We start from the raw sequence: 427161 nt of genomic DNA on the forward strand, positions 1-427161 counted from the left end.
CACTGTTATTATTTTTGTTGTTCTGTGACAGAAAGGACAGATTCTTGTGGAGCCTTAGTTAAGACTTGTAGGCTGGATGTGGTGATGTATACCTGCAGGCCCAACTACTTGGGAGGCTGAGGCAGAAGGATTGCTTGAGGCCAGGAGTTCGAGGCTGCAGTGAACTATGGTTGTGCCACTACTCCAGGCAGGGTGACAGAGTAGGACCCTGTCTCTAAAAAATAAAAATAAGAAAATTTCTGTAGATAACAGCCCCAGATTTCTTATTCCAAATTGGATGCTGGATCCTACCAAAGAGATTGAGCAATGTAGGGATTCCAAGCACTGAAGAAAGGCCAATAGGAGAGCCATTTTGGTAGAAGAGCTCCTCAGCGACCCTTGAGTCATGCCACTTTGGCAGTTACTTGCTCTACCTCCTCATACTCCACTGTGATCTCAGGTACTAATACACAGCTTGTGGCTGTGCCTATATGCAGAAAACAAATGGAACTGGAAACCCCAGTTTCACCCAGATAGCTTGCTTGTCCTGGGTTTATGCAACTCAGCTAGAACTTGCAGCAAACCAGTGATTCCAATTTAAATTGAAAGAGTGAATTTCCAACTCCCAATTGCAAAAATATAGAACCAGTCCAAGAATGCCCATGAATCAATGAGTGGATAAAGAAAATGTGGTATATGTATATACCATGGAATACTACTCAGCCATAAAAAGGAGCAAAATCATGCCTTTTGCAGCAACCTGGATAGCACTGGAGACCATGATTCTAAGTGAAGTAACTCAGGAATGGAAAACCAAACATCATATGTTCTCATTCATAAGTGAGAGCTAAGCTATGAGGACGCAAAGGCATAAGAATGATACAATAAACTTTGGGGATTCAGTGGAAATGGTGGGAGGCAGGTGAGGGATAAAAGACTACACATTGGGTACAGTGTACATTGCTCAGGTGATAGGTGGGCCAAAATCTCAGAAATTAAAAAGAATTTTTTTTTTTTTTTTTTTTGAGACAGAGTTTCGCTCTTTTTGCCCAGGCTGGAGTGCAATGGCGCGATCTCGGCTCACCGCAACCTCCGCCTCCCAGGTTCAAGCGATTCTCCTGCCTTAGCCTCCCGAGTAGCTGGGATTACAGGCATGTGCCACCACCCCGGCTAATTTTGTATTTTTAGTAGAGACAGGGTTTCTCCATGTTGGTCAGGCTGGTCTTGAACTCCCGACCCTCAGGTGATCCATCTGCCTCGGCCTCCCAAAGTGCTGGGATTACAAGGGTGAGCCACCGCGCCCGGCATTAGAAAGAACTTATCCCATGTAACCAAACATCAGTTTTCCCAAAAAACCTATTGAAATTTTAAAAAAGAAAAAAAAAAAAGTAAGAGTGCATTCCCAGCAAGTGAACTACTGAAGGGCTTGATGTCTCCCCAGGCACCTTCACAGAAAATGCTTCCACTGCCTGGAAAGACGGGTACTTCTGTGTCTGGCTAAATCAAGTTCTCCTGTGCTGCTTTCACAAATCACTTCACACTCTGTACAGTGCTCTGAAGTTTACAGTGCCATTTCAAATACATTTTCTCTGTCTACAGCTCTTAAATTACATATTCTTTCCCCATTCCATAGGTGAGAATACAAAGGGTCAAAGAGTAAAACGACAGAGCTGGAAGCGAAGCTCAGATCTTCTGCTTCCCAATGAGGGCTCTTTCCCCTACACCACAGTTGCCTAGCACATCACAGATCTCACTCTCAGAGACTTCAGCTAATGGCATTTCAGTAGATGCAATCCATCTTACCTTCATCCTGCATGTCATAGCTCTTTGTCTTTTACTTTCGTTCATCATTCTTCATTTTGCTATATTAACCTCATCAAAATTAGTTAAGGGAAGGACTCTGAGAAGATGGCAGAGCAGGAAGCACCAATAATCTGTCTTTTTTCCTACACAACAATGGCACTGGCAGAATCTGTCTACCTCATCTTACATCACTCACAAAAACCTAACTCAAAATGGATTAAAGACTTAAGTGTAAGATCTAAAACATAAAACTCCTAGAAGAAAACATGGAGGAAATGTTTCTTGACACTGGTCTTGGCAATGATAAATTGACAATGGTAAATTTTATGCTATATGTATTTACAATTCCACAATTCTCAAAAATTAGAAAAACCTGATCAAGTCAGGTTTTTAAATACAAGGAATGTCCTCTGAAAAGAATTCAGTATTCAAATCATGCAGTTTGCCAAAATGATATTATCATTTGTATTAGGCTATTCGTGCAGTGCTATAAAGAAATACCTGAGATGGGGTGATTTATAGAGAAGACGTTTAATCGGCTCACAGTTCTGCAGGCTTTACATGGAGCATGGTGCTGGCATCCTTTCAGCTTCTAGGGAAGCCTCAGGAAGCTTACAATCATGTTGGAAGGCGAAAGGGGACTAGGCATATCACATGGGGAAAGTAGAAGTGAGAAAAAGAGAGTGAGACGAGGGGAGGTGCCACATACTTTTAAATGACCAGTTCTTGTAAGAACTCACTATCACAAACAGCACCAAACCATGAGGGATCTGTCCCATGACGCAAACACCTCCTCCCAGACCCCACCTCCAGCATTAGGGATTACAATTCAGTATGAGATTTGGGCGGAACAAATATTCAAACCATATAACCATTCATACAACTTTCTCGCTCTCTCTCTCCTTTTCTTTCTTCGACAGAATCTCACTCTGCTGCCCAGGCAGGAGTGCAGTGGTGCCATCTCAGCTCACTGCAGCCTCCACCTCCCAGGTTCAAGCGATTTTCATGCCTCAGCCTTCTGAGTAGCTGGGATTACAGGTGTGTGCTATCACGACTCGCTAACTTTTTGTATATTTTAGTAGAGATGGAGTTTCACCATGTTGGCCAGGCTGGTCTCGAACTCCTGACCTCAGGCGATCCACTCGCCTTGGCCTGCCAAAGTGCTGGGATTACTGGTGTGAGCCACCGCACCTGGTCCATTCATGTTTTTGATAGACATTTATTGAGCATCCACCATATGCCAGGAAGAGTACTCAAGCGTGCTTCATCAGTTTATAGGTCAGAAGCTGGATCAGACAAATAGATAACAAGAACATAGTGCAGTGAGTGCTCTGACCAAATGATACCTGAGGTACTGGGGAGCCACTGGAAGGGGACTTAATGTGGCCTGGAGAAGGGTGTTAAGGGAAACTTTTCCCAGGATGATGCTATAGCAGAGTTTTAAAGTTCGAAAACGCAGGGCACAGTGGCTCACGCCTGTAATCCCAGCACTTCGGGAGGCCGAGGCAGGTGGATGGCTTGGAGCCTAGGAGAAAATCTTTAAAAATTAGCCAGGCATGGTGGTATGTGCCTATGGGTCCAGCTACCCAGGAGGTTGAGGTGAGAGAATTGCTTGAGGCCAGGAGGTCGAGGCTGCAGTGAGCCTTGTTGGTACCACTACACTTCAGCCGGGTGACAGAACGAGACCTTGTCTCAAAAATAAATAAATAAGCAAATAAATAAATAAATAAATAAAAGACATGAGCCAGGCAAAACAATGTCGGTAGGGTGGGTATAGTGTATGTATGCAAGTATGCATGTGTTGTGCGTGTGTATGTGTGTGTGTGTGTTCTGTGGGGACCAACTTGGAACTCCAGAGTCGGTATGAAGATTACTTTATGCTGAAGACTTTTGAGACTCAAGAAAGAAGAAGCCTCTCAGAACTTTTCTTATCTGAATCAAAGCAGCAATTTCTGGGAAAAGGGGGCTACTACAAATCTCTTCTCCAGAGGATCCTCATGGCTATGAGGAAGATGGAAAGACCACGTGCACCTGCAGAAACAAACACATCACAACTTTCTTATTCCCCATTTGCTCACCTGAAATCTCATTTGTCTTTCCTAAAGAAACTTACTGGTTCTTCCCAGAGAAGCCTCTTCTCCCCATTCCCTTTTTCCTACCAAATTAGGCATATAAGCCTCTAACTTTAACCATGAGGGAGCTAACTACTTCTGTTAGCTATTATGTGCATACGAATAAATTTTTCTCCTCCAGCGAACCTGTATTTTATCAGTTTAACTCGCGCACCTCTAGAGAATGAATCTAAGAGCATAGGGGAAAATTTCCACCCCCTCCCCCTGAACAGTTTGGAGCAGAGGCACAGTCCCTGCAGAAATGTGAAGGTGGTTGTGGGGTATAAGACACAGGAGCAGTAAGAGTTGAGTATGGCGGGAGCCGATGCAGGCAGGAGTGGTGGGTGGATTGTTACAGAGATCAGTCATGAAGGGCCCTCATGTCTATCACAAATGTACCTCACCCAAAATAACAAGAATCACTGCTGGAGGCCAGGTGCGGTGGCTCACGCCTGTAATCCCAAAACTTTGGGAGGCCGAGGCGGGTGGATCACCTGAGGCCAGCAGTTTGAGACCAGCGTGGCCAAAATGGCGAAACTCCGTCTCTACTAAAAACACAAAAAATTGACTGGGTATGGTGGCGGGTGCCCGTAATCCCAGCTACTCGGGAGGCTGAGGCAAGAAAATGGCTTGAACCTGGGAGGCTGAGGTTGCAGTGAGCTGAGACAGTGCCATTGCACTCCAGCCTGGGCGACAGAGCAAGACTCCATCTCAACAACAAAACAAAACAAAACAAAACAAGAATCACTGCTGGTACCTCCGGAATCTGAAAGGATATAAGATGTGGCCGAAGTCAAAGACAAGTTGTGTCTGCTACTCTGTATCTGAGCGTACTTGTAGAAAGGGTTTTGCAAACTATTTTTTATCATAACTCCATCAGTAAAAAATTTTGAACATGCAATCTCAATATCTGCATACTTATTTTTATAAACTAAATGCAGATAATACTGTGGTAATGCTTTATTTACAAAATAGAATGTACTCAAAAATAGAAACTAAATAAAGAACATAAATATTGCAATATTATCTTTCCAAACTCCAATAGATCATCTTGTATCCCATGGAATGAAGATTCCTCACTACGGAACATGCTGGCCCACAGCATATGAAAGAAGACATACATCGAATTGTGAGATCTTTTAAGAAAAATTCAGGCTGTGTGCTGTGGCTCATGCCTGTAATCCCAGCACTTTGGGAGGCCAAGGAGGGCAGATCACCTGAGGTCAGAAGTTTGAGACCAGCTCACAACATGGTGAAACCCTGTCTCTACCAAAAACACAAAAATTAGCCAGGCATGGTGGTGCCTGGCTGAGGCATGAGAATTGCTTGAACCCGGGAGGCAGAGGTTGCAGTGAGCTGAGATTGTACCACCGCACCCCAGCCTGGACAGCGAAGTGAGACTGTCTCAAGAAAAAAAAAAAAAATTCAGATGATGGGCCAGGAAAAATTGCTCAGAAAAAAAGCCCCAAGGAAACAAGGGTGATGCTAGTCTCTATAGTTGCACAGACTTTTAATAGTGTGGTTTTCAGTAGAAGTAGAATTGCTTTTTAGGGGCCAAAGGAAGGTGAATTGCTTCTTTTTTGGACACATAAGGGGGTATTCTGGCTTCTCACAATATTTTAGGAAGAAAGGATATTAGCATTTTAGTGGATGGGCCCAATGTTAGATTATCCCACCAGGTATTCGTGTGTGTGAAATATTGATTTAAATCATCTAAGCATTCACACATACCTCTGTATTTTATTGCCTTATACATTTGTTTGTTTGTTTGTTCGTTCATTTGAGACAGGATCTCACTCTGTTGTCCAGGCTGGAGTGCAGCAGTGCAATCTCAGCTCACTTCAATCTCTGCTTCCCGGGCTCAAGTGATCCTCCCACCTCAGCCTCCCGAGGAGCTGGGACAACAGGCACCCACCACCACACCCAACTAATTTTTGTATTTTTTGTAGAGACAGGGCTTCACCATGTTGCCCAGACTGGTCTCGAACACCTAAGCTTAAGGGATCCACCCACCTCAGCCTCCCTTGTAAATCTTGTATAGACTATATTCTGGTCTTATTACTTCTTTCTCTCTCTCTTTTTTAGGGTATATTCTGGTCTGATTCTCTCTCTCTCTCTCTCTCTCTCTCTCTCTCTCTCTCTCTCTCTCTGAGACAGGGTGTTGCTGTATTGCTCCTGGGCTCAGGCAATCCTTCAGCCTCAGCCTCCAGTGTCTGATGTATCTAGGACCACAGGCAAATGCCACCACACCGGCTAATTTTTTGATTTTTTGTAGAGATGGGGTTTCACTGTGTTGCCCAGCCTGGTTTCAAACTCCTGGGCTCAAGTGATCTGCCCACCTGGGCCTCCCAAAATGCTAGAATTACAGATGTCAGCCACCATGCCTGTCCTGCTTCTCTTATATCTAAATTTATTAGTTATAAGTAGGTACAAGCCTCTGACTGCTTCATTAAGTTTTCTATTGTAGCGGTTCTGAGTATTTGCATATTTAAACATATATCATTTAATCATGATTTACTTTCTTTTAATGTGTCCATGTTACAGTTAAATATTGACTTTATGAAGAAAAATACAAGGTAGATACACATACACTTTTTTTTCTTGCTTTTTTTTTTCTAAGAGACAGGGTCACACTCTGTCACCCAGGCTGGAGTGCAATGGCACATTAGCTCACTGCAGCTTTGAACTCCTGAGCTCAAACAATCCTCCTGCCTCAGCCTCCCAAGTAGCTGAGACTACTGGTACGTGCAACCATGCCCAACTAGTTTTTTTGTTTTGTTTTGTTTTGTTTTTGTTTGTTTAATTTTTTTTTTCCTACGGGACAGGGGTCTCTCTAAGTTGCCCAGGCTGCTCTTGAACTCCTGGCCTCAAGTGATCCTCTTGCCTTGGCCTCCCAAAGTGCTAGGATTACAGGTGTGAGCCACCACATACGTCTCATTTTATTTTCTATAAGTTCTCTTTTAGAATAGTAAATGAGATGTTACAAAATTTTTATTATAAAAAGGGATTTCAGGCTGGGCGTGGTGGCTCACGCCTGTAATCTCAGCACTTTGGGAGGCCCAGGTGGGCGGGTCACCTGAGGTCAGGAGTTCAAGATCAGCCTGACCAATATGGTAAAGCCCCATCTCTACTAAAAATACAAAAAAAAAAAAAAGAAAAAAAAAAATTAGCCAGGCATGGTGGTGGTTGCCTGTAGTCCCAGCTACTCAGGAAGCTGAGGCAGGAGAATTCCAGCCTGGGCAACAAGAACGAAACTCCATCTCAAAAAAAAAAAAAAAAAAAAAAAAAAAAAAAAAAAAAAAGGTGGGGGGAGGGTTCAAATTCTGTAAAAGTAGGGCCTTGAAACTCTTCTGTATGATACTGTTTTAGTGGATACATGTCATTATACATTTATCAAAACCCCTGGAATGCACAGCACAAAGAGTGAACCCTAATGTAAACTATGGGCTTCAATTAATAGTCATATATCAATATTGACTCTCAATTGTAACAAATGTATCACACAACCACAAGATGTTTAGAATAGGGGAAATGGCAGGGTAAGGAAGTTTATGGGAACTCTCTTGTACTTTCTGCCCAATTTTTCTGTAAACTTGAAACTGCTTTTAAAATGCAATAATTTATGGCTTTTATTTCTTTAAGAAAGCATTGGTTCTGACTGGTTTGAGAACAGCTAATTTAAAGAAAGACCTACTTCATAAGAATTCAAATTTATACCAAAAATCTAGGACAGGTGATAATTGTTTTCCAAAAATGTTCTTTCCTTTATGAAAAGGCGATAGATACCACGAGATTCTTTCAAATAACAAATGTCTCTGTTACATTTAAATAGGACTCTACCAACACTAGATTTCCCTTGCACACTCACTAACAGTAGATCTGTGTGTAAAATGAGGACTAACGCCACAGACTGTTTCTTTGTAGAAGAGGTGACAGAATTAGGCAGCCTCAAAATGTCTGCTGCCAAAGTATAATGGCAAGAAAAGAAGGAGTCTGTCATTTATCTCCTAAAATATAAGCATTAGAGAGATACATGTATTTCTTGGTATAATAAATCTTTTGTTACAGCTTGCTTTATATACCAATTTATCTCTAACTCTGACGACTGAATTACAACTGCCATTTCTTGTCTAACTTTGGCTGTTTTCCTCTGAGTAATAATACAATCTTTTTTGTGTGTGTGTAAGTGATGGGATTTAATACTTTCATCAGGATGGGTTCATTGAATATTCATATTCTGCTTATATTGTGCAGAGCCACATGGGAAGCTGTAGTAGAATTTCAAAAGCAGAAAATAGTAGCTCTGATGAGAAGGCTGTTATGTGTGGGTGTTTAGAAGTTATTAATACGACATTAAGCAAAGCAAATTCTGTTTTAAAAATGATTTGTGCAAAGTGGAAACAGGTGATTTTTGAGCAGATGGCTAAAAATATTATAGAGCAGCTTCACTGAAACAAAACAAAAGAGTTTAAAGCCCTGATTTATTTTAGCTTTAAATAGTTTTCTTGAAAATCAGAGACAAGTTTTTTTTGGGGGGGAGGGGAGCTAAATTATACAATTGAACATTTTGAATAATCATTCATTTCATTGCTCTCTTTTGCCTTTTCTCTCTGTGACATTCCATTTCTTTACCTCTTTCTTTTTTGTGCTTTCTCTCTCCGCCTGTCTTTCATCAGCCTCTCCTGTACCAATCCTTTCAGGGCCTCATCGAAACTCACCTTTATTGTTTCATTCCATCCTCTTTTCTGCCAGGGAAAGTGCATCAGAATGGAATTGGCAAGATCATTTGACAGCTTGTCTTTACTATTTTGCTGCCAAAAGAGGGAAAATGGAAATTTATATGGTCCATTTAGACAAGCTGCTGTTAAATTATGGGCCAAGTTTCTTTTAAAACAATAATTAATATTTCTTGATTGACTATCTGGCAAACTGCACTGGACTACTCCAACCTATGAATGAGTGGGATTTCCTTAGATTTGTGCAGTTGAACCCTGCACAAATCTATCCAGAAGTGGGTTTTTATTGTTGGATTTTGTTCACACCAGTCACAAAGTGCGGGGCTCACAGTGTTGGGTTGAATAATACAATATCGCCATTTTTATGTCAAAAATGATCAAATATCAGCAATGTTGTGTGGTTCAACTTAATAGATAATAAATATCTGTTGATTAGAATTGAATAGACTATACAAATCATTCTATAAAATATTTGAGGTAGTGTATAATAAAGTGTGGACATACAGTAAGCTAATAATAGGCTACAAAGCAAGCCCATTAATATCCAAGAAATCCTCAACTAACATAGAAAGTTCCAACAAGAAGGTAAATAGGACAGATAAATAAGCTACAAGGTCCTCAACAACTGCAATGATTTTACTATAAATTTAGACCTTCTTATTCTACATTGAAGTAATACCAATGACAATGATAACCAATATTTATTTGTGCCAGACTTGGTGCTGAGTGCTTTATATTATATATACTTTGCACTCAGTGCCTAACACAACCTGTTAGGGTAATTATCTCTATCTTACAGATAAAATAGTAATAATAATCTTTGAGAAAATCGTCCAGGTTCTTAGGGACACATTAAATTGAAACAAAAGTATTGATAATGTCATCAGTGTTACTTGAGTACATGCAGTAAATCTTTTATAAGTATATTATTTTAATATCCCTTAGCCTTGAGCAAAGATTCTCATGCATAAGAATCACATGAGAACTTCCCAGGCACCCCAAATTCAGACCCTAATGTTTCCTTGCTCTTCCACATGTGGTCTTTATGACAGCATTATTGACACGGCCTAGGAGGTTATGAAAAAAGCAGGATCTGGCCGGGCGCGGTGGCTCAAGCCTGTAATCCCAGCACTTTGGGAGGCCGAGACGGGCGGATCACGAGGTCAGGAGATCGAGACCATCCTGGCTAACACAGTGAAACCCCGTCTCTACTAAAAACACAAAAAACTAGCCGGGCGAGGTGGCGGGCGCCTGTAGTCCCCGCTACTCGGGAGGCTGAGGCAGGAGAATGGCGTAAACCCGGGAGGCGGAGCTTGCAGTGAGCTGAGATCCGGCCACTGCACTCCAGCCCGGGTGACAGAGCAAGACTCCGTCTCAAAAAAAAAAAAAAAAAAAAAGCAGGATCTTAGGCCTCATTCCAGAAGAAATCGGAACCGCATTTTATCAAGATTCCCAGGTGACTTGTATGCACATCAAAGTTGAGAAGTGTCACTTTAAAAAGGGTAACGTAGATCCCATGTGTCCAAATTTGAAACACATTCCCAAAGTGATTCTGACGTATGTGATCAATGTTAAGGTCATATTCGATAACACATTGTCCCAAGACATGATACCAAAATGCAATCCACTGAAACCAATACTGCAAGTAATTTGAGAAGCCAAAGGGTTACAGAATCATGACAATATAAAATAGGTGTGCAGAGCAATCTGTATTCTGAAGCTCTGGCTGGACCCAGAAATAAAACCTAGAATATTGGCAGGGAGAGTGTATCCTTTATGTTAAGAGGAGTAGCAGAACGGCCCATTTCAGACATGAAATTCCTTTTTTTTTTTTTTTTTTTTTTTTTTTTGAGACAAGAGCTTTGTTTTTGTTGCCCAGGCTGGAGTGCAATGACGCGATCTTGGCTTAGCACAACCTCTGCCTCCTGGGTTCAAGCGATTCTCCTGCCTCAACCTCCGGAGTAGCTGGGATTACAGGCATGCGCCACCATGCCCGGCTACCTTTGTATTTTTAGTACAGATGGGGTTTCTCCATGTTGGTCAGGCTGGTCTCTAACTCCCGATGACAGGTGATCTGACCGCCTGGGCCTCCCAAAGTGCTGGGATTACAGGCGTGAGCCACCGCGCCCGGCCCCAGACATGAAATTCCTAAAGGCTAGTACCACAGCTAGTCAGGCCTGGTGGCTCAAGCCTGTAATCCTGCACTTTGGGAGGCTCAGGCAGGCGGATTGCTTGAATTCAGGAGTTCAAGACCAGCCTGGGCAATGTGGTGAAATCTGGTCTTTACCAAAACAACACAAAAATTAGCCAGGTGTGGTGGTGCACATTTGTAGTCCCAGCTCCTCAGGAGGCTGAGGTGGGAAGATTGCCTGAACCTGGTAGGTGATTGTGCCACTGTACTCCAGCTTGGGTGACAGAGTGAGAATCTGTCTCAAAAAAAAAAAAAAAAAAAAAAAAAAAAAAATCAACAAAAAACTACAGCTAAAACGAACAAACAAAAACAGCTGTGTGAATTTGGCATTGACTCTTTAAAATATTTGTGTTAATTTTTAGAAAATAATTTTATTTACCACTGAGCCAAAGTGATGCTGCAGTAGGGTGCATGATTTATTTTGTGGCTATAGGGACCCCCGTGCATACTCTTACTTATCCCAGGGCATATGGTCAAGTGGTAAATTAACTTCTACATATGGAACTTTGGGGGCAGTCTAAAAAGGACCATGCTAGATAACAGAGTGGATTAGTATGTAGCAGTGGTCCCAACCATCAGGCACTCCAGATTTCTCACATGTCCCTAAAGAATGGGAGTGTGGCAGGGGAGAGGCAGGTTTTCTGGGGCCAAGTGCAGTCTTTCTTGTTCTGTAGCTAGAAAAGAGCTACCACAAGGTGGAGCAAAGTCACAGAGAACTGGCGGGAGAGCCAGAACCAGGGTTGCCTGTCTCCCAAACGGGTCACCCTGGCTTTCTGGATTTTAAATCACAGGCATTTTCCATACCCAACTTTGTAAACTGAAATGGGTTCCTAACTATGGGAAAGATAAAGAAAATCCGAAAAATGAAAATTACAGAAATACTGGCTGGGTGCGGTGGCTCATGCCTGTAATCCCAGCACTTTGGGAGGGCTAGACGGGCGGATCACCAGAGGCCAGGAGTTCGAGTCTAGCCTGGCCAACATGGTGAAATGCCATCTCTACTAAAAATACAAAAATTAGCCAGGTGTGGTGGTGCATGCCTGTAGTCCCAGCTACTCGGGAGGCTGAGGCAGGAGAATCACTTGAACCCAGGAGGTGGAGGCTACAGTGAGCTGAGATCATGTCACTGCACTCCAACCTGGGCAAGCGAGACTCTGTGTCCAAAAAAAAAAAAAGTTAAAAGAAAATAATGGAAAGACTAATTGACTTGTTCATTACACTAAACAGCTGGATCAGAAAAGAGATCCACCAATAGAAACCCATGACTCAGTCACACACTTTTTATTTACTTGAACTCACTTCACAAGTTTAAAGGAATCGTAAGTTCATAGGAAGCAGAATGGAAAATTGGAAAGAGTACCCACTTTGGAGACAGGCAGATGTGAACTGGAATTCTGACCCTGCCAGGCCAGACATTTACTGAACTTTCTGAGCCTCCAGATTCTCATCTGTAAAATGAGGACAATGGTGTCCACCATGTAGGGTTCTTCTGAGAATGTGTGCAAAATTCTTACCTTAGTGGGTATATCCCATCTTTAACAACAGTAAAATGGTGGCCTACTAATGGTGGCATTAATATTCAATACATTTTATTGACTGTGTATTGGATACCATAATAAAATTAAAGATGAAATATTATCTCTGATCTTTATTTATTCTTTGTAGAAATGAGGCTGGTCTTGTACCCCTGGGCTCAAGCAATCCTTCCACCTCAGCCTCCTGAAGTGTTTAGATTACAGGCATGAGCCTCCATGCCCAGCCTATCTCTGATTTTTAGATAGCTTTCTATTAGGAAGAGTAAAACTGAGATAATAATAGTAAAGATAACTAATACTCACTGGGTGTATACCATGGCCTACAAGTACTTTAAAGGGTTCATCTCAGTAAGTGCTTATAACATCCCCAGGACTTAGGCATTAACCAATTTTACAGATGAGGATAGTCTGTAACCCATTTTACAAACTAAGGCCTAGAGAGAAATAGTAATTTTTACCAGATCCCTTAGGAAAGAGCAGATTTAGGATTCACCTCTGGGCACCCTGTCTCGGGGCTTGTTTGCAACACACTGGTTTAGGTCTAGACTCAGGCAACAATTCATTTCTAGGTGCTGCAATCTCTGCTGTCAACTTGTCCTTCCCAGGTGCAAATATGAAACAAATCCCAACAGCACCATGGATATGAATTCCATTTAGATGTGACTATGATTATCACCTAAGTGGGCTGCCTGCCTGGCCTCTCTTTCTCTATGGCTAACCCATCCTTCTACACTGCCAAAAGTTATCTTTATAAAACACAAATCTGATCGTGATGCTTCTCTACGTAAAAGGCTCCCTGCTGTCTGCAGAACTGTGTCCAAGATCTTAGCATGGCACAGGAGGACTCTCCCAGCTGGCCCTGACCTTCCTTTCCAGCCTCTGCTCTCTCTTCACTGTACACTCTTACATAAGACAGCTCCACGTGAAATGAGGGCAGCCAGGGGTGCCATAGTATAACCGCCTGTATGGTAAAATGAAAAAAAACTTAAAAAAAAAAATTGGCATATTTTCTTTACATATATTCTGTTGTTACAAAGTAAAAAACACTTGCTAAAAATTAAATTTTAAAAAAGCAGTGCAATTAACAATGTCCACATACTATCAGCTGACACATGCATATATATATATATATATTAAAAATTTTACATTATTTTTCACCATCTATCAGAGATCTGGTATCTTAGTGGAAGATATCTTGTCACTCTATTTGCAATTCCTCTAGAGTATAACACTCTTCCTTTCCCCTGGAATGCATCCCTTTTCCTCCCTAAAGTTGCCAGCTACTTACTATTCATCCTTTAAATCCAGCTCAAATACCACTCCTCTGCGAACTCTTACACCCAATCCTCTTTTGCAGTCTGTTTTTCCATCCCCAGTGCTCCCAAGACTGGGAGTATTTCTCTCTCTTACAGCATTATTGTATCACTTGTAATTATTTATTTATACAATAATAGACTGTATGATCCTTTCCGGCAGTGTTAATCTCTGAATCCCCTAGTTCCTAGGTTGGTGTTTGGCACACAGTTAAGAACTGGAGAGCCGACCACTGGATACATGAAAGAATGATCAAAGTCTAAAAGTCCCTACTTTCTTTAGATCTTGCAGGGAAAACACTTGATAGGGGACATGCCTTTGGACACATCATTTTGAGAAATCAGGTCCATAATATTTGAGAATTGATTTGAAAGGAGTCAGTAAATATCTCAAGTGGTAACTGTGAGACAAAAAGGCTAACAAAACCAGGTGTGGTGGCTGATGGCTGTAATCCCAGTGCTTTGGGAGGCTGAGGTTGGAGAATTTTTGTTGTTGTTGTTTTGTTTGTTTGTTTTTGTTTTTTTGAGAAGGAGTCTTGCTCTGTCGCCCAGGCTGGAGTGCAGTGGTGCAATCTCGGCTCACTGCAACCTCCACCCTCTGGGTTCAAGCGATTCTCCTGCTTCAGCCTCCTGAGTAGCTGGGATTACAGGCACATGCCACCATGCCCGGCTAATTTTTGTATTTTTAGTAGAGATGGGTTTTCACCATGTTGGCCACGCTGGTCTCGAACTCTTGACCTCGTGATATGTCCACCTCGGTCTCCCAAAGTGCTGGGATTACAGGCTTTAGCCACCATGCCCAGCCAGAATCTTTTGAGGCCAGGAGTTTGAGACCAGCCTGGGCAATAGAGCAAGGCCTCATCTCTACAAAAAAAAAAAAAAAAAAAGAATAAAAAAATTTAAAAGGCTGGCAAGGATGAATTTAAAGTGTTTAACACAAATGACACCTGAACCATGCGAGGATGGCAAGGTAAATTCTTCGTTATATTGTTCAAAAAGAGACTAGAGTTTGCGACCAGCCTGGACAACGTAGGGAGACCCCCGTCTGTACTAAAATGAAAACAAACAAACAAATAAAAAGAGACTAGACACGATAGATCTTGTAAAAGGTATCTATTAAAAATGAGGCTGGGCGCCATGGCTCACACCTGTAATCCCACCCTTTGGGAGGCCGTGGTGAGCGGATCACTTGAGGTCAGGAGTTCAAATCCAGCCTGGCCAACATGGCAAAACCCTTTCTCTACTAAAAATACAAAAATTACCCAGGCACAGTGGCGGGCGCCTGTAGTCACAATCACTCTGGAGGCTGAACCAGGAGAATCACTCCAACCCGGGAGGCGGAGGTTGCAGTAAGCAGAGATCGTGCCCCTGCACTCCAGCCTGAGCGAGAGTGAGACTCTGTCTCCAAAAAACAAAACAAAACAAAACAAAACAAAAACCAAAAAAACCCAAAACAAACAAACAAAATCGTACTAAGTGAAATGTGGCGTCCTGTGTTGGATCTTGGAACAGAAATGACTCTAGCAGAAAACATTGGTAAAATCGGAATAAAATCTGGACTTTGGTAAATAAATAAGCGAACAACACCGTGTGACCTGTTCCCATACCGTCGCTTTCCCACCATCCTAGCTTCCCTAGTTACTTGTAGGAATAGAGGATATGGGGTTCAAGGTGGGTGTTTTTCTCCGCCTCGATTGAAGAGCTTTGCGCTTTTTGGATTAACAGCCAGGTCATTCACAATTCAGTGTTCAGTTTTTCTACTGGGGTCCAGCGTCTCGGAGTAACGTCCCTTTGTGTCATGGAGACATCCAACTCTGGACTTCCCCATTAGATTCTGGCAAAAGCCCCACCAGAGCCCCCGCCAGAGCCCGAAGGCGGTCCCACGGGTCGGGAAGGGGTTTTCCTGCAGCCGGAGCCACGACCTCGGCCAGCGGTGAAGCGGCGCCTCGGCGGAGAGGTGCGGGGGGCGCCGCCCACGGCCTCCTGGGCTCGGCGCTCGGGGCCGGGCTGCGGTTGGCCACAACAGGCATCCATCTTCCCGGACCAGCCAGGCGTTTCCTCGCGGAGCAGAGGCGGGGGCTTGGACGGAGAAGGGCACAGATCGGAGCGCCGTCCGCTCCCGCGAGCCTAGCCCCGCCTGGCGAAGCCCGGAGCAGCCGCCGCCCGCAGATCGCTCGCCGGGCGCCCGCGAGGCGCGAGCCGTGTGTGCATCCTCAACTTTGCGGCCGCCGGGGGCGCGGCTCCCGCGTGCGTGTGCGAGTGTGCCTGTCACCAGCGGCCTCCTGGGGGCAGCAGTGGAAAGGGGGACGCAGAGAAAGGCAGCCTCGGCGCACCGCGACCAGGGAGGCAGAGGCCTCTCGCGGCGCCGGCTCTGGAGACCTAAACTCCGCCGGGGCTGTGCCCAGGGCGCGTCTGAGCGTCGCCGCCTTCACCCTCCCAGCAGCAGCGGGGACTCGCGTTAGGATTGCGATTCCTTTCGCCTGCCGAGCGGTAGCGGCGGTGTCTGCGGACAGAGGAGCGGCGGCCGTGGCAGCAGCATCCCCAGCCCGGGCGGGACCATTGAGCGCCGGAGCCGGCGGCTGGAGGCAGAAAGGGAGGGTTGTGGCGCTCGACCTGGGCGCGTTCCCGGCGCCTGCCCTCCGCCGCTGGCCCTGTCCCGGGCGCCCGGTGCGTGTCTCGAACAATGGTGCGGAGCGCCGGCGCGAGCCCCGCGCCCGCCCAGCGGCGGTAGAGGAAGTGGCCGGGCTCCCGGCGAGGTGGGCAGGGAGACGTCCCCCGCCACTCGCTCGCTGGAGTTTGCCTGCGTGTCCGGCCTCTCCAGCCCCGACCCCGGGGATTCCCTGGGATCACCGCCGGAGCTCAATTCCGAGAGTATGGTGCCAGCGCCCGGGCTAATCTAGTCCTCTCTACTCGCTCCTTTTTCCCTCCTCCTCCTCCCTCTCCTCTCCCTCCTCCCTTCCCCTCGGGTCGGCGCTGCCTCTGGATTCCCGGCGTGTGAGAGTACAACTCTGCCTCTCCAAGGAGAACTGGTTGTGACCACTGAAGAGAACTTGCCCATTGAAAGCAAACCCAGAACAGCTGGATAATGTCCACCCCGAGCCGATTCAAGAAGGACAAAGAGATCATAGCCGAGTATGAAAGTCAAGTCAAAGGTAAGGATGGGAGCGGCTGCCTTGCTCCTTTTGTGTGCCTTCTTGTCATTGTGCTCGTGGAGTTGCGTTTCTAACTTGGTGTCTGCGTGGGAGGAAGGTGGTGAGGGGACAGTTCGAGCCCTGGCTGAGCCACCCGGGCTTCCTACAAGTCACTTAGTTCCCAGTTGCAATCCCAGTCCCGTCAAACCCACGGGAAGCTGGAAACCGGGTGACCTCCCCCCCGCCAGCTGCCAGCCCGCATCTCCAATGGGGAGAGAACTGGCTTTAACTTAACCACCTTCAGCTGGGCAAGTTCTATGGGAAGCAGGCAGCAGAGATGCATCCTGTCCAGCTATTATTATCACCGTCATTATTCTTTTTAAATAGTATGATGGTCACTACGTAATTTTTTTACGGAATCATATTTGTAAAGTCTGTGAACCCCACGCGGTCTCCAGCCTCATTGAGTGCAGGCTATTTCAGATATTTACACCGCTCCCCTATTTACACCGCTCACAATTTATTAGGGCGAGTCCCCCTTTTATTAAATAGCTCCCTGAAAGCCTGGCAGTTAAACGAAGCAGTGACTAGTGGAATCTGACTCCTCCTTTATAATGGGCCAGAATTCATTGCCATCTTTCACATTCACATGGGAATATTGCTTTATCATATTCATGCAAGTGCTGGAAGCCACTTGCATGTAAAATGAAGGTTTGAATATTTGAGTAGTAGTTTCAATCGATTTACATTGTCAACTAATGAAGAAAACCTAATTAAGACTGATTAATTGTTTTTACTTTCTATGCCTTGTGATTTAAAAAAAATATTTTCTCTCCAATACAAGTATTTTTTGCTGCTGAAGTGTTTCGTAAACATATGTTAGTTGAATTTTTTCCTCCTCTTTCCTGATGTCTCAGGAGTAGCTTTCCTGATTGAGACAATGGATGGAATGTTGGGATCGCCCTGCTGTTCTTTAACACATTCAATGCAAAGTTCATAAAGATTGTTATGTACACACCTGTGTTTGTCTATGCACAGTCTTATGAAAGGGTTAGGGAGAAAGGCATTACTGTACTTCCCTTGAGCAAGGGAGGAGCAGCCTGAGTGTTCTTTTGTGTGGTCAAGTTGTAAAAATGCCTGGTGTCCTGTGAGAGGACCTGGTGGAGAAATCCTGTATCATCCAGTGTGAATCGAGACCAACTCATTGTGGCCACAGCAGACACAATATGCGAGATAACTTAGGTTATCTTTAGGCTGACCCCTATAACGGAGTTAAGCTAAACATTGTTCAGGAGACACAGATTTTTGTCTGCTTGGAATTATGATAATTTATACTTACAGGAACTTGTTTCATTGCTATGGAAGTTGTGTTGGCAGTTATTTTCTTAGAGCCAGGTAAACTTTCTAATGAGACTAACCTTTCTTTTTTCAGTGAGTCCAACATAGCTTAAAACCTTTCATTCCAAGGCAGTACTCTTGTTCACAACCACCATTTCTCTGTGCAGTTTTTCCACATGGCTCTTTGTGGCAGGTCTTCAAGGGGTGGCGGTCTGGTTTTTCTGCCGCCCGGAGCTCTAATTGGCAAATGCACTTCCAAATGTTGATTTCTTTATCTTTGCTGTAAAGTCTCTTGCCAGTGATCAAATCCTTATTGGAAAATCAGCGAAATGGGATGTGTTGCAATGTGTCTATCAAATTCAAACGGAAGAAAAATCATGAACATGGTGAAAATCACATTTGGAACTAAGTCTCTTCCACAGCCAGTGACCTTCTCCCTATTTCCTTCAACACTTCTCCCTTCCACACACCCACAAGTACCTAAGCTGCTTTAGGACTCTTCACTGTACCTGCCTACCCTGTGTCCAGGCTTTACCTCCTTCTGCAATAACCTACACATCCAGTATCTAACCTAGATCACTATATCCATACACAAAAGTGGGACTAAGGGAATATCACGGAGTCAGATCATATAAGCATTAAATGGCACAAATTCACCTGGTACTTCTAGGCAAATCAAGAAGAGAGTGGGAGAAAAATAACAGGCAAATAGTGCATGAGGCTAGCTGTCCAATGCAGGGAGAGTAGGCCCCTTAGTAAGGACAGCATGGGAGACAAGACTCTGGTTTTTCTCTACCCTCGCAGAGTGCTGTCTGTTATTTAAAGGTATGTGTTTTCTGGCCAGATGCAGTGGTGCATGCCAGTAATCTCAGCATTTTGGGAGGCCGAGGCAGGCAGATCACTTGGGGTCAGGAGTTCGAGACCAGCCTGGCCAACATTTTGGTAGATAAACCACATCTCTACCAAAAAATACAAAAATTAGCTAGGTGTGGTGGCACACACCTGTGGTCCCGCTTGAACCCAGGAGGCAGAGGTTACAGTGAGCCGAGATCACATCACTGCACTCCAGCCTGGGTGACAGAGTGAGACTCTGTCTAATAAATAAATAAACAAACAAACAAAGGTATATGTATTTGGAACAACCTGCTTTTTAAATTACAGTCAGCAACTTTATCTGATGATAAAAAAAATTCTGTTCTCTTGCTGAAGAAAAACCTAGCTCTGTGGAACTCATTAAGACATAAGCCTAGGCCAGGCACGGTGGCTCAAGCCTGTAATCCCAGCACTTTGGGAGGCCAAGGTGGACGGATCACTTGAGGTTGAGACCAGCCTGGCCAACATGGTGAAACCCTGTCTCTACTAAAAATACAAAAATTAGCTGGATGTGGTGGTGCATGCCTGTAATCTCAGCTACTCTGGAGACTGAGTCAGGAGAATTGCTTGAACCCAGGAGGCAGAAGTTGCAGTGAGCTGAAATTGCACCACTGCACTCCAGACTGGCTGACAGAGCGAGACTCCGTCTCAAGAAAAACACAATGAATAAACATACATATTGGACTCTCTAGGTGACTTAGGTGTGTGGGTGATTTCAAGAGTCATTCTGATTATATGTATGTTTTTTGACGTTCTAACTTAGAACCTAACACTCTAGAATATTTTCTTCTCTTACTCTCTCCCATTTTCCCTAATAACAACTCTATTTATCTCGGAATTTTTGAGATAATGTTTTGACCTAAAGGAATGACTTCAGATATGGAATTTTTAAAAATTTATATATATATATATATATATATATATATATGCATGTGTATGTGTGTATGTGTATATATATATCTAATATATATATAGATATCTAAATAGGAGATATATATATACACATACACACATAAAATGGAGAATCACTCTGCCGCCCAAGCCAGAGTGCAGTGGCGTGATCTCGGCTCACTGCAACCTCTGCCTCCTGGGTTCAAGTGATTCTCCTGCCTTAGCCTGTGGAGTAGTTGGAATTACATGCACGTACCACCATGCCCAGCAAATTTTTGTATTTTTAGTAGAGATGGGATTTCGACACGTTGGCCAGGCTGGTCTTGAACTCCTGACCTCAGGTAATCTACCCGCCTCAGCATCCCAAAATGCTGAGATTACAGGCATGAGCCACTGCATCTGGCACAGATATGGAATTTTGCCACTGTGGCTGCCTGCACAGGTTTTGGGAACAGACTTCAAGGGGCTATTCTTAACTGTGAAAAGAACTATTCCTGGTGATCATTTGTAATTTTGTGTATAAGATCATAGATGTATCTAGTTGTATGTATAATTTTGGGCAAGTCACTTAGCCTCTCTCTGGGTTTTGGTTTTCTTATCTATAAGATAAGGAGTTGGAATTCTCTTCATCCTAAATGTCTTTGTTTTTTGTTTTTTGTTTTTCTTTTTGAGACACAGTCTCACTCTGTCACCCAAGCTGGAGTGCAGTGGCATGATCGTGGCTCACTGCAACCTCCGCCTTCTGGGTTCAAGTCCAAGTTCAAGTGATTCTCATGCCTCAGCCTCCCAAGTAGCTGGGACTACAGGCGCGCACCACCATGCCTGACTAATTTTTGTAATCCTAAGTGTCTTTGACTCTAATTGAAGATGTCATATCAGTTCATATTAATTGCTTCATAAAATTTTCAAGCTTTTTAAGTTTTCTCTTGGCTGCTCTGTTTTGGGGGAGAATCATTTTTGCTTTCACTTTTATTTCATAAGTTCATGGACACTGTATAAATTGAGTTCTTGGAGAATTAGAATGTAATACAATAAAGAATACAGAAAAAACAGTAATCAAAACCACATGCAGAGAAGTGTAGCACAGAATCGTAAGACAGAGAAGAATCAGGAATGATACAAGTGGTTAAACAATGGATAGGTTTGAATCGGGGACAAAAGGGGACCCCAAGCAACAGTTTTAAAGAATGAATTGAGCATTTCATGCCTCTTGGTCAAATTCTCAAAGACTTAGAATTAAGAGAAATAAATCTCTTGTTCGAGTAGGCCATTAAAAAGCAAGCATGTCTGGAAAAGTGTATGAAACCCAAACCAGTTGACTATGCTGTTTGTTAGCATCTCTGGCAAATAGTATAGCAGTGGAAGGGATTAAATAATTGGCTAACAGAAGGTTTTGAGATTATCTGTGGACTTTAGTGATCTATGTAATTCTTGTATTCCGCAGCAAAACTATTGTGGAGCTACACATATGGGAACGAAAAAGACTCAAAAAGACATGTTTTGTGAAGTGGAACTTATAGATGAAAGACTGTGTTTGTTTTTAATAATGTGTGTTGCTAGTTGCTAAGAATTGACAGTTATTATTTGTAGTATTTTCCTAGAGATAGCACCATATTTATCTATATGCAATATGTATAGGGAGTGCCAAGAAAATCTGTTGTTCTTTGACTGCTCTGCAGCCTGACATACAAATAATACATTTTAGTAGCAGATGGAACCTGAGGAAATGCAAATTTGATTTGGTATGGCCCTGCCTCATGCCATGGTGCAACTGTGTCTGCATCTTATGTTCTTTCTTCTAACATAGAATTGGAAGTGACAGCAATTTAAGTTATGAATTAAAACTTTATAGCTGGGAGGGACCTGTAACATGTTTTTCTCCAACCCAGTCGTTACATAATGCAGGGAGGTTTAACGATAGAGTTACACAATTCACGGTGACATACCTGGGACCAGAACCCAGGTTATCTTCTTTTCAGTAGCGAGAATTCACTTTTAGATTCCTCACAAAGTAGATATCTAAACAGGAGATAGAACAGTTACCTATTTAGACTTGGCATTCATCGAAGGAGTCATTGTTGGACCTAAGAGAGCGTAGAAACCGTCGTCTGTGAACAGGAGTTAATTACATTGATTAACTCTAACCAAGTTGTTTTTTTCACCAGGACCATTTCAAGAGACCACAATACCCAGGCAGCAGCTTCACATGGTGGCTTTTAAGGTCTAGAAAAACAACATGGTTAATATGTACAAATGTGATTTGCTTGATGTTTTGCTGAAGCTAATTGCAGCTACTGCAACAAGGCCTTTACAGTGCCCTGAAAACCCGATTAGTTTCATGAACTTCAGAATATATTAAGGGATAGTTTTAGAGAAAATTTTGAGCAAAGCATGACCTTCTGAAACACATGAGGGCTGGATTATAATATAGGATAGTAAATCTCAGCTCTGACAATCTAGATTCGTTTGTTTACTCCTGTGGTACGTTGACCAGTTTAGGAGTCAGACAACTTCAAGTCTGTTCTAGGTTTTAGAGTCTTTGTAAATTGGCCAGACAATTTCTTTTTTTTTTTTTTTTTTCTTCAAGACAGGGTCTCACTTTATCACCCAGGCTAGAGTGCAGTGGGTGAACAAGGCTCACTGCAGCCTTGACCTCCTGGGGTCAAGCGATTCTTCTGCCTCAGCACTCCAAGTAGATGGGACTGTAGGTACACACCACTATACCTGGCTATTTTTTTTTTTTTTTTGTAAAGATAGGGTTTTGCCATGTTGCCCAGACTGGTCTCAAACTCCTGAACTCCTGCGTCAGCATCCCAAAGTGCTGGGATTATGGGCATGAGCCACCGTGCCCGGCCAAGGAGAGACAGTTTAAAAATTTTTATTCATGCTACCTATTTTTACTTCAATTCAAACAACTAACAAGGTAAAGAAAAGGGAATAAATTGTTTGTCTAATTAGTCAGTTTATGCTTTAGCAGTTTGGAGGCAGAAATTCAGATTAGAGTCTGGGCATGGTAGCTCATGCCTGTAATCAATCCTAGTACTTTGGGAGGCCGAGGTGGGTGGATTGCTTGAGCCCAGGAGTTTGAGACCAGCCTGGGCAACATGGTGAAGCCTCGTCTCTACTAAAAACACAAAAATTAGCCGGGTGTGGTGGCATGCATCTATAATCCCAGCTACTCTGGAGGCTGAGGCACAAGAATCGCTTGAACCTAGGAGGCGGAGGTTGCAGTGAGCTGAGATTGTGCCACTGCACTCCAGCCTGGGCGACAGAGCGAGACTCCATCTCGAAAAAAAAGAAGTTTGGATTAGAGACAGTTATGTACAGGTATTTTTGTCAGCTCAGAACTACTTTCTAATTTATTGACAGCATTATTTACTCTCCCCTGTTGATGTGTTAGACTGGGAAGAAACAGAACGTGGTGTTTAAACCAGGAATTCTGGGCCAAGCACGGTGGCTCACACCTGTAATCTCAGCACTTTGGGAGGCAGAGATGGAAGGATCACTTGAGACCAGGAGTTTGAGACCAGCCTGGTCAACATGGCGAGACACCATCTCTAATTTTTTAAAAATAAATAAATAATTTTTTAAAAAAGCAGGAACTTTGGTGTTAGCAGTCTAGCCTTGTCACTGATTAGTTGTGTGACCTCTAAGAGTGAATTTCTTCATCTGTAAAATAGGGAAAATCGTAGTATTTACCTTGTTGTCTTTTTAAAATTTCTTTCTTTTTCTTTTTTTTGAGACTGAGTCTTGCTCTGTCACCCAGGCCGGAGTGCAGTCGTGTGACTCTCAGGTTCAAGTGATCCTCCTACCTCAGCCTCCCAAGCAGCTAGGATTACAGGCATGCTCCACCATGCCCAGCTAATGTTTTTGTATTTTTAGGAGAGACAGAGTTTTACTGTGTTGGCCAGGCTGGTCTCGAACTCCTGACCTCAAGCGATCCACCCACCTCAGCTTCCCCAAGTGCTGGGATTACAGGCGTGAGCCACTGCACCTGGCCTCCTTGTTGTCTTTGTGAGATTGCAGTGAGGAAAACATTTATCACAGGCTTGGCACATAATAGTCAATAAATGTTAGTAATTGTTATCTGTTTAATGCTGGTTTTCTTTCCATCTACTGTTTTTTTTTTTTTTTTTGAGGCAGGGTCTCACTCCGTTGCTCAGGCTGGAGCACAGTGACCCAATCTCGGCTCAGCTCACTGCAGCCTCGCCCTCCCCAGGCTCAGGTGATCCTGCCACCTCAGCCTCCGGTGTAGCTGGGACTATAGGCACCTGCCATCATGCCTGGATGATTTTTGTATTTTTTGTAGAGACGGGTTTTGGCCATGTTCCTGGTTTCAAACTCCTAAGCTCAAGTGATCTGCCTGCTTGAACCTTGGGCCTTGCAAAGTGCTGAGATTACAGGCATGAGCCACCTTGCCCAGCCTGTTGTTCTATCTGCTGTATCTTGTTGCATTCTGATTTAGATAAGTTTTTTGAAATTCAAATATGTAATCGCTAGTCTTTTTACCAGAATGAATTCCAAAGTGGACTCATCTTGAATTATCCTAAGAGAGTGCCATGTGCTTTTAGAATGGAGTGAGTTTCATGGTGGAATTTAAAAGGGAAATAGAATAGACAAAGCATACAGATTCCCAGCTCGTTATAAGGTGGATTTTATATTTTGTCATTATTTTTCATTCGAGTGCAAGTAACAAAGGCTAACAGCACATTTCCTGGCTCTGGGCTGCCATGTATTTAAGAATAACTTTTGTTTTAAATTGTCTCTACCTCTGTTCAGTGATGCTGTATGGAAAATGAGAACTATAGTTCAGTCAGTGGATTTTACTCACCTGGGGGTGAAAAAGATTCTTATGACATCAGATAAAGTCACTGACTTAATCTCATAGTCTTGAGAAAAGTATTTTCTTTTAAAATCAATGTAGGAATGAAAATTTCACTTATGACTGCTAATTTGCTTCTGTTTCACTAGAAAGCACTTTGATATTAGAAATCATTGTCTATCTCCCACACCCTTTAATGTACAGGGCTCATTAAACATTTATTACATGAGAAGAGGAATAATTTGGTATCATAATTCCTTTATACTGCAAATAAACATGGTGATCATTCAGAATTGTCTAGGATGTCCAAACAAGTATTACTACACATTTTTTTTCTTTTTTTTTTGAGATGGAGTTTCACTCTTGTTGCCCAGGCTGGAGTGCAATGGCACGATCTCAGTTCACTGCAACCTCTACTTCCTGGGTTCGAGCAATTCTCCTGCCTTAGACTCATGAGTAGCTGGGAATACGGGTGCCCGCCACCACACCTGGCTAATTTTTTGTATTTTTAGGAGAGATGGGGTTTCACCATGTTGGCCAGGCCGGTCTCGAACTCCTGATGTCAGGTGATCCACCCACCTCAGCCTCCCAAAGTACTGGGATTACAGGTGTGAGCCTCTGTGCCCGGCCTATTACCACAAAATTTTAAGTTGAATTCAAATGGTTTATAATTTCTTTAGAAAGTCATACAGCTGGAAACATTCTAAATGTCCAACAGTGGGGAATGGTTAATTAAATTCTATTGGTAAATTGTTAACTAACTTTATACATGCAATGTTATGCAGTCTTTACCACTGGTTTTTGAAGAACATTTTATGATATGGTTAATTGTTTTATAATAATTGAAGAAAGACTGTAAAATGGAAGGTGAAATAATAATTAAAGATAGTCATCACCAGAGCTAACAGTTTTGAGCACCCACGGTGAGCCAGTCACCATTGCTTTGCGTGGGCACCCTGAGGGATACGCTGAATTGTGTATGTGCAAAACAAGCTATAATGCACAGGAGGAGGAATTTCTGCTTAACTTTCCTGTTTAGTATAGTTAGTACTTTCTGTGTCTTTGAGCCACTGTATACTTGGCCTTTGGTAAATTTTCAGGCCAAATGTAGGAATCTGACTTTCAACTCCAGCCTCCTTGAGTAGAGGAGTGGGTAAGGTAAATCCAAGCAAAACTTAGCCTCTAGATCGAACCTCTGGTAATCAGATTTATCCATAGGACAACCAGATTTCTCATTTGTTTACAACTCATTGATATACTTTGGTTTTTCCTTGCTTTGAGCTTAGTTAGCTTGTGTGTTTGGGAGAGCAAACTTGCTTTATTTGCTGGCTTGCTTTGTGAAATATACATACAAACAGGTACAGAAAATGATTATTTACAGTTTAAAGAATAATAGCTTTGAACACCTCGGTACTAGCCACCCAGGTTAAGAAATAGAACATTACCAGTGCCTTAGAAACCCCCATGGATTGTCCCTTTCCTAGCAAATCTCCCTTCATTCCCACTGCCACTCAACAATTCTGGATATAGTATTAATCATTCCCTTGTTTTCTGTAAAGCTTTACTATCATTTTGTAGCTTTCTCTATAGTTTTGATTAGGATGCATTCATATATCAAGAATATAGGGCCACTCGAACACTTTCTGAATTTTTAACAGGATGAATTGGTATACATTTTTAAAATTGGAGTAGTAGTGTTTTGGCATGTATAACAAATCTTTATCTTTTAAAGATACATGCTGAGTAATAATGGATGAAATTAGGACTTCCGGGATTTTCTCGAAAATAATCTTGGGGAGGGAAGAAATAGGTAGGGATACAGATAAAATGCTGTGAATTGATAATCAGTGGGTGCATGAGGTTAATTATATTATTCTCTTTATTTTTGCATATGCTTGAAATTTTCCCTAATAAAAAATTAATAATATGTATTCTTATGACTTCAATTTTATACTCAATATTATTATGTTAAGATTAATCTACATTAATGTATGTGACTATAATTTCACTGCCACACTGTGTGCTTTCTCTGGTGCATAATATTCCAGTGCATAAAAAAACACTACAAGCTATTGATTCATTCTATATGACATTTGAGTTATAGGTTTTTTTGCTCTCATGAATAATAATAGTGTATAAAATGCTGTAGGTGTCTCATGGTGTACAAGAAGAGTTTCTCTAGGTGTACTTGCTGGGTCATGGGGAATGTGCATGTTCAACTTTACCAGGTAATGTCAAGCCTTTCTCTTATTAGCAGGGGAGGAGAGTTCACAGCCTGAAAAACACATAGCATTGAGCAATGTATTAGTTAAGGTAGAGGCTAAGATATTATAATAAAAAGAACTCCCCTAAACAGTAACTTTAAAACAGAGAGATTTTTTTCTTTCTCGGGTAACAGTCTGGATATGTCCAATCCAGGCCACCAGGATATCTTTGCCCCATTATTAAAGTTTCTTCCATCTTGTGGTTCTGCCATCACCTAGATAAATGAACTTGCCTACTCTTCGAAACCAGGTTTTAAGTATTTCAGTGTTTTCGCTTACAGGAAGGAAAATCAGCCTTAAGGAGCACATGTCCAAGGTTTTCAAACCCAGCCCTTAGTAGTACATATACTTTCCACTTATTTAACCAGCATGGCCACATCTTGCTGCAAGGGAAGCTGGGAAATGTAGTCTTTCTGGATGGCCGTGTTTCTAATTATAACTTGATGGTCGCAGCATGAAAGAACAGATTTTGGTAGACAAGCAGCAGTCACCATGAAGTTCTTTTTTTTTTTTTTTTTTTGGAGGGGAGAGTCTCACTCTATCAGCTAGGCTACGGTGCAGTGGCGCCATCTTTGCGGCTCACTGCTGCAACCTCCACCTCCCAGGTTCAGGTGATTCTCGTGCCTCAGCTTCCCAAGTAGCTGGGACTACAGGCATGCACCACCACCCCGGGCTAATTTTTGTATGTTTTAGTAGAGATGGGGTTTCACTATGTTGCCCAGGCTGGTCTTGAACTCCTGGGCTCTCAAGTGATCGCCTGCCTCGGCCTTCCAAAGTGCTAGGATTACAGGCGTGAGCCACTGTGCCTGGCCAGAATGATTTTCTCTTTTTATTTTTAATTTTTGTAGGTACGTAATAGGTCTGTATATCTTACTGATTTTTGAGTTTTGTTTTGTTTTAGTATGTTCGTGATGTTAATCTCCTGCCAGTTGTATCTGTTGCAAGTACCTGCTCCCAGTCTGTAGCTTGTGTTTTCACTTTTAAAAAGATCCTCTAGTCTGGGCGTGGTGGCTCATGCCTGTAATCCCAGCATATTGGGAGGCCAAGGCAGGCGGATCACCTGAGGTCAGGAGTTTGAGATCAGCCTGGCCAGCCTGGTGACACACCATCTCTACTAAAAATACAAAAATTAGCTGGGCATGGTGGCGGGTGCTGGTATTCCCAGCTACTTGGGAGGCTGAGGCAGGAGAATCATTTGAACCCAGGAGGCAGAGGTGAGCCAAAATCGCACCATTGCCCTCCAGCCTGGGTAACAAGAGTGAAACTCCATCTCTAAATAATAAATAAAATAAATAAATAAATAAAAAGATCCTCTTAATAAATAGAAGTTGTTCATTTTTAATTTGTTCACATGTATCAATTATTTATATTTGGTGTTTAAATAATCCTTCCCCACTCTAAAGTCAGGAAGGTATCTGTCTGTGTCATCTTCTAAATGCTTTAAAATTTTGCTTTCAGCATATATTTTTAATTCATCTGAAGTTTATTTTTTATATTTTGTGAGCTAGGGATTTTTTTAAAGTTCTTTTCGTATAAGTGACCTTTTTTGGGGTTCCATTTACTAATAGTCTTTTTAAAGAAATGATATGCTAGCTGCTTCTGTTTTGATGAAAGTTTCACATATACAGAACTGTATTTTTGGACACTGTGTCATGTTCCGTTGATTAATTTATTCTTGCACCAATAGCATAGTCACACTATCTTAACTACTATAGCTTTGTAATAAGTCTTTATGTCTGGTAAGCTAAATCTCCCCTCTTTCTTCTTTTTTCAGAAGTATCTTCTGATCATGCTCCTTTCTCTTCCAAATAAATTTTAGAATTAGTTTGCCTTCCATTGAAAACACATTGCCATTTTCATTGAAATTGCATGAAATTATAAATCAATTAGGGAAGAATTGGCATCTATATATTAGTTCTTCCTAGCTGTGAATATGAGTATTCCTTCACTTATTTAGTTGTTTTAAAATATCTTTGTGTAAAGTTTTATATTTTTGATGTTTTTGGTTAGATTTATATCAGGATGCTATTTTTATGACTAATATTCATGAGATCTCTTTCAAGATTGTTTTCTAGTTTCTGTTATGCAGAAATGCAATTTACCTTTTTTTTTTTTTTTTTTTTTGAGACGAAGTTTCACTTGCCCAGGCTGGAGTGCACTGGTGCGATCTCGGCTCACTGCAACCTCCGCCTCCCAGGTTCAAGCGATTTTCTTGCCTCAGCCTCCCAAGTAGCTGGGATTACAGGAATGCTCCACCATGCCTGGCTAATTTTGTATTTTTAGTAGAGACAGGATTTCTCCATGTTGGCGAGGCTGGTCTCAAACTCTCATCCTCAGATGATCTGCCTGCCTTGGCCTCCCAAAGTGCTGGGATTACAGGTGTGAGCCACCGTGCCTGGTCTGCAATTTACTCTTTTTTTTTTTTTTGAGATGAAGTCTTGCTCTGTCACCCAGGCTGGAGTGCAGTGGCATGATCTCAGCTCACTGCAACCTCTGCCTCCCACGTTTAAGCAATTTTCCTGCCTCAGCCTCCAAAGTAGCTGGTATTACAGGAGTGCACCACCATACCTGGCAATTTTTTTTCTATTTTTAGTAAAGACAGGGTTTCACCATGTTGGCCAGGCTGATCTCAAACTCCTGATATCAAGTGATCCTCCCGCCTTGGCCTCCCAAAGTACTGGGATTATAGGCATGAGCCACTGTGCCTGGCCGCAATTTACTTTTACATAGCCACTTTGCTAGCCTGTTATTTCAAAGAATTTGTTCCCTTTTTTGGTAAAAAAACACTCATTATTTATAAATAAAGATGATGTTATTTTCTCATTTATAAGCTCTATGGATTTATTTTTCTTGCATTTTTGTCTTAGGCAGAATTTCCAGTACAGAATTAGTGAAAGTGCCAACCTTGGCATTCTTGTTTTCCATTGAGAAAGGAATGCTTTCAAGCCTCTCCTCACTTGAAGAATGATGGTTGTTTTCAGTTTATTGTAGATACTCTTTAATAGGTAAAGTGCAAATCTTTTGTATTCTTTGTTTACTTGAGTTTTAATCATTAATAGGTGGTTGCATATTATCTTCTTTTTTTTTTGAATCTGTTGATACTATGCTTTTTCTTCTTTACTCTGTTAATGTGATGAGTAATATTTATAGATTTCCTAGTATTTAACTTTCTTTGCTTTAAGGCTATCTTCGTTGTATTTTGTGTGTGGTGTGTATGTATGTACGTATGTGTGTGTGTGTCTGTCTGTCTGTGTACACCATTGGATTCCGTTTGCTAATATCTAGTATTTTTGTCTTTAAATTCTTGGGGGAAAAACAGACCTATGGTTTTCCTTTTTAATAATGTCCTTGTCTCGTTTCCTATCTGTGTTTTTTTTGGAGGGGGGGTTGGGGAGATGGGGCTTTACTTTGTTGCCCAGGCTGGTCTTGAACTCCTGGACTCAGAGAATTCCTGGGCTCAAACAGTCCTCTTGCCTCGGCCTTTCAAAGTGCTGGGATTACAGGCATAGAGCCACCATGCCTGGCCACGAATCTAAGTTACACTAGCCTCACAGAGTGAGTGGGAGAGTATTGCTTCTCTATTTTGTGGAAGAGTTTGAAACTTTGAAATATTTCTTTCATAAAAAGTTGAGTAGAACTGTTTATCTGGGTCTAATTAGTTTCCTTGTGTGAAGAACTTTTTAATTGCTAATCAGTAGTTAATCATTTTCTTTATTAGTTATAGGATTATTTATGCTGTGTATTTCTTCTCATGTCAGTTTTTTGAGATGGAGTTTCACTCTTGTTGCCCAGGCTGGAGTGCAATGGCGCAATCTGCTCACTGCAACCTCCGCCTCCTGGATGCAAGCGATTCTCCTGCCTCAGCCTCCCAAGTAGCTGGGATTACAGGTGCCCGATACCATGCCCAGCTAATTTTTGTATTTTTAGTAGAGACGGGGTTTTGCCATGTGCTGGGCTGGTCTGGAACTCCCGACCTCAGGTGATCTGCCCGCCTTGGCCTCCTAAAGTGCTGGGATTACAGGCGTGAGCCACTGTGCCCGGCCAATAAATGATATTTTTCTAGAAATGTATTCATTCTGTATAAGATATAAAATGTATTAAAATAGTATTGATGATAGTATTCTCTTATTTTAAAAACATAGGCTGATCTGTATTGAATTTAAAATATATTATTTTAAAACACTTATTTTGGCTTTTCTTGCTAAATCTTAAAGTAGTTTGTCTTTTTTTTTTTTGGTGAGATGAAGTCTTACCCTGTCATCCAGGCTAAAGTTCAATGGCTCATTGCAACCGCCACCTCCCAGTTCAAGTGATTCTGGTGCCTCAGCTTCCCAAGTAGCTGGGATTACAGGTACGCACCACCACGCCTGCCTCTTGGCTAATTTTTGTATAATTAGTAGAGATGGGATTTCGCCATGTTGACCAGACTGGTCTTGAACTTGTGGCCTCAAATGATCCACTCACCTCAGCCTCCGAAAGTGCTGGGATTACAGGTGTGAACCTCTGCACCTGGCTAGTTTATCTGTTTCTGTTAGTTTTTCTTCTCTGTTTTGTGAATTTCTGCTCTTATCTTTACTATCATCATTTTTATTTTCATTTAATTTATTGTCCTTTACCTATTTTCTTAAGTTGAACACATAGCTCATTCTTTTTTTTTTATCCTTATTTTATAATATAAGCATTTAAGGTAATACAGTTATTTTCTATAATATAAATGCTATTACTAATATAAGTATTTAGAATGTAAGCCTCTTTTAAAATGTAACATTTCTAACATAAACACCTTTTCCTCTTTTTAACATCAGCATTAAATGGAATACAATTCCTTTTCTAATATAATCATTCTTTCTAATATCACTATTTCTTCTAATGTAAGCATTATCCTGAAGAAAGGCATCTTTTCTTCCCTAAGTAATATTCATAATAATTCTCCTTAAAGTACCACCTTTGCTGCATCTCACTAGTTTTGATATGTAAAGAATTATGTTCTAAAAATGTTTTCTTCTTCATAATAATTTCTTCTTTGACTCATGAAATACGTGTGTGTATATATATGGTATTTCCTTTTATTTTTCTAAGACGGGGTCTAACTGTGTTGCCCAGGCTAGTGTGCAATGGCATGATCTTGGTTCCCTGCAACTTCCACCTCCTGCGCTCAAGCAATCCTCCCACCTCAGCCTTCTGAGTAGGTTGCTGGGACCACAAGCATGCACCACCACACCTGGCTAATTTTTTGTATTTTTGGTAGAGACGGGGTTTCACCATGTTGCTCAGGCTTGTCTTGAACTCCTGAGCTCAAGCAATTTGCCTGCCTTGGACTCCCAAAGTGCTGGGGTTATAGGTGTGAGCCTCCGTGCCCAGCCTGTTATTTACATTTTTTAAGCAGATACTTAAGACTATTTTATTTTTTCCTCTTAATAGAATTACATTATGAAGTGAGAGTAATAGTGTTTGAAATTAGTTGGAGGTTGTTTCCTCTTTTTCTGTTTTTGCAGGAGTTCATGTTAGATTGGAATTATCTGACTCTTAAATGTTTAGTAGAACTCATCTGCCAAGTAATCTGGGTCTCACATTTTCATCAAGGAGAAGAAAATCTCATTGTGTTCAAATTTTCTGATTAACTAACATAAAATTGCTTACAGCATCCTTTTATCGTCTTAATCTCTGCATTATTTTCAGTTAGACCTCTTTTCTATTAATAACAAATGTCTGTGTATATCTTCTCTCTTTTTTCATTGATTGAGAAGTATAAGATAAACATAAGAAGTGTGTTTATTAGTCTTTTCAAATAACTAGGTTTTTGCTTTATTGATTTACTGTATTGTATTTTCTGTTTCATTGGTTTATCCTCTCTGTTATACTCTTTCTTTATTTCTCTCTCTCTCTCTTTTTTTTTTTTTTTAAAGAGAAAGGGTCTTGCTTTGTTGCCCAGGCTGGAGTGCAATGCTTTTCACAGGTTGTGATCATTGTACACTATAGCCTGGAACTCCTGGGCTCAAGTAATACTCTCACTTCAGCCTCCTGAGTAACTGGGAGTGCAGGCACAGACCGCCAAGCCTGGCCCTTTTACTTTTTTCCTGGGTCTTTATTTGCTGAACCTTTTTAAAGTTTGTATCTATTTTCTCAGTTATTATTTTTAAAGTTTTTTATTTATTTTCTCAGTTATTATTTTTCTTTTCCAATATAAAAATAAGAGGTTATAAAATTTCCTCTAAGTACTGCTTTACCTGCATTCTATAATTTTTCTTTTTTTAAAATAGAGACAGGGTTTCACTATGTTACCCAGGCTGGCCTTGAACTCCTGAGCTCAAGCAATCTGCCCAGCTCAGCCTCACAAAGGGCTGGGATTGTAGGCATATATATATATATATGTATTTTTTTTTTTTTTGGAGACAAAGTCTTGCTTTGTTGCCCAGGCTGGAGTGCAGTGATGCATTCTCAGCTCATTGCAACCTCTGCCTCCCAGGTTCAAGCGATTCTCATACCTCAGCCTCTGGAGTAGCTAGGATTGTAGGCACCCACCACCATACCCACCAATTTTAGTATTTTCGGTAGAGACAAAGTTGCACCATGTTAGCCAGGCTGGTGTTGAACTCCTGACGTCAAGTGATCCACCTGCCTCTGCCTCCCAAAGTGCTAGGATTACAGGCATGAACCACTGCACCCAGTCAGGCATAAATTTTTATATGTAGTGTTTTTATCTTTCAGCTCTGTGTATTTTCTAATTTCCATGATTAATGATCTGTTTAAAAATATGTTTTAGGCCAGGAGTGGTGGCTTATTCCTGTAATCCCAGCACTTTGGGAGACTGAGAGGGGTGAATTGCTTGAGTCCAGGAATTTGAAACCAGTCTGGGCAACATAGTGAGACACTGTCTCTATAAAAAATTAAAAAATTGGCCGGGCGCAGTGGCTCACGTCTGTAATCTCAGCACTTTGGGAAGATGAGGTGGCTGGATCACCTGGGGTCAGGAGTTCGAGACTGGCCGACATGGTAAACCCCGTCTCTACTAATAATACAAAAATTAGCCAGGTGTGGTGTCGCATGCCTGTAATCCCAGTTACTCAGGAGGCTGAGGCAGGAGAACTGCTTGAACCCAGGAGGAGGAAGTTGCAGTGAACCGAGATCGTGCCACTGCACTCCAGCCTGGGTGACGAGTGAAACTCCGTCTCAAAAAAAAAATTTTAAAATTAGATGGCCATGATGGTAGGTGCCTGTAGTCCCAGCTACTCAGGAGGGTGGTAAGGTGGGAGGATTGCTTGAGCCCAGGCAGTTGAAGCTGCAGTGAGCCGTGATTGTGCCAGCGTACTCCAGCCTGGGAGGCAGAGTGAGACCTTTTTTCCACACACACAGAAAAAGTTTTAAAATTTCCAAATATATACAGTAATTTAAATTACCTTTTTGTTTCTCATTTCTAAATTAATTGCACTATCATCATAGAACATGGTCAAATTTTTTTAAAAATTTTATTCCAGGTTTGATGTTAACACAGTTATGGTCTAATTTTACAGATATTTTGAAGTCTGATTTTTCTTGACCATGCTGTTTTAGATTATAAACCTCCATCTCCCTGGCCCATCCTATCTACCTTCCTGCGTTATGTCTCTCCAGAGCACTTACTGTCATTGGATCCATTTTATACTGATTTTATCTTGCTATGGGACCCTTAAAGTTCTTTACTTATGTGAAAGCTCAGTGATGTGGTTAAAAGTACATTTTAAAAATCCAGCATTATTTTATTTTTATTTTTATTTTTGAGACGGAATCATCCAGGCTTGAGTGCAGTGGCACGATCTTGGCTCACTGTAACCTCTGCAACTTCCGCCTCCCAGGTTTTAGCGATTCTCCTGCTTCAGCCTCAGAGTAGCTGGGATTACAGGTGAGCACCACCATGCCCGACTAATTTTTGTATTTTTGGTAGAGATGGGGTTTCACCATATTGGCCAGGCTGGTCTCGAACTCCTGACGTCAGGTGATCCACCCGCCTCAGCCTCCCAAAGTGCTCAGATTACAGGCATGAGCCACCATGCTGGGCCAAAATCCAGCATTTTAATTTCAACCAGAAGGATCATATGGGGTGTATCTATATTTACTATACTACAGGAAGTCAAAATCTAATATCCAGTTGTATTTTTTTTAGCTCATGAATAATTAGAACTATTTAAATTTATCCAGTATTTATTTTAGTATAGTTCAAGTTACTGTGAGAAGAGTAAGTCTTTGTTTTTTTTCCATAAAGAGAATTCCATGGCTCAGGTCCTTGCTATCTCGAATGACGTTTATAGTCCAAGAGCTGCACACTGAGGAGGATACACGTACAGGAGAGCAGAAAAATGTTGCACGAACGCTTTAGAGTTCTTCATATATAGGTTTGTGTCTGCATATGGAAGAATCCAGGATATATGGAAATGTGGGGGAAAATGTGTGGTGAGGATCAGTGAAAGGCTCTGATATGGGCAGAACAGAACACATAAGAATTTTTCTGAACAATCTGAGATGGTGTTGGGAAATCTCTGGGGTCTTGGTATTGCCGTTAGACAGTGTGGTCTTTCATTGCAGTGTGCAGATGGCAACATTCCTTGTAGAGCTGCTTCTACCAGTTTATCCCTTGTGATTCTTTCCTACTCCAAGGCTGGCTGTAGAGACCTATGACACTAGGCTCTGTGGGGGAGGTGCTACCCTGCAGGCTTTTTGGTGTCACAGCCAACTTGGCACAAGAAGAGCATTTACAAAGGTTCCAGCAGTTCTTAAAGCATTTGATGTCACAGTTCCTGGACTGTCATTTCTGACTCCCTTCTCAGTTGGTCTGTGGAAGACATATGGACTTTTGCCCTTCACTTGTATTATTCTGAAGGTGCGGCTTATGCAAACAGCTCCCTCTCACAGACCTCTAGCAATTAAGATAGAACAATGGTGTCTGCTTATCTTAAGTCAGACCTTTTTCACTTCTGAAGATATCCACATTTTAGTTTGGCCGTGAAATTAGCATGATTTCACCAGTGGAATTCAGCTTTGGAACAGTATTTACCAAGGAGAAGGAGTAGGAAGACATTCGTTCGCTCATCTTGTTTTACATGTGTAATGGCACTGTGTGTTGTCTTTTGGTGTCTTCTCAATGCCATTCACAAAGTTTTCTTTGAAAGTGATGGCTTTATCCTTCTGCTCATATTGATTACCACAGTTCGAGTACCATTCAGTCAAATTATAATCCTCAAGCACCAGGGGAAATTCCAGAACTCAGTGAACGAGAGGTTGGATCATTGTTGCAGGACTGCGTTCTGCCCATTCCCCGTTGGTAGAGGAGAAGTAGGGAAAAACAGCACCTTTTTAGAAACTTGCACTAGAAAAGGCAAGAACTGTTTTCTTTGGCTGACCCTAGGGCTTGATTAATTTGCTCACCATTTCTTTGGCTGTGAAAAGTTTTCCTTTTATTTACATCATGACAGACAGTGGAAACATTGCTTGATAATGTTTCGGCACAGAAAGCTGGTAGGTTTTGAGAATTTAGAAGAGAATTTAGAAGAGAAAATTTTGTGTTCCTTAGAAAAGAGTTTTCTGAGTACAGTATTACAAAAAAGAAATGAATGCCTTTTCAAATGGTTGCTCTTTTTTTTTTTTTTTTTTTTGAGACAGTGTCTTACCTTATTGCCCAGGCTGGAGTGCGGTGGCATGATCTAGGTTCACTGCAACCTCCGCTTCCTGGGTTCAAGGAATTCTCATGCCTCAGCCTCCCGAGTAGCTGCGATGACAGGCATGTGCTGCCATACCTGCCAAATTTTGTGTCTTTAGTAGAGATGGGGTTTCACCGTGTTGGCCAAGCTGGTCTCGAACTCCTAGCCTTAAGGCCTTGGCCTCCCAAAGTGCTGGGATTATAGGCGTGAGCCACCGCACCCGACCACAGTTGCTCCATTTTTTACTGAACTTCTGTTGCACTTGTATTGACAGTGTTTATGGGAACTCTCAAATGTGTCACCAAAAATCTATATTTGAAAGATTTCCAGACTGTATTATTCTAGAGCTAAGAGTTTTAATTATACACATCTATCTGTATTGTTAAAAGAAAAAGTTTAAACAAATTAAATTTAACAGTGTTTAATTGAGCAAAGAACAATTTGTGATTTGGGTTGCCTCCCAAGCCAGAGTAATAAGCTCAGAGAGACTCCAGTGCAGCCACATGGTGGAAGATTTATGGACAGAAAAGGGAAAGTGATGTATAGAAAACGGAAGTGAGGTACAGAAACAGGTGGATTGGTTATAGCTTGGCATTTGCCTTATTTGAATATAGTTTGAACCCCTGGCCACCTTTAATTGGCCAAAATTTGGTGATTGGCACAAGAGTAGGTTATAGTCTGTTTATATTTCCAGTAAAGTTTCAGTTTTCTATGTCCAGAGAAACCTTTATGCTAAACTTAAAATATATGAGAAGGCAGCTTTAGGTTAAACTTAATGTAACAATATTCTCCAAATACCTAATCTATGAATAAGTATCTTCTTTGAAGACGGGAACTGTACTTCAGGTTCTTTTCTGTTTAGCATCTAATTCCAAGATTTCTTCCAGCAATCTTGGAATTACGTTGTAAAATAATGTACAGAAAGCCTTGTGCATTGTGAAACAAAAATTTTATTATAATTGTGGTTATTCATCTTTTGGATATTTCACAGTCTCATAATACCACGCCCCATTTTCAGATACCATACGATGCTCTGAAATAAGCACACTCATGTAGATTTGTATACGTCTCACGTAACCTAGTAGTTTGTAGCATGGCCTCAGGAGTCAAACTGCTAGGCTCTACATCACCCAGCTCAGCTACTTGCTGGCAGTTTAACTATGGGCAAATTAGTTAATCTCACTCTGCCTTACTTTCCTTGCCATTAAAATAGTGATAATGACAGTACCCATTTCAGAGCATTGCTGAGACAAGTAAAGTGTTGAACTGTCTGTCACGTGGAATGCTCAAAATATGTGAATGTATTACCACTTTTATAAACTCTGGCCTTGAAAGCAATAATAATAAATGTTAGGTTGCAAAAGACTTAGTAGCCAAGGGGAGCCTAAGGAGTAAATGGGGACTAAACATAACATGGTGTCTAGATAGGATCCTGCAACAGGAAAAGAACATTAGGTAAAAACAAAGGAAATCCAAATAAACAATCAACTTTAGTGAATTCGAAAAAATTGTTAGCCTGGGAAAATAAAACGTTTTCTGTTTAAAAAAAAATTCCACTCATATAACTTTATATAAAAAAATCAACTTGTTGGCTAAAATAGAGATTGATAAGGCAGAAAATGAAAGTTCTCATTTTTCCAAAGATAACTACTCTTAATGGTTCAGAGTATTACATACAGAGTATTACATGCAAAAGTAATTGCACTTTTGCACCATGAATTTTAAATCATTTTTATTAGGCTCAAACACATTTTTATTAATCAAAATAGGAACCATTATAATCAACACATTTTTGCCAATGAGAAATAAGTTTGTTTATTCCTATAGAGTAAAAATCTATGGGCCGGGCATGGTGACTCACTCCTGTAATCCCAGCACTTTGGGAGGCTGAGGCGGGCGGATCACAGGGAGGATCACATGAGGTCAGGAGTTCAAGACCAGCCTGGCCAACATGACGAAACCCCGTCTCTACTAAAAATACAAAAATTAGCTGGGCATGGTGGTGGGTGCCTGTAATCATAGCTACTTGGGAGGCTAAGGCAGGAGAATCGCTTGAACCCAGGAGGCGGAGGTTGCAGTGAGCCGAGATCCTGCCACTGTACTCCAGCCTGGGCAATAGAACGAGATTCAGTCCCCCCACCCCCACCAAAAATAATCTGTGCTTCATGATTCAACAAATTCTTGAAAAGCATTTGCTGCATTCTGCTGGTTGTGGAAGTGTTTTCCCTGCAAAAAATCATTGAGATGCTTGAAGAAGTGGCAGGCAATTGGCGAGAGGTCAGGTGAATATGGTGGATAAGGCAAAACTTTGTAACCCAATCCCTTCAACTGTTGAAGCGTTGGTCGTGCGAAGTTCCTTTGGCCATTGTCATGGAGAAGAATTGGGCCTTTCCTATTGACCAATGCTGGCTGCAGGTGTTGCAGTTTTCGGTGCATCTCATCCATTTGCTGAGCATACTTCTCAGATGTAATGGTGTTCCTGGGATTCGGAAAGCTATAGTGGATCAAACCGGCAGCAGACCACCAAAGGATAACCATGACCAGTGCTGGTCAGCAACGTGTTTGTTACCAGTCTATGAGGAGATAAGGTAAATCATGACATTTCTTTCTTTCTTTCTTTCTTTTTTTTTTTTTTTTTTTGAGACAGGCTCTCACTCTGTCACCCAGGCTAGAGTACAGTGGCACACTCATGGCTCACTGCAGCCTCAATCTCCTGGACTCAACTGATCCTCCCACCTCGGCCTCCTGAGTAGCTGGTACTACAGATGTTCATCACTATGCCCAGCTCATTTTTGTATTTTGCCATGTTGCCCAGGGTGGTCTCGAACTCCTGGACTTAAGCAATGCTCTTAACCTTGGCCTTACAAAGTTCCGGGATTACAAGCGGGAGCCACCAAGCCTGGCCTCCACACTGCTTTCTTTATTCAGAAAATCTTCCTACTAAACTAAACAGTGGTTAGTGATGTAATGCTTTAGAGTCTAGCCTAAGCTCCCTATCTCATTGTGGATCTGAAATGCACAGTTTGCTGACCTTCATCTGAGTAGTGCTAATCTGCACCATGCCATATAAACATATAAAGAGTTGCCTTATCCCTTTAAGAGTTATTGATATTGGGCTGGGCGCGGTGGCTCACGCCTGTAATCCCAGCACTTTGGGAGGCCGAGACGGGCGGATCACGAGATCAGGAGATCGAGACCATCCTGGCTAACACGGTGAAACCGTCTCTACTAAAAATACAAAAATTAGCTGGTCGTGGTGGCGGATGCCTGTGGTCCCAGCTACACGGGAGGCTGAGGCAGGATAATGGCGTGAACCCGGGAGGCGGAGCTTGCAGTGAGTGGAGATGCGACAGAGCGAGACTCCGTCTCAAAAAAAAAAAAAAAAAAAAATGAGTTATTGATATTACTTGTTTTTCTTTTTTGATCTAGAAACAAGATTGTCTTTCAAATGGAATAGTGGTGGCCTTTACCAATAGCCACCTCTGTTCTTTTATCTGTGTCAGTTTCAGTGATTGAACTTCATTTAAAGAGTCAACACAGTGTAGAGGTTGAGACCTTGGATAAAGCCAATTCAAATTATGGCTACTCTGGAACCTCAACTTTTTAATCTGAAAAATGGATGTGATGAATCAGTCTTATAAGATGAATCTATCTTATAAGATTATTGTGAGGCTTAATGATTAAATGAGATAATACCTTCAAAGAGCTTAACACTTTTTTTTGGCATGTAGTGAGGGCTCAATAACAATGAGTTCCCATAATAATATTATTTACTACTACCAGCTATGGTCTTAATTAGTGACATTTAAAAAAAAATAATTTAAAACTCACTCATCTCCAAAGAAGTTGAAATTACGTAACAGATTAAAACATTGCAAAGCAAACACTAAAAAAATGCGGATGTTAATGGTGCTTTAGAAAAGCAGGGAGCTATTTATCACCAGAAGCTATTCTTTACCCAATGTTAAAAAGTGTTGTGTTGTTAGGCTTCCTATAACATTTGGCTACAAAGAGACATTTTATTACAATTTCTTACATCATCATTAAGAGAATCTAAAGGGCTAATAAATTCTATTTTCATATATATATATTTTACTTTTTGAGATAGAGTTTCACTCTGTGGCTCAGGCTGAAGTGCACTGGCACAATCTCGGCTCACTGCCACCTCTGCCTCCCGGTTTCAAGCGATTCTCCTGCCTCAGCCTCCCAGGTAGATGGGATTACAGGCATTCACCACCACACCCAGCTAATTTTTTGTATTTTTAGTAGAGACGGGGTCTCACCAGGTTGGCTAGCCTGATGTCAAACTCCTGACTTCAGGTGATCTGCCTGCCTCAGCCTCCCAAAGTGTTGGGCTTACAGACGTGAACCACCGTGCGCGGCTGTCTATCTATTTTTACAGGCTTTTGCTCTGTTGCCCAGGCTAGAGTTCAGTGGCATAATCTCAGCTCACTGCAGCCTTGACTTCTTGGGCTCAGGTGAGCCTCCCACCTCAGCCTCCCAAGTAGCTGAGCACACCAGCAAACCTGGCTAATTTTTTTGTAGAGATGGATGGGGTTTTGCTATGTTTCCCAGGCTGGCCTTGAACTCCTTGTTTCAAGCGATATGCCAGCCTTGGCCTCCAAAAGTGCTAGGAGTACAGCCACGAGCCACTGCGCCTGGCCTGAATTCTATTTTCTATGTGCAGTGGGGAAGTACTATTTTAATAGGGGGAGAGGTAATATTTTTATAAGGAGACCACTCTCATCATAAGATCTGCAAGTGTCTCCTTAACTTTTATATGGTATCAGTAGTTCTAAAAGGTCAGACCACTTTCTGACCTTATTCACTATGCCATTAAAGTCGTTATAATTTGATTGTCTCCTTAATGGTGACTCAGAAGAAAGCTTGGGTTTATACTGATACTTGTAATCGAATCCAAAATGCCTGAAATCCTGTATGAAAGTTTACTATTAGGTTGGTGCAAAAGTAATGGCAAAAACTGAGATTACTTTTGGATCAACCTAGTCGATACAATATGACTGTTGCCTGGGGTTATGGTTAATGTCTTAGTAACAGCGGCTTGCATTCACAGTGTGTTCTTTTTTAAGGGAGGTCATATTGGTGTCACACTACAGATAGGGAAAAAGAAACTCAAAACTTAGAAACTTGAGATCTTTTTCCCAAGATCACATAGCTGGTAAGTGGTGGCGCCACCAGGGTCCAAACCGGTGCTGCAACCATCCTGCAGCGCTCCATCAGGATGCCACCTTAAAAAAGGTTAAATGCTTACATGGCATGCCATTCATTCCATTTAAACTTCCAAAAAACTAGGAAGAATGATTGCCATCTTTGACCTAGTAGGGTTTATAAGTTCAGATAAAAGTCTGTATCTTTTTGTTATTGTTGTTCAACAATTATGTGCTAACAGAAGATTGTTGTTTTATTATTACCTCAATGGATTATTTGATGAGGAAACTCGTGATGGAGCTGCCTCTTTATAGGCATTAGAAAAAGTGGTTTGAGTAGAACTTGCCTGTAGAGAAGAAATACATCTAAAAAGAAAAAAAAGTAAAAGAAAAAAAAGAAAAGGCAGTTTGGGGAGAAATATTTTTTAAAATCCTAAATTGGAATGAATACTCTTGCTAAAATCCTGTGCCCTGTTCCTAGGGATTATAAGAATCACTGCCTCAGCTCCTTGTTACTTCCATCACATGGATAATAAGAGTCACTGCCTCGGCTCCTTGTTACTTCCAATACAAGGCTTTGCTAGTTTCCACATGAAGAGGTTTCTCCCTATCTTTTTTTTTTTTTTTTTTTTTTTTTTTTTTTTTTTGAGAAAGAGTCTTACTCTGTCGCCCAGGCTGGAGTGCGATGGTGCGATCTCTTCTCTCACTGCAACCTCCGCTTCTGGGGTTCAAATGATTCTCCTGCCTCAACCTCCTGAGTAGCTGGGACTACAGGCGTGCGTCACCATGCCCAACTAATTTTTGTATTTTTAGTAGAGATGGAGGTTTTCCATGTTGGTCAGGCTTGTCTTGAACTCCTGAGCTCAAGCAATCCACCTGCCTCAGCCTCCCAAAGTGCTGGGATTAGGGATTATAGGAGTGAGCCACCTCTCCCTGCCTTCCAGCTTGATTTTCTTGGGAAAGAAGTTGTATCTCTTGAGCTTCTATCTCTTCTCTTGATTTTATTTAAGTGTTCACCCTTTGTTGTTGGTCCTCTCTGAGTGGTGCTAGGAATTCTGGTAGAACCACTTGACACAGGCCCCACCTCAAGCCCCCAAATTTGCATTTGTAACAAGTTACTAGGTGAGACTGATGCTGTAGGTCAACAACCACACTTGACCACACTTCGGGAACTACTGCTGTAAAAAGCAAGCGATTTTGTAACTTTCTTAAGTTAGCCAATTTAAATGCTAATCTTCCTCCCGATTTCCCAAAGATCTTTTACCTTTCTTACAATTGCTCTCAATGGACATCAGATCATGGCTATTTAAACTAAGATTCTAGAAAATGTGTGTAGCTCCTTGCTTTTTGCTTCGCCATTTTTCCTTCATTTTCATATTTTGTTCCCTTCCCAAATTGTAAAGCGCCTTTTCATGCCACACCTGGGTAAATTGAAATCTAAAGTGGGAGCCTGATGAGCCCTTAAGGATTAATGGTTCAAGTTCCCTGCAAATCTGCATGTGCTTTTGAACAAAGGAAAAAGAACACAGGGCAATGTCACCCTTCTTAGGGCTTCGCTAGTGCATTTCAGTTTTCTGCAATTACCACCAGCTCTTAGGACAGTCATCACATTTGACACCTGACTCTAGAACAACTGAAGTACAGGTTTTTTGTAGGTTATGGCTCATGCAAGTTAGCGTGAGGTTGGGAGTTTTTCTTTTCTTTCTTTCTTTCTTTCTTTTTTTTTTTTTTTGGTGTAAGAATATCACTGTATTTATTTTCCTACAGGTAATTTTTCTATGGCTTCAACATTTTGTCTTCAAAATTAAAAGAAAAATATTCCAAAGTTTAGAACTGGATCACTTGGTCCTTTCTCATCTTATCTTCTCCTAATTCAAAATGCTTGCATCTCTTAATGGCCAGTATCCTCTTGGATCTGCAGTTAGGCTCAACACAGTCCAGCCTAATTGGCACAATCTTCTTTGTGGTCTTAGCCTTCCAGAAAATTGGCTTTGTCTGCCCACCATAGCCACTCTGATTCTGATCATAGCGCCTCTTTCCCTGGGCATACAAGGAATCCTTGCCCTTCTTATAGTGTGTCACTTTGTGAGGCTGATGCTTGCCACACTTCTTACGGAAGGTTCTTCGGGGTTAGGTACATTGACCATCTTTGCAGCAGGGCTGTTCTGTCTATATGATGAAAACAAGAAATAGCAACCGAGACCCTCGCCTTGTACAGCTCTCGTCTAACCGGGAGTTTTTCTTTAAATAGAACATTTCGTTATGTTTCATGAGAGCACCTGTTTGATTGTTTTCGTACCCTAGTCTACTGGCAATTTATGAAATTGCTTTAACATTAGTTATATGGCAACTACAACTTACGTGAGAGGTAGGATCTCAAGTCAGACAATAAGGAGAAAACATTTTGTAAAATTACCCTTGAAAATCCCCAAGTCACTAAGAAGTGCATCCATGAAAGCTCTGAAGCCAGAAATTGATTTAAATTTCTCTTTGCTTATGGGCTACGACCCCACACTTGCCTGTGGCCACAGTCTAGTTGAAAGAGGGAAAAGATGTTAGGGAAAATAGGATTTTGTCCTTTCTCCTTTCTTCCCTTCCAAGTAAACATAGACACGTGGTTCAACTCCAATAGATTTAATGTACTGTGACTCCATTATATTGTTAAGATAATTGAAGTATTTGATTCTGGGTCACTGGTTTACATTCATTTACTGTCATGCTGGAATTAAGTATCGTAAGTTCACTCATTCAACAAACAGCTATTGAATATCTTTATAGATTTATCAAGGACAGGAATTTGTTTTTTTATTGGGACCCTTTTTTGTCTTATAGTAGTCAGTCAGGCAGTGTTTGTTGAATGAAAAGTGAAACACAGTCCGTGTCTTTTTGTGGTTTGTATTCTGGTTTTAAGGTGGAAAAGTAAACAAAGATTTGCCATAGAGTCTATTAGAGATATCTTAATTTATGGGAATATTGTGGAGGAAGAAGTTCATTCTGCCTGGGAGAGTACAATACAAACTCATGAGGGAGACATCTGGGCTAGACCTTGATGGATGAGGAGTTCTCTAGGAAAGGAGGGGCATTCCAGGTAGAGGAAAGTCTCCTCAAATGATTCTAACATATTTCCTTCTTAACAATCATGAGCTTAGTGTTTTAAGTGCCTTGAGCAGAGTAGTAAGAGATGAGAATAACAGGTAACGCTAATAATAGCTAATAGCTATTGGGCATACAGTTTATGCCAGGCAGTGTAAGTGAATTTTACATTTTGCTTAAATCTCACAAGAAATATGTGAGGTACACACTGCTAACCCCATTATCCCATTTGCTAGATTAGAAAACTGGGGAAAGTTGGCCGGGTGCGGTGGCTCACACCTGTAATCCCAGCACTTTGGGAGGCCAAGGCGGGTGGATCACCTGCGGTCAGGAGCTCAAGACCAGTCTGACTGACGTGGTGAAACCTCATCTCTATTAAAAATACAAAAAAATTAGCTGGGTGTGGTGGTGCATGCCTGTAATCCCAGCTAGTTAGGAGGCTGAGGCAGGAGAATTGCTTGAACTCAGGAGGCAGAAGTTGCAGTGAGCTGAGATTGAGCCATTGCACTCTAGCCTGGGTATCAAGAGCGAAAATCCATCGCAAAAAAACAAGAAAATGGAAACAGTTGAATTTACCAGAGATGACATAGCCAGTAAAATGACATCTATTATGTTATATAAGCCTTGGCTGAATGCCATATAAACAGTTAGATTTTGTTGTATTTTTTTAAATTTTTTGAGATGGAGTCTCACCTGTTGCCCAGGCTGGAGTACAGTGGTGCAATCTCAGCTCACTACAGCCTCAGCTTGCAGGGTTCAAGTGATTCTCCTGCCTTAGCCTCCCGAGTAGCTGGGACTACAGGTGCCTGCCACCACGCCCAGCTAATTTTTTGTATTTTTAGTAGAGATGGGGTTTCACTGTGTTAGCCAGGGTGGTCTCGATCTCCTGACCTCGTGATCCACCCGCCTCGGCCTCCCAAAGTGCTGGGATTACAGGTGTGAGCCATGTGCCCGGCCAAACAGTTAGATTTTGTGTACGGTAGGGAGCTATTGAAAGTGATAAGGTCAAACGTGAGCATGAAAGATAGACTGGAAAACACTGAGTGGAGGGAGGCCAGTTTAAAGGTCTCCTTGTACTCTTTAGTAGCATGCTGAAGGCCTCAGTTTCATCTTAACCTTGAGAGATATGAAGGAGATATGAAAGGTGGAATCAGGAGGACTTCACCGCTCATGGGAGGAAGAAGTGACTGATCTATCAGGTTTACAAAGTAGAGATTAAGACACACAGTGCTGTACTGGAAGAAAATGTCATCTTCTTTATTGTCTCCTTTTATGTTTTATTGTATATGTAATACCTAAATATATTCACAGAATAGCACACATGCATAATCTATAAATGTGGAAATAGACACACATTGAGATAATGCTCTTTTTTTATGGGGTCTATCACAAAAATGTTTGGGGTTGCTGGGCACGGTTACTCGCATTTGTAATCTCAGCTACTCAGAAGGCTAAGGTGAGAGGACCACTTGAGCCTAGGAGATCTAGGCTATAATGAATTATGATTGAACCACTGCACTTCAGCCTGGGTGACAGAGTGAGACCCTGTCTCTTAAAAAAAAAAAAAAAAAAAGGCTTGAAGACTACTGATTCAAGCATATTTAAGAGATGAACCACCGCTCAGAGGTAAGTAAACCACTGGGGCAAGAAAGACTGAAGAGGTGAAGTGAGAAGATGATTACCTGAACTTTTACATCTCCAGGTGATCAAAGTTCTTTCTCTTTTGAACCATAGGTTTTTTGCATTTCTGAATAATCCAAAACATTTTTATTTATTATTGTTTATTTGTTGATTTATTTTTGCGATGGAGCCTTGCTCTGTCACCCAGTCTGGAGTGCAGTGGTGTGATCTCGGCTCACTACAACCTCCACCTTCCCGGTTCAAGCAATTCTCCTGCCTCAGCCTCCCGAGTCGCTGGGACCACAGACGTGCGGCACTACACCTGGCTAACTTCTTGTATTTTTGGTAGAGACAGCATTTCACCATGTTGGCCAGGCTGGTCTTGAACTTCTGACCTCAAGCAATTCGCCCACCTCGGCTTCCCAAAATGCTGGGATTACAGGTGTGAGCCACCGTGCCCGGCCCCAAAACATTTTTAAAGTCAGGATAAAGGTACTAAAGGGAAAAAGGTATTCCTTCCCTGTGGGAAAGATTCTGTTCAATCTGTTTTTGGCCTTGGAAAAATGTTAGAAGTAGAATGGACATTAATATCATCTAATCCAACTTCTCTCTACCCATCCGGAATCTCAGACAAGTAGTAATAGGGCTTTTGCTTGAATTCTTTAAAGGGTAGGCAGCCCAGCCCTTCACAAGGAAGTTTGAACAGGTGAATTGGTAGAGTTCTTCCTTTTACAAGGCATAATTTGCTTCCTCATTTGCAACTTTTATATATTTCTTCCCCTTTAAAAAGTTACAGAACCAGTAACACTATACATGGTGCTGTACAGTTGTCCAAAGCACACTTGTACATGCACAGACAACACTTGATTCTCCCAACTCTTTTATGGAGTGGGCGGGCATGTTTGTTCTGATTAAATAAATGAGGCAGGCCAGGCGTGGTGGCTCATGCCTGAAATCCCAGCACTCTGGGAGGCTGAGGTGGGTGGATCATTTGAGGTCAGGAGTTCAAGACCAGCTTGGCCAACATGGCGAAAACCCATCTCCTAAAAATACAAAATTAGCCAGGCGTGGTGGCGTATGCCCATAATCCCAGCTACTTGGGAGGCTGAGGCAGGAGAATTGCTTGAACCCGGGAAGTGGAGGCTGCAGTGAGCCAAGATCGTGCCCTTGTACTCTGGCCTGGGCAACAGGCTCCTCTATAACTCAGGAATCAGAGCACTGTTTGTGGGATTAAATTAGGTAACTCTTGGAAAGTTGTAAAAGCGTGGCTTAGATTTAGATGTGCAACAAATGTAATTTTCTTACTTTTCCTATCCTGGCTAATAAATTTAAAAGATTTTCAATGGCATGTTTAACTTTGTTAAATTTTCAGTTGGGGGTTCAGTTCCATCATATCAGCCACTGCAGTTTACTTTAGAACTTACTTCTGTCATTTGTCTTTTTTTTGAGACAAAATCTCACTCTGTTGGCCAGGCTAGAGTGCAGTGGCACAATCACGGCTCACTGCAGCCTTGAGCTCCCAGGCTCAAGAGATACTCCCACTTCGCCTTCCTGAGTAGCTGGGACTACAGGCATGAACCACCAGGCCTGGCTAATTTTATTATTTTTATTTTTTTCTAAAGATAGGATCTTGCTTTGTTCCCTGGCCTTCATTTGTCATTTTAGTTATAATAATCATTAATGCTATCTTGATTTTCAGAAGGTGAGAAATTTGATTATTTAAAAAGTTATGAAAAGATGCCTTATCAGAAAGGGATTTAAGTGATTTCTAGTTTGAGAAAATTGACTCTTTTTAAAACATTTTATTTTATATGACGTGAAATGGGTTACCTGACTGCATTGCAGGCACATTGTTACTAAGTGGGAAGGAATGGGGCTAGGTGTTTCTTTTCATTTGGAATGTTCCCTTCATGGGAACATTGACTTCATGGAGTCAGTTGTGTGATAAATACTTATATATTTCTTTGGAATTAAGTGTTTGAAGAAGAAGGATCAGTTCCATTGGAATCTCTTTTATCTTTTTGCTCTTCTCATACTGTCTGTAGAGAAGTAGTATTTTATTTTTACTGAGAAATCTGCCACTTTCAGGGGTTTTACATCTTGATAGACATGAATGCCCTTTAACCCTTGCTAGCTAATGCAAGTGTATGTTTAGCCTGCCAAACCGTGAGCATTCTGAGGACTGGGATCCAGTCTGAATTCTCCCTGTATTACTGGCACATGACACAGTTCCTGGCACTTAGAATGAAATGCTAACTCTGTTGACTGAAGGAAATGTTAGTTATCACTGTATCCATTGATATGTAGTGAATGCAGACTAATTAATAAATGTTGGGAGTTCACTGCTGTATCTTCTAGGTAGAAAAATACATTTCAGATAAAACATATACATTCAGGAAAAAGAATTTTCTTCACAAATATACAGAATTCTGTTGAGTGCCTTTCTCTATATAGGAACAGTGAAAATGTAGGAAATGCTTTATCATCTGTAATTGTTCTTTGGACTAACCTAGAATTTTTCCCCTGAAGAATGCATATATTCACTTGTCCCCTAACTCTTTGGTAATGGGCATGATGCCAGGGTCCCTGACTGAACTCACTGAGTCCAGGGTACATGTGAGATGTCAGTGTCCAGAATACCAGTCCTAGAGGTTTTAACTTTTAGCTAACAGTGGATAGCCATATGTGCACGTGTGTGTGTGTGTGTGTGTGTGTATGGAGGCATGTGTTTGTGTGTTTTAAGCTCTTTGAATTCTTCGAGTTTAATCCAGTATCATATTTCTCCAAAGATGAAATATTTTCCCATTTCTTGTTTATAATTTTTTTTCCCAGTAAGTTCAGCTGTGCAAGGAGTCCATTATCTGTTGTATCAATTTTCTAGAAATTTCTTGGGCTCTTGAGGGACAAGCTGGGAAGAATTCAAGGCCAGACACGGTGTGGTGAAAGTATCCCCGGTTATGACTCTAGAGATTTTTTGGAAAGTAGTAGTAAATCATTTAATCATTTGGGAATGATGGATCGTGCATTCTGTGTGTTCCCTCTCTCCATGGTGAAGTTGTTTGTATACATAGCTTTTGCCATGGTCAGCTCCTCTCTGATAAAATGCTCCTCTTCATTTTATTTCATTTGAGTCACTTTCTCAGTCAGTATGTTTTGTATGCCAAATTACAGATCTTTCCATTTTCTTCTACCATTTTGGCATTTAGATGCCTCGACACAAATTTAATCTGAGAAAAAACATCCTAATGTCCTGACTTCTTGTGGGAAGTATTTGCATTAAGGAACTTCAGTTTTACTCCCTTTTTCTTAAATTCTAGAGTCTGATGTTTGCCACTTAAAGTTTTCTAAATCTAATTCCTGTTTGATGTAAACTGTCATCTCCTTCTCCTCCTTCTCCTCCTGCTCCTCCTCCTCCTCCTCTTCCTCCTCCTCCTCCTCTTCCTCCACCTCCTTCTCTTCCTCCTCCTCCCTCTGTAACCCTGGCTGGAGTGCAGTGCCTCAATCTTGGCTCACTGCAACCTCCCCCTTCCGGGCTCAGGCAGTTCTGTTGCCTCAGCCTCCCGAGTAGCTGGGATTAGAGGCATGCGCCACCATGCCTGGCTAATTATGTATTTTTAGTAGAGACAGAGTTTTGCCATGTTGGCCAGGCTGGTGTCGAACTCCTGATCTCAGGTGATCCGCCCTCGATCGCCTCGGCCTCCCAAAGTGCTGGGATTACAGGTATGAGCCACCACACCCAGCCAAACTGTCTTCTTTAAAAAAATATGTCCCTGTCATATTGTCAATATGTTCCTCATAGCTAAGGAATCTTTGCTGCATAAGTTGATCACACACAATGAGATACAATTTTACTTTTCAGTTGGAATTTTTAGGATAATACTTTATGAAGTTGAGGGTATGGTATGATAAACATAATTTCTCACTAGGAGTGGGAGTGAAAATTGATACAGTCTTTCTGCAGTGCAATTTGGCTCTGTAATCTTACTTTTTTTTTGAGACGGAGTTTCACTTTTGTTGCCCAGGCTGGAGTGCAATGGTGCAATCTCAACTCACTGCAACCTCCGCCTCCTGGGTTCAAGCGATTCTCCTGCCTCAGCCTCCCGAGTAGCTGGGATTGCAGGCATGTGCCACCAAGCCCGGCTATTTGTGTGTTTTTAGTAGAGATGGGGTTTCTCCATGTTGATCAGGCTGGTCTCAAACTCCCGACCTCAGGTGATCTGCCTACCTGGCCTCCCAAAGGGCTGGGGTTACAGGCGTAAGCCACTGTGCCTGGCCTGTAATCTTGCTTTTACAAATCTCTCCAGAGAAAATAATCAGAGATGAGGACGAATATTATGTGTAAGAATGGTTGGCCTGGCGTGGTGGCTCACGCCTATAATCCCAGCACTTTGGGAGGCCAAGGTGGTGGATCACCTGAGGTCGGGAGTTTGAGACCAGCCTGACCAACATGGAGAAACCCCGTCTCTACTAAAAAGACAAAATTAGCCGGGTGTGGTGGCGCATGCCTGTAATCCCAGCTACTCAGGAGGCTGAGGCAAGAGAATCGCTTGAACCTGGGAGGTGGTGGTTGTGGTGAGCCGTGATCGCGCCATTGCACTCCAGCTTGGGCAGCAAGAACGAAACTCTGTCTCAAAACAAAAACAAAAACAAAAACAAAAACAAAAACAAAAACAAAAACAAAACAAAACAAAGAGTGCTCGTCATAGTTTTCTTTAAAACATGAAAATTACGGCGGGAGCAGTGGCTCATACCTGTAATTCCAGCACTTTGGGAGCCTGAGTTGGGAGGATCACTTGAGCCCAGGAGTTCAAGACCAGCCTGGTAACATGACGAAATTCTGTCTCTACAAAAACGACAAAAATTAGCCAGGCATGGTAGTGTGTGCCTATGGTCGCATGCAGCTACTCTGGAGGTTGAGATGGGAGGACACTTGAGTCTGGGAAGTGGAGGTTGCAGTGAACTGAGATCTGCACCACTGCACTCCAGCCTAGGTGACTGAGCGAGACTCTGTCTGCAAGAGAGAATAAGAGAGAGGAAAGAAAGAAAAGAAAGAAGGAAGGAAGAGACAGAGAAAGAAAAAGAAAGACAATTATAAGCCATGTAAATATTCAAGAGCCAGTAAATAATCAAATCAATTATGATATGTAAAAGTGTTAGACTAATATGGAACCATTAGAAAGTATGACTTTTGAAGAGTATTAAAGGACAGAGAAACTAAGAAATCTCATAAGGAGAGAAAAATATGATTAATAAAATACAGTATATACCAGAATATATTACAATTATTATTTCTGAGAAAAAGGGATGGATAGTTATCTAAAAGCTTCTTCTTTGTGTGTTTATTTTCCAAATTTTCTGTAACAAATGTGTAGTACATTGATAATTAAATGAATGAGTATATAAAGTGCTAGAAGAATACCTGGCCTTATAGCGAACTCTCAAATATGAGCTTTTACTGTTGCTATGATATAATTACTTTTATTATATATAAAATATTTTTTTAAACTCACTCTAATTATAATTAAGTATTTAATTAATTATAATTAATTGTAATTAATTAATTGTAACTACTTGTTTAATGTTTGTCCTCTATTCTCCATCGTCTTTGGTCCTTCCTAATTTTTTTTGAGATAGGATCTTGCTCTGCTGCTCAGGCTAGAGTGCAGTTGCGTGATCATAGTTCACGGCAGCCTCAACCTCCTGGGCTCAAAGGGCCCTCCCATCTCAGCCTCCTAACTATCTAGGACTACAGGCATCTGCCACCACACCTAGCTAATTTTTTAGTTTTGTCGAGATGGGGTCTCACTGCATTGCCCAGGCTGATCTTGAACTCCTGAGCTCGAGTGATCCTCTTCCTCCACCTCCCAAAGTGTTGGGGATTATAGTCATGAGCTGTCCTTAAAGACCATATCCGTCAAATACAAGCTGGCTCTAATACCTGGTACATAGTAAGTGCTCAGTTAATATTTGGGGGGTGTGTGTATTTGTTTGTACCCTCAAAGATCAGGTTTCTAAATATTTTCTCCTATTTTATTTCAGTTTTTTAGCAGGAAGGTCGCTAATAAGCTGTAAAAATATTAGTTGCTCCCAATTTAGAATTTTTATGTTCTTATGAATGCTGAAATGTATGTGAATGAAACTGCACAGTGTTAAATGGTATGTTGTTGAAACAGAAATATGTTTATTGTCTTATTTTATAAACAAAATGGCCCTGAGATTTCTTTAAAATTTTTTAAAAGTTATAGATTTTGAAATTTGCAACACAACTCAATAAATAAGATTATGACAAAGCTATCTTAGATACACTTTTTGATTGGCCCTAAGATTATAACTTTAATCAAGAATAGGGACACTTTTAACAGCTTGGAAGGTATTTTGGTGGGACAATAGGAGTGTATTTGTTTATATGAAAATCCGTAATTCTATAAAAGAACGTAATTCGAATCTGTAGTTGATTGTAAGTTTAGAGGTCTCTGCAATATACAAAGTTTCTTAGTTGCAGTCACTTCCCAAGACATGCTGATCACTAAGAAACAAGGAAACTCAGCTAGAATTACCAGCTGCTGTTTATAAAGCCAAATGATAAAATTTACTTAATGAAAGTAATGTGCTGACAGCAGTGTTTATTGCTTAAAACATAACAATCATGTTTATTGTATCTCTCTGAGACAGCTTTGCTGAATATAACTTAAATGTAGCAGAGGAAATCCAGAGTAATGCGCTGTTTTAAAAAAGTGTGTTTATTTACATGAAACCAACATAAAAAGTTTGATGAATTTTTTGTCAGAGGTTTTAGTTTTCTAGAGTTAAACTGAAAAGACTGAAGAAATGGTAAGTAGCTACCATTTTTGGAAACAAGAAATTAAGAAGCACAAACTCAGAAAACGCTTGGAGAAAATTTTAATATCATGAAACCTAGAACTCTTGAACTTCAAAAGACCTTACAATCCACTTGATGGTGATATTTGGAATCTCAGATATAGTATTGAAATATCATAGGATAGAAAAGAATAATCAGGGAGCTTAATGCAATCAGAACCTTGTAGCCTGTTATGGGAAGTATCATTTGGTTAAGCCTGCTAAGCTACTGTAAATGAATGTTAATCGCATTTTATCAGCTGCTTATACTATCTTTATTGTATAATTTGAATATTTATGACCATGGAAATATGTTTAACTGTGAAATTACAGTGTTTATGGAACTCAAATTCCAAAAAGCATACAACCCTGTGATGGAGAAGAATTATATTTAAATACTACAAAATTCAAGATGTTTCTACCATTTAACATTAGTCTATATCTTGCGGGAGAAGCAGTTTGTGGCTAAAATACTGTGACAAACAGAATGATGTATGCTAATGTTGACTTCTAAGATAAACATGTGATTTATTGTTTGCACAAAAGTCAATCACCAACTAGAGTATTTTAACTTTTTAGGATCAGGTAGTATTTAACTATTTTCTCAGTATAGGTTATATCATTTTGGTTGACTGCATCCTTATCTTCTTGGAAATTATTAATGAACCTTTTAAAAAATATGAACCAGGCTTTCTACTTGAACTTCTTCTCCTCTTAAACCTGCAATAATATTGAAATTGAAAATGATGGGGCAGGCGCTGTGGCTCATGCCTGTAATCCCAGCACTTTTGGAGGCCGGGGCAGGTAGATCATCTGAAGTCAGGAGTTTAAGACTAGCCTGGCTAACATGGTGAAACGAAGTTTCTACCAAAAATACAAAAAATTAGCTGAGCATGGTGGCACGTGCCTGTAATCCCAGCTACTTGGAAGGCTGAAGCAGGAGAATGGCTTGAACCCGGGAGGCGAGGTTGCAGTGAGCTGAGATTGCACCATTACACTCCAGCTTGGGCAGCAAGAGTGAAACTCCGTCTCAAAAAAAGTAAAATAATAATGGATGAGAATGCTTCTTTGATTGTGCAATCTGTATTTATTTTGTGTGTGTATATGTATTTTGGGGAAAATTGATTCTCTGCCAGTGCCTTCTTACTTCTTTGCAAACATAAACCCATGAAAAGGTATTTTTCCCTTTGGGAAAATTTAAATGCACATTGTTCTTCTGGAAAATATAATCTAATAGGAAAATACAATTCACATTAGAACCAAAAAAAGCCTGTAATTAAGATGTGTCTTAGTCACATTTTCTTTTTGTCTTTTGTTAAAACCACAACATGGACTCATTCAAATAAATAAAGTTGTTGAGTAGGTGGAACATTGTTTTCCAATGTTATAGTAATGTTATAGTGTTACAACTATCTGGTTACTTCATCTTGATTGACAAAAATATTAAATCATCATTTTATAAAATTTGGGTATAAAACTTTATGTCTTGAGGCTAATTTAGATGTGTGGTGGTGTCTACTGGCAACACTAGAGAGGTTTCAGAGTCAGAGAGTGTTGAGACCAAATTCTACACCCAGCAGTCAGCTTAGATACCATCTTTCTAGTCAGGTTACTTAATCTTGCCAGGCCTCAGTGGCCCCCCCTTCATGAAGTTGTTGGACAGATTACTGAAATCCTCACAAATATGTGGAAAGTGCCTGGAATGTTTACCTGGAGCCAATGATGATTGCACACACTGCTGTTACATAGTTGATGATGGAGCCTCTATGTTGTGGATTACTTAAAACACTTCTGCCTTTCTGCCATCTACATTTGGGAAAATTAGTTAGACAGCAAACCCTCCTTTAAAAAGTTGACAAAGGAAAAATATCAAGAATGCAAGTCAGGCTCTCTTTATCTGCGAACAACATTAGAGAAGTGTTGCTATATCAGATTCTTGATCCTAATGCCTGAAATGTGATTGGGCATTTGTTTATGGAAATCATTATCTGTACTGCTGCCTGCTTTATTAGTATAAAGCAAGAGTCAGCAAACTGTTTCTGTGAAGAGCCAGGGAGCAAATATTTGAGGCTTTGTGGGCTCTTCAATTTCTGTCACGAGTTCTCTATTGTACCATTGTAGCCAAGACTAGTCATAGACAATATGGAAATGAATGGCATGGCTGTATTCTAGTAAAGTTCTCTTTGTAAAAATGGATCATAGTTTTCTAATCCCTGTGGAAAGATAATTGAGAGTATGTTCGCATCTTCTTTTTAAAATCAGAGATAAATTCTTGCCCCTAAAGTTGTAATTGTTCATTACTTCGTTCCTCTATTTGTGTGTGTGTGTGTGTGTGTGTGTGTGAGTGTGTATATCTGATAAACTGTCAGCTTTTGATTTCTGAAGCTGTGTGGGAATTGATTTTTCTAGTCAGTTTGACCACATCTCTAGAACACAGTGGGGATGATGGGGAATGCCTTGTTTGTCTGTGAGATTAAACCTGTATACCTTTTTATTCATAATTGAGTAGATTCTGAGTTACATTGGACAGAGACCTGGCTTTACAGTCGGATAGTCTGTTTCACAGTCCACCTCCTAGCTGCAAAGTCCTTGGCTGGTGATGCAGCTTTTGTAGGGATCAGTCTTCTCATCTGTAACACAGTGCTAATTCTCACCTTGTTGGGTTGCTGAGAATTGAGAGAGACCATGCATTTGAAGGCCAACCTCAGTGTCTGAAACAGATAAACCCAATAAACAGTAGTTCTTTCCAACTTGAATGAGAATCATATTCTGAAGGCTAAATGATTTTTGAAAAACTTTACTGTTAATTTACTGTTTTTTTCTTTTTTTTGAGACAGGGTCTTGCTGTGACACCCAGGCTGAAGTTATTGGTGATTCTGCCTCACTGCAGCCTGAATCTTTCAGGCTCAGGTGATCTTCCCACCTCAGCCTCCTGAACAGCTGGGATTATTGGTGAGCACCACCATGCCTGGCTTTTTTTTTTTTTTTTTAATAGTGATGAAGTCATGCTATGTTGCCCAGGCTGATCTCGAACCCTTGGGCTCAAGTGATCCTCCAGCCTTGGCCTTCCAAAGTGCTAGGATCACAAGTGTGAACTTCCTCACCCTGCCCTGTGTTCTTTTTAAGGGGGAAAAATGCACCTCTGCATGCTTACGTACTCTGAATTATTTGCAGCTGTGCCTCTCAGACTGTCTGTGGTAAAGACCTAGTTTTGTTCCTAATTTGTCATGAACTGATGCTTTTATAAAATATAATACAATGAATTATTATTAAAAAAAGAAACAAAAACATACAAAACACATATAAAGCCCCCATTTTAATAATGAGATCCAATAAACACATACATTTTCTAAATGCTTACTGTCAATTTCTTTGTATTTCTTTGGGCGCTGGTAATAAACAATTGGCAAACCAGTACTGATCCATGAGCCACACTTTTAGGAGCACTAAGTTAGGGGGAAGCAAGTTCATGGCCATTTATTTAAAACATTCATATTAAGTACTCTTGGATAGAATTAGTTACTAAATAGACAATGAATTTATCCCTTCTTCTTTAAAAGTAGTTACCAACTGTAAGTAAAAATTATTTACTTACCCAAATCCATGTTCAACAGCCTCCCTCCCCATAAGGTAAGATTGTTTGATTTGAGGTAACTGGAGATCTCATAGGGGGATAAAACTCAGTGGTTGTCTCCAGACCAAGATGGCCCTTGATTAGAGTGTCCCCATCCATAACCGGTTGATATGGGTTAGCTGTGTGCACACCCAAATCTCATCTTGAATTGTAGCTCCCATAATCTCTATGTGTCATGGGAGGGACCTGGGGAAGGTAATTGAATCACGGGGGCAGGTTTTTCCATGCTGTTGTTGTGATAGTGGAAAAGTCTCACGAGATCTGATGGTTTAATAAAGGGCAGTTCCCCCGCACACGCTCTCTAACCTGCTACCATGTAAAATGTTCCTTTTCTCCTCCTTCGCCTTCCGCCATGATTGTGAAGCCTCCCCAGCCATGTAGGACTGTGAGTCCATTAAATCTTTTTCTTTTTTTGAGACAGAGTCTTACTCTGTCACCCAGGCTGGAGTGCAGTGGCACAATCTCAGCTCACTGCAACCTCCACCTCCTGGGTTCAAGTGATTCTCCTGCCTCAGCCTCCCTAGCAGCTGGGATTACAGATGCATGCCACCCCACCTGACTAATTTTTGTATTTTTAGTAAAGACAGGGTTTCACTATTTGGCCAGGCTGGTCTCAAACTCCTGACCTCAAGTGATCCGCCCTCCGTCGGCCTCCCAAAGTGCTGGGATTACAGGCATTAGCCACCATACCCAGCCAAACCTCTTTTTCTTTATAAATTACCCAGTCTCAAGTATTTCTTCATAGCAGTATGAAAAGTGACTAATACCAGGTTCTCAGTGACTCCCTCACTAACCCTGAGAGCCCAGATCTCATAGGGTGTAGGTATGAGAATCTCAGGTCCTCAGTTTCTCCTTTATCCCCTGTGTTCTGGCAGCACCTCCCATTACCTTTATGAATCCACGTATTTTATTATACTGCTGTTATTTTCTCTGACTCCTCCACAGAACTGTAGACTTTGCAGTAGGAACTATTTTATTCTCTTTTTGCCTACCTGGCTCCTGGCAGACCCTAGATGTACCTCGAAAATGTACTGATGTGTGAATGAATGAGCGGATGATGTGTTCCAGGCCTCTCACCAGCCTGCCTTTCTTTATCTGCACACTCTTCACTTTTGCTAGGGTCCCTCTCAAAAACACAACTGGATCAGGAGTAGTGGGGAGGGAGGAGAGGGAGCTGCTGCAAAGCAACACACTGCTGTCAACATTTTTCAATGCGCATAACCCAATAGAACATACACAGTATATTTTGGGAAGTCAACTGTTTTTCTCATCCCTCATTTTTTGTTGCTGATTGTATTATAATATTGTAGGAAAGCAGCCAACAACAGTGCTACCACCTTCAATGCTGTCACATCGACTTTCTGGAAACTGTCAGGGCCACACCTTACTGTAGTTGAAATTCAATGGCACTGAGCTCTTGAGATTATAGATAGTAATTTTCTGGAGTACATACAATGGTGTGTGAACATATGACTGGGCTGGAATCTATCAAAGTGCTTGCATGGGATATAAAGATCATTGATGCATTACAGTAAGCCATTTATGGATATTTTATGGTATGTACATAGACTGACATCACTGGGCAAAGGCGATCAGAATTTCACCTGCATAATAACAATCATTTGCAAGGAAAAAGATCTTATCAAAAATAAATTGATAATGTGTAGTAATGGACTGGGTTTTTGGTGGTTACTCATTATTTGGGGAACCAGTAGAGTTAATAGCATACTGACTGAACAGTGACTTTAGATCAGGATGTCTGGATTCCCATCCCAGCTCTATGACTTCATTCAAGTTACTTACCCTCTTTGATGCATTACAGATTTTTCTTATCTGTAAAATGGAAGTAATAATAGTACTGAGGCCTAAGATATTGTGCAGCTTAAATATGATAACTCAGGTAAAGCACCGAGTGGTGCCAATATTCCTTTACCACTCTTTATCATCACTTGATGTATGTAGATTGTCAGTCTAGTAACACTTTTGGAAAGAAATGACACCCTTTAGAGTACCAATAGCAGTTGTATTTGTAAACCTCTTCTATGGGTAGAGTTCTAATTTAAGATATTTTTGCCCTTCTTAACTATTTTATATACATTAATTTATTCCTCTGGAGAATCTTTGAAATAAAAGTTAGCTTTAACTTTTAAACACTTAAAATTGAGAGTTGATATACAGCTCGCTAAAAATAAATTACTAAAACTCTAGAAAAATAATAAACTATGAAGTTTTACTAATTCAAGGACTGCAGTATTGGGAAATATTGTGAAAACTAGTTATATAGAGAATAAATAAAAATTAGAATATAGAGTTTGTATATATGGCATGAATATAATTAAGCAAATATTAGGTTGGTGCAAAAGTTATTGCAGTTTTGACATTATAGAAAAAACCACAATTACTTTTGCACCAACCTAAATATACATATTTTAAGATGTATAGATTAAGTACTACAGCTTGGAATAAGATGTTTAGATAAGTAAGTGTTGTGATGAAGAATCGCTCTTTTTCCCTTTACTATCCAGTGTTCATAATGCTTCTGTAATGTTTTTTGTTTTTTTGTTTTGGAGTTTTGCTCTTGTTGCCTAGGCTGCAGTGCAGTGGCGCAGTCTCGGCTCACTGCAACCTCCACCTCCTGGGTTCAAGAAATTCTCCTGCCTCAGCCTCCCAAGTAGCTGGGATTACAGGTGTCTGCAACCACGCCTGGCCCATTTTTTGTATTTTTTTTTTGAGATGGAGTCTCTGCAGCCCAGGCTGGAGTGCAGTGGCCGGATCTCAGCTCACTGCAAGCTCTGCCTCCCGGGTTTACTCCATTCTCCTGCCTCAGCCTCCCAAGTAGCTGGGACTACAGGCGCCCGCCTTGTCGCCCGGCTAGTTTTTTGTATTTTTAGTAGAGACGGGGTTTCACCATGTTGGCCAGGCTGGTCTCGACCTCCTGACCTCAGATTATCCACCTGCCTCGGCCTCCCAAAGTGCTGGGATTACAGGTGTGAGCTACCTGCCTGGCCCTATAATGATTTTATAATTAAAAATTTTCAAAGACCAAACATAAGTTACTCGTTCTAATCACTCAAAATGATAGACATTAAAAAATCATATTGAATCTGAGTATGTCTTTTATTATAGCTAGGATATTTATTGAATTTATTTACAGACTGTTGGTTAAAATCAAGTAACTGCTTTGTAAATTAACTAACTTCCTAGATGGCTAAGAGCAAACAGAGTCTCTTCGTTTTATGTTTAGGTACCCAACCAAGAACAATTCTCTTGAAACTCAGTCTGTGACATTTTGTAGACATTTCATAAAGGAGCTTTTCAAGGCCAGTGAGAAGTCAGCAACACAAACCTCTTTTGTGATCAGTTCAGGGGATCCCCGGAGATCAGCCTGGTCTCTGGAGTGTACGAGGAGATATCCAGTTACAGCTCAGGGCAGGGGCAGATCTGGTTCATCATGTGATTGCGGTGACAGCCTGCCAAGCTCACAGCTGCCTTGTAGGGGATGCGGGCCCACCTGCCAGCTCCATTATTCCCATTTAGGGTCAGGCCCACAGGGACTTTTCCCATTAAACCCTGAATGTCTTCATTTTCAAGAAGTTTTCAAAGCATCATGAAAGACTAAGCAGGGCAAATGATGGTGTGATTGAACCCACCTCAGTTTATTCAACAGCAGGACTGTTTATATGTTTCAGTTGGTCCTGCCCTTTGTCCGTCCTAGGCTGTCCCCAAAGTGTCTCTTGAAACTGGACACAGTTTTACAATAAGCAAAGGTGATTTACCTAGGTAAATCTTTGCCCCAGAGAGTGACAAGAAGAAAACCTGCTTTTTGTACGTTTGAAGAATCCCATATGGTAGATTCTGACACATCTCATAGTGAATGTTCTTGTTCTTATGACCAAATGTCTTCCTAAATTAAAAAAAAAATTAAATATTGACCAAAATAGATGACATTTTGCCTATACAAAATTGTTGAACATGTAAAAATGCCTCTGGTACCGGAAGATGTCTTCACACTGACAGCCCTACTGAAGACTTGCTCATCATTCCAGGAGGTATACCTCCATTTTGACATTTCCTTTAAAGGGAAATCCTTTTGAATGCATGCAGTAAGGTGTAGGAGAGCAGGCCAGGTGTGGTGGCTCATGCCTGTAATCCCAGCACTTCAGGAGGCTGAGGCGGGCAGATTACTTGAGGTCAGGAGTTCGAGACCAGCCAGGCCAACATGGTGAAACCCCGTCTCTACTAAAAATACAAAAATTAACTGGGTGTGGTGGTGCATGCCTGTAATCCCAGCTACTCGGGAGGCTGAGGCAGGAGAATTGCTTGATCCCAGGAGGCGGAGGCTGTAGTGAGCCTAGATCTTGCCACTTCACACTCCAGCCTGGGTCATGGAGCGAGACTCTAACTCAAAAAAAAGAAGTATGGAGAACATTAGTCACTGATATTTCTACATGTCCTAGTGGAATATAAATCAGTTTGAATTCCTACATTGTTTGAGAAGATTTTTAAAATTTTTTATATTTTTAAATTGATGCATTATAGTTATACATATTTATTGGGTACAATTTGATGTTTCAGTACGTATCTGTGTTGCATAATGATCTAGCCAGGGTAGTTAGTGCACCCAGCACCTTATGTGTTTATTGTTTCTTTGTGATGAGAACATTCAAAAGCCTCTCTTCTAGCTATATGGTAATATGTAGTATTTTACTGTTAACTGTAATCACTCTACTGTACAGTAGAACACCAGAATTTATTCCCCCTACCTAACTGTAACTTTGTACCCATTGACCAACCTCTCCCCTCTACCCCCTTCCCAGTCTCTGGCCACCACCAGTCTTATTTGAGTAGATTTTTAAAATCCACCAAAGTTTATGGAGACTGTTTAGGAAAAACTCTCAAACTGTTTTTCCTCTCCTCTCACACTACAACAATCAACACGGAAGACTTCTGTGACCAAATGTGTGAGAGTTTTTCGCCACCAACAAGCAGCAGACACCAGCAAGTCCAGGCCTCCAGAACCTCTGACCAACCAGCTTCAACTTGGGGTTCCTACGACTCTCCTTTTCTGGTTCAATTAATCTGCTGGCGTGGCTCATAGAACTCAGGGAAACACTTATGCTTACTGGTTTATTATAAAGGATATTACAAAGGATACAGATGAAAAGATGCTGAGGGTGAGGTATGGAGTAAGGCACGCAGAGCTTTCATGCCTTCCCTGGGCGCCACCCTCCAGGAACCTCTACATGTTCAGCTGTCCAGAAGCTCCCTGAACCCTCTTGGGTTTCTGTGGAGGCTTCATTAGATAGGCATGATTGACAACCATGTAGAAATGTGATTGAACAAAAAGGGTATGATCTCAGACTAACAGACTGAGTGGAGGAATCCAGCAAGGCTTGTCTGTTTAAATTCTTCTTGGCCTCTCTGTACAGCATTCTTTCCTCGAAGGTATGGGGCACAGCCCTTTCAGGAATGAGGGTCTTTTGACCCACAATCAGATTAGAGTCCTGCCTGGGCAAGTAGAAGAAAAACAGGAGAAGTTCAGAGAGAGAGAGATTCTGTTTTCTGAGGTCTGCTCCTGAGACCTGAAGTGCCCCAAGGCTATAACAAATGACTGCACCAAGGGCTATTGGAAGTTAGGAACCAGGAACCATGGATGAATGCCTACACACACAGACACACACACAAAATCATAATATCACAGAGACCAGCTTTCACTTTTCTCCTGCTATTGTGCTATGTAGAATCATCGGTGGGAAGAAAAGCATTTTGTATTTCAAATGTCCTCATATCCGAACTGATCTTGGATAATCTGTTGTTTAGGAAATCTGTCTGGCTCATTGGATTAAAGTTTGGATTGTACGTTTTCTATAAAATATAGTATAATGAAAAAATATGTTTATTTTTTCCTTTGGAGACAGAGTCTCACTCTGCTGCCCAGGCTGGAGTGCAGTGGCACAATCTCAGCTCACTGCAACCTTCGCCTCCCAGGTTCAAGCAATTCTCCTGCCTCAGCCTCTTGAGTAGCTGGGACTACAGGCATGCACCACCACGCCTGGCTAATTTTTTGTATTTTTAGTAGAGACAGGGTTTCACCATGTTGGCCAGACTGGTCTCAATTTCTGGAGCTCAAGTGATCCACCCCCTTCGGCCTCCCAAGGTGCTGGGATTACAGGCATGAGCCATAGTGCCCGGCCAATGAAAATAATTTAAATGTTCTCTTTATTGAAAACAGTCTAAAATTTATATGAAGTTGTAATTTGAGCCAAAGTAAAAACCCTTTTTTTACTTTTTTGTTTTAAAAATGAACCATTTTATGTACTTATTTATTTTTATTTTTTTCAAGACTCTCCACCCAGGCTGGAGTGCAGTGGCACAATCTTGGCTCACTCAGCCTTGACCTTCCTGGGCTCAGGCGATCCTCCCACTTCAGCCTCCTAAGCAGCTGGGACTACAGGCGTGCACCCAGCTAATTTTTGTATTTTGGGTAGATAGGGGATTTTGCCATGTTTCCCCAGCTGGTCTTAAACTCCTGAGCTCAAGCCATCCTCCACCTTGGCCTCCCAAAATGCTGGGATTACAGGCGTGAGCCACCACGTCTGGCCAAAACACATTTAAATGGGATTTTTTTTGTTGTTACTGAATTTAAATAATTCAGAAACAACTTCAGAAGAAAGAATAAGAAGCAAAACTTCCCTCCGAAGGATTTAAGGATTTTTTGTTTTTGTTTTTGTTTTTTTTGAGACTGAGTCTCGCTCTGTCGCCCAGGCTGGAGTGCAATGGCGCGATCTCGGCTCACTGCAACCTCCTCCTCCTGGGTTCAAGCAATTCTTCTGCTTCAGTCTACCAAGTAGCAGGGACTACAGGCGTCCGCCACCACGCCCGGCTTATTATTTTTGTATTTTTAGTAGAGACAGGGTTTCACCATGTTGGCGAGGCTGATCTTGAACTCCTGACCTCAGGTGATCCACCTGCTTCAGCCTCCCAAAGTGCTGGGATTACAGGCGTGAGCCACCGTGCCTAGCCAGATTTAAGGATTTTGACTAGTGGGGTCATGTGGAAGCTCAGTGATGCCAGAAGGCAGCTCACTTCTGTTTTCTTCATGGGGGTGTCCAGGGAAAATCTAGCTCATAGGGAAGGATAAGCACAGGAGCCCCTTGATGGGAAGCCAGCTCATGGCAAGGGAGTGGGGGATTGGTAGTAGGGGACAGCGGTTATTCACACTTTCTGAAGGAGAGGGTTTCCCATGCTATCTGAGTCCTCTGGCCATAAATTCCCCATTTGGATCCACTGGAAACACTGGGTTTGGCAATGGAGGAAGAAGGAAAAAGCTTGGCAGCCAAGAAGCAAGTCTGAGGGGAAAGATGTGAACCATTTCCCAGGGACCATTTGCTCCCTGACACCTGTGCCACTTGGAACATCAGGTGGATCATCACTTCTAGAAACTCGAGTTGAACATCTGTTTGAATGGTCTTAGGTCTGCAGCCTCCAGCCTTGAGATGAAAAGGTTTTGTCTAGCTTCCCACACTCTCCCCCGGGAATCATGTGCTGTTAGTTCAAGGAACAGAATCTAAGATGATAAGAAGAAATCGTTCCTTCCAGCCTTTCTTCAAGGTTATTGAATTACCTTTGAAGGTCTCCAGCTCCTCATCCTCACGGCTCATCTTGTCTTTTGCTTCAGAACTTTCCTCTTCTTGTTCCAAGTCATGATCTGCCTTGACAGGTAATATCCTGAGAAGCTCCATTTCTTTCTGACAACGTTCGTTCATTTCCTTTCCTCTGTCCTGAAGATTTTGAACTGCACTTTCAGTTGAGGTTCCCTCAGTCTAAAGCTTGTTAAGATGATCTGTCAGGTCAGTTTTTGTGTCCTCTTTTTTAGAAATGTTGGCATAGAGTTTATTTTTCTCTCTCCTCTGGGTTTTGAGATGCACACAACCTGGCAGCATCAGTCGGTTTCCTCCCGGCTTCTCTTGCTGTTCATCCACATGGTCTCTGTCTCCTGTGTCCCAATTACCACCTGCGCTCTCTTCTCCAAGGGGAGCTGCCAGGTCTTTAACCTTTCACACAGCTTCCTCCAGTCTTCATATGATCTTCTGTTGAGACTCTAGAGCTCTGTATGAAAACCCTGAGTTTTTTTTTTTTTTTTTCCTTTTGCCCTTAATAGTATTAAGCTTATTGTATTTTTTCCATAAAGACTTGTGTCTTTATGGATTTAGTTTCTGCTTATAGAGATTAGCTCTCTCCTGCAGTATCAGACATCAGCTCATCTTAATCTGTACATGGCGATTTCTCTTTCCCAAATTGGTTTGTTATAAATCTGAGATGCACCAGATTACACGGTTGGACATGTTCAAGGATCTGGCATTCTGGGCTTGTATCTTCTTCCGACATGGGATAAAACCTGACGAGAGCTTTGCTTTTACTAGAATTAGTGCTGAGCTCTAATGGCATGTTCTCTTTTCTCTGTGTAGAAAGGTTCTATTTTTTGTTGGTTTGTTTCTACCTACTGAGAAATGCTGCCTAAGCTAAGGGAATTGTTAACACCAGCTATCCCAGCACGTAGTACCTCCTTCTGTTAATAATCAAGGAGGACAAGACTTGGGCCCATATAATTAGATAATTCTGCACAAAACAATGCATTGTATCACAGGTTGGCCAAATGTACAGCTCATGGCGGGACAGTTTCTCTGTAACACCCCAAGCTGCCACAGCTGGGCCACAACACAACATAGCGAATATTGGGCGGGGATCTGCCCCAAACCAAGGTTCCACCCGGCAGCTAGAATGGACCATGAGTGGAGAGGATCAACTGGGGTGCAGGCCTGGTCCAAGAGAAACTCACACCCTTAACCCTACCCATAGCTGCTGCTTTCCACTTCTTGAACTTTGTTTTCTGTAGCCTTTGAGGCCACACCTCATCATCTGCACAAGCTGTTCCCTCTGCCTGGAAAGCCCATCCCCTGAAAGTACACGTGGGGACAGTATCCATCTGCAGGAACCTCACCCCTGTGACAGTAGCGCAGGGCAGTGCCAAGCACAGAGTGGGGGCTCAGTGCTTCATGCATTTTTATGGAAGGACAAGTGAGTGATTGGGTGATAGGGGCAAAACCACATTTGCCATCCCTGAAGGTTCACATATAATGCCCTGCTGACTCAGCATACCAAGCCTACCAGAGTTTTCAACTCCTTTCAGAACTCTGTGCTGGGAGGTGGAGAGAAGAGGCGGCAACAGCTTCTGGCCTGGGTGATCCCCGTTCCCATTCCTTTACTCAAGTAGATTTGAAAACAGCATATCTTTGAATACCCAGTCTAAGCAGTGAGTCATAGGAGCAGCTGCTGCTGCTGTTAGAAAATGTGAGGCCATAGACTTTTCTATAATGCCGTGTAGAAACAATGGAATCCAATGCAATAGAGTTGATGCTACAGAGAGAATATCAATGGTCTTAGGGGGCTTAAAAAAAAAATCGGGCCAGGTGCGGTGACTCACGCCTTTAATCCCAGCACTTTGGGAGGCCAAGGCAGGCAGATCACGAGGTCAGGAGTTCAAGACCAGCCTGACCAATATGGTGAAACCCCATCTCTACTAAAAATACAAAAATTAGCCAGGTGTGGTGGTGTTCGCCTGCAGTCCCTACTACTCGGGAGGCAGAGGCAGGAGAATTGCTTGAACCCAGGAGGCACAGATTACAGTGAGCCAAGATCACACCACTGCACTCCAGCCTCAGTGATACCATCTCAAAAAAAAAAAAAAAAAAAATCTGTGTCAACTGGAACTGAATCAAAAGGGTGGGGAAGAGCAGAGCTAACAATCAGCCTGACTTTTTAAACCTATAAAGAACCTCAAAACATAGTACGTGTCATGCCTGTATCACACCACACAGTTGCTTCTCAGGCAAGTATATAACCTGTGCCTGGCACCTAGTAGGCACATAATACATATTTGTTGAGTGAACAAATATGGTAAGTACTACAGTTCTGAGTTACAGGTAACTGAAATAAAATGTGTAAGAATGTCTGATGGGGGTACGGGTGCGATGGCTCACTCGTGTAATCTCAGCATTTTGGGAGGCCGAGGTGGGTGGATCACGAGGTCAGGAGTTCAAGACTAGCCTGATCTACGTGGTGATACCCCGTCTCTACTAAAAATACAAAAATTAGCCAGGTGTGGTGTCGAGCGCCTGTAATCCCAGCTACTCAGGAGGCTGAGGCAGGAGAATCACTTGACCCCGGGAGGCGGAGGTTGCAGTGAGCCGAGATTGCACCACTACACTCCGGCCTGGGTAACACAGCGAGACTCTGTCTCAAAAAAAAAAAAAAAAAAAAAAAAAAAAGAATTTCTGATGATTATTTAGTATTTATTTACCATGGATTAATTATTCATTTGCTTTATCTGTTTGTTCTATGACATGTTGTTTCTTCCTAACTGGTCTGTAGTTTCGTTCCGTTCTCTCTCTTAGATTGCTGCAGATTCATGTTTATAATGTTTCTTGACTTTGCAAGTACTTCTGGTGTGATCCAGGCCCTGATACCTGGCCCAGAGGAGGGGAAAAATAACTCACCATTATTTTTAGCTCACACCTCTCCCACTCAACCCCAAAAAGTCAGTGCTGTTTTTACCAGAAAAGCATGAAACTGTTCATTTGTGAAGAGCCACGCTTATACTTTAGACACAAATGTTGCTGGAGAGAGGCCAAAGGCAGGAGAGAGTAAGCAGGTAGTGAGGGTGTAGGTGAGTGGAGCATGTGAATGGATTTTTCTCCCTGAAGTGTCTACTTGTCCCTCCTCCATGCCATTCGCTGCAGTGGGCACTAGCAAAAGTTTGAGTTTTGCTTCCACAGTGGAGGAAAAAAACCACAACATGTTCATTAAGAAGATTGTGGGTTTTTGTTGTGGGAAGCTAGAAAAGCGGCTGACCACTGAAATTGAAGCTATTTACGGGAATATGTATAGTGTGAACCATGTAAGGTGAGATGTGGGGTGTGGGCCCTGCGCCCAGCCCTCAGTCACTCCTCTCCTCCGCAGTGGCCAGCTGCGTCTAGGGTGAGGAGGGAAAGCAGACCATGTCTAAATGACACCTGCTGAGCTCCCCCAGGACAAGCCTGCCTGAGCCCCCTTCCTTGCACAACCAAAGCTCTTCACCTGGGTTTCTACAGGCTCCAGGAGACGGGCAGTGATAGGCTGTCTGCCTGGTCCCTTTCCTGTCCTCTTGCACTGGGCCCTGTGGAGAACTGGTTCTGTTGTAAGTTAAATGCCCCCACCTCTTGACCCTCTTCACAGACTGTTCCTTCAAAACTTTATGTTTCCACCATCTTGTTCCCCCTGCCCAAAGGGGAACACATCTCTGGTAGCCTTTTCTAAAGGAAGCTCTGTGCTTTCCCAGGCTGGGAGGAGGTAACGGCCTTGCCTAGTTCCATGTTGCTGATTCTAGACACCTTCTTTTTATTCCTTGTACAGAAGCCCTTCCTCTTCAGGGGTCTGGCCACCTGGCTGGACCTTGCCCTCTCTTGTTCCTTGCAACTCCCATGCGTAGCTCTGGCTCATTCCTCCACACTCATGGAGACCTTGAATGCCTTTGTTAGATGCTCCTCACTACCAAGGCCAGTGGCCTTCACCACCACACCTGAGTTCTTGTTATCTGAGAAAACTCCTCCCTTGCTGACATGGAGCAGTGCTCTGTTACTGTCACTGCCTGTCCTTCGGGTGTGCCCAGTGTACTTATTCTGCAAGAGAGAGACCTACCCAGTCTCCTGCCTTCATACCATTCTTTCCTACTATCTCCACACCATGCAGTCATTAGTTCAGTCATTTCTCTTGAAGTTATTTTGACTTCCATCCAAGCTGATTACTCCCTCCTCTGAACCACTTCTGTGTCTGGCCCATATTTCTCTTAGTACCTATTGGTTTATAGCTGGGAGGGGATTACTTAGGATTTGGCTGGGTCCCTAGCACCTAGTAAATCTCTTCACATATTGCTGGCATGGAGGGCATGCTTTGTTGAGCTGATGGAAACTATTGATGGGTTAACATTTGAAAAATATTAGTATATTCAGTAAAAATACTGACAAAGGAGGCAAATCTATGTCCCCCTTGAAAAAAATTATGCGGACAGACATGGTGGCTCACACCTGTAATCCCAGCACTTTGGGAGACAGAGGTGGGAGGATCACTTGAGGCCAGGAGTTTGAGACCAGCCTGGCCAACATGGTAAAACCCCATCTCTACTAAAAATACAGAAATTAGCTGGGTGTGGTAGCAGACGCCTATAGTTCCAGCTACTGTGGGGCTGAGGCACGACATGCGCTTGAACCCAGAAGGGTTCAAGAGGCTGCAGTGAGCCGAGATTGTGCCACTCTACTCCATCCTGGGCCACAGAGCAAGAGTTTGTCAAAAAAAAAAAAAAAAAAAAAAAAGAAAAAGGTGAAGGTTGTAGAAAAAATATTCATTCCAGAAATTCGACTGTACAACTCTTTTTCCAGATTCAATTATGTAACTTAAACAAAAAGCTATGATCAAAGTAATATATACACATAATTTAAAAACAAAATAGATAAATAAGTTTTTAATGAAAAGCAACCATTCCCTCCTTCCCTACCTCTAGTCTTGAATTACAGGCTCAACCATTTTTAAATGTTCTGTTTTCAGTTCTTCTGGTGCTTACTGCCATATCTGTAAGTTTAATCTCAAATAGGACTAATGAAAAACAGCTCTGAAAAATAATGAAGAGTCATAAAATATGTAATGATCATTGTTCACATGGAATCATTCTTACTAGTTTCATTATGAAAATCATTAAAAATATTCTAGACAAATGCCTTCTATGTAATGATATCATTGAATTGAACATATTCATCTCTCACTTTTGTCTTTGTCTTTTAGAATTAGAAAGAAAATGTTTTTGAGATGCTTGTGTATTTTAACAGTTAGAATAAAAGTGGTCTTTTTTCCTCCCCTCCCTTTCCTTTTCCATGTTCTTTGCCTCTTGTAGGTTACAGTATGGGAAGTTATAGTACCTGATTTACAAAACCATGATAAGCACCGTATGTAGCTCTTTAAAGCTATAGCTTACTCTGTTTTTGAATCCTGTCTCCAAAGCTGGACTTAGAAAGCGGCTGTGTCTCCACTCTAAGCCAACATTATGAGAAACGTTATTGAGGAGATGCATGCTTTTTGCAAAAGGGCACAATCTAGATGCCTCAATTCGGAGTGCAAAGTGGCTGCCTATGGTTGAAAATAAGTAGGTAGGTAGAGACTGTAGTGTATTTAATTAAAAGTACTGTGCTAAAAAAAAAATTGTAGCAATTATATATTATTAACCTAAGTGGTGCCAAGGCTTTGAAGTTGTTTGCTATGCCCTTGATTGCATACCCTCTGAGCTCGGCTGTTCAGTTATGTAGGTATTTAGAAGAAGAGCAACACAGTAAATGCAAGTACCAAATAAGGATCTTTGGAATTCTGTGCAACATATCTAAGCTATTGCTACATGAATCCAATCTTTTGCTGCTATAGTTAGACGGCAGTTATGCTGTTTTTCCCAGCCCACTCCCCAATTAGACATTGTTTAGTTGATTGGAAAATGCGTGTTGTATATGTCAACTAAAATCAGGTTGTCGTTTTTGGGCTTAAATGGAGGAGTCTTTTCTTTTCAGCTATAGTAAATGAATAAAGAAAGTGAAGATCTGAGAAGAACTGTGCTGAGTCCATTATCATAAGAAAGCCAGGCTTTGCAAATGTAGGGCTTAGTAGTCATTATATGTGTGTCAGGCAGCTGGGGCCATCCCTGGCTAAGAAGAGACTGGAATGTACTGTTCTTTATTAATAACTCTGCAAGGTGGCAAGGGTTTCAGGGAAAAGAATAAAGTAAGTTTTGGGATCTGATTTTTATAGTTTTAAGCTGTTCTCAGCTACAGTTACCAAATAGCAAAGACTTATTGAGTGCCTCAGACATGCCTGACAGCTAGAATTTGACAGCTGAAAATGCCTAGGAACGAATGGTCCTATCCTCTCATTTTACAGAAAAGTGAACTGCAACTAGAGAGGCCAAGTGACTTGCTCAGAGTCCCTCTCTAACTGATTTGGACAAATCCTTGCATCACTAAGTCTGCTACACTTTTACTAGGTATGAACATTTTAATGCATTTTAATATCCACTATTTGTCAGAGCTTTGTTACTCTAAATTACTATGGAGTTCTTTTGCATGTTACGAAACAAAAGTCTTCATTTTTGTTTGTTTGTTTTTGAGAGAGAGTCTTGCTCTGTTGCCCAGGCTGCAGTGCAGTAGCACAATCTTGGCTCACTGTAACCTCCGCCTCCTGGGTTCAAGTGATTCTCCTGCCTCAGCCTCCCAAGTAGTTGGGACTACAGGCGTCTGCCACTACACCTGGCTAAGTTTTGTATTTTTTTAGTAGAGACAGGGTTTCGCCATGTTGGCCAGGCTGGTCTCAAACACCTGATCTCAGGTAATCTGCCTGCCTCAGCCTCCCAAAGTGCTGGGATTACAGGCGTGAGCCACCATGCCTGGCGCCTTCATTTGTTTACTGATGTAAACATTTGTTGAGCATGTGCTGTGTTCAAGGCACTCTGCTATTTTTCAAGATATGACTTGGTAGCTTAATATAAACTTTAGTGTTCAACTCAAGACTAGAGCCTTCTTTGGCTCCTTCTGATCAATAGCTTATCCCATATGGGAGTTATCAAGCATTCATACAAAGTATATTTCTTGGTACACATGCAGGAAGTGTGGTTGAAAAGGTTTATGGAATGTTTAGCCCTCTGCCTTCCAATACCGTAGTAACTAGCCACATTTGACCACTTAAATTAGAATTAACTTATTTAAAAATAATTAAAAATTTAGTTCCCTGGCCACACAACTAAATTTGGAAATGTGCTGGACAGAGCAGATATACAACATTGCCATCATCATAGAAATGTATATGAGACAACACAGTTCTATCCCTATTTACTCCAGAGTCACTTATAATGAGTCTAGATCTGGAAGTGAAAGATCTGAATTTGGACCCCACATTCACGACTCTCCTTGTTCTATAAGCTGTAAGGTCTCAGGCAGAGCCTTTAACCTAGAAACCTTCCATTTCTTTTGGGTAAAATGAGGTTACATCTCCTACATCTGTGAAATGCTTTCAGTTATATCTAAAGTGATGACATAGACAAAGATAGAAGTTGGGGTTGTTAACTTGGTTGGCAACTAAAAAATATAATACTTGATAATCTTTGCCTCTTTGCTTCATGGGGAATTCAAGGCATAGTGTCTCAAATTCATTTGCTCCGTGGGAGCATTCTGCACCCTGCAATCAGCTGTGCCTTTATTCTTTAGTGTATTGTACAATGAAACATTACCTTCTACCAAACTTCCTGCTCAGGTTTGCTCTTCACTCAGTCAGATTTTCTTGTAAGACTCAGTGTAGTGTTATGGTTATGACTGTGGGCTCTGGAGACAATCACCTTGCTCTGCCAGCTCTGCCACTTACTCACAGTGTGACTTTGGCAAGTCTAACCTTATTTTATAATCTATAAATGGGAGGGAGGGGGATTTAAATAAAAGGACATATGCCATAGAGTTTTGTGAGGGTTAAATGATCTATTATCCACGTACTTGGCCTAGTGACTAGAACTTAGTAAGTTCCCTATAAATTGTTCTTGTTAATAATAATACGATGGTGATGTATTCATAATTTGGTAGGAGTATAAAGTCCAGACACAAATGTTGAGCACCAAAAGATAGAATGTGTGACAGCCAAAGTTTTGAGGTTTACTAGAGAGACACTTTCTTACCCATAGTTGAACAACTCAGGGAAACTGCTATGTGGTTCTTTCTCCATGTTCCCCTATCCTCTGCACAGGGTCTCAAAGGCAAATAAATGCCTAGGAGAGGCAGGCGGGTAATACACAGGCATAAAGCAGATTGTGGGTGAGAGATTGTAGAGAATAGAAAGGATTTCATTAGCATGGAGAATGTGTACTCTAAGTGGTCTAAATCCATTGCCAAGCTTCATTTAGCCAGTTACAATCATGTAGGAATGGAGTATTAGTAAATGATGTTTATATGAAATCTCCAAATGTCAATATTGGCTTAATTTTTATTTAAAACTCTATGTATACCAGACAGAATATGTATGTGGGCAGACACTGGCCCATGGGCCATGACTTTACCATCTTTTCTTTAAGGCAACATTTCCCAGTGCCTTCCCAAGAATGCTAATGCTGTTAATTTGGAATTACTTGGAAAGAAGGTCCTATAGCCAAATAAATTTGGGAAACCTTAGTTCTGTGACCAAATTACATTTAGAAAATACTTCACCCTGCATTTCATTCCCCAAATTTATTTGATCAGAGAACCTTGCTCCCGAAGAAGACTTGTGAACCTCTCCATGGGGCTACACGAGGGAGATGAGTGTCAGTATTTTGGAGAATGACAACAACAGGGACAGATCTCAAGGACTTCTTTTTATTTAATAGACATAAATTGAATCTTAGTTGACATTTAGGAAGAAATCATTATCTTACGTTACTAACCTTTTGTGATGCAAATGGAACCACTGAATATCCATTTTGTTAGATTTTCTGTTTTTAAATAAAAGATCTTATCATCTGACACCTAATGCCAGAATATATGTGCTATTTAATATGGTTTATATAGGAATAGATATTGAAATAATTGCTTTTGTTTGGAAATTAGCTTAATATTTTAGCATAAGAATATGTGCAGTCAAATTTAGGATTGGTAATGTTATGAGAACTAGAGCAATGCTTATGAAAATAATGTTTGGGGCCGGGCACGGTGGCTCAAGCCTGTAATCCCAGCACTTTGGGAGGCTGAGACGGGCGGATCACGAGGTCAGGAGATCGAGACCATCCTGGCTAACATGGTGAAACCCCGTCTCTACTAAAAATACAAAAAACTAGCCGGGCGAGGTGGCAGGCGCCTGTGGTCCCAGCTACTCGGGAGGCTGAGGCAGGAGAATGGCGTGAACCTGGGAGGCGGAGCTTGCAGTGAGCTGAGATCCGGCCACTGCACTCCAGCCTGGGCGACAGAGCGAGACTCCGTCTCAAAAAAAAAAAAAAAAAAGAAAAAGAAAATAATGTTTGGACATGTCAGCTATACTTTCAACTTTCCTACTCTTTCATTATTGCAATGACTTCTATTTGGCACAAAGGGATATTTGCAGGTTCATCAATGAAATTTGTGTATAGTCAGTGGCAAGAGGTGAAAAAAATTCCTCTAAAAGGAATTCAGTTAGCCTTCTATTTAGGCTGTAACTCTGACATGCTCTCAAGAATTCCTTTGGTAACGACCTCAATTTACCTTGTCTGCTATTTCAGATGTGTCTTAAAATAGCATAATTTCCCACAGTTTTATTAAAATTGTGGTGCCTCTCAACTTAGTAAAATGTTTCTGCATTAGATTTAATTTAATTGCATTTTCGTGTGTCTTTATTCAGAAGCTCAAATTCAGTTTGAGAACACAGTTAACTAATCTAGTCTTTCTGGGGATTTTATTTTGTTTAGCCTTTGGATTTGGGGGAGGGATATAGATTTTTTTCCTTGATGTTTTTCAAAGGTATTTCTGGATATGAATATAGGAATCAGAGAACAAGAAGGCACAAAAGACTTACTCACCTGAAGCTGAATCTATTTCAAATACTGAGAATTAGAAAGCTTTGGGTACATGGAGTGGAGGTGTCTCACACCTTTAGCACAGCTGCTTCACTGTGATAACAAAGCAGAGCTCGATTTATGCTGACTTTGTATCTAACCAGTTTATCCTGCAAACTGTTGGGGGAGAAAAGGAAGAAATTCCTGTGAAATACAGCTAATGTTGGTCTTTCAAAGCACACAAAATGAAAAACTGTGAGCATGACGCAAACTTGCAGGGGGGACTCCCAACAGGATTTCCTGTGGTGGAAAGGAAGCTTGTTGGAAGGCTTTTAATTCATTCAGAAATGTGGAGACCAATATGACTGAGAGCTGGGTTTCACAGTTACAGAATCTAATATAATACAGTCAGCTCAGGACATCCCATTTCTAAGTTAGAAGAGAATTATGCATTCTGTGTTCATTTTGAACAGCCATATTGTTATCTTGAATGAGAATATTTTCCTTGGACATTTAATGTATTCCCTTCTGATAATTTTAAAAGGTAATTTTGTCAGATAAAATGAACACTTCATTGGGCACTTCTGTCTCTGTTCCAGTATGGGAAATTTCCTTAAATCATTCCAGGTTTTAAACTGAATGTGTTGCTGAGACTTTTAAGAGATTTATATTATATAAATATTACAAAACTAAAGGAAACTCCACAAACAATCCAGAATTATTCAATCTGGAATCATTTGAAATGATAGTAGACTCAAAGCATTGGTTATGAGCTATTAAATGTATGTTAATGTTATTTTAGTTAATCTCTAGGGTATCTTCACATTGGCCACTGTTAGATATTGTTTTAAATTTTTAAAAAGACAGAAAATGTTTAAGTAAGTTTGAATGCATAGATACCTTTTGGTAAAAGGAATGCTAGGGAAACCTCACGTGTTTGACTTTTTTTGTTGTTTTAAATTGGACCAGTTTAGTCTATTAGTCTATTGGAAAAGGTATGACATATATTTCATTTCTTACCTCATTGACCACATGTCATTGGTTAAGTTTCACTATTGTTTTTGCCAACTTACTTAGAACCAGCTGAGTTACCATGATTACATTAAAAAGTACTAAAGTATGATATGCCATACCTTAAAACTTCGTCAAGAATGAAGTTTACCTTCTCAAAAATAGAACCAGGCTTGGCATGATGGCTCACACCAGTAATCCCAGCATTCCTAGCACTTTGGGAGGCGGAGGTGGGCGGATCACTGTAGCTCAGAAATTTGAAACCAGCCGGGGCAACACAGTGAAACCTTGTCTCTACAAAAAATACAAAAATTAGCTGGGTGTGGTGGCATACACCTGTGGTCCCAGCTTCTCCAAAGGCTGAGGTAGGAGAATCACCTGCAGTGAGCCGTGGAGTGCCATTGTACTCCAGCCTGGGCGACAGAGTGAGAGCCTGTCCGCCTACTCCCCCCTCCCCCCCCCAAAAAAAAGAACCAAGTTTGCTACATAATAGGAATATTACACATTGTACTTTTGTTGTTAAAAGAAAAACCTTAGACCAATTAAATTTAACAGAGTTTAATTGAGCAGAGAACAATTCACCTGTCATACAGCTACCGAATCAGAATAGGTTCAGAGAGACTCCAGCACAGCCACTTGGTGGAGGTTATGAACAGAAAAAGGAAAGTGGCTACAGAAATTGGAAGTGAGATACAGAACCACCCAGATTGGTTACACCTCTGCGTTTGCCTTATTTGAACAGGGTTTGAACAGCTGGCCACCTTTGATTGGCCAAAACTTGGTGATTGGCACAAGACTAGTTTACAGACTGTTTACACATCCAGTTAGGTTACAGTTCATTATGTACAGGGAAACCTTGGACTCAACTTAAAATATGTAAGGAGGCAGCCTTAGGCTAAACTTCATTTAACAGTGTGTGCATGTGATTTTTAAAATCTCTGTATTATGTATGTTTGTAAGAGTTTAAATAGAAGCTATGAAGTGACTCCTTATATCATAAATGTAAGGAATCTTTGCTCCAGTGAATCTGCGTTTAGAAATAACTCACTAATAAATATGAGGCACTGAACTCAATGCAGAGGTCATGTTAGTGTCAAAAAACTTTCTAGAAGCTTGATAGAGCTCTTAACAGGGTTTATTTTATTTTGGGGGGCAGCATGTAATAAATTGTAGTCTTAAACTGATACAGATTTCATGATACCTCCAATGGACTATTCTACGTTTAATTTGGTAAATAAGTGATGTTGATGACAACAGCTTTGCAGTTATGAACTAAGCAATGCCTTGTATCTCTGCTTGCCCTTGCGGTTTTTTTTTTTTTTTTTTTTTTTTGAGATGGAGCCTCGCTCTGTCACCCAGGCTGGAGTGCAGTGGCACGATCTTGGCTCACTGCAGCCTCTGCCTCCCGGGTTCAAGCAATTCTCCTGCCTCAGCCTCCCGAGTAGCTGGGACTACAGGTGCGTGCCACCATGCCCAGCTAATTTTTTGTATTTTTGGTAGAGATAGTTTCACTGTGTTAGCCAGGATGGTCTCAATCTCTTGACCTTGTGATCCACCTGCCTCGGCCTACCAAAGTGCTGGAATTACAGGCGTGAGTCACCTGTGCCCGGCCATGCTTTTTTTTTAAATTAAAAATAGGGCTGGGTGTGGTGGCTCACGCCTGTAATCTCAGCACTTTGGGAGGATGAGGCGGGAGGATCAGATGAGGCCAGGAGTTCAAAACCAGCCCGGACAACATGGGAAAATGCTGTCTCTACTAAAAACACAAAAAATTAGTATGCACCTGTAGTCCCAGCTACTTGGGAGTCTGAGGCATAGAATCACTTGAACCTGGAGGCAGAGGCTTGCAGTGAGCTGAAATCACACCTCTGCATTCCAGCCTGGGTGACAGAGCGAGACTCTATCTCCAAAAATAAACAAATAACAAAGAAATTATTGTTTAGGATTTTGTACTATCAAACCTAAGTAAAAAAACAATGTAAACGAAAGAAAAGGTTTATGTATAACAGGAGCGAGCAGTAGAGGTGATAAAACACATCTATTTGAGGATGTTTATAGATTATGACCTCTCAACCACACTGCACCTATTTTTTTTTTTTTTTTTTAATTAGAGACAGTTCTGACCTGCTGGTTTGGGTTGCTGCTATGTGGCTGTTCAGTCATTTATTTGCCAGGCATTTTGGAAACAGTTATTTACTATGTGCCAGTTACTGTCCTAGGTGCTAAGAATTCAAAGGTTAATAGAATTAAGGTCCTTGCCCTGGAGAAACCTCATAGTTGCTCTTCAAAAGCACTATTCCTAATATGGTTTGTTCTTGCTTCTCCATACTAAGAGGTGAGGAACCCCAGGGCAAATAATTTCAACACTGGATAAATCTGTAAAGGAAAAATGAGCCATTCCCAGTCCTGCCCCGTGTTTATGCAAGTTTATTTTCCCCACTTCTCCAAAATGTAAACTCTCCCTGTTGAGTTGTATTGTCTGGTCTCATTTTGGTACATGCTGAGCTCACCCCTGTCTTTCTGCCTTTACTGTAGCTTGTTCCTCCTTCCCCTGTAATCTGAATTCTACTTGTGCTTTAAAGCTGAGCAAAATGTTAACTTTGTCCACACACAATGCCATTTCTTTCTGGTTGTTCCTGCTCAGCCTGAGCGCTCCATAATCTTGGCCTATCCATCATTGACATCACAACAGTTTAGCCCTTAATCACATATTGTTTTGCACATATTGTTTGTTTTTAGTCATACCTCCCCAGCTGGATTGTCTGAGCTTTAATGGGAGCTGCTGCTAACCACAGTTTGGCTTCCCAACTTTTTGAGGAAGAAAGCTAGACTCTAGCATTTGATGGGTGGCATTTAAAAATTAATGAGATTTTAAAATTAACTGGATTCTCATCAAGTTTCTCCCCATATGAGTAATAATCAAGCTTGAACTCTAAATTAGAATCGTTTAAGCCGTGTAAGTTGCCAAGTTTAGTTTAACATCATCTTTATGCAATAAGTCACCTGACATTGTTCTTCATGAAAATTTAAACCAGGGATTGGCAGTTCACTGGACGTGGCTTGCAAGCTTGCCTTGTTTGGCCTTTATAATACTTGCAAAATCAAGACATGTTTTAAGGAAATTTGGCCGGGGAGTCTGGTGGCTCATGCTGGTAATCCCAGTGCTTTGGGAGGCTGAGGTGGGCGGATTGCTTGAGGTCAGGAGTTCGAGACCAGCCTGGGCAACATGGTAAAACCCCATCTCTATTAAAAAATTTATGTAAAAACATTTTGCCAAAGTTCAGATCTCTAGTTTGTCTGAAATAACCTTCCCCACTCCAATGAACTGTAGGAAAAACTGAGCTAATTTTCAAAGAGTCATGGAAAAGGCAAATAACAAAAAGATTTATTGAATGTTTACTATGTTCTAGACACTATTCCAAGAACAGTATTAACCCTCAAGTATTTCTATAGGTACATACTATTATTAACCTTATTTTATAGATGAGGAAGCTGAAGGCCAAGATAGATTAAGCAACTTAATCTCCAAGGTGTTTCAGGGTCACAATTTATAAATTGTGGAGTGGAGATCCAACCTAAGCAGAAGGCAGACTAACCGCAGTTGCCCGTAATCATGCTTTCCTGACTCTTCAGAGAGACTGGAGGCATCTGTTCAAAAGTCTTCTCTAAAATGATGGACTAGATTTTGTTATAAAGTAACTTAAGTCCATTTTAATATGTGCAAGTGGAACAGTTGCTTGTTTTTCTATTTCCTCAGTTTGCAGTTAACTTAATTCTAAACTTTGAAACAAAATGACAGCTGCATGAAGAGGCCTGCACAATCCAATTGCTTAAAATTAGTTTGCTTGCTTATTATTATTTTGATTAAAGGCTTACTATTTTTGTCACATTTGCTCATTTCCTAGAGTTATAGCAACCTCAGTCTTCCTAAACTGAACTGATCTTTGTTTTCTCTGGATTCTGTCTGTACTTTTCCTTTGGTCGTTCCATCATATCTATTATTTTAGTTTTGACCTCTCAATTAGATTGTAAACAGCTTAAGAATAGCACAATTCTTTATTTCTCATCTATGTATAATGCAACACAACATTTAGAACAATTTTTACAAAGTTGGTTTTTTATAGGTACTGTGTGTCTGAAATGATATTAGGATTAAACTGTTATATATGTATATGAAGTGTGTGTATGTGTGTGAACTATTTTATTTGGGAAAATTTTAAGCATGCTTTCAAGTAGAGAGACTAGTACAATGAATCCACATGCACTCATACTCAGCTTCAATTACTCTAATGTGTTTTTTGTTGTTGTGTTTTGTTTAGTTGTGTTTTGTTTGTTGAAATGGAGTCTCACTCTGTCACCCAGGTTGGCGTGCAGTGGCTTGATCTCTGCTCACTGCAACCTCCACCTCCTGGGTTCAGGTGATCCTCCTGCCTCAGCCTCCTGAATAGCTGGGATTGGCATCCACTAATTTATAATTTACAAATTGTAAATTTGTGTTGTGTTACAAATACATTTTTTTTTTTTTTTTTGTATTTTTAGTAGAGATAGGGTTTCATCATATTGGCCAGGCTGGTCTCGAACTCCTGACTTCAAGTGATTTTCCTGCCTCAGCCTCCCAAAGTGCTGGGATAACAGGTGTGAGCCACTGCACCCAGCCTGGTTTTTTTTGTTTTTGTTTTGTTTTGTTTTGTTTTGAGACAGAGTCTCACTCTGTTGCCCAGGCTGGAGTGCAATGGTGCAGTCTTGGTTCAGCACAACCTCTGCCTTGAGAAAGAGTCTTACTCTGTTGCCCAGGCTGGAGTACAGTGGTACAGTTTTGGCTTACTGCAACCTCCGCCTCCCAGGTTCAAGCAATTCTCCTGCCTCAGCCTCCCGAGTAGCTGGGACTACAGGCGTGTGCCTCCACGCCTGGCTAATTTTTGTATTTTTAGTAGAGACGGGGTTTCACCATGTTGGCCAGGCCGGTCTTGAACTCTTGACCTTGTGATCCGCCCACCTTGGCCTCCCAAAGTGCTGGGATTACAGGCATGAGCCACCATAGTCGGCCCCAGCCTGTTTTTTTTTAAATTGTGAAATACACATAATGAATATTTTATATACTATATATACGTAGGAATAATAGTGAAAAAATAAACTCCATGTTGTGATCACTTGACTTAAGAAATGAAATGTTATCAGTACTCGTAAATCCCCTGAAATGCATTCCCTTCCCTCCCACCAGAGATAACTGCCTGAATTTTGCACTAATTATTTGTGACTGAGACTGCTGCATTTGTTTGTACACCAACAATTATGCTCCTTTGTCCTGTAGTAATACAACTCTCCAAGTTTTAACTGGATGCCCACCTTCTAAAGACTATATTTCCCATGTTCCCTTGCAGTTATATATGAACATGTCAGCAGGTTCTGATCACAGTGATGTGAACAGAAACATGTACAACTCCTGTGTCATGTCCTTAGAAGGATTGTGCTCTATTCTGTCTTTCTGTTCTGTTGATTGGAATGTGAACACAATGGGAGGAACTGAAGCAGTGTCTTAGAGACTATGAGATGGAAGTCAGGTGTTGAGGATGGAAAGCAAAAGGATTAAAGAACTAGATTTTGTTCTCTCCAGCTGTATGTGGCACTTTCCTTGTCATTTCTCTTCTAATATGTCCTGGTAAGCTTTACTTACACAGTTTTAAAGATTTATTTTTTAACAAAGTAACTGGTCACATGTTCAAAATCCAAAAGGTATTAACACACAGAGTAGGGCTGGATGCAGTGGCTCACACCTATAATCCCAGCCCTTTGGGAGGCCAAGTTGGGAGGATTGCTTGAGTCCAAGAGTTGAAGACCAACCGGGGCAACTTTGGGAGACCCCTGTCTCTACAAATATTTTTGTAAAAATTAGGCATAATGATACATGCATCTGGTCCTAGCTGTTTGGGAGGCTGAGGTGGGAGGATCACTTTAACCAGGAGTTTGAGGTTGCACTGAGTCACAGTTATATCACTGCACTCCAGCCTGAGTGACAGAGCAGGACCCTGTCTAAAAAAAAAAAAGAAAAGATACAGAGATACAGAGTGAAAACTTTCCATTTTACCCCTGCGCCTGCTACCCTCCCCCAAAGGCAAATAGTACAACCAGTTTCTTTTATATCTTTCCAGGAAAATTTATGTAGCATTATGTATTTTAAATATAATCAGATTATAAAATTTAGGAAATAGTTATAGTTCCTAATCAGAAATGTCTGAGGGCCCCTGCTTTGGGCCATGTTTCTGGGTTTTATCTTAAGTGACAATTTCAGTATCATTAGTGTCTTCCTAAAGGGCTGCCGGAAAGAATTCCGAAGCATGTTGTGTTCAGTTAAAAAAACAAAATGTTATGATCATTTATCAAAGTCTGCTTTGGGCACAGGAGCAGGTAGTGGCCGCATGTGTCCGGGTTACCTGATGACTAAGCTGTCATTCTCTTGAGTTCTTTGAGTTTAGTTGATGAGAGATGAGCAAAGAGGAGTCCCAGCACAGTAATATCAGGTGGTCCAACTATCTGAACCGCAGTAAAGGACCAGAGTATTTTGAAAAGGCAAGTGCATGTGCCAAAGCTTATGCATTTTACATACTGGGGAATCTAAAAGCTCCTGCCTAAAACTTCTTTGGTTTTGATTTATACAGAGCTGTAAACTGGCAAGTTTAATAAGTCAGCTTCCTAATTCAAAGAACAATAGAGTCAGTATGTGGGAAAGGAGAAAAAGGGTACTTGCTATATGTAAGCCATGAACAGAAGTAAGAAATAGCAGATAGGATGACAACACAGGAAGAACTTAAGCCACAGTAGCCTGGGGCCATTTAATGGAGGAACAGACACTCTCACATACCTCAGTAAACCCTTTTACTATATTGGAGCTATAGCACAGCAAAATGCAATAATTAGTGTTTATGGAGATGCGCCTGAGTCATCAGGATGGTGTGCTCAGTACACTATATTTAAAAGGTTAGACTCAATCAGACCCATGGAGGAATGGTAGCTTGCAGCCTTGGAAAAACAGAATAAGCAACTGAGAAGACTAAATTTATACAGTTGTGCAACCATCACTGCAATGCAGATTTAAAGCATTTTCATTACCCCTAAAAGTTGCCCCCTCATCTTTGTATGCAGTAAATCCCCAATCCCACCCCAGCCCTAGGCAACCAGTGGTCTACTGTCTGTCTCTATAAATTTGCCTTTTCTAGACATTCGTATAAATGGAATCAAATAACGTGTAGTATTTTATCCCTGGCTTCCTTCACTTAGCATGTTTTGAGGCTCATCACATGTAGTATGAGTCAATAGTTCATTTCTTTTAATTGCTGATTAGTATCTCATTGTATGGATTTTACGTTTTACTTATCCATTTACGTGTTGATGGATGTTAGATTATTTTCAGTCACATTTGCTTTTGGGTTAACAATTAAATTGTTACCAAGTAACAATCGTGAAGCTAAAATGATGATACAGAATTTCACAATTTGTTTTTCTCAGGGCTCTTTAACATAAAAGACTCCATTCAGTATTCAAATTTGAGAAACACTGTTTAGGCATGTAAAATTTATCGGCAGTGTCCTAGTGACTGTACTCTCCCACTTTTAATGTTTATTATTTGTATTTGTTGATTTTGAGGCTGAGTCTCACTCTGATACCCAGGCTGGAGTGCAGTGGTGTGACCACAGCTCTGTTTAGCATTTTGAGGAACTGCCAGACTATTTTCCAAAATGGAAACACAAATGGTGCCTCATTTTGTGTTCCCACCAGCAGTATATGAGGCTGCTAATTTCTCCACATCCTCACCAATACTTACTATCTGACTTTTTAATTTTATCTATCCTAGTGAGTGTGATATGGTATCTGTGGTTTTGATTGGCACTTCCCTGATGGTTAAGGATGTTTAGCATTTTTTCAAGTACTTATGGCCATTTGTGTATCTACCCTGAAGAAACATATATTCAAATTATTTGCTCATTTTAAAATTGAGTTACCTGGGTGTTGTGGCTCATGCCTGTAATCCCAGCACTTTGGGACGCTGAGGTGGATGGATCGCCTGAGGTCAGGAGTTTGAGACCAGCTTGGCCAACATAGTGAAACCCTGTCTCTACTAAAAATATAAAAAATTAGCTAGGTGTGGTGGCAGGCACCTGTAATCCCAGCTACCAGGGAGGCTGAGGCAAGAGAATCGCTTGAACCCAGGAGGTGGAGGTTGCAGTGAGCCGAGATCGCACCATTGCACACCAGCCTGGGCAACAAGAGGGAAACTCCATCTCAAAAATAAAATGAAATTAAATTAAAAATTTAGTTATTTGTCTTTGTTGTTGAGTTGTAAGAGTTCTTTATATTTTCTAGCTGTAAACCCCTTATCAGATATATGCTTTGCAAATATTTTCTGTCATCCCATGTGTTGTCTTTTTGCTCTCTTGATGGTGTCCTATGAGGCATAAAACTTTTAAACTTTCACGAAGTTCAACTTAACTATTTTTTATTTTGTCATTGTGGTTTTGGTGTTATTTCTAAGTAACTATTGCCTAACCCAGGGTCATTGATATTTACTTGGAATTTTATGGTCTTAGCCCTTACATTTAGGCCTCTGATTTTGTGTTGATTTTTGTGTAAAGTATAAACTAGAGGTCCATATTCACTTTTTTTTTGCATGGGGATATCCTGTTGTGCAGCAGCATTTGTTGAAAAGACTTTTGTTTCTTCATTGAATTATCTTGCTATCCCTGTTGAAAATCAGTTAACCATAAGTGTGAGAGTTTATTTCTGGACTTTTAATTCTATTCCATTGATGTATATTGATACATATGTATGTCCTTATGCCAGTACCACACTATCTTAATTGTAGCTTCGTAGTAAGCTTTGAAATGTGAGTCCTCTAACTTTGTTATTTTCAAGATTTTTTTTTTTTTTTTTTTTTTTTTTGCTATCCTGGATTGATTATATTTCCATATGAATTTTGGAATTAAACTGTCAGTATTTGCAAAAAATCAGACTAGCTGAGATTTTGATAGGGATTGCATTGAATCTATACGTCAATTTGGAGACCATTGCCTTCTTAAAAATGTTGTCTAATCTATGACCATGAGATGTCTTTCCATTTATTTAAACCTTCTTTAATATTTTTCAACAATGTTTTGTAGTTGTTAGTGTGTAAGTGTAAAGCTTTTTTTTTTTTTGAGATGGAGTCTCGCTCTGAGATCTTGGCTCACCGCAACCTCTGCCTCCCAGATTCAAGTGATTCTCCTGCCTCAACCTCCTGAGCAGCTGGGATTTTAGGCACCCACCGTCACAACTGGCTAACTTTTGTATTTTTAGTAGAGACAGGGTTTCACCATGTTGGCCAGTCTGGTCTTGAACTCCTGACCTCAAGTGATCCACCTGCCTTGGCCTCCCAAAGTTCTGGGATTACAGGCGTGAGCCACTGTACCCAGCTGTTAAACTTCTTTTGTTAAAGTTTTTTCTAGTTACTGTGTTCTTTTTGCTGCATAATACTGTAAGTGGGATTGCTGCCTTAATTTTTTTTCTAAAATGTTCATTGTTAGCATATAGAAATAGAGTCTTGTATGTTAATCTTGTATCCTTCCACATTGCTGAACTTGTTCTACTTCCCTTTTTGACTGCATATATTTACAATAATAATCTTTTGTTTTTGTTTTTGTTTTTTTTTTAAGACAAAGTCTCACTCTATCAGCAGGTTGGAGTATAGTAGCACCATCTCGGCTCACTCCAACCTCCGCCTCCTGGATTCAAGTGATTCTCGTGCCTCAGCCTCCCAAGTAGTTGGGAGTATAGGTGCATGCCATCACGCCCAGCTGATTTTTATATTTTTAGTAGAGACAGGGTTTCACCATGTTGGCCAGGATGGTCTTGATCTCTTGACCTCGTGATCCACCCGCCTCAGCCTCCCATAGTGCTGGGATTACAGGCATGACCCACCACGCCAGGCCTACATAAAAATCTTCATGTAATTCAGTGATATTTACTTATGTGTTTGTGAAATCAAGAAAAATTATTTGAACAGCTATGGAATTTAAGGGCATAAAACAATTTGGACCCCCTGCTCCGGGATTTTGTGATCTTTCTCACATGCAGGTATGACTGTTTCCACCTATGCATCCTACTTGACCTCTTACCACATCCCTTGACCTCCATCTCATCCTTTCACTTTGTGCTTCAACAGATGTACTTTGCATTCTGGCATTTCTGTTCAATTGTATGTGCTTTTTCCTTTCCCTGTGACAGATTCCCAGTGTATCCTTTCAAACCTCAGATATTCCTGACAGTGATTACCCCAGGCAAATATAGGCACACTGTCTGTGTTCCTGTTGTCTTTTTTGTACACGGCTCTGCTATTGTATTTATATTATATACCAGAATTGTCTCAGTGTCTGTGCATTCTTGGGCATGACTTTGTAAAGCATCTTGTAACCAATTTATTCTTGTCATTTACTATTTGCTCGTAATTGCTTATAACAGTGTGTGTTAATCAGGGTTCTCTAGAGAAACAGAGCAAACAGGATATATTTCAGCAAGTCCAAAATCTGTAGGCCATGCTGGCAGGCCAGAAACTCAGGCAGGCATTGATGCTGCAGTCTTGAGACAGAATTTTTTCTCTTTAGGAAACTGAGTTTTTATATTAAGGCCTTTCAGCTGATTGAATGAGGCCCACCCACATTATGGAAGGTAATCTGCTTTACTTAAAGTCAACCGATTATAGATGTTAACCACATGTACACAGTATCTTCATACCAACATCTAAATTAGTGTTTGATTAAATTACTGGATACTGTAGACTAGCTGAATTGACACATAAAACTAATGATCAGAGTGTAAATTTCCGTAGGAAAGCGTCTGTGTCTTTTGTTTCTCTTTACTCCAGGGGATCAAATGCAATGCTACATAATCAATTGATGTTTTACAAATGCTTATTTGAATGATTGAATGACTTCAACAAGGTTAAGTCCAAAATCCAACTTGACAACTTGAGAGTTATAATTTTGGCAAGATTATTTCTGCTTAGCAGATGTTCTTTATTGTTAGATTTTATTAGCAGGAAATTGTTTCCCCCAATCTCTCTGGCAGCCCAATTATTTTCACTAAATATGCCTCTACCTTCTGTTCTGGGTTTATTTCCACGTCAAGGTCACTGATCTATAATCTGCTGTTTTCTTTAACTATCCTTCTTTTTATTATTATTATTATTATTATTATACTTTAAGTTCTAGGGTACATGTGCATAACATGCAGGTTTGTTACATATGTATACTTGTGCCATGTTGGTGTGCTGCACCCATCAACTCGTCATTTACATCACGTATAACTCCCAATGCAATCCCTCCCCCCTCCCCCCTTCCCCCTCCCCATGATAGGCCCCGGTGTGTGATGTTCCCCTTCCCGAGTCCAAGTGATCTCATTGTTCAGTTCCCACCTATGAGTGAGAACATGTGGTGTTTGGTTTTCTGTTCTTGTGATAGTTTGTTAAGAATGATGGTTTCCAGCTGCATCCATGTCCCTAAAAAGGACACAAACTCATCCTTTTTTATGGCTGCATAGTATTCCATGGTGTATATGTGCCACATTTTCTTAATCCAGTGTGTCACTGATGGACATTTGGGTTGATTCCAAGTCTTTGCTATTGTGAATAGTGCCGCAATAAACATTAACTGACTATCCTTCTAACTGTACTTAACTATTAAATAAATGTAGCCTTCAAGAGTAACACAATGTAGTTACATTTCCTTCCCACCCTCTTCTGACCCATTTTGATCTTGCAAGCATTGGGATCCCTCTGCCTACATGGGGTCTTTCTACAGCAACAGTAATACTATGTGTTTTGAAACACATGAAAGTCATGGTGCTTTAGAGGGGAAAATACATGGAACCTTACAGTAATGATTTAGTAATATCTATAAGACATGGTAGGGAAGCATAAAGAAGGAAATAATGGAGTGGAGAGGTTTGTTGCTCATGGTTATAGGTACACCATAATATTTTCTCCTGTACTTTTATATTCACTACTGGTGATGGTAAAACCAATATAATATGTTGCCTTCGAGGGACAGTGCCTTTTGGGAGATGGGAACAGTGGAGAGGTCATCCCAGTCTGATCTTAAAAGAGCCTCCCCCAGGGTGGAAGAGATCCTCCATTTGTCCTGACAACTCTAGGGTAGAGATATGGACATGTTTTGAGAATAGAGGTGAAAGGAATAGTCTCAGAAACAATATACTTGACAACAAATCCAAAGTATATATATAAAAAGAAAACACTTCGGCCGGGCGCGGTGGCTCACGCCTGTAATCCCAGCACTTTGGGAGGCCGAGGCGGGCGGATCACAAGGTCAGGAAATCGAGACCATCCTGGCTAACACAGTGAAACCCCATCTCTACTAAAAGCACAAAAAAATTAGCGGGGCGTGGTGGTGGGCGCCTGTAGTCCCAGCTACTCGGGAGGCTGAGGCAGGAGAATGGCAGGAACCCGGGAGGCAGAGCTTGCAGTGAGCCGAGATCACGCCACTGTACTCCAGCCTGGGGCACAGAGTGAGACTCTGTCTCAAAAAAAAAAAAAAGAGAAAAAAGAAAACACCTCAATAACTTCTTTAAGGTGTCGCCCAGCACAGTGTTTTTAAACTCTGGTCTCTGGATTGCTTCCAAGTTTCTGCTGATGTGCTGGCAACATCTTAGTCAACCTTGCATCTATCTCTGCACCCATCCATGTAGTTGTGGTGGTGTTTTGTCTAGACGGCTGTGCCCTTAGCTGATCTCCCTGAAAGGACTTCGCTAGATTTGGCTACTGCAGCACTACAGCTGCTAAATTAAGATAAACTCTTAACATTCCTGACCCAGAATTACTGTATACCCTTGCTAAGTCTTCTGTGTGAAGTGGCACCATATTGCTAATTCTGTAGTTCCCAGTTGTTGTCAAACTCTCAGTGAACTCTTGACAACCATCTCAGACTTTAAAATATTTAAGCATCACCCCAATTACATTGCTAAGAGGTGCTGAATGTTTTAAATAAAGCTTGCCTAAACAGTCTTGTCTCATTCCGGTTTCCCCTCACAGAGGAAGTGTCTTTCAATAACCCAAAACTACTGGCTTCTAATTTTAGGGATAACTAAGGTAGGACTAGGACAGAAAATAAGCTCTTCGCCATTGATTTTCCTTAGTCATTTTACTCCAGAGGCCTATAATTAGCTCTATTTTCTCCATCTGTGGTACATCTTTAGGTTTAAAATTATGTTGGAGAAATAGTGGAGGATGCACAGTGTTAGAAATTAGGGAGTCTACTTGGTCCCACTTTTGCATACTTAGATGAATGGCACTGGGGAAGGAGAGGGGGGCGTTATATACCAATCCATGCCCATTTCCTTTTATTTTTAATGATACTAATAACTCAGGGACACTTATTGATCATCTACTATTTGCCAGGCACTGTTCTGAGTGTTTTACTTGTATTAACTTATTTAATCCTCACAGTACAAGAGTCCTGTGAGGTAGATACTGACACTATCCTTATTTCAGAATTGAGGAAACTGAGAGGGTAATTCATTCAATGTCACGGAGCATATAAAAGTCAGCACTAGGCTGGGCACTGTGGCTCACACCTGTAATCCCAGCACTTTGAGAAGCCAAGGCGAGAGAATCACTTGAAGCTAGGTGTTCGAGATCAGCCTGGGGAGCGAAGTGAGACCCCCATCTCTAAAAATATTAAAAATAAAAAATTACCCAGGTGTGGTGGCATGAGTCTGTAACCCCAGCTACTTGGGAGGCTGAGGTGAGAGGATGGCTTGAGCCTGGGAGTTTGAGGCTGCAGTGAGCTATGATTAAGCCACTGCAGCCTGGGTGATGGAACAAGACTCCATCTTAAAAGAAAAAAAAAGTCAGCACTAGATAGAGTACACACTTTGTTGCTCTGCCATTCTGCAGGGACAGATAGCAAGATGAAAACAAAAATTTTTTTAAAAAGGTAGAGAAGTATAAACACTATTGTTCCCGTCTGAAAATTCTCTAATTTTTCATGATAGGGATTTTTGACCAACATTTTAGAGGTAGTTCAGCCCTGCAACACTAGGATGAGGGTTCATGGCCTGCCACGCTAGCTGGAAAGAAAGAGGAAGTTTAGGTGATATTCAATGAGCTCCACCTAGAAGGATTAAATTCACTTGTGAATATCACTGGAGTTGTTTGTAACAACGTTTTAAATACCCAGTAGAGGAATCCAGTGCTTTCCTTAGTCCTCGTTTTGGAATTTCACTAAATAGGGTGCTATTCCACACATAAGGCTTGCCTTTAGCTTATAAGGCCCTCCTCTCTCTGCCTCTTTTTCTCCCTCATTATGCAATGATATAGAAATTCTTGCTTTTCCTACCTCCCATGTTTTATTCCTCCTACCTGGAATGCTTTTCTTCATGCCTGTCACTGCAATCAATTTTCTGGTAAATCCTTCTCCTTTTTTTTTTTTTTTTTTTTTTGAGACAGGGTCTCACTCTGTTGCCCACATTGGCCCAGGTGATCCTCCCACCTCAGCCTCCTGGGTAGCTGGGACTATAGATGCTCACAACCATACCAGCTAATTTTTGTATTTTTTGTAGAGGCAGGGTTTCACATATTGCCCGGGCTAGTCTTGAACTCTTGGCTCAAGCGATCCTCCCACCTTGGCCTCCCAAGGTGCTGGGATTACAGGCATGTATCACTGTGTTCATATATATATGTATATAGGCATATGTCTTCATATATGTCTTTATATATATATAGACACAATTCAAGGGTCTTTTATAAAGCTTTTTCTTAGAAGAAAAAGGCTCACTTCCTCCTATGTGACAACAGCGTATATACTTTTATCTTAGCATCTCTAATATTTTATTGCAGTACTTGTCCATGGACGGCAATGTATGTTACCCGTCTTCCATAAAATAGGCACAAAAATTGAAGGTAAGCATTGAGACCTTGGATAGCAATTTAACAAAGTAATTTTATGACTCTGGAATCTAATAATAAAAATTGGAGATTGCATTTTTATATCTTAATTTTTATATTTTTTCTAGTCTTAAATTTTTACGAAAGTATCACTCGTGAAGGATTTACATTGGAAAACACTGGTCCTTTATTACAGATAGTTTGGGAAGCACTATTTATTATTTTTTCTTATCTGTCCTCTGTGCTAGGCTATAACTACCTAAGGGCAAAGTCCCTCTTGTATGAACAGTATTTTTGTATCAACAGTAATGAATCTGTTGTTCAGAACAATGGCACTGTGACTCTCATAAAACCATTTTCATACCTATCACTTGTCCCTTTTTAAAGACTGAATTCTACTGTGTTTTATCCCTCAGTCATTGTCCTTATCATATCATACTGTAATTAACTGTTTATGGTTTTGTTTTTCCCATAAAACCTTGAGGATAGTTGAACCCAGCTCTTAATCACTTTCTCTTCCAAATTCCAACCACAGTGCTTGGTGCAAAATCAATGCTTAGTAAGTGTTGTTGATTGAATGAACAAATGAATGGATTCTAGCTGCTTATCTGTTCCTTTTTGTTTTTAGTGACCTAATTTTGACTTGATTCATAAATTCACGGCTTATGGAAATGTGTAAAATGGATCTAGAAGAATTAATTTCTGATGTTTACCTGTATCTACTACTACAATTTAGTATTTCAAGAATTATATTTTTATGAAGATAATAAAATAATGTTTTTCCATGTGAACAAACTGGGATTTGCATTTTTATATGAATTACTTGTACCAATAAAAAGTCCTTGTATCATGTTGCCACGGATTTACATTACTGTAATTCTGCTGCACAGGTATGCCTTTCTTTGCTGGTTTGAATTTTGGTGTTTGTTCCTGAGCTGGTCCTCTTTTCCAAAAATAAGGTAGCTAACGGAAAACCCTACAAGTTTCTGTCTAAAAACCATTCCCTATGATTCATTTACTATATTTTTTTCCAAATATGTTCTCTATTCAGCTGACCTGCGTAATTAGGACTTTGAAAACTCCCAGAAGAGCTCTATTTTGTAATTTACATTTGAATTATATATTTCAACAAAGCATCTAACCTTGCTGTGGAAGGATGTTAAGATTGTTTTTGGATATTGCATTTTAGGTTTCTCTGCTTATTGGACAATTGCTACTTAAATTTTGTTTTAATCTACTCAGCATTTCAAGTTCTTTTTCCTCTTATATATTTGTAAGAAACCTCCATCATGAAATAATTTAGATATTTGAAATGTGAATAATGAATGTAGAGTCAAATAAAAGTATATTTGCTTTAACTTTAGTAAAGAGGGGAAATATAAGAGTTGCATAAATTTAAATATTAATCTGGAGATAATCCATGCTAAGGGCTTGTTAAATAAGCAACATGCAAAGCATCAATCAGGTTGGATATTTTTATTGTCAATGTTTAGTTACTTCCAGTGTAGATTAGTGTTTTTTGAGACAGAAGCAGGCAGGGCTAGCTGCCATATGAATCATTTACTTTCAGGGAACCAGGAAACATAAAAGTATAAATAGTATTTCTAATGCATTGCCAAATGTTATATTCCAAATAAAAGCATTTCCAGAGGAACCAAAAGAATGGGGGGCATTCTATTTGTATGGAATATAATTTGATAAAAAATTATGAGCAGATTGCATGCATAGAGAAATAAACTATATGTGAGGGGAAAACCGCTAATAAAGAGGACAAAAGAGAATAAAAGCAGTGATCCACATTTTGAAGATTTTTAGCCGGGGAACTGAGTGATCATAGCAACCATCTCCAAGGAGACCTGTGGAAATGTGAAAAACGCTGAGGTCACGCAGGCGTCCAGAGAAATTCCTTATTGATTAACAACTTCTAGATATATCTTTCTCTCTTCACCTTCAATGCCTCCAACCTTTTAAACAGCATTTATTAGAAAGATAAAGGAAAACCAAATGTGATTTGCCCTAAAGAGAAAAAGTAACTCTCAGAACGGAAACTCAGCTCAAAACGTTTGAGCAGCCTTTCACTAACCTTCAAAAGCTATTCAGAAACTTGGATATTAATGAAGTGAGAAGTCTCAAGGATGAAATAGAAGCCTTGGTCATAGGTGGTAGTACTGGTCATTGTTTTATTGAAAAAGAGGCAAGTTTAAATTCTAGGGCTTGGAAGCAAAGTGCTCAGAAATGGTTTTCTTTTCTTTTTTTTTTTTTTCTTTTGAGACAGGGTCTCACTCTGTCACTCAGGCTGGAGTGCAGTGGTGTGATCATGGCTCATTGCAACCTCTGCCTCCCAGGCTAGAGCGATCCTCCCACCTCACCCTCCCGAGTAGCTGGGACCACAAGGCATGTGCCACCATGCCTGGCTAATTTTTCTAGAGATGAGGTTTCACCATGTTGCCCAGGCTGCTCTTAAGCTCCTGAGCTTTAGGGATCCTCCCACCTTGACCTCCCAAAGTGCTGGGATTCCAGGCATGAGCCACCGTGCCTAGCCTGAAAGGGTTGTTTTAGAATTCCTGCATTACAAATCAAGCAGATCCCCACCAGTTTGAGACACCTTCCTTTTCTAATTTTCCCAACCTGATCATTCTGCAAGGGCATTGTTTAGGTGGGTGGTGAGAAACCGTGTGCCGTCTATGAGGAGCATGGTTTCCTTAGTTCATTCAGTTAGTAAACATTTGTTACTTGTCTGCAGCAGCTCAGCCAACTCTATACCAGATGCTGGCAAAACAAATGTCATCCGTGGTCTTGAGATGCTGAAAGTTCAAAGGGGAGATGGACAGAATAACTAAAAATGAAAGCAGTAATTGCATACTATAGTAAATGTGTGCAGAGTGTTCTAAGCATGGAGGGGCTGGAGGGAAATGACAGGGAACATTTGAATCAGGAAGAAATTCCAGAGGAAGTTGTGACTATGCTGAAAGCTGAGAAGGGGCATAAGGTGCCCGGGATGATGTAAAAGTCATGAGATTTAACAAAGGTCTGGGAATCGCATGCAGGCCAGTAGACTTAATGAGAAGTAGTTAGGGTGTGAAATGTGACAAAAATTAACTACTCTTTCTTCTGCTCCACTCACCATCCGTTTATTTCTCCTTGACTAATTTTGGGGAAGTTGTGGTTTGGATCTGAGAGGAGAGTGTGCCATTTGATCAAAACCACAAGGCCAGACCATTTCCCAGTACCACTAAGGATCGTTTGGCATGGGCTGCTGATTTCTGCTGCGGTCCTACCTTGCTCAGCAAGGTCAGATTGCATATAGATTTCATGTGTTCACTTTCAGGAATCTCACTGTGAGATTTAGTCATATTGCAAGCTTTATATCTACCCCATGGGGTAGTTATGCAGATTAAATGAGCAAATATATGTGCAACACTAAGAATAAATACTGCCTGATACATAGTCAGCACTGTATAAAGCGTTATTATTGTTATGATGAGTAATTATTGTTAGTCTGGGATTCTCCTGAGTCATTGGAACCCCTGGACTGTCCTCTGGACCTGGAGCCTGAGCAGAACTGGAAAAGACTCCCAGAAAGACCTAGGACTGTCTGAGGGTATGATCCATCGAGAGGGAGGGATGTCTAGGTCTTGGCTAGAGTCCAGGGTGGAAAACGTAGGTCAGTTCACCCAAAAGTTCGTTTTAATTGTGAGTGTGTTGGGAGCGATGTGAGTCAACAGCACTGCACAGTTGGTCCTTCTGAAGTATAGATGTTGCTACCATAATTTTTGGAAGGGACTACATGGGCTTCACAGCAGCGAAGGCCCTGGGTTTTACTACTGTGAAATAAGTCATCATTTAGGATGTGAAAGAACTTGCTTTTTGTTTTGTTTTAAAAGGATGTATTACAGCTGATAGTGCAGATCTAATCTCAATAATTGCTAATTACTATTTGAATATGGTCTCTATTTCAGAACCTGCTTAGGCCCAAATTTGAAAACAGTTTATAATGAACATGCTTTCGGAAATTCTTGTACACATCAATTTCCCAAGCTAGCTGTGAGGAGTTCATGGGATGATATGTCTGTGTTGTTTATCATACAGAAGACCGTGAATAAATGGATGATGTTATTTTTGCTATTCTTATCTTACTGATTTCCTATTCTAGTGGCTAGCACTGATGCAAGATTATATTGTGCCATACTCACTGGAGGTTTGGTGGCTACAAGATTTCCCTAGCACATGTCTTTAGTCTGAGCAAACTGTAGCAACAACTATAGGATGCCCAATTGGTTCACATTTTAAAATTGGGTGTGGACAAAATAAGTCAGTAAAACTGCCCAAAGAATGCAAATTGCTCAAAGCTATGTCCTTGAGCAATAAAAGGCCACTTTTTATGAGGAAATTACGTTGTCATTGTACAAGAATAATATTGTGCTGGACAAAGTGCTAAATTCTTTTTTTAATCATCACAACCCCTCCTCCCCGCATTACCCTGATTTAGAGATGAGAAAACGGAAACCCAATGAAGTTAAGCAACTCATTCAAGGTCACCCACCTAAGAAGACTGATGAGAGCCTCTATTTGAACCTGGAAGTGTCTGCCTTCAGGGTTCATGAACTAAGCCTTTTATGCTCTATTGCTTTCTCTCTTTTTTTGAGACAAGCCTTACTCTGTCACCCAGGTTGGAGTACAGTGGTGCAATCATGGTTCACTGCAACCTCCGCCTCCCAGGCTCAAGTGACCCGCCCTCATCAGTCTCCTGAGTAGCTGGAACTACAGTCATGTGCCACCACGCCCAGCTAATTTTTCTATTTTTTGTGGAGATGAGGTTTCACCGTGTTGCCCCGGCTGGTCTCGAACCCCTGGGCTCAAGCAATCTGCCTGTCTTGGTCTCCTAAAGTGCTGGGATTACAGGCATGAGCCATTGCACCAGCCAGTCCTCTATTGCTTTGCTTGTGCTATCTAGGCCATTTGTTTATCCATTTATTCATTTATTCCATAAATATTTATTGTATATGCCGGGTACTCTTCTAGGCCTGGAAATACTGTGGTGGACAAGAATGTCACAGACTCTACAGTTAAGGAGTTTGCATTCTAATGGGAGAGACTTAAAATAAACAAGGAAATGAGTGTGTTAGTGTGAGTCAGTTTGTCTGTATATATTCTTTGGGGAGTGACGTGTGCTATAAAGACAAATGAAGTTCAGAGAAGAGGTATGTTATTTTGTATTTTGGATTTTTTGGGGAGGGGTGTTTTTTGTGTTTTTGTTTGGTTGGTTTTTAGAGACAGGATCTCGCTCTGTTGTGCAGGCTGGAGTGCAGTGGTGTAATCTTGGCTCACTGCAACCTCTGCCTCACGGGTTGGAGTGATCCTCCCACCTCAGCCTCCTGGGACTGGAAGCTGGGACTACAGGAACACACCACCACGCCTGGCTACTTTCTGTGTTTTGTAGAGACAGGGTTAAGCCATGTTGCTCAGGCTGATCTGGAACTCCTGGGCTCAAGTGATCCACCTGCCTTGGCCTCCCAAAGTGCTGTGATTACAGGTGTGAGCCACCGTGCCTGGCCAATATTTTAATTGTTTTAACTTAACATTTAATATATGTTTGTATATTAATGATCCACCCGCCTTGGCCTACCAAAGTGCTGGGATTACAGGTGTAAGCCACCATGCCTGGCCAATGTTTTAGTTGTTTTAACTTAACATTACACACGTATGTACACACACACACACAACTGTGTTTGAAAATTTTAAAGTGTAACAATGTCATACGTATGACTTACCACCTAATCTACATACAAAAGCATTACCAATTCTGTCGCACTTGCCTGTGCTCTGCCCCATCCCATCTACCTGCCTATCTTTTGAAGCAACTAGTTCCTAATTTTTTTCCTTCTCTTGCCTTTTAAAAAAAAAAATGTTTATCCCTTATAAATATGCTGATAAGTACTATACAGCTAATTTTGCTTTTGTTTTGATTTGTAAAAATAGTATAACTGCTTGACATTGTTGCATGTAGCTGTAGTTCATTCATTTTAAAAGCTGAATTATATGTTGTTTGGTGAATATGCAGAATCAATTGATTCATTGCCCTGTTGGTGGATATTTGGATTGTTTCCAACTTTCTGCTATTTGAACAATGCTGCTAAACATTTTCATGTGTTCCTATTAACACACATATACAGGAGTTTCTCCATGGCCTGTTGCTGGGAATGGAATTGCTAGGTTATGGGGTATGTCAGTGTTCAAGTTCACGTGTTACTACCAAATTGTTTTCCGAAGGGGCATCAGCAGTTTACATTCCCAGTCATAAGTGATTAAGAGCTCCAGCAGACCCACTTTTTATCAGCACGTGGTATCATAAAACATCTTAATTTTTGCCAGTCTAGTAGGTATAAGATAACATTGCATTGTGGTCTTCATTGACATTTTCCTGATAACTATTGACATATAGCCTCTGAAGAGGCGACTTGAGCCGAAACCTGAATGAAGTGAAAGATCAAACCATGAATGACTGTGATGGGTAGAATGTTCCAAGACAACGTACCACAGGCTGAAATTATCCTAAGATGTCCACGGAACAGCAAGAGAGCCCTTGCGAATAAAGGGAAGTGAGCTGGAGATATGAGGTTGGGAAGGAGTAGAGAGGCTAGTTCTCCTAGAACCTGGGGGTCCATGATAAATACTGTACTTTAGACTTGATTATGAGAGTAGGAGAAGACATGACAAGGCGATTAGAAGGGAGGAACATGATTTGATTAATGTTTTATAAATATCATGTTGGCTTCTGTGTGATTAGATTATAGGGGATAATGAGAGTGAGACCCTAGAGATGAGTTGGATATGCAGAAGTTAAGGCAAGAGATGGTTCTGGCAACACTGACAGAAGGTGGTGAAAAGCTAGATTCAGGACATATTTTGAAGGTAAGGCTGGTGAGTGAGACCTGTAAATGGTTTGGATGGAGGTGTGAAAAAGAGGAACTAAGGATAATATCCTGGTTTGGGAGTGAGTAACAGAGAATGTAGGTCCATTGACGAAATGGGAAAGACCTTGAAAAGAAGAGTAGCACTGGGGAGAAAATAAAAAGGTTTTTTAATATGGAGAATATATATTCATTATATATATAGCTACCTACTTGACATGTCATCTGTTGATGTCTCAAAAGTTCCTTCAATTAAACACGCACAAAACTGAACAGATGCTTTTTTGTCCCACCCTTGAACTTCTTCCTTATCTCAGTGAGTGGTGGCCCATCCATCTGGTTCGACAAGCCAGAAATCTGGTAGTCATCTTTAATATCTCCCCCTAGCTTGTCACCAGTACCACTCCATTACCATCACCTGACAGTTTACTTCTAAAATATCTCTAGAATCTGTTCACTTCTTTCCAGCTCCATCATGATCACTCTAATGCCAGCTACGCTACCACTTTGAGTGTTTTCACCTTGAGTGCTGTCGTAATCTCCTAACTGCATTTGTTCTAATTCTTCAATGCATTGTCCACTCTGCAGCTGGCTCCCTTTGAACCTCCAAGTTCAAAACCCTTCAAAGGCTTCTTTATTGCCTTTATGATTAATCCACAATATGACCAAAGACCATGGATGACCAGGTTTCCTGCCCATATCTCTGACGCCATCTCTAGCTATTTTCTTCTCTCTGGGCATCTCTTTGTTTCTTGAAGACACAAATTCATTTCCCTTCCTGGGCCTTTGCACAGGCTGAACCTGGAATACATCTCTAAGTAATATCATCCTTTAGATTTTAGCTCAAATGATGCTTCCTTGGAAAAGCCACTCACAACCCCTGCTCCCCTAACATATACACGTACATATGCTCCCACACCTGCCACAACTAAGTTAGGTTTCTCTGTTATATGTTCTTAAAGAATATAATTTCAAGGATTGCTTAAGCCCAGGAGTCTGAGGCTGCAGTGATCTGTGATCATGCCTGGTACATAGAGTATGTTTAATGAAGATATGTTGAATAAATCAGTTGGGGAACAGAGGATTGCTCAAATATCTGAATTGATTTTATAGGCCTTTCTAAGAGAAGTACTTTTTGTTATGATAGATAAACTCTTCAAAAAAACTTGCTGGAAAATGTCTTAGTTCCATTTTATACATTTTATATTTCCTTAGCCATCACAACTCTGCACCCACTATTTATTGTGAAGGAAATCAAGATAGATGATTTCTTTTTTTTTTTTTTGAGACGGAGTCTTACTCTGTCGCCCAGGCTGAAGTGGAGTGGTGTGATCTTGGCTCACTACAACTTCTGCCTCCCAGCTTCCAGTGATTCTCTTGCCTCAGCCTCCCGAGTAGCTGAGATTACAGGCGCCCACCACCACACCAGGCTTTTTTTTGTATTTTTATTAGAGATGGGGTTTTGCCATGTTGGCCAGGCTGGTCTTGTAATCCTCACCTCAAGTGATCCACCCACATCAGCTTCCCAAAGTGCTAGGATTACAGGCATGAGCTACTGCGCCTGACCAAAGATAGATGATTTCTAATCTATGGAATTTGATTTCTAATGTAGCTTAAGGAATTTTTAGACAGCAACTCTAACTCAACTGATATCCATATGTGAAACAGGATTATTGTAAACAGTAAGTATTTCAGTAGCATTTACAGATTTGCAGACTGTTTTTGCATTAGGGATGCCCTGGAGTCAATGACGTTTCTCTTTACTTAGCACGTTACCTCACAAGTAAAGCTTTTCAAGTATTCAATCAAAGTCTTAGTTCTTTACCATGGTAGACTAGGCCTCCATGATCCTACTCCATCCTACTTTTCCAGCATCAGTGCTTGCCACTTCTTGCACCATCCTTCACATTCCAGCCATACCAAATTGCTTGTAGTTGCCCACGTTAGAGCAAGTGCACCTTGTCTGTGTTCCTGCAATACCCTGCAATATCTTGGGCATTGTTGCATGGGAGGCATCTGTTTGTCTCTCCCAATGAACTGTAAGCTCTTTGAGGGAAGAAACATTGCCATTTCTTTTTTGTATATTCATTTGTACAGAATCTGGTGCAGAAGGACTCAGTCAATGCTTAATGAATGAAAGATCCAACTTGTGGTCAACCACAAGAGTAGATCTGTTTAATTACTAGAAGGAGAAATCCACCCCAAGACTTGCTACTTGCTCCATAACCCACAGGCTAACCAGATAATATGAAAACGTTTGGTAGCATCTTCTCTAGGACATCTGCATTGCGTTTGCAGCTATCCTTCCTGGGAACTCACTGTTGGTACAAAGGAAAAGAATTTTGTCACCTTTTCTACTCACCTACTTAAGTCAGAAATCATATGGTGACCAATCCATAAACTAAAATGCTAATCTTATCAGTCAGAAGCAAATGCCACTAGTATTTTGTAATACCCTACCAGACTTTTTAAAATGTACTTATATGTATTATTGCCCTAAAGTTGGATCAAACTCTGTCACTTTTTTTGTGACATAGTTTCTCTTCCTCTTGCTCCCAGACTTACAGATAGATAGATAGATAGATAGATAGATAGATAGATAGATAGATAGATTTTATTCATGCTACTATATATTATACTTAAAACAATATCATTTTATAAAGGCCATACAACATCATTTTATAAAGGCTTATAAATATATTTTTTATACATTAATATGTTACTTTGGCACTTTTTAATTTAAGGGGTGATTAGGATAAGGAAATCATTCTGTTATAATTTTTTTAACCAGTCATATCAAATAATTTCACATGAGTTTATGTGAAAAGTTTGAGATTATAGCTACCTCAGTACATAATTAAGATGGTATTTAATAGATTGCTTATTCTTATTCTGTCTCTCTAATCAAAATTATCTGCTTCCAAATGCCCATTTTAAGATTCCTTGTTTGCATAATATAATCAAGATAATTTTCTCTCATGTTAGACTAAGCAAGACACTTTGATAACAATCTCCTTTAAGTTTCTTCATTTTATACAAGTAGTATACATGATGGTTATCAAAAAATTGTTAATTTCAGGAGGAAGTCACTTGAGTAAAGGCTACAGATTATACCATTGGTTCTTAAGGAACTACATTAATTAATTGGTAACTTGAAGATTGACCACATAAGACATTTATGTAACTTGATATGTGAACAAAAAAGTATGAACTCGGTTGGGCATGGTGGCTCACGCCTGTAATCCCAGCACTTTGGGAGGCCGAGGCAGACAGATCACCTGAGATCAGGAGTTCGAGACCAGCCTGGCCAACATGGCAAAACCCTGTCTCTACTAAAAATACAAAAATTAGCCACGCGTGGTGGCAGGTACCTGTAATCCCAGCTACTCGGGAGGCTGAGGCAGGAGAATGGCTTGAAACTGGGAGGTGGAGGTTGCAGGGAAGTGGAGGTCATAGTGAGCCGAGATTGCACCACTGCATCCCAGCCTGGGTGACAGAGAAAGAAGACTCCATCTAAAAAAAAAAAGAAAAGAAAAACAAAAGAGTATGAACGCTATAAAATCTTTGTCTTCAAATTTTTGTAGCCACATTAATTTTACTTCAGAGGTTCTTCAAGTTATTAGACCCTTTGATTAAGCCTCAGAGAAAGTGGGTGCCATCCTTCTTTGGGTCTGAGTTGTAGATGAGTTGGATTTCTGTAAAGTACCTCTTGTCCCAACCTAATAGTGCTCCATTGATCAAGAATAAAGTAAATTAGAAACAGATTCTTCATTAACTTTTTGTGATTATTCAGCCTTTGTTGAATCCATATTTTAGAGATCATCTAGTTTAGGCATTACATGAACAGTTTTTTGGAGGAGCGTAAGGATTTTTAAAAACACCAATAGCTAGTTTACTACATGATTTTCAAAAAGAATATTTGTAATCGTTCCAACAATAAAAGGAATATAGGAATGAGCAAATTTATACCCTAGTGAACTTTATCACTTACATGATGAGGGGTTTCCTTGACTTTTTGCTTTTGGCGATGCCACCTTTTTTTATTGAGGATTAAAGGAGGCAGCAGTTTGGGGAACTCCCAGAGGGATCATTCTCTCAGGGGTTACTTGGTTCCTTTGTGGCTTGCTCCTTGAGAACCAGCCTGTGTGAGGATGTGAAACATCAAATGTGTGAATGGCTCCAAGAGAGTTCTCACCTTTAGGTACTGTCTCAGCAGTGCCTGGCAAGTAGTACTGGGGCAATGTGAATTTGCCAAATGAATGATTGAATTAAGAAATGAGTTAATTTAAAATTTTTGTCTTAAAAAAATGAGATCACAACTTGAGCCAAGCCATGCCATCTGGTTGGAGGCTATTTATGGCTCTCAAGTGGTATCATTTCGGCATGGTACAGGAGGGGTGACTGTCACTGCATTTGATGTTATCCAATGTGTCCATAATGCTTTAAAGAACAGATGATTTAAAGTGAGTATGATTTGTTCCTGGATCCTGATTTAGTAGCAGAGTCTCCTTATGAAGAAGTGGCCTGCCTTCTCTTGCCTGAATTTAAAGTAGTACTGCTTTAGGTGCAAATCATACCAGCATTCGTATTCAAGGTGAATCTATTGCTGACGTTATTATGAACTGTTTACTTTCAGTATCAATGACTTAGTCCCTCATCAGGCAAATGCTAAGCTTTTATACTTTCTGTTCATTGGGAAAAATAAATAAGATGTATAGTGTCTTAATTTTGATGAGGGGTTTAAGTTAAATTAGAGGAAAATTGTTAATATTTGTGTATATTAAAAAGCTTCATTATTAAAATTATGCCAATTAAGAGGATGTATCTGTAGTGCAGAAGTTAAAATTATCATGCACCTTCAGTGTTTTAGAATTCAAACTTTGGGGGAAAGCATTACAGCAAAGAAAAATTGAGGGAAGTGTTAACATTTATTGAGAATTTACATATGTTAATTTTCTCAGTCACAGATACCGCATGTTAATATCTAAAGTAGAAAAAGGAATAAAGTAAAGGAGGACAAAAAGAAAAAGCGTAAGAATAATTTTTTGTATGAAATTATTGATTCCTGCCCTTATACTGTTGCCCTTATACTATGGCCTGCCCTTATGCTGATCAAACCAGCCCGTCAACAGCTAGAGATGGCATCCTCATGTTTATACTGGGGAGCTGTAGGTTTCCTATGTCTGACCCCACTTTCCCCTAACCCAGCTACAGTGGCCCAGTCTGTTGGGGCAGAATTTTTATTATGCGTTTCACACTTTTCACATTTGTTCTTTAATTCACACTGTAACCTAAGCCTAGAATGAAAACCTTCATGCATAAATAAGATGGTCCCTTATTGCAAGTGAAAAATCACTTTGGACTGAAGAGGACCACAACTTGGCCAGTTTCAAGAGAATTTCCTTTTATCCTTCTCTCTAAAATCTGCAATTTAATTTCATGTTCTAAAAATGATTGGATAGTATATATTTATAGTACTTTGATATTATACCACTGGTTTAAGCACTTTGATTCTTTCTTCCTCACACCATCAATTACATAGACTTTTCGGATGTTGCAAAATTACCCTTCTAATTTAATATCTTAACAGCAAGCAAATGTGGATTTTTTGTTATAAATAATAGTTAAGAGTTGCTGAGCCTATGCTGTGTGTTGGGTGCTGTGCTATTCTATTCAGACAATCTTTATAATACTCCCGTGGGGGATATAAATATAGTTATCATCCCAGTTTCATAGGAGAGGAAGGATCATAGAGGTGAAGTTCTTTGGCCATGGTCACCCAAGTTGCAGGTGGTCCAGCTGAATTTAGACCAACTTGTTCACCTCCTAAGTCTGTGCTCTGCCTGCCTTCTGGGTAGGGCTCATGTCTTCTTTTTGTTTGTTGTTTTTTTGGTTTTTTACTATTAATATTATTTTTGATTGGCAAATCATAATTGTATACATTCATGGGGTACAATGTGATGTTTTGATATCTGTATACAATGTGGAATGATTAAAGTTAATTAACATATTGCCTCGATTACCTATCGTTTTTTATGGTGAGACATTGGAAATTCATTCTTAGTTATTTTGAAATATACTATACATTATTATTGACTGTAGCCACTCGGATGTGCAGTAGGTCTCAAAACCTATTCCTTTTCCCAATATGAAACTTCGTACTCTTTGATCAACACTTCTCATTCCCTACCTTTGTATTATGTCTTTTTTTGTTTGTTTACAGAGTCTAATATTATTATGGTTTTCTTATGATTTAAATATGAGTTGTCAATAATATTGAAATTATTCCATTTGTCATATTATGTGTCAATAAACCCAAACCTCTGATTTAGAACTTCATTCTATTTCTGAGCATCTCTACCTGGATATTTTTCCAATATCTCAAATTCTTCTCTCAACATACCTAATCCCCCCCATCCCCCACCAATATATTTTATGGTAATAGAGGGAGTCAGCTACTATATACATACGTATTTCATCTTGACATCTCTTATTATTTTCTTCTGAAATTCTTGAATTGAATAGATTCTACTTCCATGGCTTGGAAGACTTCAGTTGGTCATCTATTCCTATTCTAGAGTTCTAGAACTTGCCCTTTGTAAGCACCTGCCTACCCCTGCTACACTGCAGACTTTCTAAGTGCAGACTGTCACTGTACCCCTGGTGCCTGCTGCAGTCCCTGGCTGACCCAGTCCCTAGCTGGCCCAGATTATGTACTGGGTAGGTATCTGTTGACTGATTGGTGCCCTTACACTGTTGCCAACCATCAGGACAGCCAGTCAGCAGATGGAGGTGGCGTCCTCATGTTTACACGGAAGCTGCAGGTTCCCTGTGTCTGACACCACTTTCTCTTAACCCAGTCACAGTGGCCCGGTCCATTAGGTCAACATTTTCATTATGCCTTTCACACTTCCCATTTTGTTCTTTAGTTCATACTGTAACCTAAGCCTAGAATGAAACCTTTCTATAGCTTTCTCCATCCATTTCTGCAGCTTAAAACCTTACTGTCTGGCAAGACTCATATAAAATACTATTTCCTTTATGGGCTTATGTCCAGTCTCTTCAGACAGAGGCAGTTGCTCTCACCTGTGTCCCCCGGAGCTATAAATGCTTTATGGTTGGTAATATACCATAATTTTCCTCAAATAATTTCTTATTTGAGGGAACTGAGAACCCTTGAGAACAGCTAGGTTAAATGTGATTTGTCAGTTTACTAATTCCCTTACTGATTCTTACAATAGGACTTCTCAGAGCCAACGTGCACTCAGTATGCTAGAATGCATTGTGACTCTTCAAGTGAGGGGTGTACTGTATATATAGTGGTTTTTGCCCCTTTGTTTTGCCTGCCTTGATATGTAACAGAACCAGTGTTTTCAGGAACCCACTCAGGATATGCTGCTATAGGAAAAATAGCTGTTTTGTTAGTGTTGATGGTGGTGTTGAGATTGTCTTTTCCTTTTTCAGCCAAATAGTTATTGTCAAATTCAATACTTCACCTCCTTCTAGATGAATGTACTTGAAAATTGCAGCATGCTGCTCCTAAAAGTCACTCTGGGTATGCTTTGCTGATGGGAGTATAAAATGGTACAACTATTCTGGAAAATTGTTTGGCATTTTCTTATAAAGTTAAATATATACCTACCCTATGATCCAGAAATTCCACTCCTATGCATTTAACCAAGAGAAATGAAAACATACATCCTCGAAAAGTCTTGGAGAAAAATGTTCATAGCAGCCTTATTCACAGTAGCCCAAACTGGAAGCAACTCAAACCTTCTTCAACAGGTGACTGGATACGCAAATTCTGGTATATCTATACCACCATGGCCTGTTTCTCAGTTGAGACAGAGAGAAAACACTACTCATACAAGCCCTAACATAGATGAGCTCAAAACCATGAGTGTTTTCAGTCTTGTTTTGGGTGGTGGTTACATGCAGTGGTCCCCAACCTTTTTGGCACCAGAGACTGGTTTCATTGAAGATAATTTTTCCATGGACTGGGAGTGGGGGCGGTGATGGGGATGGTTTCAGGATGATTCAAGTGTGTTATAATCAAATAATTATACAACTCACCATAATGTGGAATCAGTGGGAGCCCTAAGCTTGTTTTCCTGGAACTGGACAGTTCTATCTGGGGGTGACAGGAGATGAGGACAGATCGTCAGGCATTAGATTCTCATAAGAAGCCCATGACTTAGATCTCTTGCATGTGCAGTTCACAATAGGGTCTATGCTCCTATGAGAATCTAATGGTGCCATTGATATGACAGGAGGCAGAGCTCAGGCAGTAACATAAGCAATGGGAAATGGGTGTAAATACAGATGAAGCTTCCCTGGCTCATCTGCTGCTCACCTTCTGCTCTGCAGCCTGGTTCCTAACAGGCCACGGACCAATACCCATCCATGGCCTGGGGGTTAGGGACCCCTGGTTACATGTGTGTACACAATTGTCCAATCTCACTGAACCAGACACTTAAGGTCTGTGTACTTTACTGTAAGTAAATTACCTCTGGGAGAATGAGGCTGGCGAGGTAGTCAGGAGACTGGAATTTGGAGGCAAATGCAAATCCTGGTTCTACCATTCATTGTCACCAGGACTTTTGGCAAATTGCCTAAGTATTTGTTTCAGTTTTCTTATCTGTCAAATATAAATGAAGTTAGTATCTACCTTATAAGGTTGTTACGAGAATTAAATGAGTTAGATTATTAGTGCTCTTTAAGTTCTTGTTAAATAAAATGTAAAAGTAAAAACTCTGATCTTCATGACAGCACCTCAGTGCTCCTCTTCCTAGCTGCTTCTGAGAATCACCTGGAGAGATTTTATAAAACAATGATACCCGGGTTCCGTTCCTGGGGTTTCTGATATAGTTGGCTTTGGGTGGTTTCTGGGGATTGTGGTGTTTTTAAAGCCCCTACATGAGTTGTTTTTTTTTTTTTTTTTAAACTATGTTTTCATGAGTAATGCTGTATGGTATGTATCATAATTATATAGTCAGTTTCCAATAATTCTGACACTGTGTTATAGGCAAACTGTATTTGCTGCATTTCTAGTAGTATTAAAAACCTTTCCAGAGAAAACTAATAAGATCCATTTTCTTTTTGTTTTAGAGTAAACTATTCTTTTCAGAATTGTATAGTTAACTATAATTCAAAACAAAGTTCAAAACATTTTTTTTCTTCTTTTTCTTTTTCTAAAAAATGGGATATATGTGCGGAATGTGCAGGTTTGTGAGCAAAGGATATGAACAGATGCTTCTCAAAAGAAGACATTTATGCAGGCAACAAACATGAAAAAAAGCTCAACATCACTGATCATCAGAGAAATGCAAATCAAAACCACTATGAGATACCATCTCACGCCAGTCAGAATGGCAATTATTAAAAAGTCAGGAAACAATAGATGCTGGTGAGGCTGTGGAGAAATAGGAACACTTTTTACACTGTTGGTGGGTGTGTAAATTAGTTCAAAAGATCCATTTTCCTAAGAATTATTGATGTTTGCTTCATTTTGTTTTCACAGAGAAATAACAGAAAATCCTAACACTCAAAAGGGAGCTCTCATGGCTGGGCGTGGTGGCTCATGCCTGTAATCCCAGCACTTTGGGAGGCTGTGGTGGGCAGATCACTTGAGGTCGGGAGTTTGAGACCAGCCTGGCCAACATGGTGAAACATCATCTCTACTTAAAAAAAAAACAACAGAAAAACCAAAAAAGGAGCCCTCTTTGTATTCAAATCATTTTTTTCTTTTATCAGAGAGCAATATTAAGCATTTGAAGTGCTTGAGGGGGAAAGCAAGCATTACTCAAATTGAGGTAATAAAACATAGAAACTTTTAAAAGATGGCAATACTACACCAAAATGCAAATTATGAGACTCTTGGCCTTTCTCTTCAAAGCTCTATAAATGTTAGGTGTCACTTTTCTCTCTTTTTAATTATGAATGCAGGCAGTCCTGGAAGAATAAGTATCTTTGATGATTATATAGAAATAGATTACATCAATTTCTTTTCTCTGAAGAAAGAAACCAAATGTACCTCACTTTTTGGGGAGTGAGTGAGTGAATTGTTTGGGCTTGCATTAATGGAAAAGATGATCTTACTCATTGGGATTAGAAAAAAAAATTCAAAAAGCATCAAGAATGAAAAAGCCACATATGGCAATAGACTAATAGACACTTTCGGTTATTATTGCAAAGCTATTTTTACATTAAAAGATGAATATGGCCAGATGAGTTTCCCATAAATGTCCAATTTGCTTCTTTTTATGTAACTAATTTTGTTTATCCTTGCATGCATCTTACTGATAATGAGTTGCTAATAGACTGGTTTATGATTCTAACAGCTTAATCTCCGTGCATTTGTGTAGCCAGTGTTTGTCCACCCTCCCCCTCCTTTTGTTTTTAAGTGAGAAAAAATCCAGTCATGTAAAGGGAATCTTTTATAATTGTTAAAATGTGTTTTTTCATCAATAATGAAGTAATGTTGGTAGTGTTATTGTAGTTTTGGGCAGATGATTCACATTCGTACTGTGTCTGGATTGACTCAAAAATTCATCATTAATGAGCAAGAAGCGATACAGTACAGTGGAGTAATACACTTGAAATGAGACCAGTCATCTTTCCCTGCTTTTCTTCTTTTCTCTGGGCCTAAGTTTCTGTATCTCTAAATGGATTAAAATTGCCTTTATTTTCAGCAAAAGAAGGTAATAGCCAAAGTACCGTTAATCACTTGAAATAATTTCCCTGGAAAAAATTTTATCTTGTAATTAACTGATGACACTTCTGTTTGAATACATTGCCATTCTGCAGTAAGTTGAATTTTTTTCTCTTTTCTTTGCTTTTTCTAACAAATATTTATTGAATAGACACTACTACATATGGATGAAGCACTGTGTTAATGCAATGAACAAGACATGTCATTTGAGAGATTTTCTGCTTGAATCACCAGAATTATTTTTATTCATTCAGCAGATATCATTATGCCTACCTTAGACAAGACATGATGCTAGGTGCTATGGGTCTTGTCAAGATGAATAAGGCCAAAATGCTGTGTGTTCAGAAAAATAGAGATCATACTTGATTGGGGAAGTCTCAAAGTCAAGGAACATTTTTCACAGTAGAAGAAATTTGAGTTGTGCCTTAGAACAAGGTGGATAAGACTTTTAACATGCACATGGGGATTATTTTCTAGAATGGAGGAAGAGAATAGACAAAGGAATGAGGGCTGGAAACTAGCCTGCTGATCAGGTCTAGTTTGACTGGAATTTTGAGTGCACATAGAATGATGTAGGGTTAGGCCTAAAAATAGGTGAAGGACAGATTATTGAATGCCTTGCATGTTGTCAGTCCAAAGAGTTTGGATAGATTATCTACCTGTCCATGTGATTTAACTGAAAGCACTGAGACAGGGACTAGCAGATGTTAAGAAAATTTCTCCAGTCTGGCCAACACAGTGAAACCCCGTCTCTACTAAAAATACAAAAAAATGTAGCTGAGCATGGTGGCACATGCCTGTAATCCCAGCTACTCGGGAGGATGAGACAGGAGAATGGTGTGAACCCAGGAGGCAGAGATTTCAGTGAGCGGAGATTACGCCACTGCGCTCTAGCCTGGACGACAGAGCTAGACTCTGTCTCAAAAAAAAGAAAAAAGAAAAAGGTTCTGAGTTTGAAAACAATAGAATGTGTCAAGTCAAACACATGAACTAATCTAACCATACAGTATTTTGAGATTTGTCTTTAGATCGTCTAAACTTACCCTAATTTGCAAAAAAAAAGCCATACAAAGAAGTACAATATGCAGATATGAGTATTTCCCAACAGACCTTATACAGATTTGAAATTAAGTTCCCATCTGTTGCTGGTATGCATGACCTTCATGTAGAGAAATCTTTATTACTAGTTCTTTTCATGAATGAATGAATTCTTTTAATAAATAATAACAAGTAAATAAAGTTTTAACATTAGTTATCTTAAAGAATCTTTGGGATTGTGTTTCGAAGTCCTTGAAATATAGGGACCTAACACACTGATAAATTTTAAGAGTTTACTAGTCTGCAGAAGACCCAAGGAAATTGATTTTACCATTGGCATTTAAGATTGCGCTTGCACTGTGCTCTGTTGAGTATACAAGAGAAAGGAGACTGCGTTCTTTGCCCCTGCTCACTTCCTTTTGCATTTTTTCCTCCATTCCGATATGAGACTGGTTGAAGTGGAAAATCACTTAACAACCAAATATATGCCTGTGTTGTTGCCAGAAAGAACCATACATAGGCCAGGTGCAGTGGCTCACGCCTATAATCCCAGCACTTTGGGAGGCCAAGATGGGCAGATCACGAGGTCAAGAGATTGAGACCATCCTGGCCAACATGGTGAAACCCCATCTCTACTAAAAATACAAAAATTAGCTGGGCTTGGTGGTGTATACCTATAGTCCCAGCTACTCGGGAGGCTGAAGCAGGAGAATCACTTGAACCCAGGAGGCGGAGGTTGCAGTGAGCTGAGATCATGCCACTGCAATCCAGCCTGGCGACGGAGTGAGACTCTGTCTTGGGAAAAATAAAAATAAAAATAAAAAAGAACTATATCTACTTGCAGGCAGAATGGTAGTTTTGCCATTCTTGGGAGAGCATATTTTGAGAGAGGGGTTCATTCTTTGGCACCCAAAGAATGCATGAGTAGGGGGATAATACACAGATGCATACCTAGGTTATATGTGGTGGGGAAGTTTAAGGATGGAGAAAAGGAAACCACTTTTCATTCAGTAAACTGGGGGCATGGGGACTATTAATGTCTATGAACCCATATCCCTAGCTGAGATTAGAAGCATACCAAAAACAAACAAACAAAAAACCCACACACAAACACAAAAAGCAGGTTAACTAGCATTGAATATTGAAAACATTCTATCTAATAAATGCTATTTAGAAAATAGAGAAAAGACAGTAAGTATCTTGCTACATTCTGGGACTATATTAAAGGGCAGTGTTAAAAGAACTATCTTTCTTTTCCATTTCTTTTTTAAAGGGATGCACAAGTACACTAAAAGTGAACCATTTAGAACAAAAAGCTTGAACAGTCAGAGCTTGAATCTAATGTGAGGAAACCCATGGAGCTCATAAAACTTTAATAACTAGTCCCAGGTTTAATGAAGCAATCTTGCAAATTTTAAGTGAACCAATGGTAATTCATGGAAGTTTTTAGTGTTGCATAAGGTAAAATTGAAATCAGCGATGTCACAGCAATGTTAATAAAAAGGACAAGCCACTTACTATAAATATAAGTAATTCTGGCACATGTGGGAAGGCATCCAAGGAAAAAAGCCATCCTTGTCACTTTAAAATAACCTCTATGCCAAAGTAAAGCTTCAAGTAGAGAAGTTGTGTCCAAAGCCCTTAGGAATATTGTCCTTTGGCCCTGAGATATAACATTCATAAGAGTGAAAACCTTAACCTGAAAAAACAAGGAGGAGACTCTTCCTACTTATGTCAGTTAATTCTTGCCCACGTGGAATCTCTGCACTTGACAAGGCATGTGAACTCTCAGAGAGCCCATCCATCGTGTTGCTTCAGCTGTCTATCTTTCCGCCCTTACCTCTCAAGTCAGTAAACCTGGATCTCACCTCCTGAGTGAGCTCTATTCCCGTACTGCCAGCTGCTTTTGAGTCAGTCCCATTGGGTTGGCCTCCCAAGGGAGGTGGCTTCCCCCATCTCTCTTTCTGCCTCCATTCCACCTATCCTAAGAAACCCTGCAGCTATCCCACCACTTCCACTAAGTCCTTGGAATATCCTGGCACATCAGAATCCTTCTTTCCTCTGAACTCGTAGAACTCTTTACAGCTCCATTGTTTGCTGTATGCACAACCCACTTGGCAACAACTCTTATATTTTTGTCTATTTTCATACATTATTATTTCAAGCTTATGTTGGGCCTTCATTGGTCCATAATCTCTGATTTTTCCAGGATCTGAGCACAACCCCCCACCCCTCGCCCCAATCTGCTCCATAAATATCTATAGACTGACCGATTCCCTGGATACCTCAAAGACTAACTGCAATAAGTTAACAAGAGTGGAAGGAAATTTGAGGAAGCATCTCAGCCCCTGCCTGGCTCTTTCCTCTGGACTTTCAGGTTATTCTACATATTTTCATTCATTTCCTGAAGAGGTTCTATAATATCCCTACCTCACCTCATTTTTTTCCCAGTAACTATTTTAATCTAAACTCCTGTGTTTCATTGTAGACATGTTTGTTCTTGTTTAATTAGTGGAGATGGAGAATAGAAAGGCAAAAAGATGGTGGTGAGAATCAGACGCTTTGTCATTGGGGGTTGTCATTAGGACAAAAAGCCTTAATTTCCCCTAGTGCCCTTGGCTCTCCACCAGCCTGCAAACATCGGGAGAGCAGGGTATGTCTTTGTTTTTCCACACGACTCAATTCCCAGTGGCTGGTACAGAGCCTGGCACACAGTAGATGTTCAAAAAGTAAATGTTTTTTTAAATAAAAATGAGCCCATGAAGTCATATGGAGAGTCTGAGCAATGGAATATTTATCATGGGCTTTATGCCACATGGAATTGTGCCTTAATTTAAGAAAACTCTGTTGGCAAAACCTGAGACCAAAAGGCAGATAAATTAGTCGAAGTCCATTTATTTTATTATAATATTTATGCTCTATTTTTTTCAAATAACCACTTAATCCAACACTTTGAAAATGTTACTTAGTTGTATAGAAACACTGATTTACACAAAAGTTTTGGTGAATTTATCTTTTATGAAGGGAATTTTCTGAGAATCATACGTTCTAAAATTATATTTAATCTACATAGTTTGGTATCATATCTTTAAGCAGTAGAATGGCTTCAATTATAATTATAAATGAAATTGCTAAATATCAAGGAAATGACACAATACTTTCTGGTCTAAAAATAACACTCACAGAAAACAGTATATCACTAGGTATTTTATTGCCAGAAAGTTTAATAAGTTTTCTTATAAGTATTGGTAAAAAGGAATATCTGAAAAATTATTGGGTATGTTTTGTGATGTTGCTGTATTTAATCTTCTTCCTAATCCCCCAAAGAAATAGAGCAGATTAAAGTTTCTTTGTGTGATCTACAGAAATATGAAGCAGCAAGTGTCTTGACATCCTGTAACTGTTATGAAAGATTGGAAAGAAGCACGGAGAATTCCAGCTCTTAGTGAGTTTAAATTTTAGCTGGGAAATCCAGGAACATTTATACCCAAAAAAGAGACTCTTCTTTCATACATCAACCAACGCAAACAGAAAAAAGGGAAAAAGGTGGAAGATAATATTCCAAAAATTTAATAGTGGTTATCTCCTCTGATGAGAGTAGGAGTGACTTTTATTTTTTTTATATATTTCTGAATTTTCTTAAGTGAATATTTGTTACTACTGTTATAATAACAGCTATTTTTTAAAAAGAAACTGCCCAACAGTGTGCAGAGAGTACCAAATGAGAAGTACAGTAAGAGATACGGGAATCCAGAGGATTGGGCTTGGGTAGTGAGGATATGTAGAGGAACTGGGGCAGCTGGAGCTTGAAGAGTAGATAATACCATAATGATGATGAAATTTCAAATTTATGGGTTATTATTGCATCAGAGACAAGTTGCCTCCCCCATAAGCATAGTCCCTTTCTGTATTGGAAGAGCCCCAATTTTCTTCAGTTATGTTAGTTCCTTTCCAGTGATCAGAAATTGGTTTACAGTTGGATATGTAGTCCGGTTTTGGCCTATGGGACAGCAAGGGGACATGTGCTCAGATGCTTCTGAGAACTTTTGTAGACACTAAAAGAGATGACCCTTCATTGTCTATGGACTTTATCCGGTCTCATATGACACCCAGAGCTGCTGCACAAGAGGAACCAGTAGACAAGTGTAGACAGTACAGTGAAAACATAGAAGGCACCAGAGTCATCAATACCATTGTTCAGCCAGCGTGTCGTAGGTGAACTAGTTTCTTTTGTTCTACTTATAGGTTTGTAAGATAACTAATTACCTTATTGTGTAAAGCCAGGTTGAATTAGGCCAAAAGTTCTCTCACTGATACATCAGTTCTACAATTTGCTAACTTGTTCATATCCAAGATTGACTTTGATCTGAACAACAATTCTGCAAAGTGGATAATATATAAATAATTATTCCCTATACTGATGATGAAACTAAAGTTAAAAGGATACCACTTGCCTAAGGACCCAAATCCAAATTTACCAATTCCAATTCTTTCTGTTTTCCCTCTGCTTTTTCAAATGAGAGAGTACCATATCAGTGGAGAGATGTGGTACTTAATTCATAGTTTGGAGTGAATGCCTGTTCTATGCCCAGTTAACATTCTAGGAGCTAGGGATACAAAGCAGAGGAGAGGGAAGAAAAGAAAAACAGCAAAGAGTGAAAATGTGCTCAGTATTTGACACGTGAATCTCATGTTGGGATTAGTGGATGTTGCACATTGGTTGGTCATGATAACTGAGTCAAAAAATTAAGTTGGAATTAGATTGTAGAAACCTAAGAATTCCAGGCTAGAGTTATTTCCTGTAGTAGGAAAAACTGGGATGTTGCTGACAATGGCCCATAATTGTACAGCATAAGAAGAGAGGCGAGTCTTTAAAAGTCCTTTCGTCTTGGTGACAAGTTGTATATCTACATGTGTACCATTTTACATATAATCCATAGAACTTGAGATAAAGGAAATCCAGAAACCCCAAGAACATTTCTCTTTAGATGTGGATAATTTAGCATTATCCATACCGCAAATGAAATGTAGTATTATTTTATGAATTACTTAGTTCAAATACAACTTGTCTATGACATCTGGGCCCCATATGGTAGATTAATTAAAGCAGGGATGCTGAATTTGGATAGCTTGATATCCTCTTCAAAGACTGATCTCCCTTAGGACTAAGACAGGAAAATCCTGACATTTTGATTTCTCTGTGTACAGGGACCTTTAGCATGAGAACAATAAACGGCCTTTTGTAGCTTCTTAATGAGACGTGTAGCATGTTATATTAACACATAGGAGCTCGCCTTAAACTGCTCTCCCTCACTAATAACTAATAAAATGGGTACACTCTAAATGCAAAGCCACAGCTCTTTCTTATTCTTTATTCTTTTTACCCACATCAGGAGTCTTTGTTTTTTCCTGGTATTGCGTGCCCCTTCACAGCGTGTGGAAACAGCACACTGTGTCCAGAAGCGCCCCGTGGCACAGCTGGCCTGGAATCTCCAACATCTCCCCACACAGCAGCAGGCAGCCCTGGATGACCAGGTCAGCCAAAAAGTAAGTTGAGTGTTTTACACATTGGCACACTGTCTGTGTGGACTAAGCCATGTGTAACAGTCTCCAGAGAGGAATCCTCAGCAGTTTCTACTGAGATGAGGACCCAAAGCTGTCCATGTGGCCAGAGAAGACCACCTTCTTAGAGGGCCCAGGGCAAGGAGATGCACAGGAGAGTGGAGGTGGGAGCTGCAGAGCCACACCAAAGGCCTGTTTTTGTATTTCGGAGCCTGGTTTGGTGCCTCCTCTGCTTCTAAATGTAAATGCTTACATTTTAGCCAGTTCACATTTCACCTCTCCTTGAGTCCCATGAATTATGTAGGGATTTTTAGGAGCCCTTGTCGAGGTGCAAGAGCAGATGTCGCCCTGGTTCGGGGTGGAGTCTTCCAGGCTTGCCAGGGTGTCTGGTTGTGCTTGCCTGTCACCTGTTACTGTGGAGCCATGGTGGGTTTTTACTGGCAGGTTGCTTGTGTCCTGAAGTTTGAGAAAGACCCCTTACCTTAGCCCAAGGTGGTCCCATCCTTACAGGAAAGTGAGCGGAAAAGAATACTTGATTGCCTTCCCAGTTCCTCTTTTCTTCCTTTCTAGGCAATTTTGTCCAAATAACAATGCTGCCCTGTGTGGTATAGATAAACAGCTGGAAGGCGGTGTAGATTATCATGCTGTTTGCACACATATGGAAATAGAGTGAAGCAATGACTTTTATCATGTTAGCACCTTCTACTACTGTTTGTGAAATTTCTTGAGAAATGTTTTTAGGGTTTTTTTTTTTTTTTCAACCTGAAATTCCTTTAAGTTGAATGAAAGTTGACCTTAAAGGCATAAGGTTTCCTAATATACTTTTCAATTTAATCTGAGCAAACCATGATATACTTTTTTGATATAAAAATCTGAGCTGGGTGCAGTGACTCACACCTGTAATCACAGCATTTCAAGAGGCTGAGGTGGGAAAATGGCTTGAGCCCAGGAGTTCAAGACCAACCTGGACAACATGGTAAGATCCCATCTGTACAAAAAGTACAAAAATTAGCCAGGTGTGATGGCTTGTGCCTGTAGTCCCAGCTACTTGGCAGGCTGAGGCAGGAAGATCACTTGAGTCCAGGAGATCAAAGCTGCAGTGAGCTGTGATCACACCACTGCACACTAGATCCACCATGGGCTACAGAGTAAGACCTTGTCTAGAAAACAAAAAATTCCGCACTGAGTGGTCAATTAGTAGACCAATTCTTACTTAAGAGGAAGTATATTCTGAGAAGATAAGTATAAGAGTACCAATCCCAAGACAGATCTCAGACTCTTAATGGGAGGATGTAAAGTAGAGGAGTCTTTACATTACTCAGCCTCCCTCCTCAGCAAGTTCCAGTGAGACTATATGAACAAAGAAAATATTTCATGTTCCTTGGAATGGCAAGTGTTATATAAGGTATTTGTAATATACTGTTTTTGCTTCAGAAAAGGCTTAAGGGAGCTTGCAAGGATTCATAAAATACAAAAGAACAAAAATGTTAAATGGAAGACCCGAAAGAAAGGAGGAGAAAAAAAGGCATCCAGGGAAGCTAGAAAGAAGACCGAGATAAATGCACCCCATAGTGCCTGAAGTGCAGGTTAATGAGTGGGCCCCTGGCTGCCTGTGAAGGTTTCCTTCGAGTGAAAAGGGAAACCTGGTCTGTTAAACACCAGCTTGTGAACAGCAACCAAGAAGGAAAAAACAAGTTGTTTCTCAGGAGAATAATAATTATTCCTAGTGTTAAGCTAGCGTTTTCTCCCAAGAGTGCTCCTACTTAGAGAAGCTCTAATTAGGGTAAACACCTGACATGACCCTGGAAGGTGGCTCCACGGCTCCAAACTTTTATTCCCTTCTGTGAAATGAAGAGATTGAACCTAAAGATCTGTAAAGTCTCTGCAACTCTCAAGTCCAGTTGAGTGTGCTGTCTTCACTCTTAACCGTTTTCTCTTGTAGAAATGAAGCATTGTTTCTCTCCCTTTTCTTTTCTTTTTTTGAGACAGAGTTTCTCTCTGTTGCCCGGGCTGGAGTGCAGTGGCGCAATCTCGACTCACTGCAACCTCTACCTCTTGGATTCAAGCGATTCTCCTGCCTCAGCCTCCCAAGTAGCTGGGATTACAGGTGCCTACCACCATGCCTGGCTAAGTTTTGTATTTTTAGTAGAGACGGGGTTTCACCATGTTGGCCAGGCTGGTCTCGAACTCCTGGGCTCAAGTGATCCACCCACCTCAGCCTCCCAAAGTGCTGGGATTACAGGCATGACCCACCGTGCCTGGCCTGTCTCCCATTTCTTACTACTGAACTTCTCTCCTTCCATCCCCCACTCCATCCTGCCTTCTTCTGTGGCCCAACCTGATACTATGTCAAATGCGTCTTTCTCATACAACTGCTTATCTTTTCCCCTACTTAAAAAAAAATGCTGAGCAGAAGAGCTATGATCAAGGAGTGTTTGTGTCAGGGGAGGAAGGGGATGGGCCATGTGTTAAGGGGGTGGGGGTTTGCTGCCTGGAATTGAGGTCAGCCAGGAAATAGGAAGCAGTTTTTATACTTCCTTCGTTTGCAGGATAGTTGAGGATTCTGCCTGGAAGCTGGGCTCTTTGTTTAAAATATAGGCCACAAGGAGAACTGTCTGTGGTTGTGCCACTGAATGGCTAATTGTTCTTAATTGTATTCTGTGTTCAGCAGACCGCTAACTATCAGCTTAAAAACAGTATTTAGGGAAATTGTTTGTGCCTCCGTTTGTTTCTTACATTCCAGGGTTATCATCATTGGAGGCAACATGCCTCAGAGTGTGACCAGAAGGCTCCCAAGGGCACCTGCCTCAGGCGGCATGTGGCATCTCCTATGAATTATGCATCATCGGCATATGGACAGTGGAGGCCGCCTAAAAACAAGTAGCTGCTTATCATTGCCACAGTTGTACATTACCTTCCCGCAGCCTGATAAAGGCAGTTGTACTCTAGATGAGAGCTGGGATTGTTTCTTCTGGGTGTTCTCTAGAGACTGAGTGTCAGAAACTTAATGGCTTCTGAATGGAAGTGATGTTTGGCATCGTTTAGTGTTGCTTGTCTATGAAAAATACATTCATTGTGGTAAATAAGATATTTGAGGTAACATTAATGCCTGATAAATATATATTAAATTAGTCAGCTTTCTTTCCCCCCAAAACCTTTTCTCTCCTACTGTTGCGCTTTTGCAGTTTGGTACAACTGCCAAGATTAACTGTAATCCCTTGTCCTTCTGTTTGAATTAAAAAAAGGAGTGGCTGTTAGGTCTTGTCATCATGCCAAAAAATGAACTAATTATCTTCTTCTAAGTGGAGACCTGGATGATAGGATGGGTTTTTTTTTTTTTTGTGGTTAAAAAATACCAGTCAGGTCCATTGAATTTGACGTCAGCTCAACTAGTGATGTATCTTGAGAATGTCTGTGATCCATTTGATCTGCAGTTAATACAATAGGCTGCATACGTAAGAGGTGAAGCTGGTGGTTTTTTCTAAAATTGTAATTGGGATTTTATTTTAGAAGTTCACTTGGGTTTCACCAAAGCTGTCTCTTAACAGTAAAATGTGTGAACATTTTTTGAAAAATCTCAATGTAGCCAAGTGTTTTGAAAAAGGACTTACAGCTCCTCCTCCTAACGTGCCAGTTAGGAAAAAAAAAAAAAAAAAAAAAAAAAAAGGACTTGATCCTTTGAGTGGAAAGCCTTTTTCTAACATATTTCTAGCATTTCCTTGACTGATATCTTAAACTTTGCTGAAAATAATTTAACCCTGTTCTCTGATATAATGATGTCAATGAGCCTAGATTCTGTTGAGTAGAATGACCCCACCTGGCTGTGATATTTTTAGTTCTTCTGTCTGCTTTTCTTAGGATATGTATTATCACATTATCCTTCCTTGTTGGCACTTCTTGACTCTTTCTACATTTAACTTATTTCCACTACAGGTTTGGAAATCAGATCCTGAGTGTGTTAGAATTCTGTTTAAAATAAGAGGAAGTGTGTGCTTCCTTCTGAGAGGAACTCCTTTGAAGGAAGCACCTAACATTCTGTGCTTTTATGATCACTCTATCAATTCTGTAAAACTCTCTCCCTCTCAGCTCCCTCTATGTGTACTAAAGGATGAGGATATAAAGGTAGTCTTGTTGAAAAATTTCTCTACGGGCATCATTGTAATCCTAGCAGTCCTCAACATGGTCATTTGTGCTCTAAGAAAAATACCTTATTGTAGTTCTTTAATTAAACAGAAAGTACCCACTTGAGAATAACTATACACAGTAAGACTTATAGGTAGACTTTCTATGTAATTAAATTAGCCATATGCATATAATGACATATACAGTATGTCTAAATGAATGATGTAATTGTGAATTAAAATATGTTTATTACCCTTTATTGTAACCCATCCTAAATTATTTGGAAGATTTGGTACACTTTGTTAGGTAAGAAGATGTTCTTTTTTCTTGTTCATTGCTTCAGATTTCTGCTGATAGGCTGTTGTTCTCTTTCAGTCCCAGTTGGGCCCAGGGATTCTGCAGGGTGCCTCCACTGGGCTAGATCTTCAGAAGAGTTTTTTCCACTTTATGATCAGTGTTGTAGTTGTTCAGCAAGCATAATGAGCCATTATTAACCATCACAGACACTAGCCACTTAGCGAGTCCACTTTGCTTCTGCTGCTTTTTTCTTTCTTTTCTGAGCCTGGCCTCTTTCCTGTCCTCTATCCTACTCCTGCCTTCCATCCATTTCTTCTCCCAGCGCCATCTCCTAGCACAGACGCTTTCTTTTGTTTAGCAATAACAATAACAATTCGTTATTGTTCTTAGCACAATGCTTAACATTAAAAAGTGCTCACTAAATATATAGATAGGTTTTTTAAAGATAAATGAATACATCTAAAAATTACTTTAGCCAATTCTCATTAAAATAAGAAAAGGGACTCTTCAAAGTAATAGGTGCCAGGAAATCTAGGCTAAGTCTGGCTACTACAAATTAATCCCAAGTTTGTATGTTACTCAAAAGTTTCAGAAAGGGAAATGCAATGAGTTGTACATCACCTATTATCTGGTAGAGGAAAGTATGCCAGTGTACCAGGAGAAACAGTATTTTTTTTCCTTAGTACATATTTCTGTATTAATGGTCATTCAAGGAACAAAATATTGACAGTCTCTTCATAGTAATTTTATAATAAGCTGCAGAAATTTTCTCTCAGTTAAAAAATATAATGAGCATCTAATATGTGCAAGGCACTGTGCCAGGAACTGATCATACAACGGAGAATAGGAAATATATGGTTTCTACCATCAAAGAGAAATCTTTTTATATCCCACGGAGTGAGTTAATAGTAACAATAACATTCATTGAGCTCTTAGCTCTGCCAGTTCCCCATCCAAGTGTATACAGGCATTAGCATGTTAATTCCTATACATCTTATTGGTACTGTTAATTATTCTGCTTTTTACACTTAAATTGAGGCGAGGGGAAGTTAAATAATTTTTCCAAGGTTACATGGCTTGTAAGTGGTAAGAGATTTGAACCCAAGTAAGGCTGACTGGCTCTTGGGTACAGGCTTTTAACAACTATTCTATGTTTCTTTTCTATGGGTATAAGAAAATGAAGAGGAGTAAGTTTATGGGGGTTGGAGGTGGGCAAAGGTCATTGGTTTGCAATATGTTAAATTTGAGTTGCCTAAAGACATCAAGAATGGAGGTATGCAGTGGGCCATGGGGCATACAGATCTGCAGTTGGGCAGAGAGATCTGGGCCAATCAACATTTAGGTGATTTTTTTAGGGGTCAACAGTACATGGCTGGAATATGAAACCATAGGGAGAAAACCTATGAAAGGTATGAGATGAATACGTTTTTAAAATCTACCTTCAGAAAATCCAAGAATATATATTAAATTATAATTCAGTAAAAATACCAGTACAGAGAGTTCACATAATGTAAATAAAGATATGTAGCCCTTTGGCAATTGAATGTATATGCACATGTTAGGTCCTGGGGTTGAGCTCAGCTAGTAAGGGGGAATGGGTAGCAAGCATTTGTCTCATTTGGTAATGGCCAACCATGTGTTGGGGGCACATTGCCTCAGATTCTCATAACTCTTTCAGGAAGGTGCTGTCATCCTCATTTTATAGTTGAGGAAACTGAAGCCCAGAAGATTAAGTAATTTGTCAGGTGTCAAGGTTGTACAATAGTAAGTTGCAAAGCTTGGGTTTTATCTTAGTCAGTTTGGGCTGCTATGACAAACTACCATAGATTGAGGGGCTTATAAACAACACAAGTTTATATCTCACAGTTCTGGAGGCTGGGAAGTCCAAGATCAAGGCAGATTCAATGCCTACTAAGGGCCCACCTTCTGGTCATCTTCTCAACCTTGCATGACAGAAGGGGTGAGGGCGCTCCCTGGGGCACTAATGCCTCATGACCCAATCACCTACCAAAGGCCTCACCTCCAAATATTATCACATTGGGCATTAAGATTTAACCTATAGATTTGGAGGGGGACACACATTCAGTCACTATCAGCTTTAGATCCAGGGCTTTTGACTGCCCTTTGCTTCTACCCCTCCTGCACAGTTGGGCCACCAGAACAGTAGTAGATGTGAAAGCTTTTGCTATATAAACAGGTTTGCTCCACTCACAAACATGCCACTGGACATACAGCTGAGGCCCAAGGTTGCCTTTGATACTGCAGAGAAGAAATAACCCAGTGGGAAAAGCATTCCATCACTCCCATAAAAGCTCCCAGAACAGCTTTGGGAAGGGAAGGTTCACTTTGTAACCAGACAGGAACCCAGATGCATGCTGCACAGTGAGACACAAAGTGCCCTGCTAGCTCCTTCACCCTTGGACTGCTGTCACCCCACCCGAGCAGCAAGCGCCGCTCCTAGGTAGGCTGCTCTGCCTCCCACCCTCTCTGACTGTGCAGTGACATGGATGGGAGCCACTGATCTGCTTCTCATGAAATCCAATTATTCAGGCAGAAAAGATGACTTCCTGGCAGAGCCCACAGGAAGCATCCCCCAAGCCCCAGGAAACAAAACAAATACAGCTCTTCCTATCATTTTGACATCCTCTTTCTGCCCACCCCTCCCCAACAAGACAGACAGCAGAAATGTGGACTCAGCACTTTTACTTTTAACTCTTTCTTGCCATTAATGTTCATGAATGATTCTTCTTAGGGCCAAAGGCTTCTGTCTTTCTCCCTTCCTCTGTTGTCTTTCTATGTTTTTTTTTTTTGTTTTTGTTTTTTTTAAATTAAGTTTTGGGATACATGTGCAGAACGTGCAGGTTTGTTACATAGGTATACACATGGCATAATGGTTTGCTGCACCCATCAACCCATCTTCTACATTAGGTATTTCTCCTAATGCTATCCCTCCCCTAGCCCCCTACCCCTCAATAGGCCCCAGTATGTGATGCTCCCCTTCCTGTGTCCATGTGTTCTCATTGTTCAACTCCCACTTTAGGTACATTCCTAACAGCCATCTTCTCCCCAGTACTCTTACTGCTCCACATTTTGGAGAACTTATCTTATGGATTCCACAACTTCGAGGTGTTTATAACTGCATTGTTACTTTAGGGATGTCTAAATGTTGTAGGATACTGTCACTGTCGTACACACACACTTATTTTGATGGGTTTGGTTGTTATTATCCAAGGCTTGAGTTAATGCCACAGAGGAGCTCTGGAACTGAGATGGCCCCAGCAAGGGAGCAGAATCTTGGGTGAAGTGGCTCTTTTTAGCCAAGGACCATTACTGGGGAGGGACTCAGCTATGAGCCATTCACAGCCAACACTCTTGGCATCTAAAAGACTGATTACTTCAGTCCCGGAGCAATGCTCTGGGCAGGACTGCAGCATCCTCTCCAACATCTTTCTACCTGATTCGCCCACACTTACCTTCCTACCTGGTTCACCCACACATACCTTCCTGTCTGGTTCACCCACACATACCTTCCTATCTGGTTCACCCACACATACCTTCCTACCTGGTTCACCCACACATACCCTGATCTTTTCAGGATCTTCAGCTGTTTCTTGCAGAAATCACCTTGACAATATTCAGCTTATTCAACTGAAAATATCTCCTCAGTGTTATTTTTCTCTACACTGCATTATGAAATGGAGTTCTTTCTAATGAACAAGAAACAAGCCAACAAAATAATGGGGAAGATCTGGTTTTTGTTTTCTCCTTTATGTTACCATTGTCACCATCCTAATTTTGGCCTTAATTATATCTATTTGGATTTATGAACGGCTTCTTTTTTTTTTCTTTTTACAGTTTTATGGAGGTATAATTGACCTTAAACTTTACATATTTAAAATGTACAACTTGATGAGTTTGGACATATGTATACACCTATGAAACCACTAAGGTAGTGAACATTTCTATTACCACCACTCCTAAATTTTATCATGCCCCTTTGTAGCCTTTGTAATCCTTCCTTCTGTCCCTCCCAGCTCCATTCTCCCCAGGCAACTACTGACCTGCTTTCTCTTGCTGGTTAGTTTGTATTTTCTTTTCTTTTTTTCTTTTTCTTTCTTTCTTTTTTTTTTGACAGAGTGAGACTCTGTCACCCAGGATGGAGTGCAGTGGTGCGATCTTGGCTCACTGCATCCTCTGCCTGCTGGGTTCAAGCAATTCTCCTGCCTCAGCCTCCCAGGTAGCTGGGACCACAGACGTGCACCACCATGCCCGGCTAATTTTTTGTATTTTTAGTAGAGACGGGGTTTCACCATGCTGGCCAGGCTGGTCTCAAACTCCTGACCTCGGGATCCACCTGCCTCGGCTTCCCAAAGTTCTGGGATTACAGACGTGAGCTATTATGCCCGGCTTAGTTTGTATTTTCTAGAATTTTATATAAATGGAATCATACAGTAAGTACTCTTTTTTCGGGGGGACAGTCTGGCTTCTTTTACTTACCAAAGATTTTTTTTTGACTCATGTTGCTGTATATATAGTTTCTTTTTATTGTTAAGTCATTTTCCATTGTGATTGATATATCACAGATTGCTTTTCCATTGACCTAGTTGGTGGACATTTCAATTGTTTTCATTTTTAACCACTCCAAATAAAAGTGCTATGCACGTTTGAGTACAAGTCATTATGTGGACATCCTCTTTAATTTCTCTTAGGTACTTAGGAGTAGAACGGCCAGATCACATGGTAGGTCTATATTTAAATTTATAAGAAACTGCAAAACTGTTTTCCAAAGTGATAGTACCATTTTACAGTTTCACCAGATGTTGATGAGAGTTACATTTGCTCTACTTCTTCACCAACATTTGGTATTGTGGGTCTTTAATTTTAGGCAATCTAGTGACTGTGTATTGGTATCTTATTGTGGCTTAATTTGCATTTTCCTAGCTCAAGTTTACTAAAATTTTTCTCCTATGTTTTCTCCTAAAAGTTTTATGTTTTAGCTTGTACATTTATGTCTGTGCCCCATTTTGAGTTAATTTTGGTTTATGGTGTTAGGAAAGGGTTTAATTTTTTAAATGTATGGATACCTGCTGCTCTAGAACTATTCATTGAAAAGCCTTCCCTTTACCTGTTAAACCTTTTTCAAAAGTCAATTGACTATATATGTGTGAATCTCTTTCTAGATTCTATTCTGCTGCATTGATCTGTATGCTTCTCTTTATGCTGAGACCACACTTTATTGATTCTGTAGCTTCAAAATAAGTCTTGAAATCAGGTAGTATATAAATCCTTCAACTTTTTAATCTTTCTCAAAAGTGTTGGCTGTTCAAGGTCTTTAATATGTTCCCATTAGTTTTAGAATTAGCTCATTGCACTGACCACAACCTCTAGTTCAATGCTGAATAAAAAGCAGTGTGAATGAGAAGAGATCCTAATCTCAGGGAATAAATTTATTGTCTTTTGCCATTAAGAATAGTATTAGCTATAGGTTTTTCATACATCCCAATCATCACCATGAGGAAGTTTCCTTCTATTCTTGCTTTGCCAACAGTTTTTTATTTTTTCATGCATGGATTTGAATTTTGTCAAATGACTTTTTTTTCATCTACTGGTATAATCTAACAGTTTTTCTACTTTATTCTGTAGATATCACCTTAGCAATATAAGGAATTATGTCAACCGGAAATATCACCAGCTTTCTTTTGCCCAAAAATGCATAATAAAATGGAGGTCTTTATAATGTTAAAGCAACAGTGGAGAAGACCTGGGTTCCATTTTCTCCTTTAGTTACCATTGTCACCATCCTACTTTTGGCCTTAATTACTTCTAATTTTGATGAGTTGACTGGCTTCTTAACTGTTCTTCCCATCCAGTCTCTCTTCCTTCCTGTCATGATTTGAGAAAAACCTCCCTGAAGAACACTCCTGGCCATATTGTTTTTTTCCTCTTAACAAAAATAATCCCTGGCTTCTCATTACCCACAGAATAATCTGCTCAGCAGGGATGCCAGTGTCTCCCACAGTGCAGTGTCAGGGACACAGTCATCTTTGTCTAGGGATATCCCATTCCTACCTTCCTTCTTGATACAGTGGAAATATGGTCACTTCTCCTATGTTTTTATAACTTAGGACACTTTATATTTCATATTTCCCACAAGATTGGAAGTACCCAAGGATACTAGCCATGTTGTACCTATTTTCGTATATTCATAGTTCCTTCCTGGTATAGTGCCTTATATGTGGCAGGCATTTTACTTGTGTTTGCAGAAGGAATAGATACACATAGCCTATATAATTTCCATATATATATATAAACCAAAGAAGAGAATATGTCTCTGGTGCAAATGAAGAATATTTTCCTCACCTCCTCTTTTATAAGTACCCTTTAATTATATGATAGCTGCTGAGTCACAACTTTTTTTTTTTTGGTCATTGGTCTTTGAAAAACTTAGTGTCTTGGATCAGACATATTTATTTTTTATTTATTATTATTTTTTTTTTTGAGACGGAGTCTCACTCTGTCTCCCAGGCTGGAGTGCAGTGGCGCAATCTCAGCTCACTGCAAACTCTACCTCCTGGGTTCATGCTGTTCTCCTGCCTCAGCCTCCCGAGTAGCTGGGACTACAGGCGCCCACCACCAGGCCCAGCAAATTTTTTTTTGTATTTTTGGTAGAGACGGGGTTTCACTGTGTTAGCCAGGATGATCTCCTGACCTCGTGATCCACCTGCCTCGGCCTCCCAAAGAGACATTTTTATTTTTAAGGATACAACGTATTGTAGAAATGCGATAGAACGCATATGTGGAATTTTATCACTTTGAAGCAGCTTTTCAGTTTGTGAGTGCTCATCATTACTGACAACTTACTTTTCTGACCATTACCAGAGGAATCCAATTAATGATTCTTTGGAGAAAAAAATAAGAAAGGAATCCAAACTAATACACACAAAAATTCCCTTCTTTGATACTGATTGAACCTAATAGCTCTTGTTTTGAATTTCATAATTCTAGAAGAGTTAAACATGAAAATGTATCTCTAAACAATGCAGCCTCTGTTTTCCACCAAAAGGCAGTGATTGTGTTGAGCATTTTAACTGGTTATCAGACCTCAGGCTGCCGGTTTGAAGAGTGAACTTTGGCAATAGGAACTTGGCTCTCAATCCTGTTTTGCAACTGGCTAGAATGTGAATAAACTTCTTATTGAAAGACATATCTTCTCAAAGAAGGAGAGGAATAAAGCCCTCAACCTAATAACCTTCCTCCTTTCTGACAGCCCCCAGCCTCCACATACCTTTTTAGAAAGCATCTTCAGAGAGAGAGGGTTTTAGATATCCAAAACCTCAGAGAACTAGACAGTTCTTGCTCACTAGTAATCCTCATCTTGGGAGATTTATTCTTTGCTAAGTCCCTGCACCAGGAGTGTGGTTTTCTTTCTGACTTCTCCCTCCATAAGGAATTGCGCAAATACCACAAACCTTTTGTGCTTTTTGTTACTCAACTCTTTCTTTTTTGCTTTTATTAGAGTCCATCTCTGTTTCTGGCAGGATGATGGCTTTAACATGCCACACATGGTGTCCAGGTGGGCCCTTCTCTCCAGCTCGTGACATGCTTGTGGCTTTCTTTCAGAGTGGCACTGTGGGGCAGCATCCTGTTAATCCGAGACAGGTTTACCTCTTTCTGTGTCCCTCTGTGCCCTTCTTTCATCCCAGAGCCCGCCATCTTAACCAAAGTCTTTGAGTTTTCAAGAAGGTGATAAAAATCTGTATAAACCTTTGCATTCCATAGAATTGTTGACATTCTCTAAATGGAGCAGAAACATTTGAGACGTGTTGGAAGCCTTGCCTGGCATTGATCATTTCAAACAGTGACCTTTTCTCCTTACACAGTGTCTTCTCTTCTGGAAAAGCCTACCTGTATTTCCCATCCTGAGTCCCCCACTCCACTCCACCCCCATTATTCATTAGCTGCCCCACATTAGTGTTTTCTTAACAATTTTCTACTTGTTGCCATGTCAGCACCTATGTATTGTATGACGATTTTCTGATTGATTTTTTTTTTTTTTTTTTTTTTTGGTAATTAGGTGGGGTCCTAAAGAACAGGAAGGGATTCATTCATATCCTTACTTTATCTCAGGTGTCTTATTTGAGTAACTGCTTAATTCATGTTTGTGAATGGGCTGGTCCATGCTATTTAGAACTTTTATTTTTTGTTTTTTTTTTTTGATACAGAGTCTCTCTCTGTCACTCAGGCTGGAGTCCAGTGGCGTGATCTCAGCTCACTGCAACCTCCGCTTCCCGGGTTCAAGCAATTTTCCTGCCTCAGCCTCCCGAGTAGCTGGGATTATAGGCGCCCGCCACCATGCCCGGCTAATTTTTGTATTTTTGGTAGAGATGAGGTTTCACCATGTTGGCCAGGCTGGTCTCAAACTCCTGACCTCAAGTGATCTGCCTGCCTTGGCTTCCCAAAGTGCTGGGATTGTAGGCATAAGCCACTGCCCTGCCCTTCATTTAGAACTATTTTAACCATTGTCCTCACCTTGCGTGCTAGATGAAGAATGCGTTCCAGCAGCCACAGCAGCAAAACTGATCTGAAAAACAATTCTATCAAAATTTGTACAGTGTTCTCATCCCAATTCTGGCAGATATTAAGTGTTGTAGAGCTTGCTTACAAGAAACAGATTAAACTTAAAGAGAAAGCTGCTTCCACCCTGGCTCTTTAGTTTATTTGAATTTTTATTTGTTTTTTTAGACTGGCTTGTGGAATGTTTATGTTGATGGAATGAAGACGAACTTTCTTAATATTCCTCAGCATGCTCCTGGTTTTCGGATTTAAAAGCTCTTGCTATTAGGGGAAGATCTGCTTTTCAGACTTAGTAACTGATAAGCTTACATAACTATATACATTATGAAAACATTTTATCTCTTAGAAGGAATATACTTTTATTCAGGGGATCCAGTTTTGGGTTTGTGTGTGTTTGTGGAGCTGGGGGTAGGTTAAGTGTGATTTAGCCAATTTTTAAAATATGTAATAGAGAGTAGGAAGGGGTCAGCTTCTCACCTATGACTCATGTAGAAAATGACCTTGTTGGCCTCAGTTAGTTAACATTTTTATCATCTAGTACACAGGACAGTTTTAGAGTCTGTGTCCCCCTTACTTTAAATGCACACTCACCCCTCTTCCCACTCTGCACCTCACTATTGTGCTTTCTATAGCCCTAGTGAACCAAAAATCATGAAATAGAATGGATGAATAAGACCCCTACCAGGACTCTAGCTCATGCCTGTAATCCCAGCATATGGGGAGGCCAAGACAGGTGGATTGCTTGAAGCCAGGAGCTTTTGAGATTAGCCTGGGCAACAAAGTGAGACCCCATTTCTAAAAAAAAAAAAAAAAAAAAATTTTTTTTAATTAGCTAGATATGGTGGTGTGCACCTACAGTCTTAGCTACTGGGGAGGCTGAGGTGGGAGGCTCGCTTGTGCCCAGGAGTTTGAGGCTGCAGCAAGCTATGATCGTGCACTGCACTACAGCTGAGGCAATAGAGTGAGACCTGTCTCTTAAAAAGAAAGAAGGAAGAGAAGAAAGAAAAATCCACACCAATGAGCCTTCCTTCTGATTTCTGGATGAGAATCAGATGCATCCTGCCTTTGAGACACCAAATAGAAGTTAGTCCCAGAATGATCAGCTTAGTGGGCCTCAGACATAGTTTGTGTTTCATGGTACTGGGGATAAAAAATATCTTGATTAAGCCCTTACAAAGAGACCTGAATGGAGGTATTGAGTATACCTAAATTAATAGGGAAGAAGGGAAAAGGAAGTACAGGTGCTAACACTTTTTATTTTTTTACTTTTTATTGATAAATAGAGACAGGGTCTTGCTATGTTGCCCAGGCTTGTTTCGAACTCCTGGCCCCAAGCAATCCTCCTGCGTCAGCCCTGCAAAGTGCTGGGATTATAGGCGTGAGTCACCACACCAGGCCAGGTGCTAATACTTTTAAAAACACTTTGCACGTATCATTTCATTTAATCTTTAAAACAACTTTGAAAGCAGGTATTGTTCCCATTTTACTGCAGAAAATCTTAGACATCAAGAGAATAAGTAATTTGCCTGAAGTCACACAAATAGTAAGTGGCAGAGGATGGCTTCCAGCTTAGATCTCTGACCCTAGAGCTTGTACTATTTTCATTATACCAGATTGTCCACTGGCTTATTGTTAAGTGGCTGCTGATAGTGTGATAAGACCATACTGGAAAGTGGGGAGAAAAGACAGGGGTTGGGAGACAGAAGGTGAACCATATGTAGAGAATCTGACATGGTACATCATCTCTTTAAGTTTCTATTTTATTTTTTTCATCTTCTCAGAAGGAAAAGCTTTTCACTTTTTAAAGTCTCTGCCTTATTCTCTTTTGCACAGGTCTTCATTTAAGTTTCTTGATTGAATTTTTTTTTCTTTTTTTTTTTTTGGTGACAGGATCTCACTCTGTCACCCAGGCTGGAGTGTAGTAGTGTAAACTTGGCTTACTGCAACCTCCGCCTCCCAGGCTCAAGCGATCCTCCCACCTTAGCTTCCCAAGTAGCTGGGACTACAGGCATGCACCACCACACTTGGCTAATTTTTAAAGTTTTTTCTGTACAGACAAGGTTTCACTTTATTGCCCTGTCTGGTCCCAAACTCCTAGTCTCAAATGATCCTCCTGCCTCAGCCTCCCAAAGCGCTGGGATTACAAACATGAGCCACCTCACCCACTGCCCATGGTTCCATCATCTAGAAGGGTATAAAGTATAAGGTTAAAGGAAACCATTCCTTCTAGACTTTCATCCTTGCTGCCATCTCAGTATTTTAAAATATAACATGGAACTGGTTCTTATCAGCACTTCTAGCAATGATGCTGTTGTTAACAGTGGAAATGCATTTGGAGACCTTATCATTGGCTTATTTCTGAGCTCTAAACTTTCACTGACAGTCTTCCCAATATATGAGAATAAATTATATATTTTTCACCGTCAATCATTTTTTGTTGTTATTTAAGACATTTCACTAAAATATATGAGGATAAATTATATATTTTTCACCGTCAATCTTTCTTTGTTCTTGTTATTTAAGACATTTCATTAATTCTCTTTGCTATACTACAGACATCGTCTTGGTAGCAGAGGCACTCACATACATCCATACGTCAGTCTCAATGTTTCTTCTATAAAGCTTTGCAGAGATACTTTTTTCTGTTTTGTTTTGCTCAACAAACTGTGATTTGAAAGTAGCTCCATAGGAAACTTTTTTTCTTCTGCCTAGGAGAAAAAGGTGGTAGTTTTATGTAACTCTATTAGGAAGATGTCTTAAGGGGTCAAAACATTAAGATCACAGAAAAGTTAACATTTTAGCATTTTGTTTATATGCTTCCTTTTCATGAAAAACTTTTCTTGCCCTGGCAGTTTCTAATTTTCTTTTATTCTTTGCCATGGAATTTTCCCCCATCTTTCTCATTAAAAAGAAAAAAAGCAGCGTGCGAGTAGAGGCAATTTGAAGCAATGGAAAGATAGTTGAGCTACAGAAGTTTGGTTTGAATTACAGCTTTGCTGCTTCCTAGTTTGTGGGACCATTAACAAGTTACTTATCCTTTTGGAACCTTGGTTTTTTAAATCTGTAAAATTAGTATAGAACTGCCTTCCAGGTTGTTTTAAATAATAAGTGAGGAGATGTATGCAAAGTGTCCACAATTGTCAGTACACTTCCTCCTTCTCCTTCCCTTTTTTTAATTAAGCTTTTTAAAAAATTGTTTGCTTTGGAAGGCTTTGAATTTATTTTTAATTTTTAAAATTAACAAATAAAAAGCCGGGTGCGGTGGCTCGTGCCTGTAATCCCGCACTTTGGGAGGCCGAGGTGGGCGGATCACTTGAGTTCAGGAGTTTGAGACCAACCTGGCCAACATGGCAAAACCCCGTCTCTACTAAAAATACAAAAATTAGCCAGGTGTGGTGGTGCACCCCTGTAGTCCCAGCTACTCGGGAGGCTGAGGCAGGAGAATCACTTGAACCTTGGAGGCCAAGGTTACCATGAGCCAGGATCATGTCACTGTACTTCAGCCTGGGTGACAGAGTGAGACTCTGTCTCAAGAAAAATAAAAATAAAAATTGCGTGTATTTCTGGTGTACAACATGACATTTTGATATAGTTATGCATTGTGGAATGGCTAAATCAAGCTAATTAACACTTGCATTATCTCACACACTTATCATTTTTTTGTGGTCCTTCTTAAATACTTAATTTAGTTAGACTTACCTCCTAATGCCAGTTCTTTGTAATGGGCAGTATAAATACCTACTTGACTGAGTAAGTGAAAATGTAACTTTAAGAGAAACTCTACTGTGACATTTGATAAGGCCAACTGATAGAATGGGAGATAATTCACAGTGTTGGTTTTCTTCATAAGCAATCTGTTCTTCAGGTACTGTATTGACTAATACGATGTTCTTCTCTGTTTGTCTGTTATTGGTGTATAGGAATGCTTGTGATTTTTGCACATTGATTTTGTATCCTGAGACTTTGCTGAAGTTGCTTATCAGCTTAAGGAGATTTTGGGCTGAGACGATTGGGTTTTCTAAATATACAATCTTAAGTTTCTCTTTATTGTTTTTGCAAAAAAACACAAAGCTTTTGAAGAAGGGCCTTAAACTGAGTTGTATTTGATTTGAAATAATGAGCTGCTTATGGACATTTGAGTTTGGGATAGGAAAAAAGCTTTTAAAATAGAATATGAGCAAATTCTTTTCTCTTAATGACTATTATTTTGCCTGGACCCATTTACTGAAAATTATTTGAGGATGTACAGTTCTGATTATAAATCACTGCCCTAAAAGTACTCTGTGTTCTCAAAAGGCCCCATCCAAAAGTGAACACGTGCTTCAGTTTGTTATGACTGAGCCACCGATTGTGCAACACACTTTTGATAAGTCACTGATGTCTGTTAGCCCTGTTTGCGTGACATAAGAGTGATTAATACTCTTAGGCAACCTAGGTTTGTGAGAAATGGGAACCACTGAAAATGCCATAATATTTTGCAAACATGTAATATGCTTTATACATTTTGATAATAATGTTTATTATAGACTAGGAGATTAACCAGAAATCTCTTGAATACCAGGAATCATCAATGGTGAAATTCTTTATAAAATGTGTTATTCAATCATTTTAGCGAATATTTATTGAGTGCCTACTCTGTGGTAGGCAGTGTTCTAAGCTTTGGGGAAAGAGCAGTGAACAAAAGCGTCAAATACCTCTGCCCTCATAAGGTTATATTCCAGAAGGGGGAAGATAGACAATGAATGGATGAATAAGTAAGATATATAGTGTGCCAGATGGTGATAAATGCTATGGAGAAAAATGAAACACAGAGAAGGGATAGAGGGTTCCTGTGGGCCCGAGTGTTGGTGTATTTTTAGGTATATGATGAGTAAAGGCCTCACTGAGAAGGTGAGTCTGAGCTGAGGTGTTAAGGAGATACGGAGGCAAGCCTTTGGGATGTCATGGGGAGAGGCATTCCAGGCCAGGAGAACAGCAGGTGCAGAGGCTCTGAGGTTAGAGCATGCCTGACATGTTGGTGAGTAGGGAATGAGAGTGGAGAGGATGAGGCCAGGGTAAATGGTGTGTTGGGACAGCTTAGGAGACCAATCTTGGCTTTTACTCTGGATGGTAGGAGTCTTGAGTAGAGGAGTGACATGATATTTTGATGTTTTGTTTGGAAAGGTCACTGACTTTTAGGTCTAAAATGGACTGCAGGGAGCAAGGACTGAAGAAGGAATGCTTTCCTGCTTTGCTAAATACAATGATAGTACAAACAGTCAACTGTACCTTTGTAGAATAGATTAGCAAATTTAAAAAGTTGGAGCACCTTGTGATGATCAGTCTGAAACTCGGTTTTCAGTATGCATGGGTTTATTCAGCAAGTTTTTATTGATCATATACTATTTATTAGGCATTGTGTTAGCCTCTGGAGATGCTCGCAGGTATGGGATATAGAGAAGATGTGAGGGTTGAAATGAGTTGAAATGACTGACTGCTGGTCTTCTCTGGAAGGTGTTTGATTTTTTTTCCTCGCTAAATTTTACCAGTTTTTAGCCAGGTGTCATAGCTTATGCCTGTAATCCCAGCAGTTCGGGAGGCTGAGGGAGGATCACTCGAGCCCAGGAGTTTGACCAGCCTGGGCAACATAGGGAGACCCCATCTCCACAAAAATAAATAAATAAATAAATTAGCCAGGTATGGTGATGTGCACCTGTGGTCCCAGCTACTCCAGAGGCCGAGGCAGGAGGATCACTTGAGCCTGTGAGATTGAAGCTGCAGTGAGCCATGATCATGCCACTGCACTCCAGCATGGGTGACAGTAAGACCCTGTCTCAAAACAAAATTTTTTTACTGGTTTTTGAAATTCAGATTTTCAGGTTTACCATTTCTGAAAGTGAAGTACAGAAAAAATAAAATAAAATTGAAGGTCTGTGTTTGTTAGGTTTGGTCCATCAAGATTCCACAATATATTTGTGGATTAAAAGAGCTTATATTTTTAGGTTGCAGGTTGTACATCATTCATGAACAGCAGTGGCACAGCTATATCAATTTAACAAACATTTGCAGAATTATTGTTATGTGTCAACCGCTGTGTCTGATATGGAAGATACACAGACGATTAAGATGTGTTTTCTGTCTTTGTGGAGCTCAGAGTTTAGGAGAGGAGACACATGCACATTAATTTCAACCCACAGTGACTTCAGTACGTGTCCTTGTAGAGATCCAAATGAAGGTTAATGGGAGAGTCAGAGACAGACCTTACTCAAATTGGGAAGATTTTAGATGACCAGGATATCTATTCCAGTGTAACATTTGTAGATCTTCATGGACTAAAACATTAGGTCATTTTTCACAGTATAAAAGTGTCATATATACATATATATATATATATACACACACACATATATATATATATATGTTTTTGGTTTTTTTTTTTTTTTGAGACAGGGTGTAGGTCTGTCACCCAGGCTGGAGTGCATTGGCCCAATCCCGAGTAGTCGGGACTACAGACATGCACCACCATGCCTGACTGGCTGGTCTTTAACTTCTGGGATCAGGCTGGTCTGAAACTTCTGGGCTCAAGCGATCTTAAACTTCCCAGGCTGGTCTAAAACTTCTGGGCTCAAGCACTCCGCCTGCCTCAGCCTTCCAAAGTGCTGGGAATACAGGCATGAACCCCTGCACCCAGCCTAAGTGTCATTGAAAATTTGATCTGTTATATAGGCACTAGGTAGAATGTCTGTCAGATGCATATTTTCAAAGCTGCAGATGCATAAATTGTGCAATGAGGCACCAAGGCTATAAAAAACCAACTTGTGTAAATGCTTTTAAAAGGAAAACAAAAAAATAGTTCAAGATGATTGAGTGCTGGATAGCCGAGAAGCCATTGCAATAGACATACTGAAAGAGTAACAAGAAAAAGTTTTAAATATTATCTCCTAATACAACAAAAATGCAAGGAACTCCTATCATCTGGCGTCAGGTTTTGAGTATATCAATAACTCAACCTCCTGTTATTGATAGGATATATTTGTTTGTTGATGATCAGTAAACAAGGCATTTTTTTTTGCAGCAGCAGCAGCAGCTTTATTGAGATATAATCTATGAGGCATACACTTCACTATTTCCAGTGTACAATTCCATGGTTTTTAGTATAGTCAGAGCTGTGCAACGATCATCACAATCAATTTTAGAACATTTTCATCATCCCCAAAAGAAACAACACATCCATTAAACATCACTGTCCATTCTGCCCTTAGCAAATACTAATCTACTTTTTGTCTTTATAGATTTGCCTGTTCTGAACCCTTCATATCAATGGAATCATATATTTGTCCTTTTATGTCTGCCCTCATTGATTTAGCATAATGTTTTGAAGGTTCATCCATGTTGTAGCATGCACCAGTACTTCATTCCTTTTGATTTCCAAATAATATTCTGTGGTGTGGATACACAAATTTCATTTATCCATGCATCGGTTGATGAGCATTTGAGTCATTTTTACTTTTTGGTTATATGAATAACGCTGCTGTGAACATTTGAAGGCACAGTACTTTTCCGGGTCACATTATCATGGAGGATAGTGAATCACAGGCCAGGGTCCTCACCATCGCCCTAACTGGTCCAGGTGAAGAGCTGGACATCAGCAGGTCAGCGCCAGTGAGCTTCCTGGGCTTCTGCCTCCTTGGCACACTTACATTTATAGTCACCTGCTCAGGTTTAGGCTTCTGGTAGGAGACCACCACAAACAGGAACAAATGCCTGTGGCTGGACCAGCGAGCCCATAACTATGATGGGACATCCACAAGTATCTGGCCCTGGAGAGAAGATGGAAAGAAGGAGCCAGAGTCAGGCATAGCGCAGCCTGGCCAGACCTCTGTTGACCTCAGCTTTCCTGTCTAAGATACTCTAGGATACTCTGTGTCTGTGGCAACTTCTAGAGAAACAGAGTTTCTATAAAACACTGCTCATCCCTGCCCTTACCCCACTCCGAATTTCATATTGAAAAAGAAAAACCATATGGGAACTGAGAGAGAGCATATGGGTGTGAGGTGAAACATACGGGCCGATAGAGGCAGGGCTATGGTACACGTCTGCTTGTCTTGGTTACTTGTCTGTTGCTTTTTAATGTGTTCCTTTTTTCTCTCAGCAATTTTGTTCTTGGAAGATTTGCTTTTCCCTTCCCTTGTGCATGATTTAATCTTGAATGAGACGAGTGATATAAAAAAATCTCCAGAAATGGTTTCTTGCTCAGACCTGCATCTCCATTCTGCATGTCTCCGTGGGGTGCTGAGTCTGGGACCACGAGGACAAAGTGCATAGTGCACTGCATGGTGCCACCTGAGGCATGGCAGCCCCAGGGAAGGATGCAGAGTGGTCCTGAGTACCTATTTGAAGTCTCTGAAACTAGCTACTTTTCTGGCGCCAAAGATATACCGGGATGGGTATATCCCCTTAGGATGAGGGGACTGAGTTTTTCCAAAATTGTTACTGACATGGCTGAGAACATGCTTGGTAGGGAGTAAGGTGAGTGACAGCTTGAAGAAAACACCCTGGCACCCAGTAGTATTCTTATGGCCCTTGCATTCCTTCTCAGAAACCTTGCAGAGCCCCCAGAAAGTTCTCCTGGCCCCATCCTCAGAGTGCCACCCTCCGTGCAGTGTGCTCAGCTGTCTTGCAGGGTTGCTTCGGTTTGCTACCCGTCCCTCCCTTCTCACTCCCCAGAAGATGGAGGAATTAGGGCCCTCCTTACCAAAAGGCCGCGTCCCACACTTGCTACTAATTACAAAATTGTCTACTAGGTGTTGCAGGCTGGTTTTCATAGTGGCCATTAACTATGATTGATTGTCCTTGTTCAACGACGGCTTTATGAGCAACTTCACTGAATGTTTAATAAGGTGAAGTAGAGCACAGAGGATATCATTTTTAAAATACTGTGTGTGGACTTTGAAGATTAGCATTTAATTTGGTACTTAGGTAATTAGGTTTGCAAATAGGAGGTCGGTTGACCAAATTGTGTTACTTCAGGCAAACTGTATCTTAAGTTGTTTACCTGCTTTCTGCAAGTGTTACTTTTAAAAAACAAAATCCCAACAATGAATTGAAATTGAATCCTAAAAATCATACACCACATCTTACTATAAGCCTTATCAACCGAAGGCTGATTTTTAGTAATTTCTTATATTTAAACTCTAATTTTCCCTCAGTGTTCTTCTTCTGTCTTTGTCTGATTAATGGTGTATCTATTCATAAAGTCCCATTTATGTAAAGCATTTATTGAAGCTGGGTAATTGCTGTCTTTTATGTAAGTAGAATGTCTCGCCCCGGGAAGGTAATCAAATAAATGCATTGTACTTTAGATTGAACATCTTTCAGTTCACCAATTACAGGATGGGGTGTTTTTTCATTACCAGAAGATGAGGATTACTTTGTCACCTTAGTCAAAACGTGACCCTAGCAAGACCCAAAATTTAATGTGGGGCAATCTGTTTAACTTCCTCTGTGCCAGAAAACCAGACACCATCTACCCTAATCGTCTGACTGATTTAAAATTTTTTTAAAAGTTACTGAATTTTTCCAGAGAAACACATTTCTGAAATTATTCTGAGAAAATAAGTTCTGATTTGCAAAATCTAGTTTGCAACATCTATTCTTTCAGTAACATAACTAGCTCATAAACTGAGGGCACCTGTTCACTTAATTTTTTTTCCTCATTCGGTATTGATGCCAGGACAGCTGATTACACTTGGAATAAGTTTTACTATATTCCTTAAAATAGTTGTGAAGTCCAGTGCAATGGTTAAAGCTAGAATAGAAACTCAAGAAATCCAATTCAGCTGGCACTAATCATGAATATTTAAACCCATGTCATTAGATTATCCATAGTTATTTTATGAGGATTTGCTGATACGTTGCTTTCCAACTTTGAAATCCCTACTTGTGCGAGGTGTTTTTTTTTGTTTTTTTAAACTGTTAATGGGAGCCTTAGTAAATTTATTAGTAATAAACAGTGTTTTTCTGATAATGATTCTTTTAAATAAGGCTTCCAGTTAATAATAATTACCTTTATTGAAGATCTACACTGTATTGGGATGAAACAGGATATTTCTTAACCCTTACAGCCACCATATAATATGCGTCCTTATCTCTCCTTTAAAGATGAAGAAACTAGTGTTCTTCACTAGCCTCCCTCAAGGATCACAAAGCTGGTAAAGTGGCAAAGGCATGTTGGAACCCAGGTGTGTGAGATGTCAAAGCTCACAGGCTTAATCACTAGACTTTACTCAGATGAATTCATCAGATTTATCTTCTGGCTTTGAGACTTTCAAGTCCTTTGCATTATCCCCTTTTAACTCAGCATTGAGGTGAAGTGAAGGACGGACTTGACCCTGTGGCCTCCTTGTACTATGTGTACATCCGTATCCTTAAACTCCTGATGAAATTCCTAATTAGTGCCTAGACGATGGATCAACTTTTTAGAACACCCATATTGTGGAAAATGCCTTCGTGTTTGGTCCAGTAGTGGAATCCATTTAAGGTGACATCAATAGGAAAATGACACAGATATTCTAAATCACCAACTGGAATTCTGAGAGATGAATGCTGAAATTCTTACCCTCCTTGTCCTTTCCACCAGCATCCTCTCAGACTGAGGGTTCCCCTCCGGAGGTTCTATGGGTTCCAGCTCCATAGTGCTTCCCATGTTTGTCCGTCCTTCTCCTTGCCCTCTGTCGCCAGCTGGTTTTAGGCTTCTCTTTCCTCGTCTACTCTTTCCTTTCTCATGGGTTCCCTTACCCCCAATCTGACCTTGCTGCAGTCATTCTGCTACCAGAGTGGTCTTTTTTATGCCAGTTTCTTGAAAATCCTTCTCTGGCTCTCTCTTGCACGCTCAGTCTTTTTAGCTCCTATAGCACTCAATAACCTGTGGTAGGCTGAATAATGGCTCCCCCAAAGATGTTCACATCCCAGTCCCCAGAATCTGTGAACATCACCTTATATGGCAAAAGGGACTTTGCAGATGTTATGAGGTGAAGAATCTTGAGATGAGGAGATTCTCCCAGGTGATCCCAGTGGGCCCAGTGTAATCACAAGGGTGCTTATAGCAGGGATGCAAGAGAGTCAGAGGGAGAGAAGATGGCGATCAGACATTGGAGCAGAGATTGGGGTGTGCTTTCAGTCCAGGGCCAAGGAATGTCAGCAGGCTCTAGAAGCTGGAAGAGGCAAGGAATGGATTCTCCCCAACAGTCTCAAGAAGGCACTAGCCTTCCTGATGCTTCAGTATTTGCGTCTGAAAACTCATCTGGACTTCTACACTCTGGAACTATAACAGAATAAATCTGTGTTGTTTCAAGCCACTATGTTTGTGGTCATTTGTAAGAGCAGCAATAGGAAACATTACAAACCTGTAATCATTTATTTTTTTTCCCCACTAGATTTGTGCTGTCAGATGTCATGTACATAAGCCACATGTGCCTAGATAAATATAACTTTAAAATTAGAGACAAAAATTTTAAAGTTCCATTTTGTAGCCATACCACATTTCAAGTGCTCAATAGCCAAATGCAGCCAGAGCCTACTGTACCGTGTAATGTCGGCATAGAACGTTTCCGTAGTGTCGGCATAGAACGTTTCCGTAGTGTCGGCATAGAACATTTCCGTAGTGTCGGCATAGAACATTTCTGTAGTTTCAGCATGCTCCGTTGGACGGCATGCTTAGGAGAGGAGTTGTGCCTTGTCTACCTGGACCTTCCCCTAATATTGGCTAGCATCTCCTCCCATGGAATACTGGAAGCCTCTCCCCCTTCTTTCCTCACCCCCAGCTCTGCCCCTCACTGTGCAGGGCCTTGGATGTGCCTGGAGCAGAGGCCGGGCAGGCCGTGGAAGCAGACTTGGCCTGTATGGATGGGAAATTCCAGATCGTATATGTAGAGCATACTCTAAATGTGGGGCAGGATGTGGCCTCCATTCCCTTGGCCCTCGGGACTCCTGACCAGGACACAGCCCCCATTTGCCCAAGTCTGAGGGTGTCCTCTCTATACCTATCACAGTGCCTGATAGTGGGTGGTAGGTGCATAGCATTGTTGAATAAACAAATTTACTGAAAACCTGCTCATGCCCTGATTTATATGAGTACTGGAATTACACAGAGAATAAAACAATTTCCCTGATTCATGGAGCTTACATTCCAGAGGGAGAAAGAACTGATTAGTCAATAAATAGATGTGTATTATAATGTCAGGGAGTGATAAGTTCTATGAAGAAAAATATCCATAGTAATGGGATGGATTGACGAAAGTCGGGGGCTGGTAGATATATTTTAGATAAGTGGTTGCAGAAAACCTTTCAGGGGAGGAGACATCTGAGGATAGACCTCAATCAAGTGAGACAGGGAAGGTGGAAAGGAGGAAATTAAATGATCTGGGCTCCTGTTTTATCACTGATCTTCAGACCTTCTAGTTACCTAATAGTGGTCTTCCCACATTTTCTCCCACTGCTTCCCTCTGTTGTTATACTGGGTGCCCATACTGGCTGAGATTTTGCTGATGGTTATTATTTAGATATTGACAATTGTGTGTATATGTATCTATATGGTCTTTTTTTCCAAATACAAAATTTCATTGTAATATTAAATATTCCTTTTTCAAACTACATACTTTGAGATGCTGATATATGTCCTCTACTTCCCAATAAGAGTATCCACTTTTTACAATTAGGCTGCTATTTAAATTCTAGTTTGAGGAGACTTTTATGCTAAAGCAATACTTAAACAGTGCAGAATTACCACTTGTTCTAACTTTTCTCCTTGACCAGTGCTTTGGTGATCAGGGGTGAGAAACGTTCTTTTTTGCTCTGCCACCCAGGCTGGAGTATAGTGGTGCAGTCTTGGCTCACTGCAACCTCCGCCTCCCGGGTTCAACTGATTCTCCTGCCTCAGCCTCCCGAGTACCTGGGATTACAGGTGCCTGCCACCATGCCAGGCTAATTATTGTATTTTTAATAGAGACGAGGTTTTTCCACATTGGCCAGGCTGGTCTCAAACTCCTGACCTCAGGTGATCTGTCCGCCTTGACTTCCCAAAGTTTTGGGATTACAGGTGTGAGCCACCACACCCAGCCAAAACATCCTGATTTTCTAATTCTCATGATACCCTTAAAACTAGTCTATACAACTGCATTGTCCAATATGGCAGCTATTGGTCCTTTGTGGCTATTCAGGGTTTGAAAGATGGCTAATCCAAGTTGAATGTGCTGTCGGGGTAAAATTGCAGATTTTGAAGACTTAGTATAAGAAATCATAAAATTATAAAATTATTAATATTTTGTATTGAGTACATGTTGAAATTATAGTATTTTTGTATGTTGAGTTAAAATATATTATTAAAATTAATGTTACCTATTTCTTTTACTTGCTTTAATGTAGCTTCTAGAAAATTTAAAATTACATATGTAGCCTACATTTTTAGCTTATATGCTGTTTTTGTCTGCTTACTTTCTAAGGGTATATGTCTACAGTTTGGGCATATCATTGGGGTATGATACCATGGGGAGAAAATAAAAATGTATGGGACGAATATGTTCACCAACAGCCACAGAGCATAACTCCGCAGGAACCACCAGTTAAGAGAGAAGAATCAATAGACAGTGCATTGTTTAGTAGATTAATGAGCTTCTTTTAAATATGAGTGTTATCTACTTTAAAATTTTATCTCCATGGCATATTTTTCTTCTTTTTAAGTTTTTCTCAGAACTGAAATTTTAAGATAGTGTCATCTTTTAAGAGCAAGGTATAGTTTTTCAGGACCACTGGGGAAAAGTTTTAATGAGAACCTTTGTTAAAATAGTAGTATTCATTTTTTAATGTTTTTAATTGACACATAATTGTACATGAGATATTTTGATATGTGTGTACAATATAGACTGATAAAATCAGAGTAATGGACATATCTGTCACCTCAAACATTTATCATTTCTCCGTGGTGGGAACATTTGGAATTCTGTCTTCTAGCTATTTTAAAATATACAGTAACGTATTGTTAAGTATAGTCACCTGCTGTGCTATAGAACACTAGAACTTATTCCTCCAATCTAATTGTAATTTTTTACCCATTAACCAACCTCTCTGTATCAGCCATCCTCCCTACCCTTCCCAGTCTCTGATGACCACTATTCTCTTTACTTCCAGGAGAGCAACTTTTTTAGCCTCCACATGAGTAAAATTTTAGAAATAAAAAAAATTTAAATACAAGAAAATAGTAGTATTCAGTATTTCAGAGATTCGTGAACTCTGAAATTTTTCATAATTAAATCAGCCAGTATGCCTAAATAGAACATTGCTGAAATACACAAAATCGTTTTTTTAAATCAACAGGTTGTCAGAGTAAGGTTGTTTTATTTGTTTTATAAAGAAAATTATATAATTGGAAACAGCAGAAGTTGCTGAGAGAACAGAATATATTTCGGTCTGGTTTTTTTTCCCCTGGGGAAGTGAGAAAAGAGGAAGTAAAGGATTCTGGGAACCTGACTTCAGCACCCAGCTTCAGCTACCAGCCAGGCGGCTGTGGGCAAATTCTTAGTCTCTTTTTGCCTCAGTCCTCATCTGTAAAACTGAGATGATAATAATAATACTTATCTAATAGGATTGGTATAGAATTTAAATGAGTTAATTCTTACAAAATAAAATTGTGCCTGACATAATATCCACTCGCTCACATTTAGCTATAGCAATATATGATTATAATTGTTATTACTATTATTAGATATATTTGAATGAGAAATTTAAGTTTTCCAAGCCTTTTGTCATCATACTTTCATTCTTCAAGCAACAGTGTCGAGTCCACAAGGGTGTGTATTTATTATACCTGTTTTAAGGATGAAGTCACTTGAGCCCTAGAGAGGATTAGTAACTTGCCCAAGGTCACTTAAGTAGTGGCAGAGCTGGGAATCTCATCTAGTATTCTCAATTGACCCTTTCCAGTAGCCTGAGAAGTAGGCATAAACCACGGAGAAAGCATTACGCTTGAGGCCTGTATAACTCCCTAGTTACACTGTGGGTTTTCTTCTTTGAATTATATCCCAAGAACAGCTCACCAGTGGTTACTTGTGGATGGCTTGAGAGTGTGTTCATTTTACCTAAAACCCCAGCGAAGTCTAAATTTTAACATTTCATAGCAGAGGGCTAACTGTATTAAAATGATGGTGTCTTCATCCAACTTAACTGTATTTAAGGCCCAATTCCCTGTTCCCTATGTAATATTGAGTCACTTTAGTCCTTTTGTAAAATGAAAATCGCACTAATTTGCTCCCAAATTAAGGATCTGGATCTGTTGATCTTGCCTAATTGTTTTCAGATACAGAATCTGTAATCTTGCTTAACTTTAGGCTTATACGGGGAAAAAATACGAGCTTTAGAGTCAGACAAAGATGCATTGAAACCTGACTCTGTCACTTAACATTTTTTAGCCTTGGACTAATCAGGGGACCTTTTTGAATCTTAGTTTTCATATCTGCAAAATAGGAATGTTCGAATGTATGCTTTGGCACTGTTATAAGGATTCAAGGTAAGCTAACGAAGAGCCTGGCTTTTGGGAGGAGCCCAGAGACAGTGGGTACTGATGCTCTGGAAATTCTACCTATATAGACCAGTGGAGTTGTACCTTCTGCACCAAAGACAGTGTATGAATACATCATTGGGTTTTGGAAAATCAAAATGAATGTAACCTAGAGCTTTACATATTAGAAAAATATTTGAAAAGATATACAGTAGGCAAATTTATTTAAAAAAGATATACAACAAAATGGTAACTGTATTAATAGCTTGGTAATAGAAAATCAAGTGTATTTTGGTTACATTTTCTAACTTTTTATGATGTATATGTCTACTTTTGTAGTAATAAAAGGTTTTTTTTAATTTAAAACATTATTTACATTAAAAAAAAAAAAAAAAAAAACAAAGAAACACAGTGGGCTGGGTGCAGTAGCTCACACCTATAATCCCAGCACTTTGTTAGGCTGAGGCAGGAGGGTCACTTAAAGCCAGGAGTTCAAGACCTGGCTGGGCAACATAGTGAGACCCCCATCTCTATAAAAAATAAATAAATTTTAAAAAAACAGAAAGCAATTGTACCATGTTAACATATGTGTTCTCTTAATGGGTAATTTCCCTCCTCCTTTCTACTTTTCCAATTTTCTACAGTAAGCATGTTTGTATGAATAATGGAGAAGATAAAAGTGCATTTTTCTTTTTTTGAGATGGAGTTTCACTCTTGTAGCCCAGGCTGAAATGCAGTGGCACAATCTCAGCTCACTGCAACCTCTGCCTCCTAGGTTCAAGTGATTCTCCTGCCTCAGCCTCCCAAGTAGCAGGGATTTGCAGGCACCCATTATCATGCCCAGCCAATTTTTGTACTTTTAGTAGAGACGGGGTTTCATCATGTTGGCCAGGCTGGTCTTGAACTCCTGACCTCAAGTGATCTGCCCGTTTTGGCCTTCCAAAGTGCTGGGATTACAGGCGTGAGATACCATGCCCAGTCAAAAGTGCATTTTTCATAGGCATAAACACTACCCCAAAATGGAATTTACAGTACATTAGAACTCACAAAAATACAAATTCTTGGGAATGTGGGAAGATGTTTTAGGACTAATAGATATAATAATAATACTACTAATAATAGGTACTCTTTATTGAGCATTTTCTATATGAGGCTCTATATTTGAACTTTTTCCATTCATTTTCTAACTTAATCCTTATAACAGGTTAATGAGATTGATTTCTGTTGAGGCTTGCGATGATGTAAATTACCCAAGGCACGATTCAGAATTTAAACTTGTGCTTTCAAAGGAAAAACAAAATCCTCATGTTAACAAAATAAATCTTCACTTATGCTAAACTGGGGAAATAAAACTTTCCATAGAATTTATGACCAAATTCACATTGGATCAAGTTTTCTCAGCTGTTAGCTATAATATAAACTTAAACTACCACTCCATATTCTATTTTTTTTTTCTAGAATTTCTTTTAATTGGGTAACTTGGGGGGTGAGGGAAGGAATGGGGGTGGTTTTAATAGAATATCTTTTTCTTAATTTAGGCTTAAAAGTCAGCATAGGAAAAGAAGGGGTACAGGTAACATGAAGGGAGAGGTTTGTTGAGTGGAAATGAGTGGTGATACTGGAAGCTAGTTTTGTGCACTCCAAGTGTGGAGGAAATGGGTAAGTAAATCTGCTCCTCTTCTATAATGGGTAATGAACTTTATGACAGTCTTCCTTTTAGCCTTTGGTTCCCAGATTAGGAAAAGATGTTAGATTAGAGTTGAAGGAAATTTCATATTTGAGTATTCATAATGATTAACCCTTTTTTTCCTAAGAATTTCCATATTCACATCTCATAAGTTGCCTTATGTCCTGGGCTTTTTGATAGGTTGGCTTTATCCTGTCTCTTAAGTGCACTTACTCAACAGTACCCTTCTGGAAGTTTGATATTTATTTTAAAAATTATTTCTGTAAGCCCTTTGGGAGGAGGGCAGGCAGTAGCCTGGCTTATTCATCTTTATATAAAAGCAACTAACAGGCTGGGTGTGGTGGCTCACTCCTGTAATTCCCACACCTTGCGGGGCCAGGGTGGGAGGATCGCTTCTCCCCAGGAGTTCAAGACCCACCTTGGCAACATAGTGAGGCCTCATTTCCACTAAAAATAAAAAAAACTTAGCCACATGTGATGGCACCTATAGTCCCAGTTACTCAGGAGGCTGAAGACGGAGGATGACTTCAGCCCAGGAAGCCGAAACTAAAGTGAGCTGTGATTGCACCTCTGCACTTTAGCCTGGGTGACAGAGCGAGACCCTGTCTCAAAAAGCAACTAACAACAACAACAAAAAAGGCAACTAGCAGGAGTCATATTGTTGGCATTTGATACATTTTTGTTGAACCAGTGGATGAGTTCTTATTGGCAGGCAAGGAAACTTTTCTAGGGTTGGAGTTGCCTGATAAAAGCTCAGGTTGCGACGGGCGGATCACGAGGTCAGGAGATCGAGACCATCCTGGCTAACTAACACGGTGAAACCCCGTCTCTACTAAAAAATACAAAAAACTAGCCGGGCGAGGTGGCGGCGCCTGTAGTCCCAGCTACTCGGGAGGCTGAGGCAGGAGAATGGCGTGAACCCGGGGGGCGGAGCTTGCAGTGAGCCGAGATCGCGCCACTGCACTCCAAGCCTGGGCGACAGAGCGAGACTCCGTCTCCAAAAAAAAAAAAAAAAAAAAAAAAAAAAAAGCTCAGGTTGCTCTGGGAGATGGGACATTCTGGGCAGGTATGGGCTTGGGGGGATTTGACTCCTGGATTCTACATAGGACTAAGTGATGTTTAAGTCTTGTTGTAAATGTAAGATTCTGTAATTCTATTTCTCTAGCATGTGCCCTAAGGGAAGAGAGATGGAAAGCTAATTGGAATTGCAGATTATCCTTGAAAGCCTTTGTTAGCAAAAGTGATGAACAGGTTTTGTATCAGCATTGAGAGCAGAAGGGCTTTCCCCCGGTTTCTGGAGTCAGCATCAACAGTGCTCATCCTGAGAAACAGTTCCAGTAAGCCTGGACTTCAGATTATCTTCCAGATTTAGGCTGAGCCCCAGGAAGGGAATGGTGAAGAGGAGAAACTGCTCTAGTATTTTCAATGCTAGGAAACTAGTGTAAGAAGTTTTAGAATAAGTCAATTCATTGGCATCCAAGTTACAAATACATTTACTTAAGAGCCAGGAAATAATGTGACTCACTAAATATGTTACCTTAAATGATTTTAATTGGTCTCCACACACTATTCACATTGCTGCCTCATTCATGAGGTCTTATACACTATTATCAATATGAATTTTGTTCCTCATATTTATGACAATTAAAGAAGGTATTAATTTTGTCCAATAAGCTTAGAATTTCTGTACATCAGAAGTTACAAAATGGTAGGCCATAGGTAAAATCTGGCCCCAGAACATGCTTTGTTTGGCTGTACAGTATTTTGTTTTAATTTAATTAGTTACTGATATTTAACATTTTGGAGATTTTACCCAGAAATCCAGATTTCTGCCTTCTCTCTCAGAAAACAAAAATACCAGATTTGGCATAACTGCGTCATACCTCCTACCCAGCGCCCATTATCTGGAGCTTGGTGGCTACATGAAGCCTGTGCCCCTTATGTTACCGTGGTCATGACCATCTCTTGTTACTTTACACCCTGCCTGCATCTCTCATTTGGGGGACCTGTGCGGCCTGTGAGGGTATTGGAGTTTGTGACCCCTGCTCTATGTGTAAGGCTCACAGGCAGGTCTTACGTCTCTAAGTGGCTGTCGTTTCAACCCTGTGAGGACTGAACAATGTGAAGTGTTTCATTGGATTTGGGCAGAGTGTTGTGCCTTCGGGATAATCCTGGCCAGTCAACTCTGTAACCAGAGGGAAGAAGAAAAAAGGTATTCATCCTGTGCTGCGCTGTTGGCATTTAGGAGAGCCCTAGTCTAGGAGACCGGGCCTCAAGTGCCCTGCAGACTGCTCACTTGCCTCCGCTCATGGTTACTTGGCACCTGTGCTTGGGGAAGCATCCAATGGAGTGGCAGAGGCTCAATGCCATCCATTCAGACAGCTTTCTGAATGCCGGCAGCCAAGAGAACATCAGCTGTGCCTGTGAGTAGTGTGGGTCCCCGCCAGAAACATCTAAACTTCAAAGGGAAAAAAATTGTACTGTGGGTCGATGTGGAAAGCTTTTGGTCTTTTTGAATTTTGCTCACTTTTACAGAGAAGGAAGACGGTGTGAAGCATTCTGACGGACTCTACCTGTTTTCAGGTGCCAAGATAATTAAGCTAGAGTAGTTGCATTTAAAACCTAACCATGAAAATAAAATGAATACAAAGAATTTCTGTTTGTTGTCAGAGCTACCCTAGAATTAGGGAAAGAAGATCATGGATGAATCTGATTGCACATTTCATTAAAATTGAAGTTACATATTCACGACTGATTTTGATTGCACCATTTCTAAGGTCTTAAAGTGGTGGGGGTGGGATGGGTGACTTATAACCGAATAACCTACTCTTTCGTTCTAAAAGAAAAAGAAATCGTGCTTTCGTTTGGACTTGAAATTTTATTCTCATGCTGGCCCAAGACTGATGTCTGATACCTGGAATTTATTAGCAGCAAAATGTACTGTTTAAAAATCTAAAAAATCGGCCGGGCACCGTGGCTCACGCCTGTAATCCCAGCACTTTGGGAGACCAGGGCGGGCGGATCACAAGGTCAGGAGATCGAGACCATCCTGGCTAACACGGTGAAATCCCTTCTCTACTAAAAATACAAAAAACTAGCCGGGCGCAGTGGCGGGCGCCTGTAGGCCCAGCTACTCGGGAGACTGAGGCAGGAGAATGGCGTGAACTCGGGAGGCGGAGGCTGCAGTGAGCCGAGATCACGTTACTGCACTCCAGCCTGGGCCACAGAGCAAGACTCTGTCTCAAAAAAAAAAAAAAAAAAAAAGCTGAAAAATCTACGATCCTGAAGACAAGCATGTGCAGACCAAAGCTCTCTTGAAATCCCTCTGGAGCCCATGTGTGATTTGGTGACTTCCTCAAGACCTTCATCATTTACTTTACATTTAATTCATTTTCTACCATGCTGCCTTTCCTCACATGTCACTCCTGAGTTTCTCCTCTTTTAAATTTCTCTAACTCTCCTTGAGCTATGCTTCCCTTTATCCTTTTCCTGCTCCCACCTTCCCTCTTTCCCCAGACCATACCAGTCCGGTGTCTTCTGTTTTCCTCTCTTTACTACTTCCGCTTCTTTCCCAAGACACAGGGAAATTTAACAGAGGGGAGTGTACTGTGTGGGCAGAACGCTGGGGAGGAGAGTTTAAATTAAAAGGCAACATTTACATTGTAGATGCGTAATTAGGGGGAGAGGTGGTGAGAGCTGTCTGGTGCTGGGGATTCGGATGGAGGAGGACAGTATTTCTCCAGCAGTGCACTGTAAGAGCTATTTATGCATCTGATCATGTTTAAAAATGAAACTCTTCCAGATAAGAACAGATGTAAAGGGGTGGGCGTGGCAGAGGCAACACTGCTAATCATATTTGAGGCCTTACAAAGAGCTTGTAGAGAAGTAGAGGTATGAGATTAGAAAATGTTAACATTTTCGTCATAGTATTTCTGCAATGCTGCTTTGTTGTAATTTTTAATGATATATTTTTAAAGAAGTGTAACTTTTCAAAGTAGTTTGCAAGTTGAATAGACCATAAAACAAATAAGAAAAGCAGAAGATCGGTGTTTAAAATAATTTGTAATTTTAAGCCACTTTCATTCAAAATTTAAATCTAATTATATTGAAAGGCAACTCGGATTGCATTATGGTACTCACAGATCCTTCCATTCCATATCCTTGAACACAGCTGGAACTGCCCCCTCCCTTATCAAAATTAACACAAAACATTGTTAAAAATCTGTTGTTCCCTGTTTGGCAGGAAATGTCATTTTCCTGATAATTTCATTAGTTAGAACATAAATCTACAGCTATCTTTTCTAAATGTGCATAATCTGCATTTGTTTTTAACTTGTTAAATAAGTTGAAGCATTTCCTGTAATAAGTGAACAAAGAGCTGAATCAAGATAGCATCCCATATCATTTTAGAATATTTACTTTAAAATCCCCTAATAATTAGCCCAGCCTCTGCCTACCTAACCATCCTGCAATACAAAGCAAACTGCCATCCTTGTAACACCCTGAGCTCTCTAGACACTCTCAGCCACTCCTTTTGTCCATAGTACCCTTTCGGAGCCCATCCACAACTTGCCAAAGTTCTGCTTTGCTGCTAGCTCCAGGTCACTCCAGAGCCTTCCGTGATTTACCTGGGCAGAATTTGTTGTTCCTGCCTATGTGTTCTCATAGTACTTTCTTCATGCTTCCATGATAGGGCTTATTACCTTGCATTATAAATAATGAGAATTATAAAACTAATAGTTACATGTTTTCCTGTCTGTAGACCAGGAGGTAACCTGGGAGGCCCCAAGGTCAAGAAATAATGGATTTTTTGTTTGTCCAGAGTCCACTACCTGGAAGATGCTCAGTAATGTTTGTCAGATGAGTAACATAAGCATTTTTATATTTACTTGTTCCTCGTTGACTAGGCATTGTTTAATGAACATTGTTGAATTCAGTTTTTTCCAGATTATGCAGGTAAAAGCTGGATGTTTGTGCAGGACTAGAAGTATACTTTTATTATAGAGTTTGACTCATATCTGAGGATGAAATAGAAGACTTACTTTTAACACAGGTTGTCTGTCACATTGGACATCTTCTTTGGTGCTTGAAGAGATAAAATAATGGAGAAGAGAATTAACGTATCTGACATTTTAAATCTAGTTAATGGTCAGTACTTGCTAAGTCCTGAAAAATCTTAAAAGGTGTGTGTGTGTATAGGGGTGTGTGTGTGTGTGTGTATGTATAATTTTTTTTAGGTGAAAAAATAATTGCCATCTCTTTAAGGATTTTGTAGCCTACAACTTGAAAGGCTTTTATTTTATGATTTAGAATTGCGGCTTTCAGTTGTAAAATGGATGTTCAGGAAGCATGGGTAGTGAGGCTATTCTCTGGCTTCCTTTTTTCAGCTCCTGATCCAGAGTCCAGGTAGTCCATGTGGACCAGAGGTGATTGGAGCTCTCATTTATTGAAATGTAGTTAAAACAAAATAAGAAAGTTGCCAATAGAAATCCAATCAAAGTCTCAAACAGAAAGCTGGGCATCGTCGTGGTTCGTGCCTATAATCCCAGCACTTTGGGAGGCCGAGGTGGGAGGATTGCTTGAGCCCAGGAGTTAGAGACAAGCCTGGGCAACATAGCAAGACCCTGTCTCGATTTTTCTTAAAAATCTCTAATAGAGGTATAAAGAAAATTAAGTGAAATGATTAGTGTTTCCTTTGTCAGTGTTTTAGATTAAGGTATTCTCTTGTGGTAGAAGTAGATATATAAAATATACTTTTATTTCAGAGATGTTTAGAACTTTATGATATTCAATGGATATAACTGGAATTCTTTTCCACTGCTGACCAAATAAGATACTGTTTATAGGAGAAACCTTATAGGATTGGAGGCCATAAGGAGCAAAGAATAAAGAAGAGGTCGTAATGCAGTGGCAAATTGCAGGGAGTGGAGAAGGAAAACCATTTTTTTGAATTAGCAAAATTTGGTGCCTAAGTCGATAGGTGCCTAACTAAGCATTTTGGTAACTTAGTATACTTATTGAAACAGATGTACACCAGAAATAGTTGTTGAGTACCTACTATGTGCTCTGTGGAAATTTAGAAACATGTTATTTGTATTCAAGGATCTTGTAATACATTATAGTTCAAAACTTTATGTTAATTAGAACATAATAGCAATAGTACAGTAATGATCTCAAACAAAAGCAGTTGACCTAAATACATAGTTTCCTAGAAAGCCATGACATTCAGGAAATATTAGGAAATTTGTTTTAGGCGTTTGGCTAGTTTTTTTAAAAAAACTTGAATTTTGGGGAGTTCTTGTGGCTTTAAGTAAATAATAGAAGGCCAGGCGTGGTGGCTCATGCCTGTAATCGGAGCACTTGGGAGGCCGAGGTGGGCGGATCACCTGAGGTCAGGAGCTCAAGACCAGCCTGGCCAACATGACAAACCCCGTCTCTACTAAAAATATAAAAATTAGCTGGGCATGGTGACAGGCACATGTAATCCCAGCTACTCAGGAGGCTGAGGCAGGGAGAATTGCCTGAACCCAGGAGGCGGAGGTTACAGTGAGCCAAGATCACGGTACTACATTCCAGCCTGGGTGACAGAGCAAGACTCCGTCTCAAAAGAGAAAAAAAGTAGATGATAGAAATGGCACTAGATACTTGGCACCTAAACTGTTATTTGCTGCATCAACTCTCATTGGATTAATAGTTGTACATTCTAATATATTCTAAACATTCTAATAAAGCATCTAGAAGCACAGGCCTGGGTCACTTTAGCTTGCTTTGCGTAATTACACACTATGTATAATTGCCGAACATTGAAAGTTTGCATCATAGTCTCTGGAGTCAGACAAACCTGAATGGGAATCCAAATTCTGGTATTTATTAATTATCATACTTTGAACAAAATACTTACACTCTCTCTGCTTCAATTTTATCATCTTTGTAATGTAGGCACCACATAATAGGATTGCTATAAGAATTAAATGAGATAAACTGTATCAAGTACTTACCACAGAACCTGAAAACATCATAGGAAATCAATAAATATTCTCTTATTAGATATAAATGTTAAATTGCTTAAGAGTCTAAACTAATTTGTAGTAGACACTTTAAAACTGGAATTATTGCAATAAGAGAAATAGCTTTAATTTGAAAAAGGCTCAATTTGCAATTAACTCAGTACTCAGTACAAAAGGTTTAAACTAGTTTAAAAGCTTTTCGTTTTTTTTCTTTTTTTCTTTCCAATATTTTCCCAAAAAAGTTTTCCATTTTTAAAACTTATTCAGAGAAAAACATGTGTAAGCTTTGGTGTTTATTCCATGAAACTTCATGTTGAATTGTATCAGGAAAGAATGTCAGTGTTTGGCAAATGCCTTGAACCTTTGTCAGTAACACAGTCATTCCAAAATGCAAATCTTTGTACTCTCTGTAAATCAATAATTCCCACACACTGTCTTTCTCTAGTAGTAAAAATCAATCTACTAATAAGACCTGAAATGTCCTTGCTTAATTATGGGGAAGTTAATGAAACCCTGCCTCTTGTGCATTTTAAATAAAAGTACAATAGTGGATCATTCAGATTTTACACTTCCTTAAACTGCCCTTTCCTACAGTGTTGTTAAACTTCAATCATTGAACACTCTAATTTATTGCCTTTTATCCTGGCTAACTTTCGTATGAAAAAAAAGTGCAAGTTTGTTTTCCATACTTTAACTAAAAATGTTATATAGGCCAAAATATAATATTTGGCTTTCAAAAGTTATGAAAAACTGAGAGTTTTTTAGTAAGCTTTTATTCTAAAATACTATTGAGGTTAACGTCATTTCAGATGAAGGTGTTATAATGAAGACTTAGAACAATGAATACAGCCTCTGTGTGTCAGAAATTTTTTGAAATTTGCTTTACTTTCACATCTGAAATAATGAGGATTAACTGCACCTGTACTGAGAAGACAGTTTCTTATTTTCTTTTAATTTTTATTTATTTTTTTCTTCCAGTCTTACTTTAATACAAAAGAGGATTTTATTATAATTCTGTTACCCCCTAGATATGCTAGTCACCTCTAGAGTTCTGAGATGAGCCTATAATTTTGAGCTTGGAATGAAAGCAACTTGATTTTATATTATGTTCGTTGCACTATTTTGTTTGCTTAAATTGCTGGTGCTATCATAAATTCTAAAGTCGAAAAAGACCTTAGGGAGTCATATTTTCCTTAAGACAGTGACCTGGAAAGTTACATTTGGTTCAGCCACCCTAAACTTCCTAGAAAATAACTCTTCTGGACTAGGGTATCAAGAATATAATTTTGAGTTTATTTGAGGCATGACATTTCCATTCCCCACATTTGTGCAGCCTCCCAAATTCTACATGTCCAGAGCCAACCCCTCTGAAGCCATCTGTGATGATGACCCCCAAGTGGCCAGTGATCTTTCCTTCCTGAATGTCCCTTAGACTAAGTAGTCTGCACCATCATATCTAGAACTTGTATTTTTCTTTTTTCATTACACATTTAATAATTGGCCAAAACAGCACTTTACATAATGAGAAAGTATTTTCTTATTTCATCTGACTGAAACCTTCCATCACCTTTGGAAGGGAAATATGGCAGTTATTAATGACCACTTCACAGTTAAGGAAACATTAGCTCCAAAGAAATAGTCCCTTCTCCAATATCACACCTCCTCTGACTAGAAGCAGTATTTGGACACTCTGTATTCTGTACTATGTTTGCCTTAGGCGTAGGTTTTGCTTTCTGATTAAGCCTGTCAAGTCCTCAAGGACCCATTCCAATGGGAACTCCACATTGCAGACTCCACTTACGACAAATTCAATTGCTAATTCCCTCATATCCTAGAGGAGAGCTGTCCAAAAGCCATAGTGGTCATTTTAGATTTTTTAGGAGTTATGTTTTAAAAAGTAAAAAGAAACCGTTGAATAGGTTAAATTAATTTGAAAATATTTTAATGTAATACAATATATCCAAAATGTTATGATTGCAACATGAATTAATATACAGATGATTGAGACATTTTACATTCTTTTTTTTTCTCATAATAACATTTCAGAATTTCATGTGTGTTTTACACTCACAGCACACTTCTCTTCAGCCTAGCTGTGTTGCAAGTTCACAGTGACACTTGCGGCTACATACTGGGCAGCACAGTGCTTAAGATTTCTCCACATTGTAGCTGGAAATCGTGTTCTACTCCCTAATAACAGATTAAATGGAAATAATCATTAGTTCCACACCAGAAGACAGAAATGAGTGATTCATAAATAATTAAAATAATAAGAGGCTTAGGGGAAAATATGGATACCATTCATTCTTGTGAGGGTTTTTGTTGTTATTAATTTGTTTTGCCCTATGATTCCTCATTCAAATGGGGGAACCATACAACTTACAAAGAAAACTCTTATTTCATAAGGTGTAGGATGCTAAGCATTGCATTTATTATTCATTTGTATTCTCTTCTGAAATGTAAGTCTGATTATAAATCTTCCTTGTTTAAAATTGTTCAATTTCTGCCCACTGATGCTTCTAAGTATCCTCCATTGAGGTCCTGCTAGCCAACAAGATCCAAATATCCAGCCTGAACACAGGTATTTTTAGTAAGGACGCCAGGTGGTTTTTATCACCAAGCCAATTTGCAAAGCTGACCTATGAAATAAAATCTGACTCCTTAGCATGCCACATGGGGTCCTTTCCAACCTAGTCTGTGACTTGACCTCCTACCCATCCAGAATTCAATTTCAGCAACAGAGAAGCACTTGTTATAACTCTCCTTCTCTCCCACTTCCTTCAGCCAAACTCCGGATAAGTCAGTCTCAGGGTCACCTCTTTGTGTCCTTGCCTTTCTGCCCAGCCATGGATATGTCCGCCCCAGAGTCTCACTGCATCTTGACAGTCTTACCTTGAGGCTGTGAAAGTCACTCGCTCTCATTATCTGTCTGTGTTGCCTCTGCCTCCTCGCTGAGAATGGGACTCATGACTTTCAGTCTGTTATTTATGGCCACGAATAAGGAGTCTGGCACAAGGAAATATTCCATAAATATTTTTTAATGAAAGCTTGCTGGTGCTAGTAATAATAACATGTCCGTCTGTTTCATAGTGGTTTACAGATTGCAGCACGCTTTTCACTTATATCATCTCATTTAATTCTCAGCACAGCCTTGTGAGGTGGGAAGTAGTATTTTATAAAATGAAACTCTGAGAGGTTGAGCGACTTGCCCCATGTCACATGACTTGTATTAGGTGACACTGTAACTCCAATCTGGGTCCATCCTAACCTAGTCTGGGTCCTTTCTGACCTAATCTGTGACCAGATCTCCTACCCATCCAGAATTCAATTTGGTAAATTGAATTAAGTAGTATACATCCTGACGCTTGCTAATTTATGTGCAGAGTATAAGAGAAGCATAAATCTTGGGTTCAGATTTCTAGTGAAGTGGAGAAATGGCCTTTATTTATTCAGTTCATTCACTTTAAAAAAAAAAAAAAAACTCAGTTTTATGGAATTTTTGCCTGCTCCAAATTTTTAGCCTAAAAAAGCTTATTAAGCAAAATTTGCACCTGGTGTTTAGTTAATCAACAGTCACCAGGTTGTATAAATATTCACATGAGCAATGAGCATGGAAATAATCAATAGAGCCAGTTAGCATCTCACTGGGTTGCTCTTAAAGACATTTCAATGCCTCTCCCCTGTCATTTAGGAAAATCCCTTCTGTCCTTTGGATAGAGGTAATAATACATCTTAAGAGAATGTAGACCATTTTGGTATCATAAGAAAATTCTGACCAAATAAGAATGTGAAATAACAGATGATTTGTGATACTTTAGAAATGTTATTATATTATTTGCTAGATGATCATGAGTATAACACCAGTGTATCAATTTTATGTCCTAGTCGTAGTCATTTAGTAATGTATTAGAGAAACAGCCCAGTGTGGATCCATCTTTCCGTGAAATATGTATCAGTCTGTGGCTTCACACAAATTTATTTTAAGAGTTAGGGCTTCCCTTTATGAGAGCAATAACAAGACATTCCTTCATTTCCTCTGTTTCTAGGCAATTCCATTTTATTTGGCAAGTATTAGTCAGCAGATTTTTATAGCTTAGAGGAACCATTTTTTCTTTTTTTTTTTTTTTAACAAATTAATTGCAGCAGTTTGAAAAGCACACTCATTTTGTGCATTGTTCTTGTTAGATTATTGGTATTGATTCATTCCATAGTGATGCTCTGGTAGAACAGAAATGAAATAATAGTCATTTTTAAAAAAACAGTAAATTTTAGCCTCCATTAAAACAGCCATTATGGTTATTTAGTAGCTCCTGACCTAGATTTAAGTAATGACTGCTTACAGCCTCCTCAGAGATCACGTTTTCTGCCTAAAAGAGGTTGTGCTATTTTATGCAGTTATGGGGGATTCATGGTGAAAAGCCTTTCCTAATATTCTATTAGGTAAATCTTTTCCATGCCATTAAGTGCCTTTGGGCTCATGAAATCTTTTTAAAGTGCTTGTCCCCATGTTGGACATTTGACAAAAAGTACCAAAAAGTACTGGGTGTGGAAATAGGAGTTTGTTGTTATTACTATTATCATCATTATCAGAAATGTATCAACAACCGAAATTTCATGAAATTGTGATATAGCTATCTTTTTATGTATATAACAGCTGTTTTGAGATATATTTCACCTATCACACAATTTATCATTTCGAGATTACAAATCAGTGGCTTTTGGCATATTCACAGGTTTTGCGACCAGAGCCACAATCAATTTTAGATCATTTTTATTACCCTATAAAGAAACTTTGCACCCCTTAGCAGCCATTTTTCCCCAACCCTCCCAACTCTAGGCAACCCCTAATCTACTTTCTGTCTCTATATATTATTCTGGACCTTTTGTAGGAATGAATTTATAGACTGTGTTTTTTTGTGTGTGAGTGGTTTCACTCACTAAAGTTATGTTTTCAAGGTTCATCCATGTTGTAAATAAGTACTTCATTCCTTTTTATGGCTAAACAGTATTCTGTTGTGTGGCTATATCACATTTTGTTTATCTCTTTATTAGTTGATACACATTTGAGCTGTTTTCACCTTTCAGCTGTTATGAGCAATGCTACTATTGCACACATTCACATGCAAGTTTTTGTGTGGAAATAGATTTTCATTTCTCTGGAATGTATACCTAGGAGTAGAATGGCTGAGTCATATGGTAACTCTAAGTGTAATATTTTGAAGAACTTCCTGACTGTTTTCCAAAGGGACTACATCATTCTACATTTCCACCAGCAATGTGTGAGTTCCAGTTTCTCCACATTGTCTTCCAACACTTTTTTTTAATCTTTTTTATTATAGCCATCCTAGTGAGTGTGAAGTGGCACCCCATTGTGCTTTTGATTTGCGCCTCCCTGAAAGCTAATGGTATTGAGCAACTTTTCATATGCTACTGGCCATTTGTATATCATCTTGGGAGAAATGTCTATTGAGACCCTTTGACCATTTTTAAATTTTTATTATTATTCTTATTTTTGAGATGGAATCTCTCTCTGTCACCAGACTGGAGTGCAGTGGCACGATCTTGGCTCACTGCAACCTCTGCCTGCCAGGTTCAAGCAATTCTCCTGCCTCAGCCTCCTGAGTAGTTGGGACTACAGGTGAACACCACCGCACCCAGCTAATTTTTGTATTTTTAGTAGAAATGGGGTTTCACCATATTGGCCAGGATGGTCTCAATCTCTTGACCTCATAATCCACCCACCTTGACCTCCCGAAGTGCTGGTATTACAGGCATGAGCCACCGCGTCCAGTCTGTCCATTTTTAAAATTGAGATTTTGTTTTTAATTGTTGAGTTGTAAGAGTTCTTTGTATATTCTTTATTCAAGTTCCTTATCAGATATATGATTTGTGAATATTTTCTCCCATCCTGTGGGTTATCTTTTCACTTTCTTGGTGGTTACTGCCGTGTATCTTGTAACCTACTTATCCTTCAAGGCATTATGTGTTCCACACTATTCCAGTCTGAGTCAGTTTCTGCTCCTCTTTCCATAGCTTCCTGTTGCGCTTCTTTGTTATGGCAGTGAGCAGAGTGTAAATGATGGGTTTGGGATTTGTCTTCCTAACCAGAAGGACCTGTGTCTTACAAACCTTTGTATCTCCAGTGCCTAGGACGCTGCGTAACACAAAATGGAAACTCAATAATTGCTTGTTCACCTAAACTAAAATGAACTTTGAGTCTAAAAAAAATGTTTCAGGTCAATACTAACCCCAAAAAAGCCTCTAAAAAGGGGTGGGAGCCTTAATAGACTGTCAAAGAACCTGGGGGTAGGAAGGAAGCTGCAATGTCTTATGCAGAAATAAGGCTCACAGTTTTTCTCAGAATTACCCCTTGCACTTACGCTTTCACCAGTTCCAGCTTTAGTTCTGTAGTTCCCATGACGACAGTGGTGCCTCTAGCTGCAGCCGCCTGTGGCCCCATGGCAGGATTCATGCAGTGTGGGGCCCAGTGCACCATGGGCTTCCTTGATTCGTTCTTTTTTGTTTGAGACAGGGTGTCACTCTGTTGTCCGGCTGGAGTGCCAGTGGTGTGATCACAGCTCCACTGCAGCCTCAAGCTCTAGGGCTCAAGGGATCCTTGCACCTCAGCCTCCTAGGTAGCTGCGATTGCAGGCGTGCACCACCACAACCAGCTAATTTCTAATTTTTTGTGTGGAGATGGGGTCTCCCTATCTTGCCCAGGCTGATTTCAAATGTTTGGGCTCAAGCGATCCACCTGCCTTGGCCTCCCAAAGTGTTGGGGCTACAGCCATGAGCCAGTGTGCATGGCCCTTTGATCTGTTCTGAGCAGCAGACACGAATTTATGTGACCAATCATTTATTTTACTCATTTATTCATTTTGAAATATTTCTTTAAATTCTTTGGTGCTGTTTAAGGTGAGCACAAATCTAGTAAGTCATATTAGGATAGCCATGCCATTTGTTCATGGAGGTGACCTCTGTACACTGCAGCCCTATGACGCTGGTGCGGTATAAGGAACCCAAAGATTTTCTCTTCCTAACAAGATGTGTTTGTTTGTTGTTGTTTTTTGTTTGTTTGTTTGTTTGTTTTGAGATAGAGTCTCACTCTTTTCCCAGTCTAGAGTGCAGTGGTGCAATCTCTGCTCACTGCAACCTGCATCTCCTGGGTTCAAGCAAGTCTCGTGACTCAGCCTCCCAGGTAGCTGAGATTACAGGTGCATGCCACCATGCCTGGCTAATTTTTATATTTTTAGTAGAGACAGGGTTTCACCATGTCGGCCTGGCTGGTCTCGAACTCCTGATCTCAAGAGATCCACTCACCTGAGCCTTCCAAAATGCTGGGATTACAGGCGTGAGCCACTGCACCTGGCCCCTAATGAGATGTTTCTTATGGTAGTAGTTTTCTGTTGAGTTTTTAAAAATGATTTTTCTTATGATCCTTTCCTTATTTGTCCTAAACTTCTCTAAATTGAAGAGGTAGTTGAATGGATTATCCTCCATTTTTTGGAGTTGGTTTTCTCACAGTGATGCTCTAGATTCTGTCTCTTACATGTTTCCTGTTGTGGAGAATGCTGAGTGTCTTGTTTTGATTGGAAAATTACAGATGACACAAAGTAACAGTTAATTTTTGTAAAACGAGGATGAGGATTTAATTGTTAAATCCGTCATTCTCATGATTCCCTAGTTCTTGATCTTAAATCCTGATGGAAGTAAGCAAGAGAATATTTAAAAATGAGACCCAAGAAAAAAGCCTGTATAATTTTTGTGTGTTTCTGATGAGATTTGCGATTTGTACTTTTATTTCTTACTTGGCACTAAGGCAGCTAAAAAACAAAACAAAACAAAAAAACAAAAAACTAGTTGACAGCCTAAGATGTTTGATTTACTTTCTCTTAGTGCAGCAAGGTATGCTAAAATTACTTCATCTTAAAAGACTTACTGGGATCCCTGAATGGTGGGAAACACCCCTACCCTTGAAATATTCTTTTTCTTCATGAAACAAAAAGAACTCTGTAGTTTTGAAAGACAAAGTTTGGCAAACATGCTGATTATAATACTGTATTGGAAAACACTTACTTTGATTGACTAAAAACCAGATGCTGTTCATAGTAGTTAAAAGCCTGTAATAATGTGTTCAACTCTGGTGTTCAGCACATGTCTGTGAAGTTATAATAAAATCCTGCAATCTAGAGGTGGAGAGACCACGCAAGGACACTTGAGAAATTCTTCCCTGTCTTCCCCCAGGACTCCTCAGAGACAGCACTGCCTGGAGCCTGACCTTATTGAGGGCAGAGATCTTGTTTCATTAGTTATTGTTTCTTCTTTGCCAGGATACAAGCCTGGCACAGTATAGGTGCCCAAAAAAAGGTTTGATGGATAGAAGGATGGGGGAAGTGTTTGATTAGTCAGACTGACAGGTTAGGGTCAAAAGTCTCCAGGGGTACCAGTTACTGGCTGAAATGCTTAAAGTATTTATACTCCTTAAACTTCAATTATTCTTTGTAAAATGGAAAATACTACTAAAACCTACTTCATTAGGGCATAGAATAGTAAACATTGAGTTATTACTAGTTATTTTTAAATTAAGCACATTTCCTGACTCCCCATTCAGAACTTGACCACCTTATTCATGAACTTGCTATTAACTTGCTGTTAATGAACTCGATTAAACATGGTCAAGTTTATGTGTATATATATTATACACACACACATATATACACATATATATATTTATAATCAGTACTGGCCTTCTGTATCTAAGAGGAATAGCAAGAAATTTAAAGATACATTATTTGGACATTGATTTCTACTAACTCCACTGAATTAGATTCAGCCTTCACTTTTCGGGAAATGCACTGACACTGGGAAAGATGAAATGAAGAAGTTTTCCAGCGTGATGTTCTTGTCTTTGGAGCTTAGCCTTAGGTCTTAGAACAAAAACAAGTCTGTAGTTATTAGTTACTGTATCTCATTTTCCAAAACACACATGTTTCTTTGTTACAGTCGTTTACAGATATTTTTGCATGCCACATTTTTGCTTTTGAGATTTCCCTGAATCACTAAAGACCACCGTTCATGTTCCTAATGTATTAAAATTATCAGAAGATTCTTTGAGGACTAAATATGTCGATAAGGGTATTTTTTGAACAACGTGTAAAAGGTGAAGGCCACTGAAGAGGCCTTTTTGGTGTGAACAGAATAATAAACTGGAATCTGAGGACTGCATTGTCATGAATGGATTATTTGGCTACGGAAAGAAGTTATTTTTAGGCACAGCATCCCTATAAGCCCTGAAGCTATGTGTTTTACAAACTAGAAATTATGCACTAAATAAAAATTACCAGATGTCAGTCTCTGTATGTGCCAAATGGCAAACGTGTAGTGGTTCAGAGCCTGGAAGGAATGATGCTTATTTCTTTGCCATTCAGACTCAAAAGGGATAGCTGAGATAGAGTGCTGTTGAAAAAATTACAGTGTTTTCAGCTACCCAAAGATGTTATGAATTGTTATCTGAAAGGCTTTCATTCTTTCCCCTCATGGCTCTTTGTGTGTTTGTGGCATTACAAATGTAACCCATATATTTATTCTAATTTATTACGTTCTTTCCCGAGGCTCCTCTTGTTCTTTTAAAGGGTCAGCAGATAACTTATTTAAAGAATCACCTTGGACACAGTATTCTAACAAAAGTCCAATACAGAGCTAAATAAATAATTAGGAGTCATGGTCAGACACAGTGACTCATGCCTGTAATCCTAGCACTTTGGGAGGCCAGGGCGGGTGGATTACCTGGTGACGTATGCCTATAGTCTCAGCTACTCGGGAGGCTGAGGCAGGAGAATTGCTTGAACCCGGGACGCAGAGGTTACAGTGAACTGAGATTGCGCCACTGCATTCCAGCCTGGGCGACAGAGTGAGACCCCTATCTCAAAAATAAATAAATACATTTAAAATATATATATTATATATATATTTAGTGACTTATATCTTGCACATACCAGCACACCTCATTAATTTTCATGTAACCATCCAGTGGCTTCTCTTCTCTCCTTAGAAATTCGAGCTCAACTGGTAGAACAACAAAAATGCCTGGAGCAGCAAACGGAGATGCGAGTTCAGCTTCTCCAGGACCTGCAAGATTTCTTCCGAAAAAAAGCTGAAATTGAGACGGAATATTCCCGGAATCTAGAGAAATTAGCAGAAAGGTTCATGGCAAAAACGAGAAGCACTAAGGATCATCAACAATACAAGTAAGAGACTTGAATCTAATTCACCTTTCCAAGGGTGATATCCATCCTGCCTTTGCCACCTTTGTGGATTTTTGATTTTTCTATTTTTGTCTGAGTTGTGGTTGTAGAGCATATTCTCATAAATCAAAGCAGCCCTCTACATTTGTAATTTATGGGCATCAGTTTATCATTTCAAACTAGTGTAATCTGTTGACAGTTTTGTCTTTCCAATACATATATATTTATGGATAACTTTATATGCCAGAAGAGAAGGTATCTGTTTGTAAAATTCTTGATTATAGAAACCTGGGAGTTGATATCTGCTATAGGTAGGATAGATTTAAAGTAGCTTTTTGTTCAAGCCAAGACCTCAGATTTTCTATTGTGAATTTATATGAAAATAAGCAGTAAGAATTGCTTGAGTTGAATGACCCCCTTCCTGCCCATCATGTTTATGGTCATTGTAATTGACACTGATTTAAAACAAAAGTTTTAAGGAAAATGCTATGAATGAGCATCAAGTAAGTTTAATTATAACTTATTTGCTTTAAAAATTACACATAAGATGTTCTGCTAATGAAATTTAGCGTATGATTTAAATCCTGGGGACAGGGCTGGGCAGGGTGGCTCATACCTGTAATCCCAGCACTTTGGGAGGCCAAGGCAGGTCAATCACCTGAGGTCAGGAGTTCAAGACCAGCCTGACCAATATGGTGAAACCCCATCTGTACTAAAAATACAAAAATTAGCCGGGCATGGTGGCATGCATCTGTAATGCCAGCCACTCGGGAGGCTGAGGCAGGAGAATATCTTGAACCCGGGCAGCAGAGGTTGCAGTGAGCTGAGATTGCAACACTGCACTCTAGGCGGGGCAACAGAGTGAGACTCCATGTCAAAGAAAAAAAAAAATCCCAGAACAAAGACAGACAAGTAAGCAGACAACTCCAGTGAAATATTCAACTGTTCCAACAGGGGAAGGCCGGGGAGACCCTGGACAGACCCAGTTGATATCTGTTCTGCATTGGAGGTGGGAAAGGGAAGGTCCTGAAAGAAGTGGCATCTAAGCAAAGACCTGAAGGACTAGTTGATCAATAAAGGAGAGAAGAGCATATTCCAGGCAAGGGAACCATCATGGGCAAGGGGCCGGCAGGGAATGTACCACGCCCAGCTAAGGGATGTACAGCAGGTTTGCAGAATAGAAGTAGTCCAGTGGGAGTGAGTAGGGAGGCGGTGAGCTACATGGCTGCAGGTGTGAATCAGAGCAGGTCCTGGGGGCCTGGGGATCTTCCTGGCCAGGCCTTCCTTCCAGACCTTTTCCTGAGGGCACGAGAAGGAACACTGCAGGTAGAGAGAGGTTGACCTGTTTAGGAGATAGTAAAAAGACAGTGCAGGCTTTTATTTCTGTAAATACAGCAGGCCAGATAATCTGAAAAACATGTAAATCTGAAAACTCTCAGAAATGTTGGTTAACATATAATGGACATCCTTTTAAATATAAATTTCTAGGGGCCAAAAAAAGAGGGAACTGAAAACCTAAGTGGCAGTTGTATCTACCCTTTAATTTCACAGGGGGAGAGAGGAGGAGGTCTGTGCCAAGTAAAGACTTGGAACTAAGAGCTTCCTCCCCACCAACCCCATTGCATTGCATCTCAGAACCAGAAGAGCTGCTATCTCAGTGAAATGGTTAAACAGAAAACCCTCTACCCACCTTCACGGGGCACAACAAGGAGACCTGGCTGCTCAGCCTGGCCTCCCGTTTGGAAGGGGCTGCGGAGAAGCATGCCTTTCTTTCACCATTGGCTTTGCAGTTCCATTCATTTTACACCTCTCCATGACCTTGGAGCCTGCATAAAAAAATGGGATGGGAACTATCCCTGGGATACTTGGTGCAGAAGCAGACACAAAACTATTCTGGATAAGAAATACCTCTCTCTTTCTCTCTCTCTCTCTTTCTTTCTCTCTCTCCTCTCTTTTCTCTCTTCTCCTTTTTCTTTCTCTCCCTTTCTCTCTCCTCTCTCTCTCTCTCTCCCCACGCACACGTCTTTCGACCGTAACCTTTACTGTTGGTCCAGCATAAAAATAAATCTTAATGATGATCCCCAGGGTGAACAAATGTTATATGTACTTAACAGAGAGTGGGGCTGGGAAGCAGAGGCTGGAGCCAGTACTGTATTCACATTTATAGTAACTTAACTGTTTCTTTTTAAAAGCAGTTGTAATTAAGAAGACAGCCCATTCATCTATTCAGTAATTTTTTTTTTTTTTTTTTTTTTTTTTTTTTTTGAGATGGAGTCTTGCTCCGTCACCCATGCTGGAGTATAGTGGTGCAATCTCGGCTCACTGCAACCTCCTCCTCCCAGGTTCAAGCAATTCTTCTGCCTCATCCTCCCGAGTAGTGGGATTACAATAGGTGCCCACGACCATGCCTGGCTAATTTTTGTATTTTCACTAGAGACAGGGTTTTGCCATGTTGGCTAGGCTGATCTTGAACTCCTGACCTCAAGAAATCTGCCTGCCTCAGCCTCCCAAAGTCCCGGGATGACAGGTGTGAGCCACCGTGCACAGCCCATTCAGTAAATATTTTTGAGTATCTTCTGTGTTTTGCATTTAGTAATCGGTGGCTGTGAAGGGAAAATATGGATGGGTCCATGTATCTTATCTGGCCCCATGGCAGATGGACGCATTTTTGTTTCTCCTGTTTTATTTGGTAGTTTTCTTTAAAAGGTAAGCAGTTTGAAATTTTCTTTAACTTGAGTAAGTTTATTATTGAATATGAGACTGAAGATAAGATGAATATGTCTGTGAAAAGGATAAAACAGGATTGGGAAAAAAAGTCAGCCAGGTTTGGGTTTGAATATTGGCTCCACTTTGTGACTCTGGTTAAGTTACTTAACCTCTCTAAGCCTTGGTGTCCTAACTTGTAAAATGAGGTTTTATGACCCTTAAGTGAGAAACATGATAAAGTCTTTGATATGACTGATAACCAACCCAGGATATACACTTGATATTCCTTCTCCTTTTCACCAAACAAATGTTACATCTTTAGCATGATATCATTACCAATCATTTAAGCTATATTCTGGAGTCTGGTTCTTACTCAGTTTTGGGACACTTATTGTGTAGAACAATCTTTGGCCTAAAGATGCCACTGCATAGTGGAAAGACCAGGGCTTGGTTCAGCTTCCCTGGACTCAAAAAAGACTCTCTCAGACACTAGCTTTGGTCTTTATCAAATCAGTATGCCTTGCTAAGCTTCCATTCTTTCACTGATAGAAAAGATACAAAGGACCAGGTGTGGTGGCTCACATTTGTAATCCCAGCACTTTGGGAGGCTGAGGTAGGTGGATAACCTGAGGTCAGGAGTTCAAGACCAGCCTGACCAACATGGTGAAACCCTGTCTCTACTAAAAATACAAAAATTAGCCAGCCGTGGTGGCAGGCACCTGTAATCCCAGCGACTTGGGAGGCTGAGCCAAGAGAATCGCTTGAACCCAGGAGGAAGAGGCTGCAGTGCGTTGAGATCACGCCATTGCAGTCCAGCCTAGGCAACAAGAGTGAAACTCCATCTAAAAAAATAAAAATAAAAATAAATAAAAAGAAGATACAAAGAATCTCTGCCTCAAGTGGTAGTAATAAGGATTAAGTAGAGTTGATATCTGTAAAATCTTTATACCAGCCTCTGGATAAAATAGCTGACTTTATATAGCACTTACTATATATACACGGCATTATTATAAGCATTTTAAAATAATATTGACTCCAGTGATTCTCATGAACAATCTTATAAGCACTGTTATTTTACCCATTCTACAAAGTGACTGAGGCACAGAGCAGTTAAGATCATTTGCCCAAGATCTCATAGCTAGTAAGGGGTAGTGCTGCAGGTGAACCTAGACAGTGCAGCTCAAGAGGCCGTGATCTTGACATGGGTATTACTTTTCAGAGCAAGTGCTCAGTAAATGATAGCTGTTATTGTTTTCAATATTACTACTACTGCTGTTATTACTAAGGCAATAATAATTGTTTATGCAATGAGTGAAATAACACTTATTTAATGCTTACTATGGGGCAAGGCCCTGAGGATACGTTGAAGCATGAAATGTTCTGAAAGAATGTGTGGGTTACTTCAGCAAAGAAGATCTACATGAAGGTTAATAGAAATAAGGTACCATTTACCTTATTATATGGGGCTGGGTAGATAGAAACTCTCAATAGAAAAGTTCCAATTACCTGCTATAGAACCACTGCTCTTTGCCTGATGGTGTTAAGAAAAAAGGGAGATGGCAGGGTAGAGGGTATAATTCTTCAGTGTGCCAGTGGGGAGAATGGGAGGCTGCCCTCACAGGTGCCAAGTGCTAGGATCCTAAATCAGGCCTTCCCCTGCGTGCATTCCTGCTTCCATCGTCTGCTTTCATTTTCTTCTGGAGAGGGCATTGACTTAATGCAGTATTAAATCCTGAATCTGGCCGGGCGCGGTGGCTCAAGCCTGTAATCCCAGCACTTTGGGAGGCTGAGACGGGCGGATCACGAGGTCAGGAGATCGAGACCATCCTGGCTAACCCGGTGAAACCCCGTCTCTACTAAAAAATACAAAAAACTAGCTGGGCGAGGTGGCAGACACCTGTAGTCCCAGCTATTTGGGAGGCTGAGGCAGGAAAATGGCGTCAACCCAGGAGGCGGAGCTTGCAGTGAGCTGAGATCCGGCCACTGCACTCCAGCCTGGGCCACAGAGCGAGACTCTGTCTCAAAATAAATAAATAAATAAATAAATCCTGAATCTGAGAGATGCAATGGCAGAAAGACCCAACTTCATCATTTCTTTCCTAACTTAATTAACATTCAGAGTCATAAATGATCATAAATAATAGGAGAATAACATGTCTGATTAAAGGGCACTTTTGTTCCTGTGTTAGCATAAAGATTCTCTGCCATTTTGCCATTTTACAGTTACTTTTTAAAGAAAAAATAAACAAAAAATTTCTTTTTTTTTTGAGACAGACTTTTGCCCTGTCTCCCAGGCTGAAGTGCAGTGGCACAATCTTGGCTCACTGCAACCTCCACCTCCTAGGTTCAAGCAATTCTTGTGCCTCAGCCTCCCAAGTAGCTGGGATTACATGTGCCCACTACCACACCCGGCTAATTTTTGTATTTTTAGTAGAGACAGGGTTTCGCCATGTTGCCCAGGCTGGTCTTGATCTCCCAATCTTAGGCAGTCCGCCCACCTCGGCCTCCCAAAGTGTTAGGATTACAGGTGTGAGCCACCACGCCCGGCCGCAAACATTTTTTAAAAAGTACTTTTTCTTAAGCTGCATCATCGCAGTCGCTCACTGTTTTTGTTGAGTTACTCTTTAAGATTTTTAAACAGTTTTCTTTTGCTGTTTATATTACCTTTTAGCTTTGTTTTATAGAATAAAACAAGGAGCGGTTATGAATCTGAAACAGTTTGATGGGTTTCAACAGGACATGTGACAAGTCATAAGCCAGCAAACTTCATGGTTCTCTTCATGAGCCTTGAGACAATGCAATAAAGTTCTGATTCCCAGGAATAGTTTTTGGGAGACTGGAGGTTATGTATCAGGGGATTAATAAATAACCCTCGAATTTATGTTCCATGCAACACATAACTAGCCAAATTTCTTTTCCAGCAACAGACTGAACATTCAAAGCAGACTTTGTATGCCGTGGCAAAACCACAGTCTGTCTGAGACAGTAGTCAATAGATTTTCATGTAAACGTAAATCACTTTATTCAATGGAGTGTGTAAAGCTGAGGGCCTGCCTAAGCACTGTGTATGTTAGGGTCCCGTGGTCCTTGTCAGGAATATAGGTTTTCACCAGTGTTCTTGGTCCAGGTTTTTCCTTCGAAACCTGGACAATTGCTGGCTCTGTGCCGTCCACGGGCTGGAAGGCTGTTCTGCTGGCTGATAAGTATCCCGGTCTGAGAAATGCTCAGAGCAGGAAGCACAGCGACAGTATCCATCTGTTGTGGCTCCTTAGTTTGCCTTGGTGACTTCAGTCATCTGATTGGGACAGCTTTGAAATGGATGGTAATTCTGTGTTTCTTCACTTCTTAGGAAAGACCAGAACCTGTTGTCTCCAGTGAACTGCTGGTATTTGCTCCTGAACCAAGTAAGGAGAGAAAGCAAAGACCATGCAACCTTGAGTGACATCTATCTCAACAATGTGATTATGCGGTTCATGCAGATAAGTGAGGATTCTACCAGGATGTTTAAAAAGGTACACTCCATAAATCCTGCCATAATGTGCTTTCCGGTAACTGCCTTGCCTATAACCAGGACTGAGAACGGTGTCTGAAAAATTAGGTAAATGAATCCTTTAGAGACACAGAATAAACGGTTAAAAATTAGATGAATGGATGTTTTAAAGACATGGAATAAAGAATTAAAAATCAGGCTGGGTGTGGTGGCTCATGCCTGTAGTCACAGCATTTTGGGAGGCCGAGGTGGGTGGATCACGAGGTCAAGAGATTGAGACCATCCTGGCCAACATAATGAAACCCCGTCTCTACTAAAAACACAAAAATTAGCTGGGCGTGGTAGCGCATGCCTGTAGTCCCAGCTACTCGGGAGGCTGAGGCAGGAGAATCGCTTGAACCCGGGAGGCGGAGGTTGCAGTGAACTGAGATCGCACCACTGCACTCCAACCTGGGTGGCAGAGTGAGACTCCAACTCAAAAAAAAAAAAAAAAAAAAAAAGTTAAATTGGATGAATGAATCTTTTAAAAATACAGAATAAAAAGTTAGGTATAGGGCATACGTATAGAGTTGTAAGTCGGTGAATCTACGAGCTAAACAATGTGAGCAAAAATTTTGAAATAAGATGTTCCTGCAAATTGCACCTCTGCCCAGGAACGGACTACCTGTACTCATGAAAAATCAGGCCAGAGGGTAAATGCCTTGAATTCTTTGTTTGGGGCTCACACATGGTGAGAAACTTGTAAAGAACAAGATTATTACATGTGCTACTCTTTTGAGAAGATGCTAGCACAGTCTTTCTTAGTCTCACCAGACCAGCAGCAGAGGCTGTGAGAAAGCGACATGAAGAAAATTTCACAGGGCACAGAAAACTCCATCCCTTACACACCAGCGAGCTTCCTCCTTCCCAAGTCCATTAAAAAACAAGAACTGGACTTTGAAGTTTTCTTATCATTGTTACTAATCTCAGCCGACTCTCAGCAGTTTTTTTGTTGTGTAGACATTTTTGCTGAGCACAAATAATAAAATGGGACCGTTTCCTGTGTAGAGAGTGCAGCTACTTGCCCAGTACAACTAGCGTTCATTTTTTATGCTTGTAAGATGAGAGTTTTCCCCACCCCCTCAGCTTTGTATTAGGAATGTGGATGCCTATACCTATACCTGTACCTCTATTCAGTAAGTAATTATTAGTTTCAGAAAGTAGCGGGGAGAAAAACCACCCTGTAGATTAATATTTATGTTTCAAAGAGTCTCCTTAAAACAAAGACATAGTGTTAAGCAGGCCAGCTGGAAAATTTCTTAGTCATGTTTGATGTATCCACATTAGATTTGATTTCTGACCTAGAAAGGGAATTTAGCAAGCTCTAAGTCACCTTATGCTCCATTAAATAGAAAAAAAAAATTTTCAAACGAAGGAGAAACTTTGAAAATTGAAACTAAGGAGCATATAATTTAAGAACAGATAGAGAAATATCCTATGCGTCTTAAATAGTAGAGTTTTAAAAAAAGTAATTTAGACAGAGCCGTGAACGTGAAATAATTTTCTTGTACATGAGCTCTTTATGCAGAGACCTCATTTGGTTCAGCAGGTTTTTCTGAGCATCTCTTATGGGCAGGAGACTGTGATGACAGGTGTTGAAAAGGCTGCAAAGATGAAGAAAAACTAGTCCTGGTGCTCAAGAAGGTCACAATTTATCCAAATTTGTATGGCACTATATAATGCTTCTTGTTGAGACAGGGCCTCTAGGACCAGTACCTCTACTGAGTTCATTTATTTATCCATTCAACAAAGCATCTTTAAAATGCCTGGCTAGGGGAGCAGAGCTAAAAGACATGTCCCTGCCTGCAAGGAGCTCATTACAGTAATTAGCAGTTACCATGCTAAACGAAACTGGAAGGCTGGAGATCTTAACTCTACCTAGGGGATGAGGAAATTCTTCACAGCTAGGGGAACACTTGAAGTGAGACTTGTAGGAGAAGGAGGCATTCATCAAACGGAAAGACAATGAGCTATTCCAGGAAAGGAGAACATGAGCATGTTCTGGGAAAGGAGAGAGTTTGATATGATTGGACCAGGGATCGTATGGGAGTGGGTGATGGGATGTGAAATTAGAAAGGATGGTCATATAAGAAGGGACTTTGTATGTCTTGCTAAAATGTGAGGATGTGTATTTTATAAGTCAAAGTCAAGGGCTTGATAAAGTGGACAGAAACCTAGGGCTAAGAGTCAAACAGATTTGGATTTGAATTCCAGCCCTTCTGCGTACTTGCTTTGTGATCTTGGGAGATCATTCCAGAGATTCAAGAGCAGGCTGTCCATTCTTGAGGGAGCAAGAAAGGCAAAACTGGGCAGAGGGAGAGGCTGCACCTGTGAGTGCTCTGGGGCTGGCATGGCCTTTGGAGTGATCTCATATCCAGGCAAGGAGACCTGGCCTTTGTTTTGGGGAGGGATTAAGTAATCTTGGAGTGAGGCAGCTCCCATTGGTGGAGGGTAATTCCCAGAGAGGGATCAGCTGTGAGTTTCAGCAGCTAGCAGCCAGTATTCCCAGTAGTAGGAGGAATGAGTTGCTGGCTCTTGAGGAATGGCCTGGAGAATGCACAGTAGACACACACACACACACACACACACACACACACACACACACACACGTGCAGAGAGAGAGACAGAGACAAAAACAGATATGCCTGCTTGCTTGCTACCAGAAGTTCTCTTCTTATCCAGATTTTCTGGTTCTCAAAGAATTTCATCCTTGGAAACTACCTATTTACAGTGGATTCCTGGTTACTTTGGCTTTTAGTAGGGGGAATGCTCCATGCTTCCTGAACAGCTTTTTCATTCCTAACCATTGCTGACCACATGGAAGGGTAACAAGTCATTACAATTGCAGGTGGGAAGTTCTGCCTTCCTCGAGCGAACATAGCAGACTACGCACCTCACCTTCCCATCAGTGTTATTGCCAGAAGAGGAAAGAAAAAGAGAGGCAAAGGGCACAAGGGAGAGATCAGAGTTTATAGAGGAGTAAGATCAACCCCTAGGACACATTTGTCATCTGAAAGAATAGAAAGCCAGAATCTGTATCTACCAAGTCCAAAGAATTCCAGGTCCCTTTAGATTAGAAAGCAAGACTAGTTTTTTCTGCCTTTTTTTTTTTTTGTACCCATTTATGCCTGAGGTTGCAATTTTTTAAATTTTTACAGTTAGAACTTGGCGATGACCTTGACCAGTAAGATACAAATTACTCCCACATGCTTAGTGTTCCAATAGTGGAACACTAGGCATAAATGGGTTTTAATCACCAATCTTCCTCTTTTTTAGCTCTTCTTCCATTGTTATGGTTCTAGGTCAGAAGCCTATTTTCTATCAAAATGGAAAGAAATAATTAGCGTGAATCTGAAGCAGCCTTTAGAACTGCTGTGGAGTCATTAGTGAGCATAATGCTTGTTTTCCTTGGGAGAAGATTTTGAGACTTCCTCATGTTTCAATAATATCCCCATGTCTATATGGAGATCCAAATCAATACTGTGTATCTGATAGTTTTGGCCTCTTAAACAGCCATATCTTACACAGTTTCCTCAATGACAAAAAATCCTGTTACCCAAATTATTCTCTCTGATAAGGAGTGTGGAGCAGGTAATTTCAGGAATTTTTTTGTGTGTAAATGGATATAATAATCAAGAAGACACTTGTAGAAATACTCAATTCCATGCAGAGTTATAGGGAACAACCTCAAGACTTAAATCTTAATTACATCAAAACCAGTTATAGACATAGTTGCCTAAACTTGAAAGTTTTCAACAGGTTAAAAAAAAAAGTGAAGCATTTTAAAAACAACAATATTCAACTATTCAAATACTGATTATTTTAGATTTATGCCTTTAAAATTCTAAATGAAGCCTATTGGTCAAAATAGGCTTTTAGGTTCTGAAATCACATATTCTGGGTATGAATCTTGGCTTTGCCACTGTTGGGAGCTGTGTGGACTTGGGAATATTTGTAAATAAGCCTCAGTTTCTGCAGCTATAAAGTGGATATAGTAACCTACTCCAGATAGTCGTTTAGAGGATTCATGAGTTATATATGGAAAGCCACTTAGCCTAGTGTCTGGACTTAATAAGTCCTGGTAACTTTCATCTAATATCTTTATTATTATCTATATTATAAGCACTTATTCTATATACCAGAATAATTATGTAATGTGAGATTATACCAGATATTATACCAAATGTATCCTCATTCCAAGGAGAGTATAGTTTTCACAATAATGTGAAAAACACTTCCAGAGAATAAATTTTATTTACTACTTATTATGAAGTTCCAAACAATATTGGTAAGCAAACAGTGATAAGTGCCCTCACAACAGCATTGCTTGTGGCTAAATTAAAATTTTTGTCCCCACCTTTGAACATTTAGTGGGAAATCAGGGAGTATCCAGGTGAATGCCCAAGCTGACCAAGACTCCGTGCCTCTCAAATCCCCCACAGCCATTTCACATGGAGAGCCTTACCTTTGAGGCTTAATTGATTTCTTCATTCATTCAACAAAAGAGTTATTTAATTCCAGACCTTCTACTAGATAGAGACAATGTAAACACGGACAGGAGAGTACTCTGCTTTTACCCTCTTAAGTTCTGCTTAGCTATTTTAAGAGAAGGTCAGAATTTGGAGGCTCCTGCTACACAAGGGCTTGTTTCATTCTCAACCCTCACTTGTTTCCCAAAGAACCAGGGCTGATGTGCTGCTTGCCCTGTTCTCCAGCCCTGCCTTCTGCAGTCATGAGCTCTTGCTTCCTTCTTTCCATTACTCAAGCTGAAACAGAGTGCTCTGCATCTGGTTTGGTTCTGCAGCCAGAAAATGTGCAGTTCCTATGCTACACATAAAAATGTAATTAATGTCATCTGTCACAGTTGCAGGACAGGCTATACAGCCAGCTTGCAATAATCACTTTATTTAAGCACCTAATCACAAGGTGTTATTTACCAATTTTAAGAAAGTTAATAGAAGTATGTAGTTTGGAGGTATACCATCAAATGGTGGCATTTGAATATGTTAGTTTATCTCTATGGGTTTTAAATTATCTGGAAGTCTATCGTTTCCCCAAAGATGGTTTTAAAATCATTAATATGTTTTTATCCTTCCTTGGTTTGCATAATTACATGTACAATATAATTCATTTTGTTTCTTCACCAATAATGATGATATTTGTAAGCTGCCACTTACTGAGTTTTAGCTGTGTGCCAAGCACTGTACTCTACATTTTCATAAATTAACTCACATATCCTCACAGCTGCCCGGTGAACAGGTATTATATCCACACTTCAGGGATAAGGAAACAAAATGCTCAGGAGTATAAATTGCAGCGTCAGGCTGACTAGCATGTATTCTTGTCTTTGCCCGTATGTCTTAGATAGTTCATAGCTGCTGTGTACTCTGTTGGTATTTCTTGGTGGTAATTAGAGATGTCACCCAATGCATAGGGTCAGAAACTTCTGAGAAATAGGACACTATGGTTCTTGTCCTAGTCATTTCTTATGAAAAGACTGAAGAATGATATTCTGGGAAGAGGCACAAAATCTGTCAGTCATCCAAGTTATAGGGAGGGACTCAAAGCAGCAGAAACTGGCCCAAAATCACTGAGAATAACCCCTCTTTCTCATAAGTGCCATAGGTTGTCAGAGTCAGACTCACAGAAATTCAGTTAGCTCACTTTAGGTATTGCTGATTGTGTGGCTTAATCTGAAAGAAAGGAGAGGTTACTGGTAAGATTCATACTTATTTTTTATTTTGATCAAAGACAGCTCTATTCTATTTAAGTACCCCAACGTGAAAAACAAAGATATTTTATGAAGGAGAAATGCTGTAGTTTCAAATACACCATTTAAAATAAGTTAATATTCAAACATGTTTTAGTAGAAGTTAATAAAAGATACCACTTGACTACGAATCTCTAAGGCTCTGACTTTGTTTTTTTTAAAAAAAGGCCTGTAAGTTAAAAGCATCTGAAAGCTATCAATCTATATATGTGAAAAAAGAACCTATTTCTCTTTGAATATAAAAATATATATGGATTGTAGACATTTAGAAAACACTAAAAATATAAAAAGAAATAATAGTTACCCATATTAACACTACCTACTTTTAAATTTTAGGCTCTATCTTTTCAATATTTATATGTGTATAATATATTTAAATATGTACATATATATTTTACAGAATTGAGATTTCATTCTATATGGCTTAGAAAGGTGCCATTTTCATATAGAATTATTAGTATTTCTCACATCTGGAAATAGACTACCTCACAACTACATAGTACTTTACTTTGTGCATGGCCATGTTAGTTTTCTGTTGTTGGACATTTAAATCTATGATTTTTTTTTTCTTATGCTACATTCTTTGAAGTAGAATTATCAAGTTGGAGGGTGACCTTTGAATTTTGTTAGAATTTCATGCCTTGAATTAAATTCTTACCATTTGCTTTTCTGGAATAATGATGGTCATGGTTGTCATTTACAAACAAGTCATATATTCGCTGAAAAATTAATTGACTATTTTATTAGCAGTAAGCTACCACATATAATTTAGTGTACTTATATAACGGTAGTAAATAATACAACAAGAACTTTTTCAAAGCATTTTAGTGCAGTGTTGCAGAAGAATTAAATGGTATTCCAGTGGCCTCAAGGGGCAGCTTAATTATTGATAGGGCCTGGATAAATAAGAATAGTTCAAGCTAACACTGCTAGCTGGTTCTCTTGGGTTTTATCAACCCTATGACTAGCTTTCTTTTTTTTTTTTTTTAAGAAATAAGCCAAAACTAAACTATCATTTTTTGCAATGATGTAATTTTCTGAAATATTTTAGAAAATATTTTAATTTATATTTATGAATTGCTTATCAGGATGGCAAGCACATAATAAGTGCTCTCTGAATGGCAATTATTGGTGCTGCTGTTCTTGGAGTTACATTGTTGCCTTTATTATTTAGTAACAACAGGATATGTGTGATTGGCCTGGCTTTAACTTTAATATAACAAGAGGAAGTACTGAATACTGAAGGCAACTGTAACACAATGGTAAGTATTTGAGTATCTAAACACAGAAATGGTACAATACAATTACAGTGTGCAAGATAAAAAATGATATACCTGTGTAGGGCAGCTCCATTCTAATCTTATGGGACCACTGTCATTGAGGACAATAACAGCTATACAGGTTTGTAGCCTTGGAGCAGTGGATTATACCATATAGACCGGGTGTATAGTAGACTATACCATCTGGGTTTGTGTGGGTTTGTGTAAGTACACTCTATGATGTTCACACAACAATGAAATCGCCTAATGATGCATTCCTTAGAACATGTCTCTATTGTTAAGTAATGCCTGCCTGTACTTGAACTCATAATTACATTGAGACAAGTAGTCAAGGAACACTTGAAAACTTATTTTTTAGCTAAAATTAAAATCTAGAAGGGTAAATTGTTTTAAATGGATATTTCTAAGTTACTTTTGTTTTCTTCTGTTTGCTAATCTGTAGTTTCTGATTTTACACAATGAACATGTTGTATAATAAAACACACAATAAAACAGTTATTTTTTGTAAACTGAGATCTGAAGGAAAAGGTTTGGTCCAGGTATACCAGTGTTTGTTTGCTGTAAAGGAGTGGGAAAACTCTATCCAGTAAATAATTCATCCCCAAATGCTGTTTATTATTGGAGAATCTGCCTATTCTATGGGTCCAATTGAAAATTACACTTGGATTATGCACTCTTAAGATGGTTAAAATAGGAAGACATGAAATCAGAGGACTTCTGACTAAGACAGCAGATTCTACATGGGCTCCAATCACCTTACTTCCCAAATTATCTGTTAAATGACCCATCGAATACATAAATAGGAAAAACTAGAATAATTATTTCAACTTCAAGCAGAGCCCATCATTCCTTTGCACAAATCTTCTAATGACTTTCACCACACTCAGAGCAAAAGTCTACATCCCTACCTCACTTCCCCAGCTTTATTCTTCTTTATAGCACTTATCCCTTTGTGACATACTATATATTTACTGAATTATTTGTTGACTTTCTGTCTCCCCTCAATTCCAGTGAAAGTTCTTAAGGGAAGAGACCTTCATGTTGTTCACTGAAACAATGACTGGCACAGAGTAGGTGCTCAGTAAATATTTATTGAATGAATAAGTAATGAATAAAGATTTACTTCTGCATTAGAAACCAAAGATAGTGGCATTTACATAACACAAGTTTCAAGGCATTTCAGCAAGACCCAGCATTAGCAAGGCTAGGTTTAAGCAACACTATAATGTACAACCTACTTCCCGAGAGAAAGAAACCAGAGTGGGTCCTAGTAGCAACCCACCTTCACAGGTCATCTAGGAGACTGATGACTCTCATCACTGGAGCATCCTCACTGTTCTGTCACAGATTGGTAGCCCTGGGACCATGGTGTTAAAAAGCACCACACTTTGCTCTAATCAGCCATAGGCACCATGAAATTCACCAGAAGGTTCCCATGGCACAGTTTCCCACATAACTGCCCCAACTGAAAATTGCTCTTAGGATTATCTTCTTTTTCATCGTTCCTTGAGATATTTGGAAATCCAGTCTATGTAAAAATTACTCAAGAACTGTCACTCAAAATCAAGCTCAGCCTCCCATTTACTCTTAAGACAATACCAGGCAAGCATGGACTTCCTTAGAGAGATAATTATGCACATACTTACAGGGATAAGTATGAATAAACAGAGAAGAATACATAGTTCCTCTAAATATATGCTATAGTTTATTCATTCATTCTTCAGTTAAGTACTTATTTGAGGCTTTCTTTGTCTCAGGCATTTGTCAAGATGTTGGGGATACAGCAGTAACCAACACAGGCATTCTTCCTACCCCTTGGATCTTACAGTGGGAGAGTACAGGCAATTACAATCTTAATTACAGAACAGCATGTTAATTGTACAGTAAGGAGAGAAGGCCCTTACTTCTTATGACTTGGAGATCAGGAAAGCTGCAATTTGAATCAGTTATTAAGAGTTAGCTGGAGAAATGATGGGAAAGGAGCAGAAAACTCTTCCAGGAAGAAACAGCATGTGTGAAGAATCACATGCCATGAGAGATTTCATGGAGGAAAAGGGTGTTCTTTGTAGGTGAATCAAAGAATGGGAGAGGGCAGATGGCAAGAGAGATGATTGGAGAAATAAGAAGGAGTTGAAATTAAAGGCCATGTTGAGGAGTTCGAATTTATTCTAAGAACAGTGGAAAGCCATTCACAGGTTTAAACACGATAGTGACGTGATCCACTCTCAGTGTGCCTGGAGTGTGGAGAGTGGATTGAAAGGTAATAAGACAGAAAGACTCAGTTTGCAGCTCTTAGAACTAATCCAGATGAGAGATGACGATGCTTTTCCTTGGTTGTGGCAGTAGAAGCAGAGGAGCAGGTGGATTCGAGTGGTGTGTTGGAGATAGAATATGTAATATATGTTTGGGTGAAGGAGAAGGGACAAAATGGAGGAAGGTGAACAAGATGGCACAGTCCCGATTGCTTCCGGGTTCTTCATCACCAACTTTCCCGCACCCGGGAAAGTGCAGGACAACCGAGCATGCACCAGGTGATGTCAATCCGAAGAGATCGAAACTTACCCGGCCATGCCTACAGAGACGCCCCTATCACGCCCTTATCCTGCCCACTGCCCTCCCCCTTCCAGCACCAATGCATAAAAGTCTGCCGCCGGCAGGAGCCGGCGTGTCTTCTTCGGCCCCTCCTACTTGTGGACCAGAGAACCTCACCCGAGAGCACTGGGGCGACTTCCCTGGCCCCATACCTGAGGACCGGAGAACCTCGCCCGAGAGTGTGTACATATTTACAATAAAAGGCTGCCGCTTTCTTATGTACTTTGGCCTCATGTTTAACTATTTAGCTCTCCCAAATTAAATTAAATTAAACAAGACAATGTAGGCCTGGGTAATTGATTGGCTGGGTGGGAGAGGAGAGAGATGTAGAGGGAGCAGTCAGAGGTGACACCCAGGCTTAAGCAGTTGTCAGGATGATAGGCGTCATATGAGAGGAGAAGGCTCGGGGCACAGAGGCTGTGATGGGAAAGGGATTGTGGAAAACATGGTGTTTACTTTTGGGTGTACTTGTGGATAACTGGGTAGAGAAGCCCCATAAGCAGACCAAGAACTTCAGGAGAGAGATCAAGACTAGAGAGTTGGGAATCTTCCACCTTTGGCAGGTCATTAAAACCTTGGGAGTAGTTGAGATAAACCAGGGAGAACATATAGGGTGAGGAGGGAAGAGTAAGAAAAACTCACAGAAAAACTAGGAATTAAAGAATGAGAAGAAGAAACATATCCTATAAAATGACTGAGAAGGATCAGCCAGAGAGGTGAGAAGAAACGCAGGTGAGTGAGGTGTCCAGAAAGCTAAGTGAAGAAAATGCCAGGAGGGAGTGGTCAGTATGCAAAGGCCATGACGTCCACTGATCTGAGCAGCAAAGGGTCATTGGTTATCTCTGTAAGAGCAGTCTGGGCAGAATGGTAGATGTTGAGCGAGCAAATTGGGACAGCAAATGTGGACAGTATTGTCTAGAAATTTGCCTGTAAAGAGGAGGAAAGATAGGGGAGGTATTTGAAGAAGAACATTGGTCAAGAAAGGTGTTTTTTTGGTGGTGTTGTTGTTTGTGTTTGTTTGTTGTGTGTGTGTGTTTGTGTGTGTGTGTGTGAAAAAAACAGGATGTTAGGACAAACTAGTTTAAAATGTTGAGGGTGGGCCAGGCCTGGTGGCTCATGCCTGTAATCCCAGTGCTTTGGAAGGCCAAGGCGGGAGGATCACTTGAAACCAGGAGTTCAAGACTGGCATGGGCAACATAGCAAGACATGATTTCTGTAGAAAAAATATTTAAAAGTTAGCCGGGCATGATGATGTACACCTGTACTCCCAACTACTTAGGAGCCTGAGGAGGGAGGATTGCTTGAGCCCAGGAGTTCAAGGCTACAGTAAGCAATGAATACACCACCGCACTCCGGCCTGGGTGACAGAGTGACACTCTGTCTCTAAAAAAATCCAAAAATAATATGTTGAGGAAAAAGAGCCAAAAAAAGGGAAGCTTGACATTTTGGGAGAGAATAGGTGTAATTGATTGATCCAAGACTCTGCCAAGGGGGCAGGTAATGGGACCCAAAGGACAGGCAGAAGGATTAGCCTCTGGCAAAAGACTGTATTTGGAGATGAGAGAAGAGCTGCTATGGATGCGGGATTCTCTATTCCTGTTTCTTTGTGAAGTTAGAAGTGATAACATCTCATAAGCAAGAGGAGAAAGAATGGTCTTTTGGGAAAATAAGGTTTGAGAAAAGTAGAAAAGATTCCAACCAACCCCTGGAGGGACTGAGAATTAAAAATAAAAGAAATATGATGTGAAAAAGAATCCCCACTTGAGAAAATATCACAATATGAAAATAGAATATGAGTTTTCAAACAAACTTGCTGAAAAGACACACACACGTAGTAGTTTCAAGCCTCAAGCTTGCATGGCTTCTACAAGCATTCCATAAAAGCATCCTCTTTTCAAAAAGAACACAGATTAGGTCTTATATATAATATTAAATGTCAGAAAACAATGGAGCAAAACCAAGGACAATTAAAGGAAAGTTACAACTCCAAAATTCTAGATACAACCAAGTCGTTACTCATTTTAAAGAGCAACTGAAGAGCAATCTTAAATATTTAGTGTACTTTCCTGAATACACACTTAGTTTGGGTAGCTTGTGTGCAAAGTTAGCATTTTCCTTTTATCAACTCCCTGAAGTATTTCTTGCCCACAGTGGCTTTGGGCTTGGCCATATGACTTGCTTTGGTCAATGGGACAATGGTAAATGTGAAGCAGGCAGATACTTGAAAAGTGCTTGCACATTGTGGCCTGCCCTCTTTTGATGCTTTTAGACATGTAACGTGTTATCAAGTCCTAGCTAGCTTGCTGGATGAGGCACAAGACTACATGGAAGGCAACTGAAACCTCCTGAGTGACAGCCAGCCAAATATTACACATATAATGAGGACATCTTAGATCATCCAATTGCCAGCTGACCCCAGCTGATTGCAAATGCAAGAAAGAACACAGCCAAGCCAGCTCAGAACAGAAGAATCTCCCAGCTGGCCCACAGAATCCTGAGCTAAGTAAAGTGTTGCTTAAAGCCACTAAATTTGGATGTTTTGTTCCACAGCAAAAGTTAAATGATACCCTAGGTAAAGACCTGTGCCCTCCCCAAAAGGTAGATGAAATCAAAAGATATACATAGGTTTTGGGTAAATAGACTAAGTATACTCCACCATGCCTTTCCCACTGAAGGCATGTTTAAAAACTGAATACCTGCAGCAGTTTAAAAACTGAAAATTAAATAGTAGCAGGTAGTTTGGGGAAGAGGACCAGATTTTTTAAGTTCCATCAAATTGGCATGTTTTCCACTTCTTTTCCTTCAGTATCCTCCAGCCTAAATACAAGGCAGCTAGAAACCTGGAAGTAGACATTGGACTTACTTAAACATAGAGGGCTGTAAGAGAAGCTGTTAGCTGTGACACAAAAAGCAGAAAAGGGAAAATAAAGATGATCCAAATTTTTCATTTTTCTCACTACTTCCTCATGCCCCAGTCACTAGACAATCCCAAAATGGCAACAGCAGTAGTGACACCAACAGAGGCCTACAGTTACCTACAACTCTGAAATAGAGAAACTTTCCTCCCTGATCAGAGGAGCTATGATCCAAGAGGGTGGGGCAACCACCTGTTGTTTTATTTTCTGTCTGTCCTGCTGCCACATGGCCTCAGATGTGGACACAGTCATAACGAGTGTTTAGTAGATTAGAAAAACTGAAGCCCCAACTTTCCAGTTAGAGCAATGAAAAGGGGAGCCCTAGGAACCAAAAAGTACTGGGGAGATTTCAGAAGGGGTAAAGATTGAGAAATCAACACCATAAAGTTCTTTATGAACTGCTGAATCCCTAAGCTACACATGAATGGGACTTATCCTAGACAGAAACTTACCAAAGACTTCAAGAATTGAACTATAGAATAGGAGCATTGTGTGAGTTCCAGAGAAGCCACTTTGTGGTGCATCTGCAGGACAGGTATGAATAGCACTGCAAAGGTGTTGGAAACAATTAACAACAGGATACTGGTCAGAATTTGTATTCTGAATCCAACTAGACTGATTTCCTGATGGAATAAAATTATCAGAATTCTGTATATGGTTTAAACAAGACTTGGAGTTTCATAATATAATATGCAGAATATCTAGAATACAATCCAAAATTACTCAGCATACAAAGAACCAGGAAAACTTCAACTTCCATGAGTAAAAACGTTGATAAACATCAAATTCTGAGATGACACAGGTGTTTGAATTATCTAACAAAGATCTGTGTGTGTGTGTGTGTGTGTGTGTGTGTGTGTGTGTGTGTGAGAGAGAGAGAGAGAGAAAGAGAGAGAGAGAGAGAGAGAGAGAAAGAAAGGAAAGAAGGAAGGGAGGGAGTGAGGGAGGAAGAGAGGAAGTGTCTCACTCTGTCGCCCAGGCTGGAGTACAGTGGCTCAATCATGGCTCACTGTAGCCTTGACCTCTCCAGGCTCAGGTGATCCTCCCACCTCAGCCTCCCAAGTAGCTGGGACTACAGGTGTGCACCACCATGCCCAGCTAATTTTTGTTATTTTTTTGGAAGTGGGGTTTTACCACGTTGCCCAGGCTGGTTTTGAATTCCTAGGCTCAAGTGATCTGCCTGCCTTGGCCTCCTAAAGTGCTGGGATTAGTCATGAGCCATTGTGCCTGGCTACAAAGACTTTTAAAGCAACCATGATAAAAAATGTTCCAAGAAGTAAGGGCAGATACTCTTGAAATGAATGGAAAGCCAGGAAGTTTCAGCAAAAAAATAAAAGGTATAAATGGAAATTTGAGAACTGAAAAATGCTGTAACTAAAACAACAACAACAAAAATTCACTAGATAGACTCAGTGTTAGAACGGAGATAACAGGGGGAAGAATCCGTGTATATGAAGGTAAATTAACAGATACAACCTGGTCTGAACAACAGAGAGAAAAAATATTTTTAAAAAAATGAACAGAGCCTCGGGGACTTTGGGAATGATACCCAAATGTCTAACACTTGTGTCATCAGAGGTCCTGAAGGAGAGGAGAAAGAGTGTGGGGCATAAAAATAAAACTAATTGAAAAATAATTGCAAGAAAATTTCCCAAATTTGGCAAATGACGTAAACCTACACATTCAAGAAGCTCAGCAAAACCAAACTAAATTAACCTGAAGGAGTCCATAGCTACACACATCATAATAAAACTGAAAACTAAAGACAAAGAAAAATATATTGAAAGCAGCCAGTGAAAAATGATATATTATTTTTGGGGGAACATTAATTCAAATGGCTGTGGGACTCTCAACACACTCAATGCTAGCAGCACCTCGCAGGTTCTGACAACCAAAAATGGATTCAGACAAGCCAGGTGTCCTCTGGGGGCAAAGTTGTCCCCAGCTGAGAAACATTAACATAAATTGATTGAGTCTTCCATCCTAGTTTTTTTTTTAAAGAAAGATTCCAGTTTGGTTTGTTTTCCCATTTTAGGGTTTACGAGTCCAAATTCAATGAACAAACATAGGGTCGGTCAGAAGGCACCCAGTCCCTCGTGTCCCATGAAAAAGGAATTAAAAAATATTGTTCAGTACCAGGTTTATTCAATTTCAGTTATTTATAAAGGATGAGCACTTAATAAAATTCATATATTTTTTTTTTTTCCGTTTCAGACAGAGTCTCGCTCTGTCGCCAGGCTGGAGTGCGGTGGCGTGGTCTTGGCTCACTGCAACTTCCACCTTCTGGGTTCGAGCAATTCTCCTGCCTCAGCCTCCCGAGTGGCTGGGACTACAGGCGTGTGCCACTACGCCCAGCTAATTTTTGTATTTTTAGTAGAGATGGGATTCCACCATGTTGGCCAAGATGGTCTTGATCTCTTGACCTCGTGATCTGCCCACCTCAGCCTCCCAAAGTGCTGGGAATACAGGCGTATTCGTTTTCAAAGAAGTTCATTTTCAAAGAGGCATAGACACACTGAATCCTTACCCATTCTTCTCATCTGAGAAAGAAGATGCTGCTTTAAGAAAGACACTGATGAGGAGAGAACATTCCTACCATATGTTGAGGTGTCTGCAATTGAGATCAACAAATTCTAAAGCCACCTAAGAACAGTATTCTGGTTGCTAGCCAACTTTCTTACCAGTTGAAGACTATGTTTAATACCACATGGTAGGGATTCTAAAAGATTTTCAGCAGCTGTAAGAAATGCCATATTGGGGGAGATTGCACATATAGCAAATATTTGAATTAAGAAACACTTGTGATACCTTGGAATATATCAACCTAAAAATATGCATTTGCAGAAGAGATACCAAATATGGCTGTCAGATTTATTTCAGTACCTTTTAAATCTCAGCAGAAAAAAAATTATTGTGAATGAAGCAGTTAAACAGGAACAAGAAAATTTGCCAACTAAATACTTTGTATAATTGACCTTGAAGCCTATAAAAAAGGAAAGATCTTGACACTGGATATATGAACTATTTAGATTGAGAAAAAATAATGTTCAATAATTAGTAGTAAATAAACACATGCACTACTTTTACTTTTTAAACGTTAACAGTTTCAAATGAACACATAGAACCATAATTTGCTAATGTGCTGGCTTGAACAAACGTGTCCATAAAAGTTTTATCTTAGCTGGGCACATTGGTTCACACCTGTAATCCCTGCACTTTGAGAAGCCAAGGTGGGAGGATTACTTGAGTCCGGGAGTTCACACCAGCCTGGGCAACATAGCAACACCCCCATTTTACAAAAATAAAAATTAAAAAATAGCTAGGCATGGTGGTGTACATCTGTAGTCCCATCTACTTGGGAGGTAGAGGCAGGAGGCTCATTTGAGCCCAAGAGTTCAAGGCTGCAGTGAGCTATGATTACACCACTGCACTGCAGCCTAGGAGACAGAGCAAGACCCCGTCTCTTAAAAAAGTTTTAACTCTTTAGCTCTAAAGATGGAGATTGCACAGGTCTACTATTATAATCAACTTTTATTATTTAACAAGATCTAATCACTCTACCGAAGAAGTCATGACAAATCCGTAGTAACTTATACTTTTCTTCCCTTTTTACTTTTTCTGAAACCTAACTTTACCGAAATCAGCTGTTCCCAAAACAGAATAGGCATTATATTTCTTTATTTATTCAACAAACCTCCATTGATAACCTTTATGTGATAGGCACAGTGGTGGCTACTAAGGTCACAAAAGTGAGTAAGACACAAATCTTCAACTGGTACCCCCATAGGATCTTAGACTCTTATAGACATAAAAATTACATTACAGATTGGTAACTGCTCTTAGATAGATAGGACCTAAGACCATGAGAGCACAAAGGATTGAGTAAAGCGTTCTGGCTGGAAGAAAGGTCTCTCAGAGAGAGCGACATTTAATCAAGCTCTTAAACTTGGTAGGGCTTTACAGAGAAACTAGGGAAAGTACATTCTTCTATACTGACAGACCAGCAAGGACAAGTCTCTGAATTTCTGATCCAGCCTAGCACATATCTAGGAAATGAAGCTAGGGAAAGATAAGGGTAGATAAGACTCCTGGTGGCCCCTTAACAGCAATGAGTTTTAAAGATGAATCAGGCCACTTACGTGCCTAGAGCAAATGCTCACATCTCTTACCCAACTGGCTGGTGTTAAGAGTGTAGCCTGTGGTGTAATGAAGGATAAACAGTTCTGAGATCTAGAGAGGCAGGTTGTGGTAGGCACAAGAATTTGAATCTCAGTTTGAGGAATTGGTATGTTGTTATTTAGGCAATTAAGGATGCTAAGAGAGTTTGAAAGCAAATATATGACTTAATCAGCTTTGTTTTTTGAAAGCATTGTGAAGCATTTGAAAGCATTGGAATGGGAGGAAACTTGTCTTGGGGAACCTGGTGAGGAAGCTGTTGCATTAGTAATCTGGGTGATAATTTTTATCCTATCATGTGAATTGTGGCCAGAGCATAACTCTATACTTATAATGACATTGCCTTTAAAAAGTTCTTATTGTTGTCAGCCACTAGTATGTCCTGGGGGGAAAAAAATAATTCTCATTGGTGCAAATTAATAATGAGTGGAATGGATTTTTGCTGTTGATTTATAAAAGCCCTGTTAGTAATTTAAATCCAGAATATTTTTATTCAGTCCATCCTATTCAGATTTTCTTAAGGCTTCTACTTCTTTAGCTGATGGATCTTTAGCTTACTGGGAAAAGAAAAAGAATCTAATCCTGATTCCTAGATTATTGGACTTACAGTAACTATGCAGACATGGATTTGGACTGACTCCACCAAACAGGGCAATCACAAGTGATTACAAGTTACTGAGTGGCCTGTGTTGCTTCCTAATCCTCCCAAGATCTTAGCCTCCGTTCCTTGAAATATAAAAACATGTACTTAATATCACTAGCTGGAAAATAACAAACCGTTATCTGTAAGGCAAGGAGAATTTGCTCTGATTTCTTTAAACTGTGTCATACAAGGCAGTGGTCCCCAACCTTTTTGGCACCAAGGACTGGTTTCATGGAAGGCAGTTTTTCCAAGGGCAAGGGGATAGTTTCGGGATGAAACTGTTCCACCTCAGATAATCAGACATTAGATTCTCATAAGGAGCATGCAACCTAGATCCCTTGCATGCACAGTTCACAGTAGGGTTTGTGCTCCTGTGAGAATCTAGTGCTGTGGCTGATTTGACAGGGGGCGGAGCTCAGGCATTATAATGGTGGCTCACCCACCACTCAGCCACCACTCACCTCCTGCTGTGTGGCCCATTTCCTAACAGGCCACAGACTGATACCAGTCCACGGCCCAGGGGTTGGGGACCCCTGATATAAGGAGCAGTTAAAGACACTGGGAATATTTAGTACAGAGAAAATAAGTCTCAGCTAGCACTCAATATTTGAAGACCTGTCATACAGACGATGGTGTCAGCATACCTACTCTGTAAGGCTACAGAAGTTAAGACCAACTGGAGGAAGTTAAGTAGAGACAGCTTTACTTTACCCTAAGAAAGACCTTCTAACGGTCTGAAGTCAGCAAGGCCGTCTCAGATCTAGAGTTCTGCTTTGTTGCAGTTTTGCAGTATTCTCTGGAATGGACTTTATCTTCCTTAATATAGTACCACAAACACAGTTGAGTATTCTAAAAAGTAAATCTTGAATTATGTTGAGTTGACTAAGACATTCTAATTTGAAAATTTATATGAATAGACTGTTGCATTCGAATTTAGAAAAACCGAAAATGTCTTCACAAGATAAGACAAAGATATGATGCTGAGCTAATAATAGCATCATAATGACGGTAAGAGATAATACTTATGGAATGCTTAGTATGTGCCAGACACCCTGTTAAGCACATAAGCATGGGCATCTCATTTAATCCTTTTACCAACCTGTGGAGTATATACTGTGATCTTTCCCTGTTTTACAGTGGAAACAGCTCAGAGAAGTTAACTATATTTAAACAGATATTTAAATAGCTTGGCCCTTTTTGAAGGTTTTGGGGGTTTTCCCCTTAAAGTGCCTGTCATCCCATGTGCAATTGCCCATTAGCCACAAGCATTTTTAAAATTTCTCTGATTGTATTCAGCAACCCAAGTTCTTTGTCAAAAAGATACTTACTCCTAAGAATGTTTTTCTTTTTCTATTCGTTATGGCACCTGTACTTACACCCATTGTCAGATTGATGACCAGTTAACTGACTGTAGTTCTGAGTTGGTGCTATTCGGCCAAATGTCAATCTTTAAAGGAAGTTTCTGATTTTGTTTACATTTTGAAAGATCAGTTAGTTTATTAAAAAAATTATGGGTATAGTTCCAGAGTGATATAAATATGGAGATTTTGCTTGGCTTAAAGTGTTTGAAGATGCATAAATCAGACTGGATTGAAATTGTTGTGATTACCTCTCTGTTTCTCTCCTAGACTGTAAGGTCACTTTTCTTTCCTAAACACATAGGAGACACTCAGTAAAAACTAGTAGAGTGAACGGGTGAATGCATGACTGAGTATGTGAATGAAGGAACTTACTTCAATATCTCAAAGAATCTCTGCCTTTTGCTTGCTAATCCAGTAGATGACTTACATTATAAATGAGCAAACTTCCTGCTTGTTGATTTGCTTAGTTCCTCGATTTTTCTTACCACAGTGCTATTAAGACTAAGGTTATGGGTTTCCTACACAGTGTGGTCTAGTTTGCTTCATTGCATGATATACTTATAATCCCAGCCACCTGAGTTGTAGATGTGAGCTTTTGGTCACACCAGGGAGCGGTATAGCTTTGGATCTCTCATAATTATGGCTGTCACAGAGGAGAAGGCCAGTTGGCTTTACTAATAAATTAGTAGTCTCAATTTCGTGCACTAAAGAAGACATATTAATATAGTAATAGTGAGAACTTGTTCCTAAAGCTGAGTTAATTGCATTTTTGTAAAGTTCAGCATATTGAAAATGGTTTGGAACTACTTTTTGATATTTTTAGTTAATTATATTATAGTCTGAAACAGTTTTATAACTCATTCTGATTTTAATTAAGTAGGTTTATTTACATCAGTCACTGAGAATTTATATGTAACTCATTATTCATTTAGTGACACTGAAAAGGTATTTCCAGTTTATCAGCATTTTGAGTAGAGAAACAACTCTTCATGTGTGTTTTGAAGAGCTAGGGAAATGAATATGAAGACACTTGTTTCATCTACTTTATTTCCTGTAGGATTTAAATCTCAGTCTTGAGTTACTTAATCAGCCCGTTCAAGTACTGTTTATATGTGGTAGGTTGTGAGTGACTTTGCTGTTGGTGACTATGCACCTTTCAAATTGTCTTCTCAAAGGCTGAACACAGCAACAGCCAACCTTTTTCACCTGGATGTAGAATACCACTTTTGTCCAGCAATTACATTAGTAATTGTAATAGATACCCCAGATAGTTCCCTTTATGGTTAAGTTTTGTTTTAATTTGAAATGAAGCTCTGGTTTCTCTGTGTTTACGATTCCTTCTAATTTCTCCTTTTCTAGTGGCAAGGAGTTTTGTCTTTAAAAATTCTGATTTTTACCCCTTTAGGGTAAAGTAGATCATCAAACTAATTCCATGATAGCTTCAATACTTAGTTGTGATTTTAATAAGTACAAAACCATGTCTCTTGTCAGTTAGAAGGAAAATGTGCAGAAACACTGTAAACATTACCTAGAAATTTGGTTCAGGCCATCAAGCACAACCCAACTTTCTCCTTTAGGCATTTTAGAAGACGCTGTTGCCTGTGTCTTCAGTGTTTACCTGAATTAAGGGAATGTATTATTATAGAGACACATGAACATGAGCTTTGGAAACTTAAAAGCGCACATACTATGGAAGTATGGCCTGATCCCTTTAACCAGAATTTACATCCCAAACTGACTGAGCCTGAGACACTATCATCATCTGAAACCCTCTCATGAAATACTTAATCTGGTTTTTCTCTTTCTCTTCTACTCCCACGGTGACTCAGCTTACAGTCAGGATTTCTTGACTGGTCATCACAATAGATTTACTTTAAAAATACCTCTGAAAAAGGCCACAGGCCTTCTGAATGGGTCATTGAATCCAACCACATAGATCACTTGATAGATTGCTCAGTGTACTCATATGTGGTTGTATTAACTATCCTCTTTGTCCTTCCTCTCCCTCCTTTCTGGGAGGTTCTGGGGATAAGACTGCAGCCTTCCAGGAATAGGGACCCTGGCCAGGGCCCACCCAGTGTAGCACTTACCATAGCACTCCATGTAGAAAGCTGTTTTGGTATGTCTGGCGCCTTCGTGAGATTGCAAACTGGAGTGCAGAAACCAGTCCTTATTCAGTGCTTTTCATTCAGCAGATGTAGATCCTGTACCTCCAGGTACCAAGCACCAAAGTAGGCACTTGTTAGGATGTGGCCCCTGCTCTCAAAGAAACTGTGTTTATGAAGAAAGAAACAAATGTGACAAGCCTACTAGTAACATTTCAGATGTTTAATAAGGACCATTTCAGTAAAACCCTGTAACAGAGACTGTTAGCATTTCCTTTTTGTCAGTGGAAAAGCTGAACCTTCACAAAATTACTTAACTTGTACATGGACTGTAACAAGGTAGTTTGAACACAGGCACTTCAACTTTAGCGTTTGAACTCTTAGCCAGTGTACTAGATAGCCTAGAGGTGATAATAAATTAATGTATTATAAAATCACAAGGAAGGAAGACCTAATCTTTTCCTTGGGGGACAAGGTGAAGTTACCAGAAAGTTTTTACAGAGTTACATGTAGGATTGTACCAGGCAAAGAGAAGGAGGGAGAGTCTAGGAAAGAGGAAATGACATGGGGAAAGCGCAGAGATGGGAAAGCAGGGCCTGAGACTTAGCAGTTTAGGACCAGGCTGAAGGATCAGGTGTGAAATTTGTGGAAAGTGAAGTAGACTAGTTAGGCAGAAGTTTTGGATGACTTAAAAAAAATATTGAAGTCTATCCTAAAATAATATAGCAAGTCTTTCAACAATTTTAATCAGAGGAAGCTTAATTAGATTTTTTTTTTTAATTCTGATGACCTATAGAAAAAAATTGACCAGCCAAAATTGGTAAGATTGATAACTTCTTCAAGGAAAAGCAGTCAGTCTTAGAGAAACCCTAGATTTCTGACTTGAGTGACATTGTTGTCCTAGAAGCATTATAATTTCATTATAACCCTTTTAAAAAATAAACTTCCAGCATGTATCAAGAGTCTTAAAAATGTTTATACTTGTATGCTAGTAATTTCATGTCTTGGAATTGGCTTAAGCAAATAATACAAATGCAAGATATATGCCTTTTGATCAGCATTTATGATATTAGTTCAGAGTGCTTAAAACATATCGGTGAAATTGAGTAAAGAAATAAATGACTGGTTGGTAGAAAATAGCGGAAACATTGGAAACAGTACATTTACATTTAATGTTCATGTACGTTTACTACGTAGTTATGAATCCAGTTGTGGTTCTGAAAATTATATAATTACATGTAAAAATGTATTATAACTTAAAAAAAGCAAAATAGGAAAATATACTTAGACCTATGTTTACATAAACTTGAAAGAAATACATCAAATCATAATGGTGGGCCAAGTGCAGTGGCTCACACCTGTAATCCCAGCACTTTGGGAGGCCAAGGCAGGCAGATCACTTGAGCACAGCCTGGACAACATGGCAAAATCCTCTCTACATAAAATACAAAAATTAGCTGGGCATGGTGGCACGTGCCTGTAGTCCCAGCTACTCAGGAGGCTGAGGTGGGAGAATCTCCGGCCACTGCACTCCAGCCTAGGTGACAGAGGGAGACCTGTGTCAAATAAACAAAAAAAATTATAATGGGGGGATTGTCCTTCTGTTCTCTATTTCTTCAATATTCAATATACTTAGTTCATTTTCATGGTGGAAAAAGGTTAAAAACTTTGAGACTGTTCATTTTGGACTAATGTTAGAAATATCTGAAACATCAAAATGACAATAAACAGTGAACAATTGGAAATAGGCTTGGAATTAAACTCTGGGTGTATACACTGGAGACATTCAGTAAATGTTAACTGAATTGAAGTTCTATCCATTTTCCTTCCCTTGGGTCAGGATCCCAGAATCCTAATGAAATGTATTAGAATATTAGAAGTTTTACCATTATTTGAATATATTAATGAGGAACAAAAACTTCTTCCCTAACACAGAAGAAACATTGATTGCTCTCCTTAATACTTATATTATTTTTCTTACGTGACAATTGTTGTTCAAGGGCCAAGGGTCTGCTCTCACTGCTTTCAAATATTTTAAGTTATTATTATTATTATTATTATTATTATTATTATTATTTTTTGATAGTGGGTCTCACTCTGCCACCCGGGCTGGAGTGTATGCTCACAGCTCACTGCAGCCTCGAACTCTTAGGTTCAAGAGATCCTCCCACCTCAGCCTCCCTCGTAGCTGGGACCACAGGTGTGCACCACCATGCCCAGCTAATTTTTATACTTTTTCTAGAGGTGGAGTTTCCCCATATTCTCTAGGTTGGTCTCCAACTCCTAGGCACAGACAGTCTGCCCACCTCAGTCTCCCAAAGTGCTGAGATTACAGGCATGAGCCACTACGCCCAGCCTACTTTCTAATTTTTAATGAAATAGAATCCATAGGCGTATTTAACCTATTAATTTTTTTTTTTCTAATAGAGACGTGGTTTCACTGTGTTGCCCAGGCTGGTGTTAAACTCCTGAGCTCAAGTAATCCTCCTGCCTCAGCCTCCCTAAGTGTTAGGATTATATGTGTGAGCCACCACACCTGGCCTCACTTATTGAATTTTGATGGACTTTTGACAATCCAGATATTTTCTAATTAAAGGATTTCAGTTCATTAGCCTAGTAATGCCGTATGCTAACTGGACCACACCAGGTACATTTTGGTTTAAAGATTGCTTCTTTGGGAGTCCAGAGTAGCATTTTGAAGAAACAATTGTTTCTCGTTGTTACTGTAATAAACTGGAAACATATTTAAAGTGGGGGTAACATGAGGTGCTTCCTCCACTGTTGCCATACCGTGAGAACAGGAACCATGTCCCCAGGATATAGATTAGGACTTGATGTTTTGTCCAGCCCAAGTATCTGTGAATACAAGGATGTGTGAATTCATATTTCACAAATTAGTCATATAAACTAGTGCTTCTCAGAGCATAGTTCAGTTCCTTAGCAATTTTTGCAGACTAGTGTTGGGAAGAAAATCTTTAATTTCTGTGTTATTTCCTAGACAATAGAGGGTTTGGACTGTCATTCAAAGTGAACAAACAGGCAGAAACTTTGGTGCTGTGTCATGAGGATAGCCAGGGGTCTACCTACTGAAAGGAACTCCACACCAACTTTTCACAAAATCTAAAATTCCTACTGGAGCCTGCTCCTCAAGGGCCTCTTTCATGAGTTACATATACCTTATCATGTGGACTTGAGGAATTATCCATTTCCTAAGGGATGTTTCATTAATTCATTCAATAGCAATGGTAGTAGGACCCCCTGAGAAAATGGAACATAGGAAGATAGATTTAATATACACATATGGCAAGGGAATATGGATATAAGAAAAGCTGGAGCATAATCCTTATGGGCCCTTTGGAATCCAGGGTCACCTGAAGGAATCTAAAGGCCAGGGCAGTAGGGAGGGACATCAAAGTCAACTCAAGCCCCTCCTTCAGGGAAGCCAAAAGAATCAATGTCAAAAGAGACCACGAGAAAGGACAATGTGATGTGGCCTTTTCACTCAAGAGAGTTGCCATGACAAACAGTATCTGGAAAAAGAAATAATGATAATTATGGTGCATTCACTGTGTGTTAGGAACCATTCTTAATACTACGCATGAATCATCTTTTTAACACTTACAAGAACCTTATGAGATAAGTACAATGCCTATATTCATTTTACAGGTCAGGAAACTGAGGCATAGGCAGATCCAAAGTCCTTGAACCTTCATCACATTATGCATTCTGACTCTGTAGTCCTTAGACCTTGCTTTTAAGCATTATATTATACTGCCTGCAGACAAACTTTATCTATTTCAGGGCCTCTGGGGAACGACAAAAGAAAAATGTAAGTGTATGCCTGGCAGAGCACAGTCTGTCTGTGATGCCAGATGTCTTCTACCTCATTATCTGAAGTCTTAGAAAATATCAACATACTATGACTCGTCAGCACATGGACACATAGAGGGGAATAACACACACTGGGGCCTGTTGGAGGATGGAGGCTGGGAGGAGGGAGAAGATCAGGAAAAATAACTAACGTGTATTAGGCTTAATACATGGGTGGCAAAATAATTTGTATAACAAACCCCCATGATACAAGTTTACCTATACTACAAATCTGTGCATGTACCCCTGAACTTAAAATAAAAGTTAAATAAAAGAAAAAATCATCTTGTCCTAAGATATTTGGCCTAAGATAGCTTTGAGGACCCTTATAACCCCAAACCTAAATCTTTTATCTGACCCAGAATATTTTCTTGGGTTAAGGTTTCTTGAACATAAGGGATTTTTTTGTTGCTGTTATTGTTCTGAAGTCTTAGCCAAGAAATATTTTCTTCTTTTCTTTTTCTTTTTTGAGACAGAGTCTCACTATATCACCCAGGCTGGAGTGCAGTGGTGTGATCTCAGCTCACTGCAACCTCTGCCTCCTGGGTTCACGCAGCTGTCATGCTTCAGCTTCCTGAGTAGCTGGAATTACAGATGTGTGCCACCACACCTGGCTAATTTTTGTATGTTCAAGAGAGATGGGGTTTCACCATGTTGTCCAAGCTGCTCTTGAACTGTTGGCCTCAAGTGATCTGCCTGTCTTGGCCTCCCAAAGTCCTGGGATTACAGGCGTGAGCCAATGCGACCAGCCATCTTTTCTTTTTAGACTTGCTACCTGAAACGTGGGTAGCTGAGCAGAGTTACTTGGTGGCCTTTGATCCCATTAGAGAGTTCTAAATTGTTGGCCTAGATCCTTGAATGAAATCTGATATTAAAATAACACCAAACTGAAGTCATAGGAGATTTGTAGTGTAATATATACCCTCTCGATAATCAAGACAGAGGAAAAATAAAATGAGTTTCAGTTGACTTCATTTTTTTACTTGAAACTTTCCTTTCACTCTCGGTGATTTGTAACCCACATCTTCACATATCAGGGACACAGCAAGACATAAAATCCGTAATTTCAATTTGGGATTTTAGAAGCTGTCAGAGCTTAGTAAATAGCAGCACTCTCTTAGATACTCCAAGGAAATTCAGTGAAAAATACTGCTAATGAATTTAAATTTCTCCAAATTCAGGTACTGCTCTGACGCCATCTTCCCACACTATTTTATCTTCCACGAGTCTTCAGTCCATCATACTTGTTTGGCTTTTGTTGAGGCCTGACCCAATGACCTCATGTTTACAAGATGGACTTGGGCCAGGACTAGGACCCTCTTTAAATTCTGCATTCTTGGTGCCCACTTGCCCAAGCACCACACAGGACACCACGGGGTTGCAGAACTGATTAAGATACGGCCCTTATCCCTAATACTGTTAGCCCAGTGAGAGGTACCTACATGAACCAGTGGATGTTGTTGTTGTTGTTGCAAACTGTAGATTAAGCTGTGCTACACATCTTTTTTCCATTTTCTGTAGCTGACTACATAATGAACTCAAATTGGGGGGGGAAAGGTCATTTGGATGTAAGATTTCTTTAAAATAACTTACAGCTTTTGCTGAAAGTAATATTCAAATACTTCTCTATCAAACTCTCAGAATTAGCCTAGGGAAGGGTATTTTAAATGCTGTTTTTTACCAACTGGGTAGAAGAATGATACTCTCCACTTTTTTGTCTTCATTGAAAATAATAATAAGTGCAGAGGTAAAAGTTCACAGACCTTGAGTGGACTTACCATTTTACTGCTTTGAAAGTGCTTTCTTGCCAGGCTCAGTGGCTTACATCTATAATCCCAGCACTTTGGGAGACTGAGGCAGGCAGATCACTGAGTTTGAGACCAGTCTGGGCAATATGGTGAAACCCTGTCTCTACAAAAAATGTAAAAACTAGTTGGGCTTGGTTGCACGCCCCTGTAGTCTCAGCTACTTGGGAGGCTAAGGTGGGAGGATTGCTTGAACCCAGGGGTTCAAGGCTGCAGTGAGCTGTGAGCATGTCACTGCACTGCAGCCTGGGTGACAGAGTGAGACCCTGTCTCCAAAAAGAAAAAAGCGCTTTCTTAAAAATTAAACTTGTAGTCAGTCACATTGTAACTTTGGACAGAGGAAGTTAATTTCCCCTTTGGTTTCTAAGTTAGCTTTTTGGGAATCACACTGTAAAATTTCATGATCTAGTTCATTTTTAATGGTCCTTAGTTCTGCAACTCAACTTTTAAGCAAGCATGCCGCTTCAACCTGCTTACTTTGTCTCTGTTTGGTAAAGTCTGTTTGAATAGTGGGGCAGCCATTCACCCAAGGTTGTCACTTGTTTGTTTATCCTAGGGGTCCATCTGTATACAATGTCTAGAGTTTACAAAGGGCCATTCCGTTGAAGATGTTTATTACAGAGCCTTGCTGTCTTTCTGTAGTGTTAGCTACATTCCCCTATTTTCAGTCAGTGGACTTTTTAAGAGTAAATAATTTTAAAATATTCTTTTTTATTTTCTTTTTAATTACAGAGCAAAGAGATTGCATTCCAACTTCATGAGGATTTAATGAAGGTTCTTAATGAGCTTTATACGGTAAGCACATAATCTTTCTTCTTTTCTAGAATTCTTGGGTTCGAATTCTGGTTTGTAAAAACACTGCTTATTGTAGTATTCATTCCAAGCCAGAGTGACAGTGGATCCTCATCTGCTTGAAATATAGGAGCAAGTGGACAGGTGTACACAGCTACATTCCTTTGCCACTCCATCCCGATTTGGAGAAATTGTACTCAAATAAATTATCTATCTATCTATCTGTCTGCATACACACATATATACACAATTAGCACACTTTAAGAAACTAAAGTATAGATGTCTCCGTAAGATATGTTTTTAACTGGATTTTATGTGATCTCTACATATATTGAATTCGACAATATTTCGTTTAAAATTGATGCCCTTGTGGCCAGGCGTGGTGTAATTGCAGCACTTTGGAAGGCCGAGGCTGGTGGATCACTTGAAGTCAGGAGTTTGAGACCAGCCTGGCCAGTGTGGTGAAACCCTGTCTCTATTAAAAATGTAAAAGTTAGCTGGGCATGGTGGGATGTGCCTGTAATCCCAGCTATTTGGGAGGCTGAGGTGGGAGGATCACTTGAACCCAGGAGGCAGAGGTTGCAGAGCCAAGATCGCACCACTGCACTCTAGCCTAGGCAACAGAGTGAGACTCTATCTCAAAAAAAAAAAACACAATGTTGCCGTTAGAGAACTTGAGCAATTTAGGTTGTGTTATTCTGGTGCTTTCTTTTTTTTCCACATTTTAGTTCAATTAATTGTTTTGTTAATGACATATTAAAATTACTTTTGAAGGATATCTATTTTTTTTGCAATAATTTGCTTTTTTGACTTACATTTTATTTAGGGTACTTCATGTAATCATTAAAAAATAAATAATTTAAAATTGCTTTATTAAAAATAACTAAAACTAATGATGTTACAAGTTGGAGTTAGTAATATATTCATGTAAATATTTTTCCACACTTAATGATCGTGTTATGAAATACTTCTTTTGGGGGATATTTTATTTTAAGAGAATAAAATAACAATAAATGAGTAATATTAATTTATATTAATGAAAGATATTTGGATTTTTATTGCACAAGATTATTTTGTTTTTTTGTTTGTTTTTGAGAAGGAGTCTCATTCTGTCACTCAGGCTGGAGTGCAATGGCACAATCTCAGTCACTGCAACCTCTGCCTGCCAGGTTCAAGCAATTCTCCTGCCTCAGCCTCCAGAGTAGCCGGGATCACAGGCATGTGCCAGCATGCCCGCAAATTTTTTTGTATTTTTAGTAGAGACAGGGTTTTGCCGTGTTGGCCAGGCTGGTCTCAAGCTCCCAGCCTCATGTGATCCACCCACCTCAGTCTCCCCAAGTGTTGGGATTACAGGCATGAGCTACCAAGCCCTGCCTGAATTGGTTTTTTTATAGGCAAACTAAACCTGAAACTTGAAAGCACGTTTCTTGATTTACCAATTCCATTTCTTCCTAAAAAGGCACATGTGTAACATACAGTTTTGTAAATTAAATTTTTAATGCTCCTTTGATACTTACTAATTAAAGAAACTTGTAAGTTAAACTTTTGTAAAATTATTCTTTATAAAATGAACTTTCTAGTTTTTTTCTATGTGTGTGATAAATCTGTTTTTATAAAGCACATTTACTACATCTGTGCATATAAATTGAATTGACAGTTTCTGTGTGTTAGTTCCTCCTTCAGAAACTTTCAACTCTGCATGCAACCTACAAAAGCCTCAGGTTAAGAGATTATATCTATATACCAAATGCCTAATGAAACTGATTTTTATGTGATAAAGGCCAATTTCTAGCTCCTGCCTTACGTGATTTGTTAGTTTCTGATACCCTAAGGTATCAACCATTTCTAGAAGCCCAGTAATTTAAAAGTTAAATGACCTTTGTATACCTGAGACTTCCAAAAAGGAACAAGCAGAAATTCTGTGTTGTCTTCCATTGAACTCTTTTAAGATGAGGACGTTGTGGCACTTTCCTCGTGGTTCCTTTTGCTTAGACATTGTTTTACCTAGAAATAGAAATCAGTCCTTAATACGTTACAAAAATAAGTCTGCTGGTTGCCATGCCATCATGGGTTAGAGCCTGTTGATTATGGTCTGAAAATAGTAGTGTAGTAAAGACAACAGTGACAAAGATGAACTTCACCACTGAATACAAGAAAAGTCAAAAGAGTGTCCTGAAAATTTTATCTCAATGAGGGATATGTATAATGAAATTTCTCCTAGATCCAGCCCATTCATTGCACCTAGACATTTTGCAGACTCTGTAGCGTTCAAGTAAGTAAGCTGACACCTCAGAACTCTTATCAAATATCAGCCCAAAAGCCTGAAAGAGCCAGGTTCTACCAAAGGCCACCAGGGTTGGAGTGACCCTGTCAGAGTCATTTAAGCTCTTAGAATTGGTTGAGGGATTAAGGGATAGGGCAGACAAGCAATGAGGTTTTAATTATGTCATCTGTAGATCACTTTGAGCTCCTGGGAAAAAATTTTACTTTAATCAGAGAGCATGCTCAGCAAGGCCAGAGGTCATGTTCTGTGGGGAGGGAACTTCATATCACTCATGCACATACACACACCCTCTCCCTTTTTATTCTAAAAGGAGATGCTGTTTGGTCCCTCTTGCACATTATCTTCAGATACACAAACTTTATCTTGTTCAAATAAAACCTATCCATTCTATTAATACTTCAGTTTACATTAGGAAAAAGGCGAGATGAGGCATATTTGAACAGTGGAACAATATTTGGAGGAATGTAGTTTAGATTCCCCATTCAACTACTCCCTGGTATTTTTGTCATGAACAAATAACCTAGTTGCATCATGCATAGAATTTTGTAGCACTGATGATGTAATAGTGATTGTTGAAGTAACAGGTATAAAATACGTAGCCTCGGGGAATTGAGGATGCTTTTTAATTGTCTTATAAATTACAGTCAACCTTAGTGGTGGGTGACAGCCTTATGTTTGGACTTTCTTACCCCAGAATATTGTTCCCACAGCAATTGTTGATTATTTCAAACATTTTATCAGAAGGCTTTGTCTCAGATAAAATATATATGCTCAGGAAGGAGAACAGAGAGAGATGCCCTGTGGTATTTATACATTAGAATGAACCGAGTTTTACCAGCCCAGATTGTACGGATGATGGGATAGATATGATATCATATGATGATATGATAGATATATAGTACAATAGAGCACAGTTTGTGTGGACATGGCATGAAGTCCTGGGCTTACAAGCGGAAGATAGGATGGTGACATTAGGGTGGCTACTGAAAGAAGAGGAAAGGCTTTGAAGACTTGCAGCTCCTTTACTATATTTTTGCCCAATCTTGCCTTTAATTGCCGATAAAAATAAGGCCTCAAATGGTTTTAAGCCTCTATTTGAATTCTTAGGCGACTACAAAGGACAGCCAGAGCAGTTAAGATTAGTTCAGTCTTCACCAGCTATAGTGGCTCATGCCTGTAATCCCAGAGCTTTGGGAGGCCGAGGTGGGCAGATCACCTGAGGTCAGGAGTTCGAGACCAGCCTGGATAACATGGTGAAACCCTGTCTCTACTAAAAATACAAAAATTAGCCGGGCGTGGTGGTGGATACCTGTAATCCCAGCTACTCAGGAGGCTGAGGCAGGAGAATCACTTGAACCCAGGAGGTGGAGGTTGCAGTGAGCCGAGATTGTGCCACCACACTCCAGCTTGGGTGACAAGAGTCAGACTCCATCTCAAAAAAACAAAAAAGGAAAGAAAAGAAAGATGATTAGTTCAGCCTTGAAGAGCAAAGGTTCTCAAAATAATGACATAAACCAAATAGATGTTTATATTCTCTCTCACAAAAAAAAGACCAAAGATTGACAGTGCAGGCCTGGTATGGAGGTTACATAAAGCCTTGCAAGACTCAAGCTCCTCCTACTGCTTGTTCAGGTAAACCCCATTGTAACATTTGTCCTTAGAATTCAAGATGGTTGCTAGAACTCCAGCCATTACATCTGCATTCATGGCAACAGAATGGAAAAAGGGAGCCTTGCCTTTTAAGGAGACTCCATAAAAGTCTCACACAAGACTTTCATATACATCTCACTGGCCAGAACTTAGAACATGGTCCCTCCAGGCTGCAAGTTAGGTCTGGGAATTACAGTCTTTTAGCTAGCCGGGTCATTGCTAGCCAGTTTTTTAAAAATGGGATTATATTCATTTGAAAGAAAAGGGGAGTTATTTGTAGCTAACTAGCCATGCCTGCCAGAGTAGCTAACATTTACCGCATGCTGATTATGCTTGTGCTAGTTATTGTGCTAAGCATATTATTTGCATTATCTCATGTAATCCTCACAGCACCTCTATGAGGTAGTTATTCTCATCCTCATTTGATAGACGAGGAAACTAAGGCTCAGAGGGACTTGCCCCAGGGTGCACAGTAAGTGGTAGGGTGGGATCTCAAGTCCAGGACTGGCTGCAGAGCCTCTACCCTTTACTGTCTTTTTATCTCTATTGCCATAGTTGTGGGGAACCATTTTCTAAATAAGATCTCTAAATGTTAATGCCTCCCCCACAATACACAGAACATAAGCAGTTTATCTCCAGCTCATTTATAGTTTTTATAATCAATGGCATTAATGTTGCTTTAACAAAATGTAGGTGACAAATTGAACATGTGGCTCTATGGCAATCAGTACTTCTTAGACATGTGTGTTTAAATGATTTAACAGGTGGAATTCATTGGCTAAAAGCGAAAGGGTGAACCAGGATCCCCAGATTCCCTTTCTTAGCCTAATTTGCTAATTCTTTTTGAGTTAAACATTTGAAAGCAAGCTAAAGGATAGAATTAGCAAGTTTGGGAGTAGGGTTAAGAAACCAGGGACACTGTCATGCTATCATGAAACAAAAGTAACTGGACTGGCAGTCAGCAAGCTTATATTTGAATCCCAGCTTCATTAATTGTTAGTTGTGTGGCACTGGGAAATCATTTAGCTTCTCTGAGCACTTGTTTTAGTCTGAGTTCTCTATAGATGCAGAACCAACAGAATGGGTGTCTGTGTGTGTGTGTGTGTGTGTGTGTGCACGCGCGCGCGCATGTGCAAAGTGATTTACTCTAAGGAGTTGGCTCCCACAGTTATGGAAGATGAGAAGTCCCAAGATCTGCAGTGAGCAAGCTGGAGATCCAGCCAGGAGGGTTAATGGGATAGTTCTAGTCTGAGTTCAGGCCTGAAAACCAGGAAAGCCAATGGTGTAAGTTCCAGTTCAACTCCAGAAAAAGACCAATGTTCCAGCTCAAAGACCATCACATAGGGAGAGTGAATTCTCTCTTATTCAGCCTTTTTGTTCAAAGCAAGTCATCAGTGGGTTGGATAAGACCCACCTATATTGGAGAGGGCAATCTGCTTTACCCAGCCTACTGATTCATATGTTAATCTCATCCAGAAACACTCTCACACACAGCCAGAATCATGTTTGACCAAATATCTGGGCACCCCACAGCCTAGTCAAGTTGACACATAAAATTAATTATTATGGAATCTGACAAGGCACAAGAGTATAATGGGGAAGGGTCAACGCTTAAATCACAGTTCTGCCCCTTTCTGGTGCATGTGACTCTGTGCCTCAGTTTTCTCATCTGTAAAATGGAGATGAAAAAATACCTCTTAGAGTTGTTAAAAAGAATGAATGTTTAAAGACAAATGGAAACATTTTGCATGCTTGCTATGCTAGGCACTGTGAGATGTACTGGGGATATAGCTGTGAATGAAAACAGACCAAATCCTTCCTCTCAAGGCATTTACATTCTAGTGAAGAGAGAGAGAGAGAGGCCTTAAATAAATAATATGGCAGGAGTAAGAGCTAAGGGGAAAAGTACAGCTGAGTTGATACAGGTAGAGCATTCAGAACAGTGCCTGTCACATGGTAAATGTTTAAAAAACATTAGTAGTTAGTGTTAGCCTCCTCATCATCATCACCCTCTTTATCAATGGACTGGGGATGGCCCCAGCTTCATGTCAGCCTCACAAAGTAAATGCAGATATCAGGAATGATTTTAACAGTAATTACAGATGGTTTTTTTACATATATATGAATTTTTCTTATGATGAATACATGATACTTTTGTACCAAAAAAAAAAAAGGAAGGTAACTTCCCTAAGAAACTACATTGATAGTAAATGTTCACAGGGCTGTGATCGGAGAAGTGGAAAAGTAAAAGGCAAAAGCAGAGAAAAGTGGTAACACAAAGGTTAGAGGGAACATTCAAAACAAAATGTGCCTTCATCGGCCCAGTAAAGAGGTCATATGAAATGGGTTTAAAGTGTTAAGCCTGTCCCACCACCAAAATCTCAAAAGGTTATGCAGTATTTTAATAGAAGAACCATGATTTGCCCTTTATTACTATTTCTTTACTTTTTCTAGGCATTACAGCATTACACTCAGCATTTTACAAAACAAGGAGTTGACCACTCTCAGTCAGCTATTTCTAATCAAGATTAACACAGATGTCATGATAAATCCATGTGAAATTGATTGTTAATTGTATGTAATTGATTATCACACTCTCTGTGCATCAGTAGCACACACAGCTAGCCAGAGTCAAGAGGTAATCTATCCTCAAGTTCCATTAGATCAAGAGGAAGAGAACTGAGGAAATGAAGATTTATCCAACCCTTTACCATGAGGGCAAGCACATTATCCCATTTATTTCTCACAGCAGCACTATGAGGCAGGTATGCCTAATCTCAGGCTTACATGTGGGAATTGGGGCTTGGAATAATAAGCTCAGGGTCACACAGACAGTAAATGACTGATCCAAAATCTAAACCCACTTCTGTTCCCAAGGCCCATCAGTTCCTCACTGGGCAGCTGCCTTAGAGAAGAACGTGCAGAGGAGGTGGCAGGAGGAGGGGTAAACCTGAGTTAAAGGATCAGTAAAACTCTCTGTGACAGACACTTGTGAAAACATGAGCTTTCTAGACTGTTATATGGGTTACAGAATGGGCAAACCCAAATGACTTTGTGTAATCGGCTTTCATATTAGGATATGAAGCCAGGTGTGGTGATTCACATCTGTAATCCCAACACTTTAAGAGGCTGAGCTGGATGGATCAATTGAGCCCAGTTTGAGACCAGCCTGGGCAACATGGCAAAACCCTGTCTCTACCAAAAAACAAATAAATTTAGCCAGGTGTGGTGGTGTGTGCCTGTAGTCCTAGCTGCACAGGAGGCTGAGGTGGGCAGATCACCTGAGCCCAGGAAGTCAAGACTGCAATGAGCTGTGATTGTGCTACTGCACTCCAGCCTGGACTCCAGCCTGAGTGACAAAGTAAGATCCAGTCTCAAAAAAAAGAAAAAGAAAAAAAAATTAGGATATGTTCATTTTGGGTGCAGCCTTTCATTTAGCTTTAGTGTTATAATGTAAAATTTCCTGTTCGGTGTGCGTTCATACACAGTGGTTACTTCTGAGGATCCATGTCTTGCTCCATTCGGCTTCGTTTTCTTCCTAATGAGCGCTAAATCCAATATGCCTGTATTAGTCAGTTTTCACACTGCAATGAGGAAATACCCGAGACTGGGTAATTATAAAGAAAAGAGGTTTAATTGACTCAGTTCCCCATGGTTGGGAGGTCTCAGGGAACTTACAGTCATAGCAGAAGGCACCTCTTCATAGGGCAGCAGGAGAATGAGTGCCAAGTGAAGGGGCAGCCCCTTATAAAACCATCAGATCTCCTGAGAACGAACTCACTACCACGAGAACAGCATGGGGGAAACCACCCCTGTGATTCAGTTATCTCCACCTGGTCCTGCTCTTGACACGTGGGGATTATTACAATTCAAGGTGAGATTTGGGTGGGGACACAGCCAAACCATATCAATGCCTAACAAATGTAAATGGAGTATGGAAGCTGTCCTGGTGCGAACCCAGAGGTGGGCTGAGTAACTTTCACAGGAGCGGTTTCAAAAACAGTTGATGTGAGCACAGAATCCAGTCTGGCCTTTATGTATCTTTGAAGCCCTTGTCTCTTTAAAACGTTTAAATTTAAAAAAAAAAAAAAAAAAAAAAAAAAAAGCTAATTATTTTTTAGAGGGAAAGAAAAGATGCTGTTTATTATTTCAAGCCCTTCCTTGAAAACAGCCTCTGAGGACTGCGGAGGGAAACTTTGTTGGCTGGTTTTGTGAGCCTCCCACAGACTAGGAGCTAATGTATCCTTCTATAAAGAAGAAACATGCCCAAGGCAAGGTTGAAAAGTCATTCCGAGAGCCCAAGATACTTGCCACCTCATATCGGAAGATTTTTCTCTGAGCCTCAAAGAGGTTTTTGACCTTGAGAGGGGAGGAGTGGGGGTTACGTACTTATTTTAGCTCAAGGGCATTTTAAGAATTTGAAATATATGTATTTCAGTAGTGAAAATGAAAATTCATTCCTTTGAGACAGACTACAGAGGCCTGGGTCTCAAAACAAAACACTGAACAAAGGGAAATAAGGAGTAGGAATATGTAAAAAGCTCCCAAACTGAAAATCTCTTTGGAGTACCACATTCTCCACGATGCCTCCTGGAAAACTTTTTTTAAAACACTCTATTTAGGGACCTTGGGCTGACAAAGAATTTCCGTACCTCCTTCCCCTGGCTTTGATTGCTAGACACTTCAATGGAAAGAAAGAGGGATTGGGATCGTGTGACTCTCTGCGAGGAACTTCTGAATTCTGATCTTGGCCTTGACACACACCAACTTTGGAGACCAGATTAGCTAATTTAACCTGGCTTTGTTTTCCTGCCAGAATGATCGGGATTAATAAAATGACCAATTCAAAGATCTCTGAGAAGAACTGTTTGATAAGAACTTATATGTGGACATCTTTGAGGGCGTTCTGATCAATGATGCCAACTGCTTCCTACCTCCTGCTTATAGTTTCATTTTCTTTCTGATATTTAAGAATTAGTTATGATTAATGTTTATATACCACAAGTAAGGCTGTCTTTTATTAAAAGAAGTGAGCCATATGAACCCCAATGTAATTATTTAGCTTAGAAATGAGAATGTGTTAGAAAGTATACTTTAGTGAAAAAAAAAATTCTAAAGAATGTTTTACATCCAGAATCCTTCTCAACGAAGTATTTTGTCCAAACTATTACATTCTGAAATACAGTATTATAATCTTTAAGTGATTAGAATGCTTTAATGACAGACGTCTTAAGCAGTTTCTAGTACTAAATATATATGATACTTGCCAAAATAAATTAGAGGCATTTTTCTTGGATTTTACTGTTCGAAATTGGACCAGAAATGTTGACCAGTAGAAATGTAAAAGATCACGTGAAGGAAATCAAGCTCTAAATCAGTTGTTATCAGATGATCCAATTCAACATATTTTAACTCACTGGCATGGTTTTCTAACTCACATGATTATGTGAATTTGATCCTACCATAGTTTGATAGCATTTGGGGACTGAAATGGACCTTGAGGAATGTTCAAATTAAGAGCCAGGCACAGTGGCTCATGCCTGTAGTCCCAGCATTTTGGGAGGCCAAGGCAGGCAGATCACCTAATGTCAGGAGTTCGAGACCAGCCTGGCCAACATGGTGAAACCCCATCTCTACAAAAATACAAAAATTAGCCAGGCGTGGTGATGCGCGCCAGTCATCCCAGCGTCTTGGAAGGCCGAGTCAAGAGAATCACTTGAACCCAGGAGGTGGAGGTTGTGGTGAGCAAAGATCATACTACCACACTCCAGCCTGGGAGTCAAAACAAGACTCCATCTCAAAAAAAAAACAAAAGAAATGTTCAAATTAACCTCCTCATTTTGGAAGAATATCCGGAAGGCTCAGAGAGATGAAGTGATTCACTTATGTCCCAGAGCTAACTCATGGCCAGGTTGGAACTGAAACCCAGGTTTTATTTTAATTCAGATTAGCAAGAAGGTTCTTGTGAGGTGTGTGCTGCTATGCTAGGAGCTTCAGTTGAGACAGTACTAGTTCAGGAGGCTTTCAGTCTAGCAGAGGTGCTAAAGTTAAGAGATAATAACAGCTAACCTTTGTGCCAGGTACTGTTCCAAGCACTTTACATAATTCTTTATATTTTCCCAACAACCCTGGGAGGTAGTTGAGGCACAGAGATGTTAAGTACCTTGCCCAAGGTCACACAGCTAGCAAGTCTCAGACGAGGCGGTCTATGTTCTTAGCCCACGTGCTGTACTCCCTTTTTACCGGTGAATATAGTGTGGGTACATAACACAGACTGTTATGTACCCACAGATAGGTTCAGGCAGAGGACTTTGGAGATCCAAAGAGAGGGGTCCATGTTGAAGACTGAGAAAATTGCAGAGAGGAAAAGGTCTACAAATGGACTTGAGAGGATAGCCAGGATTTCAGTAAGAGGAGAGATGAAACAGGGGAAAGGCATCTGAGGAAAAGGAACAGTGAGAGCCAAGGCACAGAGTTGGGAAAAAGCACAAAGTGCATTCATAGAATCTCTCTCTCTGGAGCCCTATCTAGGGAAAGAGGGAAAATCAGAAGTTGAATGATTTTGGAACAGCTACTAAAACGAGATTGCAAAGAACATAGGCAGCAAAAAAATGGTTAGACATCTAGTCAAAAGCAGTGTCCAAACTCAAAAAGCTCTCTTGCACAGATTAACAAAGGCCTCTTATTTCTCTTTTTTTTCCTATTGTTCCAATAAAAGGAGTGAGATGTATTGGATTTGAGGCATAGAATATATGTGTCAATTTCTGAACCACTTTTCATTAAAAGAAAAGGATTCCACAGCAGCCTTTCCCTTTTGGTTGATGCGGCAATTCTGAAGGTGTGGGGCTTTTATGATTTCAAGATTCTGAAGTATCTTGGGTCCTCAGTGTAAATATTTCATATACTAAACCTTGCCATATAAAGGTCTAATACACACATGTAATGTTGAAGCCATGTGAAACATTTCCCTGAGAAGAACTAAATATTTAAAGTTGCAGGTGACTTGGAAATTCTAGTAAATTTGGTGGCCTTTCATTATACATGTGTTTTCCCCTTCAACACTGCCAACTACTTGAAACTTTTCCTTTGCCACCAAAGGCTATTGCTTAGCTCCTGCTGCCACTGTGGCCCTGGTTAATATCTATTCCATGTGCAAACTCTTGGATATTTCTTTCGGTAGTTTTAACTTGTATTTCAGTGCCTTAAGACATCGTATGAAAACTGCTTTTGAAATAAGAACTTTCTGAATGACCTTCTCTATCACCGACTTTCCCTGTTGACTTGTTGGGCATGATTAAGTCTCTTTGCAGCTCAGTTGCTTTGACCCATAAAACAAAGACCATCCCTCAGTTCCCTGGCCTCTCAAGTGTGTGAGAATAAACAAGTGAGCACTGGATGGGCTAGAGCTATTGTGGGCTGAAAAGATTTTCCTAGTTTGTTCCGGCTGCTGTAACAAAATACCACAAACTGGGTGGCTTACAAACAACAGAAATTTATTTTCCAGTTCTGGAGCTGGGACATCCAAGATCAAGGCAGCAGCAGATTCAGTATCTGGTGAAACCCCTTTGTGGCTCATAGACAGTACATTCTTGCTGTGCCCTCACATGGTTGAAGAAACAAGAGGTCTCTCTCACGCCTCTATTGTAAGTGTACTAGTTGCATTCATGAGTGCTCTGCTCCCATGACCAATCACCCTGGTTATGTCCCCCTAATCCCGTCATCACCTTGGGGAGTTAGGATTTCAACATATGAAGTTGTGGTGGACACAAATGTTCAGAACATAGCAGATATGATAGAAGAGTGGGGTACTTTATTAATTGTGTTGCATTCATGAAGCACTCACTGTGTGCCAGTGATCACTGCAAGGGCTTGACATGTATTCATTTATTCATTTTTTTGTATTCATTTTTCTAACCTTACAGGTAATATTCTTATTCCCAATTTAGAGGTGAGTAAAGCAAGGAACATGGTGTGAGACAAAACTAGTATTTAAACTCAAGCATTCTGATTCCTGGGATGAACCATTATAGCTGTTCAGAAATGGAATGGGCTCTCTTTTAGGACAGTGCTCCTGTCTTCTTTCCGGGTGGCCGCCAGCAAGTATGGAGAGAGGGGCTATAACTTCAAGGTCTTAGAATTCGCGGAATGCAGTTACTCCACATTTGTCCCAAATCTCAGAATTTGTGTCGTGTCTCCAAACCAGATAAACGGAAAGTACTAAAAGCATTGTTGCTTCTGCTCTGAAATTGTTATAGGATTATTTCTATTGCATCCAAGTCTTAAACACCGAATGGCTGGGGGTGGGGTCTTTCAACAAATAATGTAAGTCCTGAGCGTGGCTGAGTAACACACAGCCCTGTCATCAGGGAGCTAGACTAGTGAGATATGTCCATGTACAGTGTTGGGCCCCAGACTAGATAGAGATCTCTATGGCTCTGGGCAAGCATGGAGCCACTCAGGAGACTTCCTGAAGAAGCTGACACCTGAATTTAGTGCTAAAGGATGGATGGGAAAAGCGTTCCAAAAAGAGGAGAGTGTGTGAGGGAAAGCACAGATGTGTGAAACATTGCTTCTGCAGGGAACTCCATACACTCTGATATTGCCAGAGTGTTAGCAAATCACTAATACAAAAATAAATGAAGCAGGCCAGGGGCAGTGACTCATGCTTGTAATCCCAGCACTTTGGAAGACCAAGGCAGGCGGATCACTTGAGGTCGGGAGTTCGAGACCAGCCTGGCCAACATGGTGAAACACCGTCTCCACTAAAAATACAAAAATTAGCTGGGCATGGTGGCTCATGCTTGTAATCCCAGCTACTAGGGAGGCTGAGGCAGGAGAATCACCTGAACCCAGGAGGTGGAGGTTGCAGTGAACCAAGATCTTGCCACTGCACTCTGTCCTGGGCAATAGAGCAAGACTCCGTCTCAATAAATAAATAAATAAATAAATAAAGCATTAAACTGAGATATCTTAAAATCCCATTTCCTAACCATTCTCTCACTACAGTGAGTACTCAAGAGAAAAGAAAGGAAAAGAATCTTTTGCTAAATTAGAATTTATTGGATAAAATACCCTTTATTTCATGTCGAAATCTCTGATAATTGTGAAGTGGGCAGATACTGTAGTGTAACACCAAATTGATAATTATGTTTATAAAAAATTATGAACTAATGAACTAGCATAAATCAATAAAGAAGAAAACATAATTGGATTTCTAGTAATAGAACATTAATTAAGTCAAGACAAGGCCTATCTGTTGCACATAGTAGAGGGCTTGAGGAACTTTTGCTGAATATGAATGTTGATTAAGAGTTCCTTAGAGATAAACAAAACCAATAACCCCATCTATGACTCAAAGACTTAAATTAGAACCTGCCTCCAATAACTGCTGGAAAGAGCAAGGGCAGATTAAGATTTATAAGTACACTTCACTTTCATTACAAATAGAAACATTTTCTTTTTAATAAGGCATAAAACAGTTTATCTTCTTCAGGGTAAGTTGATCCTTTTTCATTAGTTTTATTAAAGTACCAAAATCTCATGAAACTAATTGTAATTTATGTTAACATTTAAAAATCATGGTTAAATTTAGCATTTTGAAAAAGATGACTAATGCCCTGATTTAACTTAAATGTAACCATCAAAAATAGAAGCATGTAGCATATCTGTTAAGTATGTCAGCCCACGCCTACCAAATAGCTCTTGGGTTTTCCTCCTTAATAAGCACTTGATGATTGATCAATAATCAGTTTGGGAGCTAATTAAAGTCACTAGAGTAATAGATATCCCCGTGTAAGGTTCATCAATTTAACAGTGTGCTAGACAGACTGTAGGGGCATTGTTCATTTCTAGATAATTTCTGTACAGCAAAGCAGATGAGTTATGGCCTCAGAGCCCATGGAGAATTCCAGGAGGAATCTTATATCCCTGGCATAGCACAGTGGACTCCTTGCTGTCTCAAGTCAACAGAACCAGAAGGAGATAATTAATATAATTTGTTGTTACACTGGCTTTTTCTTTTGGTTAAAATTTATCTGCCAGTTGGGCACAGTGGCTCACTGTGATCCCAGCACTTGGGGAGGCCAAGGTGGGTGGATCACTTGAGGTCAGGAGTCCAAGACCAGCCTGGTCAACATGGTGAAATCCTGTCTCTACTAAAAATACAAAAATTAGCCAGGTGTGGTGGCAACGCCTGTAATCCCAACTACTTGGGAGGTTGAGTCAGGAGAATCACTTGAGCCTGGGAGGAGGAGGTTGCAGTGAGCCGAGATCACACCACTGCACTCCAGCCTGAGCAACAGAGCAAGACTCTGTCTCAAAAAAAAAAAAAAAATTTATCTGCTATCTACCCTGACACTGAGAAGTATGTTATATATGTTTCCCCAAATAATAAATTATTTTAATTATTGTGAGATTAATATTTGAAATCATGAATTCAATATCAATAGAATTTTAGAGTTAGAAAAGGCCTGAGAGGGCACATAAACCAACCACCTCCTTTGTAGGAGTTAGATAAATCTTGCCCTAGAGTCACACAGTCTCTGCATGGCAGACTGAGGGCTCCAACAGAAAATAAAAACTGGAATAACAGTATGGACACTGTTTTCATATACTACTCCTAAATGTCATCCTACACTATTTCCTCTGAGCTTCATCAGATATTCTCCTTTTAAAGGATATATTAAAATTCTCTTGAAAGGAAGCCTTCTGCACCCAGAAGTTATGCGATCAATTTTTCCTTCTATGATCACGCCTCTACTTTGTACTTTGTCTTTCATCCCACGCTTTTCAAAGTACCTGAGGTATAAAGTTAGATTTGATTGTCTCCCTAATTTTGATCCTGTAGAGAGACCTCATGTTGTCATGTTGTTATCTCTAATAGATGAGGCTTATGCTGAGGATCAGAAAGGCTGAGGTTACAGAGTTATTTTGCAGCAAAGCCAGAACCAAAATCCAGGTTTGTTGTTCATAGACCTCTCCATTAAAAATGCTACTCTGTAAATTTACTAGGGGCAAAATCTCAATATGCTATGGTGTTGCAGGACTTTTCCTTAGTTCAGCTAAAGACATGGTTCTTTGTCCCATGGCCATGAAAATTTAGACTCACAGACAATTTGAATGGTAAGACAGGGTGTTATTTGGTGAAAAGGAAGAAAGGGGGAAAACAGGAACTCTGCATAAGCCAGTGTCCCATGCTCCAGTGCTTTCCCCACTGGAATATTGAATCGCAGGTTCTATACAGGAAGAGGAGGGACCAAATCCTTCCCACTGCAAAGGGCCTAAACTTCCCGAGGCTCCACCCCGTGAGCAGGCCGGTTGGCGTTTCTCCAGTGACCCCCTCCCATCTGGCTGTGTCAATGGCAGTATGAGATACTTCCATTTTTTTACAAATAGTTAAAAATTCTGCTTCATCAGTCAGATCTCCAGACTAAGAGAGATCCTGAGTTTGCCCCACCATCGGATTGCTTTGTGGGTCAGAAGAGAACTGGTTTATCCAGCAGCCAGGCATGGAGCAGGCCTGGGCCAGCACAGAGTGACCCAGGGCAGTGCCCTGACCAGAGCCACGGACCTAGCTCTACACATTCGTCACCCACTCCTGCCCCCGACAACCCACCACAAGCCCTCACAGTCACTTTTGAAATTCTGGATGATGTGATTTCCTATTACAAACAAGTGACATGAACTTTCAAAGCAAAAAAAAAAAAAAAATTCTGCCTCATGTTTCTTCACTTATTATTGATCTTGAGCACATTTCACACATTTCTTTAGCCTGTGAATTTTCTGCTGCATTAATTGACCCATCTGAATGTATGAGTATTAGTGCTTTTACTTTTTAGCAATGTACATATTTTCATATAATAAATATTCATGTAATTTTGGCGTCAGACATTTTATCTACATTACTTTTTTAGTCATTTTTTATCATTATACAAAGTATGCATAGAGGGAAACATCACATTGTACTCCATAAATATGTACAATTTTTATGTGTCAATTACAAATAAAAATATTTTTAAGTCCCCAAAAAAGAAAAAAAATGTTGCTCTGTATGATTACTCCAGAAACAAAAGTGTTAACACTACACTGAACAGAAGCTGATTATTTCTGTGATTTTTCTTAGCCTTATTTCCTCCCTTTGCATATGTGGTCTCTATTTTTCCCTTTGTTTTGCTTAGTCTCTGTATCTCGTTTGCCCTGTCGCTTGGTTACTTGGCAGTCCCTAGCCAGCAGGGTGCAGAGTCGCAGACAGTGCCTTTTGTTCAAAGCATTTGTTTGGATTATAAATATAATTTGATGATAAATTCAGTCTGTTATGCTGATTTCATTTCAATGGAGTCACAATGTATCTCAAGTTTCCTTTGATAAACTTGCAATAAAGACCATATCTCATGCTATTTAATTGTTCACCTTGGTCTATTTGCTCATTCTAAAGAGTTTTGTGGCCAAGTGCAGTGGCTCACGCCTGTAATCCCAGCACTTTGACAGGCTGTCGGGGGGTGGATCACCTGACGTCAGGAGTTCAAGACCAGGCTGGTCAATATGGTGAAACCCCATCTCTAATTAGCCCAGCGTAGTGGAGAGTGCCTGTTATCCCAGCTACTCTGGAGGCTGAGGCAGGGGAATCGCTTGAACCCAAAAGGCAGAGGTTGCAGTAGACTGAGCTGGTGCCTTTACACTCCAGCCTGGGTTACAGAGCAAGACTGCATCTCAAAATAAATAAATAAATAAATAAATAAATAAATAAATAAATAAGACTAGGTGCGATGGCTCATACCTGTAATCCTAGCACTTTGGGAGGCCAAGGCAGGTGGATCACGAGGTCAGGAGTTCGACAACAGCCTGACCAAGATGGTAAAACCCCATCTCTACTAAAAATACAAGAATTAGCCAGTCACAGTGGCAGGCGCCAGTAATCCCAGCTACTTGGGAGGCTGAGGCAGGAGAATTACTTGAACCTGGTGTGGGGAGGTGGCGGAAGTTGCAATGAGTCAAGATCACGCTACTGCATTCCAGCCTGGTGACAGAGTGAGACTCTGTCTCAATCAATCAATCAATAGAGCTTTGCTAAAATTTTTAACATATGTACTGATATGGTTTGGCTCTGTGTCCCCACCCAAATCTCATGTTGAATTGTAATACTCAGTGTTGGAGGTGGGACCTGGTGGGAGGTGATTGGATCATGGGGGTGGTGCTGTCTCATGATAGAGTTCTCACAAGATCTGGTTGTTTAAAAGTGTATAGCACCTCCCACGTTGCCCTATTCCTCCTTCTCTGGACACATAAGACATGCCGGCTTCCCCTTCACCTTCCACCATGATTGTAGGTTTCCTGAGGCCTCCCCAGCCATGCTTCCTATGCAGCCTGTAGAACTATGAGTCAATTAATCCCTTTTTCTTTATAAATTACCCAGTCTCAGGTGGTTCTCTATAGCAATGCAAGAGCAGAGTAATATATAAATGGAAATATTGCTGATTTTCTTCCTTTTACCTCTATTAGAAACAACAATCCTTCCAATCATGGGAAAATTATTACCTGTTATTAAAATGAATTATTTAATGGCATTCTTTTCAAATATCAATAGCTGACATTTACTGTGCACTTATATGTCAGCCTCTTTCTTCTGTGCTCTTCGTATGTGTTAACACATTTTATCCTCCCCACCACCTTCGGCAGTGAGTAATATTGTAATTCTGATTTTATAGTAAGGAAATTGAAGCACAGAAAGGTTAGGTTATTTGCCAAAGACCTCACAGCAAGTAAGGGCAGAGGCAGGATTTGAACCCAGGCAGTCTGTCTCATGAGTCTGAGCTCTTAACCATGAGTATGCTACTTCTCAAAGTGAATTGTCCTGTAAATGCTACTTTGCAAGTATAATTGAAGTTTTGTAAACTTTGCTTTCACTGATTTATGAAGAGCCATATTAACCCAGGGAGAGAAGGTGGGTTTGTGAAAGTTTATCATTGTAACAGTCCTGGTGACCACTTGTGACCTCAGTGAGCAGCAACTCTTTCAGCCCTGATGCTGGGAACAAGAAAAAAATAAAAACTTTCTAGTGTCACTTGCAGGCCTTAAGTGGGAGGTGGGGATGGGATGGGAACTGACAAACAGAGACATCCATTGTAGGTATATGTTAAGGGATGGCTTCTCATGCCTTTACATCCTTTATGTAAATGAAATATATTATCCATTTTTTCTCTCCCTAATGGGCTTCTGGACTTAAATATAAGCTGATTACAAAGAAGCCTGGGAACTTTTCTCTACCTAATTCCCACTCAGCTTTCCCTGAAGTCCAGCAACTGCCCGTATCCCATCTCTGCATATATCCACTTCCTGTTTGTAGTGCAGTAAGAGTAGGCTGGAGTTTGTGTCATCCCTACTGGGGAGAGATTATGTCTTTCATCTCTAGTCTGAAGGCCTAGCACAATGCCTGGTATTCAGATACTCAGTAGCTGTTTAGTGGATGAATAAATAAAATCAGTATACATTGCACCCTGAAACCTGGACTAATGTCTGCCTGATTTTAGAGTAACTGTCACCATACATTGAAAAAGGCGCTAATTATAAGAGGTGTGTGTAGATAGGCCAAAAGCATTTCCAAAGTGTGAATTCAGGAGTGTTTTATAAACATGTAAGTGTCTTTGCAGTCGCCTCCAAGACCATCCTCACTGATAACATTATTTTAGTTTTTATGAGGTTTGGGCTAGCCCAGTTCTCAACATGAAATAGCAAAAAGGCATCTGCTGGTCTGCTTTTATTGTACCTCAGTTCTCTGCTGCTTTGGGAGACAGTGGCCTACACCTCTCTGCTTAGAGCCTGCCTATGAAGCTTGCACTGTTACTTCTACATCATACCTTAGACACTGTCAGGAATCATAACTACCCACCGTACTGTGTGCTTACATTCTGTCATTTCATCCCCATTTTACCTTGGAGGAACTGGAGCTCAGGGACATTAGGAAACTTGCCCACTTAAGAAATGGTGACACTGGAACTCAAATCCAGGTCTTCCTGGTTCCAGAGTCTGTGTTCATCAGCAGGTTTGGCCAGGTATACTAAAGAGCAAGAAGACTGGAGATTGCAGATGTAAAGATCATGGCACACAGTGTCCTGAGTGCTCTTTTTGAGGGAATTCCTGCCCCACCACCACTGTCTCCAGCCACCAGAGAGACAGCTTGCCCAAGGAGAGGCTATAATCTGGAGGGAGGTACTGTGGCTGTGTTAGGTTCCTGAGGTTCAGCTGAAGGTGGCTCTGGTGGCCCTGCTTTCCCGACGCACCTGAGAGTTTCCTGGGGAACAATGGGCTTGGGCTTCCAAGGCTGTGGTACTACCCCAGTGGTTTGGTTAGTCTGGCACTTGCAGAAATTCAGCTACAGTTAGAGTCCTCTTATGTATTGATTGTAGAAAATAGATCTTTATCTTAGGTAGTTGATAAGAAACCCAAAGAATATAGTTTCTCAGAAGAGCTTTTAGTGATTAATGGATTTAGTGAAGCAGCAGGCTATATAGAGTTAGGAAATATTGTCCCTAACATACTGTTTTTCATCTCCCTTCCCTGCTAAACCACCACATCATTTCTTTTCTGAGAGGCCATAAATTCCAACACTAACCATATTTCACAAATGACTTAGAACTATTTGTCATTCCATTAGTCCAATCCCAGGTATTTATTGCTAGTGCTATTTTGGAAGCCTGGAATAGAAAAGAACAATGCCAGGCACATTGTAGATGTTTAATAAATATTTGTTAAGTGAATAAATGGATGGGCAAGCTTACTATAAAATTGGTTCTTATCCTTCATTTGATTGTCACCTATTTTACTCATATTGTATATGAGACAGTTTTAAGAATCTGAAGGTACATAAACATGACTGGTACCCTTGCCATTGTTACAGGACAGTCCACAATCTGGGTGGTACACAGAGATCTGTGACATATAACTAAAGTGCTGTGTGCTGAAGAGTCTGAATGAAGAGCTGTCTTGAAAGACAATACTTGTCTTGGCAGTCCAAAGAATAAGATCCCTCTGGCTGAGAAGCCAGGGAATACTTAGCCATAGGTGAGATTTAAGCTTGCCATGGAGAATGGGTCAAATGTCAAAAGGAGGAGGCGCTGGGGGACGGCAGCTCAGGGACTTGCTTGGGAGAAGCTGCAGAGGTAAGAACGTATAAATTCTGGGGAGGGAGCCGTAAGTGACTGATTCAGAGTGGTACACAGATTGCTGCTTGGATGGGTGTTGGGACCAATCTGAGAGCACTGAACTCCATGGTAGAGGGAATCAAGTCAAGTTTAAGAAAAGGTCGAAGAGCATGGTAACAGGGAAAAGGCCCTGTAACTGTCATCATGGATTCTTTTTCTTATTGTCCATTCTCTCTTCCTCCATACTAAATGAAGTCACCCCAAGCCATCCCACATATCTCTACCACATTATTACTAAGACACTGCTTTGACCACACTGTCTGCAACACTGTGGATTCACCAACACCTATAGAATACATTATGCCCTTCTTAGTGGGGGGTTTCAAGACTCTCTGGCCCATGCCAACTTATCTAATCTTATCCTTCAGCTTGTTACCCAGCCATCTACTTTCCAAGTTCTTCTCTGGACCCCTTCTCTGCCATCTTGGTCTGGTCATGCCCACCTCACCTGTGCACTTTCCCGCATCCCCGCCTTATTAGAACTTCGCTTGTACCATCTTTCCAGCCTGGATGCCCTCTCTTCATCTGTGCCCATCAGAACATCAAAAGCCCATTTTTTAGTCTCCAAAATTTTAAACTTTTAGAAGATAGAAACCAAATATTTGTTTTTACACCCATCAGTGGGTTATGAGTGGTAAGCACCAAGTGCATGTTGAATACATAAATATCTTCATCCCTTCTTTTCCTCCATTCCTACATAGAACTAACAGTGACTGTATCCCTTAGATAAAGAGGCCTTTCAGTTGTACGACACTTTAGACTTTTCAAAGGTTATGGCATAGCAGTCCAAAACACCTCATCTGAAGCCAGGCTGTCTGGGTTCCCACCATTGCTCTACCAGCTGTGTGACCTGGGACAAGTTACGTAACCTCTCTATGCCTCAGTTTTGTCATCAGCATAAAGGGAAGAATAAAGGTACCTACCTCATAAGAGTTCCTAGAAGGATTAAATATGTTATTTGTAAAATGTTGAAAATACTATGTCTAGCACATAGTAAGCATTATATAATGCTTGCTAAAGTAAATTATACATATATATGTACATATCTATATGAGTGGTACTGTATGTATTGTGTACATAGATATTTATAGTAAATACTCAATAAAATTTAAATTTAAAAACACACACACATAGGGACACACAATTTGGCATCCATGATGACCTTGTAAAGTAATCAGAGGCATTAAATAATTTCCGCACACATAGTAATTATAGATCCATTCCTGGGATCCATGTCTTCTAACTTTTGAACCAGTAGTCAAAAAATAGAAACTATAGCATTAATCTATTGATCTTCTCCAACACATATAGTTTTCAGATATATAATGATTTCTTAACACAAAGTATTAAATTTGCTACAGGTATTTTTATTATTTTGACTTAAACTATATGAGTAGTGTCAGATACATAATATGGGTGTGTCAATAAGAAAAAAAAATTAACTTCTGTGCAAGTTATCATATAGGATATCCCAATCTCCTAAGGAAATTCATGATGTGGGTCATTTTCTACTTGACTGTTTTTTCAGCCATTGAGGAAAAATGGAGCAAGAAAGATAAATTAGGTGTATTGAACGGAGAATTATGCATGAAGTTTTAGTAGAGAAGAATTCAAACAGGAAAATATGCTGTGGGAGTACATTTACATGGCTATATGCCTGTCAGGTCATTTGGTATGCAAAGGCTTGTGTTTGCATTAAGCTGTTGGAAAAGCTGTTATTTTCTTTGCAGTATGTATTCAAAATGCACCTGTAAAAAATAAAAGCTTTCCTTTACTTCTCTGAAAAAGAAAGAGAACTGTCTGTTATTTTAAATACAAAATACATTTGACTTCTGTCAACAGCTTACATTTTAAATAATGCAGTTTGTACTCGCATTCATTATCTGCAATTAGAGTTCTCGAAAAGCTTTTAGCATTTATCTCCCCAACTTTTAAAATTCATTCATTGTTAACATTTTAGTGAATAGTGGAAACCCTAAATCAAATTGGAAAACTCAAAAAGGAAATTTGCTTTCCGGAAATTACCACTGAACTAGGTAGAGAATCCTCAGCTATTGTGCTGAACCACATTATGATGAGATACACTCTATTCTTTTCAGAGTTAGGTCAGACTCAAATGTTTTCCTTTTAACCCATGCTAGTCAATAAGGAACACCCTGCTGGCAGTCAGCGCAGTATCTTTTCTCTTATACTAAGGCTTAGTTTGTGCAAACTACCTGTTGATACTAGTCCTCAGTGTCCAAGTCAAGCAAGAGTCAGAAGTTCAGGTTTTTTCTTTGCGATAATATATTTAAAAGAAATATTTCTCAGATTCTCGGGGTGGCCAAGTGTGATGAGAGTCACATGTTCTCATTTCCTCCTTCCTATTAGCAAGAATACAGACAGCTGAGCAACTCGTGTGTGTGTGTGTGTGTGTGTGTGTGTGCGCGCGCGTGTGTGTGTGTGTACACCCTGTCATTTTAAGATGTAACTGGAACCAAGACCCAAATATAATAGTGTGTGGGTTTGCTTCGGGCAGGGAATAACAGAGCCAAGCCTAGAAAGAAATGCAAGGTGTGTGTAGATTCGTTGACCTTTTGCTGTTTGCCCAGCTGCGGGGTGACTCCCTTTTCATTTCCCAGCTGCTCAGCTGCTTCCTACTGCTATTTTATTTTTCTTTTAAACTGGAGTAGCCAACCAAGCTTCTCCCAGACAGGTTCAATAATTATTAAAAACAGACAACTTTCCAATTACACATGGCTCAGAAAAAGCTGCCAGTGCTTTATAGTTTAGCCCTAACTTTGTTTTGGCTCTGTAATGCCTTTGACCTGATTTACTAGCTTACATTTTTAAGGAAAGCCATCATCAGATTTTATGAAAATAAGTAAAGGTTCTTTGTTAACCCCGCGTTTTACTCTTCAAAATAGTCATCTAGAGAACATAAGTTGAACCATAAGAAAGTACTGATTTTCCACCTTTTTAATAACTTACAGAAGCAGCAATTTCAAATGGATCAACCTAAATAAATATATTTATTCCAGTGATGCTTCCGGTCTCAAACCATTTGAAAACTCATCTCTTGAAATGAGAAAAATCAAATTCATTACTTGAAAACATTGCATTATTCTCAGCTTCTTAAACCTTAGTTATAAAATTGGCTCTGAGTAAGTGTGGTTATTTGCATATGAAATGAAGTCTGTCTTCTGGGGATGAGAATTTGACATCATTTATAAGAAAGTACTGCCACAAATGCTTAGCACTGGGTGCCGAGTTCAGGTGTGCTCCTCGACACATCCTTTGCATTGGAGTCATCACACCTTACATGTGTTGTTTCTTTTAAGGAGTATAATTGTGCTCAAAATACACAGGTTTTCAAATTCACCCAAATGTCTGACATCCGAAAGCATATTGAAATTATATTGGAAAAATTATGATTTTCAGGTAAAATCTGTGATACTGAAATCTGTGACTGTTATTCTCCTGTACCTAAGAATACAGAGATTACATACAGATTTATAGATACTATTAGAAAAATAATGAATAGCTTGTTTGTTATTTGAGAAAATATTTATTAAGCACCTATATTGTCTGAAATACTTTCAGAAATACCACTATAGACCAGTTTGTTTTCATTAGCCGAGTTTAAAATTGGCAATATATTACTAAGTCTCAAAACTGTGCATATTCTCTAACCCTGCAATTCTATTTCTAAAAATTTGTCCTAAGAAATATGACACAATTTTGTACACAGACTTTTTTGTAACAATAATATAGCCAAAATGTGTAATAATTGAGGATTCATTCTGTAAGTTTTAACACATTATGAAATTTTTATATTCTATGTATTCCTAAATGTATTAAATTTCAATTACATATATCATTTCTAAGAGAAGAAGTTAGATACACATCAAAGGTTTTTAACACAACTTTGTAAAGCAAATAGTTGAAATATCCTCAAATTTTTAACAATGGGGAATTAAATTCTGGCACAGTCATATAGCACTGAAATTTATGTTTAGAAGAATATTTAATGATATAGGAAAATGTGCTGATATATAAGTGACAAAAGACATTGTAATCTAAAAATTATAAATATAGGATGGTCTCAGTTTTTTAAAGAGAGAAATCATATATGGCATTTTATTTAATTTATTTATTTATTTATTTTGTTTGTTTGAGGCAAGGTCTCCTGCTGTCACCCAGGCTGGAGTGCAGTGGCACAATCTCAGCTCACTGCCACCTCCATCTCCCGGACTCAAGCAATCCCCTCACCCCAGCGTCCCAAGTAGCTGGCTCTACAGGTGCACGCCACCAGGCCCAGCTAATTTTTTTATTTTTGTAGAGACAGGGTCCCGCTGTGTTGCTCGGGTGGGTCTCAAACTCTTAGTTAGGCTCAAGCAGTCCTCCCACCTTGGCCTCGCAAAATGTGCTGGGAGTACAAGTGTGAAGCCACCGTGCCCTGCCCTTAATTTTAACTGACATCCCCTCACTACAGTAGCCAGCCATATATGGCATTTTTAAAGGAAGAAATGTGTGTGTGTCTGTGTGTGTGTGTGTGTGTGTGTGTGTGTGTGTTTTCATAGAGAAAAGGCTGGAAGGCTTTATACTAAAATCTTGTCAGTGATTATCTTTGATTGCTTTTTATTTTCATTATTATTATTATTATTATTATTATTATTATTATTTGAGATGGAGTCTCACTTTGTCAACCAGGCTGGAGTATAGTGACACAATCTCAGCTCACTCCAACCTCCTCCTCCCAGGTTCAAGCGATTCTCCTGCCTCAGCCTCTCAAGTAGCTGGATTACAGGTGTGCCACCACAGTTGGCTAATGTTTTGTATTTTTAGTAGATACAGGATTTCACCATGTTGGCCAGGCTAGTCTCAAACTCTTGACCTCAAGTGATCTATCTGCCTCGGCCTCCCAAAGTGCCAGGATTACAGACATAAGCTAGTACGCCCGGCCTATTTTTTTGTTTGTTTGTTTTGTTTTTGTTTGTTTGTTTGTTTAAGAAAATAAATGTCTCCTACATTGAACAGAAAGTATTACTTTGTGGTCAGAAAAACAATGTTTTTTCAACTAAAACTATGTATGAACCTTAGTATTTCCATTTTTTACTTTGACAAATAGATTTTATGCAAGAAAATTCCTTTAATAAAGACTGTACGAATTTGGGTTTGGGTTGGGCTAAAATTGATCCATGAATAAATGGTTTATTCTGCAAATTAATAATGTAGAGGAGATTTTACAGAAATACTTTTAAGCTAAAGAGAACTTTTCAAGTACATTGAAAAGTATGCATAAGACTTCGTAAATCATTTTTTCATCAAATCCTGCCCCCTAAGTGCCTCTTCCTGGCAGATGAATTTGCATATTTCTGTGTGCTTTATGTAGAAGCAGTAGTCCATAATTCACTTATTTTACTGACAATTTGACTTTCCCCTCTGCCATTTGGAAGGTGGCATGTATATCGTATATGTCCTATAAATGGTTCCCATTCACTCTCTCAATTACAGACAGACATCTTGTAACGATTTGGGTCACTTTTCCACAGGTGATGAAAACATACCATATGTATCATGCAGAGAGCATCAGTGCAGAGAGCAAGCTGAAAGAGGCTGAAAAACAAGAGGAAAAGCAAATTGGAAGATCTGGTGATCCAGTCTTCCATATTCGACTAGAGGAGAGACATCAACGGCGAAGCTCTGTAAAGAAAATTGAAAAAATGAAAGAAAAGGTAAGTGAAAAGAGATAGCAGAACTCCTCTGCCTTCATTTGAGGAGACAATACTAAGAACACTGATGCAATAGCTGATATCCACACATTGTAAATTATTGTGAAATGACATGCATTTCCTCCCATGGGAATGAGAAATGTTTAAGAAATGTAAAAATCATGTAATAACAGCTGGACATCATTTAGTGGTGAATGCCAAGTATTCAATACACAGTGTGGAGAACTTGAATATTAACAAGGAGATTTCATTGCAAATGGGCCTGAAGCCCAAATACATTGTTATTATTCCCCATAGCTGGGTGATTTTAGTTTGCTATTTAAATCAGATTCAAAATGTACTTTTGGCAAAGGACTTTGAGGGTCATTTGTATATGTGGAATAAATTGTTAAGGTTAATAAAAATTCATGTATGTTTCTCTGTCTTGATTAAAAATGACTTTGCGTTCTTTCCCACTGCCTGGATCTTCTTCATTCCAGAGACAAGCAAAATATTCGGAAAATAAGCTAAAATCAATTAAGGCCCGGAACGAATATCTCCTAACACTTGAAGCCACCAATGCCTCAGTTTTCAAGTATTATATTCATGATCTTTCTGATTTAATTGATGTGAGTACTTGAAGTTTTTGTCTTTCCATATTAAAATGAAATTAACAATAACCATATTTCATTGATTGGAAAATACTATCATTTCTTAAGACTGTTATTTTACGTAATACTCAGAAAGAAAAAAAAATACTTTTATTTAAATTATCCATGATACGAAGACACTATCATCTGTAAGATGCATGTGAAAAAGTGTGCATCCTAAAACCAATGAAAAATAAATGGTTAGATTCTGTGAAGCTGTGAGAAGCCTGGTAAACTCAGCTAAAACAGGGCCCAGTCATTTGCAAGTTATGTAGTGGCGCAGCCCTAACTGCATTCATTATTTCAAAATGTATTTATTGGGCCCCCACTATTGTGAGACGCTGAAGCTCTCAGAAGCCATACGCAGCCCTTACCCTCTAGGATTTAAAGTGAAGAAGACAGACTTAAGAAATGACTACATGGATGATTACTTTATTACAGTTGTGATTATTACTGGGATGCAAAATAGAGTGCACATAAATGACATTTAAAGATGTATCTAAGTCTCTGTACATTCTCTCGTAGGATATGATATAAAAAAGCAGTAATTAGGTTTATTTAGAGCTCTCCAAATACATATTCATTGTACGTATGCAGTGTTTACTGCCGTTATTCCCCAACTTTAACCCTCCACATTATTCATTCATCCTTTCATTCAGAAAACATGTACTGAGTAGTCCAGTCATTGTGCTAACACTATAGGAGGCTGCAAAGATGAAACACAAAAATCCCATGTCTAAAAATGCCACTACCTGCAAATAAAAGATAACAAGTGATTAAGTGCCATAAAAATGGCACAGATAAAGTCATAGAGGTTCAGAGGGTTACCTGTTGGAATTTTATTCATATACTGCTTTGTATTAATTGGATTCAACAGTTTTATTGTAAAATATTTTATTTTACAATAAAATAATTAGCCATCATAATTTAAACATACAGTAGGTTAAAACAGCTTCATTTTTCTGGTGAATTTAAGTTCCATGTATTTAGCTGTGCCAAACCATTTAGCCACAGTTTGGGATTTCTATAAAAGAATTGTTGAGGGAAGGAATTATTTTTTTAGCTTATTAACACTCTGATGTGCCTCTTTTTTTTTTTTTTGAGACAGAGTCTCACTCTGTCACCTGGGCTTTAGTGCAGTGGCACTATCTCAGCTTGCTTCAACCTCTGCCTCCTGGGTTCAAGCGATTCTTTTGCCTCAACTTCCTGAGTAGCTGGGACTACAGGTGTGTGCTACCACACTGGCTAATTTTTGTATTTTTAGTAGAGATGGGCCTTTGCCGTGTTGTCCAGGCCATTGTTGAACTCCTAAACTCAAGTGATCCACCTGCCTCAGCCTCCATTAGAGCTGGGATTACAGGCCTGAGCCACTGTGCCTGGCCAGCCACCTCACCCAGCCTCTGATGTGAATGTTTTTCTTTTTGTCTCAAAACAATGTTATCCTATAATATCATAATTTGTTTATATAGAACCATGTAGTAATAAATAAAACCAGGGAAAATTTTCTCTTTTCACTTATTACAAAATATTTCATTCAAGTAATCACTTGATTATTTTAAATGCAGAAACTTTTTGTGTTGCTTTAAATACTTACATCTTCCAGCACCCTGATGAAACAAAAGGAGCTTTTTCTGTTACACTCCTCCTAGATTTCCTAAATAAAAGATTTTACTTCGTTTCCTGAGTAAAAATAAAGAATTTTATGACCCCAGTTTTCAAACTTAAATCTGTCAGGTTTCTCCAAGGTATAGGGAATATAAAAGAACTAATCCTATGTTACTTCTTTCTTGCTTTTTTGTTTAGGGTTCATTTTGGTAGTGATTGGAGTACTTAGCCAAATCCAAACCAATTTTTTTTTTTTTTTTTTTTTTTTTGAGACAGAGTCTTGCTCTGTCACCTACGCTGGAGTACAGTGGCACGATCTCGGCTCACTGCCACCTCCACCTCCCAGGTTCAAGCAATTCTCCTGCCTCAGCCCCTTGAGTAGCTGGAATTACAGGTGCTCACCACCACACCCGGCTAATTTTTGTATTTTTAGTAGAGATGGGGATTCACCATGTTGGTCAGACTGGTCTCGAACTCCTGACCTCGTGATCCACCTGCCTTGGCCTCCCAAAGTGCTGGGATTACAGTCGTGAGCCACCGGGCCCAGCCAATCCAAACCAATTTTAATGCCAGAAAAACTCCCCATGTATCGAAAAGTGTTTCTTTAATACCTACAAGGTACTAAGCACCATTCCTGACAATGGGAATCCAGCAGTGAATAAAACCGAAGGCTTCACCTTTATTGACTTTATGTATGAATTGGGAGACAAACTATAAATGAATTTATATACATAAAAGTACATGTATGTACACATACATATAAAATAAGTTATGACAGTGCCATACAGAAAAATGAAACAGAGCTATGGAGGTGCTTTTGATGGAGTGTCCAGGAAAAGCCTGATACTTGAGCAGAGGAGTGAGGTGCAATACCTTGCAGCTATCTGGGGAAGGAATGCCTCACACAAAAGGACTGGCATATCTAAGGGTACAGAAGCAGAGGTGTGTCTTCCCATCTGAAGATGCTCATGGAATAGCAAAGGAGGCCAGAATGGCTGCAGCTGAGCGAGTGAGGAGGAAGGTGCTAGGAGATGAGATTGGCAGAAGTCCTATCACTTAGCATCTTTTGGGTAGGGAAGGGGTTTGAATTTTGTTCTATATGTGATGGGGAGCCATTGAAGGGTTTTTTGAGCAGGGAAGTGACATCACCTGGGTTACATTTTAAAGATTCACTCTGGCAGCAGAGTGAGAAATAGACTAAAGGAGTCAGGAGGACACCAGTGAAAACAGGGAGCTATAGCAAGAGTCTTTGCAGTTGCCCAGGCTAAAGATGATGCTGGCTTGGACTGGTGTGCTGGTGATAGACCTATGCAAGTGGTTGGATCAAAATAGATTGAAGACAGAGCTCTAGGAATTTGCTGCCATGTGTGAAAAAGGATAGAAATGACTGCTAGGTTGAGGGCCTGAAAAATGACTCCTAGGTTACTGATAATGCCATCTACTGAGATGGGGGCCCCAGGGGAGAAGCAGGCTGAAGTGGGAGCAGTAGTCCTGCTATGTCTGTGAAAACTGAGGTACCTATCAGACATCTGTGTGGAGATGTAAAGGAGCATCCTCAATATTTTTGGGATACATCAGACTGGAATCACATGTCAGGATTATGAGAGTCATCACCATCATTGTCATAGATGTTTATTGAATGCCTGCTATGTAACAGGCAGCATAATATCTAATCATCACAACACTCTGAGGTAAACAGTGTTTTCTCCATTTTATAGATTGAAAAAACAAAACAAAACTGAGATTTAGCTAGGCTAGATAACTTGCCTAAGGTTATGCAGCCAATCAGAGGTAGGCTTCAAACTCATACATTTTTAACCTCCAGATCTAATTGACTCTGACCTAAATAAGTAACTGTTAAATATCCCAAGTGATATTCCATTTTTTAAAAAGCTGGACTTTTGAAAGATCAGTCTTAAATTTAAAACGTGAACAGTTCTCAAATAATATAATGTAAGAAATTGGAAATAAATGATATGAACTTGGTTTGTTGTATATTCAACTGAAATTGAGTACTCTGTTAGTGAAAGTAATTTTTATGTTCCTCGACTCACTTTTAAGGCAATTAGAGTGTGAATATGTATATTCTAAAATGGTTGCTTATTTTGTAGGAATCCAATTTGCATATATAGTGGTGATCCTAACAACCATTAAGCTTGACCCTTCCTGGTGAAAAAGAAACAGATTGATTATTATGCAGAGGTATCTAGAATTCTTCATGCGTTGTGAGTTTATTTAGCAAAATACATCTTATACTGAGCTATCTAATAATAATGAGAACAGCTGTAATGCCTCTGGTGAGAAAAAGTCAAGACAACATTTTTAATGCACAGCATTTTGTCTGTGAAATGACATGAAAGGCAGTAAATGTATCTTGATAAATTCAAAGCATTATAAAGAGTCAAAGAATTGAAGTTGAGATCTTTTTATGTAAACCCCCAGTTTCCCTTTAGCTTCCACTCATGCCAGTATCTGTCTTTTTTTAACAAATTTTCTGTGATGAACCATTATGAATGGATCTATTGATACCACAGAAAAGTCACACATTTTCCCTAGAAACTATTATTACAGAAGCAGTACATGTGTATTGTAAAAAAACAGAAAATACTACAAGCAAATATAAAATGATCACTTCTTAATTTTAATTTTTAATTTTTATGGTAATAATCACATCAGGGTTAATGGGGTATTCATCACCTCAAGTATTTATCATTTCTTTTTGTTACAAACATTCCAATTATATTCTTTTAGTTATTTTTAATTGTACAACAAATTACTGTGTAGTAATTACTGTGTAGTAATTTATTGTACACTTAAATGTAGTCACACTATTGTGCTGAAAAATACTAGCTGTTATGCTCTTATTCATTCTAACTATATTTTTGTACTTATTAACTATCCCCACTTCCCAATCACCTCTACCATCATCTCTCTATCTCCGTAAGTTTAATTGTTTTAATTTTTAGCTCTCACAAATGGGTGAGAACATGTGAAGTTTGTCTTTCTGTGCCTGGCTTATTTTAATTAATACTTAATGTATTGTCCTCCAGTTCTGTGCATGTTGTTGCAAATGACAGAATCTCGTTCTTTTTCATGGCTGAATAGAACTCCGCTGTGTATATGTACCACATTTTCATTATCCATTCGTCTATTGATGGGCTCTTCAGTTGCTTCCAAATCTTGAGTATTGTGAATAGTGCTGCAGTAAACATGGGAATGCAGATATCTCTTTGATGTAATGATTTTCTTTATTTTGGGTGTATACCTAGCAGTAGGATTGCTAGATCATATGATAACTCTATTTTTAGTTTTTTGAGGTATTCCCATACTGTTCTCCACAGTGGCTGTACTAATTTACATTCCCACCAACAGTGTACACGAGTTCCCTTTTCTCCACATCCTTACCAGCATTAGTTCTTTCCTGCCTTTTGGATAAAAACCATTTTAACTGGGGTGAGATGATCTCTCATTGTAGTTTCGATTTGCATCTCTCTGATGATCAGTGATGTTGAGTACCTTTTCATATACCTGTTTGCCATTTGTATGTCATCTTTCGAGATATCTCTATTTAGATCTTTTGCCTATTCTAAATTCAAATTTTATATTTTTTCCTGTTGAGTTGCTTGAGCTCCTTATATGCTCTGGTTATTTATCTCTTGTCAGATTGATAGCTTGCAAATATTTTCTCCCATTCTGTGGATTCTCTCTTCGTTTTGTTGATTGTTTCTTTTGCTGCACAGAAGCTTTTTAACTTGATATGATTCCATTTGTTCATTTTTGCATTGTTTGCTTCTGCCTCTAGGGTGTTACTCAAGAAGTCTTTGCCCAGACCAATTTCCTGGAGAGTTTCTACAACGTTTTCTTGTAGTAGTTTCGTAGTTTGAAGTCTTAGTTTTAAGTCTTTAATCCATTTTGATTTGATTTCTGTGTATGGTGAGAGATAGAGGTCTAGTTTCATTCTTCTGCATATGGGTACCCAACTTTCCCAGAACATTTATTGAAGAAGTGTAAGTTTGTGTTAGCCCATTATCACACTGCTATAAAGAACTGCCCAAGACTGGGAAATTTATGAAGGAAAGGGGTTTAATTGACTCACAGTTCCACATGGCTGGGGAAGCCTCATGAAACTTACAAACATGGTGGAAGGGGAGGCAAACACGTCTTTCTTCACATGGCAGCATGAAAGAGATGTGCCACGCAAGGAAAAGCCCCTTATAAAACCATCAGATCTTGTGAGAACTCATTCAGTATCACAAGAATAGTATGAGAGTAATTGTCCCCATAATTCAATTACCTCCCACCGGGTCCTTCACATGACATGTGGGGATTATGGGAACTACAGTTCAAGATGAGATTTGGGTGGGGACACAGCCAAACCATATCAATGATCCTGGCACTTTTGTTGAAAATGAGTTCGCTGTAGATGTATGAATTTATTTCTGAGTTCTCTCTTCTGTTCCACTGGTCTGTGTTTATGCCAGTACAGTTTTGGTTACTATAGCTTTTGTTACTATAGCTGTTTTGGTTACTATAGCTTTGTAATATAATTGAAATTAGGTAGTGTGATTCCTCAAGTGTTTTTCTTTTTGCTCAGGATGGCTTTGGCTACTGTAGGTTTTTTGTGGTTCAATATAAACTTCAGGATTATTTATTCTGTTTCTGTGAAGAGTATTACTGGTATTTTCATGGAGATTGCATTGAATCTATAGACCACTTTGGGGAGTCTGGACATTTTAACAGTACTGATTCTCCCAATCCATGAACATGGAGTATCTTTCCATTTTTTTGTATTTTCAATTTCTTGCATCAGTGTTTTATAGTTTTTATTATAGAGATCTTTCACTTCTTTGGTTAAGTTTATTCCTAGGTATCTTCTTATATTTGTAGCTCTTATAAATGGGATTACTTTCTTGATTTCTTTTTCAGATTGTGTGCTGTTGGCATATAGAAATGTTGATTTTGTATCCTGTAACTTTACTGAATTTGTTTATCAGTTCTAATAGTTTTTTTAGTGGCATCTTTAGCTTTTTCCAAATATTTAGATCATATCACCTATAAACAAGGATAATTTGACTTTTTCTTTCCCAATTTGTATGTTATTTCTTTCTCATCTCTGATTCCACTATCTAGGACTTCCAGTGATCACATTCTTACCACCTAAGGTCATCATTGTTAAAGCTAGACTTTCTCTATGTCTATATACACACATTTTTAAACCAGAAGGACAGTATGAAATAATATTTTACATAGAGCATTCTAACCTACTTTTTAAAATCATTAATCTTTATCCTTCCATCTCAGTAGATTTTTGTCTCATCTAATACATACCACATTTCCATTTGTGACCCCAAGGAATGTTTCACAGCTGATGTGTCTAGGCAAGACCTGATTTAGGATTACAAACTATGTCTGGATGATATGTCCCTTAAGTTTTTTTTAATCCAGCAAAGTTCTTTTATTTAGTCATTCATTCATTTATTTATTTATTTATTTAGAGATGGAGTCTTGCTCTGTTGCCCAGGCTGGAGTGCAGTGGTGCAATCTCGGCTCACTGCAACCTCCACCTCCCAGGTTGAAGCAGTTCTTCTGCCTCATCCTCCCAAGTAGCTGGGATTACAGGTGCGGACCACCACGCCTGGCTAATTGTTTTGTATTTTTAGTAGAGACGGGGTTTCACCATGTTGGCCAGGCTGGTTTCAAACTCCTGACCTCAAGTGATCTGCCTGCCTCGGCCTCCCAAAATGCTGGGATTGCAGACGTGAGCCACCATGCCCAGCCTAATCCAACAAAATTCTTTGTTGAAGAGACACGGACAGGTGTTCCTCAGAATGCCCTAGCTTCTGGATTTGTATATTACCTCCTTATGTCATTTATCCTGTTTCTTTATCCTCTATATTCTTGCAAGTTGAACTTTAGATAAAGGCCTGATGAGTTCAAGTTAAGCACTTTGCAATAGAATACATCATTAAGTGTGTTGCCACATCTTATTTAGGCATACCACAACATCTATTTAACCCATCAACAGTGATGCTAAAATTGCTGTCTTTGGGCGATGTGACTTCGATTTCCTACATTTTATAGTTAAGTCTTCCCTCCTTACAACAGACTATGGATATTTTAAAACCTCTCAAATTTGGATTTTATTACATTGGAAATCTACTAATTTGGAACTCAGCAACATCTGAGCTATAATTTACTTTGTTCAGCAAAACTCTTTCTTGTAGTAAAAATTAATGATGTAAATTAAAGGGGAATAACAATTTTTAAAATGTTTTTAAGCACTTCAGACTAATCAGTTTACATATATATCATTGACACTGTATTTAATGGAATCTTCTTTTGTTAACTACTACAGCTAAAACTTTTAATAATTCAACACTTTAATAGACAAGTTTGTCTTTTCTGTATATTTAGAGGTGATCTGATGGTTTTAAAAATATTTAATAATTTCCAATTTTTATCTATTTGAGAAACCTTTACCTATCAATATTAGTTTGAATTACTAAAGTGCATTCTCTGTTTCTCTGTCTGTCTCTCTCTCTTTTTCTCTGTATCTCTCTGAGAAATTGCTGCCAATGTAGAGAATCTCTAATGATTTATAAATAATGGCTTTTGGAGGTCTACTGAAATTTATTTTTAGTAAATCTTACATACTTAATTGTGCCTTGTTAGGATCAATGAATGAACATTATGATGAGTTCCATCACTGAACATGACTCCTTCATAAACTTAGTAGGTAAAAATTAATTTCTTGATCAAGTCCAAGTTGAAAATATTAGATATCAGAACTCTATTATTGATATTGATGGTAATTCAATGAAGAAAATGGCTCAATTGTTAACCAAGTATCTATTATTTTATTTCAGCTGAAAATATTTGAATGTAGTATACCAAACAAGGATTGGACACTTCTGGGTACTCTAGATACTGAATTATGTCTCGGGAGAAGGGAAGGAATTGTGATTGGGCAGGGGGAACTTGGAGAACTTCTGAAATATCAGTAACATTAAAAGGAACATAAGCTGGCCACAGTGGCTCACACCTGTAATCTCAGCACTTTGGGAGGCTAAGGCAGGCAAATCACCTGAGGTCAGAAGTTGGAGACCAGCCTGACCAACATGGTGAAACCCTGTCTCTACTAAAAATACAAAAACATTAGCCAGGCATGATGGTGGGTGCCTGTAATCCCAGCTACTCGGGAGGCTGAGGCAGGAGAATCACTTGAACCTGAGAGGTGGATGTTGCAGTGAGCCAAGATCGCGCCATTTACTCCAGCCTGGGCAACAAGAAGAAAAGTCAGTCTCAAAAAAAACCCAAAAGGAACATATATGTTTTGCACTTTTCTATAAGTATGTCATATTTTAATATTTAAAAAATAAAAAGGATGGAATTACTAAAATGATAAATATGTGCCTTAAATATGTTTAATCTAAAGCTTACCAATATAGTTTTACCTGCCAATCTTTTAATAGTATGATTTATCTTTTTGTTCTTTGTTTTTACTATGCATTATAGACTTTTAATGATTTATCTGTTGTACAGAGTTCAGAGTAATCTTCCTTTACACAAATCACTTTTGTTGTATATTATTTATAATTTCTAGTTTTGAGGGTTTTTTCGTGAAGAAAAAATATTCTGGACATTTACAATGTTTTCACAATCTTGCACAGTTGTTACACCTTTGCCTCATCTAATAGCAATTTTGTTTACTCCTGAGTCTTTCCAATAATTTTTTAGACTTATTTTATCAGTTTATTTAATAGTTAATTAAATTATAGTTATAATAAATATAAATGGCACAAATATTGCACAGTCTGCCCTTGGGAGGCATACAGATGAATTGTTGGAGCAGAAATATAGAGGAGTATTAGAGAGCACCTACTGGCTGTGTGTGTCCACATTGCCATTGGCATTGATCACTATGCTTTAGAACAAGGGTGGATAAACTTTTTCTGTAAGGGGACAGAGGGTAAATATTTTAGGCTTTGTGAGCCCATATGGTTTGTGTCACAACTATTCAACTCTAGTGCAAAAGTAGCTATAAATAATAAGTAAGCAAATGGGCGTGGTTGTATCGCAGTCAGACTTTATTTACCTTACCAAGCTCTGGACTGGATTTGGCTCACAGGGTCTAGTTTGCCGATCCTGATTTATAAAATGAAGCAAGTGTTAGTTAACCTGGAGTATCACTTAAACAGAAGACTGTTGAGAGTGCTTCTCCTCTGTCTCTGAAGAAAGTCCTAGATAAATTTTAGTTTGTAAAATAACAATCTCCTAGTTTGGAATCAAGTGGGAGGTGGAACACAGTGTTAATTTCACAACAAATAAGGACTTTTATTATGTCATGCTAAAGAATAAATATGAATTGTAAGAATAAGTATATTGCAAATATTGGCCAAAGGAAGTTTAATTGGTTGGGAGAATAAAGGTATCATTGTAGAGGAAAATAGATTGTAGTTTTTGTAAATAACAGGTAAAATATCTGTGATAATTATTATCCCAATATTAAGTGCAAAAGAGCCTATAACTTATTATCCTGTAAGAATGAAAATATGTTACAAGCAGAAGAAAAATCATACTGGCAACAAATATTTGTAATTGAATGCTGAGAGTTCCAAAAGATTATGATTTGCTAAGAGAAAAGAATTAGAGTACAAGTCTTAATGCTAGGATTCTCTGATCTATAATCAGATTCAGCACGCTGAAAATATGGAATTCTTAAAGCAACTGGTTTTAGAATTGCAATAATGTAGCCTCTTCCAGTTCAGTTCCATACCTTCAGAATGTATTCAGAGAAACTCAGTCCTCAACAATAAAATTCTATTAGTGCTTTCTCCCAGAGCACCTGCCCAGTAATAATAAAGTATTTGTCATCCTTGCAGTACAGTTTCATGGTCTCCAATTTCTCCCTATAAACATTTGCAGGTTGGTTGAGAGCGTGAAAGATAAATCTTTGTTATTATTATTATGGAATATTGCCAAGGAATAATCCCCTACTCCAGCCAGTTTTCTTCATAGCGATTATCTGTCACATGTGTTTTATTGGCCATTTATGCAGAATAAGATTGAAATTAGATTGCATCATATATTTCATGCCATCCTTTTTTATCTTTTTTGAATAATCAGCTACGTTAAAGCTTTTAGCCTTTTTTGTGTCTTGGGACATGTGTTTAATTAAAAAGCAGCTTATTCACGGTTCAGAATTTTCTTAGTTTGACTTTTCCCCCATATAACAGTATTAAGATTTATCCATGAAAACCTGTCCCATTGTAGTACTGTATTCCCCATTAGACCTGAACTCCTGTTAGGAAGATTATGGCGAGATCATGTTAAATGGTTAGGATATTGTAGTGATCATGTAAACTGATTTAGGCATGGTTTATCCCTTTGTGATAGGGTATTTAAAAACTGAAATGAGTTGGATGACTGAAGTAGTTGGCTTTTAAAGTTCTTTTCAGTGGAAGTTCCAGGGGCATTTGCTTAAAGGAAGCTGCACCGATCTGGTTTCCTCCTGCAGTATGGGCTGTTCTTTCTCTTTTCTCATTCTCCAGTGCTCACTTATCCTTTTTGGCTGCACTTCTGAATATTGAGAGTCACCTGAGGCAGGATTTCTTGCTTCCACGGCTTAAGTACCATCTGACGGCTCCTAGATTTTTACCACCAACCTTGATCATCTTCCTGGGCTTCAGATTTGTACATCAACTCACTACTGAGCATCCCTAACCAGATGTCTAACAGGCATCTTGAACATGTAAAACACTCAAAACACAACTATTTATATCCATTTGCCCTACTGTCATCATCCTCCACACACATAACAACTTTCTTCTTAGTCATGTTTCACACCTCAGAAAATAATGCCACTTTCCGCTAAAAACCAGTTCTCTTGTTCCACACATATAAATTCATCAGCAAATCCTGTCATCTTTACCTCGTAAATGTCCCAAACCCTGCCGCTTCTCACTAGCTGTACTTGCAGTTTCCTAAATAAAGCCTCTTCATTCTTAGACTGCACTATTGCAGTAGCTTCCTAAGCTTCCACTCATATGTCCCAAAAATCCATTCTCTTCCCAAGCAGCCAGAATATTGAAAAACATCAATCACAGGAGTTTAAGACCAACCTGGCCAACAGAGCAAAACCCCGTCTCTAATAAAAATAAAAAAATTAGCTGGGCATGGTACTGGGTGCCTGTAATCCCAGCTAGTTGGGAGGCTGAGGCAGGGGAATCACTTGAATCCAGGAGGTGGAGGTTGCAGTGAGCTGAGATCATGCCATTGCACTCCAGCCTGGACAACATAATGAGACCTCACCTAAAAAAAAAAAAAAAAGAGAGAGAAACATAAATCAGATTTATCAATTCCTATTTCATATTCTCCAAAGACCTCCCATTGTCCTTAGAATAAAATCCAAACTATTCACCAAGACCCTATATGAACTGACGCCCACCTACATTTAGTGTCGTATCTTGCAACTTTTCCCTTAGTCACCATACATCAGGTACATTGGCCTTCTGTGTTCAGAACCACCAAACTTTTTCTCACCTGGGGCCTTTGCACTTTTTGTCTGGAACACTCTTCCAGAGCATTGCAGGACTGACTGCTTTTCATTTATGTTGCATTTCAACTGCCCTATATAAAAGGACAACACCCTTTCCCCTAACACTCTCCCTAATCCTTTGACCCTTTATCTTATCCATAACATTTACCATCTGGCCTGTATTTAATTGGGTTTGGTTTGCTCATTCTCTCTCCTTTCTCATTATTTGATTCAGGCTGGTTACAGAGATTTTAGCCTAGGAAAAATGAGTAGCAGCTCCTCTGAAGGAAATGATTGTCCATTGGTATATGGGTGGGAGATGTGTTAGGCAACAAGTGATTATTTGGTCTGCTCATTGACTCAGGCATATGCAACTCACTCCTTTTTGGTACTTTGTACCCATCCCTATCACACAGATGTGCCATTTTGATCTTTTCGTTGCTCAAGAGAAAACTCAAAACAACTTTTTCTAAATGCGTGGTTACACTTGTTAAAACAACAAGAAGAGTTAAATTGTCAGCTGGCTCTCTGTGGACCTTCAGGAACCCAGATATGAAAACTGGTGTGTAAAAGTGGCCTGTAGAAATTTAGACATCTGGTTCAGTCCTGCAAGATGCCTATCTCTCACCAAATGTGTTTGTGGTTTCTAGGGTGAAATTCTGTACAGTTAGGAAAATAGAGAAGGTCAAAGAGGTAGTTATGCAGAAGAAATCCACTTTCTTCATTTGACTACTGTGTAAAAGCTCTGAACTTTTCTATTTCTGGTCTGTTATAATTCACTGTGATTAGGTTGCACTATTTTGCAAGAAGCCTCAAAATAAGGAGTGGATAGAGTCTATACCCAATATCCATGGCTTTAGAATGACCACAGCCAGGCTTATTTCAACCCAGAGATAAGACCCAGGACATGAGATCACAGAAGGCTCTCAAACAGAGACCAGACTATAGAAATGAAGGTAGAATAATTCTGCAGAAGAGGTAGAACACTTCCTTCTTTTCCATTCTCATGACAACTGCTGAATTCTGCAGTCACATGGGAGCCTGGGGCTGCCCTCCAGTTACTCCAGGGCAACCCTGACAAACGACCTTGGCTGCTACTGTTCTTGAAACATGAATGTCAGACTTGTTTCCCATGCAGTTCCACTATGGTAACTCCCATTTTAGGAGCAAACTTCTACCCCACTAGGGCTCATATCATGGAGTTATGCCAAAAAATAGAAAGTATTCTTCCTGAACAGCTGTGATTCAGTTATACCTAACATTATACATTATACTCACCATGTTATTTCAGCCAACTCTTAGCATTTGTCACAGTCCTCCATACAGATGGTCCTCAACTTACAGTGGTTCAACTTACAGTTTTTCAGCTTTACAATTGATTTATCTGGACATAACTCCATTGCAAATAGAGGAGCATCTAGACTTACAATGGCTCAACTTGCAACTTTTCGACTTTACAATAAGTTTATTGGGGCATTAAATGCATTTTTAATTTACGACATTTTCCACTTAACAACAGGTTTATTGGGATGTAACCCATTGTAAATTGAGGTGCGTCTGTATTTGGATTTCATCTTCATTTTGATACCATTTGCAACCCTGTTGCCTAAGAAAATTAGCCTATTGTGATGATTTAGACTAATGTCTACTGGAATCTGTCTTGACAGGTTTTCAGATATTTTAAAAATGTACATATGCCCTTCTGTTTCCAACAGCCTTTTCTTCCCTAATTTTAATCCATAATTTTATGTATCCATTCAGAATTTTTCATCCATCAGAACAACATTGCTTTGTTTTCATGAAATCTTGTATTGGTTTCTTATGTATTTTCATCACTAAATGCACTTGGGCTATAACTCAGCTCTTTGTGCAGAGGCTGGCTTTTCATATTGTCATTAATAATTCATGAGCTCTATAGAATTACTTTAAACCTTTTAAACCAAGTATCTTGAATCTTAACAGATCCCGTGTCATTTCAGCTTCTAGTTTAGAAAAAAAAAACAAAAAAAGATTCAGTGACTAGCCTTGCTGTCTCAGGAGACCTTGAATAAGAATTTTCTTTTTTCTGTATTTTGTTTCTAGTTCAAGATGCCTGAAAATCCTAGAGTGTAGAAATGCTGCCTATCAGAAGTAACAAAACTAGGCCAATTAAGCGATCTTACAGACTGACAGGCATCATAGGGGTCAGAGAAGGAAATTTCCTATCAAAACTCTTCACGGAGGCCTCCTAAGGGTAGCACTGAAAGCTCAGAAGACCTGGGGAGGCTCCTAGATCAGTTACTAAGCTGCATGCACGCTCCTCCCAGCCTAGGAGGAAACCAGGATGAAATTATCTCTCGCTGCGCCCAGACCTGCAGAATCCAACTGACTGCACTGGGTGTGGAAACATGCACTGATGCTTTTGTAGTCTTCACATTTATTTCCCCAAAGAAGCTACACTTAAAATTTTGAGGCATGAGCTAAGTCTTGGAATAATGAAAATTTAGTGTGTATTTTTCAGAGCTCCAAGTCAATCTGGTGGTTGGGATTAGATTGCTTTCTTTTCTTTTTTTTTTTTTTTCTGTCTTTTCCTTCTCTCTTTCTCTTTTAAGTTGTTAAGAGATTTGGGGGTTTTTCTGAGAGGGGGAGGCTTTTCTCCTGATTTCATTCCTCTAGATTTCAATTTTTTAAGTCCCGTTGGAATCAATACTCATAAAATAGAACAGCTTGTCTCATCTGTTTCATTATAATCCAGTAGAATCTATCTTCTTTCAGAATAGTGAGATGTTTTTAAACACTGGTACATCTAAAAAAAAAGAGGTCATTTCCTTTACAAATCTGTGTTTTCATTAACACAAATTTCCTGTCTTTCTTGAAAGATAGAATAATTTTTCAGGCCCTCTGATATGTATAAAACCGCTACACAGAACCATTATAGATTTTGAAAAGCAGGAGGAATACAAGAGGACTTTGTTCATCTGGAACTAGAATTTCTAAATTAACCAAAATGAATCATTCTCTATATTTGAGTACAGCTGATTCCACTGGAAATGTATTAATGATGAGACTGATTGCTGCATTTCACAATTGTATTTTAGTTGCATTTGTAATTATGGTGTCACAGCTACTTTCTGATTTTTTTAAATCAAGTCGTCTTTAATCAAGTCCTTTTTTCTGCTTGGGAAAATAGCACCCCCAAAAGACATGGTTGCAAGCCCATTTACTTGATGATGGGAAAATAGCACCCCCAAAAGACATGGTTGCAAGCCCATTTACTTGATGATGGGAAAATAGCACCCCCAAAAGACATGGTTGCAAGCCCATTTACTTGATGATTGTTTTAGGGCATTGCTTCTCAGACTTTTAATGTGCATATGAATCACCTGTGGATCCTTTTTAACCTTCAGATTCCGAAATAGGTCGGGGTGGGACTCAGGACCCTACTTTTCTTTTCTTTTCCTTTCTTCCTTCCTTCCTTTCTTTCTTTCTCTTTCTTTCTTTCTTTCTTTTTTTTCTCTCTCTTTCCTTCCTTCCTTCCTTCCTTCTTTCCTTCCTCCCTCCCTCCCTTCCTTTTCTTTCTTTCTTTCTTTTTTGTTTCTTTCTTTTTTTTTTTTTTTTTTTTTGAGACGAGGTCCCACTCTGTTTCCCAGGCTACAGTGCAGTGGTACGATCTCAGCTTACTGCAGCCTCTACCTCCCAGGATCAAGTGATCCCCCAATCTCAACCTCCTGAGTAGCTAGGACCACAGCACCCACCCCCATACTCGGCTAATTTTTAAAATTTTTTGTAGAGACAGTGTCTGACTATGTTACCCAGGCTGGTCTTGAATCCCTGGGCTCAAGCAATCCTCCCACCTTGGCCCCTCAAAGTGCTGGGATTACAGGTGTGAGCCACCACGCCCAGCCAAGATCCAGCATTTCTAACAAGCCCCTGGTGCTGCCGTTGCTGCTGGTCCACAGACTAAATTTTAAATAGCAAGATTTTAGAATATCTTTACATAAAAATTTCAAATTTAATAATTCTGAAATAGGAGGGTAAAGATTAGAATTAAATAGGTTAGTTGTAAGAACCAACCTATTTAATTTAAATCCAAGGGTGGAATTAAATAGGTTCTAAAGACAGGTCAGTGAAGGCAGATCCGATGGTTCACATCCTGGTAGATACATCCTTTGTACAAAGGTTGCTTTCTTTGCGACCCCTCCACTATTTTAACAGCAAGCCAATGGACAGCTTATGTTCAAATTCCTTGCGGATGGAGATAGTTTATTTACTATGTTCCGATCTTTATATGTCTAGAGCCTAGCATATTCCCTGGCACTTAATCCATGGCCAATTAGTGAGTTGAATTGAATCAAACTGAACTGATTGAACTTCACTGGAACAATATAGGGAAAGGACCTAGTTTTGTACCTTTAAAGTCACTTCTTTCCTCTTTAAGTGATTCATACTGCTTTTATGTACAAATTGAAAATCAACCTGTCAGTAATTGTCAGTAATTGATTACTAATTTCCAGTATTATGCTTTATTTCAAGTCATATTCTCTTAAAATGCAACATGAAAAAATACAAATGCAAATTAAAGATAATGAAGATTCAAGAATCTCAAAAGCAGTTATATTCCTAGGAATACTAAATGAAATTCTATCTCCAATAAGCAGACTTTGACAATCATTTATTATTTAAGAGTTTTATTCTGGGGATAAGAGGGAAGGCATTCCTAGACTATTTTGGCAGATTCTAACCTGTTCTTCTCACTTCTAAAAGAGTACAGTTTATTCTTGATCTTCAATAAAATATGCAAATTCAAAATATTGTAGTTAGTGTATTTGCAACCTACACAGATTTCAATAAATAATTGTATCAATCTCAGTATTGCACAAATAAAACTTGAATGCTATTTTTCATTCTTTTGCTATTTGATTTTGCCTCTTTTATGTTTTAACAGCATTATGGAGATATAATTCACATACTACGTAGTTCACCCATTATAAATCTATAGCTGTCTTTCAGTATACTGAGAGTTGTGTATCCATCACCACAATCAATTTTAGAATATTTTCATTATCTCACAAAGAAATCCTGCACCTCTCAGCCATCACCCCCAACTTCTTCCCTCTTCCTAGCCCTCATCAACCACAATCTACTTTTTGTCTCTATAGATGTGTCTCTTCTGAACATTTCATGTCAATGAAATCATATGTGGTCTTTTGTGACTTACTTCTTTCACTTAGAATAATGTTTTCAAAGTTCATCCATGTTGTGGCATATATCAGTTCTTCCTTCCTTTTTGTGGCTGAATAATGTTTAATGATATGGCTATACCATATTTTATTTATTAGTTTGTGGACATTTAGATTGTTTCTACCTTTTAGCTATTACGAATAATACTGCTATAAACATTTGTATACACATTTTTAGGTGGATATGTTTTCATTTCTCTTGGATATATATCTAGGAGCAGATTTGCTGAATCATATGGTAACTCTGTGTTTAACTTTTGAGGAACTACCAGATTGTTTTCCAAAGTGGCTCTACCATTTTACATTCCCACTGGCAGTGTATGAGGGCTCCAGTTTCTCCACATCCTTTCCAACACTTGCTATTGTCTGTCTGATTGATTACAGCCATCCTAGTGGATGTGAAGTGGTATCTCATTGTGGTTTTGACTTGCATTTCCCTGATTATCATTAGTATTTCCCAGTGATATTGAGCATCTCCTCATGTGCTTATTAACCATTTGTATGTCATCTTTGAAGAAATGTCTATTCAGATTCATTGCCCATTTTAAAATTAGGCTTTGTCTTTTTATTATTGAGTTTTAGGAGTTCTTTATATATTCTAGATATAAGTACCTAATAAGATACATGATTAGCAAAAATTTCTTCCCAGTTCTCTTTTCACTCTCTTGATGGTGTCTATGTTTTTTTTCTTTTTTTCACATGGAGTCTCGCTCTGTAGCCCAAGCTGGAGTACAGTGGCACCATCTTGGCTCACTGCAACCTTCAACTCCCGGGTTCAGGCGATTCTTGTGGCTCAGCCTCCTGAGTAGCTGGGACAATAGGCACGTGCCACCACACCCGGCTAATTTTTTGTATTTTAGTAGAGACGGGGGGTCTTCAATTTTGATGAATTTAATTAATTTTTTCGTCTGTTGCTTGTGCTTTTGATGTCATGTCCAAGAAACCGGTGCCTAATCCAATATCATGAAAGCTTACCCGTTTCCTTCTAAGAGTTTTATAGCTATAGGTCTCACATTTTTGTCTTTGATCAATTTTGCATTCATTTTTGTATGTGGTGTTCTTTTACTTTTTAAGTGCTGTGATCTTGGCTACCACGCAAGTCTGAATAGAGCCCTAAGAACATACCTCTCTGCGGAGTACAACCTTGAAACCTCCAGACATGAGGGCTTAGACATTATTGAGAATGCAGTTGATAATTTAGAGCCCCGGAGTGATAAGCAGAGATTCATGGAGATGTACCCTGCTGCGTTCTGTCCACCAATGAAGTTTGAGTTTCAGTCTCACATGGGTGATGAGGTCAGTAATTGATCATTTTTAAAATAATGAATTGTCTCTTCACTTATATTTCTCCTCACTTGCTATAATCTAACAGTTGTAATAATTCCAAGTTGTTTTCTCTCTCCTATCCTTGCAAAGGCCCTTAATATAATGCTAAGATCAGCCGCTACCAACATTTTTTGTTGTTGTTGTTTGAGACAGAGTCTGGCTCTGTCGCCCAGGCTGGAGTGCACTGGCGCGATCTCGGCTCACTGCAAGCTCAGCCTCCCAGGTTCATGCCATTCTCCTGCCTCAGCCTCTGGAGTAGCTGGGACTACAGGCGCCCACCACCAGGCCCAGCTAATTTTTTTGTATTTTTAGTAGAGACGGGGTTTCACCATGTTAGCCAGGAAGGTCTCTATCTCCAGACCTCGTGATCCGCCCGCCTCGGCCTCCCAAAGTGCTGGGATTACAGGCATGAGCCACCGCGCCTGGCCAGTCGCTACCAACTTTTAAAGCAAATGTCAAACACTCAGATACAAAGGTCAAACAGATAAAAGGTGCAGATTTCTGTTGCACTAAGCTTTCCCAGAATAGAAAGCTTTTGTTCTACCTCAAGACATTTTAATTTAATGAAAAGAAAGGCATTTTGCTGGTCTGATAGAATCTGTCTGATGGCTTCTTATAATCCTGATTTAAAGATTCTCATAAAGAAAAGTAATTGTATATGGCAGGAAAATGGAAGAAAAAAAAAAAAATACAAGACTTCTTTTAAGACTCAAGTTGGCTCCAAAGTTTAAAATGAGCCTTAGAAATTATGACTGTTTTATATCCTTTATATAAATTCAACTTTCTATCCTATTTTACCAAAAACATGCATTTAAACTGATTATGAGTTACAGTTGTTTATGTTATTGTCTATGAACAGGAGAAGACAAAAAAAGCCAGTTTATGGAGCATGCTATATAATAGCATTTGGTGTCTCAGCTGTGCAAAACAAAACTCATAGATAAAAACTCAACTCGGCCGGGCGTGGTGGCTCGCGCCTGTAATCCCAGCACTTTGGGAGGCTGAGGCAGGCGGATCACAAGGTCAGGAGATCGAGACCATCCTGGCTAACATGGTGAAACCCCGTCTCTACTAAAAATACAAAAAATTAGCTGGGCATGGTGGCGGGCGCCAGCTACTCACGAGGCTGAGGCAGGAGAATGGCGTGAACCTGGGAGGTGGAGCTTGCAGTGAGCCGAGATCGCACCACTGCACTCCGGCCTGGGCGACTGAGCAAGACTCCGTCTCAAAAAAAAAAAAAAAACCTCATAGATAAAAACTCAGTCTTAACTTATAGTGACAGTCTGTTTTTCAAAATAGATGTAATTATAAGATCATGAAAGATAATGTCATATTTTTTCTGAAATACCAAGTGTTAAGACATATAAAATATATACGTGTGTATGTATTTATATATAATGTACCTGCCGTATTTCTAATTGGATTTTATGTGTGTTTGATAGAAATGGTAAGCAGTTTTTAAGCCAAAAGAACATGGATTTTGACAAGCAGGATGAGTAGCTTATCCCATGTTTCCAAAAACAAATGGTCGCTGTTTAAATTTTTCAGCTGTGGATATGTTAAGCATGGCATGTTAACATATCACAGACAAATGACATCAGTTGGATGTTAATGGTTTTATTATTTTAATAAAATAAGTTGGTTGCCCTTTTTTATGGCCAGTTCTGCTAAGGAGCAGTGGTAATCTCTCTAATGTTTTGGAAACTCCATAAAAGGAACCCCCATCAGCCAAGAGCATTTCTAAAACAAGGCAGATAAGAAGAAATTGTTTGTTTCTGGTGCAGTTTTAATAATGCTCTGATTTTAAACTTATCCATAATTGAGATCATGGCCAAATATATTCTATCAAAACCTAAGATAAGTGGCCTCTTGAAGTTCATGGTGAGTCACGCGATTTGGCTGCTATTGGCTAGGGAAGCCATATTTGAAAGATGCTCAAATAGTCATTCACATTTTCTGAGTTTTTACTATGTGCCAAGCGCTGATCTAAGTTGCTTCTGTACATTGTCTCATTTCATTCCCACAGCAGCCCTGTGTTATAAGAACTCTTATTATTCTCATTCTACAGATTAGGAAGCTGAGGTTTTGTAACTTACCACAGTCACCTGGCTAGTAGGGGACAGAGCTGGCATTCGAGTACAACTGACTGACTCGAGAGCTCAGACCCTAACCAATAAGCCCTGCTGCCTTCTTAATTTATGTCTGTATGGTCCACATGAATCATCTTCTGCCTCTGCACAAGAGCCATTAAGAATTCCACGAGTGAGATTTCATCATCAGAGCTCCATCGCAGGAACTGCTCCGTTCTTACCACAGTCCTTCCTGCAGCTGCCAGCTTCCAGTCGTAGCCAGGCCAAGCAGCTGCATTCTGCTGTTGCAGCTTATGTAACAGCTCCATATTTACAAGAGAAGTTTTGATGCGCCTATTAAAAGTAAATATGTAATTGGAACCTTGAGAGGATTGGTGTGATTCGTGCGTCATTTAAATAGGAGAACTGTGCTTCTGGAGGTGGGTCTGTGGTGCCCCGTTGTAACTGTGGTTTCTCATTCTCCATCAGGTGTGCCAGGTCAGTGCCCAGCAACCAGTCCAGGCAGAGCTCATGCTCAGGTACCAACAGTTGCAGTCCCGCCTCGCCACACTCAAAATTGAGAATGAAGAGGTGAGCATGCGTTCATCCTGCCACACCAGTGTTCTGAATTCAGATATAACTGGAAGGCATTCTCACATGATCTAGGCATATTTAATATTCAAGATTCAACCTCTTCATTATGTATTTCCTGCTCTCAGGGTTCCTGTAATACTCTTTGTAGGGGATAAATGCAAAGATTCTGTATTCTGCCATAGATTAATATTTTACTAGACACTCACTGCATATACATGTAAACATAATTTTTTTACCTTAAATTGTAATTCATACTGAAAATAGTTCCCATGGGTTGTCAAATTCAACATATATGTACAAAAATATATAATCCTGTGTACAGTGGAACTTTTGACTAATATATTAATTTATTTTTTTAAATATTTTGTAGAGATGGGGCCTTGCCGTGTTGCCCAGGCTGGACTCAAACTCCTGGCTTCAAGCAGTCCTATCTTGGCCTCCCAAAGTGCTGGGATTACAGGCATGAGCCATTGTGGGGCCTGGTCCACAGTGTGCCATGTTAATTTAATCCTAACTTTTAAAATTCACTTTTTTTCCCTTATGCTTTCCTCTATTCTCTAAATTTTTGGTACTGAGCATGGCATTACTGATATAATTAGAACAAAATCATATTTTGAAATGGTACTTGAACGAGGATAGACAAATGTTTATTTGCCAGCATTAGTATATTTAAATGAATAGAGTATAAAATATGAATTATCAATATATGTTGAGTTAGGAAGCAATTACACAATTCAGCTGCCTATTTCTGAAATTAACTTACTTGAATCCACGTTCTCCTAAAATAAAGATAGGAACCACAAATGTTTCTTGCATTAATCAAGGCTCCCAATTGTAATTTACAGGAACACAAGTTACAAAGTTAACTATTGGTCAGTGTTGGCAGTATCCTCAGACATCACTGGATTTGTGTTCAAATGACGTTATCAGGACTCTCTCTTTTTATCACTTAGAAGTGATTTCTTCATGTGTGTTGGTAGTGTGTTGGGAATAGAGGCAGAACTATGTGGTCCCTTTTAAAGCTTGCCATCCCACTTCATCCTAGCATCATTGTCTCTGCAGTAGGACTGACTCTTCACTGACCTGACTAAAATCATGCATACTTCTGGACAAATGATTCCATCTAGGAGATGAGATTCTGTCATTGGCCAGCCTGGAGAATGTGCAGCTCATAGAACCCTTTGATTGAGAAGTCCAACAGAAATAGTGTATTTCTAGAGACAATTCCCAAAAGAAAGGATTGTGGGACAGAAGTGAAAAAATAACTTACAATGATAAAGTGAATATCCAAAATTCACTTTCATACCCTGTTTTGTTTTAATCCCACCAGGATGTTTGAGCTCTGTGTATTTGTTTCTGTTAAGAAAGAATGATGTATTTTTAGACCAGTATAATTTGGTCAAAGCCCATTGTAAATTTTGGCTTTTATTATTCCTAATAGAAACAAACCAGCCCTTATTCAAATGTGTGTATTTAAGATGCAACCAATGTCATCTCTATATAGAGTCCCACAAATGAACCTTTCCAAAGGAAAGCTACTGCTCACCTTGAAGTAGCATTTGAGAGCCTAGGTTTTGGCTAGGCTTCACAAAATACCTAATGCAGTTTACTGGATCCTATTCTATCTACAGTTTGTATGTCTAGTGACTTCCCTTGTTTTTCCCTGCATATCCTTCTGCTGTTTTATTTGGATAACATTCTCTAAACTCAATGAAAATAGTGTATTATACACAAAGTCAAAACTGGCAGCTCAAGGATATGTTTTGTTTGGCTCCCAAAGTTTTGACCTGTTTTTTTTAAAAAAAGGTCTGGCTACTCTGGCCCTGCACTGCTTCATGAATTGAAGAGCTGGGGCGTTTGAATTCTACTTTGCCAGAGTCATTCAACTCCCAGTTCTCTTACAGTGAACTGTTTGTGTTACCTGTCTGGCCTCCGCAGGCCTTTGAGTTTGTGACCCTTAATGTATGCCTTTTTAGGCATAATGTGTCCTTATAAACTTAGAGAGTCAGGCAATGCTTTGTGAGGGTTAATTTTTAAAAATTCTCTAAAGAACTTGGGAAGCTGAGGGAGGATCTCTTGAGCCCAGGAGTTCGAGGCTGCACTGAGGTGAGATGGTGCCACTGCACTTTAGCCTGGGTGACAGAGCAGGACCCTGTCTCTTAAAAATATTAATTAATGAAAATAAATTTTTAAAAACCTACTGACTGCAAAATAAAACTTAAAAAGTACTTTTTAAACATTAGCTGAAGCAGCAAATGAATTGGATTATCCTAATGTTTCCTGTGAGCATGACTACTGGTTTATGATTTGTTGGACACTGAAGAAAATTTACTGTGGTGGAGTGGGATTCTCAAAGAAAGTAAGGTTTAAATTAGATTTTTGATAATCAGTAGATAACCATAAACATAGAGGGAAGAAAAGATATTTCAATATATGTCAAGGTTCCTTGGGAGAATAGAACAGTTTGGTTATCACCCCAGTTCTCTTTGGGGATGAACTGAAGGAGAAGGTGAGGTCATTCAACAAGAAGCTTTGAGAGCCAAGTTAAGGAGTTTTGTTACTGTGGTTCAGTACAATAAATACTGAAGGTCCCCAGGGCTTGAAGCTGCATTGAGCTATGATTATGCCACTGCACTCTAGCCTGGACAATGGAATGGGACCCTGTCTTCCCCACCAAAAGAAAGAAAAGTTGAGAGAGAATTTCACCCAAGTTTTAAAAAGCATGGACAGTGCAGCTAAGTAGAGCATGAACCTTTTCACTAAATCTTAGAATACCTTAAATAGTCACTTTGGGAGGCCAAGGCGGGCAGATTGCCTGAGCTCAAGAGTTCGAGAACAGCCTGGGCAACACGGTGAAACCCCGTCTCTACTAAAATACAAAAAATTAGCCGGGCCTGGCAGCATGCGCCTGTAATCCCAGCTACTCAGGAGGCTGAGACAGTAGAATCACTTGAACCTGGGAGGTTGCAGTGAGCCGAGATCGTGCCACTGCCCTCCAGCCTGGGCAGCAGAGCAAGACTCCGTCTCAACAACAACAACAACAAAAAAGTAGGCACCACCTGCAACAGACCATATCTGGGCCATGAAAAAAAATTTTTTTGAGACAAGGTCTCACTCAGCCACCCAGGCTGGGGTACAGAGGCACAGTCACACCTCACTGCAGCCTCAACCTCGCAGGCTCAGGTGATCCTCCCACCTCAGCCTCCTGAGTAGCTGGGACTGCACGCACGCACCACCACACCTGGCTGATTTTTGTATTTTTCGTAGAAACTGGGTTTCACCACGTTACCCAGGCTGGTCTCTAACTCCTGGGTTCAAGCGATCCACCTGCCTCGGTCTCCCAAGATGCTGGGATTACAGGTGTGAGCCATCGCTCCTGGCCTGAAAACTTTTGTTTGCTCTACAGTGCTTGGGTTTTGAAAGTTATTTACTGTCCTGTAAAAACTGTAAGTTTTCATAAAAATACCAATATGCAGGGTGAGCACAGTGGCTCACGCCTATAATCCCAGCACTTCGGGAGGCCAAAGCGGGCAAATCTTTTGAGGTCAGGAGTTCGAGATCAGCCTGGCCAACATGACAAAATGCCGTCTCTACTAAAAATATAAAAATTAGCCAGGCCATGGTGGTGCATGCCTGTAGTCCCAGTTACTCAGGAGGCTGAGGTGGGAGAATTACTTGAACCCAGGAGGTGGAGGTTGCAGTGAGCTGAGATTACACCACTGTACTCCAGCCTAGGTGACTGTGCAAGAATCTGTCTCAAAAATATATATATATAAAAAATATATATATATTTACATATTTATATTTATATTTTATAAATATATGTTTATAAAAATAATGTATAATATATAAATTATATAATATATAAATATATAATAAATATATATTATTTATATTATAAATAATAAATATATGTTATTTATAATATATATAAATATTATTAAATTATAAATTATTTGATTTATAAATATTTATTTAATTTATTAAATTATAAATATTATTAAATTATATAAATTATTTATATTTATAATATAAATAATATATATTTATCAATATCCAGCCTCTTTAAAAATTAGAAGAACTGATCACACTAGACCTGTGTTTCTACAGGACAATAACTGACTTCCTTTAGACACAGAATGTGTGCTTCCAGTTTGCCATGTTCTCCACTCAGCCCACTCAGCTCATTCTCATGGCTTGCCTGGCCCTTAAAGATATTTGAGTTTGTATCACCTGCCTTAAAACAAAGAGGAGAGCAGTACATGCTTGTGAAATGGCCTCAGTATACTTACAAGTAGTAAAAGTTAAAAGGTTTGAGAAGGGCTTGATTAAATTTGTGGTTGATGAAGATTCATAAGAGATTGTGACATTTATTGTCACTTCCCAACTTTACATTTACCTGTTAAACTTTTAAAAATGAGGTTTGAGTTTTATTATGCTGCAAACTTGCGCCCTTAGTACCTCGGTCTCACGATTCCAACTTCCAGCCGATCCGTCAGTGAATATTCATTAGTGCCCACTGTGTGTTGTGCATATGGAATTAGAGCGGGGCCTGCTGCCACACAGCCTTGTGCCCGGTCATTGTTTTCTTTTGATTACTTAGCTGTTTAATTAAAACTTTGAAGGGAAACATTAATAAACATTACTTTTGTTTTTGTTTTGTTTTGTTTGAGACAGGGTGCCAGTCTGTCATACAGGCTGGAGTGCAGTGGCACAGTCACTGCAGCCTCAACCTCCTGGGCTCAGGTGGTCCTCCTGCCTTAGCCTCCCAAGTAGCTACTTTTTTATTACTTGTGGAGACAGTGTCTCTACAAATAATTATTTTGAATTGTTCTTTAAATTTTCAATTATTGTTCATGAATTTTGTTCAAAAACAAAATAATATGCCCAGCTACTTTTTTATTATTTGTAGAGACAGAGTCTCCCTATGTTTCCCAGGCTGGTTGAACTCCTGGGCTCAAGCGATCTTCCTGCCTTGGCCCCCCAGAGTGCTGGGATTACAGGTGAGAGCCACGGCCGGCTCACATTACTCATTTCAGCCACCCGGCCCAACATTGCTCTTAAAGGCAACTTTTCAAAAACAAGCTAATCATTTATACCTTTCTCATTATAAACATTTTCCAAACACTTTCCAGCCTAACATTGCACTGTCTTGTCTGCTTTCTCAAAAGTTTGCATTTAACCTTGTTGTAGGGATTTCTGCTTAGGGGTCATTCCTGTTGCTTCTTCCTTTCCAAAGTAGCCTCTGGAGTAACTCACCATTGATTACAGTCCCCATTTCTTCAAGTTTCTCATTTCTCTCTTTATCTATACACAGTCAAAGAAAGAGAAAAAGGAACTACTTTGAGGAGAGCATCTATGCCTTTTATATATTTTTAGGACAGCATTGGTTTGTAATAGCTTGCCCCATTTTCAGACTGTTTGTCCCAATATTTGGTCCAGAAAATAAAGTTTTCATCAGCATGTCACTGCTGTTCTATGAGTAAAACCTTCTCACATATAAAACAACTAGTCTGTCTTAAATTATAGTAGATTTACCACCCTAAGGGGAATGTACAATGAGAGAGGCCCATAATTTCTCAATCAATTTGCAACAGTGTTGAATGAACAGATAGCTCCACGTAAATTTTCCTAGCACCATTTGAAGTCTTTCACCAGCAGCTTGCCAACGAGTATTTCACAGACTGTTCCAAAAATACATTACTTACACAAGATATTTTAAACAATAATGAGCCAGATTTTAGGCAAACATTTGAGACAATTTTCATGGCATGGGAAATTGAGGGAACTAAGAGATATTTCAGTTATACCTCCTACCTAGGGTAGAAAAATCACATTTTCCCCCCAAATTTCTCATGATACCAGTGACCTCAGCAGAATCCCAGGTCATATAAATCAATGATCAAACTCTCCTGGGGGATTCTCAAGTTCTTTTGAGACTTGATATAAGATATGAAGCCTGTTAACCACTTAATTATAATTCCTGCTTTGGATCTTCTCTGTGGCCTTTAACTTCATTTTTACTGATTTAAGTATCTTTGACTTGCCTGCAACCTTCTACTGATGAGCTAACAGGAAAATCCTAAGTAAAAGATAACTGCCATTTGTCCCTTAAATGATATCGTCTTCTTGGCCAAAATTAAAAATGGGATCAACTCTCTTTCACCGCAAACACACATTTATATTTTTTGTTTCAAGCAAGCTTTAGCTCACTGAAGGGAGGGCCTTGATCCAAAAGAATACCAAGAGAAATGAGGAGAATTTCTGGGATGGGTATAAAAATGAGTCCTGGGATAGGGCACCCCAAAGAAAATGGCAGAGCTCAGGATGGCTCTCAGTGGAGAAGCCACTCGTTTTCTCTGATGCACTGAGCATTTTTTGGCATCCATGATTTGAAAGGATAACTTCAGCGTCCACTGTTCATTCAGTGAACTTTTTCTGATAATTTGCTGTGTTTCAGGCACCGTGCTAGTCCCTGGAGCTATAAAGATTAATAAGTTATCACTGACTTCAAGTTGCTTCCACCATAGGTGGAAATATAAACCTCTAAACAGTGTGGCAGGTGCTTATGAGAAATCAATTTGAGATCATGCTTCTTAGACCACACTCAGTGTCAGGTCCACCCACATGGGTCATTAAATCAGAGTCAGGGGTGGGCTGCAGGAAAACAGGTTTTCTGAGACACAGCTGAAGGCAGAGACTTTGTTCTGAGAGTCCTAAGCAACGATGATGTTTTCTTCCTTGGATTAAGTTATATCATTGCTGAGAATGAATTTTGTTCAAAAACAAGACAGCCCGGCATTTGTAAACATTACCTTAAATGCAAGTACATAAATTACTAGTGTGAATTCTTCTGGAATGGTGATGTGACATTCCCTACCCACCCCCCCCCAAAAAAAAGGTTGTGGGACAGCAAACATTGGTCTGTTTTTTCAGATCTAATAATGCCTACCCAACACAGACAGGGGATAGGGTCACTAGCATTGCACCCATGTTAGGGTACAAGGAGCAAGGGAAGGCCATGGCAGGATGCTCTGCCTGTGCTCTCGCCTTCTGTGGCCTGTGCTAGCTGTGAGTTTCTGTACCCTTGGCTAATTAATTATGGAATTGACCCAATCTGTGTGTGTGTGTGTGGTCCCTTTCTGCTAATTTTTAGTACATCTGAAATGACACAGTGCTGTAATTGAAATACATTCAAGGTCAGCGATGGGAAGGAGCAAGTAGTTCAGTGGGGAGGCAAAGGAAGGGATGAGGGTCACCTTCACAGATGAGTGATGAGTCTTAAAGGATGAATAGGACTGTATCAGTGTAAGGTACAAGGCACAGTGCCTTAAAATACGTGGAGTGTGTTATGGTATGATTTGTGTCCTCCCTGAAAATTCATATGTTAAAGTCTTAGCTTCCAGTGATTAAGAATGTGATCTTATTTGAAGATAGGGTCTTCACAGAAGTAATCAAATTAAAGTAGGTCAATATGACTTGTGTCCTAATAATAAAAAGGGGAGGGGAAATTTGGATACAGAGACACAGGTGGAGGGAAGATGATATGAAGAGACATAGGGAGAAGATGACCATCTACAAGCCAAGGAGAGAGGCCTGGAACAGATCCTTCCCTCCCAGCCCTCAGAAAAAACCAACCCTGCAAACCAACACCTCGATCTCAGATGTCTAGCCTCCAGCACTGTGAGACAATACATTTCTGTTGTTTAAGCTACTCAGTACCTGGTTTGCCTTAGAATAACATAGTGCATTCAGGGAATGAGACCACTGAAATAGCTGTCTTGTTCTCCCAGTGATGGTAGTGTCCTGGTAACACAAAGGCAACAGAGCCAGTCCACAAAAGCCCGCAGAAGTCACCTCTCCCTCCTCATTCATTTTGACGCACAGCTCAGAGTTCAAGCCACCCGGGCAGCTCCTTCAGTGCAGTGCATTCTTCCAGTTTCTCATGAATCCTTTGTCAAGTCTTTGGCCTCTCCTTCCACCAAAACTAAACTGTGTTTTCCTGCTGTTGACGGGGAGGTATTACAAGGCTCATATTAGCTGTTTCATATTTGCCTCATTATGTTCCCCCCGAGACTTATTAATATGGCTGGTGTGTGTCAGAAGCTGGTGTTACTGTCTGTTGCAAACATCCCATGGGATGATATGCAGTCCCAGCATTGTGTCTGGTGGCTTCTGTCACATCCTTTATTCCTGATACTTCCAAATTTAACCATGACACCACTGCTTCTGAGAAGGAAGTTGAAAAAAAGAAGAAAAATGGTGGTGTTGATTTTGATTCTTCGTATATGTATTCCATGTGTGCATCTGATAATGCTGCTGTCTCTGGTTTCCTATATGTAAGAACACGGTTCTGGTGAAACATTCTTATGTAACCATCTGTGTCATAAACTCAGTGAACACACTTTAATTGCAAAATTCCAACAAATTTATGGATTACAGTTGTCCCTTGGCATCCAAGGGGGATTGGTTCCAGGATCTCCTACAGATAGCAAAATTCGAGGATGCTCAAGTCCCTTATATAAATGGTGTGGTGTCTGCAGTAGCCTACACACATTTTCCTATACCTTAAATCATCTCTAGATTACTTATAATACCTAAAACAATGTAAATGCTATGTAAATAGTTATACTGGGTTTTGTTATTTTTTATTGCTGTATTTTTTTTTTTAACAAATATTTTTGACCCACAGTTGGTTGAATTTGTGAATGGTTGAATACGTGGATAGAGAATCCATTAAAAAAACAAAAACTGACTGTATTTGAAGACAAACTAGGAATGTTTATTTTGGTTCATGATTATTTTGGGGTTTTTTTGTTGTTCAGATGGATTTTGTGGTTTTTTGTTTGTGTATTTTCTTGTCATCGTTTTCCTTTAATTGTGTTTTAATTAGGTACATATCAGAGCACCTTATTGAACCTTACATCGTGTTATTCTTGTACTTCACCTCACTAGTATCTGAAGAACATTTCATGCTTCTATGTATACTTTTCATGCTCCTATGTATTTGGAAGTTCTGCTCTGCCTTCCAGAGCAAAAGAAGCTGTAGTTCTTCCCAGCAGTTTTGCTATTTAAGCCATCCGTTGTAAACGATTAACTGCTACTGCTGTTGCTTAAATGTTTTTCAAATATGCCCCATCGTGTTCATTCCCACTCTTACTTCATTAGATCAAGGTTTCGTCATCTCTAATGAAAACTAGGGTCTCGTGACTACCTTTCCTGCTTTCTATCTCTTTCCCTTTTATTGTCCATCAACTCAGGGATCTTTTAAAAATGTAAATCTAAACTGTCCCTTATAGGTGTCAGTGTCCCTGCTGATTCTCAATTAAGTGTGGTATATGAGGGCCTTTATTTTTGTTTTATTTTTTTAAATTCTGACCCCAGTATCATACAATAGGAAGGGCCTTTATTAGCAAGTCATCTTCTCTAGATGCTATGCACTCCTACTTGTCAAAAAAAAAACTTCTTGTTGTAGCCCAGAAGGCCAGGGTCTCTCTTTTCCCACTTTTTCCTCTGCCTGGAATGCCCTTTTTTCCAGTGAACACCTATTCACCTTTTAATACGTGCTCAAAATTTATCTTCTGAATGGTGCCTTCCGTGACTTCCTCAGACAGCACAGTATACTCTTTTGCCTGTGTTTTCTTACACATTTGTCCATTTCAAGAGTTTAATTGAATAAAGAAATAATGGCATTTACTTTGTAGCATTTTAATTACTATATATTGGCACAAGTACTTCCATTTTTTTAAAGTATTATAAATATAAAATTTTGGAGCTGTAGATAAGGTAGTCAAATATTTACCTTCCTTATTCAGTTATTAATTTAGTTATACATAATTTAAATCATATATAAAACAGTGTTTTAATTTAGAAATACTTTTTTTCTCATTTTCACAATTTTATGAAGACTCTTCATATATCCTGATATTGTTTGTCATTACCAGAGCCACATTTTGAGTCATCAAGTACACTTTTCTCAGAGTATACCATCTTCACATCTATTTGTTTGAAATACAGTGCTTTTAAAACTTGTGCATAATACTGTCATTAGAAATTTGTCTACAAGCTGTAAGAGCCTATTTGACTAGTGTAGGATGGTGACTCTTTTAATTCAGCCTATAGATATTTAATTATGACCTCCTTAAAGTAATTAATTACAGTATTTTAATGGTCATTAATATGCTTTTTTTCCAACAGTATCTACCCTTTGCATTGTGTATAACCCCAGGAATGATTATTGTCTATTAAATGTCTTTCCCTTCTTTTTTTTTAATATTAATTCTATCACATGACCTTCTAAACACCCAAACTAGTACTAATTGCTACTGTTTCTTTCCCAAACATTATTTTGTTAAAAAAAAAAAGTAATTGAAAAGATTTCTACTTCCTGTAATGATGGACTGGGTCACTCAACTGATTCCTTCAAATTTTATTTTCTACGACAAGATGCATGGCCAGGCCTGCAACCTGTGACACAGGGAACCATATCTTCCCAAAAGGAAGATCATCCAATATTTTGAACAGTAATAAAATCCAGAGATTCTGAGCTATTAGTGCCCCTAATGGTTTGGGAAAATAAACATTCTCTTTGGAGGATAACCTCACCTTTGACCTCAAATAACTCTACAAAAAATATCTAGCAAAGGTAGTTAGACAATGAAGAGATAAGAAACCATGAGTGATAGCCAGAAGAAATAATAGACAATAAGACACACCCACAGGAACTCCAAATATTAGGATTATTAGAAATAAATGACAAAAGAACTATTTACAGTGTTCAAGAAAGTTTTTAAAAGCCAAGCTTAGATTTCATCTGGAAATCATAGGCACTAAAATAACAGATTTGAGAATGAGCTACATAGGAATTCTAGCACTGAGAAATAACCAAAATTAAGAAAGCAGTGGGTGAGTTTAACATCAAATAGAGCTAAAAAATAAATCATTAAAGAAGGCAAATCAGAAGAAACAATGAAAACACAGCGTCAAAAACAAAAGATAATAAAATATTGAAAAGAAGAATAAGAGATACAGAGAACACAGTGATGTCTAATATGCTAATTCAACTCCCAGAAACAAAAAAAGAAAAATTTTTTTTTTTTTTTTTTTTAGACAGAGTCTTGCTTTGTCGCCCAGGCTGGAGTGCAGTGGCACGATCTCGGCTCACTGCAACCTCTGCCTGCTGAGTTCAAGCACTTCTTCTGACTCAGCCTCCCGAGTAGCTGGGATTACAGGCATATGCCACCATGCCCGGCTATTTTGTATTTTCAGTAAAGATGGGGTTTCACCATATTGGCCAGGCTGGTCTCGAACTCCTGACTTCAAGAGATCCACTGCCTCGGCCTCCCAAAGTGCTGGGATTATAGGTGTGAGCCACCGTGCCCTATCCAGAAAGAAAAGTAAGAATATAGAGTCAATATTTGAAAAGATAAACGCTGCAAACTTACGAAAGTCTATGAAAAACATCACACAAATTCAAGCAGTCCAAGAAATTCCAGGCAGAATGTATTTTTTAAATCCTTACCTAGATTTATTACAGTGAAACTGTAGAAACCCAAAGATGAATAGAAAATTATAAAAGCAGCTGGAAAAAGAAAGCAGATCTTATTCAAAGCAGTGACAGACTGACAGTAACCTTCTCACTCAACAGGAACATGGAAGCCACAACAGAGTACAGTGGTATCTTTCTAACATACAAAAAGAAAATAACTGCTGCACAGAAAAAAAGTATTTAATAAATGAAGGTGAAATAAAAGACATTATCAAGTCAACAAAACAGACACATACTAAAATGAATTTCTAAAGGGTACCCTTAAAATATAAGCACTGGACATCCAAGAATATAATAAATACATGGATGATGCTTAATGAATATTGACTACATAAAATAATAATGTCTTAAATTTAAATATATATAAATATTTACATATATTCGATTATAATACATTACAAAAATAGCATATAAATCAGGAGGAGTAAATGAAGTTAAGGTGTTCTAAACTCTTTACATGGTGTGACAGAAGGAAAAAGCTATCAATTTACATTACACTTTGATAAGCAAAGGAAGAATATGACCTTCAGTGAATAAAAAGACTACTAGAAGATTAATAAATAAATTAACTCCTATCTCATGGCTATGAGATAGGAAAATATTTCTTAAATAGGACACAAGAAACACTAAAAGGGAAAAATTGCATTATCTTAAAATTAGAATCTTTGTTCATCTGGACACTATTGAAAGAGGGAAAAACCACAGCACAGAGTGGGGAAGAATATTTGCAACACATACAACTACAAAAAGATTCATATCCGTATCAACAAATCATTAAGAAAAAGACTCATAACTTAGAAAATGGAGAAAGAGATTTGAACAAAGTGTTCTCAATTAAGGAGATCCAGATTGCCTTAAACATATGATAATGTGCTCAATCTCATGTATCAGGGAAATGCATATTCAAACCACAGTGAGATACCACTGCACACCCAACACAATTGTTTACATTTGAAAGAAAGACTCACAATACCAACTGTTGATGAGGATGTGGAATCGCAGGGATTCTTCCACTCTGCTGGTGACAATATAAATTACAATCATTTTGGAAAACAGTTTAGCAGCAATGCTATTCATATATGTGTGACTAAACAAAAATGTGTTTATAGCAGTATTATTCAAACTAGCCCACAACTAAAAAAAAGCATCTATCAATAGTAAAATGGATGAATTACAGTGTATTCCTACAATGAATAGCAATGAAATATACTCACAAGAAGTGAATGTATCTCACGCTGAGCAAAAGGAAGACAAAAATTATACATCCTGTAGGATTTCATTCATGTGAAGTGCAAGAAAGGGCAAAACTAATATCTAATCTTAGAAATCCAGGTAATGGAGGAGGAGAGGGAATAGGTGTATGGTAACTGGGAGAGGCACTAGCAGGCTCGTAATATACTTTTTCTTAGTCTGATTGTTACTCACATAGATGTGTTCCCTTTGTGATAATTCATCATCAAGCTGCACACTTATGATCCATGTGTTTTTCTATATATAGTTTGACTTCAATTAAAAATGTTAAGACAAAAAAGTAATTGAGAGAGTACCCAGTAATATATGAGATTTATAAGGACTGAGATATAAAGCAATAACCTCCTTAGGATGATTTTGAAGAAATCCCTCACTTAAACTGGTGATATGGAGTGTTTTTTACCTTTGTTTCTCTCCTAATAAGACTGTGAATTTGGCGGGGACAGGCTCTGTGTAATCATCTCTGCCTGACAGAGTGGACTCTCCCTGTTGGTGGGATTCATGAAATAATGTACTAATGTGAGAAATGTATTTCTGTTCCCAGGTTAAGAAAACGACTGAAGCCACCTTGCAGACAATACAAGATATGGTCACCATCGAGGACTATGATGTTTCTGAATGCTTCCAGCACAGTCGCTCCACAGAATCTGTGAAGTCCACTGTCTCTGAAACCTACCTGAGTAAACCCAGCATCGCCAAGAGAAGAGCCAACCAGCAGGAAACCGAACAATTCTACTTCATGGTGCGCCCGCCACTTCCCAAAAGCCGCTCGACAGAGCTCAGATCTAGGATTCCCAAGTGCCGCTTCTATAGTCGCATCCGAATCATCTGGGGTTCTTTTTGTTAAAATAGACTCCTGTCTACCATCAGAGTTCCTGATTCAGTCAGTCTTGGAAAGAGTTTAGGAGTTACTTAGGTGTTAGTTAATTCGTTAGTTAGGAGTTATTTAGTTAGTTAGGACTGGTATAAAACAGTACTTTTAGCTGGGCACAGTGGCTCACGCCTGCAATCCCAACACTTGGGAGGCTGAGGTGGGAGGATCATTTGAGCCCAGGAGTTTGGGACCAGCCTGGGCATCATGGCAAAACCCCATCTCTACAAAACATATATATATATATATATATAAAAGCCAGCAGGCATAATAACATGCAACTGTAGTCCCAGCTACTTGGGAGGCTGAGATGGGAGGATCGCTTAAGCCCAGGAGGCAGAGGTTGCAGTGAGCTGAGATCACTGTACTGCACTCCAGCCTGGGCAAGAGAGTGAGACCCCAACTCTAAAATTTAAAAACACACAGTACTTTTAAACTTCAGTATCCATACATGTCACCAGGAGAGCTGGTGAAAGTGCCAGTTCTAATTTCCAGAGGTCTGGTACAGAAGGAACCTGAGAGTGTGCCTCTCTCCTAGGCTCCCAAGGTTGGCTGATGCTACTGGTCTGCAGACCACACTTCAAGTAACAAGTTTCTAGGATCTAGAAGATCAAAGTGGCTGGATTTTAGATCTATGAAAAGTTCCTTGACATTGAATAATTTTTAAAAATTAAAAATTAGGCTGCGTGCAGTGGCTCACACCTGTAATCCCAGTACTTTGGGAGGCCGAGGCAGGCAGATCACCTGAGGTCAAGAGTTCAAGACAAGCCTGGCCAATATGGAGAAACCCCGTCCCTACTAAAAATACAAAAATTAGCCAGGCATGGTGGCAGGCGCTTGTAATCCCAGCTACTCAGGAGGCTGAGGCAGGAGAATCACTTGAACCCCAGAGGCGGAGGTTGCAGTGAGCCAAGATCGAGCCACTGCACTCCAACCTGGGCGACAAGAGTGAAACTCTGTCTCAAAAAAGAAAAAAAAATTTTTAAATTATTCTTGCCTTTTGCAGAAACTCAGAGAATATTTGGAAGGCAGTAATCTCATCACAAAACTTCAAGCCAAACATGACTTGCTGCAGAGGACTCTGGGAGAAGGTGAGTTATCCGAAATGTATAGGAAGATGACCTGGATGATACATCGTATCATGCATGTATTCCAGAAAGAGTATGAATTGTATATTTGAGCTTTAAGAAGCAGAGGACACTCTGTGTTTCGATTTGGTTTCATTTGTGTATGTCACGATCAAGTTCTCCTGGCACTATTTTCTTCTAAAGCGTGGTGCTAACCTTGAGGAAGTATAGTGAAATCTAGGGAGGGCTGGAAAGTCAATACCGAGCTCCTAGGGAGGGATCTTCAGAGCATGGTGTTCCTGATGGTAGAAAAGTCTGGAGACGCTGCCCCTCCCCTACCTGCTGACCCCCAGTCTCTTCTTCCTTCCCTTTTCAGGGTTCTGCAACCTTCCAACCCCACCCCTGTTTGTTTTAATGGGCGAGTAGTTGTTGTTCCATCCATTGCCTGTTTAGACTCTGGAAACCAGTTAAACCAGTTTGGGTGATTTTTTTCTTTCAGTAGGCATCGGCTATAGTTGAGAAACAATCTTACAGTATAAGTAGATTGCTATGTCTAATAATAGTAACAAAAACAACAGCAACAGCTAACACTTGTAAGGCTCTCTCTGGGCCAGGCTTTGTTCTGAGTCGTATATTTTGCTGTACACTATTAATTTCTCCATTTTTACAAATGAGGAAACTGAGGGGGGCATGGGAATATTGGCAAAGGGGACTGTATAAATGTTAATGTTTATCTTTGTCTTGATGAAATTTAAAAGGAAAAAAAATACAAGCCAAGTCCCTGTCTTAAGTGCTTCATAGTCTGTAGCTTTATCTTTTACTCACACTAGACCCTGCCAGAAGTTAGAAAAAGTAAAACAGAACATGGAAGGGAGTGGGAAATGAGAGGACTGAGTTGTGTGAGTAACTCAGGTCAAAAAAGAGATTATCCCCTCTTAGACCTAAATTCTTGCCTCCTACCATTCTGGAATCTTCCTTACCCATAAAGTTTCCATCACCTTATCTCCCGGTTTCCACCAAAGAACTCATCGTCCTCAGGGAGTGACCACATGGAGAAAGGTTATCATGACCTAAGAACCATGTCTGACACAGTTAGGATGAAAAGGCCAATTTCACCTAGAAGGGGGGGGGGGGGGGGAAAGCAACACTTAAACTACTAAAAAGTGTCATTAAAAAATAAAATAACCAAGTACAACGTATGAACCTTCACACACTAGATTAAATTAGATACTGAATCAAAAAGCAAAAGTTATGAAAGACATTTTAAGAACAATTAGGGAAGTTGAAATACAGACTGTATGTTAAATGATATTATTGAATTAGTATTAATTTGATGTGATAATGTTAGCATTAGATATGATAATGGTATTATGATTATAAAGAAGAACACTCTTATTCTTAAGAAATGCTTGCTAAAGTGTCATGATGTCTGCAACTTACCATCAAATGGTTCCAAAAAAAAAAAAAGAGGGAGAGAGAAAGAGAAAGAGAGAAGGTACAGTCAATGTGGCAAATGTTAACAGCCAGAAAATCTACATGAAAGAGATGAGGATGCTTCCTGTACTGCTCTTTTAACTCTTCTGTAGGTTTGAACTTAAAAAAAAAAAAAAAAAAAAAAGTCTTTTTATCTTTGAATAGTTTTCTTACAATTGTGTCCTGTTTTTTTCTTTTTTCCCCTCACCGTATCATGTAGTGTCTTTTTTTTTTTTTCAATTTTTCACAAATGCCTGATATTTCAAGTGATGCCCTCAAGGTCAGTTGCCAGCCCCAAAGCATAAATTATCCTAAGTGTAGATGAACGCTTACAGGTACAAAATCCTACCCTATGAGGATGGACACCACTTTAGAAATTGTGTTTTGAGATCATGAAGTAGTGTGGGAATTCATTCTTGGAACTGCATGCAGACACATGTGTTAATATGCTTGGGGCCACATTCTGAAACTTTTATGATACCTATTCAACATGAATTCTCTTGTGTCTCCTAGAGAGAAAACCCCAATGCTTAATATTCTTTTACATGTCATTATTGGATGGGGCTATATTCTAGCCAATTTATTGAATCCATATGCCAAATTTCATCTTTAGCTTCTGAACTGCATAAATCTATATTATACTTTGTGAACTGCAAGCAAGAATTTTCTTTTTCTTTCTTTCTTTTTTTTTTTTTTGAGATGGAGTTTCACTCTCGTCGCCCAGACTGGAGTGCAATGGCACAATCTCAGCTCACTGCAACCTCCACCTCCCGGATTTAAGTGATTCTCCAGCCTTGCCTCCTGAGTAGCTGGGATTACAGGCATTTGCCACCATGCCTGGCTAATTTTATATTTTTAATAGAGACGGGGGGGGGGGGGTCTCACCATGTTGGCCAGGCTGGTCTCGAACCCCTGACCTCAGGATCTACCCACCTCAGCCTCCCAAAGTACTGAGATTACAGGTATGGACCACCGTGCCCAGCTCAGGATTTCTTTATCTCGGAATTTTTTTCAATGGGCTCTGGTATACCAGGGACACAAGCTGTATTGAGGTATAAAAGACCTTCACAGGACTCAATTTATGCTGCAGAGGAAACTGGATGGCTTTCATCCATCAGCAGCAGGCACACTAGCCTCTGCCCACTGGTTGCAGACCTCTCTGCTTCCTAGCCCTGCCCCTTTCGCAGGCTTGGTGGCACACCAATTGCTGGTCACTGCCTGAATATGACACTGGCAGATTTGCCCAGAGAAAAGCTGAGCATGGGAGACATGCCATACCTTTTAGCTTAACCATTATGAGCCTGCTGGCTTTCTGTGCAAGCCCTCTTCATGTTAATAGGCTACATCAAAGGAGACCAGGAGAGTTAATGGCGCCCATCCCATAGTGAAGTAATCCCATGGTGAGCTCTTATGGAGGAATCTGAATCCAGATTTGGTGTAATAGGGTTACTAGTACAGGATTCAATGGTATGTTTGGGGACAGTCCTGACTTTTTATATAGAAATCGCCTCTCTGAAGTATACTAGACTCACCACTGCAAAAACTGCCTTCATAGTAAAACAAATAGAGCCTAACCCGAAGATTTAGCAGTTGCTCGTCCACAGCTGAATCTGTAACTACAGACATGTGTTTGGCCTGCCTTACTGCTCGCTTTTTGGTAGGCTGCCAATGGCCCAGTAAGTTCTTTGATTTACAACATTGTGAAGCAACTAGATTGGGCTCTTAAAGTGGCACTGTCAAAATTCAGAATTCCAAATCTTCGAAAACTACTGAAATAGAAGGAAACACGCAATGAGTTAAGACCAAACTCATCATTATCATTTTCTTCAACCCTTAGCAACACCATTATATCTTTTTGTGATGTCATTTGTTTTTAAATCATAGAAGTTAAATTGACCACAGTAAATGAGATATACATCTATAAAAGTGAGGCACTGAATTTTTTTTTCTTTTTCAGTAATGAGCCTTAATGTTCAGATTGACTTCTTTGTGTGCAACATTTGGAGCTAAGGGGTTGCAAATATCAGTGCAATTTTGCCAAACAGAAAATCTGACACTAGGAGCTGAGCTCCATTATTATATTGCTTCTTGCCCTGGGCATAAGGTTTCTGACAAAGGAATTTAATAGGTTATCCTCATACAATCCATTGTCTGTCTTTGAGTAGGAGTACAAGTATACTTTCAAAAGGGAAGCTGATTGTGAGTAATTATGGTTTTTTAGAAAAGCACTGCAGTAGTTGGTATTCTTAAGGAAGAAAAAGGACTGGAAAGTAATGCCAGGAGTTCTCATCAGTCATTCATTAGGGAGCAAATCCAGGATGCCTGTGTCTCCTTTGAGCTATACACATTTTAAGTCTTTCATCTCCTTTTTTAAAATATCAAATTGCCACCAAACTATATTTTGGTTTTCCCGTTAACTATATGTAGGAGATAAAATACATTTAGGTGTGAAAAATAATTCACTTCATAATTCTCAAGTGAAATTTAAGAGTAGCTGAAAAAAAATGTTTGCACCAAGAACAAGTTAAGCCTGGGGCATTTGTTTCCTTCACAATGGCTTGCATGTTCGGGGGTGTGGCGGCGGGGGAAGGAGTGGTCCGTTGTTCTTAATAATTAAGTAGCTTTCCAAAGAAAATGATTGAAATCTAATCCTCAAACTGCTGGAAGCTTTCACATTTCTCTGGGAAGAAGAGTCTTCTAAGCTTGTGTGTTATTGATCTATTAATGATGATACTGATTAAAAAATAAAACCTCATTCATCAGTTGAGACACACTTAGGACTATTAGCTGAAAAAACGATGGATGTGGTAGTGTGGTTACACTGTGAATGATAGTTCTTGCAAAGCTTGCTCTTGGTTCATTATTCAGAATGTATCTTTTACGGGTTTTTAATTTTTTATCTCATACTATAACTATGGATGGATGGAGCAAAATAATTTTAAACATTTTACGTATCATTTTCTAAATCTAGGGAATAATTTGTTAGGATATTGTAACAAAAGTGGCAGAATTTCAAAGTTATAACGCATCTCATTTCTAAGGAATTCTCATTGGCATCATTATCATTGAATCACTTGAAAGTGATTACCTATGTTATCAAATTTACGTTTATAGATATGTATTAATTTAATAATGTAAATATAGAATTTATTAAATTTATTTAAATATTCAGTATTTTGTATTTGGCTTTAGGCATATGAGGCAGATAGAATTGTAAGCTGTAATCCCTACCTTTCTTCTAGGATCTTTCAATGTATTTGCCAGGGAAAAAGACTTAATGTTTTTAAGGGTGGTACATTATAGTGCTTGGGAGCTAGTACATAGTTACAGTTCCTGGGAGCTCAGGACTGGGATTAAAACAAACCTGGACCTGAGTGCCACACCCACCCCATACTAATAGCGTGACCTTGGGCAAGTCACTTTTCTATATGCTCAGTCTTTTCTGTAAAATAAGGATAATAATAGAAGCTACCTCATAAAGTCATTGTGAAAATTGTGAGTTAATATATGTAATACAAAGTGCTTATGATGGTGTCTAATAAATATTAGATGTCATTGCTGTTTTTATTGTTACTAATGTATATTGCTTCATACCTAATTAGACTTAATGCTATCATAAAGTATACAAAATAACAACATAATACAGCACAAGCCATACAGTTTCTCTACCCTCAACCCTTTGCACATTCTACTACCTCACACTGGGTAATCTTATGTTGCTCCTATGGACCCAACACAACCTAAATGGTGGTGACTCTCACATCTTTATCTCCAGCCCTGTCTTTTCTCTGTGCTCTAACCCTGTATAGCCAGCTTCCTGCCGAACACTTCCATTAGGATATCCCATAAGGCACCGCATACCACAGTCAGCTCATCATCTGCCCCCTCTTCTTCTCAGTAGACCTTCGCTCCCATTCATGAATAGCTATAAATTATTCTGAAGTTCTGTGTACACCCTCACCTTTTTCTTCTCCTCCAAAGTAGAAGGCCAGCAAAAGGAAGGGACTTATAACTTAAATAAGTAGAACTGAGAAGAGGAGGAGGAGGAGATTCTTCCCTTCCCTTCATCCCCACTTCAAGTCATGGCCATGAACTCATTCTGCCAACACTTTTATTGTGGCCTGTCCCTATGTAAAGAAAGGTAGTCTCAGATTTTAACTGTTTGCCCCTTTTCAATCAGTAGATATTAATCAAATCCTTTATGTTATTTGTTATTCAAGAGGAGGTAATAGAGTAAAAGACTCTGCTGCAGCCTGGGAGTGTTGATTCACCGTTCCCAACGAGCCAGCTTGCTTTACCATTGTCATGTTGGCCTTGCCCTGGAAATCTGAGTCACGGCCTTATGATATGATAGGCTGGGCTTAGCTATTTGTGCTGCAACGTGACCATCCCCTGCCAGCTATATTTTCAAGCTGTTTCAGGACCATATCATTATTTTGCAAACAGACCAGCTGAATGGTTCAACTTTCCCACATTCCTTCCCAGCACTCCGCACTAAACGTACAAAGCAACCAATAAACACATGCAAACTTGAAATGATTGCCGATTGTTGGAGCACTACAAACATTCAGCCCTGTTGCTTAAAACAAGTCAAGAAACCCAAATGTATAAGAAGTTTGTGTTTTAATGGACAGAGAACTCCGTGAAAGGCTTTTAGCTTAAGTTAGTGGAATGTAGTATCATTTAATGTCCTTGTACTTTAATATTCACACATGTCATTTCTGATTACAAAATACAACTTCTCTCCAGTCCCCTGATTCATATTATAGAAAGAACACCAACTTAGTCTAAGGAAAATTGAACCCTCTCAACTCTATTTGGCCCCATCCTTCTCCCCAACAAGTGTCAATCAAAACAGAGAGAATAGCAAACATGTAAATCTTGGATGTGTCTTATTTGTATTTCATTTTTGGGCTTACAGTTATGATCAAGCAGCTATTCTTGTCTTTTCTTAATAAAAAAAAAAAACCACCTCAAATTGCCAAGCGAAACATGATTCTCAAATCTATAGAATTTATTGCATTTTATGTATAGATTTTATGAAATGTTAACTCTGAATTATTTGTCTATCTTCATATGCTATCCTCATGTTTTCTACCATAAAAATGTGTAAGTTATTATAAATTCAACATTTTAAAATAAGGGACAGGAGATACAAAAGAGTACCACATACAGTCCACTGATTCCATTCAGTTTACTTACTTTAATTTTTTTTCTGCAGGTCATAGAGCTGAATATATGACTACAAGGTAGGAAAATATGTTATCATATAACTTATAGCATATTTCACTTTCTCTCTGACAAGAAGCAACCATTTCAGTGCTGAAAGAATTAACATGTTTTGTTAATGAATACGGGAGATAGTTTTGGCTTGACAAAGCATAGCAACATGAAATGTTTGGGCTTCTCACAAGACTAGGTATGTTCTGGCTCATTTAAGGTTTCCCTCTGGAATTTAAAGCTCTTTAATAGGCAGAGACGGTAACAAAAACTTAAGTTAAACAGGCTTGGTTTATCTAATCCAGAACACTTCAAGTGTTTCTAAATAGTGTGACAGGACTTTTGATTTGATAGTTTAATTTAAAAAAACAATATGATGTACATCTGCATAAGTAGAAAGTATAATTATTTTCTGTTCCTATTTTCCTTTAGTCATATAAAAATTACAGCTGGCTGGGTGCAGTGGCTCAGCCTGTAATCTCAGCACTTTGGGAGGCTGTGGCGGGTGGATCACCTGAGGTCAGGAGCTCACGACCAGCCTGGCCAATGTGGTGAAACCCCGTCTCTACTAAAAATACCAAAAAATTAGCTTGGCATGGTAGCATGCGCCTGTAATCCCAGCTACTCAGGAGGCTGAGGCAGGAAAATCACTTGAACCCGGGAGGCGGAGGTTGCAGTGAGCCTAGATTGCACCACCACACTCCAGCCTGGGTGACAGAGTGAGACTCCATCTCTAAAAATAAAAATTAGAGCTATATCGAATATCTTTAAGATTTTAGCTCTCTATATATTCTCCATTTTGATTCACTTTAAACATTTAACTTTTAACATACTCCCATATTGTACTTTCTTCAATCAAGGGAGGATTGTAAAGCTACTACAAGAAGGAAAAGCCATTTGGGCAGCAGATTCTGATCTGGGTTGGGGAAAGTTTGTGGCAACTTTTATTTTTCTATGTCACCATTTGTGCAACAGACATAAATTATCTAATTAGCATAGCAAGATGTTGCACTTTTGAAATTGAGTTATCTTTGAAATAAGAGGCATTTAGAACACTGGTATATCTGTTGCAGTAATTGGCAAGTCGACTTTCAAGGATCTGTGATGTTATTGCTGGGCAGCTTATTCATAAGGAAGCCTCTTATACTTCTTGGTAAACCAACTAGAAAGATACAGCTCCTGACTTTTCCAAACCTAACAAAAGAAAAAAACACTGAGGTTTTTCTTCACTGTGTCAGTGAAAAAGAGGACTGTAACCTCAACCTGGTAATATGCAGCTTATAGAGATGTTTTTCACCTGTAGCATCTCCTTGCAGTATCAATTATTTTACCTGTTGTTTCTCAATTATAATTAATGTAAGGCACTTCAAAAAAAGAGATTTTTTCAAAAGCAGAAATGGAAATATATTAATTTGCAATGCGAGCTATAATTGCCAAATAGACTAGATACTCACGTCAACCTGACCAGTACTTCCTCTCATGTGGGCATCCTCTATAGGAAACCAGATTATCAGGAAGTCATGTGGTAGCCACAGAGTCAGAGTGAGTCACGCAGTTGGAATGTTGAACATCCCTGGCTCTGTTCACTTGATGTGGGCGTAGCAGAGCAAGAATTGTCAGACCTCCACTATGGAAATTACTTTGATAAGCACTCAGGCAGTTCGTTTGCATTCCAGGTTCCTCTCATAACTTGCATGTGTTCACGTTTACCATACTATAGAATCCTACAGAGGTGATTTTCAGGCCTTTGATAGAAGACTCAAAAGATATCCCTCCATTAACCAGCATTACCCTGCGTCTCCCAGTCATGCGGGGACAATGATTCAGGGCATTGGAGGTTTTTGGCTCCGTCTACAGGATTGGCTTGCTCCATGAATCAGTGACCAAACACAATTCTAATCTCCTTAGCTTTGTCAGCTTCTCCAAATATCACCAGATGTGAAGCTCTCTTGGACCTTATTGTAATAACCACATTTTCTAGTTTCATGCTTTGGTATCTTGGGGCCTTGCTGATTCCAAAAGTACTGCCCCTCCCAGGATTAGCCAATTCCTAGCAGTAGTAAGAACTGGCTTGCAAGTGTGCCTTTTGTATGCAAGTCAGGTGATCCAGAGGACCTACCTCCAACCACCTCCTTCATGGTTCTGACACTCAAGGCCACTCTTCCCCTTCCCTAATCACCCGAAGGCCAGGTATGGGACAATTTAGGGACAGTCCCTATGCCCCAAAGCCCGCTGGAATCATTCCAAGTGGCCTATTCTAAACCTGCTTGCCCAGCTTCTCCCCTTCCCTCCAGTGGGAACCACAATAAAGACTCTTGCCCACATTTTCCTTTGTGCCTTCTGCCTCCTGACCAACCCTGGTGCTTCCTTCTGTGGCTTCCCTGGTGGTGGGGCATGTCCCCAACTCTTGGGAACTGTGAGTAACAAACTGTCTTTTCAGTGGTAGTTGTCTCCTGATCCTTGGCCTCACCATACCTGAATAAAAATGAAATCCACATTTTAAAACACTTTTAAAATAGTGAAAGGAGTGGATGAAATCAAGTATGTAGGGTTGAACCCTTTGGTGGTTGGTTGTTTTGTTCTTTTTACACTTATCAGATTCTTTCCTCCATGAATGGCCAGAATTCAGTGTATAAAAGAGATCTCAGAAATTGCAACCATGGCAGGAAATGATAGGTTACCTGGTAGAAGTTTCCATATTCCCTCCTAGACACTCGCAAAGGCTCCTTTTAACCTCGCCAGCACTGTGGAACTTCAGGTGCTGTGCACCCCATTCATCATATGAGCCCATCTACTGGGAGGGTCTTAGAATTTAGCTATGGAAGGCTGTACCAGTAGGTTTGTTTCCATACATGATAGTGTATTAGGAAGCTAGTCAGGCTTCCGTGTAACTTCTTGGGATCTGGTATATGAACCAGACCTTCTGAACTTTAAATGAACTAAAAAAGATAAATTTTCCTAGAGTCTGAAGCTTAATGAAGGGCTTTACACAATTTCCCGGTGTGGTGTGTATCCTCCTATAAGCCTTGCAATTAAGAAGGAGTTTTGCATTAAAACACCCAGAGACAGGTCTCAGGGCTCTCCTTCCATGTATTTCATTCAGCACAGTAGTAGAAGTTGAGTCAGGTAATTCTGGCCTTCTTTCCACTAACGGGAGAGAGCAGAAGAGGTTCCCTCTCTGCAGTCACAGGGCAAGGTGGTACAGAGTTTCTGAATATACTACCTGCTGCACTAGATGTGTGTATGTCAGAGAGAATGGTTTATTCACCAGAGCAAATGGGCAGACTGGAGAGGAAGAGAGTCTGCAGTGGCATAAACGAGTACATCCTCAGATATTTAGGTGGTGGAATAGTTCGTTCTAAAGAAATAATAACTCATGCGAGCCTATATGTCCCCCAAATTAGAAAAAGCAGTGAACCCAAACTATTTTTTTTACTTGTCATCCATTAATAGTTACTTTTGCATAAAATAAAATCCCATTACTCCTGGAGGGGTATCGAACAGATGTGATGTTACTTGCATTGGTTTGCTGGACTTTCCCAGCACTTTGGGAGGCCAAGGTGGAAAGATCTTTTGAGCCCAGGAGTTCAAGACCGGCCTGGGAAGCATAGGGGGTTCTGTCTCTACAAAAAATTTAAAAATTAGCTGGGCATGATGGCATGCGCCTGTAGTCCTAGCTGCTTGGGCTGAGGTGGGAAGATCCCTTGAGCCCAGAACGTGGAGGCTGCAGTGAGCCATGATCATTCCACTACACTCCAGCCTGGGTAACAGAGCAAGACTCTGTCTTGAAAAAAAAAATAATAATTAAAAAAAATTACATCAACCTAAAAATATTAGATTTAATTCCTCATCTGGGGATCTACCAGAGCCCTAATCTTTATGACCGGTTGTATCTTACTGTGTGACTTGTAACCCAGAGAGCAAGAATGCTGGTTTGTAACGTTTGGCCAAATAACTAACGAGTCTACTTGGTAGTGTTTATTTGAAAACAAACCAGCAAACAAACAAATGTCAGCTGCAACATACAGGGAAGCAGCAGTGTGAATAAACAATTTGTATGTTTTTTGATACAGAAGTGAAAGTAAATACATGGGAAATGGGAAGGACTCTTTTCCCCTGTGACTGGGGGAGGGGAAGGAACCCAAGATTCCCATGTTTTGTAATATTGATGTGATCTATAGATGTTTCATTTATTGTTTGATTTCTGCCATGCTCAGTAATTATATTCCCTTCCCTTAGGCCTCCAAATGTTCCCCCTAAGCCCCAGAAACACAGGAAGTCCAGGCCCCGCTCACAGTATAATACTAAGTTGTTTAATGGGGATTTGGAAACATTCGTCAAGGTACTGGCACCAGCCATCTGGGTGGCTGATCTCCATGCTTCTTACTATAATGGTCTCAGCCTCTTGTAAGAGGAGGAAGGTCATTATGTCCAAGTCTGTCCTGGGGCTCTTTGCTTTCCCAGAAAATCAATATAATATTTCCTGAAGTCAGAGAGGAAAGAATATTTGGGTTGAGTGTCTTCAGAAGAGAGAATAAATGTGGGTATTATTATGTGGGCACAAAAGAAAGCCCTCTTTCTTTATTTTTTTTTAAAAAGAGCCATAATTTATACAGAAAGTTAAAAAGCAACCTGATAAAAATGTTGTATTTTTACTCGTGCAAATGAGATGGCACAAAATATTCTTTGAAGTCTGCTTGTTAGGCTAGCTCTGAAGCACAGCAGGAGTTCTGATTTCCCATGACTTGAGGAATTCATTATATTGAATGAATTGTAAGACCCTATGATCTATACCTTGTATCTCTGCTGTGTTTACTCTTCGTCTTCTTTTTCATCCTGTATTTCTGATAATGCTTCTAGCCGAGGACGAAGAAACTCGCACACAAGACATCAGGTATAGTGCTAGAGGGACATGAGGGTGCTCTTTCACTGTTGGTATCATTTTCAAGTCGTGCTCATGCTTGGCTTTAATTAGATTGTTAAGGTTTTTAAAAGAAAAATGTTTGCATTTGGAAATTAGACAGGTTTGTAAATGGGTTTTACTTAGAAACTGTAGCAATCAAACACTAGAGGAAAAATGGGTACATTAAACTATTACTTTTTACATTACGTGTTTGGCAAATGTACCAAGTTTGATCAAGGGCTTTTATTAGGGAAAGTCAATGTTAAATACCAAATACACACTTAATACTGGATTATGGACCCTAGCGTGAATTTTACAAAGAAGTAAAGGGCTTGCTTTCTCCTTCATAGTTCACATTTTATGGCATGGGCTGCAGTGTTTCTGCAAACTAAACCTCCCTTAATGATATGTTACAGATGCCTTACTTTCTTAGGTCTGTTTCTTGAATTTGTGTACTAACAATTAAATAAATGTGCATGCGGCATGTGTAAGGACAGATACATGCATACATACATAGATTAAAAACCTCTGGCAGCCTTAAAAATAACCCTACTCTGGAATTAAGTGAAAAGCCACTGAAGAACCTAAATAGCAATTACAAATCTGCCTTAAGCCTTAAATCCAGAAGAACCTTATTGGCTCTAATCTAATATAAAATTATTGTCAAATTTGATTATCTATTTTCCCAGCCCCTGGCTTATAAGCAGGGACAAATTAGATGGAGAGAGAGGAATGATCAAATGAAAGCAATGAGATATGCAGCTGATGTCCTGGCAGAGAAAGAGAATATAGAAAAGCTGCAAGAAGCAGACGTAGGATTCTGTTGTATTTGATAATATGGTATGAGAATGGCTGCTTAAGGTGATAGAAAAGCACATTTTATATATTTTTTCGATTTTTCATTAGGAGCAGTTAAATGAAAGTAAATTGAGGTACCAAAGAATAAATAAACCAGCTATCATGGAAAATTCACTTATAGAAGCTCCTCACCGCCCAGATGGCACATTGAAGAATCTTTGGTAATAGAAACAATACAGAGGGCTCCTTTCCACTTCTAAAACGGGCTTGCTCACTTGAAATCTCCACAGTGTCACTGTGAAGACAGCAAAGGCAAAACCATTTTTTCTCTTTTTGTCATGGGAAAACTGACACCAAAGGATTAGTTTGAATGATAGATGGAATGCAATCCATTGTTCTTATATTTTCTTACGTTTTCTACGCATGTATCTGAAATCTATAAAATTAAATTAAATTAACTCACATATACTTATTACTTTTTGACTACAAAATTAATTATATCTGAATGAAATACTGATATAGCTTTTTAAAAAAGCAATTAGTAAATGTAAATACAAGAACATTTTTAAAAATATGAAAACCTAAGATATTTTTTATTGAGAACTTTCTTAGTGCAAACATTTTCCTTTTAATAACCTTGTATTCTTTGCTTTTCTTTTTGTTTTAATACTAAGTTCAGCAGAGATGTAAATTAATGGTCTCCTTTTATCACATTTAAAAATATGTTGCTTTCAGATTAGTGTTCCATGAAATGTTCGTATAGTTTACTACCCCAAAACACTTATATCTTAAAGAAAAATCCTTTCACATATTCAGTAAGTTGCGATGTAATTACATTACTGTTCCTGAGCCAGCTAGTCCACACTAAAATGTGTCTTTATTCTTAAGACTCTTCTTTAAGAAATTAATAAAATTTATACTCCTAAAACAAATTAACTAATTAGAGAAACTTAATACAGGCTCCAGAAGTAATTGAGCCATTAACTGGTTTATACACTGATTAGATTGTCTTAAAACCTAAAATAAGACAATTCCTTAAGAAGTGTAATACCCATTCTAGGAATAGTAAAGAGTTTAAATTGCTGAACTGCATTATTCCCAATCCTTCCCCCACTGCTTAATTGGAAAGGTTAATGGATTCTGAATTGTTCTAATATATTAAGACAACCAACTTTTTTTTGCATTTCAAAATAAAATTCCTCATGAATTAATACCTGATATCAGCTAATCATTTTTGAGCCCAGTGGTTTTTTTTTTTTTTTTTTTTTTTTTTTTTTGGCTTTTTTAAAAAGATCTAATTCCTGAAAAAGCAGAGTCTTAAAAATACATGAAAAATAATTCTGTAGTCAGTAATTTTCTGTAACTCCATAGAGTACATGGCATTGGTACATATTTAACTGTAACCTCAGTAGCCCTTCATCTCATCTGTCATCCTATACATGTTTTAAAACATTGCCACAATTTACATTTGTTTAGTAGAAGGCAGTGACTGTTTTACAAGACATGGGGAAAGAAGGCCCAAAAATGTTCCTTTCTAAAAAAACAATCTACTCCGATGTACATTTGTGCCATTTTTTCCTTATTCCTTAAAATATGAAAATGTAATAATGAAAAATCTGTAAGTTCTGATGTAAACTAAATAAATACATGTTTTAATTATCTCTGTAACAATTCTCATATTAGGCATCTATAGATATGGAAGCCCTTTTATAACTTGTCATCTAGGTGATGTACTCTCAGGGATGTCAGAGAGAGAATCCTGAGATGGCTGAAAAGTTGTCTTTCATGATGAATACAGCCAATCAAACTGAAGATGCTATGATTATAACACACAGAGTTCTTTTTAAGTCCATTAAAGATTGATCACTTGTATAAATAAGCTTTTAAAAATGAGTTATTCACATATTCATTTTGGTGTGTGAGTCTTCATATAAGAAAAGAGATGAATTAGCTTTTCACATCTCTAGGCAGAGCAGGTTAAGTTGAAACAGGATTGCCTTAAATGTATTTAATTTGGTTTGCTCCAGAACTGCAAAAATCCCTCTTTAATTACTGTTAAACTGTAAGCCTTATTATAATGTGGGGTTTATACCTCTCCTTTGAGCTTAACTGGTTTCTATCCATTTACCCAGGACTCAGGACAGGTTATTCCCCTCATTGTGGAAAGCTGTATTCGGTTCATCAATCTCTATGGTAAGCCATAAACTACAGAATTCTTATTTCTTAAAAAATCACTAGGAGTGTTTCCATAAATTTACTTCCTGGGAAAAGAGGGACCTAGACAATGTGATGGGAGTTTTATCCTCTTTGCCTTCTTTTCTCTTTAGGTCTTCAGCATCAGGGGATTTTCAGAGTGTCTGGTTCCCAGGTGGAAGTCAATGATATTAAAAATTCATTTGAGAGAGGTAATTGCATGTCTATCCCTATAAGCAAACCATGTTGAAAAGTCATCATGTTCTGTAAACTGAAGTGATGCCCTCACTCTGTATATCCTCAAAACCTTTCTTTGTATGTACTGTTTTTAGGGTGCAGCTATAAGAATCCATTAAGAATAGCTGAGAAATGGGACCAGAACTATAAGCCCTTGTTATTAAAATTAGAAAAGTATATGAACTCTGCATCCTGGTTGAGGGCTGACATTGATAATCAGTGCCAGGTGTAGCAAATGTGGGGCTGAAAGATTCTAGAAGAGTGGCCAGGGCAGCCCTGGGCCTAGATAGCAGGTGAGGGAGGCAGCTCCTCCCAGCTGCCCAGCTGCTCCCTTTGTCGGGAGCACTTCCCTTTTTCTTCTCACTGTCCACAGACTCCTTCCCTGTGACCCTAGCGGGTGCCTTATGCTTGTTCATAATTGGCTGTCAAATAAGTTCTACTAAACTGGGTCATTTACCGTATACATTATCTTTTTTCAATGTCAATACTTTTTTTCCCTTAATTTTTTATTTTTAACTATTATGGGTACATAATAGTATTATGTATTAATAGGGTATATATGATGTTTTAACACAGGCATACAATGTATAATGATCAAATCAGGGTAACTAGGATATCCATCACCTGAAGCACATATAATTTCCTTATGTTAGAAACATTCCAATTAGCACATTATAATTAGCAAAGCTGCACACTTTCATGTCAGGCAGACCTACAATCATATCAGACTCTCAGCCACTAATCAATCATGTGATATGGGTCAAGTCGCTGAATTCCTATTTGGCCTCGATTTCCTCATCTGCAGAACTGTAAAAGTTGATGGTTAGAGCAGAGCAGAGCAGCCACATGTGTGAAGTCCCATGCATTGGCCATCTTCAGGATAAGTTGGAATATGGTGAAGTATCAGGTTCTGTGCTAGCCACCACAGGCAAAATACGCTATCATTTTTCCTTGGAAGTTTTCCCAGTATTTCTTATTTGTTTGTGATCTGCTTGGGTGAGGCTTTCTCACAGTGGGCAAAAATAATAGTAATTATTATATTCTGATAAATTCATGTTCAGTGATTTCATGCCCTAGGAACAGAGAAAAGGGAACAAACAGATCCCTAAAAATAAATTGCCCTAAGAAGCAAAAAAAAATACATTAAAATGCAATGCACACTTTTTGTGAACTTTAGAAGAGAAGCATAAAACTGTAAATAAAAAATAGAATTTGAATTAAGGTTGTATTTTATGTTGAACTTCTTAAGGATTTTATCTCTGAGAGGAACAATAACCAGACTAGTTGCCTAATAATTTAATTTAATTCTCAGGGAGAAACACCAGACTAGTTACCTAATATTTTAAAGTTGTTTACCATAAAAAAATACGTAATTTTCTATTTATGATATATTTTTTAAATTCCCACTTTTTATACAAACTCCTTGGTAACGTGAAAGGTACATTTTCAAGTTCCTCTATCTGATTGTACAATCTCTCTCTGCTAAGACAGCTTTCAGATGTGCTGTGAACACCACCATGCCACTTTGGGAAATACCTACTTATTTAATTGTAGGTGTTCACAAATCAGTGGAGCCTATGACATTTCTGATAAATTTTGCTGACTCACATAGCATAGCCAGACAGACTATGTGTGTGTGCCTTTTTTCCAGTAGGGTAAGAAACACAGGATGTAGTGTTTGAATTCATGTCAAACTAAGATTACAGATTTCAGCTTTTAAAAAGTGGGGGTTGGGTAAAATTGTAAATTCCACAATATTTTATTTTTAAGATCTGGGTAACTTGTAAGGGATTGTTTAGTAGCATAAGATTTTAAAAGCTTTATTTTAGTCAGCTATTTTTAGGTTAATCATGGGGTGGGATATCTAAACCAATTATTTTAATTTTAGTACCATATAATCTTTCATAAAGTGTAATTAAAAGATACATGTATATATAGCAGTGTGTATGTTCATAGAAATATATTTTTGTTCAGATAAAAAGAAGCACTATAAATGTAACAAATTTTTTTTTTAGGTGAAAATCCTTTGGCTGATGACCAGAGTAACCATGATATTAACTCAGTTGCTGGCGTTCTGAAGCTCTATTTCCGTGGGCTGGAAAACCCCCTCTTTCCTAAGGAAAGATTTAATGATCTGATTTCTTGTATCAGTAAGTGTACTTCTTTCTCGTCTTTTCCCACCAGAATTATTTCACTAACCAACATCCTGGTAAAGGCACTGGCCCCCCTCCACACATCCCCACTCCCACCATTACTCCATTACCACCATATTTCTGAGACCATTTGCTTTCCTTCTGGATCCAGTGCGAGTCATCCTCCCAGCTATGGCCTCGCCCTCGACTGAGTGGGCTTTCCTCCTGAACATCCTCTGGCTCCAGAAAGCCAGGAGCTTCCCACTCATGGCTGGAACTGAGCCGAAAGGCAGGTGCCAGCCGCCAAAGGGAAAGGAGAAAGTTGTAAGCTGGGAAATGTGACCTTTTCTTGGCTTTTGGTTCTTGGTTTTTCTCAACCAGTTTTAGGAGTGGGGTAATTTATCCATCTTTGAATGTTATTTCAAGAAATGGGTAAGATGAGATCAAAGATCCTTATTACAGTGCAGGAACACCAGGTGGTAATTATCTGTCAGTGGGCAACCCAAGCTAATAGGCAGAGTTGCTCTGGGATTGTGTGTGACATATTATGAAACTGATAATCATTGGTAAGGTAAAGCATTGCTGTTTACTTCAGTGGGGCTTTTTGACACTATACAAAGGAAGGTGAAAATAATGATATCATGAATTAGTTATTAGCCACAATCAGGATCCATGCATCTAAAAATACAGGACCCCTTTTAAGTCCGAGTTCCCAGCAAGAGTCTAGAGCTGACTTCAATCACTTAGGCTTCATAAGAATCAACTTTTTACTCTTAATAAAGAAACCTCCCTACAGTCCCCCGACCCCCCCCCCCCCCCACCTGAATCAACAAGTCCTGTTGATCTGGCGTCAAAAAAAAACATCTCGCTACTCATCCCTCCTTCCCCATCCCCATCACCTTGGTTTCTCACTGGGGATAGTTAGAGTCTCTTAAATGGACTCTACTTCTAGATTTTGCCTTCCTTTCCCAACCCCTACCCTCTGACCCCAGCCCTGCATCCTTCCATTCTCCACACTGCAGCTAGAGTAAAAGAAAAAAAAAAAACAAAAACTGGATTGCTTGCTTTCTCCCCTTTTTAAAACCTATTTCAGTATTTCCCACATAAAAGCAAACTCCCCAAGGTGGGCCGATTGCTTGGTCTCCAGTAGTTCGAGACCAACCTGGGCAATATGGCAAAACCCCATCTCTACTAAAAATAAAAAAATTAGCCAGGCATGGTGGCATGCACCTGGATTCCCAGCTTCTTGGGAGGCTGAAGCAGGAGGATCTCTTGAGTCTGGTAGGCGGAGGTTGCAGTGAGCCGAGATCGTGCCACTGCACTCCAGCCTGAGTGACAGAGTAAGACTGTCTCAAAAAAAAAAGAAAAAGCAAACTCCATGGCATGGCCAATTCATAGAATTGAATTCTTCCTCTCTCTGATATTTTCTACTGCTACACAGTCCTCCCCTGCTACCCTACCATATTTACTGTATATTTCAGCAGTAGCAGACTGTACACATGCCAGGCTATTTCCCACCTCCATCCACTTGCCTATGCTGTTTCCTCAGCTGTCCCTGATAACCATTCAACATCTGCTGTGAAGGCTTTGCCAAATTGGCACTCCTCCCACAACTCTGTCCTCCCCACCACTCCAACCAGGATTAATCACTTTCTCCTCTCCCAGAATTCTATTGGGTACGTATGTCTAGAATTTTTCTGATCTCCCCACATTATAATTTGTTTAACCCCTCTGTCTCCTACTGCTAGAGAAGGAGTTTAGGCAGTAGGTTAAGAATGGAGACTCTGGATTCAAAGAGCCTAGTTCAAATCCTAGCTCTGCCACACACTCATCAGCTGTGCGACCTTAGGCAGGTTTCTTAAGCTCTCTGCATCTCAGTTTCCTCACCTATAAAATAGGGAGAACGTTAATCCTTACATCATAGGGTTGTGAGAATTTAGTGAGTTAATACGTGTAAAATGCCAAGAAGAGTGCCTGGCACAGAATATGCTCAATGAAGTGCCCACAATTAGCTCCACAGGCCTATGGATTTATGGATTACTCAGTTTTGCAGCCCTAACATTTGGCCAGTCCCAAATGTTAGGAATTAGTTAATTCCTGGAGCATGTTAAGTTAAATAGAATTTATAGATGAAATGAATTGAAAAGTCAAGATTCCACCACAAGTTCTTTGTCTCGCATTGGTGCGTAGAGTCCTGGCTCCAGTTGGGAATGAATTTCCCGGTCATAATCCTCCCCAGTCGGATGTCCCATTGGAATTTAGAAGTACAGCTGCACGTCCATTCCACAGCCCTTGCGTAGCCTGAGTCATCACAACGAACCTCTGACCCAGCTGGAAAGAAATGAAAAGGAGGTGTCTCACTTCTGGAATTCTCCTTTGGCCATGTCCAAAGATTTCCCTCACATCCTAGCCAAAAAGCTTAAGTCTGGAAAAATAACAAGTGCTGTACAATGCTTAGTGGTTTTCTAGGTCCATACATCATGTCAGCTGTAACGTGTACATGTACCAGTTGGATAAAGAGCATTGGGCCACATTGTCAGTTACCATTATAGAATCATTTCACACTTTTATTAGATGAAAAATAACATTTCATAGTGGTTTTTAATAACTGAGGCCATAGAGTCAGAAAGATCTAGGTTCAAATCCTAGCTTTACCACTTTCCAACTTTGTATAAACTTGAGCAAAGATTAATACTTAATCTTATTAAATAGCTGTGTCTTCATCTACTTCATAGAGTCTATGTGAAGAATAAATGAGATAGTCCATGTTCAGGGTTTAACATCATGCCTGGCACATAGTAACCCTCAGTAAGTGTTGCAAGCTGTCATCATTACTACTATTACAATTACTCGGACTATAAACTCTGGTCACATATACCAGTACCTGTGTTAGCTACTTAGCAATCTGTCTGTTCTGCTAAATATGTGTTTCTTTGGCATAATTAACTCACATGAATTTAGAAATATTAGTGTTATCCTCAAGTTACATTGGTTCCAGCATGATTTTTCCCAGCACATTAAATGCTTTGTAACAATCCATGTCAAGTTTTCTCACAATTAGAGTCATATTTAGCAAATATGTAAACTATAAGGAAAAAAATCTATGGAGATAACTTTCATATAGGCGGTGCCTGCAGTGCTCAAGTGGAAATGAAGAAGCTACAATGACATTCCCTCCTGTATTAAAACAATGGATTAATCAAAATCAATGGATTCATAATCCTTGGATTTTAATAGGATTGTTAATGTTTTCATTAGTGCTCTAGTTACAAAGTTTCATAAATGTTGAGTAGTCTGCCCTAACCCTATTTTTCCCCATAAGTCCTGTTACTTTTAGTGCACAGTTTTACAGAATGGCAGGTTTTTCAAAAATATACATATTGACACTAACAACCTCTTTATATAACAACCCCTTTTCCTCCAACATTTAACCTCTTAAGAAGGAGAGGATTCTTGGATGTTATTATCTATAAGCAAGCATTTTTTCTTACCAATGTGACCATAATACATTTTTCCTGGATTTTCCTGCATTTTCCCTGGATTTTCAATAAATTATTTGAATAGCATAGTACATCTTTTATCTTTGTATCCCCTTATCAATATTGCAGACTTTTGACGATTTGAACCAAGTTGATTAATTGCCTACAATGTATAAAACTTTCTAGGGATTCAGAGACTTGATTCTTTCATTTAAGAGGCTTAAAATATAGCAGGAAAGGTAAGATATTTACAAATAAATGCAGGCTAAGTTAATATACGATAGAAACAAAGATTTTGAAATTTTACAGGAAAGAGAGATCTGTTTGATAGATTGTTTTTACTCTTGTCATCTTGTAAGCATTGCTGTAATTGGGTTTGATTTTCCCTATTAAAGTAATTTCACATGACAGTTATTCTGTATAGAAAAATCTTCCCTTTTCATCTTTTCTAAGAGTTCGCATGAGTCTCTGGAGCACCCACTACTTTTCGCTTACCTATTTTTGGATTGTTTGGGGAAAGGGTGTGTGTGTGTGTGTGTGTGTGTGTGTGTGTGTGTGTTGAGTAATTATCCAGCCATGTTTATGCCTTATGACCCTGAGTGACCACGTTCTTTGGAAGCTTACAAATACATGTAGTCAAAGGAAATTTATCTTGGCCTTTTTTAAAAAAAAAAAAAAATGCACTATTTTTTCCCCAATTTATTGTACATTTCTTTTTAAAGATTAGTTATCTGGATGAAGACATGGTAAAACCAAACACAACATAAATTTGAAGTGACAAACTTGGTAGTTTCTCAGTTTCTCACCCAAGAGTTATTTTGTTTTGTTTTGTTTTGTTTTAACCATCCACTTTGTGAGTGGTTTTGTCAGTGCTCCAGGTCATACCCACAAAGTCTGGGCAGCTTCTAGAATATCCCTGTATCATGGCTCTGAGATTTCCTAGGGCATAAGTTCAAGTGACTTGCCCTAGAAAAGCCACTCAAGTAATTCATGTTTTTTTCCTGACTGCCTTAAGGCTGTGAGCCCAGATGAAACATTTTCACTTCATTTTGCATTAGGTGTTATTATTTAGATGACTACTTGGATATGAGGAAATGGTTTCTTAAGGGAGAATTTTTTTTCCTATCACAAAACCAACATGAAGTCATTGTAGAGTACCTGAAAAATGCACAAAAGCACATAAAACAAAATATTGTCTACCAAAATTCCATAATTCCACTACCCAAAGAGAACCACTGGCATGTACACATTTTGTGTACAACAAACAACAACAAATATTATGTTTCATGTTAATATACAACATAACTACAATACCATTATCATACCCTTAAAACAAACAATAATTCCTTAAATCATCAAATGAGTAGTCAGTACTTTTTAAATTATTTATTAGGTTGGTGCAAAAGTTATTGTGGCTTTTGCCATTACTTTCAGTGGCAAAAATCACGATTACTTTTGCACCAACCTAATGTTATGCAATTAACACGTTATCACTGTAGAAAAATTATAAACTAAGAACGAATTATAATTTCTGTACACAGGGATAGTGATAACGTTTTCAGTATCTTTCCAGAGTTTTTCTACAATACTTATGTACTTTGTAAAACAGCTTGATTGATTTATAATTCTCATACTCTACAATTCATCCATTAAAGAGTACGGGCCAGTGGTTTTTAGTATAGTCACAGAATTGTGCAACCATCACCACAATCAATTGTAGTACATTTTTATTACCCCCAAAAGAAACCCCAGTTAGCAAACATTGGCAATTACTCCCCATTTACTCATAACCACCACCACCCCCAGCTCTAGGCAATCACTAATCTACTTTCTGTTTCTATAGATTTGCCTGTTCTGGCCGTTTCATATGAATAGAATTAGACAGTATGTTGTCCTTTGTGATTGGCTTTCACTTAGCGTAATGTTTTCAAGGATCATCCATGTTATAGTAGGTATCAGTACTTCATTCTTTTTGATTGCAAAATAATAATCCATTTTGTGGGTACACCACTCCTATGTACTTTTCATAAAAATTATATTGTACCAAGTGACCACTAATGGATAAGAGGTTTGTTTTTGAAGTGATGAAAATATTCTAAAATGATTGAGGTGATCTTGCACAACTCTAAATGTACTAAAAATCATTGGTAAACTGCAAATGGGTAAATTATATCGTATATTAATTATATCTCAATGAAGGTGTTGTAAAAAAAAATTGCTTTTGAGACAGGCTCTCACTCTTGTTGTCCAGGCTGGATTGCAGTGGCATGATCACAGCTCACTGCAACCTCTGCCTCCCAGGCTAAAGTGATCCTCCCCCCTCAGCCTCCCAAGTAACTGGGACCACAGGCGGGCACCACCACACCCAGCTAATTTTTGTATTTTTTTGGTAGAGATGGGGTTTCACCACATTGCTCAGGCTGGTCTTGAACTCCTGGACTCAAGCAATACACCTGCCTCACCCTCCCAAAGTGCTGGGATTAAGGCGTGAGCCACTGTGCCCAGCCAAGCTGTTGTAAAAAATTATGTCACACCACACTGGCTCTTCATAAACCACTTTTTTAAAACTCAATAATATTATTTTCAAAATATAGCTTTTAGTGACCCTATAATGATTTCTATTTTATGTAACAAATCCCCTAGTTTAGACATTTAGATTGTTTCCAGTGATTTTGCAATTATGCCAAAATACTATGATGAGCTTCTTAGTACCTAAATTTATTTGCCTTTTCTGATTATTTCATGAAAAACATTTTTGAACTCTTTTTCTGGTGCTCTAATATATGTTTTCGCTATAAGAATTTCTTTCAGCTTTATGGACCTACATGGTGGTTTTCTCTCTGAATTCTAAATTTCTGTTTGATGCCTTATAATAATGTTCTTCATTTTTCCTTTATCCTTAAAAATATTTAATAGGCTGACTATCTGAACTGAGTAGGTAAAGCTCTCTAGGCTAAGACTCAGTTTCTTTCCTAACCTCAATATGTTAATTCAGCAGAACAGGAAACATCTATATATGTATTTCTATAGTACTGTTATTTAGGAGAGGCATCGATGGTTTAATTCACAGAAGTCAGTCTATTAAACAATTATATACAAAGGTTTGATGAACACCTTGACATTGTTAGTGTGAACCTAAAAATGTCCTGAAACTGGTACATTCATCTTGAATGCCAGCTGTTAGGCTGTGGAACTCACAAGCACGTGTGTACCCACTGTTAAATAAACAGTTTCTAAATGTGACCACCGAGGAATTTCCTTCCCTGCCTTCATACTGAAGGAGAAATTTGCATCTTGTGATTTATTATTTGTTTTCTGGCAAACCAATACTTCTACAAATAGCCCACAGAAGAACCGGTATTTTCAGAGTGATGACCATTTGAACTTTTTGCCATTTGCTGAAGTAACTTGTGTTTTATGGTAAATTTTTCACATGTATTTACATGGAGCTGTCTGAGCTGCCTGCTGGGAAGTTGGGACTCTAACATGAGAATCTTGCCTTGCTGGGAAAAGAACATAAATTAACCCAGGGAGCTTTGAGCATGTGATCAAGGTTGGATGAATGCCACTTTTACCTAATTACATGAGACTTTGAATTGTGGAAAACAAAGCCCAGCTTACAAGAAGTCCAAATGAAATACTGATTTTCCTCACTCACAACTTTTCTGAGGGGAAGAAAAGACCCATCTTTCCCTCCAGCATGAAATTGTGAAAGACCATGAATTGCCACACTCAGAGCCAGCTAGGAATGCACATTCATCAGAGTGTCAGCAGCAACCATAAATTTTGCCCGCTAACTGGACTCAAGAGTAAATGAGTCATTTGTACCAGAGCAAAGCTCCCGTCGGAGGCACATCGTGCGCCTGTTGAGCAGCCAGCCAGGTAGAATTGGGAGTCCTGCTCGCAGCCATCACGGTTGGAAGCCTTCAAAACGAATAGATTTGCTACTGCTTCAGGAATGCCAGCAGTTCTGTTTTGCTTTGATTTATGTTTCTGTAGTTATAGAGAATGTACATCTGCCTCACATAACTTTATCTAGTCTTTTTGGTGTCACTTATGTCCTTGTTGCTTTTCCCCTGAAATCTTTCATTTGCATCCCACAGACCCCCTCATTCTTTTGTTGTGGTAATATATATATAAAACCATATATATATATAAAACCATATATATATATAAAATGAAATTTACCATGTTAACAATTTTTAAGTGTACAGTTTGTTGGCATTAAGTACGTTCACAATTATCACCACTATCCATTTCTAGAACTTTTTCATCTTCCCAAACAGAAACTCGGTGCTCATCAGACAATAACTCCCCATCCTTCTGCACTTCTGCCCCAGGCCCTGGCTTTATCTCTTCTACTTTCTGTCTCTATGCGTTTGCCTATTCTGGGTACCTAACGTAAGTGGAATCATATAATGTTTGTTCTTTTGGTGACTAGCTTCAGTTAGCATAGTGTCCTCCAGACTCATGCATGTTGTAGCGTGTGTCAGAAATTCGTTTCTTTGTAAGGCTGAATAATGCTCCATTGTGTGTGCATACCACATTTTGTGTGTCCATTCATCTGTCAATGAACATTTAGGTTGTCTCTGCCTTTTGGTTATTATGAATAATGCTACTCTGAAACTGGTGTACAAATATTTGTTCCCTCAATTCTTGTTAAATAAAATTTTAGAACTGCCTTTAAGAGGTAGAGGGGACTAAGTTTAGAACCAAGAGACAGAAACAAGAGATTTTGAATTAAGATTAAACATCTTGGGGCCGGGCATGGTGGCTCATACCTGTAATCCCAGCACTTCGGGAGGCCAAGGTGGGCAGATCACTTGAGGCCAGGAGTTCGAGACCAACTTGGACAATTTGGCAAAATCCCCTCTTTACTAAAAATACAAAAATTAGGCATGGTGGTGGGTGCTCCTAATCCCAGCTACCTGGGAGTCTGAGGCCTCAGAATCACCTGGACCTGGGAGGCGGAGGTTGCAGTGAGCCGAGATCGCCCCACTGCACTCCAGCCTGGATGACAGAGTGAGACTGTGTCTCAAAAACAACAACAACAACAACAAAACCTCTTGGAAGTAATGCCTATGTCCTGTAGTTATAGAGAATGTAGCTTCCAGAGTGACTGGCCATCTATGGAATTTGACAAATATTAAAGATGAATAATATAGTAAGAGTGGTTCTTTTTACATACTTTCCTTTCCTTTTGTTTTTAACTCTGGACCTTCAAAACTAGCGTTAAGCTACAAAAATCCTGTCCCTGATAGTTGACCTTAATTTTATGATTATTAATTTTTTTAGAGATGATGTAGTGCTCTGTTGCCCAGACTAGAGTGTAGTGGTGTGATCATAGCTCGCTGGAGCCTCAAACTCCTGGGCTCAAGCAATTTTCTCACCTTAACCTCGACCTTAACTTTAAAATGAGGATTTGCTTGGAGAATGAGGAAACTTCACTTCTGAAACACCCAAGATCCTCAATAAACAGTGGGAGAAGTTTTGTTGCTGTCTTAAGAATAAATCATAATATGTATAATTTCGCTTTTGAAGGGTTTTTTCTTTTTCATTTTTAGAGATAGGCTTTCTAGATACAGGTATGCTAAATCATCTTTGTCTTCCTTAAAGTAGCAACAACATTACACTTTTTATAAAATCAGCTATTTTAGGTAATAAACATTCAACCAGTTAATTTCTGATATGCGATAATAATGCAGCTGTGTTGAAATAGTATTTAAAGGTACAAAATTCCCCCCAGTAAATTCTCAATGACTTTCAAATTACTTCATCTGTAGGCATTTCATCTTCCCTCTCTGTACAGTGTGGTTTTGCACATATCACTTGAAGTTGTCATGGAGATAAACAGCTTACTCTGGGACATGTCTTGATCCTACTAGGACTGAATTAGGTGGAAATGTTGATAACTTAATTATTGAGTTATTGTGGTCTGAGAGAATTTATACACCTGTTGAATAACTTCTTTTTTAAGCATCTTATTCCCTCTTTTCAGGGAAAACAAAAATTGAGACCACTGCCTGGGAAGTATGTTAAAGTGCTTGTATGCAATAGATGTAACCCTAATCTGCCTTGTTCATAGTGTTATAGTTTTTCCATTCTGAAATATTTTACAAATAAAAAAGGCAAAATGTAATATATCCAATTCAGTATTACTAAGATCACACTATTATAAATTATAGGTTTATGGTGAAAGAATAAAAATGAAAGAATGAGAATGTTAATTGCATGATAATGTTTTACTTACATTCTGGTTCAAGAGTTTCTGAAATTGCATTTGCTGAATGATGACAGAGCTACGGTTCCAACTTTGGCATACTTAAAGGTGGGAATGGAAGTGTTTTTTTCCCAGGAATCCTGATATATTACTGCTTGTTTTGTCAACTCATTCTTGGTTAATCAAGAATATATTGCTAATAGATTTTTCACACCTTTTCAGCTATGCAGAAGGGAAAATAAAATGCCCAGTTTGATAATAAGTGGAAAACAGCTAGGGTCAGCACTCAAGATTCCAGGGAAATGAGCTTGGCAAGAGTAATTAAGATGGTGGTTCTCAACCCTGGCTGCATAAAAGAATCTCAGGCGTCAGCATTTTTAATCTCGCCAAGTGAATCCAAGTCAAGGTTGAGAGCCACTGATACAAGAGGAATTGGAAAGGGAAACTGAGTTAGGAGAGTATTTTGATAGTCTAATTTAGAAATAATCAAGACTTCAATTAGAAAATTAGCAGTGAGATATCTAGAACTAGAAACTACAGGACTTGTTTTCCATTCAAGGGAGAAAAATGAAGCAAAGATACCATCTTAGAAGTGATGTTTGTAACCTTGCAACTGGATGAGGTTGCCATTGAGGAGGACCAGGTAGAAATCTTGGAGAGTTATCCACATTTGTGGGTGGAAGAAGGTTTAAAAAACAACAATAATAATAAGGAGAATGAGTTGACTATGGTGTCAGAGGCTATGGACTGAGAATTTTCAGGTATTTTCATGAATATCTCAAGAGCAATTAAGAACAGTATGGTGATACAAAGTATGGAAAGCTTCATAAATGTTTTCAAACATACTACTTTTTTGGAAATATTTTCTTAAATATATACTTACTGGGTATCTTCAAAGTTGTACTTTGTAAAGGTACAACTCTACAAAGTTGTAGTCTTGGGATCGAAGAAAGGCAACCAGACTTAGGAAACAGGACACAAACTTATGAAACAGACTTATGAAACCAGACTTATGAAACAGGACACATACGTTGTGGCCCCAGCTCTCCCCCTTCTAGCCTGCTGACCTTGGGTATGCCACTAGCCCAGTTCTCATTTTCCTAATCTGATAAATGGGGATGACAGTGTGTGCTCTGCCTACTGCAAAGTTTGTTATTCCCTTTAACTTAGACAACAAATGTGAAAATGTGTTCTTAAATATATAGAGAATTATACCAATAATGCATTGTAGTGGTAACCTTTTTGCTGATGTTGATAAGCACTTTAGTACTGAGACACTTCGGACAGTTTGTATTCCCGGCGAAAAGGTAGCATAACACTAGTCTCAGGTAATCCTCTCTTGGGGGAGCTCACAATCCCACAGGGAGGATGAGATAAGGAAATAAATAGCTGTAAACATAAGGGCATACATCATATGAAGACAGGAATTGTATTGCTAATGTATTCCTAGTGCTTGAAACCTAGTAGGCCGTCCTAATATTGATGGTATAATATAATACAAGGTGAAAAGCCATATAAGTAAAATGCAATGGTAATTTTGAGACAGGAGAGATTCTAAACCTGGCACATTGCCTGGATCATAGTCATAGACAAATATATGATGAATTAACGCATAACAGTTGGGGAAGGGGTGCCTTACCCCAGAAGGCTACTTTGGTTAGTGTGCATCAAGAAGAAGTTGAAATCATATCAGATACAAAATTTAGAATTAGCAGCAAAGGAAAAAAATGGTTTTTAAATCTAGAAGACTCTAAACTACTCAAAGCCAAGTCCATGAAAGTCAGAGAAAACAGTGAGGGTCAGAGGAGAAGCCCTCTGGAATGGTGGTATACTCAAGCCGATCATTTATTCACTGTTTTGGTTACAATTGCATCTCACACAAGAGCAAGTTGTTGCTTGTATTCAGATGTGTACCGGTAATCCATGTACTGCAATGTTCTGTTTTAAATGTGGGGAGTGAAAGGACTCTCACCATGTCATCTTCCGTCTGTAGGAATAGATAATCTCTATGAGAGGGCGCTTCACATCCGCAAACTCCTCCTGACTTTGCCCAGGTCGGTCCTTATAGTGATGAGGTACCTCTTTGCCTTCCTCAATCAGTAAGTACCTGAATGCTCTGACAAAAGGCCCATCTGAATTCTGTCTTTGTTCTTGGATCCTGCAAAATGTACATTGGGTTCCATTTATCAGCAGCGTCAAAGAGAAAAATGATTGAATATAGACTGAAGGTACATTTTTCCTTAGCAGATCAACGTCATTGATAGATGAAAGCCCTACCCTGGATGTAGAAACTGTAGCCACAAATGCAAAGATATTTAAATATTACTTTAAAAAAAAAAAAAAAACCACTTTTCAGTGAAAAGTGTTTTTCCAACTTCCATCCAAAACTGTCATGAATGTTTTTGTCAAAATGATGGAAACTGGCTGTTCGTTGCGGAAAATTTCTGTGACTTTTTAATATTGTAGTCGGGGATGGAAGAAAATCATAGATGGGAGCTGTACACAGATCCAAAAAAGAATTTCTGCAAATTCACTGTAATGAGACCTTATCAAGAAGAAAATACCTCAAAATGTTCTCTTAAACAAAGTAACAAATCTTTTAAATTACTACATAATTTTCAAAGAACTTTATTCTTTTAATTTCGGCAGCTTGATTTTCAGCTATGCTACTTCCTGCTGTATGGGTTCCGTTATAAGAACAGCTTCCCCACGTCCTACTAAGAATCCCCTTGCTATTCAGCATTTCAGTTAAGCAGCTGGAAATAAAGAAATGCAGGGGCATCAACTTCTTGAATAAACTTGGGGAAATGCCTTCTCATGCTAGCATGGATTCTCCTTTCCTGAAATTCGGGTATTTTCTTTTCGGTATTTTATGGGACATTTGGAGTTCTCCAAAGCCACGGTGACTTATTACAATCCTGCTGACTAGTCCTGAAATCATAACCACTCAGCTTGACCCCAGGAGCCAAGTATCATACAATAGGGAAATGCTGGCAGAGAACCATACGAAAGAAACTCTACTGCTGACCTGTGGTGCCTAAAACATTCACAGATGACAGTAGCAACCCCTTTGTACATTAATCACCACCAGAAATAAGCAGTATCTAGAGAGATAGGTTTAAACTATGTTTAGGCTAGACGCTGTACATTTTTACCTTTAAGGAAACACAGTCACTCAGGCAGTTTTAAAAATCCAGAGGCTTGCCTGCCCCGCCCCGCCCCACCACCACCATACCCCAGGATGGAGTACCTTGCATTCCTGCTGGCCCCCTCCATACCATTCCTACCAAATCTTCCTGACATACCTGAACAAAATCCTCTGTGAACTAATAATCCATAATGGACTAGGAAAGCAGTCTGTTAATTAAGAAAGTTCTCAAAACCTGAACCTAACTCCTCATGCATCTCAGAAGAATGGCAAATGCACCATGGGTGTTGCTGGCATTGCTTCCAGTGGTGCTACCCAGAGGCCCTCTGGCTGGTTGCACCTGCCTTCATGCAGACACAAGGGCCCAGCCTCTAGGGCAGGATGCTTGGGATGGGGATTGTGAAAAGAGAGATAAGCTATCATTTTACTGCAGAATCAAAACTTGGAAATAACATTTTTACATCACGTTTTTTTTGGAAGCCAGCACTAAAGACCCAGAAAGATTAACTGTGACTGTCTCCACTGAGCTGAAGTATGTCTTTTGGAAATTAGGCTATTCTTATTCAGAATCTCCATTTTCAAGATGATCTGTAACATGATCATTTACTGTTATTGTGAATTTTTTTAAATGTTGTGTGTTTGAGAAATGGCAGAAGGGAAAAACATATGTTAGCTGTGGAAATTATGCTTTTGTATTTTCTACTTTCTAGACTATCTTATTTCCAAAAAAATGGGTAAAGTATGTCATGTGGTATCTCAGTTTCTTTGTGTCTGTCATCATCTCACAAAGGTAGTTGAGTCTCCTTTTTCTCCTTCCGTTTGTCATATGTTCACCTGGATTTTACATTTCCTTTCAAGAGTGACATTCTATACACTGAAAGATAACATATCTAAACTCTCCCTAGAACAGGGAGCATAGCAGTAAAGAGCTGGCTTATTTTGAATCACTGTGAAAATATTTCACAAATACCCATTGAATAGAATGTAGAAATTAGTACTAGACAACTGGAAATCTCCCCTACAGTTTGCAAGCCTTGCATAGAGTAAGAGAATTGAGGATTCTTTTCCCCTTTTCTTGTATTTATAATGGCTTCTGTGACACTGGTTGTCACCTAGCGTTGATTGTCTTACCCAAAAGCAGATGATAAAGCCTGGAGTTATTTGCTCCTTTCAGTAGTTACAAAGAAAAGGTTCTTTGTTTTCTTCTAGGCTTTCCCCAAGATTTATAGGAGAAAACTAAAAATCTGAGATATATTTGAATGGAGAGAAGACAATTTTAAAGACATCTATAAAGCTTTATGGAAATCCTTACTGTGTAGCCCAAATTTACTTGAGGAGCATTTAGAGCCTGACTGTCAAATTTGCAAATAAAACTCGTTTACGTGATCCTGGTCTCCACTGTAGTGAATATTATATTAAACCCCCTCCTGACTTTGAAAAATGCAACTTAATTAAGCAAATAGGACTTAGAATCCCCTGTCAGTTTCTACTTTGTTAAGGTCATATGTCATTTCACTTTCTTTGGAGTTTGCTGAGCCAACTTAAAGTTGAAGTATCTTATTAAAGTATTGAAGTGTCTTCTTATTAAACATGTATGCCCTTTTCTTCTCTTTGTTCTTTTATAACTCCTTTCTTGTTTCCTTTTGTAGTCTATCACAGTACAGCGATGAGAATATGATGGACCCTTATAACCTGGCCATTTGCTTTGGCCCAACATTGATGCCTGTCCCAGAAATACAGGATCAAGTGTCTTGCCAAGCACATGTGAATGAAATTATCAAAACCATCATCATCCACCATGAGACTATTTTCCCAGATGCTAAAGAGCTGGACGGCCCTGTTTATGAGAAATGTATGGCTGGAGATGACTATTGGTAAGTCTAAGAATTTTAGCCCTCCTCTCCCACCAATAATTATGGAACTACCCATTTGATTAGAAGAGATAATTTCCTATAAGCCACCAATGCTTCCAACTTAAAAGGAAGAAGCAGTAACACTTGAGATAAATTTTAGAATACTAAGACCCGTAGAAACTCGTATTTATCCCTCTCTTTTCTGCAAGGACTCTCATCTTTTAAATAAATCTACCCTATCATGGTTTTGATAGAGAAAAAGGGTTCTGATGTTATGTAGAGCTATATTAACTTTTATCATTACATTAAATCAAGAAAAGATAACAGATTGACATTTTATTTTTCAGTCTAAATCAGAGGTTTGGGTTTCATATAAAATGTTTTTAAATTCTCATTTTAAAGGAGACCTGTCAACCAAATGTGTTTTCATTCTTATTTTCATTTTCAATCTTACTAACGAATATAATTCTAACTATCATTATAGTTAGACCTTTAGGTCATTTTGAGTAAAATTTATTATATTCATGTATTTTTGAGATAAAATTTTTAGCATGGCAGTATTGCCTCCCATTCCATCCACGTTGCTGCAAATGAGAGGATCTCACTCTTTTTTATGGCTGAATAATATTCCATTGTGTAGATGTACCATAATTTCTTTAATCCGTTCATTCGTTGATAGACACTTAGGTTGTTTTCACATCTTGGCTATTGTGACTAATGCTACAATAAATATGGGAGTGCAGATATCTCTTCAATATACTGATTTCCTTTCTTTTGGATGTATGCCTAGCAGTGAAGGTCACTATGTTAAGTGACATAAGCCAGGCAGGAAAGACAAATATCACATGTTCTTACTCATACGTGGAGCTAAAAGAGTGGATCTCATAGAGTAGAGAGTAGAATGGTGGTTACCAAAGGCTAGGAAGGGAAGGGGAATAGAAAGGATGAAGAGAAGTTGGTTAAGGGCTATAAAAATACAGTTAGGTAGAAGGAATAAGACGGGTGCAGTGGCTTGTGCCTGTAGTCCCAGATACTTGAGAAGCTGATGCTGGAAGATCATTTGAGCCCAGGAGTTTAAGGCTGCAGTGAGCTCTGATCACACCACTGCATTCCAGCCTGAGCAACAAAACAAGACCCTGTCTCTAAAAAAGAAAAAACAAAGGCTGGGCGCAGTGGCTCATGCCTATAATCCCAGCACTTTGGGAGGCTGAGGCAGGCAGATCACTTGAGGTCAGGAGTTCGAGACTAGCCTGGCCAACATGGTGAAACCCCGTCTCTACTAAAAATACAAAAATTAGCCAGGCGTGATGGTACATGCCTATAGTCCCAGCTACTCCAGAGGCTAAGTCAGGGGAATCACTTGAACACGGGAGGCAGAGGTTGCAGTGAGCCAAGTTCGTGCCACTGCACTCCAGCGTAGGTGACAGAGCAAGACTCTGTCTCAAAAAACTAAAAAAATTTAGAAGGAATAAGCTTTAGTATTCAGTAGTACAGTAGGAAAATTATAGCTAACAATAATGTATTATATATTTCAAAACAGAAGAATTGTAAGGTTCCCCACATGAAGAAAAAATAAATGTTTGAGGTGATGGATATCCCAATTACCAAGATTTGATCGTTACACATTGTATATGGGTATCAAAATATCGCCTGTACCCCTAAAATATGTACAACTATTATATATCAATTTAAAAATAGCAAAGAAACTTAAATTTCCTGAACCCCTATTACATCTCAGCTGCTTGGTGCACATGATCTCTTTCATTTAGCATAACCACTCTACCAAGTAAGTTAAGAAAGGCCAAGGAGCCTTCCAATGATTACTAGTAAATCAAGGTGAGGTGTGTGAGCTTCCAAAGCACACGTGAGTCTCCTCACTCAGCAGCCTCCCTGCCCACCTCAGAAACTGCCCTGTGCAGCTGGGATTCAAGAGCAGCGGGAAATAGGTTTGTCTAAATCCCTCCTTCTGGACCCTGCTCACAACACTTTCTTTCCCATTTTCTTACCAAAGATTAAGTAGAAGTGGAATGAGTAGCTGATAATTAAATAACTGAAAGTACTTTTTTTTTTTACTTAGATCATAGTATGGTCATATGCTTTAAGAAAACTGAGTTGACTATTTCCAGAAGTACTGTTTTCTAAATTAAGAGCGAAACATACTAGATTCCAGTTCTGTAGCATATTCACCAACTTTACACATGAAGTTCAATTCAAAATATTTACTTGAGTACTTACTATGGGCAAGATACTGATTGAGCTTGGCTCTGGGAAGGTAAATGAATGCAACTCAACCCTGCTGAGATACATGATTTTATTTTCATCATTGTATTTGTTTTAAGGCCAGTACCAAAGGTATGGTTAGCATTTTTTTTTTGGAGACAGAGTTTCACTCTGCTGCCAGGCTAGAGCGCTGTGGCGCAATCTCAACTCACTGCAACCTCTGCCTCCCGGGTTCAAGCAGTTCTCCTGCCTCACCTCCCGAGTAGCTGGGATTACAAGCATCTGCCACCATGCCCAGCTAATTTTTGTATTTTTAGTGGAGACAGGGTTTCACCATGTTGGCCAGGCTGGTCTCAAACTCCTGACCTCAGGTGATCTGCCCACCTTGGCCTCCTGAAGTGCTGGGATTACAGGCATGAGCCACTGTGCCTAGCCTGGTTAGCATTTTTAAATATTAGGACTATGTCAGTAAGCTCTGCTGTCTTGTTCATTTTATAAAAGAGCAAGTTTGTAGATGTCTGGTCAATATTATTTGATGTATTATATTCTAGGACATTTTGTGATCACTACTTTTTCCAAACAGAGTAAAAGTCCTATGACAGTGTTGCAGCCAGTGTCCATCTTTTTAAACATAGTGTTTTCTATGGGTACTGCTCATTTTAAACAGGAAGTCAGCAGTGTAGTAGTTATACTTGTCCCCCAACATCAGAAATGTAGATGGGCTTTTACAGTAGTATTAGGTTTATATTTGTGGCCCATGCATTCCATTTATCAGCATGCATTTGAGGATTGCTGGTGACAGTGTTAAGGGATAAGTTTTAAAAGAGGATAAAATCATGATTCTCTTACAGATATACAATGGACATGTGTCAAGAAAGATGGCAAAGATGCCACAACCAGTTCAAAGGAGACATCAAAGAACCACCAATTTTTATGTAGTAAAGAAATAAATAGCGAAATGAATTTGTAAAAACTGGTCTATCCATAAGGCAATAATCATATTCTACCAGAATTCAACTAATTTGTATTTCTGTGGATAAGAATTACTTATAATGCTATCCATTTTCTATAAGTTAGCTTCTGTCTTTATAGAGTTGTAAAATAACCTAGTCAAAGATGAATGTGTGTATCTAATATATATTCCCATAGGACAGCATAATCAATGGAGGCACCAGGATTCCGTTGACAGACTATCCAGTTACTCTTTTGCCCTTACAGAGTCTTACAGTTTTTGTTACAGTAGCAATTACTCATTATTAAAATTATCTCAGGCTGGGCGTGGTGGCTCACGCCTGTAATCCTAGCTCTTTGGGAGGCCAAGGCAGGAGGATCGCTTAAGCCCAGGAGTTCGAGACCAGTCCAGACAAAATAATGAGACCCTCATCTTTACAAAATATTTAAAAATTAGCCAGGTGTGGTGGCATACACCTGTTGTCCCAGCTACTTGGGAGGCTGAGGTGGGAGGATCACTTGAGCCTGGGAGGCAGAGGTTTCAGTGAGCCAAGATCACACCACTGCACTCCAGCCTAGGCAGCAGTGCAAGACCCTGTCTCAAAAAATTTTTGTCTATTTTAATTTCATATGAATTTCCATTTGTATTCTACAGTGACAGCCCATACAGTGAGCACGGTACATTGGAGGAAGTGGACCAAGATGCTGGTACAGAGCCCCACACAAGTGAAGATGGTATGCTCTGCCCTTATGCTATTATAAAACCTATCTTTATATCCCTATTGTAAACATTGTTTCTATTAAAATTTTAGAGGCAAAGCACAGTGGCTCCCACCAATAATCCCAGCACTTTGGGAAGCCAAGGTTGGAGGATCACTTGAGCCCAGGAGTTCAACACCAGCCTGTGCAACATAGTGAGATCCCACCTCTATTAAAAAAAATACAAAAAATTAGCTGGGCGTGGTGATGTGCACCTGTAGTCCCAGCTACTCAAGAGGGTGAGGTGGGAGGATCGCATGAGCCCAGGAGTCCAAGACTGCAGTGAACTAGGATAGTGCCACTGCCCTCCAGCCTGGACAACAGAACAGACCCCATCTCAAAAACAAACAAAAAAAAACAAACAAAAACTAGTAGATAAAAAAATTCATAAAATATGTGTAAGGAATAAAAAATAACATTACAATGAAAACCAATGGAACAACCACCAAGCTTAAGAACAAAGAGATATTATTTCCTTTGCATTTCCCTGATCTGACTGCTTGACTTACCCCCTCAGGAGTAACCACTATGTTTGTGTTTTTAAATAGTTTCTTGTTTCCTTTTCTATTTTCTTAAATCTTCTATAAGTGGGATCATACTGCATATATTTTTCATGAGATTTTTCTATTCAGTATTATGTTCTTGATGTTCATCTGCGCAGTTTCTTTTAGTTTGACTGTTTATTTTCCCACTGTATAATATTCCATTGTATGTATCTATTCCGTTCTTGATTAAAATGTGAGGTATTTGCTACTTGTTGCTATTAAGAACAGTGCTACTATGCACTGTTATGAACATTTTGAACATGTCTCCTACTGAAAATGTACAGGAGTTTCTCTAGAATGTATGCCTAGGAGTAAACATGTCTTCAGCTTTACTCTATACTGTCAAACCATTTTTATGAAGACAGTTGCTACTTATAGTTCCCTAGAGAAGGGGGCATGCCATGCCATGGGAGGCTACCTAGGGAAGCACCAGGAGGCAGAGGGAGAGTGAAGACCTTGGTGTGCTTTCCACAGGAAGGAATGGGTGAAGCAGGGTAAGCAGCTTTAGGGTGGGCTAGTTGGAATAATTTCAGCAGGCTCTGGGGCATTGGGGGATGTCCCAGGTTGTCTGGTACCTGGCCCTGGGGTGCTGAGAATAGAGCAGCAGTGGCCTGGAGTGGGAGAGCCTGATCATCAAGGTGGTGGGGTGTTGGCTCCAATGGGCACGTTGGTGTTTGAAAAGTTTGCTTGTGGGTGAGTTGTTTACTAACCCTAGAGGGACTGTCCCTCCAAGGTCAGCAAGGCCCCAGGTGTCAGAAGATAAAAGACATGGTTGATAATGTGTTTATTTATCTTTTGTAAAATTCCTATCAAGTCTTTTGCACATTTTTCTACTGAGTTTTCTGGGCTCTTTTTGTTTGGTTTCGCTTGGTTTTGTATTTAGTTGTTTTTCTATTTGATATGTGAGAGTTCTTTGTGGGTCCACATCAGGTCCTTTTTTGGGTATATGCTTTGCAGATATCTGCAGCTGCTCTGTAGCTTTGCTTTTCAAATGCTGATTATGTCGTTTGCTAAACAGAAGATCTTAATTTTAAAGTAGTTAAATTTATCAATCTTTTCCTTCATGGTTATTTTACTTTGCATTTCCTTTAAGAAATCCTTCTGTGTCTTGAGGTAATAAATAATTCTCCCATATTCTCTTATTTTATTTTGGTAAGAACACTTAAATGTGCAGTACCTTAGTGTTGACCATAGGTACAGTGTTATATGGCAGATCTCTAGAGCTTGTTCACCTTGCTTGACTGAAACTTTATTCCCACTTATTAGTCACTTCCCATTTTCCCCTTCCCCCAGCCTCTGGCAACTACCATTCCACCCTTTGATTCTATGAATTGGATTCTTTTAGATACCTCATATAAGTGAACTTACCTAGTATTTGTCTTTCTGTGTCTGGCTTATTTCACTTAGCAAAATGTCCTCCAGGTTCATCCATGCTGTCACATATGTCAGGATTTCCTTCTTTTTACAGTTTGAATAGAATTCCATTGTATTGACCTATATCTTTATCCATTCATCTTCCCATGGACATTTAGGCCATTTCTACCTCTTGGCTATTGTGAATAGTGCTGAAATGAACATAGGATTGCTAATATCTCTTCAAGATCCTGATTTCAGTTTTTTTGGATAAATACCTGGAAGTAGGATTGTTGAGTCACATGGTAGTTCTATTTTTCAGTTTCTGAGGAATCTCTGTACTGTTTTCTAAAGCAACCGTGCCATTTTGTATTCCCATCAGCAGTGTACAGAGGTTTCAATTTCTCCACATCCTTGGCAATGCTTATCTTTTGTTTTTGTTTTTGTTTTTTGTTTTTGAGAGAGGGTCTCACTCTGTCACCCAGGCTGGAGTACAGTGGCATGATCTTGGCTCACTACAGCCTGGACTTCCCAGCTCCAGTGATCCTCCCACCTCAGCCTCCCAAGTGACTGGGACTAGAGGCACATTCTACCATGCCCGGCTAATTTTTTGTAGAGATGGGGTTTTGCCACGTTCTCTAGGCTGGTCTTGAACTCCTGAGCTCAAGCCGTTTACCCGCCTTGGCCTCCCAAAGTGCTGAGATTATAGGCATGAGCCATTGTGTCCAGCCAACACTTGTTATCTTTCGTTTGTTTTGTTTGTTTCCTAACACGGTGGGATAACCTCATTTGTGGTTTTGATTTGCATTCTCCTGATGATTAGTGATATTCAGCATTTTAAAATATATGTGTTGGCTGCTTATATGTCTTCTTTGGTGCCTTTTTTATTTATTTATTTATTTAGAGATGGAGTCTGTCATCCAGGCTGGAGTGCAGTGGCACGATCTCAGCTCACTGCAACCTCCACATCCTGTGTTCAAGTGATTCTCCTGCCTCAGCCTCACGAGTAGCTGGGACTACAGGCATGGCTAATTTTTGTATTTTTAGTAGAGACGGCATTTCACCATGTTGGTCAGGCTGGTCTCAAACTCCTGACCTCAAGTGATCCACGCACCTAAGCCTCCAAAAGTGATGGGATTACAGGCATGAGCCACTGCATCCGGCCCCATATTCTTTTAAATCCTTTAAGGTTTTGCTTTCACACGTACGTCTTTATTCCACCAGCAATTTATTTGGGGGCATGGGATGAAGTAGGGATCCATTCCCTTTTTCTTTATATGGATACATAATTGTTGCAATTATCTCAGCATTAATTGTCCTTTCTCCACAGCTCTACATCTTTGTCATAAAGAAAGTGTCTTCTTTGTGTGAATTTCCTCCTGGGCTCTATTCCTTTCTACTGGTCTGTGTGTCTATCCCTACATCACTGTCCTAATTTTGATACCTTTTAATAAATCTTAATAGTTCATAAAGCAACACCTCTGCTTTGTAATAATTCTTGGCTCTTTGCAATTCCACTTAAATTTTAGACTCAGTTTTTCAAGTTCTTCAGACAAATAAACAAACCCTCTAAAGCCCAACTGGAGTTTTGATTGCCTTTGTATTAATTCTACATATATTAATATGGAGAGAATTGATATCTTTACAATATTCAGTATTCCAGTCCAGGAACATATTTCCAGTTATTTAATGTCTCCCAAATAAACTTTTTATTCTTTCTCTGTACGTATGTTTTTCATTTTCTAACTTAAGTTTAAGGCTTAGCATTCACTTTCAACACTTTTTACTTTTTAATATAAACATTTAAAGCTGTCCGTTTTCTCTTAGTACTTCTTTAGCTATATGCACAAATTCTTTTTTTATCTCTTCAGCTGTAACTAATCTGCTTTAAGCATATCCATTGAATTTTTATTTTTAAATATTCTTTTTTTTTTTTTTTTTCCTGAGGCGGAGTTTTGCTTTTCTTGCCCAGGCTGGAGTGCAGTGGCACAATCTCGGCTCACTGCAAACTCCGCCTCCCAGGTTCAAGTGATTCTCCTGCCTCAGCCTCCCAAGTAGCTGAGATTACAGGCATGTGCCACCATGCCCAGCTAATTTTTGTATTTTAAAAGAGACGGGGTTTCACCATGTTGGGCAGGCTGGTCTCGGACACCTGACCTCAGGTGATCCCCCTGCCTCAGCCTCCCAAAGTGCTGGGATTACAGGCGTGAGCCACTGCGCCCAGCCTTTAAATATTATTTCTTTCTACAAGTTGTATTTGGTGTGCTTTTATGTCTGCTGCTTGATCATTTTTTATAGTCTCTTGCCGTTTATTCATCAGCGCTTCCTATCAGAATATGTGTCTGATAATTTTCATATGTCTTCCCAAATTTGTTTTGTTGGCTCTCACTCATTGAGTCTTATTTTCCACTGTGTTTATAAATTTTGTACAGATTTCTTGGAACTTCAGGCTCAGTGGAAGGTAGATTCTTCCAGAGAGGGTTTTCATATACTTCTGCCTGGGTTACAACCAGCCTGGGACAACACTGAATTTTTGGCTTGAAGTTTTTCAAACTACCCTGGTAGTGCAAATTTAAACTGCAAACCTACCTGAGAACTGGAATGTGGATGGAATTCTCAGATGATTTGTGTCAAGGGTTTAAGATAGAGTATTTCCTTAATGGGAGTGGAGGGTGGGGGAGATGGTTACTATCTATGGAGAGGTATTGAAAGCTACAAGGGGATAAGATTTCTAGAACTAGATGTTCTAGAACTAGAAGTATTGTAGAAAGTTCTACAACACTAGAGTGAAGTTTATTCTGAAACTGAGGGTGTAATTTTCTGAGGATGAGGAGGAGGGGAAGAGCTTAGATTCCTAACACTGAGCAAGCCCTGGACTTAATCTCCTATGAAAAAAAATTAAAAAGCTTAAGGTAACCAGGCTAGAACAATGCCCTCAAGGCAAAATCTGACTCATGTTGTAATGTTCTGCTCACCTCTCTGGGTTCCCATTTTCACTGCATTTTGGTCTTTAGTATTCTTTACTGTCTTGATAGCTTACTAATGCAATTACAAACATTGGTTGTTTGCTTTTAAATCCAGCATTTTTCATTGATTCTAGCAGGAGGTTAATTAAGTTGTCTAGTGTCCACTATCTGCTAAAAAAGAAAGTTTCTTTGTGTCTTTTTTTTTTTCTGTGAGATAGGGTTGCACCCTGTTGCCCAGGCTGGAGTACACAATCTTGTGTATTGTGTGTCAAGTGGCACAATCTTGGCTCACTGCAGCCTCAACCTCCTGGGGCCAAGTGATCCTCCCACCTCAGCCTCCTGAGTAACTGGGACCATAGGCATGCACCACCATGCCTGGCTAATTTTGTATTTTTTGTAGAGACAGGGTTTCCGTATGTTGCCCAGGCTGCTCTCAAACTCCTGGGCTCAAATGATCCTCCTGGGATCCAAAGTGCTGGGATTAGAGGCATGAGCCACCCATGCCCCGCCTTCTTTGTGTCTTTAAAAGTAAAATCAGTTGACATTTTCTGAACTTAATTTACAAGACATCCTTTAAAGTGAGAGCTTCTATTTCTGTGATGTTGCTCTTTTTTTTTTTCTTTTCCTTTAGAGACAGGGCCTTCCTGTGTTGCCCAGGGTAGTTTCAAACTCCTGGCCTCAAGCAGTCCTTCTGCCTCAGCCTCCCAAAATGCTGGGATTACAGGCGTGAGCCACCGTGCCCAGCCTGTGATGTTGCTTTTGAAAGTCTCCGAGTCCTGCTTCTGCTACCATCCTTTCTTTTGGGTTTCTTTGTTTCTCTGCATGGTTTATTTCTGTTTCACTGCTGTCTTCTCTTAGGTGTTTCCGCGCTTTCCCCAGAGGCCAGAAAAGCCAGGACAAAGCCAGCTGTCTCTCTTTCCAAACATGAATCTCACCATCATGCCATCTGCCTTTTACCTCTTGGCTATAAGAGAGCTTTACTGAGTGCTCTGTGTTTAGATAACATTTTGACCATGTTCACCTGATTTTTCTGGAAAGAAAAACATTGCTTACAAAGGACAGATACTGTCACCCGCAGCCAACCTCCAAAGTCCTGTAACTAAATTAATAAGACCATCAGTTATCCTTTGATTGCCAAGATATTGTATTTTTTTCTCTGTCATGGATCACTAGAGAGAGTAGCTTTTGTTTCTGAAAGACGGGCTGTCACAGAACAAAACCACAAGGACAGTGGGTAACAGATCTAGCAGGAAAAATGTCAGCAACAGCAAGGTCCCAAAGAGAAAGTGTGATCACATTTTATATAACATTACAAGAAATGGAAATATAAGACTTGACAGCACCGGGCAGTCAGGGAATCAACTGTGCTGAATTGTGTTCCCTTTTGCACAAAATTATATTACCCATGCAGGAAAACTAAGTGATCATGTTGCACTCTCACTATTATTGTTATTGATAGCAGCAGTAGCAGCATTCTATGAAGTCTCTGCAGGACCTTGAAGTACTGCGAGGCACTCTGTATGAAAGAGGCATAGTGTACCGTGCCCTGAGATTGATTTGCTCTGCAATGACCAGACTAAGATGTGTGTAAATAGCTTATTGATTGACACTTGACTGTGAAATGGCTCTCACGGGAGTAGAAAGAGTAAAAATAATGAAATTGCTGAGAATTACTAGTTGATGTACTAGGATTGCCAATAAAATGTTCTGCTGATTTATCTGGTCATCCTGTTATAACCTGACCACATTTGAATAAATAAGCAGAGTCTGATAATCCTGATGCTTGTTTCAAAAAAATGGCGCGGTGTCTCACGCCTGTAATCCCAGCACTTTGGGAGGCCGAGGCGGATGGATCACGAAGTCAAGAGATCAAGACCATCCTAGCCAACTTGGTGAAACCCCATCTCCACTAAAAATACAAAAATTATCAGGGCATGGTAGCACGTGCCTGCAGTCCCAGCTACTTGGGAGGCTGAGGCAGGAGAATCGCTTGAACCCGGGAGGTTAAGGTCACGATGAGCTAAGATCACACCACTGCACTCCAGCCTGGCGACAGAGCAAGACTCTGTCTTAAAATAAAATAAAATAAAATAAAATAAAATAAAATAAAAATAGTAAGAGGAGATGAAGAGGTCGTGATTGTGAAATTATAATAAAATTTGTATATATCTGTTGAATAGTCTTAACTATGTTGAATGGCCAGCATTGACAGTGTGTGATTGAATGTCATTAAAAAACATTAATGGCTCTGTCTTTATTTCTCTGTGACATAAGTATATGTAGACTGTATACTGTATCATGTGCTGTTATCTTTTAATTTTTTTAAGTAAAGCCAAATATAAATATGTGGGTGTGTTCACACAGGAATTTGCAAATTACATGTCCTGAAGTTCTTGTAAATAAATTAGCATGCCACGTCTGTAGTCCTAGCTACTTAGGAAGTTAGGGTGGGAGGATCGCTTGAGCCCAGGAGCTTGGGGTTACAGTGAGCAATGAGTGTGCTGCTATATCCGGCATGGGTGACAAAGTGAGACCTTGTCTCAAAAAAACCAAAAACTAGCATGTCTTCATTCTTCCATGGGATGTTTCTTTCTTTTTCATAGGAATAACTGGGGTACATATTTGGGTATCTGTCATCTCAAGTCAACCAGGATTTATTCTTCAAGTTTTGAACTATAATGAGATCATTCCCTTTAAATGTAAAGTTATAGTCCCTCCTCTATGAAGCAGACACGTAGATGTTTAATAAAGGTGCTATTTATATTGTGTTAGTAAAATATAATTTGGGGGAATACCAGAGTGTTAACATACAATCTAAAAGTTTTATTCAATTGCTAAAGGATTTATTTATTTATTTATTTATTTATTTTTATAGAAATGAGGTCTCACTCTGTTGCCCAGACTGGTCTCGAACTCCTGGGCAACCCAGTGATCCTCCTGCCTCGGCCTCCCAAAGTGCTGGGATTACGGGCAAGAGCCATGGCGCGCAGCCACTAAAAGATGTAAACTGTTGTTTTAAACATTATCCTTACAGCTACTTCATTGGGAAGTCTGCTGTGCAGATCACAGTGTTATGGTTCTGCGATACAAAATATTATTCGCCTCAAACATTATCCACTAGCAGGAGGATCACTGGGTTGATAATCCCAGCACTTTGGGAGGCCATGACTGGAAGATTACTGTGTTGCCCAGGAGTTTGAGATCAGCCTTGGCAATGTAGCAAGACCCTGTCACTATTTAAAAGAAAAAAAAAATAATCCAAAGCAAAAAGAAGGGGCATTTTTATCTTTATTTAAAATGTTTCGCTGAAATTTGGCCAGGGCCTTTATATAATAAGGTGAAGCCTAAGCTTTTCAATATTGTTGGTTTTTAATGCTTTTGCCTTCTATGTCCCAGAGAATTTTGAATTTATCAAATGAGAAACAAGCCCAGCTGTCTGTCCAAGAATTTCTCATGCAATTATTACAAGTACAACGGCTATTCCAGTAAACTTTTGGAAGAATGAACTCTTAAATGGGAAGGTTTGCTACCAAATGGAAATAGAAGACAACTTCCTGGGGAATTTTTGAGATAGGCAGGTTTTGATGTCTTCTGTGTACACATATTCTAGAGTATTTGGAAATGAAAACATGCTCAGTTTTTAGCAAATGATGTATTGTTCATTGCATAGGCATATTCCTATAAGCATATGACCCTTGCCTTGGCCCCTTTTCATCCTGTTTATTATTGAGGAGAAGTTTACTCACCTTTGTTGATTACAGGGCTAAGGATGAGGTATTTGTGGGAGACAGGAGCAAAAGACGGGGATCATAAGGCCTCGAATTGAGGAGCTTCTTGCTAAGATAAATCACAAAGAAACACCTCTTTGGTTACTGAGTTTGTCCTCCTGTTTGCCTTCAATATTTGTGGTCAGAATTAGATCAGAGCTGAATTCTAATTCTAAGCCTAGCAGTTGATATCTTTTTTTTTCTAACTTATTATTTTGAAATCATTGTAGAGTCACAAGCTGTTGTAACAAAAACAATACAGAGAGATCTCGTATACCTTCTGCCAGGTTCTGTCAATGATGATATCTTACAAAACTGTAATGTCATTTCACAAGCAGGAAATTGACAATGATACAAACCATTCACTATATAAATGCTTCACCAGTTTTACATGCACTCCTTTGTGTGTGTGTTTACTTAAATCTGTACAGTTTTATCACATGTATAGCTTTGTGTGACCACAACCGATAGTCACGATAACAAATGGCTCCATTACAAGGAACCCTCGTGCTACCCTTTATAGCCACGGCCACTTCCCTCCATCACCTTCCTATCCCCAACCTCTGGCAACTACTAATCTATTCTCCGTCTCTATAATTACGTCTTTTGAAGAATGCTGTATCAATGGAATTGTATGGTATGCAATCTTTTGAGATTGGCTTTTTTTCACTCACCGTCATTCCCTTGAATATCTTTTGATCTCAAGAAAAATAAAAATTTTGAATCTGTTTTTTTCATTTGGATAGAGGGCAGTTTAAGGTATATTTGTTTCATGGTTAAGATCCAAAATTTGTTACTGATACTAGAGAAAAAAAAAAATTGGGATTACCGTCAGTGTTAGTATGAAGATCTGGTAGTGCCAGAGAACACATGGGGAAATTGAATGTATTCACATGCTATTTATTGTGATTTTACTTGATTTTTTTCTTAAATAAGCCGGTAAAGCATAAACTTCCTAATGTTCTGAGATGGCGATTTTTTTTTCATGTTATAAATGGTATTAACATGTTACAAGGAAATTCCATCAGTGTCATCCATCAGTGTCAAAATCATATTGAAGCAATCGTGGAGGATATTACAACTCAAGGAGAGATTTTATTTATCTTATTGCAAAGTTTAAAGTATTTTTTATTTGACTGTCATTATATCTCTGGTAAGAGCTGTGGAAATGAAGATCCAATGTTCAGTTTTTCTTTGCCTGAAAAACCGATGACAGCAAGATAATGTTTTTCTGTATCTTTTTAAACAGGCTCTATTTTCTCCTGCCTTAATGATGTGTTGATGACTCTGTTCAGTCTAGATATTAAAATGGTCTTGATTATTTTCAAGCCTCGTGTAGCCCTCACAGATAGGATACCATGCCTTCCTAACAACCCTGTTTCTCACTGTTTTCTGGTGTGTTTGTTGTAGAATGTGAGCCAATAGAAGCAATAGCCAAGTTTGACTATGTTGGGCGGTCCGCCAGAGAACTATCCTTCAAGAAGGGTGCCTCCCTGCTGCTGTATCACCGCGCATCTGAGGACTGGTGGGAAGGCAGGCACAATGGGATTGACGGGCTGGTGCCTCACCAGTATATAGTGGTGCAAGATATGTGAGTAGTCTCAAGTTTGATTGCCTGAGTGCTCCCAATAGAGGACTCCAGCCATTGTTCTTAAACTGACCTTGGTCTTGTGAGAAAGGAGCAGAAGGGATTACAGAGATAAAACTTCAGAGCTAGGCACAGTTCCTCACCTTGCCAGTGGCTCTTTGCTAACAGTAAGTCAGGGCCCAGGAGGTTTGGAGCAAGAACTCGGGGGAGACATCTTCTGAAGCTTTCAGATTCTTAGAAAAATAACCTATGCAGAGAATGGCATTAAGAGCTGAAGTGACATTGGTAATTCCAAAAACAGCAGTGCTCTTCTCTTGATGTCTGTTTACCGTTTCAATTCCAGATTCCCCAGAGGAAGAACACTGACCTAAAGTCAGAGGGAATCATTGCTATGCTGTTTTTTGTTTTGTTTTGTTTTTTGCTGAGGAGAAAGCTCTAATTTCAAAAGTATTTAAAGACATGGGAAGATAGTCATAACATATTAAGTGAAAGAAACAGGTTGCAAAATAATGTGTAGTCCAAAAGTAGCTTTTTATGGAAAAAACAAATATAGGACACAAAAGGTATACAGTGACTGAATGATTCAGCCTGATTTCAGAAATGTTAAAATGTGTATCTCAGAAGCCAAGAAATGCGTGTATATACAGACACATAGTCATATATATCTGAAATATCTACATATAAATATATTCATATATAAAATAAATTTGCATAAATATCTGTACAGTCATGTACCACACAATGACATTTTGAGCATCAATGGACCACATATATGATGGTTGTCCCATAGGATTTAATATCCTATTTTTCCTGTACCTTTTCTATGTTTAGATATGTTTAGATACACAAGTACTTGGTTACACCATTGTGTTATAACTGCCTGTCACATTCAGTACAGTAACATGCTGTGCAGGTTTGTAGCCTAGGAGCAGTAGGCTCCACCATATTGCCTAGGTGTGCAATAGGCTGTACCATCTAGGTTTGTGTAAGTGCACTCTGTGATGTTCCCACAATGATGAGATTGCTTGACAACACATTTCTCAGAATGTATCCTCGCTGTTAAGCAACACGTGACTGTAGTATAAATGCCATACATATGTATGTGCACACTCACAGATCTGTATCCCAGGCGTAGAATAGAAGATGGAGGAGGATATTTCTTAAAATTCTCACAGTAGTTGTCTCTGGATGTTATATTATGGGTGATTATTTCACTCTTTTTTGTATAACTGAAATTGCTGTTTTACCTGTAATGAAATTATACTGCTTTCATAATGAAAAAAGTTATTTTAATAAAAGAAGGTCTTTCATACATAATGCTGTTTCATCCATAAATGCTATCACGTACATTTTTGTCTCCACTCATCTAGCAAATTTTGTAAAATTTGTAAATCTAGTAAATTTTGTCTCCACTCATCTTACTGTTTCAGGGATGATACGTTTTCAGACACTCTGAGCCAAAAAGCCGACAGTGAGGCCAGCAGTGGGCCAGTCACAGAAGACAAGTCCTCATCCAAGGACATGAACTCTCCGACAGACCGTCATCCTGACGGCTATTTAGCCAGGTAGGTAGAGCCTGGGAATCAGGCCCCTAAGCCTCCACTCCTCCCAGGGCCATAAGGAACCACTGCACCCTCAGCCTTGCAGTACTGCCCAGTGTGATAAGCTCTTCTGTTTTCTCCCTGTTTCTGTGAATGTCTAGGCAAAGAAAAAGAGGAGAGCCACCCCCTCCAGTAAGGCGTCCTGGCAGGACCAGTGATGGCCATTGCCCACTCCACCCTCCACATGCCCTTTCCAACTCCTCAGTTGACCTGGGGTCCCCAAGCCTCGCCAGTCACCCCCGGGGCCTGCTGCAGAACCGTGGCCTCAACAATGACAGTCCTGAGCGGAGGCGCAGGCCTGGCCATGGCAGCCTGACCAACATCAGCCGGCACGACTCCCTCAAGAAGATTGACAGCCCTCCCATTAGAAGGTCCACGTCATCAGGGCAATACACAGGCTTCAATGACCACAAGCCACTGGACCCAGAGACAATTGCTCAGGTACAATGCTTTTAATTACATATTGCATTTTAATTACTTAAGTGTGATGTAGGAGGTGTGAAGGATTTACTTTACGTAGCTATATCTCTGTATAGAATCAACTAAAGAAAACAGAAACAAAACCAGCTCATTCTTTAACTTAGGCCCTGACTGTGAGTCTTTTTTGAACAATTTGTTACTGGAGGGGCCCAAAGGTTCACAGTGATTTAAACAGAAACATGACAGAAACGTAGGACCTAGGACATTCAAACCTATCATTGTGAATAGCCAGAAAAACTTTGAAAAAGAAGAATGGGGAAGCAGTGGCCCTCCCAGATCCTAAATGCATTCTAAAGCTAGTAAAACAGACAGATGGATGAAACAGAATGGAGAGCCCAGAAACAGAAAAATCTTAAAACAGTAGTCCCTCCTTATCTGCAGGGCATATGTTTCAAGACCCCCAGTGGATGCCCGAAGCCACAGATAGTACAAACTCCTACTGTATATGATAAAGATGGCACTTTCAACTTACAAAAGATGAGCCCTAATAAATAATGTGATCAATAATAGATAGACATTTGAACAACAAGTCTGGATCTTATGTACCTCCTGAACACATCCAGGTCTTTGCTTCCCAACAGTGACTGCAGAGAAGGGCTCTGTAGTTTTCTTCTAATTATTAAAATTGACCAAGTAAAAGGGAAACAATACTAATGAATTTGCCCATCATTCTACCATTTTGCCCTCTGGTTCTGGCTCTTTTCACAGCATAGGCCATGAGAAAGTATGTTTGTAGGCCTGGTGGGTGGCTTACACCTGTAATCCCAACACTTTAGGAGGCTGAGGCAAGAAGATTGCTTGAGGTCAGGAGTTTGAGACAAGCCTGGTCAATATAGCACAACCCCATGTCTACAAAAAAACTTTTTTTAATTGGCTAGGTGTATTCGTCAGGGTTCTCTAGAGGGACAGAACTAATGGAATATATATACATATAAAGGGAAGTTTATTAAGTATTAACTCACACGATCACAGAGTCCCACAATAGACCGTCTGCAGGCTGAGGAGCAAGGAGAGCCAGTCCAAGTTCCAAAACTGAAGAACGTGGAGTCCGACATTCGAGGGCAGGAAGCATCCTGCATGGGAGGAAGATGTAGGCTGGGAGGCTAGGCTGGTCTAACCTTTCCATGTTTTTCTGCCTGCTTTATATTCACTGACAGCTGATTAGATGGTGCCCATCCAGATTAAGGGTGGATCTGCCTTTCCCAGCCCACTGACTCAAATGTTAATTTCCTCTGGCAACCCCCTCACAGACACACCAGGAGTAACACTTTACATCCTTCAATCCAATCAAGTTGACACTTTAATATTAACCATCCCAAGTCTACCCCTTGTCAACTTGAACCCATAAACATCTCCTGAGATCATACATAATCTTCAAATAAAAACAATAATAAGTTCATAATTACGCTTAACATAATACACTTGTCCTTTCCTATAACCGGAAATGCACCAATCCCCAACCCAAATGCTATTACATAAAGTTAACAATACTTAAATGCTGATAGGAAGTCAATATAATCTTATGTCACATGCTAAAGGAAAAAGGAAATAAAATGAAGATATTTTCCTAGTACAAGTGTATACATGCACAAACATGTTTTTAACGAAAGAAGGAGGAAATACACGTGACAATTACAGTCCCTGTTTCCACGTGGTCATAGCTGGTATTGATGACTACCTTCTACTACCCATTCTGTATTCCCTTTGCCTTCAGCAAGCACCTCAGCAGGTCGTGTTTTTGTTGTTGTTGTTGTTCTTCTGGCAGAGTGACCCAAACCTTCATTCCTGACGGGTCTGGACCATTTGTAGTCCTGTCTGGATTGGGTTGTTGTAGTTTCCCATTGACCTTAATCACAGAGCATGGTAATACTAAGAGACGCCCTAATGGAGCTCCTGTATTCCATGCACACTCTTTTTTACCTCCATTGTGGACTAGTAGACTGATTTCATCTTGATAGTCCAAGTCAGTCACCCGAGCCAACACTGTAACTCCTTTCTTAGTCTGTTGCCTTAAAGGTAGGAGGAGCCCAAAGTGTCCAGGTGGCAAACTTAACTTAATGGGATCGTCGCTGTGTCTCCTGGTGGCACTTTCCTCCCTCTGGAACTAAGACCTGTAAGCCAGCAGAACATAATGTCGTGGGAATAGGAAGTAAAAATGTTGCTACTGGGTCACTAGAGGTGATGATGCATGGTGCCACTTCCACTTCCACCCCTTGATTCCTGGACCCGTGAATCCTGGCTATGGAAGAAACAGCACCATATATTGGACACTGATTCAGAGCATACACAGCCTTCTGGGGAACTTTGCCCCAGCCCTGCAAAGTATAGTCACCTCATTGGCATTGTAATTGTGACTTCAAAAGGCCTTTCCACCACTCTATCAATCCAGCTGCTTCAGGATGATAGGGAACATGGTAAGACCCGTGAATTCCATAAGCATGAGCCCACTGCCACTCTTCTTTAGCCATAAAGTAAGTGCCTTGGTCAGAGGCAATGCTGTGTGGAATACCATGACAGTGGGTAAGGCATTCCGTGAGTCCACAGATGGTAGTCTTGGCAGAAGCATTGCATGCAGAATAGACAAACCCATATCTGGAGTAACTTTCTCTTCCAGTGAGGACAAACCCTTTTTCATGATGGAAGAGGTCCAGTATAATCAACCTGCCACCAGGTAGCTGGTTGATCACGCTGAGGAATGGTGCCATATCGAGGGCTGTGTTGGCTTCTGCTGCTGGCAAATTGGGCACTAAGCAGTAGCCATAGCCAGGTCAGCCTTGGTGAGTGGAAGTCCATGTTGCTGAGTCCATGCATAACCTCCATCCCTGCACTATGGCCACTTTGTTCATGGGCCCATTGAGTGATGACGGGGTGGCTGGGGAAAGAGGCTGAGTGGTGTCGATAGAATGGGTCATCCTGTCCTCTTGATTATCAAAATCCTCCTCTGCTGAGGTCACCCATTGGTGACCACTCACATGGGATACAAATATCTTCACAGTTTTTGACCACTCAGAAAGGTCCATCCACATACCTCTTCCACAAATTTCTTCATCACCAATTTTCCAATCATACTTCTTCTAAGTCCCTGACCATCCAACCAAACCATTGGCTACAGTCCATGAATCAGCATATAATCACACATCTGGCCATTCCTCTTTCCGTGCAGAGTGCACAGCCAGGTGCACTGCTTGAAATTCTGCCCACTGGGAAAGATTCCCTTCACCACTGTCCTTCAGGGATGTCCTAGAAAGGGGCTGTAGTACTGTCCACTTTTGGGTGGTGCCTGCGTATCATGCAGAATCACCTGTGAACCAGGCCCTAGTCTTCTCTTCCTCTGTCAGCTGATCAGAGGGAACTCCCCCTGAGGCCATCAGTACAGGCTGTGCGAAAGAGTAGAGACCCTGGGCATTTGAGCCACTTCCTCATGTAACTTATGCCTTCAGGAGCTGCTTGAGCCCAATCACATATATACCACTTCCATTTGATGATGGAATGCTGCTGTGCACGACCCGCTTTATGGCTCGATGTGTCAGAAAGCACCCAGTTCATGATAGGCAGTTCAGGTTGCATGGTGACTTGATGACCCATAGTCAAATGTTCAGTTTTCACCAAAGCCCAGTAACAGGCCAAGAGCTGTCTCTCAAAAGGAGAGTAGTTGGCCAGGCGCGGTGGTTCATGCCTGTAATCCCTGCACTTTGGGAAGCCAAGGCAGGTGGATCACGAGGTCAGGAGTTCAAGACCAACCCGACCAATATGGTGAAACCCCATCTCTACTAAAAATGCAAAAACTAGCCATGTGTGGTGGCATGCACCTATAGTCCCAGCTACTCGGGAGGTTGAGGCAGAAGAATCACTTGAACCAGGGAGGTGGAGGTTGCAGTGAGCTGAGATCATGCCACTGTACTCCAGCCTGGGTGACAGAGAGAGACTCCATCTCATAAAGAAAAGGAGAGTAATTCTCTGCAGAAGAAGGCAGGGCATTGCTCCAAAATCCTAGAGGCCTCTGCTGTGATTCACCTATGGGGGTCTGCCAAAGGCTCTAAACAGCATCCCTATCTGTCACTTGACACCTCAAGTACCATTGGATCTGCTGGGTCCTATGGCCCAAGGGACAGAGCAGCTTGCACAGTAGCCTGGACCTGTTGCAGAGCCTTTTCCTGTTCTGGACTCCACTCAAAACTGGCAGCCTTTTGAGTGACTCAATAAATGGGTCAGAGACTCAATAAATGGGCCAGAGTAACACACCCAAAAGAGGAACGTGTTGCCTCCAAAATCCAAATGGGCCCACTAGGCGTTGTGCCTCTTTCTTGGTTGCAGGAGGGGCCAAACGCAGCAACTTATCCTTCACCTTACAAGGAATATCTTGATAGGCCCCACACCACTGGACCCCTAGAAATTTTACTGAGGTAGAAGGTCCCTGAATTTTAGTCAAATTTTTTACCCATCCTCTAGCACACAGATGTCTCACCAATAAGTCCAATGTGTTTGCTGCTTCTTGCTCACTGGATCCAATCAGCATAATGTCTTCAATATAATGGACCAGCGTGATATCTTGCAGAAGCAAAAAGCAATCAAGGTCTCTCCAAGTAAGATTATGACACAAAGCCAGAGAGTTGATATGCCCCTGAGGTAGGACAGTAAAGGTATCCTGCTGGCCTTGCCAGCTGAAGGCAAATTGCTTCTGGTGGGCCTTATGGACAAGAATGGAGAAAAAGGCATTTTCCAAGTCAGTGGCACCATACCAGGTACCAGGAGATGTGTTTATTTGCTCAAGCAATGAAACTACATCTAGTTTAGCAACTGCACTTGGAGTCACCACTTGGTTAAGCTTACAGTAATCCACTGTCATTCTCCAAGATCCATCTGTCTTCTGCACAGGCCAAATGGGAGAGTTGAACGAGGATGTGGTGGGAATCACCACCCCTGCATCTTTCAAGTCCTTGATGGTGGCACTAATCTCCATGATCCCTCCAGGGATGCAATATTGTTTTTAATTTACTATTTTTCTAGATAAAGGCTGCTCTAATGGCTTCCATTTGGCCTTTCCCACATAGTAGCCCCCACCCTACCAGTCCAGGAGCCAATGTGGGGGTTCTGCCAGCTGCTAAGTATGTCTGTGCCAATTATGCATTCTGGCACTGGGGAAATGACCACAGGAGAAGTCTGGGGACCCACTAGACTCACTGTAAGTCAGACCTGAGCTAAAACTCCATTAATTACCTGACCTCCACAAGCCACTACTTTAACTGGAGCACCACAATGACGTTTTTGGTCCCCCGGAATCAATGTCAGCTCAGAGCCAGTGTCCATTAGTTCCCAAAATGTCTGATCATTTCCCTTTCCCCACTACACAGTTACCCTGGTAAAAGGCTGGAGGTCTCCTTGGGGAAGTATGGGATAAAGATTCACTGCATAAATTGTCAGTAATATAGTGGGGTCCTTCCTCAAGGGGACTTGGCCTCCCCTTCATTCAAGAGGTTCTGGGTCTGTAAACTGGGTCAAGTCTGGAAATTGATTGAGGGGCTGTGATTCTCTGTTTTTGTAATTCAAATTAGTCTTTTGTCCATCTGACCTAGAAGTTTTCTGCTTGTATAAATTAAGTAGGAATGCAGTAGGCTTCCTATCAATTTCACTTCTAGGAACACCATGATTAATTAGCCAATGCCAGAGCTCTGCATGAGTCAGACTATTCTGCTTGCTGCTTTGCCTCTGCTATCCATTACAGTAGCTACGCCCACCTTGTCTTTGACAGTTGAGTGTCACCACTTGGCTTCTGCCACCTCAGGATCCTATTATGTCCATTGTATTTAAATTTTGTAGTTGAGTGACTGCGGTTCCCACTGTTAGATCTCACATACAGAGAACAACAATTACAGGGCTCTTCAAAGATGCAAGTGCTGGCCAGGCACAGTGGTTCACGCCTGTAATCCCAGCACTTTGGGAGGCCGAGGCAGGCAGATCACAAGGGCAGGAGATCGAGATCATCCTGGCTAACATGGTGAAACCCCATCTCTACCAAAAATATAAAAAATTAGCCAGGCATGGTGATGGGTGCCTGTAATCCCAGCTACTCGGGAGACTGAGGCAGGAGAATGGCGTGAACCCAGGAGGCAGAGCTTGCAGTGAGCCGAGATCGCGCCACTGCACTCCAGCCTGGATGAAAGAACCAGACTCCATCTCAAAAAAAAAATGCAAGTGCTGCCCTCACAAATCTGTTTTGCAAGGCATTGGTCAAGGGCTCCCCCAGCTGGGATGAGTAGGTCTAAAGTGACTAATCCACTCCACCATCCCAATCTCCCTAAGCCCTTGGTTCCCTTCCTCTATATTAACCAAGGGAGATCAGGCATTTCCAGCTCACTCACAGTGGGCCATCTTTCAATCCACATTTCAGTTAACCAAGCAAATAAACTATTAGAACCTTTTTTAACTCCCCGAGCTGCAACATTAAATGCAGAGTTCCTACTTAGTGGGCCCAAATCAATAATTTCAGCCTGATCTGACTCTATGTTCCATCTACCATTATCCCACACCCTTAATATCCATTCCCATGCCTGTTCTCCAGATTTATATTTATATAAATTAGAAAACTCAAGGAGTTCTTTTCTAGCGTAGTGCACCTCTTCATGGGTCACACTCTCAACCTCACCTCCAAGGGCCCGCCAGGACATTAGTCTAGTTATAGGTCTAGAAGCAAACAGGTGTTAGGGATGGTTCCTGAGGAGAGTCAACATTATCTTGCCTGGCAACTGCCTCACGGGAGGCCATCACCATTGCCTCAGGCAGCGCAGGGTTTATCTTCTCAAACAAAGGTGGAAAGGCTGATGGCAGCATGGGTCAGGGAGGGGATGTTGCCACTACTGGGGATAGGGAAGCCATTTCTTCTGGCAAAAAAGGTTCATCAGAGTTTACAAGCTCAGTGTCCCCAGCTTCATCAGGGTCCTCTCACACATCCCCATTCCAAGTTATAGGGTCCCACTCTTTTCCAATCAATGCCCTCGCTTTAACAGTAGACACCTAGCAAGGCTGTGCATGCACTTTTAATTGCAGGTCAGCCACTCTAATGATAAGAGCTTGTGTCTGGTTTTCCACAATTTCAGCTCTTTCTCTGCAGGAGATAAGACTCTCACTCAGGGCAGTCTTAGCAGATTTGAGGCTCAGTATCTGCTTCTGAAGCCAGGAGATAGAATCCTTGAGTTCATCATTGTTTTTCATTACTTTGTCCACTGAACTTAGGAACAACCAACGAGCTTCTTTATGTTCCTTGGTTCTCTACACAGTACTCCATACAAATGTATTACGTATGGAGTTACTAAACTCCTTGCCTCTTATGAGCGATGAATCAGGAGTGTCAAATGCATGTATTTTGCATAACTCTCTAAACAATTCACACCAAGGACTATCAGTGTTCTTCATCCTATTAGAAGTAGAGTCCTTAGTATTCTGGGGTCTAATCATATAAAGCAGAAGCCCCAAAACCAATGAAAGAACTCCATCCTTAATATTCTGTTCCTCTAGAACCATTCCTGATACCAAAATCTATATTAGTCAGGGTTCTCTGGAGGTACAGAATTAATGGAATACATATACATATAAAGGTGAGTTTATTAAGTGTTAACTCACACAATCACAAAGTCCCACAATAAGCCGTCTGCAGGCTGAGGAGCAGGGAGAGTCAGTCCAAGTTCCAAAACTGAAGAACTTGGAGTCTGATGTTTGAGAGAAGGAAGCATCCAGCATGGGAGAAAGATGTAGGCTGAGAGGCTAGGCCAGTCTAACCTTTTCACGTTCTTCTGCCTGCTTTATATTCACTGGCAGCTGATTAGATGGTGCCCATCCAGATTAGGGGTAGGTCTGCCTTCCCCAACCCACTGACTCAAATGTTAATCTCCTTTGGCAACACCCTCACAGATACACTTTTGCATCCTTCAATCCAGTCAAGTTGACACTAGGTATTAACCATCACACTAAGAGTGGTGGTGCGTGTCTGCAGTCCCAGGTACTTTGGAAGCTGAGGCAAGAGGATTGCTTGAGCCCAGGAGTTGGAGGCTGCAATAAGTTATGATTGCCCTACTGCACTCCAGTCAGGGTGACAGACCAAGACCCTGTGTCCAAATATATGTATGTTTATAGTCAGCGAGAAAAGAGGTGAATAGATTCAGGGTTTACCATTCAAATAATCTAAAGCAGCTTCCAGCTATCACTGAAGTTTAAAAACTAAGTAGATTTCAAAAAAGAGTGAATGAGAAATGAATGAAACATGGAAAAGTATTAAAGGTGGGTTATTTTTAATAAAAAACACCCAAGGAATCCGGCCCCAATATGACAAATGTCCAAGCTATTTTCAGTGTTCTAACTAAAAAGAATTTGGGATAGCAAATTAGATTGTGAGAAGTTTAATGTGTTTTTTAAAAATTAAAGCAATTTTAAATGTATAGCAACTTCTCAGCAAAAACCAAAAAGGCTTTGACTGTTTTATTTTTTTCTGTTTAAAGTGCTATGCAAGGCCCTTTGAGGCATATTTACAACCAGCAATATTTTACTATAGCTGAATGTAATGATTTGAGACACTTATAATATCACTGCTTATAATAAGCAGGTGAAACATAATTTGGGTTAGAGAGACAGGGATTTAGGTGCTTGGAGGTAGGAAGGCATATAAGGTCTGTTTAACCCTTTGACTTCTAGAATCAGGAAATTTTTTTTAATTGTAAATTATAAAAACAGGCCAGGCACAGTGGCTCATGCCTGTAATCCCACCACTTTGGGAGGCTGAGGCGCATGGATCACTTGAGGTCAGGAGTTTGAGACCAGCCTGGCCAACATAGTGACACCCCGTCTCTACAAAAAATACAAAAAATTAGCTGGGTATGGTGGCAGGCACCTGTAATCCGAGTTACTCGGGTGGCTGAGACACAAGAATCGCTTGAACCCAGGAGGCGGAGGTTGCAGTGAGCTGAGATCGCAGTATTGCGTTCCAGCCTAGGTGACAGAGTGAGACTCCGTCTCAAACAAAAAAAAATGTAAATTGTAAAAACAAAAACTCAACAGATAACTAGGCTCCGCACATGTCTCTGAGGTAAATACTTGTAAAAAAAACAAATCCATATGTTTAGCCACAAACAGAAATTACATATGAAAATAATTACTTGAAAAGTGATGTCACCCTCATAAACTGGCTTCCAGATTTGCTTTTTATCTTTCCATCTTTAGCCTTCAGATTTTCCCATGGGGACAAGTAAGCATGCCATCATTGTGTTCATTAAAAAAATGCAAATTATTTTATTAAACAAATTAATGGAATGCCTAATGGAGATTTTTCAAAAGACTACCACATCCATACATAATCATCATATCTTGGTTTATTCATTATTGGAGACTGTGATTTAATATCAGTGTCTTAGATTATTCATTTAGCAAATCTTTATTGAGCATTTACTGTATGCCAGGTCTCCCACTAGGTTTTATGCAAACAAAGTTAAACAATAGCCGCAGCCTCTAACTGCTCACATTCAGTCTAGTTGAGGAGATGAATAGGGAAATGAGTTACCATTAAACGGTGCCATGAGGGGTATGCTCCAGATGAGTGGGAGAAGCCCTGGGAATATGTCGGGAAGAGATATTTCAGTCACCAGGGCAGTGGATCTCTACCATCTCACACAACACTCTGCCTTTTTCTTTCTTAATTGTGGTTAAAAAATAAAATAAAATAAAATTGACCATCTTAACCATTTTTAAATGTATAGTTCAGAAAAGTATATTCACAATGTTGTGAAACATCGCTCCAGAATGTGTTCGTCTCACAAAACCAAAACCCGGTACACATTACACACCTCCCATTTCACCTTCCTCCAGTCCCTGGCAACCACCATTCTACTTTTTGTTTCCATGAATTGGACTCCGTTAGATACCGCATATAAGTGGAATCATACAGTATTGGTATTTTTTGTGACTGGCTCATTTCATTTAGTGTAATGTCCTCAAGGTTTACACATGCTGTAGCACACGATAGGACTTACTTCCCTTTAAGGCTGAATGATACTCCGTTGTATGTATATACCACATTTTCTTTATCCATCCATTGATGGAGCACACTCCACCTTTTTGAAACAAATTTATTGTAACTTCCCCCTTTTACTATCTGAAATAAATTGACCTTTTTTTTTTTTTTTTTTTTTTTTTCTGAGATGGAGTCTCACTCTGTCACTCAGGCTGGAGTGAAGTTGTGCTATCTCGGCTCACTGCGACCTCCACCTCCTGGGTTCAAGCAATTCTCCTGCCTCAGCCTTGAGAGTAGCTGGGGGTGTGCCACCATGCCCAGCTATCTGAAATAAATTGATTGATATATCTCTTTTGAAAATATATATATAAAGCTCTAAATAGAATATAAAATTAAAGGGAAGTTGATATTAAAACAAATGTATTTCAGTTAATTATCAACTACACTAGAAGACAAATGAAGTAGTGATGCTTTCACCTACATGGTAGAATTTCCATAAATGCAATAATTAAAAATGCATGTCGATATGGGAGTATTCAGTTAATTGAGTTAATAAGTCAAATTCCATGAAAAGAGCTTCCATTAGTGATAATATTTCTCCAAAATGGTGAACAACCCTTGGTCATACTGTTACACTCAAAACAAAAAATAACTTCCCTAAAACAATAACATTCCTAAAAAATTTAACGCCACCCAAAAGATATTTTATGTTTATATATTAGAAAAAGAGGTTCTAGACTCACGTTCTTAAGAAGAGAATTTTTACCTATATAAATGTCTGGAGGACATTCAAAAGTTGAACAAGGTGCAGGAAAATTCACTGCATGTAAACGCACGAGGGCACTTGCAAGATACCTAATATGTCTGAGCCTGCCCATCAGCTGCCAATAATGCAACCTTGTTATTGTGACATTAAAATCCACACACACACAACATATTACAAAAATGCCCTCTATGAGACAGTACCACTTTCATTGAGATCCACTGGAAAATTGTATCAGGGGAAGACTTAAACTGAATTTCGAAGAACTTCTTGGAATTAGCCAAGTGTATAGTAAGTGCTCAAAAATTTGTAGAATGAATGAATGAAGCCAGATTTTTTTATTCCTATTATATTTATTTCTTGAGAAATTATTGCAGTATCTAAATTTAAACTTTTATCATAAAAGTTGAAAAGCTTGCCCAGTGCGGTGGCTCATGCCTGTAATCCCAGCACTTTGGGAGGCCGAGGCAGGCAGATCATGAGGTCAGGAGTTCGAGACCAGCCTGGCCAACATGGTGAAACCCCATCTCTACTAAAAATACAAAAATTAGCCAGGCATGGTGGTGTGGGCCTGTAATCCCAGCTACTTTGGAGTCTGAGGCAGGATAATTGTTTGAACCTGGGAGGCAGAGGTTGCAGTAAGCCAAGATCACGTCACTGCACTCCAGCCTGGGTGACAGAGCGAGACTCCGTCTTGGGGGGGAAAAAAAAGTTGAAAAACTGTTTTTCAAAAGTTTTCATAAACTTTTATCATAAGTTGAAATAGAATTCTATATTAATAAGTCAGCAGGCAGACGTGGTGGCCTACACCTCTAATCCCAGCACTTTAGGAGGCGGGAAGCAGGAGGATTACTTGAGCCCAGGAGTTCAAGACCAACCTGGGCAACTAGCAAGACCCCATCTCTACAAAAAATTTAAATATTAGCCAGGTGTGGTAGCACACACCTGTGGTCCCAGCTACTCGGGAGGCTACGCAGGAGGTAGCACACACCTGTGGTCCCAGCTACTCGGGAGGTGGGAGGATCATATGAGCCCAGGAGGTCGAGACCGTAGTGAGCTGATTCGCACCACTGCACTCTGCCTGGCAGAGTGAGACCCTGCCTCAAAAAAAAAAATTTTAAGTCAGCATGTAAGTCAGAGACCATTAGAAGGCTACATAGGGCCTTAGGAAGGCCAGTGTTTGATACATGGCTCTGTGAGCCATTGCATCTCAGTCTCCTGAATCAAGAATCAAAATGATTGTGTGAGATGGTATTATGTTTATATATTCTGCGGACTATGGAGTTAAAGATATTCATACTCTGCTGGGCCATTTACTTTGAAATTAAGTGTCTGGGTTTCTATACATTAGTATTCATTATCAGTCTGTGCTTTCTCTCTTTCTGATTATTCTTCAATAGGATATTGAAGAAACGATGAACACAGCTTTGAATGAACTCCGAGAACTGGAGAGACAGAGCACAGCAAAGCATGCCCCTGATGTGGTGCTGGATACCCTGGAGCAAGTGAAAAACTCTCCCACCCCTGCCACTTCCACGGAATCTCTCAGCCCTTTGCACAACGTTGCCCTCAGGAGCTCCGAGCCTCAGATTCGACGTAGCACTAGCTCCTCCAGTGACACAATGAGTACTTTCAAGCCTATGGTGGCACCCAGAATGGGTGTGCAGCTGAAGCCTCCAGCCCTTAGGCCAAAACCTGCTGTTCTTCCAAAAACAAATCCTACCATAGGACCTGCCCCGCCTCCCCAGGGTCCAACAGACAAGTCTTGCACGATGTAAAAACCAGCCAAGCAAGGCCATAAAGGGAGGTGACTTTAAAAAAAAAAAAAATGGATTAGTGACAAAATCACTGATCCATAACTTTCCTTAGTTTTGTGCTTATAACTGGAGATCTTTTGGCTTTTCTATGTTGTCGAATGTAATGTCTGAGACTAGCTAAATTAACACGGGCATTTGTATTTTGTAATTTTTTAAAATAACTGGACATATGTCATTTTAAGGACAATAGAAACACTTAGACTTACTTGAAAATCCAATGCTGCACCACTTGTAATGAAGACAACACCGCTCTCCACATCGTACAGAGCTTCAGGTTTAGTGTAGCCCAGGTGAGTCAGAAAGGTTGTGACCTGAAGGCAGAAGACCCCGAATTCCACACCTCACTGGAGTATAGCCAGTGTTGGTCTGTGGCACTTGGGCTGAAAAGTGATAATGGTGTTGCGTGGTAGCTGACAATGAGCACCTTCCATTCCATGTGGAGTGGGATTTAGCTCATGCAAAAGACTTGCAGTTGTCTCCATGGGGCGATCCCAGCGGGACTGTCAGTCCGCAGCTCGAGTGGGTTGGATGCTTGCCTCTTTCCTAACAGTTATTTCCCCGGGTCCAGCTTAAAGACTCAATGGAATTGGGTCGAACCTCTGCTGTTATTGCTTGAACTTAACCTGGGAAAGGAGAGGAAGACACCATCTCCAAAGCTATTAATGTCACTCCTTTTGTGAGCATGATTAGGCCTCGGAGATTTCCAAGTCCCTCCCCTACACTTACAAACGACTAGAAGGGTTTCATTTTAAAGACTTTCTGGTTACAGTACTCCACGAACTCCTCCAAAGATTCGTTGTTCAATAACTGCCTAGAAAATGTTTCTATCTCCCCAAATCCCTGTGTTCTCCTCTGTGGAAATGGAGGCAGCAAGAAGCACCTGAGGCCTTGGTTCATGCAGTGTTCTCTTTTGACTAAATCACCTAGGTTCCTTTAAACATGCTGCAAAGCCCAGGCATGGTGGTGCACACTGTAGTCCCAGCTACTCAGGTGGTTTACACAGGAGGATGGCTTTGGGCCTAGCAGTTCGAATCCAACCTGGGCAGCATAGTGTGAGACCCTGTCTCTTCAAAAAAAAAAAAAAAAAATGCTCCAAAGACCTGATGATCCTAAATTTGAAATCCCAACTGTCCTCTCCATTTGTCTTTGAGCCAACCCCAAACTGGCCCTGGTACCTGATACCAGGTACCAGGCAGGGCCATCAGCAGATGACCTTGTAGTTCTCACCCAATTGTGTACTTCACAACCACAACTTCTTTTTCTTTGTCCCTTTTCCCTTTTTTGCTTTCGTTTTTGTATGCGGTCTCTATATCACTCCCATAGTCAGCGGAACTCTCAATTGGAGACGCTCTTTCTCTGGCATCCTAGCACACAGACAATTTTTAAGCCTATATTTATGCTATATCTTCCCCCTATCTTAAGAAAATTTGCTTTGAATTCCATTCTCCTACCAGCAGCAGCTGATATCACCTGTAGACCTGTGAGCATTTTATCGACTCTATCATTGAAGTTACTGATATTTTTGTTGTTGTTGTTGTTGTTGAGAAAAATGGATTTCCCAGAACTAATCCCTCTGGCCCACCATTAATTTCCTTCTTGGTTTCATTTCAAACTGGCAGCCAATTGCACGCACACCTAAGAGCTACACAGTGTAGATTTTACTTCATCAGCCCATTGGTGAATGCATCATGCAGAAATGAATTGGGATCTATACTAAAATCAAGATCATAACTTTGATCTCTACCTCAGTTTGCCCGTCTAGTCATTCTATTGCAGGAAGAGATTAAATCGATGAGATATTCTTACCTTTCAAAGTCACACTGCTGATTGCTTGCCTGTGGCCTGATTTCACAAATGAATAGTGTTTTTTTTCCCCATGTATTTCTAGGTATGGTAAACTTTTAAACCTCCAAATTTGCAGAGCCATACTTTTTGCCCATTTTGAAAAAGCAGCCCAGGACAGTACCTTGTCCAGCCCCTCCCCGTTTCCTCTGAGCTTTTGGGGTCCTTCAGCACCCTTGGACACCATGGAGATCCAGCCGGGACTGAGCTTTGAATAGCACTAGCCCTTTTAAACAATCCTCACAAATTCCTTAGGAAGTTTAAACTTTCCTAAATAATCCCCCACTTTTTTTTTTTTTTTTTTTTTTTTTTTTTTTGAGTTGGAGTCTTGCTCTGTCGCCCGGGCCAGAATACAGTGGTGCAACCTCTGCTCACTGCAACCTCTGCTCACTGCAACCTCCATCTCCTGGGTTCAAGCAATACTCTTGAGTAGCTGGGATTATAGGTGCCGCCACCACGCCCAGCTAACTTTTGTATTTTTAGTAGAGACGGGGTTTCACCATGTTGGCCAGACTGGTCTCAAACTCCTGACCTCAGATGATCCGATGGCCTCAGCCTCCAAAAGTGCTGGGATTACAGATGTGAGCCACCATGCCCAGCCATTCCCCCACTTCTTTAAAATAGTAAGAATTCTTAAAAACCATATTCCTTGTTTGATGGAAGAGTAAGATGTTAACAGAGGGCATCAAAGGGCCAGAGATGTCTTTGAATTTATTTTTTTTCAGTGTCTTTTCTGAGCTTTTCAGATCTTCCTCCTGCCTGTTCATTTATTCAGCCTTCTATCTGGTCATCCTCCCCAGCAGCTCTTCTCTCTGGTGTGTCCACCTGTGGTGGAATGAGGATTGCCTTTCTGTGCTCCCCCTCAGGACTCTGCTGTCTTGGTGGGCAGGAGTCGTGCTGCTGCAGAGCCTCAGAGGCTGTGCCTTCTTTCAGGAAACAGCTCCTAATACTCTCCCATCACTCACTTTACCTGTCTCCATCTTATTTCCCTATACTCCTATTGTCACCTTGAGACTTTTTTTTTTCCAATTCCATATGAAGGGTATGACCTCAGTGAGTGAGGACTCAGTAAAGACTCACCTCTCCTTACTTGGTTTAGTAAATGTCTTCAGATACCAGAGGTAAGACAAGGTGGCCACTTCACAAAGAATCCAGAATCATGCTCAGTAAAGCTTATTAAGAGCCACTGCAGCTGAGAGGGTTCACAGCCTTTCTTTCTAGCGACAGAGGCAGCACGCAGGGGAGGTGGGAAGACACAGGGAAACGAGAGAGGAGAAGGAGAATGAGGCCTTGAGGTGTTCTGCCCCCAGTTTCAAGGAGCTTATCAGGTTTCATGGGCAGTTTGGGGAGGGGGGCATTTTGATGGTGGGTAAATGATGGCTCTACAAAGATTACCTGACTCCACTTACACAAGAATATGTATTCACAGCTGATAAAACTATGTGTTCACATCCCATCCATAGAACTCACTGAAGGAGATTCACCAAGTCAGCCTTTTGGACTGGGTTGGGGTTTGGGGAGTGGATTTGGGGATAGAGAGAAAGGTACTTAGTACACATTTTCTAATGGGTGTTATGTGAACTGTTTGAACCTGCTGAGTGGCGCTTTGTAGAGCTCCATGTTCACTCACATTCAGCGTCAGCACCATTCAACAGATTAGCACATCTTCGTACAACATCATCTGGCTTTGGTGTCCCTCAAGCCACCTGTAGAATAATTTATGGCAGGGTCCCACAATCTACTGCAATGATCATGAACAGCTATCAGTGGATGTACTGCTCCAAGAGTCAAATTGTATCAGTTAAGGGTTTTCCAACTTTTGCTATTCTTCCCCACCAAAAAGGGGGGGGCAGTTATAATTTAAAGAAAAGGAAAAGAGGGGTGGGTTGGTAGTTGTGACCTTAACATTTAGGAATGACATAGCCTCTGGAGTCTACAAACTGAAGAAACTTTCATCTGATCAGCCTTGGAAATCCAGTTAAAGAGCCTATGGGTCTCTTGAGGGGGAGTTAGAGGATTCAAATTTGGGATGATGCTCATTGATTCCTGACCATAGCAGTGAGAGGCCATTTTTTGTGCAGGAAATGTGCTTGGGACTCAGTCTTGTTTTCGATTTTCCACCACAGAAACCCTGAGACACAGAGCAGCTTAGAAGGCTCTACCCATGCGTAAACAGAGCTCCCTGCTCCAGACCACCTGCCACCCACCTCCCAAGCTGAGAACACAAGCTCCAGCTGGGCTGGAGAGTCAGGCTTGGTGCAGGGTGACTTTCGTGAAGTTTTGTCAGATCCACAAAGCAAACTGGAATTTGAGCTTTCACTTACCCCAGTATACTTTCTTTAAAAAGTGGGAAAAAAAAAAAAAAAAAAAAAAAAGTCTATGTGGTATAATCGAGATGGATACCTGTGTCTTTAAATTACGTAGGGAATTTTGTATGTTTAAATAATTGTACTGGGTTCCATAATGCTTATCTTAGAAACTGTAGTAAAAGAAAATATATGAACTGTGCATTTGTGAATGCCCCCCTTAGAGCATTCATCCAAGTTCAGTGTGTAGTGTGATGGTTATTATAGATATTTAAAGTATAGTAAGTGGCTGTGTAACAGGAGAGGCTACTGTTTACCTACGTACTGAAGGGTAACTGCTGCCTGCGTAATTAAATCAGTATTGTCCTTTCCTGTCGGTTTGATCAATTGCAGTACCGGTAGCTTCCTGCTTGTGACTGTTACCTAATTGTGTCAATGTACATCTGTAGTATGTACATGTGAAAGTGCCTTTCTATTTTAGAGGAGTCTTAGCCTTGCTCTTGTACCGTTGCCCCACTCTGTGCCCCACCTCCACCTCCTCCTTCCAATTCCTGCTGCCCACTCCAGTGTTTTGAAGCTTCCTCCCTCTCCCCCACCTTCTCCATCCCCTCCCTCCTGTGCCTCAGTGCTCAGTAGTGTCCCATCTTGCATCCCTGTCGGTCCTCAGACTGTCTTGTTTTCCTTGTAGACGTGATTGTGCCTTTCTCACCCCTGTGTCCTCCCATCCCACCGCATCCATACCCCGCTCATGTGCTGCTGACAGCATCGCGCTCGCCCGTGCTCTGTACTGCCTCTCATCATTTCATTCCCTCCTCTCTGAGGTGAAAATAAAGGGGGATACTTTTACAGTTCTGGAAAGAAAAAAATGTTTTGTTAATCTGTTGTGACAATGCACTTTTATGTATAGTACTGTACATTTTGGCATGTACCATTACAGGCTTCAGTATACAGTCAGGTTTGTTCTTCACGGTGTATCTTTATAATAAATAAGATAGTTCTGGCTGCCTTTGTCTGCTTCCAGTTTGATGTGCATCTCTGTGGTGTCTTCGTTCCTTTCCTTTCTCTCATCACTACTTTCTCCCTGACAGCTAGTTTGCATTAAATAATATGCAACTTTTACCTTTAAAATATTTTTTTATCTCACTTCCATTTCTTGTTCATTTGCAAATAGGGTGGCCTGCACAGGGCCCTGTCCATGAAGCTGTGGTTTTTCAGTCATGGTTTGGAGGCTCAATGTGTAGTCAGAGAAGAGTGTTGGGAGAGACTTAACTGAGAAGCTGAGAGTGTACAAGCCTCCTAAACATACACCAGATGGAAATCTTTATTTTGAGAAAGACTCTAGTTAACCATGGCAAGCCCATCTTTGGTTTCATTTCAATAAATTGAAAAATAATCCTTAGGTAATTTTTATGTGCTTAGAATTCCCTGTGTATTGGTATTTTTCTTTACCTTTTTTTTTTTTTTTTTTTTTTTTTTTTTTTGAGACGGAGTCTGTCTGTGTCACCCAGGCTGTAGTGCAGTGGTGCAATCTTAGCTCACTGCAACCTCCCCCTCCCAGATTCAAGCGATTCTCCTGCCTCAGCCTCCTAAGTAGCTGGAATTACGGGCATCCGCCACCACACCCAGCTAATTTTTGTATTTTTAGTGGAGACGTGGTTTTACCATGTTGGCCAGGCTGGTCTCAAACTCCTGAACTAAAGTGATCTACCCACCTCAGCCTCCCAAGTGCTGGGATTACAGGCGTGAGCCACTGCATCCAGCCAGGTATTTTTCTTTAAATATAAAAAATAAATAAATCAAGGTCTAGCAACTGTAGTAGATGGCTTTGTAAAAATAAGTTGTGCAAGATTGAATATTGATAAGAAATATAAAGTTTAAAAACTGACAGGCAAATCAAGGAAAAACACTTTTTAGTAAAGTGTAAGATACTAACAGAAAAGTGTGCAAATCATTAGTGTAACAGTTCTCACAAGCTGATACACTGATGTATCCACCACCCAGATTAAGAAATAGCACATTATCAGCATCCCAGAAGCCACTGTGCTCATGCCTCTGTGAATGTATCAGAATCCTGATTAATCACACCATAGTGTGGTTTTGCTTGTCATCTTAGCTTTCTGCAAATGGGTTCATACAGTACGTAGATTTTGTGTCTGGCTCCTTTTGTTGAAATTTATGTTTGTAAGAGTCGCCATTGTTAGTAAAACCATGGTTTTTCCATTTTTACTGCTATATAGAATTCCATTACATGAATATGCTCAATATTACATTTGTTTTAGTATTTCCTGATTAAACTTTGGGTAGTATATGCAGATATCTTTAAACATGGAGAAATGAATGGGGGGGTGGGGGACCCCCCTGTCAAAGGAATTGTTTTCCCGAACCATGATGGAATAATGTTGAACTAAGCCGTTGACTGGAAGGCCTACTCAAAGGCAAGGATACTTTTCTTTCTTTCCAAAAAAGCACTGTCCAATATAGAGGCTGGAAATATTCATAGATGACACTGAAACTAGTTGAAGCTTTACTTGATGCTTATCAAGTCATGTTCTCTTACCCGATGCTGGATGCTTTTTCTTCAATGCCTACTTTAGGACCAGAGAGTTGGATTCAGAGGTTATCCCACCAGGAACAAATGCCCAAATCAGTCTGTAGAGTTGTTCCAGGAAAGACTCCACCATCCTGCTACCCTCAAATCTAAGCTCCTCAGCCTGCCACGGCCATCTCCTGTTGAGAAAATTGCGCCTGCCTCCCCATCTCTCATTCCCGAGCCAGAGTCCCAACAGGGTGTGACTGGTCGTCAGTTCCCACAGTTCATATACCTGCATCCTGTAAGACTCTTAGGAAGGCAGGGCAAGAGAGTTTGCTGGCTTCTGCCTTGAGTAGTTGGGACTCCTAAAAAGGAAAATTCCCCAAGTTTGACCTAGAGTGTCAAAAAGGTCCTAAAAGCACAGAATGATGGTAAATTCTATCCACAGGCCATATAGCCCTGGAAAATATTGGGAAACTGAGGCATGGGTTGGTAATTTATTGAAGTTTAGTAAATGAATTTGAATTAGGACCAGATAATCAATTTTTGGCTGACTTATACTACAGTATAAGCAAATAAGTATTTAAACTTTTGTATAAGTATTTTTGCTCACTTCATAATCACGATGAAGTTCATCACTTCTTCAGTAGCCTTTTATCTGTTTCTACATAGTAAATAGAAACTTGCATTCTATAATAAAAAATAAAAACAAAATAGTTTTTCTATCAAGGTCAGTCTCAGCAAGAGAAATGGGACTGGGCTGGATATCAAAACGTGCTTGTGTGCATGTGCATGTGTGTGGGTGGGGAGGTGGGGAGGTGGGGAGGGGTTGGGAAGAGAGATTGCTCCTCCTGCAGTCCTGAAACAACATGCCTTGTTCAGTATTAACATCTTGAAGGCAGTTATGGCAGCATGATCCGGGAGATCGTCAGCTCTAGGATATTTGCAATCCAATTCTGGCGACTTATGGATGGATCCTTCACACCCAACAGCTCTCTATCAGGGGTGCTTCCGAGGGTCATTGGATTTCTTTTAGCTGCTTCGCTGTGCAGCTGAAGTTAGGACTTTCGATGAATTACCCTCTCAATGATGGTGTATTGTTCTAATCTTCTGTCTTTGACATACACAAGGAGCCCCTTGTGTAAAAATCATGTCCCTCTAAATGCAAGTGGATAATTGTGTCAATAAGCCAGGAGAGAAGGAAATATCTTCAGTGGTCCGGTGGCACATTCAAAATTGTACAATTAACTCAAAAATGAAGTTTGAGGTTCTGGGCCTTTGATGGACTGCATCCATTAAAAACAAAATGTGGTGTCTCATGCCTGTAATCCCAGCACTTTGAGAGGCCAAGGCAGGAGGATCAATTGAGGCCAGGAGTTCAAGACCAGCCTGGGCAATGAAAACACAAAAAATACAAATTTTTGTATTCTTTTTGTGAGATCCCATCTCTACCAAAAAAAAAAAAAAATTAGCCAGACATAGTAGTACATGCCTGTAGTCTTCGGTACTTGGGAGGCTGAGGCAGGAAGATTGCTTGAGCCCAGATATTTGAGGCTGCAGTGAGCTATGATTGCACCACTGCACTCCAACCTGGATGGAAGAGTGAGATGCTGTCTCAAAAATAAAAAGGCAACATGGTCAAGATTTGTAATAGAAATTGCCATTTGAATTTTGATCTGTGAGCCAAAGATTATTACTGTGTTAGTAACTAAATATTACCAGATGCATTAGGAAAAGAAGGAAAAGAAACTTTAAATAAGCCAAAAACCTATTATATAGTCATAAGTCAAACTCAGTTACTAGACTTCAACAAGTACCAACCCATGCCTCCATTTCCCAAACAGAAATAATAATATGAACGTCTTAGTATATTGTCTTCTAATCCTTATACTATGTTATCTTTTAACAGAGTCAAACTCATATTCTATATATAATTGTGTATCTTCATTGGATTTTTCTCCCTTACAGCAATTCACAGTAGGAGTCTCAGTCAACATGATTTTTAATGGCTGTATAATATTCTAGCATATGAACACATCATTATTTAACCATTTTCCTATCACTGAGTGAGCCTGTTTGAAGGTTTTATTTTTTTCAATTGAATGTTATGTTGTGGTGAGCAGCTCTATATATAATAATTGTCTGTGTTTGGATCATAAAGTTAGCATTGACTCCAAAAAGTGAAATCACTGGGTCAGAGGATACAAGTACCTGTAAGGCTCATGACAAATATCGCCGACCTGTTTTCCAGCAAAGTTGTACAAATGTACATCCCTGCCAGCAATGCATAAGAGTACACAGGTATAAAACATGGTCATTTATTCTTTACCAGTGTAATAGCTGAGTGGTAGGCTCAATGCAAATTCTCGGCTGTTTGTTAATGTGCACACCCACATTTCCATAGTACAAATCTCTATTTCACTCACCTCCGTGTCCTAAACTTCACATGCCTCTTTATTGTTTCAGCTAAACATCATCAAACAGAGATTTTCCTCAGGCACCTTAAGCTCAATAGACCCAATAATTAAACCCACTTTCTTTCATTCCAAAAAATATTCTGCAGCCCCTCTACATCCTCCAATCTGTTCCACCGCCTATCTCTGCTCTAACCTAATTTTCTGTGTGCCATTCCCCTTGCCACAACGATTGCCGTAGCTTCCAAGTTGGTGTGCCTGTGCCCACTGTCTCCTCCTTGAAATGATTATATCTACACTGCTGCCAATAAATCATCTTTCTTAAAAACAAAATGAGAAACCTAACAATCATTGAAAATGTTCCATGTACTGACATTGCTTCCCTCAACACGTTGCATGTTAATAGCCAACATATATTGAGTACCAGACTCCATGCTACAAACGTTAATCCTCACAAGAAAGGCAAGAGAGCCACTGTTATTATCATCATCTTTACCCATAAGAAAATTAAGCCGCAGGGGTACACTTGCTCTGGTCACATAGCTAGATCATGACACAGCAGGATTTGATTCCAAGCCATTTGGTGCTGGAGGCTATACTTGAAACCACTGCCGCATTCTGACCTCTTATAACATGCTCATGTCATTACCCTGCTCAGAAGCCATACGTGGCTCCCCATTGCTGCAGGATGGCATACTACTGTGTCTTATTCATCTTTGTATCTTCAAGCCTAACGCATCACTAACTAAATAGCAAATTGGCAGAACTGAAATGAATTCAATGTCTGCCGCTTTGACCTCAGCCTGCCATTTTAGCCTTCCTGCCCACCAGCTTCTCTTCAGAACCTTTAGTTTCAGTCATAGCAGGTCACCTTTCTTTGAAAATGCGATGCTGCGTGCTCCCTCCACATACTTCATGCCATTCCTTAGCCTAAAATGGCCCCTACTTCATCCTGATAACTGCCGGTTGAAATTGTATTCATCATTCCAAACCCAACAAAATGGTTACATCCTTCATGAAGGGTTCCCCAAACCTCCCAGCTGGCATTAATTGTTGTGTTACATTTTACTTCCATTGAATCAGGCTCCCTTCTGGGCATCTAGCTGTGAATGAGACACACAGGGCTTCTGGTCTCATGGAGTGTACTTCCTGGTATGATTTTTTTTAAAAAAAGCACTACATAAGCCAACAGCTAAATCGGCAAAATAATTTCAGGTGTTGATAACTGCTACAAAAAGCAAAAGTGAAACAAACAGGGTGATAGAATTTAGAGTGTCTGGGAGAAGGATTTTAGATGGGCTTGAATGCCACCTTGGATGTGGTAGCATTTGAGCTAAAACCTGAATAATGAGAAGGAACCGGCCATGTGAAAAGGAAAAGAAAGACCCAAGCAGAAGGAACTGCACATGGGAAAACAGGGCCACGCTCACGTGGTTAAAGAGTCAAACCTTTCACTGTGACCATACCACCATAAGCAAGAAGCCCTGGAGATGAAAATAAAGGCCAGAGTATGGACAGAGATAAGATTTTGGAGGCCAAAGTAAGGTACTTAAAATTAGCAGGGCTTGGTGGTGCACACCTGTAATCCCAGCTACTCGGGAGGCTGAAGCAGGGCAATTGCTTGAACCCGTGAGACGGAGGTTGCAGTGACCCAAGATTGTACCACTACACTACAGCCTGGGCAACACAGTGAGACTCCATCTCAAAAAAAAAAAGTAAGGTACTTACATGTCATTCTAAGTTCAAGGAAAGCCATTGGAAGGTTTCAAAAAGGAACGTGACAACATCTATATTTTTAAAAGATCACTCCTCAAAACCACAATGAGATATCACCTCACATCCATTAGGATGGCCACTCTCAAATGATCAAATAAACACATTCCAGAAAATAACAAGTCTCGGCCAGGGTGTAGAGAAATTGACACCCTTGTGCACTGCTGGTGGGAATGTAAAATGGTATAGCCACTAAGGAAAACAGTGTGGAAGTTCCTCAGAAAAACTAAAAATAAAATCCTCATATGATCCACCAAGCCCACTTCTGGGTACATATCCAAAAGAATTGAAAACAGAAGAGATATTTGCACACTCATGTTTATGCAGCTTTATTCACAATAGCCACAAGAGAGAAGCAACCCATTAATGGATGAATGGGTAAAGAAAATGCACTATACACATAAAATAGAATATTATGCAGCCTTAAAAAAGAAGGAATTCCTGTCATATGCCACAATATGGATGAACCTTAAGGATACTAAGCTAAGTGAAGTGAGCCAGTCAATAAAGGACAAACATTGCATGATTTTACTTCTATGAGATATCTAAAGTAGTCAAACTCTTATAAACAGAAAGCAGAATGTTGATTGCCAGGGATCAGGATGAGGAAGAAAACAAATTGTTGTTCAGTGGTTACAGGGTTTCAGTTTTGCAAGATAAAAAGTTCTAAAGATCCATGGTCCAACAATACGCATGCAAATAACATCACATTAAACATGGTTAAGATGATAAATTTTACACTACGTATTTTTTAATCACAATTTTAAACATCACTGTAGATGTTGAAGTCATGTTTGGGGTCCAGAGGTGGGGAGGAGCTTGGGAGGTAATGGCAAGAGGGAAGTAAGAGACTACAATTAAGGAGCAACAGCAGGAGATGAGGGTGACTTGGACTAGATAGCCAGGTAGAAGGAGAGGAAGGGATGAATCGGGGTTTCATTTTAGAGTTAAAGTCAAAATTTGCTAATAAATTAAATATGGGAATAAAGAAAGAAAAGAATCAAGAGTGGCTCCTAGTATTTGTTTGTTTGAGCAAATGGGTGGAATATATTGATATATACTTAGAAAAAAAGAGTGGGGAAAGAAAAAAGTTGGCCAGGATGTACAACCAAGTATTCAGGTTTGAACTTTTAATTTAAGACAGGTATTAGACTTCCAAATGGAGAAGTCTAGGAGACAGATGGACTTGAAGCTCGGGGGGGATTTCTGGCCAAAAGGTGTAAATTTGATATTTAAGGCTATGGGGCTGGAGGAGATCTCCGGGAAAGAGAAAGAGAAAGGAAGATACAGAGCACATAACCAAGCCCTGGAGAACCCAAGTTGGAGAGCTTGGGTGAAGTGAGGAGCTGGCAGAGGAGACAGAAGGAGCAGCCAGGGCGGAGGAGGAAAACCAAGAGGAGCATGTAATGTGATCAGTACCCAGAGAAAAGAAGTGATTCGCATTTCTAGTGTGCATTTGTTAACATAAATATGATGATATTAAAGATAGTTAACATTTGTTATATGTATTATATATATGATTTACATATATATATAATTTTTTTTTTTGAGACAGAGTCTCACTCTGTCACCCAGGCTGGAGTGCAGTGGCATGATCTCAGCTCACTGCAACCTCTGCCTCCCAGGCTCAAGTGATCCTCCCACCTCAGCCTCCCAAGTACCAGGGATTACAGGTACATGCAACCATGCCCGGCTAGTTTTTGTGTTTTTTGTAGAGACGGGGTTTCGCCATGTTGCTTGTTAAGGCCAGGCATGGTGGCTCACGCCTGTAATGCCAGCACTTTGGGAGGTCGAGGCGGGCGAATCACCTGAGGTCCGGGGTTTGAGACCAGCCTGGCCAACATGGCGAAACTCCATCTCTACTAAAAATACAAAAAAATTAGCCCGGGGTGGTGGCGCATGCCTGTAGTCCCAGCTGCTCCAGAGGCTGAGGCAGGAGAATAGCTTGAACCAGGGAGGTGGAGGTTGCAGTGAGCCGAGGTTGCGCCACTGCACTCTAGCTTGGGTGACAGAGTGGGACTCCATCTCAAACTAAATAAATAAATATAAAAAAAAAATAAACACAATCAGGCTTGTTAAATATTTTTTATGTTTGTTTGAGGCTCCTGCCTCAGCCTCCCTAGCAGCTGGGACTACAGGCGTGTGCCACCACACCTGGCTAATTTTTTTGTATTTTTAGTAGAGACGGGGTTTTGCCGTGTTGGCCAGGCTGGTCTCAAGCTCCTGACCTCAGGAGATCTGTCCACCTCGGCCTCCCAAACTGTTGGCATTACAGGCATGAGCCACTGCACCTGGCTGAGTTAAATATTTTCTATGTGCCAGGCACTGTGCTAACTGCTTTCATATTATCTGATTTTATCCTGTAAGACAGGAATCATTATTATCCCCATTTTTCAGATTAAAACAGACAAGCAAAAGCTGAGGTTTAAAGAAATTATCTCTTGTAAAATCACACAGCTAACAATTGAGCCAGTATCTGGACCTAGATCTATTGCCTACAGAGCCCCACGTTTAATTACTATTATCTGGCCTCTTTGTTGCCCCACACACTTGAAATATAAATTTTTAAAGACATTTTATTATTTTTTGTATTCATCAGAATTTATTGAATCCTGATTATTTTTTCCTTAATGTTGATTTTGTAGACTCGTTTGCAGGAAGAACAATGTCAGGTGGAGAGAAGGAACTGAATGAATATTTTTAACAAATCTGTAGATGTTAATATACTTTACTTATTTGCAATTTTCATAGCTATATGATATTCCATCCCATTTCCAGTGTTTTTGCTCTTTTAGTAGCAAATACTCTGAATCTCTGCATATGTTACTCATTTTCTATCATCCTATTCCTTGTGATGGATACCCACGGGTACTCATCTACAGGATTAAAGGGTATGAGCACGTTTCTAGGTGCCCTGACCCCAAGAGTAGGGGTTTTGTTAGAGGCAAAGCTAAAAGGAAATGATAAAATAAATGAACATTTATATAAGTTAAATCTATTAATCTAGCCTTAATACACCGAGAACAACAGGGATTAATAAGCCATCTATCTTAACGTGCATGGTTAGGACCTCGAGGAAAGTGGGCTCAAGCAATGAGTGTTAGTACACATGGAAAATCACATTTGCCATGTTTTCTATGGCTTTGGGCTGCCGCATCCCTGCAGTTTAATAGGAGAAATGCTGGTGAAAATGTTACCAGCTGCCGGGGGTCAATGGCGAAAGAACACACTTCTCTAGGAAAGATTACCTTCTCTGAAGAAGGGATGGGGGAATAAGGCATAAAACTCTCTGACCTGAGAGACCTTCACAGCCAGGCCTGCACTGCTCATGCTTTGGGACCGGAAAGTGGATGGTTTGATATGGTAGCTGCACCTCTGAGAAAAGGGCACTCTTGGCAGGAGAAAGGGTGTTACATGGAAAGATCAGTGATAGTACACATGCCTTTCCATAGACTGAGGTGGCTCTCCCACCCCTCAACACTCCTTCAGACCCCCACTGTAACAAAGGAATGTGTCCACCTCTAAATTCATCTTTTACTGAACAAATAACTTATGAGGGTTGCCATATGTCTGACACTGTAGGAAGAGCTGGAGCAGGGCCTAAAACATTATAGTGCAAATATCTATTTACACATCTGTATGAGAGTAACTGACACTAGCTGCTGTAACAAACAACCCCCCAAACTCAGTAACACAATCAAGCTGTATTTCTCCTTCACATCATAGCCTGGTGTGGGTCAGGTAGGTGACTTGGGGTTCTAGGCTCCTTTCATTTTTTTGCCACTGCCACACTGGAAATGGGATAGAATATCGTATAGCTATGAAAATTGCAAATAAGTAAATTATATTAACATCTACAAATTTATTAAAAATACTCATTCAATTCCTTCTCTCTGCCTGACATTGTTCTTCCTGCAAATGAGTCTACAAAATCAACATGAAGGAAAAAATAATCAGGATTCAATAAATTCTGATGGACACAAAAGAGAATAAAATGTCTTTAAAAATTTATATTTCAAGTGTATGGGGCAATGAAGAGGCCAGATAATAGCAGTTAAATGTGGGGCTCTATAGGCAATAGATCTAGGTCAGACACTGGCTCAATTGTTAGCTGTGTGATTTCACAAGAGATAATTGATGCTAGCTGCTGTAACAAACAACCCCCCAAACTCAGTAACACAATTAAGCTGTATTTCTCCTTCACATCACAGCTTGGTGTGGGTCAGGCAGGTGACTCAGGGTTCTGGGCTACTTCCATTTTTCTGTCGCTGCCACCTTAGTATGTGGCCACCATGACGAGGAAGAGAAAGCACTTGCAATGACATGAGGTTTTACATCTTGGTATGGAGGGGACACAAATCACTACTGTACATGTCCAAGTCACATGGCAAGCGAGGCCAGGAAATGTCATCTTCCTATAATGCTAGAAAAAGAACTCAGGGCTGGGCACGGTGGCTCACGCCTATAACCGCTGCACTTTGGGAGGCCGAGGCAAGAGGATTGCTTGAGCCCAGGTGAGGATTAAAGGAGAGCAATTAAACACTGCCTGGTGAATAGTCAGTGCTCAAGAATTGTGCTATAATCAATGTTACTAAATTGTCTAGGATTAGATGTTTCTAAATTAAAACTATTTCCTGCTTTGTATTTGTCCTTTATTCCAAAAACTTAAAAGTTTCTCCAGTCATTTCTGGTTTGTCAAGGATGAAATACTAAAGCAACTTCATGGATTGTGATTTCAAGTACATGAAAAGTTTAAGACCCAATTGCTTTTGAAGGAGATTTGTCTAGAAAAACCAGGGATTCAAACCCAACACATCTGATGCTAGAGTCTACCCTCTTAGTTGACACAGAATTACATTAAAATCACTATTGATTGGATTATGCTTTGATAAACATGCAACTTCATTTAAGTCTAGTAAATAATTAGTATTATGAGGTCAGGAGTTTGAGACAAGCCTGGCCAATATGGTGAAACCCCGTCTCTACTAATAATACAAAAATTAGCCAGGCATGGTGGCAGGCACCTGTAGTCCCAGCTACTTGGGAGGCTGAGGCAGAAGACTTGGAGATTTACTCTCTAGAGCAACAGTTTCCAACCTTTTTGGCAACAGGGACCGGTTTTGTGGAAGATATTTTTTCCACAGATGATAGTGGGAGTTGGGGGGATTAGACTGTGCATAGGGAGCACACAACCTAGATCCCTCAATTGTGTAGTTCACAGTAGGGTTCATGCTCCCATGAGAATCAGCCTTGGCTGATCTGACAGGAGACAGAGCTCAGGTGGTAATGGTCACTTACCCCCTGCTGTGCAGTCCGGTTTCTAATGGGGTGGGGGGAGGGTAATTAGCATTATTGAAATATAATTCATATATCATACAATTTAGTACTTTCTTGGGTACAATTCAGTGGTTTTTAGTATATTTACAGATGTGCAATTATCACACAATGAATTTTGGAGCTGGAGTCTCACTCTGTTGCCCAGGCTGGAGTACAGAATCTACAAAGAACTTAAACAAATTTGTAAGAAAAAAACAACTCCATTAAAAAGTGGGCAAAGGGTCAAGTGCAATGACTCATGCCTGTGATCCCAGCACTTTGGGAGGCCGAGGTGGGTGGATCACTTGAAGTCAAGAGTTGAAGACTAGCCTGGCCAACATGGTGAAACCCCGTCTCTACTAAAAATGCAAAATTAGCTGGGCGTAGTGGTGTGCTCCTGTAATCCCAGCTACTTGGGAAGCTGAAGCAGAAGAATCGCTGGAACCTGGGAGGCGGAGGTTGCAGTGAGCCAAGATCATGCCACTGCACGCCAGCCTGGGCAACACAGCGAGACTCCAGCTCAAAAATAAATAAATAGATAGATAGATAAATAGATAAATAAATAAATACATACATACATGGGCAAAGGACGTGAACAGACACTTCTCAAAGAAGACATTCATGCAGCCAACAAACATGAAAAAAAAGCTCAATATCACTGATCACTAGAGAAATGCAAATCAAAACCACAATGAGATACCATCTCACACCAGTCAGAATGGTGATTATTAAAAAGTCGAGAGACAACAGATGCTGGCAAGGTTGTGGAGAAATACGAACCCTTTTACACTGTTGGTGGGAATGTAAATTAGTTCAACCATTGTGGAAGATGGTGTGGCAATTTCTCAAAGATGTAGAACCAGAAATACCATTTGACCCAGCAATCCCATTACTGAGTATGTATCCAAAGGAACATAAATCATTCTCTTACAAAGGTACATGCATGCATATGCTCATTGCAGCACTATTCACATTAGCAAAGGCATGGAATCAACCCAAATGCCTATCAGTGATAGACTGGATAAAGGAAATGTGGTACACATACACCATGGAATACTATGCAGCCATAAAAAGGAATGAGATTATGTCCTTTGCAGGGACATGGATGGAGCTGGAAGCCATTATCCTCAGCAAACTAACACAGGAACAGAAAACCAAACACCACATGTTCTCACTTACAAGTGAGAGCTGAAAAATGAAAACACATGGACACAGGGAGGGAACCAACACACACTGGGGCCTGTCAGGGGGTGGGGTGAGGGGAGGGAGAGATTGAGGAAAAATGGCTAATGCATGCTGGGCATAATACCTTCGTGATGAGTTGATAGGTACAGCAAAGCACCATGGCACACGTTTACCTATATAACAAACCTGCACCTCCTGCATATGTGCCCCAGAACTTAAAATTTATAAAAAGAAAGAGAAGATGGCTTGGAAGGGACTCAGTCAGAACTTATCCTTGTTTTACTTGGTTTAATCACTTGAGCATTTAGAAGCAGAACAATGGGAGAAAGTGTTTTGTTTCATCTCAGAGGTATTCTAGTTTCTCTCTCTCTTTTTAAAGGAAAAAATAAAGGTGATCAGAAATGAGGAAAATTGGCCGGGCACAGTGGCTCACGCATGTAATCCCAGTACTTTGGGAAGCCGAGGTGGGCCAATTACCTGAGGTCAGGAGTTCAAGACCAGTCTAGCCAACATGGTGAAACGCTGTCTCTGCTAAAAATACAAAAAAATTAGTCGGGTATGGTGGCATTTGCCTGTAATTCCAGCTACTTGGGAAGCTGAGGCAGGGGAATTGCTTGAACCAGGGAGGTGGAGGTTGGTGGCTCACAGCTATAATCCCAACACTTTGGGAGGTCAAGGCAGGCTAATCACCTGAGGTCAGGAGTTCGAGACCAGCCTGACCAACATGGAGAAACCCTGTCTCTACCAAAAATACAAAATTAGCCACGCTTGGTGGCACATGCTTATAGTCCCAGCTACTCGGGAGGCTGAGGCTGGAGAATTGCTTGAACCCGGGAGGCGGAGGTTGTGGTAAGCCAAGATCATGCCATTGCACTCCAGCCTGGACAACAAGAGCAAAACTTCATCTCCAAAAAAAAAAAAAGAAAGAAAGAAAGAAAGAAATGAAAAGAAATGAGGAAAATTTGTTTAGCATGGTGTGAAACAAGATACATAATAATAAATATTCACTGAATAAAGAAAACACCTAACCAAATCAAACCAAAACAAATAAATAAAATGGTCATCCATAACAGCTCATAAATTTCCACTTGGAAAAAGAAAAGTTACAATATATCTTGTTTAGAATGGGAGTGTGTTGATGAAGAAAACATAGTAAGCCTCATTGCCGGAGAACCTTGCCGGAGAACCAAAGGCCTCCAGTGATGTAAGTAGGGAAGAAGGGGTTCCAATATATCTGCTTATGTACCCCTCAAAATAACATATGGAAACTGGGGATAATTTACATTAATTAGAGGAAATTTCTAAATAATCCATGGCCAGGCATGGTGGCTCATGCCTATAATCCCGACACTTTGGGAGGCCAGGGCAGGGAGATCACTTGAGGTCAAGAGTTCCAGACCAGCCTGGGCAACATGGAAAAACCCCATCTCTACCAAAAATACAAAAATTAGCTGGGCGTGGTGGTGCACACCTGTGGTCCCAGCTACTCAGGAGGCTGAGGTGGGAGGATCGCTTGACTTGGGCCTGGAAGGCAAAGGTAGCAGTAAGTCAAGATTGTGCCACTGCACTCCAGACTGGGCAACAGAGTAAGACCCTGTCTGAAATAAAAACAAGAAGAACTCATATTAGGTCAAATGCAGGTCATGGTTTTAAAAGTCTACTAGAATTGAGAAATAATCTTAGAATGAAGATAACTGAGTCTTGGTAATGCAAGATGAGCAGAAAAAATTCCGTAAAATAATTACCAGGAAGTTCTAGACCTGGAAATATATTGGTCACAGTGAAGACAGGAGATAGCAGTGGTGCAATCTCAGCTCACTGTAGCCTCTGCCCCTGGGTTCAAGCGATTCTCCTGCCTCAGCCTCCCGAGTAGCTGGGATTACAGGTGCTCACCACCATGCCTGGCTAATTTTTGTATTTTTAGTAGAGATGAGGTTTTGCCATACTGTCCAGGCTAGTCTCGAACTCCTGACCTCAGGTGATCCATCCGCCTTGGCCTCCCAAAGTGCTGGCATTACAGGCGTGAGCCACTGCGCCTGGTCACACCATCCTTATTACATTCTAGAATTACACTGCCTGAGCTCCAACCTCTAACTGCTAGTCACAGTAAAATTTCCAAAAGTCTATCTATTCCCTCTTAGGCTCTCATTCCTCCCATATTATGGGCCTTGAGGTTCCTTCTTGCTTCGAAGTGCCTCAGGGGACGCAGTAGTTGTCTCCTTGGTCCTGTACTGATACGCTGAATATGGCAAAGAAGCACCAACAGTTGAGTAGTTGCTGGCCTTTGGGAGCTGTGTCCAAAGCACAGTGCCGGACAATATGCCTGCCCGCAGGGTAAACACAATAGCAGTGTCCTCCGAAGCAGCCAATCTAAAATTGCCAACGCTGACACAAAGATTCAGAGGCACATGTTGGCACATGATTGAAATGCTCCAACAATTTCACCGAAGGAGTAAATAAGCATTTCAGTAAAAACAGATGCTACAGGCAACATATCCCATAACCACGCCTAGTAGGTGAAGGAAGTACTTTTCTCCTTAGCATATCTTTGGTGGTAATTATTTGTCAGTTTGCCCAACTGATAGGACAAACGAGATCATTTTCTCACTTACAGCTATTCTAGAAAAAGCAATAGAGAGAGTTGACTTAAAATGTAATGTTATTTTAAACTATGCAAGATATATTAACTTGTTAATACATGTAAATTTTCTACTTGTCCCTTTGTCATTATATCATGGATATAGGAAACAAAAGGAAGAATTATGTATGCTTAAGTCAGGATAAGCACTCCCACGAACTAGGAAGTCCCTGAGTAAAGAGTTAAGGAATTTGGTATCCTTCTTTCTGAGTTAAGGAATCTGGTATCCAGAGAATAAATGATAAAAATATCAGTGTTACATTTCTTCATGTAGCTGGAAGCAAGACAGGCTTCATAATGGTTCTAGACTTCCACTGTTTACGTGGGCCTCCTTTTCCTTTCCTCTTCTTTTTTTAAATGTACATGCTATGGATCTATATTGTGACTTAGCACTTAGCACCTCACAAAAGTCTGCTTGTTTTAGCCCCATGAGCATCTACAGCTTTCTCAGATCTTTGCCAGGGAGAGGCTTTTAGGGTGGATGTTTATACTACACTTAAGAAAGAATTCCTTCTACTCTGATGAGCAAGAAAGGCAGTTAAAGACAAAAAAAGTCAATAATCTTCTAAAAATGAAAACACATCTCACTTCTCCACTCAAACCCCCTATGACATTGAACCCTTAAATGCAGATAAGCCTAAAACTATATAAAACCCTGGACTTAGCAGTTTTATATACTAATGCATTTCCTTTTTAACTTAAGGTAGTTTGAGTTGTCACTAGCAACAGTTCAGATTAATACAGACACCAAATTATTAACAGTAATTATCTTCTAGTAGTGAGATTACAGGTGATTATTTTTCCTTTCCGTTTTGTTTGTTTTTTAGTTTGACAATAAATTTACTAATTTTTCAATAAAAGAAAAACTAACGCATTATTGTAATGTATGGAGGAAAAGAGATGGAACATCACTGGAGATGGAGAGCTGACGGACACCCAATCAACCTAAGGAAAGGATCTGGACCCTTCTTGGCTATCTCCACTCCCTACTCCACTTCCAGGGTTCTCTCAAACTCCACCCCCCACCAACCCCAACACTCACGTTTCTTGCATAATCGAGTTTTTTAAATCCAGGGATAGGGAAACAGCATTAATGATTTCTGAAAGTCTCTGCCAAGTCTGTGATTTTCAGAATGACCACTATTCCTGCTTGGCTCATAATTTAACTCTAATTAAATCTAAGGTTGGTGCTGTATTTTTCTGTGCAAGAGAAAAGCACGGAACATGAGAAATTCTTTTTTCTTTCCACTAAACCTTTCATACTTAAAGAAAAAGAGAACACTATTGATGGGACTTTGGACACAGACAGTTAGAAATTCTATTAAAGTTAGTTTGAACTTGTTGAGCATGTTCCATTTGCAAAGAATAAAAAAATGCGCTTAATTTGCTGCTGGGAAGAGTTGTTCACCTAGCTCCTCATTCAGGTTCCTCATTCAAGGAAGTGACACTATTACCATGAGGAGTCATGGAATGTATCTGCGGACTGACTCATCTGGGGCTCCCTAAGATAGGCTCTGGGTCTCTCTGGAAATTTGGGTAACAATTTGGGACCTGTGGCCATCTCAAGGTTCTTGTCTGTGACCAGTAAGTCTGGGCAGAGCACAAAGAGTATCAGCATTCATTTTGGCAAGCAAAATAAACTGACTCTGGATAATTTATGCAAAAGGTGAATTTATTTAAAGCTATTTTAATAGTTCAGAGAACCTGCAGGAAGACCAGAGAATGAGGCTTGAGGGTCCCTAGCTAGGAACTCACTCAGGGTTATACCACAGAAATGTTTAGAAGACATCACTGCCTCTGTCACTGTCCCTGGACCCAGACCCAGCAGCCAGTATCTACCATCCCCAACACTGCCAGAAGGAAGGAAGGAAGGAAGGAAGGAAGGAAGGAAGGAAGGAAGGAAGGAAGGAAGGAAGGAAGGAAGGAAGGAAGGAAGGAAGGAAGGAAGGGAGGGAGGGAGGGAGGGAGGGAGGGAGGGAGGGAGGGAGGGAGGGAGGAGAAAGGAGGGACAAAGGAAGAGAAAAGGGAGGAGGGAGGAAGGAAGGAAGTAAAAAAGGGAGGAAGAGAGGAGGGAAAGAACGAAGGGAGAAAGGAAAAAAGGAGGACTGAAGGAAGAAGGGAGGAGGGAGAGAGGAAAGGAGGGAGGGAAGAAAGAAAAAGATTGCCTAACTAGAACATCAAGCCACTTGGCGGTAGTACCTTCATGCCCTTTCTTCCCTGCAGGGCACATGGCTGGTGACACCTTTCTGATGGATTATTTCTTATAGGTTGATTGGGAGCTCTGAACACACTGAGTCTGCCCCAAGCAAGATGAGCAGTTCTCACCTCATGGCCACCTCATCACTTCCTACTAGGGCCTTCCAGCATGGCTCATAGAGTGATCACTGGCTTCACTTCCTTTGGCTGAAGCCCATCTGCCATATCTTCTTTGAAAGCAAAGAAGTTATTTTAATAAAGCCCAAGGAGGTTAGCAAGAAATTATTTCTGTTCTGGAATGTGGGCTCTATTGTCACATCATCTAAGAGAACCTAGAAATCTAGACTTTTGTGTAAATTTGAAAATTATTCCAGTCTGGCATCTCAACCTTTAGTTTGTAATCCTTAAGGGAACTCAAATCTTAGTCCAAGAAGAGGCCTTTAAAAAAAAATGTGCATTTCTGTTCCCCAACCCCATCCCATCTGCTCTCCTTGCCTCGTTTAGTAACACCTTACTTCTCACAAACCCCTTCTGATGTTGTCCATCTCACTAGGCCGAGGAAACCCAGCTATGCTTGCAGGAACATCAAGAGATTGCTTCCTTACCAGCCTCTGACCCCTTACCTACTCCTGTGCCCTAACACTGCAGAGAATGGTGAAGTCTTTCTGTCTGATTTCATGAAGCTTGCCACCATTTCTTTTAGATCCTAGCCAGGGAGTTGCTGGAAACAATCAACAATAAAAAGAATATGGTGTTGCAGTCTGCTATAGGCTGAAGTGTGTCCCCTTAAAACATATGTTGAAACCCTAACTCCCAGCACCTCAGGATGTGACTGTATTTGGAGACAGGGCCTTTGAAGAGGGGATTAGGTTAAAATGAGGCTGTTAAGGTGGGCCCTAATCCAATCTCACTAGTGTTCTTTTAAGAAGAGGAAATTTGGACAAACAGAAGAGACACCAGGGATGTGTGCACATAGAGGAAAGGGCACATGAGGACACAGAGAAAAGGTCACCATCTACAAGCCGAGGAGAGAGGCCCCAGGAGAAAACAGATCTGCTGACACTCCCATCTGGAACTCCAAGGCGCCAGAACTGAGATAAGATACATTTCGGCTGTCTAAGCCACCTGGCCTGTGGTAATTTGTTGTAGCCCCAGCAGGCCAATCCACAGGCACCGGAGGGAGGCAACAGGCAGTAAAAAGGGGGAGGATCTCAGACAAAAGCCCAGTTTTCTCCTTATGCAGGATTGGAACTCTCAGGTCACAGAGCCTGAGTTCGGATACAGGGGGTGTTCAGCCCAACAAGATCGACTGAGCCCCCCACAGGATCTCATGTAAAGTAGTGTATCTATAATAATGGGGAGTTACAGATTATAGGAAAGGTTCTCAGAGGTTCCTTCCAAATCCCCAAGGGATTTTCCTTCATCATAGAATGTGAGAATTACTGTCATAAATATCATGTAAAAGTTCTATAGCAGCAAATTCGCAGTATAAAAATATACCAAAAGGTCTTTTCCAGAGTTCATGTTAATACAGCAAAAATAATCTCAGAAAAATTTAGAGGTCCATGAATTCAGATTTAATTCAATACATTTTCTCTAAAATCTCTAACAATCCCCAGATTTAGCCAACCTGATAATATTACCACTTATGGCTGGGTGCAGTGGCTCACGCCTGTAATCCCAGCACTTTGGGAGGCCAAGGCGGGTGGATCATCCAAGGTCAGGAGTTCGACATCACCATGACCCACATGGTGAAACTCTGTCTCTACCAAAAATATAAAAATTAGCTGGGCGTGGTTATGGGCGCCTGTAATCCCAGCCACTCGGGAGGCTGAGGCAGGAGAATCGCTTGAACCTGAGAGGCAGAGGTTGCAGTGAGCCAAGATTGTGTCACTGCACTCCAGCCTGGGTGACAACAGCAAAACTCCATCTCAAAACAAACAAACAACAACAACAAATATATATATGTGTGTGTGTATGTATATATATAATCACTTATTCTTTTCTAGAATCTCAAAATAAGCAGCTAAATTAATTCCTTGGGGGCAGTCAAGAAAAAGTTCACTCAAGTCTGCGTAACATGTGAACAAGATCTATTTCCCATTGATGATCCCACAGAGTGGACTCTAAGCAAAGAGGAATAAAACCCCCATCGGTCCAGGAAGGGAAAAAGAGCCAGGTTTCTGGTGCTTCTTGAAAGGATCTGCCTCAAAGTCCAATTCTAATAAACACCTCAGTGAGGAACAGGTGATTGCATTGCATTGGTAGAAGTCTCATTTATCATTGAGTCCACTATAATTATTCTGACCTATTCTTTTTTTTTTTTTTTTTTTTTTTTTTTTTTTTTTTTTTTTTTTGAGACGGAGTCTGGCTCTGTCGCCCAGGCTGGAGTGCAGTGGCCGGATCTCAGCTCACTGCAAGCTCCGCCTCCCGGGTTCACGCCATTCTCCTGCCTCAGCCTCCGGAGTAGCTGGGACTACAGGCGCCCGCCACCTCGCCCGGCTAGTTTGTTGTATTTTTAGTAGAGACGGGGTTTCACCGTGTTCGCCAGGATGGTCTCGATCTCCTGACCTCGTGATCCGCCCGTCTCGGCCTCCCAAAGTGCTGGAATTACAGGCTTGAGCCACCGCGCCCGGCCTATTCTGACCTATTCTATCTCATACCAAAATAACTTTGGAGGAATCCAATGGAGTTTGGCAGGAACACCTTTGGGGGGATAAAAAGAAACGTAGCTTTTGCAGTGTCGTTCTTTAATATAAACCACAAAAGACTGTGTAGGGGTGGGGGTGTCTACTCAAATCACAGAGGTAAAATGACTTAAGACATGAGATCCAATAATAAGAAAAGATTACATAAATCCTAAAATGTTATAGAGTATAAAAATGTACACCCTTTAAAAGTATTGTACGACATGGTCAAGTTTTAAGGAAAGAAATAAAGAAAGGGCTTAATGAATCCACCTCTTCTAAAGAAATTGGTCCCCCAAATTTCCATTTCATTGCCATGACAACTAGTACTCCATCATTGCCATGGTAACCAGCTGAATAGCATTAGTCTAAAGACAAGCTCTCTGATTGGGTGACCAACGAAAGCCATTAGGTGCCCCACCACAATGCTGAAAGACTGTTTTGCAATCACTTTGACCTACTTCTAGCTTTTCAATGTGTTTTAATTCTCCAATGTGTTTCCCTAAAACCAAATGTTTTTGGAAGGAGACAATTTCAATAAGTATATAATAACTGTATTCCTGCATGTCCCTGCTAAGTTCAAGACCATTTGTTTTCTATCCCAGAAGTGTGGTAATGTATGACAGCCATACCCTTCACCATACCTTGCAGTTTAATTATGACATCCCCTCTGTTACAGCAACTAGGCACGCTAGCCACATCTAAAACCAGATGTTGGTTGCTGGTGACAACAAGCTGCCTTCTTTGTTTGATGAGGCCATTGACAAGCTGAACTGCAAGGAAACTTTGAGGGTGGGGAGTGACAATCTGGTAAAATAACAGAGGGGGGCCGGGTGCAGTTACTCATGCCCATAATCCCAGCACTTTGGGAGGCCGAGGCAGGCAGATCATCTGAGGTCAGGAGTTCGAGACCAGCCTGGCCAACATGGTGAAACCCTGTCTCTACTAAAAAAAAAAAAAAATTAGCCAGACATGGTGGTGGGCACCTGTAATCCCAGCTACTTAGGAGCCTGAGGCAGGAGAATCGCTTGAACCCAGGAGGCAGAAGTTGCAGTGAGCAGAGATTGTGCCATTGTACTCCAGCCTGGGTGACAGAGCAAGACTCCATCTCAAAAATAAATAAGTAAATAACGGGGGGAAGGGATACATGCATATGGACGTGCTCTTGTTTATATGTGCATGTAAACTAGTATTTACAATTTTAAAATGGCTTTTAAAAAATGCTCTCCTTTTAAAAAGGCTGTTGAGATGACGATGATGATTGATGATGATGGTGGTGATTACTATTCTTATTTTATAGATGGGGCCTCCCTATGCTGCCCAAGCTGTTCTTGAACTCCTGAGCTCAAGCAATCCTCCCACCTCAGCCTCCTGAGTAGCTGGGGCTACAAGTATGTGCCACTGTACTTGGCTCACTGTTAAGCTTTTTAAATAAAAACATATTTTCCAGCTGATAATCTTGCTGGCTACTTGCTCAACGCCAACTGCATATATATTCATGAATCACTCGCAGCACACTGGTGGAAGCAGAGATACCTTGGGAAACCTATTCCACCCCTAGCCCACCCCCTCTCTAGTTGGACCATACTTTTGTTAGGTGTATACTGTTGAGAAACTTACTTGAAAAATTCCAGCTCTGGACTTTCATAAAATATGTGTTGAGAACCTTCCAATAGGCAGTGCCAGAGTTGCTAAAGCAACGGACTTGAAAGTACAATCTAGTTAGACGGCAGGGAGTTAGGGAACGGAGGGAAGGCACCTGCCTTGAAACTGGGCTTGCAGAGCACATACAACTGAATATCACAGATCAATGAAAACCAAGATTTCTCAAGACACGTTTATCAATTCAACACATATTTCAGAGCAGCTGCTAGGTAGCACTCATCTAAATGCTCAAGATTCAGTGACAGGAAGCCCTGCCCTTGTGGAGTCAACATTCACATTTTACATGAGAGTGGGAAAATGGCAATAGTTCATATCCAAGAATAGAACTATTTTGTGTGGAATGACAGAAATGATGGGGTACTCCAACCCTGAGCATTCCTTGGCATGGCCACTGGTGCTTGTTATGCCCCAGCCACTGTGCAAAGGCTGGAAATGCAAAGGTCAGCAGAAATGGGCTTAGGCCTTGGCCTCAGGAAGTTTATAGAACAGAGAGGAAGGGAGTTGCTCAGAAGTAAATGGTCAACCACTTACAATGGTGATCAGGGCTCCGAAGGAAAGGAACCGAAGAGCCCTCTGCCAAAGGAGACTGAGCAGGGCTGGGCAGAAACAGGGCTGGAGTGCCCGAGGAAGTGATGACTGAGATGAGGCCTGAGGGATGCAGGAATAAAGGGTGACATAAGATAGAGGGTGAAGAAAAGCATGCAAGACACAGGGAACAGCAAGGGCTGCTCCTCAGATGCAAACAGAGCCAGGGAAGAACGCGTGTGACAAGCCTGGGGAAGGGACCGGGCTCCACACGCAAGTGGCGGTGTTTATTAAAAATAAATCCTTAGATCACGAAGCCATGTACTAAGTCAGAATGTGCTCCCTAATCAATTTAATATGAATCTGTACATGGAAAACAATGTTTTTGTTTGTGGTTGGAGATGATAATAAAGGGGATATGGTTTGGTTTGAGATTAGAATAAAGAGGATTTCAGCACAACAGTTTTTGAGCACCACTTACATGCCAACACTAAGTGTAAAAAGACAAAAGACCCAGTACCTGTTCCTTACAGCTTAGTCATACACGCAGAACTATATGCAAATCCATCTAGAATACCCAGAAAGTGACAAGGGAGAAAGGTACGTGCATGGGACAACCTTCACCTGAACATTTGCATCTAGACTAGCCCAGGAGAAACGGTAGCTACTATTGTTAGCCCACTGCCTTAGAGAAAAAGGCACTCAAAGTATCAGCTGAATTACCCCATAGGGTACCACTATGAAGATCAGAGTTTTATTTGAAGATCTGTTCTGAACTGCCAGAGAAAATCCCGTTTCTCCCTCCTAGGAAAGAATTCAGCAACAGTAGTTTCTTATCTAGCCACAGTACCAGGATAAATTCATTTTAAATGCATGCATGAGAATAGAAACATGCACAGCTAGCACCAAGAGAACAGATGTAACCCATGAGAAATGATTAAAAGTTTAGAATATGCCTCATAGGGGGAAAAAATTCAATAGCTACCAAAATGAGTCTTTCTACACAGCTAGAACAGAGTCCAAGGGAAACCCTCTGACCCAAGATAAGGAATCCCACAGGCAGAGTGACTAATACTAACAGATGGATTTGGTCTCTTCAAAGCCATTTAGAAATGAAAAGCACTGCATCCAAATGTTTATCATCACTGTTAATAATTGCTATTTTTGCCTCTATCTTCATTATCTAAACTTGACAGAGTAACTCAGATCACACAATTCATACAAGTACAGCAAGATAGAGACAGAAGACCTGAATGGAAATCTCAGAGCATGCTTCCACTTCACAAAGGCATAGTCTCTGTCAAATAAACAAGATTTAAAGTACAGGAAGCAACAATACCACAAATAAAATTGCTCCCTGGCAAGGGAGAACACCTTACTATGAATCTGTTTTATAGAGTCTCAGAATTTTCTATCTAGAAGGAAACCTACAAGCCCCTATAGACCAACCTTCAACATAATTGCTATCCTTGTCATTGGATTAAAAAAAGGAAAGGAAGGGAAAAAGGACAGAAAGGGGAAGAAAGGGAGAGAAGAAGAGAAGAAAAAAGGGAAGGGGAAGAAGGAAGAAAAATTCAAGTGAATGAAACAGTACAGGGATGAAATCATAATCCTGCAGCTCATTGCTTACTTAATTCTCTGTCTCCTCCCAGGTTGACTCCAAACGATTGATACTCACTAGTTAGGAGGTCTGATCAGGTATAGATAAGCTGTGCCATACAAAAGGCCCCGGGGGGCTTATCCTGCCTTTAAAAATAACTCCAGAGTACTACATCAAAGCCTTTGCAGAAAATCCATATGCACTCCCAGGGCTCTGACCCATAAAACATTCTTACCAGGGACCTGGATGAGGCCATACACTGTGCGATGACTATGAACCAATGGAAATCTTTTTGAAAACTTGCTGGAAGGTCCACTGTGTAACCTACTTCGTTATGTTTTTTAATCTGGATAAAGGACATTTCAGCCCGTAGCACCCAGGGAGGTTATTATGTGAATAAACGAGGTGTTCTCTTTCATGACTAATTTCTGTGCTTCTAGATAAATTTCCCTAATGAGGAGTTCTCTATTGAAGTTTTCCTTCTTCCCTTCCTTAGTCCCTCTTCTCTCCCACAAATTATAAGACATGTTTCATACCCTAGAAGAGCTCACAGTCTAATGAGTGAGAGAAGACATTTATTCCTTCATGGAGGTCTGAAATATCATAGCATTTCCAGTAGTACAAATAGTTTAGAAGGCTCAAGCCCAAGTCAAGAAGAGACACATCTTACTCCGGCGAACGAGGCAGAGAGTTAAATGCCATGAGAGTGGGATGAACAATTGGGATAGGGTCCTTGAAGGAGAAGAAATTTCTTCCAATAGGGAATATAGGGGAAAACTTAATACAAAAGGTGGCCTTTCCCTGGGTCTTTCAGGAGGCATAGGGTTTTGGCAGATAAAGATGGCAAGAGGTGATGATCTATCCTAGATTAGAGGTTTTCTTTTCTTTTCTTCTCTTTTCTTTTTTTTTTTTTTTTTTTTTGAGATGGAGTCTCGCTCTGCTGCCCAGGCTGGAGTGCAGTGGCGTGATCTTGGCTCACTGCAACCTCTGTCTCCAGGGTTCAAGTGATTCTCCTGCTTCAGCCTCCCGAGTACCTGGGATTACAGGCGCCTGCCACCACACCCAACTAATTTTTTGTATTTTTAGTAGTTGTATTTTAGTGGTTTCGCCATGTTGGGCAGGCTGGTCTCGAACTCTTGACCTCAGGAGCTCTGCCCACCTCAGCCTCCCAAAGTGCTGGGATTACAGGTGTGCGTCACTGCACCCAGCTGATCACAGGTTTTCAAACTGCAATCCCTGGGCCTGCAGCATCAGCAACACTTAGAAATGTAAAAGCTAGGGTCTTACTGTTGACTTGCTGAATCAGAAATGAGTCTGAGCATGCTTTGTTTAGCATCCCAGTGATTCTGATTCATACTTTAGTTGGAGAATCAATAATCTAGATTTAAGATCCCTAGCCTGGGGTCTGTGAACTTGGATAGGAAAAAAATACATCTTTATTTTCCCTAATGTCTAACCGAAATTTAGCATTTCCTTCCATTGCTGATGTAGGCCATAAATTGCCATGATAATTATTAGACCAATGCCATATCTTGTTATTAAATGTATTAATAAAGAACAATGCACACAACATAGTAGATTTTTAAATATTTTTATAACTGTATTTCAATTTAATTGGTTTACTTGTAATTCTGTGTATCATTTTATACATTAAAAATATTGTGAGAAAGTGTTTGTATGCTTTGCAGGCTGCCAATGAGATCTCATCTTTTATCATACCAAAAATGTGAAGCACCCCTAGTCTAGAAAGATTCCAGGCAAAAAAAAAAACTCGGAGCAAAGGCAAGAAAATACATGACCAGGCAAGAAAATACATGGCCGGCCAGGTATCCATTTTGTGTAAAACTGAGGTAAAGCAAGGAAACGGCGAAAGAGGAAAAAAAAAAAAAAAAAAAAAAGGCTGAACCTGAGGAAAAAAAAAAAAAAAAAAAAAAGGCTGAACCTGATTGTCAGAACTGGACTTCTTCCATCAGACTCTGGGGAGCTACTTAATCAAGACTTTTTAAAAAGAGGGAGTGGGGCTGGGTGCGGTGGCTCACACCTGCAATCCCAGCACTTTGGGAGGCTGAGGCGGGCGGATCACGAGGTCAGGAGATCAAGACCATCCTGGCTAACACGGTGAAACCCCATCTCTACTACAAATACAAAAAATTACCCAGGTGTAGTTGCAGGCGCCTGTAGTCCCAGCTACTTGGGAGGCTGAGGCAGGAGAATGGCGTGAACCCGGGCGGCAGAGCTTGCAGTGAGCCGAGATCGCGCCACTGCACTCCAGCCTGGGCAACAGAGCGAGACTCTGTCTCAAAAAAAAAAAAAAAAAAAGGGAGCAAGAGGCAGAGCCAAAGAGATACAACCAGCTCAAGGTTTTCAAATAATTCCCTAGCAAAGGTAAGAAGGCAGGCCTGGAATAGAAAGACACAGAAGGTGAAAGACCAAGCAGGAGATGACATTTCTAATCCAGGCTTGACTAATAGCCCAAAGTGAAGAAAGAACTGACCATGAAAATGGAACGAATATGAGAGTGCTGTGAAGATTCAGCAGTGACTAAAACAGAAGAATCAAACATGACTCCAAAGTCTGAAGAGAGGGCGACTGGGACAAGAGTCATACTAAGAAAGAATTAAGGATGCCAAGTGGAGCAAGTCTGGTGAAGGGAAAGTGCTGAGTTGCCTACAGGATATCCGGGTGAAAACATCCAGCAGTAATTTATCTGCCTGGGACAGTACTGACCTTTAAGACTTACTATATCTCCTGAATAGCCTATTTGGACTTCATCAAGAGCTTTTCCCAAACAGGGATTTTTATCTTGGGGGCCCATGGACTCATGGGGAGTCCCATGAACCTCCCAAATTATTAAAGCAAATTATATTTGTGTTCATGGACATCTGGGGAGAGGTATGTACTTTCATTACAAACTCAAGGAGCACTAAACTCCCTTTTCCCTCACAAAAATATTAATACTCTCCATTCATCCTTCTAAACACTCCAAGCAAGGTAAGCCCTCTTGTCTGAAAATTTGGGAAGGCAGCATGAGTCTCAGAACAAACAGAGAATGCCTCAGGAACAAAGCAGCAGCAGCAGTTACAGTCATGTATGGATGCTTCTGAGTCAGGAGACACTCACTGCACAGTCACCAGATGAGGAAGGCATTTGGAATGTCTTGGTTAAAATTCACTGGAAATGACAGAAGAGTTTCTGACTCACCTCTTGAGCCAATTCTTGCCTGAATACCTGTCTCTACAAGAGCAGTCATTAATGCCCCAACCTTAAACAGTAAAAATGGTCATTTTTATAAACCTCATACCGCTCAACTTGCCACTGTCCAAAGAAGCCGAGCTGCACGGGTTGTCCCAGGATGGAAACGAAGCCACAGCCAAGGAGCTGTGTCTTGCTTTAGTGTTGCCATCTACTGGCTGGTCTTCATGGACTCTCATTCCCAATCTTTTCACTGCCAAAGGAAAGATTTTGCAATTAGGCTGCTTTTCTGACACAAAGCCTCTCTAGAGAGTTCAGACCCCAAGAGGTTAAAAATAAAATAAAATAAAATAAAAAAATAAAATAAATAAAATAAAATAAAATAAAATAAAATCAAAACAGCAACCTACCAGCTCCAAAAACAAAGTAAGGCAATACCAAATGTCAACAATGTTACTAGGAAGCTTCAGCATTGACTAACAGAGTTTATGGTGAATGCTCCCTAAATGTTTGTTAGCCCCACATAATTAAGACAAAAAAGATGCTTTAAACGTGTTATATATGAAGTGATAATGAATAAGCAGAGGATTGTGCCCACAGAATGGAATAGGGAAATAATAGCATTGAAAATTGTTATTGTTATTGTTTCATTAAAGGTAATTCCCTTTGCTAGGCTGTGTGTAGAAAGTGGTTTTTGTGGTAAGCTTAATAAACATAGTGCCAGGGACTCTGGCTGAATAGCTGAGAGTTAGAATTGAATGGGTTCTCACATACCCCATGAAGACAGGAAGGAGGGACCAGGTTCCCCAAGTGAGGACTTTGTTGCTCTTATTGAACTACAGTCAAAGGGTCTTGTACACCTACTTCTTAAGCCCATGGCACTGACCAGAACAGCAAAGACTGTCTCTATTTCCGAATGCCATAGTAACTCTTTTCACTATTCTTTTGTGTGTGTGTGTGTGTGACAGTACTCACTCTGTCACTCAGGCTGGAGTGGCATGATCTTGGCTCATTGTAGCCTCCGTCTCCCAGGCTTGGGTGATCCTCCCACCTCAGCCTCCTGACTAGTTGGAACGTACAAGTGCAGGCCACCACATCCAGCAAAATTTTTTTCCTTGTATTTTTTGTAGAGATGGGGTCTCACCATGTTGTCCAGACTGGTCTCAAACTCCTGTGCTGAAGTGATCTGCCAGCCTCAGCCTTCCAAAGTGCTGGGATTACAGGTATGAGCCATGCCTGGCCTTTCTTCACTCTTCTTGTGTTCACTTCTTCCTTCTCTGATTTTTTGTTTTTATTACTTTTCTTCCTTTCCTCTTTATGAACTGTCTAACCCCACATCTACCTTCCATCTCATCATACTGGCACAAACTAAGAGCTAAAAGGAAAAGAGAGTTGCACTTTACTTCTCCTTCATATGCTTTTCCCTTCTTTTCTGTTTTGCTTTTTAATCCAGCAAAGCACCTTATTTTCGCTCACTTTCACATGAAAAGGTAGAAGGCTGATCGTGTTTGGCCTTTCTGTCCATTATCACCTTCCTATGTAATCAATACATATGGGTGATAAACATAAGTCACAACCACCATCTTATGCATCAGCAAGCCCTCAGCAGCTAATACAATTAAAGACTTTTTTGTTTATTAATGAAAGGAGAGGTTGCTAATCCTTTCCTCCTGTAACTTGAGGAACAGAAAGAGGAAGAAAGAATATAGTGCCCTTAGATGTCAATTGTCCCTTCTCCTTCTGTTTGGAGTCAGGCCCCTCAAAAAAACATTCACTCAAGGAGTTATTGAAAGTTTCAAAGAGGAGAGAGGAGAGGTTTACATTGTAACCTCACAACTGACACCCTGAGAGACCTCCCCCTATGCGTTTTCCCCCTGCTTTGCAGTAGTGTATCTAAGGGTCTATTTAATCCTGCTAGGCCAGGTTGAGCCTCTTGGCTCCTCTCCCTATCACATCCAGCAATCTCTTCCCTCTGAACCCCATTCTCTCTCCAGGGAAGGAAAAATGAAAGCCCTGCAGGTAATAAGGCCAATCCTACTCCAAGTATCTCCTCAAAGTATTTTCTCTGAACATTTAATACTTCCCCTAAGAATTTTCTTACCAGCTGTTAAGTAGTTGACATTTTTTCAATATTGTTACAATTCCCACCTGTAAAGTTTGACAAATCTATAAGATTTTTTTTTAAAGCTAGATATCTCTTCAGGTGCTGGTGGTCCCCCTTCCTTGGAAGTTAATTCCCTGAGGACAGAGACAAAAAATGTATCTTCCTCTCCTCAACATCATTCATCTATCCTTTTAAAAATCAAGCAAGACTATAGGGGCTCAACTTTAATAACATAAAACATTATTGCTCCTGGAGATCTGTGCTGTTTTCAAACTAAAAATAACATTTAATAAATACTAAAAGAAGCACTTTCTCAAGCTTTCCAAGGACAACTATACTTCCTAGACTAGATGTTACATTTCACAAAAACTGGCCTTGTTATTAAAAAACATAGTAGGAAACAATAGGCAAATAAGTCATTGTGCCTATATAAATGGTTTACTATGGAACTGAATGATTCCACATCAATTTAGCCGTATATAATTTGGTCAAAAACTTTAACTGGAATGTCCATATGTTGGCCAATGGGAGCGTAAAATGAGGTGGTCACATTTATTTGTTAATATCCATTAGGAAAATGTCAACTCCCCATTCTGCTTAATTGCAGGAATTCCAGGCTCTTGAAAAATTCCTCTCCTTACTATTTCTGGAAATCAGAACCCCAACCCAGTTGTCTGCTGCCTCTGCCACTCATCTGCCTCCTGACCACATTCCCTGTGCACAGGCTGACAGGGGCTCTGCGGCATACCACCTTTGGCAATTCCTGGACTCAACCTTCCTCCTGCTACTGCTGCCCTCCCCTAAAAGAAGGCAGAAACCCCTCTTTTAATTCTTTGATCACATTGCTCAGCCCATCCACAACTTTTAGCAAAGACTTCTTGGAAAGTTCAGGAAAATAGAAGGGGGCATTATGGCATCGATACCTCAAAGCTGTACTATATGTGGTGATTCCCAGAGAAGAGCAGTTCAGATGTACCTCATGTCCCTTAAAATAGTGAACTTCAAACTGGGATTCTACTGAGATATGGAAATATTTTTCAAAAGATATGAGAATAGAGATCATTTTAAGAAAATCAATTTTTAGGAAATCAATTTCAGATTCCTCAACTTCCATATGAACTCCCTCCTAAGAACCTGTGAAAGTACTTTTAGTAAACTAAGCTTTTTCTACCTCCTTTAATAACTGCCTTTCTCTCACCAAAAAATAAACTTACCTCTCACCCATCTGTTTACTATAGTGTATTACCAGACCATTTTCCATGGGTTTTTTTCATGTTCTGCAGGTCTTGAGAGTAAGGCATCAACTGCCCTTAGTTCTGCACTATCTCTAGAGGTTTCAGTGGGAAGATGGCTCTGCCATCACCACGTCAGACTTCTAGCCTGCAAAAGTGAGAGACAATACATTTCTGTTGTTTTAAACCATCCAATTTTTGGTATTTTGTTATGGGAGCTCTAGGAAACCAACACACTTACTGGCTAGAATAGGAATGTCTCCCTCTGCAGCAAAGGGAAGGCATGCTTACAAACCATTATAAAAGATTGGGGGCCGGGCGTGGCGGCTCACGCCTGTAATCCCAGCATGGTGGGAGGCCGAGGCGGGCGGATCACGAGGTCAGGAGATCAAGACCATCCTGGCTAACACGGTGAAACCCCATCTCTACTAAAAATACAAAAAATTAGCCAGGCATGGTGGCAGGCGCTTGTAGTCCTAGCTACTCAGGAGGCTGAGGCAGGAGAATGGCAGGAACCTGGGAGGCGGACCTTGCAGTGAGCTGAGAACACGCCACTGCACTCCAGCCTGGGCGACAGAGCGAGACTCCGTCTCAAAAAAAAAAAAAAAAAAAAAATTGGGGTTTCCAAAGATCAGAATTCTCACATGCATGTGAGCAGACATCCATCTGGGCCCATCCACATTGGTCCTGAGATAACCGAAGCTTAGGAAATCAAAAACGCAAAAACGATGTTATCTAGCTCCTGCTATTACTAGAATAACTGTCTTGTGTCTTCTGTCCGCATCTGTGAAACTATGTCAGGGCAAGTTGTTAGCTAGCAAATAGGGTAAAATCACAAACCCTTCCCAGTTTTTAACATGGGGTATTATCATAGAGTGTAAAAATATCTGTCCAACAAACAAAAGAACATTTAGACAATTTCTTTAACCAAATCACTGTAAATATTATACCTACTCATTTCATAGAAAATGTATTTCAAATTAAATATAACATTTTTTTTCTTTTGAGACAGAGTCTCACTCTGTCACCCAGGCTGGAGTGCAGTGGTGTGATCTCAGCTCACTGCAACCTCTGCCTCCCAGGTTCAAGTGATTCTCCTGCCTTAGCCTCTCGAGTAGCTGGGATTACAGGTGTCCGCCACCACGCCTGGCTAATTTTTTGTATTTTTAGTAGAGACCGGTTTCACCATGTTGACCAGGCTAGTCTTGAACTCCTGACCTCAAGTGATCCACCACCTTGGCCTCCCAAAGTGCTGGGATTACAGATGTGAGCCACTGTGCCCAGCCAAATGTAATTTTTTAAGTTTAATATTTATTAAAATGTCATTTGGTCATTAAACTCTTAGAGCCTACAGTAACACAAAGAAAACTTACATCTATTATATACTGAGTAGTATTTGATAAGGTAACCAATAAGACTTTTAAGCAAAAAATAAATTCATTTTAGGATTAAATTTTTTGGAAGAAGTAGAATGGAGTTCAGGGAGCAAAAGAAATCAAACAATATTTCCAACTGTTACAAAGCATGTTAAAGTATTTTTAAAGATGGAAAATGGTAGCTATCAAATCTCTATTGTACCAAGATTTCACTGGATACATTTAAAAGACCAAATAACATTTTTAAATGCCAATATTTACATACATATTAAAATGCTTCTTTTGAGGCTATTTAAACATAATGATTTTAGATATTCTTTTAAAAAATCGATCAGAGGGACGGGTGCGGTGGCTCACGCCTGTAATCCCAGCACTTTGGGAGGCCAAGGCGGGCGGATCATGAGGTCAGGAGATCGAGACCATTCTGGCTAAAACGGTGAAACCCCGTCTCTGCCAAAAATACAAAAAATTAGCTGGGCGTGGTGGCGGGCACCTGTAATCTCAGCTACTCGGGAGGCTGAGGCAAGAGAATTGCTTGAACCCGGGAGGCAGAGGTTGCAGTGAGCCAAGATCGCGCCACTGCACTCCAGCCTGGGTGACAATGCGAGACTGTATCTCAAAAAAAAAAAAAAAAAAATCAATCAATCAGAGTATCATGGTTTTCCCAAAATTTGTAGGTGCGCAAGTAAACAAGTTTGAAAACTATTCACTATTCACTGCCTACTGGTTACAGCCCTTTCAGCTCTGGGCCACCTGGTTGGTTGGGGCCAGATCACCTTATTCCAAGCATCAACCAAGCAGACACCATGTTGGTCTTGGTTAACTGCTATATCACGACCCTTAGCATAGTCAATGTTAAATTAATGAATGTTGAATATTAGAAATAATTCACATCTTCCCATCCACTTCTGCTTCAGGGACTGCTCTGACACTGGCCTAGCCTGAAATGACTGACACCAGAATGACCATGGGGGTAGAGGGTGTGTCCTACATTGTCATATCTTGTCACAACAAAAGTGAAATGAGTCTAGACCTAAGCTGGATCGACCGGCGGAGTCATTATAAATCTCAGATCAAATCAGGCATTAGATTTACAAATTTAACTGGATTGTAGAATTACTCTGCAGTGTTTAGGACCAGCAAAAGGAGAATTCACTCTCTCGGGACAAAGGTAGCAAAAGTCCCAATGACTATCTTCCTCTCCTAGATCAATGTCAAGCGCCATCCTCCGTTTTCCGGCCATCCTCGCCGCACGTCTAAGCAGTCGTCTTTCAGAATGCACTCCCATGTAGTTGCCTCATGTGACCCTCTCCTGAGTGATACCATCACTTAGAACCCTAATCCCAGATTCTGACATTAGGGAGGGACTACAGACGGGGGAACCCATTTGCGTCTCTCCATTTTCTAGTGGTGATATTTTACCCATACTGTATGGTTTTAAATTTGAAGTACCCTAGAAACAGACCTTGTAATCAAAAGGAGATTGAAAAAATAATGCAGACAAGGCATTAATGAAGCCTTATGGATTTACACCATATCAAGAGAAGTCTCCAAAGGCAGAAATGCACATCAAGCCTATTTCTTCTGACTCATTTCCTCTGGAGAAGCAGCTTAGGATAATTCAGGCAAAAGGCCACGAAATAATTGCATTGGTAACAGGAACCTGGTAGAAAAATAGAGGGAACTGCTAAATTAAACTCAAACAGGGCTTTCGTGGGGAGTCACATAGCATGTTTTTTGTTTCTCACTTAGGATAAAAAAAAAAATCTAGTTTTCTTACATTTTTACTTGAAAAAAATCAGAGGCTAATTTAATGCTTTTATACAACAATTAGTGCAAATACACTAAGAGTGATCTTTTACATAATAAATCACATAGTAAAAATACACTTGAAAAGATTTTAGAGTAACTTTTCCTGCCAAATAACCTGTCAAATACATACAGCAATGCTTGGCTGCATTGGCCAAAGGCCTTGTGTGTTCATGAAGTGGCTAGGATTAATTGTGGTCACCCTGTTAGTATCAACACTGACCTTTCCCCCTCTATGTATTCCTTCCTCATTGCCTGAAAAAAAGTAACTGGTTATAAAAACAATCAAAATGAATACTTTTAGATGCTCTTTCCCAAAACTGGGTCAGATGTATGTCCTGGATCTTAGAGGCATGGGAAGAAAGATGGCTAAAGCAGAATCTATGAGAAAGAAATCAGAAACTAAGGTAAGAGAGGATGGGGCTGGGCATAGTGTCACGCCTGTAATCCCAGCACTTGGGAGGCAGATCACCTGACATCAGGAATTCGAGACCAGCCTGGCCAACACGGTGAAACCCCATCTCTACTAAAAATACAAAACTTAGCCGGGCGTGGTGGTGCGTGCCTATAATCCCAGCTACTCAGGAGGCTGAGGTACGAGAATTGCTTGAACCCAGGAGGCAGAGGTTGCAGTGAGTGGAGATTGCGCCACTGCACTCCAGCCTGGGCAATGGAGAAATAACGGGTAAGAGAGGATGGGAGGGAGAGAAGGAAGGGAGAGAGGAAAAGAAGGAAAGAGGGAGGAAGAGAGACTGATAGAGGGAGAGTGAGAGGAAAAAATGTGGAGGAAAATAGTCAATAGTTAAGAGAGAAAATTAACCATGAGGAAGAAATAAGGGAAAGTCATAATATTTACCAAAAAAAAAACCCCTTGTGGTCAGGGAGAAAATGGCTGCTTTATTTCAAATTCAGGGTTAAACCTAAGAGGCAGAAATCTTTATACATTCATATACATTTCTTTTAAAACTCCCCAGTGTCTGGAAGATGCTAAGGAACTAACTCAATATGTTAAGAACTAGTAAAAATAAATAAAGGCCGGGCGCGGTGGATCACGCCTGTAATCCCAGCACTTTGGGAGGCTGAGGCGAGCAGATCATGAGGTCAAGAGATCGAGACCATCCTGGCCAACATAGTGAAACCCCAACTCTACCAAAAATACAAAAATTAGCTGGGTGTGGTGGCACGTTCCTGTAGTCCCAGCTACTCAGGAGGCTGAGGCAGGAGAATCACTTGAATCCTGGAAGCGGAGATTGTGGTGACCCGAGATCGTGCCATTGCACTCCAGCCTGGGCAACAAGAGCGAACAAAACTCCATCCCAATAAATAAATAAATAAATAAATAAATAAATAAATAAATTAAAGAAAAGCAAAAGAATCAAGGATTTATCCATCCATTCCATATGAACTGTACTTCAAGGTACTAAATAGTTGGAGGTGAATTTCTCTTTGTAGGTGTATTCTGGCTAATGAGAAAAGGAATAACAATTAGAATATTACCAGTTTATAACCTCTAATGATACAGTCTATCTAGGCAATGCCAGTTATTAGCTGCTTCCTAATAAAATATGCAACACCACTACACAAAGAAAAGCTGAATCTGATTAAACATCTTGCTCTAACTTCCAATATAAAAGGGGAAAAAGGATGAAAAACATGTTAAGTGACAGTTCAAGGATACCATCTTCAAAATCCTGACTGTAAAAACCTTACAGGAGAAATAAACTAAACATTCCCATCAAAAGGCAGAGATTGTTGCTCTTTTTAATCTGTCTTATCTCCTTAGTTCTGTCTGTAGATACTTCAAATACAAAGATATAAAAATAAGTAAGTTAAAAATGAGAATATGGAAAACACACACACACACACCACAAACAATAAGCATAAGAAAGTTGGAAGGGCGATAAAAACATGGGCAAAATGGACTTTGGAGTAAGCAGTAGCAGTGGAGATAAGCAGGAAACTTCTTAAAAATAAAATGGTGACTACAAGTGAAGGAAAAACTATAAATGTATATGGGCCTAATGACAGGACTCCAAAATACAGGATGGAAAAACTGACAGAAGTAAAGGAAGAAAATCACAAATCCACAAGCAGTGTTGGAGATTTTAAAACACCTCGCTTAGTAATTGATAGAGTAACCAAGAGAAAAAAAAGAAATCATAATATAGAAGAACTAAAATGCTATCAACCAACCATAAAAATTTGGAAACAAAAAACCACAAAGATTCTAAAATAGGAAGAGTGGGTAGGTTGGTTAGGCATTTATCTGCCTCCTCTTCTAAACCACTTCTCTTTCAAACATAATAACTAGGTACAGGTTTGCCACAGAATTGAAGAGAAAGAAAAGAACAGGAAAGGTGCCGAATTTAAGAAAAGAGTGGTCCATCTTTTATTTATATAGCCTTCAAATTCCAGAGTTTCCAAAGCCTTTTTTACACACATGATCTCGTTCCATCCTAACACTACCCTTTGAAAAGGCAGCCCACATTTCCATAGTTCCATTTTACAGACAAGGAAGTTGAGCTCAGAGGCTGATTTGCCAAATGAACAAAATCGCGAGTCTGCTTCTAGATCAAAAGGGTAGACGTATTTTAAAGATCACCTGGGGGAATTCCCTGAGAATGTAGTGAAGTATCAATTATTTTCTTTCTAGAAAGTACATTTTCTGCTGGACACAGTGGCTCACACCTGTATTCCCACTTGGCAGGCTAAAGAGGGAGGAACACTTGAGCCCAGTATTTCGAGACCACCCTGAGCAACAGAGTACGACCCCATCTCTAAAATATATTTTTTAAATTAGCCAGGCATGGTCCTAGCTACTTGGGAGGCTGAGGCAAGAGGATCATTGAGCCTAGGAGTTCAAAGCTGCAGAGAGCTATGATCATGCCACTGTACTCAAGCCTGGGCGACAGAAAAAAAAAGTATTTGGAAATATTTCCCCCAATATGTCCAAATATCCAAAGCAATTATATTAAGGGTATTGGCTTCTTGGTTAAGAATTGGGCTTTATTTTCACACACTCCCTGAAATGACACAGCCAGAGATCAGGTAGGACCCAGAGAGAACAAAGTTACAAACCCTGTGTCCAAACAGCATCCTAAAATGAAATACTCCTGGATGGAACCCCTTGGCAAACTCGGTGTTGACCAAACTCCCAGTTACCCATAAAAACTTATCAAGTTATGGTTTAGAAACAAATTCAAAGAAAGCAGTCTGCAGAAAATATGCAGATTTACTCTTTTAATTAGCAAAACACAGACTTTACAGATCTCATTACTGTATTTAGAGAATAAATCTTAGAGTAAAATGACTTTGTTTCTTGACTTGAACCAAATTATGTGGGTTTTTTTATAATTAGAAAACTTTATTGAAGAGCTTAAGAAATAATTTAAGTATCAATATTGAATCTTCAAAAACTGCTCCAGTAAGTCTATGACAGCTGCACAGTAATTCATAAATATATATAGTCTTAGATTTTCTTAATATTCACATCTGTCTTCTGTTCTTTGAAATTCTTTTTGTGTTTATGCTTAAAGATAGACATATAATTCAAGTATGTTCAGGTGAGGACTGGTTATTTAAATAGCATATATATGCTTTACATACACCTATCTCTGGGTTCCACTGAAGCATATATTCTTCCAGGTATTTGGGGGACTGTGTCATTAAGGCTAATGGTGGTTTAATCTAAGAGGAAAAAAATGAAAAAAATACACGCATACCAAGGAATATTTTTTAGTTTCTTGGCAAAACACAAAAGAGAGGAAAAGTGATTTGACTTTTTAGCTCCAATTGCTTTCAATTTCTTAGGTAAGATCAATGTTATAGAATCTGCTGAGATTTTTTTATAGAACCTGAGTGAATAAAATGCAGAGGTAAATCACTACTTTCTATTTAAAGCAAACTGGCTTTTTACAAAGCTTATGACCATTTTTAAAGAAAAAGAAAGGAGGCCAGGTGCAGTGGTGTATGCTTATAATCCCAGTGCTTTGGGAGGCCGAGGTGGGAACCTCGTGTGAGCCAAGGAGTTTGAGACCAGCCTGAGCAACATAGTGAGACCCAGGTGTGATGGCTCATGCTGTAATCCCAGCTACTTAGGAGGCTGATGTGGGAGGATCACTTGAGCCCAGGAGGGTGAGGCTGCAGTGAGCCATGATTGTGCCGCTGTACTCCAGCCTGGACAACAGAACAAGACCCTGTCTTGAAAAAAAAAGGAAAAACACATGTTCTTCCCAGAAAATAAAAAATAGGCCAGAGTTTCTTAGTTCCTCTTCTTTTTTTTTTTTGAGACAGGTCTCACTCCTTCACCTAGGCTGGAGTGCAGTTGCACAATCTCAGCTCACTGCATCCTCTGCCTCCCAGGTTCAAGCGATTCTCCTGCTTCAGCCCCCATAGTAACTGGGATTACAGTCGCCCGCCACCACACTCACGGCCAATTTTTGTATTTTTAGTAGAGAGGGGGTTTCACCATGTTGGCCAGGCTGATCTCGAACTCCTGACCTCATGTGATCTGCGCATCTCAGCCTCCCAAAGTACTGGGATTACAGGCATGCACCACCGTACCTGGCCGGTTCTTTATCCTGCCAGGCAGTCCACCCAAGGTGGGCAGGCTTCCTACATGGACTCCGAGGAGTTCTCTGGTCTCTGCTGATGTTGCCGGCAAACCTGCTGTGGACACCCAGTAAAACAGTGGCTCCATACAATCATGAGAAAAAAGATGAATGTGACCATTACATTTCACACAGGCTTTGAAGGAACCATCAAACCAGTAACAACTCAATTACTCTTTGTGGCTTCTTTTTATTTTGAATCAATAATCTAGAAGTGAAGGTCTCCACAGCCCATTATGCCTTCACTGATCCACCTACTTCCCATGAACACCTGCTGAAGGAAAGGGATAAGGCAGCACGTGCTAAGATGCAGTGCTGCTTCTAAACACAATTTGTGGGGGGCAGGCATGAAACCCAAGTTCAGAAGTACTTAAGTACTGAGGTTATTACTCAACTATGAAAAGGTCTTTCAGGCGCACAACTGATTTTTAGCAGGTGCAGGGTATGAAGACCTTCATTGTGATTTTATAAAAGTAGGCTATGTTGCATGAGTATCTAAAAGCAGCTGAAAAACCAACTGCATGCTTTTAAGCCTAAAAATAACCCAGGACTAGAGCCAAACATGTACATTTCAGCAGAAAAGTGATAAACAGAAAGCCAAGCGGGTAATATGCTGAAGAATGAAGAAAGCCCACATGATGGCTTATGCTGACTTTAAAACTGAGTGAAACATTCAAACATTAAAGAAGTCAAAACAAATGCAGTTAGGTGTATACATCACCCCAAAAGAACCTATGGCTATTAAAGCTGCCATGAGGATCTTCTGAACTGTTAAAATCTTACTTACGTTATGCTACCAATCTGATTCACCTTCAGTTTCAATAACTGATAGAAATTTCTTACCAAGACCCTCATTTTGGCATCATAAATGTTAATTTGTAGATCAGAATCATAAAACTACTAACTCCATATTCATCTGCTAATTTATGAGACAGAACACATACAGTCCTTAATTCTAAAAAGGCCATTTAGTATCTCACCCCTATTACTCTTCCAAGGAGGGAAACAGAGAGGGTGTCCGGAATTGCAGTAGAACACGTTTAGAACAACAGAAAAACATATGGGGGGAAAAAAGCCCAATAAATATTCAATCTACAAGAAATATAAGAAAATAGGGGGAAATACTGCAACTACTTTGCTGTACCATGGAGATACATGGTAGCCCATGACCACTTCCTAGATTATTCTTTGGATACTCAACTCAACTGGCCTTAATTGCTTATAAAGTGTGCAACACAGGAAGGATCTGTCTTTAATTTAGTTCTGAAAGAGGCATGAGTGGACATAAACTCTAATCACAGACCACTGTAGATCATTAGGGTAATTAAGAACAGTTTCTAGTCTTGAAACCCCTCCACACAAATCACCTGCTAACCTTTGGATCCAGGTTTCAGACTTGCAAACACTTTGGGGTTCTTAAGGGCAAGTGAGAGCTCATTGAGGAAGGAAATAAAGTGGGAGTCTCTCTCAGATTTCTTTGACTCAAAAATGACAACAATGGTAAAGTGAGGTTCCGGGCGGGTTAGGAAGTAGGTACTCTGAACTTTGTCGTCATAGAAGTGGACCACTTTCTCCAAGCTGTTCAGATCAGATGTGCGGTCCGTCATGATCATGATGACATTGGGCCAGTGCATGACTGGCCTGTCGCTGGGCAGAGACACTACAGCTGGATACTGGTCCACACCCTTGGGGGCCTCTCTGTAGGAATGGGGGTGGTGATAACCATGACCCTGAAAACTCTCAGAACCCCTGTTGTCAAAAATTAAGGACACATTGGCAGCATCATATTTCCTGATGAAGCTGGAAATCTTTCCAAAAAAGTCTGGGTTAGCTTTTGCTGTCAACGTTTTCATTTCTGAAGCAGTAGTTTGTCGGCTCAGAGCCTCATGAAAGTAAAAGCTAAACTTGGCAAGAAGCATGTTTTTGAGTTTCATCAGCCAAAGGAAAAGGTGTGGAGGCTGCACGGCCTTCTGAGACTGCCCTCCAAACAGATGTTTCTTGGTCTCCCGCTGTTTCTCAAAGATCTGGCCCCAGGTCTGCAGCTTGGTGTGCGCACTGTGTAAATTAACCAGAGATGGGAGGAACTTCCACTCTGAGACCTGGGCCTGGGCTTTCAGGAGATGACACAGGACGTCAACTTCCAGCTGGAAACTGCTTTCCAAAGGACTGAGGATTGGGTGGTGAAATCTAAAGGGAAGAGAGAAATTAATAGAGATACGTGGAAATGTTACTTCACTTGCCACACTGACATTTTTCTAACCACAAAGCAACAATATGGCCAAACAAATAATATTATGTTTCAGGACAGGGGAAGAAAAGATGGAAGAACTACATGTTGATTTATTTTAAAATTCTGATATAATTTCACCATTTCAAAATTATGTCAACATCATATTTTCCTGTGGAAATAGCCTGAGAATAGTGGCCACTTTCTTTTCAACAACAGAAATACCGAATTAGCTACAATTCATTTTTTTTTTTTTTAATTTATTTTAGACTGGGTCTTGCTCTGTCACCCAGGCTGGAGTGCAGTTGTGCAATCATGGCTCACTGCAGCTCAATTCCTGGGCTCAAGTGAGCCTCTCGCCTTAGCATCCCAAGCAGCTGAGACTATAGGCACGCACTCCATTTTCTGTGGAGACAAGGTCTCCCTGTGTTGCCCAGGCTGGTTTCAAACCCTAAGTGTTCTTTCCACCTTGGTCTCCCAAAGTGCTGGGATTACAGGTGTGGGCCACCATGCCTGGCCTAAATTAGCTATAATTCTTTCTGAGCGTATTTTATTTATTCTGGGAATTGTATGACTAAAACAATCATTGAAACAAGGCATGCTCTTTTCAGAGTGTGGTCCTAAAGAGGCGGAGGTAAAACAAAAAAAGTCACTAAAACATCTGTTGAATGTATAGATGACACATATAAACTCATTTAATGTTCACAGTAATGCCATGAGGTACTAAACCTGTCTTGCAGATGACAGTACATACTATAAGCTTATATGGAAAACACAGTAGATAAAATAAACGTTTATTAGAGAAATAGAGCATTTATTTATTAGACAGTCTTTATTCAATCCTGGTTCCCAAATTCCCTTCATCTTTAATTATAGTTAAAAACAAAATGGTGGCCAGCCTGGCCAACATGGTGAAACCCCATCCTTACTAAAAATACAAAAATTAGCCAGGCATGCTGGCGCGTGACTGTAATCCCAGTTCCTCAGAAGGCTGAGGCATGAGAATTGCTTGAACCTGGGGGGGTGAGGTTGCAGTGAGCTGAGATCGCGCCACTAAACTCCAGCCTGGGCGACAGAGCAAGACTCTGTCTCAAACAAATAAACAAACAAACAGTGACCCAATAAGAAATAGCTAACACTTCAATCACTTTCCATTTATCTTAGGATAAAACCCCAAATCCGTAAAAAGGCCTAGGAAGCACTGAATAATGTAGTCCCTTCCCAGTTTGAGCCACATTCTTCTTATTCTCACTTTCTCCAGATATTAATTAAATAACTGAAAATGTAACTATACTACAAGGAGTTCAAGACAGTAGTGCAATTTGACTTCCATTTGTCCTAGACAAAATGTGTAAAAGTTTCTGATGCTGGGCACAGTAGCTCATTCCTGTAAACCCAGCACTTTGGGAGGCAGAGGCGGGTGGACTGCTTGAGCCCAGAAGTTCATGAGACCAGCCTGGGCAACATGGAAAAACCCCATCTCTACAAAACATTCAAAAATTAGTCAAGTGTGGTGGTGTGCACCTGTGGCCCCAGCTACTCAACTCAGAAGGCTGAGGTGGGAAGATCACCTGAGCCCAGCAAGGCTGAAAGGCTGAGACTAGTGGGCTGTGATCGCACTACTGCGCTTGACAGAGGGAGACCCTGTCTCCAAAAACAGTTTTTGACTATGATCTATAGTAAAAAACACAGTTTATATTGTGACCAAGTACCTGCACACATAAATATTATTTTATTTCAATATTTTCTTACTATGTACAATGTACTGTGCTAAATTTCTGCTTGAGTCATAATGTTCTAGGGGCAAAGGAGCGAATAGAGGGGGCAGCTATTACTTCCGCTATTGATATTTTCTAATATACGTTAAATATATTTTATTTTCTACTTGATATTTTCTAATATATATTAAATATATATTTATTTTCTACTATATATATTAAGTCAGATTACTAACTCACTAAGTTAACTTTATAACCCATGGATTACTACCTGCTGTTTGTAAAACACTGTTCTACTTCACATGTAATAGTAATGTTTAGAGGGAAAAGAACATGATGTGGGACATCCTCTCTTCTAGGCACAGGGAAAAAAGGGCAAGTTCAGGGACCCTAGACAAGTGACAGCATGACCCATTTTCATCAATACTGTACTTCTTCCTTATATTTCAGGTCTCCTCATCAGTCACTTCTCTAGAAAAGCTTTCTCTGTCTACTTCCAGACGAGGTCAGGTTCCCCAGTTACATCTTCTCATTTCCTAATACCTCTGTCCCACTTCAGTAGTCTGACTATGTAATTTCTCAGGAAAACAGACATATGGCCACCCTAGTTTTAACTCCTCCTAAAGCGGAAGTAATAGCTGCCTCCTCTGTTCGCTCTTTTGTCTATCCAGAACATTATGACTCAAGCAGAAATTTAGTCAATGTGGTGACCAACTATGTAAAGATATGAATCCAAGTCTCTGCCTCATTAACTCTGCCTGCTGGTTATGGGCTGAACGAAGTTCTATAACAGTGGAATAGAATGGCAAAGAGAGTCCTTTCTGTACAGACCACACGGAGCTTTCTTGCTCAGTTTCTCTTCTGAGAAACGCCTAGTGGCTGCCAGGCCTGATACATGCTCTTCTCCAGAAGTCTACATCAAGCGCTTACACTCTTCCTAAAGATTCACAGCACCTGCAGAGGTTGCGGAATCACCTCAGCAAGTGATCCCACTGTAAAGGCAGGGGAAGTACTTGTATTTATTGAGCACATTATATGTTCCAGGCACTATGGTAGATGATCTACAGGCCTGAGTGCATTTGATGTCTTCATTGTTAATGAGATGGATGCTTCTCACACAGTTCGATTTTGGCTACTGGTGAAAAAGAACATGCTGGTTATCAACTAAACAATTAGAAAAAAAAAAAATCACAAGTATACCTAGGATTTTTGTTTAAATCTACTTAAATACTAATTAAAAGGATTACAGTTAAGAGAATCCATACTAGGTTGGACATTGTAAGAGATAAACCGATTATCATGTGAAATGTTGTTATTCATGTTATCTGCATTTTACATCAACATCCTTCCAGCTGAGGCAGTTAAAACATTGGTGAGATCAAGTCTAATAATATACACAATCCATGGAATACTATGCGGTCATAAAAAGGAACGAGATCATGTCCTTTGCAGGGATATGGATGAAGCTGTAAGCCATTATCCTTAGCAAACTAACATTAATAGGAACAGAAAACTAAACACTGCATGTTCTCACTTATAAGTAGGAGCTGAACAATGAGAACATGTGGACACAGGGAGGGGAACAACATACACTGGGGCCTACTTGGGGAGGGAGGTGCCGGGGAGAGCATAAGGGAAAAGAGTTAACACGTGCTGGGCTTAATATCTAGGTGATGGGTTAACAGGTACAGCAAACCACCACAGCACATGTTTACCTATGTAACAAACCTGCACATCCTGCACATGTACCCTAGAACTTAAAAAAATTAAAGTAAAAAAATAAATAAATACACAAAAAATCAGAAAGATAAACCAGATCTCAAATCTTCTAGCTTATGTGTTTAATTAATTTGGACTTTTCAAACATTATATATTTTAGAATGAACACTAAGAAAGTTCACTGAGAGCAGTTGCTCATATCTGTAATCTTAGCACTTTGGGAGGCCAAAGCAGGAGGATCATTAGGAGCCCAGGAGTTTGAAACCAGCCTGGGCAACATAGTGAGACCCCTGTCTCTACAAAAACTTAAAGTATAAAAAAATTAGCGAGGCCTGGTGGAGTGCGCCTGTAGGCCTAGATACTTGGGAGGCTGAAGTGGGAGGATTGCTTGAGCCTGGGAGGTTGAGGCTATAGTGAGCCATGATCACACCACTGCACTCCAGCATGGACAGCAGAGTGAAACCCTGTCTTTAAAAAAAAAAAAAAAAGCTCACTTCAGCAGCACATATACCGAAATTGGAATGATACAGAGAAGATTAGCATGTCCCCTATACAAGGATAACACTTTTTTTAAAAATCTACTTAAATACTATATATTTTTAAAAATGTTTTAAATGTACACATGCAAAACCCTATTATAGAGTAAGTCTCAAAATCTTTGAATTGTAAGAAAGCCACCTTAGCTTTTAGGCCCCTTGACACTTATAAGCATTAAATATCACAAACTTCTATAATCATGGCTATTAGGAAAATCTGCCCAGGAACTAGGAACATAGTAAGACTGTTAATCACAGGATTAACGACATGAAATTAGAGAAAATTCTAGTACAAATAACACTATTGTTATCTTTCTACTGCTTTTGGCTGGAAATCATCATTTATAGGCAATGCTCTCCTTAAGAGGACATAAATTCCCTGTCCAAACCTTCAGAAAGAATTCCGAACAAGCTCTTCCATAACATACACTAACAGTGCTTAAGTGCTCAACATTTATTAAAGATAAATGTGAATGTTGAAGCTATTTTTTGACCTCAAGAAGAGCTAAAAATTCATGTTAATGTTAGTCTGCCAAGACTTAGAGATTAGCATTATGATGTATCATTTCCCTGTTTCCACTGCCATGTGCCTCATAGCTATTCACAACTCGTATTATAGGAGGCTCTGTTAAGTGGCTGTAATCCAAAAATATCCACCTAAGCTACGGCAGCAAGCTTGAAAGAGTCTGAATAGTCTTAATACAGAATAAATTAACAACTATTTGCAGAGATCATCTGCTCTGAGGAAAGGAAGGAAGGAAAAAGGGAAGGAAGGAAGGAAAAAGGGAAGGAAGGAAGGAAGTCTCCATAGAATAGAGGAAAATATAAAATGAATAGATTTGTGTAATATTCTAATGAAACACTAAACTCCACTTTAGGAACACTGCCTTTCTGCTTTGCAAATCTGCACCATGGAGTTCTTTCCAAAAGGTGTACGTTCTTATTTGTTTATTTATTTATTTGTTTATTTACAGGCAAGGTCTCACTGCACAGCTCAATGCAGCATGAACCTTCCAGGTTCAAGGAATCCTTCCACCTCAGCTCCCTTAGTAGCTGGGACTACAGGCACACACCATCACACCCAGCTAATTTTTAAAGTTTTTGTAGAGACAGGGTCTTGCTGTTTCCCGGGGTGGTCTTGAACTCCTAGCCTCAAGCAATCCTCTTGCTTTAGCCTCCCAAAGTTCTGGGATGACAGGTGTGAGCCACCACGCCAGGCCAAAATGATAAATTTTTTTTTCACATGTGCAGAACGTACAGCTTTGTTACATAGGCATATGTGTACTACAGTGGTCTGCTGCACCCAGAATGATAAATTTTATGTTATGTACATTTTACCATGACAAAACAAAATCTGTAACATCTTTTCATTTAAACAACTTATTTACTAATTCTTAAATACCAATACATTGAAGATATAAAAAATTACCCAGAGATGTGCCCTACTGGACCTTCCATGGCAGAAGGAGGCATTTATAATGAATACAAAGTAGAAACTAATACATTTATTATGAATAAAATAACATTTCAGAGGAAGGAACAATTCCTTTTGGTCAAAAGATTGTGGAAGCCATAGAGGAGATGGCTTTGAATTGAGCCATGATGCTTAAAATAGCTAAGAGGTAGAAACAACTCCAATGCTCACTGACAAATGAATGGATAAAGAAAATATGGTACATACATACTACTCAGCCTTAAAAGAAGGAAATCCTGTCACATGCTACAACATGGGTGAACCTCACGGACATTACGGTAACTGAAATAAGTCAGTCACAAAAAGACAAATACTATATGATTCTACTTATATGTGATATCCAGAGTAGTCAAACTCACAGAAACAGAAAACAGAACAGTGGTTGCCCAGGGCTGGGAGGGGGGAAAATGTTGGTCAATGAGTATAGGGTTTCAGTGAGGTGAGATGAAAATATTCTGAAGATCTACTACAAAAGACTGTGAATATACTTAACACTACTGAACTGGATACATAAACAAAGTTAAAATGATGAATCTGCTGGGGGCGGTGGCCTATGCCTGTAATCCCAGCACTTCAGGAGGCTGAGATGCGCGGGTCCCTTGAACTCACGAGTTCAAGACCAGCCTGGGCAACATGGCAAAATCCCATCTCTACAAAAATACAAAAATTAGCTAGACGTGGTGATATGCGCCTATAGTCCCAGCTACTCGGGAGGCTGAGGCAGGAGAATCTCTTGAGCCCGGGAGGTGGAGGTTGCAGTGAGCTGAGATCAGGCCACTGCATTCCAGCCAAGGTGATACAGCCAAATCTTGTCTCAAAAAAAAAAAAAAAAAAAAAAAAGATGGTAAATTTGATATTATGCATTTTTTTAAACAAAATAGAAAAGCAGGGGGAAGAGTAGGCAGGATTTTGCCATATGAAGACAGGGGCTTGATTTTCCAGCCCCAATCTTCTCCCATTCATGATTCCTCACCCTTTGTTTTGTAATTTCGCAGCTCCTTTCCTACCGATGGAATATGGACTGGGCCACCTAACTTGCTTTGGCCAAAGAGATGCTAACAGATTGGATGCAAGCAAAGGCTTAAAATGAGCTTAGCTGGGTCATACTTTTGTGCTTTGGACATTGCTACTGGGTAGCTACTTCCCCTCCAACCTTACGCTCAGAATGAACACATGTGGAGCAGACCCAAGCCCAAAGCTCACAGTAAAAAGTCAAACCCAGTGAAACAAACAGTGTTAAGCAGAGCTACCCACTTGAACCTTGCTCAGGTCAGCCAACCCTAGTAGGCCTGCAAACCCACAAGTGTAAATTTGGAGGTCTGTTATGCAGACTTATTGTGGCAATAGCAAACTGATACATGATAGAACAATAAAAGGACATTCTGAGCATAAAAATAACAGGATCCTAAGCAGAGAGGTAGGAAATGGCAAATCCTTATGATGAACATATTGAGTATTAGACTATGGGGTGTTTTTGGACTTCTGCTTAAAATCCTCAATGATCTCTCTCTCTCTCTCTCTCTCTCTCTCTCTCTCTCTCTCTCTCACAATCTCACTCTGCTGCCTATGCTGGAGTGCACTGGCACAATTGCAGCTCAATGCAGCCTCCACCTCCCGGGTTCAGGTGATACTCCTGCCTCAGCATCCCAAGTACCTGGGATTACAGCACACACCACCACACCTGTCTGATTTTTGTATTTTTAGTAGAGATGGGGTTTCAGCATGTTGGCCAGGCTGGACTCAAACTCCTGACCTCAAGTGATCCGCCCACCTTGGCCTCCCAAAGTGCTAGGATTACATGCATTAGACACTGCACCTGGCTCTTTTTAAGTTTTTCTTTGTAGTAAGAATTTGGCTGCAATGTAAAGCACTTGATGGGAGGTAGCAGATGAATTTGAAAAGATAGGCTGGGACACTATCACGGAAGACTTTGAAGGTCTTCACTATTAAAATCTAAGCATGTCAAATGCCTAGGAGAGAGCGCATTCCACAGAAATTGCACTACTATTAGTTTTGCTTATTAAATTTTCATTGAGCAATAATTAACCTTGTTAACTATACACATGCAACTAACAAAATGTCTTATTAACAGCCTTATCATCAAAAATCTTTTTTTGACGAAAAGCGGGCATAAGGGCTAAATAAATTGTAGTTCTGCCTTTTGTGAGAAATTTGTGAATTAAAGCATTCAGATCAAGAAAGTGTACTTCCTAAAATGCAAACAAATATATGTAGATCAATTTTTTAATGTTCTTTAAATTCTAGCTATAAAATTATTTTTATACTTTATTAAATTTAAGAATTAAAATCGGCCGGGCGCAGTGGCTCAAGCCTGTAATCCCAGCACTTTGGGAGGCCGAGACGGGTGGATCACGAGGTCAGGAGATCGAGACCATCCTGGCTAACACGGTGAAACCCCGTCTCTACTAAAAAAATACAAAAAATTAGCCGGGCGAGGTGGCGGGCACCTGTAGTCCCAGCTACTCCGGAGGCTGAGGCAGCAGAATGGCGTAAACCCGGGAGGTGGAGCTTGCAGTGAGCTGAGATCCGGCCACTGCACTCCAGCCTGGGCGACAGAGCAAGACTCCGTCTCAAAAAAAAACAACAACAACAAAAAAAAGAATTAAAATCACGGAATGGTTTATTATTGCCATACCATAGAGATTTTTTTAATGTTCTAGAATGCATAAGTGATGGCTCTCTTCTTTCTTTAAAAGTATTATTTAATATTATAGTCTTGATTTAGGAAAGTAAATATTAATTTGCATTTACAATCTGTCTTGCAAATTTGTTTTAACCAAGGAAAATTAGCCAGAATTTTCTTTTATACCCACAAAACAATAACTAAATGTGTAAAAACTTCTGCAGAATCAGAAAATGTTCCATTGGTGCTTCTTTGGAAAACAAAAACAAAAACCGAAGTTCTACTGCTCCTCAAAAGTACTCCAGGAACAGCAGATACTGTGACCTTATACAAGCTAAGTTCATGTTTCTTCTGCCAAATGGCACACAATTAAACTTATATAATTATATTATTAATATAGTTCAATTTGTTAATAATTCAATTTGAAATGCAGAATCACAAATGACTGTGATTCCTAAACAAGAACTTATATATGCTTAATAACGTTATAAACTGGCCAGGTGCAGTGGCTCACACCTATAATCCTAGCACTTTGGGATGCTGAGCGGGGGTTGATCACCTGAGGTCAGGGGTTCGAGACCATCCTGGCCAACATGGTAAAACCCGGTCTCTACTAAAAATACAAAAATTAGCTGGGCATGGTGGCAGGCGCCTGTAATCCCAGGTACTTTGGAGGCTGAGGCAGGAGAATCACTTGAACCCAGGAGGTGGAGGTTGCAGGGAGCCGAGATTGCACCATTGCACTCCAGCCTGGGCAACAAAAGCAAAACTCCATCTCATTATAAATTTACCAAAGAAGGAAGCCTTTTTTAATACCATTCTACTGTGAACACAACTGGCTTTCAGAAGAAAAAAACCAAAACATACTTTCCATTCATCTGTGAAAGCAGACTAGACATTGCAATAACTCATATAGGATCTACATGTTAAATCAAGGCCAGAGGTTTAGATTCCATGCTATTCATCACACTCATTAATTTTTTAATACAAAGGCGTTTCAGCATTTGAAGCATAGTACTATTCACAAAATTTGTTATAAGAGTTCTGACATGGATCAGCTACACTGGGACATTCCCTGAAAGATAAATGGATCCTTTGGGAAGAGGTTTAACTTTTTCAATATAACAGAATACCAAAATATGAATTATTTCTTTAGAACACTGAAACCATAAAAGAGAAATGTTTGGTGTAGCACAGATGCCAGATCAAAAAGTCTACAGAAAAAAGCACGTTAACCTAGCAAAGGGCAAAATCATGTTAGTTGATACATAAAGGAATCCCACTTCCCAAAGAAAATCATTATACAGAAGTTCAACTTTTCAGAATTCCTTAAAGAATTTATGTTGTTCAAATTAACCCAAAGCCTCTAATTTAGATCATTTTCAGGCTAGGATGTGTCTGTAATCAGTCATTCCCTATTAATTAGAGAAAGGCCGCATGGGTGGAAGATGGAAATTGTAGATGAAAAAAGACATCTCTTGTCCATACTGTAATCCAGTTCCATCCAACTCCATCAATATCCACTCAGAGGATGAAGGTTACAACTAAGAACTGCCCTAAGAACTTTGAAAATTAAATCTGCAGGGAAAAGGAGAAACTCCTAAGGCTCTGGGAAGTGGGGTGTTTCAAAGAAGGTTTACAGATGATAGGGCCTTGGTACATGGCTTACACCTGTAATCCCAGCACTGTGGAAGGCCAAGGCAGGAGGATGACTTGAACGCAGGAGTTTAAGACCAGCCTGGGCAATATAGCAAGACCCTATCTCTCTGCAAAAAAAATAAAATAATTATCCAGGGGTGGTGGCATGCTCCTGTAGTCCTAGCCACTTGGCAGGCTGAGGTGCAAGGATAACTTCAGCCCAGGCAGTCGAGGCTGCAGTAAGCCAAGATAGCGCCAATGAACTCTAGCCTGGGTGACAGAACAAGACCTCATCTCAAAATAAATAATGATAGGGCACAAATTTAAAAAAATTAATACTAATCATTCCTACGAGACACACACATACACATGCACGCACACACATCAGTAAGGTTCAGTACCTGTTCTATCCTGGAGTTGGCATCTTTCTCTTAGTTACCCAATATTTTTGTGTGCAGAGACCATGTATCATTATCACAGGGAACTCTGAAAACAGAGGTTTCTGGGCACATAACCAGAACCACTAAATTTTACCCTGTTAGGAAAGAGGAGGAAGGGCTCAGGGATGGGTATTTTTCTTAAGCTTCCCAAAGAGCTCAGAAAACCACTTTTACATTAGCATTTGGGAATCACTACATGAGATCTCTTCCCCTTAGGAATCATATCCTTAACTGTACTTCAGTTTTGGGGCTTCAAAAAACCATTTTATTAAAAGAAAACATACTAATCAGATTGGAAGAAGAAATAATATTTCCAAAAATATAAAATTTTTAAATGGTTAAAAAAAGTAAGTGTATATACTTATATGCATAGCCTATTTCTCAGGAATGACAGCAAGAACTTGCTAACTTTAGGTTGGGTGCAGTGACTCACACCAATCCTAGCACTTTGGAAGGCTGAGGTGGGAGGATTATTTGAGGTCAGGAATTCAAGACCATCCTGACTAACATGGTAAAACCTCATTTCTACTAAAGATACAAAAAAAATTAGCCAAGCATGGTGGTGCATGCCTATAATTTCAGCTACTTGAGAGGCTGAGGCAGCAGAATCGCTTGAATCCCGGAGGTACAGGTTGCAGTGAGCCGAGATCGTGCCACTGCACTCCAGCCTGGGCAACACAGCAAGACTCCATCTTAAAAAAAAAAGAAAAAAAAAAATCCTGCTAACTTTAGTTGCGTCTTAAAGACAGGAACTAAGTGACTAAGGGGAAGGAAGAAGACTTTCCATTGTGTTATACTATATAAATGTTGACCCATGTGAACATATTACATATCAAACAATAAATAAAAAGAAAATTTAGAATATGTCACAAAAATCAAAGAGCTATGACAATAAAAAATAACAAGCAACTATAAAGAACATTTTGGAGACAACTGGGGAAATCTGAACATGGGCTATGTATTATACAAAGGCAGAAAATCAGTGTTAGATTTCCTGAATGTAAAAACTGTTTTTTTCATTCAAAATTGTGTTATGATTATGTATGGTTCTTAGAAGACAAAATCTGAGTATGTAGGAGGAAAGCATCATGAAGATTGCATTTTACTTCCAAATAACTCAGGGAAGTACAATCATATACAGTGATAAGGCAAATGTGGCAAAATGTTAACAACTTGTGAACAAAGGTGAAGGATAGTTATATGTTCATTGTAAAAAAAATTTTTTTTTAGTAACAGCTTTACTCTTAATTACTTCATGTACCATCCTTTTAAAGTGTCCAATTCAATGGTTTTAATATATTTGCAGAATTGCACAACTATCACCACGATCAATTTTAGAAAAGTCTCATGGTCCCCAAAAAAGCAATCCTGTGCCCATTAGCAATCACTCCTTCCCCTCCAACTCCTGGCAACCATTTTCTGTGACTATGAATTTGTAGTCTACTTTCTGTGTCTATGACTTTGCCTGTTCTGGATATTTCACATAATGGAAATTATGTGATTTCCATGTGGTCTTTTATGACTAGCTTCTTTCACTCAGCATAATGTTCTCAAGGTTAATCCATGTTGTTGCATGTGTCATTCCTTTTTATTGCTGAATAATATTCCATTGTATGGATATACCACATTTATTTATCCATTCATCCATTGGTCAATGGACATTTGGGTTGTTTCTGCCCTTTGGCTATTATAAATAATGCTGCTATGAACATTCATGTCAGTGTTTTTATGTGTGGACATATGTTTTCATTTTTCTTGAATCTATACCTAGGAGTAAAATTGCTGATCACATGGTAACTATGTTCATTATACTATACTTGCAACTTTTTATAGCATTAAAAATTTCAAAAGAAAAAATTAGAGGAAAACTTTTATAAAGAAAGAATAGGCTGGACATAGTAGCTCATTTCTGTAATCCCAGCACTTTGTGAGGCCGAGGTGGGTGGATTACTTCAGCTCAGGAGTTTGAGACCAGCCTGGGCAACATGGAGAAACCCTGTCTCTACCAAAAATACAAAAAAATTAGCCGGGCATGGTGGTGCACACCTGTGGTCACAGTGGCTTGGTGGGCTGGGGTGGGAAGGTCGCTGAGCCCCGGAGGCAGAGGTTGCAGTTTGCTGAGATCATGCCACTGCACTCCAGCCTGGGCAACAGAGTGAGACCATCTCAAAAAAAAAAAAAAAGAAAGACAGAAAGAATAGTAACATAATAGTGTATTAACCAAACTATCTTACACTCAGAAATAGTATGTATATACGTGGTTGTAGGTAGCACACAACTCATATTCCTAGCAAGAGAATGTAGTAAATGCTTCCTACATCTTCTGAAGAACTAATTTATTGACTTGCAAGATGATCAGCAAACAGCAATTATTTATCTGGACTAGATAAAAAAATCTCGATTTTTAATAACATGCAATGATGCATACAGAAAAGAATATGGGCTCTGAAGTCACACAGCTAAGCTATATGACTCTAAGCAAAGTGTTCAACTTCTCTGGAACTCTATAAAAGGTGTACTATTTTACACCTATACTTCAAATCAGGTAACAGAGAAGAAGGTCTTGCATAGTGTCTGGCACACAGTAGTTGCTCAACACATGCTAATTTCCTTCAGAATAGGTATATATAAATATTCCCCCCACCACCACCTTTTTCTACAAGGTGAAAAATCAATTATTGTTTTATTAAAGAACAATGACATTTTAGTTTTCAAACCATAAAACTGTATGAGTCTACTTCCAAGTTGTTTTATTTCTGGCCTTGCATCTGAGCTCTAGACCCCCATTTCCAACTGCCTGCTAAATCTTTACTTGAAAATCTGCTAGCAACTCACACTCAACTTGCCCCAATTTTAGCTTACTACTTTTCTTCTAAACCAGCTCCTCTTCAGTTCCTCTTGTCTTTTCAATTCTGTAAACAATATTATCACTGGAGGGGCAAAACCTAAGTATCATCTTTGACAGCAACCTCTCATTATTCCCACCATCCTGTTGACAAGACCTATAGCCTTCTTGTCAGCATCTCTTTTCCCACTGTCTTGCAACCAGGAGGCCCTCCTACCGCCTATTAGGCTACCCTCGTAGCCTGCTACACTAACCTTTTCTCCTGTAACCTCTCGCTTCACCATCCCATTACACACACAGTGCCACAGTAATTAGTCTAAGATGAGAACATGATACTCCCTGTTCAAAACTTTTCATGGTTCCCCACTACTTACCAAATTAAGTAAAAATTTTCAACCTGGAACACAACTATTCACTCATTTCTTCAATAAACATCTATTGAGCATCTATTATATGCTAGGCTCTGTTGCAGGTGCTAAAGGCACAGCAGCTGTGATGGAGCTCACATTCTAGTTTTTGAGAAAAGGAAAGAAAAAACACCCTAAACAAACAACAGTAACTTCAGATGGCAATAAATCAGGGGAATAAGATCGTGACTAAAAGCAGAATAGTTTTGGTAGGATAGTGAGAGAAGGTTTCTCTGAACCAAGACTTAAAGATGAGAAGACAACTACAGTAAGAACTTTCCAGGGAGAAAGACTTGCAAGTAACAAAACCCTGAGGCCTTTTTGTATTCTGAAATATCCTCCCATCTCAAAACACCTGCTATCTTCTTTCCTACAGTTGCTTTCGAAATCCTACCTGCCATTAAAAGCTCAACTTGGCTGGGCGTGGTGGCTCATACCTGTAATCCCAGCACTTTGGGAGGCCGAGGTGGGCGGATCACAAGGTCAGGAGTTCGAGACCAGCCTGACCAACATGGTGAAACCCCGTCTCTACTAAAAATACAAAAAAAATTAGCCTGGCCTGGTGGCGTGCATCTGTAATCTCAGCTACTCAGGAGACTGAGGCAGGAAAATCGCTTGAACCTAGGAGGTGGAGGTTGCAGTGAGCCAAGATTGTGCCACTGCCCTCTAGCCTGGGCGACAGAGTAAGACTCCATCTCAAAAAAAAAAAAAAAAAAAAAGGCTCAGATTCTACATTCTCCATGAAGTCTCCTTGAATCTTCCGACTTTGCTCCCTTCCCCCATTCCATTAATCAGGTGGGTATTTGCCTTCATCTGGGAATATGAATTAACATATTCACCTTTCTCTTTAAGCAAACATATCTGAACTCATATATCCAAAGGAGTGAAATACTTCAAACAAATCATTTTCCATTCAGTCCAATGTACAATTACTAAGTGCCTACTATGTGCAAGGCACTATTTCAGGCTGCAGGCTCTAGGGACACAAAAATAAAACTGAGTAATTCATTTCACTGACTTTCAGTCACTTTCAGGCACTCACAATGCTTCTGAAATTATTTTGGTATTGCTTTTTGTGCCAGGCAGTGGGTGGCACATCACAAACATTCTCATTTCTTTATCAGCAGCAATGTCCTTCCAATAAAAGCAATTTTCCAGTTGATCAACATTTTTTTTTAAATACCTAAATTTGGCTCCAAATAACTCTTTGGCCACTCAAAAATACTTAAGTATGTCCTTCTTAAAAGTAGATGCTTGCCTCCACTAAGAATACTTAAAATGAAATCTATACTCTATGGCACAAACTCTAAAAGCAATTACAAAGGAGTTTCCAACACATGTTAAATAATGGACTTGTTCAAAGGAACGAGCAGATAACTCACTGATTACTTTAAAAGGGACAACATCTGTTTGAATAATAATTTGTTAAAAATTCACATTATTTTCAGCCAGGTGCATTGGCTCACACCTGTAATCCCAGCACTTTGGGAGGCGAAGGTAGGTGGATCACTTGAGGTCAGGAGTTCAAGACCAGCCTGGCCAATATGGTGAGACCCCCGTCTCTATCAAAAAAAAAATACAAAAATCAGCTGGGCGTGGTGGCATGTACCTGTAATCCCACCTACTCAGGAGGCTGAGGCAGGAGAATTGCTTGAACCCAGGAGGTAGAGGTTGCAATGAGCTGAGATCATGCTACTGCACTCCAGCCTGGGCAACAGGGTGGGATTCCACCTCAAAAAAAAAAAAAAAATATATATATATATATACACACACACACATACACACACACACATACATATATATATAGAGAGAGATTCATATTATTTTACTAAGTTACAAATTGGTTTCCAGAAAAAAGAAATTCCTATTATTTTATATACAATTCTCTTGTTGTATGAACTCTTTCCTAAGCAGCAAAATCAGTTATAATACAAGTTTTATGATTACTTCATTCTCAGTCTTTTGCTATGGCTTAGCAGCCAGTATAGTGTTAATAACACCAATGAAGGTGCCTAATGTATACCTGTTGATTAATGAATATGCATAAAATGTAATCCAGTTATTTATTTCACAGTTATTTCATCACAGATTTTCATTAACAGTGTAGAGAAAAACTCTTGAGCTTCTGTGGGATTAATAGGACAGCCACGTTTTCTCCCTCCCTCTTCCCCACACTGACCTGGAGCTGTATTTTTTCAGGATGGCATCCAAAAGGCCAACGAGCTCTTCAGCATTGATGAACTTCTGTGTGCTGAGGGTGTACATCTTCTCATAGAAGTCTGCGATCTCCATCCGAGCCTGAACAAAGAAGCAGAGCTGCTCTGACAGGTGGGAAAGGAGTTCTTCTACGTGAGGAGCAGTCCCACCCAGGGCACCACGGCCAGTCACAACCTTCTTCAGCTCATTATGTAAGGAAGTATAGATGGTGCGGATGGAATCCTTCCTGCTGAAGAAAGACTGGCCCCCTGGTAGGCAAAAGACATAAGCACATGATAAGTAAGAAGGAGAAACCATAAGTACCAAACACCTACCAGCATCCAAAAGCAAAGAATCCAAACCCACTGAGCTCCTTAAGTTTTCATCTACCATATTCTCTATCTCCTATGATTGAGATATAAATAAATACTTTATGATTCATAATTTCCCTAAAGAATAAGCTAAACGAATACCTGATAGAATTCATTACTGTAGCAATGGACCTGTGTACGATTTGCTTACCCATGTACCAATTCTCCCCCAACTCAATTCAATGAGGATTCAGATTTACTTCAGAGCATAATTAACCTAGCAAATAACACCAACTGGAACTAAAAAGGCTACCTTTAACATAGATGTATTCAAAACAAAAGAACACACAAATTATGAAACACGATTGTTATTCCTGATATGTCACAATTTTTTGTTTCTGCTTTAGAGTTGTATTTTCCTTTGAATCTTATCTTTTAGATCATACCAGAAAATTGCATACATACATATATATTCCCTCTATGCAAGAAAACAGACTACTGGGATCCCAGGAGAATAAAGAAAATCTTAGCACTCTTGACAGACTGACACTATATGTTATAAATAATATGCACCACACTGTGAATTATTAAGACCAGGAACCAATTATAAATAACTGCTGCTTTAACTAGGGGGCTCCAAAGGAAATCATCAAAAAATAAAACCAAAAACATCTTTTCATAGCCAAAAAGGATCAAATAGCATAGATATCATTTACTCACTTCTGTAGTTATACATGACCAATTATGTTTCTAATTATAGAGCCAGTGTCATGGATGTTTCCTCAAGCAATTCTGCACCCACCAAAGGGCCAGAGGCAAGATATTAGGAAAATGAAAAGAAACAGGGCAGATTTAAAACAGTGATTTCTAGGAATATACAAAAAAATCTCAGAGATGGACAAGAGTTTACATTTTCTCTTCAATTAATTTACTATTATAAACATATACCTATAATTAGGAATAAAAATTATTTATCAAGGCATTTGTAAAACATCCTCTTAATAAATGAACCATTTCACAATATTGATTTTAATTCATTGCTCGGTTTATGTTTCAAGAAATGAACCTTCTTTCCCTTACTACTGGGGCAACCAACTTGTCCTAGTTTACCCAGGACTTTCCAGGTTTTAGCACTAGAAGTTTAGCTTCTCAGGAAATCTTTATAAGATTTTAAAATAAAGTCCCACATCCTAGAAATCCCTCAGCCCTGGGCAAATTTGAACAGTTGGTTACCCTACTTATTTCTGACACCCCAGACAAACTACTGATACTTTGAGAAGTGTTTTTCCAATATACTGTCTAAACCAGGGGTGTTCAATCTTTTGGCTTCCCTGGGCCACATTAGAAGAAGAATTGTCTTAGGGCACATATAAAATATGCTAACACTGACCACAGCTGATGAGCAAAAAAAAAAAAAAGCACAAAAAATCTCATACTGTTTTAAGAAAGTTTAGCCGGGCATGGTGGCTCACGCCTGTAATCCCAACACTTTGGGAGGCCAAGGCGGGTGGATCACCTGAGGTCAGGAGTTTGAGACCAGTGTGGCCAACATGGTGAAACCCCATCTCTACTAAAAATACAAAAAAATTAGCCGGGCGTGGTGGTGGGTGCCTGTAATCCTAGTTACTTGGGAGACTGAAGTAGGAGAATCACTTGAACCTGGGAGGCGAGGTAGCAGTGTGCCGAAATCGTGTCACTGCACTCCAGCCTGGGCAACAAAGCGAAACTCCATCTCAAAAAAAAAAAAAGAGAAAGTTTATGAATTTGTGTTGGGTTTCATTCAAAGCCATCCTGGACTGCATGTGGCTCGCTGGCCATAGGTTGGACAAGCTTGTTTCAAACAGATTGAGTAGCTGGCATATCATTTCTCCAACTAACACCATCAAAATCCATATGGGTACAGGTGGACCAGTTGTGACACCAATATCCCATATGGAACTGTTCTCTTCAGGGTTTGCCTTCCTCCCATACCAATATTCAGTTTAGTTATGCTGATTTTGTAGAGTGAAGGGTACAACATAAATAGGCCTCTGTGCCCACATCTAGGATAAAACCTCTCAGCTTAGGAGGGTAATAAGAGTGTCATACAAAACCCAAAAGCTGTGGAGGTCTGAAAGACTTGGTTTCAAACCCCAGCTCCCACAATTACAGGCTATGTTGATGTGCAAACTACTGAACCACTTTGAGCTTTAGTTGTCATTTTTAACATAAGACTGGTGATAGAGATAAAAACACAAAATGAAATAACATTTGTATGTATGTATGTAATGTGCCTGGAACAAAGCATATATTCTATAATACTAATCCGTTTCCCTTCTACTTATAACTGATACATCTTTTAAAACTCCTAATAATAATACATAAGAGCTTCTGAAACTGTGGTGAACTGGGAGCTTCAAGTACTACAAAAAGAATAGCTATCTAGTACTGTTAAACAGGGTGGCCTTGGTGAAAATTTTAACTTCGCATTGAAAAAGGGATATCATCTGTCTCTAGGACTTATGGGAGGAGAAAAAAAAAAGGATACCTAACTTCATCAGATTACCCTTATCTGGGGGAATGGAAACACTACATAAATACAAAGAATACCTTTAAAAGCTTATCGATAAATGCTAATCACCAGTATGTGAAACCAAGTAAAGTGAAACTACTACAAGGAAGAGATAGACCATCAACACATTTCTTTCAAACAGTTCTCTTTTCTCAAATCTCTCAGGAACCCAATCCTATCTGTTCACTATCTTGGTTTGGAATATCCAATGGGGTTTTGCACTGGAAAACAAGGAATCAGAAACATTCAACTTCTTTCTCTTTTCAATATTTTGAATTTATAAAATATGATTACCCTGAATGATTTCTAGAAGGCTCTAGTTATAAATGCTCATAATTTCTCAAGATTTCAACAGTTTATCTCATATCATGAAATTTTAAGTGTATCAAAGGAATGTGTAAAACATCTTGGGCATTTTATTCTCCAACTTCTTGCTAATAATAATTTTTAAACATCAGTTCTCAAGTTAAGTCATTTTCTACTATGCTAAATTTCAGCAACCCGAGGTTGAGGAAACTCTCCAGTAATGAAACAAAGAGAAGAAAAGTATGACCTTCTAAAATTCTCCACAGGCATTGAGTCAGCATATTTTAATCACTGATCCTTCCCCAAATAGGTATTATTCTCTCTTAAAGGAAAGAGAAAGAGAAGAGAAGAAGATAAGGGCCCTACTTGAAGTTTTTCAGTTAACAGGATCAAGACAGGAACAGAAAGCTCCCTGTCAAGGTCTATCCTTTGTCTAAAGGCCCTGCTTGCTTCTTTAATCAGGATTCACTGCTAAGGCCTCAAATAAATAGCATCCATAAAAGAGGTAAAAAAAAAAAACAACTCACTTTTTACTTGAAATTTGCTAGGAGAGTAGATATCTTAAATATTCTCACAATACACACATGAAGGAAGGAAGGAAGGAAGGAAGGAAGGAAGGAAGGAAGGAAGGAAGGAAGGAAACTATGTAAGGTAATGGGTATACTAGGTAGCTTGATTGTGGTGATCATTTCACAATTTATATATACATCAAAACATCAAGTTGTACATCTTAAATATATACAATTTTATTGTCAATTATATCTCAGTAAGGCTAAAAAAAACTTTTCAGAATTATGTTTTAAAATTTTTAAAAGCATGCATAAACTTTTTGTTTTGCTTTCTAAAGAAAACTATATAAATGTTCTAATGAGCAAAGTAGTTGGAGAACATGGGAATGTTTTAAATGGTAACACAAAAGTTTTCTCCTTAAGTTTTTAAGAAAACAAACAGTAAACCTGATAACTGTGAAGTCATATTGTAAGCACACTGATATCATATACACTCCAGTACCAAAAAAATATGTGCTATGATAAAATTTAAATTCTGGAACTTGTGTTTATGTGTTAATAAGTTATGAAGCATTAAATATACCATTTTCAGTATATTTACTCAGAAGTGAGGAGCCCACCTAGGAACCTAACAGTGCCTGGGCATGTTTCACAGAACCAAATGTTGTGTAGATCAGTTTCAAGGCATACCCCTCATGCTCACCCATGCCAGCTGGGGTTCAAGCAGAACTAATCAATTTACAAATTGAGGACCACTTTACGGAACCCAAGTTAGAGACAGTGAAGATCTTACATACACATTCTTACACACAGGCAGCCAGTTCTGTTTACATAAAAACCTGGCTCATTCAACTTAAAACTAGAGTAGCAGATTTTTTTTTAATGGAGTCAATAAATAGACTTTAGAAAATTCAGCTGAACCCACTCAGGTTATATGCAAAATTATATGTACATATATAATTTTCTGGAGAGTGAGTACACAGCTTTCATCAAATTCCCATGGATAAGTTAATTTAAAAAAAAGAAAAAGCAAAGAATTATGGCATTTGAATCAGTCACCATTCTTTGAGGTGGGGGAGTCTAAAAACAATTAAAACTGCCTAAATATAACCTGCCTTCAGTATTACAGCTAGAATCCACCCCATTTTCACATATATAAAAAACATATATATGTAGATATAAATAAATTATAATTTTCATACACATTTTTAATAAGTTATATAAACGTAAACTCAATCTGACAGTTCAAGGGCAGATATTTTGGTTTGGACTCTATCATCTACCCAACACAACTGCATATATAATTTGCTATTCTATAGAAAGGGGAATAATAACACCATAGCAGCAACTGCAAATTTGTGGGAAATGCCATTGTAAAAAGGGGAGAAAAAAATAAGGTGAAACTATCTGACGTTTTTGCTAATAAACTAGCATACTAAGTAAGTATGTATAAATCAACATACTTGCTACAGCAATTACAATCTTAGGAAGACCTGTCCCTTGAGTGTTTACTGAAAGCTCAGTAAGACGTACATGGTCACCTTCAGGCAATAAAAGGAAAGTAAGGGGCTGGTTAGGGAACGGGGGTGGTGATCAAAATGAAATCTACCCCAATTTTACATTTCTATTCTCTGTATTTTATATACGTGTCCTTCACTCACATCAGCCCTCATGCTTCTGAAAACTGAAGAGTCTAAAATAGGTCAAGTACTGACTCTAAAATCCCTAGGATTCAAATATATTTATTTGTCATAATTAAGCAATAATATTATTTTGTATGCATAATCCATGCCTTTTACATCTATTATTTCCTGCTCATCTACTTATACTTATTGCTTCTACTAGTAAAAATCAGTTGAATCAGCTCTTGAATCTTATTTTCGGAGGCAAGATGTACATGAGGTGCTAAGAGTGTTTACCATTTTCCCCTTAAGTCTCCTCTTACTAGTGTTAGGCATATTTCTTGCCTTTCCTGCCCATTATTCATTTGTTACTTTAGTCATTAAATATGTATTGGGGGACTATGAAGACGGGGTAGGACTCCAAATGTGACTCTCGGGCCTTAACCTTAAGAGGCCACACAACAGTGTTCCGTAATAAAACTAGGTTGTTTTGCAAAGTTTTGCTCTTCTGGCTGCAGCGTCACTAATTAAAACAATGAAGACAAAGTCTGATTAACTTCTCATTTATGGCATCAATCCATGCACGAGGCAAAGGGGCAAACCCTTCGGTTTGGGTCACAGCCCTGCAAAGAGCATCTACCCAGTTCGCCAATCTATCAGCAGCGCAGGCCGGTGGGCGGGGCTTTTGGAAGCCCAGGGAAGGAAAGGAACGGTGGGAGGAGACCTGGGAATGCCGAGTCGAGCCTGCGATTAGAAGTGACACAGAGACAGGAAACCCAAGCCACTGCCGACTGGAGAATATACCCCCTTTCCTTCCTCCTCAAGGGGCTCGGGGGGCGGGGCGGAGGTACCTAGTTTCTGCCCCAGGTAGGTGAGGCTGTGATAGACCTTCTCGGCCGCGGCCAGGTGCGCCAAGGCCGCCAGCAGCGACAGCCAGCTGCCCCCCGCGCTCTTGTTGGCCTCTCGTTCCTTCTCCACATTGTCTTTAGCCTTGTCGTAAGAGAAGATACCCAGGTGAGAGAAGAATGTCTCCAGCACCGCCTGTTCCACCGGTACCGGGGCGGCCAGCGGGATAGACTCCCCCATGCGAGCTGCGCCCCAGCTCGACCCACGTGGCTCTCCTCGGCCTCGCACTTCCGGGTTCTGAGGGAACGGGCTTGCGCACAAGCGTGCGTGCGCGTGACCGCCTCCACCGGCGGGCTCGTGAGCGCGCCGCCGCCGGGACCGCTCCTGGGCCTTAGAGAAGACGCGGATAAGGACCAAGGAAAGAGAGAGGTAGCGGTTCCTGAGCTCCCTCGGCGCTTCGGCTCCTACAGCTCTGACTATTCGGACCCTCAGGGTAGAACGGGAGGCGGCCAGTTCCCTGCTCTAAGGAGTTGCCTGCGCTCTGAGGTGAGCTGACAGGCCCCTCCCTGTGAGGTTCGTCAGCGCTGGTGACGTCATGCAAACGTGATGTCAACTCTGGCCGGAACATCTGGCCTGGGCTCGCCAGGCGCCTCGCTGGGCCGGCTGGGAGATGGGGAAGTGCCTGGAGTTGTGCTCACACTCACAGCAGGGACCCTAGTCAGCCCTGACAGCTTCTACACCAACTCAGGGAAGTGATTTGCTGAGGTTAGAAGACTGAAGGGTAAAGGTTAATCTCGTCACCATTGCCTAGTTTTCGTCACATCACACACCATCGGTTAACTCTCACCTGTGTCCCGTTCTAGTTCTCCCGGGTCTGTGTTAGCCCAGCAGCTAACAAGCAGAGCCCCTGGCCCAAACTACATTCACCTTCCTTAAAAAGTTACCTTTTTTTTTCTTTTTTTTTTTTTTTGAGATGGAGTCTCGCTCTGTCGCCCAGGCTGGAGTGCAGTGGTGAGATCTCGGCTCACTGCAGCCTCCACCTCCCGGGTTCAAACGATTTTCCTGCCTCAGCCTACCTAGTAGCTGGGATTACAGGCCAGTGCTACCACACCCGGCTAATTTTCGTATTTTTAATAGAGACGGAGTTTCACCGTATTGGCCACGCTGGTCTTGAACTGCTGACTTCAAATGATCTGCCTGCCTCAGACTGCCAAAGTGCTGGGATTGCAGGCGTGAGCCACCGCGCCCGGCCAAGGCAGATTTTTAAACATGACAAAGGTGAAAGAGAGTGAAGGGAGCAATTATACCGTTTTGGAATAATTAAGGAGGCTTCCTGGAGGAGGGTGTGATGGCTCTTGATGAATAAATAGAGATAATCAAAAAAAAGTGTGGTACTATCACCAAAACCAATAGACAATAAAAGAGATTATAAAACTCATAAACATACCCATGTAATATGAGAATTCCTTAGGTAATGAAGGTGACATCATAAATTCGTGGGGGAAGAAACCTATTCAATTAATAGTGAAGGAAACATGCTTAACCATGGGAAAAATAGACTGTCACCTTGTTTCCTGAAGGAAAAAAAAAAGTGTAAAACACAAAACCAGAAACCAGAAAAAATACAAGTGACTAATTGATCTAAAGATAGAGAAGAACCTTCTAAATATAAAAGAATTGGAAGAACTTAAAAAGAATGAGATTGATTTGACTGTGTAAAATACCTAATGTAGATGACGGGTTGATGGGTGCAGCAAACCACCATGGCACATGTATACCTATGTTAACAAACCTGTCTCACGTATCTTGAAACTTAAAGTATAATAATTTTTAAAAAGTGCCATCCTGGGGAAAAGATATCTATATGTCAGACAAAGGCTTAATGTACTTAACATATCAAGATCTCTTACTAACCAGTAAGAATAAAAGGACATGACTATATAAGTCCCCAAAGAAATATAAAACTCAAATAAGTCTTTTTAAATACTCAACCTTACTAGTAAAGAAATGCAAAATAAACTAAATTCTATTTTTCATCTACCAAACTAACAAAAGAAAGTGTTTAATTTTATCTCAATAGTTTTGGGGGTACAGATGGCTTCTGTTTATAGGAATAAGTTATTTAGTGCCGATTTCTGAGAGTTTTGGTGCACCTGTCACCTGAGCAGTGTACACTATACCGAATGTGTAGTCTGTTATCTCTCACCCCACTCCCAACCTTCCCTACGAGTCCCCAAAGTCAATTATATCATGTTTATGCCCTTGCATTCTCATAGGTTAGCTCCCAAAAGAAACATTTTAATTGCTGATAAATGTGCAATAAACATCTCCCCATTTTCCCCACCCCACAGACCCTGGCAATCACGATTCTACTCTCTGCTTCTATGAGTTCAACTTTTTTAGATTCCCCATATAAGTGAGGTCATACAGTATTAGTCTTTCTGTGTCTGGCTTATTTCACTTAATGTAAGTAACATCCTCCAGGTTTATCCATGTTGTCACAAATGTCAGTATTTCCTTCCTTCTTATGGGTAAGTATTCCATTGTCTGTGTTTACTACATTTTGTTTATCTCTTCATTTGTTGACAGACACATTGTTTTTGTATCTTGACTATTGTAAATAATCCTTTGGATATAAATGCAGAAGTGGAGTTGCTGGATCATATGATAGTTCTATTTTTAATTTTTTGAGGAACCTCCATACTATTTTTCCATAATCACTGTATCAATTTATATTCCCACCAGCAGTGTACAAGGGTTCCTGTTTCTCTACACCCTCGGCAACACTTGTTATTGCTTGTCTTTTTTTTTTTTTTTTAATAGAAATAGTCTTGTTGTGTTGCTCAGGCTGGTCTCAAACTTTTGGTCTCAAGCAGTCCTCCCACCTCAGCCTCCCAAAGTGCTGGAATTACAGGCATGAACCACCCCACCTGGCCATTTTTTGATAATAGCCATTCTAACACATGTGAGGTGATATCGTATGGTTTTGACTTGCATTTCCATGATGATTAGTTATGTTGAGTTTGTTTTAATATATCTGTTGGCTATTTTTATGTCTGCTTTGGAAAACTGTCTATTCGCATCCTTTGCCCAATTCTTAATTGGGCTATGTTTTCTTGCTGTTGAGTTGTATGAGTTCCTTACATATTTTGGATATTAACTCCTTACCAGATACATGGTTTGCAAATATTTTCTCCCATTGCATAGGTTACCCTTTCATTTTGTTGAGTGTTTCCTTTGCTATGCAGAAGCTTTTTAGCTTGATGTAGTCCAACTTGTTTATTTTTGCTTCTGTTGCCTGTACTTTGGGTGCATGTCTGAAAAATCATTGCCAAGACCGATGTCAAGTGACTTTCCCCCTATTTTTTTTCTAGGAGTTTTATAATTTCAGGTCTGATATTTAAGTCTTTAACCCATTTCAATTTAATTTTTGTGGAGGGTATAAAGTAAGGGTATAATTTTACCCTTTTGCAGGTAGATACCTTAGATACCTAGTTTTTCCAACACTATTTATTGAAGAGACCATCCTTTACCTATTGTATATTCTGGATGCCCATGTCAAAGATTAGTTGACTACATATGTGTGTGTTTATTTTTAAGCTCTGTATTCTTTTCCAGTGGTCTCTGTGTCTGTTTTTATGCCAGTACTATACTGTTTTGATTAGTATAGCTGTGTAATATAATTTGAAAACAGGGAGTGTGATATCTCTAGCTTTGTTGTTGTTTCTCAAGATTGCATTGATTATGTGAGGACTTTTGTGGTTCCATATGAATTTTGGGATTGTTTATTTCTATGAAAAATGCCATTGGAAGTTTGATAGGGATCACATTGAATCTAGATTGCTTTGGGGAGTATAGACATTTTAACAATACTAATACTTCAATCTGTGAACATATATTTGTGTCTTCATTTTCTTTCATCAGTGTCTTACAGTTTTTAGCGTACAGATTTTTCACCTCCTTGGTTAAATTTATTAATAACTATTGTATTGTTTTTGATGCTATTATAAATGAGATGTTTTCTTAATTCCTTTTTTAGGTAGTTTATTATTAGTGTATAGAAATGCAACCAATTTTCATTTGTTGATTTTGTATCCTGCAACTTTACTGAATTGGTTTATTAGTTCTAGTTTATTTATGTATTTCTCTCTCTCTCTCTCTCTCTCTCTTTCTTTTTTAGACAGGGTCTCACTCTGTCATCCAGGCTAGAGTGCAGTGGCATCATCACAGCTTACTGCAGCTTTGACCTCCTAAAAAGGTCAGGGCTCAGGCGATCCTCCTACCTCAGCCTCTGAAGTACCTGGGACTACAGGCCCACACCATCACACTCGGCTAATTTTTTTTATTTTTTGCAGAGTCAAGTGCTGCTATGTTGCCTAGGCTGATCTCAAACTCCTAAGCTCGAGCGATCCTCCTGCCTCGACTTCCCAAAGTGCTAGTACGGGCGTGAGCCACTGTGCCCAGGTGGGTTTTCTATGTATCAGATTATGCCATATGCAGAGATAATTTAATTTCTTTTCTGATTTGGATGACTTTTATTTCTTTTTGTTGCCTAATTACTCTGGTATATTCCTTCTTTAATTTGTTGAGAGTTTTTATCATGAAAGATGTTGAATATTATTAAATGCTTTTTCTTGCATCTACTGAATTGATCATATGATTTTCATACTTTGTTTAGTTAATGTGAAATATCACACTGGTTGATTTGCATATTTTGAACTATCTTTCATCTCAGGAATAAATCCTACTTGATCTTAGTATATGATACTTTTAATGTGGCATTGAATTTTGTTTGCTAATATTTTGTTGAGGATTTTTGCCTGTAGAGCCTGAAGTCAGGGATATTGGCCTATAATTTTGTTTTCTTGTAGTATCTTTATCTGGCTTTGATGCGAGGGTAATGCTGGCCTCATAAAATGAGTTTGGAAGTGTTCCTTTCTCTTCAGTTTTAAATGCTTGGTAGAATTCACCCATGAAGCTACCTGGTCTGGGCTTTTCTTTTTTCCCTTTCTTTTCTTTTCTGTTTTTTACTAGCCCTGCCAAAGGAAGACCTCAAAAAATTAGCTAAAAGCTCAGAGTCTTTCCTCTCCGCAGGAATCTTGAGTAAAAGGTGAAAATTATATGTGATCTGAAAAGCCAGAATATTGCTGGGTTTTTCTCTATTGGGAAGTTTTTGGTTACTGGATCAATCTCCTCACTCATAATTGATCTGTTCAGATTTTCTGTGTCTTTGTGATTCAGTCTTCGTAAGTTGTATGTTTCTAGAAATTAGAGTACCACCTTGAACTTAACAGATGTTCACTAAATACTTAATTGACTGATTCTTCTTGTCTCATAAGAATGATATAAGAAAATACATAGTGTTAATGACATGTCAAGCTGTTAAAACGTTAAAGTTATAAAGCGAGAAGTTACTTTGAATGGTTCAGCCCATAAGCAGGATATTTTGTATAGCAGCAATAACTATTTGTTTATTTTTATTTTTTTAGAGACAGGGTCTTGCTGTGTTGCCCAGGCTGGTCTCAAACTCCTGGACACAAGTGATCCTCCTGCCTTGGCCTTCCAAAGTGCTGGGATTACAATCATGGGATTACAAAGTGCTGGGATTACCACACCTAGCTTATTATTTGTTATTGGTAATATATATCTATTGTTGCATAATGAATAACCCCAGAACATAGTGGCTTAAAACAATAAAAATCCTTTATTATCTCTCACAATTTCTGTGAGTTGGGAATTCAAAAGTGGATCAGTTGGACAGTTCTATGTCAGTCTCTTATAAAGTTTCAGTCAGATGTTGGCAAGGGCTGTAGTCATCTAAAGTCTTGACTAGAGCTGGAGAATCCCTTTCTACAGTGGCTCTCTCACATTCTTGGCAGCTTGGCCTGAGCTATTGGCTACATGGGGCTCTCCACAGGACTGCTTGAGTGTCCTCACAGCATGGTAACTGGCTTATCCTGGAGCAAGTGATTAAGAGACCAAAGCAGGAGCTGCAATGCCTTTTATCACTTAGCCTCAGAATTCACACATCACCTCTGCCATATTCAGAGCCACCCTCAATTGAATTTGAGCAGGAGACTAGTGAAGGGCCTGAATGTGAGGAAGCAAGCATCACTGTAGGTTATCCTAGAGGCTGGCTTCCACAGATGATGATATTGTCAGCATAGATAATTATTTGTCTTCCTAAAAATATCTAAGGATGGGAGCCTTAACTGCTCCTTCAGTAATATTTTAATATTTTATTACTCAAGAAGCTGTTTCTTAATTTCAGGCAAAGTCTCTCTTAAGTCTAGAAAAACAACTCTGCTCAAGACCGTTGATTTGGTATTGCTCTTTATAGGTCTTTGAAAATAACCCTAGTGACAATGCCAGTGAAAAAACCATTTTAGTTGTAACAACCCATTTTGGGGACAAAAGGGCTTTAAGAACAAAGCAAGGCATTCATTCTTTCATGTATTCAATCAACAATGGACTACATTTAAAATATTTTTGGAGACAAGGTCTCGCTCTGTCACCCAAGCTGGAGTGCAGTGCTGTAATCATAGCTCACTGCAGCATCACTGCTGGGCTCAAGCACCCCTGATCCTGCTTCAGCCTCCTCTGTAGCTAGCACTACAGGCACATGTCATTGTGCCTGGCTCATTTTATTATTTTGTAGGCTGGGCGCAGTGGCTCGTGCCTGTAATCCCAGCACTCTGGGAGGCCGAGGTGGGTGGATCACAAGGTCAGGAGATCGAGACCATCCTGTGAATGGTGAAACCCCGTCTCTACTAAAAATACAAAAAATTAGCTGGGTGCGGTGGCGGGTGCCTATAGTCACAGCTACTTGGGAGGCTGAGGCAGGAGAATGGCGTGAACCCGGGAAGAGGGAGCTTGCAGTGAGCCGAGATCGCGCCACTGCACTCCAGCCTGGGCGACAGAGCGAGACTCTGTCTCAAAAAAAAAAATTTTATTTTATAGAACTGGGGTCTTGCTATGTTGCCCAGGCTTGTCTTGAACTCCTGACCTCAAGCAGTCCTCCCACCTCAGCCTTCCAAAGTTCTGGGATTACAGGCATGAGCCACTGTACTGGCTTGGATAAAATTTCATTTGTGGCCAATATATGCAAAGTAACATATTCCAAAAATGATTTTACAGTTTGTCATTGTGCCAATTAATTACTACCTAAAGTTGATATTGTTTGGGCTTACTTCCCTTTTCCTGATCAATTTTCTGTATGTGATACTAACAATAAAACTGTCATTAATATAGCACTTACTATGTGCCAAGTATTTTATACATCTTTTAGTATAGTATTTTTTTAGTCTTTGAGATGAGGTCTCACTATGATGCCCAGGCTGGTCTTGAACTCCTGAGCTCAAGCAATCCTCCTGCCTTGGTGTCCCAAAGTGTTAGAATTACAGGCATGAGCCACCACGCCTGGCCAGGTGCTTTATATATGACTGATCTTCCTGTAAGTCTTCAAGGTAGGAGTACTTTTAAACACTTGATTATGGAGAAATGGGGGCTCCAAAAACTTAAGTAACTTGTTCAAATACACAGAACTAGTAATTGATAAGGCTAAGATGCAAACCACGGTTTGTGTAGCTTTCCTTCATAAACCTGGCTGCTGTTAGTGATTGTCCATACACACACAGGCCTCCCACCTGAGTAGTAAGAGATTTCCACTTGTTATTCAGGCAATGTCAAATTGTTACGGCAGTTATCTTTCTTATCAACAGTGTGGTTGAAAGATGCTGTTTCAGGGAAAGTCTTTGGCTTACCAAGAGGAATCAAATATTTAACACAGAACAAACTTTTTCATTTTTTTTTTCAGATCATTTGCTAAAAGCACCACACAATTAGCAATATATTATTACATTATATAGCTCTTTAATATCTAACTTTTTTTTTTCTTCGAGATGGAGTTTCACTCTGCCGCCCAGGCTGGAGTGCAGTGGCGAGATCTCGGCTCACTGCAACCTCTGTCTCCTGGGTTCAAGCGATTCTCCTACTTCAGCCTCCCAAGTAGCTGGGATTATAGGCACGTGCTACCACACCCAGCTAATTTTTGTATTTTTAGTAGAGACGGGGTTTCACATTGTTGGCCAGGCTGGTTACAAACTCCTGACCTCAAGTGATCCACACGCTCAGACTCCCAAAGTGCTGGGATTACAGGCATGAGCCACCATGCCTGGCCAACATCTTACTTTCAACTAAATTACTTTTCCTTTCATATGACAACACTCACACATAAACACACTCTTATTTATACTTAATTAGCTCTTCCCATTTTGTTTTTCTATGTGTCTAATTATAATGAGATTTTAAAATCAAGGTTAGGGAATTATACAGAGCAATGAAATAAGAAACTAATCCAAGCTTCAAGAGAGAAATAATATTTTAAATCTGTTCTCTAAATAACCATTGCCCAGTGTTGGTCTAAAGCCATACTGTCAGATATGGTAGCCACTAGCAACATGCGGCTATTTACATTTTAAATGAATTTAAAATGAAATAAAATTTTAAAAATGTACTTCCTTAGTTGTGCTAGTCACATTTCAAATGTTCAGTAGCCTCCTGTGGCTAGTGACTGCCATATTGGACAGCACAGATATAGAAATTTTCATCATCACAAAACTTTCTATTGGACAATGCTAAAAAGAAACAATGTTATAAGAAAGACTTTCACAGATAAGATAAACCAAAATAAACCAAAATGAACAGCAAGATCCATGTGTTATTTTAAATCCTTTTTCACACTTTCATTCTTTTTGACAATGTATATATTTATGTTTTCTTTTTAAATTATATATGTATATACATCAAGTACTCAATAAATTTACCTATGGATATTTTGAATTTAGAAAGAAATGTGTGTGTACTTATATATACAAATTTCTTTCTAAATACAAAATAATCATTTATAAATATACTGAGTATTGTGTAAATTATAGGAGTTGTGCTAAGTGCTTTACATGAATTGACTCATTTAATCCTTAGTACAATGCTGTGTTCATTGTGAAAAATTTGGAAAACATAAAGCATATATAGAGAAATTTGGAAACATAAAGCTTATAAATAAAATAAAGCATATAGAAAAATAAAGCATATTAATCCCCAAACTAAGATAATCACTGTTGACATTTCTAGTGGATACTGTAGTATGCTGCCCAGATCCCAAGATACAGCTACCAGGAATGTTGGCTGTTGCTGGCTTATAATTTAATTCCTCTCTAAAATTGTCTTCAGTGATGGAAACTGCCTCACTCACCATTCCCCTCCTTGGGTCAACCCAAATCCAATGGTTGGTCAGTTGTGGAGGTACAAAGGCATCAAGTCAATTGGCACAATCTGGGACATCCCAGCTTTAGAGTGTCCCGTGAGACAAGTTAAAGTCTCTGTGGCGACTGCCCTGCAATTCACCTTCCCCCTCTGCCCAGTCCTGTCCCTGCTTCCCTTAACAGGTGCTGTTCCTGAGAGTTCTCACCTGTAAATCACCTACATACAAACCTCTACTTCAGAGTCTGTTTCCTGAAAAACTCAACTGAAGTCAACATTTTTGGAATATAAGTTCCATTTTTTTTCTTTTTGCATCCGTCCATTTAAAATTTTTAAATATTTATTTTGCTCTAAAAAATTTGAAATTTTCTTATTTTATATTAAATGTTTAGTTAATAATACTTTATAGATAATTTAGCATGTAACTATCTGCAACAGTATTTTTTTTTTTCTAGATGAGATCTTGCTCTGTCACCCAGGCTGGAGTACAGTGGCATGATCTCAGCTCACCACAACCTCTACCTCCCAGGTTCAAGTAATTCTCGTGCCTTGGCCACATGAGTATGTGAGTAGCTGGGATTACAGGTATGCACCACCATGCCCGGCTAATTTTTGTACTTTTAGTGGAGATGGGGTTTCACCATGTTGCCCGGGCTGGTCTCAAACTCCTGGCCTCATGTGACCTGCCCTCCTCAGGCTCCCAAAGTGCTGGGATTACAGGTGTGAGCTACTGCACCTGGCTCACAACACAATTTTTAACAGCCACCTGGGATTCATATGGCACGTGACACTCAGTCACTCTTGTATTGTTGGATATTTGGTATTCCCTGGTTTTCCTGTGGCCAACCCTAAAACTTAGCAGAGAAACACCCATTCCCAAATCCCTTCTCACTAACCTACCTCTATAATATCTAGGAATATTTAGTTTTGTAGCCTCACTTACAAGTTCCAGCCATTGAGAAATAAGCTCAAGTTTTGTGAGAGTTGAGGGGGAAGTTCCAGGAAACATTTTGCCTTCCGGATAAAATGAGACAGCCAAAGCTGGTATCATTTCTTACCTGTTTCTGCTTGGTAAGGAATGAGATGTTCAGAGCTATCGTACCCATTTTTCATCCGTGAGAGAAAAGAAATTAGATACTTGGCTTTGACAAAATCACTGAACATTTAAACCAATGCTTTCAATCGCCTATCTCTGGATTTCTTGATATGATGAGTAAACTAAGTATTTTTTTAATCTACTGTGTTTGGCAGCTTAAATGTCACTGTTCCTTACATTCATAATTTGAAGTATGCAGTGATAAACATCGTTGTATGTAAATACTTGAATTAACAACTTAACAAAAAAGTCAGGGAATTAGGACCCTACATTTTCAGCATTATTTTCTGCTTGACCTTGTGTGGCTCTGTCCCTAACCTTCTCTCCCATTTTATTTTTCTTGTGGGAACCAGAAAAATAATGCACACAAGGCTTTCTAAAATTTTCTGTTTCCATAAGCAATCATGGATAAATAATTTTATCATATGTGCTAAATCTCAATAGGAGTAAGAATTTTGACAGTGAGGCAATCAGTCATTTTCCATAATTTTTTTTTAGGTTTTTAAAAATCTCATCAATATTGACAAGCCAACCTATTCAGCTTCTCCAATTGTGTACTTCAAAAAGGCAGTAGTGGTTGGAAGAGGAAATAGACCTTTTGTAAGTCAGAAATTTATCTCTTCAAATAGGATGATATAGCAAATGCACCATTCCATAGTGTTCATATCCACTTGTACAGAATCAGCAAGGTTTTTTTGGAGCAAGTTTTGTGTGAACTGAGTTGCATTCTAGACCAAGCCTTGGATTAACTCTCCATGTACTTCCTGGGAATCATTCAGGCCTCCAGGATTGGGATGTTTTATTTCCTCAGCATAAACATGAAGCATCAAAGAAACTGAACTGACTGCCATTTGAGTAAAAAGGAACAATAGTGAATTGAAAAGTAGGTATTGAAATTGTTTGATTTCAGCATTCTGGTGACAGACACTTAATAACACAAATCTGAATCCGATGAGTCCACCTCCGTATCTCCCACTTACCCAGTCTTGAGGCTGCTTCTAATTCTTCAGCCCCACAAACCTTAAGTTGGCTGGTTCTGGCTCAAAGCAAAGGTATGGGAATGCTTTTGGATGTTGTAGAGGATCAGAATGTCGAGATCTGAAGTATCCAAGACAGATGTTTTGACTCATTACCACTAATGTCTTTAGGATAGAAGACGACTCCAGACCTGACCAGACTGCCAGCAGTTTTCTCCAGACTAGACTTTCATTCATGGGCAAAGATTAAAACTGGACTAGCACAATCAACAGAGTGAAAAGCAACCTACAGAAGGGGAGAAAATATTTGCAGATTCTGTATCTGATAAGAGCGCAATATCTAGAATATAAAAGGAGCTCTTGCAGCTCAACAAAAAGAGCACTAATTTTAAAATGAGCAGAGGACAAATGGCCAACAAGCATATAAGAACATAGATACTCAAGATTACTAATCATTAGGGAAATGCGAATCAAAACTACAATTAGGTACTGCCTCATGCCTATTAGGCTAGTCAGATTAAAAAAAAAAAAAAAAAAAAAACAAGTGTTGACATGAATGTGGAGAAATTGGAACTTTCATGCACTATTGGTAGGAATGTAAAATGGTGCAGCCATTGTAGAAAACAATATGGAGGTTCCTCAAAAAATTAAAAATAGAACTACCAGCAATTCTACTTCTGGGTAATTATCAAAAAGAATTGAAAGCAAGATCTTGAAGAGAGGTTCCTACACCCATGTTCATAACAGCATTATTCACAATAGCCAAGAGGTGGAAGCAGCCCAAATGTCCATCAAGGAATGAATGAATGAAGAAAAATGTTACATACATTCAGCCTTAAAAGGAAGGAAATCCTGTTATTTACCACATGTGTGAACCTTGAGGATATTATACTAAGTGAAATAAGCCGGTCACAAAAAGACAAATATTATGTCACTTATATGCAGTAACTAGAGTAGTCAAATTAATAGAAACAGAGTTGAATGATGGTTACCAGGGACTGGCTAGAAGGGGAAAATGGGGAGTTGTTTAATGGATGTAGAGTTTCAGTTTTACACAGCGAAAAGGTTCTGGAGATCTGCTGCACAACAATGTAAGTATGCATGACATTACTGAACTGTAGTGTTTTTTTGTTTCACCATAATAAAATTATTTCTTTAATGAACTGGGCACCAAAGTTCAGTAGGCAAGGAACAGTTTATTTACCTGAATTCTGTTGCCTCCTCTCATCAACTGTTGATCCCACCCCAGGATTCATTGTGTGTCTTAGTATGGTAACATCATTTAACATATCTTAAACATTTCTCTCTCTTTTTTTTTTTGAGACAAGGTCTTGCTCTGTCACCCAGGCTGGAGCGCAGTGGTGTGATCTCAGCTCAGTGCTACCTCCACCTCCCAGGTTCAAGTGATTCTCCTGCCTCAGACTCCCAAGTAGCTGGGACTACAGGTGCATGCCACCACGCCCGGCTAATTTTTGTATTTTTTAAAGTAGTGACAGGGTTTCACCATGTTGGCCAGGATGGTCTTGAACTCCTAACCTCAAGTTATCTGCCCACCTTGGCCTCCCAAAGTGCTGGGATTACAGGAGTGAGCCACTGCACCTGGCCTCATTAAACATACCTTGTTTTTAAAAATATGAGTTATCGGCCGGGAGTGATGGCTCACGCCTGTAGTCCCAGCACTTTGGGAGGCCGAGATGGGCGGATCACGAAGTCAGGAGATCGAGACCATCCTAGCTAACACAGTGAAACCCCGTCTCTACTAAAAATACAAAAAAATTAGCCAGGCATGGTGGCAGGCACCTGTAGTCCCAGCTACTTGGGAGGCTGAGGCAGGAGAATGGCATGAACCCGGGAGGCAGAGCTTGCAGTGAGCCAAGATTGCACCACTGCACTCCAACCTGGGCAACTGAGTGAGACTCTGTCTCAAAAAAAAAAAAAAAAAAATATATATATATATATATATATGAATTATCTTCCTTCAGTATTTTAATTCCTTGACATTTCGTCATGCTCTTTCGACATCTCATCAACACTCTATCAAGGGTCAGCAAACTATAGCTCATGGGCTAAATCTGGCTTGCAGGGTTTGAGAATGGTTTTTTATATTTTTAAAGGGTTATTTTAAAAGAAGAGGAAGAAGAGGAAGGAAGAAAAGGAGGAAGGAGGAGAAGAAATCATATGTGGCTCACAAAACTTAAAATATTTACACTCTTGGCTGTTTGCAGGAAAATTTTGCTAGTTTGCTGACCCCTGAAAACTATATAGCACGTTTCGCATTTTTTGTATTCTGCTGGTGTATTAGGTGCAAGAAATAGAACCAAACTATTTTCAGCAAAAATGGATTTAATGCAGGGTATCTGGAGCTTATAAAATCATTGGAAAGTCTAAAGGAATGGTCACTTAGCAGGCCTCCAGGAATGATTTCTAGAGCAAGTCTGCTGGATGGTCTACTGAGGAGCTGCCATCTCTGCAATAATCAGAAAGGCGCAGGCAGTCAGGGACCTCTAGCAGAGTGTTGAGTGTAAAGACATACTGCCGTACTTGTGATCCAAGGATCAAGAGGCCACTACTGCCCCTACAACTTCCTCTAAACAGGCACAGGGTGGGACCTAGACACTGAAATACTGCTACAGAAATGCCCAATGTATCTACAACTAGTTTTCCAGCAAAAACAAAACATAACTGTAGCCTAGGATCCACCTTCCAAGTGCATCTAATTGGCAGAAGCATAACCCTACCTGTGGGACACGAGGGAAATGTGTCTTTTCCTTCTTTAACCTCTGTATTCAAAGAAAGCACACTAGAAGATTGGAATGGCTAACAGCCAGAGCCAGTCCAGAGTACCCACCACAGCAGGTTTGTTGCTTTAGGCTCTATTCAACTCTTCTCATCTTTGGCCAACTCCTAATTCTTTCCTTTGAGGAACCTTCCCTACCTCCACTGTTAGTGGATTAGATGCCCTTTCATAACCTTCCATAGCTCTTAGCCCTAGCTCTGCAATGTGTTTATCACTCCATGTCATAATGGCCTGATTTCTTGCTGCTGCTTCCACTAGACTAGCTCTTTGCAGAAACTCAGTTTTATTCATCACTGTGTAGGTAATTGGTGTGTATTTGTTGTGAATGATAAATAGTTTATATATTATAACATCCCAAATAGCATTTCTTCTCTTATTTTCTTTGTTCCATATGACTGTGCACTGATACCTGTATACAGTGAAAACTCAGTAAATGTTGTTAACTGACTGGTTTCCTTTTTTGTCAGCGCAAAGAGAAGTTCTACCCATACTCTATATGTGTGTCTTTGTTTGACTCCCTGTGTACCTATATAGGTCAATAAATGCAATGGAACACTAATATTTGAACAGTTTCAACATACTAGGTAATACATGAAGCACTTTATACATACTATCTAATTAAATCCTCACAATTATCCTATGAAATTGATATTTTTATTCTCATTTTATAGATAAAGAAACTGGGACTTAAGTAGCTTGTCCACAGTTACACAATAAGTGACAGAACTGGGACTCACATGGAGGTCTGGCTAATACCAAAATTTGTAACCATGATGATGATGATGATTGTGATAATGATGACAGCTAATAGTTCCAGACTTGGTGCTAGGCATTTTGTGTGTATTATCTCAAGCTACATATTGCCTTGTCTGGAATTGATGCTTAATAGTTGTTACATGCGATAAGGTAAATAAAGCTCTTGATAACTGTGATGTATTTCTGACTCTGCCACTAATTTACTTTGTGACCTCAGGTGAACTACTAAGTCTCTGAGCTCCAGTTTTCTCCTCTGCAAAACAGAGAACAATCTTTATGATACTTTAGTTCAAAAAGTCCAGAACTCCATGAATAAATTCTGCTTAGTTTTTCATTCCATCATTATTACTTCTGTGTGGTAAGATCTTAACTTCTAAATTCTAAGCTCCTATAGGATCTCAATTTTGTTTTATAGTTTTCTTCTGTGGTACCTGGTCTGGTGCTCTGCACAGTACATAACAGGCTCATGGTAAGTATGTATAAAGATATATAGATCCAGATTGAAATTTGTCCAAGGGGAAATATCCATCTTCACAAGAATCTGTGCTTGTTGTCATACAGTATATTCCTTCAGGGGTGACATTCAAATGTAATTTAGGGCTACCACAGAGAAATCAGCACACAGAACCTTCAGAAACCTTTTCTCTTTCTGTAGTCACAGATAAGAGTCTTATCCTTAAAGCAGAGCTGTGATCACTGCCTAAGCAGCTACTCTTATGGCTGAATGCAGAAGATTTCTTTTGTGCTGAGTGCAGGTAAAAAGGTCTTGGCCTGTGGATAATGGCAGATATAGGAAGGAGTGTTCTAGAGGGAACCGACTCTCTATCTCTCTCTCTTTTTCCACCCCACCCCCCATCTCTTATAGGGGAATCAGAGAATCCCAAATCATTTCATAGCTTTGACAAATTACACATGAAGAGTTAATGCCTGATTCCTGAGCAGCAGGAAAATCCCCAAACTGTTGAGAGTCAGCATGGATAGATCCACAAGCTCTTGCTACAGTTTCTTTAAGGACTTGAATACAAAGAATCAACAGAGGTGATTGTATGAATCACCTCTGTATGGAAACTGATATTAAGAATCATTCATCTGACTGGGAAAACACTACATATTAAAAGAAAAAAAAAGAAAACAGAACTCTGTAACCTGTTCATATGTGCATCTGTGCATTTCTTAGTAATGGTCACCATGGTAGCAAAGCAGTTTGACAAGGGTGCCTTTTTAGCACAGTACATATAAAGGAGAAAGATGAACAGCCAATCATGTACTTACTATCTTATACCTTTCTTTGTTTCTTTATTTCCCTTTATTTAATTGTGTTGGTCGTAAATCCATAGCTATTAGCCTCTGACACTTACCTTCCTCAAGCATCAAGTACAGTGCTAGAAATATATTAGGCACTAAAACATGTATGGTATTCATTTATTTGATTGTGTTGATCCTAAATCTGTAGCTGTTAGCCTCTGACACTTACCTTCCTCAAGGATCAAGTACAGTGCTAGAAATATATTAGGCACTAAAACATGTATGGTTATTGACAGAATTAAATGAATGGTATTTCTGGCCAGGCACAGTGGCTCACGCTTGTAATCTCAGCATTTTGGGAGGCCAAGCCTGGCAGATCATTTGAGCACAGGAATTCAAGACCAGCTTGAGAAACATGGCAAAACCCTGTCTCTACAAAAAAAAAAAAAAAAAAGGTTAGCCAGGCATGGTGGTGTATGCCTGTGGTACCAACTACTCAGGAGGCTGAGCTGGGGGGATCACCTGAGCTCAGGGAAGTTGAGGCTGCAGTGACCCATGATTGCAACACTGCACTCCAGGCTGGGCAACACAGTGAGACCCTGTTTCAAAAAAAAAGGTATTTCTGCTGTGTCTTCCTTTCCAAGTGAGAGAGGGTCACTCAGAATTTGATTTTAAGAAATGGCCTCAGCAGGGCTTGGTGGCTTAAACACCTGTAATACCCTGCACTTTGGGAGGCCAAGGGAGGAGGATCACTTGAGACCAAGAGTTCCAGACCAACCTGGGCAACAGAGTGATACCCTGTCTCTACAAAAAAAAAAAAAAAAAAGATTGTTTTAATTAGCTTGACATGATGGCATATGCCCGTAGTCCTAGCTACTGGGAGGTTAAGGTAGGACGATTACGTGAGCCTGGGAGTTCAAGGCTGCAGTGAGCTATGATAATTGGTGCCACTGTGCTCCAGCAAGATCCTGTCTCAATAAAAAAGAAAATAAAAAAAAGAAAAAGAAAAAGGAAATGGCTTCTAAATGTGGAGGAATCAAAACGAGGCCATTTTCCTGATTGGGCTGGCCCAACCTGGATTTCAGATTGAGACGGTAACAGGATGGTGATTAGGTACTCTGAGACACTGTATTGCTAGAAGACTGATACCTAAGTGGTAAGTAGAATAGTAAGTAAATTCACATTCATCAGTGAGGACGTTCAAAGCCCAGAAGCTTTGTGTAAGGACTTACAGTGACAAGTTTGGCAGCAGTTCCTGAAGTGTTTACTGTCAGGCCTGAGTTAAAACTCTGAGGACAAGGAGTTGTACCACTTGGGCTTCAAACTGCGAAAGCTTTTTGAGCCCCTGTCTCCACCTTATATCCAATTAACACTCAGTCTGGGAAGTCTCCTTATTATAACTCCTTGAGTTAATGATAATCTTTTATTATGGTCTTTTCCCTAATGTATTCTTGCATTTCATTTTAATTGTCAGCTGTATAATTGCCCTGCATTTCAGTTACTTCCATTTCTATTTTTAATGTTTGTTATTTCAAGTTTCTTTTTAAAAGAGTTTAAACGTAGACACACCCTCTTATTTTAATAGCCAGCGTGCCCTTATTTGCCACTTTAAAATCTGGGTTCCTGTAGTTTCAACAGATCCTTAAGGTGTGCCACCTCCAGCTTATAGATTGATATTCTAGTCATGTTCAAGGCTGAAAACAGCTGCAAGAATTTGTCCTTGAAATTTTTTAGCAGTTGCTTCCAGTGGCTAAAGTCCTAATTTGTCCAGTCTGGAGGATCAGCCACTGGGACAGGATCATCACCATGTTATCACCCTCACTGGGACAAACTGAGCAGAGCCAGCCACTGGGCAGAACAAGTTATGGAAGGCACTGTTCCCAGAAAGAAACGGGTTAAATCCTTCCAAACCTGCTAAGGAATCTGACCTAGTTTCTTGAAACTAGAATGTAACTTGAAAGTATAATTGGTTGCAAATGTATTTCTTTCTTTCCTCAAAATTACTTCTGAACTCCTGTGAGACAGGGAGAAGGCATTTCTCTTCACATGTACTCAGACTACCACCACTGATAAGTTTGACTAACTCATCATGAAAGTTGGGGAGCAAGGCCAGGTGCAGTGGCTCACGCCTGTAATCCCAGCACTCTGGGAGGCCAAGGCGGGTGCATTGCTTGAACTTAGGAGTTCAAGACCAGCCTGGCCAACATGACGAAACCCTGCCTGTACTAAAAATAGAAAAACCTGTAGTTCCAGCTACTTGGGGGGCTGAGGTGGGAGGATCACTTGAACCTGGGAGGTTGAGGCTTCAGTGAGCCAAGATCGTGCCACTGCACACCAGCCTGGGTGACAAAGTGAGACCTTGTCTCAAAAAAAAAAAAAAAAAAAAAAGCTGGAGAGCAGACAAAAAAATATGACTTAATTTAAGAAAAGAATGTTTGGGTCTCTGGTTGAGAAAAGTCTATGAATGGGTAGTTGGTGTGGTTGTGGCATTCAAGACCTCTTTGGGGAGTGTGAGATGGGTTCTCACAGTGTTACCCAGGCTGGCCTGGCACTCGTGGGCTCAAGCTATATCCTCCCACCACAGCCACCAAAGTAGCTGGGCGTGCAGGTGTGTGCTGCCATGCCTGACACCTGTTTGTTTGTTTGTTTTGGCCGCTGAGTTTAGCACAATGCCAGGCACAAGGAATCAGTGAATATTTGTTGAATGAATGAATAAAAAGCTTTTCACAATCTGACTCATACCTAGCTTTCTAGTTGTAGTTCCTACTGCCCTTCTTCTCAAACATACACACACTCTACTCTGGCAAAATAACTATTGAGTCTCCTAAAAATCTCTCCTGCTTTCCCACTTCTGTACCTTTGCTGTTGCTGCACCCACTCGCTGAAAGCATCTTCCCTCATATCCCAGACTGTGAATATATTACTATTTTTAAAACCTCATCTCTAATGCTGCCTCCTTCATGAAAATGTTAGTGATTGTCTCAGTACGATTATGAGCCTTTTCTCCTTCTAACTCTCACAAAACTTCGAATCTCCTGGTCATTATCAGCTACCTTATAGTGATTTTTGTGGTTAACTTGTTCTCCTTGCTGTATTCTAAGCTGCTTAAAGCTGCTTAAAGCACTGGGTCTTATTAATCATTATACTGCTTAGCACCTACTTAATACTCCGAAATTTACTGTTGAAATAATCAGTTTTGCTAGTGCTATATGCCATGAGCATCATACAATACACTAATTTTTATCCTGCTTAAAATCTAAGAGTTTTCATACATAGACATTATTTAAACTCTAGAACTGGATGAGAAATATACCTTTGTCAACATTTTCTTTCCAGTTATTCCTGTAAATTGAGCGCTCATTAGGACTCTCCCTTTGTGCCTTGTGGACTTTTTTTTTTTTTTTTTTTTTTGTGACATAGGTGTCATTAATATTTATATCTTGTGCACCTCAGAGATGATCTTTAGAGCACTTTTTCTTAAGTGTGGATCTATCATTAAATTCTTAACTCCTCTGAACGTTCATTCCTGTCATTCTTGCCTACATACTAAAAGGTGGCATTTCCCTGCATTTCCTCATTTACATTTGAGGCAAAAGTCGGCACGGACCCTTGGGACTCTGCTTTCTGCATGTTATTAAACATTTCTTTCCATCAATGCCCTCTTTCTGACACTTAATGATAAAACCAAAGATTCTCTTCCAACTTTTTAAAAATTAGCTATCACCACCTGGGTGGCATAAAGTGAGGGCAGATGAAACACAGATTTTCCTAGAATTGAGCCTGGAAGTGAACGACTGAGAAACTTCCCTCTTGAAAGCAGAAAAACTGCTATGTGCTTTATTTCCTAAAACTTCTAGCCCTCCTGAGGAAGGTTTGTAATATCTCATTTGGGAGAATGTGAAGTTTTGAGACAAAAGACATAAAGAGGTGGACAAAATTGGTCATTACAAAATTTGGGGTAGTCTTTGACCAGTGTCTGGGTAGCAGTTCTGGGTTTTCATTGTCCAAGTCTCCTAAAAGTACAAATGCTCCTCCAGGCAAGCCATCACTAGTTTTTATTTTAAATAAAAAATTCTGTCTTTTTCCCCACCCTCCTCCTCTTGCAATATAGCTGTTATTCTGCCAATTTCCTCCTTGTCTTTGTCACTCACTCTCCACCTGCTTTCCTCCCTTTCTAATCATATCCCTCTTTTTCCATTATTTTAATTTGTATCATAATATTTAGCCATAAAATAATTTTTCACTTTTTAAGGTAATTTCATAGTTGTCTTGTTCTAATTGATCTTCTTTTTCAAAATATCTGTTGGTGATTGAAAACACCTTTTGAACATCTACTATGAGCCAGATCCTGGGCTAGGTGAGGAGATACAGTGGTAAACATATCATACATGACCCTGCTTCATGGAGCTTGTAGTCTAATGGAGGTAACATTAATTAAATAAGAACATAAATAACTATTGTAATAACTAAAAGCGTATGATATGGTAAGATCAGAAATAGCCTCAAGGAGAAAGCTGAGTTTTGTGGATGTAAGTGCCCATAAACCTGGTGAAGGTTTATGTGTTTCAGGCACGAGTTCACAGCATGAGGTCACAGCATGTGTAATGGAGGTGTGAAGAGGCTTCGCATTTCAAGATAAAGAGAGAAGACCAATGTGGTGGGAACATTGCAAGCCAAGGGCAGAGTGATTCCAGGTGAGGTAGGTAGGCACCAGTACATGCAGTGCCACCACAGGCCAGGTAAATATTTTGGACTTAATCCTAAGAAACCTAGAAAAGCTATTGAAAGGTTTAAATAAGGAAAGGATATGTTCAGATTTAATTATTTTAATAACAATGGGGAAATTGAAAATTCAGGGAGATGTGTACAAAAACTATTGCTGAGCCAGGGGTTGTGGAACACAGCTGTAATCCCAGCTACTCAGGAGGCTGAGGTAGGAGGATCACGAGCCCAGAAGTTCAAGTCCAGCCTGGGCAATATAGTGAGATCCCCATTTCTTAAAAAAGAAAAAGAAAGAAAAATGAGAAGTGGATGGGACGTTTTTTTAACTATGCTGTAGACAGAACTCACAGGACTTAACATTTCAGTCCAGGATGAGTTTGGCTGTATTCTGCCTAGAGGAAGTAGTGAAATGACCTTTCATGGAGCACAGGAATCTAATTCAAGACTAACTTAATGATAATAAAGTATAGTGTTTCATTATGGAAAGAAGCAAATGAAAGAAGGGTTAACTCCATCTTATTAAAATATAAACTCCAGCTGGGCTTGGTGGCTCACAGCTGTAATTCCAGCATTTTGGGAGGTCGAGGCAGGCAGATCACCTGAGATCAGGAGGTCAACACCAGCCTGGCCAACATGGGGAAACCCCGTCTCTACTAAAAAGATACAAATTAGCCAGGTGTGATGGTGCATGCTGTAATCTCAGTTATTTGGGAGGCTGAGGCAGGAGAATCGGTTGAACCCAGGAGTCAGCGGTTGCAGTGAGCTGAGATTGCACTGAGCTGAGATTGCACCACTGCACTACACTCCAGCCTGGGCAACAGAGCAAGACTCCATCTCAAAAAAATAAAAATAAAATATAAACTCCACAAAGGGAGGGATTTTTATTTCTTGTTCACTACTATTATCTCTTGCACCTGGAGTAATGCCCAATGCATAGGAGGCATAAAATATGTATTCGTGGAATGAATGTGTAAGATCCCAAGTGCAGTACAAAAAGCAAGCACTTGCCTTGGCCAGGACTCTGATTGTAAGAAGGAAATTTAAACTCTACCATTAGCCCCTCATATTAACTCTCCAAAAGGACAGTGAGATGAAGCTTTGTTTTTCAAATCTGAGAAGGTTAGGAATTGAAGCTGACTAGCCACTGTAGACTGAATGTTTATGTCTCCCCAAAATTCGTATGTTGAAACCTGACTCCCAATGTGCTTGTATTTGGATGTGTGGCCTTCAAGAGGTGATTCATGTGGGCACAGCCCTCACAAGTGGGATCAGTGCCCTTAAATGAGACTCCAGAGAGCTCCCTGGCCACTTCCACTATATGAAGACACAGTGAGAGGACAGCCATCTATGAACCAGGACGTAGGCCCTCACCAGACACCAAATCTGCCAGTGCCTTGATCTTGAACTTCCCTCGCAGCTCCTCAAAACTGTGAGAAATAAGTATTTGTTGTGGATAAGCCACCCAGTCTGTGGCATTTTGTGGATAGCAGTTTGAGTGGACTAAGACACTAACCAAATGATCTAGAAGAAGAGAGATGGACAAAATGATTGCTTGTCTGGGAAGTGTGGCTGAGACCAAGTGAAAGTCCTTGCAACCGAGTAGCTATGCAAGAACCCAATACTAGAAACTACAATGAGTCTGAATGTACCTGAGTTCCTGGGTCAAATTTGTGGCTGTAATTACAAACCAGCAGGTGGTGAGTTCATTATTGCTTATATCAAACATCTATAAGATAGATCCTTTCACCAGCAAGACCTGAGAACAAAGGACTTTCTGAATACAGTCAACTTCCAGCTTCCCTTAAGTGAGTCTTCCAAGCTTAAATAGCTGAATCCACTAACAGGCTTCTGAAAGGAAACAGTTCATCTGACATCCTGCATGAATATCTCTACAACAGAAGTTTCCAACCTACCTACCACCTGCAGGACCATTTGGCCCACAGCCCGCTGTTGTTTATTTTTCAACAGCTTGATTGAGATATAATTCACATACTATAAAATTCACCATTTTAAAGTATGCAGTTCAGTGGTTTTTAGTATATTCACTGAGTTGTGCAACCATGACTACAATTTTATAACGTTTTCATCAACTCCCTCCCAAAGAAACCCACACCCATCCAGCCCTAGGTAACTGCTAATCTACTTTCTGTCCTTATAGATTTGCCTATTCTGGCATTTCATTTAAATAGAATCATACACTATGTGGTCTTTTGTGACTGGCTTCTTTCACTTAGCATAATGTTTTCAAGACTCATCCATGTTCTAGCACATGAATGCTTCATTCCTTTTTGTTTTGTTTTGTGTTTCGGTTTTTTTATTTCAGTAAGTTTTTGGGGAACAGGTCATATTTGGTTACAGGGATAAGTTCTTCAGTGGTGATTTCGGAGATTTTAGTGCACTCATCACTCAGGCAGTGTACATAGTACCCAATATGCAGTCTTTCATTCCTCACCCCACCTCCCACGCTTCTCCCAGTGTCCCCATACTTCACTGTATTATTATTATCATTATTATTATTATTATTTTGAGACAGAATTTCACTCTTGTTACCCAGGCTGGAGTGCAGTGGCATGATCTCGGCTCACTGCAACCTCTGCCTCCCAGGTTCAAACGATTCTTCTGCCTCAGCCTCCTGAGTAGCTGGGATTATAGGCACCCACCACCACACCTGGCTAATTTTTTGTATTTTTAGTAGAGACGGGGTTTTGCCATGTTGGCCAGGCTGGTCTCGAACTCCTGACCTCAGGTGATTCACCTGCCTCACCCTCCCAAGGTGCAGGGATTACAGGCTTGAACCACCACACCCAGCCCATTGTATCATTCTTATGCCTTTGCATCCTCATAGTTTAGCTCCCACTTATAAGCAAGAACATATGATATTTGGTTTTCCATTCCTGAGTTACTTCAATTAAAATAATGGCCTCCAACTCCATCCAGGTTGTGAATGCCATTATTTCATCTTTTTTAATGTCTGAGTAGTATTCCATTATATATATATATATATATATATATATATATATATATATATATCACATTTTATCCACTTATTGATTGGTGGACATTTGGGCTGGTTCCATATTTTTGCAATTATGAATTGTGCTGCTATAAACATGCGTGTGCAAGTGGCTTTCATATAATGACTTCTTTTCCTCTGGGTAGGTACCCATTAGTGGGACTGTGGATCAAGTGGTAGTTCTTTCCTCTGGGTAGATACCCATTAGTGGGACTGTGGATCAACTTTTAGTTCTTTAGGGAATCTCCACTGTTTTTCACAGTAGTTGTACTCGTTTACATTCCCACCCAACAGTGTAAAAGTGTTTCCTTTTCACCACATCCACACCAACATCTATTTTTTTTTATTTTTAAATTATGGCCATTCTTATCTTTGTTTTACTTATCTTTGTTTTTGTTCCATTTGCTTTTGGGTTCTTGGTCATGAAGTCTTTGCCTAAGCCAATGTCTAGAAGGGTTTTTCTGATGTTATCTTCTAGGATTTTTATGGTTTAGGTCTTAGATTTAAGTCTTTGATCCATCTTGAGTGGATTTTGTATAAGGTGAGAGATGAGGATCCAGTTTCATTCTCCTATGTGTGGCTTGCCAATTATCCCAGCACCATTTACTGACTAGTGTGTTTTTCCCCCACTTTATGTTTTTGTTTGCTTTGTTGAAATCAGTTGACTGTAAGTATTTGGCTGTATTTCCGGGTTCTCTATGCTGTTTCATTGGTCTCTGTGCCTATCTTTATACCAGTATCATGCTGTTTTGGTGACTATAGCTTGATAGTGTAGTCTGGAGATGGGTAATGTGATGCCTCCAGATTTGTTCTTTTTGCTTAGTCTTGTTTTGGCTGTGTGGGCTTTTTTGGGGGGTTCATATGAATTTTAGGATTTTTTTTTCTAATTCTGTGAAGAATGATGATATTTTGATGGGAATTGCATTGAATTTGTAGATTGCTTTTGGCAGTATGGTCATTTTCACAATATTAATTCAACCCATCCATGAGGATGGGGTATGTTTCTATTTGTGTCATCTATAATTTCTTTCAGCACTGTTTTATAGTTTTCCTTGTAGAGGTCTTTCACCTCCTTGGTTAGGTATATTCCTCAGTATTTTATTTATTTTTATTTTTTTGCAGCTAGTGTAAAAGGGGTTACATTCCTGATTCTTAGCTCAGTCACTGTTGGTGTATAGCAGGGCTACTGATTTGTGTACATTGATTTTGTATCCTGAAACTTTACTGAATTCATTTATCAGATCTAGGAGCTTTTTGGAGGAGTCTTTGGTGTTTTCTAGGCATATGATTATATCATTGGCAAACAGCAACAGTTTGACTCCCTCTTTATTGATTTAGGTGCCCTTTATTTCTTTCTCTTGTCTAATTGCTCTCGCTAGGATGCTTCATTCCTTTTTATTGCCAAATAATATTCCATGATATGGCTAGGCCACATTTTGTTTATTCACCCATCAGTTGGTGGGCATGTGGTTGTTTCCACTTTTTGGCTATTGTGAATAATGTGCTATGAACATCCTATACAAGTTTTTGTGTTGGCGTGGTTTCATTTCTCTTGATACGTACCTAGAAGTGGAATTGCCTGAGCATATGGTAACTGTGTTTAACTGAGGAGCTACCAAACTTTTCCAAGGCAACTGTGGCATTTTTACATTCCCAGGAGTAATGTATGAAGGTTCTCATTCTCCATATTCTTGCTAAAACTTATCCATCTTTTTTATATCGCCATCGTAGGGAAAGAGAAGGTGTCTCTCACTGTGGTTTTGTTTTGCATTTCCATAGTCTTCAGCTTGTTTTTATATAGCTTGAAAACTAAGAATGCTTTTTACATGTTTTAATTGTTGAAAAAAATGAAAGAAACATATTTTATGACACATTAAAGTTATCTGAAATCTAACAGTGTCTATAAAGTTTTATTGGAATACAGCCATGCCCATTCGTTGTGTATTTTCTGTGCCTGCTTTTCTTGCTTCAGTGACAGAGTTGAGTACCTGCAACAGAGTCTGTATGGCCTGTAAAATCTAAAATATTTACTATCTGGCCCGTTACAGGAAAGGTTTACCAACCCTTTGTCTACAATATAGTTGGATGAGACTACCAAGAATCTGGAGTGAGAAGGAGAAATTGTGACTTCCCTGTGGAAATGTATGGTTCCAGGGGTCTTGTTCTGTTTTGTTTTAAATAAAAGCAGAATGCAAGCAAGCAGAACAAGGGAAGAAATCAGGATGTTAGGGGGTATAGGGAGATCATCATCTTCACCTGAATCATTATTAATAGGATCCTTTCAACTTCCTGTAAACTTCTCTTAGAGTTCTATTTATAACTTACTGCTCTGATCATATCCTCTTACTCATCAGAAATGTCCAGGGATTCCCCACCACCACAACCCTCTCAGTTAGTTAGGACCACTTAGGTCCTGCATGATCTGACTTTATCTTACCTTTCCAGCCTCATTTTCCGGCACTCACCTTCAATAGGACCAGACACCCAGCCCTGAATTTCAGGATTCTGTGACAAGGTCTGGCTTTGTTGCCTTGGCTGGAGTGCAGTAGTGCAATCTCGGCTCACTGCAATCTCTGCTTCCCAGGCTCAAACCATCCTCATACCTCAGCCTCCCGAGTAGCTGGGACCACAGTTATGTGCCACCATGCCTGGATAATTTCTGTATTTTTGTGGACATGGGGTCTCACTTTGATGCCCAGGCTGGTCTCCAACTCCTGAGCTCAAGCGATTCGCCCTCCTAGAACTCCCAAAGTACCGGGATTACAGGCGTGAGCCACCGTGCCTGGCACTCACACTTTCTCTTCTTTTTTTTTTTTCCTGAGACAGAGTCTCAGTCTGGATCACACCCTGGCTGGAATGCAGTAGTGCAATCTCGGCTCACTGCAACCTCTACCTCCCAGGTTCAAGCTCTTCTCCTGCCTCAGCCACCTGAGTAGCTGGGATTACAGGTGCATGCTACCATGCCCAGCTAATTTTTGTATTTTTAGTAGAAACGGGGTTTCATCCTGTTGGTCAGGCTGTTCTCGAACTCTTGACCTCATGATCCGCCCACCTTGGCCTCCCAGAGTGCTGGGATTACAGGCGTGAGCCACCGTGCTCGGCCTTCTCTTCTACTTAGAATGCTTTCCTCTTCTCCAAGTCCTAGAGATACTTTATTATTGCTATTGTGAAATATTTCAAGCATACGAAGGAGAAAAGCGACATCTGTGAACTCACCACCAAGCTTTGTCAAATCTTATCATTTTGTCATGTTCCTTTAGTTCTTTGAAATATTACAGGCTTAGATATGTTTTTAAACCTCCTCAAATGCCAACTCTTATAAATAGGCCTCCTTGATGTACTCAGTCAGGATTACCCACATTTACCTACAGGTAAAGCTACTCAGTCCCTTGTATGATGCCTTCTTTGAGCATTCTTATTATGGTCATTCCCATAGAGTACTACAAAGATGACTTAGGTAATCCAAGGAAGAGACATTTTTAAAAATTTTGTAGGCCAGGCGCAGTGGCTCACGCCTGTAATCCCAGCACTTTGGGAGGCCGAGGTGGGTGGATCATGAGGTCAGGAGATTGAGACCATCCTGGCTAACATGGTGAAACCCTGTCTCTACTAAAAATACAAAAAACTAGCCGGGCGAGGTGGTGGGCGCCTGTAGTCCCAGCTACTCGGGAGGCTGAGGCAGGAGAATGGCATGAACCAAGGAGGCAGAACTTGCAGTAAGCTGAGATCATGCCACTACACTCCAGCCTGGGTGACAGAGCAAGACTCTGTCTCAAAAAATAAAATAAAATAATTTTTTAAAAATATTGTATGTTTATTTTTTAAAGTACGTTACAAATATGCACATATGGCCGGGCGTGGTAGCTAACGCCTGTAATCCCAACACTTTTAGGAGGCTGAGGCAGGAGGATCGCTTGAGCCCAGGAGTTCAAGGCCAGCCTGGGCAATATAGTGATACTTTATCTCTACAAAAAAAAATTTTTTTTTAAATTAACCAAGCATAGTGGCATGTGCCTGTAGTCCCAGCTACTCAGGAGGTTAAGTAGGGAGGATTGCTGGAGCCCCAAAAATTGAGGCTGCGGTAAGCTGCGATTGTGCCACTGTACTCCAGCCTGGGCAACAGAATGAGATGCCGTCTAAAAAAAAAGAAAAGAAAAGAAAAGAAAAAGAAAAGAAAAATAAATGGGCCCGGCATGGTAGCTCACGCCTATAATCCCAGCACTTTGAGAAGCTGAGGCAGGCGGATCGCTTGAAGTCAGGAGTTTGAGACCAGCCTGGCCAACATGGTGAAACCCCATCTCTACTCAAAATACAAAAGTTAGCCAGGTGTGGTGGCACACGCCTGTAATCCCAGCTACTTGGGAGGCTGAGGCATGAGAATTGCTTGAACCCAGGAGGCAGAGGTTGCAGTGAGCTGAGATTGTGTCACTGTACTCCAGCCTGGGTGACAAAGCAAGACTCTGCCTCAAAAAAAAAAAAAAAAAAAAAAAAAAAAACCCACATACACAAGTAATTTAAAACTTTATACCTAGAACACCAAATCTGTGATTTCCCAGGTATTCTTTAGGACAAGGCTAAGGTAGGTACAAATATTGGGAAATTATTGAGTAATATTAGGAAAATATTGAGAAAAACACTGAATAAATCTGTATTGAATACTATACAGATGATATGGCAAAGATTTTGAAGGTTGTATTCAAATAATTTAGAAAACTTAACTTACTGGAACGTAAATTCTTGACAACAGAGACCCAGTTTTATTTATTTTTCTATATCCTAAGCGTCGAACAAAGTCAGAATAGATGCTTATTGAATCACTTTCTCTCTGGGGCAGAGAGATCTCTGAAAATCATATGAAACCTCCTAAACCTTCTGACAGATAACTTAAAATATCTTAAAAGACCTTTTCCCCACACCGAGTGCTCATGCCTGGGACAAATGATACATTTTCCTCTCTTCCTTCCCTGCCCATTATGACGAGTTGCCCCAGCTGGGGCTTCATAGATATTAAATAGTGCTAATAATAGTCATCCTCTGAAGGAATAAGGACTTGAGATTGCCAAGATGATCTTTTTTGCTCCAACAAACCAATCTCAGCATATTTCAGTTTGTATGCCACTTTCGTTCTTGGATATGGTCCAACACACACACACACACACACACACACACACACACACACACGAACATACACTTTCTCTCAAAACACTTTATTAGAGAAATATTTCTCAATCTCCTTTAAAATCATTATTTCATTCCATCTTTTCATCATTGTTAACACCAAACCATTTGAAGTCACATTGGCAACTGGATTTCATCTTGAGACTTGTCATTGAGGAATCATTTTGTTGTGGAGCAATCCCTATTCACAATGTCAGCCAAATTATGTCATGTGATTGCAAAACTGCTGTCCTGTCTTCCAGCTTTTCTGAGTAAATTTGACTCTTTGAGAAGCTTCGTTCTTCCTATCCTAAAATGACCTTATATGCTCTCGTATCTCAGGGGATCCTAATTGTGATGAAATCTTTCTCTTTGTTTCCTTTCTTATAGCCTGTGTTTTGAGGTGGTGTTTCAGGGGTGTGGGAATAGGGGAACTATTGAGGTCTGAGTCACAAAAGGAGATCTGAACAAGATATCTGAAGTTCAGTTGGGCCCTCAAAGCTTCACTCATATTGGACTAGATATGCTTCCTGAGAGAAGTCTCTGAAAGTTCTGTAAATGACATTGACCCCTTTATTTCCTAACTCCTACTGTTAAGGCACAGGTCTTTACTGATCTTAAAACCCTAGGCCAGGATGGCTGTAACCAGGGTGTATAACCTTATATTTTATTGTCCACATGAGGACACATTTTAAAATTTCAATAATTTGGGGGGCACAGGTGGTTTTTGGTTACATGGATGAGTTCCTTAGTGGTGAATTTTGAGATTTTAGTGCACCTGTCCCCCAGTGTACACTGTACTCAATATGTAGTCTTTTATCCATCCCCCCATCCAACTACCCCCCACCCCATCCTCAAAGTCCATTATATCACTCTGTATGTCTTTGTGTCCAAATGAGGACACTTTTGAAAGTGAAAGTGGGTGCTGGGGAAAAACGATGTAAGCCAGGGCCCACACAGGAAAACCATGCTGTCAGGTCAACATACCTACAACACTTCGAGCCCCTTATCCTCTATTAGCAGAGGTCAAATTGGGGTCTGTAGATTTTCTTTTTCTTTTTTGTTTTTTTTCCATTGTTGTTGTTGTTGAGATAAGGTCTTGTTCTGTTCACCCAGGCTGGAGTGCAGTGGCACAAACATGGCTCACTGCAGCCTCTACCTCCCAGGCTCAAGTGATCCTCCCTCCTCAGCCCCCAACCCAAGTAGCTGGGACTACAGACATACTCCACCATATCTGGCATTTTTGTTTTTTGTTTTCTTGGGTTTTGCCAAGTTGTCCAGGCTGGTCTCAAACTTCTGGCTCAAGTGATCCTCCCACCTCAGCCTCCCAAAGTGCTGGGATTACAAGTGTGAGCCACCATGCTTGGCCTAGATTTCAACTTGAAAGGCTGTGAGGTGGCTGGGAATGATGGCTCACACCTGTAATCCCAGCACTTTAGGAGGCTGAGGTGGGTGGATCGCATGAGCTCAGAAGTTCAACACCAGCCTGGGCAACATAGTGAGACCTCGTCTCTATTTATTTTTTAAATAAATAATAATTTTTAAAAAAGAGAAAGTCTGTGGGGTTTATTGGATAATTTAAAGTTTTATTTTCATTTCAATAAAATGCTTGTGATTTAAAGTGCCTGTGTTTGCATTATTTACATTGATCCAATGTTTGTCCCTAAATGGGAGAACTTTGTCCCTGGCCAAAGAGAGAACAGAGGTAGACTTTTCCATAGTGAAATGTTCAAGCCAAGTGAAAGACAAAAAGATGCATGGCCTGTAAATAAAGACTTGTAGTGTTTCAGAAAGAGAAAAGTGGAACATGATCACAGAAGGATGCTGAATTCGAGAGTATATTGTAGCATTTTACTATACTCACTTTGCAAAAAGAAACGTATTTTCAGGAAAACATCATGCCTCATAGTGATATTAATTTGCATTAATTTAATAAACTTTTAGATTATAAATTTGTTGATTTTATAAGAATACAAGTTTTCTTACATGTACATTTATGTTAGTATGTATTATAGAAGCAGGACAGCAAAAATGATTTAATTTTGAAGGTTTGCAGAAATTTTTATTTATTTATTTTTTGTTGTTGTATAGAAGTGGGGTCTCACTATGATGCACAGGCTGGTCTCAGACTCCTGGGCTCAAGTGATCCTGCCACCTCAGCCTCCCAAAGTGCTGGGATTGCAGGCATGAGCCACGACGCCCGGCCTGCAGGAATTTTTAAAGTATAAGAATCAGTGCTGATACAACACCGAAAGCATAAGTAATAAAAGGAAGAATAGACACATGAGACTACATCAAACTAAACAGCTTCCATGCAGCAAAAGAAATAACCAACAGAGTGAAAAGGCAACCTATGGAATGAGAGAAAATGTTTGCAAACCATATATATGATAAGGGATTAATATGCAAAATATATAAGAAACTCATTTAATTTAATAGCAAAAATACAAATAACCTGATTCGAAAATGGACAAAGACCCTGAATAGACATTCCTCCAAAGCAGACTTACAAATAGCCAACAGGTTTATAAAAAGATGCCCAGAGCCAGTCATGGTGGCTCATGCCTGTAATCCCAACACTTGGGAGGCTGAGGCAGGCAGATCGCTTGAGCCCAGAAGTTCAAGACCAGCCTGGGCAACATAGTGAGGGCTTGTCTCCACAAAACAAAAACTTTTTAAAAATTAGGTTGTGGTGGCACACACATGTAGTCCAGCTACTCGGGAGGCTGAGCTGGATTGCTTGAGCTCAGGAGATCAAGACTGCAGTGGGCCATACTCCAGCATGGGTGACAAAGCAAGACTCTGTCTCAAATACACACACACACACACACACACACACACACACGATGCCCAGTGTCACTAATCATCAGGGAAATGAAAGTCAAAACTACAGTGAGATATCACCTCACACTTGTTAGTATGGCCATTACCAAAACTACATAAGTGTTGAGGATATGGAGAAATTTGAACATGTGTATACTGTTGGTGGGAATGTAAAATGCTACAGCCATATGGAAAACAGTACAAAAGTTTCTCCAAAAAATTAAAAATTGAACTGTTGTATGATCTAGCAATACCACTTCCGGTGTTTATCCAAAATAATTGAAAACGGGATCTTGAAAAGATATTCGTACTCCCATATTCATTGCTGTGTTATTCACAATAGCCAAGAGGTAGAAAAAAACTGAATGTCCATCAGTGGATGAATGGATAAAGAAAATGTGATATATACACACAATGGAATATTATTCAGCAGAGCTGTTCTGCAATATCTGCCATTATTTATAACATTGTTTCTATGGGGAAATTATTCTGTCTTCCACATAACTGACCTACAAATGAAGGTCTTAAAAAGAGAAGGAAATCCTGTCACATGCTGCAAGAAGAGTTTGGAAGACATTATGCTAAGTGCAATAAGCCCATCTCAAAAACAACACTAACAACAACACTGCCTGATTCTTCTTTCATGAGGCATCTAAAGGAGTCAAACTCATACAAACTAGAATGGTGTTTTTGGAGAGGGGAAAATTAGTTGCAATTTGATGGGTATAGGATTTCAGTCATGCTAGATGAGACATTTCTAGAGATATGCTGTACAACAATGTGCCTATACGTAACAATCAGGTACACTTAAAATTTTGTTAAGAGGGTACATCTCAATACGCGTTTTTCACAATTAAAAAAAAAATCAATATTCCATAGGTTAGACCAGTTTTGCCTTTCTTTCTCTTCCTAATCCAACTATGCCCTCTGGTGGTGATAGTTGCTAACAGAAGTAAAATAACTACTCCTTTATATCCTTTCCGAATTCATTTTGTAGGTCAGCTATGTGGAAGACAGAATAATTTCTCGTAGAAACAAAGTTGTAAACAATGGCAGATGTTGCAGGACAACCCACCAAAACCCATATAAATCTTACTTGAAATAGTACTGAGAGTAGTCCTATGTCGCTTGATTTACACCCTCCTTCCTCCACCCCACCCTCCTTGTTGGCGAAACAAATGAAAAATCCCATATTCACAGTCACTGTCACTGCTACTCTGTCCCCATCACCATCAGAAATAGAAAGAGGAAAGAGAAGGGAGGAGGATTCGTGCTTCGGCCAAATCTAACATCTTTATATATAGGCATATACACAGTGACTTTATGTATAGGACCTTCTGTCCTGAAACCCCACACCCATCCTGGGGCCTTCAAAGGAGTGGACCACCTAGAAGGAAACTTAAAGGTCCTCTTTGCCTCTTTCAGAATCTTGGGGCAAATGTTAAGAAGATCTTGCATTCTTTTCTCTTGCTCAGCCCATAGTCCTTAGCTCTCCAGGGCTTCACCATGTTGCGCAGGCTGGTCTTGAGCTCCTGAATTCAAGCAACCCACCTGCCTCGGCTTCCCAAAGTGCTGGGATTACAAGTATGAGCCACTGTGCCCATCCAGTAAATCCAAAGTCAAAGTCACCAGAGTCTCCAGAGTCAAAATCCCCTTCTAATTAGATGGCAACAAAAAAGAAAAAGACCAGAAAAAATAAAATGGAAAAAAAAAAGAAAAAACTCTTCCACCCAAGGTCTACTCATGCCTGGAAATCTCTACGATGTATAACCAATGAACCTCCAAAGACCTTGTCTTTTCCCAGCTTTATAAAACTTTCCCCCCGTCCCTTCTAGGGGCTGGCTGGAAGAAGGAAGAGATGAGGGACGGAACAATCCCAGACGAGCTGGTGTACATCATATTCCATTAATGCTTGATTGTCTGTCTTTTTTTTTTTTTTTTTTTTTTTTTGAGATAGAGTCTCACTTTGTCACCCAGGCTGAAGTGCAGTGGCATGACCTTGGCTTACAGCAACCTCCACCTTCCGGATTCAAGTGATTCTCCTGTCTCAGCCTCCCGAGTAGCTCCGATTACAGGCACGCACTGCCATACCCACTAATTTTTTTATTTTAGTAGAGAGAGGGTTTCACCATATTGGCCAGGCTGGTCTCAAACTCCTGACCTCAAGTGATCTGCCCACCTCAACCTCCCAAAGTGCTGGGATTACAGGCATGAGCCACCGCACTTGGCCCAATGCTTGATTTTCTTATGTGCCCAACTATTGTTTGTGCTGTATGATTCCCAGGGCCTCTCCCCAGGAAGGGACAAGAATTACATGGACCCTGCTGTATGTAAATACATTTTTGTTGTTGCTGTTATTTGGTTGGTTGGTTAGACAGGGTATCAATCTGTCTCCCAGGATAGAGTGCAATGGCACCATCATAGCTCACTAAATCCCATTTCTAAGGAACTAGAAAACTGGAATATTATCAAATCCATTCAAAGTGACAAGAGGAAAAAATCTATATTCTGATTTTAGTGATATAGGAAAAAAGATCTGGAAGAGCATATAGACGAATAAAAACACTTGGATTGTTTAGAATGACCTGATGTTGGTGCATTATTTAATTCGGAATTACCAGCCAGGAGCAGCAGCTCACACTTGAAATCCCAGGACTTTGGGAAGCTGAGGTGGGCTGATCACTTGATTCCAGGAGTTCAAGACCAGCCTGGGCAACATGGTGAAACCCTGTCTCTACAAAAAAAAAAAATTTCAAAAATTACCTGGGCATGGTGACACATGCCTATAGTCCTAGCTACACAGGGGGCTGAGATGGGAGGATTGCTTGAGCCCAGAAAGTTAAGGCTGCAGTGAGCTGAGATTGTACCACTGCACTCCATGCACTCCAGCCTGCGTAAGAAAGCAAGACCCTGTCTCAAAAAAAAAAAAAAAAAAAAAAAAAAGTAACTTGGAATTACCCAAACATTGGTATAATGCATAATTTTGTTTAATAATAAATGAAAATATTATTGACTATTTTATATTGTCAAAATGCAAAACTACAAAACTTAAGAGGCTTAGTACAACCCTTTATTGTATCTCACAATTCTGTGGATGGGATGGGCAGTTCTTCCACAGGTCTCACTTGGGTTTCCCATGAGTTTGCTGGAAAAGGGCAGCTGGTGCTCTTCTGTGTGGTCTGTCCATGCCTATGATGTCATCCTCCAAGGCCTTTCTACATGGTGGCTTGGAAACAGAAGCTGCCAGACCCAGACCATCTTAAAGTCTGGGGCAGGAATCCTAGAACTTTACTTCCTCCACATTCTTCTGGTTAGAATATCACAGGCTCAGCCCAGATGAGAGCAGTCCAGATGAGAGCAGAAGGGACACAAACTTCACCTCTTTTTTTTTTTTTTTTTTTTTTTTTTTTGAGACAGGGTTTCATTCCTGTCGCCCCAGGCTGGAGTGTAGTGGCATGATCTTGGCTCAGTGCAACCTCCACTCCCAGGTTCAAGCGATTCTCTTGCTTCAGCCTCCTAAGTAGTTGGGACTACAGGCGTGTGCCACCACGCCTGGCTAATTTTTGTATTTTTAGTAGAGACAGGGTTTTGCCATGTTGCTCAGGTGATCTCTAACTCCTGATCTCAGGTAATCTGCCCATCTCAGCCTCCCAAAGTGCTAGGATTATAGGCGTGAGCCACTGCACCTGGACAAACTTCACCTCTTGATGGGAGGAGTAACATGCAAATATAGTGAGGGATGGTATTGTTTGGAACATGTTTGGAGAACAGCTATGACTTTGACTTTTTTTAAAACCATACTGATGCTGGGTGTGGTGGCTCACACCTGTAATCCCAGCACTTTGGGAGGCTGAGACAGGTAGATCACTTGAGGTCAGGAGTTCGAGACCAGCCTGGCCAACATGATGAAACCCTGTCTCTACTAAAAATACAAAAAGAATATTAGCCAGGCATGGTGGTGAGCACCTGTAATCTCAGCTACTCGGGAGACTGAGGCAGGAGAATTGCTTGAACCTGGGAGGCAGAGGTTTCAGTAAGCCGAGATCACACCACTGCACTCCAGCCTAGGCAACAGAGTGAGACTCCATCTCAAACAAACAAAACAGAAAAAACAAAACCATACTGAAATCTTAAGCCAGTAATTAATCCTCATCTAATTTGTGTTTTCTTAGTCCATTTATTGCTTCAACGTAGATGAAACACTTTGTGCCAGGCACCATTCCAGTTGCTGAGGATAAAGTATTGAACAAGACAAAGAAGGGTCAAACCCTCATGGAGCTTACATCCTGAAATTCTCACATTGCAAAGAATAAGCAAGTAAACAAAAAACGTTAAAAGGTAATGTAGGTGGGTGGGATGCTACTGTAGAGTGATCAAAGAAGCTCTTTGAAGTGACAGCTGAAGATCAGGGAAAAAACATTTACTAGTACAAATTTCCAGGGCCTGAAAGAGCTTGGGGTGTTTATTTGAAGGAATAGCACAAAGGTCAATGTGTTTGGGGAGTAGCAAATGAGGAGGAGAATGATTTGGATTAGGTCACAGAGATAATCATGGGTCAGGTTATTAAGGGCCTTGAAGGCCATGGTAAGGACGTGGGATTTACTCCTGGCTAATGGAAAGCAGTGCAAAGATTTAAATTCATTGGCCAGGTGCAGTGGCTCATGCCTGTAATCCCAGCACTTTGGGAGGTCAAGGAGGGCGGATTACCTGAGGTCAGGAGTTCGAGACCAGCCTGGCCAACATGGTGAAACCCCGTCTCTACTAAAAATACAAAAATTAGCTGGGCATGGTGGCAGGTGCCTGTAATCCTAGTTACTCGAGAGGCTGAGACAGGAGAATCGCTTGAACTCAGGAGGTGGAGGTTGCAGTGAGCTGAGATCGCACCATTGCACTCCAGCCTGGGCAACAAGAGTGAAACTCTGACTCTAAAAGAAAAAGAAAAAAAAAAAGATTTAAATTCATTACCTCAGAAGTTATATTGATTTCCATGTTCAAAAGACAACTATCCCTTTAGAAAATGGATTGTAGGAGTAAAAAGTGACTAAATAGGCTATTACAGTAGGTGCTGGAGATTCAAACTAGGGTAATAGCCATAATTGTGAGAAGTCAGTAGATCAGGAATATATCTTGAAGAAATTGCCAGTAAACACTGATGGGTTACATTTGCGGAATAAAGAGAAGGGAGGAAACAGATCTCTCAGGTTTCTCTTTTGAGTAGTAGAGTGAATGGAGTGCCATTCACTTAGATGGAGAGACTAGTGGAAGAACAGACTTTTACTGTCACATAAGGCAATCAAGAAAATTAATTCCATTCTGAACATGTTTAGGTATGTTATAACCACACAATAATTTGTAAGTGAACTCTATGACTTGATGTATGGTTTATGCAAATCTGTGCAAGAATAAGCCATGCTATAACAAAGTGTCAAACTACTTGGGAAATGAGAGTAAACTATATACTGTATATTTAAAGTACAAGGTCACTAAGCAAGTGAGTGTTTCTGTTAAGATAATAGCTACTGTTTATTGAGGGCTTGCTGTTTATTTGAATCATATGGAATTGCAGATCCCAACATTGTTGGACTTGAAAATGACAATGCTATATGGGTCATCCTAATATATAGTAACCATAAAATTAGATGTTTATGTACGAATTAATTAATATTCACAAAAACCCTTAAGGTAGGCTTCTTACTATCTTATAGTTTACAAAATAAAGGTGCTGGAAGATTTAAAATAACCCGCCAAAAGTCTGATGACAAGTAAGAACAAGGTCTGACATAGCATCTTATCCCAAAAGTAACACTACCCAGATTTCTAGCCAAGGAATCATGTTGCCTTCCCCAAAATGACAAAAGCTTCAGATTCACAAGGCACAGAAATACAGAGAAGTGCTTGGTCTGACTGCATGGAGAATGGCTGTCTCCCCACTATCGATACCCAAATTCAAGTTGACCTTACAAGCCTGTACTGCATTTATTTTATTTTATTTTTTATTTATTTTTTGAGATGAAGTCTCGCTCTGTTGCCTAGGCTGGAATGCAGTGGTGTAATCTCAGCTCACTGCAACCTCTGCCTCCTGGGTCAAGTGATTCTCCTGCCTCAGCCTCCCAAGTAGCCGGGATTACAGGTGCTGCCACCACACCCAGCTAATTTTTGTATTTTTAGTAGAGACAGGGCTTCACCATACTGGCCAGGCTGGGCTTGAACTCCTGACCTCTAGTGATCTGCCCACCTCGGCCTCCCAAAGTGTTGGAATTATAGGCGTGAGCCACCACGCCCAGCCTGTACTGCATTTTAGAAGCAAATCCAGTGAACAAAGAGCAATCAGACAGTAATTTAACACTATCAAGGGTTGTTCAAAAATTCCCACCATGAACCTGGCATGCTGGCATGTTCCTGTAGTCTCAGCTACTCGAGAGGCTGAGGCAGGAGGATTCCCTGAGCCCAGGAGTTTGAGGCTGTGGTGTGCTGTGATCTCACCTATGAGTAGCCGTTGCACTGCAGCCTGGCCAATATAGCGAGACCCCATCTCAAGAAAAAAAAACATCAAATTTATCTCATCAAGAATTTTCAGCTTCTCTTCCATATTTATCACTGAACCTCTCTAATTTGCAAATATGTTAAATATAAAACAAGTGGTTCTAGCCTCAGAAAAAATATAATGGCACGGATTGAAGCTTAGCAGCCAACAAGCTTTCAGTATGCTTATCAGCTGCCTTATAGCATATTTATTAATGTCCTCTCAAGCATTTCCATACAAAATTAAAAGTGTTACCACCAGTGAGTTAGATTCAATATGAAATGTAAAATACGCTATCAGTTATAGGAACTTCAGGCTTTTCCCTCTTTAAACAGTAGCTAGAATATCTAGATTTCAGTAAAAATCAAGAAAGTTGGCCAGGCGCGGTGTCTCATGCCTGTAATCCTAGCACTTTGGGAGGCCAAGGCGGGCAGATCACTTGATGTCAGGAGTTCGAGACCAGCCTGGCCGACATAGTGAGACCATCTACACTAAAAACACAAAAATTAGCTGGGCATGGTGGCACGTGCCTGTAATCCCAGCTACTTGGGAGGTTGAGGCAGGAGAATCACTTGAGCCCGGGAGGTGGAGGTTGCAGTGAGCCAAGATTGCACCATTGCACTCTAACCTGGGGGACAAGAGCGAAACTCAAAAAAAAAAAAAAAAAAGAAAAGAAATTCTTCATGTATCTTCTCTAACACTACCTGTGAATCCGTTTGGAACTCTGTAAGTAAAGAATGGCTATTTCAGTTTGGTCACTAAGTAATTACCTGTTCAAGTCAAAGGCTGAAAAAAGTTTGGGAACTAAAAAGCTTTCTGTCTACCCTTGGAAAGAGTATTTTCCATATAGATCTTCCATTGATGGCGCCAATTAGAGCCAACACTCTTTCCTGGTGGTAAGCAGTGAAAATAGTCACCTGTCAGGCCAGGCGCGGTGGCTCACACCTGTAATCCCAGCACTTTGGGAGGCTGAGGTCGGTGGATCACCTGAGGTCAGGAGTTCAAGACCAACCTGGCCAACATGGTGAAACCCCATCTCTACTAAAAATACAAAAAAATTGCCAGACATGGTGGTGGGCGCCTATAATCCCAGCTACTTGGGAGGATGAGGCAGCAGAATCTCTTGAACCTGGGAGGCGGAGTTTGCAGTGAGCCGAGGTTGTGCCATTGCACTCCAACCTGGGCAACAAGAGCGAAACTCAGTCTCAAAAAAAAAAAAAAATTAAATGAATCTGTTCTCCAATGCTCTATAGATCAGGGGTTCTATGAGTATAGTGGCTGGTCCTCAGATTGGTTAAAAAAAAATAAGGCAATACTCACCTAGCTTTGTTAAGTTTAACAATATATACCCCAAGTCCTTACTGCAAGTCAGACACCATGCTGTGTGCTAAAGCATTTATGTTTTCATTTAAATCTCCTAACACCCTATGCAATAGGTTATATTGTCTTTGCTTTAACTGCAGCTTGCAAATATTAGTAACTTCCTAAGGTCCAAAACTAGTGCAGAACTGGAATTTAAACCATTTTGGCCTCAAAACCAGTGTTCTTACCCCCTATTATATATAGATGAAATTTTAAAATTATAATTATATATAATTACATATAATCTCTATATATTATTTACATATATTTTTTAAATTATTTTGTATTTTTATTTTTTTTAATTCATTGTTTGAGATAGAGTCTCACTCTGTAGCCCAAGCTGGAGTGCAATGGCACTATCTTGGCTCATTGCAACCTCTGCCTCCTGGGTTCAAGTGAGTCTCGTGCCTCAGCCTACCCCGATTAGCTGGGACTACAGGTGTATGCCACCACACCTGGCTAATTTTTTATTTTAGTAGAGACAGGGTTTCACCATGTTTTCCATTGTGGTCTTGAACTCCATTGCTCAGGCTATCCACCTACCTTGGCCTCCCAAAGTGTTGGCATTGCAGGTGTGACCCACTGTGCCCAGCCTATTTACATATATATTTTATTTATTTATTTATTTTGAGGCGGAGTCTTGCTCTGTCACCCAGGCTGGAGTACAGTGGTGCGATCTTGGCTCACTGCAACCTCCGCCTCCCAGGTTCAAGTGATTCTTCAGCCTCAGCTTCCTGAGTAGCTGGGACTACAGGCACACGCTACCACACCCGGCTGATTTTTGTATTTTTAGTAGAGATGGGGTTTCACCATGCTGGCAAGGCTGGTCTCGAAATCCTGACCTTGTGATCCACTAACCTCAGCCTCCCAAAGTGCTAGGATTACAGGCATGAGCCACAGTGCCTGGCCTACCTATATTTTTAAGTGGTAGAGCTGATGACTGTGGGAGTAGATAGGGGTGGTAAATGGCAATGCTTGTATTATAAAGGTGGCCAAAGGGTTTAGAATCTCGACCCTGGCTTGAAAGCTGTCCATGTGTACTTGTCTTTTTGGCAAGCCTTTGAATTCTTAAAAAGTTATTTATGTGATCTTCATAGTCAAATTTGTCTACAATCAGATTTCTTGAAAAATAATTATTTTGTAGGTGAGGTCAATATTTAGTTAAAATGTTAAATGTATCTGAGCACTAATAGAGATGGATCATTCTGTGATTTTTCTTGCCTTTGACAACAATGCAAACAAAAAGCACACAACAGAAAAGAATAGTGGTTGGATAATCCTTCGAATTATTAGTTTCTGGTCCCAGACTGTGCAAATGAATAGACACGAGTTATACAGAGTAGACTAAAGAAAATCAGGGTGACAAATATTCAACTATTAGCTCTCAAAAAAAACCACTGACTTTAGCCCAACATGAAAAGATCCAGATATATTTTGACAGAGCTTTTGCTCCCAGAGATTAAATAAAGTAAGATCCCGGGGCAAAGAGACGAGTGGGAGAGGAGGCAGAAATCACATGGGAGAGACACCCCAAGCCCTCACCAGAGCCTGCACAGCTACTAGCCCAGATCCAGGGCACCGCTTAGAAGCTGAGGCAGAACTGAGTTGATCCTCTCGT

General features: G+C 40.0%; 2 protein-coding genes, 1 long non-coding RNA gene, 1 other non-coding gene and 1 pseudogene across 8 annotated transcripts; 3 read left to right on the forward strand and 2 right to left on the reverse strand.

The window, feature by feature from the left end:
* The first annotated feature begins 15784 nt into the window (after positions 1–15784).
* On the forward strand, positions 15785–323972 carry SRGAP1 (SLIT-ROBO Rho GTPase activating protein 1). 3 transcript variants are annotated; one of them, XM_008003891.3, is made up of 22 exons: positions 15785–16820; positions 162066–162261; positions 168314–168476; positions 195743–195805; positions 221467–221649; positions 222126–222254; positions 240711–240932; positions 243521–243622; positions 256969–257166; positions 258302–258386; positions 265057–265084; positions 269295–269397; positions 272889–272949; positions 273084–273161; positions 275202–275336; positions 287011–287116; positions 289815–290039; positions 293845–293924; positions 303990–304170; positions 305598–305732; positions 305870–306209; positions 318406–323972. In XM_008003891.3, the coding sequence occupies exons 1-22, from the start codon at positions 16754–16756 to the stop codon at positions 318781–318783; spliced, it is 3258 nt and encodes a 1085-aa protein (XP_008002082.1). In that variant the 5' UTR covers positions 15785–16753; the 3' UTR covers positions 318784–323972. The 3 variants fall into 3 exon arrangements, with proteins under 3 accessions (XP_008002082.1, XP_008002083.1, XP_072877012.1); XM_008003892.3 differs by lacking the exon at positions 269295–269397 and adding an exon at positions 269916–269949; XM_073020911.1 differs by lacking the exons at positions 287011–287116; positions 289815–290039; positions 293845–293924; ... (2 more) ...; positions 305870–306209; positions 318406–323972 and adding an exon at positions 277509–280119.
* Positions 43619–43973, reverse strand: LOC119623878 (large ribosomal subunit protein eL42-like; annotated as a pseudogene).
* A 25820-nt stretch (positions 323973–349792) lies between the features above and the next one.
* KICS2 (KICSTOR subunit 2) lies at positions 349793–386051 on the reverse strand. Of its 3 annotated transcripts, none has more exons than XM_037996846.2 (4): positions 385817–386051; positions 379650–379935; positions 363198–364009; positions 349793–350944 (listed from the first exon to the last, which is right to left on the reverse strand). In XM_037996846.2, the coding sequence occupies exons 1-4, from the start codon at positions 386049–386051 to the stop codon at positions 350763–350765; spliced, it is 1515 nt and encodes a 504-aa protein (XP_037852774.1). In that variant the 3' UTR covers positions 349793–350762. The 3 variants fall into 3 exon arrangements, with proteins under 3 accessions (XP_037852774.1, XP_037852775.1, XP_072877015.1); XM_037996847.2 differs by lacking the exon at positions 349793–350944 and adding an exon at positions 356978–357066; XM_073020914.1 differs by lacking the exon at positions 349793–350944 and having other exon boundaries at positions 358090–364009.
* LOC119623973 (U6 spliceosomal RNA) lies at positions 367975–368079 on the forward strand. The gene has a single exon (XR_005240074.2). It is a non-coding gene; the product is annotated as a U6 spliceosomal RNA (small nuclear RNA).
* An 84-nt stretch (positions 386052–386135) lies between the features above and the next one.
* LOC119623877 (uncharacterized) lies at positions 386136–402953 on the forward strand. The gene is made up of 3 exons (XR_005239941.2): positions 386136–386357; positions 390167–390275; positions 396667–402953. It is a non-coding gene; the product is annotated as an uncharacterized lncRNA (long non-coding RNA).
* The last annotated feature ends 24208 nt before the right edge of the window (positions 402954–427161 follow it).

This window comes from Chlorocebus sabaeus, chromosome 11 (assembly GCF_047675955.1).
Source record: "Chlorocebus sabaeus isolate Y175 chromosome 11, mChlSab1.0.hap1, whole genome shotgun sequence".
Classification (NCBI taxonomy): Eukaryota; Metazoa; Chordata; class Mammalia; order Primates; family Cercopithecidae; genus Chlorocebus; species Chlorocebus sabaeus.

Coding starts and splice junctions, on each gene's coding strand:
- KICS2 (XM_037996846.2), bottom strand. CDS start 386,051: ATGGGGGAGTCTATCCCGCTGGCCGCCCCGGTACCGGTGGAACAGGCG. Junction 364,010..379,649: donor CTGAAAAAATACAGCTCCAG/GTCAGTGTGGGG, acceptor TCTTCCCTTTAG/ATTTCACCACCCAATCCTCA. Junction 350,945..363,197: donor TCTGAAACCTGGATCCAAAG/GTTAGCAGGTGA, acceptor TTCCTTTGGCAG/TGAAAAGATTGGGAATGAGA.
- SRGAP1 (XM_008003891.3), top strand. CDS start 16,754: ATGTCCACCCCGAGCCGATTCAAGAAGGACAAAGAGATCATAGCCGAG. Junction 168,477..195,742: donor CTACCAGGATGTTTAAAAAG/GTACACTCCATA, acceptor TTTTAATTACAG/AGCAAAGAGATTGCATTCCA. Junction 265,085..269,294: donor GCTGAATATATGACTACAAG/GTAGGAAAATAT, acceptor CCCTTCCCTTAG/GCCTCCAAATGTTCCCCCTA.